The following is a 576,716-nucleotide window of genomic DNA, read 5'->3' as shown; positions in this document are numbered from 1 at the left end:
TAATTGCCTTCCACTCTTTTCTTTAAGATCACTGTTTTCATCCCCTTCCCACTTTCTTTCCTAAGTCATCTTTATTCAAATCAGTTTTGCCGTTGTAAAAATTTTCATGTAAGGAAAGTGTAACTGATGTCCTACATCAGTTTGACTGTGGCCTTAATATCTGCGATTTTCCCCCAAGGATTCATTCAGAAAGGATGGGATGTAGAATTTCTGTTAAAAGAAAATGAGAATTCCTATTTTATCCTGATGAAGTTTTTCTCTTGGAAAGAGAAAGCAACCTAACATAAAATTTGAGTTGCCTTCTTCTTTCTGCATCCTCTCTGTTTTTGTGAGTTGTGGGGGTGTGGGGGGGCTTAAGGTGCACTGACATGGGGCTTCAGTGGGGGATTTGCAGATTTTAGCACTCTCGGTAGTCACATGTCCCCACAGCAAGCAACTCCTTTGGTGCCAGGTGCTTTCTCTGTGCTTAGGCAGTGCCTAGGGTCCTGGGTACAGGAGGAACAAAAAGAGGGAGGACTGGGAAGACATAGGACACTAGGAGGAGAAGGTGGGAGGAGCAAAAGGGAGGCCAGAGGTGTCCCCAATGGTGCTGGGTGGTGGGTAGGGGTCCAGCGCCACCTGCAGGCACCTTGGATGCCTCTGGGTGCCTTGAGGTTACTTCCAGGATCTAGGACGTGAGGTCTAGCTCTCTTCTGTCTTAACTCAAGGCTGCCAGGGTCTCTGGGCAATCTGACCTTGGAGTGTGTTGTCCTGTCCCTTCTCCTTCTGTTACCAGGAGGCAATGGAGTAAGTTTCCCTGTTTGGCCCAGAGAGATTCCTGAGCCCCAGGGCCCTTCTTCCTCCTGGTAAACTTGTCCCTAATGCTTGGCCTCCTCTCCAGGGAACCAGTGGATGAGGTGCTGCAGATCCCCCCATCCCTGCTGACATGCGGTGGCTGCCAGCAGAACATTGGGGACCGCTACTTCCTGAAGGCCATCGACCAGTACTGGCATGAGGACTGCCTCAGCTGTGACCTCTGTGGCTGCCGGCTGGGTGAGGTGGGCCGGCGCCTCTACTACAAGCTGGGCCGGAAGCTCTGCCGAAGGGACTATCTCAGGTACCTCCCGACCCTCCCAAGCCCTGGCACATCTGAGTCTGGGGTATGGCCCCAGCTCCCACTTGGGCTCTGAGGTGCCTGCCCGCAGGAGGTTGGGCAGTGGAGGCAAGAGAAGAATAAACTCAGAAGTCAGAATAGTGGTTCTCCCTGGAGACAGATAGGGGATGGGATTGGGGAGGGACATAAGGGGGTGCCATAGGAACTGGGGGGGGGCGCTGTAAAGAAGTTTGGGGGTGGGTTCTTGGGAGCTCATTTTAATACTTCAAAACATATATAGGTTATAAAAAATCTTTTGTATGATTCCAATATTACGTGATGAGAAATTTAATAATAGCATATTCTCACCATGGAGCTCCAAGCATCGACTCTTGTGGTAGGAAGGCGACATTCAACGCACATAAAGGCAAAGGCCCCCGCGTCAGGGGAGGTTGAGTTCCAGCACCATTATCTCCTAGCTCCATAACCTTGGGCAAGCTTCTGGAATCCTCAGTTTCCTCATCTGCAAAATGGAGCTAGTAACAGTACCTGCTTCCAAGGAAGTGGGGAGGCGCGGATGGAATAATACATGTGGAGGACTTGGCTAAGTGTGTGCATGTCAAGTAGACATTAGCTGCCTCTATAATTTGCCCTCCTGACGGTGTCATGAAGTAGTTTCCAATCTAATGGACAAGAAGATGAAAGAATGGAAGAGTAGACTAGGAAGTTTACAACACAGAGTGGGACGGGAGCTGAGGACATCTTTTCTGCCCTGGGTCATACTATCGGTCATGGGAATTTTCCATCTCTCAATGAATACCTTTGCCTGGAATGTTCTAGTATCTCATACTTCTATATTAGCTGTGCCATATTAGGGCACAGAGGTAATTCTGTGCCCTCTGCTGTCAGATCTGCTCAACTGTGTAGCTGTCAGTTCTTGGCCATCTTCCTGTGGCAGAGGGTCTGCAGAGCATGCAGCCCTAAAACATTAGGCTCATCCAGCCCATGGAAGCTACTACTAGGGCAGCTTCATCCCTAATCTGCCCTAAAAACACTATAATGTGAAGGGCAGGGGGAATGCTGCAGGTATTTACTCAAAAACTGATAGAATTAGCTCCCTCCCCCAAAAAAATTCCCAGATAAAGTTTTTGTAAATTTAGCTGTTCTGAAAAAATAGGGTTTTTTCCCCAGATCACGATTATCATTTTGTTCATTTTTCTTTTCTTTTTTTTAAGTCACAAGAAAATAGAACTCAATAAATACAGACCTGGTTTTGCTCAGTCCCAGTCTGCCAAATCAGTCAGAAAGCAGACTGGGTAAATGATTCCCACTGGGCCCCTGACTACATCCCTGTCGAATCATTTGAATCTTATTAAATGAAGTGCAGATACAGTAAGGTCAAAAGAGCCGGGTTTCTCCCTATCTCCACGGTTTTATATAACATTCAAGAATAAAATCAGTGCTGCCTGGGCTTGTTAATCTTTTCCATTTTCAAAAAGGAGAGGAAAAAATAGTCTGGGAGAACCCAGTGTTAATTAACTTGTGTCTTGGTGACATGAAATAATTCTTCTCCCCGCTACATTCCCAGGCAACATGTTAATTAACTCTGCGTTAGTGCAGGCGTCACCTCCATCCTTTAATATTTATATTATTGTTATTAAAATGGGCAGCAGAAAGCTTAAGATGTGACACCTCTTGACAGAGGAGAAAAATGATTTTTGCTGCAGGGATGGTCCTTTAGCTGGGGACTTGTTTGCTAGCATCATTAGCATATCTGGCGGTATCTTGAATTGAACAAGGGAAGTTGGAGGAATGACTCAGTGGGTCCTCTAATGGGGTTCAGTCCCTCTTTACCCTAGAATAAGCTCCCTGTGGGAATTTCCAATGGCCAACTCGCCTGATACAGTCCTTTTCAGACATTTAGCCTCAAACACTCATGAGACCCCCATAAAGAACTTAAACCCTGCTGCTGTTGTGTTGCTGGGAACATAACTGCAGCCATTAGTTGGTGCCCAACCCAGATCCCTGGATTCGATTCTTTGTGTGCAGCAGCACCCCTTTGTCCCCCGTAGGTATACTTTCAGCAGCCAGCACCTGCATCTAACCAGCATCTATTAGAGCAGGAGTGTGCAGGTCCCCACTAGACCCCTGTGGGCCTTAGCCAGAGACACACACTGCAGGAGTCCCAGAGCCCCACAGCCTTGCCTAGGACCAGGGAGACTTGGAAATGTGACTTGTGACTTACATTGCAGAGTTCCCTGAGCATCAGGCCAGAGCTACCTCCAAGGGCTCTTCCTGAGACTGCAACAGCTTGGTTTCCTCCCCCTCTGCCACCTCTCCCCTGGGGCAGCCTTAGTGAATCATTTGCACATAAATCCTCACCACAGGGTCTGCTCCTGGGATACCCAGCCTGAGACACCAATTCTTTGTTCCTGAGGTTAATGCTGCAGTTAAGTATCCTGGTTTAGTTTTACCACTATTAGACTCCCAAAGTACCTGAGTTGGAAGGGGCTACAGGGCCCTTTGCTTTATAGCCGAAGACAGAGAAGTGTGAGCAGGGGATGTCATTTGCTGAAGTGACCTGGCTAGACGTGATGCTGGGACCTGAACTTGTTTCCCAAATATTTGTTCTTTGTTTTTCCCTTCATTAGCTGCCTGATGTGCTGTAATTTACCCCCTGACTGCCCTCTAATAAGCTCCCTCCTTCCTTAAGGTTCCCGCACCTCAGGCAGTTGGACTCAGATCCAAGCACACTGTTCTCTCAGCTGTACGTTTTGCTTAGGCCCCAGCTTTACTTACTGAACAGTCAGGAAACCAGAACTCGTTCCACTCGGTGACCTCCAATGCTACGGTTACCTACAGCTCCACCATCTGCTACGGTGGGATAAAATGTTCTCCCCCACTAATGAGTTTTGCTCCCAGGCGGTGCTTTGAAAATACTCGGAGATCACCCAGTGGAAAGCTGGAATCTGGGGGAACTGAACTGGCGCTGGTGCTGACAGTGAGTTCTCTACCCACCGACCACCTCTTCTGAGGCCATTCACTCATTTTGCCCAAATATTGGCAATTGCCCTCACCTCCCTGCAAATTCTAAGAATGAACCAATGGATTATCCAATTTTCTTAAGTTAATAAAAACTTCCCATAAGAACAAACATCTACCTAAAATGGTCCTAAAGGTCTTAGGTGGAAACTACCTGCTAACAAGCTATGTAACCAGCCATGTGTGAAAATTGATGTGCAACAGACAGGCATGGCTGGATCACACTTGGGATCTGTGCAAATATAGCTGGTGTTGGCTTAGCCCTGGATTCTTGGTGCCCTGATGTGCCCTTATGATGCTTCTGATAGCCAGGAGTGAGGAAGATACTGAGACTGCTGCCAATTCACTGAGGCTCAGAAAAATCGAAGGCCAGACCAGAGTCACTTAGGCACTCAGGGCTGGTTCTGGAGTCTGGGTCTTCTGATCCCAGGATTGTGTTATTCTATTTCAGAAGGCTTATTCTCAAACTTGAGCCTGCATCAGAGTGCTCTAAAAGGGCTCCTTAATACACAGACTGCTGAACCTTCTCCCCAGCATTTCTGTCAGGTTGGGGTACAGGGCTGAGAATGTGTATTTAAGTTCTGGGCAAAGCTGACTGCTGGTTCCTGGGACCAGTACTTTGAGAAGCATCACACTGACCTCTCTCAAGTCGCATCTCCCACCCTGATACTGAATATTGCTTGAAATAAGTGGTTAAACTGCTGAGGCTAGGGAGAGTCCTGATTTAGATGTTAGAAGAGAGGTGTCCCCAGAGATTCATGCCAAGGGGGTGGTGAGGACCATGAATTAAGACCTTCTGTTCATTGTAGAGAGATGCTGTTAGTTCTCTAGGTCTCTGAGGCACAATTAATTCTCCCATGTGTCTGCAGGGAGACTCCTGCAGCTCCTGGCAGCCGGGCAGTGGGCTTGGCAACTTGTGGGGAATTCAAGGCCCACCTCCCTGTGGGTAAAATAGTGGCGGTCAACATGGTAGAGTTGGGGGCTTCAGAAAGACTCCTGGTCGCCTCTCAAAGGAGCCCAAGGCTCTCATTCCAGCTCCCCTTCTATAGTGCAAGTTCCCCTGGGAGGGGACCCTCACAAGTCACTTCAGCTGGGTCTCTTCCACAGTGGTAGTCTGGGCAGCCTAGAGGTATGGCGAGTGGTTGCTGAAGGCAGGGAGCAGGCTCAGAAGAGGAAGGAGTAACACCAAAGGAAATGCCACAGTGTCACTCAGCCTACTCTTTGCATCCTGGAAAAGACTGGTCCAGCTTTCCCTAGCTTCCTGGCTTCCCGGGAGTTTAACCTTTGTGATGGAACCCATTGCATTGCTCAGCCCCTTCTCTTGGTATTTGCCTCTGCCCTGAATCTTAGTTTTTCTTTCTTTTTGTCACAGGCTTTTTGGCCAAGATGGTCTGTGCGCATCCTGTGACAAGCGGATCCGTGCCTATGAGATGACCATGCGGGTGAAGGATAAAGTGTACCACCTGGAGTGTTTCAAATGCGCCGCCTGTCAGAAGCACTTCTGTGTTGGGGACAGATATCTCCTCATCAACTCCGACATCGTGTGCGAACAGGACATCTACGAGTGGACTAAGATCAACGGGATGATATAGGCCAGAGTCCCCAGGCATCTTTGGGAGGTATTCACTAAAGACACTGTCTCCATGGGGGTCTTCACTCTTAGGCACTTTGGGGATTTGAGGGTAGGGCAAGGCATTTCTTGGGGGATGGTGGACCCTTAACTGGGCACCAAGCTGTAGCATCTGATTGAAATAATCCAAGGGCCAAGACTTCAGTGAGACAAAGGAGCAGCCCTTAGAGAGAACTGATGGCCACAGCCTATCCATAGTAACTGACATGATTAGAGGAAGAATGGAACATTTGGGGGCAAACAGGCACTGTGCCATCATGATGGAATTTCCCGTCTATAGATGAGAGTTGCTGTATAAAGACTCTTTATGACTTTGATGTTTGCAAACAAGAGATGTGCAATTGATTTCATTTGTCCCTGGCTTTTGTAACAACCCTGTTCCAATCACTCTCCTCTACACAGGGAAAGGACAGAGAGGAGAGTGGCCATCTTTTTGTCCTTGGCCACCCTCTCAAGGCCTTAAGCTTTGGACCCAAGGGAAACTGCATGGAGACACATTTCAGTTGGGAATAGAGACCACAACTTTTAACCAATTATTTAAAGCAATGCTGATGAATTACTGTTTTTAGACACCTTCATTTTAAGGTGAGGCGTTCCACAGATTGTTTCTATACAAATGTAAATCTAAAAAAAAATCAAAGTTGTTCAACTATTTTATTATCTTAGATTATATCAAAGTATTTGTTGTGTGTAGTAAAGAAAAAAAAAACACTTCTGCAGACAATAAAAATGACCGACCAAAATGCAGTGTTGTTTGATAATGACTTACAATCTGGGATGGCGGGAAAACAGTCTGCTCTTTCTGTAGTAAAGGAGGAGTAAATAAGCCTTTTACTTCTAGGTCAAATAAAAACCTCAATTTATTGCAAGGGTGTATATGAGGTTTATATAGGTTTCTATATTACTGGCAATTATATAACAGGTCATCACGCAGCTCAGAGGGATGTAGAATAATTAAATTGTTATTGTAAAATGTGCATTTCACTTCAGCATTGTATGGAGGGAGAGGAAGGCAGCAAGATCATTGCCTTTGGGGAACTTGTAACCTAGAAAGCACACAAATACATAAAACAGATTCCCTTTGGGAGAGAAGGTAATTACCTAGTTTGAAATGTGGCAAAGATGCTGAGCTTGACACTTCGATTTTCCAAGACGTGTGTCTCAGGGTATTTTATGACAAGCGGTTAAGGGGACCTTACTTGGAGGATTTAAAGCAGGCATCTTGGCTGCTTTGCCTTCATTCCATCCTGGCTGCCATCATGAACTGACTCCAAGCGCCACCTGCTGGTCTTCACCTCTCAGCACACTGGCCCCAGAGCATCCTGGTGAAGGAGAAGCCTCCACCAAGAATGTGCTTTTCAATTATTTCATGAAAAGATTGGCAAACAACAAGAAGTCTAAATGTGTTTAATTATCAAGATGTCAGAAACATGCAGCTAGGGCTACAGCTAATTAACCGAGTCCTTTAAAGGCTCTATCACTAAGGCTTTTTTTTTTCTTTTTCTTCTAGAGGAGAAATAATGAAGTAATGTCTCTTTTGGCCTGTAACACACTAAAAGTGGTTGGGAAATTTGACTGCTTAAGGTGGCCTATTTAAAACAAATCCAATTAGATCGCATCCCAGCACAGGTGGTGGGGATGTGCTGCCGGCGAGGGGACATTTGCTCCAACTCAGCAGTTCTCAAACTTCGGTCCCTGAACCAGCAGTATCAGCATCACCTGGGAAACTTGCTAAAAAGATTCGCAGATTCATGGGCTTCACCTTAACACCCTGAATCAGAAACTTTGGGGATGGGCCTCAGTAATTTGTGTTTTAACAAGCTCTGAGGGTGATTCTGACTCAAGCTCAAATTTGAGAAGACGGGGGCTCTGGGGTTGTGGCTCAGTGGTAGAGCGCTTGCCTGGCATGTGTGAGGCACTGGGTTCGGTTCCCAGCACCACATATAAATAAATGATTAAAATAAAGGTCTATCAACAACTAAACAAATTTAAAAAAACAATTTGAGAATGGCTGTTTTAAATCATCCCCCAGGTAGGAAGACTTGCATTCTAAGTTAATATTCAGTATTTGACAAGCAGATTAATCAGTGAATAACTCTTCTATATGTTGTCAAACACTGTTTACCCATGAGCCCTAAACTGAAAACTTACATATTCTTTATCACTCAGCTAATGTTCATCTTGGGCTTTGCCTACCAGATCAATTGCAATTCAAGTCATCATTTTTAATCATATCAATGTTAGTAATAATAATTATTGATTTTTATTTATGCAATGATCTTATAAGTAGTATTAAGTTTCTTGCCTTGGAAATGTAAGCTTTATTCCTAATCCCTATTGTAGCAACACTCGTAAATTTTAAGAAATCAGCCAAGCCCTTCTCCATCCTCAGCAAAGCAGGAACCTGACACTTGGCAGTTGTCAGCAGCACCATTTTGCAGAATCAAGAATGCTCAGGCAGAGTCTTTGTAGCAAGTCGCCCAGGTGCCAAAATGTCTAACCCACAACTGACCTGCAAGGAAGGGCATTCAGAGATTTATAAAGAGGGAACCATCTCCTGGAGTCCCCTCTGGTGGTCAGTGCCTGGTTCTGTACTGCACGCCCTAGACCCTCCCCAGACCTACACCTTGATTCAGCAGTTTGCAGCAACATTTCTCTTTCTCCCACTTCATTAGTGTCTTCTGCTCAAACCTTTCGTTGCTGCCTCTAATTAAAGAATCAGACTTCTCAGGAAAACTTGGAAGTCCTACAAAGTTAAAGTAAAGCACTTGGGAAAAGCATTACATCCGAAGTCTTGGACTTGAACTTCAATGACAAATGACTTCGGAAACATTTACACAGCACTTCCCGAATTCCAGGCATTCTTCTAGGTCACTTTGTAACTATTAACTCCTTGAATCCACATAATAGCCCTCTGTGTCGATTGCTACTTGTTGTCAATTGAGCAGTCACAGTTGAGGAAACCCAAGCATGGACAGGTGAAGTCACTTTCCTGAGGTCCTGTGGCCAATAAGCAGCAGCTGGCTTAACCCAGGACTCTCTGCCCTGTGCGCTGCTGCCTCCACTAGCTCACCTCACCCCACAGGCACTTTCTCATCCACAGAAAAAGGAAAACCAAGACCTTTCACCCCAGATTATTGGAGGCTATTTGAATTTAGTTTGGCCAGAACTGGAAACAAAGCACAGTAACGAAGATATGTAAAAACTGCTACGGAAACACAGAGGAGGGGAAATTAGCCCAAGGGCAGCTGTCTGAAGTAAAGAGGAGGTGACATTTGAAATGGTCCTAGACCTGGGAGTAGGATGGGCAAAGATCAGAGGCCTTAAGTAGGTAGAGCAAGTCTGCAGGTAAGCCCAGAGTTTATGGGTGGTGGTTTGGGCATTGGTTGGGGAGGGGCTGAGGCCATCATCTGGGTGAGGGGTTTCAATTCCTCTTCTGGAACTAAGCTACCACTGTCACTCAGTGATAGAGCGCTTCCTGTCATGCATCAGGTCCTGGGTTCGATCCTCAACACTGCTAAAAACAAAACAAAACAAAACAAAAAAACATGATTTTGTCACTTTCTGGGAGGGTGACATGTAAACTCAGTTCCTTTACAGGCAAAGACATGGGTCTGAGTGAACACTGCTGATTTCTGACTTCACCTCACCCTGGACTCTCAGTTCAAGCCCCTCCTCTTCGATGACCCCATTTGCAGCTACTCACCTGGTGGGTCTCAGACTGCAGTGCCTAGGAGTCTCCTAATTGATAGGAGAGGATAGAGGCTAGAAATAGGCCAGCTCCAGGGTTGAACTGTGTATCCACAGGATCAAGTTCTCTTCCCTGAGGCCCAGCAATCTACACCGTCCTGAGCAATGCCCCTTCCTCCACTTGTGCTTGTGAAAGTTGTTTCCTGATTTCACTAAGAAATTGCAGCCAGTGGGGTGCAGTGTAATCCCAGCGACTCAAGAGGCTGAGACAGGAGGATCACAAGTTCAAGGCCAGCCTCAGCAATTTAGTGAGGCCCTCAGCAACTTAGCAAGAAACTATTTAAAAAAATAAAAAGGGCTGGGCGATGTAGCTCAGTAGTAAAGCACCTTGGGTTCAATCCCCAGTACCCCCACCCAAATAAAAAGAAATTGCAGCTAAGCCAAGTGCGGTGGCATGAGGTTCTAATCCCAGAAACTTGGGAAACTGAGCCAGGAGGACTACGGGAATTCAGACGTTCAAGGTCAGCCAGACAACACAGGAAGATTCCATTGAGAGAGAGAGAGAGAGAGAGAGAGAGAGAGAGAGAGACTCATTTGTCCCTGTTTCTCCAGACCCTAGCCCTGCCTGACACATAGTATATGTTGAAATGATTTTAGACGCTCAGAAACTTTTGTAGCATTTATTGCCTAATATACTTTGTTTTCTTTTAAATTTTGTTCTGTACTTTAAAACTTCATTTGGGAAGAAGGCCTTTTCTCAAACTAGCAGAGCACAGGGTTAAGAGCCTTAGTTGAGGCACTTCTGTCCCTTATTAGCTGTAGGACCTCAGGCAAGTTCCTTAACCTGTCTGGGCTTCAGTTTTCTCAGTGGTGACAATAAATAGGAATTGTCACAGGAGGCTGTTGTGTGGATTTCAGGAGTTCATATTTGTAAAGCACCTAGTTCTTTACCATCACTGATGGCATTAGGCCAAAGTTACACATATGGGAAAAGAAGAATATATTTTTATGGGATGAACAGGTAAGAGGGAAGCCTGGTGATTCTATAATAGGGGAGATGAGCCAGATGCTGAGGCATGCACCCATAATCCTAGCAACTTGGGGGAGGCTGAGGCAGGAGGATGGAAAGCCTGAGGCCAGTCCCAGCAATTTAGTGAGAACTTCAGGAACTTAGCAAGACCCTATCTCAAAAGCGATGGGGATGTAGGTCAGTGGCAGAATGTGCTTGGGTTCAAACCCCAGTACTTAAAAAATTAACAAAAGGCCAATCTATCCGGGTGCAGTGCCACGCACTTATAATCCCAGTGGTTCAGGAGGCTGAGACAGGAGTATCACGAGTTCAAAGCCAGCCTCAGCAAAAGTGAAGTGCTAAGCAACTCTGTGATACCATTTCTAAATAAAATACAAAATAAGGCTGGAGATGTGGCTAAGTGGTGGAGTGCCCCTGAGTTCAATCCCTATAACCAAAAAAAAAAAAAAAAAAAAAAAGCAAATCTAAGAAAAGACATGCCTATTATTCTTGTAACCTTGTAACCTTTCTACGTTTGGAACTATTTCCAAACATAAAGTTGTTTTTAAACTAAGGATGCTTCGCTTTTTCTTGTTTAGGGTTTTTGATTCAATTAGGAGAATAAGGGAGATGAAGGAGAAGAAAAATATAGTCCAGAATTGAGTGATACACCATATTCATTTGTCACAATTTTAATGTACTGTCGACCATATAAATAGAGACTCTATCCCAAGCAAGTAACCCCTCTGCACACATCCGCATAATGTGAGCAATGTGTTCAGGAGGATTTGCTTAGTATAAAGCAGGTTATTTCTCAACCTCATTCAATGAGCTTACAAAAATATCCACATTTCCTTTGTGATTAGCATCAAGATTTAATCACTCGGCCATGAAATGTGCGAATTATTGGGACAGGAATCTAAACTAGCACACTTTATATGTACATCTAAGAACTGAGTGAAACTGAGTGAAACTGAGTGAAAAGATGCTTCAAAGCCCTAAAGTCTCTTCTGTTCTCTACCAGTGGCTATGTATTAATTCTTCTGGAAAATCATCATTTCTCTAAGTTAATAAGAATCTTTGAAGCTTAAATCAATTTCCATTGTCACATTGTGACACTTTTGAACTTGGCTCACTGAATAGTCCTATTTGACGGCCACCTTGAAGATGGCTTTGTGGTGATCCCAAGAGAACCCACAACAGCAGTATCTCAGCATGTCAGTGTCCCCACCCCAGTCATTCCGATTGCTTAGTGAGCTGCTCGAAGCAACAGCTCCCCATTCGTTATACAGTCGGTAAAACAGATATGAAGGCTACGTGAGAGGTCGCTGAAATCAAGAGTCCAGATTTTGCAACTATTTAGGGACATGTCTTTCATCAGATTCTAGTTTCCTCATTTGCAAAACAAGGAACTTCCATTATCTCTAGGAATTTTTGGTACTCAGAACTTGGGTGACAGACAGGTAAATGTGGAAGTCAGGAGCATTTGTGGTAGCCGTTCGTTCGTTAAGATGTCCCCAGTGATTGCTGCCTCCTCCACCTATGTCAAGTAGGGCTCCTGTGTCTAACCTGTAGGAGGATACTGAACAGTTGATGAAATGTGATTTCTGAGGGTAGGTTAGAAAAGACTGTCCGACTTCTAACTTGCCGTCTTTGGATCACTGTTCTGAAAGAAACCAGCTGCCACGCTATGAAGACACACAGACAGCCCTGTGGGGAGGTCCCTGTGGGTGAAGGAGGAACCCAGGCCTCTTGCCAACAGCCAGCACTCATTTGCCAATCATGTAAATGAGGCACCTGGAAAGCCGATCCTCCACTCCAGGCCTTCAGGCTTGTATCTTGATACACTCTCACAAGAAACTCCCAGAATCAGTTAACATAACTGCTCCTGAATTTCTAACCCACAGAAATTGTGTAAGATAGATAATTGTTGTTTTAAGTCACTGAGTTTTGGGGTAATTTCTTATGCAACGAGCTATAATTAAAACACATTTAGAAACTTTTATGGCAATCTGAAGAAGTAATTTCATGTCTGTTGCATCTAATGATAACCATTTGGGACTTTTATTTTGAGTGGCTTTTTAAAAGTTGTGTGGTTCTAGTCATCCAATTTTTGTGGCATTATACAAAAGTTCGGTTCATGGTGGATTGAAATTTTTTTAAAAAAATGGGTCCCACCCACAGAGAGATTGAAAAGCAATGATCGGAATCATGCAGTCTTAGTGGAGAGGTAAAAAGGCTTTGGAGATTATCCAGTCTAAGCTCTCGATCAGTGGTAAACTGTCTCTTAAGAGTTTTCCAGCAAGAAAATTCTGATTCTTGGCAGCATTATCACAATCAATGTTTATTAAGCATTTGACATGCAAATGCACCATCCTATGAATATTATGGTCTTTACCAAAACCCTAAGCAGAAGATACTTCTATTCTAATTTTATAGAAGAGATAAATTGAGGCTGGGGGAAAGGCTGAACTTTACCCAATCCAGCCATCTCACTCCAGACACACTATGTGGCCGCTAGCTTCATTGATTTATTTAAACCCAATTTCATTTCATATGATAAAATGAGAGATGTTTCTCTGCCTGCTGGAGATTATTTCTCCAAGGAGAAAGAATTCAAATCCTGGGGCTGAGATTGTGGCTCAGCAGTAGAGCGCTCGCCTAGCACGGGTGGGTCCCGGGTTCGATCCTCAGCACCACATAAAAATAAAGGCATTGTGTTGTGTCCATCTACACCTAAATATATATATATATATATATATATATATATATATATATAGAGAGAGAGAGAGAGAGAGAGAGAGAGAGAGAGAGAATTCAAATCCTGATGTAATCAATGAAAACAATGTCCAAAGCATTTGCCAACGTGGAACGTTTTTAAAAATGACATTTAATGTTACCTGACAAAATGGCAGAGGCTGTAGTGTAGATGAATGGGCTCTGGAGACCAATGGACCTGGGTCTGGTTATGAACAGTCTTCTCATCTGTAAAATAGGGATGACAACAATACTTACTTTAGCATATTATTGTAAAAATTATGGGTAAATCTACCGAAAGCAATGAGAATAGCTCCTGGCATTGACGCATGCATTCAATAAATATGAATTGAGCGTTTCCCGTGGGCCAGGCACTGTTCTTGGTGATGAAGACCCAGGGGTGAGCAAGACAGAGTCCCTGTCGTCACAGCACTTACCTTCCAGAGGGAGGAGACAAAATAAATCAATACCCAAATAAGTGAACATGTTCATTTCAGATAATGGCAAATGAAATTAAGAAGGTAAGAGAGGATCATGTGAGAGACAGCAAAGGGGTGTGGAGGGATGTTTTCACTTGGGAAGGGCTGGTTGGGGAAGGCCTCCATGTGGAAGTGGCTTTGAGCTAGGGCCAAATGCCAGGAAGGATCCAGCCATATAGACACTTAAGAACAGAGGGAATAGACACGGCCATAATTTAAAGAGGTCATAATTCAAGAACAAGTTTGGAGAGTTCAGACAACACCAAGAAGTCCAAAGTATCCAGAAAGGAAAGGAGGTCCATGAGGCCAAATCCCACAGAATCTTCTAAATCTGCAGATGATCTCAGATTTTATTCTAACTGAAGTGCGGAGCCTTTATGATTTTTTTCTTTCTTCTGTTCCTTTTTGGTACCAGGGATTGAACCTAGGGGCGCTTAACCATTGAGTCACATCCCCTGACCTTTTAATATTTTATTTCGAGACAGGATCTGGCTAAGTTGCTTAGGGCCTTGCTAAATTGCTGAGCCTGGCTTTGAACTCACAATCCTCCTGCCTCAGCCTCCCGAGCCGCAGGGATTACAGGTGTGGGATACATACTCTGACAAAAGAGTTTTAAAATATCACTCAAGCTGCTGTGTGCTTGCAGGACTCTAGACAGATCGGGTGTAGGCTATTATGTAATTTAGGTGAGGGATGGTGGTAGCTTGGACTAGGTATTTACAATGGAGATGGAGACAAATGATGCAGATAAGCTTTCAGAGGTAGCTAAGATGACTTAATAGGCACTAAAAAATGTTATGTTTTTTTTAATCATCACTATTACTAGAAGCTTTTAAACCATCCTGGGCATAATGTTTCATTGAAGAAATATTGCTTTAGAGTATCTCTTACAAAACAATTTGCTTGTTCTCTAAAGTTTTGATTGCTTAATGTGATTAGAAGGAATGAGCTAAGAAAAGAAAAAGTCCATTTGAATATGGACACAATCTTTCCTGCATTATTTGGTGATTGAGGAGACAAGATCATAGTAACTGCTGGCCAACTGGGATCATTAGACAAGAATGTGAATCTGGGGAAGCCACCCACCATGGCTGATACGAAAAGAAGATGACCAGAGAGGAACCAACCCAGCACAACTGAAGATGGGGAAGATGCAATGAGTCAGACCAGCTGTATTCAAAGATGAAATAAAATCTAAACTGGAGAATGTTTCATTTGAGCAAGACAGAGGCCTACAATAGCCTACACCACCTGTAAGTTCAAAGATATTTTAAATGCAAAATTGATTTGCAGAAAAAGCAAATATAGAAACTATTAGGTCCAGAGCAGAGTTCAGAAAACTTGCTGAGATTCTCCTCTGATCACTACTCTGCAGTTTCATGCAAGGATAAGAGCTGAGGATTGCTGTATACAGGAGGTCCGGAGTGAGAAACCTAAGTAAAATAGAGATGGAAAAGGGCCGTATCCATAGTTAAAGGGTGGACTAAAAATTCCATAGGCAGACAGAGATGCCAAGGAAGTCTGTGATCTCTGTCTGGATGCTGGATGAGACAAAAGTCTCCCCTGAGAACCTCAGGCCACCACTTATACAGGTTCTGGATCTATAACACACGGTCCAGGAATGACCACTACTCCTGGTCCAAGATATTATAATAAAAATTTGCATTGGGTCAGTGACTTCCCTGTCTCACTAGGAAGAAGTAAGCACAAACTTTCTCTAAATGGTATACACAAGGAGAAAATACTTGCAAAAAATGTAAAGGACTTGCATACTGAATACATAAAGAATTCTTACAATTCATTAGAAGGGAACTCAACGATTTGAATAGATAACTTCACTAAAGAAGATATACAAATGGAAAACTACTCAGCAATAAAAAGAAGAACCCTACTGATAGACAAAACATAAATGGACCTCAAAAGCTTTGCACTAAGCTAGAACCCAGACACAAAAACGACATACAGAGTGATTCTATTTATACAAACTCAAGGAAAGGGACTGCCATATGATCAAAAACCAAGGCAATGGTTGCTAGGATGTGGGGATGAGGGCAGAGTGATATTGTTCTCTATTATGACTGTGGTCATGGTTACATGATTGCAAATTTGTTAAGACATGTTGAATACTTAACATGGGTGAAGTTTGGGCTGAGGGCCTAGCAGGAGCAAGGCCCTGGATTCTATCCATAGCTCTGTGTAAAAAAATAAACAGTGAATTTTGTCATATGTAAATCATATCTCAATAAAACTTATTTTAAAATGTTAGATATGATTTCTTACTGATAGAACTAGAATATATTAATATACGCTTTTCTGATCTTTGAACCATATTACTCTCACACATAAAGCTGTGTGATACTGGGTAATTTAATTCTCTGAGTCTTAGTCTCCTCCTCAGGTATAACACAAGAGTAATAACAGAATGTTACAGATTATTATTAAATTATATATAATTAAACAAATTATATATATATATATGTATATGTACACACACACATACACACACATATATAATCACCTTATACAATGTCAGATAATCCAGTCATGAACTCAGAGCAATTTCTAAGCCTTCTGCCTTTGTTCTTATTCAACAGCCTCCTCAACTCACTCAGCTACCTTCTCTTATGGCTGCCTTCCCTCATGAGTTGCTTACAGGGAGAGTGGACCCAGGAACATCCAGTTCTCTGAATCATTTGAATTTAGAATGTTAAAATTGTATTCTGGGTTATAATTTAATCTCTCTTAAGTTTGGTTAGTATCTATGGGATGCCAGTAAGATGGTATGTCTGTGGCTAACTGCAAGCATGAGGACCTGACTCTCTAGATTGTGTGGAATAAAGGAGGCCTGCTGAGTGGACTCCCCTGGCACCTCTTGTAGGCCATCCTGGCCTAGTAATAAGGCAAGAGGGCAGCAATAAATTCTAGAGGGCTGACCTGTGTGTCACTTTAAAAATACACACACATGGTGGGGGTGGGGGGAGGGGGAGAGAGAGAGAGAGAGAGACCACCAAAATACGATTTTCTTAAAGGAACTCTTCAAGATTAGAACAGGCATAATCCTGAATTATTTTTGAGAGACTTGTTTTATGAATGATTTTCTCATTTGTGTGCCCATGAGGAATTGAAATGGACATTTTGGTTGAATTCTCATTCCCAGTTAAGAACAAGTAAAAAGAAGACATTCTGTACTTGTGTTTCCCGACTGTTTCCATGCCCCAGCCCCAACAGAACCCCTGCAGTAAAGGGGGAAGCTTCCTATGGCCCAGCAGCCTTTCCAGGGGTATTGGCCATATAGGACCCAACGTAACCCTTTCCAGGCATACCTGGGCTCCCCGGCACACCAGTTGGTTGTTGCTCCAGGAAAAACAGCTGCAAATGAAACAATTGCTGGTTGGTAAGGACTAGTGTTCTCCATGCTGGCTGGCTGTAATTCTGACTCTGTAGCAAAATGTTAGAGTCTGTAAACAAGTCAAAATAACACCTGGCATTTTGCCAGGGGAATGTTAGAGTTCGTAAACAAGTCTGGATGGTGCCTGGCAAAATGCCAGAGGGAGTGGTTTGAGAAGTAACAAAAGCGAGCCATTGAGTGTGGAGATTCCTGATTGGTTGACTGCTGTATCTAGTTTATGCTAATTAGATAAGCTGTGTGGAATGTATAAATACTGCTCCTGTCCTACAATAAACGGCTCCTACTCCTGCTGTATCAACGTACACAAGTTATTTGTCACCCCCCCCCCCCCCCCCCCCCCCCCCGGTTATTTTGCTGCAGCCAGCAAAACACCTTTAAGATAATCAGAATATCTCAGTACGGACCTCTGACCACATTCCTGGGCAAGTTTCATGAGATTGGATGGATTCTATTGCTGAATTTATCTTGGCTATTTGAGCATTAACCTGATGTCATAAGTTCTCTAAAATCCCTAAATTCATGAAACTAGAAAGACTGGATCTGGGGGTATGTTGTTGATGAATTTTTATCTATTCATCCCTTTTTGACAGTCTGTCAAGGTACCTGTGTAGCAGAAACAAGGCAATGTATAAATTATTTCTCACAATTATAAAAATTAGAATAACAATCCCTACACACCCACGTACCTCACAGGGTGGTTGTGTGAGAGAGAAAGAATGGGAACCAAGTCTGCTGCCCAGTGAATGCTGGGTATATTTGTGCGTCTGTCCTGGGTTCTGCATGCACAAATTCAGCCAACTACAGATTGAAAATATTTCTTAAAAACCTGCATCTACCAGGAGCAGTGGCACACCCCTGTAATCCCTGTAGCTTGGGAAGCAGAGGCAGGAGAATCATGAGTTCAAAGCCAGCCTCAGCAAAATCGAGGTGCTAAGCAACTCAGTGAGACCCTGTCTCTAAATAACATACAACATAGGGCTGGGGATGTGGCTCAATGGTCCCTGAGTTCAATCCCCAGTATCCAAACCAAAAACAAAGCAAAAACCCCTGGATCTGTACTGAACATGTACAAACTTTGCTTGTCATTCTCCCTAATACATATAAGAACTATTGATATGCTATTACATTGAATTAGGTGTGACCAGTAATCTAGAGATAAATTTAAACATGTGGGATGTGCATTAGTTATATGCAAATACTTATGTGGGTTTTTTGTTTGTTTTACTTTTGTGATACTGGGGAATGAACCTAGGGGAGCTTTCCCACTGAGCTACATCTTCATCCCTTTCTATTATTTATTTTGAGGTGAGGTCTCATCAAGTTGGCAAGGCTGGCCTCGAACTTGCGATCTTTCCACCTCAGCCTCCTGAGTTGCTGGGATTACTGGGACGTACTACCATGCCTTGCATACTGTGCCATTTTATATAAGGGACTTGAGCATCCAAGGACTTGGGTGTCTAAGAAGGATCCTGGAGCCATCACCCCCACAGATACTGAGATTTGATTAATTGGTTGAAATGATTTTTAAGTGTTCATATTCTGAGAACCTTTAGGTTAAGAAAAAAAAAACCTCCAAGGTTAAATATGCTAAATTCACCTTTAAAAATTTTTATTGGTACATTATGATTGTATATAATAGCGAAGTTCATTGTGATATATTCATACATGCACACAGCATAATTTGATCAATAAATGACTTGTGATTTTTGTGGGAAAGATGGAGTCAACCTACCTGGGAACTTGCCAAGGCCTCCATGGGTGATAAATGGTCACATGAGATAACAGAATCAGGGAGCTGGGGAGGGGAAAGACCAGCACTTTCCTTTTCTAGATGGACAGAGAAAGCCACGCTGGGAAGCCTGAAATCCTAACAAATAGATAATAATGGTCCCTGTCCAGGGTTTTTCTCCAGAATGCAATGCCATTAAAAAAAAGAAAAGGCTTAAAAACTAAAGTGATTCAGAAAATCTGAGCATTCTACAAACAAGAGCACTCCATTTGGGCAAATATATAAAGTCAGAATCTGCTTATCAGTTCCTCTAATGGAAATGACAACCAGCCCAAGCAGAATGCCCTGTGATTCGAAGGATAACAGAACCAGCTCTCCAGATCTCCTGTTATTACTGATGGAATCCTCCCAGCTATTACACCTTGGAAAAATATTAACGTGCGCAGCCAACAAAGACAAATCTAAAACAGGAGAAAGCGAGGGCTGTGGCTCGCTGCCATGCCAAGCCGGTATTCAAATTGTACTCTCCTGAGCTGTGTCTAATGTCAGCATCATTTTTTTAAAGAGACATATCAGTTTCAGTCAAGGTTTTTATTTTATTTTCCCCATTCTTCACTGACTGGGTGAGGGAAAAAGAAAAAAAAAAAAGAATTACCAGCCACATTACTTTTTAATTTAATGCCCTTGAGTAAGGGCATCAGCAGCGAGGCATGATGGAGATTTCCAAGTGGACCACGAATGGCAAAGAACCCCGAGTGCTTCTCTTCCATGACTATGGGTTGCAGCCGTCTCTGCATCATTGTCTCAAGGTAACGCCTTGCTTCCCGTTGTCATTGTATCTCGGAATCAAATTATTTGAATTCCAGACACATCGACAGCACACTGAAGGGCCCCTGCCAATTTTTGCAGCTCGCTTGGAAAAGAGCATCAGGAAGCATCAGTCATTTATACGACTCCCAGGCCCCTGTTGTAAATTCAGTGCGTGGGGCTGCCTCCAGGTGCGGCCCTGCAGCTTAGCTCTCTAATCCTGTAACCCTTTGCCACCAGCCCCTTCCCTGTGCCAGGCCTTCCCCCTTTGTTGGTGGATGGCGTCCCCGCTGCCAGAGGAGACCTGGGCACAGAAGCCAGTTATTTTTGCAATCAGGCCTGGGGGTAAAACCCCAAAGCACCAACGAACCTAGCTGTCCCCACAGCCGCCCCTCCTGTACTTGAAAATTCATACAGATGGAATCTGGTTCAAATCGACATCTGTCCTATCCTCGTGATTCGGCTGACAATAGCCCGTCTCTTGTTGGAATAGGAGGGAGCTCATTAAGCAGGGGTGGTTTTGAAGAATCATTTTAAGACAGAGGGAAAATTTCACAACATAGTTGAAAGAGGAATACATAATATAATCCCAAATTTATGTGTTTTAAATATGCACAGAGATAATCCACAACTATACATAATTAAGCAGAAGAAAATATACCCCCAAATGAACAGTGATTATTTTATGTGTCTTCTTTACCTTTTTCTGTATTTTCAAAAACCAACAGGCGTTACTTTTACCGTCAGCGAAATAAATGCTCTTTGTAAAGATAACTTCTTTCCAGAGTGCTTTTGAAGGAAAGGACTATTTTTTCAAGAGGCTGACTACCTGGTCAGCCCCTGGCTCACTCCTGCCCGCTGCCCCTTCTAAGCAGGAGGACGCCTGGGGTCCCAGTGAAGAGAGATTTGTACAGAAGGAGCAAGAGCGGCCTTGTTAGCCTAGCGGATTCTCTCCCATGAATCGAGCCACCCAGAGAACAGGTGTAAAGAGAAGGGGAAGAGGCAGGGAGGAGTGGGGAAAGGAGGCACTTGAGTGACTGGAGATCCAGACACTTCAGAGCTGCAGCTGCTGCAGGCTCCAGGCAAGGTTCCGATTCTAGGGTTCTGGGCCAGGCAGGGCCACAGCTCCTCTTTTTCCGGGAGGTGTATGGGGGTCGGTTTTCCTGGATGTGCAGGAGATAGACCCACAGCCAAGATTCCTGTTTTCCTTAGTACCCTACGTGTCCTTACCAGGCTCAGGAAAGTCTCCTCCTGGATCAGACTACATTTTGTTTCTTTTCATCAAATACAGGAAACAGGATTTTTCAGGATGCCAGGAGCCTGAGATAGGCAAATGGATTTCTTGGGTCATTTGATTCTTTATATTAAATATACCACCCAAACCAGAGCTACCAGCAGCCCACCTGGGCTTTGTTTGGTACACATTTGGTAGAGCTATCTCTTTGCTATAGTTTGGACCTGGAATGCCTCCCAAAGGTTTGTGTGTGGGGAACTTGGTCCCCAGCTGGTGGTTCTCTTGGGAGGTAGTGGAAACTCTGGGCCAAGGACTGAAACCGTAAGCCAGAATAAATCTTTCCTCCCTTAAGTTGTTTTCCTCAGGTATTTTTGTCACAGCCACAGAAAGGTGACTGGCAAACCCTCCCTCACGTTAAAAAAGATTCCTCAATAACAATTATTAAAGACACTTGTTCTACGTAAGTTATATAAATGACTCATTATAAAATAATAATGGAAAATTAAAAATGATTCATTATTAGAAGCTCACAATCACTGAGATCTAATAATTTGGTGTAAAACAGTCAGACTTCTGTCTTCAAGAAAGTAAAATTCTTTTTGATGGTTTTAAAGCTTATTTGTTTGATAGCTCGTGTTTTATGGACATGATCATCAGATGGGCAAACTTTTCTAGTTGTTTATGGACTTCCCATTGGTTTAAACATATTTAAGATGTCTAATTTTAATTGATTGTGGGCTTACAGTGATTTTGAAGTATTTATTTATTTTAAAATATTTTTAGTTGTAGATGGACACAATATTTTTATTTTATTTGTTTTTATGTGGTGCTGAGGGTCGAACCCAGTGCCTCACACATGCTAGGTAAGTGTTCTACCACTGAGCTACAGTCCCAGCCCTTGATGTATTTATTTTTTTAAACTAATGAGAATGCCCACATAACCAAGACACAGGATCTTTTAATTATAAGAGAATACTTGATATAAGAGAATACACATAAATTTTTATACAAATATTTTTAAATATAAAATTATAAATATTGTCTGTAATGGTAGTTTTGTTAGAAAATATATATAATCAAGATAGACTCAATAGAAGTGAAATATCTTAATAGGCCCCTAGCTATAAATGTTAATTTTTAAATCTGAGGAATGGCCTACAAGGCAGGCTCTGGGATATAACTTACATAAGTGACATTCTTCAAGTGTCAAGGAACAAAGATACTCTTCATGTTCTATGAACTCTGAGAGTATTAATAAGTGTGTAATGCTATTTTTAGGGGGGCACTGGGGATTGAACCCAGGTGCTTTACCACCAAGCTACATCCCCAGATCTTTTTGTTTTCTTTGTTTGAGAGAGGGTCTCCTTAAGTTACTGAGACTGACCTTGAACTTGCCATCCTCTTGTGTGAGCCTCCTGAATCTCTGGAATTACAGGTGTGCACCAGGGGGCCCATGTGTAATACTGTTTTTAAAACGTTTAATAAAATCAGTATATTGGCAATGTAGAATTTTTGACAAAATGTAAGAGGTAAAGAGAAAGCTACAAACAATTTTGGTAATAAATACTGGGAGGGAGGGAAGGAGGGGGAGAATTGTAACAAACCGGGTATAATAGAACATTAGCAAATATCATTTCCAATCGGTAGGAAAGGTCAATCTGTTGATAAACTGTATTAAATTAGTAAATAGACTAATTTGAAACCAAATAGATCTCAAGACATCAGATTAAATAATCCCAGTGGATATAAGGAGGTGTAGGAGAAGAGACTATGAAAGGACTAGAAGGAAAGGTAGCTGCACACTCAGAATTGGGTCAAGGGTGGGCATTTCCAAGGGTGTGGGCAAGGAAGAGAACATAGTGGGAACAGTCTTCTTAGGAAGACTTGGTACTTTGTCCTTTTGGTCATATTTTTTCCTCCTCACTATTTTAATTTATATCCTATGGCTGTGACTATTATCTTTTTCTAATTAAAAGTAATTACTTGCTGAAGTCTATGCTTTAGTAGGAACAATGAGCATTCAAGTTTCAGCTTTTTGAACCTGAACAAATAACTGAATCTAAGGAGAAAGACATTATAGGCAAAAAGCAAAGAGCAAAATCACGATGCAGAAGTCTAAAGACAGACTACTGCTTCAGACACTGAAAAATTAAGCTAAAAGGCAAATCATAGACTATGAAAATATTTGCCATAAATATCAAAGTAATATCTTTAATAAAATAAAATACTCTATAAATTTCCCAGCAACCAAGAAACAGTTGAATTATGGCTTATTCTCATGAAGAATTATTAGCCATTAAAATAATTTTCATGGGGAAATGGTCATGATTTATTACTAAGGGAAAGACAAATACAAACTATATCTATGTAAATAAATCAATTCTAAAGGCTTATAAACACTATATGTGTTCATATTTGTACATTTACACATCTGAGTATCATATAAATTTAAATTAGTATGCTTGGACTCATGTATTTATTCATTGCGGGCAATATATCAAACTATTAACTGTGATGACAAAGTTACAAATGAGTTTTATTTTATTATATTTTGTTTCTTAATTTATCCAAATGGGCTCCTTTATAATTAAAAAAAAATGCATAGACACTTTTAAAGGACACAACTAGCTCCCTGGCAATCAACGTCTCCCAGGTTCTTAGTTCAATGCCTTCCTCCCCTATGGGAAGCAAAGAAGAGGGGCGGGGCGTGGTTGGATACCCTGGGACATTCCTCCGAAGCCATCATCTGCTCTGGAACCAATTACACGAGAATCTATATGAAAATTCCTTTTAGATTTTGGTTCTTGGAAAAGTTTTCACTCCAGATGAATATGACTTTTTTTTTTAAACCAACAACAAAAATTATATCCACCCTCTTTGACCTTTGCCTTGACTATTAGGAAACAGAGTGGAGGCAAAATCTGTGTCTGTGCTATAGCAAAGGGTTCATTTGGGCAGCCAGGAAGCCTGTCCTCCTCGCTCCCTTTTAAGTGATTGCTGTTTTATTCTTTTTTAATTGTAACTTTTATATTAACGTAATTTTGCCGGGTTTCTGTTCACAACTAAAAGCCTCAGGGGTCACTCCAGTTAAACTGGGTTAACTGGGCTGCACGAAATAACCACACAAGAGACACAAATACCTTTTTCTTTGAGGTCACTGTGATGGCTCCTCTGACCTTAAGGGTCCGCAGAAAGAGAGAGAGAGAGGGAGAGCACACGCTGACCCCTTTTATTGAGGAGAAGCTATTCAAATGAGGCAAGGGGTCAGGTTTCAGGGGGCTGAGTCTATCTTCATGATGTCCACTGTCAGCAGGTTGACTGACACCTGGGTAGGCCACACCCAAGGGCACAGTAAGAGGAGGGGACACACACAAGGCACTTCCATGGAAGATTCTATCCTAAACAGGGCAAGGGGTTATATTACAAAGGAACAGGTGAGCATAGCTCCACCCATGGGGCTGTAGCAAGACCCAAATCACTCGAACCCTAGAAGAGCGGGGCAGTTTAGTAGCATGGGTGCCTGACGCCACATGGCCCAGCAGGGGAGTTAACTTAGTCATGTGCGAGGTTGGTCTCCCACATAATTTCATATGGAATATCAAATCCCTTTAGGAAGAGGCAAAGTACAAACCAAATAAAATATAACTGGGACGAATAACAGAAAATGTCTCGTTTGCTCTGCGTAGTGTGGGTGCATCATAGCATCCACCTGAACATTTCTGCATCTAAGTTCTCAGTCCTTTAAAAAGGAGGCACATTGAGGGATGGCAGAAAGCTATTAAGTTTTTTTTTTTTGAAGTCTACATTTAAATTTTTTTTTTTTTGGTGGGGGGAATTGAACATCCCCAGCCCTATTTTGTATTTTATTAGAGACAGGGTCTCACTAAATTGCTTAGCGCTTCGCCATTGCTGAGGCTAGCTTTGAACTCGCGATCCTCCTGTCTCAGCCTCCTGAGCTGCTAGAATTACAGGTGTGCACCACTGCACCCAATGAAGTCTTTATTTTTGTAGTTAAATGTCCTTATGGATACCAATAGGTAAGGCCTGCTTAGAGTGTTCAAAAAAAAAAGTATGCACAATGTAATGTTGATCTCCACATTAACACATCCACATTCCATTCAGTACATGCTGCCAAACATCCACCATGCACTGAGACTTGCTGAGCCCTGGGAATAACTGGAGACTGGTCCAGCACGTCTCTCCTCCCTGATTGGCAGAGCGTGATGTTTGTTGGGTCTTGTTCTTCCACATCTTGCTCTCTGTTCCAGAATGATGACTAAATTAGGGATCTCTGAGTCATCTCTGAAACCTTCAGGTCTACCTCCAATCTGCCTTTGAATTGGGTAGCTTGGCTATTTGAATGTTTGAGTCTTGATTTCCCCACAATTTCAGAGGTCTCAATCCATGGGTGGCTGATTCCACTGCACTGGGCCTCAGGTGAGGCAGAACATCACGGTTGAAGGGCATGGTGGAGGGAAGCTGCTCATTTCATAGTAACCAGGGAACAGAGAGAGCTGCTGCATTTAATTTTGATAAGCCACACTCTCCACTGATAGATCATGGGCAAAATTAGTTGCCGCTTGAAAGACACGATGTTATTTGCAAATGGATATGGTAAATTATTACCACAAAAACATTGTGATATTTTGTATGAAGATATTATATTTTTAAAAATATTTTTTTAGTTGTAGATATACACAATACCTTTATTTATTTATTTTTATTGTGGTGCTAAAGATGGAACCCAGTACCTCACACATACTAGGCAAGTGCTCTATCACTGAGCTATATCTCCAGCCCCTGATATTAAAAAGACAGCTTTTTAAACAACATACATTGACAAATGATACACTTTAGCATACTTATCAGCCAGTTTCAGCTGGACTTGTTTTATTTATTTTCCCTTTTTTGCAGTTCTAGGGATAGATTTCAGGGCCTGGAGCATATTTTGTTAGGCAAGTATTCTACCAGGGAGCTACCACCCAAGCTCCTCAATGGTACATTTTTATCTGGACTTTGATTTCATATCCACAGCAATTCTTCAAAACCATGAGCTATCCAGACCCTGGTCCCAGCATCAGAACATCACCAAGAACTTGTTGGATTGCAGAATCTCAAGTCGCAATGCAGATTACTGAATCAGATTTTGCATTTTAATAAGATCCTCAGTGCTCTATAGGCATTTAAACATTTGAGAAGTACTGATATAAGACTCTGGAAAGGTCATGGTGTTTTTTTAGCAACAGAAATGTTTCCTTTAAACCCAGTGATATGGCCCATGATGATAGTCACAGCTACTGAGGAGACTGAGGCTGGAGGCTCACCTGATTTGCCGGAGCTGGAGACCAGCCTGGGCAACATCGTGAGACCCCTTCTCAATCAATAAATAAACATTCCCTTTAAAGATAATATGATGGGCTGGTGATGTAGCTCAGTGGTGCAGAGCTTGCCTAGTATACACAAGGCCCCGGGTTCATTCATCAGTATCTGTAAATAAATAAATATTTTTGACAAAATAGAAAAAAAAATAAACAGGTACAGACTTTGGATCATAGGTGGAATGATTGAGGAAATAACATTTTAAATGAATCTTTTTTCTCCTTCTGGTGTTTTTATATTGGAGAAGTTGGGATCAGTGTCAACAAACTCTGCAATTTGTTTAGCAGCAATAATATCTTTTTGTAAATACAATTTTTCTTGAGTTTCTAAACTCACCATATACATTCAATGGAATGATACACATTAACATTATGTTCCTATCTATTTTGCTCATAACAATTTTATAATCCATCCTAATCAATACTGAACAATACTTTTTTTTTTCTTTTTTGATACTAGGGATTGAATTCAGGCCACTTTACAACTGAGCTACATCCCAAACCCTTTTTATTTTTATTTTGAGGCAGGGTCTCACTGAGTTGCTTAGGGCCTAAGTTGCTGAGGCTGGTTTAAACTCGTGATCCTTCTGCCTCAGCCTCCCGAGTCACTGGGTTTACAGGTGTGCACCATTGCCTCCCACAGCAATGCATTTTAAAGATGATATTTGCAGAAGTATGCATACTTGTATTTTAGAATCCACGTTTTTGTTCCCATCATCAATATGAATCTCATCCTCCCTCTAATTAAGTTTTAGCAGTAAGATGGCCTCTACTCAATTTTCTCATCCCATATTCAACAATGATTTCAAATTTTATGTTCCGTAAATGCCTTTTCAATGTATGCCAATGTTTGGTTGAGGCAAAAGGCATAGTTATATAATTTCTTGGATGATATTAAAAAATTCAGTCTTGTCAAACTAGATTTTGTGCTGCATCATTCAATACCAAATGTAAAGATGCAAAACAAAAAGTACACAATGCCCTAGAATATTCTTTAGGCTCTTCTGTTGAGATATCTTGTGTTTTCTGGTGGCATTCCTGTACGTGACTCTCCTTTAGATTTGATTACTTATTTATGGGTGCTGGGGTTTGAACCCAGGGTCACTCCAGATGAATTTGGGCTGACTAAAGACACAGACACAGAAAGTACCTTGTTCTTTGGGTTCGGTGACAGCTCCTTAGCCACAGCTCCCACAAGGGGGGGCAGACAAAAAAGAGCCAGGAGCACGGTCTGAAGCCCTTTTGATTGAGGGGAAGACACTTCAGAAGGTGCTACCCAAATGAGGCAAGGGGTCAGGTTTCAGGGGGTGGAGTCTAGCTTCCTGAGGTCTTGCAATCAGCAGATTGACTGACATCTTGGAAGGTCACACCCATCTCAGGTGCTGTGTGGGATCAAAAGGCGGAGCCAGCAAAAAGGACAGGTACATGGCACAGCCCAGACAGTGCAGTGACACCAGCCCAGTCCTCCCATGCGCTCAAAATGCTCACAGCTCACACACACAGCCCTTGGCTGGCCCGAGACAGTTTCCGTGCTTTCTTTTGTCTTCTCCTCTACGGGACACGCTCAGGCACCCAAACATCCGCAAGTGAAATGTTTTCTCTTTAGACAGCCACAGTCCTCACAGCTTTATCTGTTCTCTGTGGCTTTATCAGGGGTTGTGTCTACAACAATCGAGAGTAATATGCAGCATCTCTAACCTTTGCTCAATATTTATTCATTCATTGCCTCTGCTGCAGTTTCAACTATTTTGGTTTTGTATTTCATTCTTTTAAAAAAGTGCAGTGTTGGGACTGGGGTTGTGGCTCAGTGGTAGAGGGCTTCTCTCGAATGTGTGAGTCACTGGGTTAGAGTCTCAGCACCTCATATAAATAAATGAATAAAATAAAGGTCCATCAATAACTAAAAAAAATTTTTTTAAAGTGTAGTGTTGTTTGATGTCAATGTGCCATTATGTAAGCTTTTGCCAAAGGAAGACACTTTCCATCATTGTGCTATTTTCCTCAATAATCTTCTCTCATGTATATTTCTAAATGGTATCAGTAGTTTTAACAGGATATCCACAACAAGCAATTTCGATTACCTAATTATCAGATCATTAAGTGGTAATCTCTAATTTATGGTCACAAGATTTATTTTGCAGATTATTTAAGCATATGTAATTTGATGGTAATTCGTATAAAAATGAAAGTTCCTGTAAGTTTCAAATGAGAATTCAGCAATACTTTTTGGGTACAGCAAACTGTGAAATGGAATACAATTGTATGGAATGCTAAATTAGCCAGTACACTAATAACAACAGTGATTTTTTTTTTTAATTTGTAATATGTATTTATCTATCAACAGATGATTTACAAAAAGTAGTTTCCTAGGGGGAGAAATGAATGACAGTAGAGGGGGTAGAGAGAGAAGAGGGGAGGGGAGGGGAGGGGAGGGGGGATAGTAGAGGATAGGAAAGGCAGCAGAATACAACAGACACTAGTATGGCAACATGTAAATCAATGGATGTGTAACCGATATGATTCTGCAATCTGTATATGGGGTAAAAATGGGAGTTCATAACCCACTTGAATCAAAGTGTGAAATATGATATATCAAGAAACATGTAATGTTTTGAACAACCAACAATAAAAAATTTAAAAAAAAAGTAGTTTCCTATTTAGAGGTAGAATTTATTTTAGATCTGTTGTTGATTTTGATTATTGACTCATTTTTCCTTTGTGAGCAGAAGCAAAATAAAAAACACTAAGCCTCTTAAAACAAGACACTTCACTGCCATCTGCAGGGAGGTTGTTAAAAAAAATCCATCTTTTCTGTAAACATAATAATTGTATAAAATACTCAGATAAAGGTGAATTGTGCCCTCTTTGAGACAAAGAGCACTTGTATGTTGCCCAACCTAGACAACCATACTTGGCTGCCCCCAACCCATCTCTATCTCTAGTTAACTTGCACTGCTTTCCATCTTCTGCCTAAGGAGGAAATTCATAACTGTAAGAACATTCATGGAGCCGAATCTGATTATGTTCAGTCACACTGTGGGTGGAAAAACAGGGGAGGGGGAACATAGCAAACAATTCTAAAGAGGGCCACCCACTCTAGCAAGTCAGACTGGGAGCTCAAGACTTTCATCACTTGCCCCAGGACAGAGGGCAGAGCTGTAGTTGGAATCTCCCCAGGGCTGAATCCACTGACCCTGCAGGAAGTGAAAGAGGGGGTCAGGGGAGAGCCCATGCAAACTCTCAAAAGGAAAAAAAATTCTCCCTAAAACCCGGGAGTCGGGAGTCGAGCCAGCAGGCTTCCTAAACAAAGGAGCTTAAAGCGAGGGGAGTGGAGAGAGCTTTGAGCATCTTAGTTGTAAAGCTTCAGTGCAAACTCACAAACTTACAAAGAAAAGGGTGACGTGGCCTTGGCCCTACCTTGCTTAGAAACAAGATCCGTGGGTATATTTTCTAATTCCACAAGTAGGAGAATCTTAAATGGCAGGGTGATGCAAACTCCCCATCACACAACCCCAGGCACTTGAAGTAAATATCAAGTGAGTCTGTTTCTCGACTCCCAAATGGTGAAATTTAATATTACTGATGGCTACTCCAGGGCCTACCGAGCCCCAGCTGCCCAAGCTGCGGCCAGCCCACTAGTTATGTTGTCCTAAAAGCACTGTGTGAACTCTGAGGAGGTAGGAATGGGGCCTGGGGAAGGCTTCCCCCCAGGGGCTAATTGAGTCCAGTCCTGTCCAGGAGGCAGGATGTTAGCAGGCAAAGACCTAGAGGAAAGGCACCTGGGTGGAGACAATGGCTGAGCAAGACAGGAGCATCCAGCAGGCACCCGAGACAGGAGAGGTCAGGACAGCAGGGTAACATGTCCAGCAAGGAAGCTCAGTCCTGGCAGGGGCCACTAGACCTGGTGACCTGGATCACAAGAAGTGGGTGGAGAGGCAGTGGATTCTTCTTCTTTTTTGATTTCCCCCACCCCTAGGGAGGTGGGGGGATGGAACCCAGGGCCTCGCACATCCCCAGCCCTTTTTAGTTTTTAAGACAGGGTGTCCTTAAATTGCCCAGGCTGGCCTGGAACTTGGGATCTTCCTGCCTCAGTCTCACCAGTAGGTGGGATTACCAGGAGTGCAGATGACAGAGGCAGAAATATGAAAAGAGACAATGCTGTCCTTAGTCCCCACCGAGAGACCCCACCATCATGGATGCAAAGGGCTGTCCTCCCTCGGCCTGTGACCCTTCTACTGGCCAATTAGGACTCGGATTCCCCGTCCACATGGCAGGAACTCCACTGCCAGGAACTACCCTCTTTTAATCACATTATCCCAAGATTAAAGGGACCCTCAGATGCGCCATTCTAGGCTCTGAGGACGGTGTGGACAGAGCTTTAACGTGGGGACCAACGTGTCCACGTATATGCTTTGGAGTCCCCTCCTACTGCCAGATGGAGCTGGGGGTAAAAAGAGGGGTGGGGTCTGGATGGGGGAGTGTCCCTGACAGCCAAAGGGTGTCTGGAGTGGCTGGAGTCTGGTCTCGCCCCTTCCTGTGAAGTTCAGGTTGATAACTGCTGCCACCTTCGCACTGACCACCAGGGGGTGCTCCCTCTCTGGCAATGTCCCAGTCCTTGAAGCTCCCGTTAACCCCGTAGCGTCGCTAAATAAGGACGGAACCTTGCAACTTCAATGATCTCAGCATCCAAAGAAAACCTGGATCCTTGTAATCTGATTTCCAGGGAACAGTTTCCTCCCTGCGCTTGGCTATCCGCCCAGGTGTGCGCGGCTGGCGTGGGCTGGGACCTCCCTCCCAGCCCAGAGGCCAAGATGACGACCCCGGTACCCCTGCCTTGAGCAACTCCCGGCCTCTGTATTTCCTCCTAGGGTCGCCTTTCGGAGGGAACACGAGGGTGACCTCGCCCGGCGTGGACAAGCCCCGGCGATTTTCCGCGCGGGCTCTTTGCATGGCGTGGTGGCTCCTGCCCGCGGCCGCGGAGCTCCAAGTGCCCAGCGCAGAGGGGTAGCCCCGAGGCTCCCACGCCCCGTGGCGCTGCTCCACCTTCGGGGCATCGCGGGTCACTCTTCGCCCTAGGCTAAGGTGAGGAACAGGAGGGCACAGGAGTATGCAGAGACAAGGGGGCCCGACTTGATATTTGGGAGGGACCCAAGGAGAAGGGTGGTGGTGACGGGGAGCGAGGATTCAAGCCCGAGCAGGCTCCGGCTCCAGGTTCGCTTTTGAGGCGCCTCTCCAGGTCCCAGGGGCCAGGTCTCGCTCTGTGGCTGCTCCAGGGCGCCCCCAGAGCAGCAGGAGAGTCGCGCTTCCAGATGGAACGCAGAGAGACCCGGACTCTGCAAGGAGTCAGAGATAATGGATCTAATATCTTGAAATGACTGTATTGCTCACACAAGCTGAGGACAATGTTTTATTGGCTGCATTTACGGGGATGGGGGCTGAGGGTGTGTCTTAGTGGTAGAGTTTATGCCAGAGGCCATGGGTTCAATCCCCAGCCCCCCAAAGAAAACAAATATCAGTGTGGTTTAGTATTTAATAGAAAGGTAATGGAAAATGCAGCCAACTGTCCAGGGTTCAGGTTTTGACACCTCCTCTTATAATGTATGTGAAGTTTTAAGTATCAACTTGGTTTGATGATGATGATTAAGAGGAGGATGAATAATAGTTATTAGATAACCAGGCTTGGTAGCTCACACCCATAGTCCCTGCCTCTAGGAAGGCCGAGGCAGGAGGATCGCTGGAACCCAGGGGTTTCAGGCCAGCTATTGGGGAGGCAGCAGGGTAGAGGAGAAAGGTCAAAGGGAAAGTGGGGGTGCAGTTGAGAGGTAGGTTTAATAAGAAGGACTTGCATGGTGACAGAGGCTGTACCCAACGTCCAGTGCAGAGGATAAAGGGAAAGAAATATTAACCAATATTTGATTCTTTGACACCAGGTCTCAACCTGGGGCATAAAAAACAAATAAAAAATAAAAAAAGCTGTTCAGTTCTGCTTGGAGCCACCCTCATCTTATAAGTTTTGTTTTGTTTTTTAATAAAAAGCAACACTCTCTTAGATGGTCTGATTGGGAACTTCTGAGTGCCTAGTTATTTCTGCTCCACCCTGCTGTCTCCCCAAATGAGACAATAGGAGCTGAGCTCTGCACAGAGGGGTTCTGCAATCATTGTGATATACCAATAAAAAGTGTGTGTGTGTGTGTGTGTGTGTGTGTGTTTTATAATCATGATGAAAAATGACTCTTTTGGGGGAGAGGGGCATACCAGGGATTGAACCCAGGGGTGCTTAACCATTAAGCCACATTCTCAGATCTTTTTAAAGTTGCTTGAGTCCTCTCTAAGTTGCAGAGGCTGGCTTTGATCTCACCATTCTCCTGCCTCAGCCTCCCGAGCTCCTGGGGTTACAGGAGTGTACAACTGTGCCTGGCTGTGACAATATATATTTTTTTTTTTTTAAGAAAACTTTCAAAGTCCTAGAATAAATCATGTAAGTATATATGTTTTTAAAACTTTTTAGACGTTGATGGACCTTTATTTTATTTATATATTTATATATGGTCCTGAGAATCGAACCCAGTGCTTCACACATGCTAGGCAAATGCTCCACCACTGAGCCACAACCCCAGCCACTCATGTAAGTATATTTTAAGGTACAATTTGCAGTACAGAAATTAGTGTTTGTAAAGTGCTTAACCCAGAGCTTGGCCCCCATAGTAATTGCTCAATAAAAAGAAGCTGCCGGACAATTCCATGCTGTTGGAGGGCATTAAGGCTCTCACTAGTTATGCTACCTCAGCACCCAAAGAAGTCAATTTTTGTGAGTCAGTAAAATCAGAGATTTTTCAAATTCTGGGTTTTATGGCCATTTTTTATTAACTGGGATGGATAGGTACAGATCTCAGATGTTCACCTCAATGTCATGTTCTCCCAGACAAAGCAGGCCAGGAGGGGAAAACAAAGGCTGGGCTACAGCAACCAGAGCGCCACCTTTGTTTTCTGGTGATCACAATTCTGACCTGATCCTCCCCTCCGCCCCCCCCCACCGGGAACCACAGAGCATGCTCTTTCCCACGTGATGGAGACAACCTGCCTCAGCTATGATTGAGCAGGTGCTAGGGTGGACCTTTCTGTGGTAGGCACTTAAAAATAGCTCTTTCAAGTTTAAATCATGTCAAATAGAGAGCAGGCATAAAACCAGAAGGCTGTCCATTGGATTTAACAATGTTGACAGATATTTTGAAATATTTGCTTCAGAATTCTCTTTCCCCGGGAAATAAACATTGCAGATACAACGATGGCCTACAACTTCAAGTACCCCTGCCTGACACCATTAACCCCAGAGTTAGCCACCTTAATGGAATATGTGATTGGTTCTCACATATAGTATACTTTTCTATGTGGATATACACCCAATAGAAGAATATCATTATGGCGTTCTGTGTTTGATTTTCACAGTTGTCATTGGACTATCCACGTCCTTCAAAGGTGCTTCTTAATGAGTCCCCAGTTCCTTTGCTGGTCTGTATATCCACACCCCAAATTTTACACAGTGGGACATTATGGAGGGGTGTAGTACATGACCAAGTCAGTTGACTGTTCCTACAGCAAGAGATGTTTTTCCGTGAGTTTTGTCCCCCTAGTGCAATATGAAGGGACGAATGGTTGAAATCCTGGGGTTGAGATCTCATTGTCCATATCTTTTGTCTATCATCCGGGTGGATTTTGCAGGATGCTGTTACCCAGAACAGCTTGAAGGGAGCAAGCTCATTCTCTCTCTCTCTCTCTCTCTCTCTCTCTCTCTCTCTCTCTCTCTCTCTCTGTCTCTCTTTCTTCTTTCCAACATTTTCATTGGTGCATTGTAGTTGTACATACTGATGATACTGATGGCATTCATTATTACACAATATACAATATAACAATATAATTTGGCTATATTTATTTGCTAGGCACTGTAATATCACAAGTAAAGACATTGTCATCTTATTTCCTTTTAATTCATCTATTCATTTGTTTATTCAACAAATAATTGACTTCTGATTATATCCCCAAAACTATACAGACACAAACAAAGCACAGATTCTGCTTTTTTGAAGCTTCAAGATCACTGGGGGATACATATTTAAAGGCAATAATCATACGAATGAATGTGTTTATAACTTTCAGTCATTGCAGTGGATTAAAGTTAGAAAGGGCTATGAGATATTTTAACAGCAACAACAGAAAAACAGTAGTATAGAGGCTGAGAAGAATTCTCTATAAAGAAGCAGAATCCTGCAACTGAGGGAGGTGTAGGTGAGGGAAGCACATGTCCAAAGTCCTGAGATGTCTCAGGAGATCTTGAAAGGTTTAAAGATCTGAGAGAAAGCCAGTGTGTCTGGTGTGTGGTGAGCAAGGAAGAGTGTGCATAGTTCTTGTAACCTATGAGGAGGAGATTATAGTGTTTTTGAGAGTATAGTAGAAAATAAATCAAAGTTGTCAGCAAGACAGTTACACAATAATTATTTTTAAAAAAATATTTTTAGTTGTAGATGGACACAGTACCTTTATTTTGTTTATTTAGTTTTTTTTTTTGTTTGTTTGTTTTTTTTTACTGTGGTGCTGGGGTTCGAAGCCAGTGCCTAAGCATGCTAGGCAAGCACTCTACCACTAAGCCACAACCCCAGCCCTTAATTCTTTATGCTAAAGATAATGGATTGGAGAATTGCTCTCTGAAAGCAGAGTGACTACTTAGAACACCAAAGACATGGATTTAGAAGACAATGGAAACTGAAAAACACAGGCTCTAGGTGTATGTGTTGGTGGAGGTATACCAATTTTTTTTTAATGAAGTAAGGATTTTTTAAATTTGTTTTTTTCTTTTTAGTTATACATGACAGTAGAAAGTATTTGACATATCGTACATACATGGGGTAAAACTTACCGTTCTTGTGGTTGTACGTGGAGTTACACTGATCACATATTCATATATTAACATAGGAAACTTATGCCCAATTCATTCTACTATCTTTCCCATTCCCATTCCCCCTCCCTTCCCTCCCCCCACAGCCCCCTACCCCTTCAGCTATTGTAAGTCAGCATCTGCATGTCGGAGAGAACATTCGGACTTTGTTTTTTTGGGATTTGGCTTATTTCGTTTAGCATGATAGTCTCCAGTTCTATGCATTTACCAGCAAATACCATAATTTCATTCTTCTATATGGCTGAGTAATATTCCATTGTGTACATGTACCACTCTCATACTCTTCTGAAGAAGAAGCAAGACTAGAGAAGTTTCTTGCTCCATGTCACAAATCAATCAATGGGAAAATGGGAACACACATTCAATCATTCACTAATTCTCTTATTTAACCAATACGGATAGAGTGTCCACTGTGTGCCTGGAGCACAGGTGCTTGGGAGACACCAGGAAATTAAAAAAGGATATTTTCAGTTTTTGCACATACATTCTAGTGGGTGGAATACATAATAAATTAAAAATATAATAAGTTGTTTAGAATTGGAAGAGGTTAGTGCTATGGAGAAAAGAAAAAATAGATCAAGTGTAATGAGCTTGGACCCAGAGTGGGAGGCAGATTTCAGAATTCAATAGTGTGGTCAAGGTAGGCCTGAGACGATGAGATTCAAACAAAAGACTTTCAGAAAATAAGAAGGAAAAACTATTCCAGGCAGAAAGCACAGGTAGAGTGAAGGTCTCCGGCAGGAGTTTGCTGGCAAGTTGTAGGAGCAAGGAGACCCATGTAACTGGGGTAGAGCAAGTGAGAGAGTTAATATGACTGCCTGAAAGGATCAAGGAAGTAACTGAGAGCCAGTTTTTCTAGGGCTTATGTAATAGGTCAAGAGAAGAATTTCAGCTGGGCACACACTTATAATCCTAGCAGCTTGGGAGGCTGAGGCGGGAGGATCGTGAGTTCAAAGCCAGCCTCAGCAACTTAGTGAGGCCCTAAGCAACTTAGAGAGGGCCTAAGCAACTTAGAGAGACCCTGCCTCTAAATAAAATATAAGAAGGGCTAGGGATGTGGCTCGGTGATTAAACATTCCTGGGTTCAATCCCCAGTACCAAAAAAAAAAGAATTTCAGTTTTTATTCTGTATGAAACAAAGAATCCTTGTGAGGTTTCAGTAGAAAGGAATTGATATTACTGAAGATTGAAAGTTCTCATTGGCAAGACACTGGCAGGAAGAGAGGAGGCTGTGACAGCAGTCTCCACCAGACAGGAAACAACCTATCCTCAGAGCAAGTATATGCCACGCCACAAGTTGTGTCTGCAGTTACTTGGCCTTCTGTGCTCTTCCCTGTGTGTGCCTGTGCATCTTCTTCAGGTCTCTGCTCAAATAGCACTTTGACAGAGAAGGCTCTCCCCACCAGCCTGCATGGAGCAGCAGCATCTCTTTCCCACGTGATGCATGACTTGGTTTCTCCCTCGCACTGAGTTTTCTCCATAGCACTTAATGCCACCTTGTTGGAAGCCGTATAGGAGATATGGATTTGTTTAATCCATTATAAGGCAGGAAGCCCGAGAGCATGCTGGTGTCCTGCCTTCCTTAGCTTACAGCCCTAGGTTCAAAGGCAGCCGCCCAGAGATGGGCGTGACCTGCCAACCACCAAACAACCTGTTTTCCCCACTCTTATCCTGTTTTCCTGAAGAAGCTCCCTACTGAGTCCCTTTGGTGTGTTCCACTATAAATAAAGCACTCGTGGGCTTTTCTCCTTGTTAGGTCTCTTCTACCCATCAAGCTTTTAATATATATAATTCTCGCCTTTTGTGCTTATTTCTTAATATTACTTCCTAGTCTTTATTTCACCCGGCCTACACCTCCCACGGTTACCTACTCGCTCCCCACGCAGGTCGTGAGCAGGACCACCTGGCATCTCATTCTTTCTCTTAATGATCTGCCTCCTCCAGCCAAGGTGAAAAGGTGCAGGATGGCAAAGAATTTGTTTACTGTTGCCTTCCCAGGAGGCACCTGACCCGTTGTAGCTCAAAAGAGATACATTAAGTGCTGGCACGAATGGGAACGGATCCCATTTTCTATAATAGTTATCTATTGCCAGGTAACAGACTACCCTCAGATCAAGTAACAAACACTTATTATCCCATAGCTTTTGAAGGCCGAGAAGCCGAGAGCAGCCTGCCTGGGTGGGTGGTTTGGGCTCAGGCAAGCTACGGTCAGGGCTGCAGTCTTCTGAAGGATCTGCCACCAAGGTGGGTCACTCACGTGACATGGCTTTTCATAGAAGGCCCCACCTCACGGACCATCTGAGTGTCCCTGCAACATAGCAGCGCCCTTCCCTCACAGTGAGCTTTTTGGGGTGGGGATGGGCCACTAGGTCCAATAGCTCTTATAAACGATCCTCAGAAATGACATATCTTCACTTCTGCCGTATTCCATGGTCACACAGACTAATCTTGAAGCCACACAAAGGCATAAAAACTAGGAAGGAGCAATCACTGGGACCATCGGGAGCAGAACCCAACAGTACCCTTCCATCAAGGCGTTCCTTCCCAGGTCCAGTTATTGGTCTCTAGCCCACAGGGAGTGAGTGGGTGACCCACAGCTGTATTCAGGGTACGTGTGTTTGGGGATTTTTCTTAATGACTTTATGTTATTAGAATCAACATTTAAAAATCAAGAGAGAGGCAGAGCCCCGTTGTGGTGGTCAGGCAGGGAAAGGTCAAGGCTGGGATGGCAGTTGGGCAGCTGGAATGAGGAAGCTGGGCAGAATCTGAGACAGTTGGAAGCTGTCCTACCCAGAAAGGTGGGCTGTGGGGAACAGAGATCACGAATGAGGCGAGGGAGCTGGGCACCGTGAGAGTTCACACCTGTAATCCCAGAGGCTCGGGAGGCTGAGGCAGGAGGATCATGAGATCAGAGGCAGCCTCAGCAACTTAGCGAGGCCCTAAGCAAATTAGTGAGACCCTATCTCTAAATAAAATATAGGGCTGGGGATGTGACTCAGCGGTTAAGCACCCCTGGGTTCAATCCCCAGTACCAAAAAAAGAAGGAAAAAATGAGGCAAAGGCAGAATGCCTAATAGATTCCTGAGCAGAAATAGCCTTGTAGGGAGGGGATATGATCTGGGACAGAGTTTCATCTTCATTTACTGTGCATGTAGCAGAAAGGGTCACTGAGAAGACACTCGTGATCCAAGTCAGGGCACAGGCCAGCTCGCAAGAAGCTACCCTGCAGGGCTGAGCGAATTCTCTCACCCAGCTGCAAACTCAGGTGCTCAGAGCCCGGGGAACCACAGGTTCTTACTGTATTCTGAGACGAGGCAGCAGGAGGTGGCCGGAGGCCTGCGGAAACTGAGGGCAAACCCATACGTGGGAAGCAGGTTGGGCACTGAGATTTGGGAAATAAATACACAAATAAATGAATTAGGGAAAGGGAGAGCTGTTGAGGAGGAAAGAGGAGCCCAAGACCCAGCCTGGATCCTTCAGGGAACTGGAGGCAGAAGAGAGGAGTGGCAAATAGCCTAGTGTGTGTGTGGCCTTAAAAGTGATTTGAACTTGATCCGCCCTCATTGGCCGTGTGTTCTTGGGCTGTTAGTACCTTCACTGTGCCTTAATGCCTCCATCCGTTAAACGGGTTACTATGACAATAGCTACATAAAGGAAAATGTGGGGGGCTTTGCCTGGTTGGTACTGAGTTCAATTGGTGTTAACCAGCTCTGAGCGCAGCAGGAGGGAAAGGCGCTCAGCAGCACTAAGTACTGCAACATCATGAAGTCTGGGGACAGGGGAGGAGAGTTTTAATAGGGAGAATGGGGACAGGAAGACCACAGGAAGTACACACGGAACACATGAGAGCATTATTTCATTCATTCTCATGCAACGCTGCGGGGAGCTATTATCTCATGCAACTCAGCTCAGAATTGCAGATGAGGAAAGTGAGGCTCCCAGGCAGGAAGCGACTGGCACAAGGTTGCTTAGTTGGACAGAGGTGCAGTTGGAATTGGAGCATGAAGACCAAGGAAGAGGCAGTGGGCTTAAGGGGAAGAGGAGCCAACTGATCCGGGTAGTGGAGGGGCACAACAGGGCAGAGAGAGGAAGGGATGTGGGGGTGGAACTTGCTGTCCAAGAACTTTGGTGAGGAATGAGGCAACAGCTTGGGGGGGGCATGAAGGGGTCCCCTGGTGGTTATGTAGAGTGGGAATATGGGACTGGTTTTCAAATCAGGAGGAAATGGAGAAGAGGTTGTGGGAAGCAGTTAATGGGGAAAGACTCTTTGGGAAATGGGAAGGGGTGACTTCAGGGCCACAGCTTCAGGAACTTCGTTTCAGACAAAAGGAAAAGAACGGCCGAGAAGGCTCTAGAGTTGGGACAATGGTGTTTTGCTTCAGTGAGAGCTACACACTGGAGAGGGACAAGGGTCTTTTGTGAAAAAAAAAATAGCTGAGAAGGAATTTATTACCTTATCAAAAGAGACCCGGGTCCCTCTTCTCCTCTGTGGGAGGATCACCTGAACCCCACCTGGAGCCAGCTCGTGGGACTCACCCGCTCGTACGTTTGTACAAGGGCTGCGGGAGAGGGGACAGAGAAAACAAGTGACCAGACCAGCCCGAGCTCTGTCCATCCACACACCCATCCATGGAGGTACAGGACAGATTGTTAAGATTAACTAGAGAGTCAAATTTAGCAAGAGACAGCGATGCTATCTTCAGCAATGCCACTCACAGTCTAGCACACAGACTGACAGGTAGATTGGCAGTTTCAGGAAGGGATGCTGTAACTCTGAAGTGAATTGTGCTGTGGGGGGCACACCCAGGAAGTCACGATGCATAAAGGCAAGGCCTAAGGTAGAGTGGTCATGCAGCTGAGATGACCTTGGCAGAATCAAGAAATAGTCCAAACGGGGCGCAGTGGCACGCACATGTAGTCCCAGCTACTTGGGAGGCTGAGATGAGAGGATGACCTGAGCCCCCAGGAGTTGGAGGCCAGACTGGGCAATATAGCAAGACCCCATCTCAAACAAAAAAAAAAAAAAAAAAGAAAAAGAAAAGGGCTAGTCCAGAGAAGAACCTGGAAGTCCTGGCAATGGCAAGGATGAGGTGTTTGCTTCAGCAAGAACTTCACACTTGGGCCGGAGGGTATCTGTATGAGGAAGAGGGGAGAAGGAAGCTCAGCTTGGAAAGTGGGCTTCGATGTGCGTGCAAGACGTCTAGAGAGTCGCGTCCAGCAGGCAGCTGGCACTGTGGGACAATGGTTTGGAAGAGATATGGGAAAGGGTTGATAACTTGGGCAGTGTCAACCTGACCTTGATGTCACAACTCTAGGCACAGTAGGTAGAAATGTTCTGTCTAGTCTTCCCAGGGACAGGGAGCCTGCTCAGCCTGGGAAACGCGAGAAAGTCAAGGGCTGGCTTGGATTTTGAAGACTGGAGCTTATTCAGACACTGATGGGAAGGTTCCAGCAGAGAGGGGGCAAAGGCCCAAAGACAGGAGGGGATGGATGGATGGTGGATGTCCTGAGGAGGCTGGCATGCAAGGGCTGGCTTCCGGCAGGGGAAGCTGGGAAGGGCAAAGGCTGGAGGTGAGGAAAGAGGAGGTCCATTTTTTCCATAGCTTCTCTGAAGGAGACAGGAAAGAATTGAGCAAGGGGACTCCTAGAGCCCTCCCTCCAGGCAGCCAGACCACATGGGGAGCTGCTCTGAGCTTGGATTCCGTCACTCCACATGGCAGGGGAGGGTCCTATGTACTGTTTTTATACAAAGGACTCCATAATTTAGGGGCAGAGGAGGAGATGACAGGACGCTGAGGCTTAGCTGGCCACATGCAAAGGAAGGGGTCCCCACTATATTTCCTAGGAGTGAGAATGGCACCGTGTGAATGGCAGGGCCACACTGCAGACTCTCTGTGCCTGAGGCTGAGGACTTGGGCCAACCGTTTAGAACCTGTGTGTGGGAGTCTGGGGAGATGCCTGGGGAAGATTTCATCCCGAGGGGCCTTGAGGCCAGGCTCCAGTGGCTGACTTTTTGACCAAAAGAGTATCTGGAGGTTGTTTCAGAGCAAAGGCTTGGCTCAGCCAGAGAGGAATTGTGAGAATATCTGAGCTGTTCATGGGGGTCCCCAGGGGAGGGGGCAACTTGGGGGGGGGGGCTTTGCAGGAGTCCAGGAACTGGGAAAGTGGAGTGACTGCAGGTGCTCGACAGCACCGAGCTGGGGATTCTCTGGGTAGTATGGGTGCCCGTGAACCTCCTTGATCACAGGACTCGCAATCCAAGTGGTACCCCCAACTCGAGTGCTCCCGTGCACCGGAAGCGCTGGCCTACAAAGTACACCATTTAATGCTCACAACAACCCAGCGGAAGGGGTGCTTTGGTGTCCTTGTTGTCAATGAGGAAAGAGAGGGTCAGAGAAGTTGGGTGATTATTTTTTAAGGTCACACGGCTTGAGTGTAGTAGAACCCAACCTTGAAGTATCCTCACACCTCTTCAAATCTCACGGGGCTACAGTTGCACGATTCTTTGTCATGACTTTTGTTATAAAGATTGTCTTTAGCCTCAAGTGAGTCAAGTGGGGTCTTGGTGAGATCTGGTCCCTTCATCTCCCACTCTCCCGGGTAATTCCTTCGTCTCTCCTCCTCCTCTTGTCCTCTCACTTCCTGGGAGCATCCAGGGTCCCAGTTTGCTGCATGTTTCTGGCGGGAAAGCCCCATCTCTGACCATCAGAGAAGGAGATTGAGGCCTGGATATCACCTGAATACCCACTGCCCTGTTCAACGAAATAAACAGATTCCCCAGGGCCTGGCAATGACTTCTCTGATGCTAATTCATATGTTTGTTGGGGGAGGGTTGGTATTTTGAATAGGGATTTCATTCCTACCGCATTTTCTGACCATACAGGGCTGCTGGAAACCAGCAGTGTCCTTCCCTGGCCTTTCTGTCTGCATCAGGAAGAAGATCCGGCATTGCTTGAGGCTCTGAACGTGCAACTTGGTTGCTTCTCCCCTGGGGAGCGGGTGAGGTGACTTGGGGTGACTCATTGCAATGCCAAGTTGTCCTGGAACATGCTGGACCAGCAGAGCTGCTGTCTGTCCCACCTGGGTCTCAGGCACCACCTCTGCCTGAGGAGCACCTGGCACCAAAGATGAATGGCTCAAGAGTGACGTTCCTTGAGCCAGATGACTCCTTTAGGCCTCAGTGCTATTGCCCACCCTCTGAAGGGCCACAGGGAAGGAAGTCTACCCAGGTCCCAGTCTCCGCCAACCTTGGGGCCGTGGCCCTGTGCTTCACAAGCCACCTTGAACTGATGATTATTTAGGGAGCTAAAAACATATTAGAAGAAAAAAAAAAGATTGTTTAAAAGCTTTCTATTTCGAATGGTCTTCTAGGTCCATAACTACTAAATGGCGACCGATAACAGGCACTTCATTCTCAGGCCACAGGTTTAGGTGGCTTTCAGTGGTGAATACTGTTTTTAAAACCGCAGAGCTCAGAGTGGACTCTGGCAGGTCAAGCGTTCATAGACACAGAAAAGTCAAGATTCAGAAGGCTTGTCTCTCTCTTACGCTGGGAAAGACCCAAGTAAGAATCCCCTCAGGGTCAGACACGACAGAAATCAAAGTTGAAGAAGTGACAGATGTCCATAACATCCCCCCATCCCCCCACCCCATGAGGAACTGGTCCACATGGACTAGGTTGGAGTTGGCATCCTCTAGCAGGTTGGAAGAGCCCGTCGGATTCCCTGGCTACACTTCTACTTGGCAGCCCTGGGAAAAGCCCAGCCCACAGCCTCTAGCCACAGGAAGAGCCCAGTGTGGGAGCTGGAGGGCCTGGGACAGCGGTGGGAGGGTGGAGAGGTAGAGAGCCAGGGCGCAGGAAGACACTGCTCTGGATGGTTCTGAGAGCTGGGAGACTGAGCTCTGGTTAGAGCTGCCTTCTTGCACAGTCACTGTTAAAGGCAGCTGGGAAGAAGGGGCCAGAAGGAGCAGGGGGGAGCCATGTCTGAGCACCAGGACTTCCCTCTGGCAGGTCTTAGTCCCTCCCCACATCCCCGCCTGGCAGACAGCTTGGCCTTCAGTACTGCCCTGTACCTGCCAAGCCAGGCCCCTCCTCTTGGTTCCTGTCACCACCTTTGTCACTCCATTCCTGGAGGGCCCTCTCCTGACCCCCCCCCCCAAGCATCCACTCAGTTAATGGGGCTCCCGCTTGCAGACCGCTTCTGGGAGCCTGTTGCCTACCCCAGACCCCAGAGCTTTGGGAGTTGGAGGGACCTGGGGACCGAAGCAGAGGCTTTTCAGGACACCACCGGTAACATGGAGGGAGGGAAACTGGCCACCCACTCCGCAGACCCCTGACCTGCCCCTGCAAGGCCAATCTCAGGCCATAGGCCTGGAGCTCCCGCAGGATCGCGACAAGCTGAAGGCGCTGCATCGTGAAGCTGCTCAAATCAAGACCGTGACGGGGTGAAGGAGTGGGAGACGGAGAGGTCACCATGAAGGGGGAAAGGGGCGAGCTGCAGACCTGGGGACCGTTTTTTTTTTTCCTCCTCACTGTGCACTGATGTTCCATCTCTGCACAGCCCACTACCAGTGGCTCCTCTTGGTCTCGCCCACTGCTGCTTTGCCTCCCGTGTCACGGATAAAACACAAAACTGTCCTGACTTTACCAATAGCCCGCTGTTCTGCTTAGGCACTGGGTCCCACCCTACTTCTTATTCAAGGACGCCCCTCCTGCAATTGACCTCTGTCCACCTGCATCAATTTTCCCCTTTTATGGGCTCAGTTTTGAGCAATGAAATCATGTGGAACTCTATTGAAGTATAATGTGGGTTTAAAATGTGCCCATTTTAAGTGTAAAGTGAGATGGCATTTGACAAATGTATATGCTCATGTAATTTTTGCTACCGTCACCCCAAAGGTTGCCCAAGGCTGAGTGCAATTCCCTCATGTGGAAAGAGCACAGTTGTATTTATTTGTCCTGATGAATTCTATTGGTGGACAGTTGTGTTGTTTCTGCTGATTGGCTATTATGAATAAGAAGTGCAGTGAACATTCACATTGGGGGTTGCTTTTTTGTTTTCTTGTGTACTTGGGATTGAACCCAGGGACACTTGACCACTGAGTTAACCCCCAGCCCTTTCTACTTTTTAAAATTTTTTTTTTATTTTGAAACTAGTTCTTGCTTTGTGGATGGTGACTTTTAACCTCCCAAATAGCTGGGGCTACAGGTGTGTGCCACTGTGCCTGGCTCATATATGAGTCTTTGTGTAGACATATGTTAGCATTTCTCTTGAGTAAACTCCTGTTTTTAATTTCATTAGAAGCTCCCAAACTGTTTTCCAAAGTGGTCATAGCATTTTTCATCTCAGTAGCAATCTGGAGGGGGTTCCAGGTGCAGCACGCGTGATGTGGTCAGATTTCTCCCCCTGACCTTAGCCATTTGTGTGTGTGTGTGTGTGTGTGTGTGTGTGAGAGAGAGAGAGAGAGAGAGAGAGAGAGAGACAGAGAGACAGAGAGTGTCATGTGCCACATAACATTTCAGTCAGTGACAGGCTGTATATGACCTTGGTCCTATAAGATTACAATGGAGCTGAAAATTTCCCATGGCCTAGTGACATCATGGCTGTTGTAATATTGTGGCACTACAATATATTATTCATGTGATTGTGGTGACACTGGTGTAAACAAATCCTTTGCTCCGCCAGTCATAAAAAAACACAAAATTACGTACGGTACGTAATACTTATATATGATTGTGCTATTGGTTTACGTGTTTACTAAACATTTTAAGCATTACTTTAGAATGGGCTCTTTCAAATAATTTTTAAAAAATTAACTGGAAATCAGCCTTAGACAGTTTCTTCAGGAAGGATTCCAGAAGAAGGCATCATTCTCATGGGAGGTGACAGCTTCCTGTGTGTAACAAAGACCCGAAGATCTCCCAATAAAGACAGGATATTGATTATCCTGACCCTGTGTGCTCCTAGGCTAATGTGTGTTTATGTCTTAATTTTTAACAACAACAAAAATTTAAAAAGTAAAAAAAATTAAAAATTAAAAAACTTAAATAGAAAAAAACTTATAGAATAAGACCTAAAGAAAGAAAATATTTTTGTATAGCTGTACAATGAATTTGTAAGCTAAGTGCAATACCAGGGTCAAAAAGTTTTTTTAAACAACTTAAAATTTTATAAGATTAATTTATGGTTGAAGAAATCTTTAAAAATGTTCAATTCAGATAGTGTATGTGTGTAGCATTTATTAAACTTAAAATAGCATATCGTCATGTCCCCAGCCTTTGAATTCACTTGCCCACATGATGGAGCAGTTTCTATTCCCTTAAGCTACACTCAGGGCAAGTGCCCCATCCAATGGCATCATTTTTTATCTTTTATACTATATATTTTTTACAATACTTTTTGTATGTTGAGATACACAAATACTTGCCACTGTGTTACAATAGCTTACAGAATTTAGTACAGTCACACAATGCACAGGTGTGTATCCCAGGAGCGATAAGCTGCACCATTGGCCCAAGTGTATATAGGACATAAATTATGTGCACATAATATACATAAATTTTGACTATGTAGTATGTTGTATTTATAAGTACACACATACTTATGTATTTATAGGCAGTCCTCAGTTTGCACTGTTCCAATATGTACAAGTGTCAGTCACCACAGATTAGGTTAATAACACCAGGTTATTTAACCCAATAACACAGTCCAAGTTTTAGTTATAATAAGTATCTTAACTTCCAAGCACAGTGGAACATGCCTGTAATCCTAGCAACTCAAGGGGCTGAGGCAGGAGGATTGCAAGTTTGAGGCCAGCCTCAACAACTTAGCGAGACCCTGTCTCAAAAATAAAATATAAAAAGCGTTAGGGATGTGGCTCTGTGGTAAGGAGCCCCTGGGTTCAATTTCCAGTCTCAAAGTAAAATAAAATAAAGATACATGAACCATTAAAGATACATGAACCATAAGTGGTTTCATAAAATACAAATGTGGCTGATAGCTCTTCAGGGCACAAATCAGATGCTGCAGATCTGATCATGACAGATCCAGATCATGATCAGAAGTCAATTACATCACTTCTTTCAAAGTCTCACTGGTGAGTAGTTCAGATCACAAACGCAGGACACATAACTGTTTCCATAAGGTATTGATGGGTATTTGTTGAGTAAAAATGGGGTGTTGTCTAGTGTTCCTATGTGTTTAGGAAAAGCATGTGCTTCTTAAAAATATAGGATGCTTTTTTTCCCCGTATGACTTCTCTTCAATGAACTAATTAATGTATGATGCAAAAAATAAATAAAGTCTCTCCATGGTTGGGCACCACACATGAGTTTTCCGGTTCACACAGAGGAAAATGTGGGGTTGCATTGCCTCCTGTCTCCCAGTGATAAGCTCATGGGACATTTTATAAATAACTGAAAGAGGGAGAATTGGTCCACAAAGGGCTGCCCTGGGCTCAACCCCCAGCACTGCAAAACCAGAAGATGAACTCTGAAGCCAAGAAATGAAAAGCAAGGAGGGCTAGGGGTTTTAGCTTGGTGTAGAGGGTGTAGAGTGCTTGCCTAGCACACCCAAGGCCCTGGGGCAGATCCCCAGCAGCACAGAAAGGAAGGGAGGGAGGGGAGGAGGGAGGAAGAGAAAGAAAAGTGAGAATAGCTAGAAGCAAAGTGTGCATCAACCCTATGAGGAAAGCTGGAGATTAAACAGACCCCTGGAATGTCTACCATCTGAGATGAGCCACACAGCCAGGGGGACTCAGGGAAGGCATGCTTAGCTTACTGGCATGACTTTTAAGTGGCTGTGAAAAGAGAAGATGACTCAGAGAAAGTGTCTGTACTTGTTTCTCCAATTTCTTGTTGAGGGCCACAACTAAGTCAAGATGGTGCCTGGCACTTTACCAGGAGGAGTGGTTTGTGAAGCAACGCCAGCGAGCCATTAAGATGATGAGGATTCCTTGATGACTGACTGCTGTATCTAGATGATGTTAATTAAGTTAAGCTATGTGTAATTAGTTGGGTATATACACTTCTGCTGTCCCGTAGTAATAAAGCAGCTCCTGCTGTTTCAATCTTCACAAGTTGCTTGTCACCCCCTGGTTATTTTGCCCAGCCAGACTGTGGCAGATGGTGGCCCGTACGGGGAGCCCCGGGACGCTCGGGGGTAAGTGACAAGGAAAGCTGCCCGTCCCTAGAAATAGATAGGACGGGAGCAAACCTGCTCGTCCCTAGAAGCAGATAGGGCGAGAGGAAGGATGGCCATTTCGAGAAAACGGAGAAGATTTATACATTGTGTTTTTGTCTTGTTTTGTCTTGGTGTGTTGTATTGTCTTTGTTACGGAAGTATGGGATCAGAAGTTGGTGGAAATCAAGCTGAAAGGGTGTTAAGTAAATTGCTGAAGGAAGGAGGCACCCCAGTAAAACCAAGAACAGTTAGGGCATACGTTGATAAAAGCCCAGGAACTCTAGTCAGAAAGAGGAAGAAAATTCAGAGGAGGAAGGACTATCAGGGAAGGAGTTGCAACAAAAGGCTACTACTAAATACTTTTCTTTACTGGAGGGTGCGTGAAGCGGCGTGGTGGCTGTGCATGCGCGAGCCAGTCACAGCGCAGCAGGGACTTTCCAAGCGGCAGCGGCCACCCTTCCCTGCCCGCCGCCTGGGGAGTGGGACACCACTGCCACGAGCCCAAACCCAGACCTGACCTGGAGGCAGTCTCACAGGCTCTTGCTTCCTGTGCCGGGTGGCAGTTTGACTCCGGGACACTCCCCGGGGCCATCTGGGGTTGCCCGGGGACGCTACAGCCGGCAGTGGAGGACGCGCCCAGCGTCCCTGAAGTTTGGCCATTTCTAATGCCAATAACTAATGAGTTGTCAGTTTTTCCCTATTTGCTGCAGGTGCTGCCATGGGACTCCTCGATATTCCTGTGGATAAATGCAGGGTTAGCAATATCTCAAATCCATAACAGCTGAACTCCAGTTTTCAATTATGGTGATAGCATTTACAGCTTTTACCACAGCTGCATCAGCTTACAGTTATTATCATTAAAGGTCCTGACCCAGCGATTGTCTGGAGTTGGGGATCTGTTTGTGTGATTCCAGAGAGACTAACTAAAGCGATTTCTACAGACCAAAAAGATCCTTACATCTGCGATAATGGTTCTCCCACAGCTGGAGGCTAATGAATAAAGAGCACCATTAAGGCCTATTTCAAATATAAAAAACCTTGAGATAATGTACTAAATTGTTCAGAAGGTTGTTTTTTTAGTGCCTGCTGGAATGCTACATGATTTTCTTTAGCCATCATTGCCAGAGTTCCTGCCTTTGTCCCAGTGCCGGTGAGGACGAGGGTGGAGGGATTTCCAGTGTTACTAAAAACCAAACGAGACTTTGGAATTACAGCCACCATCATCACAGCTGTTGCTGTTTCTGCTGCTGCTGCAACAGCTTCTGCGACAATATTTACTTCAAGAAGAAATAGACATATTAGTGGATTCCTTTGCTTTAAGCTGCTTGCGGAACTTACCTGGACTGTGTGTCACTTGTATGCATTGTGAACTATCTGTTGATGCAATGAATTGTGGTAGTACCGGGGTATCTTTGCTGATGGTGTCATCGGTGGTACAATTTTTCCAAAAGGAGCCGTCAATTGGCTTGGTATCGTGGCATTTTGTATCCTCCCCTTTCTGCTTGTAGCAGGTTAAAAACCACTATCCACAAGTATGACTAAGTGTGTTGGGCCAGTAGTCAAAGACGGGTAAGATCCAATTACAATGGTACCAACCTAAGAAAGGAGGCTGACGATTTGAGGTCAGACCATCCAATGATGGGTAAGGACCATATGTAGTATTGGACAACCTAAAAACAGGCACAGTCCCTAAGCCACATACTTGTTGTTTAATTAAACAAAAGGGGGGAGATGTTGAGGGCCACAACTAAGTCAAGATGGTGCCTGGCACTTTGCCAGTAGGAGTGGTTTGTGAAGTAACGCCAGCGAGCCATTAAGATGATGAGAATTCCTTGATGACTGACTGCTGTATCTAGATGATGTTAATTAAGTTAAGCTCTGTGTAATTAGTTGGGTATATATACCTCTGCTGTCCCATAATAAAGCGGCTCCCGCTGTTTCAATCTTCACAAGTTGCTTGTCACCCCCCGGTTATTTTGCCCAGCCAGACTGCGGCAATTTCTCATTTCCTATATGCTATTTTTTTTTCATTTGCTTTATTGTAAAATGTGTTATACACACATATACCAGCATAACAAAGTAACACGCTCAGTTCAAAGAATAAGACTAAAGTGAGCGTCCTACTCCCTGCCCAGAAGACCTATCAATATGGTGGTTGTATGAAATGTTTCTACGCCTTTTTCTTTATTGTTTTACTACACAGGAATTTATTCCTGAACAATGCTGCTTACATGTTTCTCTTCCCTTTTTTTTTTCTTTTTGTGGTAGGGATTGAATCCAGGGTCTTGTGCACAGAAGGCAAGCACTCTACCAACTGAGCTATACCCCAGCCCTTTCCTCCTCCTTCTTACTTGACACAAATAGAATCATTTTCCATGTATATATTTGTGAAATTACCCGTGTATTAATGCCTAGAGCTGTAGTCTGTTCATTTTGTTCCCACACAGTTAGTTAGTCCCTCAGCTCCATGAATTCCACCAATGCCTGCTAAAGGACACCTTTTCTCTGTTACCCGACTGGCCAGACTGAACTGGCATCCTTGCCCACTGTGGTCTGCCCTGTCTACCTCAGAAGTTTCTGGTGAACAATGAAAGAGGGAGCAGACAAGCTGTTCTGAAAAGTTTGTGTTGTCTTACAAATAGAGGATATAGCCAGGCTCTGTGGTGAGCACCTGTGATCCCAGTGGCTCGGGAGGCTGAGACAGGAGGATCGTGAGTTCAAAGCCAGCCTCAGCAAAAAGCAAGGCACTAAGCCACTCAGTGAGACCCTGTCTCTAAATAAAATACAAAATAGGGCTGGGGATGTGGCTCAGTGGTCAAGTGCCCCCGAGTTTAATCCCTGGCACCAAAAAAAAAAAAAAGAAAGAAAAAGAAATAGAGGATACATTAATTGGCTACTCTCATTTCTCTCCACCCTGATCTTATAAACATCAGGACTTGCCAGGAAGTTTATGAGCCAAACATTACCCACACGGAAACCTGGTTGGACAAGGCCCTTTCCAGAAACACGCAGCATTGGAAAAAAATGTGGTGGCCAGATGCCTTGGAAGAAGGACAGGGGCACATAAAACTAGTGCTATGTGGTGTAAATATAGGGTAGAGTTTGCCTGGGGAGACCTGTCGTCGTACAGAGAGGAGGATGAGGCTGGGCAGAGCTGGCCTGGACACAGCCCATCGTGCACTCTGAAGACGCAGGTGGGGTGGAGGGTTAATGCTGCGCTCTGGAGCTTGCTCAGGGTGGAGTTTCTGGGGCTAAGAACATCCTGACTAGAAGAGAAGGAGGAGGGAAAGATGTCTTTTCACTCTTAGCACCACTATCCTGAGGTTGTGACACTCTCATAAGTTGTCAGACCTAGAAGAGTCCCCAGAAAGGTCACATCCCTTCCATGTTCTGAGGGTTTCAAGAGGAAGGATCCCAAGGGAACTCCCTGGGTGCTGCCTCCATCTCTGCCCCAGCCCATCCTCCCCCAGAGGCATCTTTCTAAGGCCCAGCTGTCCTGCATCCCTCCCAGGTTCAAACCCTTCCCAAGTCTTCACTGCATTCAGGCTGAACCCTGGCACATTTCATGAAGATCTTTGGTTCCTCGGTCTCCTGTCAAGGTCAGTGTCCATATGCAGTGCCCTTTCTGTGTCTATGGCGGCAATGCCCATGGCTCTCCACGTCTTAGATGATTTCATCAATGCCCATGATTTATCCTGATCCTCTGGTTTGAAATGTAACCCCCACCATTCATGGGCCATTGAAATCCAATCAATCTTTCACTTCTGCCGAAATCTCCGGGAAATACTTCTGGAATTATAGCTCTTCCTCTCTCCCTCCTCTGGTCTCCTGGAACACATACATAGGCACCTGCATGGCTGGGACTGTTCTCCAGGTGATTCCTACAGGCAGGTCTGGACTTCTCCTGCCCATGAGGAGATCCTTGAGTCAGGGCCCTCAACCCTGAGCGCAGAGCGGAGGAAAGAGACATTCCTTAGTGTCCTCTCAGGGTCTGTCCAGCTTAAATATGGAAGAGCATGTGCTATGGAGGAAGAAGAACTGGGCCAAATGTCAGGGTCCCTGGGTTGTGGTTCTGTCTCCCAGGAACTCCTAAGCCCACTGTTTATCCTAGAGTTGTGAAATGGGAACAAATGGGCTGGGCTAAGTGATTCCTAAAAGCATTCACACTTCTAAGAGACTCAGTGTTTTCCATTAGCGCTTTTCAACTTTGCATGCCAAGAACACCTGAGGAACTTCTAAAGTAATAGCAGTGCCTGGGCTGCCACTCCCAGGGATAAAAAGTGCAACCGGCTTGAGGTGGAGGCCACGCACCAGCCATTAGCTCTTCCAGCTGGTCATGATAGCCGGCACCTGTAGTCCCAGCTTCTCAGGATGCTGAGGCAGAAGGATCATGTGAGCCCAGGAGCATGGGGCCAGCCTGGGGAATAGTCAGACCCTGTCTCAAAAGCAAACAAAACCTTCTGAGATGATTCTCACATGCAGACAGGGCTGGGAACCTGAGGGTGACAGATTTGGCAGGGGAGAACAGCCAATTAAGATCTGCTGATTTTACCCCACATGGTGGCGTGTGCCTATAATCCCAGCTCAGGAGGCAGAAGCAGGAGGATCCTGAGTTCTAGGGGCCAGTGTGGACAAGATAGCGAGACCCTATTTGTATTAAAAAAAAATTACTTTTTACGCAGGCAAAGTTATGGCCTCATGCTGTCCCCTGCTGGTCATGCCTCTTACTTCAGGCAGAATTCTCTGCATCTAAGGGTTGCAAACTGGAGCAGGAAAAATGTAATGAAAGATAGAAGAGAAAGGAGGAAAAGGAGCAGCTTGGCTTCTCTGTGACCCAAGGGGTCACAGACTCACAGGTATTCCCCCTTACCACTTTCCCCCGTGGTAAATAAAGTGAAGGGCCGGGGATGTAGCTCAGTGGCAGAGCATTTGGCCAGCATGTGCAAGGCCTCGGGTTCAATTCCCAGCACTACATCAACAAACAAATACATAAATGGGAAAGTGAGCCTAATAGGTAGTCAGGTCAGCATTAAGCATGAAAAACTCCCTCTAGCCCCATAGACTGGGTGTAAGGGTATTTGAGAAGGTGCTAGGCTTAGGGAGGAGCAGAGCCGAGCAGGAGGTTTGAGATAATGAGAGTAAAGATAACGAGGCCTAGAAAAAGGAATACTCAGCATTAGCTTTATTATTATTTACCAGTCATTGTCACTTTGGGCAAGATCAACTCTCTGAGCCTGGGCAATCCCTGCCCACCATACCACACTACTTGGCTAATAGACATGTCTCTAATGTCTAATGTACTAATAGACAAGTCTCTGTCAAGAGCCAAGGAACCTTAACAGATTACAAATTCTCCAAACTCCTGCCCCCTTGATACACCATGGAAATTTCCACACATGGTTGTGAGCCTTAAGAACACGAGGGAGATTGTTGCTTAACATAAAATTAAAGAGTGTGCTTGAAAGTATTACTTCATCATCTCAATGTGATCTATATATATAATATTTATAGAAAATTTAAAAGTAGGCAGGTCTTCCATGCTTAAAGCTTATAGGTAAGGCTCGGCTCAGGAGGAGTGGAATTAAAGGGGTGGACTGAACAGCTCCCAGTGTGTGGTAGGACACGTGGCATGAGTGTGTTTCATGGATGGGGACCACACAGGGCAGATGAATAAAATCCCTGAGAGTCTTTGGCATCAGCACTAATTATGCCAAGGCTCATAGTCACATCCCAAGGGAAATGTATAGGATACCTATGGCCTCTGATGATGGCCAGGCACTGTATGCAGGCACCACCCACAAGTGGACATCTGTAGCACTTCTGTCACTTTCTGGGACATCCTAGGAAGACAGTCATGAAGGGAATTCTTCTCAATGTTCATTACTTTGGGCAATGACCCTGGTTGTGCCCTTTGCTTAGAAGGAGAAATCTCCAGAAATGCAATTATATACAAATTTATGAGCCGGAATCCACCACGCGACCAGCACGCTGGTTTCATTAAAGAGGTTTGTAGCATAGAAGTTAACTAGTGAGATGGAAATAAACACACAGACTCAATTACCTTTTTCTATGACCAAGTCCGAGACGGCTCTCCCCTCTGGCTCTCACCTCGAACCACCCGGTGGGGCAGCAAGGCTTACTCAGGACTAGCAGGAGAGAGAGAGAGAGAGCGCACCAGGGAGTGGCCTTTTATTGGGGAACAAGAAATTCAGGGGAAAATTCCATCCAATGAATGTTGAGGGGAATAGCATTCCAAGGTCAGGGTCAGTGATTGGTCTCAGGGTCAATGGTCAGTCACACCCCCACACGGTCAATGGTCAGTCACACCCCCAGGCTCTCGCACCTGGAGAGGGTGGGGATTAGCTCCGACACAGTTTGGCCAGAGAGCCTCACACCCAATCAGGGAGGTGCCCAATCACGTGCGAGAATGGCTTCCCACACTGGAGCCAATGCATGATGATGGTGAGGACTGCACAGAATGGTGTGCATTACGCTTTCCAGTGTTTCCACATGTTCACTGGCCACACCCCCTCTGTCTTGCACTTGATCCGGGGCAGTCTCAGCTGCTCCCTTTCCTGAATTCCTGAGACTCAAGTGGGTCTCCTTAGGCTTGTCCTTGCCCCATCCTAAATTGCACCCCAGCGCTCTAGTCTGCAACCTTGTTTCTCTTTCTTGAAGCCTTACTAAGATGTGCATTTTTTTGTGAATTCATCTACTCACTGAATGAGCTTTCCCCTGAGGACATGGAGTTCAGGATCCCTGAGCCATGTGACCAGCTCTGATAGATGAAAAGCAAGAAGGTGAGCAGAAAACTGATCTGGGCAGGTCCAGAAAGTTAGGAGGTGGCCAGAGCTGCCCCCTAGCTGGGCCCTGCTGGCCTTCCTCTCTGGTGTATGTCTTAGTTGTCCTCCTTGCCAAAGTCACAGGTGTGCTGTGGGCCTCTTGTTCCTTTGTGGCTCATCTTGTCAAGGAAATTATTCTTCAAGACCACTATCTCTTCTTAGGGGAAATACTTTTTGTCTTTTTGTGAGGGGTGGTGTTGGGGATGGAACCTGGGATCCTGTGCATGCTAGGCAAGCACTCTACCAACTGAGCTATATCCCCAGCCCCACTTTTTGTCTTGTTGAATGACCTTTGTTGGCGGGCCTCTTCTACTTGCAGGCTTTTCAAATCAGAATTCCTCTTTTGATTATCCATTTAGTAGAATTTCTACCAAAAAAAAAATAGTTTGAAATACTAAACAAAACTTCAGGTAACATTTCTTTTGATTTTGGAAGTAATCTTATAAGTTGTAGCAAATATCTTTTGTAGGGGAGTACCAGGGATTAAATCCACGGGTGCTTAACCACTGAGCAACATTCCCAACCCTTTTTATTTTTTATTTTGAGACAGGGTCTTGCTTAGTTGCTTAGGGCCTAAGTTGCTGAGGCTGGCCTCAAACTTGCGATCCTCTTGCCTCAGTTTCCCAAGTCACTGGGATTATAGTACCTGGCTAGTTGTAGAAAAACTTGCAAATTCTACAAAAACAAGTATCTAATATCTCAGGGGAATTTTGAGAATTTTGTAATATATTCCTTTTGGATTTATAACTAGTTCTAAATAATAAAAGCATACTTTAAAAATATTTGAATGCACTATACATTCCATTTCTAATCTTTTTCATTTCTTTGTATTATTTCCCTACGTCAGTCTTTTTTTTTTCTTAACTACATGTATTTAGCAGCAATATGTGTTTTTGATCTGTCTCAAAATAAGGAATAAAAAGGGTTGGAGAATGTAGCTCAATGGTAAAGCACCCAGGGTCCAGTCCCCATACCAAAAATAAAGTGAGTTAACACAAGAAATATAATAATTATCATACCTAGATACTTCATTTTAATTTCAAACGAATATATTTCCATTCACCAATGTTTTGGTTGTGGTCTGAAAGTTCTTTCTTGCAGATCAAGGTCACTTATTTGAAGTTCTTGCATAAACCATAACCAGCATATCCAGTTTTGATTTCTGTAACTTGGATGGAGAGCAGAAAAGACATGGCTACCTGTTGAAGTGTTTGCACATTTCTCCACGATTGTAACCAAGTACAACTGGCTTAAAGAGGAGCTCATCTAAGACATGGCTGAGTCTTAGATGGCATGATGCTGAGGTTTTTGGAGCCCACATGTGCAGGTTGGCCAAGAGAGTCCTGTCAGCCACTAGCATTTTACAGGAAAGCACAGAATGGCAGTTAATTTGGCAAATAAATCACTGGAGTTGAAAAGCATCTGCCCTTGCTGCTTTGTGTATAAGCCACAAGTTGTTATCCAGTCCCCAGTTCCTGGGGATTCCTACAGTTTCCAGTTTTATCCTCTCAAGTTCACACAAATCCAGGATTCCTAGGATGCATTCCTGGAGCATTTATGTGCGTGCTTTTATGTGTTTGAGCATACTCATCTTTGAGATGCCAAAAAGATGTGCCAAGTTCTGCTTCCTTCCATCAGAATGGAGAAGAGAAACCATTTGAATTCCCTTCTAACATCACTCAGATAAATAATGATTTTAAACCCCACAAAACTTGTTTATCCTGATAGGTGACATTTTCAATTATATCCCATCCGGATGGCATCTGTTTTATTTATTGTTTTGAGATGCAGGTGGGGTGTGGGGGGGAGACTTCCCTATTTTGCCCAAACTGGTGGGCTCAAGTGACCCTCTAGTCTCAGCCTCCTGAGTAGCTGGGAATACAGCAAGTGCCACCATGCCTGGCTTCAGATGGCACATGTGTGATTCAGAAATGAACACTTTGCTTTGAAAACATTACATTTCCTTGTGAATTAGTGAAATGCCCCCTGCTGTTTTTCCTTTCAGCTGTTACTATAGTTTGTCTCAGTTTGCTTCCAACGCATAAATTAAGGATGCTAAACCTTTTCCCATTATTGACAGGAAAATGTGAACGTTAGCTTTGCTTCTGTCATTGAGAACAAATTGCAAATATAAACTCATTTAAACAGAAGCCCGAGGGGAACAGACCTGAATTTTAACACTAAATACAGGTAATTTTGTGTAGTTTATTTTTTCTTTCATATGGTTAATTAGCTTATTTAGTGTGAGCATCCAGATTACTTGAGGCCCAAGCTCGATGTAGTTGTAGTTTGTATATTCTTGGAACTCCTGGGGGGGGGGGAATGCCTGGATTGAGTCCTGAGGTGGGGGCCAGGGGACCTATTGAGGGGAAGGGGAGTTGGAAGGGAGGTGAGGTGAGGCTGTGGAGCAGGAGTGGCAGCTCTGATCCTTTAGCCCTCATCCCCATGCTAAGGAGTCTGCATTTGATCTGTGAGTGGAGAATCCCACCCCGGGCCTAGGTCTAGCCCCAGCCCTCTCCATACCATTTCCATGATGGAACACCCATGGCTTCATTCTGCTGGGCTGAATCATGTCCAGAATACTTGGCCCTCACTACTTGGTCCATTGGAGCAGCTGACATTGTTGGCCTTATAATCCTGGCCTTTAAGCATTGGCCACGCCCCACAGCCATTTTCCCTACCTAAAGCCACCAGCTTTAACTGCTGGCCTCAACCATTATCCAGTCAACAATCCCCTGCCCCAGCCCTGTGCATACCCCTGCCCATTCCCTTGATCCACCCCTCTTGGTTTTATGCCACTGGGATAAGCTATTTCCCCAATGCTTGGCCTGAAGCCACTTGGTTCATTCCAGCTGGCTTCACAGATCAGACCTTCAAGTCTTGCTCTATACGGATTGGCCTCTACCCACTGCACTTTTTTCCTCCTGGAATATTGGGCCTCCATCCTGTCCTTGACAGTTATCCACCCCGGCCTCAACCCCCATTGGCTTCAGCTGTTGGCATTCAGCCTTGTCCTAAACACTTAGTCCTTTGGAAATAGATCTCTATATCCCTGGCCTAAAAGTCTTGGCCGTTAAGTAAGTCCACTCCCTATTGTCACCTTTGCCACCAAAATCCATGAGCCTTAATCAGAGGCCTCAACAGTTTCCTACTCATCAGCCCCAGCCCCAGCCCAGCCCTGTCCTGACCTCTTCCCATCCTATCATCCAACCTCCTTGGCTTTATCCATCTGGACTAAACTCATGTCCAAACATTGCCACAAACTCTCGACCCATTGCAACCAACTTCTTGGCTGGCCTTCCAGTCCTGGCCTGTAAGTTTTGGCTTCTTCCCATGGCCACTTTTTCTATCATGAAGGCATGTGCCTGAATCAGTGCCCTCAGCCCTTTTCCATTCACTGGCCTCAGCCACACGCCCAGTCCCAGGCTTGGTCCCAGCCGCAGCCTTGTCTATTCCATGACCAAGCACTTGACTTCATGCTGCTGGGCTAAACTCAGCTCCCAGCACTGAGCCTCAACCATTATTATTATTATTATTATTATTAGTTGTAGGGGGGCACAATACCTTTATTTTATTTCTTTATATGTGGTGCTGAGGATCAAACCCAGGGGCCTGACACATGCCAGGCAAGTGCTCTACCACTGAGCCACAACCCCAGCCCACCTTAACCATTTTGTGAATGCCTGCTATTTTATTGCACTTGGATGGTTCCGTCTTGCCTTTATATCTTGGTTTGTTCCACTGCTACTTTCATCCTGGTGGAAGCAACTGGTCTTACTCCCTTTCCTTCGCCCTCCTGAGCTCTCCAGGCCCACTGCAAGGCCCAAACCCTACCCTTCATCCCAGCACCATCTCTTCCTAATCCATCTTCGAGTCCCATTCCTGTGACCTGATCCATGTCCTCTTTCTGTGGTGTTGCACACTTCTATTCATCCCCATCCAGATGTATACTTGGTCCATCTCTAGAAAATATTGTAACCTGCTGAGATCTCAGTCTTGAGATGTAACCATCAGATTTTGAGGGACTATGGTGGAGTTTCCTTTGTTACTTCAAAGCTATGTGAAAGCTGGGCACGGTGACACAGGCCTGTAATCCCAGCAGCTCAGGAGGCTGGGGGGTGGGCAGAAGGACCACAAGTTCAAAGCCAGCCTCAGCAACTTAATGAGGCTCTAAGCAACTCGGTGAGACCCTGTCTGTAATAAAATATAAAAAAGGGCTGGGGATGTGGCTTGGTGGTTAAGAGCCCCTGGGTTCAACTCCTGGTACCAGAAAAGAAAAGAAAAAAAAATGGTGTGAAGATTCGTGAACTCACATTTTACTTTATTGAGCATCTGTGTCAAGTCAGGTGCTGAGGAATGCAGGTCACAAGACATAGCATCTGTGCTTCAGTCTCATAGACCAATAAGCTAATGAGGAAACTACTATTTGACAGTGGAGTAAATGGATCACCAAAGGCCTGCAACCAACTTGTGTAATGGAGGGAAGTTTTCAACGGATGGGTCCTATGAGCTCTCACTTCTTGGATACCTTGGAACTCCTGAGGTAGAGATTTCCACACAGCGGGAAGGCATCTGGGAAAACTTGGAGGAAGAGAAGTGGCAATACACTATGGGGGAGTAGATTTTAAGGAACAGAAGAGTGATCAAGATCAATTCCAGTCCAGTGATTCTCCATCCTGGCTACACATACAGTCACCAGGAAAGGTTTTGAAAATACTGATGGTGGGGCTCAGTTCCTACCCCAGGCCAGGTAAAGAGAACCTCTGAACCATGTATAAGTATTAGGGTGCAAATTCACAGCCAGAAACATCTGCCTCAGTTGTAGTCTTGCTCCACGTTTACTGGGGGAAGGTTGCAGATGGTGATCCTGCATGCAATTGCATGAGTCATTGAATATCTATTTGAATAAATACACGTTGAATATGTAATTGAATAAATGCAGAGTGTCTGGCATGTAGCGAGTACTCAAAGCTGCTGTTCACTGCCATTATTTCCCAACTTTTCCTTTGTCATAACTACCGATAATCATTAGTTGTGGTTGTCTGTAGTCATTGGAGGGAGAGAAATAATGGAGCATGGTTTAATGGCCTGCATGGAGGGTGAAGCTGTGTCAGGGGAAGTGGAAGGCCAGGGAGTATGTTTGGACTGGGCATGGCTATGTGAGGGCCATGATTCTGTGATGTTGTCTGGGAGAGACTCAGAGTGTCTCTAGAAGTGGAGATCAGATTCCCAGATTAGGGAGGTAGTGAGACACCCTTCCTAGTCTCTGGATACATAAAGGAGGCTGGGAGCTGGGTGGGGATGTTGGTAGATGGGACCAAGATGGCGGACAGGGGTTGGAAGGCAAGTGAAGGGCACTCTAAATGAAGGAGAACCCTGGCAGTTTCCATAGGAAGGGTTTGTGGCAGGAGGGTTCCACGGGGTCTGGGAGTTAGTTGGTGTTTGGGGACATCATGGAAAGTATTTGTGTGGAGCCAGTTGTGGCAACACAATCCTGATTGCAGAGGGCTTGGTCACTGAGTTGGGAATGAAGAAGTAGAAAGAATCATCTTGGGAATCACCATTTCAAAGCGTAGTTGAATAATATGGACTCACATTGTCCTGTGCTTCAGAGAAATGGTACTTATACTCCAGAACTCATCACTGTTGTGTCACTGAATTTGTGCAGGTGAACCTTCTAGATGTGCTGGTTTAGGGAGTGAGATGGGATGGTAGGGGCAAGGCAAGGCTGGGTAGAGCATGGGTAGTAGCCAAATGAAATTCTTACTGTGGCCCAAGTTGTTATTTGAACTCACACTTAAGCAGTTGAAGTATATTTTACCTACTTCCAAAGAATAATGAGTCTCCTCCAATTTGAAACAGACTTGTTTGGGACTCAATTAAAATTGATGAAGAAAAGTTTAGTGAAATGAATCTATTTTATGATATGTCTAATTTAAAAATAGTTATTATGTTCTATTCACTGTGCACATCTCTTGGCATATATTCTCTTTTAGGAGAGGACTATCATTCTGAAAGTGAGCCTAGTAAGATACATATGAATTTCCTTAAATACAGAAATATAATTAAGCATCAGAACCTTAATTTTTATTTTGAAGGATTTCATAATCATTTATTATTGCTTGAGTGTGTATTAGTCATGCTAGTATTGCTAAGGATGCATGTAAATTTTGGATTTTTGTAACTTAGACATATACATATTTCTTGTAAAAATGTATTTGAAAATATCAAATACATTCACAAGTACAACTTTTTCTGCTTTAAGATTTAATAAAATGTGATCACACTGTGAATATGGTGCTCCTAAATATATATCTTTTGATAAAATGTGAATCTCAAATTTACTTTAAGAAAACATCATTTGTGTATATAGAACTATGTATGTATTTTTCCCCTAGAAACATCTTGAACAAGTGAATCCCAGGCTTCTTTCTGGGGGACATTTTTGTAAGTCATTGTGAATATTAAAAAAATGTAATATCATGAATAATTTAATTGTTTATATAAAATAAGTAGCATGCTTAATGATCTTGCATCTTTGATAATCATGTTCCTTCTGAATGCTATGGAGTTTCCTTAGTGTTTTTTTAAAATATTTATTTTTTAGTTGTAGTTGGACACAATATCTTTATTTTATTTATTTTTATGTGGCGTTAAGGATTGAACCCAGGGCCTCGCACGTGCTAGGCGAGCGCTCTACCACTGAGCTACAACCCCAGCCCTCCTCGGTGTTTTTTAATAAAACGCAAACAAGTCCTTTTTTAAGAAGTATTTTCCTAAGCAAATATTAGAACCACACAGGTGTTCTCACCTGCTCAGTGCAGACTGAAGGTGGACCTGTGGGTTTTCCCAGAGTGGCTAGGAACTGCTCTGGTATTTGAGCTTGACAGAGAATTTGACATCAGGTATCAGGTGAGGATGGAATGGGTAAGGTAGGATGCCCTCCTGGCTAACCGTTTATTTTCACACCTTTCTTCTTGAGTTGATAGAGGTTTCTTGGTTGTTTTGTTTTGTTTTTGTTTGTTTTAGCTGCTTCCTATGTTGCAAAAGATTTCCTTGAACTTGGCCTTCTTCGGGAAACCTGAATTTCAAGTTCAACTGTACCACTGCTTTACCATCTTCGTATCTGCTTTTCCAATGGAACCTAGACCAGTGGTTCTATTAAGCTCTTTCTGGTATTCATATGATACATATAAAATATCAAAGATATAGTTGTGAAAATGAGGATAAAAACATCTAAGGTGCTGGGTACCTGGGCATGTGGCTCAGTGGTAGAATACCTGCCTAGTATGGGCAAGGCCCTGGGTTTAATCCCCAACACTACAAGGAAAAAAAAAAGTGCCGGGTAGAACTAATTTCTGGAACTGTGCACAAGTATTAGTCATTGGGCATGTCATTAGTCCACATGTGAGACGCTAGTGCTTGTTTAACTTTCTCAAATTCTTTAGAAGAAAGTTACTGGTGCCATACAGGGTAGGTGTGTTTTTTGTCTGTAGTGGTTTTGGAGGAAGACTTCTGAGGATCCAGGAGCCAGAAGTACAGGTGAAATGTGCGTCAGCCTCAGTGGCCTGTCTCTTCAGATCTCTGTGAAAGTGTCTCCATTGTTGTGGTTTTGAAGGAGGAAATCAAGAGAGAATGCAAGTTGACACGTTCACTGTCTGAACTCTGGTCATTCTTATAGCTGATGTTCTGACAGTTGGTGCTGATGAATTTCAAAAACAAAGCTATTTCCACCTTAAGGATATTTCCAGATCTGGCAGGTACTCACTCATCTGAGAAATTCGTGATCATCAGGAAGCCTCCTGTGTGCTGGAAGTTACTGCAGAATGGAAAGAAATAAAGACTGATGAGTGAACCACTAGATAAAATTATGGTGAAGGTATATATTTTAACAACCAGCTTGGATTAGAGGCAGGAGTATATATTTCTCAGATACAGCATCCTGATTGTTTCATAGTAACGTAATGTGTTCTCATGTTTGATTTCTCTATTTCTTAGAAAGCAATTGTTTTGCTAAACTTGTAACTAGTCCCAAGATGCTGCTGAATTTCAGAATTAATAAGCAGCCATGCAAAAGTGTAGTATCCTTCTTTTTATACATATATATTTAGTTGTTGATAGACCTTTACCTAGTATATTTACTTATATGTGGTGTTGAAAATTGAACCCAGTGCCTCACACATGTCAGGCAAGCATGCTACCATTAAGCCCCAGCCTGCTGGGAGCCATTAGCCAAGTAGGTATGACAATTTCCTTGCCAGTGTACCCCATGTTGCTGACATGTTGCAGTGACATTGAATGTAAGTGACCTTGCTCAAGGACCAAGGCAGATTAGGGTGTTCCCGGTTTTAAGATAATCGTGTTTAGGGCGTTCCCGGTTTAGGTTCCAGGTTTAAGGTTTAAGATTATTCCTGCTGGGAATAGGGCGTATCCTGCTGCCTGAGTTCCCCTTGAGTTCTCACGGGATTTAGACAATATATTTTGGAGATAGAAGCCCAGTGGAGGTGGATTTGGGAAGAGAACGTGGATTTCCCCAGAACGTGATTGTAGACGGCTGGTGTGAGTTCGGGAATAAAGAGTTGCTGTTTGAATCTACAAGCTGTGTGGTGGCTCGTGATTGTGTGCCCAGCCAGACTGCGGCATTTGTGCCCAGCCAGACTGCGGCATTTGGCGGCTCGTACGGGGAACGTCTAAAGCTTGGAGGTAAGTGAAATTGCTTGCCCCTGAGGAAGAGCAAAAGAATGGGTGACCAACTCAAAAAACAATGTGTTATTGTTTTGATTTATCTTGTTTTTGTTTCAAGCTGCCTATCCCTAGAAATTTCTCAGGCAAACTGGAAAAAATGGTTGACTAAAGGTTTGAAGTTTGTCGGCCCTGAGGAAGAGAAAATTGATACAACGATTTTTTATTCCGTTTTTGTTTCATTCAGTTTCGGCTTTGTTTTGTGCTATCTTATTGGGTTGCGTTATCTTTATAGTAGATTAGAAATTAGTAAAAAACAAACCGAAAAGATGTTAAGTAAATTGTTAGAGGTTCAGACCATGGAGAAAGACATTTTAGATCAAACAAAAGAGAAGGTCTCTCGAGCTAGTCAGACAGAGGAAGAAAATTTAAAGGAAAAGGGGTTGTTAGGAAAAAGGCCACAACAGGAGGCTGTTACTAACTCCGTTTTATCACAAGAGGGCGTAATTCAACCAACAGCCCCACCGATGGAGACAGCTGAGTGGCCCTCAAACCACGTAGTTGATAAATGGGATCCTGAGACAGGACCTCAAAGATTAGCATGCCCTGTACTTGAACAGGCAGGAGGGCAGCGAATTCACCGTGCTTTAGATTTTAAAACAGTGAAGCAGTTAAAGGAGGCTGTAACAACCTATGGTCCCCAAGCTCCCTTCACGGTAAGCATGGTCGAGTCCATTACTAACTTGGACATGACGCCAGCAGATTGGGCTAGCATGTGTAAATCTGTATTAAATGGAGGACAATATTTGTTATGGAAGGTTGCCAATGAGGAATTTTGCGCGGAGACAGCTAGGCGAAATGCAGCAGCCGGTTACCCTCAAAGAAATCTAGATATGTTGTTAGGAAAAGGACCTTATGAGGGTCAACGGCAACAAATTGAATATGATCCTGCTATATATGCACAAATTGCTGCAGACGCAGTTAGGGCATGGAAGACTTTACAAGGACATGGAGATTTACAAGGTCAGCTATCTAAGGTAATACAGAGAGCTAATGAACCTTACGCTGACTTTGTAGATAGGCTAATTCAAACGGCTGCCAAAATTTTTGGGGATACAGAACAAGCAATGCCATTAATAAAACAACTGGCTTATGACCAAGCAAATCGTTGCTGCAGAGAGGTTATTAGACCATGGAGACATGAAGATTTAAACACATATATTAAATTATGTAGAGATATTAATGAACAAGGGCAAGTCTTGGCAGCTGCAGTACAACAGGCTTTAGATGCCAGGCCAAAAACATGCTATGATTGTGAACAAACAGGACATTTTAAAAGGAATTGCCCCATAGGAGGAGGGTTTAACAAAAGTAGGTATCAAAGGAATAGAATACCGGGTATTTGCCCACGATGCCGTAGAGGGAGACATTGGGCTAATGAATGCCGTTCTCAAACCACCATAGAAGGTACTCCCTTATCAAAAAACGGACAAAGACCAGGTATTTATCCAAGATATCGTGGAGAAAGGCATCAGGCTCCATTGCCAAAAAACGGACAGGGGGGCCCAATGCTCCGGGGCCCACAACCACAAATATACGGGGCAGTGGAGGATCCCAGCAACACCATCAGGGTAGTGCCCAGGACACATTGTCCATTAAATCCCTCATCAGACAAACCCGAGGGAGCGCAGGGTTGGACATCTGTGCCTCTGCCAGAGCAGTATTAACTCCAGAGATGGGAGTTCAAATCATTCCCACAGGAGTAAAAGGACCTCTTCCCCAAGGAACAGTAGGCTTATTATTGGGACGTAGTTCATCTACATTAAAAGGACTTATGATAAGTCCTGGGGTAATTGATCCCGATTATGTAGGTGAAATAAAAATTATAGCTAGTTCTCCAAGAGGTATATCAGTAATTTCACCTGGAGATAGAATAGCACAGTTGTTAATAATACCCAGCCTACATAATAAATTTCCTAGTCATAGTGTAGAAAGAGGTTCCAGGGGATTAGGCTCCACAGGTGTAGATTGGGCTATGTTGTCTTTAAATTTAGATTCTCGCCCAATGCTAAAACTAAATATTCAAGGTCATGAGTTTAATGGGCTACTGGACACAGGAGCTGACCTTAGCATCATATCTCGTCAAGAATGGCCAAAACATTGGCCATTACAACAAGCCACTCAAACGCTTCGAGGCCTAGGAGTGGCGACTAATCCCCATAGAAGTTCTATGATATTAGATTGGAAGGATCCTGAAGGATGTGAAGGAACTATACAGCCATATGTATTGGATCATCTTCCTATAAATTTATGGGGACGAGATGTCCTAGATCAATTAGGTTTGACGTTAACAAATAACATCAATCCTAATGCGCCCACTACTAGGGCTAGACAAGGCTTTAGGAAAGAAAAAAGATTAGGAAAACAAGGGCAAGGTATAGCAGCACCAGTACAAATAGATCAAGGAACAGACAGACATGGGTTGGATTTTCAGAAAGGGCCACTGAGACAATCAAAATTACTTGGAAATCAGAAAGACCAGTGTGGGTTCCTCAGTGGCCCCTGACTAAAGAAAAGATACAAGTAGCCCATGATCTGGTCAAACAACAATTAGTGGAAGGACATATACAACCTTCCATATCTCCCCATAATACTCCCATTTTTGTCATCAAAAAGAAGTCTGGTAAATGGAGATTATTGCAAGATTTAAGAGCCATTAATAATGAGATGGTTGTTATGGGACCTGCTCAATCAGGGATTCCTCAATTGTCTGCTTTGCCAAAAACTTGGCATGTTTTAGCTATAGATATTAAAGATTGTTTTTTTTCAATTCCAATTCATCCCAAGGATAGTCCACGTTTTGCATTTACTATCCCTGCATTAAATCATGAAGGTCCTGATCAGAGATATGAATGGAAAGTACTCCCTCAAGGGATGGCTAACAGTCCAACTATGTGTCAAATATATGTTAACAAAGCAATCCAGCCACTTAGAAATCAAAATCCTGAACTACAAATATTTCACTATATGGATGATGTATTATTGGCACATAAAGATAAAAACATATTGCTGGAATGTTATGCCACACTTACAAACTTATTAAAAAATTATAATCTAGAGATAGCAATAGATAAAGTACAATTAAATTTTCCAATTAATTATTTAGGAGTTCTACTATCCTCAACCATGGTCCGTCCACCAAAAATTCAAATACGAGTAGATCAACTCAAATCACTTAATGACTTTCAAAAGTTATTAGGAGACATAAATTGGATAAGGCCTTATCTAGGTATACCAACAGGAGAATTGGGACCTTTATTTGATATTCTAAAAGGTCCATCAGATCCAAATTCACCCCGCATGTTAACTCCTAAAGCAAGAAAGGCATTAAAAATTATTGAAACATATATGGAAAATATGCATTTGGATAGAATTGATATAAGTTTGCCTTTATTATTTATTGTACTACCAACAAAAAATATTCCTACAGGAGTATTTTGGCAAGAAGGTCCATTATTGTGGATACATTTATCTTATTCTCCTAACACTATTCTTACTAGGTATCCTGAGGCTGTAGGACAATTAATACTCAAAGGAATAAAAGCAGCGAAGGGAGTGTTTGGAATTTCTCCCAATAAAATTATTACTCCATATACTATGGATCAAATTGATGAGTTAGCTAATGAGTTAAATACTTGGGCAATAATCATGTGTAAATCTAATGTTTCATTTGATAATCATTTACCATCTAATCCTTTGTTGTCTTTTTGGTCTAAGCATCCTGTAGTTTTTCCTAAAATGACAAGAAAAACACCTATCATGAATGCTCCAAATATATTCACTGATGGGTCAAATAATGGTACAGCAGCAGTAGTTACCCCTGATCAAACTTTTACATTTTTAGTACCCAAACAATCAGCTCAAAAGGTAGAGCTTAATGCAGTTTTACAAGCTTTTTTGATGTTTAAAGATTCTGTATTTAATTTATTTTCTGATAGTCAGTATGTAGTTAATGCTATAGTATCTCTTGAAGATGCTGGTAGGATTTCCCCTTCTTCTACTGTTTTCTCTTTGTTTTCCACTATACAAAGTCTAATCTGGGACAGAAAAGATCCATTCTTTATAGGACATATTAGGGCACATACAGGATTGCCTGGAGCCCTTAGTTTAGGCAATGATTTAGCAGATAAAACTACACATGACATACATATTTTCTCTACATTTGAAGAAGCTACAAATTTTCATAAAAGGTTTCATGTTAATGCTAATACTTTACAAAAGCGTTTTAAAATAACTAAGGAACAAGCCAGACATATAATAAAACAATGTCAAAATTGTGTGACATTTTTACCACAAGTTAATCTTGGAGTCAATCCTAGAGGACTGATACCTAACCATATTTGGCAGATGGACGTCACACACTTGCCAGAATTTGGAAAATTAAAATATTTACACGTTACAGTTGATACTTCTTCTGGATTTTTGATGGGCTCCCTTCATGCCGGAGAAAAAACTAAAGATGTTATAGCTCATTGCTTACAAAATTTTGCCACTGTGGGCGTTCCTAAACAGTTAAAAACTGATAATGGTCCTGGCTATACCTCTACCTCTTTTAAACAATTTTGCTCATCATTTGGTGTTACTCATATAACAGGAATCCCATACAATCCACAGGGACAAGGCATAGTTGAAAGAGCTCATCAAACTATTAAAACATACTTATTAAAGCAAAAAGAGGGAATTGGAAGGGGGTATATATCCCCCAAAGATAAACTTAAAATAACGCTTTTTACTCTAAACTTTTTAAATTTGGATTCATCAGGACTTAGTGCTGCGGAAAGGCATATGTATCCAAAAAATGTACATAAGCCTAAAGTACTTTGGAAAGATATTCTAACAGGACAATGGAAAGGTCCTGACCCAGTGATTGTCTGGAGTCGGGGGTCTGTTTGTGTTTTTCCACAGGGAGAACAGCAGCCCATTTGGATTCCAGAGAGATTAACTAAAACAGTTTCTACAGATCGAAAAGAAGATGATTTGACTCAAATCCATAACAGCTGATATCCAGAACTCCAGCTTGGCCATTCTTACATCTGTGACAGTGATTAACCAGGATGCTTTTTTCAATAGCTATTTTATTATTGCATTTTTCCACATCATAAGGTTCTATTTTTATTTTTTGAGCTCATACAAACCTAGGTTAATGTTTTTCTGATCAGTTTTATTTTTTAACTGTGGAGTTTTTAAACATTGCAATGGAGATTTCACCTAGGTAAAGCTACAAGGCCTTTACTATTTTCTTATGTGTTGTACGTTTGTGTACACTCTTGTGTTTTGTGTTGTATGTCTGTATGTGCGTATGTCCATATTTCTTATATGAGGAGCGCTCATGAAAAAATGGATCCGAATTATTATTTTTTTTTATTCACGTGATTTAAATGGTTTAATTTAAATTATGTAAACAGCTGTTAAGGATTGTTTTTAAAGGTGGTTAACAGATCTGTTTGTTTACTAATTTAAATTAGGTAAAAAGCTGTTAAGGATTGTTTTTAAAGTAGGTTAACAGATCTGTTTGTTTACTTTCACCTTTCCTTTTCATTATATTTAATAATTCTTTTCAGGATAATGTCTCTTTAGCATCATTGCCAGAATTCCTATCTCCATCCCAGTGCCGGTGAAGAACTCAACAAGTAATGCTCAAAGAGTCAACTTACTTTGGGAGGAAACGGATTTTGGGAGGAAATGGACATATTGATAGATTCCTCTGCTTTGAACTGCTTGCAGAACTTGCCTGGACTATGTAACTATCGTTTGGTGCAGTGAATTGTGGTAATGCTGGCATATCTTTGCTGATGGTGTCACCAGTGATGCAATTTTTCCCAAGGAGCCGTCAATTGGCTTGGTGTCGTGGCATTTCTGTATCCTCCCTTCTGCTAGTGATGGTCTAAAATTTGGGGGCCAATGGCTTATGCTGGACCGGTAGTCAGTGACGGGTATGATCCAATTGCAGTGGTATCAACCTAAGACAGGAGGCTGACGCCTAAAGGTCAGTTTTCCGATGACGGGTAAGAACCATATGTTGAATTGGACAACCTACCAGGCACGGTCCATAAGCCACATTAACCTCACTCCCCCACTGGCACCAAGGCCAAATTTGGGGGCCAACAGAGGTGAGGCAAAGAACCTCACCCCCCCACTGGTGCATAGACCTATCCACAAGTATGGCTGTATGCTGGACCGGTAGTCAGTGACGGGTATGATTCAATTGCAGTGGTATCAACCTAAGACAGGAGGCTGACGCCTAAAGGTCAGTTTTCCGATGACGGGTAAGAACCATATGTTGAATTGGACAACCTACCAGGCACGGTCCTTAAGCCACATTGCTTGTTGTTTAATTAATCAGAAGGGGGGAGATGCTGGGAGCCATTAGCCAAGTAGATATGACAATTTCCTTGCCAGTGTACCCCATGTTGCTGACATGTTGCAGTGACATTGAATGTAGGTGACCTTGCTCAAGGACCAAGGCAGATTAGGGTGTTCCCAGTTTTAAGATAATTGTGTTTAGGGCGTTCCCAGTTTAGGTTCCAGGTTTAAGGTTTAAGATTATTCCTGCTGGGAATAGGGCGTATCCTGCTGCCTGAGTTCCCCTTGAGTTCTCACGGGATTTAGACAGTATATCTTGGAGATAGAAGCCCAGTGAAGGTGGATTTGGGCAGAGAACGTGAATTTGGGCAGAGAACGTGGATTTCCCCAGAACGTGATTGTAGAAGGCTGGTGTGAGTTCGGGAATAAAGAGTTGCTGTTTGAATCTACAAGCTGTGTGGTGGCTCGTGATTGTGTGCCCAGCCAGACTGCGGCATTTGTGCCCAGCCAGACTGCGGCACCAGCCCCCACCCCCAAGTCTTTTTTTCTTTCAAAAAGGTTTTAAATTTTTGTGAATTTTTATTAAAATATTCCAACCACATCAGTGTCAAAACAATAAAAAACGGAAGTTAGAACATTAAAAGATTAATGGAAGGAATTGCTAACAAGGGAAATTGAGCTTTTTTTTTCTGAAAACAGTTTTAAAGTAGCTGATGGGAAACAGTTGTCATTGGATTTACTCTTACTCACTATCCACAGCATGCTTTTGGTTTCTTTCAAGTCACTTAAGTTATTTTTAAAATTTGTTTTTGTTATGTGCTCTGAGTGGGTGCCAGATCTCACCTACTACAGAAGTCTATTTGGAAGTTCGTTTTGTTCACCTCATTGTAATTTGTTTGGGTTTAGATTTATGAGAAGTTAGAAACATGTTTTGATTTCATGAAATTAAAATATATACCATGAGGACCTAATTACAATGATTCAAGTTGCTTGATTTTATTACAGGGGACTCGACCCCTGTGGAAACCCCCAGGTTGATCAGAGGCTTCCTTAACCTCTGAATGCAGACAGTCATTTGAGTCTCTTAAAAGAACAGCCAAAGAAACCAATGGGTAAAACCAGGTGGAGGGTCTGCCAAGTTGCACACAGGGTCAGCGTTAGAGCCCGGCCCAGAGGCCAGCTCATCTCCAACTCCTCTACCATGTTCGTCCCAAGGCCTGGAAGAGGCAGTGGTTGGGATCTAAGAGGCTGCTCTTTAGTTCCTCTTGTAAGCTGATCAAGCCCTGACGGATAACCTCCAGATACTCACAAGAAGCAAACGGCAGCCTTGCTGGATCTGATTGATTTGCTAGAGCAGCTCACAGCTCTCAGGGAAACACTTCAGTTTATCAATTAAAGGTTTAGTAAAGTATATGGATGAACATGCAAATGAGAAGATGCATGGGGTGAGGTCTGGGAGAATCCTGAGCATATCTGCACAAACAGAGGCTGGCCATCCTCATGGGATGTGGATGTCCTCGCCAATGCAGAAGCTCTGAACCCTGTCCTGTTGGGGTTTTGTGGAATCTTCATTTTATATGCATCACTGATGACATCCTTGGTCATTGGTGATCAATATAACTTTTAGCTCTTCTCTCTTCCCTGGACTTTGGAGTTGGGGAAAGTCCCACCCTCTAATCTTGCCTTGATCTTTACTGTGACCAGTCTCCAGCCACTAGTCATTTCATGACAATATGACTTCCAAGATGCCACGGATTTTAGGAGCTGTTTCTCAGGAAGACCAAATATATATTTCACAATATCACACCTTCTAAAGTGATGACACTAACACATCAAGAGATATTGCAATCAAGTTACAAAATGGGTATTACCATCCATTGCAAAATGTGCTTTCCCCCCAGATGCCAGGAGATGGCATAGTGGAGACTAGCATTCAGATCTCTGATGTCTTGAGCAGTCTAAGATAATGTCTGTGTTCAGTACTAACATTTAGATAAAGTCTCACAGTATGGGCGAGGGCAAAGCTGTAGATTTTTCTTTTTGAGCTGTATGAATTACTTTTGGTGTCTGATTTTTCTTTATTCTAACTTAATTTGTGTTGTCTTATAAAAACATTCCCATTACATGAATTATTACTGTGAACATTATACTCTGCTTTACGTTATTATATGAAATAGCACTCTTTAGTCCTCAGAATGGAAAGCAGTGATATTTTGGGTATTTAAAACCACTTTTAAAGTGGTTAAAGTGACAAATCATGGTGTGCTTTTTTTTAAATTAGTCTTTTCATTTTAGTTGGCTGTGAATCATTGATGTGTTCGATTCTTCATCTGTTTTTAGGTGGAGTAGAGAATAAAAGCTTGTTAACAGATATTCTTGGATGCTGAAACAATGGCAGGAAAAGGAACAGAGTATTGCCACAGCCTGAAATTGACACAGCAGCTTGGCAGGTGTCATCTCCCCTCAAGTCTGGGGTGTGCTGGAAGGTGGGTGGGAATGATCTTGATTGGTCATTTCGGTTGAATTGAGCTGTGTCCCTGGAAAGGGCAAATGTCTAGGATGATCCGTGATCCTGGGTGCCTTACAAGCCTAAGCTCAGAGAACTTGCAGGTGCAGCAGTGAGCACGTGGCCTGCCATCAACATAGTGAAGATGGTTTGTGCAGTGGAATGAGAGGTAGGGATGGTAGCTGGCTTTTGTGAGCAAATTCCTAACCTCACTTTCACTTCTCTGTGCCCATCCACCAAATGGATGCAAATCCCCCCTACATCCTGGGCTTCTGGTGACCATAAAAGGAGATAATGCACGTGAAGCACCTGGCAGGCAACAGGATTTAGTAAAGGATTTGGACATAGAACGTCCCAGAAAGGCTCAGGTGTTAAAGACGTGGACTCTGGCCTGTAGCACTATTGGTAGATGGTGGAGCTCTTAGGAGGAGGGACTACTAGAAAATTTTAGGTCGTTGGCGGCATGCCCTTGAAGGAGACTGTGGGGCCCCTGCCTCTTCCTCTTTCTATTTAGTTCCTGACTAGGAGATAAACTGGCTTCCTCCGCCGTACATTCCTACCTGGGTGGTGGTATTCTCCACAGGCCAAAAAGCAGCTGGGCTGACTAATCTTTAAAACTGTGAACCAAAAACAAACAAAATATTCCTCTTTTTAAGTTGATTATCTCTGGGATTTTGTGACAGTAGCAAAGAACCAACTAACATAGGTAAAGTCCTTCTGGTACTTGAGAACTGACTGGTAGCCAATGAACCTTCTGGACCTTTCTGTTGACCCTAAAGCAGTGTTCAGGGAGGCCCATAGTTAATGCCTGTGAAATTCAAGCAGCAAAGAGGGGAAGGGAGAAAGCAGAGCCCAAAAAGGGTAAAGGGATTTTTTTTTCCTGGTCTCATTTTAGAAAACTGCAAAATTCTTCCTTTGTTTTTAAGTACTTCTTTGTTTGTGTGTGTAATTAGCCTTATTAGCACATTGTTGTACTCAAACCAATTCAAAACTTTTTACTTTTTTATTGCTATCACAATTAACAAAAGTACTGTTCCTTTTCAGAATCCTTAATAAGTCAGTAAGAGGTATTCATATTCATTTGGAATTCTGTTTTGGCTTTTTTTTTGGGGGGGGGGTACGAGCATTGAACCCAGGGGTGCTTTGCCACTGAGTCACATCCCCGGCCCATTTTGTTTTTTATTTTGAGACAGGGTCTTGCTAAATTGCTTAGGGCCTTGCTAAATTGCTGAGGCTGGCTTTGAACTTGTGATCCTCCTGCCTTAGCCTCCCAGGTCACTGGGATTACAGGTCTGCTCCACCATGCCCAGCTATTTCAGCTTTTTATTCCATAAAGTAAAAGTATGTAAATTCCCTAATAGGTTATATCAAAAGTCATAACACTGTGCTGCCTCAGGATGCTTTTCGGATGCAATGGGCCCATGTCCTGAACTCCCCAGCCACAGTTCCAGCAGGGCACTTCGGGATCCTCCCTTCTCATCTTTGGATACAGAAGCTTCAGTATTAGAAAGGAGTGGGGTTCTCTTCCAGCATGTGGTGTGGGTACACACCACCCAGAGATCTCTTCATTTCATCCGAGAAGGTCAACCACATCTCCGGAGAGTCCAGTTGGGTTTTGCCCGCCTTCCGAGACCACCAGGCCAAACACGACAGTGCTTGACTTTCACCCCGGGACTATTTAGCCTGGGTAGGAAGAAGGAATAATGGACCTCATTGACACTTGTTAACTGGTGAAATGATTTGAGGATTTGGAAGAGGGAATATATGTGCTATCACCATACCAGCATCATGTACTTTGATGATTAACATTTTGGGTATGTTTGTTTCATATGTTTAAATAAAAACCACAAATTATGAATGAAGAGAAGAAAAAATCTGCCATTTGATAATGCTCCTGTGTCCTTGAATTATTACTTTTCCACAAGTCATTTTCTAAAGCTTCCTATTCCTTGAGTATTGTCACCATCACTCTTGGTCCAATAGTTGGTTTTGATCCCAGCTCTCTGGTCCATGGATTGAGCGTAAACCAGGGTAAATCAGTTCCCCCAGGTGTTTGCACAGTTGTGAGACAAACTGCAGGACTCCTAGCCCTTTTACTACAGGAAAGACCAGCTTCCTCCCTTCCAGGGACAGGAGGGTATGTTTTTATTTAAAATCAGGTGGATTCACATTAGTTTTTCACCTGTGCATCCCTCTTCACAGGAGAGTTTTTGAACATCCTAGGGTTCATTTGGCTATTTTGTTGTGTTGCTTTTGGGGAGGGGGGAGGCAGGTTTTTTTTGTGTGTGTGTGTGTGTGTGTGCTTTTTCAGGTGGAAGCAACTTTTCACTGCATTCTTTAAAGGAACCACCGCATTTGCACAATTTTTGAACCACTGCATTTGCACAATGTTCTCATGCAAATGATGGTTTGGGGCACTTTTCTTCTTTCATTGCCTGTCTTCTGGGTAACCAGAAGTTTACTGCTGGGGTTGTGTATTTTCAGCTGACTGCCTTCTTTCCCCCATACTACAGTTGGAGAACTTCTAATAATGGTTCTGTAACTGGCAATGATAAAATAGAGGTCCTTGGCCAACTTTGGCCAATAGTACAGAATAGAAGACACAGAAACAAACCCACACATCTACAGCCATCTGATCTTTGACAAAGGTCCCAAAACCATACATTAGAGAAAAGACAGCCTTTTAACAAAGGGTGCTAGGAAAACTGGTTATCCACATATTGAAGAATAAGACTAGATCCTTACCTCTCACCCTACACAAAATCAACTCAAAATGGATCAAATACCTAGGAATTAGATCAGAAACTATGTAAATCCTAGAAGAAAACATAGGATCAACACTCCAGCATATAGACTGAGGCAACAACTTTCTCAATCAGACCCCTAAAGCTCAGGAAATATTGCCAAGAGATAATAAATGGGATGGCATCAAATTAAAAAGCTTCTGCACAGCAAAGGAAATAATTAGGAATATAAAGAGAGAAGCTACAGAATGGGAAGAGAATCTTTGCTAGCTACTCTTCGGACAGATGATTCATATCTAGAATATATAAAGAACTCAAAAAACTTTACACCAAAAAAAAATCAAATAACCCAGTTAATAAATGGATAGATGAATTAAACAGACACTTCTCAAAAGAAATTCAAATGGCCAACAAATATAGGAAAAAATGTTCAACATCATTATCAATTAATTAGAGAGATGCAAATCAAAACTACACTGAGATCTCATATCAATCAGAATGGCAGCCTACAAGAATATAAACAATAAATGCTGGAGAGGATGTGGAGAAAAGGAACACTTTTACACTGTTTGTGGGATTGTAAATTAGTACAGCCACTTTGGAAATCAGGATGGAGTTCTCAAAAAACTAGGCAAGGAACCACCCCATGACCCAGTTATAGTTGGTATTTGTCCTGAGGAATTAAAGTCGTCATACTACAGTGACACATGTACACCCATGTTTATAGCAGCATAATTCACAATAGCCAAACTATGGAACCAGCCTAGGTATCTGATGGGATTAACTTGGTGTTAACTCAGGCAGGTGGGGTGTGGCTTGAAAAGGTGGGTCACTGGGGGGCGTGGCTTTGGGGTAGATATTTGTATTTGGCAAGTAGAGCTCTCTCTACCTCCTGATGGATAGGTGAGCCACTTCCCTCTGCCACACTCTTCTGACATGATAATCAGCCTTACCTCCAGCACAGAGGTGTCAATGGCTGTCGATGGACAGAGACCTCTGAAACTGTGAGCCTTCAAATAAACTTTTCCTCCTCTACAGTTGTTCTTGTTAGATCTTTTGGTCACAGCAGCAAAAAAAACTGGCTAAAACAATACCCATCAACAGTTGAATGGATATAGAAAATGGAGCATATATGTACACAGTAGGATTTTATTCAGCCACAAAGGAAAATGAAATTATGCATTTGCAGGAAAATGGAACTAGAGACCATTATGTTAAGCAAAATAAGTCAAACTCAGGAAGTCAAGTGCCCTATGGTTACTCTCATATGCAGAAGCTAGAGCGGAAAAAGGAAAAAGAAAGGTGGGGGCTGACTCATGAAAACCAAAGGGAGATCGGTAGAGGAAGGGACCATGAAGGGGTAAAGGTGGGGAAGGAGTAGGGGACATGCTAGGGAGTGACACTGGCCAAATTTAAATTGTTCTATTATATGCATGTATGAATATGTAACAGCAAATTCCATCATTATGTACAACTATAATGCACCAATAAAAAATGTGGAACAAAAAAGAAAAAACAAAAAAACAGAGATCCTGAGTTAAATTGTGGGTACTGAGTTCCAAGGTTCTTCCTGCTTTGTACCTCCAGCTCCCCTGGTGAGCCCTCCAATGCACTTAGATTTAATGTGTTCCAATGATGCTACAAATCCCGTTGGCCAGCCATTGTTATTCTGTGGAAGTCCATTCTTGCTGTTTCCTCTGATTTCTGGCTTGGTTCTCATTTTCAAAAGGAAGGATACTCTGTGTTTGTATGGCACTGTTTTTGAGCAAGCTTAGAAACCTGGAAGATGATTTTGTTACTTATGAAAACAGCTGCAGGGAAGGGTTTGGACGGTTCAGTGAGCTCTAAAGTTTTCCTTAGCCACAAACAACATTTGGGCAGGAGGAATCTTACCCAGAACCTGCACTGGTAAAGCACTTGAAAGTGGAGCTTCACGGTGCAGGGACTGGAGTGGAGGGCTTCTGGGGAGTCACCAGGAAGCCTGCTGGTTCCCTAACCTCCCCTCAGGGGAGTGCAGCAGAGAAGATGTTTTCTTGACTTCTGAGGCTGTTGTACAGGAGTGTTTCTCTAAATCAGCTCCAACATAACAGGAGTAAACCACTTCCCAATTCATCCGTGTGGTATGTTGTATCAGTGCCTTGTCTTGGCAGACACGGAATTCAAATCATAGAGGCTTAATGTATTTCATCTGAAGCAAGAGACTTGCGAATTTTGGACCACCCCCTGCATTATGAACATATGTACTTATTTAGAAGCTTATGACTTTTAATTTTTTAACTTTTTAAAAATTGTAATTGGAAAGCCATGTTCAAAGGCAAAAGATGTTCTTGTCTTTTTTTGTTTTTGTTTTTGTTTTTTTCTCTAAATGAGAAGCAGAGCCTGGTAGGGGGTGCTGAAGGGACACAGCCTGACCTGTAAACAGGGCTGTGGGGCCTGGCTGCCCTTCCTTCCCTCTGCCCAGATCTTGGTTTCTCTGAGTTCCCTCACAGAGGTCATTGTCACCTGCTCCCCTGGATTTCTGCAACACAGCCGCTCCTCGCTCCTCGTGCTGGCATGCCCCACATTGTCCTCTCACTGTGGGCAGCTGCTGCCGGAGAGTTTGGGATCCCAGTGCTGCGGACACCTTTTTGCAGCAGTGAGCAGGGTGACCTGGTTCTGGTGACCAGGCTACTGGAACCAAAATGAGCACTGGCTGGCTTCCAGGATGTGTGCACTTGAGCTTGTCCACCCTCATTAGCATGCTGAGGCCATGGAGTGTCCCTGTGCTTTGGGAACTGGCCTGTGACACAAGGGTGGAGCTTCACTGAAGTCAAATATGTTATGATACTGTTGTTTGTGTCCCTCTCCAAACTCATGGAAAATGAACCCCCAGTGCAACAATATTAAATTCTGGGCCTCTGCCGGGTGATGAGTCAGGAGGGCAGCGAGGTCATGAGTGATGGCTGTTTGTGTAAAAGGGCTCGAGAGAGGGACTTTGGTCTCTTCCGTGTTTCCATACTTCTGCCCTGTGAGACAGCTAGACCTGACTTCCCACCCTCCAGAAACCAATAGAAATAAACTATATTGATTTCTAACTTCATTTCATTGTGGTCCATGAACATACTTGGTCTTCTTAAATTTATTGAGATTGTTCTCTGGTCTGTCATGGAGAAAGTCTCATGTGAGAGAACATGTTCTGGTATTTTGGGGTGCAGTCCTCTATAGCTGTCTGTTAGGTCTGGTCAGTTTACAGTATTGCTCAAATTTTCAGTTTCCATGTTCTGTCTAGTAATGCAAGATGGGTATTGAAGTCTGCAACTATTGTTCTAAGTTTTTGCTTCACATGCTTTGGAGTTCTCCATATATATAATAGTTTCATCTTTTTGATGGGTTGATCTTTCACTGTTAAGTCTTTTTTTTTTTTCTGGTACTAGGGATTGAACCCAGGGCACTTAACCACTGAGCCACATCCCCAGCCCTTTTTAATATATATATATATATATATATATATATATATATATATATATATATATATATATAAATATATATAAGTATATATATTATATACACACACATATATAAACATAAATAATATATTAATAGACATATAAATCAATATAGTGTATTAATTTGTAATATAACATACTAATTGAATATAGATTGATTTATTAATAAATATAAATAATATATTAATGTTAATATAAATTAATGTATTAATATTTTTTAGTTGCTGATGGACCTTTATTTTATTCACTTATTTATATGCAGTACTGAGAATTGAACCCACTGCTTCACATGTGCGAGGCAAGTGCTCTATTGCTGAGCTACAACTCCAGCCCCCCTCTTTTATATTTTATTTAGAGACAGGGCCTCCCTAAATTGCTGAGGCTGCCTTGAACCCCTGATCCCCCTGCCTCAGCCTCCCGAGCTGCTGGGATTACAGGTATGCACCATGGCGCCTGGCTCCCTGTTAAGTCTTTGTAGTAGCAATTCTTCAAGTCTATTTTGTTTTTCATTAGCATAGCTACTCTGGGTTTCTTCTGATTATTTTTTGCATGGTATACATTTTCCATGCTTATACTTTCAACCTAATTGTTTCTTTGAAAAATGAAGTATTCACTTTGGTCAGCATATATTTGAATTGTGTTTGCTTTTTGAATTTTTTTTTTTTTTTTGGATTTTTAGTCCACTCTGCCAATATCTACTTTTTAATTGAAGTGTTTAACCCATTTATGCTTATGCAATTAGTATCTGGTAGGATTTACGTCTGCCATTTTGCCATTTGCTTTATACATATCTTACATATTTTTATTGCTCCTCCTTTTTCATTTGATCCATGTGATCCCAGAACCTTTTGCTGAAAAAATTCAACCTTTCCTCTACCAATCTGCTATAGACAGCACCGTTTCCATAAGAAACAATATTCTCACACATCTCGTGCTCTTATGAGCTGTTTTATTGCATTAGTTTGCTTTGTTTTCTGTCCCTGGGACAATATCACACTGAACTAGTTGATATAGATTTATATCTGGTAGGACAATTCCCCATGCCTTGCTCTTCTTCATCAAGGGGTTTGACTTTTCAACTTTTCCTCTTCCATATGAATATTCAAGTAAGCTTGTCAAGTTTTAGTAAGATATCTGTTGGGGTTTGTATTTTTCTTGTTGAATACTCAGATTAATTTTGGATCATTTATATTTTGGTGCTACTACTGCTTCAAATGTATTTGTAATAAATTTTAAAAAGTAAAAGCTCTCGTTTTGTTTAAGTGTTCTTTAACGTCTTTACATAGTTTTCCAAATAATCTTGCATATATCTGTTGGATTTATTTCCAGGTGCTTTCTATTTTTCATTGCTATAGTGAATGTAATTTAAATTTCAGTTTTCTAATTTTATTCATGGGTAGAAATGTAATTTTCTATGTTGGTTTTATACTGAGAAAACTTAAGACACATTCATATTCTATAAATTTTCTGTAGATTTCCTTTGAATTTTCCAAACATATAATTGAATCATCTACATATCACGTCAGCTTTTTTTTTTTTTTTTTTTTTGTATTGGGGATTGAACTCTGGGCTCTCTACCACTGAGCTACATCCCCAGCTCTTTTTAATTTTTCTTTTGAGACAGGGACGGGATCTTGCTAAGTTGCTGAGGCTGGCCTCCAATGAGCAATTCCACTGCTTCCGCATCCTGAGTAGCTGGGACCACAGGTGTGCTCAGCTGGTTTCCAGGATTTTTTTTACCATGTATTTTATTATCTTGCTTTACTTCACTGACTAAATCCCTCAGTGCAGTGCTGAATTGAAGCAGTGATAGTGGATAGCCATGTTTCATTCTCAGTCTCAAAGGGAATTTTTCAACATTTCACCACTGAATACACCAGACATGGAAGACGATGAGTTCATGGATAGTAAATTCTAGAAGAGGTAAAACTTACCTACAGAGACAGAAAGTAGATCAGGTGCTTGGGTCTGGAGATGCAGGAAGGAGTGACAGCCAGGATGAGAGAATCTCTGAGGGAGATGAGGATGGAGAACATGTGACAGTGGTTACACAGATTTAGACACTTATTAAAACTCATTGAACTGAAGGACAAGAGTGTCCATAAATCGACTGGTCAACTAACATGAAAAAATGTTCGACATCTCTAGCAATTAGAGAAATGCAACTTAAAACTACAATGGAATATTACTCAGTCATAAATAAGAAAGAAAGTATATTGTTTGCTACTAAATGGTTTGAACTGGAGACTATCATGCTAAGCAAAATAAGCCAATCCCAAAAAACCAAAAGCATGGTAACCCACAATAAGAGGGGGAATAGAAGTTCATTGTATTAGACAAAGGGGAATGAAGGGAAGAGAAGAGATAGGTATAAGAAAGACAATAGAATGAATCAGACATAACTTTCCTATGTTCATATATGAATACACGACCAGTGTAACTCCACTTAGCTCCACCTTGTTGGCTGCTGGGATAGGCAGCCTGGTGGAATAGAAGGAGGTGCTTTGAAGGTGGGTCCATGTTTCATTTCTAGCCACAGTTCCTCCTAATTTTGTGTCTTTGTGTTTCTTGGCTTCTCTGAGGTCCAACTTTACTAACTATAATATTTCATGAGTGTGGGGAAGCTATGCCAAAAGTTTTTTTTTCCGAAGGGGGCAGGGTACTCTGCTCAGCTGTTTTGGTTACATTTCTTTCCCTCGGGTCTAGTGTTGGGAGGAGCTCAGTACTCTATCCTTCATTTCTACTACTAATATTAACAGGGTATCAAGTCATACTCCTTCTCCCATTCCCTTTCCTCCAATGGCTTTGTGGGTGATTCCTCCATCCATCCACCAACTACAGTGTTGCTCCCTCTTTGCACTCCGGGGCCACCTAGGGCAGGCTGTTATTCAAGAAATTACCAAGTAATGTAATGGTTTATTGTACAGCACTTTTGGAGAGAGCCTTTGCTCTATTTTGCAAGGTCTTTTGCAGTTCAGCTTGATACATATTTTCTGCCCACTCAGACTAGAAGCATCTTGTGGGCATGGTCTTCTCCACTTTCTTTGCTTCCTGTGTGTGTAACTCTTGTGCTTTTTAATACTAGCTATGTGAGTGACATTTCATTAGAGTTGTAGGGGACATAAAGATGGATCAGCAATAATTGTGAGGTTGAGGTAACTTCTTAGGAAAAGAAGTGCTCTATACCTCATTCTTATTATATACTTATTTTAAAATACCATAATGTAGACATGGGACACCCAACAGATAAATGCCTAAAAATTTAAAATTAAAGTATTTCCTTTGGGATCTGGGCACGATGGTGAACTCCTGTAATCCCAGTAGCTTGAGACTGAGGCAGGAGAATAAGGAGTTCAAAGCCAGCCTCAGCAACAGTGAGGCACTAAGAACTCAGTGAGACCCTGTCTCTAAATAAAATACAAAATAGAGTTGGGGATGTGGCTCAGTGGTTGAGTGCCACTGAGTTCAATCTCCAGTACTAAAAAAAAAAAAAAAGTATTTCCATTGGGATTTTATGGACTTCCATTCCTCAACCACATTTAAATCTCGAATATGGTAACCTGGAACTGAGTATATCTTTGCATGCTAACCTCTTCAGCTAATTACAGATAAGAAATAAAATGGCATAGTTAATTTCTAGGAAGTTATTTCTATAATAATTACTAATAATATAGAACAGCCTTTAAAATTAGAGCACCTGAATCAAAATAATTCCAGCTGTAAAAGAAAGAATATTATTATAATTGATAAGATTGTATAATTGATCAGTCTAGAACTGATGAGGCATGGAAAAAAATTCTAGACCTTGAAACCATCCCCCCTAGATACCGCCACACTTCTGTCTCTGCAGTCATTTTACTTGGCAAATCCTACCTTTAGCAAGATGCTCAACTCAGCTGTCACCTTCTGTGCAAAGCTTCCCTTCACTGATGTACCCACTAAATTAATCACTTCCACCTCTGCCTTGTGTTGGCAATGATGTTATCCCAGTTCATCCCACTGTGAATGTCACTCACACACAAGTTTCTCTTGTCTGCCGAACCATCACCAAAATGTGGGCCGATTCCAGGCGTGTGAGTGCGTGAGTGCACATGTACATACACAGCAAGATTTTGAACTTGCCAATTTCACTATTTCCTGTCCCCGGTTCCTTCCATTCTCATTTCACCTTGATTTATCTGTATCTTCTTCCCCTGGGTGTATTTATTCTTTGTTTGTTCTTGTACTGGGTATTGAACCCAGGGGCTCTAAACCACTGAGTCACATCCCCAGCCCATTTTTATATTTTATTTAAGGATGCGATCTCACTGAGTTGCTTAGGGCCTTGCTAAGTTGCTGAGGTTGGCTTTGAACTTGAGATCCTCCTTCTTCTGCCTCCTGAGCCTCTGGGTTTACAGGCATTCGCCACCGCGCCCTGCCTAACTTCCCATTCTTTTGGTTGTGTGTAGTGTGGAGTTACACTGGTCATGTATTTGTTTATGAACATAGGAAAGTTATGTCCTATTCCTTCTATTCTTTCCCATCCCGCCCCCCTCCAGCCCCGCACCTATTATGAGTCAGCATCCACGTATCAGAGAGAACATTAGGTCTTGGGTATTTAGTGATTGGCTTATTTCACTTACTGTGACAGTTTCCAGTTTCATTTATTTAATGACAAATACCATAAATTCATTCTTTCTTATGGCCGAGTAATATTTCATTGTGTAAATGTATGACATTTTCTTTATCCATTCGTCTGTGGAAGGGCAACTATGTTGGTTTCATAGATTAGCTATTGTGAATTGAGCTGCTATAAATATTAATGTGGCTGCATCACTGTAATATGTTGATTTTAAATCCTTTGGGTATAGACCAAGGAGTGGAATAACTGGGTCAAATGGTGGTTCCATTTGAAATCTTCTGAAGAATCTCCATACTACTTTCCAGAGTGATTGTACTAATTTGCAGTCCCACCAGCAATGTATGAGTGAGCCTTTTCCCCCACAGCCTCATCAACATTTATTGTTACTTGTATTCTTGATAATTACCATTCTGACTGGAGTGAGAGGAAATCTCAGTGTAGTTTTAATTTGCATTTCTCTTTTCATCTATTTATTGACCATATGTATTTTTTCTTCTGTGAAGTGTCTGTTTAGTTTCTTTGCCTATTTATTGATTGGGTTATTTGGGTTTTGGTATTAAGGTTTTTGACTTTTTTATATATCCTGGAGATTAGTGCTCTATCTATAGAGTTGCAAGTGGCAAAGATTTTCTCCTATTCTGTAGGTTTTCACTTCATGCTCTTGATTGTTTCCTTGGCTGGGAAGAAGCTTTTTAGTTTGATACCATCCCATTTATTGATTCTTGATTTTACTTCTTGTGTTTTAGAAGTCTTATTGAAGAGTTTGGTTCCTAGCCTGACATGATGGAGAGTTGGGTCTATTTTTTCTTCTAGTAAGCATAGAGTCTCTGGTCTAATGCCTACATCCCTGATCCACTTTGAGTTGAGTTTTGTGCAGGGTGAGAGATAGAGGTCTAATTTCATTTTATTACATATGCATACATTTGTTGAGGAGGCTGAATTTTCTCCAATGTATGTTTATGGTGTCTTTGTTTAGTATGAGATAACTATATTTATGTGGGTTTGTCTCTGTGTCTTCTATTCTGTAACATTGGTTTTCATGTCTGTTTTGGTGCCAATACCATGCTGTTTTTGTTACTGTAGCTCTGTAGTATAATTTGAGGTCTGGTAATGTGATGCTGAGAATGGCTTTGAACTTTCGATCCTCCTGCCTCAGCCTCCCAAGCCACTGAGATTATAGGTGTATACCACCACGCATGGCGTTCTTTTCTAATTTCAGCAAAATGCTTAATATATTTTTTTTCTTTCTTGCTCAAAAAAAAATTTAAAGTTTTAAATTTGCTCTAGGTACAGTTTTGGCAGAGAAATAAAAATTGCATGTCATTCTGTCTTACTGCCACATAATTTTATATCTGTTTTAATTTTTTGACCAAAGAATTAAGAGGTTGTTTTTATTCACTTTTTTAAGGTCAGTGGGCTTTTTGGATCACGTACTTATTATACATTCCTGATTTCACTGTATGTGGGCCAGAGAATGTGGTCTGTACTGCTACATCTGGAACTCCATGTTTTGTCATTTTGGGAGCCACTTAGAAATATGTGACAAATGAAAAAAGCTTGTGACTTTTAACCCAGCAATTCCACATCTAAAATGTATGCAATATACACAACTAAAACAATTCCAACACAAAGGTATATGAATATTTATCACAGTGTTGTTTAATTGCAATACAATTGGATAATTTCTAACTATCTCAATAGGAGACTGATTAAATACAGTATGATGCATTCATATTAAGCAATACTCATCAGGCATTTGTATTAAATTCAGATTAATGTCTCCTAAGAAGGAAAAGTATTCATAATTTGTTTTTAAAAGTTTATACAACAGTATAAGCATAACCCCCTTTTAAAAAACCACAACATTTCTTATATGTCTGTATGAGGAAAACACACAGCTAAGATGCAATGAGATTTGGGAAAGATACTTTTTTTTTCCTTTTTATAGTCCCACAAGTTACTTGTGTAATTAAAAGAACTGTTTGTTGAATAAACAGAGGTTTGAAGAAGATCTCAAAAGCTAAATTAAAGAGGTTTGATAATATTCTCTGGTTAACACTGTAGCAGATTTATTTATTTATTTATTTATTTATTTATTTATTTATTTATTTATTCATACATACATACCAACTGGGTACTTCCCCAGCCCTTTGTATTTATTATTTATTTATATTTTGAGACAGGGTCTTGCTAAGTTGCTGAGGCTGGCCTCAAACTTGTGATCCTCCTGCCTCAGCCTCCCTAGTCATTAACATTACAAGCATGTGCCACCTCATCTGGCTGTAGAAGATTAAAAAAAAGGCAAAGAATGAAATCATTGCTTTGGGAAGAACTATGTGGTAAACTATATATATATATATATATATATATATATATATATATATATATATATATATATGGTTTTAAGTGGATAAATATAATTAAGTACTTCAAGGAGAGGGAAGCTATTCTGACAGCCTGGATAAAAGGAAATATAAGAAACAGGGAGACATAGGAAGATTCAAGGTCCTGTTGAAGCCTGGAGCTCATTGTAAAATATGCAAATTGCAGATTAGTTCATGATGACTTTTGCTTTTTCACAAAGCCTGCTGTAACAACTGAATAAAACAAGGAATAGTTACCCTGGGAATTATCTGAAGCAAAGTCAGCCCATCCCTGATCTGAGTTATGAGAACATTCCCTCCATTCTCTAAAGACACAGTGAGGAAAGAGGAGGGTAGTGTCACGCTTTGCATTAACTACCTTGTCTCTTGGCTTGAGCCACTTTTATATAATGTGTTTGGTGCTGAGCCCTGCAGGGCTGAAAACTACATTTCTCTGATGTTGAACTTCTGTTTCATACTATCCGTGGGGGGTACTGGTGGGAGACTGGAAGGCTACAGGAGTTGGAGGATTCTCTTGTTTCCAAGTTCTACCAGCCTCCCTTCAGAGCTCTCAAGGGCTCTGATATTCAGCCCGATGGTGTCCTTTCAGGATCCAAAGTACCCACTGTGAGGTTGTCCTTGTCAAAGGTCCAAGTACCAACCAGAAGACATCCCCTTTGAGTGGCTTTATCAGGGGCCTCTATAATCTGGAGAGGTCTTGTATTTAATGTTTGAGTCCTGTATTCTGTATTGACTTTGCCAGAGTACCCTACATGTCCCGTATTCAGCTTGTTCTTTGAATAAATTATAAAATATTGGCAGTTAGAGTTATTTTTCTATCACAACATTTAAAGCTTAAGTTACTTAAATGCAAGATAGCTGAAGATTGTATCTCCACATAAAGCTGCAGACCATCCCATATGGTGTTTTCCACAAATTTGGATGAGGCTAGATCAAAAAGAAAAAATGAGCATTGATAGTACTGATTTTTCATATTCAAAAAAGGAAGAAATCTTTCTTTGGTCCAAGGTCCAAGTTACAAACAAGTAACCACCACTAATTGTGATAACGTGCTCCGAAAACCAACCAGTCCTTGAAGCCTCATGGTAATAACCACACATTTGTAGCTCAGCCAATCACCAATAGACCCAGGTTTCTGAAAAGCAGCCAATCAGTGGCAAACAGTATTCTGCTGGCCAGCCCAAGATGTTATTATTGAACATCTTTTTTTCATTAGTGAGTGTTCAGTGGACCAGAGAAAAAAATGAGTTGAATGTTCCATGCGCGATGGTGCACGCCTGTAAACCCAGCGGCTCAGGTGGCTGAGGCAGGAGGATCCTGAGTTCAAAACCAGCCTCAGCAACAGTGAGGCGCTAAGCAACTCAGTGAGACCCTGTTTCTAAATAAAATATAAAAAAGGACTAGGAATGTGACTCAGTGGTCGTGTGCCACTGAATTCATCCCTTGGTCCCCCTTCCCCCCAAAATAAGAGTTGGATGTGACTACTGTATAAACCACTACAGTATAAATGAAATGGTCTGCAAATACAAGGAATTTTCTAGGCAAATGTAAAACAAGGAAATATTAAGGTGAGCCAAATCATCAGAAAGTATAACTTGAAAAACTAGGTAGGTAGTTTATGTGCTTATTATTTCAGATAAAGAATGAATACTTTTTTTTAGTGTACGTCCTATGTGGTATTTCTATTTTAATGTACATATGCATAGGCAAGTACAAATAATTCAAATTCAACTGGGTTTCTTGGCGTTTGTTGTTTGGTTCTCATTTAAATTTTTTTACCCCCTTTTTAAAATTTTACTCCTGGTGGTGCTGCTGGTGGTGTGTGGGCATGTTAAATCTGGAAACGCTAACTTCAGAGCATTTTCTGTGAGTTACCCGGTCTGAGACATCATGTGTTCATGTGTGGCCTGTAGACATCATGAGTTCGCCACTGATGGACAGACTGGCGGAGTTGGCCAAAAGTACAAACTTACCCAGTAACACTGGCTTCCATGTGTTGAATGAAGTTCTGGTTGGGTGTCCCCAGTCCTGATGGCTTCATTACTTTAGTGGGTCAGATTGAATGGGCCGTTGTAGATAAACCTGTAGATGAACTAGATGAACTTGCTTACTCCATCAGGCCTGTTACTAAGCTCTTTAGCTTTTGTCTCCTAACCTTTTCCATGGGGTGTGCCATAATGGATGCCTTCACTAATTCAGTCTTTGGATGGCTCCAGGTCCTGACAAAATAGCCAGGTGGTTAGTGATGTTCCTGTGTGTGACGGCCTGGGAAAAGGCTGCTCCGATCTCCTGCTGCAGGTAGGAGGGTTGAATGACAAGGATTAAGGCCATCCTTTCCCTGGGTTGCTCACAGCCAATGACTAAGTCCAACAGGGTCTTAATGTTGGTCCATCTTGGGGTCTCCACACTTCTTCAAAGGACAACTTTGGCTTGAGGACTCTTCCTCATCTTAGCTGAGTCATTCTCCGAGCTGTGGTCCACTCCAACGTTCTGCCCAATCATCCTTCTTTTGTCTCTTCATAAATGGCCCATGCCTGTCATCCCAGCAGCTAGGGAGGCTGAGGCAGAAGGATTACAAGTTCCAGGCCAGCCTCAGCAACTAAGCAAGACCCTGCTGGGGATGTGGTTCTGTGGTTAAGTGCCCCTGGGTTCAATTCCTGGTACCACAAACAAACAAAACCCCTCTCAACAAAAACAAGTGTTAGGCCTGTATCATGGTCTCAAGGCTACTCCTGCTCCCTCCCTTTAGTCCCTCACAAGCCTTCCCACTCCTGTACCAGTCTACCTTTCATTAACTTAATCCTGTCTTGGCATTTAGTTCTTGGAGGATTCTAATTGAAATACAATGTGAAGGTTTCTTTCCATCAATCTTGGAGTTGTCTATTCTATAGCCAAAAATAGCACCTGGCATTTGGCTGATGTTTCAGCATATCGAGTGTGTGGGCCCCAACAATTTATGACAGTGGTGTGTGTGTTCCCCCATCTCAGAGACAAGCCATCAGTGAGCCATGCCTGTCAGATGGGAGTCTTACCAAAGAGTCCCCAGTGAGCCCAATGGCTAGGTTTTCCAGTGAGTGGAACTTCCTGTGTCTCAAGGGTAGATCACCACCTGTTCCTGATGTTGGTTAAGGTATCAGGGACCAGGTTGAAGCTCTGTTTGCAGGTTCTATTTCCATTTTGCTACAGAACTGAGTATTTCCATTCAGATAGGACTCAACATGAGGTGAAGATATGAGGTGTCAGAATCTTCATATTTCCTTTCCAGTAATATTCTCTTTTCTCAGAGGGGGTTAGTTTCAGCCTTGGCAGCAGAAGGAAGCCCTTGTGGACTTGACTGGTAAGAAAGTAGAATCCCACTTCCAAAGTCTCAATCCACTGTGAGGTTGATCCCTATAATCTGTGACTCCGTGGGTCTGAAGATGATGATGGGAGACTCCAGGACACGGTTTGCTTTGCTGATGATTGTATTGCTTTCACGGTTTCTGCCATAGGTATCCACCGGGCCCCCTGCCCCCAATGTAGTTACTTATCTCTTATGCAAATCCTATAGTAAAATTCTTAGATATGGAGAGTGCTGTTTCCAAAACAGGACAGTGAGAGGTTGGGCCTCCATCCCTGCAGTCCTCCACAGGAGAAGAACTTTGTCTTTAATAGATTAGTAGGATGTCTCTTTGGGCTGTGGCACAGAAGTCCCTGAGAAGTTCACCTGGGAGGCAGGATTATTTCTTCTTCCTTGGAAACCCATTCATTTTGGGCCAACTTTTCTAAGATAAGGTGCAGTGGAATGCACAAGTACACTCAGTTTAGGTGTCATCAGTAGAGTGGAAGGTTTGGTCCAAACCTGCAGTTGTCACTATATTGGCATTTGTTCAGCTCACTGATAAGGTATACTGGGGAGTTTGTTACAGCATCACTTGCCTTGGTAGATGAAGGCAAATGATGTCAGTCCTCTCAAGAAATAGACAAAGCATTCCAAAGAACATAACAGAGTTCAGTGAGGAGAGTACTAACAGAGCTCTGAGCTGGACTAAGTATAGTGAGGTGCCCAGGGGTTAGCACCAGAGGGGAGCTGTTACTATCCCGAAAGAGCAATGTGAGGGGGCAGTTTTATCTGAATTAGGGGATCTGAAGATAGGAAAGAGGGAATTGGGCACCAGGCATCCAAAGGAGTCAGCACAGAGGAACACAGTCACAACCCAAACCTCCACAGATGGACAGTAAATGCCTTGATTTCTCTTTTCTCTTTCCGTCCCCAGTATCCCACTGTTGGGGGCCATCTGTGGGCTGTGTGTGGATGACATCAGCATCATAGCCAGTGAGGGGGTAGATCTGGCATTGGAAACTTCCCTTGGCAGTCCCATCGAAATAGATCACCCAAATGCAAGAGCACGGGAGATGGGGTGACCTGCTGCAGCCACACAGCCTCTCAGAGATGGGTGTAACCGGCCAAGATGCCAGTCAATCTGCTGACTGCAAGACACCATGAAGCAAGACTCCTCCCCTGAAACCTTATCCCTGCCTTTGCTGCATCCCCTTAAATAAACCACAGGAGCCATTTTTTTAATCGTCCAGCCCCAGCTCCTGTGTGAGCTGGATCTATCAGAGTCTCTGCTTTAAAACTATTTTTCTGACTCTGTCTCTTTGGTTTTTCGTGAATCATTTCTGACTTATTTTTTCTGGTGGCTTACATCCACCTGGGCAGAAAGAAGGACCCCCTGGCGAGGCACTGGCAGCCTTTCCATATCCCACCAATGCTTAACTTTGACTAAGCCCCACCAGGCTGGATAACAAGGAAGCCCAGGTGAAGGAGTTTGTAGAGATCAGTCTTCTGGGGTACAGAAAGGGATAGAGCCTGTTTTTCTTCTCTTCCTGTACAGTATAAAAAAGCAAATACTTGCCCATGCAAGCCTATGTACAGTGTCAGTGCAAGATCAACAGCAACCATTGAACTGTTTAAGCTTCCGCAGGACACAGGCAGACTCTAGACACTAAGGGCTGCCCCAGCCCTGTAGCGCTATTGAACTGGTGGGTGGTAGTGTTCAGCACCCTGGCCAGTATTACATCTTGGTTGAGAATAGTGCATTTTGTCTTTGCCTGGTGGGAGAGTTTATTTCAATAAAGCAATCTTGGCAGGCTTTGAGATTACAGGCCATTCTTGGCTGTAGACACACTTAGTCCACCATATTAGAAGACACAAAAAGGGAACACTTAAAATATATCCAAATGGCAGTTCCAGAAGGTTCATGGGCTGTAAGAAAACATGAACAAAAGAAAAAAATAAGTGACATTTGGTGAATTCAGGAATATTTAAAGTTTCTGCCTAAGAAAGAGGCAAGCAACTAAGTCTCAGAACTCAGTTTGAATAGTTGCTAGAACTGTGCCTATAAATCTTTTACATCCCTTTCATGATTCTCATTGGGCATGAAATTGGCTGTGGTTTTCCTCTGTGGGAGCAGCTAAATCCATTCTTCATCACCCCAGTACTTTTCTCCTTCTCCCTGATCTCAGACACTGCTGAATTTTCCTGGGCTCTGAAGAGGTGGGTCTTCTTACCAATCACTAGCAGCCTTTCAGCTCAGGTGTTTTTTTGTTTTTGTTTTTGTTTTTTGAATTTTTTTTAGGGGGGAGGTGCACTTATTTTGGGGAATTAAGGTCTCAATGTTGTCCTCCCGTCCCTCATTTACAGGGCTCCCAGATGGCTCCAAAAACACGTAGCTAGCCCTGAGTCAAAGTGGAGCTTGGGGCACAACCGACAAGTAGCTGCAGTTCAGAGGCTGAGGGCACAGAAATCCAAGGCTACTACTATAATTGCAAATTGGAAGTCAGGGCTCAACAGAGAAGGAGGAGAATGTAGAAGATCCTCTTGCCCCATTCCATTGCCCATCCTAGCTCTCAGCTCTCTTGTCCCATTTGTAGGACCCCCTAGGATTAGGCAGAGTAAGACTGACACATCCCAGAAAGAGGCCAATGGAGCTGGACCCTGGACTATTGTGTTTTACATATGGGGAGGGGGTACATCTAGCCCATTATTTAGAAGAACTCTCTAGAGCTCAGCATCTCCTGACTTCCTGTCATACCACAAGCTAACTCACCCTGCTGAGGCAACCAGTTACTAAACCACGAAAACGAGAGGGAAAATGAATGTCCAGGGCCATTTGGATCTGTCTGTCCCCAACAAGTTTTTAGGGAGTATACTTTTCACCTTCTGTTTTCTTCTCAGTTCCTCAGCCCAAATGCTACACATGATAAAACGTGAATTAATGTCTGAAGAATTTATCTGAATGGCCCTTGGGAACTTCAAAGCCAAAGCTACAATGTGATTACCAAGAAGTTGGGTATTGTCTGGTAAGGACTGTTCTAGTCAAGGTGACACTGGGGTCCTGAAGGAACATGTAAGTATATTTATTTCTCAAGCTTTGTTCATTCTATTCCTGAGAAAAAAAGGAAACTTTAAAAATAAATTCCACATACAAACATAGGAACAGCAGCCATAGGCATGCTTAGTCATGTCTGGTTGCAATGGATAAGGAGTTATAAGGGGCACTGGTCATAGGCATGCTTAGCAATAATTGGTTGCAATTGATAAGGAGCCAGCTCCATGGACATGCAAAAAGAACACGCTCTGTTGCAATTACATCATCTCACTGGACATGACCAATGGACATTGGGTGAAACCAATGTCTCACTAGGTGTAACTAATAACCAACGAACAACACCAACTTGGAATTATGTTTCAACTGTTTGTCTTGCCACATCAAAGAACTTTGCTCTGAGGACATCAGTGAGACTGGCCGCCTTGCTGTCTGTCCCCAGATTGAATCCACTATTCCCTGACATCCAACAGTCGGCTGGAGAGAACCATCAGACAACAACAATGTCTGCTCTTCAGTTAAGAGAAGTTGCATGGCATCAGGACGTAATTTGGGGCTCGTGTTTGCCCTAGGATTGTGTGATTTGTTTATAGCGTTTAATTAGTGTGCATTGAATGCTAGTTGGGATGCTCCAGCACACCCACACTTTTTGCATTAACTGTGTTTGCATTGGTGTGATCAAATACTTGCTTGCATTTAAAGACAATCCTCGATTAATTATAAATAGCGCTGCTCACAAGAGTTGCTTAGGGCCTTGCTAAATTGCTAAGGCTGGCTTTGAATTTATGATCCTCCTGCCTCAAACTCCAAGTTGCTGGGATTACAGGTGTGCACCACCATGCCCAGTTCCTTCCCCTCTTCTAAAGCATAGAAGACCTGGATTAACAAGTCCTGGGCTCTTCCTTCCCACCCCTTTGTCCAGCCATTATTGGTGGCAGAGTGGGGTCAATAGGAAGCCAACACCCAGGAAAGGAAGGGCTGTCCTGGATCCTAACTACCTGCATTGCTTCCCCAACCTCCTTCACCTGTCTCATAACATGTTGGAGAGAAAATGAAGTCTGGGTTGAGGCTACCTCCTCAGGAAGGCCTGGTCTGTGGCACAAGGGGCTGGCAATCCAATGGTATCTTCCAAAGAAGGAATGGCAGAGGGTGGCAGTATAGAAAAGACAGGCTGGAGGAGCACAGTGGGAACTCTGGGCCCAGTCACGAGGGAGAAGCAAGTCATTCATCTGACTTGCTTTTCACCTTTTAGTGGTATTCATGGTGGGAATTTTTTTTTTTTTTTTGGTACTGGGGATTGAACTCCGGGCCCTTTTCCACCGAGTTACATCCTCAAGCCCTTTTTATAATTTTGTATTTTGAGAGAGGGTCTCACTAAGTTGTTCAGGGCCTCACTAAATTGCTGAGGCTGGCCTTGAACTCGTGATCCTCCTGCTTCAGACTCCCAAGTCTTTGGGATTTCAGGCATGAGTCACCACACCCAGCTGAGAATTAACCATTTAAAAATAAATAAAAACATAAAAACATGTGTTCAGAGATACAGATCTTCCCTTTTGCTTTAGACTTTACTATGGCTTGCATGTCCTTATTTGATTTTGTTTTTATATAAGATTTCAGTGTTTTGTTTATTATGGATTTTTTTTGCATCAAGTTTGATTTTTTAAAGGCATGGCATTAAAATGTTATTTCTCATGATTACTGAGGTGTTTTTTTTGGCACTTCTCTTCTGTTTTATGCCCCAGACAAGTGCCTCTCTCACCTCACCTTAGTCCTGGTCAAGACAGTAATATAACTTCATTTTTTGGTCTTCTATATTAGGTCACAGCTTAGAGCAAGTATAAGAGCAATGGGATAGTAGAAACAAATGCAGTGTACCTGAAAACCCCACCAGCCTTTGGATTTAAAATAAGTAGCCTATCTGAGAGAGAAATAGAAATAAGCAGAAATTAGGATCAATTGACTTTATAAACATTTACCTACATAACAGGCATGATTCCCTAGTAAACAGAAAAGACTGCTGTCTTGGGCCAACCTGGATTTAAATTTTCTACTTATCAAATGCCATACTATGTCCTGAGTTTACAAGGATAAATAAGTCTTGAGTTTACAGTTTGGAGAGACAAACAAAGAACAAACAACCTGAACCCAATTCAGTAAATAATATATATGCATAAATACTTTGGAAGTTCAGAGATATGGGCAAGAGGTTATTTCACTTTTCTGGGCAAGAGTAGGGGTTATAACTATAAAAACAAAACCATAAATAGAAGGCATTAATGACATATTGAACCGAGAAAATAGACTTTTTTTGGAGACAGTGAAGGAGTTTATTTGCACTTTTCCAAATACCAGAGAAACTTTCTCCAGGACATGACAAGAGAAAATTTAAATCCAGGTTAGTTCAAGAACTAGTTTGGCAAACTTAGTGACTGCTGTATGTATAAGCTTGGGAAATATTTATTGGATATCTAGCCAGGCACTTGATAAAAACAAAGGGTTATTATCATCTTTAATTCACAGTAGGAGGGCTGGTTTTTAGAGATGAGGAGCAGGCTCATAGAATTTAGATAAGGTTAATTCGTCCAACATGTCACTATTAGTCAAATAAATGACAGGTACGTGAAGTCCAGGTCTTCACGAACTCCCCAAGCCCTCACCTATCCCTACACCATACTGCTCCTAGAAAAGCAACGGGAAAGAAATCCGACAAGGCATGTGTTCTTTGGTTCAGGATCTGTTACACTTACTTCTTCCACTCCCATTTTAATACCATCCTGGCAAAGCTGAAGAAACAGCCATCTTGTGCCTCTGTCATTATGCCCTCCGGGGGGTCTCAGTGCATCCCTCTAATCCTCAGAGATCTAAACCTTAGCCAAATAAATGAATTAAAAAATCCATTTACTATGTACTTTGCATTGCCCTAATAGGCTGACAAATAGCCAAATTAAGCGTCAGAGCCGACACTTGAGTCAGTCTTAAGTATACTTGTTGCTTGAGGAGGGGATGGTAAAATTATGCCCTCGACGATCTTGTGCCAGCTGGGAAGACGAGCCTTCTTCAGCGTCCCTGGCTGATTCCTAGTCTTGCTCCAATCGAATGGACAAGCCTCGGACCAGCCCTGCTGTGTGGGAGGGACACGTGCGACCAGGGAGGCTGAAGTGGGAAACGAACGGTTCCTGGTTGGGAAAACGAAGAGTAGCGATGGGTTTCGGAGCCCAAGGGCTGGGAGTAGTTAGTGTGCGATTTGGGGTGAGATTTTGAGGATTCCGGGTGTAAATTTGCCCATGAGGGACTGAGGGACTGAGGGGCTGCAACAGAGGATTCGGGAACAAAGGCTGACAAAGATCTGGGCAGGTTTAGGAGCTGCAACGAGAGGAGGGATCAGGGTAGGTGGGAACACCAGCAGAAGCAAATGCTGCCGCGGAGAATCCAGCGCCCGCCCGCAGCCTGCAGCGGAGGCGGAGGCGGGGGCGGGGCCTCCCCGGGAGCCGCCCCGGGGACCGCCCTGAGGGCGGGGCTAGCTGGCAGTTACATAACAAACCTGTGCTAGCGGATGGGGAGCGGCTCGGGCGGTGGCGGGGGCGGGGCTGGGGCGGGGCTGGGGCGGGACTAGGCTTGCACCGGGCCAGGCAAGATGGCGGCCATGGAGGCCGAGACGGTGCCTATGACCCTGGAGTCGCTGCCCACCGATCCCCTGCTCCTCATCTTATCCTTCTTGGACTACCGGGACCTAATCAAGTAATAGGGCGGTGCGCATAGCCGGGGTGGGAGAAAAGGCGGTGAGGCAGGAGGGAAGGAGGCTGGGGACGCCGACAGGACTGGACCCTAGCGGCACCAGAAGGTGACGCCAGGGCCGCCCTTATCTTGCAGAACCAGCGGGGCCGGGGGAGACCGGGCGGAGAGGGCCCGGCCCTGGGGTCTTCCTCCCGTTCAGGCCTCAGGCCCCAGGAGACAAGAGCTCTCTCTTCCAGGCCTCGCCGAGGCCCAATTGCAGGGAGGGAGGTAGCGCCCGGGTGCCGCCCCGCCGCGACCCGTGGACCACCGCTGGTTCCGCAGAGGCCCTTCTGGGTCTGGCCCAGCCCTGGACTCCGTAGATAAACCCCTGTCGTGGCGGTCGCTTGTCTCTGTTGGCCTCCTCGCCTGCAGAATCCTTTGCCAGCGTGGGCAGGTAGAACGCGCGAGGAGGCAGGCGACCCCTGACCCCCCAGGTGCCGCACCCGTCATCGTGGTCGCTGGCAGAGGTTACTTCGGACTTGTGTGTTGAGAATTGTTTTGTTCTCAACTGTCCTCCTTATGACTGGACGCTGGAATTTTGTATTTTGGTTCTGACTTCCGGTGATGCGATACAGGTGACTGTCTTTCGCAGGGTTTCCCACTTTAGAGCATCTGTTCCAAAAATAAACACCGGTTGCTGGTAAAGGTGGTTCAGTTCTTTTAAGAAATTGGGATAGTCTGGAATGGAGGAAGAAAAGGCGCTTCCTCGACCCCCCGGGTGTCAGGATTGTTTACATCCTTGACAGCGTGGCTTTGAGTTTCTTGTGCTACCTACCATGAATGTTTGCAGAGGAGACAAAGTCGCTCTCTGTACTGGTAGGCAAGGCCTGTTTGGATTTTTTTTTTTTTTTTTTTTTTTAATAACCGTTGGTTCTAGCCGTTGATGATTGTGGTTTGTGTTATTAAGGGTCCTTATAGGTATACATATTACTTGGAGTTAACAGATAGCTAGATGTTGGTAGGCCTAGCTAAGTGGTTTCAGAGGGATATCTCTAGTTTCTTTCTGGCACCTCTACTAGTACCTGCTACTGCTTTTATTTTTCTAGAAAAATGATTTTTTTCCCCTACTCAGGCTGTATTAAAGAAGATAAATAGTTTTTCTTCAGGAAAGGCTGTTCAGCTCGAACTGCTTTAATCTGGAATATTCTGTTGCTATGACCTCTTGCTGTCTAGACACCCCACCCCCTTTTGATTGCTGCCAGAGTGATCGTCCCAAGACACATCTGGCTGTCATTCTCAGTACGAATAAAAACCTTAAAAACCTTCATTACTCCTTATTTACAGATTGTAACCTAAACTTGTGGGGCATATAAGGCTTTTATCATCTGGCTTATTTTCTAAGGCCTTTCAGATAGCAGAAGCAAATGCAGTGTACTTGCTTCTTTTTCATTTTGTGGCTTAAGCTCTTGACCTTGCTGGAAATATCTTGCTCCCCTCTTAACCTGACAAGGTGAAATTCCTCTAAGACCTTCCTTTACCTTCTTCCTTCCTGTACAGAATTTATTTGCCATACCAAAAATATGGTGTGTTCTCAAATGTAAAAAATGTTTTTATCTTTATATTCATCATTTATTCAAAAGATTTTTGTTTTTTGGAGTACCTTCGGTGTGCCAGCCTATTAAATGTTAGGGATACAATAGCGAACCAGGCAGATAAGGTATCTCATGGAGCTTACAGACTAATGGGCAAGATGGAAAGACAAGTACATAAGAGGTGCTTAGTGCTTGGAAGGAAATAGATTGCTATGTTAAAAAGTTGGGAAGAAGAGACAATCGACTCACAGCAGAAGGAGCTGCCATATATGAAGCAAGGCATAGTGCAGTACTGGTAGAGGGAACAGTGTTTTCACTGAGACTGATGGGACTTTAACAGCATGGCCTATTGGAGGAGCTAGAAGGCTGGTGTTGTTGGAGGTAGGCAGTGACTCACAGGCAGACTGACTTGAGGCTGGTGAGATCATGTAGGATCTTGTGAGCCAGAGGGAGGAGATTTTATTCTAAATGCATTAGGTAGCAATCAGAATTTTAAACAGATGCACCTGACCCCTTGGTAAATGCTTGTGGAAATCAGTTGAGTTGAATACTATTGAATTTTATGCACAGACGTGTCCATGTACTTAAGCTTCATCCTTGTACCATATAGTCCAACTTAACAAATGTCCAGCCAATTGCCAAGCACTGACAGGTTTAGGACGTGTTTGTTCAACTGTATTGGTTTAGATTGGATTAATTCACTGGGCTCTTGGTATAATATCAGTTACATAGTTTCTCCATTCCAAGTTGATTTATCACACACCATTTTCTACCTTCATTGTGTGTCACAATAACCAGTGGCAAGTTTTTTTTTAATAAAAATTTTTCTTTTATTAGTGCATTGTGGTTATAATAGTTATAACCAAACTATAATAGTTTGATTTATTTTGACAAAATCATATGTGCATGGAATTTGATTTACTCCATTTCAATACCTAGTGCTCCCTTTGTCCCTTCCTTCTTTTCCACTCCCACTTCCTGTCCTCTACTGGTCTTCCTTTCACTTATTTTTTTGGGCAGGGGGTACTGGGGATTGAATTTGGGGATGCTCAACCACTGAGCCACATCCCCAGCCCTATTTTGTATTTATTTAGAGACAGGGTCTTACTGAGTTGCTTAGTGCCTTGCTTTTGCTGAGGCTGGCTTTGAACACGAGATCCTCCTGCTTCAGCCTCCAGAGCCACTGGGATTATAGGCATGGGCCATTGCTTCCCGGCTCACTCATTTTTTTTTCTTTGGCACTTTATAGATATGAACAGTGGTGGAATTCACTGTGGTATGTTTATACATGCATATTGCATAATTTTTGTCAGATTCATTCTATAATAGTGGCACTTTTTAAACATCCCAATGCCTAGGGTACAGCTCTCACTTTAAGCCAACTGAATCAGACCCTAGAGCAGTAGTTTTCAACCTTGAAGTGCATCAAAGTCACCTTTGGTTCTCATTCCCAATTCTTTTATGTTGTTTAACTATTGGGGCAAGTAGAGGGAGAGTAATCAAGAATAGAGAAAATGGAACCTGAATTTGTAAAACTAGAGGAATTCTTGTGTTGACAAAAGTTAGTTTGGTTATTCCCTGAGCTCAACAGAAAAGGAAGAGGATGCTGTTTCTATAAAATTTGAAAATCAAAGGCTGATATGTTTATCATAGATAGATCAGTTTTTAACATGCCTGCTTTTGGCCTTTTGACAAACTCCATGTAATGTAAGATTTCATGAGTTGATTAGTTATTGCCCAAGTGAGATCTTTGTATATCTACTTTCTATAAGTTATGATTTCTAAAGGATAGAAATCCACTTTCCTAATCTTAGGTTCAGTTCTTTTTTACAAATTAATTATGTAGGGTAGCATTATGGGATTAGAGCATTATTGTGTTGGAAATCTCAATATAATAAGAAAATCATGTGCTTCTTGTAGTTCATGTTGTAGGGCAGTTGATAACTTGTATAGCCATAAATGCCAAATAGAACTATAATGATGTAGATATTCTTTTTAGGGGTGGACTATCCAATAGTTGCTTTAATGAAAGAATATTTTTTAGCTACAGTATTTTTTTCCTTTAAGAAAAAAATTAGAACAAAGCAAAGGGCCTCTACATTTAGTATCATACATCTTACAGATCTTAAAAAATACATGAAAACCACTTTGTTTACACCTGAATAATGTTTCTTCCAATACATAGAGATAATTACTATTCTGATAATTACTACTCTGATAAATGTAGAAAAGCTCCTTGATTTGATGTTAACTCTAATTTTATATGTATTTATTTTTAATAGACTCTTGGAAATTGCAATTGTAGTGGTTTCAGGATTTATGTGTGAATCAAAATAGTTAAGATTTTACTACTCACAAGGGGTTATACTAACACATTAAACAAAATTTAGAAAGTATTTTTTGTATTTATAAGGATAGCAAGAGGAAAATAAGTAAAAGGAATAAAACAATTTAATAAAGACTATTTTCATCTTTACTTTAAAAATGTTTTTAAAATTTTTATTTTGTACTAATTGTGAATTTGGTTACCACCAGTTGTTGCTATGTCAGTCGAAGACTTAGCCAGCTATCAAGTCATGATCCACTGTGGAGAAGACATTGCAAAAAATACTGGCTGATATCTGAGTAAGTATTCAGGGAACAGGTATTTTTTTATGTGTGAATGGGGTGGGGGGATTAAATTTTTTAGAATAAAATTTCAACTTATGTTTTAATAGATTTGTAATAATTGTACATGTTTATGGGCTGTGGTGTAATAATTTCATACATGTGTATAATGTATATTAATCAAATCAGGCTAATAGTATTTTCCTCTCCTTAAACATTTATCATTTCTTTGTATCCGAAACTTCTTTTCGTTCTTTATAAAATGTTATAAAATATATAATGAATTGTTGCAAACTACTATGCTATAAAACACTCATACTTATTCCCTACTTAACTGTGTCTTGGTACCTGTCATTCAGCTCCATCTGATTCCCCTCTGTTCTCTCCTTCCTAGCAGCTGATGGGGAACATGCATTCTCAAAACTTGATCCTTATAACACTATTCTGTTTTCTCTCTAGACTGTATCTCTATATCTCTAGACTGTATCTCTGTATCTCCTCTGATGGCTGTTCTTGTGCCTGCCGATAATGTTGGTATTCTCAGTTCTTGGTATGCTCAGTTCTTGGCCCACCATTCTCTCCCTCTGTGAACTCTGCATGTGTTGTTCCAGTTCCTGGTGACCACTTGAGAGTGCTCCTAACTCCCAGACCTGAGTCTCCCCACTGACATCCACCACCCAACCCCAGGCTCTAGGCTGGTTGTCTGCTAGACTTTTCTCTTGGCTGTTCCACACAGGTTAACAAATTTGAGAGAATAAAAGTGTAGATAAACAGTGAGAGTTGGGAAAGGTGAAAGAAAAGATGGGAATACTAACAACTTTCTTATCAAGGATAGTAACAAAAGTTGGGGAAGAAGTAGAAGTTTATTATTTAAAGCTGCAAGCTTTTAGTTCTATCAGACTAAACATTAACAACAGAGCTGTCTCATGTACAGAGGAGGAACTGGGAAGCGGGTATTTGAAGTATTGCTCTGTCCCTATCTTTCACTTTGAGATATTAACTTATATTTCCTTTGAGGGGTAGGGCTTAGAATGGGAAACTAGGTTTGTTTTTTGTTTTTTTTTTTTTTAACCACAAGTCCTTTGGTACTTTTAAATTACTTTTATTTTATTGTTGTTGTTATTTTTATTTTTTGTGGCTCTGGGAATGGAATCAGGGCCTCATACATATTAGGTGAGTGTTTTACCACTGAGCTGTCTCCAACCCAGTTCTTGAGTACTTTTTAGTTTTTAATATGTATGTATAATTTAGATTAATAAAAAGATGCTTCCTTTTTCTCTTCAACCCCCATTTAAAAAAAAAAAAAAAAAAAAAGCCCATCTCATTTTGTTCTTTTCCCAGTCCTAAACCTATCCTTTTGTGTTTCTAGTCTTCATGACAGCTGCATCTGTCTAGGCATCCAAGCCAGAATTAGGAATCATCTTTGATCTCCTGTCTTACATTCTTTCAGTTACCTTCCTGAGGTTAGCTTCTGTATATTTCTCAAGTCTTCCTATTCCTTTCACCTCGATTAGTTCAGTTCATCTTCTCTTACCAGGACTATTGCAAAACCTTCCTAACTCCTCTCTATGCCTCTAGTTTATATCCCTCAAATACCCCTATTAATCTAAAACCACAATTCTGCTTTTTTTTTAATATTTATTTTTTAGTTGTAGGTGCACACAATATCTTTATTTTATTTTTATGTGGTGCTGAGGATCGAACCCAGTACTTCACACATTCTAGGCATGCATTCTACCACTGAGCCACAAACCCAGCCCCAATTCTGCTTTTTTTAATCTCCCCATTGAACTCCTTTAGTGGCTCTACGCTTCCTACAGGAGAAAGCCAAAGCTCATTAGTATGTGACCTTCAGGTCTTCTGTGGCTGTTCTGTCCTCTCCCACTTATACTTTATTCTTTCTTCCAAAAAAAGTGTCTTTATTTTTTATGCCTTCAGTGGCTAAATGTTTGCAGAATTATACCAAATTGAAATGTTGAAATATATAGTTATTTTAATCCTTTGTGATTCTCTGGCTTATTCTGTTATTATCATTAGATTCTAAGTGTTCTCTAAAATAGAACATACCTTTTTAAATTTTGTAGGGGTACTGTTCACATTATATTTTATTAAGGATTAGAAAACTTAGAAAAAATTAAGTAGAAAGTAAGAAAATAGTGACTCAATCCCATCATGTCACCAGTAATTCCTATTACAATTTTTGAGGTATGTATCACTTTTTGTTATCTAGTCTCCCATTGTGGCTAAAATAAGTGAAGAAGAAAGGCAAATCACAAACTCCCAATAAAGTGTGTTGGTAAGTGTTGAAAATATATCCTGGTATTATTTGAAAAGATTTTTAATCTCATTTTAAAAATCTGTTTAGGGAAGAGAAAACACGGAAGAATCAGTGTTGGAAATCTCTCTTCATAGATACTTACTCAGATGTAGGAAGATACATTGATCATTATGCTGCTATTAAAAAGGCCTGGGATGATCTCAAGAAATATTTGGAGCCCAGGTGTCCTCGGATGGTCTTATCTCTGAAAGGTACTGGAAATGCAGAATCCCCCTCCCCCCATTTGGTTACTGTTAGTATAAATAGCTTATTTTAAGTAACTTTGAATCTATTATCTGTGCAACTGTGCTAATCTAACCTTGTCTGTAATTTCACTAGTCACATTTGGCCAAGGAAGCAGAATACCAATATTATTAAATGCACCTGTGCTGTAGAGCCTGCCCTGTTTTTGTTCAGCCTTGGGACCCACATTGTTATTTACTAGAAGAGAAAGCTGAACAACTCCTTTCATCTTTTTGTTTGTTTTATGTAAAGAAGTTAATAATGCTATGCTAATGCTAAGATTGTTTAACTATTGTGATTTCTTTTCTTTTTTTTTTTTTTTTTTTTGTGCTGGGGATTGAATCCAAGGCTTTGTGTATGCTTGGCAAATGCTTTACAACTGAGCAGCATCCATAGCTCTTCTTATTTTTTTATTTATTTTGAAACAGGGTCTTGCTAAGTTTCTTAGGCTGACCTTGAACTTGCTAACCTTGAACTTGCCTGAGATTACAGGCTTGTCCCACCACGCCCAGCTTATCATTTCTTTTTGAAAGTTTTTTTTTCTTTTCTTTTCTTTTTTTTTTTGTGTGTGTGTTTGTAGTACTGGAGATCAAACCAAGACTTCACCCATACTAGGCAAATAGTGAGCCAATGAACTACCCACAGCCCAACAGATAATTTTTTATTTGAAAACTTTGCATATAGTATCGGCATTCTTTTTATTTTCAGTACAAGTAAATGTTAATCTAATATTTGGAAAAATCCTGGGTCTTTAAGAATATAAGAGCAGTATAATAAAACTTTATGCTTATTTTGATATTTACACAAAGTGGTGAAACTAAGATTTCAGCTGAGGTTTATTTGGCCCCAGAATTCTGTGTACTTTCTACTATACTATTATTGTCCAATTTCAGCAAGAAATATTAACAAGTTATAGTAATTTTATTGGTTAATTAATACCAATGAAAATGCATAGATATATTGCCACTTATCTGCTTTGTCTTCTAACATTTTTCAGATTTCTTCAATGAAAGAAATGTACACGTTTTGGTTTTATTAAGCTAAAATTGGAATCCATTCTCAAATGTTTTCCTTTATTTAGAACCAATATCTCTTTTGAAATAGCATTTCTTTTCTCTTTCATATTTCCATTATAATTTCCTATGCAAATATCACTTTCATACCCATTGTGTCTAAACTGAATTTCTAGAAGGTAGAAGAAAATTATTTCAGTAGAGAGGGAGTAGAGTAGAGCTTTGAAGAAAAGAACCTTGGTTAGTATTTTTAATAACATGTTTGCTTGGAAGAAAAGAATAATATTATTATTCTGCTGGTATGTGGTATGAAATATTTCAAGAGGACAATAATTCTGAAAAACAGGTATTTAGTGGTGATAAGTTAAATAGGTAATAGCTTGCAGTAGCTATTATTTATTAAGTATAAGCTAGGCACTAAATTTAATATTTTGTGAGAATTCACTTAATTTGCAAAAATCCTATGAGACAGGTTATTCTATCCCCCTGCCCCTGACCTCCAGTGCTGGGACTTGAACCTAGGGACACTCTACCACTGAGCTATATCCCCAAAATGTTTTTTGTTTTGAGACAGAGTCTTGCTCAATTGCCAAGGCTAGCCTTGAACTTGGGATCCTCTTGCCTCAGCCACTAAGCCCAGCTGTATTTTTGTTTTATAGGGGAGCTACCTAAGGCATTAAAAAAATGACATTGTTTTCCTTCACAAAACAAAAGGTAAAGCCGGGTATTGAATATAAGGCTGACTCCCACCAAATTGGTTGAAAGGAGAGAGGATCTATCCTATTTTGTTTAGAATGTCTTAAGTCTCTTTAAGGTCTAGTCCAGTATTAGGACATTTGGAATATGAGAATGTAGACAGCTTCTTCTCTTTTCTTTCTTTCTTTCTTTTTTTTTTTTGTTGTTGTTGTTTTGCATTCAGTTTGGTATTCCTAGGCTCTGCTGTTTTGTACCTAGCAGTTGGAGGTAGGGTTGTCAGAGAACTCCTTGACAGTTCCTGCTTTACTGCCAGGTGCCAGTTCTCAAGGACTTGCCTTGAGTGGAACAGGATAAAAACCCTTGGTATCTACAGTGCTGGGAACTCTAGGAGCTCTGGGCATATGAAGTTTACAATTTTAGCAGGAGTCTAGCTGCTCACCTCAGATGCCTCATTCCCTGATTCAATTTCAAAGTTATAGAAGTGGCAGATAAGAAGGATGATTGGTGAGTAAACAGGCATTAGGCTTGGGACACATTTTATGAAGCGTACCTTCAAATTTCATCTTTATCTTACGTGTTGGTTTAGAATTTTGGAGTTGAAAGAGCATTTAGAGATCATTTAGACCATGGGCTGGCAAACTTTTTCTTTAAAGAGCCAGATTGTAAATATTTTAGGCTTTCTGGGACACATGGTCTGTTGTTCAACCTTGCTATTTCAGAAAAGCAGCCATAGACAATACATAAGCAAATGGGTATAGGTAGGTTCCAATAATACTTTATTTATAGAAATAGGCAGCAGGCTAGGATTTTTAGCTTGTGGACTACAATTTGCCAATCCCTAGTTTATACTAGCACACTCATTTTGCAGGTGAAAAAGGGCCTAGTGTAAGGCCCTATAACTAGTAGTAAGTGATGGAGGTAGAAGAACTCCAATCTGGGTTTCTTGGCTTCTGGTAGCCTTTCACTGCTTCCTCATTTGAGTAGGTGAAGGGGGAAGGGAAGTGAATGAATATTTGTTAAGTACCAGTAAAATACTTTATTAAATAAGCACATGAAATCTTATATAATCCTCACTATAATTCTCTCAGGTGGGTGGTGGTATTATTCCCATTTGCAGATGAGAAAACAAGCTGAAATAACTTTCCAGTCAGTAAGTAGTAGAGCCAAGATAAGAACACTGACTGTCTGGCTTCCAAATTCCATGCCTCTTTCAATCTCGATTTTACCATATTATAAATATCTATTTCTTTACATTTCTCTTTTTTTATGTATTGTTTTGTTTTTACTTTTTTCTCTTCTCAAGAATTTCTTAGTTTCTTAATTTTATATGTTAAATATCTAATATCTACAAATGTTAGTTTATTTAGTTCAGGCATTCAGCTTGGTGCCTTATAAACTTTTTGTTTTATTAGAGTAGTTTTAGGCTTATAGAAATGTTGCAAAGATAGTTCTATATATCCCTCAGTTTCAGTTACTCCTAATATTCCACCATATGGGACATTTATCAAAACTAAAAAGTTATCATTAATATGTTGCTACTAACCAAGCCTTAGACTTCATTTGGATTTACCCAGGTTTTTTTTTTAAATTTTTTTTTATTAATGTCCTTTATCTGTTCCAGGATCTTGTCTAGAATAGCACACTGTATTTAGTTGTCATGTTTCTGTAATTGTCTATGGCGGTTTCTCATTCTGTCATTCCTTGTCTTTTTATGACTTTGACAATTTTGAGAAATACTCATTAGGTATTTTGTAGAAAATTCCTCAAATTGGTTTTGTCTGATATTTTACTCAACATTAGACTGGAATTATGGATGTTCAGAAAGATTCTTGCAGAATTGAACTACCTCTCCCATCACATATCATACATGGGTACAATAATGATGTTAATGGATGTACAGAAATGTGCACAAATCACAGGTGCTCAACTCACTGAATTATTCAAAGTGAACATGTTCCTCATAATACTCTCCAGATCAAGAAAGAAGAGTCTCATTTCTACCTAGAAGCCTACTGATATCTCTTGCCTTTTTTGTAGAGTCAACCAACTGTCCTGATTGCTAATGCCAGCAATTTTTTTTCTCTTTGAACTTGATATAAATTGCATGGTTAAGTATGTATTTCATATGAATTGTTTTTGTTTTGGTTGTGAGATTAAATGCTGTTGTGTTTAATGGTAGTATGAGTTAGCTTTTCATTGCTCTGACAAATACCTGGAAGGAATTATTTTGGCTCATAGTTTCAGAGGTTTCAGTCCATGATTGGCTGATTCCAAGGCAGAAACATCATAGTGGTAGGGAGCAACAGAGGAAAACTTCTTAGCTCATGGCAGCCCAAAGCCTGGTATAGTCATCTGTCCTTGATTGTAGGCAATACTATGAATAGAATTGATCTTACACCTGCGATTGGGCCATTATTATATGAAACAGGTGAAGGAATTTTGCAGATATAATCCCAAATTAGTTGAATTTGAGTTCAACTTTATCAAAAGGGAAATTATCTTGAGTGGGTGTCATTTAATCAAGTGAACCCTTAAAAAGGACTGGCCCTTCCTGAAGCCAGAGAGATTCAAAGTGGGAGTGCCACCAGAAGAACAGAATTATACCAATAATCAGTGAACTTGGATGAAGATCCCAGGCAAAAGATTTATAAAATGAGCTAGCAGTCCCAATTGACATCCTGATCTCAGCCTTGCAGGACCTAAACAGAGGATCCAGTTGAGTCATGGCTGAGCTTCTGACCTACAGAAACTAAAATCATAAATGAATGTCTTGGGTCAGTTTCCTGGGGGTGGACTCAGCCTGTTCCACTTCCCCTCAGTCGAGCCTAAAGTAAAGAGGCCAGGTGTCTTCTTATATGGGAGAGATGTTTAAGAAAGGAACCTTACCTGGGCTGTCCTAGCCTCATATTTACTTGAAAAGCAAAAAAAAAAAAAAAAAAAAAGGTATTTTAAGCTGCTACTTATAACAGCAATAAAAAAAACATGTATACCCAGTATGCTTGTAGATAGGTCTTTTTTTCCATTTTGGTTCTGTCACTTTAAAAATTATATTTCGAAGCTGTGTTATTAGGTTCATAAAATTAGAATTATATGACCTGTGTAGTGAATTTAACCTTTCTGTCATTAAGAAAAGCCCTCCATTAGCTGCAATAAAGCTGTTTGCCTTAAAGTTGTGCGATTTTAGGAGAGCTATTTCAGCATTTTTTTTCCCTTCTGTATCTATGTAAAGTTTTATCTCTTGTATATAATTGTGTGGTGGTCTTTTTGTTTGGGGGGTTTTGTTTGTTTGTGGGGCTAGGAATGCTAAGCATTTTAACCTGGTCTGTCAGTTTCTTTTCATTAAATTATTTAGTCTATTTGTGTTTAGTGTTTTACTAATGTATTTGAATTTAAATATCATGTTCACTGTTCTTTATGTTCTTCCTAATTATGTTTTGTTCCATTCCTTCCCTCTTTTATATTTCATTTTTAGGGCTTACCTCAGATGTTAAAATGTGCATCCTTGACGTATTAAAGACTAAATGTAAATCAGTGTTTTTACCACTTCCTGGACAATTAAAATTGAACTTTGGAGTACTTTCATTCCAGTTCACCTTCCTCCTGCCTTTTGTATTATAGTCTTTTGGGGAGGGGAGTGTTGGGAATCAAACTCAGAGCCTTGACCATGTTAGGACCTTACTCAACCTCAGTCCCTTGAATTATAATTTTTGTGATCTTAATTTTCGGTAGTTTTAAAATCCATGAAAACACTTTATATACATTCACTATTATTTTAGAATAACCTTCATATTTACTTTTTCTGATTGTTCTTCATTCCTACCTATATGTTCATGTTTCCATCTGGGAATATTTTATTTTTCCCTAAATAATTTGTGTGTGTGTGTGTGTGTGTGTGTGTGTCTGTCTGTCTGTGGTACTAGAAATTGAATTAAATTCATGATGCTACATCTAGCATTTTATATTTTTTGAGACAGGACTTTGCCAAATTGCCGAGGCTAGCCTCAAACTTTCAATCCTCCTGCTTCAGTCTCCTAAATCCCTGGGATTATAGGCATGAGCCACCTTGCTCAGCTCCTTTTAGTTTTTCTTTCTTTCTTTTTTTTTTTGTATTGAGGATTGGACCCAGAGGTGCTTAATCACTGAGCCACATCCCCAGGCCCATTTTTTATATTTTATTCAGAGACAGGGTCTCCCTGAGTTGCTAAGTGGTTTACTAAATTGCTGAGGCTGGCTTTGAACTTCTGATCTGCCTCATCCTCCTAAACTTTGGATTACAGGCATGTGCTACCGTGCCTAGCAGTCTTTCTTTTAATAGGGGACTGCTACTTCTGAATGTTTTCATATTTTCTTAGTCTAGAAATGTATATATTTCATCTTCCCCAGTGGAGAATATCTTCACTGCATATAGAATTCTAGGCAACACTAATTTTTTTCACCATTCTGAAGACATCCTTCTTCTGACTTCTATTGTTTCTATTGAGAATTCAGTTGTCAGTCTTACTTTGTTCCTTTGAAAGTTGGTTATATCCCCTTTCCCCTCCTCTAACTGCTTTTAAGATTTCTCTTTGTTTTTGACTTTCAGCAGTTTCACCAGTGATTTGTCTCAATACAATTGTAGGGTGCTTTTTGTATCATGGTTTGATATTTTCATCAGTTTTGGATATTTTCTGCGACTGCCTCTTCAAAAATGCTGCCTGTTCCTGATTTTTCTTCTTCTTCTCTTTCTAGGATTCTAATGCATGTATCTCAGATCTTTTCATTGTGTCCTTCCAGTGTGTCTTACATTCTTTTTATTTATTAAAAATAATAAATATTAAAAATAATATTAAAATATTACATTATTTTTTAAAATTTTTTATTTTCCCACCTCTTTTTGTCTTCTGATCCAGTTTCCAGTTTATTTTTCCTTTTTCATTTTTTATAATTTGCTGTTAAACCCTTTCAGTGTATTCTTTTTTTAAAAAGAAATTTTTTTGTAGTTGTAGATGGCACAATATCTTTGTTTTATTTATTTATTTATATGGTGCTGAGGATAGAACCCAGTTCCTCACACATTCGAGGTAAGTGCTCAACTACTGAGCTACAACCCCAGTCCCCTTTCAGTGTATTCTTAATTTTAGTTATTATAATCCTTAGCTCTAAGATTTTCATTCAATTTAGTTTTAAATTTCTAGTTCTCTCCTGAAAGTCCTGTCATTTAATTTATTGAGTACATCAATTGTCATGTTTCCTGACTTCAGGAACTGATGTATTATAGATTTGGCTGTATTTTTTTCCCCTCGGGTCAGATCTTGGCTTTATGTAGACCTTGGTTTTTTGATTGTTTGCTAGACATTACTTGAGCGTGGGGAATAACATTATTTTCCAGAGATTTATTTCTGCTTTTGATTGGCAGCTCATCCTTGGACAAATCACCTCGTTCCATTCAGACATTGGAATCTGGGCTTTATTCTTTGTGAGGACTGATCTATTTTCATTCACCCCTATCTGTGGGATATGACCCTTCTGGATTCTCGCCAACAAAAACTAGTGTTTTTAAAATCAGTTTGTGTGTATGTGTGTGTGTGTATACATATTTTTTTTTCCACCTCAAGTCAGATCTTGGTTTTATGTAGACCCAGTTTTTTTGATTGTTTACTAGATATCCCTCTCTCTTTCTTTAATTCTTTCTTTTTTTCTTCTTCTTTCTTTTTTTAACCTTTGAGCAATGCAGCACAGCTACCTAAAGTGTTGATCAACTTGGGCCATTGTTGAAAGTGGATATCTTCTTCTCTAGGTGTTTGCTATTCCTTCCTACCTTTAAATAAAATCTAGAATATGTGGCAAGTTTTTAAATATGCAAAATTCAAGTTAGTGGCCTCCTCATAGCATGAACTACACCTGTTCCATATGTTCCCATATTTCACATAAAAAGACTGTGTTAAAACTCTAGAGCAATATCAGTTTAGAAAATTTCTGGTATTTTTAAATTTTTATTTTAAATAAACAGATTTTTTAAATACTTTATTTAAAATAAACAGATTTTATTTTAAATAAACAGATTTTAAAAATCAGATTTAGAAAAACAAGATCTACCCCAAGCTTTGTTCTGTATTATAATACAATTATTGTGCATCTCATGGGTACCCATTTCCACATTTTAATGAGTCCTGTTGAGAGGAAACTAAAGAATTTGCTCATTCCATGCTTCAAATAAATTTCAATTCATTTACCTATATTTCAGTAATACAATTTGGACAGAATTCTCTTGTTGAGAGATTGTTTCAGAGGTTAGCAGATAGATTCTATTTCTTTTTAGATTGCTTTGTATCTTCATAATTCTTTCTTTGGTGTGCATTTGCAGAGGGAGCTCGTGAAGAAGACCTAGATGCTGTGGAAGCACAGATTGGTTGCAAGCTTCCTGATGACTATCGGTGCTCATACCGAATCCACAATGGGCAGAAGTTAGTGGTTCCTGGGTAAGGTGTTCAATGTTATGATTATTTTAGTGATGTAAATTACTTTCTAGAATGAAAGTAAATAAATTGTATTTCTAGTTACCCTTAACAGTTAAAGCATATATAAGAATTTCTTCTTCCTCCTTACAGCAGTCATTATACAAAATCTATAACTTGAATTTAAGTTTATCAAAATAAATATATCTCATAAAGATACCATTTCAGGGGCGTTGGGTTCTATCCTCAGCACCACATAAAAATAAAATAAAGATGTGTGTCCACCGAAAACTAAAAATAAATATTAAAAAAATTTCTCTCTGTCTCTCTCTCTCTCTCTTAAAAAAAAAAAAAAAGTGAAGTCTGGTGAAGGAAGGGGGAAATGAGTAAGAGGGGAGAGGGCTTAAGTATAATTGTGAATATGTTGTAATTAAACTGTTAAGAACTCTTGACATGTTCATCCTGCTATAGGCCAGGTAAATTGTTTGGAGAGTTTGATATAGATTCTATCTAGTCTACATGTTAAAAAAAAAAAAAAAAAGTGATAATTTGGGTCTGTGGATTTAGTTTAATGGTAGAATGCTTGCCCAGGCATGCCTGACCCTGGGTTTAATCACCAGTACCAGAAAATTTTAAAAAAAGAAAAGAGTTTTATCTTTTTCAAGTGCAACATATAATTGAATGGCCTATTTAAGACTTCTAAAAAGATGAATCACATTAGGAACCATCAGGTAACCCTTTATCTATATTATTGTCCACATATATGAAGCAAGATTGATTTCTTTTACCTTGCAGATTTCAAGTTTGTGAAATTTGGGACATAGTTGAGGCCAGTTTATCTGATTTACAATGTTTAGCCTGATTATACTGTCTGGTTTCATGAAGTAAACTAAAGGATGTATCAAGATAAAGTTATCAGAGAATTTATCCCTTTAAAAATTAAATTAACCATACATATAGCAAAACACTGGCAAATGAATAGATCATGGCAAGATGGATTCTTTAAAGAAATTACATTTCTTTTTTTTTAAGCTGACATTTAGACAATTTAGACATTTAATTTAAATCAGAACCTTCTGTCTGATCAAAAAGAGTTTGAATATGTAGAACTGTAGTGTTTTGGTTTTCCCTGTTTAGAATTATGCTGATCAGTACTTATAAAGTTATCAGTATGAAATTACTCATCAAAAATATGAAGCACAGCTATTTGTTTGACACTGTGAGTTTTTTCATTTCCTTTTCATCTCCTCAGGTTGTTGGGAAGTATGGCGCTGTCTAATCACTATCGTTCTGAAGATTTGTTAGATGTTGATACGGCTGCCGGAGGATTCCAGCAGAGACAGGGGCTGAAATACTGTCTCCCTTTAACTTTTTGCATACATACTGGTTTGAGTCAGTACATAGCAGTGGAAGCTGCGGAGGGCCGAAACAAAAATGAAGTTTTCTACCAATGTCCAGTAAGTAGGAAGTGTTAATGTGGTTTTTGGGATACATACTAACAAACATACAAAGGTGTGCTTTAGATGTTATCAGGGTTGTAGAAGAGATACAGAGCATTGTGCATTTTAGTTAGAGAGCTGATATTCTGACATAATGGTATGGAATGCCAAAAGAAAATTTTACCATGGGCAAACATTGCATGCTATTGTATATGTAGACCGAAAGCTGTGATTTGTGTTAAGACATTTTAAGTTTAAGAGAAAGTAATGAAGAACTTCTTGTTGAAGTAATTAATTGTAACATATGCTTCTGACTTTTAATAAATTTAGCTTTAGAACATCCTAGAATTGTTCAGATCTCTTGACTCTAAAACCAAAAGCCCTTTCTTCTAGGCTAGCAAGCCATATATCTTATAACCTCAGCTTCCTAATTATGTTCTTGAAGGAGAATTTCCTAAGTTCACTGGAACAATATTAGCACTATCTAAGTTTATTTTATTGAGAAGTGTCCTGCATTCTTCCAAGGACTTTATAGAAAGAGCCTAAAAAAGTATAAGAACTGGAACTAAAAGTGTGAGGAATATCTGAATGTTGGTTAGAACACTAATTTTTATTATTATCTGTTTTGCCTTGTTCCAAGAAAAGATCCAGGTAATGAAATAAATGTATTTATATCAATTATATTCTTTTTCTCATTTAGGACCAAATGGCTCGGAACCCAGCTGCTATTGACATGTTTATCATAGGTAGGAGAAGAAAAATGTAATTTTTTCCCTTTCCTCCTCCCAGTTTAAAAAAAAATGAGTTGGTAAAACCTTTACAGTTATGAGCAGCTGGCAGTTTTATACTTGGATGTTTTAGGGCTTTTTTGGTTTATAAAGTACTACATGGCAGCTATCATTGGAAAAAAAATTGTGCCCTATGTGATCTTGTGCTCTTAATGCTCTTATAGATCAGTGAGATACATGGCATTGCTGTATGTGTAGTTTCCTTAACTCATACATACATCTTCCATTGATCATATTAATATGTAATTGGAGATAGAGTTATATAAAGTGACTTTAAACTTTTTCTCTTTTGGTGCTATTGGTGTAGTAAGATAATGAATGATAAATCACAATAGAGACCCAAGAAGCAGCAGTCTTCAAGACCAGTCTGAATTATGTGCTTCAGAAACTCCTTGGCACAACTAGTTTTTCTTGGCCATAAAAGGGTGTTTCTTACAGTTTCCCTTTGGTACTGGAGATTGAACCCAGTGGCACTTTACCACTGAACTACATCCCTTTTTCATTTTTCATTTTGAGACAGGGTCTTGCTAAGTTGTACAGTATAGTCTTGAACTTGCCATCCCCTGCCTGAGCCCAGTAGCTGGGATTATAGGTGTGTGCCATCATGCATGGTTTTTAAGAACCTTTCAGTTGGTATGCAAGTGCAGCTTACCCTTTTATTCTTTATTCAGTCTTATCAGGTTTACCTTCTATCTATCTAACAGAAGCTTCCTGACCGTCCTGGTTTTTAAAGGCATTGCTGGCACATTAAACATCCCAACATATTAATAGTAAAGAGGGGTTCTGGGAGGGTAGCTCAGTGGTAGAGAATGTGGTTAACATATGCAAGGCCCTGGGTTCAATCACCAGCAGCAAAAAAAAAAAAAAAAAAAAGGCCTTGCTGGTTAAGTTGTCTGTATTTACTATTTAATTATATCTTCTAATTGAACTCTTAAGCAGAAAATTAGTGTCCTCTTGTTCCATTCTGTGACATAGCCCAGGTTTGTGGCATACTTTATAATATCAAGAAGATCTTACCAGGCGTGGTGGCACATTACCTGTAATCCCAGTGGCTCTGGAGGCTGAGCAGGAGGATCGCTAGTTCAAAGCCAGATTCAGCAAAAGCAAGGTGCAAAGCAACTCAATGAGACTCTGTCTCTAAATAAAATACAAAATAGGCTGGGGATGTGGCTCAGTGGTAGTGTGCCCCTGAGTTACCTGCCTCCTCCACGCCCCCCCCCCCCAAAAAAAAAAAAAAACAACTTACCTAGTAAGTTGTAAAAAGCTTTTAAATTTAGGCCCTAGCTTTCAACTCACTCTGACTCATGTGGTCTCTGGTTTTAAGTTAAGCACCTTCTGGAGATTGTGCACATGCTGGTTGCCCCCCACCCCCCATCCCTGGCATCTTTGCATGACACACCTTCAGAGATGACCATCACAGCTTTAGCTCAGTAGTGCTACTCAGTTCATGAACTAGAGGCTGCTGGGACAATAAGGTAAGCTGCTGGTAGTCTCTGAGTTTCTTACTCTTAGTTTGGTGTTAATCTGATACAGTACAGAAGAAACCATTGCAACAGAGTACTAACAGTAGTCTGATAATGCTATCATAGAAGCTGGGATTTCTCCTAGGATGGGAGAGCAAGAAAAGAGATGTGAGATCACTGAGGAGAGAGGAAGTGGGAAGTCAGTGCTGGGGAAAGAGCAGCTTCCTTTTATTATCTTGGCAAAACCCACTACTACCAAAGAAATTCACACATGGGCTTAGTTTAGAAGGTAAATTACTTGAGAACATGTAAATTGCATCTGAATTCAATTAGGTTTCAGTTTCATGGGATGATAGCTCTAGGCATTCAGTGCTCTATTAATAGATACTTAAGATGAGCTTAATAGTGAATGCTGCCTACTCTGTTCTTACCTTAAAGAACATATATTGGTTTGTTTTGTAATAAGTTAAAGTACACTTAAGTATATCATGCCAATTTCCTTTTGATGCAAACCATAAAAAATTCATTTCTTATGTGACATTTCATGAGGTACACGAAATGATTTTTAAAACTCTTCAGTGAAATTACTAGTTCTAAAAACGTAAACTTGAGTAAAAATACATTAAAATATGTAAAGTAAGAAATCTAGTAGGAGATGAAAAAGAGGTACATGCAAGGAATAAAAAATAAAATGTAAAATTATACCTTCTATGATTTTTTTCCTCTTTTGTAGTACCTGTGGATCAAACCTAGAGTCTTTTGTGAATTTTAACGATATTATTCATATACCTCCCTAATATCTTATTCAAAATGGATGGCTGGGGCTGGGGATGTGGCTCAGTGGTAGTGCGCTTGCCTAGCATGCGTGAGGCACTGGGTTCGATTCTCAGCACCACATAAAAAAAATAAAATAAAGATATTGTGTCCACCTAAAACTAAAAAATAAATATAAAAAAAAATGGATGGCTGATCAACAATCTTTGGACAAAATAGCATTTAATAAATAATGGGTCAAGTCAGATGGGCTATTAGGAGACACTGAGAAAAAAGCCAGCTATTATAGTTTACCTTCTCTTAGTCAGTGCCTTTAAAATTTGAAAGCTTTGTATTCTCAGATTTAAGCTAAATTGTATCTTCTATCATACCCTAAATAAGATAATAAGAACTATACATTTAGCATTTAACATTCAGTTTGGTGGATGCAGAACTGAGTTAATTGAAACCAGATTACAAAGAAATTGATTGAATACATTAATTAAGGGATTAATATGTGTTAGGCATTGAGCTGTATTAACAATAAATCACAGGGTCTGATGGAGCTATGTTGTATTACCTAGTTATATAAATATGACTCATCTAAATACTTGTCATTGATCCTGTTACTACATTCTGGGTCTGGACTCAGCTGTTCCCATAATTCTTTTCTGCTTCAAGCTGGTCACTGAGAATATAAAGGTCACTGAGCGACTGAATATGTAGTAGTATGCAACTAGACCGCTTTGGGATTGGCCTGATGCCCAGAACTCTACAGTGCCATGTCCTTGGTAGATGACCAGACTAAGCCTGGCTTGTGCCAGAATTTTGAATGTGAGTCAGGATGTAACTGAACCACTATGTATACTGTTCATCTGCGAATAGGTGCTGGTATTTTTCTTATAGATTCTTCCTAGACATTGCTGTATCTCCTTTGTCTTATGTGTTTTAGAAATTATAGGCAGATTTTTCATTATTGTACCAGAAAGTGTTATCAAGTACATTTAAAAAATAGTTTGAAGATAGCTGTGGGATTCCCAAACAAAAATTGGGAGGAGGGAGAGGGAGACAATTCTAAGGAAATAACGTAGATAGAATAGAGAAAAGATATCTTTAAATAGTTCCAGTTTTAGTATCACACCTTAAACATAGAGAAATTATAATTGTTTCTTGTGTAGATTTTGCAAAAATGATTTGTCCTTTTTTTTTTTTTCCCTTATTTTTCTCCCTTTCTGGCTTATAGGTGCTACTTTTACTGACTGGTTTACCTCTTATGTCAACAATGTTGTATCAGGTGGCTTCCCCATCATCAGAGACCAAATTTTCAGGTATTTCATTTGGGGCTTTTTGGATGGAAATGATTAAAATTCAGAAAAAGCCATTCATCACAGATCATGAGATGAAGTTTCCCCAAGAAGGTTAATAACAGAACCTCTCATTATCTTGAATCTTACTATTTTATTCTTAACTTCAAAGCCAAAACATTTAAATACTTAATCAGTTAGGATTTTTCTTATCTTGGAGCATGCAGACAGAAAACTGAATTTAATTTAGAAGCTATGAATCAATATTAGGTATATAGTTTCTCTGGGGGAAAAAAAAGACTCTTTGCCAATGAATAGATTTATTATGAATGGCAAGACAGCAACTCCTGGCAAATATTTTTTATTATCTCTAAATGGAGCATTTAAGGTTATAGTTAGTATTAGAGTTCATAGTAGCTTTTGTGGCAGAAACAATATATTAATTACTTATTAGATGCCTTTGGTATAGAGACAGGAACAGTAGTTTAATTATACATTAGAGGCTCACAGTACATACTTATATATTTTTTATACATTTTTTTTTCTTGTCAGAGCCATCATTTAGCAGATGTAGCTGGATTTCAGATATTTCCAAAATTTTCTTTTTATTTTAGTTTCCAAAATAATTATCAAATGCAATCCATTATTTGAACCACTGGTCATTGTCCTTGATTGCTGTCATTACTAAGCCAGAGTTTAATATGTTTCTAATTTTGTTTTAAATTTAATATGATTTCAATTTAAATTTTCATCCTAAAGTATAAGCAATTGTGCATTGTATCTTTTTAAACCTTTTGTGGAATTGAAATTGTTTTTAACATATTTAATGTTTTAAAATTTTCTAGATATGTTCACGATCCAGAGTGCGTGGCAACAACTGGGGATATAACAGTGTCAGTTTCCACATCATTTCTGCCAGAACTCAGCTCTGTCCACCCACCCCACTATTTCTTTACATATCGCATCAGGTGAGAATTTTAAATGGGGCCGCCTTTCAGTTCATGGTGGAATATATCCAATAAGTGGGTTGCTCTTGCCCCATTTGATGTGATATATAAAAGACTTTGTACATGGGGTCTGGTGTATGCTAGAGAAGCTCTCTACTACTGAGCTACATCCCTAGCCCTAAAATGCATTTTGAAAGATAATTTCTTGCTGAAATTTGGAGGAAGGTAGATACATAGAGTTTTTGTAATGGACTTTGACTTTATTATTAACCTCTAAGTTATTTAAATTATTTCTTGGCCATATACTGGGTATAAAGTTTTTTGCCAGGTACTGTGATTATAACTGAGTTATAATCATCAAAGCTCTATATTAGAATTGTAATGAATTCTAGAAGCTGTCAGTTGCCAAACATAAAACCTTGCATTATAAGTTTCATCTCTCTTGTCTATATTCAATTGAAAAAATCTAATAAATATCTCCTGAGTGCTGTATGTAGGTTATACATGTTATTGTGGATTTGATTAAAAGCAAATCTTTAAAACTTACTTTTGTTAGAAGTATTCTGTGTTATGACAGTCTTCAAGGGAGTAAGGATACTTTATTTTAAAAGACATTTTTATATATTTTATACATTAAATGTATATTTTATATGTATAAAATATGTATGTTTCTATAGAAAAATATTTATGGATATTCATATTCTAAAATAAGATGCGTATTTTATAAAGGAAATGTTTAATTTAAATATTTACAATATATAAAATATATTACATATGTTAAATATATATTTCATTTTAATATATCTATAGAAAATATTAAGCTGTTTATTTCATATATAAAATGTAAAATTTTTAAAAGTATTTTTTAAAATATTATTTTTTAGTTATAGTTAGACACAATACCTTTATTTTTAATGTGGTTCTGAGGATTGAACCCAGGGCCTCACATGTGCTAGGCGAGTGCTCTACTGCTGAGCCACAACCCCAGCCTCTAAAATATATCTTTATATATTTTAGTATATAAAATGCATGTAAACTGGGCACTGTGGTGCATGCCTGTAATCCCAGCGATTCTGGAGGCTGAAGCAGGAGGATCACAAGTTAGAGGTTAGCCTCAACAACTTAGTGAGCCCCTAAGCAACTTAGTTGAGACCCTTTCTCAAAATAAAAAAAATTAAAAAATGACTGGGGATGTGGCTCAATGGTTAAGCACCCCTGAGTTCAATTCAATCCCCAGGCTGCCTCCCCACCCTGTCCCTGCCCCAAAAAAAGGGCTTCTATACATACTTCAGGTATTTTAATAATATATACCCATGAGAAAGCATCCTGGGATTTTGGTATTACATGTAGCCTTTAAAATGTCCAAATATATAGGTATAGGTGGTTTTTGTTTTATTTAATTGAGATCCTTGTAGGATTTAGAAACACTTAAAATATGTACTTATAGGGCACTCAAAGTGAAAATAAAAGATAGCAGATTCCTAGAGAAAGAGGGAGATGATAATATGGAGAAACAGAAGAGAAGTTTAATTCTGGTAACTGTTGAAATTTTGCTTTGAGCTTTTTAGAAGCTGATGGAAATGAAACAAAACTGGGAAAGAAATACCATCACTTCTTTGGATATTTTTTAATGGCAATATACTCTAGAAAGCATTTGCTGAATAGATCTTTATTTGAACAGCAAGAGAGTCTTCTTACCATTGTATTTCTTTATATTTATGTTGCCCTTTGTAAGGTTGATCCTCACTGAAAGTTAAGTGCATAAATTGAGTGAAAGCATTTCTTGTGGGGGAACTAAACTATTTAAGCCAATATCTCTGAGAACTTAGAGAAACTTAGAAAAACTTAGAACTTAGATAATATTTGACTTTTGTTTGGGTTTCCTAGTTTCCTTTGGAAATTTTCTTTCATGTATTAACTCTTAATACTGTAGCTCTTAAACAAAAGAAAACACACAAATTTCAGATTTGTATCTTTTATCATTTTTCTCCAGGATTGAAATGTCAAAGGATGCACTTCCTGAGAAAGCATGCCAGTTGGACAGTCGCTATTGGAGAATAACAAATGCCAAGGGTGATGTAGAAGAAGTTCAAGGACCTGGAGTAGTTGGTATGTAACTGAAGTTTTAGGTTTACACATCAGTTTATTCAAAGGAATTTTAGACTTTGCCTCCATAAATGTGTTGTATAGATGTTGTTATCAGTTAACTTTTCTAAGGCTAGGGGTATAGCTCAGTGGTGTAGTGCTTGTCCAGCAGGTGTGAGGTCCTGGGTTCAATCCCCAGCAAAACACACACACACACACACACACACACAAAGTTAACTTTTCTAAAATTATACCAAACTCCATTGTTCAGGCATTGATTTCTCTTCCTGAGGCTCATTTGGGGTTAATATTCTTGCTTTCATTGTTCTTTTTTAAAAACTGATTATTCAGTATTATATTTTGTGAGTTAAGATGGCATAAACAGAGAAAATAGACTTCATAATCTTTTTGAAGTTTGGAGGGAGATGTTGAAATTAATAGCACAGATGTTTTAATTATTTGAATTTCCTTCACTTTAGTTCTGCTTACCATTGACATTCAACTTTTTTAAAAATTATGATGGGGGGATAAAGATGTAGCTCAGTAGTAGAGTGCCTGCCTAGTATGTCCAAGGCTCTGGGTTTCATTTCTAGCACCACTAAATAAATAAATTTAAAAAAAAATAAAAAAATTATGATTATCCTAAGTTTCTGAACCATCAGAATATTTAGGATTCAAAATGTGCTTTAGGAAAATAGCATCTAAGCTGTATACTCTTATTATTAGTCTTGCATGTACATAGCATTCAGTTTAACATTTTCTAATTCATTGCCGAGAATAAATATTCTCCATTTGTTTGTTTATCTTTTGCAATAATGAGGATTGAATCCAGGGGCACTCTACCACTGAGTTACACCTCCTGCCCTCTTTCTCTCTTTCTTTCTCTCTCTCTCTCTCTCTCTCTCTCTCTCTCTCTCTCTCTCTTTCTTTCGACAGTCTTGATAAGTTGGCAAGGCTGGTTTCAAACTTATGGCCTTCTGCCCCAGCCTCCCTAATTGCTGGGATTACAGCTATCTGCCACTGTACCCACCTCTTCGTGTTTATACAGTGAATTTTTCTTTGACTGAATCTAGTGTTAAGGAAGTTTATTAAGCCATAATTCTTTTTTTTTTTTTTTAATTTGGTCTATTGGTGTAAGGACTCTCACTTCGACATTTTGTCTGTTCTGAATACTTAGGATGAAAGTTCTCAACCTTATGTTTTATTCTCTTGCTGCTGTTAAACAGATTACCCTTATCCCTGTTTGAGCTCTATCTGGGACACTTTTTCATTACTCATGTCTGTTTTGGTACTAGGAATTGAACCCAGGGATGCTTTAGCACTGAGCTACATCTCCTATTCTTTTTGTTCATAACTTTGAGACAGGTCCCACTAAGTTACAGAGGCTGGCCTAGAACTTAGATTCCCCTATCTCAGCCTCCGGAGTTGCTAGGATGGTAGGTGTGGACCTATAATCATCACACCTGGCTTATTACTCATGTCTTAAATATTTCGTCTTTGATGCCTTAAAACACTTTGAATTTATGTGCCTTTTTTCATTTTGTTGTGATTTAGGCTATATTCCCCATCTGCTACATTGTTGAGAATTTGGGGAATATAGGAAAAAATGTCAAGAGGAATAAAATATTTGCTTACAATTCCCTCATTGTTAACATTTTGTTGTGTGTCTTTTTAAGTTATTCCCCACCCCCAAATTGTACACTTACTTTCACATAATTTACATAGTGTCTTAGAGAACAGACCTTATTTACTGTAATGGGGAGCTAAGTTTTCTACTTCTGCGTATTTTTACTGTTTTCTCTGCAGGTGAATTCCCTATCATCAGCCCAGGTCGGGTATATGAGTACACCAGCTGTACCACATTCTCTACGACATCAGGATATATGGAAGGATATTATACCTTCCATTTTCTTTACTTTAAAGACAAGATCTTTAATGTTGCCATTCCCCGATTCCATATGGCATGTCCGACATTCAGGGTGTCAATAGCCCGACTGGTAAGTTAAATTTTCCCCTCTAGTGTTGATGGTATATGACTTTGTAAAATTAACTCTACAGAGGATCTTTGGTTAGGCAGACAAGCGATTTGTTAGTAAGTTTCTACAGAACCCTGGACATTCGGAGGAAATATGGAAGTATCTTGGGCATGTGAATATGTTAGGGGAGATGAACAGCAGATAAACTAAACTCACTACTCTTCAGCCAGAGAAACTACTGTTAACCTGTTCTAAAGAGTCATCTTCTTTTCCACTATTTCCAGAAACAATTCTGTGGTCTAGATATGTTAGAATATGAGAAGTACCATGCTAGACCGGTTAGATTGACTTTATTTTATTAAGACTGGGAAGTTGATTTTTTTACAATTTTTTTTGCTAAAATTCCCTGTGTAGTAAAATAAACAGATATTCTGTAACAATTATGATAAAAAGGGTAAATGGGTAGATTTGTATTTTTAACAGTTTCTTTCTGGGACCATTTCTCAAGTCAGCCACGTATATTTTTAAAACCTCATGTTTAGGGTTACCTTATAACAGGCATAAAGTAACCAATTTTATGGGACTATAAAATGATAAAAGGAAAATTATGAAGCGTAGGACTGAATGTTCAGATAATGCCCCCATCTCCTGGACTGGTCCTGATGGGTGGGTCTGAAATAAGTCTGGAAAGATGGATGTGATATTAACCTGACTCTGAGATGACAGTCTCAACTCCTATTCCGAAAGAAAAGGATGATGATGAGCCCTTAGGCCATGATACTTGTTGTATGGTGAAAAGAAACTACAGTCTGGATTTGGAAGTGAAATTTTAATTTTCTTCCAGATGGAGGAATGCTAGAAATTGTATTTCCAGTACTAGAAGTTTGCCACTTCCTGTGACAGACTTCCATTTTTTCACTAGCCCAGTATCTGTCTGAGATTGGTCTATCTTATTCTTAAATGGTTGATATTCATCTGTGAAGCTATTTGGGACTGGAGTTTTCTTTGTGGGAAAAATTTAAAATATGAGTTTAATTTCTTTAATATTCATATTTTCTATTTCTTCTTGTTTCAGTTTTGGTAATTTGTGCCTTTCAAGGAATTTGTCCATTTCATCTAAATGTTGAATTTATTGGCGTAAAGTTATTCACAATATTCCCTTGATATCCTTTTAATGGCTACAAGAATTGTAGTCATATGTCCTCTTTTGTTTTTAATATTGGTATTTTATATCTACTCTTTTGTTCATCACATGATTATTATCATTTTTGTTGATTAAAGGAACAACTTTTGGTTTCACTGATTTTTCTCTATTCATTTTTCTATTTCATTGATTTCTATAGTTATCTTTCTTTTTCTACTTTGGGTTTAATTTGTTCTTCTAGCTTTTTAAAGTAGAAGTTTATTGATTTTAAATTCTAAGCACTGTTTTAGCTGTATTTCATAAATTTTGGTGTGTTTTTGTTAACATTAGTACAAAATAGACCCAATTTCCCTTGTAACTTAATTTTGACCTGTGACTTTTTTTACCAATGTGTTGATTTCTAAACATTTGGGAACTTTTCAGTTGTCTTTTGGTTGTTGTTTTCTAATTTCATTGTGGTTAGAAAACTTCCTCTGTATTTTCAATACTTGTAAATGTTTTATGGCCCAATCTTATGTGAAGAATTTACATATGTTGGTAAATGATCCTTGTGTATTTGGAAAGAATGTATATTCTGCCATTGAGGGGAATATTAACATATACAGGTCAAACTAGTTAACTGTGTTTTTCAAATATCTGTATATTTATTGCTTTGGGGGGAGGGGGACCTTTGTTCTGTCAACTACTGAAGAGATGATTGTTGAAATTTCCAACTAAGATTACAGTTTTTGTCTATTTCTCTTTTCCGTTCTGTCAGACTTGCCTCATGTATTTGGAAGCTTTATAATTGTGTACAAATGTGCTTAGGATTGTTGTGTCTTTTTAATGAAGTGATTCTTTTATTATTATGAAATCTCCTTCTTCATCTCCATAACATACTTTGTCCTGAAGTTTAAAGAGCACTAAAGCTTGTTTGGCAGCTAAGCTACTGTTGGGTCATCTTAATCCTTTTGAGGGTTGTTTTCTTCAGTATTCGATGGGGCAAGTGTAAAGTGCTCTCTACTTAAGGACAGTCATTCTCCAACATTTCAGTTTCATGACCCTCTTAGACGCTTAAATTCAGTAAGGGCTCCAAAGAACTCTTGCTTACATGGGTAACATTGATAATTATCATATTAGAAGCTAAAACTGAGAAGTTTAACAATATTTACTTAGCAGTTCCTTTTAAAATTACAATAATTACAATAAATAAACCCATTACATGCTCAACCCTCTCAACTATGTATTTATTTACTTAGAGTTTTAGTTTCTTCTTAAGCACAAATAAATATATTAAATCTTGACCTGCCTTATGGAAAATGTTTCTTCTCAAGGATGAGAGAAATGAGAATTCTGGACATATTTCTAACTGACATAAAAAATGCAATGGGGGTTGTATTTGTCAACCTTTGGTTTCTATATTAGTTTTCTTGATATATAAATTCAATTGTTTTGCTCCTTTCTTTTGTCCTCTACCAGTCTGATTAATTAGAAGGCTTAACATTTCCTTTTTCTTTATACTCTGCCATTTTAAAAAATGCTGTTGGTCAGTCTTTGTCTTTCCTTGCAGGCAGGTTGTTCATTTATTGTGCTTGTCGGAGGGTGTTGTAGAAGCTCCTGCTTCTCATTTCTGTCGCTGTGTTCCTCTTTCTATCTGCTGTTGATGCACGAGCACTTTCATCTGAGCATCTCCCTCTTTAGCCACATGGATCTCTTTAAGTTTTTCTGTTTTCTTCATTATCGTAATTAATAATCATACTACCTGGAGCTCATGTTTTAGTATTTTCAAAGTCTTCCCCTTCTTGCCTTTGGGACCTACTGAATTTTAAAGTCGTCATTCCTTAGATTAAAAAAAAAAAACGGAAACAAATAATGGGATATCTTATACGTCACATCTGTGTATCCTTTCGGATTGTTATTGTTAGTATGAAAATAAAATTCTAAGTGACCCAAATCCTTTCTCCTACATTAATTCATTTTCTCATTCAACAAATATTTGAGTACTGTAGTCAACAATACAATCAAAATCCTTGCCTTGAAATTTACATTCCAATTAGAAGGAAAGCTGTAACAAACACTGTGTACTCGTGTCAAGTAGTAACGAGTGCCATGGAGAACAGTCAGAGGATAAGGAGTGTCCTGTTGGGCTCTGATGTAAAGATGTGTCAGGAAAGGCCTTGGTGACACATAAGCTGAGACATGAAAGGAGCAGAGGGCGCCGAGTGGATATGTGCAAGAAGAGTATTCAGCCAAGGAGCAGCAGGTGCGGAGGTTCTGACACAGTTGTGTGGCCGGTGTGTGAACCAAGGAGGCCAGTGCGGCTGGAGCTCCGTGAACGAGGAGGGGAGCAGAGGGGGTGAGGTGAGGTCAGAGGGCGGGGGTGCTGGATCATAGAGTGCCATAAGAGCCCTGATGGAAGGACTTTCACTGACATCATGCCCGAAGTTTCCAGTTCTCAGATTACCAACTAGAATTCTGTCAGATATATCAACATTTAAGAGTTGTTGTATCAGACAGAGAGAAAATTGGCAGTCAGGAGTAAGTCAAGGCTTGCTTAGAGGTATTGCTTGAGCAAAACTGAAATTTCCAAGATATGTTTACATAGTGCACGTTCATCATCACTCCTGTCCTGTTCTAGAGCCTCCAGCAAGTGACTGTTAGAGCAGAGGCTGCCCTTTCCCCACAGTGTGGATCCATCTTAGTGATACACTTCTAGTGAATTGGCAAGTGACACTGACTTCTGAAGCTAAGTTAGAAAAGGGCAATACGCCTTCAGCCTAGTTCTCGCTCTCCTGGAACACGTGCCTTTGCTGCCCTGAGCCACCACACAAGAAGTCTAGTTACCATGAAGCCACCGTGCTGGAGAGACCATGTAGAGACACCACATAGAGAGAAGGTGGTACCAGAAACCCCAGCTGTTTCAGTCTGGAGATTTGGATTACCCCAACCCAGTACCAGACATGTGAGCGAAGAAACCCTTGAGGTGACACCAGTTCCAGCCACCATCTGATTGTGACATCACAAGTGCTCAAGCGAGAACAACCCCATTGAGTACTTCCCAGATACCCAACCTGCAGAAACCAGGAGAGATAATATATGACTGTTGTTGTTTTAAGTCACTAAAAAAAATAAAGAACTTTTTAAAGTTAGAGGCTACCGATGTTTGAATTAAAATGATGTGTCTTTTTGGAAGGAGCTCAATAAAAATCTTTTGAGACCTCTTTCTGACAGTGCATTAAAGTTACCAGTAGAGGTCATACCTGATATTTTCACATCCTCTTTTCTGTAAGTATATAGAGAAACCAAGAAATGTTATGTAGTACATTAGTAGGAGAAGTTCAGAAAACTTTATCTTGGACTGTTAGTAGTCTACTTGCTATATTGTATGAATAATAACTACTGTGTGGGAGTAAGTATTGTCTTAGTGAAATATGTCTACCATCATAACAATATATATTTTAGAGTCTGCATCAGCATGTGCATTATGAAAACTACACTCTTACAGTCTGTCAAAACTCATTTGGGCGTGTATGGATTCTAGATAAATGAGAATTTGCATTAAATTACTATAAAAAACTAATGGACAATAATCTTATCAAAAGATTGTTTTCTCTTTCAAGGAAATGGGTCCTGATGAATATGAAGAGATGGAAGAAGAAGAGGAGGAGGAAGAAGAAGATGATGATGAGTCAGCCGACATGGACGAATCAGATGAAGACGAAGAGGAGGAGAGGAGGAGGAGAGTCTTTGACGTTCCCATTCGCAGGCGCCGCTGCTCCCGTCTTTTTTAGCCCGCCTTCTGCTGGCGGAAGCACTGGATGACTCTAGTCTGTTAAATAGAATTCTCAATAATGTAAAATAACTAAATTGTGCTTGGCATATAGCAGGAAACTAGCATGAAATATTGTTCCAGGCCCTGGGTCCTGGGCAACACTACATTAGGAATTGGATTGTTTTGGTTTGCTTTGTGGTTTTGAGGTAGAAAAGGAATTGGGAATTTTCTTTTCCAGGAGTCAGTAAAGGAACAGGCAGTTCCCATTTCTAGCTAAGGAACAGATAGTTCTCTGTTTTAAAATATTTTCTACTTACAAAAAATATAGAAATGGAGAGGGAATTGTTTTGAAATAAGGATTTAAAATGTAGCAGAAATACCTACTCAAGGATAGAGAGAAACTATGTGACTGAATGATTCTGTGAAAAGACTTCTTACAGTTGTGAAATATTTAGAAATGAAAAAAAAAATTGTAATTAGACTAATTCATTTAGTGATTCCTAATATTTTGTACTCACGGGGAACTAATTGACTAAATAACTTGAATGCTAATGGTTTGTCCTTTCTTAGACAATCTGTCCTTGAATTTAAAGTCTTTGTCACTAAGACCTTGAATTTAAAGGTTTCATAATTACAACCTTGAATTTAAAGTCCTCAACATGATGACTTTGAATTTAAGTTAAAGTCCTCACACTCTGATGTTTATCTTATTATTTACAAAGGTATCACTTGGAAATGTAGTGTGTGAAAGTATGTAGTGTGTTATTACCACAAGTTTCTTCACAATGTCTCATGTTGTCTAAATTTGTAAATACTGCTTCTGTTTAGTTTCTCATTTATACACTTGACCGTCTAACTTTGTGATAAGTGACATGAATTTTATGTTAGGATTAAGGATGTTTTCCTGAAACATGGATTTTTTTTTTTTTTTGTAATTATATAATTGAGAGTTTGGAATGAAATCCTTAAGTGTCAAAAACTCATCTTTTAAAAACAAAGTTTGGTTGCAATCCTGTATTTTGTGTAATTGCCTATTTCCCATAAGTTAAAGTTAATAAGCCTTTACTCTTAAGATGGAAGGTGGCATTGACACTCATTGGCCTGCAGCCAGAGTATAGCAGAGTCTCTCCTAGCTTTGTGTCCTCTTGTGCTCCACCTTCCATTTTCCCCAGGAAGGGTTCTTTTGTAAAGAAAGTAGTAGAAAGAGAGAGTAGTGTTCAGGCTAAGCAGCTGTAATCAGGGACCATGAAGAAAAACTTCCCCTTCCCTGTTGACTCATGACAAAACATAAAATACAGCCAGTAATTTGTCCTGCTTATTTTTCACATATATAGTCATACACTGCGCAATGATGTTTCAGTCAACAACAAACCACATATACAATGGTCTGCAGCCTCATACATCTTGTGTTTACCACATCTCTTGAATACAGCGTTCTCTCTCGTGCTTGATTTAATCTCATGTTGTTTTGTTCACCATGGCCTCTAAGCAAACAGAATCCACTAGTACTGCCAATAAGAGGCTATCTATGTCAAGTGATGGACCTGCAAATGAAGTTATTGAGGACTATGGAGGTGGGAAATCAGTAATGGTTATTGCTCACCAGTCAGCCATCCCACCATAGCTACCATCTTGAAGAACAAGAACAAAGTGATGGAAGCTGTTCAAGGATCTGCTTCACTGAAGCCAACAAGACTAGCAAAAATTCAAGACAGGTTTCTATTTGGTATAGAGAAACTTCTAATGGCCTGGATTGAAGACCAGGGAGAGAAGTTCATCATGATTGCCAGGGTCCTTCCCCAGCAGGGTTCAGGGAGTCCTGAAGGATGAGTGGTGTCAGCGCAAAGGATGAGACAAGGAGTCGTTCCTTTGGAGCAATCTCCAGAGAGAGCTCTCATGCAGCTTTCTCCGGGTCATCTTTTATTACAATTTTTCTCATCATTATGGATTCAGAATACATCATTGATTTTACAGTTTCCAGATTTTTCCCAAGATGTGACATTTCCTTAACAATCATCATGGGTATAGAAAAATGTGTCATCAGTTTACATTTTTCCAGGATATGACATTTGCTTATCAATTTTATGGGTACAAAATCAATAAAATGTGTCACTAATTTGCATTTTTCAGTTTCCCCAAGATGTACTATTTTCTTATTAACAGATGCCAAACTACGTAATTTAAGTCTCCCACCTGTCATTAACCTTTAAAGTATACCTGTACTAAGATCCCATCTAAAGAAGTCCCCTCAAATCTTATACTTAAAATATCCTAAGTCTATAAACTATTCTTACAGCATCTTAAGGACCCATACAGCTAAAAACTTAATTCTAAACTTAAGAATCTAAATAAAATAATATTTCTAACATTCTAAAAATGTGTCTTTAAAGCTACTTTAATTAATTCCTACATTTATTCTCATAAAATTGGTTGAGCTGCTTTTGTTAAAGCACAACACAAAGAAAAGACCACCAACTCCAATTTAAATCAAAGCAAGCTTGTGTCCAGGGCCGTCTCTCCCAAAACCCATGGGAATAGAAGACAGCCCCACAGCTCTCTGGGAGTGCAGCTTATAGCACAGAAAGTTGCAAAAAGGGGGAGGTGTCTTGAGAACTTAAATAGGATTTTGACAAGCATAACACAAAGGCAGGTAGTAGGTTTAATGGTCCAGCACTTAGGGAGTAAATTTAGATCCCAACATAAGAATTTATGAGGCACCACTAGAGTTTCAGAGAGGGTTGTTATCTGGTCAGGGAAAACCAGGAATGGGTGAGTTCAAGGCATGGGCAGGCATTCCAAGCAAGTTTAGAAAACGCAGTAATTTATAATAAAATCAAAATTAACTTTTCATACCTTTGTGGCGAGATGGTTCCCAATCTTAAGAGGGAATTAGGCTGGGTTTATCACTTTCTCAAAGAGTTTCTTTGTTTCTTGTCAAGGTACACTATTTCTTATACCTTTGTAATCTCTTTCACTGAAAGGCAAGTTCCGAACATCAGTCCAATAACCGCCAATATTAACTATGCTCATCATAAGTCCCTATGTGAGGTAAAAGAGGATTTATAGAAAAGGGGGGAATGTATCTATTTGCCTTAACTTTCCTAAGTGTATAACATGACTTTCCCTTAATCAAATAAAACTACATATGGTGGGTTTGTGCAATAAGCATAATAATTAGGCTTTATAAGGGGCCAGAGATACAGGCTTGGGTTCTTAGTTGATATAATTATCAAGGTGGTGCCTAAAGTTCTCATGACCTTTTGGAGAATGACTGTTGTTTATTATCAGTTTTGTCCTCAATGTGCTGAGATAGTAGGAAAAAACCTTCTATTTTGTCCTTGATATGCTGAGAAGTAGTAGAACAGCTTTCAAGGCATGAACTTCCTGTTATGTCCTAGCTATTAGAAATTTAATTTGGCTTGGCATTAAGCATACTCATGTCAAATTTACATAAAAAAGGGTCTCATGGTTTCGGTTTCCCACCAGTGAGGCTTTGCCAGCACTTATCAACACTGTGACATTGTCAAGACAGTGGGAGGGGGAGTGCCTTCACCAAATAGATGAAGGAGCAAATTCAGGCGAGCATCGATCCCACCAACAAAGGGAAAAGACAACAAATACAAGATGCAAGAGATTACTTCAAGAAAGATACTGAAAAAAAAAATCCTCAAAATAAAAGAAACAGTAAGCCAATTAAAAAACTCGATAGCATCACAACAGACTAGACCACCTGGAAGACAGAATCTCAGACAATGAAGACAAAATATAGATTCTTGAATAAGTTGACCTCACAGTGAAGATGGTAAGAATACACAAACAGAACATCTAAGAATTATGAGATACCATCAAAAGACCAAATTTAAGATTCATTGGGATCGAGGAAGGTTCAGAGATTAAAACCAAAGGAATGCACAATCTCTTCAATGAAATATCAGAAAATTTCCCAAGCATGAAGAATGAATTGCAAAATCAAATACTAGAGGCCTATAGGACACCAACTGTACAAAATTACAATAGATCTACACAAAAGACACATTACAATGGAAATGCCTAGTATACAGAATAAGAATAAAATTTATAGGCTACAAGAGAGAAAAATCAGATCTCAGCAGATTTTTTCAAAGCTAGGAGATCCTGGAACAACATATACCAAGCTCTAAAAGGTAATGGATACCAACCAAGAATCTTATATCCAGCAAAATTAAGCTTCAAATTTGATGATGAAATAAAAACCTTCCATGATAAACAAAAGCTAAAAGAATTTACAGCAAGAAAGCCTGCACTACAGAACATTTTTGGAAAAATATTCCACGAAAAGGAAATTTAAAACAATGAAATCTGCAAAGGGAAGAACTACAATAAAAGGAAATCCAACCAAAGGAGAAACCAAGTCAGGCAAAACACCAAAAATAAACAAAACTGACTGGTAATACAAATTATATCTCAATAATAACCCTAAGTGTTAATGGCTTAAACTCACCAATCAAAGACATAGGCTGGTAGATTGGATTTAAAAAAAGACCCAACAATATGCTGCCTTCAAAAGACTCATAGGAAAAGACGCCCACAGACCGAAGGTGAAGATTAGGAAAAAACATATCACTCACATGGACTGTGGAAACAAGCAGGGGTTTCCATTTTCATATTAAATAAAGTAGACTTCAAGCCAAAGTTAATCAAAAGGGATAAAGATGGACATTTCATACTGCTTAATGGAAACATACATCAACAAGACATCACAGTTATAAATATATATGCCTAAAACACTGGAGCATCTGCGTTCATCAATCAAACTCTTCTGAAGTTCAAGAGTCAAATAGATCACAACATAATAATTCTGGGTGACTTTAACACAACTCTTTCTACCAAACAAAAGCTAAAGAAAGAAACTATAGAACTCAATAGCACAATCAATAACTTGGACTTAACTGACATTAATATAGAGTATATTATCCATCAATGAGTGAATACACTTTCTTCTCAGCAACACATGGATCCTTCTCTAAAATAGACATATGTTATGCCACCAAGCAAATCTTAGTAAATACAGAAAAGTAGAGATACTACCCTGCATTCTATCAGACCACAATGGGATGAAATTAGAAATAATGAAATTGAAACAAAAGAAACAATTGAAAAAATTGACAAAACAAAAAGTTGATTCTTTGAAAAAAAATAAATAAAATTGATAAACCATTAGCCATGCTAATGAAGGAGAGAGAAAACTCAAATTACTAAAATCTATGATATATTACAACGGACACTACAGAAATACAGAAGAAAATTAGAAATTATTTGGAAAATTTGTACTCCAATAAAATAGAAAATATCAAAGACATTGACAAATGTCTAGAGGTATATAGTATGCCTAAACTAAATCAGGATGATATACACAATTTAAATAGATCAACTTCAAGCAAGGAAACAGAGGACACCATTAAAAGTCTATCAACTAAGAAAACCCCAGGACAGGATGGATACAAAACTGATTTCTACAAGACTTTAAAGAAGAACTGACACCAAATACTTCTCAAACTATTTCATGAAATAGAAAAAGAGGGAATGCCAAGTTTCTGTTCTCATGACTAAAAGGCTCAGGGGTCACTCCAGTTGAACTGGGCTAACTGGGCTGCACAAAATAACCACACAAGAGACACAAATACCTTTTTCTTTAGGGTCACTGTAATGGCTCCTCTTACCTTAAGGGTCCATAGGAAGAGAGAGCGAGAGCATGTGCTGACCACTTTTATTGAGAAGAAGCTATTCAAATGAGGCAAGAGGTCAAGTTTCAGGGGGCTGAGTCTATCTTCATGATATCCACTGTCAGCAGGTTGACTGACATCTGGGTAGGCCACACCCAAGGGCACAGTAAGAGAAGGGGACACACACACACACACACACACACACACACACACACACGGCACTTCCATGGAAGATTCTATCCTAAACAGGGCAAGGGGTTAAATTACAAAGAACAGGTGAGCATAGCTTCACCCATGGGGCTGTAGCAAGACACTGACCCTCGAACCCAAGAAGGGTGGGGAAAGCTCTGCCACATTTCTGTGACTGAGCGCCTCAGCATCCAGCCCGGGAGTGTGACTCAGTCATGTGCAAGGTTGGTCTCCCACAAGGAAACGCTGCCAAATACATTCTATGAGGCCAATATCACCCTGATTCCAAAACCAGACAAAGACACATCAAAGAAAGAAAACTTCAGACCAATATCTCTAATGAATATAGATGCAAAAGTTCTCAATAAAATTTTAGCAAATCAAATACAAAAACATATCAAAAAGATAGTGCATCCCAATCAAGTAGGGTTCATCCCAGGAATGCAGGGTTGGTCTAACATGAAGTTCCTCACATCAATAGACTCAAAGATAAAAATCATATGATCATCTCAATAGATACTGAGAAAGCATTTGATAAAATACAGCATTCCTTCATGTTCAAAATGCTTGAAAAACTAGGGATAACAGGAACATGCCTCAATATTGGAAAGGCTAACTATGCTAAGCCCAGGCCAACATCATTCTAAATGGAGGAAAATTGAAGGCATTCCCTCTAAAAACTGGAACAAGAATTGAAGGCATTCCCTCTAAAAATTGGAACTACAGGGATACAGCCACATCAATGTTTATAGCAGCACAATTCACAATAGCTAAATTGTGGCACCAATCTAGATGCCCTTCTGTCACCACTTCTATTTAACGTAGTTCTTGAAATTCTAGCCAGAGCAATCAAACAGATGAAAGAAATTAAAGGGATAAAATAGGAAAAGAAAAACTCAAATTATCACTATTTGAAGACCATATGATTCCATACCCAGAAGACCCAAAACATTTCACCAGAAATCTCCTAGAACTAATAAATGAATTCAGCAAAGTATCTGGATATAAAATCAACACCCATACAGAAATAAGCTATTTCTGTACATCAGTGACAAATCCGATGAAAGTGAAACTAGGAAAACCACCCCATTTACAATAGCCTCAAGAAAAATAAAATATTGAGAATAAATTTTAAAAAAGAGGTGAAAGACCTCTACAATGAAAACTACAACATGCTAAAGAAAGAAATTAAAGAAGACCTTAGAAGACAGAAAGATCTATCTTATTCTTGGATGGGCAGAATTAATATTGTCAAAATGACCATACTACCAAAAGCACTATACAGATTAAATGCAATTCAAATAAAAAACCCAGTGGTATTCCTCATAGAAATAGATTAAGCAATCATGAAATTCATCTGGAAAAATAAGAGACCCAGAAAAGCCAAAGCAATCCTTAGCAAGAAGAATGAAGCTGGTGGCATTACTATTCCAGACCTAAAACTATACTACAGAGCAATATTAATTAAAACAGCATGGTATTGGCACCAAAATAGACTGTAGGGCAATGGTACAGAACAGAGGACACAGAATCTAACCCACATAACTTCAGTTATCTCATATTAGACAAAGGCGCCGAAAACATACATTGGAGAAAAGATAGGCTCTTCAACAAATGGTGCTGGGAAAACTGGAAATCCACATGTAATAAAATAAAATTAAACCTCTATCTCTCACCATGCACAAAACTCAACTCAAAGTGGATCAAGGGCCTAGGAATTAAACTCCTATGGCGAATTAAAAACAGAATCAATAAATGGGATGGATTCAAAATAAAAAGCTTCTTCTCAGCAAAAGAAACAATCTGTGAGGTGAATAGAGAGCCTACAGAATGGGAGCAAATCTTTACCACAAGTACATCACATAGAGCACTAATCTCTAGGATACATAAAGCACTCAAAAACCTTAACAGAAAAAAAAAAAAAAAAAACAAGTAACCCAATCAATAAATGGATCAAGGAACTGAACAGACACTTCTTGGAAGAGGATATACAATCAATCAACAAACATATAAAAATGTTCAACATTTCTAGCTTAGAGAAATGCAAATCAAAACTAAGATTTCATCTCACTCCAGTCAGAATGGCAGCTATCAAGAATATGAACAACAATAAGTGTTGGTGAGGATGTGGGGAAAAAAGCACACTCATACACTGCTGGTGGGACTGCAAATTGGTACAGCCAATGTGGAAAGCAGTATGGAGATTCCTTAGAGAACCTGGAATGGAACTACCATTTGACCCAGCTATCCCTCTCCTCGGTTTATACTTACTTAAAGCACTTAAAAAACAGCATACTACAGGAACACAGCCACATCAATGTTTATAGCAGCACAATTCACAATAACTAAACTGTGGAACCAAGCTAGATGCCCTTCAGTAGATGAATGGATAGGGAAAAATTTGATATATATATATACACAATGGAACATTACTCAGCATTAAAAGAGAATAAAATCATGGCATTTGCAGGTAAATGGATGAAGTTGGAGAATATAACGCTAAGTGAAGCAACCAATCCCCAAAAAACCAAAGGCCAAATGTTTTCTTTGATATGAGGACTCAGAGGTATAATGGTGATGGGTTGGTGGGGAGCATGGGAGGAATGGAGGAACTTTAGATAGGGGAGAGGGGAGGGAGGGGAAAGGAGGGGATAGGAAAGGTGGTGGAATGAGTTAGACATCATTACCCTAAGTATAAGACACCAATGGTGTGAAAATATTCTGTGTACAATCAGTGTCTTGAAAAATCGTGCTCTATATGTATAATACGAAATAAATTACATTCTGCCATCATGTATAACAAATCAGAATAAAAATTTTTTTGAAAGGCTACCTTTCAGGTGTGCTCAGATGGAGTGTTGAAATTCACTTGTGAATTTGGGGAGATAGTCACTTCTTAGTGCTTCTGTTGACATCTCCTTCCTATGGAGAACAGGTCATCTGGTTCCCTGCCTCCAGGTTAGGGGAGAGGGAGAAGAAGCAAAAAGAAAAACATGTCCCTTTTAAAAAAAGCAGCACGGGCTATATTCAAAAGGTAAAGTGGACTCCTATTACAGTTCTAAACTGTAAGTTTCTAAAACCAGAGCAGAATTGGGTCCAGGTTCCTAGCAAGATGATAGGCACCCATAGGGCTGTGGTTGAGGAACTTGGAGTCTGAGAGCAGGAGGGAGCCTCAGGGCTAAGTCCCAGACAGGTCACGTGCGAACAAGGCAGGCGCAGTTTGAATACAAACACCTTTTGGAAAACATTAATATATTTATAAACTTTTTTTTTTTTTAGTGGGGGGCGGGGATCTGAAGTCTTTTGGAGTAGCTTGTGTTTATTTTCGGTAACAAAAGCGAAGAGGCTGCGCAGAACTTGGGTCCCCCGGGGTCTGAAACGTTAGTCGAGTCCCGGCGGCAGCGCTCGGTCATCCCGGGAAGGAGGCGGTCACCGAGCCCGGCCCGGAGCGGGTGGAGGCGGGGCCGAGCCTGGCCCGCCCAGCGGCGCCGCGGAGTACCGAGGCCGCGCTGGCTGCAGCCTCCTCGCCCCGGCGACTCCGGTAAGCCCCGGCCGTGCGCGCTGTCCTCCGTCCCTGGTGCGCAGCCCCCGCGGGTGTGCCCGCTGTCCTGCGCCCCGGCTTTCAGCTGGGCAGTGCGTCAGAAGGGCGCGTGGTGAGGGGGTGGCCCCCTGTTTACCAACCAGAAAGGCCAGGTTGGACACCAAGAAAGAGCAGGGTGTGGCACCAAAAAGGGCGGGGTGGGCGGAGCAGCGGGACGTCAATCCCTTTGGGATCCTGAGCACCCGCCCCGACCTTTACCTCCAGAGAAGCTCTGGCCTTGTAGAGAGGAGGATCCCCGAATCAGCCTCCGCGCGAGCAATGCCCTTTTCTTCCCTTGGAGGTTGAATTTTGGAACTGCACGGCAGAGACCTTTGTTTTCCCAGATCTGCTCAGCTGCACCCTCTTTAGAGCCAGAAGGTCGAATTTTTGACAAAACGTTAGGGAGTTGCCGTTCACGAAGAACTGGTGCTCCCTAGGAAATTGCCGCAAGCTATTAAATAAACCTCATTTTCTCATCAGTAAAACCGTGGACCTCGCTTCATAAGGTGGTGGCAAGGACTAAGTGAGATCGCAGAAAGGCCCAGCCTGGCACCTGGTAATTGTGGCAATTTTTTTCAGGTATCCCTGTGATCTCTCAGATTCCCCACTGGAGGGAATTTACTGCCTCGAAGAAAGCACACAAATCTCTGTCAGGGAGGTGGCAACATTTGCCCATATAAGGCTATTTATAGTTCCTGGGTAATTTATAATGGGAATGCAAGGAGGAGGAGTTCCTCAGTGCAAACCGAACTTTCCTGAAATTTGTGGCATGGACTTTGATAGTGAAGAGTAGAAACTTTGCTCTAAGGAAAACATTTCCTTCTGCTGAGAGGTTTGGAAGATGAAAGATGGATTTTTAGGGTGGGAGGACCTGGATGAGAGACCAGAGATTTGAATTCCTTATAGGGAACAAATTAACAAATTATAGGGGTACCCTTGTATGGGAAACTGCAGATTTGTGTGCTTTCAGGTCTGGGGTGGCTCTTTCTGGCCCTTTGGGTGGCTGGGAGGGGCTTTTCCATTATGATGGTGCTTTTTTTTTTCCCTCTCCCTGTTGATGTCATTAGTGTTTTGAACTGAGTAACTGATCTTGGGGTGCCTCAGCATGTTTGGCAATAGCATGTCCAAGGTTTTAAGGATACAGATGTTTTAGGTCCCTGACACTACTAACCCCAGGATCTGTTAAGCCCCTTGTGAGTTACCAGACTCTGATGAGTAGAGGTAAGATGAATCCAATGTGGCTTTGCAACTTTCCTATCACCCTAGGATAGGTAATTTCACACCCACACTACCCCCCCCCCTCTGGGAGGGGGCCTCTATTAATTTCCTATAAAATGAGGACATCAGGAGTTTTAGAATCTGTCTAATCTTGAAGATCATCAGGCCCAGGCTCCCAGGAGAGTAACTGTACTTGTGGGTGACAGTGAATCCTACAGAAATTTCAAATGTTAAAATTTGAGGGGAGAAGAGGATTCTTTCCTTTATATACCCTTCAACTGAATGTATTTCAGAAGCTGAACTCGGTAGTCTCCCACCACAGAGTTGATTCTGAGCTCAGATCTCCGTTTAAATAGTGTTCCACTGCTTTGCAGTAATGAGGTTGCTATGTTAGTTTTCTTTTTCTTGTTTGTTTTGTTTTGTTTTGTTTTGTTTTGAGATGGGTCCCTGCTGCACAGCCTAGGCGGTTCTGGAATTCAAGCCACCCTCCCACCCCTACCTCCCAAGTAGCTGAGGATATGGGAGTAGCTGGGACTACAGGAGTATCCCGCCACGTCTGATTTATATTGGTTTTTCCTGGCTTCGGAAACAAATTACAAGTTTAGCAGCTTAAAAAAAATACAGACTTATTAACCTTGTTGTTCTGTCCTCTGTCTAGAGTCTGACACAGGTGGCACTGGGGCCAAAGTGGGGCAGCAGCCTGTGCTCCTTTCTGAATCATAATGATGTGGTGGGGAGACTCCTGAATTCAGCTTCCGAAATACATGCTTGCTCACTCAGGTTACTGGCAAATACAATCCTTGTGAGAGGGGGACAGGTCTGGTTTCCTTTCTGGGTGTGTGTTAAGGACCAGTCAGTTTCCAGAGGTCACCTGTATGCCTTGGCGTGGAAGCTTTCCTGTCTTAAGTTAACAAGAGGGAGTTGAGTTCATCTCTCCTCCCTCTTTTTCAGTTGTCACATTTTCTGACAGAATCTGCTGTATCCTCTCTGACTTTGAATGATCCTATGATTATATTGGGCCCCCTGGGTAACCTAGAATAATCTCTATAATCTTAATCTCATCTAACAGCCACTTGCCATGTAAAGCTGCCTCTAGTCACAGATTAGAAATGCAGACATCTTTGGGGGCAAGAGGTAGTATTCTGAATACCACAATTGTGTCAACTGGCTCTCTTCCAGCCTCAGTTTCTTATAATTGGAACAGAGATTACATTTACTTTATAGCATTGTTGTGAAGATTAACTCCGTAACTATGGCAAGAGTCCTCAGCATAGCAATTGACCTATAATATTTGCTCACTACATAGAAGTTAACACAGAAACAAGGACTTGCCTAATAGCTTGCATTTGGTAACATATTGCATTCAATGGTGTGATCACATGCCGCCTGAAGAGAAGAAACTCTTCATTATTTAATCAGAATCAGCAGCTCCTTTTACAGCCCTGCTGGGACACCCTATATAAAGTAGTCTCGCCCTTGCACCAGGTCACTGTAGCCTTGTGGTTTCTAGTGTGAATTCTGGCCCAGCACCTGGGAACCGGCTAGAAATGCATCTTCCTGGGCGCTACACTAGACCTACTGATCCCAGGTATAGGGTGGGGTGGGGTCTGTCAATCTGTGATTTGGATGTTCAGTGAAATTGACAACTAGTATTGTAACCCCCACTCCTTTATTTTCTTCCTTTTGTCCCTCATTGGTGCCCACCCCTACTAGAGTGTAAGGCTCTGACCTTGATCAACAGCAATAGCCAGTGCCCAGCACGCACCTGCACACACACAGTGGGCTCACAAATTACTATTGAAGGGATGACCAGGAGGCAGAGGTGAAGACTGAACCTACTCCCTAGTACTAAATATACCAACCTGTGGATGCCTTCATTTCATCACTGAATCATTATTTATTTATTCATTCATTCATTTATTTTGGGGATACCAGGAATTGAATCAGGGGTACCCGACCTGAGCCACATCCCCAGCCCTATTTATATTTGTTTAGAGACAGGGTCTCACTGAGTTGCTTAGCACCTCGCTCTTGCTGAGGCTGGCTTTGATCTCACAATCCTTCTGCCTCAGCCCCCCTCCACCACGCACTGGGATTACAGGTGTTCACCACCACGCCCGGCACTAAATTGTTACTTAAAGTGTTAAGTGCTTTCTGCTCAAGCATCTCTGAGTTGCTTATGTATATACAAGTTAGGTAAACACATACAGTTTTAATGATATGTTCAGATATCATATGTTTGTGCTATTTAGGGGACTCAGGGCTTTTGGATGGTCAGTGCCACATTTTTGTTTTCCCATTTAAAACAATGGGCTTTGGGGCTGGAGATGTGGCTTAAGCGGTAGCGGGCTCGCCTGGCATGCATGCGGCCCGGGTTCGAGCCTCAGCACCACATACAAATAAAGATGTGTCTGCCGAAAACTAAAAAATAAATATTAAAAAAATTCTCTCTCTCTCTCTCTCTCTCTCTCTCTCTCTCCCCCCCTCCCTCTCTCTCTCTCTCTCTCTCAAAAAAATTAATAAAATAAAACAATGGGCTATAGGCTCACACTATATTTTCTACCTAAATACCCCAAACATTTGCTACTCAAAACATTTCCACTAAGGGATGCCCATATTTGTAAATCATCTTGCCACTGTTTAGCTTCCCCTTGCATTTCAGGTGGGTGGAAATAAATAATTGTCAAGCAGTTTTTATTATAGAATGAGATTCTTTAGTCCTTGGGCAATTTGGGTTTTGCCTCTTACTGTCTTCTGTAGGAATCTTTATTGCAGCATCTCTGATCTGCAACCTCTGCTGCCTGAGTCTTTCCAACTGATAGGAAGCTTTTTACATTCCATCAAGAGAATTGCCTTCCAAATGTGCTGACCATTAGTCCAGGGCCCACCCTGGCATGTAGCAGGGCAGATAGGGCAAACAGCTGATGTTCAAGAAATCCAAAATGCTTCCCTTGTTGATCCTAATTTTGTATTTGGAAATTACATGGAGCCAGGTGCTGTGGCACAATCCCAGCAAATTGGGAGGCTGAGGCAGGAGGATCCTGAGTTCAAAGCCAGCCTCAACAAAAGCAGGGTGCTAAGAACTCAATGATACCCTGTCTCTAAAAAGATATAAAACTAAATAAAATACAAACTAGGGCTGGGGATATGGCTCCGTGTTTGAGTGCCCCTGAGTTCAATCCTCTCACCTCCTCACCCCCCATAAAAAAGAATCTTCCTCAGAAGTTTGGAGTCAGTAACTCTCTCTGGTACACTTTCTCAAATAGAACACAGTCCTGGTTCCTTCCACCATTTCTCCTGGCTTTTGTCTGTTTTGCTATTCTGTAAAACTGGAAGAAATTCAGAAATGTAGCATCTTGACTAAAATATTATTTCCAGGTCAAGTCTGAGCCAGGACAGAGTGAACTTCAAGGTTGTGTGTACATTCGTCTATTTGTACATTCGTCTATTTGTCTCTGAAACTGACACAGGGCATTATAATCTGGGTTGAGTTTTTTAAACCTTCACATCTTGTTTTTGTATTCTATCCTCATGTAAAATCATTATTGACCACTTTACAAATTAGGAACTGAGGGAAAGGATTTGACTGTTTCAAGGTTGCATAATTGGAAGCAAAGCAATATTATAATATAGGTATCACTTTTAGGAAAGACTAGAAAATCACCCAGGTCCTCATTTTTTACAAATATGGTCTGTTATATTTCAGACCTAGAAAACACACACACACACACACACACACACAACTTGGTTTTTAATCTTAGACAGTTTTGAGAGCCTGTATATATTATTTCATACCTAATCAGGCAGAGTAGTAGAAAAATGAAGCTAAGAAACCAGAAATGAAATGATGCATAAGTACATTAAAATAATTCTCTTGTTTTGAGAGATTTTGTATAAAAAATATTTGGTGTTAGAAAAAAAGAAAAGTTAAGCAGGAACAAACTGCTCCTAACTGTACCACTCTATTAAACACCTTCCAAAATATTCAGAAGAATTGATACATTATTCCAAACATGTTTTTTTTATGCAGGTGTGTGTGTGTGTGTGTGTGTGTGTGTGTAAATAGATATATGCCGCAGTCTGGCTGGGCACCATTCAGGAGCCACTTGTTAAAAGAAACGAACTTTATTTTTAGAACCACACAAGCCAAACCACACAGCTCTTCAGGAAAACCTTCAGAGCCCAACTGCAACCACCGGCTTCCCACAAGCCTCTCAACCTCCCCCACTCCTCCTGCTCTTGAGGCCGATTGGCTGGGTTGCATGGGCGGAGCCAAAAAAAAGTCCCCCAGTGAGCAGCTCCGAGGTCTGAAAGGGCGGGGAAACAACCCAATGAGCATCACTGCAGAGGAGCCAATCAGTTGGCAGCTAGAAGTTTGCTGGGGCCGCTGTGAGCCAATCATCAGCTAGCAGCTGGAAGTTTGCTGGCAGCTGGAAGTTTGCTGGGGCTCCTTCCGCTGTGGCTCTCAACATCTCCCCCTCTCTGTTTAAACAACAAGCATGTGGCTTAGGGACGGTATCTGCCTTAGGTTGTCCAATACTACATATGGTTCTTACCCGTCATCTTATGAGCTGACCTCAAGGCGTCAGCCTCCTGTCTTAGGTTGGTACCATTGCAATTGGATCTTACCAGTCATTGACTACCGATCCAGCATACAGCCACACCTGTGGATAGGTCTTTGTACCAGCGAGGTGGTGAGGTTCTTTGTCTCACCTCTGTTGGCCCCCAAATTTTAGCTGAACGACCATCACAAGCAGAAGGGAGGAGGATACACCAAGCCATTGCAATGTTTGAAAACTCTATAGTCAAAAAATAGAACTGATCAGCAAAACATTAACCTAGGTCTGTATGAGCTCAAAAAACAAAATAGAACTTCATGATATGGGAAAGGGTAATAATAAAATAGATATTGAAAAAAGCATCCTGGTTCTGTCGCAGATGTAAGAATAGCTAAACTGGAGTTTTGGATATCAGCTGTTATGGATTTGAGCCAAATCATCTTTTTGGTCTGTAGAAATCGCTTTAGTTAATCTTTCTGGAATCCAAATCGGCTGCTGTTCTCCCTGTGGAAACACAAAAACAGACCTCCGACTCCAGACAATCACTGGGTCAGGACCTTAGTTAATCTCTCTGGAATCCAAATTGGCTGCTGTTCTCCCTGTGGAAACGCTGTAAGCCAATCATCAGCTGGCAGCTGGAAGTTTGCTGGGGCCCCTTCGGCTGTGACTCTCAACAGATATAAATATGTTTAAAAGAAAAAGTAATAAATTATAGCTATTTTTAAACTGGATCAAACCTTGTGAGCACCTTCCATTCCAGGAATTCTTCATGCCTCTGTGTATTCAACCCCATATGTTGGACTTTTGCTCTTTTAAACAACGTTTGTTTAACTTTGTTATTTGCTTATTCCTGTGATGAAAAGCCTATTTCCATTGCCCATTAAGGAATTTACTTTAGAGTCAAGTACCCAGAAAAATGTGTCCTTAGACATAAGGCTGGTTTAAAGTGTGATCCGCAACCCCAAAATGGTATTTTTCAATAGGCTACCCATCTTATTCTGAGGACCCCAGTCAGAATACCTTTGGGCTGTTTTTGAGAATTGTCTACCCTCAGAGGAAAAAGGCTTGTCACTGTCTTCTTTGGGGATTGTCAGTAGTGCATTCTTTGGAAGAACTAAGCCTTTTTGGGAATAATATCAATATTATTAGAATAGTTATGTCAGTATTATTAGAATAGTCCGTAGGAACAGACACACTGTTATTACTGAGTCTTGATGTTTTTAGAAAAGGGAGAAGTTGACACCTTCTGGGTGTGCCTTCCTTTTAAGCTGTGCTTGGTCTGAGTGGATATTGATAGCACTTCTGGTTTAGCCACCATGTTATCTACACTTATGGGCGCCTTTTTTTTTTTTTTTTTTTTAATAATGGAGGGTATTTTAGATTAGGGAGGAGGTTCAAACCATCGATTGAGTTTTTGTTTTCTTTTAAATTCTGAAATAGATTTACCAAATGATAGCTGATAGGGCACTATTAAAAGGGCATCTGGGCTGGGGTTGTGGCTCAGTGGTAGAGCGCTTGCCCAGCATGTGTGAGGCACACCACATAAAAATGAGTAAATAAAAAAATAAAGATATTGTGACCAACTACAACCAAAAAGTATTTTTTTTTTTAAAAAAAAGGGAAACATCTGCAACGTGTGTATTTTCCTGATACTTTTGATGATAAAACTAACACTTGGTTTTTTATAGACTATTCGGGGGATGGGTGACAAAAGGTAAAGGATCATAAAGAAAAAGTCACAAATAATCCTGTTTAATGGTACCTGCTGTCAACATCTTGGGGTGTTTATAAAATCACTTTAACCAATCAGCTGTTCCCTTTTCTGTCTCCCCACCAGCACACATGCCATAGACCATGCTGCTCTGGGAAACCCATGTTAGTAGTGCTGAATAAAGACCCGAATAGCACAGTCCTGGCATCAGCACCACCCTGGCCACTTCCTTCTTTTGCCATCTTTGCCTTCCTGCAGCCTCGACATGGAAGCAGCTCCAGTGACTACTAGCTAGCTATTGCAGAGTCTAAGCTAAGGCTTCACACTCCCCTTGCAACCCAGAAACCTGAAGGCTGCCTTAGGTTTGGGGCTTCCATCTGGAGAGCCATCTGGAGAGTTTATCTTGCTTCTTCGACCAGTGCTACCCTCTGTCTACCCGCCACTTCACCCTCCAGGACTCCCTCCCTTCTGATTTCTTCTTCCTGATAATCTCATGACTTCTCAGTAATACCAGTAGTGTCTGCTGCTTTTGGAGTGCCTTCTCTGGCCAGGTATTGTGCTGTGCAGCATGTATGACTGTCCCCATGGAGGTCCCAAGTAACATACAGCAAATAAGTGGCAGAGCCAGAACTGTTCAAGGCATTGTTCAAAAGCCTCCAGAGTAGTCTCAGAAGCCACACCCTTGACAAGTTCATGGTCTTGTTCCTGCTCTCTTCTTAGGCCAGTGTTTTCTAAAGCACTTTATCACCACTTTGTCATAGAAAGGTTCTAGGTAAGGGATCCAGTGTGTTATAACAGTGCTACTTATGTCAAAGACCTAAAGCTAGCAGTTCCAGCCATCTGACACCTTGCTGGTGCCTAACCCAAGTAAGGAGGCTCCTTCCCTCCTACTCTGTTGGGAATCCTGACCTAGTACCTATTCTGAACTTTTAGAAAGTGCCTAAAGTGCTTTTGCTCTTTGGGGACCTTGGATCTATACCCCTATCTCTTGGGTGCCTTGGCTAACCTGAGCCTATAAATCTTCTTTCTACCCAGAAACCCCAGAGCATGGGGAACCAAGCAGGAAGCTGGCAGGGTGCCAAGGGAGCTGGAGGAGGCTCCACTTGTAAGGAAAGGCCTGGCCCTGGCTGTCCTTGACACCCTCACTCTTTTTTTTTTTTTTTAAAGATAGAGAAGAGAGAGAATTTTTTAATATTTATTTTTCAGTTTTCGGTGGACACAACATCTTTATTTTATTTTTATGTGCTGCTGAGGATCAAACCCAGTGCCCTGCGCATGCCAGGTGAGCGTGTTACTGCTTGAGCCACATCCCCAGCCCAACACCCTCACTCTTGAGCATGACTCAGCGTTTTCTTTTGTGGACAGCATTAGACCCTGCCCTGTCCAGCTTCTCAGTCCTCCACTGGCCTTCATCCACCACTTCCTGCATAGCACTGCCCTTCAAAGATGTGAGAGATTATGGTCCAAAAGCTTTAGGGACCGCTGCCTTCCTGACCCAGAGGAGGGCAGGTGACTCTCCCCACCAAGGCCCCATCTGTCTGCCAGACCTGTCGGGCTTAGGGGAGTAGAATGTACAGCACCTTCACTTACAGCATCTGTCACCTCCTTACTTCAGGATAGGCCCAGGGGTAAAGGGGTGGTGTTGGGAGAGTTCCTGAATCTGCTACCAAAAAGCTTTGCACTTAGGCCAGTCTAAAAAGCTTTTGTGCCTTGTTTTCCTTATTGACTGAAAAGAGGGCTCAAAGCACTCAGCCTTCCCTTCTCAGATGATGCTTCCTGCTGTATTAGTCACTTATGTAATGAGGACTAGTCACTGAGGTTGCCCAGACCCTCTTTTCGCATCCCCAGGGGGGACAAGGACGTGTCCCCATGGCATCTGTTGGGGTGGGGAGCCATAGCTTCCATGCATGCTAAGCCTTTGCCACCTGTTCTGCTGCTGAACACATGCTGCTGCCTCGTGGGGACATTCTTGGTCCTCTTTACTTAGTGGCCTGGTCTGGCCCTCCAGCTCAGCCAGCAGGTTGGGGTGGTGCCAGCAGAGCAAGAACTGCAGTTGTCATATTCATTAGTTTTCTGGTATTTTCACTGGACAGCAACCTTCTGGACAAGAGAGTAGTATTCCCACTGCGTGGTAATGAACACTGAGGCTTGTAGGGACTGGGTTTATTTGAGGGTACATTCTAGCTTAGGTTAGAGCTAGGGTAGGGTCCAGCTATTCCTGACTGAGCCCAGTGAGCTTGGATTCCCCCATAGCTGCCCCTTTGCCCAAGTCGGGCAGCATTTTCCAGTAAGCTGAGGTCTTGGGGAGGGAGAAGAGGTCCAGTACTGCCCTACCCAAGAGGACCCCTGGGTTCATGGCATCCTAGCCTGGAAGTTTCCTGGTATTGGTCTGTTAGCACCTTCCTCATGTTTTCTGAGGCCACTTTGACCTTGTGCTCTTGGTTTTGAGATAACCAGCAGTCACTCGTTGTTCCATAACAACTCTTCTTGTCCTTTCCTTACAGACTCTGTGGACCATCACCATGAGAAGCAGAGGAGGACTCACCCTCCTCGGAGTCCTGTTCATTCCGGTTGTCCTCTGCCACTCAGGTGAGTGGTAGAGAGTCTCTGGACACAGATACGAACCATCCTGCCTGTCTTGGTCCTGAATTTTCTTCCTATTAGGCCTCTGGGAGACGAAACTGACACGACTGGCCTCAATTTCCACCCCAGTCCCTCTTCCAGGCCTGGCTTTGGTTTTTCTGCCTCCAGTGTTACAGGTCTGAGGTTTTATGACACCTCCTTCCTAAGCTGTGACCTTGCTGTCAGTGGGACACCTTCCTGAGTTACAGCCCATCCTGAGTTACAGGGCTGCCTTTTTCTGGGCAGGGGAACTGAACAGCTTAGGTTTCACCGAAGCCTATGGTTTCTCACCACAAGCTACCTGAGGATTGCAGTGGAAGCCTGCCTTATAGTGATGGGCAAGTCCCTTCAGGTCCTTCCCATTGTCCCCAGAGCCTTTTGAGCTCAATCCTCCACTCTGTGACTTCTCCTTAGCAACAGTGATGATAATCATAGTGAGAGCAGCAGCTAAAGCTTAGAGCATTTCCGTGCTGATCAGTCTGCCAGTCATGGTCCTTGTATTTACGTGTTTAACCCTCATGTCAACCCAATGCAGTGAGTACTGTGTTATCCCTGTTTGACAAATGACAAGAGTGAGTCTCAAAGAGAAGAAATAACTTGTTAAAGAACACCCAGAAGTGTTTCACCAGATGTGAACCCTGGATGCCTGTCTTCACACCTATTCCAGGCCCCCCTCCTGGGCTGCCTGTTCTCCTGGGCTGCCCCATTCTGAACCACCCTTCCCCTGGTTCCTGGAGGAAGTTGGCCTGAGTCTTCCGTAATAGAACAATGGTGCCACTTTGTTTTGCTTCATCGTAAAGATCAAACGTTCTTCCTGCCTGTGTCCTGTTGGTACAGCATCCTGGCCACTACTGATGCCTTTCCTTCTGGGGTTGGGGTGGAAGGGAGAAAAAGAAGTAGCAATACAATGAATAATTAAAAAAAAAAAGGTCTCTGCAGTGTTGGGTGTATTAGTAGCTACCACATATTGATGGCTTACTGTGTACTAGGAACCAGGACAAAGCCTACCTCATCTAATCCCCCCAGCCCTCCATGAGGGGCCGTGCTCTTGTGCTAATTGGACAGTGGAGGAGACTGCAGCAGGAGAAGCAATTTGCCCAAGGACACACCTGACTGCTCTCTCCCTTTCAGAGAAAAAAGAGAAGTCAGGATTCCCCTCCTCACCCACCTTCCTCATCACCTCCCGAAAGGAGGTTATAATGTGGTCCCCGTGTCACAGCACGGTGTTCCTTCCTCAGTTCTTCTACCCAGTGTATTGCCTGTAATTACGATAGTAATTGGAATGTGAAGTTCACCCACACACATGGGAGAGAGAGAGAAGAAGAGAAAGAAGAAGAAGAGAAAGAGGAAGAAAAAGGGAGACGGACAGAGAGAAGGGAGGGGAGAGAGAGAGTGCCCTTGCTGTTGCCCAAGACACTGTGAAACCTTGGGGGAACTTTTGTGACACAGGCCATTATGTCATAGGCAGAAACATCCCCCTCAGGCAGAAAATGACATTTGATCCTTACAGTGAAGCAAATCAAGTAGCACAAAGGTGCCTGTTGTTACAGAGGTTGAGACTTAGGACAACTTCCTTTAGGAATCAGGGGAAAATATCCCAGGTCCGAGTAGCCCTAAGGGTCAAGTCCCGTCTGCCTTTGGTTAGAAGTCAGAATATCAAAAAATCCATTAATTACTTGTCTTTGATCCCGGTTTTTCCCCCACCGTGTCCCCTTTCCTTCTTGTCCCACTCGGGACAATTAGAAGAAAGTCTTGGTTAAACCATACTTGGGTGTTAGAACTGGTGGCCTGAGTCTGCGTCTCAGTTCCATTACCTAGCAGCTGTGTGACTTTGGGTGGGATAGTTGACATCTTTCTCTTGCAATTTGGAGTTGAAGTTCCTTGAAACCTTCATCTTATAACAATTCTATGAAGGGCTTAATGCATAAATGCACAGACATTTGGACATTAGATGAATACATTAGATATGAAAATTTTGGCCCACAGAAATTCCAAATATGGGCCTCGACCCCTAACTAAAGGTTTGTCAAGAAGCCAAATAAGCTCTGGTTCCAGCCAGGATAAGATTGACGCCTATGGGTGATCTTTTAAAATGGCCCTCAGACAGCCAGATTAATACCACACCTTCCCTCTTCCAGCTCTTCGGGTCTTCCATTCTTTGGGGTTTTTTTTTTTTTTTTTTTTTTTGGTACTGGGGATTGAACTCAGGGGCACTCGACCACTGAGCCATATCCCCACCCACATCCCTCATTGTGCTCAGGCAGTGAGGACCCACTTTCTGTTGGACTTATGGAAAAAAAAAAGAGACAGGGTCACACTGAGTTGCTTAGTGCCTCTCTGTTGCTGAGGCTGACTTTGAACTCAAAATCCTCCTACCTCAGCCTCTAGAGCTGCTGGGATGACAAGCATGTGCCACCGTGCCCAGTTCTATTCTTTCTTCTCATGTGTACATACACACATCTGGCACAAGGAAGAGACTATGAGAAATGGTGTTCTCGTGCCTTCTATTATACTTCTCTACTCGCCCAGGTATGGCCAGTGCTGCCCCTGGGGAAGAGTGGGCAGAGCAGTCTGATGGAGCCCTGCCTATAGGGTTGGGGGCCTGCTCTAGCTCTGCTGCTTTGTAGCTGAGTGTCCTTGTCCTTTGGGTCACTTCCCCTCTCCAATCATCTGCAAACCTAGAGGGAGAAGTTTTTTACACTGATATTTCAAGGGGTTTATCTGGAACCTTCCCAAACCACAGGATCTCCTGTGGGTGGGATTTCACACCTGAAAAAGCAGATTTGACCATTTAAGATGCTGTAGAGAGCTTGACTCTTCACTGTGCTCAGGCAGTGAGGACCCACTTTCTGTTGGACTTCTGGAAAAATCTCCACATCCCCTGGAGATGACCTTAGAACTAGAAGTCAGCTCTCAGGCTCCACAACCCACACTGGTTTAATCCTAACATTCTTCTGTGAGATTTTACACGTTTCATCTTTGAAAATGTCTTTTTACAGGTAGCCACCACTAAATACTGAGGTCATAGCAGAAGCCACATAGTGGCAGGAAGGTCATTCTCTCAGGTACTAGAGAAGGGCGTATCCACATGACTCAGGAAGATTTCCTTTTGACTCTGGATTCCTCAGCTTCTCCCCATTACAAATATTGACTGTAACTCCTCTTCTTCTTCTTCTTCTTTTTTTTTGGGGGGGGGGGGTGGTGGTCACTTTTGTGATAAAAATAGAGAAGGAAAAATAACACAGGAAAACCCAAGGTTTAGCTGGCAAAGATGAGTCCTAAGAACCTGAGGTGGAACAATATTGTTTTTTGAATTAGGCAGTGGGGCAGTGGCCTGTCGTGTAAGCTGTCCTCCATTTCCAGTGTGTCTGCTGTGACCCGCTGCCCCATGCACAAGGGTTTAGTGTGCAGCTGCTGTATTGCCCATGACCATGTGTACTGCTGGCCCTGGGTTAGTACCTTAGTAGGGAACAGGTCAGTGATCATACCCTATCCCAGAGGTTGTCCCACTTTCTATAAAGGGCCAGGCAGTAAATATTTAAGGCTTTGCAGGTCAAGAGACAAAATCAAGTATATTATGTATGCTCTTATATAAGTAAAACAAGAGAGGAAACAAAAAATATTGATGTACAAAATTCACAGTGTAATAATTGACTGCAAATATATACTGTATGTTTGCTAATGAGAGGAATAGAATATTTTTAGGGAGGATCATGAACAACCATTTGTTTCCTCCAAAGTAGGTTGTTGATCATGAAATCCTGGTCTGGGTGGTTACCTTGTGGTTCATGATGGAGGCCCATTGTCAGGGAGGAAAAGTGCTGAGCTCACTCTGTACTTGTGATGGTAGAAACCTCTGCCTTACTTTTATTGGGTGAAGTCAGTATCGGTGTAACAGGTCCTGACAGGTTTTCTTTATGATTGTAGAGTTTGCCCTGCAGTGCTACAGCTGTGTTGATCCTGTTTCCTTCTGCAACGAAACCACCCGCTGTCATTTAGACTTGGATGCGTGTGCCATTGTTAAGGCTGGTAAGAGCTTCCCATTCCCTGTCTCCAAAGTGCAATGAACCCATGGGAGCCTGACCAACGTGTGCCTCTCTTATTATTCAGCTCCTATTCAACAAGTAAAGTTCTCAATGATTGTCACCAGCTATAGATAAGACTTTTTTAAGCATTTGCCATATATTTTTTTTTATTGAATACTTCTCATCTACCTCTCAGGATGATCTTTTATCCTCATTTAATCAATGAGGAGACTGAGGCTCAGATTAAGTAATGGACTAAAGTCAAGTAACCAAGTCAGGATTTGAACAAGGAAATTCATCTGATTCCTAAATTTGTGCTTTTAAACCGTGATACTGTGCTGCCTCCAAAATTTTTGAAAACCTCTGAGTGGCCAAAATCCCAAACACTGACAACATCAGATAATGGCAAGGATGGGGGAGAAACAGCAGCTCTCATTCATTGCTAGTGTGAATGCAGAATGGTCCAACCATGGATTATAGCTTGGCAGTGTCTTATAAAAGCACCATTTTGATTCAGCAATCTCATTCTTTATTCAAATGGATTGAAAACTTATACCCACATAAAAATATGCCTGTGGAGATTTACAACAGCTTAACTGATAATAGCCAAAACTTGGAAGCAGCCAAGAGGTCTTATAGTAGATGAATAGATAAATTGTGGTACTTTCAGACATTAGAATTTTATTCAGCATTAAAAAGAGATGCGTTATCAAGTCATGGAAAGACACAGAGGAATCTTAAATGTATTACTAAGTGAAGGAAGCCAACCTAAAAAGTCTACATTCTATCTGATTCTAGTGACATGACATTCTGGAAAAGATGAAACTATGGAAACAATAAGAAGGTCAGTGGCCGCCAGGGGTTATAGCAAAAGGAGGGACGAATAGGGGAAGTACAGAGGATTTTCAGAGCAATGAACTACTCTGTATGATAATGGATACATGTCATTATATATTTGTCAAAACCCACAGAATTTATGCAATTGTTAGGATATTGTTTGTCCCCCACCAACAAGATCCATGTATTGGAAGCTGAGCCTTCAGTATGACAATGTTGGGTGGGACCTTTAAGGGGTGGGGCCTAATACAGAATCCCTTGGGCAGTTGGGTAGGAGCCTTCAAAAGGAATTAAAGTAGCTCTTATGTAGTTCTTATGAGAGGGTTATTATAAATTAGCTGAGCCTGGCCCCACCCAGCTCTCTGGCCTCCTTTTTTGAGATATGAACCTTTCTCCCACACATGCTTCTACCATGATGTGATGCCACCCTCCTTTAGGCCCTCATCAGAAGCCCAACCAATGAGGAGGCCCAGTCTTCACTTTGAACCTCTTGAGTTGTAAGCTGTATAAACTCCTTTATAAAGTTAGCCGATGTCAGGCATCTCATTAAAGTAGGGAAACAGACCAATACAATACACAACACCAGGAATAAACCCCTAATATAAATTGTGGGCTTTGGGCAACAGTGATGAGTCCATGTATGTTCATCACTCATAACAAGTGCTATCACACCAGTTGGGTTGTCGCTAGTGGGGAGGTTGTGTTTGGGTCACAGTTTTCTCTCTATTTTCTGCCCAGTTTTGCTGTGAACTTAAAAGTGATCAAAGGAATGCAATTTATATTTTCTTTAAAGGTCATGTAAATCTCAAACATTTTTCTTCTTCTCATAAACATAAGTCCCAAAACTTGAGCCAGACATGTAATAACCAGAAGTTTTTTGAAATATGGTCATCCCTCCACATCTGTGAGTTTCTCCTCTGGGGTCAACCAACCACAGATCAGAACTATTTGAAAAACAAATAGGGGCTTGTGTGGGAGAAAGTTTCATATCTCGAAAAAGGAGGCCAGAGAGCTGGGTGGGGCCAGGCTCTTGTCTACACTAACTATGTACATACTTTTTTCCTTGTCATTATTCCCTAAACAATACAGTACAATGCTATTCTCATAGCATTTACATCATATTAGGCATTATAAGTGATCTAGAGATATAGAAGGGTGTGCACGAGTTATGTGCAGATACTACCCCATTTTATGTATGGGACTTGCACATTCTCAGATTTGGGGTGTCTTCAAGGGGTCCTGGGACCTCATTTTTCCCCCCAGCTGTAGAATGAGAATGTTTACCTCCAGGGTTACTGGAGCAGTTAGAAGAAAGAATGAATATGATAGTATTGGGTAAAGTCTAAAAGAGAGTCAGGCATTGGATGCTAACTCAGCCACCACTCAGTGGCCTCCTGACAATAGTAACCCTGTTAAATGTACTTAGAGTCTTAGAGGATGATAACAGTGCCCTGAATAAGGGCCACACCTAGAGGTGCTTAAGACAGAAACTATTGCTTTCAGTAAGTTTGAATCAAGTCTTTAAGAGTGGGGAGGTTGTGCAAGCAGAGAGAGCCTCTAATGCTGTGAGACTGATAGAATCCACTTGACTTTGGGCAGTTCTGATGTGGTTTATCATTCGAATGTGATAATTCGAGTGCTTGGCACGCCGCAGGATGCATAGTAAGTGATTAATTGGTAGCAATTATTAAGAAATTGTTCTCTGTTCTCCTCAAGCTATTAGGCTTATCTAATTAAAATCATAGCAACTTTAATGCTTTTGAAGCTCCGATACTTAATTACTATTACATAAAGCAGTATCTTGTCCTATTGAACATTAGCCTCTCCTGTAATATTGGAAGCATCTACTTTAATAGGTATGACTCAAGCAAATAGAGCCATTTTGGGAATGATGGCTAGCTTCTGCTTCTGGACTAAGAGATCATTAAAATCCAATCCCAGTACCCATCCTCCCTGAGGAAGAGGGCAGGACAGTTTATATATACCTGCAATTATGAACTTAGAGATGTTTTGTTAAACCCCAAGCTATGAATGAAAATAGATAAAATAGTTACACATCTTAAATAAGGAATGGGCACTAGCACAGAAGATAAGAAAATGATTCTGGTCCAAAGATGATACCTTATTATGTGTACAAATCCCCAGTATCTGGCACACAATCTGACACATGGACACTGTTTTATTGGGAGAGGAGAATATACCAAAACACCTCTTTTTCAACTAATACATTTTTTTTCATTCAACATGCTTTTTATGAATATTTTAAAAACACTATAAAATCCTCATCATTTATATTTCTGCCTTTAGTTTCCTACATGCCCATGGACATTTTTCTAAAAATATCATGGTGTATGCTTGTGGAAATTTTTCCTATACTACTGAGTAGTATAATGATTTTAAGTGAAGTTTAAAATATTTTAAAAATAAGTCATTCATATGATAATTTAAAAAAATCTTGTTCCATGTAGAAATGTAAATGAAGACTACTCTTCCATGAAAGTAACATGGAATCATGCCAAATAAAAAATATTGCATTTACCCCATGCATAAATAATTCATTTATGCAAATGGATATTCTACATACTCTTCCATGTCTATGTTCTTCTTCTTCTTTTTTTGAGATATTCATATGCCATAAACTGTGCATTTTAAAATGTACAATTCAGTAGCTTCTAGTATATTTACAAGGTTGTGCATCTATCACCAATGTTTAATGCTAGGATACTTTTGTCACTCCCAAAAGAAACCCCTTACCTATTAGCAGTCATTTTCCATTCCTCCCTCCCATACCCTGCCAGCTACTCATTTACTTTTTGGTCTTTGTACATTTGCCTGTTTGGGGCACTTATGTAAATGGAACCATAGAGTATTGTCCTTTGTCACTGGCTTCTTTCACTAAGCCTTACATTTTCAAGGTTCACCCATGTAAGAGCAGCTATCAGTATGTCACTTCCTGTTATGGCCAAATATATATTTATGACATTTATGCATAAGCTCTTGTGTGAGCATAGCTTTCCATTCTCCTGGTTATTTAGACTCAGGAGTAGAATTGCTTGATCATATGATAACTCAATGTCGAGGAACAGCCAAACTTTTCCAGGGTCTCTGCACCATGTTTCATTCCCTCCCGCCATGTCTGAGAGTTCTAGATTCTCCATTTACTAGCCAACACTTGTTGTTTTCTTGATTGTCTTGATCTTATCCTCCTGGCAGGTATGAAGTGATATCTCATTGTGATATTTCCTTTTTCTTTTCTTTTAATATTTATTTTTTAGTCACAGGTGGACACAATATCTTTTATTTTATATTCATGTGGTGCTGAGGATAGAACCCGGTACCTCATGCATGTTAGGCAAGCGTTCTACCTCTGAGCCAAAACTCCAGCCCCTGATTTTTATTTTCTTAATGACTCATGATGTTGGGCATCGTTTCATGTGCTTATTGCCTCTATTTGTATATGTTCTTTGGAGAAATGTCTATTTGTTGCCTATATTTCTGTTGGCATGTTTGTTTTTTATTCTGGAGTTATAAAGCATTTGAAGAAATTATGAAAGAATTTCATCCCATGGTATTCCATGCAGATAAGGAATGACACAGGCCTGTAAGTTTGGTATGGAAACAGCCTGAGTTAAAAACAAAACACACACGAAAAAACTACTTTCCTCCTCCCCCAGCTCTATGCTTCTGCTAAAAGCTAGATGTTTTATATATTCTGGCTACTAAATTCTTATCACTTAATTTACAAACATTTCCTCTCTTCCTGCATGTTGTCTTTATTTTTTCAATAATGCCCTTTGAAGCACAAAAGTTTTTAAACTTTGACGTAGTCTGGTGTATCTATTTTTCTGAATCCTTTTTTTAAAAGTCGAAATGTGTTTTATTTTTAGACAACCTAATGACATGTTTTGTTTTTTTTTTTTTCACTTTCAGAATCAAGGAGGGGCTGACATCAGCCCCATTTGGCTTAATTCCTGATGTTGTGTAGCTAATAAGCAGCAGCCAATTTGGTCAAAGTCAAGTTTGTTAACATTTTCCATTTCTAAAGCATCCATAAAGAAAATCATGCATGGGATCACACACTCCTCACTGTAGCCTGAGGGAGCAAACCTTCCATCTAGATTCATGTTTTTACCAATAAAGATGGGGTAGTTTTGAAATAAGCAGGGATGTGCTGGATTTATTCTTCACCTCCTGTCATAAAAGGTTTTACTCTGGCTGGGCAAGATGGTATACACCTGTAATCCCAGAGGCTCAGGAGACTGAGGCAGGAGCATCGCAAGTTCAAAGCCAGCCTCAGCAAAAGTGAGACACTAAGCAACTCAGTGAGACTCTGTCTCTAAATAAAATACAAAATAGGGCTGGGGGTGTGGCTCGGTGGATGAGTGAGTACTTGCCCTCCTCCCTCAAAAAAAAAGTTTTATTCTTTCTGGTCTGTTCTTCAAATTTACCTTTGATGGATTTCATGTGATCTCTGATGTACTTCTCATAGGCCTCTTCTGTGAGGCTGGTTTCCAGCAAGTGATGGTTCACGACACATCAACCCCAGAGATGGCAGTGCATAGGTACATTCACCCTTGGGGCCTTTAGTAGAAGCCTTTCAGCCTAAGAGAGACTCACCAGTGCCAACCTCTATCCCTCTTGCTGTCTCATCCTCCACATTCAAGCACAGCCTGTCTGCAGTCCCCTAGACAGTGTAAATGTCTGAGGCACCTCATCACTACCTGGTGTGGTGACTGAAGGGAGATGTTGGTGATACCAGCTTTTATCTTGGGGAGGAGGGAAGTTGGTCTTTTGTGTTTTGTTTTAAACTCAGGCACTTGTTGTGCCCCAACAGGCCTGTGTTATTCCTTATCTGCATGGAGCACCTCTGTATGAAATCCTTTCATAATTTCTTCAAACACTCTTTAATTAGCAGACTCTTTGCTTTTCAGCTTCTTCTTGCTATATGGATAGTACTTCAGTGACCATTCCTGAGCTTCTATTGTTTACCTTTTGTACATCATAACCTTTTTACTTCATAGGGTAAACTCTAAAAGTGGAATTGCTGAATCAAAAGGGATTTTGTTTAAAATCCTGGTAGATAATACCAAATTTCTCTCCTAAATGTATAAATGCCTAAATGTGTAAAATACGCTCTCCTCCCCCTCTTCCCCTCCCCCCTCCATCCCACTCATCTCCACTGGCTCTGACAAGACGGGTCTTATGGAAGAGTTCTCAGTCCCTCTTACGCCCCAGCTGTGAGGACCCTTTTTGACTAGATCTAATTCCACAGAGTGAGTTCCCAGCAGTAGAATGGAGGGTTCAAGGGCAGATTCAGAACTCTACACAGTTGATTTCTTAACCCCTGTGTGTGTCTCCCCACAGGGCCACGAATATATCACCAGTGCTGGAAGTATAAGGATTGCACTTTCGAAGAGTTTTCAAAAAGATTAGGAGAGCCTGAGCTAACATATAGATGCTGCCAGAAGAAGCTGTGTAACCGTGACTTCGAAAAACCAGTAAAAGAAAAAGGAGGGACGGTCACCTTATCAGGGAAAACCATACTGGTGGTGCCGCTGGTTCTGGTCACATCCTGGAACTGTTTTCTCTGATTCAACACCAGGAAGGATTCTGCAGGCTGTCCCCTTCTCTATCTTTCCCATTTCCTGGCAGCTGCCCTCCAAAGCCTTTATTCTTTTTCAACTGGATCCTGCTGGGAAGGAATAAAATTGTTCGTCTGGAACAGTTTGGATAAAAGAGAGGAACTCCAAGAGACTTGGAAGACTAGTCTTGTGCTCAGGGAAGGTGCACTTGACAGAGGTTTGAGTGACTCATGTGCAACTCCGTAGTCACATGCTCCTCCCTCTGCTCTTGGAGAACCAGCTGTATGGGGATAGTTTATGTGGGTTCTAGCAACCCTTAGGCGTTTCCCTCTGGTTCCTTGGATGTAGTTAAATAGCATGAGCAGTACTTTCAGGGGGCAGGGGGATTCTTTTGAAGACTCCCCGTCACAGGAAATGCTTCTGTAAACCTCAGAGCTCCTGTGTTGCCATGTAGGCACACTGAATATTCTAGATGTTGGCTGTCAGTAAGAAGCAATGAGATTTTATTTTCTTTTTTTTTTTTTTAATTTGTTAAGGATCAAACCAGGGGCCTCTCGCATGTTAGGCAAGTGCTCTACCAAAGAGCTACCTCCCCGCTGCCAGAGCAACGAGGTCCTTAATGCAGAAACTGTGGGATCACGGCTCTGTTCTCAGCTAGAAGACATATGGCAGGGACCGGGTAAGGTTCCTAGATGGCAGGGCGTACAAACACAGGATTTGTCTTTAGCGAGAATTGGGGGATTTGAGGTTTTCCATGTGTATAAATTTTGTGTGGGCATTGTTGTCTTTCACTAGAAAGATTTAATTGCCTTAATGAGTATTTAAGCTCTATTCCCTCCTTTTTCACCCTGCTTGGAAAAGTGGGATATCTTGACTTTGCCACATGTAATTTAAGAATAAACGTTCTATGCCACACCACATGGCTGGGAGTACTAAGTATGCCTATTTTAACTGTTACTGTTAGGAAGATGTGTGTGTGTGTATGAGTGTGTGTGCGTGCACGCGTGCACATGTGCATATGTGTGTGTGCTCATGCATGTATGGAATGCATGCAATGGGAATAGCCTTTGGGGCTGCCATGTGTGATTTCCCAATGCCATCACTAATAGCAACAGATCTGGAAGCATATTTTACCCGCCTGTCTGCATTCAGTGTGGTGATTCCTAGTTAACTCAGCACAGATGATATAAAATACATTCATGTGGGCTATTATCACGTTAAGGCGAGATTGCAATAAATTACCAAGTTGATCTTAAAGCAGGAGACAAACTTTATTCACCAATTGGCGATCCGGATCCACCAGCTGGCAGGCCAAGGGGTAGGCTGCAGGTCTACACCCTTCGACCCCCTTCCAGGGTTTAATATGGTTTTATAGTCCAAAACCATATTAAAGCATAAGTGGCTGTTGCTATGATTCAAAACCATAAACAAATGTCATGAGATCTAAAGTCATAAGCAGAGAAGAGAGTGGGTCAAAACATCCCTAGTTGAGTACAAGTTAAAGACAGTCAATTTCTGACAGGGTACATTGTTCAAGAAAAATGGGAGCCAAAGAGAGAACACTATTACATTATATAAGGATTGCCATTTTGTGTTGCCAAATGTGCTATGCTAAGCAACTGTTGATGGGTACAGAGGTGGGGCTTTCCCTGGGAGAAGCATTTCTTACATGACGTGGAGTTTCAGGGCAAAATGGAGTCTCTGTGGTCATTGCCCATATAGCCTGACCCATAACAATCATAGTCACCAATGTTGATGCTTTTGGAAGCTCTTCCTTTTTCCTAAACAATGGTATATCTCTTTCAGGAGGACAAAAGTTTCCCTTTTCCCCATGGTTGTTACTGTATAATTCTTAAGATCCCATAGGCTTAATGACATGTGTATTCCTGTGTTCTTGGTTGTATTTAATAGCATAGCATGGTTTATGCAGATGCAAGAGGAATTTATGGATTAACTCGAAAATTCTTGATTTTATATCTGCTCTACAAGTGAAATGCATTGTGTAGTCTTTTAGATGATAATGCAAAAAATGTTGCTTTTCTGAAAATAGAATATAATCAAATGGATGAGTGTGGTTTATTGGTCCAGATGCAGTATGCTCAGCGGTAGCAAATTGAAGAAGGACATTTGGGCAGTATTGGTTTTCATCTAATGATGCCACTATCTAAATATTGAAAAGCAGAGACTTCCTCACCTCCGCCTTGAGTGATCCATGGTAACACTGTTTTTCTTCACATCATCTATTCAAGACATGACTAGTTAGGACTCTTTCCTCAGTAGGCCTTTTTATGCCTGAGGAAGTATTGATGGTGCCCACAGCCACTGACTGAGTCTCTTATATTTAAGAGTTTTAAGGAACAAGAACTGATTTTGACTCACTTATGCAGAAAATGAAATTTTTGGAACCTTGTGGGGAAATGCCTCCAGATTCCCCAAAGCCAGCAGACCCTGAAAAGTCTCTCTCAAGATTCAGATTCCAATACAAGTCTGTCTGCCTGTTCTCTTGGGACACGTATTCACTTCTTGGCCTGAGTACATTGGGGAAAAGATAGTTCTTTAATGCAGAATCTGGGTGCTGCTAGGTGGGGAGAGGGCTGCTGATCAGTTAAACTCAGCAAGCAACATATAGATTGCCTTAAGCCTTGAGATTTCTTTCTGTAGAACATTGCTATGATAATGCCACAGACCAAGGTTGAGTCCTGGACCCAAAAGCAACAATGAAAAGGCCAGCGAGGAGCTGAGTGTGATCTAGAAGATCTTAAATCTAGTGATCTTTGCATGGCTTTACAGAAACTGTCATAGTGTCAATATTGGCTAGTGACAACTCCATTGGGTCTTTTTTGGGGAATGAGCCTTGTGTGCAAGGTATATCTGATGGGTGGGTAAGTGGAACTCATTTTATGTCCTGAAGGGTGCTGATCATTGTCCAAGTTCATCTTGGATGTACTGGGCTTCAAGGTATGGGTATATTCTTCTTGTGTCCTCATAGTTAGCCCCATGACTGAACATCATGTGGTGTGTGTCCTGATATGAGTCTGACCAACTCACGAGTTTTGGACTTCTGCTTCCTGAGAGAATGGACCAGCTTTATACATCTTAGTCCTCAGCAGGACCAGATGATTTATCTTGCACAGAAAGTCAACTATCAGTGTTCATACCTATTGATGCACATAGGTTTCTGTTACTTGCAAACAGATCTGAATTAATGCTAACAGTTCTTTTTGTTAAAGGATTCTTGTGCTGAGAAGGCAAAGCTGCCTGAAGGTCATACCCACCTGACATTCATTTCAATGAAGGCAGCTTTTTGGTGAAGGGTTCTGAGCTCTGTGTCTTTTTTTTCCTCCCCTTGTTCCAGGGGCATTTAACTACTGAGCCACATCCTCAGCCCTTTCTATATATTTTATTTAGAGATAGGGTCTCACTAAGTTGCTTAGGGCCTCACTAAGTTGATGAGGCTGACTTTGAACTTACGATCCTCCCGCCTCAGCCTTCTAAGCCTTTGGGATTACAGACATATGCCATTGCCCCGGGCTGAGCTCAGTATTTTACATACATTTTCATCCATAGTATCATCTCACTTTGCATAAGATGAAACTACACTTGGAGAAGTTAGCTGAATGGCTCAAGGCCACCAAGGCAATAGTTTCACAGCTCCTAGGTAAACCACTCTACTGTCCTACCCGTTTGCACACTGCCTTTAATGTACTTTCCAGGCTAACTTTGAAAGGAAGTCTGGAATAAACCCCTGGTGCTTTTGTACTTTGAAAAAACCAATTGCTGTCTTAGGAAAGCAAACATTAAATGTAGTCATTTGTTACTGAAAAATTCCCCAACAGTGTGAGCTTCACAGGACCACATTAGACTTTTCTGGAAACAGAAGATCATTTCAGAACACAGTGTCTGCCACTGTTTCTAAATGTCCACTGCTTCTCAGAGAGATTTCATTTAAGGAAGGCAGCAAAGTGTATGGGTTTAGTAGTTGGGAAATTGGGTTCTGTATCATCCACTAATTTGCTAGATCTCTAATTAAAAGGTTTGTTTTGTGTTTTTTTTTTTTAAACCTTTCTAAGCATTGGCTTTTTGCACCTACCTCAAGAATTGTTGTGAGGCTCAAAAGAATGCACTTGTAAAGGGCCTGGCAATAATAAAGATGCTCAAATATATGAATGTTATGGTTTGGATCTTCAGTGTCTTCCAAAAGCTCCTGTGTAGAAGGAGGCTTGGTCCCCAGCTGGTGGTGCTATTGGGAGGTGGTGAAACCTTTAGGGGAGAGGTCTAGTAGAAGGAAGTTAGGTCACTGGGACAGCCCTTGAAGGGGATACTGGGACTCTGGCCCCTTCCTCTTCCTCTTTGCTTCCTGGCCACCATGAGGTGAGCAGCTTTGCCCTGCCATATGCTCCCTGCCATGATGTTCTGCCTCACCACAGGCCCAAAAGCAGTGGAGAATGGTCAGGTACTTCAGAAACTGTCAGCCAAAATAAACTTTTCTTCCTTATAAGTTGTTTATCTCAGTTTTTTTTGTCACAGCAATGGACAGGTGACTAGAGGTCTTCAACCTCCAGTGAATCATAGTGCATTTATCGCACTGGCTGACATAAGTAGGAACTGACTAGAGGTCTTCTTTTCAAATTTCTTTTATTATTCAGTATAAAAATTTATAATAGATAGTCTTATTTGTCTAAACTAAAGCTGTTCGTATACATTCGTTATTATTTAGGGGCAAGATAAATGAACACACTGAGTGCCTTAATTTCTTTTTTTTTTTCTGTTTTCTTTTGGTACTGGGGGTTGAACCCAAAGGTACTTTACCACAGAGCTACATTCGCAACCTTTTTTATTTTATTTTTAAATTTAGAGATGGGGTCTTGCTAAATTGCTGAGGCCAGTCTTAAACATGCAATCCTTGCAGTTGCTTATCTCTGGATGTTTTATGGAAGAAAATCAGACTCTATCATTTGATACTACTCTAAGTTGGACTGTGTATTGTTTGCTTACAATACTTGCTTCAGCCTTGCAAGTTGCTGGGATTTCAGGCAAGTGTCACTACACTCAACTAAGTACCTTAATTTCTAGGTAGGGGTCTGCAGTGCTCACTGGCGGTATGGATGTTTTCTTTTTTCCCCAGCTGCTGGGTGGATCTCTGAGTCTCTAGAGAAGAGGGAGAAGATGTGCCCTGCAGAGAACAAACTGGGAAACTCCAACTTCCTCAGCTGTGTTTGGGGCATTCCTTTCTGTGATCAGCTCCTCTAGGGCATTGCTGTTCCTGCCCTTGCTATTCTTAGTTATAGCTTCAGTATGTTGAGCCTACATATAATCATTGCTCATTGTCTCCACTGACCCCACCAACCTGGTTGTGGGCTTACAGATAGGTCGATCAGGCCACCTGAAGTGTTTACACCAATAGGATGGTGGTTGCCCTTATTGGTTTAAGTAGCTGTCATATTTAGTGTGATCTGGTGTTGTGGCTGGAACTGGAATTTTGAATTGTAATTCATATTCTCCACCAGTATGGACCTAGTGGGACCAGGGAACATAGTGGTCATAACTCGAGAGCTTCTTATGTGCCAGGCCCTACTTTAAGCACTGTTAATATACCAGGTCACTTGATTTTCTGAATTTTTATTATGAATAGTATTGTCTATACCCAAACCCTTAAGAGTGCTTACAGATTATAGATGACAACACAATTTTACTGACTGGGGCTCAGAAGCCTGCCCTTGGATTCAGTAAAATCTAGCCTTATTCTAATGCCCTCTCCCCTTTTCTATTCCTTGAACTAGTTTGAGAAAGTTTGTTTCTGGCCACCAAAAATTTCTGTCCAGAAATTTAGGGGAATTACATCTATCTTTTTATGGTGGGGGGACTGTTAATACAAGTAACCTACTCTCCTCTAGCCAAAATTTCTCCCAAAATTTGACTTGCATGGAGTTATGCAAGGACTGAAAAAGAAATTTATTTTTTTTTGTGTGTGGGGGTTGGACTATGAGTCTTTCAGGAAGGTATTTAACAGTAAACAATACACAGTCCACCTTAGAGTGGTTTAATCCAATAGAGTCTGATTTTCTTCCATAACCAATCCAGAGATAAGCAACTGCAAGCCTTGGCTCAACTGCCTGACAATATCTAGGCCAGAATCTCAGTGATATTCTTGTTTTTTTCCTATGAGCACAAAAATGACTGCACAAGTTTTTGCATTATATTCAAGTTCATGGCAGGAAGAGAAAATGAAGGGGAAAGTTTAGTCATTTTTGTCTCTCTTACTAGGAAAGTAAAATATTCCCCAGAAAACTCCCAACTATCTTCTGATCATATCCTCTGGCTGGAGCTGTGTCTTGGGCGGGGGGTGGGGGGGGTCATTGGCCAAGCTAGTATTTACTTATTCCAAGCCTCTGTGGGTAAAGGCAGCAAGGGGCCTTAAGTAGATGAGAATAGCCTGCCAACCTTGTTGAGCACTTGATTCCTTCCTGTTCCTGAATTCCTGAAGTTGCCCTGGTCTCTGCACCATTGAAACAAGCTAGTTCTTAAGCTTTTGACTCCATGAGTCATCTTATAGCCCTCTGGTAAAAATCTGTGACGAATTCTGTGGCTACCAACAGAACATTCTGACACATCTATTTCTTTCAGTCAGCAACATGAGAACTCGTAAGTACATGGTCAATAAGTATTGGCGACACAGTTAGCCCAAAGTAGCCCAGCTAGTTGATGCTGGTCGGGGGGTGTTTAAACCCAGCCTGTTTATCTTCTAGGCTTCTGCACACACTATTTCATTAAAATACTTTCAGGGTTCAGTTTACTAAAAAAGAATTGTTTTTCTTACTCTGCAGCTGTGTAGGAACACATCTACCAAATAACAGGAATAAGGGCTGGACTGCATTTTTAAGAAACTTGCTTGTAGAGGGCATTGTAAAGGGAGGTGGGCCTGAGTTCCCACCTCCAGACCCACACAATGGTTCATTCAAATCAATAATAAAGGAAGTCTGTTCTGGGTTTCTTAGACTAGCTTGGCACTTAAATCTTGGTACAAACAAGCCTCCTGCTGAGAAGAGAGGTGGCAGTCCAGAGGTCATGAACACAGCCTTGCCTTGGGTGCTGGGGGACAGTGGGGCGGCTGTGGAGGGTGAAGAGGCACCACTGAAGCCAGCCTGCTGACTGATGCTAACCATTGGGTGAGTTACCTGCCAAGCCTCAGTTTGCTTATCTGTAAAATGGGAAAAATGGCACCTACAGCTTTGGGTTAGAAAAATATGAGTTAAGACAAGCACCTGAGACATTGTGGCCTTTCTCTATATGCCTATTATCATTGTCAGAGATACGCAGCTTCTCAGGGAGGGCCTTGCCAAATTATCTGGAGTGGGTTTGGTTTTCTAGGGGTGGCATACCCCCTCTGCTCCACTGACCTCATCAATTCACCAGTGCTCAAGGCTTCAGCCCAGCCTGTAGCTTTCTAACCAGGCCCTGCACTGGGTTATATATAACTGTATAAAAACTTTAGGAAGCACCTACTATGTGTCTCCAGGACTGCTTATGCATATTTTCATCAAGTACATCAACCCCCATGAAGCAGTTATTTAGTTTATAGATCAGAAAGTTGAGGTTGAGCTGGGTGCTCAGGAGGCTGAGGCAGGAGGATCATGAGTTTGAAGCCAGCCTCAGTGATTTAGGTAGGCCCTAAGAAACTCAGTGAGACCCTGTCTCTAAATAAAATACACAAAAAGGCTGGGGATGTGGCTCAGTGGTTAAGTGCTTTCTGGGTTCAATGCCCAGTACCAAAAAAAAGAAAAAAGAAAAAAGTTGAAGTTCAGAGAACTGATCTGACAATCCCACGTTCACGGAATCCTAGATTCAAACACAACTCTGTTGTATAGGTTGATGAATATCCCTAATCCAGAAATCCAAAATTCTCCAAAATCCAAAACTTCCTGAGAGCCATATCTGCATTCCAAAAGTTTCAGCTTTTGGAGCATGGATTACAAATTTTTAGATTAGGGGGAGTTCAATCTGTAGTCTATGCAAATACTAAATAATAATAATAATAAAATTAAAAAACCTCACAAAAATAAACACACACAAAAACAAAACAAAACAAAAACAAAAAACCACCTCCAGAATCTGTAACACTTCTGGTCTGAAGCGATTTGGGATTTTTTTTTTTTTCCAGTACTGGCGATTGGATCCAGGGGTACTCTACCACTGAGTTATAACTCCAGCATTTTTATTATTTATTTATTTATTTATGTATTTATGTATGTATGTACGTATTTATTTAAAATTTTGAGACAGGGTTTCACCAAGCTGGTGAGGCCTTGAACAGGCCTTGAACATCCAATTCTCCTGCCTCAACCTCTTTGAGTCCCTGGGATTATAGTCATGTGCCGCCACACCTGGCTGTTCCAACAGTTTGGATAAGAGTTATTCAACCTGCATTCGAAGCCACAAACACTACAGGACCCCCAAAAAACTGCCAAGCACCCATGGCTGGCAGTGTGTCCAGACGCAGAGCTAAAGCAATGGAGGGAACCTAGGGGAACAAGCCAGAGGGGGCGTTCTATATTATCTCCAAAGGAAGCAATGGAATGATTAAGGGAAGCAGGCAAATGACTCAGCTGTTCCATTCCCTCCTGGCTGGAGAGGGTTCTGCAAACGAAAATTCCAAATGCCAACTGCAGCGGCAGTGATTCAGCCTGAGTTAAACAGAGAGTGGAAGTCAGAGTGTTGGAGAGGAACTTCTAGGCCCCAACCGACTGGTGAGTTTGGTGAAGAAAGAACCCACCTGCCTGACCGTGGCCTGTTCTTTGCTCTAACAGGAAAGGCTACAGCCCAGCCTGTGGCTTTCCTAACCAGGCCCTGCACTGGGTGAGAGGGCTCTGTCCTGAGGTGTGCTATTAGCAAGCCCATGGCCTTCCAGATCTAGAGCCACTTCCTGCAGCTGACCTTTATTGCAAAGGCCTTTCCATTGGTTCCACAGGAAGGTGGGACTCAGAGTGTTTGGAATTGGATCCAGCTCCAACAGCTGGTGCTTAATGGAGAATGTGAGTAAGAGGCAGGTGACACAGAGCTTTGAAACCCAGGAAGGGAAGGGTTTTATTTAAGTTGTATTGAAGCCTGCTGTATCTCTGCATCACCAACCTGAGTTTTCAGAAGACTTATTTGCACAAACTGTTATGTGCCAGGCTATATGGGAAATGACTAAATAGACTCTATTTTTTCCTGAGACTCCATGTCATGTAGGAAATGCTTCTCCGGTGGGAACACCCTGCCTCTGTCCCATCAACAGTTGCTTAGCATAGCATACGACTACAAAGGTGTACTCTAATTCTTGGAGGGTGTCAAAGGGTGTAGACTTGCAGCTTGCCCCTTGGCCCACCAGCTGGTGAATCCGGACTGCTGGCTGGTGCATAAAGATGGTTTGGTCTCCTGCTTTAAAATCAACTCGGTGATTTATTGCAATCTCGCCATAACAAAACAACCTATAGAATTTTGCCTTATCTACTGTGATTTCTTATTACCCCCTATGGACTTTATCTTCAGATTTGGGGTTATCTCAATGTTTGTTGATTGAGGCACTTGAGTTTTATTGTGTAGTTGTTAGATAAAACATTTTTTGTCATCAGTTTCTTATTTAAATAACTACTAGCAATAACCACATGGATATAATTAAGCTATCCAGTATAAAATCTATTCAGATTATCTTGGAGTTAAGGGTGGGAAATCTGTTAAGCTTTTCCTCTTCAAAAGGATACATACATGTAAAAATGTGATTATATTCCATAATTTACAAAACATAATGACAAAATCTCTTTCCCTTCTAAGTACCTTCAATACATAATAACAAAAGCTAACTTTTACAGAGCAAATTATCATGATTAGGCATTTAGAATATCTTATGTAATCTTGCCAATCCAAGTGAGTAGGTGCCATTACTATTCCCATTATATAGATTAAAAGACTGAGGGGCTGGGGCTGTGGCTCAGTGGTAGAGCGCTTGCCTGGCATGCATGAGGTGCTGGGTTCAATCTTCAGTACCACATAAAAGTAAAATAAAGGTATTGTGTCTACCAACAACTAAAAAAATACATTGAAAAACAAAATTGAGGTCCAGAAAAGTTTCATTCACACAAACAAGTACATGTCAATCCAGGACTCAGTCCCAGGTGTAAGTCCAAATACCTGGCTCTTACCACTATGATGGTTTTCTACAGGATGGAAAAATATTTTTCCTCTACCCTCTTGGTTCCTGTATCTATACCTGGGGCCTGTGAATTAAACTGACAAAAGAGTAACAGAAGAAAAGAATTATTACCCACATGTACATAGGGTAGAAAGGAAGGGGTAGCCCAAAGAAGTGGTTAGGCTTGAGAACTTATATATGCCACTTACCAAAGGGTTATAAATTGTGGAAAAGTGACCAGAGAAAGGGGGAAAATGTTTGGGTTTCTAGGGACAATCAATTATGGGAAGGTAAATAAATAGGAGAAACTGCAGGAAGGCAAGATTTGTTAGGCAGACTGAAGTTAGTACCTTCTCAGTAATGAGTTCTCCTTTTCTTGGCATGGGACAAGAGGAAGGACATCTTCACAATGGGAAATTTATACTCTGATTTTAGGCAGGAAGGGGCAGACAGGGTTTCTTTTATGACTGCTGTTTCTCAATTGCTTTTGCCTCAAAATAATTCTTACACCATAAGTTGCATATTTTGGGGTGGTATCTCCTTTAGTTCCCATTACATATAACACTATTTTAAAAGTTTCACATATTTATCAGTTCCCTATGAGGATTTTGGTTGTTTTTTTTACAGTACTGGGGGTTAAACCAGGGTGCTGTACCACTGAGCTACATCCCCACCCCTTCTTATTTTTTATTTTTAGATAGGGTCTCACTAAGTTTTGAGGTGGATGTCCTGCCTCAGCCTCTAGAGTTGCTGGGATTACAGGCCTGAGTCAACATGCCCAGCTATCAGGCCATATTATATGCTCAATATTAGAGGATCCTTGGGCTGGATTTTTGCCCTCAAGGAGCTCACAGCTAAGTGTGTGTGTGTGTGGGGGGGGGGGGGCTTCCTAGTTGCAGATAAGCCTCTCTGTGGGGAGAGTTTCCCCTTGCATTTGGACATAGTTTCTAAGTTTCAAGTGCTTCACACATTGAAGCATTGTTCTTCTGCTTGATAATCACAAATAACTCAAGGAGGCAGTCTGGTTCTCTTATTTCTATTTGATAGAAAACTTACTTAGAAGTCAAACAACTTGCCAAAAGTTATCCAGCTTGGACATCTGTCTGCTTTGTAGCTACATGCACACACACACACACACACACACACACCATGTGTATATATAGCATTCACTTGTGGAGCTGCTACTGACTCTGACTTTGACTCCTTATGCATTTACACCAACGAACATTAGGCTGAGGCTATCTCAAGGAAAATTTATTTCCCCCCAGTCTATGACTAATACTCACAGGCTATTCACATGCATACATAAGCACGGCCCTTGGACAGAATGTCCAGGTCTCTCATGAAGAACAAGTGAACTGATTGAGGTGGGTCCAGCAGGATTTCCTTTGGTGGTTATCATGTTACCTATCAGCCCCTGATATTGTACATTTGGTAGAGACCAAAACTTCATCATTTCCTTCAGGGCCATTACAAATCCAGACCAGAATTCTGTTTTCCAAAATCTTCTACGACACTGCTAAGTGTGCCAGAGAAACATGGATTGGTTCTAACAGCCATTCCCAACCAATCCTCTTCTCCTTTGCTTCGCCACTGTGGAGAATGAGTAGTCAGACACTTTTTTCTCCGGGGCTCTGCAGCGAGGAGTGGTTACTAAGGCAATGAGGGAAGTGTGCTGGCGCAGGGGGAGACTGTTGGGAAACATTTTCTCTCCCTGATAAAAGGAGAGAAAGGCTGAAAAAGGTTTTCTCTCGCAGCCTGGGCCAACTCCTTGCTTTCTGTTTCTGGGTAAGATGGACACGTACAGGCTGGAGGAACCGAAGAGTAGCGGGAGCAGCCGAGGGGCAGGGCTGGAAGGAGCGCGCTGCGTTAAACTGCGGGTTCGGCCTTGGGGCGTGGCTTTCCCACCATAGAGGCGAGCCCTGACGTCAATGGGCGGGCCACGTTCTGGGGCGTGGCCTCCGGGCTTCAGAGCACTGCCTGTCTAGGGCGGGGCTGGAGAGAAAGGGTGGGGCCGCGCTCCGTCGGGGCGTGGCCTGTGGAACCCGAGAACCCCGGCGACACGGGGCCCCGGCGCGAGTCGGGGCGCGGGGTTCCTCCCACGCAGCCTCTCATTCAAAAGATGCCGAAGGGGCGGCGCGGCAGTCAGAGCCCCACGATGAGCCAGCGGCCGGCTCCGCCCCTCTATTTCCCTTCCCTCTACGACCGCGGCATCTCCTCGTCCCCGCTCAGCGACTTTAGCATCTGGAAGAAGCTCTTCGTGCCGCTGAAGGCGGGCGGGGCGCCGGCCGGTGGGGTGGCTGGGGACCGACCCCTGCCTCAGGGACCTCCGGCCCCGGCCCCTCCGCCGCCGCCTGGCCTCGGTCCCCCCAGCGAGCGCCCCTGCCCTCCGCCGTGGCCCTCCGGCCTGGCCTCCATCCCCTACGAGCCACTGCGCTTCTTCTACTCGCCGCCGCCGCCGGGCCCCGAGGGGGCTGCTTCACCCCTGGCCCCCGGCCCCGCCACCCCACGGCTTGCCTCCGCCTCCCACCCGGAGGAGTTGTGCGAGCTGGAGATCCGAATTAAGGAGCTGGAGCTGCTCACCATCACTGGGGATGGCTTCGACTCCCAGCGCTGTGCGTGACCCCCTCAGGGGCCACCTGAGCCCATCCTTTTTTGCCCTGGCTCCCTCGTTGGCTCCATGCTGAGCCCCACAATGTGGCTTTAGGCTCAGACTCCAGTCCCCAGGAGTCCCTGATCCAAAATCTGTCCCCCAGAACCCAGACCCGCGCCCCCATCCTGGATTTCAACCGACTCCTCCCTGCAACCACACTTCTGAAATTTTTGGACCCTTTAGTCTCAAACTACATCCTGAACTATTCTGTTAATCTGGATTCTAAACCCCACACCTGAAACATCACCAGCCACTACCCGAATTCTGAACTTTAATCCTGCACAATAATATCCCATCCCTGAGTATGGAGCTTCACCTACCACAGACAGCTCTTATCTCTAGAGAAGTTAACCTTTAATGTTCACTCTTAAACTGGAGTCTTCTGGAGGGAGGTGGGGGAAGTAGGTGAGGATCAGTTGTAGTGTCTGTAAGGGGAACCCCAGAGACATTCACTTTTCAGTGCTGGAGGGCTGCCTCCCTGTGTCCCTTTAGTCCCTCACCAAGGTCCTGGACTTTGCCATCTGGTTTTAGATTCAAAGTCTTAGGGATATAGACCAGGCCAGACCAGGTGTGCTCATGTGGGCAGGTATCCTCTGGTGTGGGAGCCAATTTCTCCATGTCGAAGGGTAAGATGGTTTGGGGCCTATTGCACAGTAGAGTGTTCAGTAGCCATAAACTGCCCTTTCCCATCCCTGTTCTGGCTAAAGACCACTCCAACTGCCCCCCAATATCACCACATTCACACAAACCAAACTGGTTGCCCTTGCCACACAAGGAAGGGAAGTATGAAATAACCTAAGTGCTTAGGTCCACGGGGCCATGAGAATAGTTCTGATTCATCAGACACCCTGTAACATACCTTTTCTTATAGCCATGGAAGGAAAACAATCCCTAGAAAACTTGGGTTTGTCTAACTCCTGGATTTCTTTATTTTAAAAAAATTTAAAATTTATGTGGTGCTGAGGTTCAAACTCAGTGCCTCACGTCCTAGGCACGTACTACCACTGAGCTACAACTCCAGCCCAAACTCCTGGATTTCTTGACACTGTATTTCCCCATTAGATGTGTTTTGGCTATTAGGTTTTTCCCACCCACTCCTCACCCCTGCCTTGGATCACAGATGGTTTGGGGCTCACATAAGGAGCACAGTTGCTTCCTAGAAGCTTGCTTAGGAAGAGTTAGGCAAAGTCCTCCTTTCTACTACAGCTGTTTGTTTTGCTCTCCTGCAGATAAATTCCTGAAGGCGCTAAAAGATGAGAAGTTACAAGGACTGAAGACCAGGCAATCTGGAAAAAAGTCGGCCTCTCTGTCCTGAGCTGCTGCCCTCCAGAGCTGGGAAGCCGCCTCCATAGGTGTTAGTGCTTAGATAATGTCTCCCATTTGTTGTCATTTCAAAGATGGTTATTTTCTGTTCTGTATTTACTGCTGTTCTTGTTGCTCCCAGCACATACTTCACATACAATACCCACTTGTGTGGTAAATCTCATGGTCTCTCTCCTCTGTGCCGCTGCTGGGGGAAGTCCCTTATAGGGTATTGAAGCTGCTGCTAAGCCAGCATTCAGAGTTTCCTGACATGAGAGGAAGGGCCCCCCAATATCACCATATTCACACAAACCAGAAGGATGGATGTGTAGGAGGGAATTAGAAGAAACCAAGGGCAATAGATATTCGGTTCTGCTGCTGTATCTCTAGAGGCTCAGAAAGGTTCTTTGAGGACCAGAACTAAAACCAGATGTTTTTCCCCTAAAAACATCTTTTAGTCCATGCGAGTGTTTAGTGTTTTATATTTTGCTTTAAAAAATATTTTTTTTTGGAACACAAAACTCTCTACTAGTCTTATCAAAGCCATGATCCTTCCTAGAAATTCATGTGTAGTATTCAAGAAACACTTGTCAAGTGCTGTTGTATGTCCATGCCCCTTCCTTAGAATGGGGTCAGGAGACAGACTGACAGGTAGTATTTTAAATAAGCAAACCACAATATGGTATCAAGAAGATAACATGCTTAGGAGGATAAAACAAAGTAGTAGGGTAAGAAGAAGATCAGAGGAAGGCAAAGCAGAATTTCAAATAGGGTTTCTTTTTGGAGGGGAGGGGTATTGGGGATTGAACTCCGCAGCACTCAACCACTGAGCCACATCCTCAGCCCTATTTTATATTATTTAGAGTCAGGATCTCACTGAGTTGCTTAGCATTTCGCTGTTGCTGAGGCTGGCTTTGAACTCTAGATCCTCCTGCCTCAGCTTCCCCAGCTGCTGGGATTACAGGGTGTGCTACAGTATCCAGCTCAAATAGGGTTTCTTGAGAGGTACTTTTCAACAAGGTTTGGAAGAGATTGAGGGTCATAGCCATGTAGAAACCTGGAGGAATGTTCCAGGCAGATGGGCCTAAGGGGGAGCATGCCAGCATTGTTGAAAGGCAGCCAACAGCCCAGATGACTGGAGCAGGAGGTGAGAAGAGAGAGTGGTGGGTGTGAGTCCAGAGGGGGCCCATGTGTGTAGGATCTTACAGCCCTGATGAGGACATCAACCTTTACTCCAAGTGGCAGTGGTTAGATGGCTTTCAGCCAAGGTGTGACATGATCTGACTTGTAGGTTAAAGATTCTTCCTATGCCTGTGAATAGACCATAGGGCTTTCAGCTGGCAAATGGGAAGAGCATTTAAGAGGTTGTAGTGATTAGTGGCCCTAAAAAAATGATGCTGCAATGAGGGGGTTGGAATACAGGGTTACTGAGGTCTGAGACAGGAGACCACAGGTTTGGGGGAGAAGATCAGCTATTTAGTCTGAGATAAGTGAGGCTCGCCTGTCTAGACATCTAGACTTGGTAATGGAGATGCTATGTAGCTGGAGGCTATTTAAGCCTGGAGTTCAGAGGAAGGCTTGGACTGGGGCTATAAGTTGCGGAGTTGCTGGGCGTGTAGGTGTATTTGAAGGGTGAGATCAAGTGAGACCAGCAAGGGAGTGAGTGTAGGAAGAAAGAGAGCCAATTATAGAGTATCTCTAATCCCAAATCCAAGATGCTCCAAAACCAAAAACTTTTTGAGCATATGTGACACCATAGTGGAAAATTTACATCATGAAAGTATTTTATGGACAAAATTACTTAAGATATGGTATAAGACTTCCTTCAGGTTATGTGTTGGCCCCCTTTCCAACACTGTTGCATTGAGGATTCATTTTCCAGTGTGAATTTTGGAGGGAACAGGAACAGACCATAGTGGGAGTGGTGGTGGGGGGATTTAGCTCCTAGCAGAGAGATTGGCTTTAGAGGAGAGTACGGATGATCCATCTGCAGTGATAGGAAGCTACATCTATGGTATAGGGGTGTAGATGCCAGTGAGTAAGTCAGGTGGTGGGAACCCTGGGAGTTGTATATTCACACACACAAGCATGTGCAGCAACCTCCAGCTTAAGGATGCAAATGCGCATGCCTGCAAGTCTGGAAACCCTGCAACTGAAGACAGGAAGCCGAGGGAGACTATGGGGAACAGACACCTAGCTCCAGTCAGTATTGCCAAGATAGGAATGTGGGCACAGGGTAAATAAGGGCTCCTTGTTTCTCAATCTCAGCAGTGAATTCAGATGTTTACAAAACACTATGCAGGTACGTAGACCAAATAAAGACTATATAAATTCTCCCTAGAGTTGGCAGACTCAGCTCTGCCTACAGGAGCCCTCCCATCCTGCGTGGGGATTTGGAGCCCTATCTCTCCTTCCTGGAAGATGCCAGATTCGAGCCCAGGCTGATTGCTGCTAGAGAAGCTCTCTTGCTTTCCCAGAAAATTTCAGGCTCACCAGACCAGTAATGGGAAGGGGCTGAAGAATCTTAACGAGAACAAATAAGAATAAACCAAGCATGGAGAAAACCCAGCACAGAGATCATATGTAGACAGATATGTCCAGGGGGCCTTGTTTTTCCATTCTCTCTCCAGAGTCCAGACAGCCCCACCCAGAACATACTCATAAAGTGGCCATTTAGTAAGTTCCCACGTGTGCTAGGCACAGGAAGGCAGTTGATGTGAGTGATCTCATCTGCTGCTCCCCACCACCTTGTGACAGATGGGTCCTATTCTTGGCATGTTTTAAAAGTGAGGAAGTAGGGTCTCTGAGAGGTTAAGTGACTTACCCTCAGGCACAGAGCCAGGACATGGCAGAGCCAGGGTGGAACTCAGGTCTGTAAGACTGCTCAAATGATCCTCTGTGAGGTACAGATGCAGAAGCTCCTAAAACAGATGCATCTGGCATTTCTTCCAAGAAGTTCAGATCCCTTTGCATCTCTTCGTGCCTTGGGAATAACAGGTGACAGGGCAAGCCATCAAGGACAGTGATCCCGGTATCTTCTCAGCCCTGATGCCTCAGTTCCCCTCCACACACACACAGCTGTAAGTGAACTTGCAGCAGGGTCCCCCACTCAGGACCCCCTGCTACAGTACAGGTGAGCCAGGCAGCTGCCATTAGACCTCCTTCCCACCAACTCCCACTGGCCCATTTCCTGCAGACCAGAGCTGGAGAAGCAAACAGGTTCACAGCTTAGTCTTAAAGTCCCAGCTCTCATTAGCACTTGGGAGTTCTTGTGGAGGCCTTGAATGGGCTCAGTGGGGGCCAGGGGTATGGGTGGGGCAGGGGTGGCCTAAGTGCCGTCCATGTGGCATATGTCTTTTCAACCCAGATTTAAATTCTGGGTTTCCAGTTTCAGGGGAAAAAAGAATCTGGAAAAGGCCAAAGAGGAGTTCACAGTAGGAGCATATAATCAATACAAAATTTCAGAAAGGATGTACAGGTTCTGGAGATCTGTTGTACAGCATGTGACTATAGTTAATAATCATATATTATGTTAAAACAATATAATCTCTACTTAATGGCAATTTCTAGGCATCACACATAACATTAAGCTTTTTACATGGACCATTTCACTTAATACCCATAATGATCCTATAGGGTAGAGACTGCTATCCTCATTTTATAGGTGGCCAAAATTGAGGCACCAAGAAATAAAGTAATGTGGCCACAATATTACAGCTAGTAAATACAATTCAGACAGGGGCCAGTTCCAGAGCCTGCATTCTTACTTGCTGGGCCACAAAGCCCCCATGTGAACACCCTGAACAGAGCAGAGTGGGAAGTGTGGGTGATGGTAAATTGGGTTCTGGCAGGAAACAGTGACACACAAAAATTGGATAATTCAAAAGAGTTTAATAAAGCAATGGTGCTAGGCCAGGGGCAGTGACGCACGCCTGTAATCTCAGCTAAAATCAGAAGGCTGAAGCAGGAGGATTGAAATGAAGTTTAAGGCCTGCCTTACCAATTTAGCAAAACCTTGTCTCAAAGGAGGGTGGTAGCACTGGGGATATAGCTTAGAGGTAAAACACTCTTGGGTTCAATTCCCAGTACTCCCTCACCCCCAGCCCTCAAATAAATAAAGGGAACTGTACTACAGACTGACTGATTGTGCCTCTTACATGTTGAGACCTATGCCTGACGTGATGGTGTTAAGAGGTAGGGACTTAGAAGGTTGATTAGATCTCGAGGTAAGACACTTATGGATGAGATAAATGCCCTTATAAAAGAGTCCCCTCTCTGGGGACTCTCTGGGGACTCTTTTATAAGGATATTAATCTCAGCCAAAAGGCCTTTCCTTCCCTCCTTCCACCATGTGAGGTCACAGCTAAAAGGCACTATCTAGGAACCTGACCCTCATCAGACAGAATCTGGCAGCACCTTGATCTTGGACTTAGCCTCCAGAATTATAAGAAATAAGCTTCTGTTGTTTAGAAGCTATCCAACATAACTCCCCATTACCGACAAAGACAGGCTCTTGACTATGAAAGGCAGGGCGGGAAACCACCAGCAAGAGTAAGGGGAGGGAGGAACAGAGAGCCTGTGGTAAGAGACCCTGCAGAACAGGAGGTGTGGCCCTTGCATAAAGCCACAATCAGTCCCAGTGACCCTGCCGGGAAGGAGCACAACCTGCAAGAGATCAGGGTGAGGAGAGTAGGTCCAGGATATTTTAATAAGCATGAATACTAGCAGGCATGTGTTTGGGACTGGCTGGGTTGCTGCCCACAACTTACCAAGTAAGGGTGGGTGAGTGGGGTGAGTTCCTAGGAATGCATGGACCCAGTCCTGGCATCTACCACTCGCCCCACAGCTTGCCCAGTTTTGGTCATAACTCCTGTTATCAGCATCCAGTAGGATGGGGATCGTGTGATTGTCAGCTTCTCCAGAACAACATGGAATGGAAGAGGTTGTTCCCCCAAAGGAAAATATGCATGGGGAAGTGTGATGGCAGGAACACCCATTGCCGGGTATACTGGATAAGCAGGGTGGCTTGGAGGAACCAGTATGTGTGGCTCACAAGAGCAGATTATCCGATGTTCAAGAATTTTGTGAACTGTTAAACACAACTATTATTAAAAAATTAAATGGCATTAACTTACAATTGAACTCTATTTAAAACTAAGATAAATATTGACAGTTCATCATTTCCTATATATGTATATATGTATATGTATATTGCTATATTTTACTATTATCTGTGCTCTTGAGGCTGTTTATGCCTAATGCATCTGTAGGTTGGCAATAACTACGTAATGGTATGCCCATGTGAATGCCTTCCTAATGATGTTGTGTTGGCACCTTGAAGTTGGCCACAGTGAGAGTATGTACATATGGAAATTGTCAGATTATGGAAACTGGCAGATCAGGGTTGTTTTTGCCACCCCCCCCCCAACAAGAGTTGGGTGTTTAACACTTATTAGCACAACTCCTGCTAAGTGGGGGACAAAAGCACCACTTAATTTATGGCTGAGTTGAGAGACTGTTGCTTCAGAATGTTCAAAGTTGAGCTGAAAATAGAAGTGAGGCTTGCAGCTGCTTCCAGCCTGGTTTGCCCACTCAGTGACAGATGTGGACAGGCAGGAAAGAAGTTGGTCCTGCCTGCCCGCGATGACAGGCTGACCTGGGTCTGCCTATTATACAGACTCAAGGAGAGGATGGAAAAACGCAGGATGGTACTGACTGTCTACTGATGGAAATGGGGCCAAGGAATGTTCTAGACCTGACCTATCAGATTAGCCATTTCTACCTTCCAGAAACCAGGGTAAGCAGAGGAACAGCCTGTAGAGGAGGGCTGAGCCCTTCCCCTCCAGCGGCAGCTGAGGGAGAGGATGGAACATGAAACCTAATAGAACACGCGGCCAGCTATTTATATCATGATCTCTCTTTTCCATCCTGACCCTAATCCTGACAGCAATACAGATTCCAGCATGTTGGAAAAACTTTCTGCTATCTTAGTCATCTTTGCCTCCTGACATGTGACAAAGGAGTCAGGCCTGAGGGTCTGTGAGGGCTGGTTTCTGGGACCAGGAGGAAGAGAGATCCAGTGGCTGCTTCAAAGCTTCCTATCCCACTGAGAGCTATGCTGGTGCCTCAGGACACTGGCCTTTTCCCTTCAGTGATATCCTGATTCTGTCACTCACCAGGTATGTGACCTTAGGAAAGTTACCTAACCTTTCTGAACCTATTTTCTCATCTGTAGAATGGAGACCATTCTCCCAGGATGGCTGTGTGTGGTGGGTGGACGACAAATAAGATGACAGACGGGAAACTTCCACGAATTGGGAGTCCCAGTCTGGGGAGGATGCAGCCCCCACTGTTGAGCTGCACGGGTGTAGGAGTGGTGGGGGCCGCCAGGCATGAGCTGGAGGGAGGCCAGGCCAGCAGGAATGGAGAAGCGCTGGATTTTCCCCACCCTAGAGCTCAGCCCTCACCCAGTGGTGAGGGGGTGAGTGCCTGGGAGGGAGGCAGGCTGGGGCGAGCGTAACTCTACTAGAGCGAGCCAGCACATTCTTCCCAGGCAGGACGGCATCTCACGTCCAACAAACAAGACCAAAAGGCTCCACCAGAGGTGGTGCGGAAGGGAGGGCCGATGGCCATTAACGGGTCCTTTCATTCCATCCATGGATATGAGCACACCCATGGAGATGGCCACGTGGCACCTGGAGGGAAGGTGACTAGACAGGAATCCAGAAAATCTATGACATAAAGCAGGAGAATCTCCTAGTCCAGGGCTCTTTTGGTAGTGCGTGCAGGGGGAAGGGAGGACAGAGGGCCACCCTAGCTAGCTAGCTTCCTTAAGTAAGGAGCGTGGCGGACAGTAGGGCTCTTTGGTTATAAGCAATAGAAACTAACCAAGGGGAACTTCAACAATAGCTGTGCCAACATTTAGGAGGAACAGAAGGGGACACTGCTGCTGTCCAACTCAGCTCCAGCTGCCATTTCTTGGAGAGCAAATGCGTTTGGCCCAGTCTGTGTCACGCTGCCATCTCTGTCCACGTTGGGGAGGTGATGAGGGTTCTGTGGTTGCAGCCCTTCCCCACCTTGAACCATTTGGAGCTGGAGAGCAGTTTCCTACCCAAACAAGGACCCTGGCAGACAATGCCACCGCATGTCCCCTTCCTGAACCTCACGTGGATTGGCATCTGCCTGGGAGCCACCAGGAATCCAGGCCGCTCACCTCCCAGCTTGTTCTGCTGCCCCCTCCTGCCTTTTGCAGTCAGCTTCCTCACAACTGAGCTCCTGGGTAGCTCAGAGGAGTGACGTTGGGTTCCAGGTGGACACAGTGGTGAGCAGGAGGTTCTCTCTAAAGAAGAGCAGTGTGTGGTCACATGACCCTGGTTTATGTGTCCCCAGATTGTGAATCACTCTCCAACTCTGAGTGCTGAGTGAAAGAAGGGCCAGAGAGAGGCCAGGTAGAACCTGCCCTTGGAAGGAAGCAGAAACCGAGATGTACTCCCCTCCCAATGGCTGGGGTGTCACTTCTTCTAGGGAGTCTTCCTGGATTCTTCTCCCCAGCTTGGGTTCTGTGTCCCTGCTCTGAGCTTCCTTTGCACTCGGAGCCTCCTGCCTCCTGGGACTTATCACCAGCTCCCCCGCTCCTCTGTGACCGGGGCAAGGGCTGCTGTCATCATCGTCCTCCTGAGCGTGGGGTTTTTGCACAACACTCCTGTGCTTGTTGAGTATGTGGATGGCTGTGGACCAAAAAAAGAAACACAGCTTCTGGTCTTACAGTGTGACTTTTGGCCCAATCTGTTGAAACATTAATTTGCATAATCACAAGAAAGGATGATCACAAAGTCACAAGAAAGGATGATCTAGATATAACAATATCCTAGGGACCATCTGGGTCAGGTGGCTCTTTATGACAGCATGGATTTCATGGTGCCTTGAGTTTTTTACTGAGATTAGGGTCGGGCCTTAGATATCCCTTCTTGTCTGGGAGATGGCATATAATGTAGTGATTAAGATTATTAGCTCTGGGGCCAGACTGCATTGAAATCCCAGCATATACAAGCTGTGTGACTTTGGGAAAAACTACTTAACCTTTCTGTGTCTTCATTCTGTCATCTGAAAAATGAGGGGATTAATAGTACCCAACTTCACAGGTCAGAATGAAGTTTAAATAAGTTAATGTGCAGGAATCTTAGAATAACGTCTAGTTTAAAGCACATACTCAATAAATGTTTGTTACCCCATTGATCTTTTCACAAAAAGGATAATAATAATCATGAATAACCACCCAGGATTATTAATCTCCTCTCAGAGTTTAACTAAATCCAGTACAAACCTTCAGTAGCTCTGGGAACAATGCATGTAAATTTTCATGCAAATATTCTTCAAATAAAATAGGTTTTCAGCTTCTCTGAGCCCTTTTTCTCACTTCGAAAGTGTGCAGGCAAGTTCTCCCTGCCTGAGGCTGTTGTCAGTTGACTGAGATGATAACATACGTTCATTGCTTGGCTCTGGATGTGGGTGCAGCCCAGGTTCACCCCCTCTTCTTTGCCTCTTTGGGTGCACTGAGCAATTTGCATCAAGGTTTCCAGTCTCCTAATATAAACTCACCACCAGGTGGCAGTAAAGATTTAGAAGTGCACGGAACCCCGCCCCCACCCCCCAACCCACCCTCTAGTCTTCTCACATCCAGGGCTGACATTTAGCTGTCTGTTCATCATTACCTAGAAGAAAATCCAATTTGGAAACCTTTGGGGAGGTGGAGACACTGCAGCCACTGAAGACATTCATTGCAAAAATAAACACAGGGGCGGCCCTGGCCTTTCCCAGAGGCTGCAGTTGGCTTCCTGCTGAGAGCCACAGGGCACCCTGGGTATTCACCCCAGGAAGATGTGCTCTTTTCAAAACTGGTTTCAGGGTGAAGAACCCAGTTCATGTGAATTACAGAAGCCTGACCAGACTCATTGACTCCTTTTTCTGGAGGCCGGAAGTCCAAAATTAAGGTGTCAACTGATTTGATTCTTGGTGAGGACTTTCTTCCTGCCTTATGGATGGCCACATCACACAGTGTCCTCGAATGACATGGAAAAAGAGAGAGCTCTGGTGTCCCTTCCTGTTTTTATAGAGACACTGATCCCTCAGGAGGGCTCCACCCTCATGACCTCATCTAAACACAATTATCTCCAAATAATCCACCTCCAAATCACTTTAGGGACTGGGGTTTCAGTATGGGAACCGGTGGCAGGGTGGAGGCAGGTTCCTTTCATAGCACTGTCTAAAGTATGTACCCAGTAACTGTGTGCTGTTCTGCTGTTTAGCTCCCTAGTTCCTATTATGCAGGCATACATCTAATATCTATACTATAACTAATGACTATTATCTGTCACTTTTATTATCCATAATGGCTGGATGGTCTAAATGAGCGCTGATAGAACTTTCTGTAACAATCGAAATATTCTTTATCTGTGCCATTTAATAATGGTAGCCATTAGCCACATAGCTATTGAGATTTGACATATGGTCTTTGCATCAGAGAACTGGATTTTAAATTTTATTTCATTTTAATTGTTCAGAATTAAGATCAAATAACCTCATGGAGTTAGTAGCTACCATCATGGACAGCTGAGGTCCATTTTCTCCCTTTCTATGATTGATTAGATTGTGATGTTTGGAAAGAGGGAAGCTTTGAGTTTTAATGAAGGGTTGGTTTCTGGGGTTTACTGTTGTGGGGGCAGACAAAAAAAAAGATAATAAGGCTCAGAGAACTGAAATAACTGCCTAAGGTGACCCGGAGGGTCCATGGTGTGGCCTCCCTGCATCTCCAAGGCTCCAGGTGGTAGTTCCTTCTACCAGGTAAACCTCCAGGAATCCAGGTTCCTTTCTTCTCCCTCCTGGAGGTGACTTGGCAAGAGTCATTTGATCATTAGGACAGGCTTACTTGTTCGTAGTGCTCTGCTTAAGCATGTGTGAGCGTGTGTGAGCGTGCATGAGCGTGCGTGTGTGTGTGTGTGTGTGAGCGTGCATGTGCATATGTGTGCATGAGCAGGCCTTTTGCAGAGGTCATGCAGCCTGTTACATAGGAACAAGGGTGATGTGAGAATCTGAACTATGCCCATCTGACCCCACATCACAGTTTAGGTGCATTTCAAGGACTGAAGTCATTGCATGGTCTTTTAGGAACAGAGCAAAGAGGCTTAATGCAACCATTGCAACAGGGCCAGCGGGCATTGGAAAAGGTGTCTTGGGGTCTGAGCACAGGATGGGAGGGTGGTGGAGTTTCTCTCAAGCTCTACCATAACGCCACAACCGCCAATGTCAGCTGTCAACAGTGAAGCATTGCCTGGTGCCTGTCCCTGTGCTCAGCACTCCAGGAACAGCATCTTTTCATGAGGAAGATGTTCTCGACCCCATTTTACAGAGGCACCGAGAGGCACACAGCTAGGATTTGAGTGAGCTGCTCCAAAGCCCGAGGTGTTAAACCTTCAGCTCAATTTTTAGTAACTGGCTTCAAACCATTATTGTCTCCCTGTTTCCTTGTGCTCACCTCAGTGAGCATGGGCAAATGTGACGATCACCGAGACGGGACTCCAAAGTGAAGACCAGCAAGTTTTCTCCGATCACAGGGGAGTGACCTCCACCTTCAGGACACAGCGGCAGGCATGAGGGTGAAAAACCAGTCTCTACCTCAGAGCAAAGCCTGTTCAAGGAAGGGACATGACCTTTGTCCTTGGAAAGACCCACAGAGCATTCCTAGGCACAATTCCCACCCTGCTAAGTTGTTTATCTACAAATGAGGCTAGGTGGGGACCCATAGCAACCCCCTAGCAGCCACCAATCAGCATGAGACAGGGAAATACCTGGGATGCCAGATGACCCTCCCAATAGTTTATGGTGTTGGGAAACCATACACCCCTCTTGGCTTAAACCAATCAGTTCAAATGAATACCCCTTTTGTACTAACCAATCACCCCTACCCAACTTGTTCCCGCCAGTGAATGTGCTCATCATGTTTTAGAGTTGTTGTTTGATTTTCCCGCGGTGTGTGATGATTTGCTAACAGATGCTGTGATGTATGTGAAGTCCCTGCCTTCCCCAAAGAGTGTATAAAACTGCTGCAAACCCTGTGCTGGGGCCTCTCAGCGTCATCAGTTGCTGTGTACACACGGAGGACCAAGCAAGCTCGCAATAAACACCTCTTTGCTGTTTACATCGATCTTGGTCTCTGGTGGTCTTTTGGGGGTCCCGAATTCGAGCACAACAAGGGCAGTCGTGTGGAATCTCCCCTGATGGACTCTTATTTCCGTCTGCTCACTGTAGGACTCTGGGAGTTAGTGCCTGCCATTCTAAGCTTGCAGCCACATCTTTAAACGCATCGATTGCCCAGAACGGCTCCCAGAGTGGGAGGGAGTTATCACCACACTCAAGAGTATGTGGGGGCTGTGGGCTGTCCCCTCTGTGTCACCTCAGCCAGGTGAGGAGCTTTCTTTTCACAGCACCGTTCCCGTCTGCCCAGGTGGGAGTCTGCCCTCTGCACTGGTGGCTTATTGGTGTCCCAGGCTGTTGAAAAAGGAGGTGGCCCATGGTGGGGGGGGGGTCGGATGAGGCTGAGTACAGGAGCCACTCCTAGGTGATCGATGGGTGAGGCAGCAGCTCTGGAAGACACAGAACTCCCCATGGCTACAGGGATCCCAGCAGAGGCTACACAGAAATCAGCACTCTGTGGTGCTGATTGTGGACAATGCTGTGCAGTGGTCAGCTACACACTCTCTTCTCCCCCCTCTGCAGTGCCTGTGGTCACTGGGTCTTCTTTTCATTCCATAGAAAAGGCTCAGAGAGGAGACGTGAGTTACCTGAAGTCACACAGAGTCAGAATGAGGTCAAGACAAATGTCAAACCGAGGTCTAGAAGGCCCCAAATCCTAAGGTGGGTGTTACAGTTTGGATCTGGAATAGACGCCGAAGGCCCACGTGTTAAAGGCCGAGTCCCCAGCTTGGCGTGTGGTGGAGAATTTAAGGGGTGTGGCCTAGTTGAAAATTTTGTTTCACTGGGGATATCTCTGCAAAGAGGTGGGACACGTGTGCTTCTGATAAAGAGGTAAACAGCCTTGTTCCTTTGGGTGCTCCCCACCATGATGTGCTGACTCACCACAGCCCCAAAGCAACAAGGCCAATTGATCATAGACTGAAGCCTCTGAAACCATGAGTCCATATAAACCTTTCCTCTTTTTAAGGTGATTTTCTCAGGTATTTTGTCACAGTGATGAAAAATGGAATCACACAGCAGGGATCCCTCTCAAGTGTGATCCTCCTGCTTGTGACATAGATTCAGAGCCAGTGTAAAATCATTTCATGTCCCATAGTATAAAGATTTTGGTGCCTTTCATCCTACATGTAATTTAAAATAAAACAATCCTAAATGCTAAAATAAGGATAAAAAAGTTCAATAAAGTTGAATCCTCTACCACCACCATGCTGCCCTTTTTTTCCCCTAAAAATAACCAAAAACAAACAAAAAAAACCCTCCCCATCTTTCTCTCACTTCTCTATTCTACTCCCTTTTATTTTGAGTACCTGCCTTTTTTGAAGCCCTAATTATGTTTAATCTCTGACCAGGTAAATGATATCACATATAAGATTTATCTTGGTGATGGCTTTTAATCCAACCCCAAAGTTGGATAAATCTCACCAAATCCCCTTCCAACTCAATGAGCCTGGGATTCTATCATTTCAAAGTCAGCAAGCCGCATTGGTTCATCCCATGACCACGTCTGAGGCCCTGAGAACACTGTAAATGCTCATTAAAATATTTTTCTTGTGGGGGAAATGGGAGAAAGAAATATTGTGAGAAAAGACAAAATTGCAAGCACAAATATCGGCTGACACTTTGGAAGTAAGGTTACCAGTAAGACAATGTGCTTTATTTCACATGTAAATTTGCCAAGAAATAAGCACAATTAAGCGAAATGGAATTGTGCAGCAAAAAAAAGAATCAGTGAAAAGTTCTACCCAGTTTTCCTGTTTGGATTTGCTCCATAGAGCGATATGTTTCAGAGGCTAAATAATAATCTGATACATTTTGAATGGCATGTTGTGTATAGGGGTAAAATGAGGGTGTTTGGGGGACTATGTTTCATCCATAAAGTATACGTTTCCTAATGTTCTCACTTGGACTGAATAGACTAGTTCCCACACGGCCATCCCTTCTCTTACATGGGGGCTGCTGATTTCACTGGGTGGCTACAGCTCGGAAATTTGAGAAATCTTCCTCCCCCAAGGGGGGATTCTGTGGGCATCTGACTAATTGGTTCAAGATAATTGAGAAGGAAATCAGAAGATGCAACAGCAAAGTGTGTCCTTTTCTAAATCTAAATGCTTCCAGAAAGAAGTGGATTTGGGTTTTCCTCTGGCTGGCTTTTATGGGTGGAAAAGGCTCTGAATGAATGGTGAGTTTAATGTGCTGGGCTTTGGGTCACAAGGACTAATCTCCTTGACCATGAGCTCTATGAGAGGCAGGAGCTGCGTCTGCTCACTGTTGAATCTCTGTCACTTAGCACTGAGTCTGAGGCATAATAGCTGCTCAGGAAATGTTCACTCTACGAATGATAGACCAAAAGGATGGCTCCCTCAAAGATTCTATCAGAGTTTCCCAGAAATTTCCAGAAATTTAAATGAAAGATCAATGGGATAAGCATGCATGTCCCTGGGAAAAAGACAGTTATAGCAGGACAACCCTGAAGCCCTCCTCCAGGGCTAATGTCTGCTCAGTTATGGTGTCTGGATTCTGGTCTCAGCCCTTACTAGGTCCCTTTCTAAAAGAATTGGTCACAAAGAAGGCTTAAGCTAAAAGGGAAGCAAACTTTTATTCTCCAGGGTCCCTGAATGTTAATACACAAATCAACTTTGGCGACTTGAAGGCTCTTCCCTTTTCACAGTCTTAAACCTACCCAGCCCCTTCCATTCATGCTGCTGAAACTTGACCTAGAAAACGGACTTCCTCAGGAGCCCACAACCAACCTCTGGCTTCATCTCTATGAATCCCAGCAGAAGGAGATAAAGCATAAAAAAATCCAGCTCAACATTCAGTTTACTGGCAGACCCCGTGCCCCCAGTCCAGCTGTTTCCAGGTGTTCCATAAGCAAGACATTTGGTGGCAGCCTTCACTTTTATTTTAGGTCACGTTGCCATTGTAAAGATGCAGCATCAAGGGCGTGACTCCCACAGGCTCCATGGGGTGCCTCCAAAGCCTCATTCTCCAGGATCCAGAAGCTGGTGATAGAGTGGACTTCGTGAGAAAAGCAAATTCTGTTACACCTTGAGTGAAGGCCCTTCAGGGTCCAGAGCCTACGAGATCAAATTTGTAGTGAAACTGTCGCCATTAACAAAACTTCATTTCCATTCCAATGAGCCAGATGGCCTCTATCCAAATGTGGATTTGTGCACAGGCAAACTCAAACATTGAGATGTTGAGAAAGCAACTGTGTAAGCCAATACTGGTCCTAACTGTACCTCCAAGAGGTCAGAGAGAGACTCCAGGGCACTTGTCTCCTGGTGTCTTGGTCTATTTGAGCTGCTATACCCAATGCCATAAACAGAGTGGCATAGAAACAATAGAAATTTATTTCTCACAGTTCTGATCTGAAAAATCCAAGATCAAGGCAGCAGCAGATATAGCATCTGGCAAGGTCCTGCTTTCTGATTCACAGGTGGAGGAAGGAGGGCAGGGATCTCTCTGTTTTATAATCTCATCTCCTTAGTTCTCCACCTCCAAATACCCTCATATCAGGTGTTAGGTCTCAACATGTAAACTGGGGGAGGGGACCCACAAGCACTCAGTCCCTGGCACCCGCTCACTCTCCGGGTACGTTTTGCCAGTGCTTGCTCTTCGCTCGTGCTTTGGTTCCACAGCATATTTTTTCTGGTTCCAGTGGTCAGTGGAGCTCATGAGTCAGATGCATCACTTTGCTCACAGAAGTCCAGAATGGAGGTTGTTGTCCTGTCTCTGGAGGGGACCCAGCAGGGATGAGGGAGATTTCCATGAGCTTTTTCTAGCTCCCTGGGTCTGTGTCTACCTCCCATTCCTGGGCCTAAAGAAGGCATCATCCCTTGCTTTCATTTAATCTTTTCATTTGTCCTGAAAGCCAAGAGCCACCAGGGTCCAGGAGGAAGGATAAAGAGGCGTATCGAGCCCCTGAGTTCCTGGATCACCTGTTCCACCTCCTCTGCAATGGTCCCCATCCTATTGGGGGTTTCACTAAAAGCTTCTCCCTCAGCATTGCCGCGAGGCAGTGGCTTCGGGTTATCTTTTGTGCATATTTGATTCCTCCTTCCACAGGAGCAAAGAGAGGAGTAAGAAGTTGCTCCTTCAGTCTCTTAAGTACGTTTAAAGGACCTAGAGAGCTTCAGCAAGCTGGGGTCTAGTGAGAAGCTGCTGTCCAAGTCTCCTAGATCCTCCAAAGCCCTGAGGTTGTGACTCAACATTAGGCACAGGGACTCCTCAGAAGCTTCCAGAATTGGCTTATCTGTTTTTGTTAAATGAGACAGACTTTCTCTGAGTTTTGACCATTCGGTTTTGACATGTGCTGCTAATGGATTCCATTTCTTGGTATTTCCTAAAGAGAGAATCTGGTTGGGTCTCTCCTGTCCATCAGTGTAAGTCAGAGGGCAGAGCAGGAGGCCTAGACCATGGCCTCTGGGTGAGGCTGAACACAGGCAGGTGTCAGAAGTGCTGGGTTTAGCACAGGGTGTGAATACATGGTTTGGGGGGTCTGTGTCCTATTCCCTACCCCCACCCCCAGTCTCCTTGGAAGCCACTGACTTTTGCTCTGAGAAGGACATCTGAGCAGACATTGGCTTCGTCCTCCCTGGGGCCCCAGTTGCCTCTCTGGGGCCTGTGAATTGCCAAGGGCACACTTTTGTTTTGGGTCCATGAGCTCATGCCCCAAGTGGGATGGCTTCTGGAACCACCGGGGGTCCTCCAGGCCTGCCCCTGCTCTTCAGCACCCGCAAGCAGATCCCATTGTGGGGCTGGGGTGTGAAAGAGATGCCACCTCACCATCTGGAGAAGGTAGAAGGAGAAGCAAGCAGGTGTGGGGTATGAAAGCCTTTGTCATTTTATTTTACAATAAAAAATTCTAACAGCATATGAACACTCTGTTCCCGGCAGAGGCAAAGGACGTACAAAGTTAATTAGAAAGCAAAGCATTAAAATAACAACAGCTACATTCAAAGCTTCTGCTCAGTACTTTGCCCAATGTGTCTAACGTGATTGGAAAGAATCACAGTCTGGGCTCTTCACCCAGAGTGAAAGCACACCTACACGTACTTACACGAACTTACACACCCTCCAACTCCACTCGGGGCTGGCTTTTGTGAGCAATTCCAAACTTAGGAATTTCTTTATTTTTCCTTAAGTCTTGTCATGGAACCCATGATAATAAAAATCCATTCAGTGGTTGGAGGAGCTGAACTATTTTGCTGGATAAAACTGAACTGTGAAGCTAATACTTTAGTGGGAATTCCTTCAAATATATTTCTCAAACCATTTTCAGATACCTTTTTTTAGGGGGGCGGTACTGAGGGCTGAACTCAGAGGCACTCAATCACTGAGCCACATTCCCCAGCCCTATTTTGTATTTTATTTAAATCAAGATCTCACTGAGTTGCTTAGCACCTCACTGTTGCTGAGGCTGGCTTCGAACTCTTGATTTTCCTGACTCAGTCTCGTGAGCCACCGGGATTACAGGCATGAGCCACTGTACCCAGACATTCTTCAGATACATTATGCTATGGGTTCCTCACAACCAGCACGGGAGGTAGGAAGTACAGATGTTATACCCTTTTGATAGATGAGGAATTAAAGACAAATTCAAAGTGAGTTGCTCGAAGTCTAGAATATTTACATCTCTTTAAAATTCCCAGTCCATTGATACTCCTCTGATTCTCTTGGGTACAAATTTTTTTCTCCACTCAAATTGTGTGGGGGGTGGAGGTGAGTTTAGACATAAGGAAGAGTTGAGGAAAAGTAAGGCGAGCCCAGGGCTAATTTATGTAAAATACATCAACGGCCTCCCTCCATGATTTACAAAAGTCTATGACCAAGGTCAGAGAATGAAAATAATCAATATCTAGATTTTATTGTATAATGGCTCTCACTAAAGTATGGGTCTGACCTTTGGAGACAAATTCTACCTTACTAAAAATTTCTTTATCTTTAAAACCTGCAGAACCAAAGTGACTCAATATCTCCTAAGAGAATTTGTTTCTGGCACAATTATATTTCCTAAATATTCCTTCTCAGAAACATCCTACATTTTAGTATTTATCAACTAGCATTTTTTTTCCCCTCTGTGGTGCTGGGGATTGAACCCAGGGCCTTGTGCATGCAAGGCAAGCACTCTACCAACTGAGCTATATCCCCAGCCCACAATGGTCTCGAATTCGGTAACAGTTCACCTAAGAAATCAAGAGACCTTTCGATTCTCAGGACACTAACTTATTATATCCGGAAGGTCAGAGCCACTATAATATCAGTTTCACTTGAAACCAATTTTGTTTCAAAAGACTCTATTGAGAGGCTCATTGGTTTTCTCATCCATGCAAGTGTGTGGCCATGAGCCACGTTAATAGCACCTGAGCTAAGATCATGCAATTCAATTTACAAGTATTTATTGTCTGCTGAGCAAGACATTGTGCTAACTGGGCCTTGGTCAGAAATCCCTTCTTAGGCCCAGCAGCAGTATTCAGTAACTGGTGTTGGGGTCAGAGGTGCCAGGGCAGTTCAGGCCAGTCTACTAGGGTCCCAAGTGTATGTACTCTCACCTGATAGGCAAGTGAGAATGCTCTTTCTCTCTTTGGCAGCATCCATAGGGATTGCTCTCTGAATACTGCCTTCTCTGTAGCATTCTAGCAGGACTCGTCATTTCCATTTCCCTTAGAAGATCCTGCCCAGTCATACTCCTTCCTTTGGGTACTAATCCTCCCCACCTTCAAACTCCCCCTTGAAAGGGTCAACCCAGGAAGCCATGCTTGTACGACAGGACCTTGACTCCCAGGTCATGGCTGATTGGATAGGCAGGCACCTGACCCCACGGAGGCTCACCCAGAGCCAGATGAACTGGACCAATCAGATTCTTCAGAATTCACCTGCGGGGGGGCACAGAGATGCTAGTCAGAGTGGTGGGCTCTGGGAAGGAAGAAAAGGTCAAGTAGTGTGGGTCCTGGGGTGGGTTCGTTAGCTACATATTTGCTAATGAGTAAGCCACAGGAAGCACGAGATCCGAGCAGATGTGCAGAGAGAAACGGATGAGCTCCAAGAGGAGAGACCGTGAAGGAGCAAGAGCGCGCGCCAGGGCGGCTGCCTCCATCCCTTGCCACCAGGGAGCTGCGTTTTGTTTCTGTGAAATGTTCCTGAATTCTTTCAGTCAACCTCCACATTGTGCGAGTGTAAATGGGTTTCTCGTCCTTGCAAAATTCCTTGACCAGAATACCTCTGAGGTTGGACTGAAGGGCAGAATTTAACTTCCAACACATAGACCCCACTCAGTCACTATTCCAAGTCAAATTATTATCCTTCTTTAAAGTCTTTAGCTGTATTTTGTGGGGAAAACTCCAAATTATTTTCTGGTGTGTGGTAGGAGGAATTTAGGGTTAAGTTCAGATCCTGTCATCAAACTTTAAAAATTGCATTCATTGAACATTGAGCACCCGTGTGCTACATAGAAAAAAAGAAGCTCATTTATATGTAATCAGTATTAATCAATATTAAAAATTTTGATCCACTTCTCCAATTTCTATCTTAAATTTAGAAAAGCATTTCTTTCAGAAGGTACTTAGATTCCTCGCCCCTTCTTTTCTACAGGCTCTCTCTCAGAAGAGCTTTTTTTTTTTTTTTTAATCATATATCAAATGATTTCATTTCTTCCATCAAGATTATTCAGAAACTACATGCCCTTTTGCTGGATTCTTAAAATAACAAACGCACAAGATAACTTCTCCCCAGACTAGAGAATTGATTCTTATATAATCCGCCCTTGAAGAGGCAGCTCTTCCCCACAGGTAACAGTTGCTGTCTTGTTATTGCACATGCCTCAGATCACAGGTGCCAGGCCACACCATAGACCTCTGTGTTCCTGCACCTCTGGATTGCCTCCCCAGATGCAGAGTACGGCATCTGCTATCTCACAATGACAAGCTGTCAGTGCTCTCCTGCCTGTGCCAAGATAAGAATTCACACACCCCATCCCCCCCAGTTCTGAACAAGAGTTGAGGACACCATTTCCTGGATAGGACTCTCTGGGGAAAGCCAAAATGCATTTCTTTTTCATGAATGCAGAAAAACTTGCATCAAAACCAGTGATGAGAAAATGTTTATTAGGCCCCAAAGGTATTGTCCTCTGTACACTGTATCCAAAGTTCCTGACATACTCCACCATATGTTGCCTTGGCAAGAACATTACGGAGTCCCTCATATGACCCTTGTCTATTTTTTAAACTTGCAGGCACAAAGGAATGGGTCGCCGATGTGTGCAGGCAGCATGGAAGATGGAGAGCAAGTTGGATGGTGAATCCTCAGGCTTGGGCTAGATCCTCAGGCCAGTTCCTCCACTCGTCCAGACTTCCTCCTCCAAGTCATGGAGGTCCATTATGGCTTCTGCGTCTGCCTGGAGGATCACGATGAACACTGAGGTCACTGCTGCCTCCTCTAAGCTCTCACGGAATCCTATTTTTACCTCCATGAGGCACTTTTGACTATCTGTCTTTTCTCAGAGTTACCTGTCCAGGCATCTGTCATCTCCATAAGGTTAGGAGACTCTTCAGAGAAAGGACCACATCTTAGTCTCAGAAAACCAAACAATGACTCTGCTTCCCCATTGGTGGGAAAACATGAACAGATTTCTTTTCAATGTAAGTTTTTTCCTTTCAAATACTTTTTCTTGAACCCGTGACGTCTGATTTAAGAGAGTGTCTGATATAGCACACTATATTTGAGTTTTCTCAAGCATTTCAAGTAGGGACCACCTATTTCTGCAAAGACTGTGATATCTAGAGCTCCATCCTCTTAGCCATCTGGAGTCACACCACTGCAAACTATAGATTTATGGTCTGTGTGTCACTGGAACATCCAAAGCTCAGACACTGTCTTTTGAAACATGTACATATATTTCAATGACACTGAGGTCTTGAAATTTCATTTTTGCATACAGTATTTCCAGGCATTTACCAAGCAGACAAAGTACTGGGTTAATATCATTGCACTGATGAAATATTGATATTATTGATAAAGCAGGACAATGTAGCTGATTTTATCAGACTCATACCATTTGCATGAAAAGGCTGAGTTTCTTTGGCTCTTTGTTCATTCAAGTGCATTGGATGCCTATTTGGATAGCCTTAGGCATCCTGTGAATCTGTCAGTAAAATCTCGCACTGTCCACAGTGTTCTGCAAGCTGACTTAGGTTTTGGACTACAACAACTGGCCATTGGTAGAAATATACCATATATACACGTGGAAATTACAAAAATACATTTTATTTATAGCTGATTTCTTTTTAAGTAACAAAAAACTAACACTATGAAAGATCGACCAGCATACTAAAAGGACACTACCTAATATCATCCGAACAAGAGTCTTGTTTGGGGAATTCCATGATACATCATCTCTAAACATTCCAGAAAGGGCTATTTGCCATTGGGAAATAAAAACAGCTTCTTGGAAAAGCCTGTGCTTTGACAGCTTGAATATCCCATTCAAATATGGTTCTGTTCCTACTCTTCCTCAGCTTTTCTATTTTCACCTGCTTCTTTCAGTAAAGACCAAAGAAACTCATGAGGACAATGGGAAGTGGGCTCAGAAGGGAATGGGCAAGCTGAAGCTGATGGATCATGGGTAAAGGCAGGACAGGACCTCGTTCTCCAACAGACACCAAGCAAGCCCCCAACACCATACGTGGCTCCCAAAGTCAGGCAGGGAGCCTAGTGCCCCCGGTCCCTCTGTGACCCACAGTTAGTAGCTGTCTTGCTTGCATGACAGGTAATCAGTGGTTGGCACCCAGTGCTGTGGGCAAAGTCTTCCACCCAGAGGTCTGGAGATCAACATCTCCATGCCAGGGAGGGTGACACGGAACGTCCTGGTCACAAGGTAGGACCCCTGTCACTTCAGCAAGTGTCTTCCTATATCCATCAGCTATGGAGAACTGGTGAACTCCACACACTTTGTAAAAAGTTATTTATGTTGAAACTCATATCAACAGATTTCCTATATTTGGAAGCTTCTATAAACAGAGGCCGATTGTGAGGTTACAACTCGAGTTTCTAACAGGAATCAGTGACTATTTCCTTTTGTACCATTCGGCAGCACATGCTGGTCATCGCTGTTGAAGAGATAAGATTTTCTTGGAAAAGTCAATGCATCTATTATCCCCCCCCCCCCAAAGACAGAAGCTCTGTTCTTGTGCCACCCTCAAAGCCGGCAAAAGAAAACCCTCCACAAATAATGTTTTTCTTTTGTAGGACCCTGAAAGCTCTTGGCACCGATTCTCTCTTTCCATTAGATCCCAACTTGGAGGGTACTCTATTTCCAAAATGACAACACCTTTTAAAAACTCTGTCAACACAAATCCACCATTCCTGCTCATCTTCTCTCTTTCTCCACCTTTAATTCACAGGGAAGAAAGATATCATGGCTATTTATAGGCATAGCCACTGGTACTGATTTTCATCCAATTCATTTGACTTTGAATCTGAGCCTTTAAAAGCAAAGGGACTCAAGTTTCTTGGCTGGAGTCAGTGTCTCCCTTACAGGCTAGAGATGACGTTAGTGATCATGGTCGTGGCTGAATGAGAGAGTACAGGCTGGTGCTTAATTCACACTCCTACATTGCCTTTAACACGGAAAGAGTTAACATGCAGAGGTCACCGAAGATAGAGCTGTGTTCTCCCCCTTCTGGTGATTTATTAAAATGTAGCATTGGACAGGAATCTGTACATTAGCTAGTGCCTCTTGTGACTAAGGCTCCTTAGGGAAATACACCCTAAGGATGATTCAAACACTCGGCATAACAGAGTATCACTCACATGGTCCCAAGCAGGGACGTCTTGACCCACCGTCAGTTGCACAAACCAAGAATCTAGTCGTTCATGAACGTCCTCTGTTTCTCAGAAGCCCCCCTGTTCACCTTTTCTGTTCACCTTTTCTGAAACTGAGGGTGAGATTCACCCATTGTCTATGTCTCAAGTCCCCACACTTTGGGTGTGAGTGACCCAAAGCCTGCTTCCTTGGAGTCTAGAAGTGCAGAGTCCCACGGGGCTAAGGCATTAGACCTGGAACTCAAACATGTCCGTCTGCTTCTTGGCCAGCTTGGCTACCTCCTCCCGGATGGCCTTCACCAGGGCCGCGGTGGAGATGTTGGTCAGGGGGGTGTCAGGTGGGTCGTTCTCTGCCAGGCTCTGCTGCGAGGCCGCTGCGGAGGCCACGGGGGCCTGCTCCAGGCTGGGGTGCAGGTTGGTGGGCTGGCTGTACTGGCGAGGAAGCCTGGAGGGTGAGCTCTGCTGGTACCGGGACCGGGGGTAGGCCTCGATGTACCCAGGGAGGGGGACCTGTGGAGGACGTTGGGAGAGAAGAGAAGGGCCTGGGATTAGGAGGGAGCTCAAGTCACAGGACACACTGGGTACTGGTAGCAGGAGGGGACTGAGGACAAGGAAAGGCGTTTAAAAGAAAACAGAAAATGGAAGCCAAGTACCACTGTACGGATGCAAGATCTAGAATGCGTTTAGAAAACAGGTCATTTGGACTCACTGAATATGCTGGTTGGATGAATTAAATAGGTGTTTTAAATCTTGCTGAAAACATTAGGAATATATCTGAGTCTACGTCTGAACCTCCTGGCTTCCTTATTAATTGAAGTATAATCCAGTCACTAGAACTATTGCTTGGGAGTGCAGGGGTTTCTTCTCTATAATAGCTACAAATCCTGGAACCCTGTGCCAAGGGATCTCCACACATTATCTCATTTAATTCTCTGCAGCAGCCCAGGAGGTCGGTACTGTTATCCTTATTTAACAGGTGAGAATACCGAAGCAAAGCGTGCCCCTGGGTTTCAAGTGGCAAAAGCCAGCAAGCCGCTGGGACATGCTTTGCACAGCCGCATCTGGCTCCAAGGGCTAGGAATTAAACCCTGCACTATAGTGCCTAGGATCCAGGATATGATCTAGTTTCCTGAAAAAAAAATGTTCTCTTTTCATTTAAAAATGAAAGACACACTGTACTATACATAAATACATGGAAACTCTTAGGAATAAGGACAAGGCAAGGACATGGAATTCAGAAGTGACTCTTCCACAGAAAGGGTGCCACAGTTGGAGATGTTGTTCTAGGCTAGTCCACAGAGACCTTCATGTTCCATAATGCTGGCTGGATCACTGCAGAATGAGTGACACTGCTGCCACAGCACAGGGTGCTGTTGGGAAGGGGGCATGTTTGGGCAGCTCTCTGGGAGAGACCGCAGGGGTCAGTCTACTTCCAGGAAGATGGAACAGGGAAAAGCAAGTTCAAAGGCATGGGGGTGGGGAGGGGTGCAGGGAAGTCAATGACCCCAGGGAGGTGCAGGTCCAAAAGCCCATGAATGCCAGACCATGACATTGAGCTTCCTGGTCCTTCTACCTATTTTCTGTATCACACTTCTGAGGAACACAACCCGTTCCCATTCGTAACAGACATGCTCTTCTGGGCGCTGGGTGAAGATGGAGCGGATGGCTGCCTTAGTCTGTTTGGCTGTTATAACAAAATCTCACAAACAGAAGTGTCTAGAAACAACAGAAACTTATTTCTCACAGTTCTGAAGGCTGGAAAGTGCAAGAGCTAGGCACTGGCAGATTCCATGTCTGGAGAGGGCTGCTTCCTGGGTCACAGACAACGATCTTTTCACTTTCACATGGCAGAGGGTGAGGGATCTCTCTTATAATCCCCTTCACATGGGCTCCACCCTTGTGATCCCATCACCCCCTGTCTCACCTCTTTATCACCTTGGGGTGATAGGATTCAACTTTTGAATTCGAAGAAGAGGACACAGACTTTCAGACCATAGCAATGGGGTTGGGTGATGAATCAGAAATTTTGGATGAGGGAATATATGGTGGGAAAGCAGCGCCCTCTCTTCCCTGCTGGAAGTTCTGATGACCCCTACCGAGAAGGCCAGCTTCTAAGATGCACAGCTGACCCTGGCATGGAAACCACGGCTGGGTGTCAGGCAGAGGGGGAGTCTGTGCTTTGGAAAGGACACTCTGGGGAGGATCTGCTGGGGATGATGCGTTCTGGGGCTACTCGGTAGTCCAGGATGCAAGCAGGATCAATATCCTAAGTTTGCGTTTGGGGCTTTAACTTCCCCACGAGACCTAACAAAGAAATACAGAGGAGTAAATAGGTGGCAATGGCAGGTGTCTTTGTGTAGCACTTGTAAGTTTCTCTATTTCGTAGAGGAAAACCAGAGTTGGACTGTCAGAGTCCTTGGGCCACAAGAGCTGGGAATGCACAGGTGACCAGGAACCAAGGCCAGGGCACGGGAAGCACATTTCAGATCTCAGCTCAAATTTCCTTGCTCTTGGGGACCTTTACCAGGCTGACATTAGTCCAGGCCCCTGTTAGGTGTTTCCTGCAGTTTCTCTACTGTGACAGTCATCCCTCCTGATGCCATTGCCTGTCACAGGTCATCAACTTTGTGAAGGCAGGACGTGGCCTCGCTTACTCACTGCTGCACCCTAGTGGTCATAATTTGCACATCACACAGCAGCGGCTCCCCTGGTGCCTGGGCTTAATCACTGAAGGATGACGAGCAGATGTCAAGTGGTGGAGAAGGAAGCGGCCACATCCCCTCGTCCTCATTTTAAATTCAGCTAACTGCACATGCTGGTGTGAAAAGAGTCAATGTCTGACTCTTGAGACCCCTTTCTCTGTGGCATCAAGACCTGGTGGCTGGGACAAGCTAGGGACACCTGAGTCTACTGGGGTGGCCTTAGTAATATCCAGAAGCAGGGAAGATGATAGAATATACAGGCTGGTGCTTTGGGGATGCTTTTCCTTCTCACACTGGTGTGGAGGGTGTGATCAACCCTCCCCCAAGGGAGTATCTTTCTTAAGCTGACAACTGGTCCCTCTGATCTTCCTGCATGATTTCTCACGGGCTCTCAATCTTGTCCTGCCCAGCTTGCTCCAAGCTCTGGGCACACTTCCCTGCTTTGCAGGTGGTAACTGGGCTCCAAGAAAGACCATTTAGGCTGCAGCATCATCTTCTCTCCATTAGAAGCAACTGGTAGGAAATTCATTCTCTTTCACACCGAGGGGGATGAGCCCAGAACGATCCAGTCATTCTGTCAGGAAGGTCAGGTTTCCATTTACTGGGCTCCTTTCCTTCAACTCTAAGGAACATCTAAGGAACTCTAAGCATCTGAACATAACTACAAGCCTAGCTAAGTTCTCATTTGAAAGTGTCTTGAGAGCAAGGTCAAGGATTTGGAAAATACTTCCTTTTACCAATTCTCTCATAGCACCCAGTGTTAACACTGCACACGGCCAGTGAGCTGTCAAAGCTGTGGGCTTACTGCTGGTTTGTACAACTTACCTACTTTCTGAAGGTATTACATTATTTTGTAGACTTTTAAGTCTATTTTATGGAGTCAAATAAGCTCTGAACCAATAAAATCATAGCCAGTGATGTCAGAAAAGCAGAGAATGAAAAAAGTATGGGGGTGGGGGGGCAAGCCCCCTAACAACCAAAATAGATGCTATAAAGTTCCACAGTAAGATTCACAGACGTAGCAGCAGGAACTCCCTCTAGATCCTCTCTTAGAGCTTATTTACTCCAACTTTATAAACAATTATAATGAGCTCAGACATGCTTCATTTGCAGAGAATAGCACATTAGGAAAAACACATTCAAGAATCCGTATTACTGGAAGTGGGGACATTGACACCAATATAAAGTGCCAGCTGGGAACAAGATCAGGCAAAGAAGAACCATATTGAGCCACAGCAATAACCCCCCAAATTGGAGTAGTTTGGAGATACTTAGGGGCAATAATCCTACCAACCATTAGAGCTCATCCTAAAAATGTTCTCTTGGTATAGTGAGGCCAAACGATGCTGAATGGTTCACAGAAGACAAACGAAATTATGTCACGTCCTCTTTTAAAGAAGGGGGAAGAATAGGATTCATTTCCGAAATATCATGCAAGATGGCATACAGTTTTCAATGTTTTGGAAATCAAAGGAGTTAGCTTTGGTCAACAGGAAAGCGAATGCATGTAGGTGCTGTCATTTAAATGTCATATCACTGTAGGGAGGATAGACACTAATGCTGAGTTGGAGCTGTAGGAGGAGAGTCTGGACTCTAGGGAGAAGGTGAGCCAGACCCTGGTGTCAGGGTGTTTCCTAACTCTAGGATTAACTCCAAATGCTGAGACCAACCTAAAATGACCTAGAGCACCAGGGAACCACCAGGCTCAGCCTGCCTTTCTCATCCACAGTAAGCAGTGTCACCCAGGGACTAGATGACCCACTCCAAAGGCCACCACTAGGCTTTTTTTACCCCCTCATAGAAGCCCCCTTGCAGGTGACCCAGAAGGCAGGTTTGGGCTTGAATACCAGGTAGGTACAGACAGTGCCATATACTCCTACTTGTAATGAAGGAAGAAACCAAAGGATCAGGACAAGCCAGTCCTTGGCTGGAAGTCAGGCAGGAAGTCTTAGGATGTATATACAAGGTAATTTCAGTCTTGGGTTTCTAATGCTTCATTTGCTGGCCTTGGATCTAAAATGTTATCAACTCTGACAGCTAAAAGAAACAAGTTTAATGAATACTTTGGAGTCATACAGGTGCAGGTATAAATTCTGACGTTGGCACCTTACTCACTGTGTAGGTATTAGACAAGTCACACCAGCTGACTGGGCCTCAGTTTCCTCATCTGCAAAATGGGAGTAATCATGGGACCAATAATACCTACCTGATAGGGTTTTTGTGAAGATTAAATAAGATTCTATACATATGACATCTAACATGGTGTCTGGCACATAGAAAATACTCAACCCACGGTAGCTATGATTATAAAAATTCACTTGATTAAGGTCTCTTGCTAGGAGGTAGAATCTGTGGTGGAAACAGGTCTCAAGTTCCTGTGCCCAAGGACACCCTGTCTTACCTCACTGTGTCTGTTAAATGACTGGCTGGGCCATCTGGTTAGTGTGGGGGGTGCTGAGATAAGCCAGCTCTGGGGCTCAGGCTTTTACTCCAGCATCTCCTGAAAGTGTGCCCAGCCGGTGAAGTTTTATGAGGGCATCAGCAGGGGTCTCACCGAATCGGCCCACTGGCTTGGGAGCTCGTTCTCTCCCGCGTAGGACATCCAGGCTGGGCTCCTGTAGGATGAGGGAGGCGTGGGGATGAAGTAGCCAGTGAAACCAGGTCTGTTGGCAGCTGGGATGGCGAACACTGCCGGCACCGTGTTACCTGGCATGGAAGAGGTGGGGGGAGAGCAGATCAGGAGAGGCTGGATGCTGGGATCCAGCGCCGCCCAGAGCCCAAGAAAGCCAGCTTCACAGGACGCCTGGCTGTCAGCTGGGCTTGAGGTCTTGTTAGATCAGATCTGACTGAGTGGCACTTGTTCTGGACTGTGACGCTGGTGCAGCTCTATCTAAGGTACAGTGATCCCCGGCTGTGATGGCCGAGGCTCCAGGGAATGTAGTAGCAGGGACGAGTGTGGGCCAGAGGAGTGGGAACCAGGCTTTCCTTCTTTGTAGAACCCGGCTCCTTTTTAATATTTTATTTAGAGACACTGTGCAGAGCAACAGGGGGTGCCATGCTCAGGGAACCTGGCCTAGAGGCCAAATAGGGGCTAAATCCAGCCTGTGCCCTTTTGCCAGGTGTGGGGTCTGCACTCTCCTGGGGGAAGGACAGACTTTTGCTGGATTCTGGACTTTTCCCACCTTCCCAACCCCTGAAGAGGGAGTGGTAGGCCCAACTGGCAGCCATGGGGCCTGCATCAGCTCAGACTCGAGGAAGCTGGGGAGCCAGGGGGGACTCTGGCATGGGCCCTAGCTACAGAATGAGAGGAAAACATTCTGGAGATGGGGTTCAGGGAAAGCAGGAAACCTCCTCCTGCAAGCCCAACCCCGGTCACCTGCAGTATGGGAGGGCAACCTCTGCTGTAACTGACAGGCTCTCTAAGCTTTAATGGCCAAACTCTCCCATTGAGCCCTTACAACTTCCTACTCCCCAACCCAACACCCCTGACCTGCTGGCAAGAGGAAATGACACCCCAGTGTCTGGGTGATTTCCTCCCAAGAGGATGCATGTTTGGGGATTTATGTTGTTGTTGTCAGTTTTTTTTTTTTTTGGTATGAGGAATTGAACCCAGGGGTGCTTAACCGCTGAGCCACATCCCCCAGCCCTTTTTAAAATTATTTTATTTGAGACAGAGTCTTGCTAAGTTGCTGAGGATGGCTTTGAACTCAGGATCCTCCTGCCTCAGCCTCCCCAGAGGCTGGAAGAATGCATGCTTTTAAAAGTCCAAGAAAAAAAAAATTGAAAGGAATGGACTTCACTGGTGGAATTCCTGAATGCTGTGAAAGCTTTATTAAATGTTGTCAAATGGGTGTTTGCAGTTTTAGTCTAAAAGGTATGGTCTGAGTGAATTAAAACACTAACTACATCATGTACAAACCTGATGTTCCATTTGGACTTTATTTGTCATAGTGAAAAACTGGAAACAACACTTAATGTCCATCGAGAGGGAAAGGCTGGATTGTGGCGTATCATACACAGAACATCATATGGCAGTTTAAATGAATAAGCTAGTTAGTATGTAGGTAGCAATCTGGAGAAATCTTGCAAACAATGTTGAATCAAGAAAACAAAGTGCAAAAGGAAATGTATAGCATATCACTTATGTAAATTTAAAATGCATGACATGAATACATACTGTTATATAGACTTGCATTTGGCAAAAGATTAAAACCCACTACTCATGGTCTGTGAATATCTTGGGGAAAGGGAATTAAGAAGGGGGTGGATAGCTGTAAGCATAAATCTAATTTACTTTTTTCCTTTCTTCCTTCCTTCAGTACTGGGGATTGGACCTAGGTGTGTTCTATCACTGAGCTGCATCCACAGCCCTTTTTAGTTTTCGTGGCAGGATTTTGTTAAGTTCCTGAGACTGGCCTCCAACTTGTGAGTCTCCTGCCTCAGTGTCCCCAGGTAATGGGGATCACAGGTGTGCACCACTGTGCCCAGCTGTAATGCTTTAAACGAAACCCCTCACAGAACTGGAAAAATGTCAACATACACCCTGATTTCAGCAAAACTTGGTGTTTTGTACAGTTTCAGATCTTTTAAGAAATAAAATCAGTAGCTCTTCTAGTCGGGATTGTGAAGTCATGAGGGGACTCAGAAATGTGGAAGCCCTGGTTCCCGAGGGTGGCAGGTGGAAGGCGGAGTAGATTTGGGGACCAGGATACGGAGGGGCTCTGCAGTAGGGACCAGGACCCTGGGGCTTTCCTCCTCCTGCTCACCTGAGTAATTTAAAGCAGACTGATCCAACTGTGTCACGGACACGGGGCCTCTGGACACCTGTGCAAACGAGGCGCTGTCCTGCAGCTGGGCTGGCTCAGGACCTGCGGACTCGGCCATTCGGGTCTTGCTGCCGATGTCTGAGGTGGACCTGGGTAGGGCAGAGGGGCTCTGTTAGCATGGTCCCCAGACCCCAGGGGGCAGGGGGCAGCATCCCTAATACCTTTGGTAGGAGGCTATGACCTCCAAGCCCCACAGGGGTGGAATCTTGGGGACTAGATTTGTAGGAGAAGCTCAGACTTGTAGGAGCCATAGGGTGACCAGAGCTGGAGTACCTTTTACAAGTTCAAGGTCAGTTCTTCCCTAATGTGGCTCTTGTGCCTCTGGGCAGGAGAACATTTAATTTCCAGAAAAGAAGCAAAGCAATTAGCACTGGGTGTTAGCTGGGGTTGGTCAACTTAGGAGGTGATGACATCATTGGCAGCCAATGAGAAGGCTCCATCTAGAATGTGGGGGCGAGGAGGGGGGCTTCCCTTCACTGACACTAGCACAGGTGACCAGGTCGGTGACTGCAGGGCCACATTTGCTACGACTGGCAGGAAGTGGGAAGCCCAGGACACTGTGAAGTTCAGGCTGCTCTCAGGAGCAAGGAAACAGCACTTTGTGAACATTATGAATAAAAGAACCTCCCCTCTATATTTTGATCCCACAGACAATCAGAGAATCAGGTCTACATCTTATTTCAGTAGGCAAATAAGAGTGGCAGCCCGGCGGAGGGGGACACAGACATCCCTCCAGCTACAGAGGGTGCATCCCCAAGGCGACTTTCCTCATCAGCAACCTGTCACAGAAGGGACTTTGGGCTCCTCTACAGTTAAATGGGAAGGAGGGAGAGGCGGCTACAGCCGGTGGCAGGCTGCCAGCCCACAGGGCTACCCGTGCAGACAGAGGAGGGGCTGTCACAGTAAGAGCAGAGAAGAGCCACCGCAGGGAGAAGACAGGAGGCAGGTCTGGGTTCGCCTCTTCTCTAAGCCTGTTTCCTTTTTGTAAAATGAAAGGGGTGGACAGCTCTGTTTCGAATGTTCTTCCTGATCTAATTCTCTGGGTTTCTGGCCTCCTGACATTTGGCAAGGATGGCAAATGGTGCAAAAGGGTGAGGGAGGAGATGGTGGTGGAAAGAAGGACGAAGAAACAGACGTTGGCCATGGCACAGATGGTGACATCAAGGCCCTCTAACCCAGAGCTCCCGGGATAACAGAGAAGCCCCCTCCTGTTCCCCAGGAGGGTTAGATGTGGGGGTTGCAATGATCTGATATCCACCAGGGTGGGTGGTCGTGGCTCAGACCTCCCTCTGGCCTCCCTCCCTCCCCTGGGCTCCCACATGCTGTTCCAGACTTCTGCTGCTATTTCCAAAGTCCCATCCTAGGAAAATTACTGGGTTCTGCTCCATACACTCTGCTGAGACCCCCTTCTGAGAATTCCAGGGCTTTTGAAATCGCGTAGGCCATTACAGGGGCCAGAGAGGCAAGGCAACTTGCCTGGGGATACACAGCATATTCCTGGTAGATCAGGGACTGGAACCCTGCTCAGCTGCTCCCCACCCCACCCTGGTCTCCATTGGCACCCAGGGGTGGCGTCTATACAGCTCCACATTCTAAACCACTGGAACTGAGTCGGGATCTTTTTTTGGGAGCCACTCCTATTTTCTTCAGTATTTTCAGAGTCTAGGCCTGTGGTCCACAGACGAGTGTTACTAGTGTGTTGGGGGTTAGGCTGAGGAGGGAGGCCCAGGGAAGTGGCCCGTGGGTACCCCCCAGGGCAGAACTCTAGACAGCGGGCGGGATTATCCCAATCTTTCCTAGTACTCATGGCTTTTATATTTCGTGTCCATATTTATTAAAAATGAGTGCTTCTTATATCATTACAGAGCACAGAAAAGGTTGAACACATGCCTCATACGATCCGAGTTCCTATGTTTTCAGCTCCATCCTCTTGGACATCAGGAGTTGGGGGTGGGTATTCAGAGGCACTCTTCCCTGGCCTCTCAGTCACCACACTTAAGTGCAGAGCAGCCGCTGAGTGTCAACATGGCTGCAGGAGGCATTCGGACTTGTAGCAGCCACTGTGGCAGCCTGTGTTGGAGTCATTTTTAGATGTTCAAGGTCAGGGTCTGGGCTTTCAAGGTATGGGGCAGTTGACCTTGTGTTGTGTGTGTGTGTGTGTGTGTGTGTGTGTGTGTGTTTGACTGTAGATTAGGAAGGACTTTCTATTCAGGATATTTAGGAAGTCCGGAGAGTTGGTCCACCGACCCTCCCCGGGCCCCACTTGGGGTGCCACAGATACACAGGTGTCTGAACAGGTGGGTGCCTTAAAAGGCGCAGAACAGGAAAGACATTTCCTAGTGCTGCTGTCCACAGACCACACCTTTCCCAAATATTCCAAACAAAGCAAAGAAAGGAACATGTTACCGCCTGAGAGAAGCAACAGCCACCGGGCCAGTCCGGGGAGGTACAGGTGGAGGGGGAGAGCCCATGACCATCTCAGGAAGCTGTGAAAACCTGTAGGCCTGTGGGAGAGACACAAATGGAGCAAGATCTGTTAAAACCCAGCATCAGTCGGCACGCAGGGTCCACCTAAGTAAGGAGGAAGTGAGAACCCCTTCCCCTACCTCTCCTGTCTCATCTCTCACCACCCTCTCCTTGCTCGGGCCACCGTCTTCAAGAGCCCTTCAGTGTTCCCAGAACATAGCCAAGCTCTTAGCTCTGAGCTACCTTAACCAAGCTCCTTCCTGCCTTGGGCTTTGCTCCATGCTGTTCCTTCTACTGAGGATACTTATCTCTCAGATCTGCCCCTGGAGAAGGTCTTTCATTTTGGGAAAGACCGCTTTCTGGTATTGTAATGTTGCTTGGTTATTTATTACCTGACACTGGCTCGATTGTAACCTAAAGGCTATAAGGGCAAGGGCTTTGTTGTCAGTAACATCTGTGTGCCTGGAACAGTGCTTGGTATACATCAGGCAGTAAGTATTGGATGAATGAATATGATTGACTTTCTTCTGAAAGGCAGGTTTAGCAAGGGAAAGGAAATGGGTTTGGGGTCAGGAGGGATGTGTGGAGGTTCTGATAACTAGATTTTATTAGATCCATCTATAGGCAAATCAGGTGAACTTCTCTGGACTCCTGTATCCTCTTCAGAAGTGGGGACATTGATGCTCTACCCAGAGAGCAACTAAGAAGATAGGCAAGTGAGCATTTGTGCAAGGATTTTGCAATCTATAAAGTGCTATTCAAGGATAAGGGATTGAAACTCTTACCAAAGTAATGACTTTCATCCAAACTTGAGGGGATAAAAGAAAGATAGGTAGAGATGGACAGAATCAGAAAGAGTCAGGCCGCCGCTTCCTTTAGCAGGAGAAAAATATAGAAAAGCTCTCTGGGAAGACAAAGCTTAAGTAGTGCTTCTCATCCATGTCTTTCTTCAGGCATCTTGCCTACCACAGCTCTCAAAGAACAGGATGACAGGACTTGAAACCTGAAAGCATCAGCATCAAAAGCTGCAGCACTGGGAATCCACATCAGGATTCTTTAAGCTGAATGAGGTCTTCCCCCTCCAGCATTATGGCAGTCTACCCACCTGGAAGGGCCACGCCAGGCAGAAGCAATGAGGCTCTGGGCAACGTGTACTTTTAAATGCACTGTGAAAACTGCAAGCTGTGAGCAAAGTCTTCAACAATACCTCCTCTGTCTACCTCCTTCCCCAAACACCTCAGCAAACTAAAACAAAACCAGGAGCTGAAACCAGAGGTGGAAAAAAGTAGTAAGCAAATATAAAAGGTGGGATTACCCAGACGATAAATGCCACTCTGATAATCGATTAAGAGATCAAGCCTTGGAACTGGGGACACTAAGGTTCAGTCTTGGTACTTTGGCAAGTAGAAGCGATCGTAAGTCCTTTTTGAAGTGTCTCAAAGTAGGTTCTCAGGATTAGTACAGATTAAGATGAAGCAAAGAGGAGGTCATAATCCAAGACCATAAAACAAACCAGGAGAGAAAAATGAAAGACTGTAGGGAAAAAATACCCAGATGTACAGAGTCTGAAGTTTCCAGATACAAAACAAGGAATAAAAATGTAAGATATGTTTTTAAACAAATAATCGATCAGAGAGATGCTATCAGGAAAGATCCAGCATCCATGAAAAACAACTTTCAACTGGGTGCGGTGGCACACGCCTGTAATCCCAGCGGCTCAGGAGGCTGAGGCAGGAGGATCACAAGTTCAAAGCCAGCCTCAGCAAGACCCTATGTCTAAATAAAATATAAAAAAGGGCTGGGGGTGTGGTTTGGTGGTTAAGGCCCCTGGGTTCAATCCCCAGTACAAAAAGCAAAAACAAAAACACCTCCAAGCCTCTCAGAAGTGATTATTGAGATAAAATATTCAATGTAGGGGAATTAAATAATAGATTAACATGGCTGAAGAGAGAATTAACAAATCTGAAAATAGAATTGTGGAAATTACTAAAAATTAAGCACAAAGAGACAGAGATAGAAAATATAAAAGATACAGAGGATAGAATGAACAGATCTAAGATGCAAATAGTTAAAGTCCTGAAGGACAAAAGTGGGAGACTGAAGGACAGGCAATATTTGAAAAAGCCATGGCTCAGAATTTTCCAGAATTTATTAAATAAATAAGTTAACACTTTCAGGAAGCACAATTATATCTCAAGCAGCATAAGCAAATTCAAACAGAACATACATCTGACTACATTGTAGTGAAGTGGTAGAATACTAAAGGCCAAGAGAAGATCTTAAAAGTAGACAGAGAGAAAAGGCATCCCACCCACAAAGAGATGGCAACAAGGCTGACAGATGCCTTCTCATTTGCACTCAGAAGACATGAAAGGCAAAAGCGCTCAGAGAAAATCATTGTCGACCTTGAAGTGTATCAGCAATACAACTTTTAAGTAGAAGAACAAAAGAAAACATATGCCCAGATCTGGAAGCACTGACTGAATCAATATGGAGAGCTATATTACTGAGCTGCATTTCCCTTTTTTTTTTGAGGATCAGTTAGCTATGTATGCAAAGGCCGATATCTGGGGAACTGTAACTTGCCTCTCCACTAGACAGATGTGTCCATCTCCTCAGGGTACCCCTTCATTACCGAGTGCCTCGCACCTGGTGATGCTAAGTTACTGTTTTCTGAATGCTGCTGAGTGAACCACGAATAAGAAGATCCAGGCTCTCATCTTGATTTAGCCATTCAATTTCTAAGAAAAGGTCACTCCTTCTCTCTATACCTTGTCTCTCTGTTGTTTCGTTTTGTTTTCCTTATGAAATAGGTTTTGGCCTCGCTCATGGTCTTCCAGACCTATCTTCAGTCGCAAAACCATCCTGGAAGACCCTGATACAGAATGAAAGCAGAGCTTTTCTGGCTGCTGTTGGGAGGAAGTTCCCTGGTGAATCTGACCCTTCACTTACTTTCATGGTGCTCCCTGGGGGCCTCCCTGAACCCTAAAGTTACTCAGACAGTTTCAAAAGCATTCTTCTGGATGCCCTTCAAGTTCTACGTTCCGTAATTATCAATAAACTGACAGGTGAGGTGTTCCCTTCCCGAAATAGAGAAAGGGGCTCCCGTCCTCTCTCCTCTCTTCTGGCCTTGCTGTGCTGCTCAGCAGGGGAGGCAGACAACCTATTTTTATCCCTGGTTCTTGGAAGGTTTATTCTGCAGTCAACATGATTTCCCAGCCAAGAAAAAGCTTCCTCTGCTTGTCTGTCCTATAGCAGATTAAAAGTTCTGAACCTCTGACTAGCACCAAGGGAGTGCTCTCCAGGGGAGATTTTTGCAGGAGGAAAGCAGGACATCAGACTGTCACCTTGAGGCTGTATCCTTGGCCCTTGGAGCAGCCTGGCGGGGGGTTGGGAACATAAAAACCAGAGATGCAGCCCATGCCACGTGCTCACAGCCTGGGGAATCCTCTTTATTGGGTCTTCCTACCCCCACCCCCCACCCCTGTGTGCAGGCTCCCTGTGATTCAAGTCCTCTCTCCTCTGTACTCAGGCTCCCTTCCTCAGGTACTTGGAATCTAGCTTCTGTTGGCTGCTTTGGGACTAGGACCCCACTGGAAGCCATTACTCAAAACGATTGCCAGGTTCCAAGTTCTCTGTTCCATGACAGTGGCTGCTCAAGGACACCATCTTTTGGGATCCTTGCCTCTGACCAGCATAAAGACAAGACTCAGGTTGGAAGGCAGTCTTTGGAAATGGGTCTTCAAGGATGTAGGTGTCTGGGTGTGACTAGAATCCAGCAATCGAAGGAAGGAAGGTGACCAGTCTGTTCAAAGTCCCAGGCCTGACTATGCTGGAGTAGAGGGTGACAGGAGTAGATCAGAACCATCTTCTCTAGTGATCTCAATGGAGAGGGAGCCCAGGCAAGACCCACTGTGTCCTCCTTGTGAATGTGCATCCACCCAGGAGGAGGGGTCTGTAGACAGAAACTTTAAGGGACGCACTTCAGGGGTGAGGCTGAAGGGCAGCTTGCCATTGAAGGAACAAGCTAAGGGATTTTTGGCTTTTGGTGGATGAAAGTAGACCCACAGGCCAAAGCCAACCCACCTTCATGAGAAGCAGTATTAGTCAGCTTTCTGTTACTATAACAAATACCTGAGATAATCAACTTATAAAAAGAAAAGGTTATTTTGGCTCACAGTTTTGGGGATTTCAGTCTATAATCAGCCCTGGTGCTTTAGGCCTATGGTAGCACATCATGACAGAATAAATGCTCACCTCATGACCAGGAATTGAAAGAGAAGAAGACTGGGATCCCCCATACCCTTCAAGGTCATACCTCCAGCAATTTGAAGACCTCCCATTAGGCCCCACCTCTTAAAGGTACCACCACTTCCCAATAGCACCACGTATGGGCACCAAACTATTAACACATGGGCCAGATTCAAACTATAGTAGAAGCCCTTGTTTGATGCCAGCAAGTTAGCCCCAGGTTGGAGTGGATGCTCCAGTCTTTCCATAGCCATGGCTACACTGGGCTTCATAGCAGTGTGCTGATCCCAAGTGTGCTGCTCCAGGCAGAATAACATCCACCTTGTTTAAATCCAGCTATAAGTAACTTCATATCCTGGTTACAGGGGTACAATCTTCTAGAAAAACAGTTCTTATTTAATTGAAAGAAGGGGCTTGGTAATTAAAGTCTTAACTCCAAGGTGGAGAAAACAAACAAACCCAGTGCTTACCTTGACAGCGACCCAAGAGCTACTGATGGAGCATTATCTGAGGTTTCTGAGGCCTCAGGGATCAAAGAAGGTTCAAGTTGGGAAGAGAACAGGAGACACTGAGACCTCTTACCTTAACAGATGGGGATATGAAAGCTCAGAGAGGTCAACTGACCTGTTCAAAATCATGCTGTCAGTTAAGGGTGCTGTCTTGAAAGTCTGAGCTCAGGGTTCCGTGAGGCAAAGGCCGTGGGTTTTGGTATCAGACACATCTGGCACTGAATCTTGACTTTGGTCCTTTCCAGCTACTCGGTTTCAAGCAACTTAACTTCCTATACCTGCTTTCTTTCTTTTTTAAAAATACATTTTTTTAGTTGTAGGTGGATATAATACCTTTTTATTTTATTTTGGTGCTGAGGATCAAACCCAGGGCCTCACACATGCGAGACAAGTGCTCTACCGCTGAGCCCCAGCCCCTGTGCCTGCTTTCTTATTAGTCGAAGTAACAGCATCATATCTGGATTTCAAAGTTGTTTTAAAGAATGGATTTATATCTTAATGCCATATTTAGCACACACTAGGTACTCACTACAAGCTATCCCTTCTTTCTGAGACAGAATAATATTCTGATAAAATTAAGATTTCATTTTTTTCTTCCATGGTTTCTTCGATTCTAGGAGCCTTTCTCTGTTCCGAGCAACTGGGACATCCCACCTTTCTGCCCCAGGGAGGGAAGATCATAGCAAAATGAAGTTGGCCAAGGGTCGATTCTTACCAGAGCTCACAAGTCAAACCCGCTAAACTGAGAGAACCTAGGATTTTGACTCTCAAGAACTTAAGTCCTAAACCACTCAGGATTTAAGATTGATGCCATAAAAAGAGATCTGGAAGAAGTGAGGGACATTTGGACTATTCTGCCCCTGTGTTTGGGAAACACCCTCCAGATGGGAAGAAGAGGAGAGTTGGGGGGTGGGCCACAGAGCCAAGATGCTGAAGGGTCTGGAAAAGTGGCCACGTCCTGCCTCACACCCCGAGGAAGAGGTAGAGGAGAGATTTAGGGAATGTGCTGACAAGGACCCGTGCCCACCTCTGGAAAGCCCAGGAATCCGCAACAGCACAGGATTGTCCCCAACCCCTCCACACACAGGGTGAAGGACAGAAGGGCAGGCTGTTCAGGAGCCTGTGAGAGGGCCTGAGGCAGTGCCATGCCTGGTGCCAGAGAGGGGAGAGGGAAAGGAAAGGTGGGTCTCTCAGGGGAACGAGGAAGAAGAGGAGGAGGAAGGGTGGGGGAGAAAGGGAGACAGGGGGAGGTGGGGAGGGGAGGGGGAGAGAGGAGACCCAGGGCTAGCAGGCAAGCAAAGCAAGGGAGGAGTCTGGCAAGAATTCAGGATCAGGAGGATGAGGGTCCAGCTGTCCTCTGCCGGGACTAACAGCACAAGGATTTTTCCAGGGATGCCAACCAGAGGGGTTAGATGAGGAAAACTGGGACCAGGCACTACAGCCTCCTTCCACCCCACCCCCACGCTTTGCACATGTAGGTCCTTGGAAAGCAGAGAGGAAGAGCCTGAGCCTGGCTGAGAGGACTGCAGAGGGACAAAGTGGCTTTTCTTGCACACCTGCGTTTACAGACTAAGTGTTCTCTAGACTTCTGCTTTCTCCCCACTCCTTCTTCCCATTTCTATATAAACTGCGGGTGTTATTCACTTGAGTGGTGTGTCTAAGTTTTAGTGGAGTATGCCTTTGCCAGATATTCAGGGATGATCTCTTAGGGCAGTCCAAAGGCAAAGTGCCCATGCCCAGGGAGGCCAGTTAGGACAGAGGGACCTGTCTCCAAGGCCTCCTGAGAGGGAGACAATGCACAATTAGCAGTGACTGGTGTGGACTCCCCTACTCCAGTTTCCCACCCATACTGGCCAGATGGGTGTTCAGGACAGATTTGAATCTTATTTGGAGAAACATAAGCAAGGTGACATCTCTTGAGCCCAGATGTTGGGGCAGATGCAAACACACACCTGATATGCCTACATGTTTCATCATTCACAAAGGTTTTGGGGGACTTACTATTTTGTTTTGGACAGGAGAGGGAAAAAAATCTCCAACTTTATCTTCATGGAAATGTCTCCCTTACTCATCCAATGGCACGGATGGACAGAATTCCCTTAAACAGGGGGTCAGCTTCCTTATGGGATGATACTCCAATATTTTGGAGATTCAGCTCCCATAAGAGCCTAGAAGCATCCCTATAACTCACTCTGATCGGGGATGAAAAGGGTGTGGGCTTCCATGTTAGACTGCTCTAGCTTCTTGCCCCAGTTCTGCCATCTACAGCTCTACAGTTGGCCCTCTGTATCCAGGGTTCCATGTCTTAGGAGTCAATCAGCTGCAGATGGAAGATACTGCGGGGCGGGGGGGAATTGCATTGGTACTGAGTACATGTGGACTTTTTCCCTTGTCATTATTTCCTAACTAATACAATAACTATTTACAGAGCATTTACATTAGCGTTTACATTAAGTATTAAGTACTCTAAGTTATCTACAGATGATTTCAAGTTTATACAACAATGTGTGTAGGTTAGACATGCAAAGACTATGTTATTTTATAGTATGGACTTGAGTGTCCAATTATTTTGGTATCCTTGGAGGATCCTGAAATAAAGCCCCTGGGTATTAAGGGATAGCTATGTGAACTTGGGCACATTTCTTGACTTCTCTAAGCCTCAATTTCCTCACTGGGTACTTGGGGATAATAACATTGACCTCAAAGGATGGTTGTTGGATTAGAAGAGGTAACGTCCATCCAGCACTTCACACTAAACAGTGGGAGCTCAGCGGACGGCAACTGTTGCTGTGGTGGTGGTTGTTGTTATTTTTACTGTTAATTCCACCTGTAAAGAGTCTAGTTGGGAGGATGTTTTCCTCTGATGCCCTTTTTTTTTGAATCCCAGGAAGGTTATGGTGGGATGTTCTCATTCCACTTCGCACAGAGCCATCCTGGCTGTTAGCAGGATTGGATTGGTCATTGAGTCCAATTTCTTTACCGATACTAAGGGGTAAAAGATGATCAAAGTCTCCTGAACTGCATTACAGACATCCTAAGCTGCCAGCAGCAACTCTTTCCATGATATAAACGCCATCCGGCTGCCCCAGTGCATCGAAACCACCAGCTTCCAATTATCCCCTGGCAGAGCTCAAAGCGCTTCCTTTTTGGAAGCTGAAAAGTAATCATAGTTGTCATTCTAAATTGCTACCTTTTCTATTGATTTCCACATTATCATAGCACAAGGAGGCTCCTTGAGAACTTGGATCGAGAATCACTTTTACTGTGTATTGTTAGGCATTTTCTCCTTTCATGGACACGGAGACTTACATGGGTTGTTGGCAAAGAAGGAAATCTTAACGACCTTCAATGTTGTTTGCGTTTAACGGTTCATCTCTCTGCAGTGTTATGTCTCAGCCCTTTTCCATTTGAGGTAGCTTAATTTTGAAAATATATAATGCTAATGTTTTTGCCCTTCGTGGCACAACTTTTAATCCCCAATTGTAGCAAGTAGAAGCGCCTGATTTTTCATATGTCCCTCTATACATTTTTGGGGTGGTTTTATTAAGTAGAGGTGTAATGGTGATGAGGTATGGCATTTTCTCACTTGTCACTGGTTGGAACACTTGTCCTGCTTGTCCAAGCTTTTCTCTCTGACACCCAGATCTCATTCTGGATTCCCAGAATTTGGCATCCATCCAGAGGAGCCCAGTTATTCTTGAGAAGTATCTTCATATAGAAGCAAAGTTTCTCTGGGACTCTGAGTTGGGGCACCAAGGGCATGAAAGAACTGAACAGAGTAAGAGGAGGAGCTGTGTTATCGGAAATGTGGGAAACGTATATACATAGTGGGCCCAATGAAAGGGAAGGAATAATTTGATAATAAGGCTAGCATTTGTTGAAAAATTTGATGTGCTGGTCACAATACAGGCACTCTGAATAGTAGCACCTAAGAAAAATATTGAGTGCTCATGAGGCAAGAAAACCATGCTAAGCATTTTACAGGAATTAGCATTTCATCTTCAGAAGAGTCTGAGGCTTTGAGCTGCAGTCACTAAGATCAGTCAGTTGGTAAGCATCATCCTACTTTGAGCTGAGGATACCAGGAAGGATGAATCAATGAGATTGAAGTTGGTGATAATCAACACAGAATGGATATAGGTAAGCTTTTTCAGAGGACAGCCGCCTAAGAGGTACATATAAACATGGTATAAAAAAAATCAGAATGTTTTCTAAACCTCACTGAGGAAATTCTCTCTCCCTGCAAAAAGGCAGGTACCAATTTAATGTGTAATTAGTAGAACACCATAATCTTGGAAACTGAATATGACTGTCATGAAAATGTTAGAGTCTGTAAACAAGTCAGGATGGCGCCTGGCATTTTGCCAGAGGGAGTGGTTTGTGAAGTAATGCCAGCGAGCCATTAAGTGTGGAGATTCCTTATTGGTTGACTAATGTATCTAGTTTATGTTAATTAAGATAAGCTGTGTGGAATGTATATATACCCCTCCTGTCCTACAATAAACGGCTCCCACTCCTGCTGTATCAATCTACACAAACTGTTCGTCACCCCCCGGTTATTTTGCTGCAGCCGGCCTGCGGCATGAAAAGTATTTTGAGATGACAGATTTGTAAAGCCTAGTGAGAATTTTTCTAAGTCTTCCTGAGAAAAAAGGATGCATAGATTCAGAACGATGGGAATGTGGCCAGTGGTGGCCTCGGGGTTGCTGGAATGCAGTGCTTCTTGAATGTACCCACTAAAATTCCCTGATGGCAGACTTAAACTTGTGTTCCTGAGATCTGGGCATTGCTCCAAGGTCTATTTTATCCTAAAAATTACATAAAGAAGAGGCATAAATGGCCAACAGAGATGCTCAACATCATTAGCCATTAGGGAAATGCAAATCAAAACTATAGCGAGACACCACCTCAAGCTCATTAGAAGGGCAACTCTAAAAAGACCAGCAAATAACAACTGTTGGTGAGGATGTACAGAAATTGGAATTCTTGTGCACTGTTAGTAGAAATGTAAAATGGTATAGCCACCGTGGAAAACAATATGGCAGTCCTTCAAAAAATTGAGAACAGTTTCCATATGACCCAGAAATTCGACTCCTGAGTATGTACCCAAAAGAACATGAAGCAAGGACATAAGATACCTGCACTAGGTTCATAGCAGCACTAGTCACAATGGCCAAAAAGTAGAAGCAAAAGCAACCCAAGTGCTCATTGGCAGACGAATGGATAAACAAAATGTAGTGTATACATACAGTAGAACATTATTAAGGCTTGAAAAGGAGGAAATTCTGGTGTATGCTATAAGGACCACACCTTAGGACATTATGCTAAGTGAATCATACCAGTCATAAAATGACAGATACTAAATGATTCTATTTATAGGAAATATTTAGAGTAGTTGCATTCATAGTAACAAGTAGAATGGTGGTTGCCAGAGCTGTGGGAAAGGAGGTTAGGGGAGTTATTTTTTAATGAATACAGAGTATCCATTTACAAGATGAATTGAGTTCTGGAGATTGGTGGCCCAACAATGTGAATGTTCTTAGCACTACTGACTGTACTAAAAGTTGTTAAAATAATGTTATGTTACATATACTTTATCACAATCAAAATAAAAATCATATTTGTATATTATATTATAATCATATTTATATACAATTATATATATTAACTATATGAAGAAAATTTCTCTATATTCTACCCATATCTCAGAGAATGAATGTAAAAAAGAAGCCTGTGTTTACCTTATTTCCTTTATTATTTGTACTCTGGATTTGCATATCATGAACTAGGAAGATGACTATAAGGAAAACGAGTTCTCCTTCTGATCATGTCTTGTTTTCCCCAAGCTGGTGTTCACCTCAGGAATGAACATGTAGACCAGCAAGCCCGAGTGGCCTGGGCCACCCCATTTCCTGCCACTCGCTGCAGGTTGGTAAGTTAACATTCTTAAGAATGAAGCAGCTGAGAACTTAACCAGCACAGATCAAACTCCTGGGATGTGATCCCCCTGGAGTGAAGGGACAAGACAGAAATGCTCAACCTGCCAACCTAAGGACAAAGCCTTGTGTTGATCTTGACTCCAACCACTGCCACCTCTCCCCAGGGGGTCCAATTTGAAACAAACTTTAGGCTCTCCTGTTAACACACTGGGGAGGGGGTGGGGGAAGATAGTCAGGTGACAGAGAAGGGTGCCAAGTAGGAGACAGGACTCAAAATGCCAGCAAAGAGAGACTGAAGGACAAAAAGCAGCACATCCAGAGGAGACATCTCAGTGGCCTTAAAGGGGGAACATGGAGCAAAGGAGAGCAATAAGGAAACTCACCCTAGGGTGCAGGCTTATGAGGACAGCAATTTATTAAGTGCCAGAGTAGTGCAGACGTTGAGGTCGGCACAAACCCACAGGTGCCCTAAGTAGACTACTACAAATGGAATAAATAATGTGGATGGAGAGGTGATGTAACATGCCGGTTAAGAACATGAGTTCTGGTGCCACACTGCTGGGCCCTGGGTCCCAGCTCCACCCATTCCTGGCTCTGTGCCTTGAACAAACTGTGTATCCTTAGATTCCTCGCCTGTAAAACAGGCATAAAACTAGTGTCTGCCTCAGAGGCTTGTTGTTAGGACACAATGAGTAACTAACACCCAAGGAACACTGAGGTCGGTACCCAATATCAGTAAAGCAATGGCACACACACACGTCACAATAACAATTTACCAAGCTCTATTTAGGAGCAACTCCCAGGATGGGGCATGGAATCTATATATGCACAAAGCATTGTCTTAGCATGATCTATGGTTTATCCAACTACAGGTCCTTATAAAGATACAGGTAGATAGTATGGTAGATAAATGAAATTCAAACTAATTCAGATCGTTATGCTAAATCATGGGAGCAATTACTACTAAATGAAATAATTATGAATAATACTTCTGCAGGGTTACTGTGAAGTGGGCGTTCTTCTGGTACCTCACAAATATCAACTCATTTAACTTTCATGAGAACTCTAGGAAGTAGGTTAAGTTTCATATTCGTTTTTTTTTCCCACTGCTAGAGAAGGTAAGTAACTTGCCCAAGTCCAGAGGCCAGCAGGTGGTAAAGCTGGGATTCAAAGTCAAGCCACCTGGCTGAAGCCCAGACTCTGGGCCACCAGCCTGCACAACCCCTTCACATGCGGCTCTGTGATGCCTTCTGACATTTAAATTGGGTTTCACAGTTGAAAGTGTAGGAAGACACCAGCGAGTGAAGAATGAGGTCTTCACTCATACTGTCCCTCCTGGCCTTCCCAGGAGGGACAGTAGAAAAGAAGATCCATTCTTAAATGTGTTATGGTTGGACATAAGGGATTCTCAACAGGAATAAAAGGCTTGGCTTTGGACCATGGGTGAAGAATACGATGGGGATGGAGAAAAATCTTTGTTTCTAAATCCCAAGGTGGCTTATCACTAGAAGTCCTTGGAACCCACAGATGATGGCAGGCAGGGGGACGTCTGACTTACCGGCCGGGGCAGACTGTACTGGTACATTTCTGGGCGGTAGGTGGGCACCCACTGCACCCCGGCCCTGGGCCGCGTCATGGTCCCTGGTGCACTGGTCACCACCTCTGAGTAGGGCAGGTGCTGGGCAGAGCCATAGGCCTCCTGGTGTCGGCTCTGGCCTGCGTGGCCCGCGGACGCCAGGCTGAAGGCCTCCTCCAGGAGCATGTGCATCTGTTGCCTGACCTCGTCGATGGAGGGCTGGGAGCTCAGCGTGGAGGTCTCCGAGTGGCCTTTCACCTGCCTCGACCTGGCGTAGCCCCGCGGCTCGTGAACTCTGTCAACGTTGGTTTCCTCTATGATTTCAGGTTCAGTCTGTGGGACCAAACAAAGCTCATAAATTCCTCGGTGAAGCTCTCTCCCATGAAGGTGGCCTTTAAGATTTATTCTAAAATATTCACTCGGATTGGCAATATTAGAATCAGAGCTAATTTAATTCATATCCTAGGTGCCTTACCCAGGAATTCACATGAGAGGGGCTGTCAGCACGCATTATGTGAGAAGGGCCACCCTCCAGCTGTCAAGGTGCATGGGGGCCTTCCAACCAGAGACCCAAGTGCCGCAGACTTGGCTAATTAGCATACCATTAGAAATGGCTTTCATTGATGAAATTAGTCATATTGTCTAAAATCTTTTATACCTTTGGGTATAAGAATCTGGAGCATCCTGTCATCTGCACCCCAAGGGATGGCACTTTAGACAAACTCTTTAAATGGTCCTGCGTCTAGCCAATTGGTTAGGGAATTTCTGGATGCCCGATGCTAGTTATAGGAGAATAACAAAAAGCTACTTTGAGATTGCTGGTCTCAAGATGGGGTGTGTGATAAATTAGAAACTCTTGAGGTGGGGCTCCGCAATCTGGGTTTTAATAAGCACTCCAGGGGATTCTGATGTCTGCTCAAGTTTGAGATCCAGTGATCTAGAACGTTCTCCTGCCTTTCCCCATGGGTCCTTTCATTCAGGGAACAGCTGCAGAGCCTAGGTGGGCAGAGAGCTGGGACTTCATCTGTTCCCAGAGCATGCTCCGTGGACTGGCAACTTCTGCTGGCCTACTGATGGATGCTGGTCTAGTAAGTGTCTGCTCTTTGTTCTGTGATTTCCCTGCCTCTGTTAGCTGGGATGCCTGTGGGCGTCCATTCCACCAGAGTGACCCTGCACAAACCTCAGAATGCAAGAATGCAAAAAGCCAGAGAGAAGGGCGTGGTCAGGCAACACCATCCTCTGCTTTGCAGTGCACGCCATAGCAGAAGTCAGATCTACGAGGAGCACTGAGAAGCTAGAAGACTGGGCATTAAAAATGATCCAGCCAGGAAAGTTGCTTTAGGTTTTTGGTGGAGGATTGAACCCAGGGCCTCACACATGCCAGACAAATGAACTACCACAACTGGACGTGGTGGCGCGCACCTGTAATCCAGCGGCTCAGGAGGCTGAAACAAGAGGATCACTAGTTCAAAGCCAGCCTCAGCAAAAAGTGAGGTGCTAAACTTGACCTGAAATTAAAAATTCTGTCCAATTTCCCAGGGCTTGAGTTTGAGGTTAAGATAGAAAGTTCACCTTCTCTAACACATTTCTTGAATGCTAATGAGCTGCATGACCCTAAGTAGGGTCTCAGTGAGACCTGTCTCTAAATAAAATACAAAAAATAGGACTGGGGATGTGGCTCAGGGGTTGAGTGCCCCTGAGTTCAATCCCTGGGACCCCCCCCCGACCCCCCCCTCCCTAAAAAAAAGCACTACCACAGAGCCACATCCCATCCTGGTGTTTCAGTTTATTTGATAAAATGAGGATAATACTGCCTCTAAGGGTTTTATAAAGATAAAATAAATGTGCATGTAAAGATTTATAACAGTAGCACAGGGTAAAGACAGAATAATGGTAGTCACTGTCATTATCATCATCATTATTACTTTTACTCATTCAAATGCAGATATTCTTTTGTAATTACTATGTGTAAAAGAATTGGATGTATAAAATGAGCACATCAAGAAAATGCCATTAGGAAAATCATTACTATTCTTCTGCCCTTAAATATTACACATTAAGGTCAAACTGTGAAATATTTCATTTTTAAAAGTGTAGCATTCAATTAATACATGCTCATTAGGGAAGATACTGAAAATACAGAAAACACATAAAAGAAATTCGACATTTCCTATAATCTTATCACCCAGAGTTAGGACTTGGCTATAGCTCAAGATCAAGTAAGGTTCTCTATCAACTTTCTAGATTTATTAACAAACATCTACTGTAAGAAATCTAAAGTACTGCTTTTATATTGGATTAGGGAGTCAAATATAAAATTACCCTTGTAATAACAAGAATTCAAAAACATGTCACGATGGGTGCATGTCCCCAGGCCATGGGCTAGGGGACACATTGGGCTCTTCTGCTGTTACTTCTGCTGTTAGGGGATCTGCCGGGAAAGGCTTGTGATCGCTGTCTGAGAAGTGTGGTCTCTGAAGTCCAGCAAACCTTTATCTCCTCCTTAAAGGAGGAGATAGATACAATAATAATATCAGTTGGCCTTTCTTAATAGCTCATATAACTAGACACTATTCTAAGAGTTTGATTCTTTCCATCCTTATAATAACCTATGAGATAATATTAACAAGCATGATCATTCCCACCTTTTTTTGCCTGGTGGTACCTTCTAGGATAAAGAATTCTGTAACTTGTAAAGAAAGTTTCTTCATAATGCACAGAATATTCTGAACTGAATTTCAAAGCCTGAAGAGAGGGTGGGGTTATATGAGTAAGGTGGGTGGGAAGAGGCCCCTGAGGAGACTATTCTCCAGGTTTCCACTGCCATCCACCCCACTCCACAGAAATTAACCTCTCTTCTCCCCACAGGGTTTTCATTCTGCATTCAGATGGGGGCGTTAACTGGAAGGTCCAGAGTCACAACCCAAGTATGATCTCATTTGGTTTTCTCAAGCCACATTCTAAAGAACTCCTATTCTCCTTCAGTTCTCAGTTGATATTTCAGCCTCTCAATATCTACAGACGGAAACAAGACTAGCTCTCACTATACCCTGGCTTCCTCTAATCACACTTAGATTCATTTAATATCTGTCTTGTGCCAAACTAGATACTCCCTGAGCCCATGCACCAGTTTCTTGGGAGCCTAGCAGGAAGAACTTGGAATTCAACAAAGCTGTGAACTTGACCTGAAATTAAAAATTCTGTCCAATTTCCCAGGGCTTGAGTTTGAGGTTAAAATAGAAAGTTCACCTTCTCTAGCACATTTCTTGAATGCTAATGAGCTGCATGATCCTAAGCAACTTCCTGAACAGACCTAAGCCTCAGACTCCTCATCTGTGTCATGGGAAGGCTGAACTATGATCTGATATTTGCCACCTTGTGGACTCTGTCTGCTCTGGAAGGTGCTACACTACTCCAATTGACATTCTTAAAAAAAAAAAAAAAAACCAAAAACCTGATGTCTACTTGTGAAGGGAAACCCCCTTCACCCTCCCTGCCTGCAACACACGAGGGGTATATGTTTTCTCTTTTACTTAATAGACAAGTGGTGGTTTCAGCTCTATGTTAAGTCCTGAGTTGGGGTAGTAAACAGCTCTCAGGGAGCTCCCTAAAGGAGGAGATAAATACAACAATAATAATACCAGTTGACCTTTCTTAATAGCTTATATAACTAGATGCTATTCTAAGAGTTTGGTTCTTTCTATCCTTATAATAACCTATGAGGTAATATTAACAAGCACGATCATTCCGACCTTTCAGATGAGGAAATTGAGGCATTGAAAGATCAAATATGGAGAAAAGGCCCAGTGGCCCGCGGCGGGACAGAGCTTCCAATCACTCCTGCAAGGTAGGTGGGCCTGCAACCCACCGGCAGAAGAGGAGCAGCGGCCTGCTGAGAGGCAGAGCCACCCACTCCCCCTGCACCGGCAAGGTAGAGGGAACTGTGACCACGCACAGAGCAGGCCCAGCAGCCTGCTGAGGGGCAGAGCCGCCCCCCACCCCCCGCGCCTGCCAGGTAGGTGGAACTGTGACCACCGACAGAAAAGGCCCAGTGGCCCGCGGCGGGACAGAACTTCCAATCACTCCTGCAAGGTAGGCGGGCCTGCGACCCACCGGCAGAAGAGGAGCAGCGGCCTGCTGAGAGGCAGAGCCGCCCCCTCCCCCTGTGCCGGCAAGGTAGAGGGAACTGTGACCACCCACAGAACAGGCCCAGCGGCCTGCTGAGGGGCAGAGCCGCCCCCCACCCCCCGCGCCTGCCAGGTAGGCGGAACTGTGACCACTGACAGAAAAGGCCCAGTGGCCCGTGGAGGGGCAGAGCTTCCAATCACTCCTGCAAGGTAGGCGGGCCTGCGACCCACCGGCAGAAGAGGAGCAGCGGTCTGCTGAGAGGCAGAGCCGCCCCCTCCCCCCCGCGCCTGCAAGGTAGACGGAACTGTGACCACCATCAGAACAGGCCAGACCTGCAACTGAGAGACAGAACAGGCCCAGTGGCCTGAGGAAGGGTAGAGCCGCCCCCCCCCCCGCGCCTGCAAGGTAGGCGGACCTGTGACCCACTGGCAGTACAGCCCCAGAGGCCTGCAGAGGGGCAGTGCCGCTGCCTGCGCCTGCAAAGTAGACAGAACTACGACCACCGACAGAACAAGCCTAGCGGCCCACAGAGGGACAGAGCCGCCGCCCGCGCCTGCAAGGTCGGCGGACCTGCTACCGACCGGCAGAGCAGGCCCAGCGGCCTGCCGGCGTGGTAGGCACATTGCCCCAATTGGAGGAGGGGCAGAGCCGCCGCCCGCGCCTGCGAGGGAGACTTTGCAACTATACAAGACCAATATAAATATATAGGGGGAAAATTCAATAGCACAACAGTTTCACCAAGTAGAAAGGAACGCGAACAGTATGAAGAGACAAGGAAAGAAAGGACCACAAGCATTGCAGGTCAACTCAACGTTAGAAGAGGTAATAGCTGCAGCAGATGGAATGTCAGATAAAGAATTCAGGATATACATGCTTCAGATGATCTGGAGTCTCAAGGAAGACATCAGACAGCAAAATCAGACAATGAAAGATCACTTCAACAATGAATTACATAAACAAATCCAAGAAGCAAAAGATCAACTATACAGGGAAATAGAGGTTATAAAAAACAAACAAACAGAAATCCTAGAAATGCAGGAAGCAATAAGCCAACTTAAAAACTCAATTGAGAATACTACCAGCAGAGTAGAACACTTAGAAGACAGAACATCAGACAATGAAGATAAAGTATTTCAACTTGAAAAGAACATAGACAGCTCAGCAAGACTGTTAAGAAACCATGAGTAGAACATCCAAGAAATATGGGATAACATCAAGAGACCAAATTTAAGAGTCATTGGGATACAGGAAGGGACAGAGTTTCAAACCAAAGGAATGAGCAATCTATTCAATGAAATAATACGAGAAAACTTCCCAGACTTGAAGAATGAGACAGAACCCCAAATCCTAGAAGCCTACAGGACGCCGAATGTGCAAAATCATAAGAGACCCACACCTAGACACATTATAATGAAGATGCCCAACATACAGAATAAGGAGAGAATTTTAAAAGCTACAAGAGAAAGGAAGCAGATCACATTTAGGGGTAAGCCAATCAGGATAACAGCTGATCTTTCAACACAGACTCTGAAAGCTAGAAGATCCTGGAATAACATATTTCAAACACTGAAAGAAAATGGGTTCCAACCAAGAATTGTGTTTCCAGCGAAATTAAGCTTCAGGATGGAAGATGAAATTAAAACCTTCCACGATAAACAAAAGTTAAAAGAATTTGCAGCTAGAAAACCATCTCTTCAAAACATCCTTGGCAAAACATTACAGGAAGAGGAAATGGAAAATAACAATGAAAACCAACAGTGGGAGGTAGGACACTAAAGGGGGGAAAATAATCAAAGAGGAAAACAAACCATGTTTAGTAACATAAATAAACAAATATGGCTGGAAGAACAACCCATATCTCAATAATAACCCTAAATGTTAATGGCTTAAACTCACCAATCAAGAGACACAGGCTAGTAGAATGGATCACAAAACAAGACCCAACAATATGCTGCCTACAGGAGATGCATTTGATAGGAAAAGACATACATAGGCTGAAGGTGAAAGGTTGGGAAAAATCATATCACTCATATGGACTTCGGAAACAAGCAGGAGTATCCATACTCATATCAAATAAAATAGATTTCAAGCCAAAGTTAATCAAAAGGGATAAAGAGGGACACTACATACTGCTCAAGGGAACCATACACCAACAAGACATAACAATCATAAATATATATGCCCCAAACAATGGTGCAGCTATGTTCATCAAACAAACTCTTCTCAAGTTCAAGAGTCTAATAGACCACCATACAATAATCATGGGAGACTTCAACACACCTCTATCACCACTGGACAGATCTTCCAAACAGAAGTTGAATAAGGAAACTATAGAACTCAATAACACAATTAATAACCTAGACTTAATTGACATATATAGAATATACCACCCAACATCAAGCAGTTACACTTTTTTCTCAGCAGCACATGGATCCTTCTCAAAAATAGATCATATATTATGTCACAGGGAAACTCTTAGACAATATAAAGGAGTAGAGATAATACCATGCATCCTATCTGATCATAATGGAATGGAACTGAAAATCAACGATAAAAGAAGGAAGGAAAAAGAATACATCACTTGGAGAATGAACAATAGGTTACTGAATGATCAATGGGTTATAGAAGACATCAAGGAAGAAATTAAAAAATTCTTAGAGATTAATGAAAACACAGACACAACATATCGGAATCTGTGGGACACATTGAAAGCAGTTCTAAGAGGAAAATTCATTGCTTGGAGTTCATTCCTTAAAAAAAGAAAAAACCAACAAATAAATGATCTCATACTTCATCTCAAAATCCTAGAAAAAGAAGAGCAAAACAACAGCAAAAGAAGTAGAAGGCAAGAAATAATTAAAATCAGAGCTGAAATTAATGAAATCGAAACAAAAGAAACAATTGAAAAAATTGACAAAACTAAAAGTTGGTTCTTTGAAAAAATAAACAAAATCGACAGACCCTTAGCCATGCTAGCGAAGAGAAGAAGAGAGAGAACTCAAATTACTAACATACGGGATGAAAGAGGCAATATCACAACAGACACTTCAGAAATACAGAAGATAATCAAAAATTATTTTGAATCCTTATACCCCAATAAATTAGAAGATAGTGAAGGCATAGATAAATTTCTTAAGTCATATGATCTGCCCAGATTGAGTCAGGAGGATATAGACAACCTAAACAGACCAATATCAATTGAGGAAATAGAAGAAACCATCAAAAGACTACCAACTAAGAAAAGCCCAGGACCGGATGGGTATACAGCAGAGTTTTACAAAACCTTTAAAGAGGAACTAATACCAATACTTTTCAAGCTACTTCGGGAAATAGAAAAAGAGGGAGAACTTCCAAATTCATTCTACGAGGCCAACATCACCCTGATACCTAAACCAGACAAAGACACTTCAAAGAAAGAAAACTACAGACCAATATCTCTAATGAACCTAGATGCAAAAATCCTCAATAAATTTCTGGCCACTCGGATACAAAAACATATCAAAAAAATTGTGCACCATGATCAAGTAGGATTCATCCCTGGGATGCAAGGCTGGTTCAATATACGGAAATCAATAAATGTTATTCACCACATCAATAGACTTAAAAATAAGAACCATATGATCATCTCGATAGATGCGGAAAAAGCATTCGACAAAGTACAGCATCCCTTTATGTTCAAAACTCTAGAAAACCTAGGGATAACAGGAACATACCTCAATATTGTAAAAGCAATCTATGCTAAGCCTCAGGCTAGCATCATTCTGAATGGAGAAAAATTGAAGGCATTCCCTCTAAAATCTGGAACAAGACAGGAATGCCCTCTCTCACCACTTCTGTTCAACATAGTTCTCGAAACACTGGCCAGAGCAATTAGACAGACGAAAGAAATTAAAGGCATCAAAATAGGAAAAGAAGAACTTAAATTATCACTATTTGCAGATGACATGATTCTATACCTAGCAGACCCAAAAGGGTCTACAAAGAAACTATTAGAGCTAATAAATGAATTCAGCAAAGTGGCAGGATATAAAATCAACACACATAAATCAAAGGCATTCCTGTATATCAGCAACAAATCCTCTGAAATGGAAATGAGGACAACCACTCCATTCACAATATCTTCAAAAAAAATAAAATACTTGGGAATCAACCTAACAAAAGAGGTGAAAGACTTATACAATGAAAACTACAGAACCCTAAAGAGAGAAATAGAAGAAGATCTTAGAAGATGGAAAAATATACCCTGTTCATGGATAGGCAGAACTAACATCATCAAAATGGCGATATTACCAAAAGTTCTCTATAGGTTTAATGCAATGCCAATCAAAATCCCAACGGCATTTCTTGTAGAAATAGAGAAAGCAATCATGAAATTCATATGGAAAAATAAAAGACCCAGAATAGCAAAAACAATGCTAAGCAGGAAGTGTGAATCAGGCGGTATAGCGATACCAGACTTCAAACTATACTACAGAGCAATAGTAACAAAAACAGCATGGTACTGGTACCAAAACAGGCGGGTGGACCAATGGTACAGAATAGAGGACACAGAAACCAATCCACAAAACTACAACTACCTTATATTTGATAAAGGGGCTAAAAGCATGCAATGGAGGAAGGATATCATCTTCAACAAATGGTGCTGGGAAAACTGGAAATCCATATGCAACAAAATGAAACTGAATCCCTTTCTCTCGCCATGCACAAAAGTTAATTCAAAATGGATCAAGGAGCTTGATATCAAATCAGAGACACGCCGTCTGATAGAAGAAAAAGTTGGCTACGATCTACATACTGTGGGGTCGGGCTCCAAATTCCTCAATAGGACACCATAGCACAAAAGTTAATAACTAGAATCAACAAATGGGACTTACTCAAACTAAAAAGTTTTTTCTCAGCAAAAGATACAATAAGAGAGGTAAATAGAGAGCCTACATCCTGGGAACAAATCTTTACTCCTCACACTTCAGATACAGCCCTAATATCCAGAGTATACAAAGAACTCAAAAAATTAGACAATAAGAGAACAAACAACCCAATCAACAAATGGGCCAAGGACCTGAACAGACACTTCTCAGAGGAGGACATACAATCAATCAACAAGTACATGAAAAAATGCTCACCATCTCTAGCTGTCAGAGAAATGCAAATCAAAACCACCCTAAGATACCACCTCACTCCAGTTAGATTGGCAGCCATTATGAAGTCAAACAACAACAAGTGCTGGCGAGGATGTGGGGAAAAGGGTACACTTGTACATTGCTGGTAGGACTGCAAATTGGTGCAGCCAATTTGGAAAGCAGTATGGAGATTTCTTGGAAAGCTGGGAATGGAGCCACCATTTGACCCAGCTATTCCCCTTCTCGGTCTATTCCCTAAAGACCTAAAAAGAGCATGCTACAGGGACACTGCTACATCGATGTTCATAGCAGCACAATTCACAATAGCTAGACTGTGGAACCAACCTAGATGCCCTTCAATGGATGAATGGATAAAAAAAATGTGGCATTTATACACAATGGAGTATTACTCTGCATTAAAAAATGACAAAATCATAGAATTTACAGGGAAATGGATGGCATTAGAGCAGATTATGCTAAGTGAAGCTAGCCAATCCCTAAAAAACAAATGCCAAATGTCTTCTTTGATATAAGGAGAGTAACTAAGAACAGAGTAGGGTCGAAGAGCATGAGAAAAAGATTAACATTAAACAGGGATGAGAGGTGGGAGGGAAAGGGAGAGAGAAGGGAAAATGCATGGAAATGGAAGGAGACCCTCAGAGTTATACAAAAGTACATACAAGAGGAATTGAGGGGAAGGGGAAAAATAATATAAGGGGGACAAACAAATGTCAGTAGTGGGGGCAGAGAGAGAAGAGGAGAGGGGAGGGGAGGGGGGATAGTAGAGGATAGGAAAGGCAGCAGAATACAACAGACACTAGTATGGCAATATGTAAATCAATGGATGTGTAACTGATGTGATTCTGCAATCTGTATATGGGGTAAAAATGGGAGCTCATAACCCACTTGAATCAAATTGTGAAATATGATATATCAAGAACTATGTAATGTTTTGAACAGCCAGCAATAAAAAATTAAAAAAAAAAGAAAGATCAAATATGTTGCCCCTTGTTGACAGAGCCAGCAAAAAGTTTGATTCTAGCGCCCAAGCTCTTACCCACTGTACAAATCAAAGCAGATCCATTACTGTACCACATTGTGGGCTCTGGATGAAGGACAGACAGACTTCTGTGACCAGGGGGATAGAAGATAATAATTATTGAGATAGTCTGCCTCAGAGATGACTGTAAGGATGAAAATGATGAATATGTAAATATGAATAAATGCTGTGTGCCAAATACAGATTCAGATCTGGCAGATAGCATTTATTAAATGTTGCCTATAATTGTTGTTATTTGCCTCTTTGCATAGACTGGGGGCTCCTTTATGGTTGGGCCAGAGCTAAAGCCAGTCATTGGCTGTACAGTGAAAGGAATTCATGTAGCAGGTGCTCACATCTATTTGAGGACCTTTGATGTGCCAGCCCACGTGTGGGTGGGGGAGGGGTTTCCATGGGTGTCCCCTCACTCGGGGTCATACAGCAGATGAGCCCATTTTCAGATAAGGAAAACCATGCCTATAGACATAACTTGTTCTGAGCCCTTTTTTCCCACTTGCACATTTCTGAATGTGCCTTTTTCTTGGGGAGACAAGAGCAAAACCCCCCAATGTTGGCTGATGGTTGGCTTGGGTGCAATGTCTGGGGCCATACATAGGAGAGAGAATACATTTTTAAATCTCTTTACCTTGGAAGGTACCATACTTGCTTCTCCAACCTCATGTTCTTGAAAAGTGCCAGGGGATTATTTTTTAAAGCTCGTTTATAAATTAATCAAGATATGCTTCAATAAAAAATTTTAAAAATTAATCAAGGGAATGTCTGTATATGAAAAAAAAATTAGAAAACATAGATAAGCAAAATGAAGAAAATTAAAATCCACTCTAATCCAACCTCCAGAAATAACTGCTGTTAATATTTTGACCTTCCTGCATGTCCCTTGAGATGCTTCTGATGCCTATGACATAGGATGAAGGTTCGGAGTGCTGTACAGTGCCACTCCCTGCCCCCTGCCCCAACTTGTAGCTCCCACCCAGGCCACAACAGAGAGCAATGGCTTGGCCCCTGTCAACCTCTCTTCTTCCAAGGGAGGGCCACCCTTTGCCACATAGATTCTCTGGGCTTTGTGATGGAGAATAGGGAGTGGGGGTGTGATACTTCAGACAGAAGTGGTGTGGGTTGCAGGACTTTGGGGGGGGGGAATTTCCAGAGAGGTTCAGAAGCAGTTAGGTGGCACGTGCATGGGAGAGAAAATAAGGGAATTAAATGTATTACCAAGCATGATGTATTTGCATTCACATATATGAAAACCATGAGTAAAGCAATAGAGATGTTTTAAAATTGCTTTTGTTAGCATAGTCATAGTTCTTTGGGTCATCATTTCCCTTTCTCTTCCTTTATTATTTACTTTGGTACCAGGGATTGAATCCAAGAGTGCTCAACTCCTGAGCCACATCCCCAGCCCTTTTTTTGTTTTTTTGTTTTGAGACAGGCTCTTGCTGAGTTGCTTAGGGCCTTGCTAAGTTGCTGAGACTGGCCTTGAACTTGTGATCCTCCTGCCTTGGGTTCCTGAGTTGCTGGGATTACAGGTATGTATCACCACCACACCTGGCTGGGTCATACACACATTTGTATGTATGTATGTACGTACATATGGACATTTTTTTAAAAGCAGGTTATTTTATAAGTAACATTTTGAAAACTTTTTAATCCAACAATATTGTAAACCAATGTGTCGCCAATAAATACATGTATTTGTAGGGAAGAACTATAAGTGACTTCATAGTATTCCAATAGATGGAGTTTTCAGACTTATAATTAACAGTCCACAATTTGGGTGGTTTCCAATATCTTACTATGAAAACAAAGCTGAAGGAGGTTTCCTCTTGATTCAAACTTTGCATATAATCATGAATTCCTCCTTAGGCTAAGTTTCTAGGATGTTCAGAGGATGTGCATATATTTAAGGATTGGGGTAGTTACGGTACATTGTAGCTCAGCAGTAAGGACCATGGTATTCAGCAGAAATTAAGACCATTCCCTCTCCACACATGTACTCTGGACCTCATATCTGTGTTGTGCTTCATGGTGCCCACTGGATAGAACAAGCACCTGCTATTCTTTCCATGTTGTTTTCAAAAGAACAAACTAGTCCACAGGTGCAGGATGGCCCAGCATGGTTACAGATCCATGTAACTTCAGCTTCTCTTTGAAACACCACAGGAACAAAGCTGAAGGACCCCACAGCCCTGCCGAGAACCCGTTAGTGTTTTCTGGAAAACAGACTTATCGTCTAGTCCCAGGACATACCTTGTAGCCCTCAATATTTATCAAAACTAAAAACTAGTTTTTGATCAGAGAACCGATGAAAAATAAAAACTACTGATAAGAGAAAATATTAAGGTTCATTATCCAGAACATGCATAATAATTTCTACAAATGAAGAACAAGAAGACATCCTAAGTTAAAGGCTTAAAAAGACACCTCAATAAAAGAAGATACAAACACATGGATAGGTACTCCACATCATTAGTAACTAGGGAAACTGCATCATTCCACACTCAGTGGAGTGGCTAAAATTAAAGAAACTAATGACAGCATTAAAAATATACCTATTCTACAACCCAGAAATTCTACTCCTACATATTTATCCAAGACAAATAAAAACATATGTTCACAAAATGTAGGAAATGTTTATAGTTTTTTTATTTTTATAATAGCTCCAAATTGGAAACAAGCCAAATGTTGAACAAAACGATGATGAATAAGCAAAGAGCATCAGATGTGAATAGTGGAACAGTATTCAGTTAATAAAAAAAAAAGAAATAATACATTGATTGATATACATAACAGTATCGATGAATCTTGAGTAAAAATGCCAGGCACAAAACGGTATATACTGGATAATTCCACTTATCCGAAGTGGAAGAATAGACCAAACTGTGATGGTAGGTATTCTCATGAGATGATAAAGATGGATTTAAAGGAAGAGTGAGGAAATTTGGGGAGTAGGGGACCCATGATAAAAATGCTCTATATTTCAACTGGATTGGTGGTCACTGGGTTACATTTGTTGAAGCTCATCATATTATACACTATAGATTTGAACAGAGCTAGGGATGTGGCTCAGTGATAGAGTGCTTGCCTTGTGTAGGTCCTGGATTCGATTCTCGCTAAAAATATTTTTTTGAACATTTTCCCATATATTAGTCTTGCCATAACAAAAAAAAAATCAAGATGGTAGCCATTTGCAGTAGCAAATGCCTATAATTCCAGTGTCTGGGGAGGCTGAGGCAGGAAGATCAAAAGTTCAAAGCCAGCCTCAGCAACAACAAGGCGTTAAGTAACTCAGTGAGACCCTGTCCCTACATGAACTACAAAATAGGTCTGGGATGGGCTGAGTGGTCAAGTGCCATTGAGGATGGGCTGAAATAACACAGCTGGTTTGATGGGGATGGTCAAGGAAGGCCTGTTGAAGAGGTGTTAGTTTTTGAGACCTGAAAGAAGGGGGATGGCCATGTAACTGTCACAGGAAAGCTTAAGATACAGTTCTGAGGTAGAAAAGAGCTTATAGTATTTGAGAAAGAGAAAGACCTGCTATGGAATGAATTGCATATAGTTATGTCCTCATCTCCAGTGTCTCTGAATGTGACTATATTTGGAGATAAGGTCTTTACAGAGGTAATGAGGTTGCAATGAGGTCATTAGAGTGGACCTTAAGCCAGTGTGACTGATGTCCTTCTAAGAAGAGGACATTTGGGCACAGACATGTACAGAGAGAAGATGTGGTGGGGCCCCAGGGGAAGATGGCCATCTTAAACCCAGGAGAGAGGCTGGAACAGATCCTTCCCTCGTGGCCCCCAGGAGAACCAACCTGGTTAACACCTTCATCTGGGCCTTGTGGCCTCCAAGATTGTGAGAAAATAAATTTCTGTTGTTTAAGCCACCTAGACGGTGCCCTAGCAAACAAATGTACAAATCGAATCCAGGACCTACACAAGTTCTTAAATTACAAGCCCCAAATGTACATTGTGCTGAAGTCTCAGGTGTCAGGAGATGGGACAGATTGTCCAAGGTCTTAAGGGCTTGAGGACTGTACTGTTTTCAACAGATAAGAGGAAAGGAGTGAAGAATTTTAAGCAGGAGAGAATTATGATTGGAATTTATGGGAAATCATTTAGGAGGCTCTTGCAGTAATCCATACAAAAAGAGATGGCTTTAGGGTGGTTGTGGACAGAGAAGTTGTGGGTGAATTCAAGGTATCTTTTGGAAGAGAACCGACAAAATTTGCTGAGAGTTTAGATGTGGCAGGTGGAGGAAAGGAACAAGTTGAGGCCGAGACCCCTTACCAAGAAGGGAAACCGTGCTATGACGGGTCTTCTTGATGCTCTCTGAGCTCCTCCAGAGCGAATCTTGCTCTGGGCCCTTCCACTAGCTGTTCCTACTGCTCTGAGTGCTCTTCCCTTGGGACCAGCATGCCTGGCTCCCTCATTTTAGGTTTCTGCTCAGAAGTCACCTCCCTAGAGAGGCTTCCTGGACCAGCCCTATAATTCTCCAAGCTGTGCCTGCTTTCCTTTCTGTGAATGAGTGGAAATCAGTCCTAAAAGCCTGAGGAATTTCTGCTGCAAGATCTTCAACAGTAAATGACATGTCCACGTGTCTGTAATGAACCAGACAGTCTTATCTAGAATGGAGTTGGAGAGGAGAGTTGAAGGGCCCTTAAGACCACTTATTCTAGAAGTTCTTAAATTACAAGCCCCAAAGTGGGCAGATGTCTTACAACGTCGTACTTCCCAGGACACACAACATCACTTGGCCTCAGCCGGGCACTTTATTTCCAGAGTACAAAAATATGAAGGCCTTCTCCAAAAGTTGCCCCAAATCCCCGATTTTCAACTTAGTACTAATCATAGCTCCATCCTGCAAGGAGAACAGATTTTGAACAAAATCTGCAACTTCCTGGCAAGGACCCTACGACCAGGTGGGGGTTTCAGCAAGATACATTTCTGGGCCATCTGGCCATGATGAAATTAATCTGGCTCCATGTCCATTTCTCTTCCCACCAATTAGGGTCCTCTGAGCCACACAAAACCGTGCTGCTTCTCTGCTTAATGTCTATTCTGGCTGTAAAGGGTCTATCACACATGCTGCTGCCCACTGAGGAGCCAGATGCATATATAGAAAGTTGCTTCTGGAAACCAAATTTCAGGAAGTTCTCTCTTTGCCTGGTGGGCCGAAGAGGACGATCATGATTACAGGAGCAGAGAGACTTTTGTAGCAGCTTCCTACTGAGCCCACGTCTCAAAAGCTTCTCTACCAATAAAGGGAGATGGGTTCCCTTCAGAACAGATGGGGGTTCAAATAACGGTCTGATGATTTCTCTTTTGCAAAAGTGTGTAAATGAAATTTTATTTTATTTTTTAATCTTAGGAAAACATCCAGTTGCATTCCGCCTGTCTTCCAATGATGACCCTCCGTCACTGGAAGGTATGGGGCTATGAAGACAGCAGCTGTTCTATGTTTCAGGTGAGCCAAAAAGGCATGATAGGGTTTCTTGAAGACTTCAAAGCAAAGAGGGACAAACTCTGTTTCTTCCAAAGAATGATCCATAATTACACTGAGAACATGCAGATAGGACTGCCAGGGATAAAAGAAGGCACTCGCTGTTCTCAGGATTACTTACTGCTCCCAAAGTAAACCAGCCCCAGCCTGCAGCAGGAGTCTCAGGACGGCTCCAGCTCCTGTCTTTCTACCCCTGGAACCTGCTGCCCTCCACTGAGCAGTGGGGGATTTAAGTCCTGAGCAGGTCACAAGATCTCATCTGTTTTGACTAAGAAGCCTTATGGTTTATGCTGTGTTTGGGAAAGTGTGACCTTAGAGGTCACCAAAAGATGAGAGGCTGACACCAGAGGTCAACGTAACATGGAGGGGTATGCTGGGTTTGCTCCTTAGAAAGTCAACCACAAGTGTTCCTCAAGTGGTGGCCTCAGCATCTATCGTCACCTTTCCCTGTGTCTCAGCCAGGAGTTCTGGGTGGGCATAAGACTGCCTCAGGTCCATTGGTGAGGCCTGACTCAGGTAAATCAATCAGTGTAGCCCCTGCTGCTATAGTGACGGATACAGGGTTGGGCATTTGACTTATGGGGGCTTAGAATAAAACCCGTATACCATTGTTTCATGATCCGGAAAAGAGAACTCTCTCTTGTATTGGCCAATGCAGGATGGAGATGTGAGAGCTGGGACTACTACAGCCATTTCTTGCCGGAGTGAGCCAACTTGAAGTTGAAGCCCAGGCATAAGGGAGTACAGTGCTGTATAATGCAGGGGAATGGCCTGGATCTTCAGGCGAACCATGCCTACGTTTAATGTAACCAACACATTCCCTCTATGTTTTAAGACAGTTTGAGTCAGGTTGTGTGTTTTTTTTTTTCGGTTGCTGTTGTTGTTACTTTTAGTGAAAACATCCTAAATGATAACTACCACTTAAACTGAACTCCAAACAGTAATTTACATTGATCTACAGTTTTGATAGTCAATCAAATGAACCGTTTCTGTGGTTCAGAGTTATAAATGGGGCCACATTTATAACTCCTCAGCTTAGGAGTCACCTCTTCTCGTTGACACACTTGTTTGCTCATTTGCTCAACAAATAGAGACTAGGCATCCTCTCTATGCCAGTTCCTATTCTGAGTGCTGAGGTTTCCAAGATGAATAAAACATGATTCCTGCCCTTAAGGAGTCAAATGGGGAAATAAAACAAATAAACCAATAAACGGAAGCTGGGGTTAGGGACTGATTGGTGTGAGAACTACATGTTACACTGGAACACTAAGGATGGGCATCTAAGGGCCATGGGTGTGGGGGCTAGGGAAAGATTCTGGAGAAGATGATATTTAAGCCAAGTTCTGAAAGCATCACCAAGTGCATGTGTTTGCCTCCCAGGGGACATGTGGTAATGCCTTGAGATATTTGGGGTGTCACAACTGGGAGGGGCTACTGGAAGCTATGGGGTAGAGGCCAGGGGTGCATAGGGTGGTCCTCCATACACAGCCCGAGTGTCAGTAGTGAGAGTGCTGAGAATACTTGATGCTGATGAAGCAGGTGAGAAGGGGGTTGTGAGTGATGAACTTGTGCACCAACATGAGACAGGAAACCCAACGCCAAGTGTGGGGAAGGGCGTTCAGCCTGGAGCCACGGGGAGGGTTAAGGAGTGAGGACCATCAGCTTGCAGGGCATGCCTGGGCTCCACAGCAGATGAGTCCCAGGTCAGGAGCTTAGATGTCTCGGGCTCAAAGCTGCTAGGAGTCACTGGAGGATTTGCAGCAATGTGTGTTCCAGGATTCCCCCAGCAGCGTTTTGGCAGCTTTAGCCTGGTGAGTAATGGGGACTGGACCAGGCAGCAGCCCTGGGATAGACAGGGAGGAAGAGACCTGCAAGAGGAGTCCCTCCTCTCATCCAAGTTCATGGTCACAGCAGGTTGTGTGTGCCTCTACCTTTCTCCTCCATTCATCTGTGACCCCCAAGGGCAGGCATAGAGTTCGAACATCTTGTCCTTCCGCAGAGCCTCACTTAGGTAGGTAGGGTGGAATTCCATGGGGCGCTTAGATGCTAATGCTGGTGGAGAAGGTAAAAGTTGTGGAGAGTCAAACCCTTGAAAATCCCTTCAAATGTCTTTTGTGGATACATCTTAGGAGTAATAGGGAAAAGGAAATGTACAATGGATAATACAAACAGGATACGTGAAAAAAGCTAATTTTTAGCATGGATTTAATGGTCTTTTATTTTTGTACTGGTGAATTCGCATATGTTAAATGCACACCTGCTGTAAAGGCTTCACCAAGCTCAATAAACCTTTGCTAGAGGCAGTGAAAGGGATAGCAACTCCCAAGGGATATTCTTATTTTGTCCACTGTTCTCTGGCTTCTACAGAGGTTTGGGGGCCTCAAGTGGACCAAGCAGCATAGGGAGTGGGAGGAACTAATAGTTCTGGTCATGCTGCTCACAACTGGAGGACTGGTTCACCCAGCAGCAGGGCACACTGCCAGCCACCAGGTCTCTGATGTCAGCTCCTGCTAGATATCTGTCCTTGGCTAAAAAGAGTGCCTCACCCAAGGCCACCCAATGACTGATCCATACTACTGTACAAAAGTCCAGCTGTTTTGCCCAAACTTGGGATAAGTCTGCAGTGCCACCTGGGCTTCAGAGCACCCTGTGGGGTTAGCCAAGACCCTGTGGTATTTGTACCATGGTCTTGAGCTTTTAACTCTGTCCAATCCTGCCTCCTTCTCTTCCCCAACAAGTGTTCAGGACATGCTGGGGACCCCGGCTTGCAATCAGGAGGCTTTTATTCACTGCTTTGTTATTTTCTACATGATTTGCATTCAGAATACAACATTAGAAAATACTTTTTTGCTTTTACACATAGAATGAAATTTTGTTTTCCACTTCATTTCAGTGCCTGAGTCACTTTGATGATATAGTCTGGCCTTGTAGGACTAATCAGTTTGTGACTGGGGCCAGGGTTGTAGCTCCAAGGTAGAGTGCTTGCCTAGCACATGTGAGGCACTGAGTTTGAGCCTCAGCACCACATTAAAAAATAATAATAAATAAAATAAAGGTATTGTGTAAAAAAAATACTGCATTCTCTTAGCAGGGGTGTGGACTCTTAGAAAATTACTACCACCTGGGCCAGAGTTACCAGTGGGAATACATTGGTTGATAGAGTGACCAAGAGGTTGTGAATTATTGCTGCAAAACACAATGAATCCAAACTCCTTGGGGTTTAGTCTCTCTTCTGCAGGTGTGAGCACCTCTCGCTCTATGGGAAATGTTGCAAACGATCCAGGCTGCCATCCATCCTGGGGCTAGGATTTGCCTAGGTAGCTGTATCGGTCTGCTTACTTATGTATTTATTCATTTATTTTTACATGCAGACTTTTCCTTTAGGACAACTCTGGAGTTGTCAACTCTTGAGAAATTCAAAATTAAATAAACCTTCTGGAGCTTTTGTTTTACTGTTGTCAATCTTTCCTAACCTGGCAGAAATGACTGGGTATTTTGGCCTGCTTTTGAGATCCCCAGACCCAGTAGGAAGAATGACATGTTCCAACTGAATGACAGGTTCACTGCTGGGCTAATGGATTCTTTTGCCAGGAAGGAGGACCTTGGCATTTTTTAGAAAATGACTGAGCTCAGAAAATGAAGGCATTGTTTAAAACTATGACTTGCTTCTTTTTCTACTTTATTTGCTGGTCTATTTTTTGTTTGGGCGACCTATGCATGTAGGACTCCTTCTGAGACCTACAGAGGTCACTTTCAGAGGTTTGGAAATATTGAACCTATATTACAGGATATGAGGATAGGCACGTAGTAAGGAGAGGTGTACATACAAGCCATATCGCATGATGGTTAAGGGGATGGGCCCTGGATCTGGGATAGCATGTGGTCAGTAAATGATAGCTACTTTTCATATGTTTAGTATAAAAAAATAGAAGAGGAGATACATATTAAGTGATTTCATTTTTTTTTAAACAGTGTGTCACTAAATTGCCCAGGCTGGCTTCACTCATCATAATCTTGCCTCAGTCTCCCAAGTAGCTGGGACAATCAAGAATGTGCCATCCTGCCCAGCTAGCAATGTCATTCTTAGGGTCAATAGTCTAAATTTTAAAACTGTTCCTCAATAGCCTAAATTCACAAAGCTGTTCTGTAGATAACTGTTTCTCCTTAAGGAAGCTTATATTTCTGTTTTTGAGAACATGAATACTTCTCAAAGAAATGTAGATTTTTGAAAATTCTATTAGAATGAAGAGGTTCTCCCTAAAGTTATCTGTATTTGGAATATCTGTACATGTCCGTGAGGGGTGAGCAGTCTCCTTTTAAAAATTTAAAAGTTCTCTCTCTCTCCTATTGTTCTAAGCAATTTACTAACATAATGTTCTAAAGGTATTAGGTAAGTACTGCAAGTCATGTCAGATTCTCATTTAAGCATTTTAGAAAATAAAGATTCTCAGGGAATCTCTGGTCCATTTTGTCATTGCTAAAAGTGCCTCTGCCTAGACTTTCACAAGAAACCTGTTAATATTAATCTTGAGATAAACTAAAAATCTTTGATCCCAGGTGCTTAAGCAGAAAGAAAAGTTCCTCAAACTCAGTAAGCATTCCAGGAAGATTGTTCACTCTCGGGGGTTGATTGAAAACATGAAACTTATGCTGATTTTTAATTGCACATTGATGATCAAATCAATGAACGAATTTGGTAAAAAAAAAAAAGATCTACTAGGATAGTTTAACAAAAAAAGATGTGCTCAAAATTTCTAGAATTTGGGGCTGGGGCTGGGGTTGTAGCTCAGTGGTAAAGTGCTTGTCTAGCACGTGTGAGGTACTGGGTTTGATTCTCAGCAACATATATAAATAAATAAAATACAGGTCCATTTTAAGTTTTAAAAAAATTCTAGAATTTTATAAAAACTAAGCTATCAAACAATTTTAGGAAAAAGGAAAAAAAATAGAAAGGAGTTTCCCCACCAACCCAACATCAAGCTTAAGTGTAAAAAAGATCACCAGAAAAGGAAATTAAGCAGAATATCCCTATTCTTTGATTAAACCATTAAAAAAAATCTCATTTTAAACTTTCGTGGCAAAACTATGAACTACAATCAATTGCAACAGAAAAGCTAACACAAAGCCATCTACCTCTCCATTCTTTAATGAGTGCCTACTATGTGCCATGGAAGATGCTGAGCATCCATGGTCCCAACTCTCTCAGAGTTTATATCCTAATGATGGAGACAGACAATTAACATGATAATTTCAGAATGGTAATGTGGCAAGCAGTGACTGATCCTAAGGGGAAAAAATAGTCTTGCCTTCATATCAGTATGATATATTTAAGAAATTGAGTGTGATTTTCAAATTATAGTTTCTCAAATTGTAACAACTTTCTCTAGACATATTTAAATTATAACTCTTCTTAGAGAAACTTTTCAATTTGTAATCAGAGGAACATTTTAGGGAAATGAGAAAGAATTGGGGATTGAACCCAGGGGTGCTTTACTACTTAGCGACACCCCCATCACTTCTATTTTTTTTAACCTTCCTCTTTTTTTTTTTTTTTTTGAGACAGAGTCTTGCTATGTGGCTTAGGACCTCACTAAGTTGCTTTGCCTGGTCTTGAACTTGTGACCTTCTTGCCTCGGCCTCTGGAGTTGCTGGGATTATAGGCCAGTGCCTCCATGCCTGATAAGAAATATGTTCTATAAAACCTCAGAGCATATCAAGCCTCTTTCAAATTGTGGGAGAGGGAGAAGCATTATTGAACTGTTCACATGAGCTCATGGTGCAATTCCAGGTCCAGGATGTATACTTGACAGGAGGCATCCAATTGCAGCTTCTCATCTGGGGAAGTCTGAAGGGCTTAGCAGAATTTCTGCAGTTTGGATCTATCACAGCACATAAGCATGTGCTTTGTCACATGAAATCATCTACTCGCTCTGTTGGACATCTCATTGTTTCCATGGCATATGAGGAGTTATGAAATCAGGAACAAATCCAAATTTTCATCACTGCTATGGATTAAAAGAAACCCATGTTCAAATGAATTCTCACTCTTTTTCATGGATCTTACTGAGTTTCTAAAGACAGAGGGGGAAAAAATTAAGGACATTTAGAATCTCCATTGAATTTAAGGCCAGTAATGTAAGATGGGAAAATGAAAATAGGGTAGCAATTTATAGCAATCATAATCCTTTCTGCAATAATTTGTTACTCTGACATATTTCCAAAGAGGCTTACTTTGGAAAAGAGATAATAAAAAATTGAAAACATTTGAATGCATTTCAAAATTCTACAAACAGGTAGTAAATGAAACATTATGGGCTGTTCTATCCTCTCTGCTTTTGGGGGAAAGCAAAGCTGGCGCTCACCCCAGCCCACCAGAGACTTACATCATATCCACTGTTCCGGATGCCACGCCGGGGTCTCTCTCGAGTGACCAGAAGGTCCATCTCGGTTTCTCCTGGACTCGGGCTGTTCAGAGACTGCCGGCTTCGGTAGACAGAGTTCTTCATCTGTTGCCTGAAGAAATTTCAACAACTGTTATGATGCAGCAAATGCCCTGACAGATGGAATTCTCCACTGATCCAAAACTACAGGCAACCAATGAAGGGTTTGGATTTGCTTCACAAATCTCAAAACTGATGGTGTTTGTTCCCTGGCCAGAATAGGCTATAGAAAGAGTAGAATAAAGATCCCCCTCCCCAAGAGTCTGGAACCATATGGTTGAATTATAAATGTTCTTTCATATGGAGACTAGGTAATTACAATCAATTGCAACAGTGCAACCTCATCTAAAATTCTGCTGATGGCAAGACCAGGGGCTCTGCCTGGACCCTCCAGGACAGCTAATGCTGGCACAACCAACTTGCCTTTGCTGACTTTGTTGACTGAGCAGGTCTCTGGTTCCTTTTACTCAATCTGATTTCAAGTGCAGGATTCTATGTGTCAATAAACCCTGTAGCCAGTGGGCTGCTTAATATTGTGATTCTACAATTACCACAGTGGATTCTCTCCTGGGCTTAAGAAGCCATAAATCGAGAGGCAATTTGGGGCCTGCTATGGTTTAGATCTTAAAGCTCAGGTGTTGAAGGCTTGGTCCCCCAAACCAGCAGTGTTCAGAGGTGGGGCCTTTGGAAGGTGATAGGATCATGAGGGCTTTGACCCCATCAATGGATTCATCCATTGGTGTAGTCATAATTTAATGGACTATTGGGAGGTGGTGGTAAATTAGGAGGTGGGGCCTCCTTGAAGAAAAGAGGTCTTTGGGAGTGTGCTCTTGAATGCTCTATTTTATCCCAGCCCCTTCTCTTCCTTCTCTCTCTCTCTCTCTCTCTCTCTCTCTCTCTCTCTCTCGCCTTCCAGGCTGCCATGATATGAATGGCTTTGTTCAGCCATGATGTCCATCTCAGTTATTCTGTCACACTGACAGAAAGCTAACACAGGGCCATCCATCCATCCATTCTTTAATGAGTGCCTACTATGTGCCAGGCACCATGGAAGATGCTGAGCATCCGTGGCTCTGACTCTCTCAGACTTTATATCCTAATGATGGAGACAGACAATTAACATGACAATTTCAGAATGACAGCGTTATAGAGAAAAACAGGGGCTATGACAGAGGGTGACTGGGATGGAAGATGACTTCAGATAGAGGTCAGGGAAGACCTCTGTGGGAGGTGGCATTTTTAGCAAAGTCCTAAATGGAGTCAGCCCCATGCTGATGTGAGTACAGAGTATTTCAGGCCAGGGAGTAGCACATTCCGAGGCTCTAGAAAATTCAACTGACGAGCAGGACCAATCACAGCATTGCATCTCCATGGCTATGTGATTGGTCAAGGGGTGGGCACATGACCCGAGTTGGTTTGATGAGACTGAGTCCCCGAGCTTTAGCTAGGGCAACTAGGAAAAGGGGCATTCTCTTGGCATTGAAGTTTTTAAGAAGATAGGGACACAAGCCTGGAATTACTGGCAGCCAGTTTACCACCATGAGGGTAAAGCCTGCCTTCAAACCAGGCTGTCAAGGAGTAAAGAGAGAGCAAGAGCAAATGCAGAAAACATTGTATATTCTCCTTGATCCAGCCACACTGAAACCTTGACCTTTCAACAATGTTAAATACTACATCCCCTATTTATTAAACCAGTTTGTGCTGGATTTCCATCATTTTCAACCACCAAGAATGTTGACTAATATCAGAACTTCAACCTGATATTATAAACTGTGTCCTCTAGTTATTCTCAAATCACAGGCTTCCTTTAGGAAAAGCACCCAACCTCAGTGGGCTTGTGAGACAAAATCGGTTCTGAGTGACTCACACTTTAGAGCCTGAAGAATTCCCATCCTGACCTAATTACAAATGATATCTTTAAAAAAGCAGGCTTCACAACTCTCCTGAGATTGCCAATTAGCTCATTGAGAAAAGATTCACTAATAAGGATGGTGGCCAAGTAAGTAGTAGGATTGACAACGGAGATTTCAGGAGGTTATTGTGTAAGTATTAGAAATACAATAGGGAGATGGTATAAGCCATTTCAAGAAGTCTGAACATGGGTAAGAACTAAGACACTGGAGTCTAATCTTCCCTCAGAGAAGATGTGCCATTAGGATGCACAGCTCCACCTGAGGTTCAACACAGATCTCCACTGACCAAATCCCCAATATGTGCCTGGTATATGGATAGCTACTTAGAATTAGGCTTTTAGGTAGAAAAATGGCCTAATTTGATCAAAAGGAGTTCCATTAGATAGACTCATTTTTTGCTGGTATTTTGCTGTATTTTAGAAAAGTTAATAAATTTTAGAACAGGCAAACTTGAGAAGTAAGTTTTTGCCTCTGAAAATATTGTTGTGTGGATAATGATGAGTTTCATTTGGCTTTTCAAGAGCTTTTTAATCCCAGGGTTGCTAATAAAGTAGTTCACAAATTGAACCCTGAGATGACCTAGAGGTTCCATCAGAGCAACTCTGTCTTTATAGGTTATCGCCTTCAGGTGGGTCCCCAGATGTGCACTCTGTGGTGACTTGAGTGCCAGGGGTTAATTTGTGAGGCAGTGCCAGAGGAATGGGGAGGAAAAGGAGGGAAGCCATCCACTGTGGAGCAGATGAGTGTTTTGGATACCTGGGGCTCAAACTCATTGGAGAAGTGTGGGAGATGGTTGCTTTAAAACGTAGGTTTAGTTATTATTCAGGTCTGACAAGGCTGGAAGATCAGGAGATGATGAAAAGGTAACTTGTTACACCCGAAGATCTCAAGAGGAGCGGATAGGTCCCACCCCGGAGAGGCCACCTAGGGAAGCACCAGGTTGGTCAGGAGGCCAAGGAGTCAGGAGAAAACATGGGCGAAAGACTTTCTTGTGGTTTCCGTGGGAAGTAATGGGCAGGGAAGGAGCAGGCTGGTAGTGGGCTAGTTTGGATAATTTGGGCAGATCCTAAGGCAAGAGGGCTCAGTCATCTGGTACTTGGCCTTGGGGTGATTTGGGCAGGTGGATAATGGCCTAGAGTGGGAGCCAGTGAGATCATCTAAAGGTGGTGACCAAGGCATGGGTTCTGGATGGGTTGGTTTGCATATGACAAGTGCATCTGCAGGTTAAGTCCTCTCCTATCACTAGGAACTGGGTAGCCATGGGAGGGACGGTTTTTCTGGAGTCAGCAAAGACTCCTAGGTCTAAGCATCTAAGCACCGAATACAGAAACTAGAAAATGTGGTTATTACAGCACCATAGCTGACACCTCAGAGTTCCCCTGCCAGGGCTATTTATCCATCAATTCCCATTTGTCATCAAGGGAGGATGCTGCATAACATATTAACAACTCACACTGCTGAGAAAAGCTGTTAGGTGGGATTCCTACAGGTTTATAGAATGCAGGCGTGAACCGGGGCATCGGGATGGGAGCCTGCACTACCGCACCTACGCACTAGTGTGCACTTTGTCTTGGTAAAAGTTTATAGTATAAAATGGAGTGTTTCTCTGATTCTAGGAAAAAAAGAGCCATGAAAATTCTTTTAAAAGATTTAATGATGAGTCAACATTTGGAATCTAAGCTTTGTAGCCTTATTTATTTATTTATTTATTTATTTTTTATACTGAGCTTCAGTCTGAAGGTAAAATTACTGATGCTACCTCTGGACTGGACAATGTTTCTCTCCCTGCGCCTGCTGTGGTTGGGTCTCTGGAGAGCTGTAGAGAGAACAGCAATTAACAGGTAACTCTAACCTGTGAAAACAGATAAACAGCAGGCAGCCTCTGGAGTCAAGGGCAGAATGTGTCAAGAATTACACCCTCAAGCTTACAGGGAGTCTATCTCCTCTTCTTTTCTGATGATCTTTCTCCCCCTTCCCATCTCTTAAGGATCCTATCTCCATTCCTATTCCCAGGTCACCCAGTTTGTGATTATCCATTATTATTGTTCCATAACCTGGTCAAAGTTCTTAAATAAATTAGTTTTTGGTGCTTCAAGAGTCATTGAATCATTTCTTCAGTGAACATGTACTGAGAATTAGTGACACATGCCCAGCAGCAGCAGCAGGCCACCAACCAAGGCCTTCCGCATCTGGCCTGAACCTGTGCTGGACAGTGCAGAAGACAGGTCCATTCATTCTTTGTTCATTATCTTTTCATAAAAAAGCCATCATTGAAATTGTTCTTGCTCAAGTAACTGTCAAACTAAGTTCCTCTTATTTGCACATGATCATCGATTCATTTTCCCTTAATGTTAGCAGAAAACAGAGGAAAAGGAGGTCTCAGCCCAGACTATAAGAGACCACTAGATAAGGGGTCCCAAACTGCAAAGTAAAAGTTGAAGTAACCTCCAGCCTCCAGACAAAATCCATATCTTCTCTTCTTTCCTACAGTCATCAAGTGCAGGAAAGCACATGCATCGTGAACCCTGTCACGGTGTCACTTTATATCAATAGCTTCCATACCAACCAAGCCTAATTGGAAGCATGGTAAATTAAGCTCCGGTTGAGAGTTTCCTCTTTTTCTTTGTAGAGAATAAGTTATGCTGATTCTATTCATAAATTTTCACTCCCCCTCTCAAGTTGGTTTTGTGGCTTTAATCCAAGCCTGTCATGTAGTCATTTTTCCTTTTGATAAATACCCCATTCAGGCCAGGAACTTCCCTAGTGAGCCCCAGCTGTGAGCATGGACCTGCAGTGGCTCTGTGACAGGTGACAGTGGCAGCATGTTTAAAGCTGGGGGAGGGAAGTCACCAAGGAGAGAGTGGGTGTAGGAAAGAGGCAGTCTTGAACCATGAAAATGGCTCAGGGAGGCAGGAAGGGGAGAAAGGTGGGTGTGCTTGGCTTCGCTAACCTGAACCTCTTCCCAGGTACTCGAGGGCACTCTGCTGAGGTGGCTTGGAAGGCAGCTGCTATGGGTAAAATGTTCTTTTTCCTCCAAAAACCCATGTTGAAATTTGGTTGCTGCTTTGGCAATGTTAGGAGGCAGGACATTTCGCGGGCGATAGGGCCACCAAGGCTCTGCCCATGTGGATGACATTAACCCATGAAACCCCAAGTTTTCAGTTCTTTCAATGAAATTGGCACAGATGCATTAAAATAGGCTGAAAATCATAATCTAGAACTTAAATGTTATTATATTAATTAGCACTAACATGAAGATATTATAATACAATTATACTCTTCCTATGTAATTGTATTATACGTTATGTACTATATTTAAATATGCATAGGTGTTCCACTTCAAGGGCAATGGGACAAAATGGGTTAATGTCATTGCACAAGGGTGAGTTTGGCCTCCTCTTGCCCTCTTTGTCCTTCTACCTTCGGCCATGTGATGATGCAGCAAGAATGTTCCTGCCAGATGCTGGCATCTTGACCTTGGACTTCTCAATCTCCAGAACTGTGAGAAAATGAATTTCTGTTCATTATAAATTATCCAGTCTCAGGTGTTCTGTTGTAGCATCATAGAACAGATTGAGACAGATGCCAATTCAAACCACCTACACTAGCCCTACCTCACTAGGCTAGGCGCCCCCTTTAGATCACCATGACAGCCCGAATTTCAAAAACCCATTAGACTTGTGATTAGCATTTTTAGGGTAATTATATTTCTCTCCCATCAGACCTTAATTTCCAGCAATCAGCCTGTCTGGTCCACTATAAAATGTTGAAGGAATTGAAGGAATAAATGAGAACACACACGGTCATGACAGTATGCAGCATCCTGACTGGTACCTAATGCATAGCAGGTGACAATAAATGTTGAAAAATTGAACAAATCTATGAGTGCACAAGATGAACCAGCATGGAACGCTGAGCAGCAATGTGATAAGCACTTACTAAGCCCGAATAAAAAGGTGAAGCATGAAATTTGCTTTTCTTATGCAACAGCCACTAACATAATTGAAAAATACAATGTCCCTTGATCTAGAAGTTGCATTAATAAGGTAGGTGATAATTATATTTTCACCCAGCTCTGAAATGGCTACTGGTTTGAAAATACCATTAAGGCAAAGGACAATTATGGTTGTTTGCCTTGGAATTTTTTTTTTTAATGGCTTCAATTTTCCACTCTTCCTGACTCATCATAGAGCATCTGCTTGCACACTCTAGCGAGGCCCAGATCAGCAGCCTGCAAAGATCACAGTCCTAAGGCACCAGATCAAGGGAGCAGGTCTATATTGCCCAGGGCATCCTTAGCCCAAATCCCACATATGATACAGCAATCTAAAGCAAATTCCCTAGAGCCGCACCTGTTTTTAGACTCCGCGAATGGAGCGCACAGCTCCGGGTCTGGATCCAAAACATGCTCCATTTCCTTTGGGGCTTTTTCATACATCTTTTTTCTCTCGGTCAGACCCTTGTTTGCCTCCACTGCGGGGAAGTCATAGTACCCCTTCCTCTTGGCTTTGAGGCGCAGTTTGTTCCGATAGTGCTCGATGTCTGACTTCTGTTTCAGGGCTTTGTTCACCTGGAGGGAGAGACAGTCTCAGGCCACACCTGACCCAGCATACCTGACATCTGGGAGGCTTTCCCCAGAAGGTCACAACTCCTGGAAAAGCTAGCCTAGGCTTCACCTCTGGTCCTCTGAGCCAACCAAACTCACCTGGGTCCCCTTTTCACACCAGCCCACAAATAGCATGGAGCCTGGCTCTCACTCGGTCACCTGACCCCTTCCATCAGGACCTCCTTCTCCCACTGTCCTGGGTGCTGCTCAGGCCCAGGTCTTACTCTTCACTCTTCGTTTTGTGGTGCTGGTCCTTATTCTTTCTTCATTCTTTTGGTTCCTTGATGTGGGGACCTCTGACCTGGTTCACCAGCTAGTTTTTATGTTCTGAGTCTAGTTCCAGCCCTGAGAAACCCAGTGGCCTCCCTTGGCCGTCTATCTGAGGCCCAGCTGGATGAGACCACTAGTCCCTGAGGCCTGTGAGTTGGGATGACTGGAGAGGGAAGGGAGGACAAGTGTCCTGCTCCTGAGGCCACACTATCAAACTGCACAAGGATGAACATTTCAGTAAATCAGAGAGACCATTTTGAAGCTTCATCTGGCTACTAATGCCAACCAGGTCCTGCTGGATGGGGCAAAGCCAGTCTGGTTTTTTAGAAAGGAACATGGCTAATGTCCCTCTGACCTGTGAAAGACTCAGGCAGATGACAGTGATTAATAAATAACAGCATGATGAGGAGTTTACACCCACTTTGCTGAACTTTCTTTGTGGTTGTTATGTTTTCTTTAAAGTACTCTTTAAAAGAATTTCCTGTAATTCATAAAAGGAAAATTTATGGCTTTGGGGTTATGGGGTTTTTTTTTTTTCCATTTAAACCAGTCACCCATGAGAAAAGAAGAAAGAAAATTATAAAGCAATCTGTGTCAAGCTCCACAAGGCAGCAAATTACAGAGAACAGTTCAGGGCTCTCTTCCAATCCAAATGCCAGCAAGGTCCATTCCTTTAACTACCCAAATGTAGCAAGAATTCATTTCTGGACAAGGAAAATGCTCATCTGTTCTCCTTCTGTGACAGGGTGATGGGCCTGGGAGGAAAAGGGAGTGGTAAATCACATCTATCCCAGATTCGGAGTCTGTCTCCATGATGCTCTTATGATTAAGATGGGACAAAGAGACCCAGGCGAGGCAGCCACAATTAGGTAGAGGGTCCTAATTAAGAGCAGCTAATTCTTATTGGCCTCAGCACCCTGCATGTCTGATGGCAGAATTGCACCCATGGAGATTCAGTGGTTTTGAGAAGGCATCCAGGCTATCAGATTATAGAGCCAAGGGGCACAAAGTACATGATCAACTAATCCATCCTTGTTGATTGATGGTAATAATAAAGTGCTTACTGTGAGTTAGGCATTGTTCTAATGCTTTACCTAATGCCTCAGAGCAGCCCTATTTTATGGATGAAGATGCTGAGATACAGAAGATTTAACTAACCTGCCTAAGGTCACACAGATGGCAAATGAAAGGGCTGGGATTCAAACCATGGTGGTGTAGCTCAAGAGATCAATGCTATTTTTTCACCAATGGGCTGAAAAAAAATTTTTTTTTTAAAGAGAAAGAAGGAACATTGGACATGGAGCCCGGGCACCTGAACATCATGGCTACCACAGTAATCTTCACTTTGACTTTGAGCAAGCCATCTGATCCCTTGGGCTCAGTTTTATTTATCTAAAAAATTAGGAAGGTAGAATGGATGCTCTATGAGTCTATATAACTGGTTATTTTTAAAAGTCAACTATCACAACTTTAGGCCAGCTCAGTCTTTCTGCCCAGAGGCACTTCTTCAATCAGGTTCATAAAATGCTTGTGTAAGCATCCTGGATAGTGGAATAAGGACAACACCCGATGGATGTTTACAACACCTGGTTGTACAGGGACTGCGACACTTTCTTAAGGTATGGTAATAAAAAGACTTTAAAACTTCAGAAATCTCCCACCTGTTGGAGGTAACATCAGGGCATAAGCAAATGAAAGGCATGATCATCCCGATGGCTTGGCATCAGAGGAAAGCATCAGAGTGTGAGTGCTTGTGTGTGCTCACATGCCCGCACCCCTGTGTAGCTTAAGTGTTCACAAGCAGGTTCCGTATACACCTTCTTAACGGTTCAGAAACATTTTTAACCCTCTGACCATTTTTCTGCAGAAGACAGAGGATGGCAGGTAATTTTTACCTGACTTCTTGTTCTCCCTTGGAGATAGCATGGGCTCTGCCCCTCCCCCCACCATCTGTCAGTCATCAATTATCTATCAATTACCTATCACCTGTTTATCATCTGTCCTCATCTATTATCTCTCTATCTAATTTTATTTGGTAAATCATCGCTTCCTAACATACGTTACCAATTTTTTTCAAACTCCAAGGAAAGTTGATTAATATCATGTTACCCATTGGTATTCTCCTCAAAGCAGCCAATGGGTTGTTTTGAGCTTTCTGGAACGAATAAATGCCATTTCAGAGCCTACAGCAGGCCCCATCCCTGTCCACACAATGATAGATTCTCCACTTCCCTCTCAATTCACCCCCCTCCCATCACCATCACAATGACATCCTTAATGGAAATTTCGGGGTGTGAGGCAGAAGGCTGTATGCGTGAGGGGCAGGGGAAGTAGGATTTCTGATTTTCCTCTTCATAACCAGACTTTTTAAAAGGCTCCCTCTGGGCTTTCAGAGAAGGCAGAAAATGCTCTGAAGGCGTCAACCATGGAGGTCTACCACGTGCAGAGGCAAAAATGACCTTGAGAGGCTGAGGTCAGCTCAATACCCCTTACTCCGAATCCCTGAGGTCTGGCCACACTCTGCACAGGGTCGCTGGATGCTCACCTCCCCGTTGAGGACGGCTGAGGTCTCCTGGCTCCTGTCCGAAGTGGGGTGCACCACGGGGAGGGCTGCGGGTTTGATTGCGATGAGCTGCACAGACCCAGAGGACGTGTCGAAGGGATCAGCAGCCACCTTGCCAGAGTTGTCAAAGAGGACAGGTCCCTCCTCTTCATCACTCGCTGGCGCTGAAGCACAACATAAACACATTGATTTTACTATGATGTACGGGCGCTGCGTGGCCAGAGAGAACAGGCTGCAGTCTTGGCACCTAAGGATGCCACTTGACTCAAAACGACATCAGAGACAACAGCATCTGGATTTGTGTCAAGGGCTCACTGTGCTTGTGGTTTTCTTTTAAATTTCAGATCGGTGCTATTTATCTGCCCCCTCCTGTTGCATTATCCATGGGCAAGAAAGAATTTTAAAAGTTCGAATTTAAACAGCAAACACCATTCTTCCAAAACTGTGACAAAACGCATTTGAAAATGAATAAAAACTAAATTTGTCTTCTGTTTGAGTTGGAAATGGGAAAAAAAAAATTGGCCAAACCCCACAACTATTCTTAACATCTACCATTACAAGAGGCAAGCATGCAGTGCAGTCCTGGTCACCAAAGTGACAACCTTTTGCATGGTGCCAAGATGGCAAGTCTCTCTTGGTCCATTGGCTACTCTCATTCTTGTTAATACTTTTTTTTTTTCCTTTTCTTTTTCTTTCTGAAGGCTGGTTCTCCAAGAATTTGGGTTTTGGTTTTTTTCATTTGTTTAAAACAAAAGAAAGCTATAAAATAACCACCAGAGAAACAAATTAATTCAATAACTAATTAAATAGACTGATTACCACCAACGGTTGGTTAAATTAATTTCCCATTTGACAGTTAGTTCTGCTGTGATGGCTGAAAGACACCAGTTGGCTTTGTGTTTTCCCAGCTGACAGAAGAAGTTTCGGGGCCAGTGGTATCTTGCTGATTTCCTTGTTCTTAAAGCATATTCCTAGGAAGTAACTATAGGAATGACAGCTTATTGAGCGTGGCTCGGCAAGAGATAAATTAAGCCTGTTCAAACAACTACACCAGCAGACAGTTTAGAAGCAAAATAGGTGTTATATAAAATATGAATGTAATGGAAGTGTATTCATCTTTCCTCCTGCCTGCTCAAGAGACTGGGATGTTGTTTAAATTATTGAGAAACACATAGTATGTATCATTCTGTCACTTATCATAATCACAGAAGATCTGTCAAATTAAGCCAAGTAAATTGTTATTTTACAGTGTGGATAAAACACCTCTGAGTCTAACAATGGGTTATAATTAGATTTTTTTCTTTTTTAGAGTTTTGTTGACTTATTTGCAAAGAGTAGTTCACCAAGCAGCCAATGGCAGAGGACATCTCTCTTCAGACATGTTGCTACATATGTATATATTTTTAGAGGGTAGCTTAGCTGGGCACCTCTTGTCTGGTCACCACTACCATTTCCCACCTGCACGTGGTAAACAAACCATATGAGATAACCAGCCTCCAAGCTGGCTCCTAATAATTCTCATCTCCTAATTCTCACACAATGAATAGAACTGATCTAGGAAACCAAGAGGAAATTGCACAAATGACAGTGTGTTACTTCCAAGGCTTGGTGGTAAATTGTGGAAAGCCATCTGTGGGCTGTGTGTGGACCGCAGCCTAATGAATAGGTGAACTGGGTGTCTGGGAACTTCCAGTGGACATTTCCTCTGGTTGACTGCCCAGACACATCATGAGCCTTATTTAAGCTCTTCCCCAGGTCCCACACAGCATTGGAGATGGGATGACCTGCTACAACCACAGCCGCACAGCCCCTCTGAGATGGGTGTGGCCTGCCAAGATGCCAATCAACCTGCTGACTGTGAGACCTCATGAAGCAAGACTCTGCCCTTGAAACCTTACCTTTGCCTTTGATGTACCCCCTTAAATAAACCACAGGAGCCATTTTCTAATTGTCTAGCTCCAGCTCCTGTGTGGACTGGATCTATAGGGCTCCATCTTTAAAACTATCATTTCTCACTGTTTGTCTTTTGTTTTTCACTAATTATTCTAGACTTTAATTTCTCAGGAGGCTTATCCCTCTGAGCAGGCAAGAAATCCCTGGTGATTGCACACCACTCTGTGAGAGTAAATAATAATTAAAAAAATACCATGATGTCTTCCACCTTGCTTTCTGGGGAAAACCAGCAGCCATGTTATGAGGACACTCAAGCAGTACTTTGGAAAAGTCCATCCGGCAGGGAACACAGGCTTCTTGCCAACAGTCATGTGAGTGAGCCATCTGCAGGCTCAGTCAAGGTATTAGTTGACTACAATTTACACCAACATCTTGACCATGATCTCATGAGAGACCCTAAGCCAGTATCACCCAGCTAAGCCACTGCTAAATTCCAGACCCACAGAAATTATGAAAGACAATAAATACAGATTGTCATTTTAGGTCACTAAGTATAGGGGCAATTTTGTTACATGTATACCTTCTAAGCAATCACCTACCTTGGCATTTCCACTCTTATCCCTTTACCCCTAAATGCATATTCCCCAGCAGCAAGGATGGATGAATTTTGAAAGGGAACAAGATCACATTATGTCTCTGATCAGAACCATCTGCAGACTTCATCTCTCCCCTACAGGGACCTAGGGGAGCTGGTGCTGGCCACCTCGCAGAGCCCATCTCCTACCCACTAATCCATTCTGCTCCATCACAGCAATCTTCTCAGAGGCCAGTCAAACAAGAAGAGCTCAATATTTTTTGCAGTCTAGCAAAGTGACAAAAACATGCATTTCTGTTTTCACCTGCTCTGTTTTGCTTTAGCCTTCCCCTTCTCAGACTGCAATTTCTGAAGACCTTTCCATGCCCAGTACCTTCTTACTTTTCAAGTTGCAGCTTGAAAACTATTTTCCCTAACCAGCCGCCTACAACCACCCCTTGTCATCTTGTTATACTTTCTTCATTGCTCTTAGCATTACTGATTTGATGTTCTGACAATCTGCCCTTGCCCTACCACTAGCATAGAAGCTCTATTCCTGCCCATCTTTTAAAAGGCTGATGCTTCTTGCCTTTCAATGGTGTTTCCCATGGAGCTGGCTTTCAATAAGTATTTGGTGAAAAAATGAGTGAATGAATGAATGAATGGCTCAGTTTTCTTGACTTGGGAAAGGAGATATGAGAGCCAGAAAAACAGATGCCAATGTGGATGCTAAAGTCATGCTATCACTAAACCATTCAGAGGTGAAGAGATGGTATGGAGCATTTTTATTGCTTCTAGGTTTGACACCTTCACCCATCATGCTGTGGGCAGCATGATTATAATAGGACAGGAAAACGACATCCTAGAAATTGTATAAGTTACAGTTCTATTTCTACTTCAATTTGAAAAAAAAAAAAGTCATATCCAGATTTGTACAACAATTCCTCTAGGTTTTTAAGATTAATTAGTTATCCTCTTTCCAAAAAGACTTTACAGAAAAATACATTCAAAGACATCATGTTAAATATTAATGCATTAAATGTTGTGTGAGAGCAGCAGGTTCATGGGGATTTTAATGCATAATTAGTCCCCAAAGTAAAAAGCATGGAAGGATGCTAAGGGCAAGGGCCACAGTTAAGCTGAGGAAGAGTCTTAGGATGCTATCCACACAGTAGATGCCACTATGCCACCATTTTCTATCTTGTTGTACTTTATTTGCATTGTTGGTTTTTATTTCAGTAAATCAAGTTAGAAAAAGATTTCACTTTTCATGTTCAATTGGCATGGGGAAAATCCTCCCATTGGAGGCAGAAATGCTATTCAAACATGTTTTTTTCTGAAATGTTCATTAAAGCCAAAGACTATTAATAATCGACAACTAGAATCACTGCCCTCTGGTGTAATCTGATATGTTGATTACCATGGTGTGGTCATTCCACACATATGCAGGTACCGAAAATCACATGGTACCCTATGAATATCTACAATTACCATTTGCCAGGGAAAACCTAAATGAGTAAAAGCAAGCTTCCACATCATCTGGAGAGCAAAGAATAAATGAGAACTGAAACTGTTTTTGAGCTAGTATCTCTGACATTCTTCCTTTATGTCCTAATTCTAGATCTTTCCCCAAGACCCCTGCTGAAAAAGCAATTGACTCCTGAAAGTCTCTAATGCTTTCTCCTCTTTCCTCATTTGCCCATGGCTGTTAGATTCTGGGCCTCAGTGAAATCTGAATGACACAGGATTTAAGGAGGTTGTTTCCTCCTAAATGGATGAAGAAAAATATGCATATTTTATTTTAACTTAACTCTCTCTTTTGGAAAACACCTTTCAAAGGTGACACTAGGTTCAAGTGCAAATGTTTATATTTGGTTGAGGAAAGCACCCAATTGTTCTTGTTGTCACATCTAACTTTCCCATATATAATTAAACATCTTCATGAAATCGACTCTAAAACTGCATTGCAGCTATGGTCACTAAGAGGCCATTGGGCAACAAGGAGCTGTGGAAGTCATGTTGCTAGCAGGATAAGGTCTTTTCCTCTTAAAGTTTTTATTTTCACAAAAGAAGAATTTTAGAAGCTACAAAAACTGGTGCAACAAAACTGGTGGAAAATAAGAATAGCTTTAGAATGTCAGCCCAGCACATTAACATTAATTAACCTCTGTAACCCTAGCTTCTAGAACACACACCAAGCCATAAGACAACAGTACTGGAATATTCCATACCAACAGAAGAATCTGTACTCAGAGGCCAAACGAGAAGAGCTCAATACTCTTTGCAGGCTAGCAAAGTGACCAAAAAAACGCCTTTCTATTTTCTCCACAATCCCATTCAGTGTTTTTTTATCCCCCTCCCTCCCTCCCTTCCTCCCTCCCTTCCATCCATCTTCTAATCCAAATACATTATTGACGTTTATTGGTTAACTCTTATCTAGTATTACAATAAAAAGGAGCCCTTTGATTAGAAAAAGACAAATGTGGGTTTCATAAGAGATTGATTCTAGAATGCCAATGTGGTTCTGCACTGGTTGAGTTTTATATAAAATGAGTGAGTTGGTTCTATCATTCCTAGTTGGAAATTTTAATCTTTAACCTCACTGAATGGAAACTTACAGTAAAACAGAAACAATCACTGAAAATTCACTGCGTTTACTTGGCAAAAGTAAAATGTGAGCGAGTAAGCACTCTAAACCTGGGAAGGATAGTTTCTTAATAAAACAAACAAAAACCTCAACCTGGTACAGTAACTGCATTTTATTCACACACCTGTCTATTGCTATTTCTGGACCTGCCATTTGTTTATTTGTTTTTGGTTCCTTTTAGTTATATCTGACAGTAGAATTCATTTTGATATAAATGTACAAGCACGGAATGTATCTTATTCTAGTTAGGACCCCATTTTTATGGATGTACATGATGGTGGGATTCACTATGATGTATTCATATAAGATGGACCACCTATTTAAATAGTCAGTGACCTAAACATAATAAGGAGGCAGGCAGAGCAGGTGAACAAATAGGAACAGTGAAGGACAGCAGGGACACTTAGAGCAGGTCAGAGTGTCTCCAGGGGGGCGGGGAGTGACGCGGTCAATAACTGGCTGCTTCCTCTTCCTCCATGGATTAAATACAGGAGAGGACAAAGGGCATCATGTTATGAATGTCTACTCATTGTCAGAGAAGTCTGTACTTTGCACATTTTTGAGCAGGAAAAAGGGCATAGGATAATATGTACATTGATTCCATTTCATAAAAGAAAACAAAGCAATATAACAAAACACAAAGATATGTGCATGTTATTGTATGCATAGTAAAAAGGTCAGAGAAAGACATACACTGATTTATTCAGGGTTACATGAGGCCTGGGGTGGGTGAGTGGGGAGGGAGGGTAGGATAATATCATCTGGACTAGGGGTCAGTGACCACTGCAGAACTTGTATCCCTTGGTACCTCAGAGGGTTGGTTCCAGAATACCTACAGATAACAAAATCTGTGGATGCTCAAGTCCCCTACATAAAATGGCATAGTATGTTTTCCCATGTATTTCAGATCATCTCTGAGTGACAAGACAGTTTAAACAGGTGCTTTACATAACAACTGGAAATAAGGATGGGGACTATGTTTTCTCTCTGGAATGCGAATCCACTCTGTGTGTCTATCTTTTCTCTCTCTCTCTCTCTCTCTCGAAAAAAGAAATAAGTGACATTTGAAAACAAAATAATATTCTGGCACTAGCTTCAAGAGAGAGTTCCTGAACTTCACTTCATCAAATTCCCGTAAAAGAAAAGTGCAGCCAAGCACAGTGCCAGATTGCTTAGCTTTTCACCTGGCATTCCTGTAGAGCTCCACCTATAACCCTTTGAAATCCAAAAGGAATTTTCCCTGATCTGAAACCAGCAGCACCAAGCTCCTGTACTCTGCTCTCCAGTAAGACAGCCTCATGAGCAGAAGGACCACATGGGGATGAGGGTCAGAACAAAGGTGGGATCAGGAGAGGGGGGGGATGCACATTGATGTCCAACAGAGGTGATCTATAGCACAATAAGGGAGCTCAGGCAACCCAGAAATAGACCTCAAACACATCCTTTATGGGGAATGAAATGATCTGTGTGAGATGGAAACTAAACACTTAAGTTTCCCAGAAGAATTCAGCATAAAGCTGTTTTTTTTAAAAAAAAAAAATCACAGATCTGTTCATGGTCCCCTGCCCCAGATGTATTTGCAATATCTCAACTCACTGGTACTGACTGAACCCCCTGAAACTCATCAGGGGTATCAGGGCAAGAAATTGAAGAAAATCTCAAAGAAGGGCAACATTTCTGAGACCTGCTACCTTAATGGACCCAAGGCTAGAAATCATGTGGATTCACTGAAGAAGTTGAAAAATCTCTAAGCAAATATCAAGACGTCCTGCAGAGGGATTTTCTAAGAAACTGCACAATTCCTTAAGAACAGAGTGCAGAGAGGGGAGGACAGGACAATTCAGAGAAGGAGCTATGGTGATCACCCAAGAGGTTCACAGCGGACTCAGGGTCCTTGTCTTGCAGAAGAAAGAGGACCCGGTTCGTGCGACACATGCGCAGGCGTGTGCGCGGGCACGCGTGGGAGGGGCTGGTGGTGCTTGGCGGGAAGGCTTCTCACCATTTCTCTTCCTTGCCTCCTCCTTTGTCACTTTCTGCTGTGCCATTACGATCTGGGGTGAGCGTCTCCCTGAGCTGGGCTTCCCTGATTCGTTGCTGATGACAGAGCCAGTCTCACTGGGCGACCTGCTGGAGGTAACCATAGCAACAAGGGAGACCGTGTAAGTTTCGACTAGAACAGCCGCCTCTCAAGGTTATTTGCACAGTTGATGTCTGTAGCCTTTCGTTCCAGTTTTACCAGCAAAGAAGAAATGATACAAGAAAAGAAGACAACAAAACCCACCCACACTGCTGCATGGGTGAGGCTGGGGGTGCTGAAGCGCACTCGCCCCTGCCCGGCTCCGCAGACAAGTTAGGGGAGCTCAGCCCTCAGTCCCATCGTGGTTTCCTTAACACCCTGGTGGCTATGGATGGAAACAATGGCCACAGTGATTGTGTAGCACGTCCTCCTTTCAACACAGAGCACTTTTGATGCTGAGTGTTTGAATCCCCTGGGCGTCTTCAGACATGTATAGAACACAGTTCTCTTTGGCTATTCTCTTCATGGTATTGACCTTAAAAACTACAGATTAAGTCACCCCACAGGGTCTTCACTCTGTCAGGTCTCTCTCTCTCTCTCTCACACACACACATACACTTACACAAAGGAAAAATATAGTGAACATTTCCCAAACTGAGAGGGGTGTGTGGAAATTTAACTATAGGAACCATAGGAACCTTTAACTATAGGAACTAGTAAGCACTTCTATTTTGAAACTGCCAACTTGAGCTATTTGTCCCTTCAGAAATATGTATCGTACCCATTCTTTGTGCCAAGCATCATACCAGGTAAACAGGTCTATAGACACAGTGATGCCAATCCATATTGAGCACTCTCATCAGGAATATCTTCTGTGTGCCAAGGACTATGCCAAGTACTTCCAGAACTGGTCAAGAGTCACTAGAATAATCCCCTGATTTGGTGACGGCCAGCCTCATACAGAAGAGGGGAACATGAAGCTCATGACCCTGAAGAGAGCTGTTGGGGCAGAGTTGGGCAGTGGTGAACCAGCCAGGAAACCAGGGCTGCCCTTCCACCCACACCCCAGAACACCCTCCTTCCCTGACTACAGCAGCAACCCCATTGAGGGCAAGCCATGGACTTCTTTCCTTTCCTCAGGGCTGGACTCCAGCCTTCTGGAACTCTGGAAAAGTGGACTCTCAAAAGTCCCCCATAGGTTGGCACTCTCTGAGCCCTCAGATCATGCCACTGTGGGTAGACGGAGCACAAGGACCAACCGCCTGTCTCCTCTCTATGGAAGATGGTCAGCAGGCAGCTACCTAGATAGGACTAGCCTCTTGGTCTTCTACTGTCAGTTGTCCAACTAATGCCAAAAAAATACTGGCATCTGGATCCTACAACAGAAAACTGACTAGAATGAAAGCCCCTGACCTACAGGCAAGCAGCTTCTTAGGTAGATGCTATGTGCCCTGCAGACACTCATTTTCCTCCTCCTCCTCTTCCTCCTCCTCCTCCTCCTCCTCCTCCTCCTCCTCCTTCTCTTCCTTCTTCCTCCTCCTTTTTCTCTGAGAATTTAGAGTTCTCAGTTCTATACACATTAGTACCTTAAAAGCCACCAACAGTGAATGTTGGGATACTTACAGGATAAGATAGCATCTGTTGAGTGTTCTATAGAACACTAGAGCCAAAGTTCCACACACCCCTCTCAGTTTGGGAAATGTTCACTATATTTTTTCTTTGGGGATTCTAAATGCACATTAGCATACAAAAGGCTTTGATCAGTTCTATCAAAAATAGGCTCATCTAGTTCCATTAGCATTTAATATAGCATTTCCCCAATTTATTTGTCCACAAGTCTCTTTCACCATGAAACCTTTTAACATCCTATAAAAATACTAATACAAAGGGTATAGTCTAGGAAAACATGGATCGGGCATTAATTTGTTGAATATGTATTATTATTTATCTAATAACTATTTGTTCACTGAATGCTGGATGTCAAAATTCACATACACAGAGAAGACATATGCCCTTGGATTGTTTTCAGAATCTCATAGTTAAAGGTACCTACTCCCCCCATTGGTTTTATTGGAACAAAAAAGTTTTCATTTAGGTGCAGACAGGAAGGAAAAAAATCTCTTTGTAATCTGTTTTTACATTTGCAAATTACTTAATGATTTTTGGTGGTATTTTCATACCCTTTCCATTCCTTGATGCTGAATCAATTTTCTGACTCCTTGTTCTCATTCCAAGGAAAAGTGTCAATGACTAAATTTCTATAGAGAAAAGCTAAGTCTGCTGTATTTTTTGCATCAGTTTGTAGAGCTCTGTTTACATGAAGTCATCGACTCAAAATTCCTGGTCAAGGGTTGAGGTTGTGGAGCAGTGGTAGAGTACTTGCCTCACCTGTGTGAGGCACTGGGTTTGATTCTCAGCACTGCATATAATTAAATGAATAAAATAAAGGTCCATCAACAACTTAAAAATATTTTTGAAAACCTCCTGTTCAAAATTCCCATGCACACAGGCAACTCACATAACAGTAATATAAGTGATTTTTGAAAGCACAAATGCACCACCTGTGGGATTGTAGTTTTACACTATTGAACTCAGTGGTCCCCATTCTGAAGCTATGTAGAGGTGGAGACGAGAGGAATTCTTTGGGGTGGGAACTAATCAATTGATGAACAATTATGGCCAGTCATTAATTTAAGTGCCCTTTGCAAATGGCTGAATATTCCTATGAGGTTGGTTCTCCATTCTGGCCTATCAATTCCAGCCAGAGACCAACAAAATAACATCACCAAGACCCTACATGGAAGAAAAAGATCCTTTTGCCACACATCAGGCTATCTAGAAGTGACTGAATCCTCAGATTTCTGTTTTAAAATAATTTTAAAAAATAAAACATATTAATAATTACCAATTAATTGGTTTCCCCTATTTTTAATCTGCAACCCTTCTTTTGGTCATCAAACACACCCATCCTGTGAGGCCCTACAGTCCTTATCGAACTGGAATGAGGAGACGGATGTGGCAAGATAGGGAAACCAGAAGCACGGATTTAGTGTTTAAATTCTTTCTGAATGATCTTGACCATGACTTGACCAGAAATGAGGTTTCTCCCAAAGCCTAGGCAGTGATATAGTCAATCCTTAGTAAAATTATATTTTTATAGTAAAATAATGAAGCTAATAACACATGCAGCAGTATAGGCATTATTTTAGTTATCTGTATTTACCTCATAAGATCATATTTCTTAATAATTATTTGATAGTAAATAAATGAAATCAGCAAGAGGTGACTCCTTACTAATCCAAAAAAAATGCTTATTCTAAAATTTTGTAAAAAATTAATCTTTCAATAATTTACTCAACTCCAGTAGACCTCTTCCTGGAAGTGTTAATATCCTAATTTTAGTAATACTAATTCTTTCTTTTCAGTATCTCCTGAATAGGTAATAAATAAGTTGTCAATATGTCTTTATCATACTTGGCAAAGATAAGGATAATTTGCTACAGGTATTATTATTACTTGCAAGTCAGTTCAGATAAATCATCTATTGCTTCTCTGTACATTTCAACTCTGCTCTTCTCAGGGTCTCCCACCTGCTTAATCCACTGCAGTAATGGTCACAATTTGTTTATACTTCTCTATAACCAAGTTTTGTGGCCTTTTCTCCCACACTGTCTCTGAACTTGATCATATGACTTGCTTTGGCCAACAGGACAGTAGCAGACATGACCCAAGCAGAGACTTGAGAAATGCTTACATTTGGGGGCTTGTTTTTCTTGCTGCCCTGGGAACCTTGGGAAGCCAGGGCTAGCCTGTTGGAGGATCAGAGACTAGGTGGAGAGAGGCCCCACTTACCTGGGCTACCCCCAGAAAAGGCTATCAGCAATGAGTCAGCCTAGCTGACTTGATCTCTATCACCTGACTGGAGATGCAGGAGCAAGTCCAACTGAGACTGAAGAACCAACCAGTGGAGCTCAGCCCAAACTATCAGACCACCAAAATCATAAGCCAAATAAATGGTGGTTGTTTTAAACAATTAAGCTATGGAGTGGGCGGTTACAGAACAACAGATAACTAATGCACATTCCTTCAACTTTCTTTCCTGCACAAGGTGAAGTCCAACCCTCTTTTTGAGGTATCAAGAATTTCTGAAAGAAAATACAAGGTTCCTGCTTGACTTACTTGCATATCTCTAGGCATCTCAAACTCTCCATGCCCATATCTAAACTCTTGATCATCCCCTACAACATTCTTCTTCTTCAGTCTCCAACAGAATAAATGGATAATTCATTCTTCTCAATTTCCATATCCCACAACACTCTATCAGAAAATCTTGTCAGCTCTTCCTTTAAAATATTTCCAGAATCCACCCACTTCTCACACAATGGCCCAATGGTCCCCATGCCTTCTCACCTGAACCACTGCAATAACCTCCTACAGGTCTCTCTGCTTCCACTCTGCACCCCTGCGGTCTCTTTTCCACATAAAGCCAGAGTGAGCCTTTAAGTCATGTTGTGTTGTTGCTCTTCTCAAACCCCTCCAATGATTTCTGACCTTTATTCAATAAAATTCCCAGTCCTGACTTTGGTCTGTAAAGTCTGCCATGAGCAGCCACAGGTAACTTCTCCGACTCCACCACTACTTCCTTCCTAGTTCACACCAGCCTCCTTGGCCTTCTTGTTCTTCTTTAAGCACATCAAGGAGTTCCCTCCTCTGGGCTTTGCACATACTCTTTTGTCTACTTATAACATTCTTCCCACAATAGCCTCCTGGCTGACACCTCATTTCAACGGGTGAGGTCCTTCTTAAATGTCATTTATCAGAGAGGTCTTCCCTGGCTGCCCACCTCAAACAGTGCTATGCCCCATTCCCTCCACCCCTTTGTTGCATTTCGGTTTTTGTTATGGTTTGGATCAAGAATGTCCCCCAAAAGCTCATGTGTTAGGCAATACAGCAGTGTTCAGAGATAAAAAGATTGGTTCATCAGGGATCTGACATCATCTGTGGAATAATTCACTTGATGGATTAATAATTTGAATGAACTACAGGAGTATGGTGAAAACAGTAGGTCACTGGGGGCTTGGCCTTGGGGACTATATCTATCCCTGGCCCTTCCTGTGGTGCTCTATCTGCTTCCTGGCTGCCATGACCTGGGAAGCTCTCCTCGACCATACCCTTCTGCCATGATGTTCTACCTCGGAGCCAACTAACTGTAGGCAGAGTCTTTCTATGAGACAAAATAAATCTTTCTTATAAGTGTTCTTTTCAGGTATGTTAGTCAAAACAACAGAAATCTTGCCAACATAGTTTTCTTCTTTTATTTTATCCATGGACCTTTTCTATTTCTCTATTTGTTTATTGCCTGTTTCTCCACACCAGGTTGTAAGCTCTGTGAGAATAGGAACTTTGCCTTGTTCGGAGAAGTATTCCTAGTGTCTGACAAACAGACAGCAAATAAGCAACTGTTGGATAAAGGGAGGAAAGAAGGATGGATGCAGGCAAGACGTGGCTTTTCTACCTTGATAGTGATCTCAGGCAAGGGAGAAGGGGTTGGCATGAGTGTTGGTTTTGCCAGGCAACAGTGCCTGCCATGGGGATCATGACCTCTTTATGAGGCCAAGTCCTAATAATGAGTCTTTGCGTCTCTAACCTAGCCTCTCCCGTCTATCTAGATTGTATTAAAAGTAGTCCTTCAAAAATGCAGGCTGCAAATTGGTGCAGCCAATTTGGAAAGCAGTATGGAGATTCCTTGGAAAACTGGGAATGGAACCACCATTTGACCCAACTATAGGTATATAGTATACTATATAGGTATAAAGTCCTCTTCTTGGACTATACACAAAGGACCTAAAAATGGCATACTACAGGGACACAGCCACATCAATGTTTATAGCAGCACAATTCACAATAGCTAGACTGTGGAACCAACCTAGATGCCCTTCAATAGATGAATGGATAAAAAAATGTGGCATTTATACACAATGGAATATTACTCAGCACTAAAAAATAACAAGATCATGGCATTTGCAGGGAAATGGATGGCATTAGAGCAGATTATGCTGAGTGAAGTTAGCCAATCCCTAAAAAACAAATGCCGAATGTCTTCTCTGATATAAGGGGGATGACTCAAAATGGGATAGGGAGGAAGAGCATGAGAATAAGACTACCACTAAATAGGGAAGAGAGGTGGGAGGGAAAGGAGGGAGAAGGGGAATTGCATGGAAGATGGAAGGAGATCCTCATTGTTATACAGATTACATGTATGATGATGTGAGGGGAAAAAAAAAGAAGTGTGTCACATTAGATTGGGTAGAGAGAGGTGTTGGGAGGGGAGGGGAGGGGAAGGGGGAATAGAAAGGGTAGCAGAATAAAATAGACACTAGTATTGCTGTATGTATATACATGACTGCATAACCAATGTGATTCTACAACCTGTACAATCAGAAAAATGAGAAATGATACCCCATTTGATTCAAATGTATGAAATGTCGAGATCATTGTACTGTCATGTGTAACTAATAAAAAAAAATGCAGAAAATAAAAAAAAAATGCAGGCTGGCCTTCACTGTCTTCCTGGAGAACTTTCAGTGTCTAGAGAATAAGGGTCCATCTCAGTCTGGGGCAGTCAAGACCATATACAATTTTAATCCATCTTCTTGTTTCATCCTTTGCTACATCCCAAATCACTGTGACCTCTAAACTCCAGGAACATTCACCATTCAGAGGACATCCCTTTCCTTCCTTCCCAGCTCTTTCAGATGGATGCTTTTCTCTCTTCCCAGGACTCAGACCCTTCCTGCCCTCAGGCCTGAGCCAAAACAACCTGCTCCATCCTGTCTCCCTGGACAGCACGAGGTCCTCCCTCCTGTCTACGCCACAGCCCTTTACTCAGACCCCACTGCAGGCACCCACACATCAGCATGCTTAGTGTTCCATTATTTATCTCTGTCTCCTCCATCATGAGATCCTTGGGGTCAGGAATCAATCTTACACATTCTTATAGGGCTCCTAATGCCTGTCAAATGCTCTGTTCATAGTAAAAATTTAATAAATGGTTTTTGCTGAAATCAGAGAAAATACAACAATCCTGAATCAAAGGCACTGCTTTTTAAGCGACATTAAAAACGCAAGGGTGATATTACCGCCAAATTTGTTAGAGCAAACAGAGAGGCTGAATCTCCACTGCTGAGGTTGAGCCACAACATAAAGCCTCACAAAGGGCAGCTGGAGTGAGCAGGTATTGAGATTCTGTGATCTCCCTTAGTCTCCTTTTCAATATTCAAAATGAGCTTGGAGGGGAATTTTTAAGGGGAACAGCAGAATTCACTTGAGACACACAGTTCCTCTCTCCATCCATTATTTCTCTTGCTGACACTGAGAAGCAGCAGTGGGCCCCGTGCCTACCTTTTTCTGGTTTCCGTGGACTTGGCTGTCTTGATGGTGCTCCCGTCCTGAGCGATGTCTCTTTCCTGAGGAGCATCTCTAACGGGCAGGGGGAGGACTACCGTTTCCTGAGTCACAGGGATGACCTCCTCATCTGCCCCTTGCTGGCCCAGGTGCTGCTTGGCATAGTCAAAGCCTTGCACAGGCTGCAAAGAGGACAAAGGTTTGTCATATTTCTAGAGAAAAGTTTTCTAGACAGGCAGCGACATGCATGTGAGGGGGCCCAACTTAGCTTTCTGATGAACCAGAGTTAACTCAAATCCCCATCACTATTCTGTCTTGCAAAACCAGAATCTGTTTTAGTTCTTTCCAGGTACAGAACCTCTACAGAAAAGACTTGCTCAGAAGAAGGAAGAGCGTAAACAAGATGCAAATAGGTATGTGAGAATGAGAATAAACTTCTTCCAGGACTTGAGACCATTTTTTTTTTTTTTAACTTGGGATTGAAACCAAGGGAACTTTACCACTGAGCTACATCTCCACCACTCTTTATTTTTATTCACTAAATTGCTTTGGGCCTTGCTAAATTGCTGAGGTTGGCCTCAAACTTGTGATTCTGCCTCAGCCTCCCAAGTCTGGCATTAGACCATTCCTTTTAAGTCAAGGATACTCATAATTTGGAACAGTTGTTAATTGATATATTAAAGTATTCCAGATCCTATTATCTCCTGCCTTGAAGTATTTGACTCCCCTTGAACTCTGCTCCCATATAAATTTATTGTGTAATAACAAATGCATGGCTTTTCCAAGTCATTTGGTCTCTGAACGTCCATTTTCTCATGTGAAAAATGAAGGCAATCTTATCTGCTTTGCTTCCACCATCCCCGAGTATCAAAGTGGAACACAAATCTGAAAACAGGGAAACATGGTACCACATGTGATTAATAACAACATGTATCTGAGGGCATCACTCTTTGATCTAGACTCCTCCCTTGAGCAGACTGGCTGTCCTATAATTCATTCCTGGGAAATTAGTAAGGCTTTTATTGTACAATATCTGAAATTCCAAGTGAATAAGACAGTTGAGGGCAAAATCCAACAAGCAGCTATTAGTAGGGTAGTGAAAAATCAGGAAGAATGTTTAAACAATTCCTGCAGCATCTCTATTCCATTTTTTACCCCAATGCAGTATGGTACAGAGTTGAAGCGGGACAGTGTGATGTTGAATGGCAGGTCCAAAAGCAGGCTTCCTGGATTCAGATCCTGACCCAACCACGCATTAGCTGAGTGACCTCAGGTAAGTGACTGACATTCTTTGGCATCAGTTTCTTCACCTGTAACATGGAGATAATAATAGGGATAATAATCCCCATGCCATGAAGATTAAGTAAGTCAAGCTCATCATTTAGCTAAGAGCTTGGCACATAGTAAGTGCTCAATCATTGGTGTTAGTTATGACCATCTACCTTCCTAATAATCATATCCCAGGTGAAGTGAACTTTAGCCATTCTCTTCCAGAAAATCTGGAGATGAAAGTCAACCCCTACCATTTAGAGTCTATCAGAACTTGATATGACCAGGAGCTCCTCCTTTGGCAGCTAACTTGTCTAAGAAGCACACCAGATTTAACAATCCACCGTCTAGAACTGTGGCTGACCTGTCAAACTTCACTACTGTGTCCCAGAACAGGTTGGAGTTTTCTTGCTGCATCCAGCAAAGATTGAGAGAAGACAGGCAGCCACATGCATGTGATAGAGCCCAACTTAGTTTTTTGATGAACCAGAGTTAACTCAAATCCCCGTCATTACCCTGTTTTGCAAAATCAGAATCTGTTTTAGTTCTTCCCAGGTACAGAATCTCTACAGAAAAGACAGAAGGCTGCCCATGGCTTTGCTGTGGACAGTCTCCCCAATTCCCTGGGGAACTCACTCTGGGATGAGTGGTCTCCCTTTCTGAGACACACTTTCTGACCCCTGTGTGACCAGTGGCACTTGGATGCCAGGACCAGATTTGAGTTTATGAAATGGTATTTGCTAAGGGAAGACTGTGTCCTCCTCCTCCCTCCCCTTTCTGGGTGCTACAGGAAACAGAACCAAAGGAGCCTTTGGGTGTCTTGATGAAGTCCCTAGAATACCAAATCACCTGCTCCTCCCACAACCAACTGGTCATTCAGATTCAACTTCTGGATATTTCTGGAAGCTGTTTCACTGTCTCTGGCCTCCACCTTGTGGCGTCCATTGGACGCCTTTCCACGGTCACCCTTGACAAGTCTCCAAGGCTACCTTAAAACCATATCTGTTCACGTCACTCATTCAATAAAAATGCTTTGTGTCCACCAAGCTCTTTGGCAAGGCATTCAAGGCCCTTCACATTTTGGCCAAATGCACTTGCCCAGTCTTATCTTCTGTTGGCCCCTTTTCTGCCACCCCTCCTTCCCCCCATGATCCTATTCACTTTTGGTCCAACAACACTGGTTCGTGTCAGAGACTCTGCTTAGAGATGGAGATGTAACTGGTTTCTCACCTGAAGAAGCTCATGATTTCAGCCTCATTACTATTACGGGTCCAGGAGTGGACACATCATACAAATCACCTCAATGCAGTCTCAATATAATATAAAAAGATAAGTATTATTGAGTCTCCATTTTATAGATGAAGAAACTGAGGTTTAGAGGAGTTAAGCTCACACAGCTGCTCTGTGATAGAGGCAGCATATAAAAATCCATGTGACCCAGTGTCAGGACATCTACCTGTTGCTTGAAGATTCATCCCAGGGCCCCTCCTTCCCTTCTGCAGGTACCATCTTGGTTGGGCAGCTTCTGGTTGGTCTTTAGGGGCACTGGAAGCCTCCAACAGCTAAGATTTTCCAAGAATCTAGTAATGGAGAGAGGAGGCTATGGTCCTGTCTCCCCACTCTCCCAATTCTCTCTGGATTTGGCCCCTGACCCTTCCCTGGATACTTCAGGTGACTAGTTCAATTACAGGTGTGTGGGAACAGGGACAGTAGGGAACAACAGCTTAAAAGGTGGTCATTGTTATTAGGTTCATCATAAGGATTCTTACCTATGTTCAATATTTACAGCACACAAAATACTGATACCTCATTTTGTCCTCACAATGAACCCATGAGGCAAGCAGGACAAATGTCACAGTCTTAATTTTCCCAGCAGGAATACAAAAGCTCAGAGAGATTCAGTCAGTTTCCCAAGATCACACAGGTAAGTGGTGAAAAATGAAGACTCTTTCCTCACTTTTCTGACTCCCAGGGTAATGGTCTTCCAACCTTTAACTTGCACATTATCTAAGATTAATTAATTGCCTATTGGGCTCACCCTAGTGACTCCCAACCTGAGTAATACAACCTCATGAAGTATATTCAGTTAATGCAATGAGTTTTATAAAATTGTCAAATAAAAATAATCCCCAATGATTTCAAAGACAGACATATTACCAAGACCTATTAAGAAAAAAGCATGTGCAACAATAAAAGCCAACTTGTATGAAATATGTATTACGTACCAGGCAGAGCTCAAAGCAGTTTACATATTACTTACTTACTCCCCACTTACTCCCCACAACAACCTATCCATGAATATTGTTACCACCTCCATTTTACAGATTGGAAAATCAAAGCACAAATAGGTTAATTTTAAGTACCTTTCCTGAGTTCATACATAGTATGTAAAAAAAGAGGAAACAGTTGACTTAGGACCCAAATGTTCTGTCCCAAGCAGAAATTCATGTCAACCATTGCCGGCCCCCCGAGCTCCATCCTGCACCAGATATGGCCCTAACTACTTTCTCCCAAGGATGTCTGTTCCAGGGAGCAATGTTCTCTTTAATTATATAAGGAGGAAACTGGGGTTGGCGGGGGTGGGGGAGGTTGTAAATCCAGTGACAAAGAATACAGAGAACCAGGAGGAGGGGAAATACAAACATCACCTGCTCGCATTTACCATTTTCTCAACATTCCACCTGCAGAAGCCCAGTTGGTAGCCTGGTGACCAAGGGGAGGTCTAAGTACCTTGTCTCTGAAGAAGGGGTGCAGGATCCACGCACTGGCCTCAGCTCCCAGGAAAACCACGCTCACCTCCTCTGCTTAGCATGTTAAGTTTATTACTGAGTCTCAGAAAGGGTCCCCAGGACTTCTCTGGCACGGCATCCTGCATGCTAAAGACGCAGTGATGTCCCCGGGGCCATCCACCTCGCCTATGGATTGGTGGCAAAGGCTAGCTTTCTCATTCCTCCTTGTCCCTTGGCATGGTTGCATTCTGCTCACACACACACGCGCCGGGTTGTGAGAAGCGATGCAGCCACTCTCTGCTCTCTCAAACACTGCAGTGTCCCTGGCTTGCAACAGCAGCACTGCAGTAAGACAGAAGCAGTTCCACTCTGCTGCTTTCCCATGACAAAGGGGCTTTGGAGATCTTAAGTGCTTCGCCTAGCCTTGTCGAGGGAGAAGAGATTCAGCAGCATCAAACACAAGAGAAAGCAATCAGCTCCAGGGACATAAATTGACTTGGTGTTTGACATCAGCCAGGTACCTTAGGAAGCATGCTGCATGGGACACGCACACCAAAGGAGCTGTGGAAAGCCACAGTCATCTGTCCCAGCTCCAGACAGCTTCCAAGCCAGAAGGGATGCTGCAATCGTGTGTTGCCCAACTCATCTTGGCAGATGAGTAAGGTTTTGGTTTAATCTGCAACACAAAGATGCCACTTCCCACCCCGACGTGGCATGTTTTACATTCCTGGACCCAGCTGCAATTAGATTCTGGTAATTACTGTCACGTCTGAAAGGCTCATGTTGTAACCCAGCTAAGACAGAGTGAAATCCTTCTTGTTGGAACAGTTGGTACCCTCCTTACCAACATTCTGTGGCGGGCGTCTGGCAAGCAGGTGCCTCTGCATCAACAGAAGCAGAACAATATTCTTTGGGGTTCAGCTTTTCAATGGAAAAGTGTTCAATCAAGCTGCAGCTTCACAACAGGTGTGTGGGTTTAGGAAACAATTAAAAAAAAAAACCTTGATTTGCTGAAGTGAGGTGTGATTAGGAAGAAAAAGTGAAGGCATGTATGCATGACCCCCAGCAAGGACGGTCACCACGGCCAACTTCCATTCCAATGGATATGAAGCATGAAGGGTGACTGGCCATTTCCACACAGACCAAGCTCGGAGGTTCAGAGCAGGCAGCTAACACTCCCTGCCCATATCAGGGGTCAGGTAGGTATGGCATGTGCAGATGAGGGCTCCAGCCACCCTTATGCTGTTAGCTATACGACTTTGGCCCAACCCCAACGCCTTCCTTTCCCTTGGGCTTCTTGGCAGTTAAATGAGGATAATAAAACCTGCCCCGACTGTGACCTACCTCACAGGGCTGCTGTGAGGAACACATGGGGTGAGAAACCTAGAAGAGCCAGCAAATTGTACGACATTATTTAAGCACTGGGTGTCACAGTTAGGCTATTTCCCTCAGAGAACATCACGGAGCAGCTACGTGACTAGGAAATCAGCCTTCAGAACTTCCCCAGTCCAGCCCCCTCCCAGTTACCAGATGTGCAGAGATATGCAGGTGACAGAGAGGGGACGGCGCTCCAGGCCAGGCATCAGGAGAGCCTTGGAACTGATGTTTGATGGGCATCCAGCACTGGCTATGTTCCATGTCTATCACGGCAGCCACTGAAGAGAAGTCACTCCAGTGGGCGGAACAAGGAACAGTTTGAGAGCTGACGTGCCCCAGGGAGTGACAGTGACAGACACTTCTTTCTCACAGTTCTAGAGGCTGGAAGTCCAGGAGAAGGGGCTAGCATAGCTGGACTCTGGCAAGGGCCCTCTAGCTGGCCACAGAAGCCTACTTCTTGTGTCCTCACATGATAGCAGAGGCAGGGAGAGCTCTAGGACTTCTATTACAAGGGACCTAATCTAATTCCTAGAGGCTCCACCTGCATGACCTAATCATCTCTCAGAGGTCCTTCTACCGACATCACGGCATCGGAGGCTGGATTTCATTGTATAAATACAGGAAACACAAATATTCAGACCACAGCACGCTTGATGCTCCGGTCAGTTCTGCTACTCAAAAAGCATTGAAGGAATTACGTTTCACATGTAAAAGAAGGGAATCTGATTAAATTAAATTATCTCTAAAGTCCTTTCAGGTCTCTCTAGTTCCTAGTTTTTTGCGTCTCGGTTTTCTCATCTGTAACATAATGGTCTTTCCTCCAAGCGATGCTGTGAGGATTAGAGAATTGCTATCTGAAAACCGGTTGGATGCATTTGTGGCCAAGAGTGAGCGTCAGATAAACATTAGTTATCCTGTCCTGATTATGAAATAAAGGGTCTCCTTCAAATGAGACGATAGCCAGGCACAGTGACACACTTATGTAATTCCAGCAACTTGGGAGGCTGAGAGAAATGTCGGATATTCAAAGCCAGCCTCAGTAACTTAGCAAGGCCCTAAGCAAGTTAGTGAGACCATGTCTCAAAATAAAATAAAAAATAAAAAAAGGGTTGAGGGTATAGCTCAGGGGTAAGCGCCCCTGGGTTCAATCCCTAGTGCCAAAAACAAATTAAAAAAATAAACAAGGACTATAACAATGGCTCTGAAGACACCTGCAGTGGCCACACAAGCCAAGAGGGAAAGGCAGGCAGAGCCTCTGCAGGCCTGGGCGCCTGTCCTCTCCCCACTGCCCCCACATACCTTTGCTCTCTGCGGCAGGTTTATCATAGTGTCTGGCTTGAAGTCGTTCTTGTTCTTCCTACAGAGCACAGCAGTGATGATGATAATGATGACCGTGACCACGGCGATGGGCGCCAGCACTGCCGCAATGATCCACAGGTTGTTAGGGGGGTTCTTCACCACAGCTGTGGGAGAGAGCCAGCAGGAAGCAGGTGACAAGGAGCACTGGGAAGAGGGAACCCAGACAGAAATCCTCCCAGCCCCAAGTCAGGAGATGGGAGGAGGCAGCGATTAAGAGGGTTCAAGGTCAGAACGCCTCTGCTTCTGCAGCTGCAGCTGTGTGACCTTGGTCAAGGGACCCAAGTCTTCTGAGTCTCAGTTTCCTCATCTGTAAAATAGGTTAGTGTGATGTTTTCTTGTGCTCCCTAGTAGGTACTCAATAAATTCTAGCTTCTACTATTATTTAAAAACAGGAGAAAAAAACATGATCAGTGTTGATTTTCCTCAGTGGTCATGTCCAAGGGTCAAAAAGGGAGAAGAAAAAAGAAACCTGAGGATTAGAAGTGTGTGTTGGAGACAGAAGGCAAAAGCCACCAAGAGGGGCTGGAGTTATGGCTCAGGGGTTGAGTGCTTGCCTAGCACGTGTGAGGCACTGGGTTTGATCCTCAGCACCACATAAAAATAAATACATTTTAAAAAATAAAGGTATTGTGTCCATCTACAACTAAAAATATTTTTTTTTAAAAAAGCCACCAAGAGATGACTCTAAATATTGAAGGGAAGTCACCCCACGAATGAGCAATGAATAAAATACAACATGAGCAGATGAATCTCCCCTGGAAAACTTAGGAATGGCTCAGTCAATGGAAAGGATCAGCCTGTCCTCAGAACTAGAGTAAGGAAAAAGTAAGCAGAGTGCTTGTCGGGAGGGACAATTAGTGCTGAGAGCAGCAGGTGTCTTTATGGGGCTGGGCGGGAATGAATGAACCTGGGAAGGGCTACAGGGTGATGGTTTTCTGTAACATGAGGGCTATTTGGGTGACACGGCTGTGTTTACCCAAAATCATCAAGTAATGCACTTGAAGATACATACATTTCACTGTATGTAAATTTTTCCTTAAAGCAAGTCACAAATGAATGTTGATCTCTAATCAATGATATGCATACTGAAGTGGATTGAAGTCCCTCATGTTTGGAACTCACTTTGAAATGCATCCCCCAAATACATAGACGGATGGATGGAGGAATAGTTAAACCCGTCTATGATAAAAATATTGTAAAATTCTAATTGTGGATTCCAAGCAGTAGGTCCATGGGTGTTTGCTGACAATTCTTCCAATGTTTTGGTAAATTGGTTAGGAAAATGATAGAAACAGGAGATGAAGGAGTCTCCCCCAGAATCATTGATGGGGATTCTTGGAAAACACTTCAGTCCAATCAAAAGGACTAATATGTTTTCAGAACTGAAGTAAAGAAAGCAGTAACTTTAAAAGAAAGTAACAATCTACATCCAAGCACGGTGGAGCATGCCTGTAATCCCAGCAGCTTGGGAAGCTGAGGCAGGAGGATCGCTAGTTCAAAGCCAGTCTCAGCAGCTGTGAGGTGTTAAACAACTCAGTGAGACCCTGTCTCTAAATAAAAATACAAAATAGGGCTGGGGATGTGGCTCAGTGGTCAAGAGCCCCTGAGTTCAATCCCTGGAAGAAGAAGAAGAAAGAAGAAGAAGAAGAAGAAGAAGAAGAAGAAGAGGAAGAGGAAGAGGAAGAGGAAGAGGAAGAGGAAGAGGAAGAGGAAGAGGAGGAAGAGGAAGAGGAAGGAAGAAGAAGAAGTAGTAGTAGTAGTAGTAGTAGTAGTAGTTTAACAGTCTACAGACTAAATTAATGAAAGGGAGTGGGGTCTGTAGGAATCCAGAGAAAAACTGAAGGGTAGGCAAGGACTTGTTCACCCTGGGGATGTGTCCCATGGCAGATGTGGGTAAGCTGGCCAATGACAGGTCTATCCTAGTGGCAAGATGGCTGATTCAGGGCTGATTCAGCTTGGTGATGCTGACCCTGGGTACCACCCAACAGGTTTTCTAACCAGATAGGGTATCAGCAAGTTAGAAGGAGAAGTCCCATCTCTGTGGTAATTGTATTTCTAGCCCATATTTTAACTCTAGTTTGTATATTCATTTCTTGTAAAGTCTGGTTAGCCTGAGCTGGTCCTCATCCTCCTTGACTCTGAAGACTACTAGACTTTAATGCTCAGGACCTAGACCCTGGAATATAAAGACCCCCCTGGTAAGCACCACGTGGGGAAGGCCTGTCTGAGGAGCCCGCCAGCCTTCCTCTCTGAGTCCAACCACCTCCTGATTTCTGCAGGTTCCTTGTTAACCAAGGAACTTGTCATCTGGCTGCCCTTGGGCTTCAAATACTATTAGTACCAAAGAACTTCTTCGTCTACAGTTTTTAATCAATCAGTGATTAATCACATTATTAACTTCTGAAAACAGCTCATTAGGTAATGTGCTTCTGTTGACATTACACCCTTAATTGCTACTGCTTTTAGCAATTCAGTATTTATATGTGAGTTTTGTGCCATTAGCATTTTTTAAAGCTCAGAGCTTCTATGAAAAATATCAATATACTTCTTTTGGCTAGGCTATTTTATCCCGATAGAGAAAAATGTATAGCATACCCCCCCCCAATAAAAGCACATATCTACATGGAATAGAATATATATATATGTATATTTTTTTTCCCATTCACAAGAATGAAATATTTGCATGCTCTGATCTTACTCAGTTTTATTGTCTTGGTGGATGCCATTTTTCTTGGTGCAATATGTAAAATTCCCTCACCTCTATTTCAGTGGGGAAGAGAATAGATTTATCTTATCTTATGTGCACTAATAACTTCATTTAATGGTCAAAATGTTAGGTCAACTGAAGTCATCCAAACCCAATATATTCATTGGCACATGATCTGAAGGTACAAAGACATGCACCGAGGTGAAAAGGAACAGTGGTTACTTAAATCGCAAGAATTTCAGGAGAGGACAGAAGGGAAAAGGAGACGCTGGGTTCTGAGTGCTGGGCACAGGGACAGGTCCTTTGTCTGTGAGCTCTTCTTATTCCAGTTTGCAGGTGAGGAAACTGAGCCCAGGGAGGATGGACACTTTGATAGGAAGTCATTTCTCTAAAACAAATAGTTTAAGTTGGTTCTGAATTAACACATATGAACAGAAGTGTGAGCACACATACACACGTGCACACACACACACACACAGTATTTGTCAGAAGAAATGAAGTCAAAGGGTCTAAATAATCTAAGCACAGAATAGACTATTCTCATGTGGACAGCTGTTGAAAGGCGGAAGAATCCACTCAAAATTGTTCCAGTTCGTTCTTGTGGCCATTCGAGTTCACAGCTGGGTGGGTGGAGGCCGGGGAGACTCTGCCCAGGGACCAGTACTCAGCCCATGTAGTTCTCCTGCTTCGGGTGGCATCTCATCCTACTCAGGGTCCAACCTGTGAGCCTAGTGATTGTGGCCCCATCTGTGCCTCAGACCTCCTAACACCACTCTGCCTCTCAGTGACCTCCTCGCTGAGCTCTGAACCCTCCTCCACTGCTGGAACCTGGTCCCCAGCTGTCCTCAGGGCTGCTCCCTTCCTCCCTCTCTCTCTTCAGGTGGTCTCTCCAGGGTTACTTCCTCCCTGATGTTGTTCTTGACCCCCAACAATTTAAAATTGCAACCAGTATCTCCTCCACATTGCCCATCCCGTCCCTGCCTGCTTTTTCTGTGCAACTAGTCTGCCCATTCAGGAATGTTAGAGCCACCAGCGTAGGGATTTTCCTTTTTTCTGTTCCCTTCACTAACGCTCTACAGTGCCCAGGGCAGTGCCTGCCACATAGTAGGTGCTTAATAAATATTCCTTGAAGGAGTGAATAAAAGTGAGTCCTCAACGCTCCACTCTACTGTGTCCTTCAAGTGGCATTTCTGGGAAGATGGTCTGATGGCCACAGAAGTCAAACCACTCTGCATCTCGTGGGGAGAATGTTCCCCATTCCCTTAGCTGCCCAACTGCTTTGAAGAACCCCTCACTCTAGATCTGTAAATGGAGCTGATATCAGCCTGCCCCAGGGAAATCAGCTGCTTCCTAAGATGTCGAATGCCACCTCCTCTCCAGAGGTGGTGAGGCTCAAGCGGGCATCACAGGTTCCAGTCTTGACGCTGGGACTAGCAATTTAGAAGGCCCTAAAACACAGGATGCTAACCTTCTCTCTTTGGTGGGACAAAGCATTCAAGATTGGGACCCTCTGTTCAGAGACCTGACCTGGGATTAACATTGGAGGCTGATTTCAAATCCATGAGAAGGCAGGGTTTTAAAAAAAGTCTCTCCCTCTTTTTTATTGGACCTATTTTCTTCCTCATCTGCTCCCGGGAATGGAGGCATTTCCCAGACTCTGTCCTCTTCCATCCTTTAGCACCTTCTCCTTTAGCATCCTTCTCCAAGCACCTACATTCTGGGGGAATTCTAATCTTAACTCAGATCTATATACATAGCACAGCCTGACCTCAGAGGTTCTGCACACCTCCCTCTGCTGGAGTCTTATAACCACAGGTCTGTCTTAGGACCCTGCAGAGGGTTTAATGAAGATTGGTGCCTCTACCTTCACGAGAACAAAGTCAGGTGGGAACTGGGCTGGATAGGCCAAGATGGGTGGATTGTGGAACCTGCTTTTAAAGAGCTCAAGAGGGATCAGGTAGAAAACAACTTGGCTGAGTGATAAATGCTGTGGGAGCCCCTGGGACTGAGGGAGATGGACACTGTGTCTCAGGATCAGGGAGTCGTGTGGCTGGACAAGGAGCCCAAAAGCAGGTTGGGAGGAGACCTGAGCACTTGAGACTTGCTGTGAAGGCCTTTCTGAAGGAGTTTGGGTTCCATTCTGTGAATGATGGACAGCCACTGCTTGTGAATGGAGCAGATATCAGATCGGAATCCACGTCTTACCACAATGACTGTAGTGGCGGTGTGGAAGGTGCATGCCCAGGAGAGTGACAGGCTGTCACTCAGGAAGCTGCTGCCACAGGCTGAGCAGGAAGGATTGAGGGAATGGAGAAAAGGAAGTGGACTCGCAAGTTACTGGAGAAGGGAGCTGAGAGGACTAAGTGGGTTTGAAGGGGACAGAGGAGCAGTAAAAGGGAAGCAGCCTGGAGCTGGGCAGGCTGGGGTCTGAAATCCGAGCCACAGTCAAGCCTCATCCCTCCCCACCCAGGCTCACGTCCCAAGGCTCCATGCACCTAACCTGATATGCCCTCCCTCTCCAACCCCTGCTCTTAGCTCCTTCCACTGTCCTCATCAACTGTCATCAGCAAAGTCCCCTGAGCCTCAGCCTCTTCCTGGACACATCTTCTCCTCTTGCCTTCAGTGAGGCCAGTTCTTCATCTCTTCCAGGTACCAGAGGCCCGAAGCAGAGATGAGGGGGTCTCAGACCCATAGGCTAAAGGAGTAGATGGACTGGGACAGGAGAAGTGATGGACAGGACGAGGAGGGGTGTCCTGGAAACCTATGTCATCGTGCTGGCCGGCTTGCTCTTCTTGCTCAAGCGTCCCACACAGCCTCTACCTCAGCTGCCAACTCCATTCAGTATGCCCCAAGAGAGCAGAAATGATCAGAGAATGTGTCCCCAGGCTCCCGTTACCAAACACACTTGTACTCGGCTCTCTCTCTCATTACAAAAGGATGAGCTGTCCCTGTGGACCCCTCTACCCTCTACCAGTGAGCTAGATCCCAGCCCCTTATCCACACAAGGACTTTGCTGGTTCAACCCTCCTCTCTCTCCTGCACTGTCAAAATCTCCCTCTCTATTACAGCACCCCCACTAATATCCAAACTCACACCAGCATTTCCCAGGGGCCCCTCCAACAACTGCCCCATTCATTTCCCTATTTGTCATCACTACTTCCCTATCACAGTGCTCCTGGGCCAGCCTCATCCCAGACACCTCTCCTGCCAAGATCACCAACAGTTCTTCATTGTGCCTTGCCTCTAGAGGATATAAATGGACAAGCCCCCCACCCCACTTCTGTGAGATTCACTTTCTTGGCTTGCATTCTGAACCCCTCTTTCCTGGGTGTCCTCCCAGCCCCCTGCCACTCTTCCACACGCAGACTCCACAAGATCAAGTTTCATCCTTTTTTCTCGAGCTAGACTCTTCCAGTTACCCTCACCTACTCCCTTAGCTCTAAATGTCACCTGTATATCGATGATGCCCAAATTTACCTCTCCTAAGTTCCATGAGGATGTCTAGTAGACGTCTCAAACCTGACGTGCCTAAAACCAAACTCTCAGTTCCATCTCTCCCATTCCCACTCCAGCCCCGCTGAGGCTCTTTGTCCCACACCTTCTGCATCTGGCCAAACAGCCTCACAACACACGCTGAAGGCAACACTAGGAGTCACCCTGACGTCCTTTGATCCCCACCTCCTACTGCTGCCACACAGGGAATCCACTACCCTGCCCCACCAGCTCCATACCCCACTTCCCAAATGCATCCACTCCTTTAGTCTCTACTTCTAGCACCTTCACCTGTCTCCTGGCACCTGAAATGGCTTTTGCACCTGTTCTCTATGGCTTATTCTCCACCTAGAGAGAGAGAGAGAGCTGTGAGCAGAGCCTGGGAATCCACACAGAAGGTGCAGCAAAATAGAGAAAGCAGGTAGTTGACCAGAGATGAAGACAGAGCCCACAAAAAGGAAGGGGAGAGGTGCAAAGGAAAAGAATCTTGTTCCAAATGTCATTTCAAAAACCAGATTGCAGAGCGACCATCCTCATCCTACACGAAGGTGTGCCTTGAGGATTATTCTGGCCAAGCATGACAATCGTGGGCAGCACCATCCCCCTGGAAGCAAAAGTCATCCCCAATGAAGGATGGAGGTGAGAAGGAGAGGAAAATAATGAGGCAGATGCCCGGTTCTTGAGGAGCACGGACACCGGCTAGGAAACCCGTGGGAGATGACCTTCCATGACCTTCCATGCTCAGGGTTGCCAAGCCCTGAGATTTCTGCCACATGCAATCTCTCACCTTCCTACCTCTCCTGTTTCATTATAGCACTTGTTTGGGTCCCCAGTGCCTGAGACACCAGGGAACCTCCTCACTGATCCTGCCACCTGCTGCCACCTTCCTGTCTTCTCCCATCCTGGACACTGCCGACCAATTAACCTCCATAAGTAAAGGGTTCTTCCAAGGAGGTTACACCCCTGCTCAGAAATCTTCAAAATCTCCACACAGCCCAATATACACCATCTCCTTCCTCTGCCATTCAAGGCCTGAGTTTTCCAATCAACACACCTTTCCAAATTCATCAATTCCCCCACCTGTTTCTCCCCGCTCCCCCAGGCCACCTGAATCCCTTGTTTCAAGTTCAGCTGGTACTTTTCCTCTGCATTCTTTTGCCCACGGTGTTCTCCTTTCAGAATACACAGTCCCTCCTCTCCCTGTGCTGAGCTCTTGGAGTGCAGTAAGATAAGAACAGGTTTGAAGTCAGGATGATCCAGATCTGTATTTGGGGTACCTAAGTCCTGGCTCTGTGATGCTGAGCAGGTTATTTGGCTTTTCGGAGCCTCAGTTTCCTCTCCTTTGCAGATGAATAAACATTGCCCCGATGAGAGTAGAAGGCAAGGGAATCTAGGTAATTAGCAGAGTAGCTGCCACAGGGAGGGGCTCAAAGAGGTGGCTATTGTTTTATCCTTTTCTCTTTTGCTTAATTTCAGATGCCCCCTCAAAGCCAACCTTCCCTCTGTTGACCCCCATGTCACACTGTCTCGTCCAGGTCCCATCCTGCATTAGACATCTCTGGACCTGCATGAACTCCCTGGCTCCTTAAGGGCAGGAACCAGGTCTTGCCCATTTCTGTATGTCCTTCAGCACTCAGCTCAGTTCATGCAGGACTCTATATAAATGTTTGTTGAATAAAATCATCTTTAATTCCTCCAGCACACACATGTAATCTCAGTTGTAGTAATTTTTCAAAGCTGTTCATTAGTTATACGAGGAGGAAGAGTAAGCAGCACTTGGGGGCAGAGAGAGAACATTTCCATCATTTGGATATTACAAAACACGTCCCTTACCCAAAACCTATTGCTTTAAACAACACAGTCAATATCGCTGATTGATTTAAGAACCTTCCAGACAGGGATGTGGGTGTGGCTCAGTGGCAGCACTAGCATGTTCGAGGTGCTGGGATGGATCCCTAGCACCCCCTTCCAACACACACACACACACACACACACACACACACACACGCATGCACACAAGAACTTTCCAGAACAGAAATACGTTTAGCTCTGACACCATTAAAATGAATTTTGAGAATCATTTTGACTCACAGAAAACACTGAACGGCATTAAAAACACTGAATGAGAGGACATTTCTCTTACGGTCAGCTTGCAGAAGGACAACATGATGCAGGGTCAAGGCCATCCTTTGGGAGTCAATGGTGCTCAGGATCTTGGCAGCTGCGGTCCCCAGCAGTGGCTTCCCGTTGTACAGGGTGTAGTAAGTCAGCTCTGCTGGGTCCTTTGGTCCTGGAACACGCTGCATCTTTACCATCTTTCAGAAAAAGAGAGGCCACGTGTTTACAGGGCATCTTGCAAGGCTCCTGCAGGCCCCCGGGCGGTCAGCAGGCTGAGTAGCCCCACACCCTACATGTTACACAGCCACCTTTGTTACCTCCCCGCAGTCAGCGCCTCAAGAAGTCTGCTAACGCAGGAGCGGGAGACTGGGAGAAGAAGGAAGATGTGAACATCTGGAAAGAACAGTTTGAAGCTGGAGATGAAAACATGCGATAGTGATGTTTCCCAGCCCCCACAGAGCTCTGGCCTCATTAGAAAGTAGGACTTCACGTTAATTCAGGGCACGCTAGGTTGTTCTCAGACAAGATTTTTAATTTCAAATATCTGCAATTGCCAGAAAGAAAAAAAAAATGACCTGTAGGTCTGCATTCCAAGCTATCTTTGATAAAAGCAATTCTTGACAACACTAAATTCATTTTCTAAAATGATATTTTTTTTGCTTTTCTTTACTATGAAAGTGATGCATACTCAATATAGAAAAATTTGAAAATATGGAAAAAGCATTAATGAGTGTAATAAAAATGATCTATAAAACCTCCTCTACCCACTAATTACTGTGATCATTTTGGAGTATTTGCTTCTAGTTTTTATTTCCACACAAACCTTTTCTGTGTTATTTTACAAATTATTTATCATACTCCCTATATCATGTACCACTATGTTTTACTTCCATTATTAAGTGACATGAAATATTTCAAGAACTTAAATGTTTATTTCTGCATGGCATCTTGAATGCCTAACTCATAAACTTATTTCACAAATCCCTTATTATTAATAATTTAGATAGTTATTACTTTTCTATTCATGTAATTAGCAATTGATAATCATAAGTACAGAAACATGAATTTTAATGCCTGTATAATGTTCTACTGTATGCATGCCTGGTAAACTTAACTAACCATTTATTAGTGCACATTTAGGTTATTAACTTCTGCCCGGATAACTAACGATGGATAAACATTAAACTGAAGCATAGTATTTTCCAAAGTACATACTATATATCTGGAATTTTGTAAAGTATTAAAAGATATTGCAAAATGCTCAGAGCAGCTTTCATCATAATAGTGAACACACTGAAAATTCAAAAATCACTAGTAGACTAGATAAATGAGTTATGGTAGAGCAATTCTAATGAAATACTATAGATCAGTGAAAATGAATGAACTGTGGCTATTGGCATCAATGTAGATGAATATAGAAGCCTGATATTAGGTGACAGAGACAAATCCTCAGAACATAAAATTCAAAACAGGCAAACCACATGTTACACTATTTAAGGATACACACATAGATGGTAAAATCTACACAGAAAATACAGTAATAATTTAATATGGAATCCAGAATCATGCTTTACTCCAATAGGAGGGAAAAGAGTATCATCAAAGACACATAAAACCCTTCTGGAGTAAAGAAAGGGTAATGATCTGACCCTTTGGGTTCTAACTTCTTTTCATTAGTATACTTTAAACTCTGATATTTTTTACATTCTTATGAACATAGACTCTATATAAAGATTCAAAAATGGACATTATTACAGCCCAATAAAAATGGGCAAAAACATCTGATCTGACACTTCTCAAAGTAAGATATCTGAATACCCAATAAGCACATAAAAATGCTCAATGGGGAAATTAAAATTAAAAGTATGAAACACTACTATCTACCTACTAGGATGGCTAAAATAAGGACTGACAATACCAAGTGTTGATGAACATATGAAGCAACTGGAACTCCATGCCTGGTTGGCAGGTATATAAAATAGTACCACCATTTTGGAAAAAGGTCTGGTAGTTTCTTATAGAACTACTGTATAACAAACCCCGTGAACCATAAATTCCATTCCTGTTAATCCAAGTGAAATGAAAATCTGTGACCACAACAAATGTATAGAAGAACATTAGCAATAACCTCATTTAATAGCTACAAACTAGAAAAAGACCAGGTATCTATCAACAAAAGAACATATAAGCAATGGTATTACATTCACACAAGAGAATATGTTTCAGCTATTCTCAGCTACTGGAATCAATGTAGATGAATATAGAAGCCTGATATTACAACATGTGTAAATGTTAAAAAGTGACCTTCCTTCATGAACCCAGAGATTTAGATAACTAGAATTTAAAGGTATTCCTCTAGTTTATTTGATATTGCAACATGTATAAATCTCAAAAACAGTATATAATACTCAGTCAAAAAAGTTTTATACAAGAGTAATACATTATAAAATTCCATATATATAAAACGCAAGAACTTCAAAACCAATCTGTGATTTGGATTTATAGAAACATGTGTATTGTGGAAAGTATGTGGAAGTATATGGAAACGATATATGTTATCAAATATAAAATGGAAACAGTATAAGGTTAATCATAGAACCTCTATAATGAGTATAGGAGTATTCACTGTATAATTTTTTTCAACTTTTGCTGTGAGTTTGAAAAAAGAGTTCATAAAACAGATATTATGCAAAATAAGGATTTTACTGACACTTTAAATTTGGAAATCAGTATGTTGAACAGAATTAAGGAGATTAAAGAGATTCCCCCTTTTTTTAAGAGTTTGAGAATGCAAATATACTTTGGGAATCTTCAAGAAGGAGTTATAAGATGAAGTCTTGCAGTGTTGCTCAAATCAATCTGGCTAACGAGCCCCTCTGCCTCTATTTAGCTTAGAGAACTATTTTCTAGATATTCCCTGGAAAACATTGCCCTCACTTTTTTGTCTTTGTGTTCACCTTTACCTTCTTGAGATAAATTTCTGGGAGTTAGCTAAAGACATCTAGAAGTCTGTGACTCACTTGCCTCCAAAAATTTCATACCAGTTTCTCTGTGTGGAAGTGCCCGTGTCACTGTGTCCTCACCCATGCTGGATAGGACATTTTACTAACCTTTGGTAGATAAGAATGACATCTAAATGGTAGTTAAGGCCTGCGTGACTTTGATTACAGATGGAGTCAAACATTTAAAAGTGTTTACAGGTTATATGGTTTCTTCTTAGGATCCAATTTTCCCAATTTATGAACTAGAGGAATACCTTTAAATTCTAGATATCTAAATCTCCATGTTCATGAAGGAAGGTCATCTTTTAAAATTCTCTGAGTACAGAAGAAAGGCCTCTGAGTTGGATGATTGAAGCAATTTAGAGTAAATGCTGGGAGGGAAACTTGGGCATGCTTTTCCTTTCCCAATAGGTGGAGAAGTTAGTGCAACCACGTAGAGGTGAATGATCATTCAGATATCTACGAACGTCACTCAATTTCAAGTTAATAGCAGATTCTTCTACCCAGGGTTTGGGGGTGATGTCAGAGGGCGATCCTCAGCCTCTGTGTAGCCGGATCTGCAGAAACAAACCCCTACTTGCCTCACACTGACTTCGTGGGCAGCTATAGGATCAAGGGCACTGGGCACTTGAGAACAGTGAGAGAAAACACCTCTGGAGCCCTTTTAGACATGCAGAATGTGTTAGGTTTCTTAGGATTACAAATGACACCAGGACTGTTGTGTGGTCCTTTTCTCCCCCTTTGGCTGATACAAATCCCCCCCTGCACAGACATCCGACCTCCTGTCTGCCATCTGGAGAAGTGTGGATTATAGGGCTTATTCTATGGAACCTACAGAGGGAAAATCACAAACCCAGCATGTGAAATTAACTGTCCCTTTACTTTGTGATGAGGTCATCACAGACCACAAAGATTTTCAGAACCAAAGCAGCAACCAGTAAGACAAGGGGCCAGATTCCCAACTCTGAATAAGGGAACGTGGCGTGGTGTCAGGGGCATGATGCTGACTCACGCAGGGAGAGAAGATGGGTTGCTTAACTTTTATGCTTGCATGGGGATGTGATCTGCAGACAGACTGTGCCGGTGTCTGCAATTTCCTTCAAGACTTTCCTCATTGTGTGACACTAGGCAAGTGGGCTAGATGAGGTCAATTATCAATCGGGAGGTCACCTGCCAGGGGCAGCCTGCTAGATTCCAATTAGGGAGGCCCACGTGTATAGAGGCACTTCTATAATTTGATATCATGCTCAGCATAATAATTTTAGTTAATTAGCATAACAGATGTTAGAAATGGGTTCTCATTGGTGAAGTCAGGAGTATTCAAGATATGTGGATGGGTTAGAATATGCTAGAGACACTCCCACTCCTGTGGGAACTGGGTATCTAGGGAGGCTTAGAAACATTGCCCTTGGGCATGGCTACTGCCTTGAGCAGACCCCACAGAGAGGTGCAGGAAACTGACAGGAGGGTGAAGAGGTGATACACGGATGGGGAAAAGATTCCGTGACACAGTGGGTGACTAAAGCTTACTTCTGTGGGAAAACTCTGGAAATGTTCTTAAAGAAACATTTCAGAATTCCCCTCGCTAAGAGGTGAGGGAGCTGGGGTACGTGTACTCCCACCACTGTCTAATTCCCACGCACTTCAGCCATCATGGCCTGGGCAGGCGGGTTCCAGCATCCCAAGTGCATCCCTGCAGTGAAGTTCCACGGCGGGCTGTTGAAATTCCGGCAGGCATACTTACTGATGGTAAGAGGGTGTGAGAGCAACCCGAGAGCCTGCTCCATCTCTTGCCTAAATCACTCTGTGCTCAAGTCTTCACTGTAAGTTTGGTGGGTTCTATTTTTTAATTGACTAATATAGACGATGAAACTTCATTTCAGAAATATCTCCATGTATGCAGACTTTGTTCTGAGATCTCCTTCCCTCATAACCTAGCTATTCGACAATGTAGGAGGATGTTTATGAGCCTCAACTCCCCCAAACCTCAGAGTAAACGGCTCAGCTGGTGGCAGCGTGGATGTCCTCTGTACAGCCCAGGAAACACAGTCCCTCACAGTTCTCCCACACCTACCTGCACAGTATAGCTTCCCAGGGTGGTAGCCCGTTTAAATCGCCGGCCTTGTTGCTGGGACATCATGAAGAGCTGGGCCAGGCGTTGCTCCATAACCCGGGCAAAACTCTGGTTGTAGAGGCCCACCAGCGAGTTGTCCACGCCCTGCAGCACTGTGGAAGCAGAAGGCAGAGGGGGTGCTCAGAGGACAGACGCCCTGCTGACTTGGGGACCACAACCACCATCAGCCCTAGACAGCCCTAAGGGTCACTCTGCTCTACCTCATCCTTACCTCACTTCACCCTCACAGCAGCCCAGGAGCTGGGAATCACAATCCACCTCTTATAGATGTTGAAAAGTTTAATTGACTTGTCTAAGTCTGCACAGCTTGTAACTAACAGAGCCGGGGTTTAGACCCTGACTCCAAATCCTGGGCTCTTTCCTCCAGGAGCAGTGACCTCTCTCTTACAGGGCTCTATCAAACCCAGACTTCATTTAAGATGACATGTGTGGCTAAGAGTCCCCCATATGGGAACACATCAGATCTGCAGGTCAGCGACTTGGGTTGGGGGCTGGTTCTTACTCAGAAGCCCTGGCTCAGGGCTACCTTGATGTTTTCTCTCCCTACAGCTTTGCTGAGGAATCTCAACTCCATCCTGCAACTCAGCCCCTGACATCTGGGCAAACCGCACATTCAGTATCCCCATCTCTCTCTCTTCTGCAGAGTCTTGTTGATACCTGCCCCTACAGCTACCTAGAGTCTCCCAGGTCCTCTCCCAGCTAAAGAGTAGGACAGCTTAATGGAAAGAATAAACTGTCTATACTGGCTCTTGCCAGTTGTGGGGCCCTTGACAAGCCACTGGCCATCTCTGGGTCCAAGTTTTTCTCTTTAAAAATGGAATAAAAAAGTGTACATTTCCAGTGAACATATTCCTAGTGGACTCTGAGGTTTAAAAAAACAGGATTTTTTTTTTAAGGTGGGTTCCTTCGTCCATGGCTAGGTTTTGGTAATGCCCAGTATCTATAATCAACATGTAGATGTTGACAGGGGAGTTCCAGGTCATGGGTAGTACATGGAGGGGGTGTTAATAAGCATTAGGGCTGGGGCTGGGGTTGTGGCTCAGCGGTAGAGCACTTGCCTAGCACGTTTGAGGCACTGGGTTCCATCCTCAGCATCACATAAAAATAAATAAATTAATTAATTAATTAAGTTATTAAAAAATAAACACTAAGCCATTCTAGGATTGTTGAGGCCACTCCCCCAGTCTAGTCTTTGCTCCATGTCCCTTTGGAAGGACACTTCACCTCGGATGAACTATTGCAGCCTTCAAACAGTCACACCAAAACTTCTAAGTACTAAAAATACGATCACTTTCTTAAAGAGACCAAAACTGACAAGGGCTGGGAATGTAACAGAAGAGCTTCATTTAGCAGAGTTCATTTGACCACAGTGTGGCCATGCACGGTTAACACCGCCCATCCACCAAGGTACGGAAATAGCTTGTATATAAAAAGGGTGTTGTCATTATGGCACCCAGGACAGCAGGGTGCTGCCAGGGGCCACCCCAAGGACCACATCCTACACGGGGCCAGACAACACAGTCAACCACAACAACACACACAATAACAAGATGTAGAGCATGAAGCTGCAAGGGATCAAGAGAGAAATAAACCCGCAGCTAGGTCTCCAAAATTACTTCTTTGAAGCCATAAATGCCAAATAATCCTCCCGGAGGGTGCACAGCAGCTCTCTTTTAGGGCCCTTGTGAGGAGACTCCAGCTCATCTGTCAGCTGAATTCTTGCACAGGCAAAACTGCTACGCTGTGTGATTGAGGGCCCCAAAAGGACTCTCAGGATTCCTTGGGTGCTTCCTACCTGGGGGATGGGAACTTTCTGGTTCAAAGATAGTTCATCTAGTAAAATCACAGATAAAACTGCTGGAGTCTTACTCCTACGTTGGCCTCCCTTGATCAGTGGATGAGAGTGAGAGAGGGGACCCCTTTTGGATTATTTATGGAACTTTCAGCCAAGACTCAAAGGCAATAAATTAAATAAAGGCAATAGTCGAAGACCCCAAGGTGATGACAAAGGTCCGAGAAATGGATACTGTGATGTCTGTACATACTGAATATTTCTTATGCCACTGAATTATACACTTAAAAGGTTAAAATAGTTATTTTATGTTACAAGTATTTTATACTAAAAAATTGAAAATGTCTCCAGGGAGCACAGGAGGCTGTGGGAGCCACCCGCAGAGGTACAGGAGTCAACACCTAGATGGTTCCCACACGGTGCATTCCCGCTCCCCTAAAAAAGAACAGGTTCTTCTTGGGGGAGCAGCTGGGGAGGGATGAGGAGTTGCATGCAGAGGCTTGAGTTTGAGTCCTGGCTCCCCCTTCCTGAGTGTTCTTGGGTATGTTACTTGGTTTCTCTGGGCCTTAGTTCCTCATCTGAACACCTTAGGATTGAATCTTTGTGAAGAGCAGATGATTCTTCTAACGCAGTGCCTTAGCACTTGCCTGCGTGTGAATAAATGGTAGCTATTGCCTTTGTCACAATGGGCCCCTTCTCATTATTACAGGAAGAAATAAAGTGAGAAGACTGGAACTATATGGCTCCTCTCCCTTCCCCTGAGGAGTGTGGCAGGCCTGGGGCCTCTGGGCCTCTCCGTCCACCCTGTGGGCAGTGGTAATGGAGGTGCGCCCACCTTTCTCAGGGTGACACAGAAACTCAGACACCTCAGCACCTCTGCCAGACCCCTGGCCACCCACCTCAGCCCCCACCACTGACTCAGCCTAAGGCAGGCAGACAGGTCCCTCCCTATGTTCAAAGAAACTCCATCCAGAAGATTCCATGACTTTCACATCACTGTTCTCTTACTCCTTTATTTACAATCATACCAGGCTCTAAGATTCACACAACCAGGCCCAGTTCAGCCTCCTGTGCTCAAGTTGAATTGTTTTATTTGTGGTTGAACAAAGATTCTTCATGCTCAGCTGAGACCTCTCCCTCATCCTCAAGGTGAGAGTGTGCAGCACAGAGGGCCTGGGTGACTTGCTCAAGGACACCAGGGTAACTAAGAGCAGAATTGGAGAACTGATCCATCCCTTTCTGGGTCTTGTTCATTTTGCTTCTGGAGTGAATTAAAGAGATGAATCAGCCTGAGATGGGATCTTACTTCTGTTAGGCAGCAATATCGAGCTGGATTTTTCTATTTTGCCTCATATATACAAACCCAGTTTGGGTCCCTGGAGGGCAGAGTAGCCCCTGTGTTCTCTGTAAAGGAACTGCAGGGTCATCCTAAGCCAATGACTTTCCATCAAGTAGGGATTCACCCTCTGGGAGAGAAGTGTACAGTGTGCAAAGACATATTCAATATAAGTTTAGTTGGAAAACATGTCAGGGTTTTAAAATATAAACCACAGAAAGGGGAGTTGCAGCTATTAGCATCAGTGGAAGACACGGCACCTATAATGCCCTGGAGGAAAGGCTAAAAAGTTCTCTCATCTCTCAGCTCCCTGTCTCCTTACCCCTTCTGTTGGTGATGAGCAGATTGGAGGTGGACACCCAGGTATTCAGAAAGTGGTCCTGGGTGGAAGGAAAGGCAGAAGGCCAGGCTGAAACCAAGCTCCAGCCCCTCCCAAGCACAAACCAACTGATCCAACCAGCCCCAAACACAGTGATGGTGGCAGCTCTATTCTGATCACCAACTGCAAAAATAGCAAAAAGGAAAGAGGGTCGTCTCATAGTGGGTGGGCAGGGGGATGACCCAGGAGAGCCCTGGAAGCAGGACACTGGTGGTGGTGGTGGGGCTTCCTCTTAATGTTATGGCACTCAAATCAAGGCAGAGCAAACACAGCGAGAGGAGGAAAGGGTGATGCAGGTGGCTGTCAAGGACAGGCCGTGTTCAAGAGTGGCTGCATTATCACCCAAGGCAAACCTTCAAGTTCAGAGAAGGGGGAAATAGCTGTCAATGAAAAGGCACCAGTCCTTGAGGAGGAAACACAGTTTTGCAAATGTTACATAACCTCCTGGTTCCAAAACTGTGTCGCTGGGTTGCACTGTCTCTCTCGTGGGCATAAACCCTGATAGGTGGGTTTTTAATTTTCTTTTAAAACATGTTTTTTTTTTTTAGTTTGCCTTCTATTTTACCAGGTGAAATTATCTGTATATTGAAGGCTCTGTGTGCGTGGTGGGGAGAATTTTCTGAAGTTTAGAAGAGGTCTTGAGTAGGCCACATCTAGCAGGGACAGGTGCCCCTTAGCTGGTATTTTAGGCACAGCCCAACTGCAGCTAGTGTGGGACAATAGTATGCATGGGACATTTGAGACCAGCCTCCTTCCCCAGACGTGGCTTCCAAGCCTTGTAGGAAATTCTCCCCTCCTTGAAATGGGCTGAACTGTGTTCCCCAAATTCACATGTTGAATTCCAAACCCCAGGTACCTCAGAATGCAATGGCACCTGGAGAGAAAGTCTTTAAAGAGGTAATGAGGTTAAAATGAGGTCATGAGGGTGGGCCCTAACCCAACACGTCTGGTGTCCTTATATGAAGAGGAAATTAGGTCACCGGCAGAGGGAAAACCAAGGCCTCAAAAGAAACCATCGCTGCCAACATGGATCTCAGACTTGGAGCCCGCAGAACTGTGAGACGGCAAACTCCTGCTGTCTAAGCCCCCAGCCTGCGGTGCTTTGCCGTGGCAGCCGCGGCACACCCAGATTCTTCTCTCCACACTTCTCCCCTGGATGATTGGGCTGGTCACTCTACCTCCTACAAACATCTGCTCTCTCCCTTTGCTCTCAATTCTTGTTTCCCTCATTTTCAGAAGGCACTGTCTGGCTTTTGAAAAACATAAATGGAACATTTTGGCTGTTTCATAAAGTTCAGCTGCAAAATGTCAAGGTTAAAAAAAAAAAAAAAGGACACACCACCCAAACACCCTGGTGCTTCTACCCGCCCTCACTGTCAGAGTGTGCCAGGACGGGTGTGGGGTGGGACTCCCACTGGGCAGGAGGAGCATCCAGCCCTCCTCTGATTTTATTTTAGGTTTTACAAGGCAGTGCAGAAAGAACTACCATCTATACACACAGGGCCATCCACAAGGACGTGTCCTAGGCATCCACAGGGTAACTTCTGATAGGTGGAGTTTTTGCAAAGAGGAAGCACTGGGGTTGGAGGGGGGGCTTCCAAAGTAACAGTTTTAAAATGTTCAATAACCACCATCAGTGTGCCGGCTTTCCTTGGCTTGTTTCCACACACTTCTGGTCCTGTAGAAATAACTCCTTGACATATAAGACAGAACCCAAAAAAGACCAATCCTTTCACTGACTGGCAAAAAGTGTTAACCAAACCAACCCCCACAGCATGAAGAGGGGAAGTACAGAATGAGAGATTACCTGTAATCACCCAGTAGTCTCTAGTTGTTTCTGATGTATCAAGATTGGGATATTCCAGTGCTAAAACCAACAAGAAACACATTGAATTACTTTTATAGGTTTTACATGTAAATATAAAACAGAGAACTGACTTGCTGTTCAGAAAATGAAAAGTCTCTGTTAAAGGTGAACTTTCCTATAAAAAGTGTTTAGGGCTTGTTGAGTTTCTGCTCTTTCAGGTTTTCCATCCAAACCCTCTCCAGTGGAAAGTCTTCATTATCAAGAGCCGCAGCTGCCACCTGGGTTAGCTGGTGTTTGCTCTTTAAAAACCATCCAGCCACCAACAAAGTCATCAGGAACTGTTATATCTTGAATGGATTTTTTTTTCCAATGCCAAGAACTTACATTGTAGCCAAATGCTTGTAACAAAAGTTCTCCTGCTACTTTACCAGTATCATGACTATCAGAGTTAACAGGTGGAAAGGAATCAGTACAGTGTCTGGTATGTAGTTCATGCTCAATAAATCTCAGCTGTGGTTTTATGAGAATATAAAAAGAATGAGAGAAAGCAAATTTGCACATGCTTCCATGTGACAGAATGTCACCTTTTACATCATCTTTTCCCATAAAAGGCATCTTTCCTTGCAGAAGCTCACCAAATATATATTAAATATTCAAAACTAATCTCAGTGGCTACTATGTGCTAAGTACATCACCTACACATTATCTCATTTATTTATAGCCTCAGAAACAACAGTAGAAGGAACTTCTGAAACAATTTATGTGTTTACCGAAAAACTTGCCCACTGACCCTGTGAAACGTAAGAGTGATTTAAATTTAGGAATACAAACCTTTATTTCCTCTAACTCCTGAGTAAGTGTTCTGGTACAGAATGTAGGCTGCATTGTTGTTGATGCCTGCTGCATGGTAATGAGGATTACGTAACTGAAGAATTAAGGGAGGTGAGGCCACAGACTATGGGGATTTCATCAAGTGAAGTCACAACGTTGACTACAAATGGGCTGCATTATGATATCTATAGCCAGGGCAGGGCCTGAAGTTCGGGAACATTTGTTAATGGCAGAAGTGGGAGAAATGCCTAGAAACCTAGTTTGCTCAAGGACAGCTGTCCTTGCAGGCAGTACGATAAAGTCAGAAGGCAGACTGCCAGGGTTCAAACCCAGGTGACAGCTCTCACCAGCTATGGGAGAGTAGGTATCTTGTGAGACTTCTTGGAACTTCAGTTTCTTCTTCTAATTTTCCACTGGCCTTGTAGGATGGTTGTGAAAATTCAGTGAAACAAGAAACTTGTGCAACATACTTTTCGTCAATTCAGACTCCACTTATTGCATGTTTGGGTGGTTATTTTATGACAGTAAGGATAGCAAGTGACCCGGCACATGAGAGGTTTGTGGAATGGAGAAAGGCTCTAGGAAGCAACAGAGCCCCTGGAGGCGACGTGATGTACTCACGTTCAGCAATCGTGAGCGGCGGGTAGGTGAGGTAGAATCCCACCAGCTCGGCCGAGAGCTGGCTCAGGAGACTGCTGGCCACTGTGCCATTGAGGAATGTGCTCTGATTGCCCACGACGTACACCAAGGTGATGGCCTGCGAGGCGTTGGACGTGCTCACAATCTGAATTGACACAGGAGGAAAGGGAAGGGAGACGTGCAGATAAGATGAGGGTCTGTTTCCAGGAGGCCGTGGAGGGGGAGTTTAAGCAGAAGGTCAGGGTAGGAATGAGAGGGAGGAGGGAAAACAGCAAGAAGAGACAAGAATAACAACCATCATCGACAGTGATTGCTGGCTGCACGCCGGGCATTGTGCTGAGGGCGCATCGGTTCCTTTCATCCTCACCACAACCTTACAGATGAGGAAACCGAGGCCCAGAATGGTCAAGGGATTTTCCTGGGGTCCCACAGCTCAAAAGTGACAAAGTCAAGATTCAAACCCAGGAAGTCTGACTTCAGACTCTTAACCAGTATGGTTATCTTTCCTGGGGGCTAATTTGTCTCATTTATGAGAAATTGACTTTTATGATTCTGGAGATATAAAGCAGACGATAAGAATGTTAAATATAAGGAAGACACAACTGCTCAGACAGGGAAAGCTGGAGCCAAATTTGTAGAGTTTTAAGTCTGAAAGGACCAGGAAGGTATGGTGTTACAGAGCAGGTCACCAACTTTATCATGGCACAACAGACTTGATTCAGAATTGAGAGCAATTACATCTCCTTGTGATCTACTAATTCAATATCGAACATTTTTAAAATCCTGAGATGGCATGGTATTCTTTTCATATTTTGTCCAATTCAGTTTTTTGGTTGCTGGAAAATGAACTTTTCTAGGTCAATGTATGGACAAAAATATCCCCAGATGAGATTTGAAAAATACACGCAGGGGAAGTCATTCGACTCGCTGAGACATTTTTTTGCTAGGTTCTGTGCAGTCCCTCCCCCTCCAGATCCAATTTTGCTACCCATCTGTCTGTCCTGCTCATGTCCCCAGGGCAGACCCTTGTGGACCACCTCATGGGCTCCTGTGCCTGCTAGCTTCAGCTAATGAGGGCTTGGGCAGATATGCCAGAGAGGTCAGCAAGGGAGATCAGGGTGCCCATCAATCCGCTGTGACTGCTGCCCCTCCTTGTGCCCTCAGGGCCCAACAGTATAGCCTAGGGTACTGCGCAGTCCTTGTTCTCACATCCAGAAAAGGATGCCATCTACTAAACTTGCCTCAGATCACCTCACCTGAGTTTGTCCTGTCCCCACTGCCAGCGGGCCGATTGACACCTGGACTTTCTCAGACCTTTGTGCTAAGGCAACATCCCTCTCAAACTTGACCCTGAAGAAGGCTACTGAGATGAGTTTCTCCATTTTACCTCCCAGTTTTTCCCACACTTGAAGTTCTCTTTCAATTCTCTAACCCAGAGCCATATTCCCACAATTAAAGATAAATTGAGGAGACGCGGTAGGCACAGTAGGCTGAGGCAGGAGGATCATGAGTTCAGAGTCAGCCTCAGCAAAAAAAGCGAGGCACTAAACAACTCAGTGAGACCCTGTTTCTAAATAAAATATAAAATAGGGCTGGGGATGTGGCTCAGTGGTTGAGTGGCCCTGAGTTCAGTCCCTAGTACCAAAATCAAGTCAACATTTCTGCTACAATGTGGCTTATGGACCCAAGTATTCAGGCCTCTGTCCAAGGTACCAAAAAGTAAAGAATTTATCCATTCAGCTCTTGATGGACACCTGTGTTGCTTCTACCTTTTGGCTGTTGTGAACAATGCTTCTATGAACACAGGGGTACAAACAACTATTTGACTCCCTGATGTCAATTCTTTTTGATACATATATGTAGCAATGGGCTTGCTGGGTCATACAATACTATGTCTAATTTTTAAAGGAATCACCATTTGGTTTTCCACAGTGGCTGTACCCTATGTATATTTTCACTAGCAATGCACAAGGGGTCCAATTTCTCCCCATCCTCACCAACATGTAATATTTTCTTGTTTTTTAGAATGATCATCCTAATCAATGTGAAGAGAAGCTCATGGTTTTGCTTTACATTTCTTTAATGATTAATGAGGTGGGCCATCTTCTTAAGTGCTTACTGGCTATCTATATATCTTTTTTGGAGAAATATCTATTCAAGTTCTTTCTCCATTTCTAATTGAATTGTTTGGGTTTTTTATTGTTGGGTTGGTGGAGTTCTTTACATGCTTACGTGTCCTGGATATTAACCACTTATCAGATATATGATTTGCAAATATTTTTACCTATTCTGTGGGTTCTCTTTTTACTCTGTAGGTAGTGTCTTTTGATGGACAAAGTTTTTAACTGATGAAGTCTGATTTATTTATTGTTTCTCTTGTTGCCTGTGCTTTTGATGACATATCCAACAAATTGCCAAATATAGTGTCATGAAGTTTTTCCTCTGAGTCCTACAGTTTTAGGTTTTCTAATGAGGTCTTTGATCCACTTTGAGTCAATTTGAGGAGATGATAGGTTAGGATACAGCTTCATACCTTTGCATGTGGAAATCCAGTTTTCCCAACTTGTTGAAAAGACTAACCTTTCTCCCACTGAATAGTCCTGGCACCCTTGTCAATGATAATTTGAGCATATACAAGAGGATTAATTTCTGAGCTCTGCTTTATTCCGTTGGTCTCTGTTTGTCTCTATGCTGGAGTAGCATAGCTTTTTGATTTCTGTTTTGAAATCAGAAGGTGTGAAACCTCCAAACTTTGTCCTCTTTGAAGATTCCTTTGGCTATTCAAGGTCTCTCGAAATTCCACTTGAATTTTAGGATGGGTTTCTTTATTTCTGCAAATAAAAGATCACTGGGATTTTGATAGGGATTACATTAAATCTATAGATCCCCCTGGGTAATACTGACATCAATTTTTAGTTTCCCAATCCATGAACATAGGATACCTTTCCATTTATTTGATCTTCTTTAATAAACTCACTTTTTATAACCAGGAAAACTGTGACCATTCTTGGTAGCTACACAAGCTCCAAAAATAAGAGATAGGTCTGAGACCAAAGCCACAACACTAGTCCCTGAGAGTCATGCCTGTCCTTCAATAGAAGCAGCTCTTGCAGGGGACACTTTCCTATCACATCTTTACTCTCAGGTGCCTGTATCTCCTGACCTGGTCTCTGACTTCTCACTCACTCACACAACAATTCATTTAGCTAATTAGTCCTTCAGGCTGATGGAGCTGAGAGCTGTTGTTCTGGGTGCCCAGCACCCATTCTCCCTTCTTCTAGGACAGCACCACAATACCCTTTGGGAACCACCTCTCCTGTCCTCTCTGTCCATGTGCTTTGGATGGGGCTGCCCCACCCAGGCTCCAGGAGCGGGCATCTGAGCCAGGCCTAGTTGATTGGGACATTTCATCTCCTTGGCCACAGTCATGGATTCAGAAATGAACACAGTGAATCCAAGGAGAACCAATCCCAGGGTTTTAACTGAAATGACACCAAAAATGGTACTTTGACACCACAAGACTATAAGCAGTAAGGATGAGGCGCCAGAGGCCACCAGACAGAACCAGAGAACAAACAAGCCAAGAGATGAAGAGAGAACATCATGAAGAAATCATTGCAGCACCTGGATTTAGTTGTGCCTAAAGTAATTAAGCTGTGAACTTTTCAGCTGTGTGAGCTAATTGCTTCCTCTTTTTTTTTTTTTTTTTTTGCCTTATAAGCTTGGATTCTGTCACAAACAAAGCAGTTGTAATTGAATCAACTGCAATCTAGCCCATAATACCAAAGCTAGACAAAATTTAAAAGTCATCTTTTCAGTGACTCTTAATTAAATATTTACATGATCATATTCCATAAAAGATTCAAGGTACCTTGCACATTTTATTTAATACAATAAAATGGAAATTTATTCATTACAAAAGCGCATCCTAGAAAAACAGATAAAAAGACAGAGATGTGGTTAGCATGTAGTTATCTATGTGTGACATAGGGACAAAAGGGTTGCTGAAGTTGTACAACAGATTTGGTTCTGGGTTACCTCTCATCCAAGGCAAAAAGCAAAATAGTTAATAAAATGGTTGATTTGATTATCCATTAATTTCAACAGCTTTCAAAATGTTCAAGAGCATCTAAAATCTATTAGATGCAATGTTCAAATCACTGTTGTAGTCTTTTCCAAGGAAGCTTTGTTAGTTGGTTGACAAAATTTCATCTAATGGTGCATAATTAGCACCTAACAAAACAAGAGAGGCTTCTTAAGGCCAAGGGCAGCTTATTTGTCTTGGTGTCCCTCCCAGTGATTGATAAATAGCAAGCACTCGATAAGTCTGTGCTTCCTGAATACAATTAAAGTATGCTCTGCTGCCAAGATCTAACTAGGCTCATGCACCTGTGAGAATCACAAATCCAATCAGAAAGAAAAAGCATCCCCACAAGACAGCTGAGTCACACTTCTTACATAAATCTTAAGTCTCTGACATATTTTTAGATCCTAGTCTAATATGAACTAAATCATAATGAGACACTTCCCTATACACTTTGGATGAAACTAGAAAAAGAAAGCTGCTCACTCAAATTAAATTGTATGCTTTCTACATCATATTGGTTTTGCTGATAATTCACTTATGCTAAATGTCAATTTCAAAAGCTCTGGGTCTAATTGCAAAGGCTTTAGTCAGTAGTCAAAACAGAGACATTGAACAGTAGAGTTAATTAGAGAAATTTGGGGGGTGGATGAATATCATTAAGAAGCATCTGTCCTTAGTGGGATGATATCTATGTAATTGAAGGAACTGGGTCTGAGAAAGGATGTCAGTGGTTTGTGCACTGTTATCCAGGAAGCTGAAATACATGGTGTACCAGGAGGGGGATTTCCCTGGGAAAGAATTCATGTGTTTGCAAAAACTTTTGTGGAGGCCCACATTGCCATATTGCAGAGACGCTGGTACAGCTTAGTAGATAAGAGGATGATCTTTTGGCTCAAGTTTTTGTTCCATTCTTTTCCAACTATATGACCCTTCTGGAAGGTTCATAACCTCTCTCTTAGTTCCCTGTCATATAAAATGAGGGTAAGGATAGCTCAGAAAGATGTATTGGGTATTTTGTAGCAAAATATTTGTAAAACCCACCATGGTTCCCAACATATTGTAAGCCCTCAATACAAAATGTGTGTGTGTGTGTGTGTGAGAGAGAGAGAGAGAGAGAGAGAGAGAGAGAGACAGAGATGATGGTTCACGTGGCTATCAGGAGTACAATCCAATGTAAATCAGAGAATAGGCAAATCTCTGATGAGTTAGCTATTTGAAATGGATTCATTTCACTTGAGACATTTGATACATTTTACATAGTAGATTCTAGTTTGATTTTTTTAAAATAGTAAGTGTATTAGAAAGACTCAAGGAAGCATCACATGAGAAAATTAATATAAAACCCCCTAAAGCACAGCAGGTACTCAGTGACACAGCATCCCTCCTGTCATGGCCAGACCCCAGACAGCCTCACCCATGCCATGACTGTCTACATCATCCGTCCAAGTAGCAAGTTACACTTACACAAGACTGATTTGAAATGGGGGACCCAAGTCATTTCTTACCAACATTTGTATTTTGATTGTCAACTACACAGCCTAAAACCCCTCCTCCCTACCTGAACCATCAGGTTGCTTTTGGTATTCAGGACCTTCCTCTCAGCATCCTGGAATGCCTTCTGCAGCCGCTGCTCCATGGTCTGAGCAAACTTGCAGGAATGTATGTTATCTGACTGGCTCACAAACTGTAGCACTAGAATGAGAATGAGAAATCAGCACTCACCAAAGCTTTACATCTCAGTTCCTCTGAGTGGATACCTAATAGCTCCTAGTAGCAACCATCATCTAAAACAGTATGATTTCAGGTTAGAGAAATTAGGCAAATAAACAGACCAGACAAGGTTTGATTTTGAAAGTGACTTGTAACAAAGAACAAATTCAAAGCATGATCTATAACCTGAGAGTCCCTCCAATGCAAAAGACGTTGTGATTTTATTTGGATGGAATATACACACATCTGCTCAAAGACCAACAAATAATAACCTAAGAGAGATCATGACTTCTATTTCTTTGAAGGGACAGAAAAAAAAAATCAATCGACCTCCATTACTAAGTTGATTGTTTCCATTTCAATGGTTTCTCCACTCTTGTGGTTTACAAACGTTGCAAATCAGAAATCACCAGGGAGCTTGAAAGAAAGAAAGAATCCAAGGTCTAAGCTCAGAGATTCTGATTCAGTGATATTTGGGATCTCCAGCTCCAAACTACAGATTTTATGGAGACTCAACTTTTATTGGTGTCCACTGGTAATGCAGGAAAAAAAAAGCAATATGGTACTCAGTGCTCATATGTACTAATTATAAGTTGGGAAGAAAAGCTCCTAATATGGGGCATTTCTAATAAACTCAGGTTAGAAAAGTTTAGGCTGATGAGCAGGGCACTTGGACATTTGATTAGCAGGACACTTTAAAGAAGGTACACAGGGACTTTAAAAGATGGCAAAGCAGGCGGCAATGGAGTTTTTAGACAGGTATCCACTCAGTACCACCCCTGATCTTAGACTGCATAGGAATCCTTTCCTTCTGAGTTACTTGCCTGTTTTCAGCTGGAAGTAGCCTGCAGGCTGGGGCTTCCATGAGGAGGCAAGGACGGCCACAGACTGTAAGTTTGGGGTATGTTGCTTCAGATCTGCAGTGACGTTGCTGACTCCATAAACACCCAGCATTTCTATCACAACAGCAGGCAAGTATACCAACCTTCCTTTGGTAGCATAATAACCAACTGTGATGTTGTGAGAATGTTCCAGAATGTCCACCTACAAAACAAATGGACCCCCAGAACTCACTGTTTATTTCCGCAGTACTTTAAGTTCTTAGTGCTTCTGAGAACCACAACTGTTACTTAGCAAGACAGGGGAATAGGATTTTCTCCTTCCACAAACATTCTGACCCTCTTGTACATCATGCATGGATTAAAGCAGAAGTATGACAATGCAACAAAATAAAATTTACATCAAATCTACATGGGACTGAATTAAATCTGCTTTTGTCTATTTTGAAGTGCCTCAGTATAATCCTGTGAGCACTCATTATTACCTGAAAGGAAGAGAAGAGATAGTGGACAGACAAAATTTCCAGCAAATGGGATGCTGGAGAAAACAGTTTTATTATGTTTCTCATCATTTGTTAGAATAAAAAGGCAGAAATGATAAATTAAGTGGGGCATCTTTAGGAGATGGGTCAAGAAGTAAACAAAGTAAATTCCTTAATCTAGAAGCAGAGAGAAGACTTGTTTAGACTTGGCTCTATCTTTGGCTGGGACACTAGTTCAAGGCCAGGGCACGGACAAGTCACAGAGAGTTTGTCTCACAGCTGAGTCAAGGGACACCCAATGACCTGAGCTCTTTCTATCTCAACAGGAACATATGGAGGCTTCAGAATTTATTCTTATTTTTTTTCCTTTTTTGATGTTGTATATTAAGAATTCTGAATGTTTGTTTTTGTTCTTTATATATATAAATATAATGCTTGTTATAGAATCAGCATTTCTGGAAGACAGAATAACAATTGCCTCTAATGTATCCACCATCACTGTAATATAATTATACAACAAATTCTAGGTTTATTTCCTTTCAGTCCCCCTAGTAATACATGTATATTTCACACATATAAATATATGCATGTATATACATATATGCATGCACTATAGATATTGCTTCATAACCTACTCTTTTCCTATTTATTTATTTGGTGGTGCTGGTGATGGAACCCAAGGCCTTGTGCAAGTACTCTATTGCTGAACTATATCCCCAATGGGTTTTTTGTTTGTTTGTTTGTTTGTTGATTGGTGTTTTTTTTTTAAACAAAAGAATTTTATTATCTCATAATTCTGGGGGCTGGAAGTCTGAGATCAGGGTTGGCCAGCATGGTAAGGTTCTGGGGAGGACTCTTCTTCCCACTCTGCAGACAGCTGCCTTCTCACTGTGTGCTCATGGGACCTTTCCTTAGTGGGCACTTGCAGAGTGTCCCCAATTTCTTTTTACTGTGGCAAAGTACACATCTCATACCATCTGCCTTATTAACTGTCTTTAGCTGTACAGTTCAATGGTATTAAAAACATGTAATGGGTACCCAGCACCACCCCATCTCCAGAACTCTTTTCATCTTGTAAAACAGAACGTCTCATGTCAGGGTGTTTTCAAGGCCTGCTTTCCCCCTCATTCTTGCATATCCACCAGAAGAGTCATGTGGGACTAGTGGGGGACATGGCTCAGTGGTAGAGAGCTTGCGGGGCATGCATGAGGTCCAGGGTTCAAGCTCCAGCACCACAAAAAGAAAAAGATAAAAATAAAAAGTGTCATGTGTGTTTTCCAAAGAAATCAAGGTAATGGATTTTGCAACAGGATGGGTGTGGTTTGGTCCCTCCAAGGTGCATTATCATTGGTTCTTTACTAAAGATGGTGTAAAAAATGATAGAATGAGATGGACATCATTACCCTAGGTACATGTATGACTGCACATATGGTGTGATGCTACAACGTGTACACCACTGAAATGAAAGGTTGTGCTGCAGTTGTGTACAATGAATCAAAATGCATTCTGTTGTCATATATACCTAATTAAAATAAATAAATTAAACAAAAAAAGATGATTGTAGGTGAAACAAGAGAAGCTTCATGGCAGACCATAAACAGCTGAAATGACAGTCAACTCACCCAATGAGAGAACCGCTCCCCTTTCAACCCTTCTAGTTAGCTCAAAGAACAAGCCAAAGCCAGGTCAGGAACGATTTGCTTTCAACACCTCCCTGACCCTTGCTAGTTCTTCTCTTTAACAGACAAAGAGACATGAAGAACAGCCTTGGATTTAACAAGCTGTTTGGGTCCCATGAGTCTCACTTTTACCACAATCTTTATTTGTGGCAAATGATCCTTATTTCCACGTATGGTGGTAATAGCAAATATCCTTTCAAAAGAAATGCATTTAAAATGTTTAAAGTGAGACACCAATAACTACAAAATAAATATTAAAAAATTCTCTCTCTCTCTCTCTCTCTCTCTCTCTCTCTCTCTCTCTCCCCCCCCCCCTTTAAAAAAAATAAAGTGAGGGATGGGGTTGTAGCTCAGCTTGCACTTGCCTAGCACATGTGAAGCACTGGGTTCAATCCTCAGCACCATGTAAAAATAAATACATAAACCAAAAAGGTATTGTGTTCATTTACAACTAAAAATAGTTTAAAAAAATTTGAAGTGAACTTAGCCTTAAAGAAGAATGAAATTATGGCATTTGCTGGTAAATGGATGGAACTGGAGAATATCATGCTAAGCAAAATAAGCCCATTCCAAAGAACCAAAGGCCAAATGTTTTCTCTCATATGAGGATGCTAATTCACAAGGAGGGAGAGAGAATAGAGGTATTTTGGACGAGACAGGGGATAGTCAAGGGAGGGGAGAGGGCATGGGGATAAGAATGATAGTAGAATAAATTATTATTATTATGATAGTAGGATGAATTATTATTATTACCCTGTGTGGTTCTTTACTGTAACTCTACATCATGTACAAACAGAAGAATGAGAAGTTATACTCCATTTATATATGATGTGTCAAAATGCATTTTACTATCATGTATAACCAATTAGAACTAACAAAAAATATATTTAAAGAACTGAAAGAAAAAATTTAAAGTGAACCAATTTGGGTCTGAGATGAGGTGCAGAAAATACGAAAGCTGTGTGGGTAGTTGGAGAACAGCTGAAGTTTATTGAAAACTTAATCAGGCGACTAAATGGGAACATTCACATTTCAATGGTCAAGTAAAATTTCTGGAGTAGAAACCACACAACCATCCCATGGAGTATGTTACAACCATCCCATGGAGTATGTTTCTATTGTTTCTTTCCTTTTTTCCCTTCCCTCCCTCCCTCCCTCCTTCTCTTCCTGTCCATCTTTCTTTCTCTCTTTCCTGTCTCTCTCTCTCTCTCTCTCTCTCTCTCTCTCTCTCTCTCTCTCTCTCTCTCTCTCTCTCTCCTTTAGAATTGTAGAAGACAGACTGACAAGGACCCATAAACTATGTGCCAAACCCATTGCTAGTCCTTGGTGTGGTGGGCGGAGAGGGGACCACTGAGCTGAACACAGCTGTAGATCAGAACATCAAAGGAAGAAGCCGGAACAATATTTCTAAGTGGTATAAAAGGGAGTCCACTGACTGCCAATCACATTTACTGCTCTAACACTTGGAGTCAAACCAAAAGAGTGTAAAACAAAGCTTCCATCACTTGGACATGCCACCCAAATCAGCCAGCAGTTGTTAAACAGTACTTGGCATTGAAGTGTTCAGAGGTGGGGGAAATGTTTACTTCCCTGTGTGCTGCTGGCAATTTTAGCAAAGTTGGACTCAATTTACAAGTCAGAATGATTCTTAAATGTCCAGAAATAAATCACTATTTAAAATGGTGTGAAAGATAAAAGAAAAAGCAATGGATGGTTTCTAGAAAATTATACAGACAATATTAAATGCTCTCCCTACACAATGGGAAAATGGAATCGTTTAAAACAATATATCCAGGCTTTTTAAAAAAAATCAACATAGGCAATTAGTCTCAGTTTCCCATCTCCAGCCACAGCTATTTACCAAAATGAAGAAAGATTCCACTTCTGGAAAATGTGGGTGTGGGGGGAGGATAAAGACAATCTATTTTTTTTTTAATATTTTATTTTTTTTTTTATTTCTCGGCTGACACGACACAACATCTTTGTATGTGGTGCTGAGGATCGAACCCGGGCCGCACGCATGCCAGGCGAGCGCGCTACCACTTGAGCCACATCCCCGACAATCTAAACAACACCTGGACCCCTGGGGGAGGTGGAGACGGGTTAGCTGGGTGCAAAGTGAGGAGCTTACATGAGCAGAGATGTCGTTCTGGTGGAAAGCCTTCCGCAATGCCTGCGTGAGCCCTCTGGCTACATTGATCTTCAAGGACTCAATGCTCTGTCCTCTCCTTTGGGTTATAAAGAGAACTGTGGGGGGAAACAAGCATGGTAATCAGAGTAAGGTCCAAACCTCATAATGAACATGCCCTCCCCTCCTCTGGCCACCATCTCCTACAAATTCTGAACAAAGTTGAGAAGCAAAGGCCCACCAATGAGGGGATTGGTTGGGACAGAGGCTTTGTTGGTCCTGCTAAAGTTTGAAGGAAAGAAGGTCCTAGCCATTTGTGTGGCCCTGACAGACAAAGATTACACTGGTGGCACTTCATTTCTGACACGTGTTGCCTCTGACCTTGAAAGCCAGGCTCTCTGGGCGGGGGGGCTGCTCTGGATGCTGCAGCCCCAGACAACCCTGAAACAGGAAGGACAGAGACAGGGATGGAGATACAGGATGGGGAAGAGGCATCTGTGATTGAATGTGACAAGTGCTATTGGAAGGGAAGCCCAGGATGCTGTTAGAGCTTCTGAGAGGAGCATCCAGTGCTGAGTTGAACAAGGGGCTGGGATCAGGGAAGGTTTCCATGGGAACTGATGCTTTGGCTGAGTCTCAAAGGATAATAGGAGTGAGCTAGGGGAGGGGAGGGACTGCCCCCACCTAGTACCAGCAGAGGGAACGCCAAGTGTAAAGTGCAGGGGACAGAAGTGAAATACTGCAGTGTGCAAATTTAGGGCAATAGGAAATGAGGAGTTCTCAGCAAAGGAATGCATTTCAGAAGGTTCCCTTGACTGCAGACTCCAAAGCAGATTGTAGGGTGGGGTTCTGCAGGCAGAGAGAGGAATGTGGTTAGTGTTGCAGAAATTTCAGTGAATAAGGACGACAGCGTGAACCCAGGAAGTGGTGGTGTGAACCAGGATGAGAGACGGGGTTTTTCAGGAGGGATAACTGAAAGCAGCTGGTGGCTGGTTAGACATGGCTGGGGATGTGGGGAGAGAAAGAAGAGAGAGGAGAGGATGCATGGGGGTGGGAGGCTGCCCCTCAGAGGAGAAGGCGTGGGTCTGGAGAGAGTGGGGAGGGGGAGCGGAAAACCAGATGGGATCATTTATTAAGAAGCAGAAAGAGATACTGTACTTTCTGCTATGCCTAGTTTCACGATTTCCCATTTTAGAAAAGGATATGTCTCAAGATATAATTTCATTTAATTCTTTGCGGGGCGAGGAGGAAGGCGGGATGCGAGCATTCAGCATTGGCATGCTCTCTCAAATAATTTGTCTAATGCTTTTTATAGCAGACACTACCGCACTATTAAAAGCACCCTGTGCACTTGAGGGCTGCTCTGCTACCACCGGGAACTGGGGCTAAAAAGATAGCATCCCGCTTTGCCCACGGTTCTAGGGCTGCCTGCAGAGCTTTTTCAAGAAACTCTCCCCCTTAAACATGAAAAATAAATCCGGGGCTCCCACCTTGTAAACCGTAGCTGTGCTTTTTGTATCTGCTGATTAAGAAAACATGACAAAAAGCTTTTCTGAATTCTGCAGCCCTTTCCAAGACTTTGTATTAAACAAATCACATCATTTATTCATGCGAGACATCCCTGATGCACTCTGCAGGCAAAACACGATGCAAGTTGGCATTCTTAGACCTGTGGTTTCCCAGGGGCCTCTCATGTCAGGACTGATCCTAGAACTAGAATCCATGTCACCTCATGTTCCTCCCCTCCTTTGACACTTGTTGAAGATCAAGGTTTCTCAACCTCAGCATACTGATATTCTGGGTTGGATTATTCTTTTTTTGTCTGGGGCTGTCCAGTGCGTTGTGGGGTATTTAGCAATATCCCAGGTCCCTATCCCACTACAGCTCAGTAGCAGCCCCTCCCACCAAGTGCGATAACTAAAAATGTCTCCAGACGTGGCCAAATGTCTCCTGAGGGAAGGAAGACAAGGTCACCCCAGATGAGAAACATCGATCTCAAAGAGAAACAATCCTGCTATCTCTCTGAGGCCAGGCTGTGGCTTTCAAGTCCAACTGGAAGGACAGTGGCCTCTCACCTGTCTTCACCAGGAGTTTATCAGACATCTGACATTCCAGGTTGGACGCCATTTTGCCAGTTGTGACCACCGCAGTGGACGAAGCAGGGAGAGAAGCATCCGTGTTTTCTGCTTGCAAAGGGGGCAAGCGGGTGGCCTTCACTAATGCTGTAATGGAGGTCAACGCTGCGGTGACCGTCAGGGGGCGAGGGGTGGATGCCCTCGGCGTCTCTGGCTTGGTGGGGTTTGGGAGGCCTGTGTGCATGGCTTGTGGCTTCCTGGGGAGGTGTGTTGTGGACAACAGGCCCGAGGCAGCACCCGTGTCCCCCTGCATGGCTGTGTGTGTGCTCATGGTGTGTGCTGTTCTGGCAAACATGTAGGTTGGTGTGAACGGGAGGGCTGTATAGATCGCCCCTGCTGTTGCCTTTGGGCCAGATGCTGCCTTGTTGGTGACATTTTTAGCTAGAGCAGTGGTGGAACTGCTCTTGGTTAAGCCGCTGCTGCCGGTGCCCTTGGCAACCAGGGCTGCAGACAGCGCCTGTGGACTCGACTTCTTCAGAAACAATGTGGCCGCTGCCGCTGCTGCTTCTGCTGTTGGCTCTACCTTGGATGACACCGAGGAGTCCACTGTAAAGAGAGAAGAGGCAAAGCTTGTCACTGGCTGGGAATACATACGACACTTGTTCTGATGATGAATGGAGGGAACCTATGGGTTAGCTGGGGTGAGGAGTGTCAGCTCTCTGGGCTGGCAAGCAAAACAACTTAGGCTCATTAAGGTAATTAACCATAATGAGAATGCCGCTTACAGCCAAGCCATGGTTGGTAAAAAGGGCATAAATTCTGAATACTTAAAAAAAAAATGAAGTGGGTAGAGGATCAACTACGTGTCTACTTGGGCTGCTAACTCTCACTTCTGAAGGGGAGGTATGTGCCTTCAGAGCAAAGCTGGGTGTTGAGCTTGAAGATGCTTTGGTCCCCGAAAGCAGTCATACCTGTTTTTTGGGTACCAAGAAACAAACTACCTGCATTAGTGGTTGCACCTGTCCATTTCTTGGGGTGCTGGGAAGCTTGCAGCACTTTGGAGGGGGTCCTGGGGAAGGCACTGGTTGATAGAGGAGGAGATTCAGCAGCTGACTGATAGCCAAGATTGCTCCGGAATGACGTGGAAGCATTTATTCTGGGTGATGGGTAGACGTCACTGGAAATGTGGGACCCTGTATCCGTTCCATCGGAAAGCATGTCCTGCAAGCTTGTTGTAGAAGATAGACGTGGCCAGGTCAGCCAAAAAGGATGGCTTGACTGGGCAGAACGTTGACTTGTGGATGGGTAATATTCAACTTTGGCTGTTTGGAAGTCTCTGGGATGGTTGTTATGGCTTGTGGGCCAGAGGTCTGTATGATTTGCGGCCAAGGTGACATCCGACTGCTGCACAGGCTGGTTGGTGCTTGTCCTAAGGACCAGATCTTGAATGTTAAAGCCTTCTGCAGCCACTGAATGCCCAGCAGTATCTTTGATATTCTGAGATTTTACTGCTTTGGCAGCTGAAGTTAAACCCTGGGGAAGAGAAGTGGCAGCTGAACGAACTTCCCAACTGGCGGAGTTAATTGTGTGACCATTTGAACCATCACTTGTTTGCTGCTGCAAGCCAGATATTGTGGAATCTCTGGAAAGGGTTCCTGTTTTTGCTGAAAGAGAACTCCAGAAAACATCTGTGGTTGTTGGCTTTTTCGTGTCTCCCATTGTTGAGAAATCATCAGCATCAGTGGAGGAGGGAGATGCTGTCACCTGCTTGGAAGCAGAAACGGGCAATTCAGAATGGCCCTCAGCAGCTGTGTCAGTCTCCAGCTTGGTGCTGGCGAAGCCAGGAGATGGGAAAACCAGGTGGGTGGTCTGAATGGTGGGCCTGGAGGCTGGAGGTGATCCTGAAGGAAGGAGGTTTGTTCCTGATGTTGTAATGACGGGAGATGACATTGGATCAGCGCTAAAGTCAGAGCGGAATCCATTTACAGTGTGAGGACTCAAAACTTCTTTACTTGGAATAGTCACATTTGCCTTTTTATTTTTCCCTAAAAAGGCTGTCACGCTGACCTCTTTCTGCAGGGGAAATGTCCAAGTTGTGGAAAGAAGATCAGGAAGGTTCCTTGAGAGGAACAAGTCTGTGGCTGCAGGAGGGGCCCCGTCATTGCCTTCTTCTTGAGGTGTGGGCATTTCAGGTACAAGGGATGGCAAGATACGCTCTTCTGCAGGCTGAAGGACAGTGATCATGGAGGGAAGGTTGCCTTTCCCATTTGATGGCGATGCGGGAACTGTCCCAGAAAGGACGGCTTGCCCTTGACCCAGAGGAGTGAAAGGCAGCAGAGCAGGCACCAAAGATGTGTGTTCGGTTGAAAGGGCAGGCCTTCTGGAATTCTCTGGATCTGCTGACAAATGTGGTGGGTTAGCAGGGTCACTTGCAGTAGTAGCAGGGGCTAGCTTTCTGCTGGTCATTTCTATGGTCACTGATTCTGTAGTCCGAAACAATGAAAGCTCAGCCGCCTGGGTCGCTGCTGCCGTGCTCTTAAAAGTTGGCAAAGACACCCCATTGTGCGCTCTTTTAGCCCCTGCAGTGTGGATTGGGTGGGTGGATGCAGGACTCGAAGCCACTTCCATCATGGACCATGAGGGGGTCCCACCTGGAAGTGGAGGAAGACCTCCAGGTGCTAGGGTCGGGGGAGGCAGACGGGCCAATTCTGCCATGGAGCTTAAACCCCCAGGTGTGGGTGAGCCTGTAGATTGGGGACCCTCTGTTGGGGACAGTTCAGAGTACTGCTTTGTTGAGGATCCAGAAAAACTTAGATGAGGGACACCTATGGAACCCTGGGCATTTGGGGATGGAATGTGGTTCATTTTGTCAAAAGCTGGGATTAGGGCATTAGCTACAGTCTGAGCTGAGGAGGAGTCGGGTGGAGCTATTTGGGGGAACAAAGGCACATGGGTGGGACGCTCTTCTGGTTTAGAGGAGGTGATGGAATGAGGTGAGTTGGAGGTCAATGGAGAGGATGAAGGTGGAGGAGGAAGTGGGAGCATATCTGATCTCAGGGGATGCTCCGAAAGGGAAGGAGTCCCTACCCGCGGCTGAGATGGGGGGACGGCACTCAAGGTCACCGATGGGACTGTGGACCACGGGGGAAGCATGCGGGCGTGAGGCAAACCTGACACGTCCGCTGCTTCTCTTCCCCCTGGAGGCCTCGGTTGGACCAGGGACTCGCTGGAATCTTTAGAGGGCTCCAGGGAGGCGCTCTGTCCGCTTCCTTGGTAAAGGGAAGGAGAGAAGTCCACATGAGCCCTGGCCCTGCGGTGTGCTCTGGGCGGAGGTGTCCGGGCTAACTGTAGCAAGCTCGTGTTATCAGGGGACTGTTCCAGCACATTCTTGATTCTGTCCACTGCCAAAGAAGACTTGACTTCCGAGAAAGGCCATGTTGGTGAAATTGGTAACAACTTCCCATGAGGAAATGACTCCGGGGTTGGGGTGACGTGGATCTGCAGATTATCTGCTCCTGTGAAACAAAGTTTTTGCAGTAAGGCATTGGAATCAGGAAGGTGCTGGAGGAGTGGGCAAGACAGGCCCTTCCTGGTCTTAGAGCTTATTCAAACAACGAGTTAAATCTCTACAAATATCCACAGGATGGGGTCGGTGAGAGCATTCTTTGATGAAGGGATATTTAAGCAAAAATGTGAAAGATATTCACGTATTTTTTTAAAAAAAATCTACCTTCATTCATACCAACCTATAAAGTATCAATTATTAAAAACAATAAATAGATGGGAAAAAGGCCAGTGGAGTAGAAGAGGGGGAACCGGATATAGGGAAAAAGGAGAGGGAGGAAGGAAGGAGGTACTGGGAACAAATGACATTCCATGCACATGTGACTAGGTCCAAAGGAACCCCAACATTATGAATAGCTATAATACACTCATAAAAACATTTTTAAAAAATATCTTGTAGCACCTATGAGATTTGAACCATAAAACTCGCAACTTAGAAAAAAAGGTAGCTACCCGTCATGACCAATGACACCAAAAGTAAATCTCCTCCAAGAAACTCATATGCCCAACACTCTTAAAGGACGATGCCTCTGAGCGTGGATCTTCTTTTAGGTCTCTAAGGCATCTCCACTGAAATATCTGAGGTTGCCCGTTTGGAATGATGGCGCCAATGAAACATATTTCTCTTCTTGGGTTTAAAAGGATCCCTGATGTTATCGTTCACACCGAGTCAAGTAGCAAAGGAGATTGCTTTCAGATTAGGCTGTTTCAGAAAGAAAAATGACTCACCCAACCTAGGACAGGAGACACCTCTCACAAGGCCTGGTGTCACTATAAGCACCTGAGGAGACCAGAGCTGTCAGAACTAATGTGTGAAACCTTAGGCAGGGGAGGGGGGGGCTCCACAGGAAATGGGGAGATGAAATTTCAGGAAGCTGGGAACTTCACCCATCCTGTCTGATGATTCCCCTTTCCACAGTTCCTGAGGATTGGTGGTGCAGAGTGGCTAAATGTCCTTAATGAATATTTTAAAGATTCTTCTAGAGCCTTCTACATAGGGCTATTTGATATAAATAATCACGTCAAGAGGTGAAGTCAGAAACTATGGGTCTGCTCATATCCTCAGCCCCCTGTAGCTGCATATGAGTGTCTATACAACTGTCACATGGAGATGGTGACAACAAGCACATCCAAATTACCCTCTGGGCCATGGTGAGCAGCAAATGAAATCATTATCGTGGTGGAAGGACAGATTTCCAGAGACGCACTAAACAAATGAGCTGTTGTCACAGGCTCTGCGCCCTATGTTTGTGTGTTCAATGAAAGAGGACACTGTGGTCCAGACAAGGGACACCCTTTGTCGGAAGCCACATAACTGATCAGGGGCAGAAGCAGTTCTGGATGTGGAGGCTCCTCTCTCCTGTGCGGGGCTTCCTCTCCACCATGCTTTTCTCAGGTTGGTACCTATTCTTCACATGGCATTCTGCCAACCAAAAGAGCAAACAACTAAAGCTAAAGTCTTATTATATTGGAGCTTTTAGAATCAGCAAGATTTTCTGCAGTCCCAAAAGCTAAGTAGTAATTTTTCCTTGAAATGATCTTTACCGTTGCCTTTTGTAAGGTTTGGAAAAGTAAGGAGTATCTTTCACTCTGAATTAGGGAACACGTGAAAAAAAAATTCCCGACTCTTTGCTTTCTTGTTTTTAAAATTTCCCATTCTTGGAATTTGCAGATGCTCAAGAAATTGTCCTCAAGTCATCTTTAGAACATGCTGGGGTGTAAGCCAATACTATAACCATCTTTAAAGGATTTGTTGATGATCCATTTTGTAAGCAATACCAAGCCCTTCTGGGCAAGCCATCTAACAAGCCCCACTTAGCCTGAGTGGCTCCTTATAACCAGATCAGAATCATCAGGGCTCCTACCTGCAGAGCGCAAAGCTCCCTCTGGCCTCTGCTAGCCAAACCTCACCGTAAACACAAATGAATGGCAAGATGTATACAGCTTCAGGACACCAAAGTGTACACAGTATTGTGTTCAAGTATGTGCAAACCCTGGGAAATGCTTCATAGTTTGCAATGGATGTGCTTCTATATCACCACATGCAGCCCAAGGAGCCATTCACCCCCAGTCAGTTGCAATGTTACATGGAGGGCCGATCCTGCTTTCACACCTCAATCCTTCCTGTTCATAGCCTCAACTTCACACTTTGCATGCAATCTGGGAACATAGGTGAATATAGAATCTATATAAGGTCATTCTGCATTTTCATGTTTTCCAGTTACATTTTAGAGTCCATTTTTGTTGCTTAGATGTTGGGTAATATTTATGCATGATTTCTTCTTTTGTACTTTCATGGAAATAGATTTGACCATGAGTTCAACTCATGGATTCAAGAGTCAAAACAAGAATTTATCTTGTTTCAAATAAATAGCCTGTAACTCAAAAAGAATGCTGTAACCCAAGTACCTTTTGCTTTCAGTAAGATGACTCATAAACTCTTGCACAAAAATCTTTGCCAACAGGACGGAAGAAGAATGGGTCATTGGGTGATAATGTAAGGGTTTTGAATCTAACTGAGTGATCACAACCAAAGAAAAACTCCACAACAAAGTGAAGAAAAATTATCTCTAGTGGATTTATTTCTACTATATTCTGCTGTTTTCCCAATTAGAATTTGGTGCTCCCCAAGATAGCTCTGTTTCAAACGCCTCATGGGGAAAAGTTTCCACAGACCATTTTGAAGAGTTGTATGCTACCCTCCCCTGTGAGAATCCCGGATGCTGTTCACCATGTATTTCTGTTTCCACCTCCTGAGCAGGTGAAGTTGTGAAGTTTCAAGGCTAAACTTCCAGGCTACCTTTGGGGTTGGCTGAGGCCATGTGACTGGTTCTGAACAATCAGGTGTGGGAGGAAACGGTAAGCTTCACTTGTGGGCTGGGGCATTTAAATGCTGGAGGAAGATCCTCACTTCTTAAAAGGAAAGACCTGTTCTGTCAACAACAACAACAACCAAAACCCTAGAAATATTATATTCCTACAGGTTGTTGCTAAATTTAAAAAAAATGGAGGAAAAGAAAGAAACTAGAAGTGTTAAACTTGATTGCTGGTTTGCTGCTCTGGGTCCCTTGGGGATGAGGATAAGCAAAAGACCTCTCTGACAAAGGATGAACAGGTAACACGAGCAAGAAATTAGCCTTTGCTGTCATCGTAGTTTGGGTATTTTTTGTCATTGAAGCACAATTTACCCTAGCCTATTTAGAAATTGGTTCCAGAGTGGATATGGAACTTGATGTGTGTATATTTCCATGTACATCAAGTAAGATCTAAGACTAAGATCTCTGAAACCATGAGCACTCAAATTAAACGTTTCCTCCTTTATAATTGTTCTGGTTGGATCCTTTTAGTCACAGCAGCAAAAAAGCTGACTAAAGCACATCCCTACCCTCTCTTCTTGTGAGTTAGCATACATATATCAGAAAGAACATTCAGCTTTTTGGTGTTTTGGGATTGGCTTATTTCACTTAGCATAATAGTCTACAGATCCATTCATTTACCAGCAAATGCCATAATTTTGTTCTTCTTTATAGCTCAATAATATTCCATTGTGTGTATGTGTGTATACACACACACACACACACACACACACACACACTCACATTTTCTTTACCCATTCATCTGTTGAAGGGCACCTAGTTTGGTTCCATAGTTTGGCTATTGTGAATTGAGCTGTTACAAACATCGATGTGGCTGTGTCACTGTAGTATGCTGATTTTAAATACTTTGGGAGATGTTTTACATCATAAAGAAGAAACCAGTTTCTAAAGAGGGGTGCTAATTCTCAGACAGCAGTGAGATTCCTGAGGCACTCAAGGCTTCTCGACTGGCAAGGCACAGCATGCTGAAGTGGCAGTTTTATTGGAATATCTATTTATTGGAATATCTTATTTATGAAGAGAAACATTATCTTGAGTAGGATACAACAGTCACATGAAAACTAGGGCCTTCAAGGCACGCCAACAAACGTTTGCACCTGACGCTGACCCTGGAGAATCACTTTACCCTTCCCCCCAATGACAGTACTCTGACAGTAAAGATGCTTTAAAAGGCTGACTGGAGAGGACCCAGATCTGTCTGAACCATGCAGAAAGGGGGCTGCAGGTGTGATTTAGCACTCCAGGAACAGAACCAGGGCCAGGGGGAAGAGGCACAAGGAGAGATTAGACCCGAAAAGAACAGATTTCTCCAATTATTAAAACTATGAAAACCAGAATGATCTGGCTTCAGGTCAGTGAATTCTCCACCACTAGAAGAATCCAAAGGGGCATGTTTTAGATTGACTCAACTCCACCTTCCCTCCTTCCCGCCTCCATCTCTTCTGTCCATCTGTAATATGTGCCGTATGCCAGACACTGAGTAAAGGAATGTCATAAAGAAAAAACATACATAATCTATGGCTTCATAGAACTCACAGTTCTCAGGCAGATGTGGATGTAAATCAAACATTCTCACAAGTGTAAAAATGACAGATGCTTCATCCTTAAGAGCATGCAATGGGACTCGATCAAGGAAATGAGGGAGCACATCACTGGGGAAGTGACTATCAAGATCCAAAGAATGAATAGAGGGCTAATCAAGCAAAGAGGATAAAGGAAAGTATTCCACATAGAGAGATAAGCATAGGCAAAGGCCCTGGGGCAGGTAATAGTATGAGGACAAGGAACCGAAAGAAGGAAGCCACGGCTAGATTGGGAAGAACAAGGTGGGCATAAGATAAGGCTGCAGAGGTGGGTTGGCCAGACCACTGGAGCACTGTAGGTTTTAGTTCAATGGAGAGGGTGAGGGAAAATGATGTTCAGGAGCAAATTGGTATGTTGGATGAATCATTTTGTCTGTGGAGTGAAAAATTGACAGCATAGGGGCAAGAGTGAATGACAGGAGTCATAAGACACCTGCAGAGGACCACGCTCGAGATAATAGGAAGGTTGTAAAGAAGAGTTGAGCCATGGGCGGGAGATGAAAATAGATAATCCCTAATGGTCCCTTTTGATCCTAAGAGTTAAGGATTTTAGTTTTCCTCACATTTGTATTTATACAAATATGAATACAGCTTTAAAAAAATGGCTGCAGATTCTCCTTGATGCCTCCCACTCAGAGGGGGAGACTATATCCCCTTCTCCTTGAATCTGAATGCGCTTGAGTTTGTTCAGCCAGAGCGTGGCGGGAACCATGCCACTGGGCGTCATGAAGAGCTACTTGGGTGCCTGGGACGGTCCCTCGCGCTCCCTCCTGGAACCAGGACGCCCCTCCACACACAGCCCACGCCCCAGCAGAGCCCATCCCAACCACTCCAACCCCCAGTCCGGCTCAGCCACGCCTCCCCAGTACCCCAGCCCAGACACCAGGCACAAGAATGGAGCAGCTTCCAGACCATTCTACCCCCAACTCTCTGAATCACCCCAGCTGTTCAAATCTTCCCCCTTGAAGGCCCAGACATCGTGACGCAGAGACATACTTGTCCCCATCGCCCTATACGAATTCCCCAATCCATGGGCATAACTACCCCGAGGGGTGGTTGGCTGCACAGAAATACAATAAGTGAGGTTAATACACATGGGACGGTGTCCCTCCCTTTTGAGACACATTACAGGTTTAATCAGATTCTCAAAAGGAATCAGAAGTCAAAAAATAGTCAGGAACCCTTAATTTCAATGAAAAATAGTCCTTATGCACAAGATGTTATAATCATATCTATGAGAATTAAGTAAAATATACATCCGTATTAATTAAAGTTCAATCACAAAAAGCAAAAGAATAGAAGAAAAATTTTGAGGGGGCAATGAGAGCCAGGAGGTGTTTCTTAAGAAGGGAAAATCAATTTTGGAGTACAGGGCAAGGTCAAGTTACAGAGGGCGGGTCAGAGGCCAGCAGGAGGCAGCCAAGGGTGCCTTTTGTGATCCTCTCCTTGAGCATGAGCAGAACCTGTGACTTGCTTCTAACTGGTAGAACGTGGCAAGGGTGATGGGATGTTATTCGTGTGATTATGTCACCTGGACCTGCTAGCAGACTCGCCCTCCTGGACGACTTGATGAAGGAAGAGGCCATATTGTAAAGGTCCTCATGGGAAAGAGCCATGGGCAGCCTGGAGGACCTGCAGGCAGTCTCTAGGAGCCAGGTGCAGCCCCGTGGAGCTGACAGACAGAAGCTGGCACTCCCATGTGTAGCCACAAGAAATATATTCTGCTGCTGACCTGGCTGAAAGTGGATTCTTCCCCAGCCATGCCTCCAGATGACAATGTGACCCGGCCACCTCCGTGACTGCCATCTGAGGCCCTGTGCAGAGGACTCAGGGAAAGTGGCCCCAACCCCCTGACCCATGGGAAAATGTGAGGTAATCAAAAAAGGTTAAGTCCCAAACGTTTGTGGTAAAATGTTATATAGCAATAGAAAACTAACCCAGGTAGGAAGCCGGGAGCTATGGAAGGTTGTATGTAGGAAGAAGAAACAGAGGGCAAGATAACCGGATTGAAAAGTAGCATGAAGGATGGTGACAGGTTGACGTCTAGACAGTCAAAAAGAAGCACAAGTATGGGTTAGGGTTAGGGTTAGGGTTAGGGATGTAGCTCAGTGTTAGAGCGCTTGCTTAGCACATGTGAGGCACTGAGCTAGATTCTCAACACCACATAAAAGTAAATAAATAAAAATAAAGGTATTGTGTCCATCTACATCTCAAAAATTTTTTTAAAAAAAGAAGCACAAGTTTGAGTGGAGTATGGAAGGGAATGGGTTGTGAAATGAGAAGTTTAATACAGAGCCTGAGACTCACAGAGAAATTACCTGAATAGAACACAGGACCCTGCAGGAGCAGAAATAAGGCCACAGCAGCAAACCATGTTGGGATTAGTGCTTTGAGAACAGGCTGAAAACTCTTATTTCAAAAGTCCCATTTTTCAAAGGTGGAAAAATATTGAGCTATTCTACTCCAAATACCAAATTCTTGTTTTTTTTTTTTTAAACAAACTCCCACTGACTCCCCAATCCTCCCTCATCCCTCCCCCCAAAACATGACTTTTTTTCTTAGAATGACGTGGATTAGGAAAGATGGAGAGGAGATGGATTTATGTTGGAAATAAGAACAGAAGCGAGCAAGATGAGGCCCCTCAGAACACTGAAATGTGAAAATGAGCCGTCTTTTCCCATCTCAAGGAAAAAAGAATGGGTGGTCCTACAAAACCCGATTCAACGAACAATTTATACACGTGCATTTTAAGCTAAGTTTCTTCGAACCAGCTTTAAATAAAATTATCCTTCTCAAACCTTCTAGGAAGTAACAGTCACTCGTGGAAGAACATCAGCTTTAAAAATAACTTGCACAAATGGGGTCAGTGTGCAGAAGCAAGCACACGCAAGTTCAGTGCCGATGCCTCTGTGAGCTGAGCAAGTCTGCATAGAGTCCCAAGAACTTAGCCTTGAACTAGAATCGTCAGGAAGTAGTTCATTAACAAGGTGAAACTTGACCAAAGAGTTGAGAAACCTGGGCCAGGTCTGGACACCCAGAGCCTGTCATTGACTAGTGTCTAAAACCAGGCAAATTGCCTCCCTGGGTTCCTAGACCCCAGAGCCTGGCGTGGTACCACCCAGACGCAGAGGGACAGACCCTTCAGGTGTCTGTCTTCCTGAGCATCCTGGCTTTGCTACCTCATCATCGTCTGTACTTGTACACAAGACGCGGACCCGGCTGTGGTGTTGCTATGCCCATTTCCCCCATGTGACAAGCAGAACTTGAATCTTAAAAAGGCACACGGGTACCCAGAGCTCCTCTGTTGCTGGTCCCTCCCCTCCAGGCCTCTCTCCCTCAGCCCCTGTGCTCTCTCAGTGCCCAGCTTGTGGCTGCTTTTATCCCAGACCCTCCTTTCCAAAGCCCCCCGAGCCTGCTACTTCAGGAGTGTTCGTGCAGGTTCAGTGCTGTCCTGGACGGCTTGCTGGTTTGCTCAGAACCACTCAACCACAGACACAGTCCTTCCCCAATCAGCCTTGTTCCTTTCTTTGACTGATGGAGACATTAAGGAAAAGAACGTCCTGCTAGGCCACCCCAGGTGTAAGCAGGGCTGGGTCCAACCACAATCATGAGATGGTCCACTGCCTGCCGACAGGTTTCCATATCACAACACTAAGAACACACAGCCAGTCATCGACTGCTCTTTAATGTAGAAACTGAGGCAATCAAGGAATGAATGTTAACATCGAAGTCAACCTTCCCTTTATTATGTATCAGAGGGGGAAAAAATATCTGTATTTGCCTATGGGGCCCTAGAGGCTGCCTGAATCCAAATCTTCTCAAATTGCTAACTGTGTGATCTGTGTGATCTTGGACATGTGACTTAACCTCTCTGTGCCTCAGTTTCCTTATCTATAAAATGGGAACAATAACAGTATCTACTTCATAAAGTTGCTTAAAGGATTAAAATGAAAGGATACTCATAATGTCTGAAAACAGTGTCTGCAACACAGTGCTGAAAAAAATGTTAGCTATTATTGGTATTATTATCCTTATATGTTCAGCCCAGAACAGGCATGAATGCACTCAGAGTCTTCCTCGGAGGACCTGGATGCTACTCACAACTCAGAAATGCCTGCAAATCTTGCATTATCAGAATCCTGCACATCTAAACAGGATTGTAGTTCGCAGAATAATTTCATATCCAGCATCTGGTTCTTCACAGTACCCATGAAGTCGAACATCAATATTATCATCCCTGTTTTACAGGTGAGGAAACTAGGGATCAGAGAGGTCAAGTGCAGGCTTGGCAGCTCTCTGCAACACAGGGCAAGAAGCAAGGTTCCCTCCGTGTGCAGGTCTGGGTGGTGCACTGCGCCTCCAGAGTGACCTCCACAGATGGAGCCCACACGTGGCTTCCTTTCTTCGGAGCTGGCTGATGCATCTTCAGCAAACATTACTGAGCACAGCTCTAAATCACAGAGACCTGTCAGGCTTCGATTCCCAGAAGGTCAAAAGAGATGGATTAAAAGCCATTGCTATGCTGAAGCTTCCATCCCACACCTGACACCCACTTATGCGTCAAACCCTGGCAAGTTCTGGAGTTAGGTGCCTGAGATGCTCTTGCTGAAGAGGATTCCTCTTGGGGCTCTTTAAAACGAAATGCACCAGTTAATAGAATCCAATTGCCATTCCTTGAATCCATGCCAGCAGAGAGGGTTCTGTGCACGGCACGGACAGAAGCATTTTAACTTTCAAAGCTCTTTCACAGCTATCTGCCTTTCTAAAAAGTTTATTGCTTTCAAATCCTTTGTGAAACAGGTTTAGAAATAAAGCTGATCCCCACCCTCCCATGAGACCAGTAATACAATTTCACTTTCAATTTTGTAAACCTGGGTTTATATGATCATCACAGAAAATTTAGAAAAAACAGAAAAGTAGGGGAAAAAGAAGAAGAGTCCTATTCCTCCTTTGTCCCCTCTAACAAGCATATTCTAGCAGATCCAGAAAATCGTGATTCATACGGTAGGGAATGTAACTTATAGGCTTTGAAAGCCCGTGTTTGTTAAATTTATAGACTTGTAGCCAGGTATGGTGGCACACACCTGTAATCCCAGCGGCTTGGGAGGCTGAGACTGGAGGATCACGAGTTCAAAGCCAACCTCAGCAAAAGGCACTAAGCAACTCAGTGAGACCCTGTCTCTAAATTAAATACAAAATAGGGCTGGGGATGTGGCTCAGTGGTAGAGTGCCCCTGAGTTCAATCCCTGGTATAAAATAATAATAATAATAATAACAACAACAACAACAATTTATAGACTTGTGATCACAATGCACACCCAACTTCATATCTTTTTTTAAAATTTTTAACATTATATTAAAATCATCTTTTCATATTGGGTAAGGCTGCATGTTACTTCTACTAAGATGTGGCCCTTACGATTTGGCTGAATATCCTCCAACTATTACAACACAGGTTGCTTATAAATAAACATTCAGTACGATAAACAATGGTCTCATCTCCTTTTAATTTTGGCATTGCAATCCTTATGCAGCAAATAGGGCAGCCACAAGTGACCTTGTCTCCTGGACTAGGGTGACACACACACAGAAGGTCACTTGCGGGGAAGAATATTATCTATATCCAGAAAAGTAACACAATAGTACTTGGGAGGTTTCCCCTTTCTTCCTCCCCTGGTATCTTTTTGATGGGGTCATTAATAAGTTTAAATTCAATCATAAGAAACACAATTAACCACCAATAACCAATCTGCAAAACTGGGACAATCCTATCAGCAAACCTTCCCGAAGTTTCATATTAATTTTTGCTATTTTATGTTAAAGGCCCAAGGGGGAGTTGAGTCTGTTTCAATTCATTAGGCAAGAAAGACTTTAGGGATACAGGAAATTCTGTACCTAAAGAAGAGCAGCCAGAGGGTTTAGAGAGTTGGAAAGAAGAAGAAACAACATGACTGGTGCTCACACATTTGGTAGAGATTTGAATGTAAGCCTCTTCTAAGAGATAATCCCATAATTAAGATGTCATTGTTCCCACGACTCTTTATTTTTAGCTCTACTAGAGTACCTTCCCCTTTCTGCTTAATATTACAGCCAGTAATGTCCCTTATCTGCTCAATTATCTTGGTCACTTATTCCACAACTACTTATTGAATGCTTTCTCGGACACTTCATCACAAAGATGTTGAAACTGCAAACCTCTCCATGAAGGTCAGGCGTCACAGTGTAGGGTGTGGGGTCTGGAGTCAGAGTAGCTCAGTTCCTGGCCCAACTGCCTTGCTCCAGCTGGATGAATGTAGGCAAACTACGTGACCTCTCTGTGCCTGTTCACTCCTTTCTAAGATATGAATGATGCTGTTCTCCCAAAAATGTTTTGAAACTTGAAAACTTTAATCCATGTGGAGTGTTTGGAACATCTCCTAGAGCGTGGTCAGCTGTTAGTTATTATGATTCTCATCAAGGAGCACAAAATCTAATGAAGAGGTTTTAGAGTTGTATCTTCTCCCTAAACTATAACAGTTTGTGGACAATTTTTTCTATCTTCTCTGGAACTGTTCCTGTTTCCTACAATGGATCCCTCTTCTCCAACAGCAAACCTCCAATGAATGCCTGTGTAATCCATCTGGCTTTCTAAGCATCCTGAGGCTCACTGTGCTTCTGCATTAGATTTCTCCCTAAAATCTTCTTATTTCTGTAAGCAAACATGTGGGGGTTTTTGTTTCGTTTTGTTTTTGTTTTTGTTTCAGTTGTTGACTGACCTTTATTCTATTAGCTTATTTATATGTGGTGCTAGGAATCAAATCCAGTGCTTCACACATATGAGGCAAGTGCTCTTCGGCTGAGCTACCCCCAAGCATACAGTTTTGAAGAGGATTTACACAGCAAGGTTGCAAACAGAACACTTCTCCATGAAGAGTCCTCCTAAGTCTAACTACAGTTTTAACTGCAATGCCAAGAGGAGAAAGAGAGGCAGAAAAATATGCTTACACATATGTGTACTCTACATATTCTTTATATTTTCTTAATTCAAAGAATTCTTAACATTTCCCCAACATTCAGTTGAAACAGTCAATGCTATACCTAGAGAACATTTCATAGCCTAGAACGTTCTCCTAGAATAGATTTTTCCTAAAGAAAGCTATTTTTTCATATTTAAAAATGAGAAAGAGAGAAAAAAAGCCTCTCTCTCCTAAAAAAATTGATAGTTAATAAAAAAATAAAAGATTCAACCAACACATTTTAACACAAAGAACAGTCAAAAGGATAAATAAATTCAAAAGCCGGTCCTTCATGGGCTGGAATTGTGGCTCAGGGGTAGAGAGCTCACCTAGCACACATGAGGCACTGGGTTCGATCCTTAGCACCCATAAAAATAAAATAAAGATATTGTGTCCACCTATAACTAAAAAAGAAGAAGAAGGAGGAGGAGGAGGAGGAGAAAGAAAGAAAGAAAAGGAAAGGAAAGAAAAGCTGGTCCTTTAGTCTTTTAGGGGAAAAATAAAGAATAAAATAGTTAAATCATTCATACACCAAATTGGGGGGGGGGGAATCAGACGGGCTGGGGTTGTGGCTCAGTGGTAGAGCACTTACTTAGCACGGTTAGGCACTGGGTTCAATCCTCAGAACTGCATAAAAATAGATAAATAAATAAATAAAGGTATTATGTCCATCTACATCTAAAAAAATTAATTTTAAAAAAACTAAAGAGAACTACAAGACTTTAGGAAAGATAAAAAGCATAAATAAGAAAGAAATAAAAATAATCATAAGAGAATTCTACATACAAGTCTATGGCAAAACATTTGAACATTGAGAGGAAATGAATAATGATGTTGATGACCAAAATTAATCCAGAAATGGAAAATTTAAACAGACAACCAACTAGGAAAAAGAAACTATTATTGAAGATGGCACCAGGCCAGGTATATTCAGCTAAGTTCCACATAACAGTTTAAAAACAGGTAATTTCAATGTTATCAAAATAATTCAGGTCCTTGAAGTGCATGGAAATGTCTCCTCTTCATTTTATAAAACCAGTACTATTTTTTTTTTGTACTTGGTGTTGAACCCGGGGGCAGTTTACCACTGAGCCACATCCCCAGCCCTTCTTACTTTTTTATTTAGACACAGGCTTCACTATGTTGTCAAGGCTGGCCTTCATCTTGCATTCCTCTTGCCACAGCCTCCCAAGTTTCTGGGATTACAGGTTCACACCACAGTGCCCAGCTAAATTTTAATAATAAAATTCAATAGAGATATTTTAAAAATATTTTTTTTAATTAAAAATGATCCAAATATGTAAATGAATACAGGGCAGCCAAGCAAAAAATGAGTGGTTGGGTCATTTATGGAAGATGGCAGAAGTGAGCTAGGCAGTGATTCCCAATCTCCTCACAATGCAAAAAGGAGGCAGCAAAGGAAAAGCAGAACTGAGAGGGCTCTTAAGAGAAAGAAGCTCACAAAGTAGTCCTTCACCTAAAAGAAGAAATGAGAACTATACCAAGAGATGGGCAAGCATACAAACAATGTGAAAAAGCAAGGGAACCCTCCCAAACAGCCCATAATGCTTCAAGAACTGACTTAACTGACACCACAGTGAAGGAACTGTCAGAGAAAGAGTTTAGGAAGTTCATAGTTAAAATGTTCTATGAGCTCAAATAAGAAATAAGGAGTGACATTAGAGAGAAAATACAGGAAGTGAAAGATCGCTTTGGTAAAGAGATAGAGATTCGGAAAAAGAACCAAATGGAAATCTTGGAAATGAAAATCTCAATAAACCAAATTAAATATTCAATGGAAAGCATCACCAATAGATTAGACCATTTCAAAGACAGATAGATGAAGGCTCTGAAATATAAGCTAAGGGGATGCTCAATCTTTTCAAAGAATTAATATCAGAAAACTTTCCAAACTTTAAAAATGAGATGGAAATTCAAATATAGGAGGCATATTGGACTCCAAATATACAAAATCGCAATAAATCTACTCCACACATTATAATGAAAATGTCTAGCATACAGAATAAGGATAGAATTTTAAAAGCTGCAAGATAAAAACAACTGGTCACATTTAGAGGTAAACCAATCTGGATTTCAACTGATTTCTCAAACCAGGCCCTATGTAAGCTAGGAAGACTTGGAATAATATATACTAAGTTCTGTAAGTGAATGGATGCCAACCAAGAATACTATAGCCAGTAAAATTAAGCTCCAGAATTGAAGATGAAAAAAAAACCTTCTATGATAAACAGAAGCTAAAATAATTATTACTAGCCCTTCAACAGATGAATAGATAAAGAAAATGTGGTACCTGTACACAGAATATTACTCAGCCTTAAAAAAGAATGAAATCATGACATTTGCAGGTAAATGTATGGAGCTGGAGAATATCATGCTAAGCAAAATAAACAAAGCCGAAAAAACCAAAGGCCAAATGTTTTCTTTGATAAGCAGATGCTAATCCATCATAGGGGGTTAGGTAAGTATGAAGGGGCTTTGAATTGTGCAGAGGGGAGTGAGGGGAGGGGAGGGGTGTAGGGATGGGAAGGACGGTGGAATGAGACGAACATTATTACCGTTTATACATGTATGATTATACGACTGGTGTGACTGCACCATGTTCAGCCAGAGGAATGAGAAGTTGTGCTCCATTTGTGTACAATGTGTCAAAGTACATTCTACTATCATGTATAACTAATTATAACAAATTTTAAAAAAGAATTCATAACTGGAAAGCCTGCACTACAAAACATAGTCAATAAAATTCTTCATGAAGAAGAAATGAAAACCAGCTTAAGGAAGAAAAGTCAATAAAAGGAGAGTAGTCAATAAAAGGATAATCAAGTCTGATTTAAACATTATAATAAATCAAAATGACAGGAAATAAAAAATCATCTCTCAATACTAACATTGAATGTAAATGGTCTATACTCTTCAATCAAAAGACATAGGTTGGCAGATTGGATTACAAAACAAGATCCAACAACATGCTGTCTATAAGAGATTCACCTCACAGGCAAAGATATCCACAGACTGAGGGTAAAAGGATGGGGGAAAAGGTACCATGCACATAGTTCATGTAAACAAGCATATCAGATAAAGGGGATTTCAAGCCAAGACTAAGAAAAGGCAAAGAAAGTCACTTCATACTGCTTACAGGAATCATATAACAATAAGATATAATGATTGTCAATATTTATGCCCCAAACAATGGAGCATGTATGTACATCAAATAAGCCCTTCTCAATATTAAGAATCAATAGAACACAACACAATAATACTGAGTGACTTTACTACACCCCTCTCACCACTGGATAGATCATCTAAATATAAATTAAATAAATATTCTACAGAACTAAAAAAATATAATTAATAATATGGACTTAACAAACATCTACAGAATACTTTTCCCATTAATGACTGAATTCTCTCTCTTCTCAGCAGCACATGGAATATTTTCTAAAATAGATCATAGTTTAGGCCACAAAACAAATATTAGCAAATACAAAAAAAATCGATATAATACCTTGTATTCTATCAGATGATAATGAAATAAAATTAGAACTTAATGAAAAGATAAAAAACAGAAACTACTCTAACACCTGGAGATTAATACATTTTTTCTAATGATGAATGGATAGCAGAAGAAATCAGCGGAGAAATAAAAAATTCTTAGAATTAAATAGGAATAGTGAAAAATCATATCAAAATCTCTGGGGTAGTATCAAGGCAGTTCTAAGAGGAAAGTTACAGCATTGAGCTCATTCATTAAAAGAACAGAAAGATAGCAAATAAATAATCTAACATTCCACCTCAAGGCCCTTGAAAAAGAAGAACAAATCAACACCAAACCAGAAGAAGACAGGAAATAATTAAATCAGAGCTGAAATCAATAAAATCAAGGATAAAAACATACAAAGGATCAATGAAACAGTTGGTTTATTGAAAGGATAAGCAAAATTGATAAACCCTCAGCCAAACAAAAAATAGAGCAGGGAAAAACTCAAATTAACAAAATTCAAGATGAAAAAGGAAATATCACGACAGACATTATTGAAATCCACAAGATCATCAGCAACTATTTTGAAAATTTATATCACAATAAGCTAGAAAATCTTGAAGATATGTTAAAATTCCTAGAGACATATGACCTACTAAAATTGAACCAGGAGGGCAGAGAAAACTTAAGTAGATTAATATCAAGTAATGAAATTGCAGCAGCTATCAAAAGCCTTCCAACAAAGAAAAGCCCAGGACTGGACGAATTCTCAACTGAGTTCTAACCTTTAAAGAAGAATTAATACCAATCCTTCTCAAACTATTCCATGAAATAGAAAAATAGTGAACCCTGCCAAAGTCGCCAGTATCACCCTGATACCAAAACCAGACAAAGACATGACCAGGAAAGAAAACTTTAGACCAGTATCCTTAATGAACATAAATGCAAAAATTCTTAATAAAATATTGGCAAACTGCATACAAAAGCACATTTAAAAGATAGTGCATGCATCATGATTAAGTGGGTTTCATCCCAGAGATGCAAGGTTGGTTCAACATATGGAAATCAATAAATGTAATACACCACATAAATAGATATCAGGACAAGAATCACATGAGGCTCTCAGTAGATGCAGAAAAAGCATTTGACAAAGCAGAGTATCCATTCATGTTTCAACACTAGAGAAACTAGAGATAGAAGGAAATTATCTCAACATTATGAAGACTATAAACAACAAACCCAAGTATACTGAATGAGAAAAACCAATATCATTTCCTCTGAAAATAGGAACAGGACAAGGGTGCCCACTTTCACCATTCCTATTCAACATAGTCTTTGAAACTACAGCCAGAACAATTGGGCAAGAGAAAGAAATTAAAGGGATACAAATAGGAAAAGAAGAGCTCAAATTACCTATGTTTGCTGATGACATGATTCTATATGTAGAAGACCCAAAAAACTCCATCGGAAGACTTCTAGAGCTCATAAATGAATTCAGTGAAGTAGCAGGATACAAGATCAAGACTCATAAATCAATTGTGTTCCTATACTCCAATGATGAATTTGTTGAAAAAGAAATTAGAAAAACTGTCCCATTCACAATAACCTCAAAAAAAAAATACTTGAGAGTCAATCTAATGAAAGAGGTAAAGGATCTCTATGATGAGAACTATAGAACACAAAAGAAATTGAAGAAGACCTTAGAAGATGGAAAGATCTTCTGTGCTCTTGGATAGGCAGAATTAATAGTGTCAAAATGTCCATACTACCCACAAAAGCACTATACAGATTCAACGCAATTTCCATCAAAATTCCAGTGATGTTCTTCACTGAACTAGAAAAAGCAGCTGTGAAATTCACTGGGAAAAATAAGAGACCTAGAAAAGCCAAAGCAATCCTTAGTGAAAAAATTGAAGCAGGAGGTATCACAACATCAGACCTCAAATTATACTATAAAGCTATAATAATAATAATAATAATAATAATAATAATAAAAACAGCATGGTTCTGGCACCAAAACAGGCATGAAGACCAAGAGAATATAATAGAAGACACAGAGACAAACCCACATAAATACGGTTATCTCATACTAGACAAAGGCACCGAAAACATACAGAGGAGAAAAGATAGCCTTTTGAATACATGGTGCTGGGAAAACTGGAAACCCATATGTCATAGAATGAAATTTATTTCATATCTCTCATACAGCACACAACTCAATTCCAAATGGATCAAGGATCTAGGCATATACCAGAAATCCTGCAACTTTTAGAAGAAAATATAGGCCCCAACACTCAAACATGCGGGCTCAAAACTGACTTCCTTAAAAAGTCTCCTAAAGTACAAGGAATAAAATTTAAAAAAAATCAAGAAGTAAGATGGCATTAAATTAAAAAGCTTCTTCACAGGAAACAATTAAAAGTGTGAAGACAGAGCCTACAGAATGGGAGAAAATCTTCGCCACCTGCTCCTCAGACAGAGCATTAATCCCCAAGATATACAAAGAACTCAAAAAACTTAACACCAAAAAAAAAAAAAACCTCAAATAACCCAATCAGTAAGTGGGCAAAAGAACTAAACACACATTTCTCAGCAGAAGAAATACAAATGGCTAACAAATATATGAAAAAATATTATGGAATTAAAAAACATGTCCAACATCTCTAGCAATTAGGGAAATGTAAATTAAAACTACGTAGAGATTTCATCTCGCTCCAGTTAGAATGGCAATGATCAAGAACACAAGTAACAATAAATGTTGGTGAAGTTGCAGGTGGAAAGGTACACTCCTACACTGCTGGTGGGACTTCAAATTAGTGCAACCACTCTGGAAAGCAGTATGGAGATGCCTCAAAAACTAGGAATGGAGCCACCATATGACCCAGCTATCCCACTCCTCCATATATATCCAAGTTTGAAAAATCAGCATACTACAGCAATGCAGACACATCAGTGTTTGTAGCAGCACACTTCACAATAGCCAAGCTATGGAGCCAATAGAAGAATGGATACAGAAAATGTGATTTTTTATATATATATATATATATATATATATATATATATATATACACACACACACAAAATGAGGTATTTCTCGGACATAAAGAAGAATGACTTCATAGCATTTCCCAGCAAATGGATGGGAATATCGGGCTAAGTGAAATGCCAGTCCCCCAAAGTCAAAATTCAAATGTTTCCTCTGATATGTAGACGCTAGTCCAAAATAAGGTGGGCCAGGTTAAAAAAAAATTAGAAGATCATGGAGTAGACAAAGGGGAACAGGGAATAGAGGAGGGGTGGAATAGGAAAAGACAGTGGAATGAATCTGACTTAACTTTCCTATGTACACAAATTAAAATACAGTGAATTTCACCATCATGTACATCCACAGGACACTAATAAGTGAATAGCAGAAAGATCAGTAGAGAGAAGGGAACAAGGGGAAGGAGGAGGGGAGGGAAACGGGAAGTACTGGGGGCTGAATTAGAACACATTATATACCATACTTTTATAATTATGTCCAAATGAATCCTAATGTTATGTATAACTATAAAGAACCAATAAAAATAAGAAAAAAAAGTATGGTCAGGGTACAACAAATTGCAATAAAAAACAAAACCTATTACACTCTAAGATCACATTTCTGCAAGTATATAAAAATTATGTGTGTATATAAATACACATATAATAGATAAAAAATAAATATTTCTTTTAAGCAACAGTAAATTATTTAATAATATGTATCTTGTCAATTACATAATAAGAATTTCATAGTCATAACAGCCAACACAAACTCATACATAGGCATATATACAAACACACACACAAGGATAATGTAAGGCTTGTCACATACTTCGGGGACCAAATAGTATGATCCTAGACCGACTCTGGACTCTTAATGTTTTCCCAAAAGTTATCACGTGTAACCCCAGTCTTATATCATCTACATGGTTACAGGATAGGCAGAGAACTTTATTCAGTCTGGATTTCAGAGTATATTGTGGTTTGAAATGAAAACAACCTTTTATTTTAGGGGCATCCAGACAACCTGACATTCTCTACAACTGACAATGAGCAACGGTAACTAAGTCCAGACATCTTGTTCCATTAAATCCATTTAAGAGGGTAAAAGGAGGTTCTGTGTTCAAAATCATTTAGGAAATCTCTTCGGGGAGATCGACAGTGTATGCAAGCACAATAAAGAAAGTCTGCAAAACCTTGTGGTAAACAAAAGTTCTGTTGGACCCAGAAAATCCCCAAAGGAGTTGACTGTGGAAATCTTTGTTCTTTTTGTCTTTTTGTGTGTGTGATACCAGTTGACATCCCAAGGAACCACGGCTCTGAAAAACACCTGAAGAGAATCCAGCTTAGATCATTTCGGAGTCAAAGTTGTTGCCTGTGAGCAGTACCAGACATCAAGAGAGGAAAACAAAGAATTGATGGGTGGACCGAATCCGTTGTGGAATTAAGAAACATGTTCTCTGTCACTCTACAGCTGACAGTCTTCTATTTGCTTATTTCACTGTGTCTTCTATCAGGCTTGTTCGTGAATTATTAATGCACTGATTCAGCACACAGAGGAATCTGTAATATATTAAAACTTAGGACGTTAAGGACCAGCATTAGCACACGGATTGGGCCTACATTTCTTGTGGCATTAAGTCCGTTTAGGTAAGGTGATAATAGCAATACCTGATTGTTTTCCCCTCTGACTGGAGACACAAGAAAAATGATCGGCTAAAGAAGTCTAAGGGATGTTTCATGGATGTTGGTGTTCTTCTTGCAATTAGACACTAAAGGCTGAAAGTATTCATTTCGGGGCCAAAGAAGCAAAATATGTTGCTAACATTAATAACAAATATTATTAATTCTTAATTCCATATTCATTGGTGATGAGTAGGTGTCAGTTTTACTACAGAAGCCTAATTCCATTAATATGAATAACACTATTTCAGGTTGTGTTAATTCAGATTCTTTTTTATAAAAAGAAATTGAAGTGCAATTTTATTAGGACTGAATAAAAATTAAACTGATTGCCTCTAAGATAAAAAATAAATAAAATATTTCTTTTAAGCAAATAATTTTAAAACATTTAAAAGCATCCAAACTCAAAAAGATATTCAGTGTGCTCCTAGCAAATAATTTTTATTTACAGCTTATTTGCCCTAGGTGGTTACATATGTGGTCATCTCAAAATAGCATTTACTTTTAAAATTCTATAATTCAGACACTTCACTAACGGAGGCTCCATTTTTCTCTTATTTAGTATAAACTAATATGTTAAGTTTAAATTTATCATCAAAAAAGTTCTATTTCTATCTATCTATCAATGCTTCATCTTACATAGTAATAACCAATACCATTAGACACAATTGGATTAGACAATCCAACCCATTTTGGCAATGGATTTTCCCCAAAACCTTTAGTCCCCTTCAGGCCAATCTGTAACTAGCAACTGAGTCTCAAGATGTCTGGCTGGAAGTAGTGTGTCTATAGAGAAGGAACCAGAATACCGTTGCTTTCACTACTTGGGTTAACCAACACAGATACTGTTGTGGTCTGAATATGAGTTGTTCCCCAAAAGCTCCTGTTGATGCAGGAATGTTCTGAGGTGAAATGATTAGATTAGGAGAGCTGTAACCTAATCAATCTATCCTAGTTTGAATAGACTAATGGATGGTACGTGGAGGCAGGTGGGGTATGGCTGGAGGAGGTGGGTCACTGTGGGAGTGCCCTGGAAGGGTTCATCTTCCCTGAGATCCCTTTCCCCACTTCTCTCTTTCTCTCTGCTTTCTTGCCACCATGAGTAGAGAAGCAATCCTCCGCCACACCCTTCCACCATGATGTTTTGCCTTACATTTGGTCCAGAGCAATGGAGTTGGCCTACCATGGACTGAACCTCTAAAACCATGAGCCAAAGTAAAATTTTTCTCCATTAAGTTGTTCTTGTTAGGTAATTTGGTGACAGCAACGAAAAGCTAACACAGATACCATTCTTCTCCAGGAAAAGCCTAGACCAGACTATACCCATTTGGTGGAATCTGCGGGGAGACCCCTCGTCTGCCTAACTTCCACGTACTTGAAAGACAGGACTCCTCCACAGGCAAAGCATTCTGCCGCATACATGAACCCAGCCTTTCTACATGGATTCAGTAAACCTGCTGAGCGAGCGCCTGCCACATGCCAGGCTGGAACACCTACTGAATATTTCCTGTGGTCCTGCAGTTATCTGTTTGCTATCGTGAACACATTTAAACCTCACAACAGTGCTATCAGGATAGTGCTAATACTCCTGTTTTAGATGCAGAGGAAGGTATGAAAAAAGTAAAAAAAAAATCTTACCTAAAGTCATACAGCCTACACATGGTGGAGCTGTGATATTAACCCAGGGTGGGCTAGTCCAGCCCTAGAGTCCATATTCTTAATCACAACTGTTTCCTGCCTCACTACAGAGCCCCAAATAACATGAGGTCTCTACCTCCAAGTGTTTGACAATTTCCTTAAGGAACTAGAAAAGGCTCTACCTTTTCAAGGTGTGAATTTTTAAAAACAAATCATTTAGCATAAGGTTTCCAAATACCAGTCCAAATTCAAATCCTTGATGCAATGTTCTCACCCAATCAAGAAAAATAACTACAATGGAGAGGTGGGGGTGGTAATGGATACCCTCTATTTTTAGTGTCAAAATCTCCTCTTCTTTCTAAAGAATAGTTATCACGTGCAGCTATTGTTTTGTCTATGCTCTTACTTGATAAAATTAAAAGTTAGCAAATCTAACTGAGTTTTTCAATTTTTACTGTTATTACTGTTCCACAAGCTTTCCGAGTCCGAAAATCAATGACTAACCGTTTGAAGACATTATGCTCAGTGAAATTAGCTACAACAGAAAGACAAATACTGCACGACCCCACCTATATGTAGAATCTAAGACAATCAAACACAAAGAAGCAGAGAGTAGAATGATGGCTATCAGGGGCACAGGAGAGAGAAAGAAATAGGAGGTGTTGATTAAAGGGTGCCAAGTTTTCGTTACACAAAATAGATTAAGATCAGGAGACAGGCTTATGATTAATCATATGGGGTCATACATTTAAAACTTTGCTAAGAGGGCTGATCCTATGTCAAGTGCTACTACTACAACAGGGAAAAAAGGGAGTGGAAGGACACTTTAGGAAATGATGAATAAATTTAGGGCATTGATAGTGATGATGGCTTGATGGTTCACGGGTACATGCTTTCCTCCAAACACAACAAGTTGTGCCTGTTTTAAGTATGTTCAGCATTTTGAAAGTCAAGAAATTGGCTTTAAAAAAAAAAGATGATGACATGACATTTTCTTTGATAGCTAAGTACCACCAAGAAAGGGATCTCGAATTTCTTACACTGGGTGGATACACTGGAGGCTGGAAGGAAAGGCAAGGAGGGCCTGACACAGGAACAGCGACCTCAATAGAATATTCGGCTCAAAGGGCTTTGAGGGGCTGCAGTGGATGACCTAGGACAAACAGCCTAACTGAAGACTTTCTAGGAGATGTCAGGATCGCTCTCCTCCTCTGATGGCCCCTAACGAAAGAATAGCTCTCCTGAGGGTTTTTGCAGCTTGTAATTTTCCATACCTTTTGCTTCAGTGTCTTTATACACGTTCAGCTTCTTCAAGCTAAGTCTATTATCCTCAAGATAAATAACCTACAATTCCATCTCCCACCCTGAAGTAATTGTTAACTATTATTTTCAGAGTAAATAATTGTTAGAACCATTTACCGGTGAAGTAGTGGCATGTTTTGTTGAGTTCTTACAAATACCAAGAGAAATTGAATGTTTCTTGTGGCACACTGGTTGGGTTGTTAATTACATGTAATTGAGTCTGAGATCCTAGCTCTTTTTAAAAATAAAAATAATTAATGTCAAGCATATGCCACTGTAGCATATAGAAATCAACATTTTTCATAGTCATCTTCAAATTTTACTTTCTCTCCAAAAAATGAATTGAAATATTGTATAACTAAATTTGTCTCAGTCAGATGAATCTGTTGGCTGAATTGCTTGCATGATAGTGATGCAGATGTCTTTATTCAGAATTCTGAAATTTTAACTGGTTATCTGTCATGTCATCCTATATCAGTTTCTATTTTTAAAAACATCCAATCTATTTAAGAATGGGTTTCTCAAGAAAAAGTACTACAGTGTGAAAACAAGTAATTTAATGTCATAAAAACAACTGGGGAAAAATGAGATTTAATAACAAAGGTAAAGATTATTCTATATCTTTAAATGCAACTTTAGAGCATCTTAATAGCACCGAACAATGAATCTGACTTTATAACTTCAAAGTAAATAGAAAGTAAAAGAATAACTCTGTTCTGTGACTCCAAAAGTCAGAGAATCTCACAGATCCTGGGCCTACAGCCTCTAGAACAGGACAACACCAGAGCTAATCTTGCTGCAAAAGTAATTAACAGATTAGCACAAAGTAGTCTCCAATATGTAGTCAATCTGCAGTGATTTTATCTACCTCAGTGAACTCAAAGGTAAAGTTAATGTATGGTACAGGATCATACATGGAGGAAACAGTGAACACACCACACACAGGCCAGAGAATCCAGACTGCAACCGTGGTTCTCCCCACCTGGTTCCTTGTAAACCACTTTGCCTCAATGAACCTCGAGATCCTCCTCTGTATCATTAAAAATAAAATGAAACTGAGTCACCTGTAAGAGCTGCTGATCTTAGTGTGATTCAAACCAAGAAATCTTTTTGTGGTTGTTGTTGTTGGGGGTTGTGCTGGATTTGACCCAGAGCCTTGTCTGTACCAAGCATGTCCTCAACCACCGAGGACTGTCCCAAGAAATTATTTTTAACGTAGTTTTTATCATGGGACATAGATTAATCTTGCTCAACAAAAATTTTTATTTGCTATGTCTCTTAAAACTGTCAATCTTCCCCATTTACCCCTTCCATGCCTTTATCCTCTTCCAACAAAGAACCTGGGCCTTGAACCTGGAAAGTATCCCCCAGTCTGAACTATGCTGGTGCACATTCATGGTGCAATTCAATATGCCCTTCTGTCCTCTATTTCCTGAAAATAGGAAGTTTGTTCCAGAAATGGATGCATGTAAGTCCTCAGTTGCATTAACTTACAACATTTGTAAGTAAGAAGTAAATAACAATAGCAAGCACTTATATTCAGATTGTATGAGCCATGTCTCCACTCTTCCTCATTTGCCTAGGGTGTGACTTTTTTTCCAAGGGGCTGTGAGGTATAACAGACAATTCTCCACCAACGCCAAGGGAGCCAGCTTTGGGCTTTAGGCACTGGAGACATGGATTTCATCCCAGGTCTGGTGTTTGCAAGTTTCCCTTTATTCTTCTATTGGCATTAGTCTCCTTTCTTCCTAGACCTACAGGTGGGTGTGTCACATAAGGTGGCAGAAATAATAAAGACAGGCTTCCTATAAAGTCTAAACCCATCTCTCCTGGGGAAATGAACTCCAGAAGGCAACTCTACAAACAGCATTTAGCAGGAAAGGCGAAAAGGGGTGGATGTTCCCCAGCATTGTCGAAGAAATGATTCCGTCACCAGCCATTACAGCTGCATCATCTGCAAAAATGAGTGTTCCTTGGGCAGAGCAGATGTTCCAAAGCTGTGTCATTTGTAAATATACACGAGAAACGTGAATTGAAGATGCGACCTCACTCCATATCATATTTGAGAGTAACAGCAATTAGGCACATTGAAGATAATTTGAGCTGAGAATGCAAGGATCTTTCTTCAGTCTAAATATAACCTTAGAAAACATATTTTTGAAAAGTAAAAGAACTCTCCCTGTTGCCTGCCACCACACAGTTGCAAAGTGAGCCAGTCTACTTCTGAGGAGTCCAGGCACACAGGGCTGATTTCACACCTTGGTTAAATATATATAGACAATTCTTAAATCACAGGAGAAATTAAAGGCTGGACTGGATAAAAGTTAAAATAAACACGGTTTTAAAAAATAACTATTTGTAGGACATTTTTTAGGAAAAAAGGGCAGAGGAGAACATTTGTTTTCCTTCACAATTTCAGGGAACTAGGACAATGGCTTTACATATTCCATCTCTATAAGGAAGGAAAGAGGAAGAAGGGCTGGTAGACATGTGGGCCTCCATTTCTTGCTTAGAGACAGCTAATTCATCCTATCTCAAGGGCCTCCTCCAACTGATTGGCAGTGGCTTGCCTGGGCTGTTGTGAAGGATCCTAAGTGCAGTTCCATATCAGCAGGGAAGGTACAAGGATCCATTATCCATGTCTGCCAAGGGTGCTGTATTTGCAGAGTAGCAACATGGTTAGACAGAGATTTAGCATCCCTGGACAAGGTGATCACCAAAGTTTCTTCCAGAATCTAGTCCAGCTCCATTCATCTTTAGAAGATGAAACTAGGCCCAAGGGTGCTTCTGTGACTTGCCTGAGGTCTGAGGCCAGAACTAGAGTCTAGTTTTGAACTCTCTATGACAGTGTTCTTTCCACTGCTGTAATAGACGCACCATGTTACTTTTCTAATACATTGACTAAGAAATAGAGAAGATCAATGAAGAGAGGAGAAGCCAAGGGGAAATGTTAAAGAATGATTGAGGGACTAAATGAAAAAGAGAAAAAAATCAGCAGAATTGATAGAGATGGGCCAGGAAACAGACTTGCATTCCAGGATACAGTTGTTCTACAAATTATGTGTTTCCATACCTAGTGAATCAAAGACACTGACAAGTTCCCTACTGACAGCTTCCTCCTGTCCACCCACTTAGAGGACCTACCTGGATCCCCACCTCCATCTCTGAGCATCTGCTCTTGGCCTTGGCTGGGCAGACTGACTGCTGGTCACGTACCTGTGGCTTCCTGGCCACAGATGCTGAGACCAGGAATGGATAAATACTTGGTCCACAATAGGCTGGTTGGACTTTTCCTTGGGAATTTGAAACTGGGACCTGGAGAAATCTGTCATTTGATATTGGGTGCTTGACTAAGGAAGTGATCTAAAATGGGAAGCCATGTTGGTTCCATAACAGAGAACGTTGGTTTGAAGAGAGAGGGAAGGATGCAACAGATACAAAGAGGTACAAGAGAACATGTGACCTTAAGAAAGGAAACTAGAGAGATTAGCTTCCCTGCTTCCATATTATTGGGGGACCTTTCTATACTCCAAACTTCCATGCTCCCTTGTGAGCTTCCCAGAATCTAAGCTTTTGTGTTTCAAATGCCTCAGTTCAGTTCTGGTCCTTGGAAACCCCTGACCACTGGCTAAATCAGCTGAACCTTCATTGGTTTCCATTGTCTATAGACACAGTGACACTGCTGTGGGGGGGGGGGGCGTGGAGGAGAAATGGTGGCCTATTAGGGACTCCATAACATCAGAAAATCTAAATTAATATGCATACTTTTTCAATAAAATATTGCCTTTTATACACCAAGTAAGCATTATGGCAATAAATCCAATTAAATAAGATATCTCCAATATAAAATCTATCTTCATGATTAGCCTCACAATCCAAAATTTCTATTGTTACCATGCATTTCATACACAATGAACCTAGAGTTCAGGCTGCAAAATCCTAAAAATGTGGCATCCAGTTACTATTCAGGAGTTACTAAACATCCCAGATGGTAAAGCCTGTAAAATTGACTGCAGAAAAAAAAATCAGTGTCTGTCTCCTGAGCATGATTCTGAGGCTGCAAAGTTGGCTGGTTGACATACGAAGAGTTCATAAAACTGTGATTAAATAAAGACACCAGGCAAAGCCATTTAAAGACTGCCTTCTTTTATGAAAGCACAATGAAGTCAGGAGAAACCAGCTCTTTTAAAAGATGAAGACATTCTGTAAAGGTTGGATTTTCAATAAATTCTTCCAAATCTGGCAGAGAAATGGAGAACACTGAAGGGAAAACCTGTGGCGGTGTCACCAGCACTGGCCACTGTAGACATGTAAAAAGAATGCGGCTTGCAAAGGGTTAGTTTCCATCACAAATTCTGGGGGACAAATTATCTCCAGATGAAATTTTACATTGGTTTACATTTTTTTCAGTGATTTTGCATAAAATGCTACTCCAGTTTTATTGTTTATTATTACTCTTGTTTGCTCCAAAACCACATTTAGTGCTTGATCTCCAAATAGATGAGCCTCTAGTGCTTTTCCAGGTCATCAGTTTTTAAGTAGACCAGACATCTCAAAAAAAGATAATTCCAGTGGTGAGGAGAGGCTATGTAGCTCACATTGCAACAAGACTTAGCCTTCCCAAGCAAAGTACCCTTGGAACCAGCACAGAGGGTTAGAGCATCTTTCTTATTTACTTCCTTAGACACCAGCCCCTGAAGATGCCTTAGATTGGAATATGAGTAAAATAAACTAGGAATAGTCAATCCAGTCTTGATTTTAATTTTCAGATGCTAAAGGATCTCATACAGACAGATGACCAATAAATGGCCTTCATTTTGTCCTCTTGTGTCCAACTGTGTCTATAAAAGACTCTACTTGGAGCTTCTCTCTAGCATGCATTCCCTTCTTCAACAAATGCCCCCACCCTGCAATCATGAAGGTCACTATCATCCCCTGGTCCAAGAATAACTAGTTTCTTCCAAGGGAAGGCAATTGCTTCTGGTCTCACAGAAATCAGACTGTCTCTGGGACCCAGGCTGCAAAACATGAACACTCAGAGGACACGTGCAAACTATATTTAAACCATAGTACTGACCTTGGATATGAGGATCTTCTCTCACCAATCCCAGAAGCACTCTTTCTTCTGAGATTCCGTGCTATACCCATGAAGTCTTCCAATAAAATTCCATCCTGACTCATCTAGGATGAAAGTTACTAGCTATCAAAGACTCCCTCCAGGCAACACCAGTGGTCCAAGCCTGATATACAATTTTATAAACCATCACCACCATACCTCACCTCTGTAGGAAAAATATCCATTTCTCCATGATAAGACTCCCTTTCTCAAAGGCACCAAAAATATACATTGAAGAAAAGAAAATTCCTTTCTTCAACAAATGGTGCTGGAAAAAATGGAAATCCATATGTAGGAGAATGAAATTTAACTCCTATCTCTCACCCTACACAAAACTCAGTCTCAAAGTGAATCAAAGATGTAAGTATTAGACCAGAAACCCTGCATTTACCAGAAGAAAATGTCAGCCCAACATTCCAACATATCAGCTCAAGAGCTGACTTCCTTCACAAGACTCCCAAAGCAAAGGAAGCGAAATCAATAATCAATAAATGAGATGGCATCAAATCAAAAAGCTTCTTCACAGCAAAGGAAACAATCAAGAGCATGAAGAGAGAGCCTACAGAATGGGAGAAAATCTTTGCCACTTGCACCTCAGTTAGAGCATTAATTTCCAAGATATATAAAGAACTCAAAAAACTTAACACAAATAAAATAAAATAACCAAATAACCCAATCAACAAATGGGCAAAGGAACTGAACAGACACTTCACAGAAGAATATGATTTGTCAATACATATATGAAAAACTGTTCAACATCTCTAGCAATTAGAGAAATGCAAATCAAAACTACACTGAGATTCCATCTCACTCCAGTCAGAATGGAAATTATCAAGAATACAAGTAACAATAAATGTTGGTGGGGAAAAGGTACACTCACACACGGCTGGTGGGAGTACAAATTGCTCTGGAAAGCAGTATGGAGATTCCTCAGAAAACTTGAGATGGAACCACCATTTGACCTAGTTACTTCACTCAGTATATACCTGAAGAACTTAAAATCAGCATACTAAAGTGACACAGCCACATCAATGTTTATAGCAGCTCAATTCATAGTAGCTAAGCTATTTAACCAACCTAAATGCCCTTCAACAGACGAATAGATAAAGAAAATATGGTATATATACACAGTGGAGTATTACTCAGCCATAAAGAATAATGACTTTATTGCATTTGCCAGCAAATGGATGCATCTGGAGACCATGATGCAAAGTGAATTCCAAAAAGCCAAAGGTCAAATGTTTTCTCTGATATGTGGAAGCTATCCCACAGTAAGGGGGTCAGGTGAGAGGAAGAATAAAAGTTCAGTAGATTAGACAACGGAGAATGGAGGGAAGAGAGCAGGGATAAGAATAGGAAAGACAGTGGAATGAACCTGGCATAATTTCCCATGTACATATATGAAAACAACACAGTGAATCCCACCATCATGCACATCCATAAGAATGGCATCCCAGCTAGAATAAGATATATTCCATGCTTGTATAATTTTATCAAAATGGATTCTGCTATCATGTATCCCCAAAAAGAAACAATAAATTTTTTTTAAAGTTTCCCTTCTCTCCCATAGGATTTTCTATTTAGTTGAAAGGTATTTGTTTTATTTCCATTTCACCCCACTTTGCAGTCTATTTGTGAACAGCTCTGTACAGTCCCAAACACCTCGGAACATTAAAAATTATGCTTCTCTTGAAGATGCCAGATGTGGTTTTATTAAAAATCTACAGATTGAAAGGAAAGTTTCCCAGCCCACACTTCTGACCAGAGTGTGGGAAGAAACCAGGAGAAGGCACTGCTGATTTCTCTGTTCTCGTGGCCTGAGGTCAATTACCCCACATAAGCCAGCCAGGGAGCACTGGCAGGAGGGGACCGGAGCCAGTGTGACACAGACAAAGGTTGCAGGCTCTCAGATTTCTCAACATTGTGCAATTTTCTCGTAGCTGTCTTTTCTCTCTTCATTCTCACTGAGAATGAACGCGAGCCTCAGAATTTGACAGATAAAGATTGAAATCCCAGCTCTTTCCTTACTCGCTGTGTAACCTTGGGCAAGTTACTCTACCTCTCTCTGTGCTCCAGTATTCTCACTGATGAACTTGCCCCCTCAGCTGATGTAAGAAGTAAGGGACCTGATGCATAAAAGGGTTTAGAATACTGCCTAGTTCCTAGGAACCACTTTTTAAAAATTTGACTATTGCATTGATTAATCATTATTGCCACCATGGCACATTGAAAGGTAAAAAATGTCAAGAAAAAGTCAGCCAAATTCAAAAGTTTCATTGTGTGTATAAAAAATAATGAACTTACTGTAGAATAATTGCTATGTCCATCAGGATTTTAAACATCCACCCACTCACCAGGTGCAGTGGTGCACACCTAGAATCCCAGCAGCTCTGGAGGCTACAACAGGAGGATCACAGGTTCAAGGTCAGCCATTGCAACTTAGCAAGGCCCTAAGCAACTTAGTGAGACCTGTCTCAAAATAAGAAATAAAAAGGGCTGAGGATATGGCTCAGTGGTAAAGTACCTCTGAATTCAATCCCCAGTACTGGGGGAAAAAAATCAGAAAGTCTACACATATAATCTTAATTTGCCTATTTTTAAAGCTATAAATTTGATCACCTTTTAATGAAAAGTTTTCACACATGATCTAATCATTAAAATAAACAGCCCTGGCTGCTAGAATTTTTCCTGACCATCTATAGTGCTAAAATTAATAATCTGAGATTGTCATATATGTATAGTACATTAACCAGATTATCCAGAAGAAATAGGAAAGTTACTTTTAAAAAAAAGACATGAAGGAAAATTCTTCCTCAAAAGAAGCTCAAGAGAAATGCTATTCTTAAGCTAGGTCATAGTTAACGCTTGCTGTATACACACTCACCATATGCCAGGGTAGGTCACGGCAGTGCTGCAAGGTAGCAGCCCTCCATATACTTCATTTTACAGATGAGAAAGCTCTAGTTCAGAGGCATGATGCTACTAATCTAAGCTAAAGAGGGTAGTGTGTGCTATCTGAGATTGTGCATTCAGTCCCCAGAGCCCAGGCCCTTGACCTCTGCTCTGTTCGAGGGGATTCTGCCCATGGGCTCTCAAGAGCACCACAATATCAGAGTGTATTTGGGTCTGAGACTTTAGAGGTTTCCATTCTGGGTGCCAAGGTTGGGCAAGTTGTGGTATATGACCAGATAGCTCAGATTCACCTGGGCAACCATTAGTTTCAATGTTTGACAGAACTGCACACAGGCATGCAGTAACACTGCATGGCGGATTCGCTGATTAACAGGGGATCCTTCAGTGGTCTCCCTTAGCATCTTTTAGTTGGAAAATTAGTTCCTTTCTGAAAGGAAATTCATTTTACAGAGCACCAAGTGCTTACAGATGTTGGACATATGATATCTCCTTAATCCTTCCAGTGGCACCTTGAGTGAGGTATTACTGTCCCCACATATCCCCTTCCAATACAGAGAAGCCAGAGTAAGCAGGAAGGGGTTTACTAGGGATAATAAATGGCTTTAGGGAATTTGTTGGGAGGCTGAAGAAATAGCCTCCAGAGATAAAGCTTCCAGGAAGGCACCAGAGACACGGCAGCAAGAAGCCACACAGCTATGGCCGCACTTGCTAGAGGAGCGGTAGGTAAGGAAGAGAGGCCTCTGCTCCTGGTTGTCATGAAAGCTCATCAGATTGACCTACAAGGTTCCTTGCTGAACGGAGCCATGGAAAAATAATGTTAGCTTTCCAGCTTCGGAGGCCTAGGAAAGCAGGCTTGAAAAGAGGGTGGAGAAAATGGAACTTCTGATGATGGCCTGTGGTGGTCGTTTGAAGCCTGTCTTGGCAGTTCTCAAAGCTGGCTTCCCATCTGCATGCAGGCCTACTGGGTCAAACTGTCCATCTTTGGGCTGTCCACACTTAAGGAATGGCCAATGGGGGGACCCCCTGAACTGGTTTTATCTTGTTTCTTATACTCCATGAGCTCAAAGCCTGGGCCCCCCATATGTTTGGTGATTTTCCTAGGTGACATGGCCTCCCTCTCCTCTTGCTGTACCCACCTCTTGACCAGCATCACTGCACCTTTGCTTTTTGGGATGCCTGCCCCAGTTCTCGGAGCCCTCCGGCTTCAGTGAGCACCCCAGGAGCCTGAGTACATTATCTGGATAGCTTGGAGACAAACAGTCCTAGGATTTGAGCAGCAAACAAGGTCCTGCCCTATACCATCCCAGTCAGACCTCATGACACAAACACATGAAGGCTCTTTGGGCATTTTTCCTGGCCCATTGTGATCACCAATGTGCTATAAGCAGTCGGTTTCCAAAGCCTCCCTCCAAATTTACTCTCATTTGATGCTACATACAGAATTCTCCCCTGTATCAACCCAGCACCAGCAGAGCAATTACTGAAGCAGAGAAACGAGTCCCCAAAGGTGCCAGGAGAAGAATACAGAACAGCCTGGTGGGGAGTCATTTCGACTCGCCTCCAGTTTCTGAGAATGATCAGAACAACATTATTGAGGGCAGCCCGGGATGGCAGAGGTAGCTACATTCATTCCAAACACACATCACACCGTGTCCTGGCTATAAATTCCAGCGGCAGCAGGTGTGCGCGTCAGAGGAATGACTTCTGAAATTAAAATAGTGACATTTTAATGGATTATGCAGATCAGCTAAGGTTCTAAATCATAAACCTCCTGCCTTAGATGGATGGAGAGTGCAGGCCAAGCAAGAAGGGACAGCATAAACCCTGTGAACATTTCACGGTTCCTTCTGACCTTTTTATACTTCACTGTGAAGCTGAACGTTGACCTTCACTTCCATGGAGACTTCTTTCTGCTGCCTGGCAAAGACCATTCTCCATCTTTGTAATAAAGGGAGCTGGCTGGATCTGGTGCTTTACCGGCATCTCAAGTGTTACCTGATGTGGTCCTCTTATCTCTGGAAATGAAATAAGCTGTCTTTTTTGGTAACAGAATGAGACGTGGGGTAAGTGTGGAGCGGGTTCAAGGTGCTCGGGAGGTAAAGTGCACAAACAGAAACCAAAGAGGGACCTAGAAGATGGCTTTGCAAATCATGGAGATGAGATTTGGAATGTCCTCTCAGACCTAAACCTAAGAAGATAAGAAAGGGGTCCTATTTTTAAAGACTGTTGCCATTGGGGAGACAAAACTACCAAAAAAAAAAAAAACATAATAAATAAGAGGCAGTGAATACAGAAAGTGCCAGGAGAGTGACAAAAATAGGGAGGAAGGAGATCTGTAATGCAGAGTCAGAGAGAAGGGGGCTCACTTCAGAAAACAAGTCACCCCCAATAGTCATTTAAGATCTTCCCCAAAGGAACAATAGAGCTGGAAGGAACCAACAGAGACCAAATGCCCCAATCATCTCATTTTAGACAAAAATAAATTTAAGCCAGAGGTTCAATAACTTCCCTAAGAGCAAGGAAATGGGCTACTGCTGTAAGAGAGGGGGTGGGTTTCCATTCTCTTCTAACACCACACTTTCTCTCTTCATTGAGAGAGTGGTTCCCTTGGGGCTGGGGATGTGGCTCTAGCGGTAGTGAGCTCGCCTGGCATGGCCCTGGGTTCGATCCTCAATACCACAGAAAAGTAAGAATAAAGATATTGTGTCCACCTAAATAAATAAATAAGAGAGAGTGGTTCCCGTGGAATTTTCAAGGGGGTGGCAGGAAACGTCCTGGGTGCACTGCAGATGTACCCATGCAGCTGTGTGATGTGGCATGATGAACAAATGTTAAAGAAGAATAGGATGAGCACAGACATGGTGGAGAGCAGGGGGGAGGGGCGTGAGCTACGTCTGCGCTGGGGAAAAGCCCTTTGTCCAAAGTCGGGGGTAGGCAGAAAGAGGACAATGAACCTGAGTAAGCACTCAAGTGTAATTTCTTGACTCTGGCGCCCTGTGTATTATCCCAACAGCCATTAATCTTCACCTTTCGTCTTTGATCTGTGAAGAGCAAAGTAGGGCAATTTATTTCTCCTCCTCTCCCTGCCTCTGCTCCCTTTGAGGTTAGGAGTCTAATGGGCAGTAAAATGATAAGGGAAAGAGGAGAGGCCGGCACCTGTAGCTCCTCATCCATGAAACCACCAATCCTGGAGGGTGAGACTTTAGTGCCATCTCGTAGTGGATTTAAAAAATGGGCTTGCTCCATACCCAGTTCCACTCCCTTCTAGTTTGGAAAGCTAAAAACCTTATTAACCAGAGACCCTGGCAACTGAGGTTTTGTGCATGAATTGAGTTCCACCAAGCCGATGCACTGCTCAAGATTTCGATTTAGACCCAAGTCCCATGCAGAGCAAGGCAGGGCACAGCACATTCATCCTGCTGCTGTGGGGTGTGGCTACAGCAGAATGATCCTTGAGGCATCAGCTATGGTAGCAGCTTCGTGACTTTACAGAGGGGTCAGCTAGCTACCTTGATAGCCTCGCTCCTCAAGATGATTTTGAATGTTATTCCTAAAAGCTTAGCTTAGAATCTGTTCTTCAGACCTCCCAAAGATTCAGGAAACAAACCCAGTATTAACAGTTATAATCCATCCCATTCCTGCGTAAACTAGCCACAGTGGATTTAATTGTCTGAAAGTGAGCCCTTACAGTCTTATATTAATACAATAAAATTTTGCTTGTAATGAGCCCTGGTTTATGATAAAATAAGAAGAAAAGGAACTAACAGCTAAGTGCTCCTCTGTTCAAGGTATTTTATACATATCATATGACTCAAAGCTCAAAATTATCTTGAAAGATAGGAATGCTAAAGACTTGAGCTACACCACTGATAGATACTGCCAGGGTTCAGACAGTGGACCAGAAATAATCTACACCACGCAGCTTCCTGTCTATGCCAATGTAAATCTTTAGCTGATTTAATGGACAGGAATTTCTAATTCCACTGTCTTCATCAACATGACTTTGCTTTTCCAGGAAACTCTTGGCCAGCAAGATGAAAGTGGTAAACACAGTCATGAATCTTATACCAATGTTTCAGTCAACAATGGACCATATATATGATGGTGATCCAATTATATTGCCTAGTGATGTGGTCATCTTAGTCTGTGTAAGTACACTCTATAACGTTTACACTATGATAAAAAATACCTAACATTGCATTTCTCAGAATGTATCCCCACTGTAAAGTGACATGTGACTGTAATCTCATTATTCACTTTAGGGGTTTCCCAAAAACTGCTCAATTTTTCAATATGTAGTATCAAACCAAGACTTTTAAAACACTTGCCTTGCTGTGTCCATTAATCTTAAACTCTTATATCATGTTCATCACCCAATCCTAATCAAGACCCCCCTCAAAACCTCTAAAATAGCCCCAAGTCAACTCTCCACCCTCTGGGACACTAAGACTCCATCAAAACAGGGCTCACCTGAGTGAAGCAAGCAAGAAACCCAGCCTTGCCTGAATAGTGGGTGGCATTTCAGGGAGTCATGGATCAGCAAGGGCCAGATGTCCCCATGATCTTCCCACTATACCTTGCTCCTTTTCACTTAAGGTACCAGCTATTAGTCAGTTTCCCTGGATTGAGTAGCTCAGTAGCTTGGTGGGGAAAACTTTAGAAGAGTTGGTCCCTATTCCCGCTAAGGGCCCCAAACCCTCTAAGGGCTCCCATTGCTGGTGGGACTATAAATTGGTGCAACCAATATGGAAAGCAGTATGGAGATTCCTTAATGTTGAGTAATAATCCAGTATTCCTTCCCAGTACCCTGGCCTCCATGTTCCTTCTATACTTCTGGCCCTGATTTTGGGGGCGGGGGAAGTGAGGCTCCTGCAACCAATGGAAGGTTGACATAGGTCTACCTTAATGTAAATTTATGAAAGCAGAACTCCAATATCAAATGGAGCCTATTTTCAGAAACTCTTCAAACATTTTTATGGCCTTTCAATGGACTTTAATCTGGGTGTTTTAGAATGTGAAGGTAAGGCAATGAAGTAACCCATCCGTTCAGCAGAGTATCAGATGGTTTTCTAACTCCTGTGTTTTGCAACTCCATTGTGTGTTTTAATCACATCTAATCTGTGACCAAAAGTCAATGAGACTATTGTGATGAGACAATATTCATAATGCCCTATCTAACCTGTGCTTTATAACTCGCAAAAAACTGTAATGTGCAATACCTTCATTCAAAGTCATGTCAACTCAACTCGTCTCTGTTTTACAAATAAGGGAACTGAGGACCCCTTCCTCTTAAGTGGCCAGCTAATCGAGGGCAGGGTAAGGGCCCATCCCAATTTCCTAACTTCAAATACAGAGCTCTTTCCAGAGCTCAATATATCAGGGCAGGGCAGCAGAGTGAGAAAGCAGTTATTACAATTAGGTGGCCTAGGCTCAAATCCTTTGCTACTTTTAAGCTGATGATCACGGGTAAATTTCCTAACTTCTCTGATCTCAATTTCCTCATCTAAAGAATGTGGAAAACTACAGAATTCACAGGGTTGTTGTGTTAATAAAATATGTCATATGATTTACATAATTCGCTCTGAATAGCATGCAGCACATGATAAGTACTCAACAACTATAAGCTATTATTATTGAGGAGGCACAACATTAGAATCTTTGACTTTGCTACAGAAGTAGTTTGTAGTCCTGAAATCAAGATTCCAGATGCCAAAAATCTGGCCATAAAAAACAAATGCAGAACTGTACCTACAGGTGGGAACTATGGAAAAGAAGACTCCTTTCACTAAGTGTTACAAACATTGGTATATTAACCTCCCCGAGAGCACAGATAGTGAAAGAAAGGAAACTTCCCCATTGCTTGCTTTGCTCAGACTGAAAATAATAACAGGAGAAGGAAAAGACAAAGAAGTGAAGACTCAATTTGGTGACAGTGGGAACAAGAGACAATCAGAGGGAAATGGAGAGGGGACAGGACAGGAGCAGAGAATAACCTGGATCTATCTCTCTCTCTCTCTCTCTCTCTCTCTCTCTCTCTCTCTCTCTCTCTCTCACACACACACACACACACACACACACACACCCCAATTTACAATTGATTTGGAATCCCCTGTAGATCAGCATGTGAATGTCATGTAACAGTAATAGGAGAGAAAGGTTGTGTGGGTATCAGAATATTGAGCTGGTTAGCAAATAGAGAGGAGACAGGAGAGACTAGGAGTTTACAGTTGCAGAGTTTTGACCATCAATGATTAAAGGCACAGCTAAGAATCATGCACTGTTGGTGAGGATGTGGGGGGAAAGGCACCCTCTTACGTTGCTGGTGGGATTGTAAATTGGTGCAGCCAATATGGAAAGCAGTACGGAGATTCCTTGGAGAATTTGGGATGGAACCACCATTTGACCCAGCTATCCCACTTCTCAGTTTATACCCAAAGGACTTAAAAACAGCATACTACAGGGACACATCCACATCAGTGTTTATAGCAGCACAATTCACAATAACTAAACTGTGGAAGCAACCTAGATGCCCTTCAATAGATGAATAGATAAAGAAACTCTGGTACATATACACAATGGAATATTACTCAGCATTAAAAGAGAATAAAATCATGGCATTTGCAGGTAAATTGATGGAGCTGGAGAATATCATGCTAAGTGAAGTAAGCCAATTCCAAAAAACAAAGGCCAAATGTTTTCTCTGATAAGTGGATGCTGATCCACAATGGGGGTGGGAGGGAGCACGGGAGGAATAGAGGAACTTTGGATAGGGCAAAGGAGAGGGAGGAAAAGGGAGGGCATGGGAGTAAGAAAGATGGTGGAATGAGACGGACATCATTACCATAGGTATATATGTATGTTGACACGAATGGGTGACTCTACTTCGTGTATAACCAGAGAAATGAAAAATTGTGCTCCATTTGTGTACAATGAATCAAAATGCATTCTGCTGTCATGTATAACTAATTAGAATAAATAAATAAATAAATAATTATTTTAAAAAGAATCATGCACTGAAGATTCTTCTCACAACCAACTAATAAACTTAAATGAACAGAACGTTCAAATGTTAAGATTCACTTTGGAGAGTTTGGGCTTGGGATGTTTTGCTCTTTATAAGTTGTATACTTCTGCAGAGAAGATACAGAGCCCTGTGGTGAGTACCTTGATCCCCCCACCAAGGTAAGATTGGGTCAACTCACAATCTTTTATCAGGTTTCTTTAGTATTTAAAGTGGGAATACTAATATTCTTATTCAATGTTATCTATTGTTTGATATTTTCCAAAAAAATATTAAAACTCCTTGAAAAATGGCACCTAATAAAGTAAGTTCCAAGGTCAACTTGGAAAACTGAAGAGTTTCATAAAGCAAGTGTGCTTAAGAACAGACCAGGGAGAACCCAGTTCATATATCACCAAGCTAGAGAAGAGTTAAAAACTTTCAATAAAAAGCATTCCATAAGCCAAACTGCCACTCAGACTCTTTTCCTGTCTCTCAAGTTACTCTCCAAGCTTGAAAGTACTAAAATAAAAATTCCCAATTAAAACTGACTTCTCATGAGTGATGGGATGTAGTTCTATTCAGAAGCTAGTGGAGCAGAATCTCATTAGGAATCATGCCCTAGCAATAGAATCACTGGAGTAACAAGTGGGAAAATGAAGATTGATTCATGAAGACTAGAAGGCTAACCTCTGTGAAAGCAAGACGCAAAGTTCTGTTTGAGCATCTCTGAAAACCCTCCTTCTCTCAAGGTTCTGAAATCCTTCTCTGCCAGTGTGCTTGGAGAGTTTGCTTCCCTAGTCTGTCTTCTCATACCACCCCTCAGCTTCGCATACCTCCCTCACCAATGGCTTCTGGGTATCTCAGATTCTGGGCTAGGTTCTGAGACCAGACAATCTGGGCTCAAATCTCAAGTCTACCACTGACTTACAAAATGACCTTGAGCAGTACTCAGCCTTCCTGTGTCTCAATTATTTTGCCTATAAAATGGGGATGATGGGGGGATTGTAGTTCAGTGGTAGAGCACTTGCCTAGCACATGTGAGGCACTGGGTTTGATCCTCAGCACCACATAAAAATAAAATAAAAATATTGTGTCCACCTAAAGCTAAAAAAAATAAATATTTTAAAAAATAAACAAATAAAATAAGATGAAGGTGTTGTGTCCATCTACAACCAAAAAATGGGGATAATAATAGTAGTCACCTCACAGAGTTATTAGTTATTAAATGAGTAAATACAGGTAAAATATTCAGAATGGTTCCTGGCACATAGCACTAAGTAGATTTTAGTAGTTGCTATTATTATTAATTACATATAATATTTTTTCCATACATAAAGTTCCCAAGTAAAAAGAAAAATGCTTTCTTGATAATTGCTGATTATTGTTTCCATAGTACTTACTAGTATCTCAAGTATTTATGTTTATTTATCTTCAGTCATCTTCTACAAAAATGTTATCTCCATGACAACAGTGACCTTATACTTCTTGTTCACTACTCTATGTCTGATTGCCAAGTACAGTTCCGAGAACACAGAAGGCTCGATAAATATTACTAGAATAAATGAAGTGCAATTACAACTATTGTTCATCTTCCAAATTATTTTAATTTCTGAGATTGAATAGCAAGTTTGGACATTGAAAGATACCATGTTAGCCAAATATGTTTAATTCCTGATTTTCTGATAGCACCAGTAGCCAGAGTTTGGAGAGCAAGGGATTCATCTGAAAATGCTTTTGTAGCTGTTTGGTTTCTGCTTTTGAATGACAAAGGATGTCTGTATTTGAAGAAAACGGAAAACAAAGGTCTCTATTTTTCTCCCTGAAAAATTCTGCAAGAAAATAGCCCCTTTCAGTCATTTCTGTCCACTTTGTTCTGTGTCCCCACCCCCTCTCTTTGTTACCACCCATCCTGACATTTAGAGCATAAACCCTAGGAGTGGACAAGTGATGCTTCAGAACCACGGACAGCACCACACAGTCAGGAGGCCTTTTGAACACTTCATTGTGTGGTTCAGAACATGAGGAACTCACTTGTTCAGAGTGAAGGAAGACCCCATACAAATCCCTTTACTTTGCTAAGTACTGTGTGGAATTTTAAAGGAGAATAATTCACATGTGTCTTTTTGCCTCCTTATTACTGGGAAATGAACTTGATTTCTCTATAAGGAAATTAATAGTTATTTGCCAGGTACTGTGTTGGGAATGTGTGTATGTGTGTGTGTGTGTGTGTGTGTGTGTGTTCTCATTTAACTCTCATATCAATACTGTAATGGCACTGGATTTAGAGCCAGAAAATCCTAGATTCAAATATTAACTTCACCTTTGGAAAGTAACTTCACTTCCAGAGCCTCTTTTTAAAATCGATGAAATGGAGACATTCTTTCCTATTTTAGCCTTGAAAATACAGACCAAAACTCCTCTTCCTGAGATGTCTCCTTATCCTTATATGTAGATTTGGGTAACAACTGCTTACTGTAGGTCAAGTTGGAGGTAGGAAGCAGCCAAGCACTAAGGAAGGAATAACTGTTGTCAATTTTGAGAGGAAATGAGACTATCCTAGTGCCAGGGAAAGGAGAGGGCTAGGATGCAGGGGTTGGATATGTGGCTGGGGAAGGGCATGAGCCAAATCCCAAAGGGGTGGGAAAGTCAAACCAAAACATTCAAATACGTCAAAGCCTTAAAAATCTTCCCTAATGGCCTGGACCACGTTTTCTATTTCTTTCTTACTCTCAGCCCAATAGTAACTACCATAGGGGTGGCACATAGTGAATACTTGATAAATGCACATTTATCAAATGAATGGTGTCGGGAGCTCTCTGTGAACTATGCATGAACTAAAATGGTGCTGAAGCCATTAGGCAGGAAAGCCTGGTATCGGTATCGGGAACTCCCAGCAACAACCCTGCTGCTTTGAGAATGCCTGGCTCATGTGGCTTCCTAACTAGCTCCATCAAAAGTTCATCACAGCATTGGAGATGGGGTGACCCACTGGAGTCACACAACTTCTCGGAAATGGGTATGGCTTGCCAAAATGCCAATCAACCTGTTTACTGCAAGACCCCTCCCACTGAAACCTTATCTCTGCCTTTGATGTACTCCCCCTTAAATAAAGATTCAGAGCTATTTTTCAGTTGTTCAGTTCCAGCTCCTATCAGGACTGGAAGACCTATCAGGCTTTATCTAAGTTCTGGGTCTGTCTCTATTTCTTACTAATTATTTCAGACTTTTTGCTTTCTGGGAGACTCCTACCTCCTGAGCAGGAACCTACCCTGGCAGGGTGCTGGCCACCCTGCAATAGAATGATTTTGATGAAGTTTAGAAAGCAGCTAATGACCAAGATGTCATCCAAAACGGTTGCTTCTGCAATCATGGTCTAGAATCTAAAGTGGAAGTAAAAAAAAAAATCAAGGTCCTACAGTTTGATCCAAAAATTCACTGCACAAAACTAAGATGGAGGGATGGAGGTGTTTACCCTGGTTTCAAGGAAGAGTACGCCTCTGCATATGTCATTCTTGTCAATCAATCAATCAGCAACTATTCATTGAGAGCCTATGGTGTGCCAGGCACTGTTCTAAGCCACAGAAGTAGGACAAACACAGACCTTGTCTTCAATAAAGTTTACATTCCAGTGTAGGAATACATATCCCACCCCCTCAAAGCCACCTAAATAAGTACACCATAAGCAGCCCTCATTATTTAAACCAGTGAGCATCCAGATGCAAGTCTGGATGGTGAGAGGTGTCACCCAAAGCACTGACTACTCTCTGAGCTTCATCAAAAGAATAACAAAAGTTCTCTTGAGTAATCAAAGTTCAGAGGGCAGGGATCTGCTTAATAAGTAATTGTATCCACTCAGTTCCTGAGTTTGGATAGAGCAGCTTACTTGCCAAAATAAATTGGATACATAGAACAACCAAGAGGAGGAGAAGACCTTTTCTATGCAGTGGGGTGTCAAGCAGGATTTTGTCTTTTAATTGTTCAGTGCAGTGGGCCAGAAAACAATGAGCAAAAAAGATTCTACATATTCATATTTAAATTCAGAAGATTAAATACCTATTCAAGGTCAGCTATCTGCCAGACTCTTTACAGGGCTCTTTGGTAGTCAAGAGGATGAAGACCCAGCCTCACCACCACCACCACCACCACCACTACCCTCGATGATTAAAGTAAGAGGACTAGGGACTACCAGTGGAGTCTTGCAGGAAGTCCACTGTATGTGAAGCATCTATTCCCTCTCCTCAATCCTTTACAGAGAAGCAATGGGTATTTTCACATTATGGTAAATCACCTCCAAAGACAGCTCCCCATAATTTCTCCCTTCCCTATATGTACATGCTCCATCAAAAGGTGAAGTCTCTTTCTCTCCCCATGAATCTGAGCTTGACTTATAATTGCTTAGACTAATACAACGTGATTGAAGAAATATCCCAGTACTTTTAAGTCCAGGGTTTCAAAGTCCTGGCAACTTCTGTTTTCGTCACTGGAAGGAAGTCAGCTGCCATGTAAGAAGTCCAACTACCCTGAAACCTCCATGCTCTGAGGAAGCCCAAGCTTCGATGAGGAGAGACCAGGTGGAGGGGAATGGAGAAACTTGGTTACATGACTCCAGTTATAGCTATCCATGCTGGTCCTCTGCTGTTTAAGCCATCCAGGACATAATGAAGTATACACTAGCCATCTCCACTGGGCTCTGAGGAATGGCATATATCAGAAGGGCATGAAGGGCCCAGCCAGCTTGAGTGAGTCAAACCATACATCATATTCCAACCGGAGCAGGAGCCACCACTGAAAATCTTCAGTGTAGTCCTTGGGTTGAGACTAAGAAAAGATTAGAAAAGGGAAGCAGGGCAGAGTGAATCTGGGGCAAGCTCTGTGGGAGGTGGTGGAGACAGGGTGTAGGGGAGCTTTCTGGGAAGTCCCTGGATTATACTAGTATACTTTGACATTATTCCTAAATCCCATTGACAAGAGAAACTTATTGTGCTAAAATTAACCATTATTGAGGATTTATCAGAAGCCCAGAATCCTTTACATCCTGGATCTCATTTAATTCTCACAAAGGATACTATAAGATCATTTCTATTAGTATCTCTATTTCTAGCTGAGGAGACAAGGCTCAGAAAGCACACATGTTCGGGACTTGTTCAAGATCACACTATAACAAATGTTAGAGCTGGGATTTGAATCCAGGACAGCCTGGCCTGGAGCTCGAATCAACATCAAGATCTGGCAACTGTCATGCAACAGCTGTTACCTTAATTGCATATTTAAATTCTAAAGGACTTTAATTTTCCATGAACATATTTATTCAGCACAAAATTCACTGGTGCTTTTGCAAAAAGGTTAAATAAATATAAAATGTGTTTATACTGATGTGATATTGCCTTGTTATGTTGTGTGGGGTTTTTAAAATTTTAATTTTCAAAATTATTTTTGTAATGTACATGGGGGGAAAGGAAAGTATTAATAAGTAGGTTGCAATCTTCCACCCTTAGAGATAATAAGAAAAAGCAAAATGAATAAAGAGGATGTTTAAGAAGTTTTACAGTACTTTGGGGTTTTTACTTCAAACTACAGTAAAGATTCTATTTCCTTTTTTAATTATTTTGGAGTTTTGATATTTCTTTGAAAGTGATATCATACCTAAATTTGGCTCCAAGAAATCTCAGCTTCAAACTAACTGTAATAATGACTTTTTAGTTTTTCTCAAAAGGAATGTCACTTGTTTCTTAATAAGGTTATGTATTTGGCTGTGGCAACCTAAGTTATTTGAAGAATGTTGAGGCTTTACTCTGGGGTCTGCTGTCTCCTACTTTGTTCTGGGAAGCATCCTAAACACTGGAAACACAGGAATGTCTTAGAAAGGAATATAGGAGACACAGGAATTTTTTACAAAGTCCCTGCTCTTGTGGTGTTGTAATTCTGGTGGGGAAAAAGAGTTGAACAGGGCAGAAAAGTGATAAGTCTCTGAAGAAGAGGAAGTAGGACAATATGCTGAGGAGTGTCAGGATACCTTAAATTGGGTAGTCAAGGAAAACTTCTCAGAAGAGATGACACTGTAGCTGAGACCTGAGCAATTCGGAGTAGCCAGGGGCATATTTGAGAAAGGTAGTCCAGGTAGAGAGAACATCCACTGCAAGGAGTAGACTTGGTGTGTTGAAGGGACTAAAACAAGTTACTATGTCATGAACCTGATTTGCAAAGGGAAAACTGAGACAAAGCAGGATTGGAACAAGAAAAGACTCAGATCATAGGTGGTGACCATAACATTTGGGGTTTTATTTTATCAGGATGGAAAGCTATCAGCCAGATGCAGTGGCACATGCCCGTAATCCCAGCAGCTCCTGAGGCTGAGACAGGAGGATAGAGAGTTCAAAGCCAGCCTCAGCAAAAGCCAGGCACTAAGCAACTCAGTGAGACCCTGTCTCTAAATAAAATACAAAATAGGGCTGGGGATGTGGCTCAGTGGTTGAGTTTAATCCCTGGTCCCCCCCCCCACCAAAAAAAAAAAAAGAGATGGAGAGCTTCCAAAACTTAAAAAGGTGGTAGTGATTGACAATCAAAGTTGCATATTTAGAAAAACACCCTGGATATATGGGGGAGAAGGGATTGTGGTGTTGGGGGGATGAAGTCGGGGACAATGGCAAAGATGGAATTGAGGCAAGCTGTTAGGTAGTTGTGACAGTGGCCTGGAAGATGTATAGTAATTGAACACGGGGAATGGCATGGCCCTGCTGACAAGGGGGTGGATTTGGAAGCCATCCACACGGAGACAGGAAGAACACATCTGGGAGTAGAACTCAAGAGCTTTGCCTTGGGCATGTTAATCTGAGACGTGTATTAGACTGGAAAGCATGTCTGCAGGAGCAATTCCATACTAAAAAACGGCTGCCACGGATGGCCACTCTTGTGCCTTCCAATCCAGAGACCCAGGGATCCTAAGCCCTACGTCACAGATAGAAGAAGTTCAGCCCCTTCAAAGCTGGTTTGTCTACAGAAGAAAGAGATGTGACAGTTTTAAAGGAGCAATTGCCATCTAACTTCTGATCTCTGAAAGTGGCCTAGGAAGGAGGTGGATACACTTGACAAGGGTCCCCAAGGCCTGGATGAGTGTGGATCATCTTTACAACAAGGCTCAGCTCTCCTCTCTTAGCACTTAACAAGGAATGTATTTCTTTCCTGTCAAACTCACTCAGCTTCACATTTGACCATGATTAAAAGCGGTGAGACTCTAAATGCAGATAAATTATTCACGGCATAGCCTACCAAATTACAAATTCTTTCTTCTCACACAAAAGCTGCATGAGATGTCTCTGCACCTCTGCTCAGCTCCTGAAATTCAGCCACGCACCCAGGGGAGAGCCTCCAGCCAAACTGGCTTTATTTTTCCAGATATGCCACATGATCAAAATGAAATCTAGCTTTTGGAAATTTTTTCATTTTCACTGGCCACTTATCCCCCTCATTTTCTAAAGCCCTATTTTCCCTCCTGTGATGCCAACTGGAAAACCTAAAGCACTTAGAAACCCTGGGAAGTTCCAGAAAGCCCTTGTTGCCAACCTTCTTCGCGTGTCTGAAAAGTGCCCAATTTTCACCATTTGCTGCCAATAAGTAACTGTGTGACTATATATTAACTTACCTCTAGCAGGTCTAGACAAGGGAAAAGAAACGTGGGTATTTAATGTGTCCTTTTACTTAAGCCTTCCAGGGATTCTTTAAAATTTATCCTAAAACCATGCAAGTCCCTAGTCCTTTGTATTAGTGGAATAATGAGCTTATCTTCTATGAGTGGATCTGGCCTTTCCAGTAAGAGAGGAAGACTATTTGTTGGCTTTAAGCTCTCAAATCACTTCATCTTGGTTTGCTTAGGAATGTGGCTCACTGCGTTAGGTTCATGGTAAATCATATCCAAGGGCTGGGGATAGAGCTCAGTGGTACAGCAATTGACTAGCATGCGCGAGGCCCTGCGCTCCACCCCCAGCACCACACACACACACACACACACACACACACACACACACAGAGTAAAACATGTCCAAACAATAGCTTTTTGGTTCAAAGCTGGGGTCATCTGCTACAAGAAACAAAATCAACTCTGGTTAACTTAAATAATCTTACAATTTCAAGGAAGACTTTTAGGAACTCAGGATCAAAGAGACAAGCAGTGAATTAGGTATGGAAGCTGGTGCAGTTCTAGAGGCTCTGGAAGCAGCCGGGGTATCCGCAGTAGACACTCTTGCTGCACGTTGTAATTACCAGGGGAGATTTTAAAGCTTTTGAAGCATACTGATATCTTGACCCCATCCTCTGAGATCCTGGTTCCATTGGCCTGGGATGTGGCTGCTGTCAACTATCAGCAGTGACTGTATCCGATCATCTTCAGTCCTGAGTCATGATGTTTAAGACTAAATTGGCTTAGTTTGATTCAGAAGCCTGCCCCTTGGCTATAAAAGGACAAGGCACCTGGTGTCCAGATCCCCTGGACTACAGGGCTGAGGAAGAAGAAACTCTTCCAAAAGAGATAGAAATCTTAGGAGGGAAGATAGATGTTAGGCAGCCAAAACACCAATTCACCATCATTATTCTAGATATAACAGCAGTAATGTAATTGATGTACAAATACATGCTCTTTTATGGGAAATAGTCCTCATGTTTCTGGAATTGTGTGTTTTACCAAACCATCCTTTCAACAGAGCAAGAACTCAGGGCAATAGATGTGAGATGCACAGTCCCAGCTGCAGCTCAAATGCAGAATTCCCCATGCTGCACTGGGTCAAGCCCCTGGGGAAGCACCAACCTGTCCATCTTCACTCTCAGAACCTGGAGATGCAGGTCAGACAGTGAGAAATCCTGTTTTCTACCTGTAAAATTAGAAACTATGACAACCACATAGCCTCACACTAAGAGGAAGCATTGTGTTTTCCTGATGATGAAGACAAGCTGTATGATGTCTCCCTCTTCCTCCACATTATTCTGCAAATACTAATGTTAACAAAGAAGAAAAAAAAGTTACTCTGATCAGTGCTGGGAATTATCCACCAGCATGATTTGGTATTCATCTGGTGACAGTACTGCAGGCAGAGAGAATAATGAATAGGGTGTGTGGGATAGCTTTTGATAGGAAACATTGTACCCATGCCTGGGACAATAATAAATCTAATCTCGCTAAAGAAGCTGAACTAACACAGTGACCTAGGCTAGACAATGACCACAGCAGTTGACATCGCTAATCGTCCCTGAGGTCAGTTCAACATCAGTTCAACGTTTGAAAAGAAGTCAAGAAACTTCCCCTGAGTAACCTAAATAACAAAAGGGAGAGCAAAACCACCCATGTAAGCTCCATACGGGATCAGATGAGGGGGAGAGAGAGAGAGAAGGAAAGTTCCTAAGTCCTGCCACTTCTTACCCATACCCTATTCCTCATGTCCCTTCATTCCAAGGGTTCTTAATCTGGGGCTCAAGGACATCCTGAACTCACTGAAATCATTTGTAAAATGTTGCAGTAGGTGTCCCCTGAGCGGAGGTTCATCAGTCCCAACAGATATTCTTGAGACGGTCAAGGACCCACAAAAGTGCTTAACCCCACTGCTCCAGGGAAACTCCACGTTCACCTCTCCCCTATTCTGACCACTTCGCTGGACCTCACCCTCTACACACAGGCATTGTCTCCAAGGCATTCAAACTTGTGACAGAAGCCAGCTCTCTATTCTAGCCATTGGCGGCCACGTCCTCTTTATCTGTGGCAGTGGTTTGTCACTGGTCAGAACTGGGCAGACAACTGGCCTCAGGGGCCCAAGGTGGGGGCGGGGAGGTGTCTTCATGAAGTGGACTGATACCCCTCCATTTTCAGACAGTTATGAACCTCAGAGATTCCGATTTCTTGGAGGGGAAGGGGACAGAGCTTTCTCTGTAGAAGAATTAAAATGACAAAAGGGTTGTGTTTACATTATTGGGGCTGCAAAAACACTCCCAGGTTCAAAGCCAGGGACCTACAGGAAAATAGACAACTAGGAACTGCTGTTAGTCACCCTTGGTTGGTTGGAAAGTTATGGACCGTGTAGACCAGATTCTTCTTCCCACACCCCCCAAATCAACTTGAGCCCTACATTTTCTTACGTATCCCCTACTCTTTGTCCGTGCATCACACTGTAGGGCTATGTAAACAGTGGGGCACCCAAGAGGATTAACACCCTGCGCACCTGCCCACAGCCAGCTGACAGTTTTCATACAGCACTCTACAGTGCTACTCCCTTGACGGTGGACACCTCAAGGCTGGGATTCCATGAAGCTTCTTGTCACACCTGGTCATTAGTCATCTGCCCAGGACACATGGATTCGGCAACTCTCATGAATCAGGCACTAAGCCAGACATAAAAGCTTCAATTATAGATGGTCTCGGCCCTCAAACAACTCAGATTCTAGGTGTGGAAAATGACACTTATGCCATTGGCTGCGGTGAAAAACAGCAAGAGAAATGACAGATAGGAACAAAGTGCTAAAAATAAATAAATAAAAAGGAGGAGGAAACAGGCTGACTTTATTTGCTATGCAAGTACCAGATCCTTGTTGCTCCAAGTGTGGTTGACAGACTAGTGGGCATTACCTGTGGGCATTACCTGTGGGCATTACCTGCAGGCTTGTTAGAAATGCAGACTCTCAGGCCCCCTCCCAGACCTGCTGAAGTGCAATCTGCACTTTAATAAGACCATGGGCAACCGATTCACGGGTGTATTGGAGTTTGAAAAGCATGGTGTTCAATGTCAATGAAATGGCAGGCACCTGGGTCCCCTGCTCACATTCCTAACTGCAGCTGCAACTAGGAGGTGCCAGGAATGATCAGAGGGAAGATATTTTACATCTGTGTGAATGTCTGCGGATGCAGGATTTAGGAAAATCGGGCTGCTTGGAAGTAAATAAAGTAGTTCTACTAACTCCCACACCAGACATAGAACCTTCACGGGCTGAGCCTTGGGTAAAAGAGATCATCAGTCCTCCCCAACATTTTTTGCTGCCTAATCACCCAAGTCCGATGGTATACTTAATGAAAGAGAGAGAGAGAGAGAGAGAGAGAGAGAGAGAGAGAGAGAGAGAAATGGAAACACTGATCTTCTAACTTGCCCTGGGAAGATACAAAACTTATTGAGTGGTTATGAATACTGACTCCAGAGTGACCATGTATCTTAATGACCTTGGGCAAGTCATTTAATTCCTCTTACTGCCTCTCAATTTCTGCTGCTGTAAGAAGTAAGACCTATCTCAAAGACTACTATGAGAATTTATTGAGATAATAGTGTGCAAGTTACCTAGATCACTGAGTGCTCACTATGTAACCACAATCAATGGTGTTTGATGTTTTCATTATTATTAGCTGCTTCTGTAGACTCTGGCCAGTTGTTCCCCAAACCGATTTTCCTAATCACACAGCAAGGCTATATTTTCTATTCTATTTGGAGTGGTCAAGAAATGTCCTGCCCAGTGGAACACAGTAGGAAGAGACAAACGTCACTTCCAGGCCTGGCCCAATTAATCTCCTGTATGAGCCTCCACTCTTTTTTCCCATTTGCCACCAGATGTCAATGTCCAGGGTGATTTGGGGAACTATGGGATATAGATGGCAGCATCTCCACCAGCCTGGATCCCTGAATGACTCTATGGAGCAAAACTATATTGTCTCCATGATAAGTACCTTCATTACGGACTGGACTATATGTGAGTGAGAAATAAACTATTGTGTTGTTTTGGACTTTGTACTCAGCCAAAATTCATATGTTGAAGCCCTAGTCCCCTTTGTGGTAGTGTTAGGAGATGGGACTTTGGGGAAATAGTTAGGATTAGATAAGGTTAGGAAGCTGGGGGAGCCTAAGATGGAGAAGAGTTAAAAACTCCACACATGCACTAAGGAAAGGCCACGTAAGCACATAGCAAGAACCCTGCTGGCTACAAGCCACAGGGAGAGCCTAGAAAAGAACCATGCAGGCGCTCTGACTAGGACTTTAAGCCTCCAGAACTGAGAAAGAAATCCCTGCTGTTAAAGTCAGCCAGGCTATGGTATTCCCTTACAGAAACCCAACCTGACAAAGAAATGTTAAGTCAGACATTTCAGGGTCCATCTCTTACAGTGGATACAGCTGGCCAGTACAACATTCCGATTTTACACAGTTTACCTCACAAGGTTGTCGGGAGGATTTCACAGCATAACAAATGTGGAAATCTATAGTAAACTGTGAAGAGCTATGTGCATATGTAGAGAGATGGAAAAGAAGATCAGATGGAGGAGTCAGGACCAAGTTCAAACCCAAGCACGGTTGCATGCGAACTGGGTGATCTTATAAAGTATTCACACTCTGAACAGATCTAGAAAATAGAGATAAGAGGAACACAGGGCTGGGCTTGTAGGTCAGAGGTAGAGCACTTGCCTAGCATGTGTGGGGCACTGGGTTTGATCCTCAAATAAATTAAGTAAATAAACAATAAAAAATTAAATAAATAAACAACCACATATAAATTAAATAAATAAACAAATAAATGTGTCCATCTATACTCTCTCTCTCTCCATATATATGGAGAGAGAGAGTGTATATGTAACACAGTGCTCTAAGGCAGGTAAGATGAAGTCTTGCAGATGAATGCATCTAGAAGTAAAAGCGATTCTTCTGAAAGTGATATGACTTGGTGGTTAGGAACCTGTCTTTCTGAGGTCAAACCTCAGATCCACTACTTCCTGGTTAGAAGCCTTAGGCAAGTTAATTAGCCCATATGTGTCTCAATTTCCATATTCATAAAATTGGGATAATAATAGAATCTACTTCATATGATTCTTATGAATATTAAATAAGTTGATAAATATAGGGCTCCTAAAACAGCATCTGGTACATTGTAAGCAATTAATAAATATTGTTTACTATTAGTATTAAATAGGACATAAGAATTATAAGTATCATTTACTCAAAATCCCTACTTGGCCCATTTCATCCTCTCTTCCCAGTAAAACATACGGTATTTATGGCTGTATAAATATTTTTTGACAACTAAAGTATTAGGCTTAGTCCTTTTGCCATCTTTTAATATTTGTTCTTCGAGAAAATTGAGAACATACCTGTGGATGGACTGTCTCACATTCATGAATGATCCATAGTGTGGGTCAGAGGACAGTAAACAAATATAACATAGGATGATCCACTTTCTCTCTCTCTCTCTCTCTCTCTCTCTCTCTCTCTCTTTGGGGGGGAGGGTACTGGGAATTGAACCCAAGGGCACTTAACCACTGTGCCACATCCCTAGCCTGCTTTTTTTTTTGTATTTTATTTAGAGACGGAGTTGCTGGGAGCCATTAGCCAAGTAGGTATGACAATTTCCTTGCCAGCGTACCCCATGTTGCTTAGTGGAAGGACTCGTGGAAATAGGACATTTTGCAGTGACATTGCATGTAGGTGACCTTGCTCAAGGACCAGGGCGGATCCGGGTTTAGGGTGTTCCCGGTTTAGGATAATCGGGTTTAGGGCGTTCCAGGTTCAAGGTTATTCCTGCTGGGAATAGGGCGTATCCTGCTGCCTGAGTTCCCCTTGAGTTCTCACGGGATTCAGACAGTATTTTTTGGGAGACAGAAGCCCAGTGGGGGTGGATTTGGGCAGAGAACGTGGATTTCCCCAGAACGTGATTGTAGACGGCTGGTGTGAGTTCGGGAATAAAGAGTTGCTGTTTGAATCTACAAGCTGTGTGGTGGCTCGTGATTGTGTGCCCAGCCAGACTGCGGCATTTGTGCCCAGCCAGACTGTGGCACAGAGTCTCATCAAGTCGCTTAGTGTCTCGCTTTTGCGGAGGCTGACTTTGAACTTGTGATCCTCCTGCCTCAGCCTCCCTAGCCACTGGGATTACTGGGGTGAACTACCCACTTGCAGTTAGTGTGACTAATTTTCTTAAAAAAGAATGTGAGTAACATAAACATAAAAGACTCACAACTGCAAAAGTGGATCACACCAAAGTCCATACTTACCAGAGAAATTCTAAAATGCAAAGTCTTTATTTTATAATGAGAAAGCTAAGATAATGACATGTTAGGTGATTTGACCAAGATGACTGATAATAAGATCACCACCACAAAAGGATGGATCAGAACCCAAGTCTCTTAATGCCCAGTTCCTGAATTATGGAAAATGGAAAGCAAAGAACATTTAAAAACAAATGAAAATGCTTTGAAAGATGATTCTAGGACATTCAACTTTCAAGACTTCAACCACATATAAGATGGAGTTCTTCCCCAGGAGTCTCCCCAGCCCTCCCTGAGAAACTGTGGATCCCACACCCTTGTCTTGGTCTTTCAGCTTCACACCATACTCCTTTCTAAGGGTTCTTAACCCTGACTACAGGTTGGCATCACAGGAGAAGATTTCTGAAATATAGCAATGCCAGGGACAGACTAAATAAATGAGAATGCATGAAGATGAAGCCCAAGAATCATTTTTTGGAAAGTTCCCAAGTGATTCTAAAATTCATTCATGGTTATAAAACAATGCTCTGGCTTATGGACTTTTGAGAGCAGGAGGGAAAAGAATAGCTTCCAAAACTGAAAGCTAGAAGTTTGCTAGAATATCCCAATCCATGAAGCTCCTTGGCATCCACTTGGTCATTCAGTAAACATTCAAGATGTTCTGTCCACAAGATGCCAACGGTACAAGAGCAAGGCACCATGGCTCCTGCCTCCATAGCTCATCATCTGTCAAACGTCTTCAACTGGAGGACTCCTTGATCAGTACAAACCACCTCCCCACCCCTCATCCCTGCCCTTCCAGTCGGTCTCGATGATCCAAAAGAATCTTGCACATCGTCTCCAGGTGATGCTTAAAAAGACAATTAATGGTCTCATCACATGAGATTGTCCTTGCTGGAGGCTGATCTCTAACATTTGACATCTAACAAAACAACCAGTCTTTCCATTACGAGACATTATCCTTTTCTCATCAGTGGGCATCCTAAAGGTCAAGGCAAAGTGAAAAATGCAACTTATTTATGAGTGAGTTAATAATCAATGACTAAGGCCATCCATGTAATACTTGTTGATATTCATTACATACAGACTCTGCTTAAAATGCTGAACGCCACTTGCTTTCATGGGTCCATAAAGTGTGTGATGGCAATGTAGTAGTTCCCAAAAGTGAAACTGTTAAGAACTGATGGGTTCAAGTAAGTCTTGGCTAAACAGGCTGAGAACACCCGCGCCATCAGCAGTGATGGGGTTCCCGTGACATACCTAAACACCACCAGAAATTGAGTTTTGCGGGAAGCTCCTTGGTTGAGTTCTTCACAGATATTTTTCTTTAAATCTGAAAAGACCTTGACATTTGAAAAATGTGAGAAGGATTGTTTGATGTAGGCAGCCGTTCAAAGAATAATTTGTCCTTCGTGAGATAACAAATAAAAAGCTCTTGTGGTGTCTCTTCTATCAAAAATCATTAATTAGCCTTTAATGAAATATTATTCTGAATACAATATCACTTTTTACAAAGACTTAATTAAATTAACTATGGCTAGTATAATTTCACACACAAAATATACGCATAAGTAGTTAATTTTTTTTTCAAGTTGAGCAGCAGGACCCCAAGGGATTTCCTTGGACTCAAATTTGCCAAAAAGAAGAATAAATTGTCTTAAACCAAGAGAAATGATAATAGAACAAAGCAGTTGGAGCAAATATGATCTAAAGCCAAGCTTAAAAGTAACAGACTCTCAAAATCTGTGTGACTCCACAGAGCCAATTGACGAAATGGCCAAATGCTCTACCTCTTGCTCCAACTTTTCCAATGGGCAGGCTGGGCTGGGACCGGGGGTCTTTACCTAAGAGGATGGAAAGCTACACTGCTCCTGTAGCAAATTAAGCCCCAGCATGGGTCCTAAGGTGTAAGACTTTAGGTCATGAGTAACAAAGAGACCATCTCTGCACCTGACTAATGACATGTATCAAAGTCAAGGGGTAAAAGAGGCTGGGAGGGAGTTGGAAAAGGGACCCAAGCCTACTGGAATCAAATAGATGAGAAGTTGGTCCCAAACAATGGTTTCAACTAGATTAATTATCTTGGGACTTTTTGGAGATCAGGAAGGTTATGACACACGTCTAATTATTTTAAAAATGCACAAAGGAATAAATTATCAAATCAATATTAGTGAAGTAAAGAAACCAGCATAGACTTGTAAAATCTAGACGGGGACTGAAGAAAAGGGAAGTGAGATACAGCAATGATCCCAAGGAGAACACACTTACCCTCACCTCTACTCTTCACTGTACAAAGCCCGCTATATAAATAATCTCATTTCACTCTCACAACAACTCTGTGATGTCAGCAGTCATAAATCCCATCATAGAGTTGGAGAAGGCAAGTTACACACACGGAAGTTCAGTGCAATGGTCAAGGTCACCCTCGCTGGAAGTGGTGGAGCTGGCTTTAGAGCCCATGTAGTCTGGCTGCAGAGTCCTTCCTCATTACCATGCTCAGCCTTCCACACAGCTGACATGGTCACAACTAGAGACAGAAGGAAGAGCCACACCATATGAAAAGGGGGGAGAAAAATGGAAAATAAATGCAGCAATCCCGAGATTGTAAGAGGGCCGTGATGGTAGCCAACACTCCCTGTCTGAAAGACAGGCAGATATCAGTGAACAGGGCTGCAGAGTTAGCCTCAGAATCAAGGTCAAAGCAAGGTCTAGAGATCTGCACTTATCATGTTTCTAAACGTGAAATTCAAGGAACTGATTCTCAAACCGCCCCCAAAATTGAAAGTTGAAATAATAATGATAGAAATAATAGAAAATAAATTTCAGAAACAATAGAAAAAATAAGACAGCAACTTTCACAATTGAGAAAATAAAAAGGTCTCAAATCATGGACAGTATCTGATCAAGGATGGTTTCCAGATTCAAAAGACCAAGACCAATGGCTGAGCAAATTTCCTCAATTAGCAAGATAAGCAAGAGCAGAGAACATCTGTCTGTTGGCGGCCTTCCTGTTGTGCCCAGCTAGAAGTGGGAACACTTTCACCTCCATGATATCTCTTTCACCATCTAGAAGTGTCATGGCCTCTATTGCCTCAACCTCTGAACAGTTATTCTGCCCACATCTGCCCTGGAAGTCATTCTGCTTGAGACTGGTACACCAACCTTCCCAAAGGGCACCAACAGTCTAGGATTCTCCTGCTCGACAACTTTCAACTTCGTCCAACCTGACAAATAAGATCTCTGTTACCACTGGCCTCCCAGGAGAACTGCTCCAAGCCCCTTGTTCTAGAAAGGATCTCATATAACAGAATAATGGTATTATTGGCTAGGTTAGTTTATGAAGCATAGGCCTTCAAACCAGACAAAGAAAAGAACTATTGTTAAATTCCAACATAACTAAAAACGATTTATTGTACTTTATTTCCTGTTGTTGCAAAATTACAAATTTCAAACAGGGCAATAAATTGTGTATTGAAACCATCTGAATTGTATTAAAAATGAAAAGTAAAGATGAGATAATATTCTTACTATCAAAGAAATAAAAGAGGCAAGATCAATGGATTTGAGAAATTAACAAGAAATAAGGCAGAAATATGACAAACATAACTGATAAAAAGTTTTACCACTCAAAACGGCACATCTAAAGTGTGTATATAAATGTGTCCCAAAAGCCTACATTCTATTCATAAAGTGAACCAGAGAAGAATAGTCCACTGAACCCAAAGGAGTCTAAACAGGAACAATAAACAAATAAAGTGAAATGTACTAAAGAAAAACAAACTAAAACAGCTTTAATATATTAATGAACTAAAATAATAAAGCTCAGTGCTGGCACTGTTCTATGAAAAAGCAAGTAAGTTGCAGATGGTAGATTAAGCTGAGGGCAGAGATGGTGCCACGTCTCTTGAGTAACAGTGAAGGCCAATTCCTACTTCCATCCTAAGAGGGAGACAGGTATCTGATGGAAGCATGCTAGTAGGGAACAGAGCCGTAAGGACCCCAGCCTTGGCAAACAATAGTGGTCTCAATGCGAAGTCCAGAACAGGGGAGTAAGAAGACACAGTAGTAGTTGAGCCACAAGCATCATGGGACTGAAGACAAGAGATCCTTCCCCCAAATTTCTAGAACTCTCTTATAACTCTGTTACTACCTGGGGAAAACAAACAACATCTGAAACATTGAGTTGCCATTTGACTCAGGAATTACATTCTGGGTCTACACTAAAGAGAAGTGAAAACACACATTTACCAAAAAAAAAATCTTGCTCACTAATGTTCATAGCAGCATGATACATAATAGACAAATGGTGGGAACAACCCAAATGGCCTTCAACTGAGGAATGGGTAAATGAAGCAGAGCATATTCATATAATGGAATGTTACTCAGTCACGAAAAAGAATGAAGTTCTTCAATATGCTACAACATGGATAAACCTTGCAAACAATATGCTCAGTGAAAGAAACCCATGAAACAGGCAAATTCACGGAGTCAGGAAAGAGACTAGTAGAGGCTAAGGGATGAGAGAATTGGGGAGAAATGGAGAGTGACTTGTTTGGGTATAGTTTCTTTTCAGAGCAATAAAAATGTCCTAAAATTGATTGTGGTGGTGGTTGCACAACTCTTTGACTATACTAAGAGTCACTGAACTATATACTTTAAATGGATGAACTGCATTGTATGTGAATTATATTTCAAAAAAAAAAAAGCTATCTAAACAAATAGACACCATTAATATGAACCTCCCTCCAGCCTTCTTAAATGGCTTGAAGTCAAATCTCACTTGATTTAGGAAACCAAGCCAACAGGCTGTTTCTTGCAGCCCAGGCTTTTGGAACAATTCCTGCTGTTAAACATATCTCGATTTGAAACGGAGACCCCAGGGAGGCTCTGAGCCTCTGTTCTCCCACCTTCACTTGGTCCTGTGAGTCCTGCCTTTTCTCCTTCTTTTTCTCCCTTTGAAAAATCAGTTTCATTCTCTATCAAAATGTGACCAACACTGGCTCCTATTTTCCCCTCCCAACAGTTCTGCTAAAATCGCCCACCTCGGTGCACCTCCCAGACCTAAGGTCCTGCTCTCCACGATGGGAGGAAAGGCCTGAGAGCCACACACTCCCCCTCTTCAACGCCAGCATGACAGAAAGCCTTCTCTCGTCGGCCGCGGCTGCTTTCCATTTCAGATTTTTGAATGCCACTTTCAAATTTCCCACTGATTTTCCATTCCTGGCACTACCTACCCTCTCTCTTTGGCTAAGCCCCATCGAGGGCCAGCTTGTCATCTGTGCAGTCCAGACCTTCTGCTCACTGCTGCCCGACTTTCTGGATGAAGATTCCTTTCACCCCTTGCCAACCTCTCTCACCCTGGATGTCCCCGGTCCCCTCCCTCCACAAGCCATTTGTAAACTCCAAGCTCTGGCTTCTCTTCCTGGCCAATCGCAGAAGAGGAAAGGCCAGGTGGTGGCTCCCAGGTGGTCTTGAATGCCCTCTGGCCTATCCTCAGAGCCTCCCTGGTCACCACAAGTGCAGCTGAAGGCTCCTACCCCAGGAGCCCCCAGCCCGGCTCCAGTTGGCAAATCCACGGAAGGTGCCCAATTCCCTGACCCGGGCTCTGCTGCTTCTCCCAAACCAAGGCAGAAGGGACAAAGATAGCCCAGCAAGCCCTGGTGAAAAAGAAAACTCTGAAGATATGCAGATTTGCAAATATCCTCTGTATGTCTTAATGGCTTGAGTTCAAACACTGACCGTGTCATTTCCTGATCAGGTGACTTCAGGGGACAGACAGCATGCAACCTCAGCTTCCTCACTGGTGAAAGTGTGACTGATAATAGTCATTGCTCCTAGGGATATTTTGAGAATTAGATGAGATAGTTCAAGTGAAAGGCTTGGGAATGCAGTCCTTCTATTAGTTTGCATAAAGCAAAATCATAGATGACTCTTTACATGAGGGACAACATAAAAATCAGATGTGACCAGCTCTTTGAAAGGACAGAAATGGAGAACTCCTCCCTTGTTACTATGCAGCCTTCTGCAGGCGGAGCCTTAGCTCAGAAAATCTGCTCCATGTGGTTATGACAGTTTTGCAAAGCCTGAAACCACCTCTTTCTCTGTGTTCCTCCCCTCAACTGGTTCAGGCCAATCTGTGATTTTTTTCCAAGACAAAACTACAATCCCTGCAAGATACAGATTTGCTGAAACCTTTGCCCATCCAAGAGCTGCAAAGCCAGCCAGGCCCATCAGGCTGAAACAGAACATGCCTCTCGGAGCCCGTGAGCACGGAGTCTGCCGGCAGCTGCTGCCGCAGAAAGGCAGGTGGTGTGAAATTGATACCATGTCATCAGTGAGTTCAAGGTCAGGAGCATCTGCAGGCCACAGAAGTCAGTGATTTCAATGTTGCCCGGGTCCCTGACCCCATGCCTTTTTCCTGTAAGGAAGTAAATTCAAATCACGTCCTCTAATGTGACAAGCCAACATCCCCCTGGCTGGACCATGACCCTCTGTCTCAATGGCCACCCGTCTTCCCTGTAGTTCACAGGTCTCCGCACCACACAGTATTTTAGTTGAGCAGGTACACTGTTCCCTGATTCTGTGAGCTTAAATAGGTTCCTGGAGTGATGTGTGTTGTGTGTGAATTTATATGTTCAGCAAACATTTATTAAGTACCTACTGTGGGTCAGGCAAGATCTTGGGCAACATGAATACAAAAATAACATAGGAGCTTGCAGTTTTGGGAAGCAGTTAGGGGAAGGAGCTTATAGGAGACAATCCAGGAGGGCAGGATGTGCTCAGACACAGCCATCTGAAGGGATCACCCTCCAAGTGATCCCGATCCAGTCTCCTGTGGTTCCCAAAGCAAATGACACCTTTGAGGGGCTCAAAAAAAAAAGTGAGAAGTAAGCCAAAGAGAACCGTGTGCAAAGGTGTGCGTGCGCCTGGTCCCCCACGCAGACATGCTCCACGGCCGATGATTCATTGCGATGGCTTTCTAAAAATTTCACATTAAACGTCTCACATCTTGAGATGCAGTGTGTTCCGTCCCATTGGGCAGAAGGTCAGAAGGAGCATTTCAGTGAGTCATGCCTCACTGGATTTCCACATCTTGTTAAGTGTCCGCTCGCTCTTTCTGGAGGGCCAGCCTGCCTGCCTCTCCGCCATGTGTGCCCAAAGTTGGAGGCCGTCTCCTCCGATGGACACACATCCGCCCCCTTGGGCTCAGGTCCTACCAAGGAGGTTGTGGGGAGACTCCTCAGAGAAGAGGGTGACTTAGTTCTCTCCCCTGTTGCGGTCGTCCTGCTGTTATGCACGACAGCCTCCTTCATGAACACTTCCGTCCACCCCGGTTCTCTGCGCTCTCCTTAACTGACTTCCGATTTGCTATCTGCACTCATTCCTTCCCTCTCTCACTTACTGAGCTCTCCTTCTATACCTAGCCCTGTTCCAGGAGCCAGGGATAAAGCGCCCGACAAGACTCACAGGTGTGTTCTTGTGGAACCTGCTTCCCATGGGAGGGACAGACACTGGACAAGCAGTAATCAAGTAAACACAGAAATGACAGATGCCCATGGAGTGACGGTTCCATGAAAAATCAAAGATAAAACAGGGTGATGTGTTTCTGTGTGAGGTTGATAACGCTGTTTTTAATAGGGTACAGAAGAAAGGCCCTGCTAAGGTGACATCTGAGCTGAGACCTGAATGATAAACAGGAGCCGGGGTGCATATGGATTGGGGGTTGGTAATGAACTTAAAAGACAGAACTGCAAGGTCCTGCGAGTAATGAGTTTAATAAAATCCAACATGACAACGAGAGGGTAGTGAGCTAGAAGGACAGGTTAGAGAGGCCAGGAGGGGTGGGTGCCAGTAGGTCATCTTAAGGAGTCTGGATCTAAGATATTGGAAACCCATTGGAGAGTTTCCAAAACTCTGACTTAAGTTTTTAAGAGACTGCATCAAAAGTCCTCTGAATTTTGGCCTTAGAGCATCTTATCTATTCCTTGTCCTCTCGGATAACCTCTCTAGACTTGACCATTTGGCTTATAAACTTGAGATTCTCTCCAGTCCCATGTCTTGCTCCAGTCTCCCACCTATGCACAGTAAGAGATGAGGGTGATTCCTGAATAGAAGCACACCCCCCACTCAGTCACCCTGCTGCCTTATTCCATAATCAGCATGGCCTCTGTGCTCATTAGCAACATCCCTGATTGCAGAGCAAACTTCTCTTTCAACAAAATTGCAGATTCTCATTCCCTTGACAGTGGCCAAATTGGCATCTTGCCATTTCAGCACAGTAAGATTCCCAAGTGCATCCTTCCAAGGACTGCACCCCAAACCAGTTGTATAGGGCCAGGTTTCAAAAGATCATGGGGGAGGGTGGATCTAAAACAAAGCTTCTCACACAGGGTTGGGCACATCTGGGGAGATTTTGAAGGATACAGATGTTCCTGACCCACCCCAGATTTAATGAATCACAATGGGGTGCAGGGCAGGGAAAATCTTTTTAAAAGCACACCAGCCAATTCTGATGTGCACCTCAGTTTAAGGACCGCTAGAACTGGGGAGCTGGGGAGAATAGGCTATATTTGTAAGCTCATCACTGCAAATCCTTTTTTTGAACAAGACTAAGTAAAAAATAAACATTTATTTGTACACTAGCAGACACAGTACCCAAAGAGGCAAAACTATCCCCTACTTATATGCATTCAGGCTGCTTAAGAAGAGGAAGAGAGGAATTAGGTGTCAGTATTCTCAGCCCTGACTTCCTGCTCAGTAGATCCCTGCAGGAGAATGAGGAGCCTCCTCTTTATTCTCACAGCTCTAAATGTTCACAGCTCCACAGCAAACCCACACAATCAGGGGTTTTCACATCACATTCCCTGAAAATCCATGTTCTGTAAGGCTTCCAATTCCCTTGGATATTCCTCTGAAAGTTTAAAATAGTGAGCCCTCCTTAATTAGCAAAAAAAAAAAAGTCTACAGCACTAAATAATTAGGATTTCTATGTCTTTCCCTACCCTTCAGTGTTTATGAAGATGACAGGCCCTGGCCTGGAAGATGCAGGACCAAAAGAAACTGAGCGGCAATTAAGTTGCAAACATTTAATTTGACAGGGGTTTACTGAGCACTTACTGGGTGCCAGTTTCTAAGCAATACACTTCACTTACGCCGTTTCATTTCACTGTCCGACCCATCTCCAAACGGACTATTATCATTATCTCCTCTTTTACAGGGAGCTTGGTGAAGGCCTTCCTCAAGGCACAGTGCTAATGACAAAGAGTCAAACCCAGAGCCGGGTCTAAAGAGGGTGCTCTTTCAAGGTGGCTCTCTTAGAATCTCAAATGCGACCAGCATGGTGGGAGACATCAAGATGAATCAGCCTCGCCTCCCCACCCTCAAGTTGCTCAAGGAACAATGGCAAAGAAAAATGGGTGTGTGATTAGATTGTAAGACTGCATGTGATCAATGCTGCATTATGAAAGGCATGCACACTAGGATCACGGAGATGAGCAAAGTCCGATCCGGGGTGAATTTAAGGCTTCACACGTACAGTGACATCTTCATTGGGATTTCCCAACAGAAAGCAGGAACTGACCAGTGGAGGAGATAGAAAAAGTTGGTTCCAGGTGAACGACCCAGATGAAGAATGAGAAATATGTTCAGGGAATGAGGAACAACGCAGAAGGACTAGGGGACCAAAGGACTAGAGAGATGGGGACCACACCTTTAGACAAAGGGGATTATAAAAGGCTCCTGGGCTCAGACTGGGATGACAAAATGGGTTTTGAGACAATAACTAAGCTCAGGGCACTTGAAGCTGCTGATAATGCCCCCCACCCATGAGCCTTGCCTTTCTCTTCCTCCCGTCCACTCTGACTTGACTCCTACACGACCTTTACCATGTGCCTTGGTCATCACCTCCTCCAAGAAGTAGGATTGTGCCAGGATTGAGTTAGGGGTCCCTCCGATGTGCTTTCTCAGCATCCAAGTTTGATTCTACTATACTTAATATCCAAATTATCTGTTTGCTTCCTGCCTTTTCCTCCAGATGGAAGCTCCTAGAAGGTAGCAACTATAGTTATTCATCCTTGAATTTCTAGAAGCCTTGATTTCTTGTCATCTAACAGATGCTCAACAAGTGTTTGACAGATTAAATACTCCAAAATCTACAGTCTTACATTTATGTCCAACTGTTCTTCAATAAAGACACCAAGACTATTGTATGGGGAAATAATCATCTTTTCAATAAATGGTGGTAGAATAACTGGGTATCCACGTGTACAATAATGAAGTCGGGCCCCTCCTTCACACCAAAGAGAAAAAAATGAACTCAAAATGTGTCATAAACCCCAATGGAAGAAAGAAAACTATAGAAACTTTAGAAGAAAAAACAGAAGTAAATCTTCATGACTTTGGATTGGGCGATGGTTTCTTGGATATGGTAATAAAATCACAAGCAACAAAGGAAAAAATAGACTAACTGAACTTCATCAAAATTCTAAAATTTTTCTTCAAAGAATACCATCAAGAAAGTGGAACCTACAGCGTGGGAGAAAATATTTGCAGACTCTTTATCTGATAAGGGACTTGTATTCAGAATATATAAAGAACCCTTCCAACTAACCAATGAGAAAAAAAATCAATTTTAAAACGTTCTCAGAGGACTGGGAGTGTAGCTCAGTGGCAGAGCACATGCTCGGCCAACGTGAGGCCTGGGTTCCATCTCTAGCACTAAAGAATAAAAAAGTAGCCACAGGGTTTAAATAGACATTTCTCCAGAGAAGATGTAAAAAATAGATCAAAACCAGAATGAGACACCATTTCACATCTACCAAAAGGGCTAAAATAAAAACGATCGACAATAACAAGGGCTGAAGAGAATGTGGAGAGATGAGAAACCCCACACATTGCTGGGGAGATTGTATAATGTTGGAGCTACTTTGGAAGTTAGTGTGGTTTCCTCAAATGGTTAATTATCACTAGCATATGACCAAGCAATTCCACCCACAGGTATCTACCTAAGAGAATAGAAAACACATGTGTTCTCTCTGTGTTGTATGGACAATTCATACATGATGGATCCTCATAGCAGCATTATTCACAAGTGAACAAAAGTCGGGGGTGGGGACAAGCATCCGCCATCCAACAAACAAATAAACAAAATGTGTTGCACCTATACAATAGAATAGCATTCCACAGGAAAAAGAAGTACAGATATCTGCTAAAACATGGAGGAGCACTGAAAACATCATGTTAAGTCAAAGAAGCTACACACAAAAGACCACACATTGTATGTAGGGTGCAGAACAGGCAAACCCACAGACAAGAAGGTGGATTCATGGGTAGATTAATTTGGGACAAATGCATATATTCTAAAATTAGATAGTGGTAATGATTGCACAACTTTAGTAATATATTAAAAACCACAGAATTGTATGCTTTAAGCAGGTGAATTGAACAATATACAAATTACATCTCAATGAGCTATTAGGTAAGAACAAAATTAAACAAATGAACAAAACCCTTCCCAGGGGGCCCCCTTCTGCCCAGAGCCCTTGCAGCCCATGGCACCTTGCTGTATTGTATTCCAACTCTTACTTCCTACCTTCCTAGGGACATTTTGAAAACTATTGTTGATGTTCCTACAACATTTTTTTTAAGTAAGCTCACTCTCTTCATTCCACGCAGGACTAGAGAGCAATAAAGCATACTTACCGAAAGTACAACGACACAGAAGCCAGAATTATGATTATGGAAAGCCATATTTTAGCCAGGAAAGGTTCATTACAATACATATTTTTAAAGCAGTGCTGAGAATGCTAATCAACACTCACAAATTTGAATCTTCTCACTGCATACATGATATTTTCTACTCAAGTCTTATAAATAACCCACATCACTCACCAGTCCATAAAAGAGGACAATCAGACAGGAAGGGACATAGAATCAGAATATTGGAAGAAGATAAGTATCATTCCAGATGAGGTGACAGTGATAGAACTGAGTCCACAGGTATGGCCCAGGTCTGAAATGACACAGTGGTGGGTCCTGGCAGGTGCTACACCAAGTGCTGGCCTGGTGACCATAATACTCCTTCCTTGCATTTAGTATTTCCCCATAATTAGAATGAATTGGATTTCTTTTGGATGGTTTTTTTTAAAAAACCTTGTGACACCCTTCGAGATCACTGGAGCTACCCTGGAGCATCAACTGTTCCGCAAAAATCTTTGGTGCCATGGAAACTACTGACAGGAGGAAAATATCAGAACGCATACCCCTTGTAAAACTTCCAAACGTGCTAAAATCAGCAGTTCTCTTTGGAGCGTGAGAGCGTAATATGTGCCAATTGATCTGTTTTAGAATCCAAATGGTTTTGCTCAAACTGCTGTAGCCCCACTGGGCGAAGGAAAAAAAATGCTTTGGCACTTAAAAAAATGATTAAAAACTCCCTGCTATTTATAATGATGGAGAAATGTCACTGAGAATTAAATGTTTTGTCATTGGAAAAATGTGGCCGTCTGGAAAAGGCTGTAGATACACACAGGGAATTAATGAAAGGGTGGCTATAAACAGCGTCCCTGCTCGAAGGAGTTCAAAACACACGCTTTTCTGTTTGGATTTTGTTTTGTTCTAACCGCGAGGCTTCCCACGTTCTTTTTCACCAGAACTCCGGGAGGGTATGAGACAAGCAAGCCAGGCTTCTAGGGTTTTTTCCCTGCGTCGCTGCCAAATGTCACCATTATTTTATTCTCTGCATTCTCAAAATAAAGTCATCCTCTATCACCCACGGTACACTTTCATTAAAGCTGATCTAGGAAAAAAAAAAATGGAATCGACTACGTGGCCCAGCCAGAGAACGAAAAGAAGACAAAATACAAATGGCAACTCTTCTTGGGATCTGATGCTGGGGACTTGGGTGGGCGTCCAAATTCCCAGGGTAGCAGGGCAAACTACTCCACAGGCAGATGAGATCCTTGGCTAAACTCTCCTTCTCCCACGTGGAACTTCTACACTTACCAAGCAAATCTGCTAATCTACTTTGTTCCTACCACTGATCCCACGCTGCAGAAACCACCCCTACATCCTTCTCCTCACTCCAGGGTGAAACCTTGCCTTTGCTCCAAGGTCACTCCCTGGACAGGTGCTTCTCTCCAGAAATGTTTGCCCTGCTTCATTGGCCTGGGTGTGCCCGTGTCCTGTTCCCTACTCGTCCATCACAACGCGCTTTGCTGTAGAACAAAAGGTGCTGACATCCTCATCTCAACAAATTCTAGACTGCCTTTCCCAACCCTTAACCTCTTCCTCTGACTCCTGATAACTCAAAATTTCAGCAAGTACCCTTTGTTTTTTAAGTGTAGGCCATTAAAAACGTAGAGGAAAGCTAACCATTTTTTTCAATGCATATTGTTATAAAAGTATGAACAGTTCCTATTTGCTTCCTATTTGCATATGAATTTATTTATTTTATTTATTTTTTTAAACAGAGAGAGGAGGAGAGAGAGGGAGAGAGGGAGGGGGAGAGAGAGAATATTTTTTAATATTTATTTTTCAGTTTTTGGTGGACACAACATCTTTATTTTATTGGCATATGAATTTATGATCTACTAACTCATTAATGTTTAGCAAGTTCCTCTACATGCAGTCAGGGTGCCAGCTACTGAGAACTCAATGGAGAAAGAGTCAAGCCCCTGCCTGCAAAGCACACACAGGCCAATAGAGGAAGGAGATGAGTCTCCCCGGGGTCAGAAAACTTTGTGATAAATGCTTCGACTGGGTCACATGCAGGAAAGGCCTGATCAAGGCTCTGGAGTCAGGGAATTCTTCCTGTTATGGGATTCTCTCACAGAGAAACAGGGCACTATGATGTTCAGTAGGAAGCATCATTTATTAGTGTCAGTAGTGTCCCTACCACATTCCTACAGGAGGTGACAGTAAAGGAGGACGAGAAGGTCAAGTTGACGTTGGGGGCTTGGGGTGGGTGGTAGGAAGGATGTTTTGGGTAGGGAGAACATCTCTGGCTTAGAGACATCTGACATGTTCTTAGATTTCGTAGATCTGTAAGACATGCACTGGAACTGGATCAGAGGCTTGCGGGGGAAGGAAGAGGCAGAGCTAAGGGTCAGGCTGAATCCTAAGAGCATCACAGGAATTCCACAGAGCACAGTCAAGCAGTTCAAGGAGGGGAAGATGCAGGGCAATTAAGAAGGGGTTAGCAAGCCTGGCTACAAAGCGTAGATTTTATCTTGAGGCCATCAAGAGGCATTAGAGAGTAGAAAGTGATTGGGTAGATGTGTATCTAGAAGAATCATTCTGGCTGCAATATAGAGAGTGAATTTATAAGAACATGAGAGAGACAGGGAGATGGGAATGCTAACTTATATAACCAGGTATGTCTCAGACACACACACACACACACGCACACACACACACAGCTCTGCAGCATTCGAGCTGTAGTGAATCACGGCTGGCTTCTCTGCATCCTCTATCAGATTTTAAGAGGGGTCTTACTCCTCGGTGTCTTCTGGGCCCTGCCACAGTGTCTGACAATTAACAAGTGTTTGCTGTCTGCTTGAGTACCTGCGTGAATGGAAGGAAGGATGAATGTACAAGTGACCGCGGCCCTCGGGATGTATTAATGGGTAGATGACGAGCTGTGGAACCAGGTGGGTCTTCATTGAAATCATAGATCCAGGATTGATTGACAGTGTGATACTGAACAAGTTACTCAACCACTTAGAAATAACTGTCTCACTTATAAAAAGAAGATAATGACCTACAACTATCATAAGAATCAAATGAGACAGTGCCCCAAGCAAGGGTGGGGCACAGGATGGTGGGCACAGAACAAACTTATTTCCGCCCCTATCCACTTTGGCCTCCTTCCCCATGGCACAGTACAGGGCTCCAGAAGTACAACCAGAGGAGAGAGAAACTCTGAAGTAGAGATTCTTAGATTTTACCTGAGGCACTTATAAAAGAATACTTTTTTAATTAAATTTATTTTTTTACACAAACGGAGCATGACTTTTTATTTTTCTGGTTGTACATGATGAAGAGTCACCCCATTAGTGCAATCAAACCATACATAAGGTTTAATAATGTCCGTCTCATTCTACAATTTTTCCCCACTCCCTAACTTCCCCCTATCCTCTGCTCAATCCAAAGTTCCTCCATTCTTCCCTTGTCCCCCTCCCATTATGGATCAGCATCCACTTTTAAGAGAAAACATTTGGCCTTTGTTTTTTTGGAATTGGCTTACTTCACTTAGCTGATATTCTCCAGCTCCATCAGTTTACCTGCAAATACCATAATTTCATTCTTCTTTATGGCTAAGTAATATTTCATTGTGTATATATACCTCAGTTTCTTTATCCATTCATCTATTGAAAGGCATATATGCTATTTCCACAGTTTAGCTATTGTGAATTGTGCTGCTGTAACATTGATGTGGCTGTGTCCCTGTAGTATGTTGTTTTTAAGTCCTTTGGGTATAGATGAAAGAGTGGGATAGCTGGGTCAAATGGTGGTTCCATTACAAGTTTTCTAAGGTATCTCCATACTGTTTTTTTTTAAAAAAAGAATACTTTTGAAAAATTCCTTGTTGATAAAAGAATTGGCCAATCTTTATTACAGCAGCTACCGAGGCACCACACAGCAGGAATTTTTAAGAGTCGTTGAGAGCCAAGAAGTTAAAGCATCTAGGCAGGGTGGCATAGAGAGCAATACAAAATGACATAGAAACATCCCCCCTAATTATACTCAGCTGAGTAGGAAAAGGCTGAGACTATCTGTGACCTATAATTACCAACATAAAAACAGTCCTTAATTTCAACCAAGCCACTTTTTCAATGGTATCCATGGGATTATCCTGAGAACAGATAGTTGTCATTTCTTTCCCTGTGATGCAAGAACATGTGAGTAAGGATGAGTTTTTCTCCTGCATTAGAAGTTGGTGCTCAGCATGATTTATTATTCCAAGCGGTTTCAACTAGTGGCAATTGTAATTAATGCATCCCATAGCACCAATTATCTTTTTTAAAAAAATTCATTTGCACTGGCTTTCAAAAAAGACTAACAAAACAAAATAAGTAATGTTGAAATATAAGAGGGAGAATGGTTAAGAGGAGGAAAGCAGATGAGTCAACAAGGATGACTATTTCCCAAGACAGAGTGAGAAGAAAAGAAGGTAATGACATTTCATGACATTCACATGCCAAGTGGTGTATCTATATGGTACTTCCTGCAGTTCTTTTAATAACCCAAAAAGGGAGATGCCACATTTCAATAAATGCAAGGCATCATTAAAAAAAAGAAAAAGAAAAAGCTGCCAATTAAACCATGAAAAAAAAAACCACTGTGAGTTTGGAGATGTTAAAATATCACAGAAGGTACCGCTGAGAATCAAGGAAACGTGGCATGATCATTTTTACTTTGCAGGAAAGAAATTGAAAAACAAGGAAGTTAAGAACCTTGCTTGAGGCTACCAGTTGGTAATACAAGAACTGGATCTTGCACCCAAGAGCTCAGAGCCCTGATCATGAACACAGGGTCTTCCTAGTGCTGAGTGTCCTGCCAGCCTTGATAACGATGGCCATGGGCCAATGGTACAAATGGACACAGGTTGAATTCTCTTCTTAGGGAAGCCAAAGATTTTCCTAATTCAAGACCCAAGAGGGAAATTTCTTACAGATATTCCGTAATGGGTTTCTTGCAGATGATTTTATTGAGACCTTCAAGAACAATTAGGCTAATATAGAAACACAGGCTGATGAAGATAATTTTCCATGACTAAGATCATGTAGTTCAAGAATGTCACCTCTCATAGTCTGCTATGACTTTTGGATAAAACTAACCACATTTAGAGAAATAAAGAATATGCTTCTTCAATTATCTTCCCTGAATATCATTGATTTTCATCTGGTGTACACTAGAAACTGATGTATTAGATAGTTCAAAATACCCTACAGCAAAGAGCTCTGTTGACTAATAAACTCCATCCACATAGTGTTCCATTTTTGAATTAGGAATTTACTAGACACCACCTGAGTCAGACACTCTTTGGGATTCAGCACATACCATGCTCTCTTCCAGAAAGAGTCTCCAACATGAGGCTCAGCAACCCTGAACAGCAAGAAGGAAACAGACTTCCTTCAGCAGCATGCCCGGATGAGGTATCAAGCTCTGGAGATGCCTGTTGTCCTAAAACCAGCTCGGATATTCGCTAGGTAGGTGATCCTAGACAAGACAAAATCTCTTGATGCCCCCACATCTGCGTCTGCAAAGTGAGAAGCATACTATACCTCCCAAGGCTGCTATGGAAATGTAATGAGACAATTCACATAAAAAACTTAGTACATCTGGGAAATTGTGAGTACTCTATAAATGTCGACTGATTTTATTATTGGGGTAGATTTTTTTTTTTACCAGATAATTAATTTAGCAAGAGTAACACTCAGGTCCTTTGGGAGAAAATGTTGCACAGGTGTGAGCCATTTTGCTATTCAGGCATGAGGCCGAGTGAGATGCCTAGGGACAAACAGCAATCACGAGGTACAGCAAACACCTACGAGACCAGTGATCCTGGATGCCTGCATGCTGAGGAGGCAGCCTGGGATGTTGGAAAACCAAACTTCAGAGTCAGGCATTTGCTCAAATCCCAGCTGAGCACTCACTTGCTACACAGCTTTAGACAGGCTGATTAACCTCTTTGCACCCTGTTTATAAAACAAGGATGACATCATCTAGCATGCAGAGGCACTGGACCTGGGAGTGACATGTGGAAAGTGCTGGGCATAGTGTGCACACTCATTATTTAATACATATTATTATGCCAGTCTACCAGATTTTATTCAAATATCGATTCTCCTTTTTATTGAAATGGTGGGCTGTTGAATGTTTTCTTTTTCACCAAAAAGACCATTTCTTATAAAAACAGGAAGTAGAACTTATTATTTTTCAGAGACAGAAGGATGTATGTATATCAACCCTCTAATTCAATTTTCAAGCCATTTTAATCTACTTTTAAGTACCTTAACAAAGCAATTTCACTGCAGGAAAAAAAAGAGAGAGAAAAAATATAGGTAAATAAGAGGAAAAAGTAATGTGCCATAACCCTACCGTGCATTTTCGTGTCTGCACTCCCAGAATATTTTTCTCTGAACATACACATATACATGCACACTCATTTTTAATAATCCCACACAGCAAACCCCATTTCCCTCACTGGCACAGTCTCTGCAAGGAACAAAATGTGAATGCTTAACAGGGATTTTTTTGTTCACATATTTATTTAGCAAAAGCACATAGGTAAGGGAATTATTTTTAATTATACATAATCTCCCAAGGCTGACAGCCTCTCCAACATGAGTAACTCTCCCTGCCACCAACATTATGTAACAGGTCTCAGGAAGATAAATACACACATATTCACAAATCGATGCTAAAGCAGAACAAATTCAGTAGACATATACATACTCAAGCCAGCTAAAGACATGGTTGAACATGTCAGCACACATGTACCACTTAATGGTCTTTTTATTTGTTTGTTTTCTTTTTAAATGTGTTTTTTAAATTTGTTGCACAATAATTATGCATAGTAGTGGGATGCATTATGACAGATTCATGCACACACATAACGTAATTTGGTCAGCTGCATTCCCTAAGACCTTCATTGACCTCCCTTTTTCCCTAACCCCATACCCTTCCTCTCTTCTATTCATCTCCCTTCTATTTTCACAAGATCCTTTTTCTTTCCTTGTTTCTCTCTAGTTTCCATATATGAGAGAAAAACATACGACCCTTGACTTTTTGAGTTTGGTTTATTTCATTTAACATGATGTTCTCCAGTTACATCCATTTTCCTGCAATTGACATAAATTCATTATTTTTTATGGGTAAATAAAACTCTATTGTGTACATACACCATGTTTTCTTTATCCACTCATCTATTGATGAACATCTAGGCTGTTCCCATAATTTGGCTATTATGAATTGTGGTGCTATAAACATGGGTATGCAAGTATCACTATAATACGTTGACTTAATTCTTTAGGATAAATATCAAGGAGTGGTATGGCTGGGTCATACGATGCTTCCATTCCTAGTCTTTTGAGTACCTGCCATACTGATTTCCATATACCACTCCATGTTTTTAACCAGTAGATGGCCCCAATATGCCGAGAACCCATTAACTTGCCCTCATATACACACACACACACACACACCTATGTGAATCCTGCCAAATGGATTTCTTTTCCTTCCTACGTGGCCATCCTCACAATGCCAGGCAGCAGACTTGCGCTTCACTGTTGTATAGCGACCAGTTCTGAGCTCTTCAGAGTCAGGGACATGCACGAGTCACCCTCCTTCCCTATCCCCTACCTCACCTCAATCTCCCACTGAGAGGTCCTGCTGAAAAGCCAATTTTCCATTTCCACTCCAGTGAAGCAGGGTCCCTTCCTAAAGCCAGCAAGCATGTGGGACTGATTGTTATTTGCTATATTGGAGCAATACAGGTAACCCTGCCAAAAGCAGCCATGGTCAGTGAGTGTTCATACATTTTAATCACACTCTTTGAAAGGAACTGCTCTCATGAAAAGTAGAAAGCATGGTGAGGAGCAGAGAAGGTGTGCTGTAGGCTTCTAAGGGAGAGAAGAAATAAAGATAAAAGGGGCAGATGGATGAAGGCTATTTCTACAAGCCAAACAAGGGGAAAAGGCTGATAGATGGTATGAATGGAGGCCATGAATCAGAATCGTTTTCCATATCCTCCCACACATTGTTTTCTCAATTCCTCATTCCTTTTATAATGGCAAATAAAAGTAATATGTTATGCTGCTAATAGGATATTGTTGCACCGAGCAAACCCCTTTGGGCTGAGCATGATGATATAGGACTTATGCGAGACAGTGCACAAAGAAATAGCCAAAGGCAATGTGACATTAGGTGGCAGATCTGTCAAATAATGGCTTTAGATGTGTAATCACTTCCAAAGTAGTTGACACAAACTACCCATCAGAAAGGACCTGCCATGCTCGCTTCCTCTCCCAAAGCATACACACGAAAATGGGGAAATGGACCTCTGAAGGGGTGGGCTAAGAGTACAGATCCAGGTGAATACAGACATAACCCACCCCCCAAGAAGGTCAAAATAGCAGTGTCTGGGTTTACTGGGTGAAGCCCAGCATTTTTTTCCACTATGATCAATTTGAACTGCTGTAAAGTTGAATTAAGTTCTGTGCTAACATCCAAATACCCAAATTCATTCACGGTCCATTTTAAAAGTCCATTTTATAGCAGTTGGAAATTGCAGTAAAACCTGGGGGATTTGGGATGATAAAAAAGCAGTGTAAGTAATAAACACGTTGTTTAAGAAGCTTCAGACTTCTCATCTTGCCAATCCTACCATCCCTGATGTCACTTTCAAACACCAGTTTCCCAAATGCTCAACACTATTCATTCTCTGCTTTCCTTCAATCTACATAGAATTTCCTGTGGGGGAGAAAAGTACCAGCCCAGTGGTCATCTGTAGCTCTCATCCTGACCACCAGCACAGTGGCACCTGTCACTCCATTGGTGCAGTCATTAATGGAAAACACACTTGCATAGGTACCACCTGCTCCTCCTTCCTTCTTCTTTTTCCATTGCCTGTACTCTGAATGTGATTGGTCCTACAATCACAGGGATCCATCAAGCTACCAACCAACAGTTATTCTTAAGTGCTGCTCTGTGCAAGTATCCAAGATAGGCCAGGCTTGACATAGCTCCCCTAGGAGACCTTCATCTCCCTACTGTTAGCCAGTCCTACATCAGCAAACCAAGCCTTCCTACAACTGCAGATTTTACCTTAAGTTTATCTGATTCTTGGATTGAAAGAATCCTAATTAGGATTCCTAATTGATCTAGAGCTACCTTCTATCCCCTGTGACCTGAAGCCATCCAATCATCCAAATTAATGTGTTTATCTTCAGTTCTATTCCTAACATTTTTCAGAACTTGAGGCAAGAGTACAAATGGCAGCCCAGCTGCCATAAATGTAAATATTTAAAAGTTATAAATCAAGACAAATTATTAAAATAAAGTAGGTTCTATCCTATCTTGATACTGATTCCTTCATCATGACCTGGAATCAATCTTTAAACTTCTATCCCAACCTCCTCAGACAGCCATTTCTTTGTCATTCCTGGGTCATAAGAGTATACACATTGGTGTTATAGAATTCCAGAGTCCTGCATACCCAGAACCTAACATAGGTTCTAGATTCTAGAAGGTTGGGCGTGGGTTCCTAGGGAGAGCTGGCCCATTGATTCTGCAAATACAGACCAAGGAGGGCCACAGCAGGACACCTATTTTCCAAGTCTAAGGATGACACCACTCACCTCTGTGGGCATTTCTTGTTTTACTTTCAAAACCTATCTCAGAAGGTATCCCCATCCGTAGGACATCTTCCCTGACCAACACCCCCTCATCCAATAGGCTTAATGAATACTTACTTGTTCAATGAATATTGTGGAAACACCCTGTGAGCACAGATGACTTATAGTAGAGACTGAACTTGTGATTATTAGTTTTTTCTCTTAAAAGAGACTTAGACCTTGTAGGCAGTAGCCACTTTGAGCTGAAATGCCATGAGCTCCTGGTTCCTCATCGAACACATACAAAGTGGATTCACAGTGAGAGGCCTGTGGAATTTGACCTCCCCTGGCTGAGAGGTTCGGAGTTTTAATAGCTGTTAAAGGAGACTTCTGTGACCTCAGAGTTATTGCAGCTCCGCAGGGCAAAGCCATTCAACAGATGCCAAAGCTCTCATATCTTACACCACCTTGCCAGAACTTACTAGGAAACTGAGCTGCCAATTCTTCCAAGCTCCCACCTCCAAGCTCTGTAAGAAGTTAAAGATTTCACTAAGAAGAAAATTACCAGTGCGTTTCATATTTCAACACACCCTCATCCATCTTCCCTGGATGAGGGGAATGAAGTGTTTCCCTCACTTTGAAAATTAAGAAGGCTCAGCAATGAGAGTCCCACAGAACCCTCAAAAGTGTTCTGGAACAAGTCCGCAACTGTGCATCAACCAACCTAGAAGGTCTTGACAACAGACCATGCTGTCCAGGGAGATCATGCCTCATGCTTGATCCTTGACCATCCTCTCCCACATCCCCAACACCCTCCCTACAGCCGCTAAGGGAAGGCTGGGGAGCACAAAGTGGAAATGAAGCCCACTACATGCCTCTCCCTACCCCAGGACCCATTCCCAGACCAAGGGAGCCTGCAGTTGAAGATGGGAAGAATTTTTAGATTAGATGAATGCATCAAATCGGATTTTGATGTTTACATTGGATTGATATTTTTTAATATCTGAGGAAAGAGACTTCTTTGAGAGTACCTAGGAAACCTAGAGACGAAAAGGGAAGGACGTAAGGACAGCAAAATGGTCTACCCATGCCCTACCACGTTCAGCACGTTCGATAAGTCAATTAGACTTTCATTAACTCCCATGTATAAAATACTCAGACAGCTACAGACACACATGGACCATTATGAGATTCTCATGACCCCACCTCCAACATAGCACCAGGCCCTTGGGGGAAAAATAAATTAGGTCATCAATTTGAGTTTTGTAAGACTGAGAAAGTCACTTTGTTCCCTGCTCAAATTATAAGTCACCTATTAAACTGATTTTTGTTCCTCCTCTTTTCATTTTCAATTCACATACATCATGAAGACTATCAACCAACTAAAGAGGACTCCCCTTGGTCAGTAATTGAATACCTTTATCTCTCCCATAACTCACTGCTCTTTCACCTTTCCTAAGAGACAACTTCTTTATCATGAGCATCACTCACAGAGCAGACCACTGGTGAACTGGAGAACATTTCCTCCTCGGATAAGTTAAAACATGATAGTATTTGACCTTAAAATGTTCATTTGGAAGGCCTGATTGAAAAATTTCCCAACTCCTTCCAACATATATCTAGCAGGATGAGCCTTGAAAAAATGTAGAGAAGCATACCAACTACTTAGCACGGAATTAACCAAGAACCTTGTGACCTCTGTGATTCTTCCAGAACCTTCCACACAATTCGAAGCCTCACATTTTAAATACCTTTTTCTGGCTGTCCCCAAACTATGCAGAAACTTTATATCCAGGAAATCATCCAGGAATAGCATTTTTCTTTGATACTAAAAGAACCACACTCAAATATTTAAATGACACAAACCAAATAAAAAAACCAATGCTGAAAGGTATATATATGTAAAATGCTTTAATCTTCACATGAAACCTTGTTGATGCACACCAGCCCTCAAGAATCTTGACTCCTCCTGACTTTATAAGGCAATAACATCCAAAAGAATTCTCTGTAGTAATGGAAATACTTTACATCTGCAAGGTCCAATATGGTAGCCATTAGCCACGAGTGGATAGGGAGCACATGGAATATGGCTAGTGCAACTGAAGCTCTGCATTCTTTGTTTTATTTAAGTTCAAATAGTCATCATATGTAACCATTTTGGATAGTATAGTTTGACATCACTTGTCATTGTTGGTGATGGAGAGAATTCCCTTGAAGAAAGAGTTGTGTAGCTTATCATGTTTTCCGGAAAACTAAGGAGCAATCACTAAACCTTTATTTTGACAAATGGTTTTCAAAGTTTTTCTAAGCAGTGATTCCTTTTCATCTTCTTTTTTCCTTTCAGAAGTTATTTCTTCTATGACCATGCCACTGTTATAGACATTAGGATGGATATCTTTCCAAAATGGTTTAAGAAAAAAATACAATATACACATGTACCTTCTTAAACAGCATCCACTGCGCATAATTTAATCTTTCCTGCAGGCCTCAGGGTCATTGTTATGAACACAGGCTATCAGACTCAGAAGAAATACATCAATTACTATAATGCACCTTAATGCAATGAAGGCTTCAGGGTCACTGAGCTCCATGGGACTATTTAGACCTACTCCAGGCACAGATTTTTATAGCTTTCTGTCGCATCTGTTGCCTAGCTATTAATGTCAAGCTCTATTACTGTCAGGTTGTCTGCCTATATTTATTTATTGGCTACCTTGTTTCAAAAAGATGGTTGTTGCTTGTGTCAATAGTGGCCTCTTTTCCCCCTATCATTTGTTGTCTTTGATTTGCTAACTTAGAGATGCTAGACCTGGAGTTAAAAGTGTCTGTAAAGTAAGAATAGTGAGGGTATAAACAAGGGTATGAAGCATTATCAGAAAACTTCAATTTTAATTCCAGGACCACTTGATATCTATTTCCTCGGCTCACAGCCTCCTCTGCTTACTTGGTTTCAGGCAGAGAAGTTGCCTAGCAGGTACATTAGGTCTTGGTTTTCTGCTGGGAGGAATGTTATTCTTGTTCTTAATTGTTATTTAACTTTTTACTCAGTATTACTGTTTCCCCAAATAGAATGTAAGCATTTTGGCAACAAGAGTAAAAACCTAGGGGAATAGCAGGAGAAAGAATATATTATTCTTATTTTTACTGCCTACAATATTTTGCCTAGCATTACTCACCTGCAAAGAATCAACTGGATGAATGTTGGGTGAAATTAATGATGTTTTTGACTCTTGACTTAATTTTCATAAAGCTTATGCATAATAAAAAATGGTTTTCAAAGGTAAACATTACTCTAAACTGAAACTGCAGATGCTCAACAAAGATTAAGGATGGATATTTCTTAACCATTTCCATCTGATTTGTTAGGAATTCAAGTTGAAACTTAATTCTCTTAGCCACATTTAATTATATTTGTAATCTAATCAGATGTCTGTCACCCCTGACAATTCTTGCTTTTTACGCCCAGAAAAGTGACCCAGAAAGAGTCTAGAATTCCCTAAGCAAAACAGAACTGAACTAGTAAAATTAGAGAAATGAACCAATATCCCAGCAGCATTTTCCCACATCACCAAGTATGAGGGAAAAATAACATCCCTGGTTCTAGATATTTCTATGAATGCAGCCAAGGAGCAAATTCTTTCAGGCAGCCCCATCACACTGCTGAGGCACATTTAAACTCATAATCAACTAGATGCTTTGCCCTCCAGTCTTACTTTAATAATTATTCACCCCCTATTTTCTATCCTTGATGATCATTCTAAAATTTGGAAAAAGCTAAAACTAAAACCCTCTCCAAAAAAAATGTAGAGCTCCCTCCCACCACTGTTACAGATGTTCCTTCCAGAAGTTATGACTCCATGAAATCTCAAATTGTGACAGCTCTGTCATTCACTGGCATGGCTTCATCCATCCTGTGGCATCGGCAAGGACACAGCTTTAGCCTGAAAGAGCAATGCTAACCTAAGAGACTGCACCAAGTGCATGTGGCTTCCTGGGAAATAATGGGATTCATCAGAGAACTCACAAGTGGGAGTCTGGCTGGAAAGAGTTCTCCTGAAGCTTAAGCATGAGTATATTCAGGCCATGAATGAGTCACCAGGATGGGCACTAGGAAGGAAAACTCCTACTTCATAAAAAGGTTAGCTGAGGGCATTGGCCCCAACCTGAACCTACTTACCCCAGCCTCCAGCAGGAAGGGTTAGGGGTGGGACACACAGTGAGGGGTGAGGGGCTCTCAGAGAAACGCCTAACAGGCTAAGCTGTGGGGCAAGAAGCAAAACCAGCTCATCAACAGCCAATCACCACAGGGCTTCTCCTGTAGGAAAAGGAGAACAACTCTCCATTTCACATGGGGCAGCCAGGGTGGGCGTCTCCCTTTTCCTGCTATTTCTGCCCAGCCTTCTCCTACCTCCTGGACAGGAGAAGAGCAGGAGAACCAAAGGACTATCGTGTGAGAAAGCTGGGTGAATGCAGGCTTTTTTTTTTTCCTTAGCCTATGGAGTTTGGAGGAGTTTTGTTTCATTTTGCTGGAATTAGAGGGCAACTTCTTATTGGGCTCTTTGATTTAGAAATGGCTCAGCGCGATAGGAAAAACATCATTTTGGGAGTCAGGCAGACTGGGGTCCAAATTCTAGCTGAAGTGCTCTTGTCCACATTACTCGCCTTCTTGGCCTCAATTTTTTCATCTGAGATCGTGAGAGAATTGGAGGTAAATATATATAAATGCCCAGGACACAGTTAGCACTCAATGAATGGTAGCTAATTGTTCTAGCTTCCTCTGAACTCTAGGGGAAGTTTAGCAAGGTCTAAAAGAATGAAAAGAAAGAGAAATTGGTTATTTGGAGATTTGTCCAAGGGAGAGGAAGGTCTTTGGTTTTTTTGAGTGTTTTTTAAATTGTCTGATTCAGTTCCTTACGTTGGAACACGTTCTGGAGAGAAATTCAGCCTGCTTCTGCTGAACTAAGGCTGACAGAGAGAGGAGGATACGGACTTGTCACAATGAGACACTTCTGTTTTCTGTCTTCCAGACAAGATCAGAACAACCCTTCAGCTACAAAGCAAACAAATTAACTCAAAGTGGAGAGTGAGCAGAATTTAATGACATTTACGCACGATGATCAATTTGCCACAGTATGTGCAATAAATAGAAATAATGTAGGGGGAGATAGCCATATGTTAGAGAAACTTCAGGAAAATAAACATGCTTCTTTATGTGTGCGCGAATGCTTATAAATATATCCAGGTTCGTTGTTGATGCTGTCCTCTTGTAAATAGTTGAAAGGAAGGCCCATAACATTTTACACCTTCCCTGAGGCAACATCCACTTTCAATTTCATAAAATCTTCTTGTAAGTGGGTCCCATCTGCCCTGCGAGGGCTATGTCTTCCTTGAGGGAGACTTCGTATCTTCTTCCTTTTTGAATCTTCACTGAGGTGCATGTAGTAGGTCCCTATAAAGAAAGCTGCTAAAAGAACAGAGGACAGGAAACCTAATGAATGATCTAAAACCTGAGCATGTGCGTGCATTGTGTGTGTATTTTAAAATATTGTTTTATTGCCATTAGAAGGAGTGGCCCATATGGGGTGGTGGATGAGCTGGGCTTAGGCTATGTGTGGGCAGTGAAGAGAAATGGAGGTTTGGAGGCTGGACACAGTGGGTGGGTCTGGAAGCTATGCCCAAGCACTCTTCTGCTTTGCTTGCAGAGTGGCCAGCCATGATGGAGTCATGGCAAGCCACAGCTATATCACCAATCAGATTACAGAATTCTTGGAAATCTAATGGCCCGTCAAAGCTGAGGTTCAGTTTCTTCATCATGCAGTCAAAGACACTGGGGTCTTTCTGGTTCCTGGGGAAGCAGCCAGTTCTGTATACATGAAGCTTAGGAACTCCTCCTTGGAGAGTTTACCGTTGTCATGGTCTGTCCATAACATTTCTGGAAAACAGCTAGCAGGGACCTGATGTGCCTCTCAGTCATGGGAGGGCTGGAGATTTTTGCAATGCTAAAGCAAAGGAGCACATGTTGTGACTTCAGAGGAGTACAGAGAGCTCTCCGGAGGGTTTCCTAAGGATAGTTTGTGAATTGCACCTGGATTAAACATGTATACTTGCCCATCTTCATCCCAAGTGGTTGTGTATCAAGGGATTTATTTTTGTCCTTCTTCATCTTCAAGATAAGAAATGTGTGAAGTTATAATTTAATGATGTGTTCAGTGACTCCAGTATTTTCAGACTCATGGTGTAACTAACATCTATGGAAAAATTATAAGAAGACCATTAAGCCACACCCCTATGAAGCCACTGATGCATCTCTGCAAGGAGTTATTTGCTCAAGACAAACAGTGATACATGGCAAGTGGGTTGTCTGGAAAGCTGATTCCTTCTACTTTGTCACCTGTGTATGCTTTCTGCTGCATCAGAGCCTGGGGGTTGGGGGGGTATGGAATTGGTGAGCTGGTAAAACATGTAGGATTTATCTTCAACCTTGTTTTATATTTGCTCAAAACTGCTGTCTTCTTTTTTTCCAGATCTAGGATTTCAACTGACATGTCCCCTAGTCATCTGGTGACATTGACCCAGGTATAGACAGCATCCCCACAAACACCCTGACGTTTGTGTTTTTTGTGGGAAGAGGATGTGACCACCAGATCAGAAGGGATGTTCAGAAGATGATACGTCCAAAGCACCAACCAAAAGGCACATGAGCAGACTCGCAGACACACATCAGGGCAAAACTGGGTTGGGTAGCCTCATAATTGCTAAAAACAGAAAGATACAAGGGGAAAAAGTTGTCATTCCTAGAATTCCTTGATAGGAACTGAGAGGCAGGAGGTAAGGAATAAATATTCCTCTTTGGAAGTCTTGAATGGATTTATTCAAGTGGTTTCAAACTGTGGCTCTATTTAATACTAATCGGACATAAATGAAAGTGGTCTCACTTACCTGGCTCTGTCTTTGCCCTGCCAACCTCCTCAAGGCAGATTTTAGGTAATAAGTGAGAGGCTGGGAGTGCAGCTCAGCGGTCTGGCATGCAGGAGGTCCTGGGATCAAACCCAAAACCTGGAATCTTTCACCAAAAGTGAGACCTGTCCTCTACTATTGAAGCTGTCACTCAATCCACCATTTCTGGCACTACAGAGTGAACTCCAAAGAGGAAAAGGAGGGGAGGAATCAGGATTCAGTTTGCAAAAACAATCTCCAGAGATCACATACAGTCCAAATGTTGAAAAGCAAATTTCTGGAAAGTTCCTTGGTTTCAACTTTCTGTTACAAAAGAACAGTGTGTGTTCATTACTTAGGAGTCTTAGGAGTGTGGGGAATGAAAAGTAGAAAGAAGAAAAAAAATACCACACAAAGATAACGACTCTTAACTTTGTATTCTAAGTTAAGATCAAACTTGACTTCCTTTTTCTCCCAGTAGAACCAAAAATTAATCGCCTCTGTAAAATATGAAGGTCTATTCTGACCATTTGCATTGATAAATGTGAGCAGAGCTGGATAACAAAAAGAAAAAAACCCAAGTGAGTTACTAAGGGAGAAAATGGAGAGCCATGAAAATTCCTGTGGCCAAATTGCTTCCTCTGAAATGGTTTTCAAAGGCTGTGTTAATACTTTCAGAACACCTGAACACGGAGGAACTTCATAAATGCAGAATTTGGAAATCTACGAAGGTTTTTATCTTTCCTCTGAGCAGCTGTTTCCTGAAGTTCATAGACAAGGCGCAAGCAGGGAGCCACAAGAAAGCGCTTTCCAACATTCCTGCACTGAGGAAGAGCACTGGGAAGGCAAGAGCTGCAGAGGTTCTCAGCTGGCCCTGGAGCACAGCAGCGTAAGCAACACCCCGTTCATCCTATCCTCCTTACTGCACAACATCCCAAACCGTGGCTCTACTTAGTGCTAATCTGACATAAAAATATCTTCAAGTCAACAGAGATGCCAAAAACCGCATCTCATGTCGACTCTATAGAGAAAACTAAAATGTCTCGCCAATGAAGCAAGGAAATATATTTTAAAAGATAAAACACAGACAGCATTGAGGGCGAGGCTCAATCATGGGAAGGGCCTGCGACTCTGGTATTCGCGTTTCTGCGTGCGCTGTGATGGCTGCAGCACAGAGAACATCTATTAACAAGTGGAGGGTTTTGTTGTAGTTTTTGTTCTGTTTGGTGTTGGGAATTGAACCCAGGGCCTCTGCCCTGGTATGGAGACAAGCACGGTGCCACTGAGCTACCCCCAAGCCCAACCAGGAGAGTTTTAAAAAACAGCTCCCAAGAAGTTTCCTCATGTGTCATTTTTAAATATCAATCTGTAAATAAAAGCAGCAGCTAGAATATGCTCTTTGGGTCTTGGGATTCTAGAGTTGGCTTCACACACTGCACAGAGAGATGAGCATTGTCTAGGCAGCGATGACCTTGCACGTCTCCAGTCCTTGCACGTGGACATCCTGTCTTGAATGCCCATCCTCAATTCATCATCCGCCTGGCAAGCTTGATTCATACAGCAAATCCTCTGCAAAGCCTTCTCTAATCACCTCCTCCCTCACCCCAGGAAGACCTGGAGATTTCTTCTCCTCAAGTTTCCACAGCATCTTCCTCATACTCCACCACCTCACTTCACTCCCGTATTGATTAGAGGGATTGGTTAAGCCCATAAGACGTGCCAAACATGATTCTACACTAGGGTTATGATGGTGTAAATGCAAAATCCTTGACATCCTAGAATTTATATCTAGAGACAGACTCAATAAACATAAAACAAGTAGGGTTTAGTGATGTGAAGGAAATGTAATGCAGAGAATGCTAAAATTATGTGTACATGTACACACATGTATACATGTGATAGATAAAAATTGATTAGTTGGATGTGTGGATTAGATGGATGGAAGCATAGGTATCTATTAGTCAGTTTCCATCACTGCAACAAAATACCTGAGATAATCATCTTAAAAGGAAGAAAGGATTTTTTGTGTGTGGCAGCAAAGTATATCATGGTGGTGGGAACATGTGGTGGAGGAGGCTGCTTAGCTCATGACAGCCAGGAAGCAAAGAGAGAGATACAGAGAAAAAAGAGGAAGAGAAGAGGGACTGCAGTCCCAATATCCTCAATGACCTGACATCCTTGTACGAGGTTCCACTTCCTAAAAGGTCCAACACTTCCCAATAGCACCACAGGCTGGTGATAAAATCTTTTAACCCATGGATTGTGAGAGACATTTAAGATACAGTTAATAACAGTTATCCTAAATACCATGTACGTATTTCAGAGAGTAAATCCTGAAAGAATGTTAAGTCATTTCATTAATTTATGAGCATATGTGCAGCTGTCTTGACCTGTCTTAATTGTCACCAAATTATTCTCATACAGGTACAGACAGCAACAACATATATTTATCTTCTTGGCCTCTTCCCACCAAATCCTTTACCCCAGGCTCAATGGTTGTACTTCAAGCTCCCACCTGCAGTTCCTTCTGCAGTTCCTGGAGACTTCCTGCCCTCACACAGGAGGCCAAACCTCTTCTTTTCCTTTAAGACTGAGCTCAAGTTTCACCTTCTCCTTTCCTGGCGAGACTGTGTTGCCAAAAGAAGATCCCTGTGGAAGTTTTCTATTACAGCTCTCTTCTTGAGAGTCTTCCCTTCCAAGCCTCCAAGAGAGTGCACAGCCATCCTCACCTCCTTCATACGGTTACCTTCCATAGCGAATCAGAGCTCAGCTGGGAGAACAGTAAAATAAAACAAAACTGATGGTGGCTGGCATCTGAGACTAGGTCCTAAAAGGCACTGAGGCTCCTGGCTTGGCCCCTGAGATAACCCACTCTAAGGAAAGCCAGTCACCAGAGCCCCAGGCAGCTCTATGGGGAGACCCACGTGGAAAAGAAGCAACTTCCCAGTCACATGAATGAGCCACCTAGGAAATGCATCCTCCAGCCCAGACAAGCCCTCAGAGGACTGGAATCCTGGCCAACAATCCTGGTTGTAAACTCATGACAGATGCTGAGCAGAGCCTCCCAGCCAAGCAGATTCTGAATTCCTGACTCCCAGAAACTGTGAGCCCTAAGTAATAGCTATCATGGTTCAAGCTAACAAGTGCTGAATAATTTGTTATAAAGGAAGAAAAACTAATATATCAACCAACAGCTGAATTCTATGGAGACAGGAATTGGGCCCTTCTTTCTTCAGCAGTTCCCAGCAATACCTACAGCAATCCTGACATGGAGCAGGAGTCCAAAAATGTTTGATGAGTCGATGAAATTTTGTAAAAACAACCCTGACAACACGTATTGAGTCCTGATTGTTCCAGGTATTGCTGCAAGTACTTTAATCCTATAATCCTATTAGACTCCTATACACACATTAGCAACAACAACAAGAAAAAACTAAGCAACAAATAGATTAAATAATGTGCCAAGGTTGCACAACCCCTTGTTGGGCTTTGAACTCAGGAACCTGAACCCAACATATCACTCTTAACCATTGTGTGGAATTATTTCTTGGTGATAAGCTACTTGAGGACAGAGAACCTATCTAATTCTTCCCTGCCTCCCTCATGGGACCACAAATGTCGAGTAAATGAATGAGCAACACCAGACACCCCTCTCACACTTGATTACAGATCCTCTCAATAACTGACAAATTATTTCTCATCGTCTCTATATTAACCAGTTCGTCTGTTTCTTCTGGTTTAAAATCAAATTCTAAATATAAATCAGATTTCATTCTTGAAAGGCCCTGTGAAATTTCATTGAACAACTGCTGTGATCCAAGTTCTGATACTCTGCCACCTACTGCTCCACTGTTCTGTTGGCTTTGTCTTCCCCACCAGCAGCCACCCCCACAACCGAGGACCGAAGAGGAAATGAGGATATCAAGGAATGATGCTCTCATCTGAATCGGTGCGTAGGGTTTTCTTCATCCCCACGGCCCTTCCCTCTGCCTCTCATCCAACTGAGAACTTCCAGGACTTTGGGTCTGGTGGTGCTGGCTGCGCCACTATAGGAAAACTCCATCCTTCTGTGTATTTCCACTCCTCACCTTAATTCCCAGCAGGAGAAGGAGTGACTCGTTCTTCCACCATTTATTATAGGTCATCTCTGTGCCAGGCACTCTGAGACCCATGCCTCCAGGAGTCACAGACCAAGGAAAGGAGCAAAAGAGAGGACAGCCAGATAGAAAGCAGTGCTTCGGTAGCATAAACAACAGAGTAGGCCTCCAAAGACACTCTGAAGGCATGGGCATGATCACTCTGCCCTCTTGGCCTCCCCCTCTTCACAGCCTCCGTTGGTCTTATTCGGGACAGGCATAGCTGTTGAGAATTTCTCATTAATGTATTAATGAGATCTGCTACTTGACAGGCTTCATGAGTGCACATTCTTTATAGGCTCTCACTTGGTTTCAGTATCAATAGCTGTTAAAAGCAAGGACAGTTCATTTTTTTAATGAATTCATTAGAACACTAACACATGCATGTGGCAAAAGAGCTAAACAGTACAAATAGATACACAATGAAAATTAAGTCTCTCCCGTCTCTTCCCAGACCTCACGTTCTCTTCCCAGAAACAATCACTGCTACCAATTGCCAGTGACTTTTTCCAGAAACATCACATGCTTTATGAATGGATGGCCTTTCACAAATGAGGACACACTGTGTATCAAGCCACGCCTTTCCTTTTCCACTTAATGACACAGAGTTCAATCTCTAAGAGCATATCTATCTATTCCTTTTTATAGCTTCAGAGGCTTTTGATTACATGGATGTAACATAATGAACCAATCTTCTAAAGATATTTAATTAGATTGTTTCCAATTATTTAAAGCAGTTTGATGTTTTCTTAGCTCCTAAAAAGAACAATGAATAAACAATATTTCATTCTACTGGGACAGATAATAAATAAATCACAGCTTTCCAAGATGAACTGATTTCATTCATTTTCGCTTCTTTTTGCTTGATTTCTGAGGCCACTGTTAACATATAAGGTTGATATCTTCAGGTAGAACCGATCTCGTCCAACTTTATACCAAAAGTAAGAACTTAGTATGTTCCTTTATAGGGTACCATGTTGTTAGCAGAAACACTTTATTCAAATATATGGGACTGTGGACCCAAAGTGCCCCTGTATAGTTAGTGCCAGCTTCATTTCTTATTCTAAAAAATTGAGGATATCAGTTATATCAAAACTACTTTTCTATCACAAATAAAGATATGATTTAAACACATCACATACTTTAATGATCTGGATACCCCTGTGAATAAAGTTATACTTTATAAAGTTGGTTTCCTTTATAAATCTATGAATTTTTTGTTTTATGTACTAAAACTATCATTCAAAGAAGGATCCAAGAGCTTCACTAGACTGCCCAGGGGCTCTTGGCCCCCAAAAGGGGTAAAATTCTCTGGCTCCTAGTGAGTTAAAATTCTCTGGCTGCTAGTGTGTCTGTTTGGGGCATCACGAAAAATAAACTACTTTGAAAAAGTCTCCCCTGAGAATCTCTAACCAACAGCCCCATTCATACAAGTTTAGGTCCAGAATTTACACTGCCAGTATAGTTTGGAAGAATAATAACAACAACCTGAGCTAAAATGTGATTAAAGCAGCCCTGGATTGGCATTGTCCCATGGCTGGAACAAGTGCAAATCCATTCTCTCTGGAGAAAGTAAAATTAATCACAGGACTCTAACAATTCCCAGAGATGAAGTTTCAAGGAACATGAGCTTACAATCAAAAATCACTAAAAACCAGACATGGTGGTGCACGCTTTTAATCCCAGCTACTCAGGAGGCTGAGGCATGATGATCACAAGTTCAGGGCAAGCATCAGCAATTTAGTGAGATCCTCAACGTGGTAAGACAGGAATGCTCAGCAAGGGGAGGGCCCAGTTTAAAACCTCCCACTAGGCCCCACCCCTTAAAGGTGTCACTGCCATCCCGAGGACAAAGGTTTCAACACATAAATCCCTGGGGGACAAACCACATCCAAAGCTTGATGTCATGTTAAGTCAAGATGAGGATAATTGTATTCTAAGGCCTGTTCACATCTTACTTGGAAAGAAGATAAAGCTATTCAATTAACTTTTAATAATTAATTTAATCAACTTGTTAATACACATGTTAAAACTTCTAAGTTAATTACTAAAAGAATAGAAACTGTTTAAACTAATAAAAAAAACTAAATGAAAAAAGAGAAAGGGGACAAAACGAAAGAGAAAAAGTAAGGTAAAGAGCATATAAAATAAGATGGTTGAAAGTAGAGGGTACAAAAAGATATATCAAGAAAATAATAACCAAAACAAAGCTGGTATGGCTATTTTGATATCAGATAAAATAAATTTTGAGTAAAAAAAAGCATAAATAAAGAGAATCATTTCATAATTTTAAAAAATCAATTACTAGGTCAATAAGGATTTTAAACTTTCATGAACCCAATAACATTGGTTCAAAATACATAAAGCAAAAACTGACAGAAGAAAAAATATTCCCACCATCATGGTAAGTTTTTACCTCTCAGTAACTGAAAGAAAAAAGATAGCAAATAATTTAGAAGATTGTAACAACATAGGTAGCAAGCCTCATTTAATAGACAAACATATATAACATTACTTTGAAGAAGTGAAGAATTCAGAGTCTTTCAAGCATATGAGTTTATAACTATAAATTTTGACAATGCTTTACACAACAAAGAAAATCTCAATAGATTTCAAAGACTCAATATTATGCAAACACATTATCAGAATTATTATCACAATTAAATCTGAAATCACTAACAGATAAATAACTTATAAAATCAAAGCTTACATGTCTTGAAATATGCTAAAACAGAAGGGGCCTAAAAATGTCAAAATGAAAATTTTGAAAATAGTTAGAACTAAACAATAACAAAAACATCTATTTATCAAAATTAATGAACTACCACTAAAGTAGTATTTAAGAAGAAAATCTATAATTCTAAATGTAAGAGATATAAAAAAAAAAAGGCTGAGGGCTGGGGTTGTGGCTCAGAGGTAGAGTGCTCGCCTAGTGTGCATGAGGCATGGGGTTTGATCCTCAGCACCACATAAAAATAAAATAAAGATATTGTGTGCACTTATAAAAAATAAACATTAAAAAAAGAAAGGCTGAAAATTAATGAACCTGCAATCAACATGAAAGTTAGGGGAGCCAACCATGGAAATGAACACCTATAATCCTAGTGACTTGGGAAACTGAGGCAGGAGTTTGAAGCCAACCTCAGCAACTTAGTGAGACCTCCATCTTAAAATAAAAACTAAGGCGAACTGGGAAGGTAGCTCACTGGTAAAGCACCCCTGGGTTCAATTCTCAGTAACAAAAGGAAAGGAAGGAAGGTTGGGAGGAAGGGAAAGAGGAAAAAGAAAGAAAGTAAGAAGGAAAAAATAGCAAAATACCAACAAAAGTGAAATAAAAACTTTAAAAAAACAGAAATTAATGAAACAGAAAATACAAGCAAAATAAAAATAGGAAAGCTTATAATTCTGGAGACTTAAGAGATAAATCAACAATCAAACGTGTGGATCTCATTTAGATCTGATTCAAACAGAAATACTGTAACAAAAAAAAATTTAAGTTGGTAGAAGAAATATGAACTGACTAAACATGTGAGAATAGTGCTCATTTTGCTTTAGATATTAATAATATTGTGGTTATAGTCTTTTCAGTGTCCACATCTTTTAGAGATATACACCAAAATATTTACAGATGAAATTATATGATTCTTGAGATTTATTTCAAAAAAACTTAGAAGGAATGGTTCAGATGTAGTAAGATTGGCCATAAATTGAAAAAATACAGAGTCTGGGTGACGGATACATGAAGGTTTATATCCTTCTTTTTTCTTTTTCATATACCTAAAGTTTATATTATAAAAAGTCAAAACAGACTAGGGGTGTAGCTCACTGGTAGAGCACATGCTTAGTATGAATCAGACGTTCTATTCAATTCCCAGTATCAGAAAAAGGGAAAAAAAATCCAACAAAAGATGTAATAGAAATGAATCAAGCTGAGGTTCAAAAACTAAAATTGACATATCTCTCACAAAATTTATCCACAAAAATTAAAAAGGCAAAAATGAATTAGGAATTGAAAAGCAGAACAAAACAACAGATGCAGTAGATTCAAAGATATTAAGGAATATTATTTACAAGAGTATACTAACATTTGCAATTTATGAAGTAAAAACATTTCTAAAAAAGTAAAAATTACCAAAATTAACTCTAGAAGAAATGGAAAACTTAAAAAATCTTATAGAAAATAAAGAAATTAAATTAAAGATATTAAACTTAAAATCTTTCTATAAAAGAAACTCCAGGCCTATGATTTTATAGCAGAGTTCTACCAACATTTGAGAACACAAATAATTCCAGTTGTGTATAAACTCACTACTAAAGAAGAGACCACTTCCTAATATAAAGTACTATCTACAGCACAAAAAGGAAACTAAATCTAGCAACGTATGAAATTTACAATATATGTTATGACCAAGATGGTTTATTCTGGAAATGCAAACCTGATCAACACAAAAAAATTATCCATGCAGTTCACTCATTAATTCCTTGAAGAATAAAAACCATATACTTTCATCTCAATTGATGCAAAAGAAGACATTCAAATAAAATCCAGCACCCTTTCATGATTTTTAGTAAACTGGAAATAGAAATGAACTTCCTTAATCTAATGAAGAGTATCTATCTACAAAAAAGAACCCAATAACAAAATAAGTATTTTTAATATTTGAAAATTAGAACCATTTTCTTTAAAATCAAGAAGATGACAAGGATGATTCTAGCCAGGACAAAACTATAAGAATCATATAACAAAAAGAATTGAAGAGAAAGAAAGAAAACTCTTGGATCAATGGATGATAATATGGTTTCTACTGAACATTCAAAAGAATCTACAGATTAATAGAACCATTAAGTGAATGTGGCATGTCTTCTAGTTTAAGATCAGTCTGCACACACTGCATTCCTATGTTGTACCAAACAATGAGAAAATATAACTTATGATATCTTCTCTTTTAGAACACCTAAAAAAGACAGAGGAAGGAAAAAATCAAAGAAAAGAATGTACAAGATGTTTTCTACAGATTTAGCGCATTTTCAATAAAACCCCCAACAGACTGATTTTCAAATGTATATGGCCAAAGCACTCTGAAAAGGGGGAAACAGAAGAGTCTACCATGTATCATGAGTAAGAGGCTTATTATTTAAGATACAATTATAGTGGACAGGGATAAACTGACCAATGGAAGAAAATTAAAAGTCTAGAAAGAGATCTGAACCTACGTAGATATCTCATGTATGACAGAACTGAGGACAGAATGAACCATTCCATTGGCTTTATGGGGCTCGGGTGTAGAAGAGGAAGAGGAGTTCTTATCTAAAATAATCAAACAAATCAATACCTGATGAATGAAGGACGTAAACATGACAAGAAAAAAAGAAATCATAGAAATATATTTATGAACTCACAATAGGGAAGGGTTTTCTCTTTATAAAATACAAAAGATTCATTCAGCTACACGAAAATTAAGAACTTCTGTTCAAAAAATGCCAAGAAACCAAGGGAGAGGACAATTCATAAGCTGAGAGAAGAAATTTATAATTCACCTATCAAAAGAAATAAACATCCAGATGACATAAAGACTGCCTAAGAATTATAAGGAAAATGGGGAAATGGGCAAAGGTCACGAACAGGTATTTCATAGAAGTGGAGAAATAAGTGGCCCATGAACATGTGAGCAGAGGCTCAACTTCCTTAGTAACTGGAGCAATATGAGTTGAAGTCACAATGAGATACCACTTTTACACCCAAAAGCGAAAAAGCAGAATGACAATGTCAAGTGATAGTAATGATGGAAGGTAACATACCCTGGCAGGACTGTAAACAGAAGCAACTACTTTGAAACAGTTTAGCATTAGCAGGTTAAACATGGGCATTCCTAACAATCCAGAACTTCAATACCAAGGGGTATACTGAGAAACACAAATATACGTACCCCAGTAGACACGTACTTGCAGTATTGTCCAGGATAGTAAGACTGGAAATTCAAATCTCTACCAACAACAGAATAGATAAGAAAGCTATGTCGTACTCATAAAATAAAACACTGCCAAAGAGTAAAAATGAATGAGTGACAGTTACACATATCAATATGGTTGGAACTCAAAAATATAATGCTGAGCAAGGGACAGAAGTATCCATACAGTGTGGTTTCATTCATATAAAATGAAAATCAAGCAAAAATTAACATAGTATTTGTTATGGTTTGGATGTGAGGTGTCCCCCAAAAAATCACATGTGAGACAATGCAAGAAGGTTCAGAGGAGAAATGATTGGGTTGTGAGAACCCTAACCCAATCAGTGAATTAATCCCCCTGATAGGGATTAACCAGGAACTGAAGTGGTGGGGTGTAGCTGGAGGAGGTGGGAATTGGGGGCATGGCTTTGGGGTATATACTTGTATCTGGCCAGCATCAACCTCTCTCTCTGCTTCCTGATCAACATGTGAGCTGCTTCCCTCTGCCACATTCTTTTACTAAGAGCCCAGAGGAATAGAGTCTGCTGTCTATGGATTGAGACCTCAGAACCCACAAGCTCCCAAATAAACTTTTCCTCCCCTAAAGTTGTTCTGGTCAGGTCCTTTAGTCACAGAAGTAAAAAAGCTGGCTAAAACAGTATTTAAGGGACAAATATATAGGCAATCAAATGATAAAAAGAAAAAGCAAAGAACAAATAACACAAAATTCAGATTGGTGATTTTGTCTGTGTATGAAAAAGAGAAATGGGATCAAGAAGGCTACAAAGGTACCGGAATTGTTCTATCATGAAGTCACATGGCAAATGTATTAATTTAATTATTGTTCTCGAAACTATACAAATGCAAATGCACACACTCTTGTATGACATTTCAAAAAGTAGAGATATACAGGTGCATTGTGAACTTAGGAGATTCAGTATTATTGTTACTGAACAGCAAACATGATTTCCATGTCACAGTAGTCAAATAATATAATTTTCTACCCCTTAAAAGACACTGACAGGGCTGGAGTGAGGAGTGTGATTCAGTGGTAGAGTGCTTGATGAGCACCCACAGCGTTCTGTGTTTGATTCCCAGCACCACAAAAACAAACAAACAAACAAAAAACACTAACATCGTTCAGTGATCAAAAGCTTAGACTACTTAAAAACTATTTAGGTATTCCTGGGAAAAATAATGAAAATAGCTAATACAAGTCAAGCTATGTGGTAGGCACAACCCTATGAAGTAGACACTTGTTATACCAATTTTACGTATGGAGAAAAAAAGGCTCAGAGAGGCTAATAGGTTGACAAAGTCACAGTTGATGGTACAGCCAGGTGTTATGTGACCACGAAAACCAAACTTTGACCACAGAATTGTGTTCCTTCAAAGAGGGTTCATCTGGGGCCAAGTGCCCTTCCTCAGAAAGCTGGCTTGGGCTCCCAGTTGCCCACTCTGGTTGAGCCAGTCACATCCAAACCATGCTAGTCAGAAAGAGGAGGCGAGTTGGGGACCTACTACTCCCAAAAGGAAAAGCTAGACACGGATAACCATGAATTGCTCAACTAAGAGATGTTAGACATAACTTACGTTTTTATTTTCATGCAAACCGTAATTGTTATAATTTAACACGGCAACCTCACAGGATAATATATATAATTCTATATGCAAATGAAATAAAACTCTTCAAGGTAAACTCCCAAACTTACAATTTTCAAGGGAATGGTAATATCACCATATCCACTGTGAAATATTATTATCGGGCTTCTTTTATAATAGCACATTAAATAATTTCCACCTTCTATCTAAGACTTTTTCTCTCACAAATAAATGCATATGATGGATCAGATGGGCCTTCACCAAGCAAGAGTCACAGTTTCCAAGAGTCCCAAGACTACATCTTAAAAGACCTTCAATTCCCTTCACTTTGATCACAGAGGAGTAGGAAAGGGGAAAGTTAATAGAGGAAGAACACTTTTCATTCCATGAAAAGTGCTTTCAGGAGGTACAGCCAAGTAATGAGTGATTTCCCATGAAAAACAGAGACTCGTATACCCAGATCCCCACTCAGAAAGTTCAAATGACAGCAATTCTGAAAAGTAACATGGCGTCAGATCACTGGTGTCACAAGTTCTGCTTTTATGTGCTGCCTCTTGGTGGGCACGGAAGGCCTACTTACCATCTGCATCACTGTGTTTCTGGAGCTGTTGGCCATTGTGAGCACTGGCCCAGCACTTGGGGGCACTGCCAGAAGCAGCAGCCCTCCACCGGTCACCCACCACCCCAGCTGAGCCTTGGCTTCCATCTGCTGACACTGCCAGGTCCATCAAAAAATTTAGACAAGACCAGGGTTCGAAGGAGTTCTGCCATTATACTCCAGGCATGAAATAAAGAGAAACCAGGGTAAAAACCAGATTGGGACATCAATTCTGTGTCTGCACTGGCTACCAGCTCCCCCATTTCCATTAGACAGGCCAGTCACACTAGTGAAGCCACCAGCCAACAGAGTCAGTAAACCAAAAGCTTAAGTGAATCTCCTCCAGAAATGACCAGTAATTTGATGCCATTAACTCTCTTGAAAGCATATGGCTTCTTCTAAAATGACCCATGCAAAACAATTGCTTGTCCAAAAGAAAATTTTTAAAAAGACTTTCAAATTTGCTCATTTTGATGTCTAGAGTTGGGAGAGAAGGGACAGGGACCACTCAGGAGAAAATGGTCTGAACAGGAATAGTGTAGGAGGCCAACATAGCATGTGAGCAGTGTTTGCCTCCCTTTTTGATCAGTGTGGCATGGTCAGTCCGTCACCCTGTGATCTGGTTGCTTAGGTGACCAAAGACAGTAGCCCTGATCTTTAGGGTTGAGAAAACTCAAATGTGTCTTCTTCGTGCCTGGGCATGCCTTCCCACATCCCCAGGGATCAAGTTACCTCACCTGTCCTTGTAACCCTGCCCCTCTTGATCGTCATTGGATGGAAATTTCTAAAGAATCTAGAGTCCTCCCAATAAAGTCCACTCCAAAACGTGCTTGCTCTCTCTCTCGCCAGCCTCTTGTGAGATTCCTCGCTCTCCCATTTGGGGAGCTTGAGGCCGAGGGCAGACAAGCCATCCTGAGGCTTGATTTAAAGGTAAATTGTGTGTCTGTGTTTTATTCTGATGCCTTAGGAATTTCACTTGAGTGACCTGTAGTTTAGCTGTCTGCGTGGTCACAGATGGCAGAATAGGGAACAGTAAGCACAAGGCAGTGGGCCAACAGGCAGACCAGGTCCAGAGGAATCCAGGAAGCCAAGTAGGAACCAGAGAAGAGGTCCCTTTATCCACTCTGGACAAACACCTGGTTCTCCATACACCTGACCCATAACCACAGGATGACTTCCCAGCTGGCCCACTGGAGGAGAAAAGGATCCTAGAAAGAAGTATTAGTCAGGTCTGGTCACCATGGGTGCAGGAGCTGGGTGGGAAGGAGCAGGCAGTGTGAAGGTCTTTAGAACATTCAGCTCAGGGCTGTAACAGCAGGCCCTACCAGGAGGAGGGGAGGATTTGTAACAGGTACTATTACGCCATGCAGTGGACAACTGCTTCTCATTCTTATAACCATCTCATAAGGTACAAAGCATGATTCCCCCTTTACCAATGAGGAAAGGTACAGAGAAGTGACACATATGTCTCTTTGCTAGAGGACAGAGCCAAGATTCAAACCCAGAACAGCCAGGCTTCCATGTCTGATTTCTAGGACTGCACCTCCTGGTCCAAGGCTCTCCAATCTCCACCAGAGATGGATGCCTCCCAGAGACCAGGTTTCTTGAACATCCACTCTTTCCTCTTCCAGCATCTTCTCATAACTCATTTTCTCCTTTTCTAATCTTGGCTGAGAGGAGGTAAAAGCCTCTTTTTTATGAAAGGCCACAACTCCAGAGTAAATCTACTTTGTCAAACTAATCTATTTTAAAATAATGTGTATATAGGAGAGTACTCTAAAAAGTTTGAAGTGCTTTAGAAAGGGAGGGTAGAATATTAAAATAATTACTGCACTTGTCCAAGCAGGCCAACTCAATGGAGAACATTTTAGGACTGGAATATTACACACACAAGTTTGCAACATGATAAGGGGGGAGCAGCTGAATCTACTGCACAGAGAGCTGTGTATCACGGAAAGTTCCCCCTTCTCCTTTCATGTCATACAGAGGGTACCCCATTTGGAATTTGAAGGACTCATGGGAGCTAAATCGGGTATCAGGAGACACCTAGGTTTGAATCCTAGGTCTGACTCTGACTAGTTGATGCCCTTAGCACAGTAAAGGACTCCTTCACTCCCCCTTTCCCAACCTTCCTTCCCCATCTCAGTTTCCCCAGCCAGACTGTCTGAATCTGTGGTGGCCACATACAGGGTGCCCAGATACTTGACATTTTTTCTGGGTGCATCTGTGAGATTGTCTCTGGATGAGATTAGCCTTTGACTAAGTAAAGCAGACTGCCCTCCCCGCTGTGGGCAGGCCTCATCCAATCCACTGGAGAATGGAGTAGAATTCAAGGCCAAGGAAGGGAGAATTTTTTCTGCCTGATAGTTTTCAAGCTGGGACATTAGTCTTCTTCTGTCTTCAGGGTCAAACTCAGACTGGAAATTACACACCGTCAGCTCTCCTGAATCTCAGCTCACCTACCATAGCTCTTAGACTTCTCACATCCGTAACTGCGTGAGCCAGGACCTTATATGTTGACCTACTACATATGTATTATATATAATATGTCATATGTGTATTGTACAAAATGTATATTATACCTTATATATGCTTTGTATGTAATATGTTACACATATTATGTTATACATATAATATCTTACACCTTAACATATATATAACATACAATGCTTATATAATATATAATATTACAATGCATGTTAATACACATTATGTAATAACATAATAATGCATATTATACATAAGATAGAATACATAGCCTGTTGGTTATATATAATATATACAGACAGTCCTCAACTTATAATGGTTCAATTTGTGATTCTTTTGACTTTAGGATGGTGCAAAGAATTCCCATATGGCCGTTCTGTTTTTTACTTTTAGTAGAGTATTCAATGAATCTCATGAAATATTCATCAATTCTTATAAAACAGGTTTTACATTACATGTTTTTGCCCAACCTTAGGCTAATGTAAGAATTCTGAGCATGTTTAAGGCAGGTCAGGCTAAGCTATAATATTTGGTGGGTCGAGTGTATTAAGTGATTTTCAGTTTACAGTATTTCAACCTATAATGGTTTTATCAAGCCATAACCAACGTAAATAGAGGAGCATCTGTATAGTATATGTTAATTTTTATCACTAATTCTCCATTCCATTGGTTTTGTTTCTCTGGAGAACCCAGACTAATGCACTCTCTCTAGGTTACTTTGGAATTAAACTAGAAATACTGTTAGGCAAGAGCCCAAGACATTTTAAGACCTTAATAAATACATTTGGTCACTAAATATTTAACATCCCAGTCCAATGAATCTTTTGAAGAAAATCATACCTCATAAGTATGTACAGCTACTATATGATAATTAAATTTTTAAAGAGTATTATTATAAAGCAGAAAATACAAAGAAGCATAAAAATATGAAGAAGAAAAACATTTTTTAAAGGCTACAAAACTGTAAAAATTTAGGTGACTTCACTTGCAATCATGAGTTTCTTCATTTTCCCTACCATAATCTATGTGTGATTTACAGGGACTGTAACTATGGTGACATCTAAGAAAAACTACCAAAAAAGAACTGATGCCAGGGTCTAAATTACAGTCCCATTTGCTTCCTCTCCTTGGGTTTTACCACCTCTCTGTAAAGCAAATGCCCATCTCATCCCTATTCAGGTTGCCTTTGAATTTGCTGAACTTAATTAGATTAAGTGAAGGCGCTAATAATCAGGCATTAGGACTCAGAGTTAATGAGCCACAGGCATTACAATTCCTCTTGCTGTGCAAACCAGAGAAACACCCTTGGAGAGGCTACAGGGAAAGGGTACATCGTTCTGTGCCTAAGAAAACAGGTTGAAAGACCAAAGTCCTGGGTTTTTCCAAATGATGTTTTATTTTTCCAACTTCCAGAAACAGCATGGATTTTCTTTTGACTATTTCTAGGAAAAGAAATATCAAACTACAGTTTTACATAGTGGGCTGACATCATTCCTTCTATCTTTCTAAATTCAGAATAATACACAGACAGTGCATCAGAGTGACTTTCTTCTGGGAACACTGGTCATACAAGTGGCTCTCTCTCTCTTCTAGAGGCTTTCCAACTACATGCTCAAGTGGAATCATTTTTTAAAATCTATTGATCACAAACTGTTTGAATTACCTTAAAAAAATCTTTCCAAGAATGCCCATGTTATTGTTTTGAGCTTAGGTAATGGAAATAGAAGGAAAAGATACTTTGATTTTCATTCAGAATCTCAGTAGTTTTATAATAGAACAAAATTATCATTGTGCCCAGAAAGGACCAGATAAAATTTCTCATTTATAGGGCTGGGACTATAGCTCAGTGGTAGAGTACTTGTCTCACAACTGTGAGACACTGGGTTTGACCCTCAGTACCACATCAAAATAAATAGATATTGTGTCCATCTACAACTAAAAAAAAAAAATATTTAAAAAAAATTCTCATTTAAAAAACATACTTGGGACTGCATTCCCAAACACATTTCCAAATACAATTTTCCAAAGCCGTATCCTAATTAGAAGTCATCATGAGGCAGGTTCAAGTGAAATGAGATCTCCCAGATGTCACTTCAATGACTCATTAATTGGCCACTTACTATGTGAACAGCATGGTGCTGGGTGTTTGGGTCTACTGTGGCCAACAAGACATAAATACTCCCTGCTCTTTCAGAGCTGCTTCTGACAGGGTCAAGATAAGTCTGGTCCTAGAACATGATAGCGGCCACCTATGGGACCTTGCTGTCCTAAGAAATAGAGATAAAAGCAAAGACAGAGCAGACTAGAACTGTTTCAACACTTCTAGGAGAAAGGGCTTTAAAATTTCCCTCTGCCTTGCTTACGATGATAAAACTATGCAAAAATACTCTAATGCAAAACCACTTTCCAAAATCAAAGAATAATCGGCCTGATCTTCCCTAAGAACAGCCTCAGGTTAAGCTCAGGCCTTCTGGATGCACCCACAGTCGTCCTACCTTCTGTGATGTTTTATTAGTTTGGGGGGAAAGATTTGGATTACATAATACCCACCACACCTACATCACCCAAAACAGAACTTATTGCAAATAAGAGTCTATTTCAGCATTTCCCAAAAGTATTTTGTTGAAAATAGCCTAGATGGGAGGGAGCAGAGAAAGGAGGGAGGGAGGGAAGGAAAAAGGAGAAGGAAGGGAGGAAAGAGAAAGGAGGAAAGAAGGAAAGAACGTGGAGGGGAATATTGCAAAAATATCCTCCCCCTTGAGATTCAACAAACACTGGCACATTACAAGACAGGAAAAGCCCAAGGATCAATGTTGTGCACCAGGCTAAGCTACAGTATTGCAGCTAAAGCAGTGAATAAGTAAACCAGAGTCCTTGATTCCAAGGCATCACTGACATTCGAATATGGGAAATCAATCGATAAATGAGTGCTGAGGAGAAAAATAAAGCAAAATAAGGGAGATGGGAGTAAGGGGAGGACACTGCTATTTTCAAAGTGACATTTGAGCCAAGACAGGAAGAGAAAACCCCACGTGGCTTTCTGGAGGATGCTCTGCTCAGTCTCTACAGCCAGGAAGGAGAGGGAGGGAGAAAGGCGGGGGGGGGGAAACAGGATATGCAAAGGCCCTGAGGTGGGAATGTATTTGGCAGGTTTGAGACACACAACGTTAGCATGGCTGACATGGTACAACAAAGAGGAGGGTGATAGGAGATAAGTTGGAAAAGAAAGTCACAGCTCAATCAAATAGAGAATTTGGCTCTAAAATGAGATCTGATTCCTGTTTTACCAGAATCTCTCTGGCTGCCATGTTACACATAGAATAGACGGTGGAGGGGAAGGGAAGAAAGGCCAGTTCAAAGTCTACTTCAAAATTCCAGCTGACAAGTGATGGTGGTTAGGTGACTGCAGTGGAGGTTGGGAACAGCAATCAAAGTCTGAACAGATGAGGAAGGTGGAGCCAGGAAAAAAGAGAGAGGGCAAGGTCAACTGCAGGCTTCTGTTCTGAACAGTGGGAAGGACGGAGTCACCCAGGAAGTGGAGAAGGGATCTGAAAGCCAGACCCTGAGGATGTTTGTGGGCAGGGGCTGTGAAGAGGCTGTGAAGATGTGGAGGGATCTGCACAGGAGCCTGAGAAGAACTAACGGAGTGTGGCATCTGGAGGGAAAGGGGAAAGCATCTCAAGAGAGAGGGGTGATCTGTCTTTCAAGACTGCTAGGAGAACGGTGGCACGAGGGCTGACAATGGTCTGGTGCGTTGACCAAGCAGGAGGCCCGGGTGACCTGGATGAAGGCAACTGTGAGGGATGGTAAGGAGGAAGCCTGATTAGAGTGAGCTCAAGAGAATGAGGCACTCAAGAATTAAAAGACAACCCAACCTATTTTTAAGTGGGCAAAGGAATTGAACAGACATCAAAGATACAGAAATGGCCACTTGGTCATTACTGAAATGCAAGCTTAAACCACAGTGAGATCCCACTTCACATTTACTAGGTGGCCCTAATAAAAAATTTAAAATAGGGCTCTCCCCCTGCCTTTCTCCCTCCCTCCTTCCCTCTCATTCCTGGCTGTAGTGACTGAGCAGAGCTCCTCCGTCACACCCTCCCACCCTGTTCTGCCTCACCTCGGGTCCACAGCAGCGGAGTCAGCCAACCATGGACTGATCTTTTGGAATCATGAGTCAAAATGAACTTTTCCTTCTCTAAAAATTTTTAAAAAAAATTAAAAATAGGAAATAATCAACACTATTAAGAATGTAAGGAACTCAGATTCCTTACATATTGCTGGCAATGATACAAAATGGTGTGGTCACTGGATCCATGTGCCAGACCACAGCGGCGCATGCCTATAGTCCCAGTCACTGGGGGAAACTAAGTCAGAAGGACGAATTGAGCCGAGGACTTCAAGGAGACATATAAACACATGTATATCTGGATGCAGATACAAGAAGAGGTCTGAAGCTGCCCAGCTTTGTTTGTGGTTCGCGGCTGTGAAGATGAGGAGGGAGCGAAGGGGAAGTGTTGGGAAGTGATATTGACCAAATTATCTTGTTTATTCTGGGCTCGTATGAAAATATAACAGCAAATCCCATCATTATGTACAGCCATAATGCACCAATTTTAAAAAGGGAAGAAAAAAAAATGTGAAACCTAGAATTATCATATGACCCAACAACTTTACTCCTAGAATTATTTCCATAAGTATTGAAAACAGATACTCCACATGAATGTTCATAGAAGTGCTATATTCCATAACTAAAAGGCAGAAACAACTAAATTCCATCAGTGGATAAGTGGATAAACAAAATGTGCTATATACAATGGGATATTACTAAGCCATAAAAAGGAATGAAATTCAGATGCACGCTACAAAACATGGATGAACTTTGAAAATTTTATGCTGAGTGGAATAAGAGCACATATTGTATGGCTCCATATATATAAAACATGCGGAAGAGACAAACCCACAGGGACAGAAAACAGGGCTGTGGTTGCTTAAGGCTGGGGAGAACAGGGAGTGACTCTTGGACACACATGGGGTTCCTTCGGGGAAGATGAAAAGGTCCCAAACTACACAGAAGTGGTGGTCGGGGAGCACTGTAAATGATCTGAATGCCTTTGAATTATATACTTCAACACCAAAGTGGCTCTTTTTATGTCAAGTAGATTTCACTCCCATTAAGAAAAGGCAAATTGGTAAGAGAGGAATTTGAGACTGTCTGTAAGAAAACTCTTCCAAGGAGGTTTGCCAAAAAGGAGAACAGAAATGCAGGACGCGGTAAAGGGGATGAGCTGTTCAGGGAGGGCTTTTCGAGATGGAAGTGAAATCCTTTTGCCTATCTGCCCTGGGAAAGAGGAAGACTGAGTCAGGAGAAGGGCTGGCAGGGATCTCTGAGGACAGGAGGACGTGTGATCTCCTGCACAAGCACCAAAGAGGGCAGGAACCAGGCAGCTGGGCCAAGGCAGGGATCCTCCAGGCCCTACTTGCTTTCCCTGAAATAGCGGGAGATTCTGGGAGTGAGAAGAAGGTCTGAAGCAGTCCCCAAGGGGAGTGGGCAGGTGGCTCAGCTGGTGAAACAGAAGCATTGCTGGGCAGCGCGGAGAGCCAAGAGGTCTATGGAAATGGACTGATGAGACCAGGCAGCTGTGGTTTCCTCCAGCCACACTCAACAGCCTGGGTAAAGGTGGAGAGCTTCTGAACAGATTTGTCCCCAAGCTTCCCTAAACATCTGTGGCCACAGAAACCTACTAAAAGTCCCAAAGAACCTGCATAAAATGCTAGTCTATGCTTAAACAGATAACAGGGGATAGGAAAGTACTGGAACCCTTAATTTCTCTTTTCTATCCAAATGATCATAGGCCGGGCGCCTGCAGTGCGGGTACTAGGCGGGTTGGGGTGCACCCATCAAGAGGAAGGGAACCCAACGGGCCCAGCTGTCAGAGCTGAGCTTGGGAGCCAGGAAAGCACTTCAGCTGAGTGAGCCTGGACCATGAAATCTCTCTGAGTTGTAGAATAAAGTGGGGGAACATTGCCTGCCCTTCAAGGATGCCATGAGGATTAATGATGATCAAGCACTTAGCACTCTGTTTCTAGCATATTAAAGAATTCAATTTGAGGAGGAATCGTCATTACTAGCCAGTCAGCTCGGCCAGATGGAGCAAGTGAAGGTGATAGGTCCCAAACGCCCTCACATCCAGGCACTCCACCCCACGTGTGGCAGCAAGGCCACCTCAGAGCTAACACCCTTTGCTCTCAATGTACCTGCAGGGACTTGGTCACCCAAGATACAGCTTGACTGCTTGAGCTCCAGAATAAACTTGTGTTTCTAGCTCCTGAGTTCATGAGCGACAAATGAAGCCCCCTCCACTGCCTATAAAACAGGGCATTTCACAAAACTCTCCCATGCAGCCCAATAACGTGTTTTTAACTTTTGAAGGAATTTTAGACTTGCAGAAAAGTTATAAAATCAGCATGGAAAGTTCAATACCCTCCCCTCAGTTTCCTCTAGTGTTAACATCTGACATACCCACGACACGATTGCCAAAACCAAGAAAATCACACTGATCAGTTACTTCGAGCTGCTCCACAGACCTTATTTCAACGTCTCCAGCATCACCTCTAGTGGACTTTGTCTGGAGGCTCCAATCCGGGGTCCCACAGTGCAGTTAGTGATCAAGTCTCCTTAGCCTCTGCCAATCTGCAACAGTTCCTCAGTCTTGGTCTTTGCTGACCTTGACTCCTGGTGAAGGGGACTGACTGGTCAGGTATTTTGATTTGAGTTTGTCTGATGTTTCCTCATGGTTAGACTGAGCTTGTGCATTTTTAATAAAAATCCTCCAGAAATGATGTTTTACCCTACATGTCACCTCTTATTACTGGTGATATAACCTTCGCTAATTTGGCCAAAGCGGTGTTTGCTGGGTTTCTCCACCTAGATCAAATCTGATGCAAAGTGAAACAGAATCCCAGTCCTTCCTAATAGTAAATAAAACAAGTAGATGTCGTCAACTATGCATCAGTAGATGTTACTATCCACATGTAGCCAATGAGGTGTGGAGTTGGGACTTAGACTTGGGTGCTCCCAGTCCAAACACTATTTTCTTTCCACTCTCATAACTACCCTGGATGTCCCTCTTATATTTATCTTATTCCAAAGCTTACTTTCTATGAGGAAATACTATAATAAATCACTCTTATAAGCCCAGAGTTTCTACAATGCAAAGTAAAAAAAACATGATTATCAGAGAAACAGACACTAGCAGGAAGGTCCTGATGCATGATGGTGACCCAGGGACACTTTCCAAGCCCACACTTCATTTGATGCAGATACAGAGAACACCTTAGCAGAGACTGAGCTAGCCAGGAGAACCAAGAACCTCCTGATCAATGAAATTCTTCAGTAGGCCTTGAGAACCAAGAAGAAGAGCACTAAGAAACACAGGGAAACTTCTCTTCTGCTCTAGGTAATAGCCATAAGCACATCTTCAGATCAATTAACTCATCTTAGTCTCTCACAAGCTCCTCCAGATAGAATTGGATCACATTTTAATATCCCTGCCCTACCAAATGAAGCAAATGAGACATAAAGAGGTAGATTTGAGACTGGACTGAAATTCAGAGTCAAGTTTCATTCATTCTTTCATTTGAAAAGCATTGCCTCTCCCCTACCTCCTGCTTTCTATTCTCTGTGCTGGGGGTGCAGAGATACTGGAGACCCACAGTCTCTGGACTGAAGGAGTTTAGGCTTCTCCTTTGCTCTTCTCAAAAATTCCAGAAAGGCAACACTTCCCCGACCCCATTCCCCACCCACACTCCCCATCCGGAGTTCACAGAATCTGGGATTCTATAGAAGCAGGTCGGTTCTGTGATGACTACTGGGGGTGGGTCACACTGTATATTTAAAGCTTGGATGAAGATCCTCATTCTCCTGCTTGATTTTCTTCTGTTTGTCCTTCTCATTAGTACCCATAGCAGGTGTTATGGTTTAGATATTAGATATTAGGTGTCCCCCAAAAGCTCATGTGTGAGACAATGCAAGAAAGTTTAGAGGTGAAATGATTGGGTTGTGAGAGTCAGCCTAAGCAGTGCATTAGCCTGCTGATAGGGATTAACTGGGTGGTAACTGTAGGCAGGTAGGGTGTGCTTGGAGTGGGTGGTCCTTGGGGTATATATTTTGTCCCTGGTGAGTGGAGCTTTCTCTCGGCTTCCTGATAGTTGTGTCCTGAGCTGTTTTCCTCCTCCACCTTTCTGCCACAATGTGCAACCGGAGCAATGGATTCAGCTATCTGTGGACTGAGATACCATGAGTGCCAAATAAACCAAAACCATGAGTGCCAAATAAACTTCTCCTCCTCTACATTATACTTGGAGGAGAGTGGTCTCAAAGTGTGGTTCCCAGATCAGAAATAGAAGTGTCACCTGGAAACTTATTAGAGAGGCAAATTCTAAAATCCACTGAATCAAAAACTCTGGGGTGAGATCCAGTAATCTGTGATTTACCAAGCCCTCCAGTAGTTCTGATCCCTATTCAAGTTGGAGCAGCACCACTGGTTCAGACTGGTGGTGTTAGGTGAAGGCCAAATTCATCAAAACTCCCACCAATTCCATTCCCAGCCAAATTCACATTATCATTGATTGTTGTTATCCAGCCTCTTCCCACAACAGAAAGGATAGAATGCAAACAAGTATATATTGAAATGAGTTGTTCATCTGCTTCATAAATCATTAATAATGCTTGTCCAAAGGTCTGTAAGGTATTAAAGAGAAAGTGTTAAGTCAGTATTTCTCAAATTTTAGTGGGCACACAAATCACCTGCAGATCTTGCTAAAATGCAGATCTGAAGCTATAAGTCTGAAGCTCGGCCTAGAATTCTGCATGTCTATCAAGTACCCAGGTGATAAGCCTGTGCCGCTGGTCAATGGTCCACACTGTGAGGAGCAAGAATCTTCATGACTCTGGAAGTCTAAGTCCCTGTTGTGGGACATCATCTCTCCATCAGCTAGGCTTTCCTCTCAGGTCTGTTTCTCCAGCCCCACAGTTTGTTGTAACAGCCCCTCTGCTCACAATCCCCACCTTCACCCCCCGCCCCCACTCCTCTTTCTCTTAGCCGCCGAGTAGGTATTTCCATAAGTGCAGTCTCCTCCTCAATCCCGAGTAAGAGGGTGCAGCAGAGCATTCTATGCCCATAATGCCTTCAGAGGGAATTAATGCACTTCCCCAAGTACTCTCCTTCCACCTCCAAAGGGACTTTTCCAGGCAAGAAGATGCAGCTCATTTGTTTGCCAAGCTAACTATCCATTATCTAAAACAATCTATTAGCTTTAGCTTCATCTGAGGCTGCAAATCAATAGGCATTCCCCAGAGTGAGAGGGACCCCTGTCACCCTCCATCAGACAGGAACAGACAAAATCCCAGCTGGGACCACTGCATTAATTCAGTGAGGGGGAAAAAAAATGTAATGCTTGGAATTCTACACTTCTTGAACAAGTGGAGAATGGTTTCAACCTGCTGTACAATGTACCTATCGCCCATTTCACGAGCTCATTGAATAGTCTGTGGTTATGAAACGTTTATGCTAACAAACCTGCAGAGTTGCAGCTTGAGACTCAGCTGTAAATATTTACTAACCATAGCCATCAAGACTCAACCTTCTCTTTGCCTGAAGGGTCCATTTTCTGGTTTTTCTCTGCAAGGTGGTTCAGTCCCCACTCTCTTCATCCTTCCCTCCAAAGGTAGTTGTTACATAAAGTTGTTTGATGAAAATCCACATGACCTCTTTAGAACAGCTCGACTAAGATTAATAAAAAGATTTCTGAGACACAAATCTGGATCCTGAACATTTGAGCTCAGAGTGCAGGGAGGAGCTGTGAACATGCTCTCTCTGTGCACGAGATCATAAAATGATGATTTAATCACTAGGGAATATTTATCACAAATAGCGTCAGATGATGTACTGTAAAATTTATGCAGCTAAAAGCTTGAGTGTACAATATAAAGAGATGGCTCTGAGGCTCTGAACTTCTTGGCCCAGCACAACTGTTTAATTCATGGAAGCCTAATATTATGATTTGTTTTTTGAGAACCAAACAAACCTTTCACCATATTATATTTAATGTGTATACTCAACAAAGGAGAAAAAACATAGCACCATTCTGATAACTCTTTAACAAAGGACCAGAGAAAGCTCAAGGGATAATAAATCTGGCTATAAGGAAAAGATGAGAGAAAATAGACTGAGAATAGAAACACTTGGAGTCTTCAAAATGGATTTAAGAACCACCGAGATATCTGTAGCGTAAGCAGAATCCATCACGTATAAAGACTGACTAATAAAAATTCCAGAGTATGATGATAATTACATAGCTATCCCCCAAACCCATTACTCAGTTCTCATAAACTTGCCACCCAGCACTGAAGCCATGATAACTTTCTGGCTGGCCACTTTAGTTTCTATATTGAGAAGAAAATATAAAGAGATAAAGCAAGAATTTTTGCCATGGAGATGAGACACCTGAACTCCAGTCTCAGACTCTCCTAGTGTTTACAAAATAAGCTAAGCTGAGGTCCATTGCTAACACTCCTGCGATTCCATGTAAAATTCTGTTTGAAGCTGTTTTCCTGGACTTGCAAACAGCTACCAGAGGGCTGCTTGTACTTTTAAAAAATACAAATCTCCACACGACTGCTCAGTTGACTCATGTCTATCCAGACTAGAGGACAATTCTCCAGATGGACTTGGACCAACCCAGTTCTCCTCCTTTCTCACTTGTTGTTCTCAGGAATAGCTGAGGCACAAGCTGGGAATGAAACATCTTGAAATAGGAAAGCACTGGCAAGAAGGGCCCAGGCTCTTTTCCAGCGCCCCCTAGGAACAGGTTGGTCTTCAGTGCTTCAGCTCAGTGAGCTGCACATAAAACCCTGGACAGTCTGCTTTCTGGGGCCCCCAGCAGCAGTGCCAGGGGGTGTGCACAAAAGAGACTCCCTCCACCCCAGGCATCTTTTCTGAGCCTTGGAGGACTGACTGACAATCACTCCTAGACTCCTGTTGTCCCTTCATGTCACTTCTTACATGCATGGATGTTGGTCTCAGTGGGCTCAGACAAGTTAGGAACTTGCTGCACAGAGACCACCTCCAGAGCATCGTTCCTGGATCCAGACACAGCAGAGACACAAAAACCAAGTCAATGTTCCAAGAGGATGGGGGCTTGTCCACCTTCTCCTCTAGCATAACATAGTGAGAGTACCATCTAAAAAGAAAGGGGTAGCTGGGCACAGTGACGCATGCCTGTAATCCCAGAGGCTGGGGAGGCTGAGGCAGGAAGATCGCATGTTCAAAGCCAGCCTCAGCAAAAAGTGAGGAGCTAAGCAACTCAGTGAGACCCTTTCTCTAATAAAAAGACAAAATAAGGCTGGGGATGTGGCTCAGTGGTAGAGTGCCCCTGAGTTCAATCCCTGGTACCAAAAATAATAATAATAATAATAATAGAAAAATAAAAATAAAGGGGGAAGGGAAAAGGAGGGGAAAGAAGGAAGAAGAAAGTAAGGAAGGAAAGATGGAAGGAAGGAAGGAAGAAAAGAAATAAAGAAAAGTCAAGACTAGCGTGCACTGCCTACACTAACTGAATATCATTTGGCGACGTGTGTAAGGAGGGTACTCACACAAACACGCATCCATACTGTGGTGCCATATACACCGTGCTTCTTGCAGTGAGTTGCAATCAGAAAGTTTGAAAAACATAAATGCAGCACTTTATAGATCTGCATGGTCCAACCCAACCCCCCTAACCACATGTGACTATTGAAACTTAAATTAACAAATTTTAAATTTTTTGTGCCTCCGTTGTGCTAGCCACATTTCAAATATTCAATAACCCCATGTAGCCAGTGGCTACTTAACTGGATAAAACAACCTTAAAATATTTCCATTAGAACAATGAAAGCTCTCTTGAAGGACAAAGTTACACGGCATTCTCTTTCGGAGTTTGTGACCTCTCTAATGTCCCCTGACGGAATTACAAGTGTGTCCACAATGAATAGATGAATGGATTTTCTGAATAGAAGGCTCTGAATTTACTTTGTCTCACAACCCAGCTGGCATCCAGCTGCAGCTAAAACCAAAATATACTGAAAACTATCCTAACATCCACTAGCCATACACACAGGCTGTTAAGTGTCAGCCTCGATGTCCTGATCCATAAAGTAGCTATTAATAAATACCCACACATTGTTGATCTCGAGTGAGAAGTACTTACAGGAGGAAAAAAAAATACAAAATTCATGGAATCCCAAAGAACAGCACATCAGGATTGGGGACAGCCAATAGTGTGATGTTTAAAAATTCATTTCCAGCCCATGAGCAAAGGCTAAAACCAAATCCAAGGAAGGTGTAAAATTCCCACATTGGACTCTAAGGATTATCAATGTTTTCATCAGAAGTCCTGCAGTCCAAGAAGGCAATGACTCATCAGAGGGAGGGTTACTATGATACTTATCTCAGGGATGGCCACCCTCATTCAGGAAGGGTCCTCAGTCTGTGGGGTCTGGGGCTGGTTGCTGCTTGAAAGGGGTCTTTTAAATGCAGAAGAATCATTAGCATTGGCTGGCTTCTTCACTTTTGCTCACTTAACATGGAACAGTAAGAAGTCCATGGATATGAGGGTCCTATCCTGGGCTTTGACTTGTCATTGAAGTTACAAAGACAAAATAATTGGGCAACATGAGCAGTGTAAGTCAGGAAGAAAGACAGATGGGGATGTGGCTATTCCACTGGAGAACCCCAAACAGAAGCTGCTCCCTCTTGGTCACAACCAGAAAGAGCAATGTTCATACTTCCCACTGCAGCAGGACCTTGGTCCCTTCCAGCTACAGATCTGGATGATGTGTTTGGCTCAGGTGGAGGCAGCCAAAGAAGGACCACCACTGAGCATGCAAGCCAAGGACAGCACATCCATACCTTCAGAAGCCAAATTCAAAACAGGTTGTCGGATGCCTAAAACTAACAATGAGGTAGAATATTTGGAACTGTTTGTGAAAATCCATCATGGATGGACACCATATTCATACAATCCAGCTACATACTGTGCAATCCAGTGCCCAATACAATGCCCAGGACATAAGGAGCACTCATATTTTTGAAGAAATAGATGAATGATTGAATAGGAAATGTGTAACACCCTGTACTAACCCAATAGAGCTACAACTTCTCCTTCTGAAATGGAATAAGACACAGGGTAAGGTAGACTTGCCTTCCCCAATATTTCACCAACTTCCTCTTGCACAGAGGAAAGAAATCATAGAAGAAAACAGTTGTCGATGGTAGACATTAAAAAGAACATAAAAATTAAACAAATCGTCGCATGTGCAACAATGTGGAGCATATCAGAAATACAGTGTTTAACAAACACAGCTGCAAAAGTAATGCATGCTTATGAGTCCATTTGTATGAAGTTCAAAGAATGTCAAAACTAGTCCATGGAGTTAGAAGTCAAGACAGTGGTCACCTGGGTGGGAGCAGTGATTAAGGGAGGCCATGGGAAGAACTTCTGGGGAGACAGAAATGTTTGATTTCTTCACGAGGGTGCTGGATCCATGAGTATGTTCACTTCCGAAATTTTGAAAATTCAGTGCTGCACTTTCATGAATCATTTGCATATCTGTATTATGTTATACTTCAATAAAAAGTTTCCTTTTAAAAAGTCATTGTCCTATTTGCAAAACAAAACATAAAAACTAAAAGGCAAGTGAAAAGCTACCTGTCAATTGGGAAAAATGCCTGCAACATATGATAAAGATTTAATATTGCAATTCTATAAAGATAAAGTACATTAACAGAAAAATGGGCAAAGGACACACACAAACACACAAACACACACAGTCCTCACAAATACGTAATAAACATATGATAAGGCAAAGTTCAAGCTGTCCACTGGTACTCAAAGTGCACATGAAACAATATGATGTCATTTTCAACTATCGGATTGGCAAAGGCCTGTTGTTGTTTTGCTTTTTAATGACAATGTCCGGCAATGCAAGGTGCAGAGGGACGGCCTCCCTTCTGCATTGCACCTTTGATCTAGTAACTCTAGTCTAGGAATTTATCCTGAAGAAAAAATCAGAGATGCAGCCAAGGATTTATATGAAAGGTTTCATCCCATGTTTACGATAGGGGTAAAGAAAAGTCATCTATAAATCCATGGAAGGAAGAGTAAATTAACTACATTATAAGCCTACGATAGCTACTATGCATCTCTTTATAATTTTTTTTAGTTGTCAATGACCTTCATTTTATTTATTTATATGTGGTGCTGAGAATCAAACCCAGTGCCTCACAAATGCTAGGCAAGCACTCTACCACTGAGCCACAACCCCAGTCCCTGTGCATCATTTTTTTAAAAGTCCTTTTATAAGATTATCTCATCATCCATAGAATATTCATTTAGAAAATTACCATGTTATAGAATAATACTTTATGCTATATCTATACTGCACATAGTTTTTCATATGATTCTGAAGATACTTAGGGATGGTGCATAACTCGTTCATAATGATGATATTCATACATATGAATTATTGATTTTAACATACTTCCGTGCTTGTGTGCAAATTGAAAAGTGGTGGTTAATAAAAATACTAGGTAGCATGCTTTACTGAATTCAGAAATTATGATGTCACAGATGCTTTGCCAATGGCTATCTCAGTTTCCACGGCATTTCCAGGGAATTTAAAATAGTCTCTGTTTCCATAAATCTCCAGATCCTGGAAATTGTTCTCTATGTAAATATGAACACCCCAACCTGAGCCACCAGACATACCCACACTCTCACCCTCTGCAATAAGACAGTCTGAAAGGACAAATAGGCAAAGATGGATGTGACACCCGAGCCTCAGTGCTGTGCAGAAGACTGTGTCAACAGTTGGTGAGGACCCCCAAAGATGTTAGATTTTCATTATAAGCATCACTTTCTTTGTTTCTCCTGTGCCTAAAATAGCACCTGTCTGGGCTGGGGTTGTGGCTCAGTGGTAGAGCGCTTGCCTAGCACATTCAAAGCCCTGGGTTCGATTCTCAGCACCACATAAACAAAATAAAATAAAAATTAAACTATTAAAATAAAACTATTGTGTCCAACTAAAAAATAAATATTAAAAAAAATAGCACCTGGGCTGGGATTGTGGCTCAGTGGTAGAGCGCTCGCCTAGCACTGGCGGGACCCGGGGTTCAATCCTCAGCACCACATTAAAATAAAGGCATTGTGTTGTGTCCATCTACACCTAAAAAATAAATATTAAAAAAAATAGCACCTGACCTGTTAATAAGGGCAAATAATTTATACAACAAATAAGTAAAGGTAATTGTTATGGTTTGTATACCTGTTGTCTCCAAAAAGCTCATGTTTGAGACAATGTAAGAATGTTCAGAGGTGAAATGATTGGATTGTAAGAACTGTAACCCAATTAGTGGACGAATCCACTGAATAGATGACCGGGTGGGTAACTGTAGACAGATGAAGTGTGGCTGAAAGAGGTGGGTCACTGGAGGCATAATTTGGGGGGTTTTATTTTGTTCCTGGTGAGCAGAGTTCTCTCTCTTCCTGGTACCGTGTCCAGAGCCGCCTTCCTCTGCCCCACCCTTCTGCCATGATGTCTGCCTCATCTGGGCCCCAGAGCATTGGCCAACCATGGACTGAGACTTCTGAAACTGTAAGCACCAAATAAACTTTTCCTCCCCTAAAATTGCTCTTAAGGAGTTTTTTGGTCACATCACAGCAGGAAAAAAAAAAACTGACTAAAACAATAAGCAATTTCATAGATTGTACCATAATTAATTAAAAATAAAAAAGGAAAGTTTTCAGAAGTTTTAAAAATTACTTATTTGCTAAGTGAATGTGTAACAATCCTAACTTAGGGTTGTTAAGAGGATGCATCTTCTCCTAGAATTATTCTACCTCTGACAAAATTCATCTCCATAGACTATTCTGCCAAGTTCAAAAGTATTCTTAATAGAAGGATTCCATGTTCCATAAACTTGGGAAATTCTGGGCTAAATGAAGTAAACCTGGCTTCTTTGCTGCCAAGTTTCTCATGTTTTAGGAGGTGAGGGTGAATTGTTTATCTTTAGCATGGGGTGTCTGCTGCAGCATTTCCCTTCGCCATCTGAAAAGGAGATGCTTTCAAATGGAGACTCCATAGGATTCAAGCTTCTCAGAATTGGCTCCAGGAAATCTTATTCATATCTCTCTTAGAAAGCCTTCAAATACACCAGGATCATGTTTCACCCTGGCAATGGAGGAGACTGGTCAGGGCTAATGCTGAAATCAGAGATCCCGGGTTCAAACCCTGTCACTGCCCTTAGTAGCTTGGGCAAGTTATTAAGCCTCTCTGAATCTCAGCCATCTTGTTTATAGAAAGGAGAGTAGCCCCTACTTCAGAAGGGACTGCTGCTGCATAATATACTAACATGTCATCAGTTCACATAATATTTCAACAAATTAAGAAATCACAATAACAAGTTGGATAGACAGCAACACATTTAGGTACAAACACAACTGATCCTCACCTGTGGGAGAAGTTATCAGCCTTCCAACCATGGGTAATCAACACACTATGCCATTAGCCATGGAGCAAATAACCAGCACCAATTAATGCAACCAGCTGGTTAAGTAGAAGTATGTTAAGTAAGAGACTCCCCTATATCACTGTGCACTTCACTACTATTCGATAGCAGTGCCATAAACACCATTGCTTGCCTCCTGGTAACCTCAGCATAGTCCAACCCACACAATCTTATTTATAGCAAGTCTCTAAGGGTGTTAGTAATTCAGGGAATGCCTATATTAGCAAGATTTAGCCCGCACACTTGGTCTGCAAAACAAGCCCCAAGAACAACGTGTGTAATTCTTTTCACAATTTGGATACACATAACAGAAGTTATTCATCTAATAACCCACGAAGACAAGTTTCCGATAGCTACTGGACATACTGTTGGATAAACATAGATTTTTCTTCCTGTATACTTCACATAAAATATTCATGTAAGAAAGAGAACATTAGCTGATTTCAACGTCACCGCTTTTATTGGCTATAACACAGGCTTAGAAACTTTTAACCCTAATGGAAATTAAATGCTTTGCATTTGAGATGTTTCCTACTTTGACCTTTAAACACTAAAGCAACTAGAAGCCCCACAAAGCAGAAATGAGAATGTGTCACTGATCCGATGCTACATTTCAGACTCGCAGCTCTCAGGAAGAGGATGTTTCACCTTCAAGGTCAGAAAGTGCAAGATATCCTATGAGCAGCGAGGACAGGCGGCACCGCTGGACCACAAGAACCCTGCCCGCCACAAGGAAGGCAGGAGAGACCCAAATGGAGGATGCACTTTGCAACCAGCCTCCAACTTGGTTTCTCAATGATCTTCAGTGATACTTGATCTGAGAACACAGGGGAGACTTCCTTCATGCAAGCATAAGTTCTTAAAGTGTACACGCACCCAAGGACAGTCAGAAAACAAGAGGAGAGCTGACTCTTTCAAAGCAACATCATAACGAACTCTCCTCTGTCATCCAAAAAGGAATCTGCACCTGGGTCCCTGCCACTTGAACTACACCAATCAGTAAGGCAAAAAATAAACACAAAAACAAAAAAAAATAGAACAAAATAAACAAAGTTGGGCAATGGATCAAGAGTTTCCAGCTTCTAATTTTGCCCAAGTAAGGTCGCTTAATACATTAAATCTAAACAACAATGACTCTCTTGCACTAGCAGAGAGGTGCACCATCTAGCTACTCGAGAGGGTCACCTAGACAGCGAAGGCCACCAACCAGCAGCAGGCATGACCCAAGATTCTGATTCAGGTTTCTAGTGTGGGGTTAGGACTCCAATGTTTCTGAAAGCTCCCCAACTGTTTCTTTTTTTTTATTGGTTGTTCAAAATATAACAAAGCTCTTGACATATCATATTTCATACATTTGATTCAAGTGGGTTATGAACTCCCATTTTTACCCTGTATACAGACTGCAGAATCACATCGGTTACACATCCACGTTTTTACATATTGCCTAGGGACTGTTGTATTCTGCTATCTTTCCTATCCCCTACTATCCCCCTCCCCTCCCCTCCCATCTTCTCTCTCTACCCCATCTACTGTAATTCATTTCTCTCCCTTGATTTTTTTTAACTGTTTCTAATGTGCAGCCGTGACTGAGAACCATCATCAGGTTCTAAAAGAAAAGGCATTCTAAAACCAATAAAATAAGGTTATAATTTCAGGTTACAAGACGGCCATTAAAAGTAAATGAAATGGGGCTGGGGATGTGGCTCAGTGGTAGAGCACTCGCCTAGCATGTGTAAAGTCCTAGGTTCAATCCTCAACACCACATAAAAACAAATAAGTAAAGGTATTGTGTCCAACTACAACTAAGAAATAAAAATATATATTAAAAAAAAGTAAATGAAATCAGGGTTGGGGGTGTGGATCAGTGTAGAGTACTTGCTTCATACCTGTGAGGCACTAGGTTCAATTCTCAACACTGCATATAAATAAATGAATAAAATAAAGTTCATCAACAACTAAAAAAATTTTTTTAAATAAATGAAATCAGGCTTATAAAAAACACTCTATATTAAGTTTGCATTTCTTGTTTCACTTCTAACGACCTAGGATAAAGAGCCTGTCGGCCAGCATTTGGGCCATCTGGTCTACACCAACAGTCTCTACTTCCCATCACTTTTTTTTGTGGGGGAGGCAGTACTAGGGATTGAACTCAGGGGCACTCAATTACTGAGACACATCCCCAGCCATATTTTGTATTTGATTTAGAGACAGGATCTCACTGAGTTGCTTAATGCCTTGCTTTTCCTAAGGCTGGCTTTGAACTCACCATCCTCCTGTCTCAGCCTCCGGAGCCCCTGAAATTACAGGTGTGCATCACTGCGTGCAGCCCACCACTCTTTTTTTTTTAGTTGATTTTTGCATATGGTATAATACAAAGATCCAATTTTACTCTTTTGCATATTGAGTCTCTCAACATTAATTACTGAAGAAACTGTCCTTTTCCCATTGTATTATTGGAACTTTTGTTGAAAATCAATTGTCTGTACATGTATAGATGCATTCCTGGGCTCTCTATTCTGTTCCATTGTTACACACACGCTCGCGCACACACACACACACACACACACTCACACACAATTTTTTTACTTCTATTATTTTTCCATCACTCTTTTTGAAAGCCCTTAGAACCTGGTTTGTGCCAGCTTCACCCTACTAAAGTAGCCCATGAATGAATCTTAAGTAGCCAAATTCAATCATGTTTCTTCATCTCTCACCTCTACTTCTTTGCAGCATTTAACAGGGTAGGCAGATCTACCTTCTTGAAATAGTCTTCCAACCAACAAATGGCTTAGTTCCCAACAAATGATTCCCTAAACACATCCTCCAAGTCCCTGCTTTTGGTTTTACTCATGTTGTTCCCCTTCCCGGAGCTCCCTCCTGCCTTCTCCACAGTCCCAAATCCTACCTCTACTTCAAGGACAAGATCAAGTGCTACCAACTCACGACACCCATCTGCGTTCCCTGCACGGGCCCACAGCAAACCAGTAGAATTTAAGATGCAGTATTAATTCTAAGGAGTGAAATGAGGCTGTTGTTTTAGTCAGCTTTTTTGCTGCTGAGACTGAAAGACCTGATCAGAACAACTGTAGAGGAAGAAAGGCTTATTTAGGAGATCACAGTTTCAGAGGTCTCAGACCATAAGTGACAAGCTCCATTGCTCAGGGCACAATGTGAGGCAGGACATCATGGAGTGTGGCAGAGAGAAGCAGCTCATATGGTGATCAGAAAGCAGGAAGAGACTCCACAAGCCAGTTACAAATACATACCCTAAAGCCATGCCCCCAATGCCCACTTCCTCTGGCCACACCCACCTGCCTTCAGTCACCACTCAGTTAATCCCACCAGGGGATTAATTTCACTGATTAGGTTAAGACTCACAATCCAATCATTTATCCTCTAAACGTTCTTGCATTGTATCACATGGGGGCTTCAAGAGGACACCTCAGATCCAAACCATAGCAACCATGACCTTGAGAAGCCAACCTCAAGGTCAAAGTCATGAAGACCAAAAACACTGGAAAACAGAGTACAAGATGGACTGCGGCAGTGTTCAGAATCAAGATGGCTAATAGTACCTCTTATAGTAAGAAACCTGTTAGAAGAATTAATCTAGGCACTACCCTAAAGAGCTTGCGATAACAGCAAGGGATTTTGAGTGATTTCCTGGTACTTGCCTAGGACCATGGCATTAATATCTCATTTCACCCTCCTAAAATCTCCTCGAGGAACACATGGCCGTCCCCAGTTACAACAGCATACACCAGCAATGCCATTAAGAGAGTTGCCAAGGAGCACCCACCCGGCTAGTAAGTGGCTAAACCAGGATTTGCATCCACCCTTTTGCACATCCCAAAGCTTGTGGGATATCTCTCAATGACAATCCACTGCCTTGTGTAATGATAACTTCTCCCACCGGCTTAGCTTCCTTTCCCAAAACATAAGGGCGTTGGCCCTAGTGATTCCCAAGGTCCAGACTCCAAAGCTAACATTCCCCAGGTCTATGCAAAAAGAGAAGGAGGCAGAGGAGAGACACTGCGGAGGTCCATGAACAAAGAAAAACAAGGCAGAAAGGAAGGCAGTGATATCGGACACAGAGGTATACCAGAACAGACAAAATGCTCTTTGTGGCTCCCCATCCCAGACTCCCTCGGGGTTTTTTCTGGCTGTTTTAAGTATTCTTCCTACTCTGAGATACTGTAAGGTAACTTTAGATTGCATTGAATTTTCTTTCCAAGTCTCATCTCAAAATGCCCTGAGGACTTAGAGAAAACTACCATGGAAATAAAAGTACAGGGAGAGAGGTGGGAAGAAAGGGTGAGAACACCTCAGAAAAGCAAGTTTGGGAGTTTCCATTTTAAATTGAGAAAGGAGCTGGATGATAATGATCACACAAAGTCACCCAAAAGGGGTGCTTTCCAACAAAAAAAAAGGATAAATGAGTGAAGAGATAGAAAAGAGAAAGCAAGTAGAATGACCTCGATTTAACAACTGATCTTTACTGATTTTCTTTCACCTTCTTGCTTGTTTATGGGAAAAGTCGTAATTCAAAGTGTGTGACAGGAGAGCCTACCCTAAATGAAACTAGTGGATTCACAAAAATGTCCATGAAGCACAACAGAGGAGGGAAATATCTTGGGAGAAATGCTATCTACTTTAATCACGAGGAAAACCAACAAGAAAAACAAGAACTCAGAAACTCTCTCAATGGTAAATGTCATCCATCTCCTTCCCCATCAAAGGCCCTTAAGAGAACAATAAATTATAAACCATCACCTTTCTGGCAGTCTGATGAAGGGTTTTGCAAAGCCATCAAACTAATCCTTTCACACCTGAGGACCTTGAAAACTCAGCAGTGTCACTGTTGACACGATTTGGTTTTAGTGATGGAAGCACAGTTTTGAGACTCTTTTCAAGGTTCACGAACCCTTCCAGAAAAAGTAAAAAATGAATAAATACAAATGCCAGGCCACCTGCCCGCTCCCAGCATCCAGCATTCGCTTTACCTAACCTCTGACTGTTGGGTTATTTTAAGTAAAATTTCTCCTACACAAGTTTGGGGCCTTTTTCAGATTTCATTTAAGGGTGGGATGCCTATCTCATAGGGTCAGGAAGTGAGGCAGCCACCCTCTAATGGAGGAGAATCCAAATCACCTTAGGCAGGTGGGGCTGGGGCACAGAAAGCTGGAGAAACTTGCTTATATAACCATCTATGTGTTGAAAACTTCCCTGAAAGTTTGGGAAGCTCTAAAATTTAAGTACATATAAAATTAGGGTTGGAGAACATTGGAAATCATTGAATCCAATTTTGCCAATGGGGACACGCAGGCAAGTGATCAGCCCAAAGCCTAGGTCCTATAGCTGCCAAAGGCAAACTAGATGAACTACATCCCTAGCTTAGAATTTCATCTCTCCTTCCCACTGCCTCCTGCTCCCCCCAAAAAAAGTGATTAAAATAGCTTCCCTTCCAGTTCAAGAATGTATTGGAACTCATTTATTGCTAGAAAAAAAATGTGTTGTGAAAGACACCTTCCAATCTTTCTGTTTTGTAGATAATAAATATTTGTTCCTTATTTAGAATAGAATTCATTGTAGTTTTTCCTCCCAGAAAGTATGTCAGTAACAGGGAAAAATTGCTATTATCTTAACAGACTTTAAGGATGGAACTATCTTGCTTGGGGGGAAGGGTATTTTTTCAGTGCTGGGGATGGAACCCAGGGCTGTGCACAAGCTATGCAAACGTTCTATCACTGAGCCTCCATCCCTGGAGAGGGGGCTTGATGAGCTCTTGGGTTTGAAAGGTAACCCTGCAGACATGGGTCACACAGACTAGAAAGCTGACCAAAGAATTCAACATCTCTGAGTGAAGGCTCATGAGGAACTTAAGGGTAAGGGACGAAAGGGAGAGACTGGAGCAGAATGCTGCAGGTTTTAGGGTGCTTAGAATTTTCCAGACCTTTCCAGAAGAGAGGCACAGCATTAATTTTGCAAAGCCAGTTGCTTTTTTGCAATGCAAATTCTCTCTCATTACAATCCTTGAAGTACCTGTAAATGTTAAGGTGGACAGTTTGAAGAGAAAGGACAGAACTCTACGTATTTCTAGCTAGATATAGGGAGAACAGGGATGGAGCACCCTGAACAGAGCTAATTCAATGGAAGCAGCAGCTCAAAGGCAGCAGTGAGCCTAAGAGCTAGGCCCTGGGGAATGTGCAGAGGTCTTAGAGCCTTATCCCTCCACAGGAGGGCAGGCACCAATCTAAGTAGGGTTTGTCCAGCAAGAAGACTTCATCTGACGCTGGGTATATGGAAGCCAAGGTTAACAAAAGAGTTCCAAAAAATGAAAATGAAGAATACAAAAAACCAGTAGCAAAGTAACTGCTTCCTGGAAGGTGCTGGGTTCTTTTCAATTCCATTGGTGAACAAAGACAGAAGTGGGAGCTAACCCCTCTGGGGCAGCCTAGGGCTGGAGGGCCTAAAGAAAAAGGAGTTGCAGGGCAGACAAAAAATGTGGACCTGCCCTGAATTTCACACACTCCTACTCCAAGCAGCTTTGCTTCTCCACCTGAATTACAACCAGGCATCCCAGTGTTAGCAAAGAGGGTTTAAGTGCGTGCCTGGCTCCCCAGCTTGCATTCACCTGGCTCTAAAAGAAATGAGGTAATTTGATTTAGACCAAAGATTCCTGGAAAACAGAGGCACCAAATGGAAAGCCCAGGGGTCAAGGCCTCCACCCCTCCTCTACATGTGCACATTCATGTTGCCATATGGCCTGTGCACGTGGGAAGCACAGGTCGGAGCCTGCAGGAGTCCCCTCCCCTCCCAGCCATCCTGCAAGCCAGCCAACCAAATGAAAGCAACACTGGGTTCCTACCAGAAAGGGGAACAGTGGGTGTGCTGGGGCCATGGGATTCTGGATATTTTCCCCTCTTCCCTGCATGCCTGTTTGGGGAGAGCAACAAGGTCTTGTCCTACTCACAACAATAACAACAAAAAATGATAATAAAATGTTAATCATGTTACTAAAGTGAAAAAGACAGGCTCATCACAGTGGCCATTTTTCATTCTTTGACTCTTACTGTAATGAATCCGCTTTGCACCAAATGCTGGAATCAGTCAAAGGAGGGGTGCACCCGAGTGATAATAAATAGCCCTACTTGGAAAAGCCATTAACCTTCCTGTAGTAGACCAGGCCCTGACGCCTGTTGAACAGGCTTCCTCTCCCAAAGAATGGAGCTAATGATTCCTACAACACAAATAAGAGATTATTCCCAATGCGCCTGTAGGGAGGTACAACAGAAAAGATGTTTATTCTTGAGTTCATTTGCTTAATTTATTAGAGAAGTTTCATTTAAATCCTCTATTCTTTGAATTAGGCAGAGGGGAGAGAAGGGAGGGGAGGGAGTGTGGGAGTAGGAAGGATCGTGGAATGAATCAGACATTATTACCCTATGTACATACATGATTACACAACTAGTGTGATTCCACATCGTGTACAACCAGAAGAATGAGAGGTTATACTCCATATATGCATGGTGTGACAAATGCATTCTACTTTCATGTATAACTAATTTAAAAATTTTTTTAAAAAAAGAAAATGGTTCAGGAAAAGTGAAAATTAGCCATTATGGGTGGACATAGCTCATGCAAAATTTTCAGCCTGTATGACAAATTAAGGATAGACTTAGGGCTCTTCAAATTCTCTTTGGTAGCCTTATAATAAATTACATGTATGAAAAAATAAATAAATAAATAAATCCTATATTCTTCAAAATCACTGTTTAACAATTATGTGGCTCAAAATAATGCTGGTCATCCCATAACATCTTTTCCATTACCTCTATGTATGCTCATTACCACAGAGAGATTATCTGTTATATATTTTGGCATTGATGTATTTATGATATTTATTCTATCTACATCAGTGCTTTGATGATATTCTATTTCTATTTCTTACTCTTCTTTTGTGCACTGAAAGATCCAGGAGGGCAAGAAGGCTTATTCTGTTTGTCACTATTCACTTCATTCCAATTACCAAGGACAGTTGTGGAATAAATGATTTGATATAAACCAAATCCAACCCCCCTCCAAAAAAAAAATAAACAAGAAAAAGTGTTTTTCTGGGTTGTTATTTTATCTGACTTTATTTTTTCTCTTTTGAAATAACTTCTGCTTTTCCCATGATTCTTGTAATTATAAGTATTCTGTACAGTTTTGGTTGGTTAAACCTGAGTTCTGAGGTATTATCTGTTCGTGACCCTCATGTCATTTTCTTTCTGTTGTTGTTGGTTTTTTTTTTTTTTTCAGTGAATTGTCTGAACTTATCTGGCTTTAAATGGAGGTTTTATTAAAACTCCTTCACCAAGTAAATCCTTTTTATGTGCCTCACCCAGCTTTTCACCTTCTCTTATGTACAAGAGATTTAAAGGATCCATTCCCCTGTCCCTGAGATTCTGCAAATATTAGCTTCATTTAAGAACAAACAAGATAGGACACATCAGAGAGACCTGACACAAAGGACCCACCTTCAAAATAATTATCACTAATTTCCATGCACTGGGTGCCTGAACCCGGAGCTTTCAAATGCCATTGAAAATAAAATATCTAAATTGGTGGTTATGAAATCTGTTTTCATCACAGGCTCCTTCAACAGCAGAAAAAAGTGTCCCTCTCTCACAGAAAAACACAGGTATGGTGTACACCAAATTTAAACATATAATTTCAAGAATTTATAGACATCCACATACACCGTGTTTTTCCAAGTATAGATTGTAATCCATTAGTGGATCACAAAATTGATCTAGCAGGTCACGCCCAGCTTGAAAGGGAAAGAAAGAAAGGCAAAAGAAAGGGGGAGGAGAGGTAAGAAAAGTGCTATTTCCTGGACCCCCACCTTTTTGTGTGTGTGTGTATGTGTGTGTGTGTGTGTGTGTCTGTATATACTGATCAAATTTTAAAATGTAGTTCTTCTTGTGCACTTTCATCAAAATAATTTAGAAAAGACTAACCTACAGTTTCACATGCCATGGGTACAAACGATTAAGGATGAAACTGTCATCTTACTTGGTGCCTCACCCAGCACCTCAGAAACAAATACTGGCTCTTGTGTGAGCTGTAGCCCGAAGAGGAATATGTGCCAAGATGAAAGTGTGAAACAGAACTCTAAGTTTGAGGTCCTCCAAGAAATTAAGCTCTACTGGAGCAGGATGTGAGGACCAGAGTGGGACCCTAATAGTTGAAGGCTTAAAACTCAAATGCTTTAGGAGCCAGGTGAGAGAAGCACATCTGAGAGGGTGGAATCTGTGGTTACCTGGAAAGAGTACGCCCCATCTAAGGGGCAAAGAAGAATGTAGGAACCAGGGTTTGGGACTTCTGGTTTTCAAAGACAAGCCACTGATCTAGATCTTTGTATGAAATTCTCTGATCTTTAATATGGGCAAATAAAGCCAAAGAAAATATATTTTAAACACGGTACAGACTAGCACTATGAGTCAAGTCAACCATTTACGGGATGAATAGTTTTCAGCCTCAGACTGAGGAAGAAGATAATGATTTGTTTTATGATGTAGAAGATCCATGGAGGATGGACTGAGGTGGAATGAGGAGGGAGGGTAGGGACAGAACTGCCAGTGAGGAGGCTTACAGAAACCATCCAGATGAGAGATCGTATCCCTGAGTCAAGGCTGTGGGAGGGCGGGGTGCACACAGGAAATATGAAGAATCAGAACTGACAGGACCAATTAGATGTTCAGGATGAAGGAGAGGAAAAAGGCCATGATGGCTATATGGTGTCTGGCTTGGGTGGCCAAGCAGATAGAGGCTCCATTCACAAAGACGGGAATGCAGCCAGTGGACCAGGTCAGGGGAGCAGGTTGGGATACAGCTGAGCATGAGGCGACCAGAGAACTTCTCACTGGAAACGCCCATAGCCCATAAGAAAGGAGAAGAGGGCCAGAGTGAGGACCACACTGCACTGGAGACTGAGTCATCAACACCTAGATGCTGTTGAAGCTAGAAGACAAGGAGACTGGGACAGAACCCTAGGCACACCCCCCACACTCAAGGGGTGAACAGATGAAGGAGGTGCTGCAAAAGTCACTTGTTGAGAAGGTAAATTGGGTGGCTTCAAGCAGGTTAAAAGGCTCAAAGAGAGTCACTTGAAAGAACCATCTGGGGAGATGGACAATGGTGTTGACACAAAATTCATGGATGGATTGAAAGTGGCACTGAACAGCCTGCTGAGGTAAGCAGGGTTGGACCAGCTGACTTAAGGAATACTGGAAACCACCACAATAAGGTCACAAAACTACGTGTTCTATAGTGAGCAGCTTGTGGACTAAGGAGAAACAGTGAATGGCTGGACTAGCCCCTGGCTGAGGGTATGTAGGCTGGGGACAGAATGACAAGGAGGCAGAGACATGCATGCCAGTGGGGCTGGATGGGGTGGAAAAAGAAAGCTGACTGGGGGGGAGGACAGTGGGTGAGGAGAGTCTGAGATTTCCGACGTGGCACAAGTTCCCGAGATGGGCCAGAGAGTGCTCATTGGGAAAGGGTAGCTGAACTGAAACAAAAAACAAAGATGGTTCATGTTAAGAAGTAAGAAGCATTTTAAAGCTAGAGGAGCGAGCTGGATTATAAGACATGGATCCTGGTGTTGCTTGGACAGATAGCAGGGCGTGGTTGGCATGGAGAGAAAGGTTTTGAACAATGTCAGTTTTTCAATAAATGAAGCAGATACCTGTAAAGTCAGATGGTGACAGCAATAAGGAGGGAGAAGGCAAGAACCCCGGTGGAAGAGGAGGCTTTGAATGAAGGTGAAAGAATAGAGGTAGCAGAGAGAACCAGAAAATTCCAAAACAGCTTCCCACCCGCACTAGCAGTTAATGCCAGAGAACAAGCAACCTCATCACAGAACTCAAAATACATACATCAAGTCCCAAAATACCATGCTGTTCACCATTGTGTGTTCCTCTCCTTCTACTTACAATCTGTTCTCTCCCTTCTCCTTCTTCTTGTCTTCTGCCTATGCCACGAGCCTCCCAAGGACAGGCAAGAACTCTACACCAGACAGGACGTGTAGACGGGGGACAGGACACGAGGGCTCTATCTGGCTTGAACAACCATGAGCATGTCATCCAATCCATGTGTGTCTGATGTTATTCTTCTAGAAAGTGGGACTTATATTACTCACCCCAGTTGGGTTGTTTAGGAAAATATGGTAATTGAAGCAGGAAAATGGTTTACAGGGCAATTTTATTCCTTCATTTTACTGGTGGTACTTAAAGAGGTTGTCAAACCCTAAAATGAAAACTTCAACATTACTGGTTACTTAATTTGACCAAAATGTGTCTTCTTTGATCCTAGTATCTTATCTGTGAAATAGGAGATGTATGAAATGATTGTCACCTGTTCAACCAACATTTCACTTATTTGCTTGGTTGGCCGGTTGACTTGCCTCTAAGAGATTTCTTCTGTATTCTAATGCCCAGTGGCACTTCTTGGGCCAAGCTTCCCCCAGACCAAGATTCAGCCTAGCGTATTATTGATATTTATGACTATACCCTAACAACTAACAATCCCTACAGTTAGCTGGCATCTGGTAACTGTTTGATGGACAGGTGAGTACTGCAGATCTCTTGGATGGAGTTAGTGGCCACCATGAAAAATAGGCTGGATAAAAGAAGTGGTGCAGCTCTAAGTCAAGGGGGGCACATCCCCAGCACAAAGTAGGCACTCAATAATTACCATTAAAGAGATGCATGGTGTAAGAAATTTATTGGAAATTTAAAAACTGAGTATATAAGTGCAGAAATTCTAACATCCCATCTCAGATCTAGTTCTCTGGCATAAATTTATATGAATTCCATAAAAAGTAGCTGGAAACCAAAACATTATTTTCAATTTTGCCACCATGAGAAATGTAGCAGCCACCAAGGGCAGGGAAAAAATTACAGGTCCCTAGGACAAATTCATAATTCACCAAGCTCAAAGAGCAAGTTCAGGACCATATCCCACAGCATCTAAATTTTATTTAGATGTGGCCACAGTGTGACTCAGGACTGTGTGTTTTTTAAAGTTTGAAACAAGATCAAAGCATAATTCCATCGATATGTGAGTTTTGAAGGAGTTCATAAAAATTCTTTAGAATTCTTAGCAGTGTGCTTGAATCTCAAGCACCATGGGGAGAAGGGGGAGAGGCAGAATAATCTAGTCAGTTCTCATTATCCCCAATAATAGCAGATTAGAAATAATATCATTTAATGGGTGTTTGAAATCTGAAACCAGGAGACAGAAATGTGGATATCCTCGTGGCCACAGCCGTGCTCACTTTGTGGCCATTGCCAGAAGGTACGACAAAGATGGCGGACATCAACGGCCTCTGTAATGCAGACCACAATGTGAGCTGATCAGGCAAAACTGCTTTATCTTTTCCCTAGGTCTGGGATGCAATTCACCAGACAGAAAAGGAACAGACAGTCAAGGAGAACACCTAACACAGCCATGGACTGGCCTTGAATTCACAGGGACAGATCTGACATCGTGCTGTGTGGGTCTGGGGCTTTGATCACCCCTCTAAGCCTCAGTTTCCCCATCTGTAAAATGTGAATAATTACAGTTCCTACTTCATAAACCAGTTGTGAAGATTAAATCCCTCCATAAGCATGTCCAGCACCTAGCACAGTGTAAGAAACACAGTGACTGCTGGCTGAATAAGTAGCCATCACTATTACTATAACTTAGGTGTAGATATAACAGAGTTGTTTGGTAAAAATATTCTACAGTTCTAAGGTTATTTGAGTAAGAACATTTTAAAGATACTTTTATTCCACAATTTCCAATGTTTCTGAAGCAAAATAAAAACCGTTTTTTTTCCCCTCATTGGAGGCTGAGCCCAGGGTTGTTCTACTACTGAGCTTTATCCCCAGACATTTTCATTTTTCATTTGAGACAGGTTCTTGCTAAGTTGCTGAGGCTGGCCTCCAACTTACCATATTCCTGCCTCAGCCTCCTGAGTAGCTAGCTGGGATTACAGGCATGTACCTCCATGTCCAGCTCCAACTTTTAAAGATTCTATGGCTGGTGAACAGTTCTCTAAGATCTGCTTGTAAAAATCAACTAATCGGAATTCCTGGGGTACCTAGTCCTGTCCTAAGACCATAAGGTCCCAAATCACAGCAACACAGTATTTTTTACCCTTTCAGGCAAGTCCTTAGCATTAGGGACCCCAGCAGTCCATTCCCATTGTAATCCAGGGTATAGTGGATGCTAAACTTGATGCCCCATCCATAGGAATAAAATGAAATGAATTCCTCTAACATTCATTCTCTGCACCACTTATTCTGTGCCTGGGTACTTTACCTTTCTTAGTCAATTTGTTATTTTCACACAATCATATATTTGCATATGCTCCTTGAAAGAGCTATTGGTACCTCCTCCAGCAGCGGTCTTATTTAGCACATTGAACACGTCGTGTAAATATTTGATTGGTTCCTTTCTACACTCTTGCAGGTATCCTTGACCCTGTAAGATATGCAGTGCCTAAAAGGCAGAAGCTAACAAGACTGTCCTAGAAATTATTTTTCTATTAATTAACACTAAATTCAGAACATATGATTAAATGTCTTCTTTAAAGATGGGCTGAGAAAATTAACTAACTGACGAGGAATCAAAAGTTGGTTTCCTATCAGCATGAGCAGAGTTAGCTCCTTTCCAGCAAAGGCTGCTTTACCACACCATTAGCCAAAAAGTTGAGCCTCTGGGTAGATGAAGCTAGAGGGCAAGAATATGATCAAAATATGGCCATTCTCCTCTTTCTACAGCTTTGTCATTCTGAATTCACAACATGGAGTGAGTATAATCTGGAACCATTTCCAAGGTGTGGAAAAAGATTCTTTGAAAAGTTAAACAAAAAAAAAAAAAACAAGGTGGGCTCAGGTGACTCAGAAGAGATCTCAGCAGACAGCATGCAAAGCCAAGATAAAGCCTGGGGGGCGAGGGGAACAGATGGCAGGTGGGCAGCGGGCAGAGCCAGGGGGATTCAGAACCACGGCCCTCTGGATGGCATTCCACCATGGGAGATGCCTATTTGTAGGAGGTGATGTCCATTTCACCAGATGGCCAGCTCACCTCCTGGGGGCTCAACTACCAGGTAAACTTGGTGACTTATAAGAATTTTATCTTCTTGGAACAGAGAAAACTAACAGCAGATGAAACTGCATTTACTGTAACCCTTGGGATTAATAAAAATAGACTCCTAAGAAGGTAAAGAGATTTGAATTATTTTCTCAAGGTCTCCTTCAGTTGCATGACAATAAACCTGCAAATTTTAGAACAGAGAAGAAACGTATTTCCCATTCCTTCCCTCCCACCCCCCACCCAAAAAATAAAATAAAGCATTATAAAAAAGAAATAAATAAAATAAAGGTATTGTGTCCACTAACTGGAGCTGAAGAGAGACAGGAGACATAATTGATGGTTAAATGTTTAACTTAGACTACATATAAAACACAAAAATTGCCCATAACGTGTAAACTAGAAACATGTATCCAAGGAGTGGGAAACCTTGATGGACGGGGTTACACATGTGATTGCAAAAGGCAGAAAGAAAAGACGAGAGGGTAAGAGCAAAGACATCGGTCCTCTCAGGGGCTGTAAGATGTTGGGATTATGGGAAATTTTTCTTCTTCTAACTAGTTTGTGAATGGAAGAGTGAGTGACCATGGCGTAGCCAGCAGTGTAGAGTGCTGTCCATGGGGAAGGACCAGTTTCTTGCTTTGTTTTTACCTTCCAACCCATCACCTACCAATCTGTGATTCTACAGCTCATATCATCTGCCATGAACCATATGAGTTCAATCACACCCAAGCTAGTCTACGGCACAAGCCCACTCACCTACACCCAAATGTCTCAAAAATTCTATAGCAGTTCCTGTAAATGTTTCTAAATACTTTATTCACCAAAGGTTGGTAAGAAGCAGTGCAGACGAGTAACTGTAGAGTGGATGCGGGTCTGATGTTACCTTTTCTTGTTTGTTGTTGGTGCTGAGAATCAAACCCAGAGCCTTGTGCAGGTTCAGCAGGCACTCTACCACTGAGCCATATACTCACGCCCTGATGTTATTATTTAATGGCTGACTGATGTGGAAATGTTAGTGTTCAAACTAGATAAAAATCTGTAAGATTAAAAGCATCAATGTAAGCAATCTGTAGGTGATTTTTCTCTTTCCAAAACTTTATTATCAACTAGGCACAGTAGCACACACACCTGTAATCCCAGCTACTCAGGAGGCTGAGGCAGAAGGAGTAAGAGTTTGAGGCTAGCTTCAGCAACTTAGCAAGACCTTGTAAGGATGCAGATTGAATTAAAATTCCTTGCATAAATGATTTTCTCAAAATGAACCCAAATACTTTTTATAATTATCATTCTCTAATTAAAAAAGAAAGAAACCATAAAAATAAATAAATAAATAAACGTTTTTAAAAAGATCCAGGGATAGGACTGGGGTTGTCACTCAGTGGTAGAGTGCTTGCCTAGCATGTGTGAGGCATTGGATTCGATCCTCAGTGCCACATAAAAATAAATAAAATAAAATAAATGTCTTGTGTCCATATACAAAAAATAAAATAAAAAAATCTGGGGATGTGGTTTGGTGGTACAGCACCCATGAGTTCAATCCTCAGTACTAAAAAGGGGGGAATATATATTATTAAAAATGTTATCTTGAGGGGCTGGGGCTTGGGCTCAGGGGTAGATACCTGAGCTCAGGGGTAGATACCTGCCTATCATGTGTGAGGCCCTGATCCTCAGCAGCACATAAAAAATAAATAAATAAAATAAAGGCACTATGTCTATCTACAACTTAAAAAAAAAAAACGTTATCGTGAAATAATTGTAAAAACAGGAGAATTTTTTTCACTTTTAGACAAATAATGATGAAGTTTTAGACAGGGAGTAAACACTAAAGCAAACATTTGACACGGGCACTGACAAATAATAATTGATTATTTGAAGCTATTTGGAGGAGGAAAAAAGGAAAGTTAGTGCTGCAAATAAGTTAAAGGGCACAGAACGGGTGTGTTTCACTCTCTCGCATTCACCTGGCTCAGGCTTTGAGTTACCCAGGGTGTCAGAACAATCCACTCAGGTCAGTTCTCTCTAGTCAACCTCCGAAGTCCTCCTGATTAAGCCAACTCATCAGAAATTCTACCAGCACAATCCACATTAACCTTTTCCTCGCACAACCCTTCTGGGACTATCTTAATAATCTATTTCTTTGGATTGCTTACATAGCTCTACTTTTACATTATTTTCCCATCTTCCCATGGATATTTTTCTGGCAAAAGGAATTGAAGTGAGTCCGGAGAAACAAGGAGACCTGTGACACCAGCGGCCCCTTCAATAAGTGGGTCCGTGATCATGTGATAAAAGACAATTCTTGCAAAGGTAATCACATTTCTTGCTGCCCAAACACGGGCACTGTCACCCCCAACTGCTCTGCGTGAGGTCTTCAAGCTGTTCAGTGCCACAATAACTAGCAAAGATGCAGCACCAGGCACGAGAAGGGGTGAAGGATTTTGTTTGTAGATCTATGGGGAAAGGAGAAAAATAGAATCAATGGCTTCCACTCAAGTCTCAAACCTGCTCCCAAATAAATTAGAGAGTCACAGCAATAACAACAAAACTTCATGTCAAGTGTTCCACAAGCAGGAACTCAAAAGGTAGGAAAACAGACTTCTGCCGTCCATGCTGTGCACTGCTGACAGATGTCAAGGTGACTTTGAAAAGTAATGTTAACTTTTTTGACAAACAGAAGACTGCAGATCATGATCCATTTGGAGTACAACTGAGTTCAATATAATCAGAATCTGTTACCTACAGGAAGAAAAATCTTACCTTGAAGTAGAAACCATTTGTCTACCAAAACTGCAAGAGATTGGAAGCAGCTGTTTTTCACCCTAGCAGTCAACCAAGAAGCAAATGTGTTACATTTTTTTCATCAATATATTGATAGAAGGGAATGCCAGAAAAATACCGAACATGCAAGAGAAGAAAAAATGCAAATAATCTTCATATTTACATTCTTTCTAATCCTATGGCTCCCAGTGCTGTCCAAATCTTAGCATCTCTTTCTTAAGATAGCACCCAGTTTACCAACAGTTAAGTACTTAATAAACACCAAGTAAATATTAACCATCATTATTGCCCAAGGTAGCAGGGAGAGTCCTTCATGTAATCAAGACTTACTGAGCACCTACCATGTGCCAAGCACTGCTCTGGCTCTGAGTATTGAGCAATGAACAAAACAGATTAAGTCCCTTTCCTTGCTGGAGCTGGCATGAGAGTGATTTGAACCCAGACCTTTCTTTTTCTCAAAGGTCTGTTGCTGTTAAACTAGAAACTACAAACCCAATGCCCAAAGGGTCAAGCAGATAAAATAAATAAGTGGAGGTGGATACCAGCTGGCTGCTCACCAAACCTGTTTCCTTTCTTTCTGGGCACCCTCTTAGATCCTATTTCCAGCTTCAATCTGCAGGTAGATGTGGTCAAGTGGCTGATTGGTTTGTGGAGGAATGAGATAAAGTCTGAATCCATGAAATAGAGTAGATGCCCATCACTTTCAGACCTGTTACCCCTTCTCTTCTGCCTTCCCTCTGCTGGCTGAGGGCAAGCACAGCAGCTTTGGAAGCCCCAGAATGAAGATGAGAAAGCCACAGAATGGAAGGATCCTGGGCCCCAGAACTGGGGCTTAGAAGAGAGCTCTCCACCAATCAGGGACTCTCACTGGGTCTTTATGTGAGTGAGAAATAAAATTCTATGGCTGCTGGATGCAGTGTCGCACGCCTGTAATCCCAGCAGCTCAGGAGGCTGAGGCAGGAGGATCATGAGTTCAAAGCCAGCCTCAGCAACAGCGAGGTGCTGCTAAGCAACTCAGTGAGACCTTGTCTCTAAATAAAATACAAAATAGGACTGGGGATGTGGCTCAGTGGCTGAGTGCCTCTGAGTTCAATCCATGGTACCCAAAACAAAACAAAACTCTATGTCTTAGAGCTATTAGACATTTGGGGTTGGTGTGTTGCGACAGCTAGCCCATCTTAGCAGGAAGGACAGATATCCTATCTAAAGGAAGCCCCACAACTCAGCTTCAGCCCAGTGTTACTATTCCCACGGTGGCTACTCTTCCGATCATTTCAACAGAACCTGGAATTCCTGATGTGTTATGGAAAAACTCTTGGTGTTTACATGATTTTTTTCATTTGGGATTCAGTGGCAGAGTACTTGCCCAGTGTGCACAAGGTCCTGGGTTTACATCCCAGTGCGTGTGTGTATGCGCACACATACACACACACACATATTTTTTTTCTACTTCATTTGGCAAGTGTTCAATTTCTAAAACATATCTGTAGACTGAAGACAGTCCCTGGTTTTGTGCTCCCTACACTCCGTCCCACACTTGTCAGAATGGTCAAGAAAGGTTTTAAGTCCACGCTCAGGAAATAATGCTGAGTTAATAAACTGGAAGGCATCAAATTTAAAAGCTTTTGTGCAGCAAAGGAAAAGGCTAGATTGTGAAGAGAGAACCTACAGAATAGGAGAAAGACTTCGCTAGCTACTCTTCTGTCAGAGGATTGATATCTAGAATACATAAAGAACTCAAAAAAACACAGATAATCCAATCAATAAAAGGGCAAATTAATTAAACATATACTTCTCAAAAGAAGAAATACAAATGGCCAAAAAATATAGAAAAATATGTTCCACATCATTTGCAATTAGAGAAATGCACATCAAAATTACACTGAGATTTCATGTCACCCCAGTCAGAATAGTAGCCACGAAGAATACACACAATAATAAATCCTGGAGAGGATATGAAGGAAAAGGAATACTTTTACACTTGTGGTGTAAATTAGTATGACCACTATGAAAAACAGCAAGGAGCTTCCTCAAAAGACTAGGCATGGACTCACCATATGACTAGCTATATCACTCCTTGATGTTTATCCTAAAGAATTAAAGTCATCATACTACAGTGAGATATGCACACCCATATTTATAGCAGCACAATTCACAATAGCCAAGCTAGGGAACCAGCCAAGGTGTCCACCAATGGATAAATGAATAAAGAAAATGTGGTAGATATTCACAAGTGGAGGTTTATTCAGCTATAAAGAAAAATGAAATTAATATCATTTGCAGGAAAATGGATGGAACCTGAGACCATCATGTTAAGTGAAAATAAGTCAAACTCAGGTCAAGGGTTGTAGGTCTTCTCTCACATGTGGAAATTAGAGAGAAGAAAGGTGGGAGAAATTCATGAAAACCAAAGGGAGATCAGTAGAACAGAGGAAAGGGATCAGGGGAAAGAAGAGGAGAGACTGGGGAATGATATATACTTGCCAAATTATATATTTATATTGTATGCATGTATGGATATGTAACAACAAATTCTACCATTATGTATAACTATAATGCACTAATAAAAATGTGAAGGAGGAAGGTTTTCTACAAGTTTTTAATGAAGTGAGAACGTACCAGAATATTCACTTTCTTTCTCTACATACACTTCAGTTATCCCGTGTGTATGAGCAAGACCATGTGCTAAGACAAATAGGACACCATCTGGGCCTTCAAGAGAGTGACTCTTGAGCTTTAGAGGTTTCCGACTCTAGAACTTAAACTGACTCCAGTTATCCCACCTTCAATCAGTTCAAGCAGCACTGCTTCCTGCCCTTCCTCCTGCGCACTGTCTCGCCTGTTCCTTGGGGCTGGCTTCACTCTATTCTTCCCTCTTGCTCTGAGCAAGTGGCCTCACTAACCTCTTAGCTCATTGTTTCTTCCTACAGGCATGGCTCTAACAGAATATGTCCTCAGCTATAATGGAGATAGCTTTACACATTGATCACAGCTGAGAAAGGGTTGCCTGTGCCCATGTACCTGGGTTTACCTTTGAGAACCACTGCTCTAAGGAGTTCTCAGGTTGATGGAGAAGACAGGCCACTAGACCATCTAAGGCGGCACCTAACACCTATGATGAGGGTAGAGAGGATGCCAGGGAAGGGTGCCCGAAGGAGGCAGTCCTGGAGTTGAATCTTGAAGGAAGAGCAGATGCTAACCAGGCAGACAGGACCGGCAAGGACTTCCGGACAGAAAGGATAAAATGTAAGGGGCATGAAAGGGCTTTGGGGAAGAGACTGCAGATTTAGCTACAGAGTATACATTGGAGGTGACTGGTTCATAAAGGACACAGATTGCTACCCAATGGGAGTAAACCAAGTTATGAAAGAGGATGCTGTACTGAAGGGCTTGGGTAGATACATTTTAGGAAAACCTCTGATAGAGGATAAGGCTACTTTGAAGGCTGCAGTCTTTCTCTCTGGTTCAAGAATGAACCACACTTGTTCCCACCAGAGAGGACAGTACCTGCTTCTCCCTTTGTCCCATATCCCTGCCTGGTTATCCCCTAGTCATCCTTCTGACATTGGCTCAAATGCCACTTCCTGAAGAGTCTTCCCCAGCCCTCCAGTGTCAGTCCCCTCCTCTAACCTCCCTCAGCACCCTGGGCTTCCTGGTCACAGTAACCATCCTGTTGGCAATCATCAATCAGGCACTTATCCCTGTAAGTAACTGGCTCATGTCATGAATATGATTATCAGCAGAGATGAGCAGGACGAGGGGAAGCCCACTACCTGCCACATACCAAGTGCTCAATAAAGACTGTCTGAATTAATACATATAAGGAAAATCAATTTGGTAACAACAGACTTCATTATTTAAGACTGCATGGCATATCATGCTGATAGGGAAATTATCACCTGGGAGTGATAAATCTCTATTGTGAATGTGGAATGGATATTTATAAAACAAAGAAAACTAGCAATTTATAAGATATAAAAACAAAAAACAACAGTATAAAAACTAACCTATGGTGAAAAACATCACCAGGGTTGGGGGTTTGTGAGGCTGGAAGTAGGGAGTGCAATGTCTGTAGAGGGACAAAAGGGAACTTACTTCCCAGGGTCATGGTCATGTGCTGTATCTTGACAGATTTAGGTTACACAGGTGTATACTCAGAAATATATCTTTAAGCCAGGCCTGTAATCCCAGCAGCTCAAGAGGCTGAGGCAGGAGTATTGCAAGTTCAAAGTGAGTCTCAGCAATTTGGTGAGGCCCTGAGCAACTTAGCAAGACTCTGTCTCAAAATTAAAAGTTAAAAAATGGGCTGCAGATGTGACTCAGTGGTTAAGTACCCCTGAGTTCAATCCCTGGTATCAAATAAATAAATATATATGATATATAAATATATACATATTTATATGACATATATAAATATGTATAATATATATTTTTTTGAAGATTTCTGTCTTTCATTATATGTAATATTTACTTCAAAAAGGAGCCATAAATAAATATTGAGCCAGGTGTGGTGGTACATGCCTTTTTTGTTGTTGTTGTTAATATCTTTATTTTATTCATTTTTATGCGGCACTAAGGATCAAACCCGGGGCCTCACACGTGCTAGGTGAGCGTTCTATCGCTGAGCCACAGTCCCATCCCGGTACATGCCTTTAATCACAGCAATTTGGGAAGCTAAGGCAAGAGGATCACAAGTTCAAGGCCAGCCTCAGCAACTTAGGGAGCCCCAACCTCAAAATTAAATAATAATAATAATAAAGGTCTAGGGATGCAGTTCAGTGGTAAAACACCCCAGGGTTCAATCTCCAATTGGAGGTGGCTGATTCATAAAGGACACAGATTGCTACGCAATGGGAGTAAACCAAGTTATGAAAGAAGATGCTGTACTGAAGGGCTTGGGTAGATACATTTTAGGAAAACCTCTGCTAGAGGATAAGGTTACCCTGAAGGCTACAGTCTTTCTCTCTGGTCAAGAAGGAACCACACTTGTTCAATCTCCAGGGTTCAATCTTCAGTATCAAAATAAACAAATAAAATAAAAAACCTAAATATTAAACTCTAATGAATGGCACTTATGCTGAAGAATTTGGGGGTGAAGAGTACTGAAGTCTGCAACTTTTTTTCAATACATCAAAAATAAGATGAATTGAGGATGGATAGAGAAACAGATAGATGATGAGGCAAAGAAAACTATACCTATATAGTGAATACTTGTGGATTAGGTATTCACTCCATAGTTCTTTCAACCCTCCTAGGTGTTGGAAAATTCCACAAAATGTTGGAGGTGAGAACTGCATGGTCTAATGGCAAACATACTTACTGTAGTCAGATCTCCTTTCAAATCCAAGCTGTGTCACTAAACAGCAATGTGCCCTCAGGCCAGCGAGATTCTCCAAAGTCCTCTCAGTTTTAACTTCCTCCATGCAAAAAGGGCAAGAGCCGTCTAACAGTGTGGTCATGGAGATTAAACAAGACAAAATCCTAGATCCAGTAGCTAACATCAGAGTCTCATTTCATAAATTGTTAGTCCTTTTATTCAGAAGTCAACATATCCACAAACTAGGACAGATCTTCACTAAAACATAAAATAAGAATCTTGTAACATTTTTCCCTTGGTCTATCTCAAGGGAAATTAAAAGGATAAATTAATTGTGCTATTTTTATAGGTACAGACACTGACCTTCCATCAGTAGGACACGTGGAGTTCCATGTGTAAGGAGAGTGACGGATCCACATGGCTGTCACTTTCTCACTCTGTCTCCCGGTGGCCAACACCACCGTTTGTGAGACCTGGCCAGGGTCAGCAGCGGTCACATCAGAGGGAAAGATGGGGAACATCGATGGAATGGTAAGTGGCCATGGACGCCAAGACCCACCGTCTCCTTGCCAGTTGTGCAAGGGGGAAAGAGCCAACCACACAAGCCATGAGCTCTGACGGAGTCTGATGCCTTGTCAGAGATGGTAGTCACAAGACTGTCTTGGCTTTTGGCATAAGATGCCTCGTGATCATAAATAAAGCCTGCAACTGAGACTGATAGTGTGTAACCAACTGAAAGGAGTCTCCCAGGGCAGACTTTTGATTTATTTGACACCAGGGATTGAACTCAGGGGTACGTAACCACTGAGTCACATCTGTGGATTTCCTACCTCTGGTTTGAAAGGTAGGAGAAAGGAGCCTCCTCTTGACACCACCAAGTGAGGAGGAGGTGCTGATGTCTGAGCGCAAGTAAAAAATACACCTTCCAGTACCAGAAAACAAAACCAACGGCCATCCAAGAAAATGAGGTCTGGCATCTTAGAGTCAGTGAAAGGGTTAACTACATGTCACAAGGGAGACATTATAATCAAAAGAAACTGCCATGCTTTAGAAAGCATCTTTGTGGGACTATAAGATTGCACACTTAGAACTATATACCTCGAGCTATTGGGGGCTGCTTTCACCCCCTCTACCTGGACATCTTATTCTCTTGGACTGAATGATAAACCCACCTGGTTGGTTGGCCTGTTAACCCCTTGGCTTCATGGTGCACTTCCTGTGCAAGCTGCCCTGCCTCCAGTCCATCTGTGGATAGGAGCATCGCTGGGCTAGGACCTGATCACACCCCTGCTGAGCCAATTGGACACCTCGCTTCCCAGCACTACTGTTGCATTGGTAGCTTGAAATCAATCATCATGGGAATATTTATAACATGAAATTAGCCAACCCTATAAATCCAACCACTCATTGTTTTCCATAAAGGCAGCAATAAAACCAACACGGAAACCTGTTTTTTATTGCTGTGAAGGAGGAGACCAACTTTGGGAAGTCTGTCCCACCCATTCAATCTTACTTAAAACTGACCTCTGCTTGAAAGAGGGGTTAGGCTAAGACGGCTATTTTTGTAACATGTGCTCCTTCTTTCTCTGGCCTCTGCTGATCAGATGAGGGGTAGATCCCTATCTCCACTGGCCAGACTGCAGCAGCCTGATTCTCCTCCTGGAAATGTGGAAGCAGAACAGAGACTGGATGCTGGACACTCAAACTGAAAAGTCATGCCAACTCTGGCTGTGGCCAGCAAAGGGCCCATGCAAGATTCAGTTATGGGGAACCCGCTATGTGGGTCATTAGAGAAAGCCAGTCTGCAGAAAGAGGTGGAAAGATGAGCCCAGCCTTAGGAAGATGAACGGGACCCTGAGACACAGAGTACAATGAAACAGAATGAGGAGTGTGTGTGATCCAACAGCCTGGTTTGAAATACTGTCTCCAACACTTAGCTCTGTGTGTGTTAGTTTTTTCATTGCTGTGACCAAAGACCTGACCAAAACAATCTTAGAGGAGTAAAAGTTTCAGAGATCTCAGTCTACGGATAGCCAACTCCATTGCTCTAGGCCTGAAGTGTGGCAGAACATCACGGTAGAAGAGTGTAGAGATAGAAAGCAGCTCAGGACTTGGCAAACAAGAAGCAGAGAGAGAGCTCTGCTCACCAGGGACAAATATAAACCCCAAAGGCATACCCTCAGTGACCCACCTCCTCCAATTACACCCTACCTGCCTACAATTACCACCCAGTTAATCCATATCAGTAGATTAATCCTCTTCTAGATTATAGTATCATAATCAAATCATTTCACCTCTGAACCGCCTTTCATTGTCTCAAACAGGAGCTTGTGGGGACACCTCACATCTAAGCCATGACACAGTGTGACACTGAGTAAGTTACTGTTAAGTCAGTCTGCCTCCGTCTCTTCATCTCAAGCAGGAAGATTAATAACTGAACTTACTACATAGGGTTGTTGTGAGAATTAAATGAGCTGATACAGATAGTAAAAACTCAAAAGCGTAAGCTATTATCTCTGTTAATTAATTATAGTACCCACATGGCCCAGTTATATTTCATTCCTATTCTGAATATGTCACAAGAGATTCCCCGGTGGCCTGGAGGCCCATACTTGAGCTAGTTTGTATAGCTAGGCGTCTGTCCCTGAATCAGAGAATAATGGAAAAATAAAAAATCCCAGGACCACCATGCAACCTTTAGCAAATCACTTCCTCAGCCCTCCATTAGAAATGGCATGAGATTCAAATGAGAAAAGAGACTGGGAGCTTCAACAACTGTGAAGTGTTACACCAAACTCTGGGGACTGTTTTCCTTACACGCCTGTAAGGAAAAGTAAATATATTACATTAGCCACAAAAATGGAAAAAATGCTTGTTTAAGATACTTTTATTGCTGAAACAGACACAAGATATAGTCCCCATTCTGTTGGGAAAAAAAAGTGCAGGGTCTGTAGGGTTTGCCAGCTTGCTTTATGTGTTCATCTCCATTATTAATAAGTTAATAACAGGAAAATTCCAAGGACAGCTCTGTGGTGCTAATTTTTTAATACACCTTCATCCAGTTTTAATTATATTCACAATAATGCTCCTGATTCAGATCCTCCTATTCTTCTCAAAACAAAGACTCATTCCTTGATAATGAAGTAGGTGGGTTTGGAGATATTTTTGCTCAGCTCTTTTCCACAAGGACTTATAAGCTGCACTATTAATTTCAACACATTTTCTTCTCAGACTTCTCATTGTTTCTTTGATCTTCTTGAGGTTGCTGTTGTCATCTGGTAAATAAAAAGACACGTGCCAGAGCAGTGGCATTCATTCCCTGGAGCAGAGGTAGAGGCTGAGGTGTGGGGGCCCTAGTTTCATTGGAGGCCCTTAATAATTGCACATTCCACATGGAGAGAGTAAACTTAGAAATATTCTAGACCTTCCGGTCTACTGATATTGCATAAATACCAAAGCCATTTTGTGTTTCTGGCATCAGGAGGCTTTTTTTTTTCAAGCTAAGAATAGACTGAACATATATAAATCAAATCCCCCTCTTGTGGTTAGGACACATTAGGCAAGGCCTCGCCTGACTGGACAGAGAGGCAGGTGCAGCAGTGACCTTGAGCTATGCTAGAGGCAACGCTTGGCCTTATTTACATCTACATTAGCTGGTTCAAACATGGTGCTCAACCCCACTGTGTTTAAAAAAAAATCCATGAATTCCCTTAAACATCTGTGGGAGCTTCTTCTAGGGAGAGAAGCCAAGAAGTAGTGAAAATGGAAGGAAGAACCTAAGGAGATGTTTTAATTCTAGGTTTGAATCTGAGCTGTGAGTTTAAAGCTAATCTCTTTATAGCAAAAGGTTTTTAGATATGTTTCCAGAAGAAGTTCAAATTCTCTCATGACAAGATTTAGCTATCTTGGAAAGACAGCCACCATACAGTGTCAAGTGAAAAATGTAAGGTGTTAAATATTACACCCTTTATATCTTAGAAAAAAATATAAGTGAGGCTATGGATATGGATATAAATATTTGCAAGAAAAAAGATCTGGAAGGACCCAGCACAACTCTAGGGAATAGCAATGAGGCCAACAGGGCCTTCTGCATTTCACTTAAGTATTGTTCAAATTTAATAAAGTATGTTTAGTGTACATTAAACACTTTATTATGTGTATGGTATGGATGGAGGAAGAGGTAAGAAGCCCGTGGGCAATCCCACCAAGATATCTGCGTACAGCTCATAAACACACAGCCAGGCACAGGGGGAAGCTAGGAGAATCTTGAGGCTCTTAGTCACAGGGGATAAAATTCCCTGAAAAATGAAGTGAATTCATAAATAACAATCAGCCAGCAGTGATCTCAACTTCCTGAACATGTCCCAAGCAATTTCTCCACATCCTAACTATTCTTTCTAGACCTTGAACCAAATCTCTGTGGTGTCTTGTAGCCCTGGGAAACAAGAAAAGTACTAGAAGTCCCTGATATTTTTCATTTTAACTAAAGAAATCCTGAATGATCTTCAGTCTTATCTATAAGACCACAGACATTAAAGGAGAAATAATACCAATTCTATACAAATACTTCCATAAAACACAAGAGGAAATACTTCTGTACTGTCTATAGTCCAGCATTACCCTCATATAAAACTGTAACAAACTTTTCAACCAAAAAAAAAGTTATAGACCAATATCTCACACAAACATAAGACTTTAAAAATTCCTACCAAAAAGAATTAGAAAGTCAGGCCCAGCTGAAATATTCATCATGACTAAGCTTGGTTCAACATTCTAAAATAGACTAAGTTGTCTTTTTACAGATTAAAGAAAAGAAATCTTGTGATCACCTCAAAAGATACTGAGAAAATATTTGACAAAATGCAATTCCCATGCATGACAAAAATTCACAGCATACTAGATGTAGAAGGGAACTTTCTCAGCCGGATAAAAGACCTCTACAAAACGAAAAACAAAAATTATAGCTGACATCTTACTAATAGTGAAAAACTGAATGTTTCCCCCAATACTGGGATCAAGACGAGGATGTCCACCTTCCTCATTCATATTCAACAATGTACTGGAAGTTTTAGCCAAGGAAATAAGGTAAGAAAAGGAAATAAAAGGCATATAGATTTGAAAGAAACAAACCAAACTGTCTTTAATCACAGATAACATGATTTTCTACTTAGAAAAATCCCAGAGATTCTACAAAAAGCTGCTAGAACTAAAATGAGTTTACAGTTTACAGTTTATAGTTCTCATGTGCTATAAGGTAAATGTTTTTTGATATGTTTATACAATATAAAAAATTTAAGTACTGTTTATCAAAGTCTTGAAGCACATGAAATACACATGTACAAATTTATATGCTAAATTCTATAAAACATTCATGGAAGAAAAGATTATATAAATACATGGAAAGATATATGTTCACAGATCAAAAAATTCAGTATTATTAAGATATCAGTCCTCCACAAATGACCTAGATCCAAAAAAAAATTCCAACAAGAAAAATTCCAGCATGACTTTAAAAAAATTTTTTTTTTTAGTTTTAGGTGAACACAATACCTTTATTTTATTTATTTTTCTTTTTATGTGGTGCTGAGGATAGAACCCAGTGCCTCACAGTGCCTCAAAGATACAAGGCAAGCACTCTACAACTGAGCTACAACGAGAGCCCCCCGCATGACTTTTTAATACAGATGAACAAGAAGATACTAAAATCTATGTGGAAAAGCATAAGACCTAGAAGAGCCAACAATTTTTTTAAAAAAAAGAAGAGTGGACAAAGAGTACTTATACTACCTGACTTCAAGACTCACTATAAAGTTAGAATAGTGGAACTCAACTGAGTGGCAATTTTACTCTCCAGAAGACATTTAGCAACATCTGGAGACATTTTTTGATTGTCACCATGGGGAAGCAGGGAGTTACTGGCATCTTCTAGGTAGAGGCAAGAAATGTCCCACAATGCACAGTGTAGCCCCCACAACAAAGAATTTTGAAGCCCAAAATTCTCTGGACTTCAAAATTCTTTGTTTGAACTTCAATGATGTTGAAGTTCAGAAGTCTGAGCTAAAGAAATCAAGACAGGGTCATATTGGCATAACAGAAAAAGTATAGATCAACGGAACAAACTAGAGCCAGAAATAAACCCATGCAAATGTGGTGCCAAGGTAAGTCAATGGAGCAAGGGTAGTCTTTTCAATAAATGGTACTAAAGCAATTAAACATCACATGAAACAAATTAACCTTGACTCTAACCTTGAACAATATATTATATGAAATGGATCACAGACCTTTAAGTAAAAATTAAAATATAAAACTTGCAGAAGAAATCATAGATGTTTGTGATCTTGGGTTAGGCAAAGATTTCTATGCTAGAATACTAAAAAAAAAAAAAAAACATGACCCTTAAATTAAAAAGTAGATAAAGTAAAGTTAATCAAAACTGAAAGCTGCTATTCTTTGAAACATACTACTAATAAAATAAAAAAGAAAAGCCACAAAGTAGGAGAAAATAAGTACAAAACACATATCTGAAAAAGAACTTGTATCAAGAAAATATAAAGAAAGTTCAAAACAATAACAAGAAAATAAATGATCCAGTGGTTTAAATGGGCAAAAGATTTTAACAGACACTTCAAAGTACAGACATAGATGGCAAGGAAGAACGTGAAAAGATACACCAAAATGACATCATTAGTAATAATAGAAATGCAAACCATAGTGAGATACAGCTGAATAACCGTTAGAGTGCTGAAATTTAAGATAAAAGAATAGGGGAAAAAGCTGACAATATCAAGTCTCAGTGAAGATCCAGAAGAGCAACTGAAACTATTTTTTCTTTTTTTTTTTTCTTTTGGTACTGAGGATTGAACTCAGGGGCACTCGATCACTGAGCCACATCCTCAGCCCTATTTTGTATTTTTATTTAGAGACAGGGTCTCACTGGGTTGCTTAGCACCTCGCCATTGCTGAGGCTGGCTTTAAACTCACAATCCTCCTGCCTCAGCCTCCCAAGTTACTGGGATTACACGCATGTGCCACAGCACCCAGCGCAACTGAAACTCTTGTACATTACTAATGAGGATGCAAAATTCAATAGCCAATTTGGAAGAGTTTGGCAGATTCTTATAAGGTTAAACACAAACCTAAAATAAGATCCAGTGATCCCACTTCTAGGTATTTACTCAAGGGGGGAAAAAAAAAAAACTGCCCATGCAAAGACAATTATACCTCAAACTGGGAACATCCCAAATGGTGAATGGATAAGCCAACTGGGGTACAATGAACCATTATTCTTCCATTAAAAGGACAGAACTGGAGATCTAGGCAACAACATGGATGATGCTCAAGAGCATGAAGCCAATTGAAAGAAACTGGATCAAAAAGTTACCTACTGAGCCATCGCATTAATATGACCTTCTGGGGGGTGGGGAGTGGGGAGTAGGGAGAGGCAAGATTTGGAACATTTTACAAGTATCTTTTGAAAAAGGCAAAACTACAGGGATAGAAAATAGAATGGTAGTTGCCAAAGACCTGATGCTGGATGGCAGGGTGGACTGACTACAGAGGGGCAGGAGAGAGTCTTCAGGGAGATAGAAACATTCTACATCTAGATAAAGGTGAGGGATCCATGAGGTCTACTTCTGTCGAAACTCAACATACAGCACACCTGGAAAGGCAGATGGTGATGTATGTGAGTTATACCTTAATAAATTTGATTTTTTTTAAAAAAAAATCTTATGGCTCATGGGTATGTTCTCTTTGTATGGCGTGACATTTCAAAAGTCAAAATTCACTCATGAGCTTGAAAACAAGGAGGTTCTAAATAAAGATCCAAGTTTTCTTGAGAATTCAGAACCATACCACTGAGCTCCAATCCTTCCAGGCTGCAGCCAACCAGCAGCAACCTCCTTATGAAGTGTGGGCACCTCCTGTCTTGCCACAAATCCCTGCCTGACCTACTTCATGGAGGTACTGCCACCTGCCTCTCCACCCACCTGGGTAAGGGTTTCTTGTCCTGGGTTACTGACTGCTTGAGGGCAGGGGCCAGGCTGGGCTTATCTTCCACTAAATACCAGGCATCTAGCAAAGAGCCTGGCAGATGCCAGGTGCACAGCAAATACTGCCAAATGCATGTGACTCATTCGCCACCTTCCCACCAGCTTCAATAACTGATATCTACGACACCCAGATTGCTGACCGCTCCTTTGGTCCTGAAGTCCTCAAAGAGAGTCATCATCCATGGCAGCCATCCCATAGCCTAGAATAATGTGTCCTTCTGTGTGTTTAGAAATCCCCTCTAAGATGTTGTCAAGCAACGAAATGTTTTAGGGTCATTCCAGCTATTCATTTTTGTCTGAGAAGAGTAGAGTTGTTGTTCTAAAAGGGGGGGGGGGGTAGGGAAGGAACGAAAGAAAACCACAATGTGAGCTCCAAGGTTAATGAAAATGAAAAGGGAAACATGCACGTTCTTCTGGCACGTTCTCAGATCATATTCTAGTAATTTAAGACTTGGGATAAGTGGCCTTCTGAGAGGCTCTCCGCTCATCTTCAGAGTTTCAGGATCTCAGGGTTTCCACAGCTGTGTGGATGTGTGGCAGGGAGGGATATCCAACTTCTATTTTAGATCAATATTGAAAGCATCGTGTTCCCAAATCATCTTTACTTTATGGGGAGTGGGGAGTAGGGAGAGGCAAGATTTGGGACATTTTGCAAGTATCTTCAGGGGAAAAAAATACTATTCAAATGTTCTTGCTGTATGTCATTAGTGTTAAAAAATAAGAAAGTATGAATATATGTAATCATTTCCCCCATCTTAAACCTCCATGGACCCATTTCTCCTATTACTCTACTTTTCTCTGTATAATAGACTCTAATAGGGTTGTCCTGTTTGCTGTCTGGATTTCTCTTCTTCCTTTCTCTCTTGAACCCACTGCCATCAGGCTGTGTCTGCATCTCTCTTAGTGATGCCAAACACTTCCACGTCTGGAAACCCAATGTGCATTGCTAGTACCAGTCTAGCCCCACTCTTAGCAGCATCTGGGAAGCTGATAGACTTCTCCTCTTCAAATGCTTTCTTCACTTGGGTTCTGGGACACTGAATACATTTTCTTCTCTTCCTACCTCTCTCTGGTCATTTCTCTGCTCTTTGGCTGGTCCTGCGTCTCCCTGAACCCACAAACACTGCAGCACTCGGGAGCTTACTACAGATCTCCTCTCTTCTCTATACCAACTCTCCAGCTCCCTGATGATAGCTCCCAAATTTATATCTCTATATCTGATATCTCCCTACAATTCCAGACTGCTTTGTTCAACTGATTACCTTATATCTTTGCTTAATAAACATTTCAAGTTTTACATGCCCTAAACGAACTCTGTACTTCCTACCCCAAAACTGAGCCAACTGCAACCTTCCCAGCTCAATTGATGGTAACTTCTTCCCGGTTCCTTGAGCCAAAAACCCTGGGAGCTCTATTGGTTCCTCTCTTCTTTTCCCACCCTCTTACTCTATCCGATAACACTATCATCTCTGTCTTCAAAAGATGTCCAAAATCTAACCACTTCTGCCACCTCTCCTGCTACAACCTGTCTCAGCCATCTTTACTGGCACACTGGATTTCCATACTAGCCTCCCACCTGATCTGCCTGCATCCTGCTTGGCCTTACAGTCTTTCCTCCCGCTATAGGTACTGGGGATTGAACTCAGGGACACTCAACAACTGAGCCATGTCCCCAGCCCTATTTTGTATTTTATTTAGAGACAGGGTCTCACTGAGTTGCTTAGTGCCTCACTCTTGCTTTGAACCCTACAATCCTCCTTCCTCAGCCTTCTGAGCCACTGAGATTACAGGTATGTGCCCTAGCACCTGGCACCAAATTGATATATTCTCTCTCTCTCTCTCTCTCTCTCTCTCTCTCTCTCTCTCTCTCTCTCTCTCTCTCTCGTAGATGGACACAATATCTTTATTTTTTATTTATTTATCTTTATGTGGTGCTGAGGATAGAACCCAGGGCCTCACATGTGCTAGGCACATACTCTACCACTGAGCTACAGCCCCACCAAGGTGATTCTTTATGAAATCAGATTATGTCTGCTCTTGTTTCGAAGTTCCTATGGCTTACCACCTCACTCAGAATAAAATACCAAGTTCTCTCCTCTCCACAGCCAGTATGTGCTGCATGACTCAGCCCTTGCTCCTCTTCAGCACCGTTTCTTGCCACTCTCTCCTTCTTCCTTCAGTTCCACACTGGCTTCCTGCTGTCCCTCATCCACCTCAAGCCTTTGCATGTGCTTCTCCCTCAGCCTGGAATATCTGTTCCCAAGATAGCCAGTTAGCTCTCCACTCCAGCGTCATCTCATCTTCGAGGCCTCCCCTCACCACCCTATATAAACAAGTGTACGTATGCAGGTGCTAGCCCCCAGATTTGTTCTTCTTCAGAGAACTTACCACCACCAGACTACACTTATTTATTTTCAATTCTACTGAAAAAGGACCCATCGACCAGCATCACACAGGCAACTTGTTATAAATGCAAAATCTTAAGATCTTACCTCAGACCTATGGAATCAAAGCCTGAGTTTTTACAGAATCTTCAAGTGATGTGTATGCACAGTAAAGTTTTGAAAGCTCTGGGCTAGTTTCTGATTACCAGGAGAATGGAAGCTTTTCTTTCCTCTGAAGATCGATGTGCTCAAAACATAATGAACTAATTAATGAGTGAACAAATGAACTATGTAGCACCTGTGGAATGGGAAGCCCAGTTGATGATGTGTACAAAGAAATTGGAGAGGGCAAGAAAGAGAAAGAGATCACAGAGAAAAAGTTGTTTCCCCCATGTATTGTAATTTATTTATTTATGTGGTGCTGAGGATTGAACCTAGGATCGAACCCAGGCAAGAGATTTCCCAATATCAACAAACCCATCTTTAAAATAAATAAATAAATAAACTTTCTTTCAAAATGCAAATACATTCCTTAAATCAAGCAGCTACTCACAACTTATTGTGAATAACTTAGATGAAATAATATTCTAGCATCTAACAGAATCAGCTAAGGCAGGGGATGATAAAGAAAGCTGTAAAATTTAACAAATTCCTGTTCCCGTGCTGAGCATTGTAACAGGCAATAGGGAAACCAGGAGGAATCGTGATATAACAAATTGGTTGGTAGTTAAGAAGACTGGAAAGCCAAATCTGAACTTTACCATTTTGCCTGAGGCCCGGATGGCAGGAGAGAATGGAGGGCGTCAGCATTCCCTGCTAAAAAGAAACTTCTCCTACATCCAAAATAAAGCGACTGCCTGCAAGCAAGGGTTCCGTGGAGATGGGAATTAGGAGAGGGAGTCTGAAGGAGGACACTGAACATGACAGCAGCTTGTTTTTTTGTGTGGGAAAGAGAAGGACCTCAACTTCCTCTGATACTAAAGCCAAAGAGGCTGGGGTGGTGTGGGTGGGAGCAGGCTTCGAACACACTGCAGGGGCCCCAGGACACAAAGGTGCTAAACAACTGCAACAGTATTTTCTGTAAACAAATCTATTTTTTGCCCACTTTTCAACTAAGACAAGTGTCTGGCTTAGCCTTGCTTAGAAAACAAGGACCAGAGGAATGCAAGTTTCAGGCCAGCCTGGGCAACTTAGCAAGACTGTCTGGAAATAAGAAATCAAAAAGGTTGGGAATTTAGCTGGGTAAACCACCCCTTCCTTCAATTCCCGGTATCACAAAAAGAAAGAAAGAAGGCGGGGGAGAAAGAAGGAACAGCAATGATGCAGTGATGTAGCCTTTGCAAATGACATGTCCATAGCAAGCTAGCCCTTTAAGTGGGACCTCAATTGTCACAGGCTTGGCTTCTCACACAACTCAGCATCAGACATTCTGCAGTGGAGGACAGTGCTGAACCACAGCTATCCAACAGAAAAAGTTCAAGACTAGGTTCTTTACTGAAAGGCAAAGTCCCCAGGCAAGTGGCATCTGTTTTGCCCTCCTCCTGTCATTGCTTCCTTCCCATAACCCCTGGGGATGCCTGTATGAAGCCCAAGACTCAGCCACCCTGGGATGAAGCTGCTGCAAGTGGAAATCAGAGAACAAATGAAAGAGGGAGGAGGTAAGACAGGGAACACACTGTTTCACTCTTTCATTGAGAAACCAGTCATAAAATTAGCAGCAAACACACAGGAAATGATGGAGCTCAGTAGATCCACAGGTGGGCTGGACCACAGAAAACTGATCATCAAGGGTAACAGCAAAAAGGACATCCAAAAAGCACAGAGGAAGCAACAAATCACTCCAGTGAGAAGGGAAAAGATGAAGGACTTTGGGGAACAACATCACTTTAATGAGTTTTACCACCATTATAATCAAAGTGTCTTTCTTAGCCCTGTGTCCTCATGACCCCTATCCTAAAAGAAAAAAGGACACCAGGGCTAAAACCAGAAGATGTAGATCAGAAGTCCCCTAAGTCAGACTGTGGCTGTCTGAAAGAGGAGCCACGCAAAATCACAGAGGTTCAGAAGGGTCTGAGCACAAAGGTTGGAAGGGAGATCAGAAATGAAAAAGCGATCAGAGGAAATCATCTGATATCACGCTGAACAGGAACAATACATGAAAGCCAAATTTCACATATTACAGATGGCTGAACAGTTTTTGGTATCTACACTCAAATGAACAACATGCAAAAGTGAATATCTCATACACAATTTACAAAACTATCAAGGATCTGATATATTTGAAACAAAAACTGTCTATTTCTGAGCCAATGGATATCAAGGCATTTATATGTGTCTTACTCAGGACTTGTTCTTCAACTGTTGTGTCAAATACACACCACTGAAAACAGCTAAAGAAGGTAAACAGTGAGGGCTACAATTCTTCAGCACAGTGACTACTGAACTTTGTAACCACCATAATCACAGTAGAAAATCCCTTAACCATCACTTGCACACCCACAAAAATACTTCATGTCAATGACCCTTTAAGTGTTTCATGGAAAGTGGGCCTTAAATAAGCTGTTGAAGACAAGAATTATTTTTAACCTGAAACCCTCTTATCTTAAGTCAGTGTGTGAGCTCCTTCATCATTAGGAATCCTTATCTAGTTTGGGGGAGGGGCACATATAGAAAAAAAAAAGAGGTCCTCATTAGCCCTTGCTAAAATCCCCAAAACTAAAGGAATGAATTCTCTGAAGTAGGAGCTCTATTCCTTGATAAACTGAATGTACCAAGAGCCCAGAATTCCATCACAAACACAAAAGCCTGCCCTTTACTAGTGCCATAGTAATCATTCTTATTTCAAAGACAATTGTTGACTACACAGTATAAGTTTTGAAGCACTTTTGCAGAATAATTCCACCCAAACAGTTACAATAGATTTCACCAAAAAGAAAAAAAAAATCCAAGGAATTACAGTAATCTATTTCTTAGCAATTGTCCAAAGGAAGCCGAGAAGCCAAGCATGATCTCTTTTAACTAGCCTCCTGCAAACAGTGGGTTATATACTTGAACAATGCCTGAATTCCTTTGCCAGCTGCAATCAATTATTTTAGGTACCTGCGTCCCAAAAGAAAAGGTATCCACTATCCACACAGAGGAGGGAAGGATTTGGGGGAAGCCGACATGGAATTGCTTAAAACTCTCTAGCCATTCCATGCAGTGAAGACAAAGTGGACATTCTCAACAGTAAGCCCCAAATCTAGTGGACGTCCCCACCTGAAACGTGTCCTACTAAAACACATCCCTTTGAAGGTGTTCTAAACACTCCATGTCTTTATCGAACTGAAGCGTGCCTGCGGGGCCACTAGGTAGGATATGCAACTTGTCCAGAAAGAAGATAGGAATGCGCCTCTTTTTTCCCTCCCCGCCCAACGGTGCCTTCCCGGGAGACAGATTTCTGACTTCCGCCGCTGTTGCAGCAGCAAAGGGCGGAGAAAATCCCAGCACCGGTGCCGCAAAGATCTCTCCAACCACCGCCACCCGCTCAGGTGCTGGCCCCGACGGGCAGCCCAGCTACTCCAGGAACCGCCGCCAAGTGCTTACCCGGGTCCGCCCGGCAATGCTCTGGAAGGGCCACCAGCAGCAGGAGTCCCAGCAGCAGCGGTGGCAACGGCAGCGGCGGCGGCGGCGCATCCTGGGACCCACGGACTCCGGGGCTCCTCACGCCCCGGCAGCGCGCGGCTCCCCAGCCGGCCTGGCCGAGCCCATGCGCCCGGGGCCGGTCCCTGGGCCCCTGCGCCGCCGGCCCAGCTTCCTTCGGGCCCCGGGGCTTCGCCTCCTGCAGAGCCATGGGGACCCTTCACACATCCAGGCCGCTGCCTCGCTCCACACCGCGCCGGGGAACCCAGCCCTCGGCGCCCCGGTCTTCACCGGGCATCTCCGGCCATGGCCCGGGCGCCGGAGGGAGGGGGCGCCGGGCGGCGCGACTTGCTCGATCGTCCTGCCTCTGCCCGTGGCGGGCTCCGGGGAGCCGCGGCTTCACCCGTGCAGGGGCCGGGGCCGGGGCCGCAGGGAGCCGCGGCTGGCGCGGGCCGGGATTCCCACGGTGCCTGTCACCGCACGCCGGCGCGCCCCGGGAAGCGAGGGTGGGACGGGCGCCGCCCGGGGCTCCCTCCCCGAGGCCGGCTCCTACAGATGGAGGGGGCGAGGCTGTGAGGATCCCGGGCTGGCGGCCGCCGGACGCGCTCGGGTCCCTCCCTCCCGCCGCCGGTGGCCGCCTCTCCGCCCCGCTGTCTCCTCTCTCGCTGGTTCGCTGGGTTCGGGGACCAGCTCCGGCTCCAGCTCTCGGGACGCGATTGCTACTGCAGCTCAGAGCGGCGCCTCATTGACAAAGAAAGCACGTAGCACCGGAGCGGGCGAGGGAGGCGAGGCAGGCGCGCGCGCGCATCCCCGCGCGGATCCACCGCGCGCCCCCCGCTCCCGCGCGCCCTGCCGAACCCCAGGTCCAGAATCGGACCCCTTCCGGGGGTTCCCAAATCGCGGAGGTCCGCATGGGGGATTTACTCCGCCTCGTTTTTCTTTTAGTCCCCCCATATAGAGGGAAGGTCGGCAGGAGAGGTCGTCTGACCCGGGAAGGGGGATATATGTGGTCATGGTCAACATGCTGAAGCGGCCAGAAAGCTCTTCAGCTTGGATTTTGGAATGGCTCTTTGTAGCGGGGCAGGAACGCTTTGTGCTGTTCTTTCACTACTTCTCTGAGGGTCGGGCGGACACCTGCATGCCGGTTTTACCCCGGAGGAGCTGAAGCGGCTGTGGCCTACTTGCAATAAAACACTGGATTAAAACACATTAGACATATTTGGTGCACCCATACAACGTGCAAAGCAGTGCACGGGGCATTAGGAAAGCCAGAGAGAAGACTTTTCCAAAAAGTCCCTCCCCCCCCCAAATAATAGAGTTGGGGCAGTCACTGCCCTGTGGGACAAATTGCCAGAGTGACTTTAATTGCTCTCCTGCTCTTGCCACAAGTTACCTAATTCGCAGGCACTTCATACATCCTTCAGTCAATAAATATTTATTGAGCACCCACTGTTTGCCAGCTACTATGTTAGGCGCTAGGAATAAAAGCAATAAGGAAAAACATCCCCTCACCAACCTGATGAAGTACAAGCTCTATTCACCCAACAATATTTATTCATCCAACAATAATGCCTGTTATTTGCCAGGCCCTGTTCCAGACACTGGGCCAACAGCCATGAACAAAAGCTCTGTAAGTAATAGAATATCAAACAGGGATAAATACTATAGAGGAAAATCAGTGTAAAAAAAATAAAAAGCAGGGAGGGTGTTGCAATGTTAAATAAGGTGAAAGGGGGCCTGAGAAGGTGACATTTGAGGAAAGACCTGAAGGAGGTGAGCAGACAGCCATGCTAGAAGAGCATTTCATATAAAGAAACCAGTGAGAGCAAAAACCCTGAGGCAGAGCTGGCGGGGTGTGTTCAAGGCCCAGCAAGCCCACTAGGGGGTCTGGAAAAGTGTTTATCTCATTTATTGTGCATGTATAAGATAGAATTTCATCTAAGACACATTTTTATCTTCTCAGAAGTCAGATGTGTCCAACAATGAGTCTCAGATTTGTTGAAGAAACTTCTTGTAGTGTCATGTCAGTGCTCAAAATTTTCAGATTTTGGAACATTGGAGATTTCAAAATTTCAGTTTAGAGATACTTGAACCAGTAAAGTTTACACAAATACTTAAAAAAAAACCAACACTGAAACACTTGTAGTACTGAGCATTTCGGATAAAGGATCCTCAATGTGCCTTGTTAAGGTTATCATTTAATCACACTCTGATGAAATTAGTTCTGCTGTTTGAGTTTGTTGTAAGAAACTTGCCTCTGGTTGAGGCAATAAAGCAAGCCACGAAACTGGTCTGAGAAACTATTGAGGAAGTCATTTCATGGCTAGGATTCAGGCAGCATCACAAAACAAGAGTAATCCCAGAAAGAAGATGGGGGTAAGGATGGCAGGCAGTCGAAAGTCACAGGGACAGACACAGGGTTCAGAGCATTCTAAAAATCCAGGACCTCTGAGAGAGAAGCGAGCTGAGCAGAGGTGGGAAGAGGGGAAGAAAAGCATAGGTTTGCTGGGCATTGGGGGCTTGAGGCACTCCTGTAATCCCAGTTACTTCTGCAGGCTGAGGCAGGAGGATCACAAGTTCAAAGCCAGCCTCAGCAACTTACTAAGGCCCTAAGCAAGTTAGCAAGAACCTGCCTCAAAATTAAAAAAAAATAAAATAAAATAAAAAGAAGAAGAAGGAGGAGGAGGAGGAGGAGGGATGACTGGTGATGTAGCTCAGTGGTTAAGCACTCCTGGGTTCAATTCCTGGTACACACACACACACACACACACACACACACACAGGCCTGGAGTGGGGCTGCTTGTTTGAAGCCTAGAACTCATATTAGAGGGAGAATAGGAGGCAGAGAGGGGAAAGAACATGGAAGCCAATGTTCTTTCATTGGGCTTTTCCTCAAAGGGAGGGAAATGGAGAGGGGACCCTCAGTAGCACCAATTCCATACCAGTCTCTCATTTAAGGGCTGAGGACACAAAGGTGGAGATAACAAGAGAGAACATGAACCCTTTAACAGCTGTAACCAGCAACACCAGCTGACCTGGTTCACCTGAAAGGAACATAGTTGATGTCTCAGAGAAAAGACCCAGAAGGGGAGAAGTCTGTGGGTGAAGCAAGAAAGGCAAGACTCAGCCACAGTCAGGTTCTCCATGAGAGGAGGGAGATTTGGGTGGTAACAGCCACGGGGCTGAGAGATAACAAATGCGTATCTCAAAAAGTTTTCTTCTGGATTGGAAATGTGATATTCCTTTCCCCATTTTTTTTTTTTTTTTTTTGCCAGACTTCGACTAGTGATTGGGGAAATTTGTCCCTCTGATGGGCTGGCCTCAACACCAGATACCATCCTTTTTCTTGAAAAGCCCACAGAACAGTAAACAGAACAGGCATGTACATGGGTAACTGTAGAGCAACATGGTAAGCATGCAGTAGAGATCTGGGCAGGTCGTTCATCACTGTGGGTCGGTAGGGGAATGCTATTTCTGCTTAGAGGAGGAGGTGAGGTAAAGAAGAAAACATTAAAAATTGAGGCTTTCCAGGCACAGCAAATAGCCAGGTGGACAGACATGACAGTTTGCAGCCTTTTGCAGGGAAGGGAAGTACTGGTGAGGGTAGCAAGAGGGACCTTGGGAATATCCTGCTTCAAGTCAGGAGAGCTAAGTTGGAGGCAGATACAAAGAGCCAGAGATCTATCTGAAGGTTGTTCCTTATGCTCATCCATTTAGGAACAATTCTGGAAGGGTTTTCTGCTGGAGCAGGAAGCTCAATGAGATCCTTGAGAGATGAGTCCTTGAGAGAAGAGTGAGTGAATGTACACACTAAAAACTGTGCAGATTTAAATTTAGGCTGTCTACTAGCCATATAACATTGGGCAAATCACACGATCTCTATAAATCCCATCTATAAAACTGGAATGATTGGAGCAACTCCCTCATTGGGTTGTCTTAATGATTGAATTGGAACTGTCAATCACTTAGAAGTGTACTTGACACACAGTAAGCGCTCAGTCTTATATATTATATGACAATTGTAACCCTCTTAAATCATAAATCCTTTATTCATTTTAGTCTACTTAACTAGGGCTTGGGGACTTTCCCTGTGTGCAAACTCATTGTTACATAGCTCTAAAAAGTCAGTATCTTTCGTGCAAAGCATTTCTTTGTCAGGGAGAGGGGGATAGATCAATCTCCAGGCAGTGGTTTCAGGCCAGCCCTTGAAATTCCTACCATTACGATAGGGAGGAAATATCTGGGCCTCTACTTTCATTCTTTTTGTAATAGGCACATCTTTCTCCTGTAGTCCTAATCACATACTGACTCTCCTTGAAACTCTACGCTGAACTCCTGCTTGCATGTTACTGGGTCTGTCCTGAGCTCTAGGATTCCAACAGTGAGTGAGGTTTTGCCCCTATACTCACTGAGCTCGATTCTTACAGTCAAATGGGGAAGAGGAGTAAACACAGAGTTGTTCATCTGCCCGTAAGATGCTGATTCTGTAGGCTCCTGTCAAGGACAGTGCTGACAGAGGGGGCTGGAGAGGCAAGCAAGAGACATACACCATGCTGAGGAAGTAAAACGTATCTTTAAAAAACCATGGTGGTCTACAGTGTCATGGGGTATATTTCAGGCATCTCATGGTTTCCTTATTTATTGGGGGGCAGGGGGTACCAGGGATTGAATTCAGGGGCACTCAGCCACTGAGCCACATCCCCTGTCCTATTTTGTATTCTATTTAGAGACAGGGTCTCACTGAGTTGCTTAGCACTTTGCTTTTGCTGAGGCTGGCTTTGAACTCTGGATCCTCCTGTCTCAGCATCCCAAGCTGCTGGGATTACAGGCTTGCAGCACCCCACCCAGCTTATTTTTTAAAAAAGAAGAAATTTAAAATGAAATTTAAATATGGTTTTCCTTGCTTCCAGTGCCCTGAAGAAAACTCTGGATATAACTGGGATGGAGCACTCACTGGGTCTCACTGTCCTGGGTCTGAGAAAAGTGTTTAACATAGCCATGTGGGTGCCCTAAACACCAGAATGGCCCTAGAGAGCCAGAAGACACTGTTGAATTAATGTCGAATTAATGTCGCTGTTGAATTAATGTTGAATTAATGAGGGAAGCAGGGAGCTATGGGAAAGTTCTGAGTAGAGAAATCATGAGTGTGACTCTTGGGAAGATGGCACTGGCCTCTTAATAGAATGGGCTACAGGAGGGTGAGATAGAGGAGGTTACTGCAGAAATGTAGGTCATTCTTATTTCCCATGGGGGAAGGGAGCTGAGGCACTGGTGCCTCACACATGCCAGGCCAGCACCCTACACTGAGCCTCGTCCCTAATCTTCTGTTTCCTGGTTTCCCTTAAAAACAGTTTCCTACGTTTGTCCCAAGGCTCAGGACAACAGGTCCAGCAAAACAGTGACAGCATCCACCTGGACCAGCTGCCAGTCTCCAGGTGGGTGAGGCTCATCTCAGTCCTCATGGAGGATCCCACCGCAGCCTAGCAATTCATCTTTGTTGACTTGAACTTGATTTCCGTTGATGACATTCCAAATCCCCCAGGTTCTAGTTAATTATCCTCTAAATCCTTCAGTAGGAGGAGAAAGTTTTTATTTTTTTTAAGTGATCAAGGATCAATATGTCTGGCTAATATTTCTGCTACTTCTGGGGCTCATTCAGAGTAAGGATTCTAGTCCAGCCTTGGGCACTAGGAGGCTACCTCATTTTTACCATCTCTTCACTCTTCAGTTCCTACTTCACTGTGTTTAGTCTTGTAATCTGGCTCTGTAGGGTAGGAGCTAGGATTGGCCCTTGAAAATCTCACTGATGTCCAATCTGAGTTCAAGCCTAATTCCATCACCTAATAATTAGTAACCTTGAAAAAAGTTTAAAACTTCATATCTCAGTATCCCTTCCAGAATCCAGAGATATCTATCTATTGTGAGGACATAATGTATTTGTAAACAGCATTATTCACAATAGCCAAAAAGTGGAAATAATGCAAATATACGTCAACTGGTGAAAAGATGAATTTGGTACAACAGAATACTATTCCCCAATAAAAAGGGACAAAGTACTGATTCATGCTACAACACTGATGTATCTTGAAAATATTATACCAAATTAAACAATCCAATCACACAAGGCTACATATTATATGATTTCACTTATATGAAATGTCCAAGGGAAAAAAAGACAAACCCAAATAGACCAAAAGTAGATTATCAGTGGTTGTCTGGGGCAAAAATGGGATTGAACATATAAAATTATACCTGAGTTAAATATATATTTTTATAAATAAAATAACTTTTAAAATGGGGAGTGACTAAATGGGCAAAAAGTTTCTTTTGAGGGTGATAGAAATGGTCTAAAGTTAAATTGTGGTAATGATTACACAACCCTGTAAATATACTACAAGTCATTGAATGGTACACCTACAGCCAGTGAATTCTATATTATATAAATCATGTCTTAAGAAAGCTGTTCTAAAATCAAAAACTGAACCTTGCACAAGGTGCTCAATAAATCTTAGATATTATTGTCATATAAAGTCTTCCTCAAGCACATAAAAGGAAAAGGACTTCATAATTAAATTTTTGTCTTAAAGTTCTATAATTTTTAAAGGTCTGTAAGAAGTGTATTATAAACAACACATATTGGCACACTAGCAATAAATGTCATTCCCTCAGACTACCAAGGCCCCTTTTCATTCGCAAAAACACTTCCATTTAATTAGGTGGTCCAATGGATGCCCCTTCAGATTGGATGAAATCATTCCCCTCCAGAGGCAATGAGTACACTGAAACATTTTCCATTCTCCAACACCTGTTATGTGCCAGACAGCAGATACTTCCTGTGTGCTAACCCAATCACATCTATCGTTTCTTCATAATGCCTAACTTGAGCCATTGTTTCCACCTTCCTCCATTCATTACTCTGTATGTCCAACACTCAGCTCATGGGGCTATGAAGATAAATTAGACAAAATCCATATCCTCAAGGGTCTCAGGATAGAGCTAGAGGAAAATAAAATTATTAAGGAATTATTTATGCCACAGATAAAATGGCATAAGGAAAGAGATAGTAAATCTCTTCCTGGGTTAGAGAAGGCTTACAGAGGAGGTGACACTTGAGCTGGGACATGACAAGCAGACAAGATGAGGGCAAGAAAGAGGGCGTTCCAGCCTTGCAAACGTGCAGAATGATAAGTCCACGGGTGTCTTTAAATGACACCAGGCCACTAACACAGCTGTTTAGTAAGGAGCATTGGGAGTTTCCATTGATGAGGCAACTGAGGGACATCACAGAGAAGCTGGTGTCCTCCTAGGAGATTTGGACATTGACCTGAAAGTGACAGTGGAGTTTTGGGTTTTTTATTGTGGTTGTGGGGGTTTTCTTCTTTTCCCTCCCTGGTACTGGGGATTAAACTGAGGGGCACTTTATCACTGAGCTATACTCCCAACACTCTCCTTTTTATTTTGAGGAGGGTCTCACTCCATTTCCCAGGATGGCCTCAAACTTGCCATTCTTCTGCTTCAGCCTCCCTGGTCACTGGGATTACAGGTGCACACCACCATGGTAGTTAGGATTTCTGAGCTTTAGGGAAACTGGTCAAGGACTTATGTTGAAGCTGATTTGATGTGCGGACCTCTGTTTTTGCTTAGATCGTATATTTACTTGCACCTGTTCCATGACCCGAAGCTTCTCCTGTCACCTCCACTGCTATGATCTTGATCAGAACTGAATTCCAGAAAGATCACCCAGCATGCATGAGGAGTGGACCAGAAGCAAGGAAGTGAGTTCAGTTTAGACAAGTTCCTGGGTTCGAACTGAATGAGGATGGTGAGGAGGCAGGAAGCACGTTTGCTCTGAGAGGGTAACTAATGATGCCAAGGAGGAGGAAGAGAGGACAGGAAGAAGGATAGGGAGGATAAAAAGTAGCCTTAGGGGAAATGAAAAAAAACGAGAGCTAAACAGCTAGAGGCGATGTTCACTCGGCAAGTTAGTGTGTACATGGACTACTTGGGGGTGTTGTTGAAAATGAAGATTCTGATCCTTGGGGTCACACAGAGACTGCGTTTCTAATAATCTCCCATGGGATGCCCATGCTCATCAACAGACCATGCTTGAGTAACCTTGCAGAGCATACACTTTATCTCAGTAAAAGAATTTTTTTAAAAAGTTCTTGAGTTTGGAGGTTTTTGAGAAGCTATTTCCGATCTTCTCACAAATACAAAAACCACCTTGCTTCTACTTTTTACTTCCACGCAAGATGATTGCACTTCTCCACAATTACCCTGTGTATCCTTCCCCGATAGTTCTTCCTTAGTCACCAATGTTAGGCTTGGTATTTTGGGCTAATGATATGAGTCAGAAGGGACAGTGGCCAGTTCTACTCACAAGCCTTAAGAACCATTGCAAGGTCCAAATCTGTTTCTTTTCCCTCTTGCATTAGGAGGGTATGTCCAACAGTCAGGATTCCTCAATCACAATCCTAAAATGAATAAACCCCATGGAGTTTAAGTGACCTGTCACCAAGAGTAGAGCTGCTACTACTAGTCTGGAACCAACATATTAAGTTCTATAGATAAACTTGTGTTGGTTTTAGCTACTCAGACTTTGGGGTTTATTTGTCACTGTAGCATTACCTAGGCAAAAGCTGACTAATGGATTCTATCAGCTATTAATGAAAAGAAATAAAGCTAGGACAGACATAGTATAGTTAAGACAAATGTTGTACTTTAAAATAAAAGTTATTGAATTTTTGAGCCAGGTGTGGTGGCACAGACTTACAATTGCAGCATCTAGGGAGACTGAGGCAGGAGGATCACAAATTCAAAGCTGGCCTCAGCAACTTAGCAAGGCCCTATCTCAAAATAAAACATTAAAAGAGGCTGGGGATATGGCTCAGTGGTTAAGCATCCCTGTGTTCAATCCCTGATGCCCCTGCCAAAAAAGTTATTGAATTTTCAAACATCTTCTTTATGTATACCAAGAAGCTATAAAATAAGGCTGTAGACTCGTTGTAATCCTTTAGATTATTTTAAGGTAAATTTTCAGAAGTGTTTAAAGAACATCGAAGGACCTTGGGAGGATTCTAGTCTTTCTGTGAACTCAAGTCACAGCCCCTTCACCATCAACATAAATGAAGTACCTAAGTACTTAATGGGATTTTGCAAGAAAGTGCTGGATCTGGCTTGTACCACCTTGGGAGAGCTGACCACTACATTTTCAGGAATTTTTGAACTGGTTGTTAAACAGAGTCATTACTTAAACTGCATGAAGCTACCATTTAATTATATTTGAAACAATAGTTAATACAGGCAGCCTTCACTTTACATGGTTCCAATACACACAAATTTAGTGAAATAATATCAGTCTGCCTACAACTCAAGTTTTAGTTACCACAGCGTAGTAACCATGAATGACTGCACAAAGCACAAACTTGACTACAAGCCTGCAGGCCAAAAATCGCTAATAATAGACATGCTTCATGGACAGTCTTCTGAAGACGGATCATCTGTCATTCGTTCACGCAGACAGCAAAGCGGGTGGCTGTGTTACTTTCTTATCTTCCAGTGACAAGCCCACACAACATTTTACAAAAATGGATAACCAAAAGAGAGAACTGGTCAACCAAGGTGAAAGTACAACAAAGAAATGAAAAGTGATAAAGCTGGCAGTAAAACTGGACCCGAGAGTGAATTGATTTATAGAAATAATAGCTGATGGTGGGAAGGTAGACACGCGTGCTGTTCAGGAGACTGGACAGATGCAGCCAGAGGAGCTCAGGGGAGGCAGACCTATCAATGTAAATGAGCAAAGTGGTTTTGACAAAAAGGATAGACATCCCAGAGAGGAAGTGATCCTGAAAAAACAAATTCCCATTAGAAGACTTCCCAGAGCTGTTTCAATGACATTCAAAACACAAGGAATTGATCCAAACTTAGAAAAGAGTGTGACACTTTGCCAAAGTATAGAAAAGGTGCATCTCAAGTTATATGGTGAGAACACAATGTTTAAACTATGAATATGGTTTTTTTTTTAAAAAAGAAACGGAACACTTTATTATCAATATTTCTAGTGTTTTAAATAAATATAATATATAAAATTAGTTTTATTATTTTTTCATTTCCCTCCACACTTATCACCAACAATAAGAGACTTTGTAATACCTTAGGGAAAATGTTAAAGGTCATAGAACAATTGTGATTTTTTTTCTGTTGATGACAATAACTTTGAAGGGCTTCAGCTGGCACAGTCACTTTTATGGTTCCACACCATAAAAGTGAGGCCTGCTTGTGCTCAAAACTCATCTCTTTCTAGTTAGTACGTTCATTTTGCTACTATGGTGTGCTCTCGCAGTTACTTATATCTGCTGTGTCTTGTGTGATGGTGCACTTCTCTTTTCAACTCTATGTTCAGTGACAACACCCAGATAGCCTGAAATTGTGCTTGATGGGAGTTTTTAAACCTGGAAACTCGCAATCACTGCAAATTGATTTATGTTTTGTTGATTGTCTAGACTTAAAATGATAGAGAAAAACGTTAATGCAAATTAAATGTAAAAGTGTTTTTCAGTAGCTGTACATTACAAACAGGAAAAAATTGAGGGAAAGCATATGCTTCCAATATTTGAACGCCATCATTAGATTGAGCAAAGAATTCATTCATGTCATTGATGAACAAGTGAACTTTCAATATGTCTCTGTTGCTTCACTTTGATCATAAATGTAAAGGAAAATGACAGGGAACATTCATGTCAGGACTATACCTGTTCATCAGTAATATGAGCGACTTTGTTAAAGATTTAACCAAACATTTGCCTGATTTTGTCAACTCATGGTTGAGTTATAACCTTGCTTATAGATACAAACACTCAATCAATTTCCTTTGACTCATTCTATGAGAATATGGATTTGAAATAAAAACTGTCAAATACTCTATTTTCATTTCTAAGTGATGTGCTAACATATTCTCTATATGAATAGAATTTATAACAACATGTAAGCACATATGCATACAGCCCTCCCTCCCCATCCCTACTGGGATAGCCCCTAGACCACCACTGGATTCAGAGCCCCAAAATTTCAACATTGTAAGTTTTTTCTATGTACTTCATAAATCAACTACTGAGTGTCTCTAAGCCTTTTTCTTCTTGTGTAAAGATTTTTAAAACTACATAAAAAAAAAGATTTTGGCACAGGAAGGGAGGAAGGGTATAAGGTATATATCAAAGGCTTTGTCTGGTAAATCTAGGTATTGAATGACTGTTACTCTGTTCCTCTTACCTTAGGCCTCCCTTCCCAAAGCTGTCAAGTCCTATGTTTTATTTCCATTACTGGAAATAAAAATGATCTACACATTTTGACTGCCTGGCAGTGGAGGAATGATTGGATGAATGGATGTCTTCCTTTGATTCCATGACAAAACAATCAGTCTATGTAGTAATTTAAGAATTTCCTGAAATTTCTGAGGCTCAGAATACTTTCACCTTTCAAAATATATTTATAAAAATTAGAAACTTCTCATTATATTGCCCATGGAATATAGCTTACACTGCCCAAATTTCTGCTTTGTTATTTTCCTCAAAGTTTCTAAGTAATCAAACTTGTAAGAAAAATTAGAGGACTCTCTCTCCCCCTGCTGGCCAGAATACAACAGAGCAGAAGGGGATTAAACAGAATTACCAAATGGCCAAAACATAAAGGAAACTCAGTTGCTAGCAAATGAGACATTCACAGACCAACTCAGGCCTTAAGACACTTGCTTGGTATATACTGTCTTTAAATTTTTTAATTTTTGAAACTTTGAATTGATGGTCAACATTTCTTTGTTTTTTCTAAAAATCTAAAAGTTGGTGTGTATTGGATCTGCCATTCAATATGCGCTTCCAGATTCCCTTGCACCAGGCTTACTCTCTACTCTGCTGTGGTCCCTACTGGGTTGGCTTCACTTCACTGGTCTGCCTGGCTGTATTGCTAAATTTGTCACCTCAAGCTCTCTGGTTTGCCAATGAGTAAACTGAAGCCCAAACTTGCTCAAAATCATACTACCTAATTAACAGCAAGGTAGATTTCAACTTGGGCCTCCTAAATTCCATCCAACATATGAAGAATGATTTTATCCCTTTATTAATAAGTGCTTTAGTACCTACTGTGCTCAGACATAGCAAAATGTCAAAGACACAGACTCTACAGGAGAAAAATAGAAGAGCAGATAGGAAATCATAAAAAACATGGTGAAAATGCTGAAAGAAGGGATGAGGGGGGGTTATCGTGGTGATGCACTCTCAAGGTCCCACTCTTGCCTCCTCATCTAGGTCAAGTTCATCATCCTTTCAAATATAATACAAATATCACCAAGATTTACCAAATAGGCAGGTGCAGTGGCACATGCCTGTAATCCCAGGGATTCAGGAGAGTGAGGCAGGAGGATTGCAGGTTCCATGTCAGCCTGAACAACTTAGGAAGAAACTCTCTTAACATAAAAATAAAAAGGGCTGAGGTTGTAGCTCAGTGGTAGAGCACTTGCCTTCCACATGTGAGGCACTGCATTCGATCCTCAGCACCACATAAAAATAAAGATGTTGTGTCTATCTACAACTAAAAAATTATAATAAAAAGAAGGGCCTTGTATTGGTAGAGAGCCCCTAGTTTCAATCTCCAGTACTGAAGGGAAAAAAATTACTAAGTAAATCCCTCAAACCTAGGGGTACACATTTATTTGGCATTCATTGGAAATAAGTGCTCAGTACTGGGGAAACAGTACTAAACACTACATTTATTAGATTACTTCCTCCATGGATGCCCTCCGAAAGTGTCACACATCCCTCCCCCATTCCTGCTGACTTTGTAATTACTCTCTGGAGTCAAGAAGAGGTCTAGATCAGTAATAGTCACAGGCGTGCATAGTAGTTGCAGGGCAAGCAATGTCTCCCCAAAGACACGGGAATCATATGAGCTTGGGCAATGGCAATATGGGACTAAAACTAAACCAAGAGAAGAGTAGAAGCTAATCTTGGTCAGTGATATCCAGGACACCCCAATTGGACACAAGTACAAGAGAAAAGAATTACCTTTATATGTAACTCATAAAAATTCTCAAACTTCATCCTTTGAAACTTGGGCTCTTTGAAGAAATGGTTGATTCCAGAATTGAGGAAAGAAATGCTTAAGAGGAGTCTAAGACACCTCATTGGGCCAGAAACAAGGAAATATTCAGACTAAGTAGGTGGTGTGAAAAGAACTCAAGTCATGCTGGGCATGATCACACACACCTGAAATTCCAGCAACCTGGGAGGCTGAGGCAGGAGGATTCCAAGTTCGAGTCCAGCCTGGGCAACTTAGTGAGCTCTGTTGCAAAATAAAAAATTAAAAGGGCTGGAGATGTAGCACAGGGTAAAATGCCCCTGGGTTCAACCCAAGTACCAGAAAAAAAAGAAAAGCCAAAGATAATTAGTACTTTAACTTATTGAATAAAACAAAATTCAGGAATCCATAATGATAACAGAAAAAGAGAACAAAAGGAGAGAGAGCACATGCACAGGAGAAAAGCCAGAAGCCTGTTTTTGCAGATAACATGAGGTCAGAACATACAATGACACAATTCAAAGCCACCGCTTTGCAACCTCCAATGTAATAATCAATTCAGACCTCAATGGATGTTAAAACCCCTGAATAAAATGTTACTGATGCTGTCTAAATTGCCCCAAGGATGACAATGAGATTTGCTAGTAACCTCTTAAGCCAAGTATCATCCCTGATAGTTTACAACTTGACATCATGTGCTTCCCAACTTGATGCAATAAGGACGCAACTCCTGCAACTATCCTTGAAAATGAATGCTCACAGTCAGAGAAATGCAAATCAAAACCACCCTAAGATACCATCTCACTCCAGTAAGATTGGCAGCCATTATGAAGTCAAACAACAACAAGTGCTGGAGAGGATGTGGGGAAAAGTGTACACTTGTACATTGCTGGTGGGACTGCAAATTGGTGCGGCCAATTTGGAAAGCAGTATGGAGATTCCTGAGAAGGCTGGGAATGGAACCACCATTTGACCCAGCTATTCCCCTTCTTGGACTATTCTCTAAAGACCTTAAAAGAGTGTGCTATAGAGACACTGCTACAACAATGTTCATAGCAGCACAATTCACAATAGCTAGACTGTGGAACCAACCTAGATGTCCTTCAATAGATGAATGGATAAAAAAAATGTGGCATTTATACACAATGGAGTATTACTCTGCACTAAAAAATGACAAAATCATGGAATTTGCAGGGAAATGGATGGCACTAGAGCAGATTATGCTAAGTGAAGCTAGCCAATCCCTAAAAAATAAATGCCAAATGTCTTCTTTGATATAAGGAGAGCAACTAAGAACAGAATAGAGAGAAAGAGCATGAGAAGATCACCACTAAACAGGGATGAGAGGGGGGAGGGAAAGAGAGAGAGAAGGGAAATTACATGGTAAAGGAAGGAGACCCTCACTGTTACACAAAATTACATATAAGAGGAAGGGAGGGGAAAGGGGGGAAAAAAAGAGAGAGAAATGAATTACAGTAGATGGGGTAGGGAGAGAAGACGGGAAGGGAGGGCATGGGAGGGGAGGGAAGGGGAGGGGAGGGGGGATAGTAGAGGTTAGGAAAGGCAGCAGAATACAACATACACTAGTATGGCAGTAGGTAAAAAAGTGGATGTGTAACCAATGTGAATCTGCATTATGTATATAGGGTAAAAATGGGAGTTCATAATCCGCTTGAATCAAATATATGAAATATGATATGTCAAGAACTTTGTAATGTTTTGAACAACTAATAAAAAATTAAAAATAAAAATAACAATGTTTTGTACAGAAAAAAAAAAAGAAAATGAATGCTCACACTCCTCAAAGCTGGAGACCCAGCTCAACTTTACAGAAAACACAGAGCTGGTTTGCATGAAGAAAATATCAGACAAATCCAGAATGTACAATATTCTAGCTTGAATTCTTTAAAAATGACATTAAGATAGTTGTAGTTTTGTGGATTGGTTTCTGTGTCCTCTATTCTGTACCATTGGTCCACCTGCCTGTTTTGGTACCAGTACCATGCTGTTTTTGTTACTATTGCTCTGTAGTATAGTTTGAAGTCTGGTATCGCTATACCGCCTGATTCACACTTCCTGCTTAGCATTGTTTTTGCTATTCTGGGTCTTTTATTTTTCCATATGAATTTCATGATTGCTTTCTCTATTTCTACAAGAAATGCCGTTGGGATTTTGATTGGCATTGCATTAAACCTATAGAGAACTTTTGGTAATATCGCCATTTTGATAATGTTAGTTCTGTCTATCCATGAACAGGGTATATTTTTCCATCTTCTAAGATCTTCTTCTATTTCTCTCTTTAGGGTTCTGTAGTTTTCATTGTATAAGTCTTTCACCTCTTTTGTTAGGTTGATTCCCAAGTATTTTATTTTTTTTGAAGATATTGTGAATGGAGTGGTTTTCCTCACTTCCATTTCAGAGGATTTGTCGCTGATATACAGGAATGCCTTTGATTTATGCGTGTTGATTTTATATCCTGCCACTTTGCTGAATTCATTTATTAGCTCTAATAGTTTCTTTGTAGAGCCTTTTGGGTCTGCTAGGTATAGAATCATGTCATCTGCAAATAGTGATAATTTAAGTTCTTCTTTTCCTATTTTGATGCCTTTAATTTCTTTCGTCTGTCTAATTGCTCTGGCCAGTGTTTCGAGAACTATGTTGAACAGAAGTGGAGAGAGAGGGCATTCCTGTCTTGTTCCAGATTTTAGAGGGAATGCCTTCAGTTTTTCTCCATTCGGAATGATGCTAGCCTCACAGAAACCAATCCACAAAACTACAACTATCTTATATTTGATAAAGGGGCTAAAAGCATGCAATGGAGGAAGGATAGCATCTTCAACAAATGGTGCTGGGAAAACTGGAAATCCATATGCAACAAAATGAAACTGAATCCCTTTCTCTCGCCATGCACAAAAGTTAATTCAGAATGGATCAAGGAGCTTGATATCAAATCAGAGACACGCCGTCTGATAGAAGAAAAAGTTGGCTATGATCTATATTCGGTGGGGTCGGGCTCCAAATTCCTCAATAGGACACCCATAGCACAAAAGTTAATAACTAGAATCAACAAATGGGACTTACTCAAACTAAAAAGTTTTTTCTCAGCAAAAGAAACAATAAGAGAGGTAAATAGGGAGCCTACACCCTGGGAACAAATCTTTACTCCTCACACTTCAGATAGAGCCCTAATATCCAGAGTATACAAAGAACTCAAAAAATTAGACAATAAGAGAACAAACAACCCAATCAACAAATGGGCCAAGGACCTGAACAGACACTTCTCAGAGGAGGACATACAGTCAATCAACAAGTACATGAAAAAATGCTCACCATCTCTAGCAGTCAGTGAAATGCAAATCAAAACCACCCTAAGATACCATCTCACTCCAGTAAGATTGGCAGCCATTATGAAGTCAAACAACAACAAGTGCTGGAGAGGATGTGGGGAAAAGGATACACTTGTACATTGCTGGTGGGACTGCAGATTGGTGCAGCCAATTTGGAAAGCAGTATGGAGATTTCTTGGAAAGCTGGGAATGGAGCCACCATTTGACCCAGCTATTCCCCTTCTTGGTCTATTCCCTAAAGACCTAAAAAGAGCATGCTACAGGGACACTGCTACATCGATGTTCATAGCAGCACAGTTCACAATAGCAAGACTGTGGAACCAACCTAGATGCCCTTCAATAGACGAATGGATAAAAAAAAAAATGTGGCATTTATACACAATGGAGTATTACTCTGCATTAAAAAATGACAAAATCATAGAATTTGCAGGGAAATGGATGGCATTAGAGCAGATTATGCTAAGTGAAGCTAGCCAATCCCTAAAAAACAAATGCCAAATGTCTTCTTTGATATAAGGAGAGTAACTAAGAACAGAGTAGGGTCGAAGAGCATGAGAAGAAGATTAACATTTAACAGGGATGAGAGGTGGGTGGGAAGGGGAGAGAGAAGGGAAATTGCATGGAAATGGAAGGAGACCCTCAGGGTTATACAGTGGAGGGGGTAGAGAGAGAGGAGGGGAGGAGAGGGGAGAGGAGGGGAGGGGGGATGGTGGAGGATGGGAAAGGCAGCGGAGCACAACAGACACTAGTATGGCAATATGTAAATCAATGGATGTGTAACTGATGTGATTCTGCAATCTGTGTATGGGGTGAAGGTGGGAGTTCATAACCCACTTGAATCAAAGTGTGGAATATGATATGTCAAGAAATTTGTAATGGGGCTGGGGATGTGGCTCAAGCGGTAGCGCGCTCGCCTGGCATGCGTGCGGCCCGGGTTCGATCCTCAGCACCACATACAAAACGAAGATGTTGTATCCGCCGATAACTAAAAAATAAATATTAAAATTTAAAAAAAAAAAAAGAAATTTGTAATGTTTTGAACAACCAACAATAAAAAATTTTTAAAAAATGACATTAAGAAAAAAGATGGGGGACCGTTCTGAATTTAAAGTAGTCAAGATTATTTGCAGGTAAGTGGATGGAGTTGGAGATATTACACTAAGGGAAGTAAAGCCAATCCCAAAAAACTAAAGGCTGGATGTTTTCTCTGATTAGTGGATGCTGATCTATGATGTGGAGAGGAGCATGGGAAGAATGGAGGAACTTTGGGTTGGGCAAAAGGGAGGGTGGGGAAGGGTTATGGGGGTAGGAAAGATGGTGGAATGAGATGAGCATCGTTACCCTAGGTACATGTATGATTGCACGAATGCTGTGTCTCTACATCATGTACAACCAGAGAATTGAAATGTTGTGCTCCATTTGTACAGTGAATTGAAATGCATTCTGCTGTCATGTATAACTAAGTAGAACAAATTTTTTAAAAAATTTTAAAAAGCAGTCAAGTGACATGCCATGATCGGATGTGGTGAGTGAAACTTGACTGGCTCCTGGAATGGGGGGAAAAGACTATAAATGATATTCTTGAAACAACATGGAAAATTTGACTACAGACTGAAAATTCAGACAAATGTTACAGCATTGTTAGTTTTGCTATATGTTATGATTTCATGGTTAGTTGAAGAATGTCATTATTCTTACAGATGCATGCTGAAGAATTTGAGAAGTGTGATTATCCATAAATGTTCAATTAGAAAACTACATATCAATGTATAAAGTTAATGAAGCAATGTGAGCTGATGAACATAGGTGGTATCATTTGTGTTTGCTGTAGTATTTATTTAATACAAAATTACCTAGGGTTTGGGATATAGCTCAGTGATATAGCACTTGACTAGCATGTAAGAGGCCCTTGTTCTAATCCTCAGCACTGCAAAAAGAGGAAGGATGGAAAAACGGAAGGAAGGTTGGAAGGAAGGATGGAAGGGAGGGAGGGAGGGAGGGAGGGAAGGAAGAAATTGTCAAAGATACAGAAAATCTATATAGGGAGAAAAAAGTGAGTTCTTGGAATTCTCCATCATCACTGAAGAAACAAGCTATGGGAGTAAAGCAGATCCCTTTTAAATTGAGCATTTGGGCATTCAAATGTTTCTGAAATTTGTAAAACATGCAAAATGCTTATGTTATAAACTGAAGTACAAAATATCAGAAGCTAATTTGCCTGTATATTAACTACCTGAAAACTTTTGTGACTTTTGAAAGTGTTTTTCTGAATTTTCGAAGCATGTTGTAACCATGTATTATTTTTATGTTGGCATAATATGAAACATTAACACCTCATTTTCCTATTCCAAATAACCCTACTTCTAATTAGATTTGTGTAGAGTCTCAGATAACACAATAAAAGTCTGGCACAAAAACTAACATGAAATGGACCACAGACCTAATAAAAGCAAAAATAATAAAACTAAAATACAGGAGAATGACTTTGCAACTTTGCAACAGGCAAAATATCTTAGGACACACACGCAGCACAAACTATAAAAAGAAACATTGATAAGATGAACTTTATCCAAATTCAAAACTTTGCTCATTCAAACACTATGTCAGGAAAATGAAAGGATAAGTCACGACTGAAAGAAAATATTCATAATATAAACAAGCCTCTTAAATTTAAAGTAGTCAAGATTATTCCTCCATCTGTCAGGTGGACTCCTTTAACAACAGCCTACTGGTCTTCCAGCTTCCACCCACCCTGCAACTACTCTCCATGGGATATTGGACTGATTTTTAAACACAGGCACTAGGACAGGCTTCATAGTTAAGTCATAGGTTACTCGAAATATTTATGAAGTATCTATGTCTTGAGCACTATGTGCTGGACATTTATCAGTGGACAGAACAGAAAATCCTTTTGTTCTTATGAATCTTATGGTGGGAATGATAAAACAGCTAAATAAGTTCATCTAGGGTAAGTGAAGAAAATAGAATACAGCCAAAAAGTAATGGGGGGGGGGGCCAGGTCAGAGAATGCCTCGGTGAGGTCCACTTAAGAATGCGAAGGACATACAATCAATCAACAAGTACATGAAAAAATGCTCACCATCTCTAGCAGTCAGAGAAATGCAAATCAAAACCACCCTAAGATACCATCTCACTCCAGTAAGATTGGCAGCCATTATGAAGTCAAACAACAACAAGTGCTGGAGAGGATGTGGGGAAAAGGGTACACTTGTACATTGCTGGTGGGACTGCAGATTGGTGCAGCCAATTTGGAAAGCAGTATGGAGATTTCTTGGAAAGCTGGGAATGGAGCCACCATTTGACCCAGCTATTGCCCTTCTTGGACTATTCCCTGAAGACCTTAAAAGAGCGTACTACAGGGACACTGCTACATCGATGTTCATAGCAGCACAATTCACAATTGCTAGACTGTGGAACCAACCCAGATGCCCTTCAATAGATGAATGGATAAAAAAAATGTGGCATTTATACACCATGGAGTATTACGCAGCACTAAAAAATGACAAAATCATAGAATTTGCAGGGAAATGGATGGCACTAGAGCAGATTATGCTTAGTGAAGCTAGCCAATCCCTAAAAAATAAATACCAAATGTCTTCTTTGATATAATGAGAGCAACGAAGAACAGAGCAGGGAGGAAGAGCAGGAAGAAAAGATTAACATTAAACAGATACATGAGGTGGGATGGAAAGGGAGAGATAAGGGAAATTGCATGGTAATGGAGGGAGACCCTCATTGTTATACAAAATTACATATAAGAGGTTGTGAGGGGAATGGGAAAATAAACAAGGAGAGAAATGAATTACAGTGGATGGGGTAGAGAGAGAAGATGGGAGGGGAGGGAGGGGGGATAGTAGAGGATAGGAAAGGTAGCAGAATACAACAGTTACTAATAGGGCATTATGTAAAAATGTGGATGTGTAACCGATGTGATTCTGCAATCTGTATTTGGGGTAAAATTGGGAGTTCATAACCAACTTGAATCTAATGTATGAAATATGATATGTCAAGAGCTTTATAATGTTTTGAACAACCAATAAAAAAAATAAATTTAAAAAAAAAAGTGGATTAGCGAACGCGGTGCTGCACACCTGTAAATCCCAGCGGTTTGGGAGGCTGAGACAGGAGAATTGCTAGTTCAAAGCCAGCCTCAGCAACTGCGAAGCACTAAGCAACTCAGTGAGACCCTGTCTCTAAATAAAATACAAAATGAGGCTGGGGATGTGGCTCAGTGGTCAAGTACCCCTGAGTTCAATCCCCAGTACAAAAAAAAAAAAAAAAGCAGATCAAAGACTTAGGCACTAGAACAGAGACCCTTTGCCTAATAGAAGAAAAAGTAGGCCCAAATCTTCACCATGTCAGCCTAAGATCTGACTTCCTTAACAAGACTCCTAAAGTGCAAGAAGTAAAATCAAGAATCAATAAGTGGGATGGATTCAAATTAAAAAGCTTCTTCTCAGCAAAGGAAACAATCAATAATGTGAGAAGAGAGCCTACAGATTGGGAGAAAATCTTTACCACATGCACCTCTGATAAAGCGTTAATCTCTAGGATATATAAAGAATTAAAAAAGCTTCACACACACACACACACACACACACACACAAAAAAAACATAACCCAATCAATAAATGGGCTAAGGAACTGAACAAATACTTCACAGAAGAAATACAATCAATCAACAAATATATGAAAAAGTGTTCAACATCTTTAGCAATCAGAGAAATGAAAATCAAAACTACACAAAGATTTCATCTCCTGTCAGAATGGCAATCATCAAGAATACAGGCAACAATAAATGTTGGTGAGAATGTGGGGGGGAAAGGTACAGACAAAAAGGGACTGCAAATTGGTGCAACCACTAAGGAAGCAGTATTCCTCAGAAAACTTGGAATGGAACTGCCATATGACCTAGCTACTCCACTCCTGGGTTTATACCCAAAGGACTTAAAATCAGCATACTACAGTAATACAGCCATGTCAATGTTTATAGCAGCTCAATTCACAATAGCTAAACTATGGAACTAACCTAAGTGTCCTTCAATAGATGAATGAATAAAGAAAATTTTATATATATATATTCCCCCAATGGAATATTACTCAGTTTTAAAGAAGAATAAAATTATGGCATTTGTCAGTAAATGGAGATGGAGAAAATCATGCTAAGCTAAATAAGCCAATCCCACAAAACCAAAGGCCGAATCTTTTCTCTAATATGCAGATGCTAATTCACAATAGGGTGGGGGCACTAGAGAAGAATAGCGTTACCTCAAATTGGGTAGAGGGAAGTGAAGAGAGGGAAGGAGAGGGGATGTGGGATAGGAAGAATAGCAGAATGAAACAGACATTATTACTTTATGTATGTATGAGACTGCATGACCAATATGATTCTACAGCATGTACTCTCAGAAAAATGAGACATTATATCCCATCTATGTATATCAAAGTACATAAATGCATTCAACTGTCATGCATAACTAATTAAAACAAATTTTAAAATTTTCTTTAAAAAGAATGCTAATCAACCATGCAGGGGAAGCAGCAGCAAGTACAAAGACCTAAACTCAAGAATGAGCTTTTATATACGTGACTGCATGACCAATGTAATTCTGCAACCTGTATACTCAGAAAAAATGAGAAATTATATCCCATCTGTTTTTCAAATGTATGATATGTCAAGATCATTGTACTGTCATGTGTAACTAATTAAAACAAATTTTAAAAAAAGAATTGAGCTTTTAATATGAGCAAAACAGGAAGTTAGCTAGCATAGCCAGAGCAGTATGTAGATGTGGACAGTAGACAGAAAATGCAACTGTAAGATGGATGTGGAGCCTTTTGTCAAAGAAAGGAGTGTAAATTTAATTCCATGTATTTTAAGACACTGTGAGAGGGTATTAAGTGGGCAAACAACATGACCTGATCTGTATGTTTTAAGATCAGTCTGACTATCCCAAGCAGTAGGTTACTGAGTGGAAGACCAGATAGGCTGTTGTTACCCTTGTCCACAAGAGAAGATGAATACCAGTTTTCGTTAAGAGGTTTATCTTATGAACATTTTCTTTCAGTTTGTGACTGTCTTCTCATTTTTCTAACATGGTGCTTGAATGAGAAATTTTATTTATTGGCTGGTTTAAATGTGTTATTCAAAGATTTTGTTTTCATCCTATTATCCCCCTTTAGAAATGATTTTTTATGTTTTTAGTCCATTTAATTAGCTGAATACTGCCAGGTATGGTGGTGCATGCCTGCAATACCAGCAATCTTGGAGGCTGAGGCAAGAATATCATAAGTTTGAGATCAGCCTCAGCAATTTAGCAAAACTGTCTCAAAAAAAAGGGGGGGCTGAGATATAGTTCTGTGGTAAAGCACAGAACTTTACAATAATGCGGGAACACAATAACTAGATAGTTCTTAGAATTTCCAATTGTCCAACTTACTTTCAAGTAAGTTGCAAAATTAGGTTTTTCTTCTACATGTAGGATCAGTGCATTGGCCTAAATGAAAATGCTCATTATAATCTTGAAGAACTCACCCTCACAATAACTAAAAGAAATAAAAAGTATGTGTATAATGAGGATATGTGGCAACTAGAATGCTCAGAAACTGCTAAGTATAAATTAATTCAAGCACTTTGGAGTACTACTTGGCAGAATCAAATGAAGAGAAACACATGTACCTTATGATCTAACAATGCCATACCTACATATATATTCAAAGGAAATGCATGCATATGTGTGTTCACCAAAAGATATGGATAACATTCACAGCAGCACTATCCATAATAGGTTAAAAAAGTGGAAACTATTCAAATGACCATCAACAAAATAGACAAATTGTAGTATGTGCACACAGTTGCATACCAGACAGCAATAAGTATAAATGAAAAAACTACACACAAGATGAAAGCATCTTACAAATGAAGTGTTGAATGGAAGAAGGCAGATACTAAATAGTTCACAAATGTTATATTTCAATTAAATGTTTACTAATAGCAAAAAAAACATATATTCCCACCAGTGTGTTTTGGTTTAGCATGCATGAGACCCTGGGTTCTATCCCTAGCATTAAAAAACAAAAACTTTTAATCACTGGTGAGTTCTGGGTGGAAGACTCTCCCCGAGACTTTCCTGTTGGTGATTCCCTAAAGATAGAGGGGGGAAAAGTGAAAGTAAGATTGTATTTAGGACATAACAAACTGGTCTACTACAACTACATTCTTTTGAAGTCTAATGTTTCATATTTTAAAATCTTATGAGAATTCCCTTTTCTTTGGCTATGTGTAATAAAGAGAAATATTTCCCTCAAAAATACTTGAGAAAACCTAAATTTCAAGGAAAATGGACCACAGCAAACCTGTGGTTCCTGCTACTTCCAGCACACATCTCAGACTTCAGTTTAAAAAGAAACAGTGAAATGTAGATTAGTTCTGGTTCCTGGTTCATCTGAGATTCATACTCCAAATGTGACTCTGGGCAAGTGACCTAAATATTTTGTGCTTGTGTCCTCATTCATATAACTATTTCACAACTATCTTGAGTTAAATGAGATGAGGTAAATAAATTGAGTTCTTAGTACTGTTAAATCTTTTCTTTCTCTATCCTGTAAGCAGTATTGAAGTGGAAAAAAAGTCAACAAACTGTTTGCTGCAATATATATATTTTAATTCAAAGTGAATCAACAGTAATACACCATAAATTCTTATTTTTGACACTCACCAAAATAGTCACCTGGAAAACCCGCTTTTTGTGACAAAGTACAGAAGGCTTGGTCACATTTAAATCACTGAGAACTAGAGAGAAATACTATCGCAAACTGTAATAGACATTACATCCATAAAAATTTTCCCAGTCCTTATTGTAATATTGCACAGTGCAATTGCTACATGGCAAACTAGTGTAGCATAGAAGTCAAAGCAAAAACAAACAAATCAAAGAAAGAAAGCCACAAGTCTAAAATCGTTAAACAGTTAACAGTTCAAACTTGGTAATCAAATCTATATCATTGGGTTCATTAAAACAAATCTTCCTACACCTTGCAGTGTATGATTTAACTTTCACTTAACACAAACCAAGTTTAAAATTAGTAGTAGAAATTTAAAAAATGAAGTTTTTGCTAACATAGTAATGTTTAATTAAACACCCTGAAAGAAAAAAAAAAACACTAAATATCAGGATATTTGATAAAAAATAATTTGCAAATTAAAATAGTATGCAAATATGCAACCTGGAAATCATGCAGTGTTTTATTTAAGAAAGCATTAAACCAAAGAAAACTGTTAAAAATGGTTTTAAATAGGGTATAAATCCAGATTCCTTGTCAATATGCTAAATTTAGACTTTAGCAGGATTTTGAAAAGTTTAAACACTTTAAAAAGCCCATGATTGCCTTAAGAGCAGTGTAAGTTAACTGCGATATGCCTTTAACAATATTATTACTGTAGTATGAAAATGTCAACCTTTACCATTTAGTCAATTGTTAACAAGACTACCTTGGCCTTGGAACTTAAATAACAGAAGATACACCATTTCAGGGTAGCAAACACAGCCCTGAACAAAAAGAAAACTGCACTGGTTTTGTACCTGTGAGATATGATCAATCTTTTGCACTTGGTGTTTCTGAAACATCCGTTGCCAGCATTGATTCTTTTCTAAGAAGTGAGCAGATACCAGTAATCTGCTGGACCATATAAATAAAATTAGAAGGCTGTGGAGGGCAGCAAATTTACTTAAATAGTGACTCCATAAACATGTCATCTGTAAATAATCTTTTAAATTAATCTTAGTCTACTTCTTTTTAAGTGTATTATATATATATATATATTTCTATTTATATAAAATGCATAGAATTGATTACTAAAAACACTGAAACTTGTGGGGAAAATTAAGTCCTTCATTTTCAGTGTGACTAAAAATGTACTGCTGGTTTTTATTTTATGATCTAATACTGTAATTTTTAAAATCAATTTCAGGCACATTTATTTCATTGATGATTATTAAATAAAACACTGCTTGTATTAATGGAGTAAAGAAAAGTTTATCCATTATTAGCTTATCATCAATGCTGTCCTAGAGCTGTCCTAGTGGTATGCAATTCATTTATTAAACAAACGCTGTAAATCCAAAACATTTGGAGAGTTTTACACTCAAATGCTTCGTACTGTTTATTCCAGTAAATGTTATAAGATTATATTCCAGATTTTTAAGGAAAAAAAGTTAAGTCAAGCCTGCAAGATACAGCTTTCTCAAGTGTCTACAATGCCAGTATGAAAATAAAAAATTAAGTTACATTGATACACCCAAGTTTTTTATATGCAGTGATGAGCACAAACATTAATAGAGATAAAATACTGATGCAAATAACACACCCCAAAATAACATATGCAATTATTTTCCATCATTTACAATACAGTAGTTACAATGACACTTCAAACAGAAAAGCAAAGTAAAAAAATCAAAACCCCAACTTCTATTTCATGTAATTAGACTTATACAGAAATTAGAAGGCTAAATAACAACTAGTTAATCACCTAATTTCACAGCTATCTGAAGTGGCAATCGTTACATAGCAGCTTATCTATGATACATTCAAGATAAATGATACAATTTATTACTTGTCTGTAAGCTAAAACACAGCCTCAGTTTAATACCTTTCCTTAAATTCCACCTCTACATTACAATATACTTGAGGTCTATGCAAAAAGTAGCTACCTTTTATATAGGAAATGGATGATTAAGTCTTTGGTGCTGTAAAAGCAACTTCATTTAAACATCACCACCATCACCACCAAGGGGGAAAAGGGGGGGAGGGGACCCAAGACACACTTCCTAGGAAAAAAAGCATGTAATTTCTGTCCCTGACGGAATGTATTAAATAAGCAACACCACCAACAAGCAAAACAAGTACTACAATGTAAAAATACTATAAAAAAACCCCAAAAAAACCAAAAACCCTCTCACATGCATAAATGAAAAATTGCACACAAAGAACTCACATCTTTTCAAGCTTCAATAGTAAATATTCTGCTACTATTTATTAAATACTGCATGGTTTGCCCAAGCTAAGATGAAACCACATCATGAATCAATGAGCATTTTGCATTTTCTTTCATTATCTACTCAATGTCATGCCTACTGCACCTCTAAACATTTTATTAAGTCCAATTATACAGCAAACACTTCCAAAATAAACTTAGATTGTATTGCAGTTTCACTTAACAGTATATAAAATGCTGTGCTGACAGTTATCAACTATCCATTAGATACTGTATCAATTTTTCTTAAGCACTACTAACTGCTTGCTTTTCTTGAAGCTAGATCATTCTGAAAAATCAGACAGCAGAATTCAGCTATAGCAAACATGCTGCCCTCTGAATAAGGAAAAAACAGCTACTATCTGAAATCATACCACACAAAACCAAAAATGAACACTACTCTATCAAAAGAAAATTAAAGAGTAGGTCTGAATTTTAAGTGCTGCAGTCCTCAACATTTATAGATAGGTAATAACATTAACAACCTCAAATATTTAAGGCACTATGTGTGGGAACGGTTTACAATGCAGCTGAGATTATTAGAACAACATTAAGAGCAAAGTCTAGGCAACATTTTGCCCATGCAAAAGACACATGCAAATGTAAAGAACAATAGCTCAATTTCTCAGGTTAAGTGACCCAACATTTATACACTAAGACACAGATAATACAATTCACTTGTATGCTGTAATTCTGACATATGTGCATCTGTTGCTCTAAGTCTGTACACAGAATGGCTTCCCAAATGTGGACGTGTCTTGCACTAGTTAGAAGGCAATTTTATAAAAAATAGCAGGAGCAAAACTGGACTTCTGCTCCCATAAGTCACCTGTCTAGAGTTACTACATAAGAAGATAACATGACCAAAGACAAGTTATACCAAATGTGCAAAACACATTAAAAGTGAGATTTTTAAAGCTCAAAGTTGTTTAAATTGCACCCAAGTCTACATGATTCAAAAATAATTTTCTTGTGCCATGGCTAATTTTTATTAAATACCATGTTTTTATTTTTAATCATATGTTTGTATCATTGAGCTTCCTCAATATACTTTTTTTTTTCACATATATGGATACTGGCTGAGTTTTGTTGGACTCAATGGAAATCCAGTATATGCAGGTGATGCTGCAATGTAAGAATGTGGTGGGAAGATTGGTTTGTATTGAGTCTGATGAATGGTTGGGGATGGTAACAGACGGGGATTTATGCCCACTGGGACTTGGTGAACTATGCCACTGGGATGGGAGATATTATAAGTTGGATGCTGTAACATAGGTCTTGAGGTACATGGAGAGGCTAAGAGGTGGGCCACTGGTGCAGCACTACTGAGGGTAGCTGATGATGGGTATGGAAGCAGAGTAGGCTGTCCTCCAAGGTGCGTATTTCCAGCCAGGTGGGCATGTACTGCTGTATGGTTAGGACTTCCATGAGAAAGAGTGAATGGATTACTGGTAACACTAGTAGGGATATAAGCTTGCTGTCTTCGATGCCCAAAATTTCCATTCCACTCTTGATGCCCAGATCCAAAGTGTTGAACCTAACACAAAGAAAAAAAATGATTAATAACATATTTTAGGGGCTGGAGTTGTAGCTCAGTGGTAGAAAGCTTGCCTAGCACAAGGGTTCAATCCTCAGCACCACATAAAAATAAAGGTATTGTGTCCATCTACAACTGAAAAAAAAAGTATTTTAAAAAACAAAAGCTTTAAAAAAAACTTATAAGATCAAAGGACAGAAAGAAGGAACTGTGACTAATTAGTCAACAGTAGATTGCTCAGAACGTTAGCTTACATTAATATAAGCAAAAGAGAGAAAAACACCAATGAGATACATACACATGCGTTGTAATATTTATTACTACATATTATTACAGTATTAACCCTGCCCCTACTACTGCTAGTACTATTACTGCCCCTAGCACTACTAACAGATATCATTGGAGTACTTACTATATATAAAATTAACATTTTATTAAACTCCAGAACAATCCCATGATATAACTATTACTTCCCATTAACTGTGGTTCTGATTTGTTGAAGAGACCTGGCCAAGGTAATATATACAGTGTGTGGCACAACTAATATTTGAACCCAGGTCCAACTCCCAATATTTGTGATTTTTTCTCTTCCCAACTAAAACACAACTGCCAAGCAGAGTGTCCAAGAGATGGGAAAACCCCAAAGGTCAGATGATCATCTCTACTAACACATAAAAAATATAGCTATGAATCTATGTGCATATGTTCTGATTTTAAAGAGTTAGAGACAACAAATAGTAAAACTTTGTCTAAGAGGGCTACAGATATAGTTCAGTGATAGAATGCTTGCCTAGCATGTTCAATCCCCAGCATTCCTCCCCACTCCAAATTTGACTGAAAACTTAACCGTATTAAAAGAAGAATATAAATTCTATGGATAATTCTATTTATCATCCTAGTAAGCAGTTTACACTTTAGTCACTTGGGTAATGAAAAGGGGAAAATTTATTAAGACTGCTTACAGTTTCAGAGTCCTTGTTCCTCTAAGGATGGAGGGGGGACACCTCTAAACTTGAATACTAAACACCTTTACATATTCATATATAAACTTACTTGGCTGAAGTTCAAATGCTGCTGCTGGAATGCTGATGTCAATTTTTGCTGACGATTACCCACTGCGGAAGGCTGGTTTAATCTTCCAGGGGCAGATCGTCCTTTTATTAATGGCTGGCATGTAGAATCTGGCAACAAACAAAATATGAGAGTTGGTCCTTTTTCCTCCCCTAATAAAAATTAGAAAAGTCTTTACGTATTTTGTACAATAGTGCCTTAAGAATCTTAAAATTAAATAAAAAGAAAAGAGAGCTGGGTGTGGTGGCACATGCTTACATTTCAGCAACTCAGGAGGCTGAGGCAGGCAGGAAACAAATTCAAAGCCAGCCTCAGCAATCAGTGAGACCCTGTATCAAAATAAAAACTAAAAAGGGCTGAGGATGTGGTAGAGCAGCCCTGGGTTTAATCCCCAGTACTAAAAAAAAAAAAAAAAAAATAGAATAAAATAAAATTATTAAATTTTTAAAAATTAAGTAAAGGAGCTTATGATTTCTAAGCACTAGATGATATCAGAAGAGATCTCCTCCATACAATACACAGGGCAAGAAGAAGGCAGAAATACAGAGATAACTTTTGGCAGTCGTATTTTCTGATATTCCTAATAAATTAAGACCTTTTAAGGACAATAAGAGGGCTGTGGCTGTAGCTTAGTGGTAGAGCGCTTGCTTCGTATGCATGAAGTACTGGGTTCAATCCTCAGCACCACATAAAAATAAATAAATAAAATACAGATATTGTGTCCATCTACAACTAAAAAGATAATTTTAAAGAAAAGACAATAAGAGAAACAGGAGGACTCAGTTTACCTGTGTTTGCCATATGCTCATCGGCATTTAATCCATTTTCTATTGCCATTGGTGGCACCACAACAGTACAAACAGCTGGCTTGGTTTCTATGTCAGCAGAAGTTGCCATGTCTGTGTTTTGATGAGTGTCTTCCACAAAACTGCTCTCTGCAAATGGACTGTCATGCCCTGAAGAGTCTGATGTTGGAGAGCCATCAACAGTATCACAACCACTTTCTTGTTCTTCATCTGACATACTACAAGAAAGCAGTTTTATAAGTAATATTTTTAACATTAAATCTGATATTGTGAGGTTGGGGCTGTGGCTCAGCAGTAGAGTGCTCGCCTAGCATGTGCAAGGCGCTGGGTTCAATCCTCAGCACCACATAAAAATAAATAAATAAATAATAGATAGATAGATAGATAGACAGATAGATAGATAGATCTGATATTGAGTAATATCCAGGCTCCAGTAAACTTAAAAGAATCTTACTCAGCTATTTTACATAATTATTCATTTTTCCTTTACCAACATATCATGTTTTCAAAGAATTCTAGACCCTAAAACTCATTCTCTATTCAATCGTTAAACCCAATTCCATCCTGTTTTAGAAAAATCCTTTCAGTACTGTATTTTTTCTCTTTTCCCCTTCCCACTTGATCCTTAGTGGTACTTCATAAAATTCTCCTTTATAAATTCTACATAATTTCATCTAGACAGAAGTATTGTTCTGGATAATTTAAATGAAATGTACAAACACACTAGCATGTGACTGGGATATTTCAGACATATGCCTTTTCAAAAGTCTTCCGGACTCTTCCAGGCAGAGTCTCAAATTTCTTCTACTGTTGATTGTTGATTGTTCTCAGGCTCCGACAAGATCTCACTGTTTAGAGTTTCTACATTACTGTTTGTTTTAATCACTAATTTCATACAATTTGAAGCATCTCTTTTTATATGTACATTTTATTTTCCTTTTTATCTTGTATGCATATTTATGTGTATATGCATAATTTATGTGTGTATATTAATATATAAGCTGAACACATCAATTTCCAAACCACATTATAAGTAATTTATAAGAAGAGAATATATTAAAAAGACTTTATAACTTCCACAGAGCTTTGCCTATTAGTATTTAATGCCATGTTTCCTGACTAAGGAAAAAGAGAAGTGTTCAAAATTAACTCTTAAAATTTTTTAAAGTATTATTGTTGACAAAAAAAATTCTAAAAACTGAAATCCAATGTATTTCATGAAAGTTCTTCTGGCTTATCTATTGAGATGTTAACAGATCATGCTGGTTATGAGAAGCTTACTGTCTTAGTGGCAGTACATGTCCCCAGCTAAAAAGAGGTCTAGAAAAGGAAATATGGACAAAACCATGCAAACACATCATCAATGATTTAAAAAAAAAAAAAAAAAATCACAGTGGCTGCTCTATAGATAGTGGGTCAGTCAGTAATTCATTACACAAAATATTCTTTTTTAAATTTTGTTCCAACAAATGTTTTTATTCAGAATTTATCACATAGTAGTCTCTGGAGCTCAAGTTGAAAAAGTGGACTTTTTTTTTTTAACCCTTTCGAAAACAGATTATTCTTTAAAAATTATTTCATAGAAATTTCAATTTTTCATTTGGAATTGTTCTATAATAATGAAAAAAAAATTCTACTAAAAACCTGAATCCACAAAAAAGTGATCTAGTTTAAAAAATCATGTTTAAGAGAGAATTCACTGTGGTAAATTGACAGATACTTATTAACTTACACAACAACAAAATAAATTATAGGCTTTTAGTAGATTTAATATTTATTACATAACTATTATTGAAATTCTCTTACCTGTTCGGTCTCTTGCAAGGGGATGGGCTGGACTGCCCTGAGGAGCTGGTGCTCAGAGTACTATCAGGACTACTTAATGAACACATCCGATCAATATTCAAAGTGCTCTGGCAAGCTTCACAATCTAGATTACCTTTACATCTAGTGGAAGAGGGAAGGGGAAAATGTGGGTAAAAAATGAGAAGATACTCTCAAAGTAACCAGAATTTACATTTTTAATTTAAGGATGGGAAATGTTAAGAATGAGCTACATGGACTAAAATTTAAAGCTTAAAAATACAACAGTAATCACAACAAATTTGATGTAGCATATCCACTTTGACTAGAACCCGATTATCTCATCTGAAGGTTTTACTCCAAACTAACAAGGTTGTCACAGGTATTTTTCAGCACTCCAGGGGCACCACCACCATTCTTTAAGGATGCCGAGTTGGGCACTTACTCTCTGAGCGAATGTCTTGGTGAAGTCTCTTCCTCATCAGTGTCACTGCTGATAGTGATCACACTCACTGCAGGACTCGGGGAATCGTCGATGATGATGGTTTGCCGTTGCTTTTCTGAAACCGATGAATCAGAGTCCTGTCTGACAGACGCTTCACAGCAATCTCTTGCCTCTACTTCTGAGTTATGATTGTCCTGTGTTTCTACACAACTTACTTCCTCAACACCTTTTCCATTTATTATCTTTGGAGAAATAAATGCTGAATGTGGGATACTGGTATTCTGCAATGAATTACTCCTGCAACCAAAGGAATAATTTGTAATTTCTATAATCAAAATATGGAAATGACATTTCTCTAATATATCTGTTGAACTGAACAATGCAAACCTTCACTTGTTCAAGTGTGTGTACATAATGCACTGACATATCAGGAGTTTTTGTGAAATATAGAATATTTCTAAAAATATTAGTGTAGATTGCATTTATATACATTTAAGTGGCCATATTTGGTAAATGTTATATCTGAATGTCTACAATTGCTACGTTATAGGTAGATAATAAATCAAAAGGGCAAGAAAGACAATCTTACCAACAGAAAGCATTTATTTCCTCTCTTCCTGGCTCCCATTCCATTAGTTTTACCAAAATACCTCTGAGAAATTGAGAAGGGAGCTCGCTTAGTGTTTGTAACAAAGCTATCAAAGAGGTCATTTTGAATACAACAGAGTGACCCTTTAGTGTACATGCAAAATTCATTTTAAAGATTAAATCTCAAAATGCAAGAAAAGTTGAAGTACCAATACCCACCTGTTCTGACACAGTTTATTTTTCTTGGTAGTGGCAGGCTGAGGCCAGACTACATGTGCAATGCCCACACTAATTGGCTGAGGGGCTGATAAAGTTATCTGATTTGTTAGAAGAGGCTGTGGCATCACTGAGTTGTAATGATTGCTGTGTGAAATAATTTTCCTAAAGGAAAAAGTTCAGAAAAATTAAATCTCTTCTTTATAGAGATCTATTTTTTTCAGACTATTCACAAATCTCTTGTTTTGAACTTACCCCCAGTCTCCAAGCCTTTGTGAAGCAGCCACACCCTCAGAAGTTAGTGTAGCAGTAGCAGGAGCCATGGGTGTTACCTGCTGCCAGGCAGGTACCAGCATCTGCTGTGTTCTACCAGACCATGTCTGCTGTGTCAAAACAGAACCACCAAACAAAAGCCTCTGAGTTATAGATCATACAACTCAAACTCAAAATGTATTAAAGTCACAAATAACAATTATAAAAGTTAAAGGCAACAAATATCCTACAAAAAGGATTGAAAGTGACCGACCCAACAGCACAGGCTGATAATAAAACAAATACATCAGTGCCTTTATTTATATGTCAAGAGGACAGCTCACGTGCAAAAACATAATGAATTATGACCAACCTGAGAGAGAACTCCTGGTCGGATCTGTAGAGGCTGCACAGCTGGGGCCTGAGTTACAAGTGGAACTGTATTGTCCACCCTTATTGAATAACTGGTGGGTTTACCATGTGCTGCAGGAATACCTGTGAAACGATTCAGTAAGAGAAAAAAAAATTTCCTCTGATTTAATTTATAAAATCATTCTAAATGTAAAGAAATAAAGTCTAGGTTTATAAAACCATTCCCTATGCAAAACTTTCATAACTCTAGTAAAGAAATGTACTTTCTATCTACTTTGTGTTACATCAGTCCAAAAACTGTTATAAAGTTATCTGGCCTCAGCCTGCCACTACCAAAAGAAAAACTCCTTGTTTTATGAATGCTACACAGAGTTGAGTCATTTATTTTTCTTGAAATTTCCATTTCCCTTTGAAGTTTGCTATTGTAGTTTATTTTCTTTTCAGATCGTTCTCCCACTGTAATGAAGGCCCTAGAAAGGTAAAGGCACTTGACATCCTGATACCCTGGCAAGTAAATGTTCTTATCATACAAACTTTTAACTATGAAGCTGTGGCAGGATCTGACATACTTGACAACAAAAGGGGGATATAGTGCATTTCACAATTCAATGGACAAGATGGTTTGTGAAGGGGATGGAAATTCCAGAGATTTCCAAATTTCTGAATGGCATATACATTAAGGAAAAGCAAAATAATAACAATAATAATAATAATAATAATAATAATAATAATAATAATAATAATAATTTATTCTGCCTAATTTGATGACATAACAAAGCTTTGCCCAATATGGCTTAAAGGACAAGTGCTCTAGTCCTCGAGAGCTGCTGGAACTCCAGAACAAATATGTTTCCCATTTAACAAACAGATCTACCTAATTATCCATGTGGAAAATTAAAAGTAGGCTTGCCAGCAATGTTAATCCCATTAATGTTAGTATTTTTGTTCAATGTATTGCAAAGTGCCTTCCAAATATTGTCTTACACAACTTAACTTTGAGACAAGAAAATATAAGCATGATACCCCAACTGAGAGCTTTAACTAAGAAGATTCTAGGGACATCATCCAGGGTCAAAAAACAATTAACTAGAATAAATTAACTACATAATTCCAGACTACTGTAGTAGTCACTTCCAATACCTTGCAAGAAATGTGTTGTTAGGCAATTTCACACAACTGTGTGAACAACATAGCATTGTACTACTAAATGAAGATGACTACCAAATCTCCTGGCAATGTAATCTCCTGCTCACCCCCCACCTACCACCACAGTACTGGGGACTAAACCCAGGGCCTTGTGCCTGCTAAGTAAGTACTCTACCACTGAGCTACATCCCCAACCCCAGACAACATGACCTTAAGGAACCACTGTCAAATATGCAGCCCTTCAATGACTGACGTATGTAGCGCATGGCTTAAAAATATTGTAGGTTTTTGAATAAAGGTGATGTTGGCTTTTTTTTCAGTCATAAAACAAAAATATAATTGTTTTCTTTTCCTACTGAAAAACAATCTTACATTTTTTTTTGCACAAATATAAGTGCTAATCCTAAGGTGACTTTTATCTTACTGCCAGTGTATTCTACTTTCTCACTCCACCTAAAAAGCTAGGTATGGATTAAGTTTTACAAAAGTCTAGACATTTCTTTTTCCTAACTGATTTTCTTGCCCCTTCCAAAACGTATGCCTTGATAAGAAAATTCTCTAAGAAATGGAATATAAGCACACAAGCAGTGAAATTATACCAGGGCAACAGATAATTTCTTCAAGGAAAGAAAAAAAGCATAATTCACTTTGATAAGGAGGAAACTCCCAAACCCAAACAATAATCAAATTGCCCTTAAGTTCTCTTTATTAACAACACCTGAAGTAAGAATTCCCTTCTATCTTCTCTCTTCAATAGCAATGGATTAGAATCCCAACTTTTTTTGACAGTTATTAAATTAGCTTAAACTTGGTCTTTGATTAGATTTGCTTTAATGATTAGAGAAGTGGGACATAAAAAGCTTATAAAGATTGTTTTACAGAGGAGAATCTTGCTGGAATGCATCTCACTCTAAAATGGTAGGTTTCATTCAGAGGGAAGGAATGGCTAAACTTTTCAGGTTACTAAATAATTTTAAATGCTTGTTTCATACATATAACTTATACTCAGATTTGTTAAATAAAAGTTTGACTAAGTCTTCTACACTAAAGTACTTTTGGGGGAGGGGGTTTCTGGGGATGAACCCAGGGCCTTGTACATGCTAGGCAAACACTCTACCAGCTGAGCTACATCCCCAGTCCTATTAAAGTATTTTTTAATAAGCACAATCTTACAGAATCTATGTACAAATATCTATATATTATATTAATAACATAAATACATTACCTATACACCATGGCCCCAGTGTAAAATAAAAAATTTAAGTCAAAGAGATAGGCATAAAATTTATTTCAAAACAGTCTAGGATCACACCAAAATTACTACTCCACAACTGCACAGTAATTACTTTTAAATGTTTCTTACAGATAGACTGGCACATCATGAAGGGGAGGGGTAAGAAATCCAATACTGAGATTTTCTATAGTGATGCTGAGTTGGGGAAATTGTCTACTTCTAAGGCAGATTGTCTACTTCTAAACCACTCATATACTTGCTACCATATGTACAGAAGAGTTACTTTTTTAAATCAATTATACACCATATAGTTAAAGGATTTATTTAACCTTATTGAAATGTTTTAAGACTGTTGCTCAACCCTGTTTAGAAATGTATCTGATAAGTCTCTTTTTTTATACATAAAAAATAAGCTCTGAAGAAGAAAAAAAAAAACTGCTACTCCAAATCTTCATGGAATACACCACAGTGTGGGGTGAGTGACCCTCCAACTGCCTCTGGTTCATGGGAGAGATTATCAGAACCAAAAAACCTATTTGTTAACATAGATTATAAACTCACCTAAGAGAAAAACCAGAACGTCTACCACACTCACTTTCAGATGATATATATATATATATTGATTAATTATGCAAATATAGCAAAATATTAATGCTTGTTGAATCTAAAATAGAATATATTATTTTTTTCATTTTCTATGTATTTGAAATTCTTACAGTAAACAGTTGGAGAAAAACACACACAACAGCATCTTTAAAGAGGGCTAACAACTTGATAATGTGGGCAATTTTATTACTAGAGATAGCCATTGGTCACTGCCACAGATACTCAAGGCCACCACTAGATCACAATTTCATCTTGAGAATTAACCATTTGTCATTTTTTAAAAATGCTTTCAGTTAACACAACCTTCCAACTGAGACCTTATATCCCATATGATCACACAACTCAAATTGACATGTAGGTCAATGAAAGACCACATATACTATAATGTTCCCTTAAGATTATTGCCTAGGGACATGGAAGCCATCTTAGTTTGTGTAAGGATGCTCTATGATGGACATAATGACAAAATCACTTAACAGCACATTTCTCAGAGTGTATTCCTATTGTTAAGCAAAGCATGCACACATATTAAAGAGCTGAGAAGAAAGCTACCAAGTAGAACAGTAGTTAAAGATTTGACTTGTTTTCACATGTTAATACAAACATGTCAACAAACATGTTCTTGGTACTTTGTTAGGTCATATGCGATATACCAAAATTTCTCAGAAGTTGCTCAAATGCTTAAGTGAAATTTAAAAATTCAAAAAAACTTCAAATCCAGACTCCTGAGTTGCTGGGACTAAAGGCATGTACCACCATGCCTAGCAAAGTACAATTTAAATGACAGAATACCTTGAATAGCTGGGGGACAGATAATCAGTGTCTGCTGAAAAGCATCACCACAACCAAACTGTGCAGTTCCCGCCTGCAGGGGTATCCCGTGGTGTACAACAGAGTGAGCAGACGTGGTTAATGCCTGTAACAACAATGCACAGCACATTACACACAGCAGTATTCCAACTGCCACACACATTCCTGAAAATCTTAATTCTACAATAAAAATTGACCCAGAACATGAAAAGAAAAACAAATTGACCCAACTAAATTAAATTTAAAAATTGATTTGTTGAACTCTACTTTTGGCAGTTGTGACATAGAAGAGCAAGTAGAAGATATGGAGAGAATGAAAGAGGAAAGTAAAAAAATGAATTTGAATACATTTGTTCCAATCGTTAGCTTGAAATTTCGGATTTAATAGAAAAGCTATACCATGTCCTCCCAGCACTATAATTTCACATGCCAACAAGAAACTTTTGTCTACCTCAAAAGCAAAATGAATACTCATAAAAATTTTTTAAGAGTATAATTATTAATTACCACAAGTTCTTACCTGACTTCTTAATGTTCCAATTTTAGTAAAATTTGCTGTCAGAGTAGCAGTGCCACTTGAAGCAACTGGTCTTAAAAGTGAAGTTTTGTTGTGATGATTTGGGTCACATGAATTTGGGTGGGACTTACAAATATCCATAATATGAAAACAGGACTTCACACTGCAAATGAAAAAGTTAAAGATGTTATATTATTTTAAGTGCTTATAGTAGTTTAAAATTATTGCATATTAACAAAAAAATTTAGAAAATAAAATTCTGATTTGCATTTAATCTACCTATTTCCAATATTCATCTTACTAGGATATCCTATGAGGAAAAAAATGAATTTAAAAGCAAGGAAAAGTATTATTATTACCTGCAACATTTTAAGACAAAAAAGCAATAGTGGGGGGCTGAGGTTACGGCTCAGAGGTAAAGCACTCGCCTAGCATTCGAGAAGCACTGGGTTCAAGCCTCAGCACCACATGAAAATAAAATAAAGATATTGTGTCCACCTATAACTAAAAAATAAATATTTTTTAAAAAAATCTAGTGGGTATTTTGTAGATAGCATACAACATTTTTGACCCTTATCCTAAATGTTTTTTCCTAAGTTTCTGTTTCTCCAGACTAATGAGTTAAATTTATCAACTATGTAGTTACAATGTTATTTTCACAGTGAGAATCAATAGGACATGCTGAAGTATTTGGGGTAAGTAATGGGGCTTCATGAAAATATCAATTTTAAGGACAATTCATAATAATAAATAGTGATTTATTCCTATGCCTTCTTTGTTAAGTCATCTTAAAATAGTAAATGAAGCTGGTTTATATTATTTACTTTATTCCCCTCCCTTAAAAAGGAGGTCTAGGACTCTTAAAAATTTGTAAGATTTGCCTAAGGAAACTCTGATAAGACCTTCAGATTTTGAGCATATATTATTATAATCTATCAAAAAACTCTTTTTCTCTTCCAGAATGCAGCGGAGCAAAGGTATGAAGGGAATGGAAAATGGAGTTTGAAGGACACGAAAGAACACAGGATCTAAGGTCTGTAAAAACTGAAATGTGTCTTGGTAGAGAAAACTGATAATATTTCCTTTTACATATCACAGGTTACTGAGGTAAAAATGCCATGTAAAACCAAAACCACTTGCTCTTATTTTCAGTATGGTTCTTTTGGAGAAAGAACATTGAACTGCAATTCAAATTTGTTCTATTTCTACTCTGCCATTTACTGATCTACATAAACTTGAACAACTTATCTATTTCTTTTAACTCAGTTTACATGTATGTAATGAAGAAGAATCATTTTTTAACACATTGATTTTCTAGAGATCTATATTATTTTTCAAGAACCAATACAAAACATTATAAGCAGACATACTGGTTGCTATGAGGAAAATCTAAAAGATGTTTCATATTAACAAAAGGATGGTTCAGCGTCTCAACTGGAGTAATTCTTAAATCTGCATCAATCAGCAACATTTTCTTCAATAGGCTAACAAATTCTCTTCTATCCGCTTTCTCAGCCAAAAGATCACTTCCTTCCAAATCCATCACTGTGTTCACCTATGAAATCAAAATTTCAAAACATCAAATAAAAATAAGTCATAGAGGGTAGGAGATTTAAAACATTATAGCTTTATAAAAATATATTTAAAAAATAGGAAACTACAATGATTTTGAAATAAATAAAAACAATTAAAATTAACAAATCCTCAAAGTATTTCGAGGTACCAAACAAAATTCAAAGCAGAGGAAAAGCAAATAACCATTTCTAATGTAGGAAAACCAAGTCTGCTTGCTAGGATTTTTCCTTTTGAAGAAAATATTTTCTACTAAGTAATAAGATAGCTAAACTAAAAATTTGATAAAGACATGCAGTTTAGCTTCTGAAAGTTTGAAAATTTAGAATCAATTTCATTTGAAAAACATAAATACAGCAATTACTCTACAGTCATTTAGAAAATGAGTAACATGCCGGAGACAGTAGTATACTCCTGTAATCCTAGAGGCTCGAAGGCTAAGATCACTAGGAGGATCACAAGTTCAAGGCCAGCTTTGGCAATTTAGCAAGGCCCTAAGCAACTTAACAAGACCCTATCTCAAAATAAAAAAGAAAAAGGGCTGGGGATGTGGCTCAGTGGCAAAGTGCAATTTCCCAGTATCAAGAAAAAAAGAAATGATTAACATATTTTGGCACCCAAGGCATTCAAGACTACTATCTTAAGCTTAGAAGATTAACAAATGTAACTGTGGTACTCACATGCGCAATATCATCCAGACTGTTGAATATGTACTTTCTGGCTTCTTTAGACTTCATTCCTGTCTCAGCTTCATGTTCTTCCAGTGTCTTATTACATATATCAAAGAGAACAATAATATATTAGTAGCCACCATTTGCAAATTTCTATCTCTTTAATCCTGGCACATTTAGTCTAATTTATTGAGCATTCTAAGGCAAGTGACATTTTCAAAAGAGCGACAATCAAAAATATAATTTTTAAAAGCACAAAAAAGTTAAAAAAAAAGCGCCTTGCTTTAAGCAAAGAAAAATATTACATATATAACAACTCCTTTTAAACAAAAACTATTTATAAAGTTAATCATTGAGAATTTACTGATTCCACCAAAGACTCTAGCAATAGAATCTTTGAGATAGGCAGTAAGTGGTTAGATTCAGTTCTTAGATTCAGTTACCATCCTATAAAGCTTAATAATATAGAACTGATTAGACAAGCACACAATACAAATGTAGTTATGCATATAATAGTTAAAAAATCATTAAGAGCCAGGTTCAGTGGCAAATATCTATAATCCCAGCAACTTAAGAGACTGAGGCAGGAAGACAGCAAGTTTGAAGCCAGCCTGTGCAACTTAATGAGACAGTGTCTCAAAAGATAAATAAATAAAAAGGGGAGCAGGGGTTGTGGCTCAGTGGTAGAGCGCTTGCCTTACATGTGTGAGGCACTGGGTTCAATCCTCAGCACCACATATAAATAAATATATTGTGCCCATCTACAACTAAAAAAAAAAATTTTTTAAGGGCTAGGGGTATATTTCAGTGGAAAAGTTCAATTTCCAGTACCACACCAATCAATAAATAAATAAATAAAAATTAAAGGTGAGTTAATTACACTGTTAGGTTAGAAAATGAGCTATTATTCTGAGAGAACTTCCTTCTTAAAGGATTTTAAAAAGTTCAAAAGGATAGAATGTAGTAAAATAAAAACAGGCATAGAAGAGATTACCTGTGCAAGAAGCAATTTAGAAAACTGTTTTTCTAAATATTATTTTTTAATGAATTACCTTTAATCTCCAACCAGAATGAGACATATCTGTTTCTCTGCAAAAAAATCTTGCGGACTTCGTACCCACATTTAACAACTGTTCTCCTGGTAAACCTTGAGTCTGAGAAATGTATCGAATCTGAAAAATCATTTAAAAAAATACAGTTAAATTCTTTCATGCAATAGATGTTATTTGAACACTTACCTTAGCCACTATGCTAGATGTTGGGTCAGACATGAAAAGGTATCATCTGTGCCCTCAATAAATTAATAGTCTAGTGGGAAATATGGTACAGTATTTAAAGTACCATAATAAATGTATGCTTCATGCAAAGACAAAAACGGCATACCTAAAATAATCTTATAGTCAAAGATCCTTGATAAAAACCCTGTACTAAAATTACAATACACATAAATATGGAAAATCAAGAGAGAATACCTAAACATTCAAAGCCTGGAAGTACAGAGGTTCATTAAGGGAAAAATGGTTAAGAGATAAAACTGAACTAGCAGACAAAACCTTATCAACAAGAAGTTTCAATTTTGTTCTAGGAGGTGATAATGGAAAATCAATGGAGAAATTCAAGCAAGAAACTAACAACTTACTGTCCTGTGCCCCCCATCCCCTCCCCTCTATTAAGTACTAGGGATTGAACCTAGAGTCTCTCTACCACTGAACTACATTCCCAATCCTTATTTAAATTTTTTTATTTTGAGACAGAATTCATTATGTTTCCCAGGCTGGCCTCAAATTTATGATCTTTCTGCTTCAGACTCCCGAATCATAACTTACATTTTTAAAGTAATGCCTAAGAATGGGTAAGGAGATAAGGCCGGAGGAGACCGATATACAGGGGCCTGAATTGAGAGACTGGATGGAGAGACAGTAAGTAGAGCATTCAAGAAATTTAGACTGAGAGACAAGATGTATTACTACTGAGGGAGTCTGGAGTCCCTGGCCTATGTGTAGTTGTTTCTATAAAGGAAGACACACAGTTATAGATAAGCTCTCCCAAGGAGCATACTAAAAACCTTCAGCCTCAGGGACTGGTTGCTCTGTTTGGAATACTTCTCCCAGTGTCCATATGGCTCTCTCACTTCCTTCAGGAATAGGCTCAAATGTCACCTTTATCCACAAGGCTTTCCAAGCCAATAAATAAAAGCAGGCTCTGCCCTTCTCAGCAGCCCCATCCTTCTGGACATATTTGTCCCCACTATGCTTTTTACCATCTGTTATCCTATACATTTACTTTCTACTTTTTTTACCCCATTCTCTATTAGAAACTAAGTTCCATGTAGGGAGGGACTCTGTTTATGTACATATATCCCCAACACCTATGACAGTGCCTGGTATACAGCAAGCCCTCAGATATTGGTTCTCTTACTCATGATTGGGAATATAGAATAAACAGAGGTTTAAAGGGAGAGAGATGCCAGGAATGGTGGTAATCCCAGCTACTCAGGAAGGTGAAGCATGAGGATTACAAGTTTGAGGCCATCCCGGACAACTTAGTGCAACCACGTCTCAAAAATTTAAAAAGGGCTTCGGATATAGTTCAGTGGTAGAGTACCCCTGAACTATAGAGAACTTCCTTCAATCAATCCCAGTAACTAAATAAGGAAAAAAAAAAACATGGGCTATAGCTCCTTGCCTGGAATCAAAATCTAGGGATAGGACACCAGGAGAGGCTGAGGGATTTGAGAAACCAACACAAAGACTATGAAACCCATTCAAGTGACTGATAGGCTGACATCTGTCGGGTGAGACTAAAGTCCAAAAGATCACCAGGACCACAGAAGGGGGACAGAATAGAGCAGGGTTTGGTTAGGCCCTTTGACCTTTTTTTTGTTGTTGTTTATTTATTTTATTTATTTATTTGTGATGCTGAGAATCAAACCCAGAGCTTCACACATGCTAGGCCACCACTGAGCCACAATCGCAGCCCCAGGCCCTTTGACTTTTAATCCTTCCCCCATATTGCCTTGGGAGCTCATGAGGTAGTATGGAGGTCCACTGTTAATAGCTTCTGGATTCAGACTTTCTATGTTCAATTCTTAGGCATAGGGAAGTATTTAACTTCCCCACAACCTAGTTTCCTCATTTATAAACAAGAGGTAATAGCATGTACCTTCTAGAGTTGTTAAGAGCATTAAATAAGTTCATGTGGGAGGGACAAGAATAGGAAAGATAGTAGAATGAATCAGATGTAACTTTCCTTTGTTCATATATGAATCTACCACCAGTGAAACTCCATATCATGTATAACCACAAGAATGGTATCCTAATTAGAATAAATTATACTTCATGTATGTACAATATATCAAAATACACTCTACTGTTATATATATCTAAAAAGAACAAATTTTTAAAAATTTTTAAAAAATGAGTTCATGTAAAGTATTAACAGTTCCTGGCACATAAAAGAGTTCAGTAAGTAATCATCAGTAATATTACTATCACTCACTCAACTGCCACTGGAAGGCAAAAATAATAATCATAATTTTCTTTTTTTTAAGTACCAATATTGAGGCTGGGGTTATGGCTCAGCGGTACAGCACTTGTGTAGCACATGGGATGCACTGGGTTTGATACTCAGAGCCACATATAAATAAATAAAATAAAGGCCTATCAACAACTAAAATATATTTTTTTTTAAAATACCAATATCCTGTTTTGAGGGTCCAAGTTTATCAAGGAAACTACTAAAATAGCAAACAGATAACAGAGAAAGGTATATGCCACTGATGCTCTTATCACATCCTAAATTAGAAAATCCAAATCTAAGGAGATGGGAAAGTCTATGAAAATCAAACACATTAAATAGTCTTAAAAACTTATGTGAGGGCTGGAAGTATAGCTTAGTGGTATAGGCCTAAATGTCATGCACAAAGCCCTGTATTCAATCCCAAGCACCACCAACAAAAAAGAAAAATAAATGTGAAAAAAAAAAATCTGGTCAGGAATTGAACCTAGTGTCCTACACATACTAAGCAGGCATTCTACCACAGAGCTACAGTCCCTGCCCCTATAAACATGTTCATGGATGCAAAAAAGCATAACACTCCCAAACCAATGTAGGATTCTTTTTTTAAAGAAAATTAAGGGTAGAGGAAAGTTCTCCTATCTTGAACTTAAACATTTAATTAGGCCTATTGAGCAAACATCTTACTTGAAAAAGAGTATAAAATCTAAGACTAACCACCAAAGCAAGGAGTCTAAACCTTCGCTACTATTCATTTACATTTATATTTTAGAAAATCACTTATTTTGAAACACTAAATTGAAAATTATTCAACTAATGATGTTATATTATTTTTTCAAACTCTTTAGAAGCAAAGTCACAAACATTCTGAAAATATTGTTAGTCTACATCAGATAACACCTGTTCCAGGTTTTGTTGGAGTTTTGTTGTGGTTGTTATTGTTGTTGTTTTTTTCTTTTCCTTTCTTTTGTTTAACCATCAATAATAGAATTTAGAAAACTTGGGTTTTGGTCATTGTGTTGTTTTTAAAATTAGCATTGTGACTTGACAAATCAATTTATTTTGTGGTACCTCCGTTTTCTCTCCTTTGAAAACTGGGAGGACAATGAATAGATAATCTCTGGGGTCCTTTTAAGTACTAACATAGGTAGTCCAAGAATAGATGTGTTAAGTCCAAATTCAGAGTATAATAACAAATCAACTTTGGAATTGCCACTAGATGGTGTCCTGTTCCAGAGTAAAAAGCATGCCACAGAGCCAAAAGTAGCGGTTGACTGGTTCCTCAGCACTTCCGAGGGATGATGGGACTTTTTGATGAGATTACCAACTCTTTCAGAGGTAGCAATAGTCTAACATCTGCATCAAAGTTAGAAGCTGGGTAAAAAGCTTGAGAGAGAGAGAGAGAGAGAGAGAGAGAGAGAGAGAGAATATGGAAAATTTTTTTTAAAAAAACTATTTTTTGGGCTAGGGATGTGGCTCAAGTGGTAGAGTGCTTGCCTGGCATGCGCGAGGCACTGGGTTCGATCCTCAGTACCACATAAAAATAAAAGATATTGTGTCCACCTAAAACTAAAAAAATAAATATTTAAAAAAAAGAAAAGAAACTGTCTTTTAAGAGGTATTCTACATATGGAGGAGGGAAGGCAGAGACTATAAAAAACCTGACCTAAAAGAGAAGGTTCAAGGGCTGGGGATGTGGTCAAGTGCCTCTGAATTCAATCACCAGTACCCGCTCCCTCCCCCAAAAAAGAAAAGGTTCATGGGTTGAAAGTCACTGGAAGATGATAAAAGTCAATGCTAATATCTAATAAAACTACATTTATCAATACTAAATGATTTTTAAAGTCATCTCAGGAACATTCAAGTCACTCAAATTAATTATCTCTTATATATTCCATTTGGTATAGAAAACCAAGCCCTAAAAAACAGAATTAAAGAACAACATATTATGTGATTGTCATGTGCGCTTTTAAAATGTTCTATTTTCGGGCTGAGGTTGTGGCTCAGTGGTAGAAGGCTTGCCTAGCACGTGTGAGGCCCTGGGTTTGATTCTCAGCATCACATATAAATAAATAAAATAAACAAACGTATTGTGTCCACCTACAACTAAAAAATAAATATTAAAAAAAGTTCTATTTTCTATTTTTTTCTTGCTTAAAAGTTAAATATCATATCACCTAAATAAAAATTACTATTATCCAACATAAGCTTACTACCAAAAAAATTATATAACGACTTTGTTGAATTTGACTTACATTTCCCATTAAAAAGAGTTGACTCGATCTCCAGAATAAGGAAGACACAAAAAGAATAATGAATAATGAATAAGAGAGCAGTTTCTCCAAAAACAATCTTCATATTAAAAAATCAAAATGCTAGTAAATAACACTGTCTAGTAACCAATGAACATTCCTAAAAACTACTATGAAGGGGCTGGCATTGTGGCTCAGTGGTAGAGCACTTGCCTAGCATGTGTGAGGCACTGGGCTTGATTCTCAGCACCACATATAAATAAATGAATAAAATAAAGGTCCATCAATGTCTAAAAAAAATTTTTTAAAAAACTACCATGAAAAGTATGTTTCATGAGGTAATTTCGTGGATCCTACTTAGAATCTTTAAATAGTATTTAAAAAGACTTCTAGCACGATTAAAAAACAGCTGAAAAGATAGACAAGGGTTCAAGTAACTTACAGTACTTGATAGTCTATATAATGGCTGTTGGTTTAAAACCAAAAGTTATGATGCCTTTAGAAGTCTGTGTATTTGAGAGGAGCTCAGATTTCATATGCCAACAAAGTTTGTCATGAAAGTAAAACACAATTATTTAAATGAGCACAATCCAGACCTTATATAACTACAGTATAAAATGAGATGTAAAAGATTCTCTAAAGAATTCTAAAGAATTCTAGGGCTGAGGCTGTGGCTCAGCAGTAATGCACTTGCCTGGAATGTGTGAGGCACTGGGTTCGAGCTTCAGCACCACATATAAGTAAATTAAAAAAAAAATAAAGGTCCATTGACAACTAAAAAAAAAAAAAAGAATTCTAAAGAATTCTAAAACACTGGTTTGGGACCTGCGAATTGTAACTACTTTAAGAAATTTGACTTCAACATTACAAGAGAGTTTTGAAAATCAAGAATCAATGTTAAGATCTTGAACTTAAATTCTATAATAACAAGTTTTGCCAGCTGACAAAGATACTCATGTGATTTGTATACTTGAGTCCACATACCCTTCTAAGTCTATTATTATTCTTTCTTTCTACCAATTCAACTAGGTTACTATGATAGTTCTATTACCTGATCATACTCCAAGGCTCCCGGATAGAGCGGCCATCCGAGGAATAATTCTGCAATCACACATCCCAATGACCACATGTCTATGGCTTCACAAAATGGCAACCCCAATATTATCTCTGGAGCTCTGTGGAAGGGAAAAATCAGTCAGGGTGGTTTTCATTTAAGATTATCTGGTTTCATCTGATATTCTAAGAAATGTTATCAAATGGCAGAGGAATCATTTTCTACTTTGCTCTTTCATAACTCTTTGAAACACAACCATAATCCTGATTTAAGCTGAATAGGGCACCATTAGTACATCAATCACTGTGATAAAATCTCATGAATCTTTTACACTTGTACAGAGTTTTATTATCATAACACTTTAAAAATAAGAAAAAAAACAGATCTTGTTTTTCAGACTACAGAAGACTAGAAATAACACACAATAAAGAAAACTAGCAAACGATTAAATACATGCACCATGACATCAACACGACTAAAACCAGACAGTGAGAGATAAGAACAAAGGAAACAAAACAAAAAGCCCAAGACGAAAAGTGGATCTAGATCTAGGTACTACTTCAGAACACAATAATAATAAATGTTCACATGATTGGGGTCATTGGTCATCCACAAAACCATGTTCAATGTATTCTCCCCTGAAAAGTAGAAAAGTATTAGACAAAAAAATTAAAAGTATTTTATTACTTAAAGGACTTTGGTTAGAAGTTGGAAAATGTACTCCATGAAATATTATCATTCCCAGATAAATTATGTAGCTACTTCATATGACTTTCCTGGGAGAAGCTTCATGTACTGCAATTGCAAAGGAAGTCACAAACATTACAGTTATCCTGGATTTGTTCATATGTGTATGTGTGTGCGTTTAATTTTAAAACAACCTTGAGGGGCTGGGGTTGTGGCTTAGTGGTAGAGCGCTTGCAAGCCTAGTAAGTGTGAGGCACTGGGTTTGATTCTCAGTACCACATATAAATAAATAAAATAAAAGTCCATTGACAACTAAAAGAATATTAAAAAAAATTGACATTACAGAGAAGTTGCGAGAATGGTAAACAAATATTTCCCCCAAAATCACCCGAGAATAATTTGCCACATTACTGGATGCTTTGTCTTTCCTACACACAAAAATATTCCCCTACATATCTGCAATTATAAACATCAAGAAAAGAACAATGATATATTGCTAACCATCTAAGTCTCAGAGCCCATTCAAGTTTGACCGATTATACTAAAAATGTCCTTTTTAGCAAGCAAAAGGATCCAACTCAGCATCAATTGTGCATTAACATTTAGCTGTCATATTCCTTTGAGATTTTTTTCAATATAGAATGTTTCCTCAGTGTTTCCTTGATTTCCATGACCTTGACATAAAATGTTACAGGCCTGTTACTTGTAGAAATGTCCTTGAATGTGGTCTTACTAGTGTACACTCATAATTAGATTCAGGCTATAAATCTGTGAAAGAAATACCACAGAAATTTGTTTTCCCTTAAACTGTATCAAATGGCACACAATTTTGATATGTTCCATCATCTCTGGAATGCCCTCCAAAGTCTCACATGTTAAAAGTTTGACTCCTAGTACAGAAATGTTCAAAGGTAAAGCTCTTGGGAAATCAATGGATCATGAGGGGTCTAAACTCATCAATGGATTAATCCATTGAGGGATTCATGGCTGAATGGACTTAGAAGGTGGGAGGTGATGAAAACTGTAGGAGGTAAAATCTAATAGTTAAAGGGCATGAGTCACTTAAGTCCAAAATATAAATCCAAGGTACTTGGAAACTATACCTTGTCTCTGCTCCTTCCTCTATCCATCACTCCACTCTGCTTCTGGGCTACTATAAAGTGAACAGTCCTGCTCTACCATGCCCTCTTCACCATAATGTTCTACCTCACCACAGACCCACAGGAGTGGAGTCACCTGACTGTGAAACTAAACCTCTGAAACTATGAGCCAAAATAAATTTTTCCTTCTTTCAGTTTTTTTCCAGGTATTTTGTCACAGAGATGAAAAGGTAACAAAACACCTTCCATCACTAATAATTTTCATGGTGATCACTTAATTAACATGGTATCTGCTAGATTTATCCACTACTGAGTTCCTCCTTTTCTCTTTGTAATTAACTACTTATGGGGTTTCAGTTTGAAACTAACCCATTCCTTATGAAACTTTATATTTATTCATTTATTGACCTCCATGAGTACAGATTAATAGACTCCTGTTTCATTCAGTAGGTTATAATTCATTGATATAATTATTCCCAGATTTGACTGCTTAGAAGTCCTTTAAAGTTTTATATGATTTTTGACATGTCCCCACATTTTCTGATTATTTCTTTGCTTTCTGGCACAGCAAGATAGTCTAGGTTCATGTTGTTCTTTTCCTGTTAAGGCCCCAAAAGCCACCATTCTCTGAGGATACCCGGTATTTCTTTTAGTGGACAATGATAAGTTCAAATGAAGATCAGAGAGCTATGGATTCTCATTACTATTAAGATGATTCCCAGGGCTCCCAGTATTAGAGAGAGAGAGAGAGAAAGAGAGAACACACATATATATAGGTACATATGTGTATATATACATAGTTTAGAAGAATAAACTGTTGATTTCTTAACTGAGACTTCTGGTTGTTATTATCTTCTAAGGCAATAATTTGTTTGGCTCAGTCAAGTGCTTGCCTAGTAAGTGTGAGGCACTGGGTTTGATTCTCAGCACTACATATAAATAAATTAAATAAAGATCCATTGACAACTAAAATGATATTTTTTAAAAAAAAATGTGGTCCCAGGGAACTGTTTTGTACTGAGGATTGAACCCAGGAGCACTTTACCACTGAGGTAAGTCTTTTTTTATATACTTTATTTTGAAACTGGGTCTCACTACATTGATGAGGCTGGCCTCAAACTTTCAATCTCCTGCCTTGGCCTCCTGACTTGCTAGGATTACAGATATCTGCTACTGCGCCTCTCATAAGACAATGATTCTCAAGCTTGGCTGCACATTATAATCATTTGGCCCTGGTTACACCCTACACCAATTAAATTAGATATCCTGGAGTAACAGGGTGTTTTCAACATACAGCAAACAAAATTACAAAGCAATGCCCTGCACTCAATAAATTAGGCCAATGGGAAGACCACCCTATTTTCTCCCTGTATCTTATATCAGAATAAATGAATTATTTTCTATTATAGATTTGGTATTTGCACAGCAAAGCTTGTATTCCTGGCTATCTGTGGCTATAATTAATGGTTAAGATTCGGCAGATCTTTAGTCAATCCAAAAGTATTTACTGAAAAACAAGAGCCATGGGGCAATGCTATGAAAGATCTTCAAAATATAATAAGAAGGTTTCATTCTTTTGACAAAATAAGTGGTTGTGCGGATGTATACACATGAATTGTAATCAGATGTAACTGAGTGTGCTAAACCATATTGTAGAAGAGAAAAAATAAGTTATACTAAACTATCAAGCCTATATATTCACAATATTATATAAAAGAAGCTAGAAAGAAACCTCATTTCTCAGTTTGCTATTGTAATACTCAGAACCTAACAAAGAAAATGCACTCAGCAAACATTTCTCAAATAAATCATTCCAACATAGTTTGAGGTACACAATGGAAGCATCACAATGACATTAGGGTTTGAAGTAGGTCTTGAAGAACGCAAGTCTACAAAGAAAGAAAAAGAATTAGATATAAGAGTTTATTTAAAAACACATATCAACTTAGATTTTAAAAGATGCAAAGCAAAACAGCAGTTCCAAAAGGATGGCATCAAGAAGAATTTACTACTGATTTTTAATCATGTAATAATCTGAATCCTAAAGAATTATTAAGACTAATAGGACGATCCCAATGTATATAAAAGCTTTATGGTTACTCTGAAACATGAAAAATTCTCCATAGGATTTAAAATTTGTTAATATAGAAATTTTCAATATTGCATTTGGCAATGAAAGAAAAGTAAGAGAATGATAGCACCTAGGATATGCAACTTAGAGAGTAAGAAGTATGAATTCTGGTTAAGACTAAGAAAAAAGTTTCTGTCAATCAGACCAAAACTAGTGAATTCATTCTGCCATTTGATACCATCTAATGAATGAGCCAAGTTTCTAACAGTGATAAGAATATAGAAGTATCATTATATAATATTAAACAGGATTTGCATACAGCCACTTTAGCTATAAAAGTGATAGAAAAGATATAAAAGTTACATTCACAGAAGCAAACTCAGTTCCTTGTTTTAAAATGTGAGTGAATTTTAACTAGAACTGTTATACAAACGCATTATCTGTTATTTTATCAGTTCAGTTCCTCTGAGAAGCATATTCGATGTGCCAAAAATCTTGTTGAAAAGATTCCTACAAGGGATTTTGAGGGAGGAATTAAGAGTAGGTAATCAGAGCTCTCAGACCTTGAGGTCTGAAACCTCCAGAAGAAGAGAGGCCAAGAAAGAATTGAGTAAAGAGAACCTCCAACAGCAGTGCAGTGACAAGAAAGTAAGGTCAATGACGAGTCCCTAAGCAAAAAGGATCTGTTAGAGGAGACCTGGCTAACAAAAATAGCCCAGCTGTGGTAAACTAACCATGTGGTCATTGGCTCAGAGGGCCTAGAGGAAGTGGGGCTCTTCACCTGAGTACCAAAGCCTGGTCAGCTGCTCCAGGCAGGAGGCTCTCAGGATGAAGGATCTGAGTGGCACATTCCATGGCTGCCATGACTAGCTTCCAAAAAAGTTTGTATTTTATAATATATATACATATCATAAACAAAAAACACAGTAAATTTCTCTGCCACTAATCATAGCATGCCATATATTTTCTACATATATCATAGGTTAAAAATTCAGAAATAATACTTTAAAACACTTCCATTCTAGATAACTGCCAGAGATTTGAGAGTTCTACAAGATAGTTTAACCACAGAAAATAAACTTTAGAGTGCAAGCCTAGCATGCGCAGGGCCCTGGGTTCAATCCTCAGCAGCACATAAAAATAAATGAATGGAATAAAGGTATAAAAAAAAATTTTTTTAAAGTGATCATAGCATAGTGATCACATAAGAAAGTGATAAGGGATTCTGAGTAGTAGGCCACTCTTAAAATAGATCTTCTTTTCTAATCCTACAGGAAGATCTTCCACTTATTTTATCATCTACCTTATCTCCCTTCTGAGCATCCATAATGTGGCAATATTGAAGATATAGGAGGGAATGGACATTATTTGTGTTTTTAAAATAGACCTGGTACACATTAAACATGCCTATTTAATGGGGAGTACAACGAAGCCTGATGTTTCTTTTATTTATTTATTTATTTATTGTTGTAGTTGGACACAATACCTTTATTTTTATTTTTTATTTTTATGTGGTGCCTCACACATGCTAGGCGAGTGCTCTACTGCTGAGCCACAACCTCAGCCCCACCTGATGTCTCTTTCTATAAATAACAACATAATTAGAAGGCAAACGTGAAACCCACAAACCCACATGGTCTATAAGTCATAAGGTACAAAGGTACTATATATCTAAATGCTGTTTTACTTTCTTATTTTGTTGTATATTTTAACCTAAATTTATCAACATTCATTATGAGCAAATTTTTACTGCTTCTCTAAATCTTGAAACACTGATATAAACCATAGGTTAAGACTTAAATTTGGTAAGCTGAAAAATCTTGTAAATGAGTATGCAGGCCTGTGGATGGTTTGTGAGACTTGTGCTAGACTTAGGAGACAATGTTCACAGTAGATGCTTCAAAACAATATATAGTAAAATAAGAAGTTACCTGAAAAGATGACCAACAATGAAACACTTTATTTGCTTTATTCCATTTTTGCTTATTTGTTTACTTATTTGTCCAATAACTGGCAAAAGAAACCCAACCCTGTTAGAAAAAGAGATGTCTTGGTCCAGAATCTCAATATATTTAGTTAAGAATAATTATATTTCTAATAATAGATAGATCCCTTAAGTTATCATTTCAAATGCCACTCAACTAAAGAACTCGTGTGCTGTTCATGCTCATTAAGAAAATATTGCATGTAATCCCAGAGGCTCAGAACTGAGGCTAGAATATTGCAAATTCAAGGATAGCCTTAGCAACTCAGCAAAGCCCTAAACAACTTAGCCAGACCCAGTCTCACAATAAAAAATTTAAAAAGCAGGGGATGTGACTCAGTTCGTAAGCATACCTGGGTTTAACTGCTAGTGAGAGAGAGAGGGGGAGAGAGAGAGAGAGAGAGAGAGAGAGAGAATAGAATAGAATAGAATAGAACAGAACAGAACAGAAGAGAAGGGGAGGGGAGGGGAGGGGAGGGGAGGGTATTGGTCGGGGGGGGGGGGGGGCTGGGGTTGTGGCTCAGAGATAGAGCGCTCGCATACCATGCGTGGGGCACTGGGTTCGATCCTCAGCACCACATAACAATAAAATGAAGATGTTGTGTCCACCTATAACTAAAAAAATAAATATTTTTTTAAAAACAGAAAATATTGGTCTGGGGCTGAAGCTAAGTGGTAGGAAATATATGTATTTCCTAGCACATGTGAAGCCCTGTATTTGAACCACAGCACTGAAAAAAGAAAAGTAAATACCAATCATAATATAGCTCCCAGCTTGAGTTTTCCTGCATACAGAGAATGCCAAGGCCAACATGAATATCTATTTAAAGTCTTCATTTCTCAAATAAACTAAGCAGAATGCTGATATACTTCAGCTTCTTAAGAGTTTAGGGATAGAACAATACAGATATGGCCAGATATGGTGCTGCACACCTGTAATCCCAATGACTCAGGAGGTGGAGGCAGGAAGATTGCAAGTTCAAAGTCAGCCTGAGCAACTTAGCAAGGCCCTAAGCAACTTAAGTCAGATCCCGTCTCAATAAAAAATAAAAAGGGCTAGGGGTGTAGCTGAGTGGTACAGCACTTGTCTAGCATGCTTGAGGCCTTAGGTTTAATCTCCAGTACTTCCCACCTCCTACTGCTGCCAAAAAAGATAATGGAGAAATGCTGCATCAACTTGAAAAAGATAAACTCAATAAACAAAACTACTAAAATCAGAAGTCTTCTCTGAGATAGAAGTAGGTCTGGAAGAAATATTTAAAATAACAGATTAAGATAATTCACACGTTACACAATTCACCCATTTAAATGGCACTCTCCAATGGTCTTTAATGTATTTGCAGAATTATATAACCATCACCCAATCAATTTTAGAACACTTTCATGACCCCCCCTAAAAAAAAAAAAAACTATATCCACCCCCCCCAAAAAAAAACTGTATCTATTAGTTGTTACTCTCCAGTTCTCCCAAACTACCCTATCCCTAAGTCACCAATATCCCTTCTCCCAGAATTGCCTATTCTGGATATTTACTATTAATGGAAACATACATATGTGGTCTTTTATAATTGGATTCTTTGACTTGGCATAATGTTTTCAATGTTCAACAATGTTGTTGCATGTATCACTACCACATTTATTCTTATTGCTGAACAATAACTACTCTTTATATATTTTATTTATCTATGGATTAGGTGATGGACATTTGGCTGTTTCCATTTATTAGCTACTTTTAAAAATAAAAAGTAGCCAAGAAAGGCCATGTCAGCTCAGCAGGATACTGCAGAAGAGCAATATACTCCAGTGCTAAAGAAGGTCAAAGCAGAGTTTATGCCAAGAACAAGTATTGTCTCAGAACTGGCCAATACAGGAAGAAAATGCCCTTTATGAATATATATCAGAAAGTGGAGAGTAGGTACTAGTCTTTACAGGAACTACAGATTTTTCTGTTTTATTCAATACAACAGGCTTTACGATCGAGCTAATCTTGTGCTATTCATTCTTCAAACATCTAAAACACTAAAAGAAAACAGTAAGAACCTCGTAGCCATAGTCTAGTAATCCAATATAAAAGAACACAGGTCACAAGTGCAATTCCCTTTGAGTGACTTTCATAAGACCTTTATGCTATGGTGGTATTAAAAATATATTTTAGAAAAAAGCTAATTTGGAAATACATTTTGGAAAAGCTCTGGAAAGATAAGTATTGGATCCTGGTAAGGAAGCATTGATTTCAAATAACAAAAATCATCTACATAGAGCTAAATTTATAACACTCCTGAGAAGGCACACAGCTGTCCCTCATTAGCATGTAATTTAACTGAGCCTTAGTATTTTCATTTTTAAAATGGAATTTTACTAAACTTACATATTCAAAAGATTTTCTAAAGGACCAAGTAAAAGAATGTGTGTAAAATGTAAAGTAGTATATGTATTTCCTTAAAGTATTTATTCATACTTTCATTGTTCTAATCCACACTCCTTTCTTCTCAAACCTCCACCTTCTTCCCATCCTGATTCCTGACTACTGTCCTTGCATCCTACTTTATTGAAATAAATAGATGTAATTTGAAAGACAGTTTCTACATTCTCACCACATCCACTGGCCCACCTGCATCTGTCAGTGGGCTGCTGCTATCAAGATAAGGCATCCAGGCTCACTTATTGAAGTACATAGCTCCGCCGATTTCCACTCTCTCTCACCACCATTATGTCCCTCTCTATGCGACAATTCTACAGCTCCCACCTTGAAAGAAAAAAGAAATTCTCTTGATTACATATCTTCCTTCAGGCTCCACCCCCTTCTGTTTCCCTTTACTCTTAATCCTTCTTGAAAGCTGTCTCCAATGGAATTCATCTTGAACTCACTCACTTCACCAAAATATAGTTCCTGTCCTGGACACCATCAATTACTGCACTGCCACATCTTCCATTTACTAGACTTGCATTATTGAATACAGCTGATTATGCACTCCTTCTTTAAAAACTTCCAGGATACCAGGAGAACACTTTGTTCTTCTTAATTCATTAGCTTTCCCTTTTCAGATTCCTCCGCTAGTTCCATATCATTTTCCCAACTTTCTTTTTTCTTCCATCCAGTGCTAGGAATCAAATGCAGGGTCTCAACCATGCTAGGCAAGCAATCTACCACTAAGCTACATCCCAGCCCTCATTTTCCCAGTCTGCTGAGGCTCAGACTTTGAAAATCTATCTTCTCTCTACATTCACCTCCCCTAGTGATCTCATCCAATCACAGAGTTTTAAAGCCACCTTTATTGTAAAGACTTCTGAATATGCATCTCCAACTGAGGCCTCTCCTTGATTCACGTATCAAATTGTCTATTCAATACCTGTTGAATTTCTATTACACATCTTAAATTGAATATATTCAAAAAGAATTGATTCCCCCCCCTAAAATCCACCCACCTCCAGCCTTCCCCATCTCAGTAATTAACAATTCTATTCTTTTTAGTATCTCAGGCCCAAACCTGGGAGAATATGCCTCTTGTCTTTTATTCCCCACATCTACCCCAGCAAATCCCCTAGAATATCTTCAAACAGGTCCAGAATTTGACTACTTTGCTCCCCTTTTACCACTACTACCCTAATCCAAGCCCTCATTATCTTATCTGGATTAATACTAGAAGTTCCTACTAGTCTTGTTTCTGTCCTTGTTTTCTACCATCTGTTCTCTATCTAGCAGCATGAGTGATCCATTTTATACACAAATCGGACCTCATCACTTCTCTTCTCAAAATCCCCAATAGCTTGTATCTTAGTAAAAGTCTAATTCCTCAAAATGACCTCATGAGGTCCAGCCTTCACCTATACTGTCCAGCCCTTAACTACATCTGATATTTCTATTATTCTGCCACTTGGTTTCTCTGATCCAGTTATACTGACCTGAGTATTCTCCTTTCAAATCTTGGTTCTTAAAACCATTACACTTAAAGATATCTGGGGGAAGACGGTTCCAGGTAGGCAGCAAGACTTGATCCCTTCACCTGTATTTATTTGGTTTTCTATTTAAGGTCATTGTATTACAAAGGCCTTCCCAGAATACCTTAAATAAATAGAAGCCCTCACCTAAACATGGCACTTGCACTTCACCTTTATCCTGCTTTGTTGTTCTTTATAACATTTTTTATCAACTGATAAATATACTTGCTTATTGTCTCCTATCCTCAGGCCCTACTAGAATACAAATTCCATGGGGGCAAGAACTTTCGTAATTTTTTTCAATGCTATAACCCCAGAACGCTGCCTGATATAATAGGCACTTATTCATTATTTGCTTACAAGAGCTGCTAGCATACATTCATTCATTCACAGGAAAAATAAGAAAAAATTTGTTCAATCAAACGTACGAGCTCAACAGGTATCAATCCAAGGGACTCTTATATGCTAGCCACTTCACATTTAGGACATCTGATGTATTTTATGACTATATAATAAAACAAATACCATTCACTGAGCTTTAACAACAGGCCCAGCACTATGGAAATAACATTTTAATACATTATCTCATTTAAAGAAAATATACTAAAAACAACATATTGTATTGTTCTTCTGCCCCAAGATAAAAATCAAGGTAAATAAAATGTTGAACAGAAGCCCCCAGTTGAGCAGAGCCAACACAGAGAATCATGAGAAATAATAAATAACTATCTTCTAAAGCAGCTAAGCTTTGGAGTTTGTCACATAGCAATAGATAACATACACATTGCCGGAAGTTTCCCAGAAAGTAACGGGACTGAGATTTAAATAACTGTTTCCTAATCCTCTTCTCTATACCATACTAGCTCCCATAATAAAACCATTTGACTCAGAAAAACACAGGAAGTCAAACAGAAAACCTAGAAAATGACCCAGAAATCACTTTTAGTAACTCAGTTAAATGATGCTCTCATTTTATTTTTTTACAGAACTGGAAAATACTGACCACTGTTTCTAACAGTTCCATAATGAGAAACCATCTGTAACAGGCCTCATATGATCCTTACCTCTCTTGGACAATCAAAAGAAAAAGAAGTATTAAAAAAAAAATGGGAAGAGGGAAGGGAAGGAGGGCACAGAGAGAGAATTTTTAGTGTCATAAACCCTTCTAAAAATATGCAACAGTAATTACATGAAACACATAACATTATGAACAAGGTAATGTTGTTTTATAAATTATTCATTTGATATTCATGCAAACCCTTTTAATAGACACAGGAGTAAGCAACTTTGCTAACTAAAGTCACGTAGTAAGAAGTGCACCTGTGACTCAGATCTGAGTTTTATGCCTTCAGAATCCATGCTTTTAATGCTTTTCACTAGTATACACTGAAATAAAAACTTCTAGGATTACTAAAACTATTAGACTTTAATCTTACTGAAAGTTCTCCCATGCCAATACTATATTTATCATTACTGTGTTCTTTTTAAATAGATTCTAAAACTAACCAGAAGGGCCTGGGGATGTAGCTTAGAAGAAAAGCATCTGCATCATATGAATGAGGCCCTGAGTTTGATCTCCAGCACAGCACAGTAAAGCAAAAACAAAAACTAAACTACAACTAGTGAAAATCTGTGTCTATTAGAAGAAAAAGTAGGCCCTAATCTTCATCATATGGGATTAAGCCCCAACTTCCTTAATAAGACTCCTATAGCGCAAGAATTAAAACAAAGAATAATAAATGGGATGGACTCAAACAAAAAAAGTTTCTTCTGAGCAAAAGAAACAATCCGTGAGGTGAATAAAGAGCCTACATCCTGGTAGCAAATTTTTACCCCTCACACATCAGATAGAGCACTAATCTCTAGGGTATATAAAGAACTCAAAAAGCTAAGCACCAAAAAAAGAAATAACCTAATCAATAAATGGGCCAAGGAAATGAACAGACACTTCTCAGAAAAGGGTATACAATCAATCAACAAATACATATAAAAATGTTCATTAGAGAAATACAAATCAAAACTACTTTACGATATCATCTCACTCCAGTCAAAATGGCAGCTATTATGAAGACAAACAACAATAAATGTAGGCAAGGATGTGGGGGAAAAGGCATACTCATACATTGCTGGTGGGACTGCAAATTGGTGCAGTCAATATGGAAAGCAGTATGGAGATTCCTTGGAAAACTGGGAATGGAACCACCATTTGACCCAGCTATTCCTCTCCTTGGTCTATACCCAAAAGACTCAAAAACATCATACTACAGGGACACAGCCACATATAGTAGCACAATTCACAATAGCTTAACTGTGGAACCAACCTAGATGCCCTTCAGTAGATGAATGGATTAAAAAATGTGGCATATATACACAATGGAATATTACTCAGCAATAAAAGAGGATAAAATCATGGCATTTGCAGGTAAATGGATGAAGTTGGAGAAGATAATGCTAAGTGAAGTTAGCCAATCCCTAAAAACCAAATACCGAATGTTTTCTCTGATATAAAGAGGCTGATTTATAGTAGGGTAGGGAGGGGAAGCATGGGAGGAATAGAAGAACTCTAGATAGGGCAGAGGGGTGGGAGGGGAAGGGAGGAGGCAGGCGGTTAGCAATGATGGTGAATGTGGTGGACATCATTATCCAAAGTACATGTATGAAGACATGAATTGGTGTGAACATACTTTATATACAAAGATATGAAAAATTGTACTCTATATGTGTAATAAGAATTGTAATGCATTCCGCTGTCATGTATTTAAAAAATAAAATCAATTAAAAAAAGAAATTGAATTCTATGCATGTATGAATAAAAAAAAAGTGAAGTATGAATATACTTTTGTTAAGAGAAATCTAGCTGACATTTTACTGATCCCTCGTTGTGATCTTGACTCTGTTACTCAGCTAAACCTTAAAAAAATCCTTCACATTAAATATGCAGACATCTTCTGGACACCTCTTAGTTTAAAAAAGGATCTGACTGTGGGAAACACTGTGTTCCTAAAAATAACTGCAACGTCCTTTTACAGAGGCAGTTGGGAAATGAGCTCAACAGTGGATGTGACCATCTACTAGTAACAGGGGTGATTACTCAATAAATACCAATTCAACTGCAATAAATCCTTGAAAATTAAAACCCTGTACTTGGCAAAAGACAGAAAAGACTCCAAATGCTTATAAGTACAGAAATAGACAAATGTGGATTTGTTCAAACATAGAAAAATGTCAGGTTAAATAGAAATTCAAGTTTTTTCAGCTACTATTAATGTGAAATCAACCTGGCAAGGAGGATCAAAAGGTACATATTTCCACAATATTTTAATTGTTACTAAACAAGCCTCTCCTACTATATAACAAAAGCTCAAGCTTAAAACTGCCAGTCATCTAGATATTGTATAAATTTTACATTTTTCCTATTATCATTATCAAATTAGATGTTAAATGAATCCATGCTTGGATTTTGCAGAAATTTCACATTTTTCCTATTATTATTATCATCATCACATCAGATGTAAGCAAAACTTTTTTATTTCCATTTATTACAAGGAAATTTTCTAGTAAAAAGACAAGTGGGAATGTGTTGCCTTAGGAGGGAAGGCATACTGGAGGTGTCCCATAGGCTCTGTCTCTGATAGGGCACGCCACAAAGGAGACTCTTCAAAGTACATCAGGAGAACTTACTCTAGAGGACCTCAGAGAGTGTGTCCAAATCACAAGGCAACTGAAATGTATGAGAATGTGAAAGAGCATTTTCTACAGGTGGAACTTCCACAGTAGAATGATGACTAAAATACATTAGTGAGTTTATTTTTGGCACTCTTTTGAATATCCCAAAGAATGGTGCCTTTTTTAAAACCACCAATAAAACTCAACTCTCTTTAAAAAGCAAATAGATGTCAAAATAGATGATTAACCACTTCTACAAATGTTTTCAAGTTATGAATGTTTTTGATATGAGAAAATTGTTGCCATAAAAAATAACATCGATACAGAATACCAGTCATGAAAGTTACTTTTATGACTATAGCTGAAACTATCCAATAACATTTTGAAATGTAATCAAAGTACAGGCTCTTAGATCTTCATTCAAATGTAGTTTGTATCGTAGGTTAAAAATAACGCAATTAAAAATATCCTTACTGCAAGGCCACTTAATGTTTTAACTATGCAGGACAATGATCCAGATCAAAGCACCAAGTACAGAGAAGAGCAATAATAAATATTTTCAAAGCCCAATAAATTTAAAACCTGAAGCCAGGTGCAGTGGTGCACGCCTGTAATCCCAGCGACTTGAGAGGCTATGACAGGAAGACAGCCAATTAGAGGGCAGCCTGGGCAACAGATTCTGTCTCAAAATAAAAAATAAAAAGATGACTGTAATCCCAATGGCTCAGAAAGCTGAGATAGGAGGACCGCAAATTTGAGATCAGTATTGCAACTTAGCATGGCTTGACCCTGTCTCAAAGTAAAAAAATTTAAAAAGGGCCACCAAGTGTAATCCCCAGTAACAAACAAACAAATAAAGGGTTTGGGGGCATAACTCGGTGGTAAAGTGCCCCAGGGTTCAATCACCAGTACTGGAGTAGGGTGGGGTGCCGAAAAGAATATAAGATGGCAGAGATTTAGTATACATGACCAATATACCAAATATATAATTTATAGCTTAATATCAAACAAGATAAAGTATCCATCTATGACTGATCAGTAACTAATGTTTTATAAAACTATAAGTCAGAAATGCACTTTATTTATAGACAGCACTATTAGCTTCATTTTATCTACTAATAACAGCTCCAAGACCACTCAAAATTCTTGTAATATAAAAAACTATGAGAATATTAACAAACATCCAGAGAGTAAAGCTAAAGGGCTGCATTCAAAAGATAATATGAAAATATCTGAAAAATAAAGGAAAAACAAAACACATTTCGGCTAGAGGCTGAAAGTGTCTGTTCTTGACTTCATAGTTTATATCTATTGAATATAGAAAATTTAATATTTATCACAACTCATAAACATGCACTATATTAATTAATACATGCATTTGTATTTTACAGCCCTTATAAATATTTTACTCTATGAGATAATAAGAAAAAATGTAATTATCCTTATTTTACATATGATTAGGAGGAAAATAGAGAACAACCCACTGTTTCTTAAATTTATTTCACTATGAAATATTTTAAAATTATAAAAGATCATCAAAAACACCAACAAAACCTCATCATCTGTAAGATATGTCTATTCTAAATAAGAAAAAATAACTGCAACAAATGATTGATTTTCTAATTTATGATAATTATTGGAAAAAAATGTGAAATGAGCAGTTATGAGGAGTCTGATTCTTTGCTAAATGTTTTATAAAGGAACTGGAGTTGAGGCTCACTTGTAGAACACTTGGTTAACATGTTAAAGCCCTTGGTTCAATATCCAACACTGAAAAAAAAAAGTTTATTGCTGATAACTTCATTCAATCCTAACAAAAAGCCCCTGAGGTAAACAATATATCATCCCACTTTAGAGTTGAGGAAACTGAAGCATGAAATTAACTTTTAAAGTTCTGGTGGTAAGTGTTGGGGCTTATAAGCAAATGAATCGAGACTTTCACAACAATGTACAGAAATCACTTTTATTTTATAAACTATTAAAGGTATTGTTATAAAATGCATTATTTATTCATAAGAACACATGCCTATTCCTTAATGAGCACATGTGAGATTAGACACTGATTCATAGGGTGATTTCTCAATACAATTTCATGTAGCATACCAAATTTCTTTTGCTCGCTCTCTCTCTCTCTCTCGTCCACCACCCCCCTTTTTAAAAAAATTTTTTAGTTGTAAATGGACACAATACCTTTATTTTATTTGTTTATTTTTATGTGGTGCCGGGTATCGAACCCAGTGCCTCACACATGCTAGGCAAACACTCAATCACTGAGCCACAATTTTGGCCCCTCCACCTCCCCCCACCTTTTTATTTTTTTATTTTCAGAGAGGGTCTCACTAAATTGCTTGTTCAGACTGGACTCTAACTTGTGATCCTTCTGCCTCAGCCTCCAAGCATCTGGGATCACAGGTGTGCATCACCACCTACAGTTTCTTAAAAGCAAATTTTACTTAACAGCTAAACTAATATATTCAGTATTTTCCTTTTACTTTTTCCCTCATAATTATTTATGATGACATAGCTTTAAACTTATTGAAACACCCAGAACCAGAGTTCCCAAATGCTAACACATTATTCTGTTTACATTATCCTTCTCTCTCTTTTTTAGATATACACAATGAATACTATTTTTCTGAACCATCTGAGATTTAAGTGGCAGACAACATACATCTTTAGCTCTAAATGCTTGAATCAGCACGCACTTCCTAAACACAAGAAGTCTCTTAAATATCAGTATATTTGTGAAAATCAGGAAATTAACATTAGTACAATAGTATTCAAACTTTGCCAATTGTCCCAATAATGTTTTCCTTTAGAGCAAACAACACTTTTAAAAAGTAAATAAATCCCAGACTCACGTCTCTTTAGTTTTGCTTATCTGGAACAGCTCTCCTTGCTATTTCTGTGGTTTTCATGACACTGTCATTTTTGAAGAGTACACACTAGTAGCTTTGTAGAATGTGGCTCAATTTGTGTTTATCTAATGCTACCTCATAAAAAGATTCAGTTTATCTGTTTTCAGCAGGAAGACCACTGGAATGACACTATCATCCTAATATTTTTATTTTATTTATTTAAATTTTTTTTTAAAAAAAATTTTGTAGTTGAAGATGGACAGAATGCCTTTGTTTTATTTATTTTGTGTGGTGCTGAGGATAGAACCCAGTGCCTCACGCATGCTAGGCAAGCGCTCTACCACTGAGCTACAGCCCCAGCCCCTCATCCTAATATTTTTAAATGTGCATATCAGAAAACTTGCCTGAGATTAATTTTCAAAGAGCACATTTTAATGCTTCTCAGAAAAGATTCTTATTAGCTGGTAGAATCAAATAAATACAGACTTTGGAGTCATGGAGATCTGAATTCCAAATCCTAACTCAGTTACAATCTCTAGACCCTCAACAAATTATAAACTTCATTACAGCCTCAATTCACTCATTTGTCAATGAGGGACTGCTAAGGTTTGGATAGACTTTGTGTCCAAAGATTCATGCAGTGGAAGTTGGATCCTCAATGTGGCAGGGTTGAGGTGGGGGAACATTTAAGTTAGACTTAGGTGCTCTACCTTCATGAACAGATGAATGCTGGTCTGCAGGAATGGCTTGGGTGTGGGAGTGGGTTCTTTCTCCAAGAATAGATTGTTATTTAAAAAAAAAAAAAAATCAACTCAGCCCTTCTAGTCTCTTGCTCCACACACATCCCTCCTGCAAAATCTAGTTCCCTTTCCACCATGTTTCTAAAGGGGGCTTTCTCCAGGAATGGCACACGCCTGTAATCCCAGCAGCTCAGAAGGCTGGGACAGGAGGATCCCGTGTTCAAAGCCAGCCTAGCAAAAGCTAGGCGCTAAGCAACTCAGTGAGACCCTGTTTCTAAATAAAATACAAAAAGTACAAAATAGGGGTGGGGATGTGGCTCGGTGGCCAAGTGCCCCTGAGTTCAATCCCAGGTACCCACCCCACCAACTAAAAAAAGAAACAAGAAGCAAGAGGAATTACATTATCAACTATGGTAATGACACGTGATACTGGCAGAATAGACAAATTTGTTACTGCCAGGCAGTAGAATAAATAATAAATGGTGCTTAGTTAAAGGGTATCCATACAGGAATAATGCAAATTAATCCCTACCTCATACCTTACACAAATATAAATTCCAGATGGTCAGCAGCTCCAAATTTAAAAAGGTAAAAAAAAAAAAAAAGAAAAAAAAGAAAAAAAAACTGTCTTAGTTCGTAAAGAATACTTTTGAAAAATAAAACTACATTTAACAATATCAAAATCAAGACCATATATTCATGTAAGATAAGAAAGTGATAAAACAAGCCACAGATGGTACTCTCCCTAAAGGTTTCATATTGGGAATATATTTTAAAATAATACACACACACACACACACACACACCAACAAGAATAAGACAACCAAGCACAAAGAAAATTAAGCAAAAAACACTTCATAAAATAGAATGCACAGTCAGTGAACTTGACACGGGTAATAGTAAGATGAGCATGTTCACACTGTGAAAATCTATCAAATTACTTAACATCTGTGTCTATAAACTATCTTATACTCAAAAATGGGTGTATTAATCATTATTCACACAAATTCAATGTTTCCCAAGCTCTCAAAGATTCTGCACACGTTCTAAAATAAGCAGCAGGGAATAACTATGAGATACTCCCTACCATCATATCGTTGTGTGTGTGTATAAGGTACTGGGATTCAACCAGGGGTACTTAACCACTGAGCTACATACCCAGCCCTTTGGATTTTTATTCTGAGACAGGGTCTCATTAATTTGCTTAGGGTCTTTCTAATATAGTAAGGCTGGCCTCAAACCAGCAATCCTCCTGCTTCAGCCTCCCAAGTTGCTGGGATTACAGGCATGCACCACCACACCTGGCTATCTGCATAATATTCTTTTAAACCATGCCACTCTTCTTTTATAGCTCCTACTTATGAAATATATACAATATTCCCAAGACTGTATTACATGCTTTACATGCATTGTGGATTTAACCTTCACAATAACCTGTGAGGTAGCTATTATCACCATCATTTTATAGATGAGTAAATTGAGGCTTAGAAAGATTAAACAACTTGCTTGAGGTGACAACCACAGGTGGGAGACCAGAATGAACCATATGAACCATATAAACATGTGAATAAATATGGTAACATAATTAGTTACTTGTCATTATTTAAGCACCATCAGACTTCAGTATATTGTTTCATCTATTTTATGACTTACCCAATTCTATCCCTGCTTGAAACAGAATATTTAATGCCCCATGAATCACTACAAAGCATAAAGTTTTCTTACAAGCCCTTAAAATGAATACTATCATATCCAAAATATTATAATGTCAAAACTTTGCTACATATTCAATGTGATGCTGTTTGAAGAAATTATATGCTAATGAAAAGCAATTTAGAGCAAACAACTTATTTTTAATAAGTTTAAACACATACTTCAATCATGTCACATAGCTTCACCACCATATTACTCAAACATAAATTCTCTCATGAATTTATTTCTCCTAAATACTACAAAATGGTATCCTGTTTTCAGGTGATTTTTATAATCCTGAATTGCCTATTTCTGCAATAATATTTTGCCATTTATACAGAAACTATATCCTTAGATTTCAAATGAAATTTTCATTTTTTATTTTACTATGACTCAAAAGCAAATGCATCATATATACCTACACACATATGTATAGATATAAATTAAGTAAAAGTGTTATTTATAAATGTTGATACAGCAGTTCCCACTTAAGTATACTGGGATTCAGTTGCATCTTCTATAATGTAAATTAGGGTAAAAGTCTATGAAAAATATTTTCTTACAGTTCTAAAATTATTTGCTTCTGTATTATAATGGCCTTACTACAAATGTTTTATCTTTAGGAACTACTGATGACTCATTTAGCCTTGAGGAAGGGGGAAAAAACACATAAATACCAATTCACAGTGCCAGAGAGCATTGTGTTACAAAATAAAATCACTTCCTATTATAGCAAGAGTGGACAATCCAGAGACTCCTGAAGTCAGCAGACATAAAGGACTCATGTTATAAGGAATTAATTGCCAAACATACTGAAAATTAACAAATGCTATCTGAGCAAAGAAAGGCTATTACACATGTTTAAAGTATTGAAATCCTTTTGTTTAGCAACCTTGTCACCTTTTTCCAATTGTATATGGCATGTCAAGGTCCTGACATAATCTTGATGCACTGCAATTAGGTTTCCAAGACATAGTTTGTGATATTTGATGACAAAGTAGATTCATATTAGGATTTAAGGTGAAGAAGGAACAAAGAAGTAATGACAGTTCTCAGTTGAGGACATATATCACTTACTAGTTAATATGTTGTTAGTAAAGTTGCAGGACACCAAATCACCTTACAAAAGTCACTTGTACTTCTACACGCTAGTAAAATAAATGACCCAGGAAGAAAATCAAGAAAGCAATTTCACTTATAATAGCATAAAAAATAACAAAATATTTAGAACTAAATATAACTAAGGAGGTAATAGACTTTTTGACTGAAAACTATAAAACACTACTGAAATTTAAAAAGACCTAATTCATGAAAAGATATCCCATGTTTCTGGAGTTGAGGATTTTAATATTGCTAAAATGGCAGTACTTACTAAAATAATATACATATTCAATGCCACCCATATCAAAATTCTAACAGTACTTTCATAGAGATTTTTAAAAAGCCTAAAATTCATATGGAATTTCAAGGGACTCAAAATTGCCAATCTGGAAAATAACAATTAAAACGGGAAGATTCTTACTTGCCAATTTCAAAACTTACTACAAAGCTACAGAATCAACAAATGAGAGTGCAGCTCAGTGGTAGAGTACTTGCCACGCATGTACCAACCTTGCCTTGAGTTCAATACTCAGCACTGCCAAAAAAAAGTTAATAAACAAATAAGTAACCAAAAAATTAAATCATCACATCTACGATCAACTCATGTCCAACAAGGGTCTAAAGACCATCAATAAACAAAGGACAGTCTCTTCAATCAGTAGTGCTTGAAAAACTGAATGTCCACCCATATAAAAGTGGAAATCCTACCTCACACCAAAAATTTAATTCAAAATAACAAGAAAGACTAAATTTAGAAACTAAAACAACAAATTGTTAGAACAAAACTTAAGTGGAAATCTTCATAAGCTTAACTTTTACTATGGTTTCTCAAATTTTATACCACAAGCATAGCCAACAAAAGGAAAAAAGTATATAAACTGGTCTTTATCAAGATCAAACAATTTTGGTCACATAATGATTAGATAAACAGCAAGGAAACAGCCAAACCAAAGAACTCAAGAGTATGTACTCCTGGAAAACTGGACAAATAGTTCCTTTATTAATCCTGACCTGTAATGTGGGAAGATCAGAAGATTTGAGGAGAAAGATTAACTAAACATGAGTTAATGACATCTAGATATTGTCCAAGAAGATACTCAGAAATTAGGTGTTCAAAAGGAAATGCAGCTAGATATTTCAAAGTTAAGAAAACTGAAGTCAAGAATAGAGTAAGATCTCCAAGAGGGAACTAAATTTTTTTTTTTAATTTTTTATTGTGGGTTGTTCAAAACATTACAAATTTCTTGACATATCATATTCCACACTTTGATTCAAGTGGGTTATGAACTCCCACCTTCACCCCATACACAGATTGCAGATTCACATCAGTTACATATCCATTGATTTACAAATTGCCATACTAGTGTCTGTTGTGCTCCGCTGCCTTTCCCATCATCCACCCTCCCCCCTCCCCACCTCTCCCCTCCCCTTCCCTCCTCTCTCTCTACCCCCTCCACTGTATAACCCTGAGGGTCTCCTTCCATTACCGTGCAATTTCCCTTCTCTCTCCCTTTCCCTCCCACCTCTCATCCCTGTTAAATGTTAATCTTCTTCTCCTATTCTTCGTCCCTACTCTGTTCTTAGTTACTTTCCTTATATCAAAGAAGACATTTGGCATTTGTTTTTTAGGGATTGGCTAGCTTCACTTAGCATAATCTGCTCTAATGCCATCCATTTCCCTGTAAATTCTATGATTTTGTCATTTTTTAATGCAGAGTAATACTCCATTGTGTATAAATGCCACATTTTTTTTTTATCCATTCGTCTATTGAAGGGCATCTAGGTTGGTTCCACAGTCTTGCTATTGTGAACTGTGCTGCTATGAACATCGATGTAGCAGTGTCCCTGTAGCATGCTCTTTTTAGGTCTTTAGGGAATAGACCAAGAAGGGGAATAGCTGGGTCAAATGGTGGCTCCATTCCCAGCTTTCCAAGAAATCTCCATACTGCTTTCCAAATTGGCTGCACCAATCTGCAGTCCCACCAGCAATATACAAGTGTACCCTTTTCCCCACATCCTCGCCAGCACTTGTTGTTGTTTGACTTCATAATGGCTGCCAATCTTACTGGAGTGAGATGGTATCTTAGGGTGGTTTTGATTTGCATTTCTCTGACTGCTAGAGATGGTGAGCATTTTTTCATGTACTTGTTGATTGACTGTATGTCCTCCTCTGAGAAGTGTCTGTTCAGGTCCTTGGCCCATTTGTTGATTGGGTTGTTTGTTCTCTTATTGTCTAATTTTTTGAGTTCTTTGTATACTCTGGATATTAGGGCTCTATCTGAAGTGTGAGGAGTAAAGGTTTGTTCCCAGGATGTAGGCTCCCTATTTACCTCTCTTATTGTTTCTTTTGCTGAGAAAAAACTTCTTAGTTTGAGTAAGTCCCATTTGTTGATTCTAGTTATTAACTTTTGTGCTATGGGTGTCCTATTGAGGAATTTGGAGCCCGACCCCACCGAATGTAGATCGTAGCCAACTTTTTCTTCTATCAGACGGCGCGTCTCTGATTTGATATCAAGCTCCTTGATCCATTTTGAATTCACTTTTGTGCATGGCGAGAGAAAGGGATTCAGTTTCATTTTGTTGCATATGGATTTCCAGTTTTCCCAGCACCATTTGTTGAAGATGCTATCCTTCCTCCATTGCATGCTTTTAGCCCCTTTATCAAATATAAGATAGTTGTAGTTTTGTGGATTGGTTTCTGTGTCCTCTATTCTGTACCATTGGTCCACACGCCTGTTTTGGTACCAGTACCATGCTGTTTTTGTTACTATTGCTCTGTAGTATAGTTTGAAGTCTGGTATCGCTATACCGCCTGATTCACACTTCTTGCTTAGCATTGTTTTTGCTATTCTGGGTCTTTTATTTTTCCATATGAATTTCATGATTGCTTTCTCTATTTCTACAAGAAATGCCATTGGGATTTTGATTGGCATTGCATTAAACCTATAGAGAACTTTTGGTAATATCGCCATTTTGATGATGTTAGTTCTGCCTATCCATGAACAGGGTATATTTTTCCATCTTCTAAGATCTTCTTCTATTTCTCTCTTTAGGGTTCTGTAGTTTTCATTGTATAAGTCTTTCACTTCTTTTGTTAGGTTGATTCCCAAGTATTTTATTTTTTTTGAAGATATTTTGAATGGAGTGGTTGTCCTCATTTCCATTTCAGAGGATTTGTCGCTGATATACAGGAATGCCTTTGATTTATGCGTGTTGATTTTAAATCCTGCCACTTTGCTGAATTCATTTATTAGCTCTAATAGTTTCTTTGTAGAGCCTTTTGGGTCTGCTAGATATAGAATCATATCATCTGCAAATAGTGATAATTTAATTTCTTCTTTTCCTATTTTTATGCCTTTAATTTCTTTCGTCTGTCTAATTGCTCTGGCCAGTGTTTCGAGAACTATGTTGAAGAGAAGTGGAGAGAGAGGGCATCCCTGTCTTGTTCCAGATTTTAGAGGCAATGCCTTCAGTTTTTCTCCATTCAGAATAATGCTAGCCTGAGGCTTAGCATAGATTGCTTTTACAATATTGAGGTATGTTCCTGTTATCCCTAGTTTTTCTAGAGTTTTGAACATAAAGGGATGCTGTACTTTGTCGAATGCTTTTTCCGCATCAATCGAGATGATCATATGGTTCTTATTTTTAAGTCTATTGATGTGGTGAATAACATTTATTGATTTCCGTATATTGAACCAGCCTTGCATCCCAGGGATGAATCCTACTTGATCATGGTGTACAATTTTTTTTATATGTTTTTGTATCCGATTCGCCAGAATTTTATTGAGGATTTTTGCATCTAGGTTCATTAGAGATATTGGTCTGTAGTTTTCTTTCTTTGAAGTGTCTTTGTCTGGTTTAGGTATCAGGGTGATGTTGGCCTCATAGAATGAATTTGGAAGTTCTCCCTCCTTTTCTATTTCCTGAAGTAGCTTGAAAAGTATTGGTATTAGTTCTTCTTTAAAGGTTTTGTAAAATTCTGCTGTATACCCATCCGGACCTGGGCTTTTCTTAGTTGGTAGTCTTTTTATGGTTTCTTCTATTTCCTCAATTGATATTGGTCTGTTTAGGTTTTCTATATCCTCCTGACTCAATCTGGGCAGATCATATGACTTAAGAAATTTATCTATGCCTTTACTATCTTCTAATTTATTGGAGTATAAGGATTCAAAATAGTTTTTGATTATCTTCTGTATTTCTGAAGTGTCTGTTGTGATATTGCCTTTTTCATCCCGTATGCTAGTAATTTGAGTTCTCTCTCTTCTTCTCTTCGCTAGCATCGCTAAGGGTCTGTCGATTTTATTTTTTCAAAGAACCAACTTTTAGTTTTGTCAATTTTTTCAATTGTTTCTTTTGTTTCGATTTCATTAATTTCAGCTCTGATTTTAATTATTTCTTGCCTTCTACTTCTTTTGCTATTGTTTTGCTCTTCTTTTTCAAGGATTTTGAGATGAAGTATGAGATCATTTATTTGTTGGTTTTTTCTTTTTTTAAGGAATGAACTCCAAGCAATGAATTTTCCTCTTAGAACTGCTTTCAATGTGTCCCATAGATTCCGATATGTTGTGTCTGTGTTTTCATTTATCTCTAAGAATTTTTTAATTTCCTCCTTGATGTCTTCTATAACCCATTGATCATTCAGTAACCTATTGTTCATTCTCCAAGTGATGTATGCTTTTTCCTTCCTTCTTTTATCGTTGATTTTCAGTTTCATTCCATTATGATCAGATAAGATGCATGGTATTATCTCTACTCCTTTATATTGTCTAAGAGTTGCCCTGTGACATAATATATGATCTATTTTTGAGAAGGATCCATGTGCTGCTGAGAAAAAAGTGTAACTGCTTGATGTTGGGTGGTATACTCTATATATGCCAATTAGGTCTAGGTTATTAATAGTGTTATTGAGTTCTATAGTTTCCTTATTCAACTTTTGTTTGGAAGATCTTTCCAGTGGCGAGAGAGGTGTGTTGAAGTCTCCCATGATTATGGTGTGGTGGTCTATTAGACTCTTGAACTTGAGAAGAGTTTGTTTGACGAACATAGCTGCAACATTGTTTGGGGCATAAATATTTATGATTGTTATGTCTTGTTGGTGTATGGTTCCCTTAAGCAGTATGTAGTGTCCCTCTTTATCTCTTTTGATTAACTTTGGCTTGAAATCTATTTTATTTGATATGAGTATGGACACGCCTGCTTGTTTCCGAAGTCCATATGAGTGATATGATTTTTCCCAACCTTTCACCTTCAGCCTATGTATGTCTTTTCCTATCAAATGCGTCTCCTGTAGGCAGCATATTGTTGGGTCTTGTTTTGTGATCCATTCTACTAGCCTGTGTCTCTTAATTGGTGAGTTTAAGCCATTAACATTTAGGGTTATTATTGAGATATGGGTTGTTCTTCCAGCCATATTTGTTTATTTCTGTTACTAAACATGGTTTGTTTTCCTCTTTGATTATTCCCCCCCCCCTTTACTGTCCTACCTCCCACTGTTGGTTTTCATTGTTATTTTCCATTTCCTCTTCCTGTAATACTTTGGCGAGGATGTTTTGAAGAGATGGTTTTCTAGCTGCGAATTCTTTAAACTTTTGTTTATCGTGGAAGGTTTTAATTTCATTCTCCATCCTGAAGCTTAATTTCGCTGGATACACAATTCTTGGTTGGAACCCATTTTCTTTCAGTGTTTGAAATATGTTATTCCAGGATCTTCTAGCTTTCAGAGTCTGTGTTGAAAGATCAGCTGTTATCCTGATTGGCTTGCCCCTAAATGTAATCTGCTTCCTTTCTCTTGTAGCTTTTAAAATTCTCTCCTTATTCTGTATGTTGGGCATCTTCATTATAATGTGTCTAGGTGTGGATCTCTTATGATTTTGCACATTCGGCGTCCTGTAGGCTTCTAGGATTTGGGATTCTGTCTCATTCTTCAAGTCTGGGAAGTTTTCTTGTATTATTTCATTGAATAGACTGCTCATTCCTTTGGTTTGGAGCTCTGTACCTTCCTGTATCCCAATGACTCTTAAGTTTGGTCTCTTAATGTTATCCCATATTTCTTGGATGTTCTGCTCATGGTTTCTTAACAGTCTTGCTGAGCTGTCTATGTTCTTTTCCAGTTGAAATACTTTGTCTTCATTGTCTGATGTTCTATCTTCTAAGTGTTCTACTCTGTTGGTAGTATTCTCCATTGAGTTTTTAAGTTGGTTTATTGCTTCCTGCATTTCTAGGATTTCTGATTGCTTGTTTTTTATAACCTCTATCTCCCTGTATAGTTGATCCTTTGCTTCCTGGATTTGTTTGCGTAATTCGTTGTCGAAGTGATCTTTCACTGTCTGATTTTGCTGTTTAACGTCTTCCTTGATACTCCAGATCATCTGAAGCATGTATATCCTGAATTCTTTATCTGACATTCCATCTGCTGCAGCTGTTACCTCTTCTAAAGTTGCGTTGACCTGCATTGCTTGTGGTCCTTTCTTTCCTTGTCTTTTCATACTGCTTGCGTATCTTTCCTGCAGGTGCGGGCGGCGGCTCTGCTCTCTCCTTATTCCAATTGGGGTGTTGTGGCTACCACGCCGGCAGGTCACTGGGCCTGTTCTGGGAGCTGGTGGCGGCTCTGTTCTGCCCCTACTCCAATTGGGGTGACGAGTGTACCACGCCGGCAGGCCACCGGGCCTGATCCGCCGGTCGGTTGCAGGTTTGCCTACCCTGCAGGCGCGGGCGGCAGCTCTACTCTGCCCCTACTCCAAATGGGGTGACGTGTCTGTCGTACCAGCAGGCCACTGGGCCTGTCCCGCTGGTCGGTCGCAGATCTGCCCACCTTTCGGGCACGGGTGGAGGCTCTGCTTTGCCCCTACTCCAATTGGGGTGTCGTGACTACCCCGCCTGCAGGACGCTGGGTCTGTTCCTGGCAAGGGAGGCGACTCTGCTCTGTCACTACTCCAATTAGGGTGGTGTTTGTACCACGCCGGCAGGCTCCTGGGCCTGATCCGCCGGTCTGTTGTAGGTCTGCCTACCTTGAAGGTGCGGGCGGCGGATCTGCCCTGCCCCTCCTACCACGCCTGCGGACCCCTGGGCCTGATCTGCAGGTTGATCACTGGTCTGCTCACCCTGCGGGCACGGGTGGCGGTTCCGCTCCGCCCCCACTCCAATTGGGGTCACGTGACCACCACACCGGCAGGGCCTGATCCGGGCGTGGGAGAAGGATCTGCTCTGCCCCTACTCGAGTTGGGGTGACGTGTACACCACACTGGCAGGCCACTGGGCCTGACCCGCCAGGCTGTCACAGGTCTGTTTACCTTGCAAGCGCGAAGGGCAGCTCTGCCCTGCCCCTCCTACCACGCCCATGTACTACTGGGTCGTGGGTCTGCCCACCTGGCGGGTGTGGGTGGCGGCTCCGCTCCGCCCCCTCTCCAATTGGGGTCACGCGGTCACCACGCTGGCGAGCCGCTGGGCCTGCTCCGGGGGCTGGCGGCGGCCCGGCTCCTTCCCTCTGGCTCGAGGACAAATTGAGGAGACTCAGGTGACTGAGCCTCACCCCCCTTACCAGGAGACCAACTGCTTATGTCACCGCTGGTATTGATGAAGATCTCTCCTCCACCGCTTTCTGCTGACATCAGAAGTCTGCCATGTTGGTATCCTATGCGAATGGCAGCATTTCGTTCCCCTTGCCGGGCAACCCAAGCAACGGGTGAGTCCTGACCAGCCCTCAGCAGGACCCGGACCGAGACACAGTTTCCGCGGGCTCCTAGCCCCGGTCCAGGGAAGTTCCGGGAGCCGGAACTCGGCCGCTCCGTGCTCGGTGTAAGCTCCTATAAGTGTAAGCTCCAAGAAGCAGCCCCCGCGGGCTCAGTTCCGGGAGCCGGAATTCGGCTTCTTAGTGCTTGGTGTATGCTCTGATAGTAGCAGGGTCCAAGAAGCAGCCTCCGCGGGCTCCGCAGCCCTGAGCCAGGGCAGTTCCGGGACGGTTCCGGGAGCCGGAACTCAGCCGCTCCGTGCTCGGTGTAAGCTCCTATAAGTGTAAGCTCCAAGAAGCAGTCCCCGCGGGCTCAGTTCCGGGAGCTGGAATTCGGCTTCTTGGTGCTTGGTGTTTGCTCTGATAGTAGCAGGGTCCAAGAAGCAGCCTCCGCAGGCTCCGCAGCCCTGAGCCAGGGCGGTTCCGGGACGGTTCCGGGAGCTGGAACTCGGCCGCCCCGCGCTCCGTGTTCACTCCGATAAGATCAGATTTTAAGAAGCACCCAGGCACTGAACCCTAGCAATCTGTCTGTGAGCCACAGGCGAATTGCAGCCTGAAATTACCTGTTCTATGGCTGAATGAGCTGCGGTCAGTCAAAAACAGGTGTGGTGACGTCAGTTTACCAACATGGTGGCTGCTGGCCTCCTCTGTGGTCTGACCGGTGTGGAGAACCGAGATGGACCGCTTCCTTCCCCCGTCTCAAACCCAGAATTCAGCCCTGAGTGCAGTGCTTGCGCGGCTGGCAGAAACTGCAGCACTGTAACCCTGCGTCTCTATCCCAGCGCGCGTTGCAGACTCTAGCCGCGGGGCGATTTGCTGAATAAGCAGTTTTACCCTCCGTGCGACAAACCTCTCGCGTTTGAGTCCCCGTAGCCGATCCTCGTGCGATGGAAATCCTTCCTCCAGGTTCCGGCGCACCCCACTATTGCTGGAAATTCCTAACAAGATATCCTTTAGCCGTCCTGACTTGTCATACTCCCACACAGTGAAGCAGCACACGGGGGTAATGCACTCCCCTCGCCGCCATCTTCTTCAATATCGGAACTAAATTTTTTTAAGGGGAAATGGACTGAGACTGAATCTTGAAGACAATATTCATTTGAACTTTTTCAACCAATAAAGTTTGTCAGAGAAATGAAAGAGGAACTTGATGGTACAGTGCTAGGGAAGCCAACAAAGGAAGTTTCAGTAACATGAAGCACAAACAGTGCTATGACAGAAGTCTAGCCAGTTGAGGCCTTAAAAAATACGTACAGTGGTGTACACCTGTAATCCCAACAACTCAAGAGGCTAAGGCAGGAGAATCACAATACTAAAGACAGCCAGTCTAGCTCAGTGGTAAATCACTCCTGGGTTCGATCCCCAGTACCGAAACACACACACACACAAAGACATAGGGCCCTCGGTTTGATGCCTAGCATCACAAAATAAATTAATTTTTTGAAAAATTATATTTATGTAAATATCTATGAAATTACGTTTATATGGCAAAAAAAACCATCATATTTGGTAATTAACAAGTTATCAATGTCTTTCCCAAAAGCAGTTTGAGGAAAATAGGGGGAAATCCCCAGAGTATGGGATTAAAGAGGTAAAACTAAGCTGAAATGAGTTCTGCAATTTAGTAGCCATGTACTACTCAATAAGTTGCTTAATGAATCTGAATCTCAATTTCCCTATCAGTAAAATGAAGATAGTATTACCACTTACTATAGTTATTATAAGGATTAAGTATAATTATGTAAATTTTCTAGCACAGTGAAACTTAGCTGGGACTAAGTAGATAATCAATGCCATTCTTTCATGAATTCTGTTCACTTTTATATTCTCGACCCCTGAATTAAAAAAAAAAAATCTACCACTATGACATGACAGAGAATACAGATCTAAAAAAAATTTTAATGCAGAGAAAAGTGGTAAAAAATTTAAAATTCAAAATTAACTTTTTTTCCTATTCAAGTCCAATCATCTTTAAAAAAAGATGCGTCCTTGTGATAACAAGAATGAGAAGGGCATTTTCACATGCTATTAAAAGAGATTATAAACTGGAATAGTACATTTCTGGAAGGAAGCATGGCATTGTCCATCAGCAAAATTGTCCACCAACCTTTGACTTAACAATTCTCCCTTTTAAAATATGCTATGGAAATGTCCCTGTAACTATCCAAGGTCAAATAAGAAAGTTCTCTGTGGCAATATTGGAAAACTAAATCTATATCATAGAAGTCTGGTTAAATAAAACACATTTTATAAAATTACGAAAAGGACAGGCTGGGGTTGTACCTCAGTAGTTGAACATCTGCCTTAGCATGTGTGAGGCACAGGGTTTGATTCTCAGCACTACAAATAAATAAATAAATAAATAAATAAATAAATAAATAAATAAATAAATAAAAGTCCATCAAGAACTTAAAAAAAAAAAAAGGAGAGAGAGAGAGAGAGAAATTACAAAATGGAGCCGGGATACAAGAGAAATTATTCCTGTTTTACTTCATACCCTTCTTTATTAATATAGGATTTTTTTCTGACAGCCTCTATTTCTTACACAATTTAATATTCTGCAACCTGTACACTTGGAAAAATGAGAAATTATACCCCATTTGAATCAAATGTATGATATGTCAAGATCATTGTATTGTCATGAGCAACTAATAAAAAAATTAGATCTAAAAAAAATATTAAATCAAATAATTTTTAACTATATTGGCTTTTAGATAAATGAAACAAAATTTTTTGTGATTCAGTTTTTCCTCACAAAGGAAATATTTATTCTTTTGAATGTCAAAGTTTAGTGCCTATTAGATTCTCTCTCCTAAGTAATACAATCTCTCCACACCAGCTGATACCTAAATTATTCACTGGCCACTGAACTGGCACTCTTCCATGGTAGCACACCCATTGTTATTAACATTTGGGGTGCTGAATTCCTGGGAAGATGCTAAAGACTCAGAAATGGAATAGGCACAAATGCTTAGAGATATATGATGTCAAGAGTGACACCTGATCCATGATATCATTACATTCTATTGTCATAGTACATTCACAAGCTACACATACCTTTTAAAAAGGCTAGATATAGATAGCCCAAAGAAAATCCTGAGAACCTTTGAAATTTAAGGCTTTATTCAATAGAATTATAAGCCATTCTCCCTACAGAATGGGAGAAAATCTTTACCACACGCACATCGGATAGAGCATTAATCTCCAGGACATATAAAGAACTCAAAACACACCAAAAAAAAAAAAAAAAAAAAAACCCAATCAATAAATGGGCTAAGGGGGCTGGGACTGTGGCTAAACGGTACAGCGCTCGCCTAAAACGGGCGGGACCTGGGTTTGATCCTTAGCACCACATAAATAAAGGCATTGTGTTGTGTCCATCTACACCTAAAAAATAAATATTTTTTAAAAAATAAATAAATAAATAAATGGGCTAAGGAACTGAACACTTCACAGAAGAAGAAGTACAATCAACAAATATATGAAAAACGTTCAACATCTCTAGCAATGAGAAGTGAAAATCAAAACTAGACTGAGTCCATCTCACTTCAGTCAGAATAGCAATTATCAAGAATACAAGCAACAATAATTGCTGATAAGGATGGGGGAAAAGGTACACTCATGCATTGCTGGTGAGACAGCAAATTGATGCAACCACTGTGAAAAGCAGTGTAGAGATTCCTCAGAAAACTTGGAATGGAACCACCATTTGATCCAGTTATTCCACTCCTAGGTTTATTTATACCCAAAGGACTTAAAATCAGTATAATACAGTGACACAGTCAGATCAATGTTTATAAATAGCTCAATTCACAATAGCTAATGAATGGATAAAGAAATTACGGTATATATACACAATGGAATATTACTCAGCCTTAAAGAAGAATTAAATTATGGCATTTGCCTATCAACAGATGGAACTGAGAATATTAAGCCAATCTCAAAGAACCAAAGGCCAAATGATTTCTCTGATATGTCAATGCTTATTCATAATAAGGCGGGGTGGGAGTGAATAGAGGTACTTTGGTTTAGACGGAAGAGAGGAGGCATGGGGGTAGGAATGACAGTAGAATGAATCAGACATTATTACTCTATGTGCATATATGATTACATGACTTGTGTAACTCTACATCATGTACAACCAGAAGAATGAGAAGTTATACTCCATTTATGTACGGTATGTCAAAATGCAGTCTACTGTCATGTATAACTAATTATAACACATTTTAAAAGCTAAAAACTAAATTTTTAAAAATTTTTAAATTTTTAAATTTTTAAAAAATAAAAAGAAAGAAGATAATAAAAAATGTCTTCATTAAGCTATTTAACATATATTTACAATTTTAGAATATGGCCTTTCAAATCTGATATAAAAGATGGACCGATCTAGTTTACATGGCAGTATATTTACATATTTCATAGCTATAATATATAGAATTAATATCACTTTATGTTTATGACCAAGTTTTTAAAAATTAATTAATTAATTTGTTATAATTTGTTATGACCAAACTTTTTTAAAGTGTTTTTTTGTGTCAGGTTCGTGATGGTGCACACTTGCAATCCCACTGATTTAGAAGACTAAAGCAGGAAGATGGAAAGTTTGAGGCTAGCCTAGGAAGACTAGGAAGACTCAGTCTCAAAAATTTAATTTAAAAATTAATAAAAGGGAGGCTGAGAATGTTGCTCAGTTGTAATGCACCCCTGGGTTCAACCCCCAACACCACACACAAAAAAAAAAACTAAATATAAAAAATCCTTTTGCCCTATGTCGGACTAGTACTATTCAGCATTATATATTACTTACCATCTTATAACTTAACATCACACCTATAATGCAAGAGAACAGTAAAGTGCCAACTTTAACCCATTAATGTACAAACATATAAAGTTAAGTATGTGCCTCAAAGTCAACCAGTAATAGAATTTGGATTAAAATTCAGAGTTCATAGTTTGCTAGTTCTACCCCAATTCTATCCTATTATTCATCTTATTTTTCCTTCACACTACTGAAAAAGAAATAAAGAATCATCAGAGAGGAATTAAGTGGGAAGAATAAAGTATAAACTTATAATGTGGGGAAATGATTACATGAGAAACATCATTTGCTATTTCATTTCAAGAAGGACGGAAAAAGTAAGGAGGAGGGCTGGGGATGTGGCTCAAGCGGTAGCACGCTTGCCTGGCATGCGTGCGGCCCGGGTTCGATCCTCAGCACCACACAGAAACAAAGATATTGTGTCCGCCTAAAACTAAAAAATAAATATTTAAAAAATTCTCTCTCTCTCTCTTTTTAAAAAAAAAAAAGTAAGGAGGAAACAGGAATGGAAGGAACTTACAAGCTACAAGCCCAGAGGAATGACAGATTTAGAATGTTAGAACTGAAACAGCTGCAGATAACCCTTAGAGGACCTAATACTCAGAATGTGTAGATTGATTCCAATGCTATTCCCTAACAGACAGAATTTAGTACATGGCAGAGCAGTGGTAATTCTTTTCTTTCTCCATTTTTTTTTTTTAAGCCGCAAAGAGGTGTTTATTGCAAGCTAGCTTGGTCCTCTGCATGTACACAGCAACTGGTGACGCTGAAAGGCCCCAAGCCCAGGGTTTGCAGCAGTTTTATACACTCTTTGGGGAAGGCAGGGACTTCACATACATCACAGCATCTCTTAGCAAATCATCACACACGGCAGGAAAATCATAAAACAACTCTAAAACATGATTAGCACATTCACTGGTGGGAACAAGTTGGATAAGGGTGATTGGTTAGTACAAGAGGGGGATTCGTTTGAACTGATTGGTTTAAGCCATGAGGGGAGTACGTGCTGAACTACACGGTTTCCCAACATGTTATCAACCACCATAAACTATGGGGGTCATCTGGCAACCCAGGTATTTTCCCTGTCTCATGCTGATTGGTGGTTGCTAGGGGGTTGCTATGGGTCCTCACCTAGCCTGAGTCAGGGACACCTGGCTCTACAGATCTCTCCTGTTATTTGTAGATAAAAACTCAGCAGGGTGGGTATGTGCCTAGGAGTACTCTGTGGGTCTTTCCAAGGACAAGGGTCACGCCCCCTTCCTTGGACAGGCTTTGCTCTGAGGTAGAGGCTGGTTTTTCATTCCCCCCGTTTGTCTGGAAACTTGGGAACCAATCATGGTTCCCTCAGTTGGGGGTCTATTTGGGCAGACTCTACATCTTGGTAGAGTAAACAGTAACCCTCAAGAGACAGTCTTCAGCTTCCCAGACTCACTCAAAATTGGCCTCCTAGATCCAACCTGACTCAATTTACCTCTCTACACTGTCTATCTATTTCTGGCTTCATTCTACCCTCTAATTTTAAGAACACCTTATTGCTGTAAGGAGAAGGGGCGATGGCTCGTTCTGGCTGCTTCAGAGCTGAGAGGGGACATAGAACGTGAGGGTCGACGACGTGGGGGACGTGAGTTCCCTTTTAGAAGTCAGTTCAGTTTGAAGTCGGGTTGGGGAAGAACAGGTTGTAAAGTCATCTGGGGATGGGTGCTTTGGCCGGTTTTCATCATCTCTCGATCTGGGCATCTGGGTAGGCTTATAAGAGGGATCTCGGACAAGTCCCCATATGTTATGCTCGAATTCGGGACCCCCAAAAGACCACCAGAGACCAAGATGGATGTAAGCAGCAAAGAGGTATTTATTGAGAGCTAGCTTGGTCCTCCGCATGCACACAGCAATGGTGATGCTGAGAGGTCTCTCCTTCTTTCTATGGATGTAGTCCCTTAAGCACTGAACTGCAGAGGTCTTGTCTAAAATATATTTCATGGCACAGAACTCAAGATAACGTTCTAAGCAAGGTTATAATACTTTCAGATTTTTCAATGAGATACATTTATGTTTTCCCAAATAAAATATATACATCCAATCTACGTTAACCAGCTTATTTTATGTTAAGGAAACTGGGGATATGTTCGTTTTATGGCTACTAAAAGGGAAATTTTAAACAATGAAAACAAAATGGGTTACTTAATATAATTCTTAAGCTTTCCCACTGAAAGAGCCTTAAAAAAAAAATAACTAAATGAAGACTAAGCTCATAACCCCTCTAGAAAGGTCTAGAGATATAAGGGGGCCTGTGAACTTTTATGTTTGATTCCATAATGTTTCATCAAAAAAAAGTATTTCTTCAAAATCGAAATCCTATAAAACTAACATCAAAAAAGATCTATCATACTTATCCCACATACCTTACAGACCCATGGATAGAAGCAGGACTCAGTTTTGGAAGGATGCCACTTGTAATTACTGAAAAGAGTTCAAGGTGAGGTTGGACAAATAGTGTTGGTTTCTATAAAAATAATCCATGCCTTAATAGGGAGTTACATTAGAAAACATCACAAGTTCTTTCCAGTTTTAAAATCTGTGAGTCCACATTCCAGTCATTCACAGGAAGGACAAGCACTCCATTATGGCTCAGTGTATACCTATTCCACATGCAAATACACTACTGTGCTAGGTACAGGTATAGCCCAGCACAGTGACACAGGAGCCAGGAAAGATTTCATCAAGGAGATAATATCTAAGATAAACCTTGAAGGCTGAAAGAGATGGTTTCTTGCTCCTCCTTTGAAACATGCATAAAGCATCTTTAAAGTATTATTAGCCAAGGGAAGCTCGGGGAAAAACTGTACTACAAAGCTGAAAAGGGAAGATAAATAATAACATAGACATACTACTTATTGACCACATTCATTAGTCAATCTACATTCTTAAATTCTGACATATAGTAATGCTAGTATTACCATTAAAGTTCTTAACTGTAAGATCAAGCTTTAGGGGGGAAGGAGATGAAGATATTAAAGAAAACATCAAGGAACCCTGAATGGCCAAAACAATTTTGAAAAGGAAAGAAAGGTTTTGGAGCACTCAAACTTCCCAATTTCAAAGTATATTATAAAACTAAAGTAATCAGAACAGTATGATACTATAAATAAAGATAAACAAATAGACCAAAAGAATAGAATAAAGAGACCAGAAATAAATCATTGCATATATGGATAAATAATCTTTGACAAGTGTGCCAAGACTACTCAATGGGGAAAGGACAGTTTTTTCAGATGGTGTTTGGAAAATGGCATATTCAGAGGTGAAAGAATTAAGTTGAAGCCTTATCTCACACCATATTTAAAAAAAAAAAAAAAAAAAACTGGCACTGGGGCTGTAGCTCAGTGGTGGAGTGCTTACCTAGCCCAGTGAGGCACTGAGTTAGATCCTCAGCACCACATTAAAAAATAAGTAAAGTTATAAAAAGAAAATTTTAAAGCAACAAAAAAAAAAACTAAAGAGAGAAAGATTCATAACATTGGCTTAGCAATTATTTCTTTTATGAGACACCAAAAGCAGAAGAAACAAAAGCATAAATAGAAAAATGGGACTATATTGGGACCAGGGTTGTGGCTCAGTGGTAGAGCACTCACGTAGCATGCATGAGACACTGGATTTGATCCTTAGCACCACATAAAAATAAAATAAATATATTGTGTGCACCTATAACTAAAAAATAAATATTTATTTTTTAAAAATGGGACTAACAAATTTTAAAAGTCACATTTGAAAAAAAAAAACCTTTTAAAGACTATAAAGGCAACCTATGGAACAGAGAAAATATTTACAAATCCTGTATCTGATAAGGAGTCCATATTCAGAATACATAAAGAACTCCAACAAAACACCAACAAAAAAAAAATCAAATAACCTGTTTAAAAAATGGGCAAAAGACTTTTCTCCAAAGATGATATTCAAGTGGCCCACAAGCTTATAAAAAGATGCTCAACCTCACTATGATCAGGAAAATGCAAACCAAAACCACAACAACATATCCCTTCACATCTATTAGACTAGCTACTATCCAAAAGAAAGAGAAGGGAAAAAAGTACATTTATACAAAAACTTATTCTTGCACATTGTTTGCAATTGCAAAAAAACTAAGTCGATGTTAGGAAAGTGGCTAAATAAATATCATATCTACATATATAAATACATACATATAAATATCATAATCTACACAAAAAGTACTATTCAGAGGTAAAAAATAGAATTAGAATGAGCTCTATCAACTGACATGAAATAACTTCCAGCAAACATAGTTAAGTATAGTCAAGTGTAAACATGTATCTATAATACATTATCTTTCTTGAAAGAAAAATAATTTTTAAAAATAATACATTTATCTGCTTATTTGTACCAAAACACACACAAAGTCAGAATGTAATGGTTATCAAAACAGCTGGATGGGAATAAAGTGGAAGGGATGGGGAGAGTAGGGACAAATGTGAGAGACAAACTTTTTGTATAGTTCTGATTTTTTAGAACCATGTTATTGATGAATCAACCACCAACAAGGACACAAAGGGACTCAAAATGGTATTCAACCAGAAACAAATGGACCTAACTGTATTTCAAATAAATAACATGGGAATGAAGGTAGTAGAGAGGACATTTAGAAAGAAGCTAAGCTGAGCAATTTTGGAACACAGTATTTTGACTTCATACTCCAAATCTAACACCAAAGAATAAAAGAAATTATAAATGTTATACTTGTATAGTAAATAATAAGGGTGAACAACTCCAAACTACTTTAAATGTATTCTAGAATTGAACAAAAAACACTGTGGATAATGAGAGCCTGCTTCTCAGCGTCAGAGATGAGATTATGCAAAACGAAGAAAGAATGAATTCTGAGGTGTCAGATTTGGACATATCAAACATTAATTCATGGTTTTAATACACAGATAAATAAATACATACATACATCAACAAACACACATGCATTTTCTAGCTTTACAACTCAAAGGGGCTGAAAATGCAGTCATACCCAATACTACAAGCATACTTGGCATTAGCATCCAGATCTTTTTCTAAATAACCATTCTCCAACAAAAGTAACAAGAGCATGCTGCCGTCTGCAGCATGTGTACTAAAATTTGAACAATATAGAAAAGATTAGTACGGCTCCTGTGCAAGGATGACATGCAAATTCATAAAGCATTTCATATTTTTTTTTAATTGACACCATCACATAACTTAATGTAGACTGGCTCTGTTTATGTTGGGATTTATGCTAACCAAACGTCACTTCTATGAGATCTAGCCCAAAAAGCACAGTCTCAATCTAATCATGAGAAACAGACAACCCAAACTGAGGAATAGTCTACAAAATAAATGGCCAGCACTCTTTAGAAGTGTCAGGGTCACAAAGGCGAAGAAAGACAAGGAACTGTTCCATATCAGAAGACTGTAGTAGAATGAATCAGACGTTACTATCCTGTGTGTATATACGATTACATGACCAATGAAATTCTACATCATGTACAACCATAAGAATGGGAAATATACTCCATACACACACACACACACACACACACACACACACACATATGTCAAAATACATTCTACTATCATGTACAATAAATTTAAAAAACTTAAAAAGCTGTTTACCAAAGCACAATATATGCATATATGAAAATGTATGGGGCTAGGGATATAGCTCAGTTGGTAGAGTGCTTGCCTTTCATGCGCAAGGCCCTGGATTCAATCCCCAGCATGACAAAAAAAAAGTCATAGTGAAACTTATTAATTTGTGCATGTAATATGTTATAATTATGATTTTAAGGATAAAGCTTCTTCTTAAAATATTTAACTTATGAAGATGAGAAGTTAGAAGTAAAGTTAAGAAATTTAAGGGAAAGCACTTTGAAAAAATGAAGAAGTATGCATACATAGTATTCTACTATTAAAGTACCCTACATAAAATATTGTTTTATGGGTCTTTCTATGTATCTTAATTTTGTTACAGGAACGTCTTTGACACACTAGGGTCTAAAAAAAAATGAGAAATGGGTATGTCCTAAATAAGAACTGGCAAGTATAAATTAATGTTTTTACCACTCCATACCTTTTTGTAACTATTATAATAGAAATTTTTTTGTTGTTTTTTTGTTTTTGTTTTTGTTTTCCCCTGAAGTTGCAGGGGATCAAATCCAGGGCCTTGCTCATGCTAAGCAAGCACTGTACCACTGATTTATACCCCAATCCCTAGAAGCACTTTTTCATTCAATTAGCAATTAATGCTAAATTTGTAATGCAGCACAGAATCTAACTGCCACACAGGTTCCTTTATAGCCCACTTTCTTGTCTCTGTGCTCTGAAAATGACTCAAAACCACAGGCTAAATTCTATATTTAAAAAAGAAAGAAAGAAATTCATGACCTGAATGTTGCCACCACACCTCATAAATACACCACCTTCTGCTGCTAAAACCTTTTATGTATTCAAGAGCCTATGTGTTCTTGACAGAAACCATGCTCAAGCAGCTGAATTTAGAACATGCTGACCTTGAGCAAATCAATGCCCTTAGCATGTACTTCTGGCTTCTATCACTGCAAGAGCTAGACAGCCTCACCATCTATAGTAGTCAACAATTTCTGGCCACTGTCCCCTGTCTATTTTAAGATATCCCTACTACATTTGTGTTGCACAGTTCAAAGAAATAGAATAACACATAATGTGTGCTTAAACACAAATCATTTACCTTGGAAATCAGAGCATGTGTGTTTCTAACATGCTTAGCTTGGAAATATTTAATTTGACACATTTCCTGTTTTCATTTAAAATTACAACATCTTTTTAATAAAAAGTGAACTCAACTACTATGATAACCAAAAAGCTCTAGTGAAAAATCAAGTATAAGACACTCTTGCTTATTATCCAATAAGATTTGTAAGTAACTTAGTCATAAGCTATGAGAGAAATGGCAAGATTCCAAACATAGTGCAAGCAAACATTTAAAGAAAGTAATAGTTATTCTCCATTTCCACACAAAATTACATAAGACATCAAAACAATCCTATTAAGGACCACACATTTTCACCAATCTACCTTAATAGAAAACTCTCAGATCTCAAGTAAGTTTATTTTCAATTTTTCATCTGAGCAACATCAACCAAAATGTTAGCACTAGTCTTTGTTTACAAATACAAACCTTACTTTTTTTAAAATTATAAACATAGGACCTGTAGTGTAGAATAGCTATTGTCTAGCTTCTCAAAGTTTGGTAAATAATTTAACTGAAATTTATATATAAACATAAACTAGAAACAGCTAATTGTACTTAGCAATTATTCATAGCTTTTCTTCATCCTCAACACAGAAGCTAATAGTTGTGCAAAGTCCTAATGCTAGAAACTGGTATCATAAAATATTTAGCTTTTTGCTTTTTAAAGGATTTTCTTTACTCTCTTGAAACATCTAACAAACCAACAGACATTCTCAAGTATAAAAAATAAATTAGGCTTTTTTTTTAAAACTCTCATCAAAAGACTTCAAGCACAGAAAAACACACTAGGTATAACGGCATTAAATCTGACATGGAGAACAAAGTAGGATCCAAATAAAATGAAGTCATTTACTAACAAGTGAACTAAATATAGGACTCAAGCAGCTGGAGTTTATATAACATGCTAGTTTACTGCTAAAAGCTCTTAAGACACACTCCATAGTGGCAAAGGGAAAGGGGAAAAAAATAAAGCACTAATTTCATGCTATTAAATATGATTTATGATAATTTTTCCAGAAAAAAAAACTAACTAAAAGTTAATCTTATGTCTTATTAAGTTGAAAACAAATTATCAGGAGCATTATAGATCAAGCAAATCTAATCACGTGAAATTAAATGAGGGTTACAATGCCACAACAGTGAATTACCTTTTAAACTACCTAAAAAGTTTTAAGAATGATGTCTAGCACTCTAATACTAAAAACCACATAATACAGAATATACTAACTATAGACGAGGCTATATTGCTAATTCCTAATACATATTTTAATAAACTTAATTGTCACTAAGTTAAATGATAAACTACTGACAGAAGGACATTAGAGTTTACTTTTGTAGCAGCTAATTAATTTCTTCTTTACTCTGCCCTGGGTAGTAAAGCATATACCTGCAAGAAGGCTAATCAAGATAATCAGAAAGAGTATAAAGGCAGGTGCAATACCAGAAAATACCCCTTGTTGGGCCAAAATAAGCTTCGTGTGTTTGTTTATGTAGTAAATTTTGAATGGCCAATATTGTCACCAACATTGCTTCTATATCTGCCCCATTGTACTGGAGATCATGGGGCTCCAGAGCACACCAAGACCATAAATATGTTTAGGCCAAAATGAAAATAACTTATTCTCAAAACATGAAACTATGAATTAAAAAACATTTTCACACTCATGAAGGAATTCTTGGCATTCTGAATCCTGGTAACTCTTAGCCCCTTGGACTATTTTACCTCAAGCTAGTGTTACATTATTCATGACATTGGAGCCTTTGTTAATATTTACATGGAAATTGTTTTCTTCTTCAAATTTCCCCCCAACGGCACCACCACCAAAATAGCATTACTCATAGCATATGTGTAGAAAAAAAATTCAAGATAGCCATGGAAGAGTATTCTAATCTTAAAATCATTAATCAGAATAACTATTTAAATTCTTTTAATTTTTCTAAATGTTCAGTTAAATGTGGTTATAGCTTTAAACTATTCTCAAGGCTGAAATATCCAAAGATAGATACAAAAATTACTTTAACATTTAAAGTCTTCTATTTGATCATCATTAATCTCATATCATTTCTGGCTATAATGAAAATAGCCATATATCTTGAGCATGGAACTCACAGAGATTTTTCTATTCTCCTCAGGCAGATTTTATGTCTCAATTTTTCAGTTATCTTTAAAACCTCAAACCTTAACTAATCTTGTCTTGATTTCCTTCCAAATACATTCAAAAACTTCACTTAGCAGAAATTCAACATTGTCACCTACCTGTAGTACCGAGATTGTAGATATGTTGAACAAACAGTCTTTGAAACATGACTGGCTGACCCAAAGTCTATTACTTTAACCTTGTATGGCTGCCGAACAGGATCCACCAACATAATATTCTCTGGTTTGAGGTCAGCATGAATTAAACCAAGACTTTTCAATTTTTTCAGTGCAGTGGCCACTTGTTGAAGAATGGGCCGAATCACTTTTAGTGGCAGAGGACTGAATTTATTTTGTTTCAGAAAGTCATACAAATTTTGTTCCAGCATCTCAAAGACTAAGCAAGTATGGTTACGGTGCTGAAAGCATTCATAAGCTCGTACAAAGTTATATTCATCAGCATTTTCAGTACTGAGCCTTGCTAATATGCTCACTTCTATTTGACCTTGACGTGCATAAGAAGGGTGATTCTTCAAAATTTTAATTGCTACAATTTCATTTGTCCCTCTTTTCCAGCATTTAACTACCTGGCCAAAAGTGCCTCGGCCAAGAAAATCAAGGACTTCATACGTATTTTTCATGGAGCATAAGACTTCATGCTGTACTAATTGATAGTCACCTTCTCCAGTGGTACAATTCTGTTTTGATCCTGTGGTCGTTGTCACAACTGTCACCGGATTTCCCATGTTGGTTTGCAACATTGCAGGAAGTATGGACAATTCATCGACAATCTGCATTGCGCTGCTGTGATTATCCAACTCCTCACTCTTGCGCTTCAATCCACATCGCTGGGGGCCTTCTAGGAAATGTAACCTGTTTCGCCACGCCCCAATCTGAGGTGCCTCTGCTCGAGCTTGCTGAGCTTGAGCTGCTATCACCTTTGTAGCACCTGCAGTATTTTTTAAAACAACACTAGTCTGCAATGAAAAGTTCTGTCCTCGGGGTCTATTAAATGGTATCTTTGTCTGAAAAGCACTACCCTTTGTGGGAGGATGAGAATTTCCAAAGTTTCTACCATTCACATAGGTCCGTGGATAGCTTCTTTCCTGGAAAACACAACTGCTTGGCTCTACCTTGAGTTTCTTCACACTACAAAAGGCACTTGACTGAGTTTGATAAACATATGGTGGGTAGACCAAGACTTGTGAGGCCATACCTACAAAAGAAGAAAAGCAAACTTTAACCACAAAGTATTTTGGGTTTTGTTTTGTTTTTTTTTCAATTTTTAAATCTCAGGAAGAAAACTTTCCATTGTCAAATCCATAACTTGTTTTTAAAATCATTATTATAAAATTCCATTAAGAAATTTTCCCCTTGAAAAATATAAAGATCCTTAATATCTCCATGTTAGTTAATTAACACTTCAGTTATTTAACGTATTACACAAAAGAGCTTATTACACAAAGATTTAAGTACTGTTACTTACTCAAGAAACACTGAGCAGACATAATGGCCAAGATAATTCATAGAAAGAGTGCCGACCATTTTTCCCAAAAAAGGAAAGTATAGACACCCAAACTGTACACATGTGACCAAAGTAATGCATTCTGTCACCAATTAAAATTCAAGAACCAATGACAAGGATATAAAATATTCATTACAAAAATATAATTTTATAGGCATAGTCATTAAACCTAAAGCTCAAGAACTGCCTCAGAAATAAAAAACTATGCATGATTTTAAAACATATCTTGGCAGGGATTTTTAACTAAAAAAGACGCCCATTTCCTGAACAGGTGATCTTACATTCTATATGCTAAGTATATTATCCTTTGATCTAAAGTATCATTATACCACAAAGACAACTTAATGACTTTCTACTCAGTTACCTACATGTTGCCTCTCTTCTCAATTTGTCTTTTATTACATGGATGGATATTCCTTTAAACTTCCTCCAAATAATAGTCATTAGTTCACTTATATTTGAAAAAGAGGTTACTTAAAGCCATTCCAAAGTTCCCAAAGACTAAATGATACTATATTTATTTTATCCCTGCATCCAAAAAGGGATTAAGGTAAATGAAGGTAAAATACCAAACATTCTAACTAAACCATGAAGTGCATAATGATATCATAAATAATATTTGATTCCAATTTTAACACATATTATGAAAAACATTTTACTGACATATAAGATTTTCTTCCATATGACTTTATTTTTTGCCAACTTATAATTTATATAATATGAAATCAATCCATCAACTGCTGGCCTGTATATATTAACTCAAAACACACACACTCAACAACAGATCCTCAGGACCACAAACTAAAATGACCTTATTATTATATAGATATTCAATCCACCATCCACTACTTGGTCTAGCACATAATATGTAAACATAAGTCAAAAAAAGGCATTTGAAAGAATCATCACTTTTAAGTAATACTCCATATTTTCTACTTGGGAAAAATTATCTTGGAATTTCCCAATGTTAAATAAATCCTTATGCAAATAATTTACAAATAAGCATAAAAGCCAAATATAGGAACTTAGCATGATGCTCTCTTTATTTACGTCTGTCTGCACATCTACCCTTCAAGACAGCAATTCTCCTTTAGATTTAGATCAAAGTAATGTGACACCTTCTTGCTAAAGCCTGTCTTGAGACATACACACGCACTACTCACACTTGAGGCAGAGCTGGGCACTTAGAGCTTTCATAGAAGTCTCCACATTCTTCTCCTTTGCATTCATTACATTATAACTCTCAGTGCATACATTTGTCTTCACACTAGGCATGAATCAAAGTGCCCAGGACATGGTGTCAGTGTTCAATAAATTTGGCATGGTTGGATTAATTTCAAAACACCTTCATTCTCCACAATATAAAAATCTGTTATTGGAAATGGGCACAGTGGCACATGCCTATAAAACCCAGCCACTCAGGAGACTGAAGCAGTAGGATCACAAGTTCAAGGCCAGCTCAATGACTTAATAAGACCCATCAGCAATTTAGTAAAAGACCTGTTTCAAAAATAAAAAATGCAAAAGGACTGGGGATATAGCTCAGTGGTAAAGTGTCTGTTGGTTCATTCCCCAGCACCAAAAAACAAATAAATAAAACTCTCTAAAATTCTAAAGTTCCAAACCATTTTATACGCACACATATTTTTTTATTTCATTTTTTATTTTTCCTTTTTGTAGTAGTGGGGATTGAATACAGGGGTGCTCTACCACTGAGCTTTTTCCCCAGCCATTTTTATTTTTTATATTTTTTTATTTTTGAGACAGGATCTTGCTAAATTGCCTGGGCCAACCCCCAACTTGCAATTCTCCTCCCTCAGTCTCCCAAAAAGCTGCTGTTACCAGCAAGCACCACCACATCTGGTGTGTATTTCATCTATTTTCATAAAACCTCATTATCTACTCCATATCTTTACTCAGAAGATATTTCAAAACTCTACTCATTCATGTTTTTTTTCAGTTGTTGATGAACATTTTATTTTATTTATATGCAGTGCTGAGAATTGAACTGAGTGCCTCACACATGCCAGGCAAGTGCTCTACCACTGAGCCACAACCCCAGCTGCTCATTCATTATTCTTTCAATGAAATGAAACCAAATTGAAAAATCATTTATTTTTTTAGGTATTTCATCTTTTGTTTTTGTTTGTTTTAGTTTTTGGTACTGGAGATTGAACCCAGGAGCCCTTAACCACTGAGTCTCAGTTGCTGAAGCTGGCCTCCAGCATGTAATCTTCCTGCCTCAGCCTCCCAAGTCATTGGGATTACAGGCATGAATCACCCTACCAAGCTGAACACTCTTAAAAAGACAAAATAATCCATTAATGCACTTCAAGCTAAACTCCCTAATCTTATCCTCAATCATTGAAAACTCCTATGGTTCCCCCCTGCTTTTTACTTTTTCTTTCTGTGTGTGTGTGTACAATGTGGTACTAGAGATTAAACCAAAGGGCACTTTACTACTGAGTTACAACTCCAGTATTTTTTTTTTATTTTTTGAGATAGAATCTCACAAAGTTGCTGAGATCGGCCTGAAACTTGCGATTTTCCTGCCTCAGCCTCCTGTCACTGAGTCTGGCATCTCCTAAATTTTCAAACCACTTGTAAAACCCACACCTGCAGATGCAGAAAGGTAGATGATGAAACTCAGATAAAATTTCTTTTTTTATTATTATTTCATTTTATTTTTCTGCAGTACTTGGGATTGAACCCAGGGCATTCTACCACTGAGCTACATCCCTAGCCCTATTTACTTTTTATTTTGAGACAGGGTCTTTAAAAAAAAGACAAGATCTAACTTGCGGAGTCTGACCTCAAACTTGCAATCTTCCTGATTCAGCCTCACAGTTGCCGGAATTTACAGGCATGCACCACCATGCCTGGCTACAGATAAAAATTTTAAAATAGCTATTATAAATGTGCACACTTGGGGGCCAGGGGTACAGCCTAGTGGTAGAGCACTTGTCTAGCATGAGTGAGGCCCTGGGTTGAATTCTTGGCACCAAAAATAAATATATACAAACATACTTGTGAATTTAAAGGAAAGCATGAATATAAAAAGGAGAAACAATGAGAAATCTAGAAGAACCCTGCATATATAGTTGATGAATTAGTTATTTACTTTGAATTTTTTTTAATTGCAGTGATAGGAATTGAACATCATCCCCAGGCCCTCACACATACTAGGCAAGTGCTCTACCACTGAGCTATATTAGACGATAAAAATGCAATTAGGCAATATTCAACAAAATCCCAAATGGACTTATCTTCTGATCTATAAATTCAAGCAAATTATATATTCATAATGTTCACTGTAATCCAATATTGTAAATAACCAAAATATCCATCAAGAATGCACTGGTTGAATAAATCTTGAAACACGGATACACTACAGTCTTCAAGAAGTATGAAAGAGGTCTTTTTTTCTTTCCTTGAATGCAGTGGTCAGAAGTTATGTTAACTGGAGACCTATCTTGAAATCATGAAGTAAGAAACTAGAAGATTATCTAGCACACAGGCATGGAAGAGCCTACAGATGGAAAGAGTCGAGGTTCCTGATGACATCATTAGCTTACTGCACGTAATTCTAGAACACTCCTGTCTCTTGAGATCAATGGAGGAGAGAACCTGGCAGTAGAAGAAAAGGAAGCAGGAACTCTGAAGTTCCCCATTTAGCGAGGAGGATCCCCTGAAAAGATGACCCTCAACAGGCCATCCAGTTTTCCATGTAGGGCCACAGCTAATGGTGACTGTTGGCATTCCTTGACTTATAGCAACATCATTCCAATCTCTGCCTGTCTTCAAAAAAAAAACTGGCATCACCATGTTTATAGTTGTCTCAATGGCTCCAGTCACAGACCTGAGACCAGCCTTCATCAATTGCCCACAGCCGACTGACATGAGTGGCAAGAATGGCTGTTGTAATACACGGCACTAGAAGTTTGCTAGTCATGTAATTATGGCACTAGCTAGCAGACACAACCTGCTTCTCTGACCAAGGTTCAGTTCATAGAATGACCACAGCTGGATGTTGAGTCCAAAGCCCTGCTTCCCATCATCCTCTCCCACCTGTTGGGTTTGCCTTGAAAACATTCTGGACACTTTCTGGGACTGTCTTTATTTCTCAAAGGAAGGGTGAGTTCATTTCCAGATTCCCTCCTCTGGTGATTTAAAAACTGCCACAGGGCTGAGGTTGTGGCTCAGTGGCAGCGTACTTGCCTAGCATGTGTGAGGCACTCAGTTCGATTCTCAGCACCACATACAAATAAATAAAATAAAGGTCCATCAACAACTAAAAAATATTTTTTAAAAAGTTAAAAAAAAAAACTGTCCACAAATTCTTTTTCACTCTATCAATTGTGTGATACAGATCAATGTACCTCCCCATGATTTGGGCTGGACTCATGTTTGACTGACAACTCCAAGAGAGATAACTGTGATTTCCAAAGCTATATTAGCAAATACATTTGCCATATTGCTTGAAATATGAGTGTTTGCAGCCCTGAGCTGCCATATAACAAATCTGACAACCCTGAGACCACCATGCTGTAAGGAAGCCCAGACTGTTAAGAGAGGCCACATGTAAGTACTTGGGGCAGCTTATGTGGTCATCCACGTCAGTGTGGAAGCGTGAGTAATGAGCCTCCAGCTGGTTCTGGCCCAGACATGGAGTCATCTCCCCATACCAGAAAGGAAAGACAAGACATCCCCACAGTGCCTGTTTGAAGTCATGGCCCACAGAATCCAGTCTAATAAATGGATTGCTTTATATCATTAAAAAAAAAAAAAAAAAATAGCCAGACATGGTGGAATGCCCTAGTAATCCCAGAACTCTAGAGGCCGAGGCAAGAAGATCGAAAGTTAAAGGCCAGTCTAAGCAACTTAGCAAGACCCTGTTTCAAAGTAAAAAATAAAAAGAACTGGAGAAATAGCTCAGTGATAGAGTGCCCCTGGGTTAAGTCCCCAATACAAAAAAAAAAAAAAAGTATTTATTGTTATGACCTGATTCCCAAGATTATATTGCTATGTAAAAGAACCAAGATTCAGACAAATGTGTACTTTACAATAAGGTATTTCCATGTGTTTAATTAAAAAGGAATATTGTATTTTTTCATAAGCATTGAATAACTATAGATTCTGTAGATATATAAAAGAAATTGTGAGTTTCTTTGCCTTAGAGGAGAATAACAAGAATACCAGAACAATTAAAAAGATTTGCTTTTCATAGTAAATCCTTTTCTACCACTTTGTTTAATGTATGGTTCAGGAAGGGAGTAGTGGCAAGTACTCTACCACTAAGCTATATCTCCAGCCTCTCCCTTTAATTTTTTTACCACATACAAATATTACCTATCCCAATAGTTTTTTAATCATCTAGGAACCTATTATAATGTATTATGTTTCATAATGATAAAAAGAGATTAATAATGTGGGATTTGTTCAAAATAATACAGAACAGGGGAAAGTAGACAGGGATATGGATAAAATGAAATTAACCACAAATTGTTATAGAAGCTTGACAATGGGAACATAGGTGTTTATAATAACATGATGTCTATATTTGAATCTTTACATGTTTCATTAATAACCAAACAAATAAGCAATGAAAATTCTACCCAGAAAGATCCTGATGCAGTGGTTCTATAATATAGTCCAAGCATCTGTTTATGTATCCATGGGCACTTGATTCACATTAAATCTGAGAACCAATGACCTAGTCTGTACAGAACCCCTTGGCAAATGAAGTCCTACCAATTCAGTCCTCAAGTCTGGGAGTTGGGAGAATATGAAGTCCTAGAAAACAGGATTAATGCATACTACTCTAGGACAATGCATGCCATGTTAAATGAACATGTTACTTGAACAAGTAAGATCTAAGTAATTAACCTAGAGCAATTAGAGAAAGTGATATTATTTCTGAATCTTGCCCTTCCTATCTTTTCTTTCCTAATACACAAGTTAGAAGGCAAACAATCAACCCAAAACCCCAACTTGGATCAACAAAGGGAAGCTTAGGAAAAGTCATAATCACTCACCAACTAATTCACTGTACTCTGTAGGACTTCTTTCAAAGGGGACTGTAGAAAATAAATACAGATAGGAATATCACATAATATACAAACAAAGAGCAAATATCAGAAGAAGGTAGAGGTGGTGGTGCTGGAGACAGACTACTAGAAAAGAACTACAAATTACTAATTAACTTGACCACTTCAAGACCCTGCCACATCCAGGTATTAAGTTCTTCCCTTCTCCTACCCTCCATCAGATAAACTAATGACCTGATTAAGACCATGTTATACGCAGTGTTTATGTATTTTACTGCTGTATACCCAGGAGTTACTATAGCCCACGAAGTCCAAAACACTGCTTTGACACAATATTATTTCCTATTATTTTTAACTGCAATATATACTGTGTTACCCTGAGAAGCTATATTATTCATGACTTTGTCATTTGTTCTTATCAATTGACTAAGTTTTGAAATACTATCCCTTTGTAAGCTAGAACTGCCTATAAAATATTACTCAGAGGATAGTGAACACTCCTATTAGAGCAAGAAATAAGCTTCCATTCCTCGGGCTTCGTCATTCAGGAACTTTAACCTGCTGTGTGCCCAATGTTTGTATCCTGCCCAAAATTCATATGTTGAAACCCAACCCTCAAGGTGATGGCATTAAGTGGGAACTTTGGGTGGTAATCAGGTCATAAGGGATCCCTCCTCATGAATGGGAGGCATGTCCTTACAAAAAAGGCTGGAAGGAGCTTGTTCACTCCTTCACACAGGTGAAATCACTCCTTTGGCCATGGGAAATTACAGCTACAAGGAGCCATCTTTGAAGCAGACAGTCAAACCCTTACGAGACACTGCACCTGCTGATGCCTTGATCTTGAGACTTCCCAGCTCAGACCTATGAGCAGTAAGTTTATGCCCTTTATAAATTACCCAGGGGTTTTGTGACAGCAAACTAAATGGAAAAAGACAGGCATTACTCTTCCATTCCTCTAATAAACTTCAGACTATCTAAACCCTATACAAATTGTTCATTATTTCACAATTATCAAACACAATATAACCAATACCAACACCCACAATGTAACCAATACCAACCAATACTAACCATAGTGAGATATTTTTATTTTATTATTATTATTATTACACATAGTATCATTTCCTTTCTTCTGAAAGGAAATGGAGGAGACAGAAAGACTTTGCTAACATATCCAATTTATTAGGAGAAAACTTCTAAATAATTTTCTGCCAAACTTATGCACAATTTTATTAAGTGTTCACTGGCATAAAAAATATTCAATAAAAGGCTATAATGCCTTGCATCATCCTTACTCAACTTTCTTCTTCTTATTTAAATCTCCAATTTAAAAATGTTTCTTTTTTTAATTGTAGTAAAATATAACATAAAACTTACCATTTTAACCATTTTTAATTATACTATTCAGTAGCAATAAATATTCAGAATATTGTACAATCATCACCCCCATGCAAACATTTTTCCTCTTTCAATACTGAAACTCTTTACTCATTTAAAAAAATAATTCCCAGCTGGGCATGGTGGTACATGCCTGTAATCCCAGCAACTTAGGAGGCTGAGGCAGGAGGATCACAAGTTCAAAGCCAGCCACAACAACTTAGAGAGGCCCTAAGCAATTTAGTGAGAACCTGTCTCAAAATAAAAAATAAAAAGGCTTGGGGATGTGACTCACTGGTTAAGGCCCCTGGATTCAATCTTTGGTGACAAAAATAATAATAATAATAATTCTCTATATTCCCTTCTCTATAAACCCGGGTAACCACCACTCATTTTCTGCTCTGAGGATATGACTATTCTAGTTACACCTCATATAAATAGACTCATCTACCTTTTTGTAACTTAGCATATCTTCAAGATTTATCCATTTTATATCATGTCAGAATTTTCTTCCTTTTTATGATTGAACAATACTCCATTGTGCATGTGTGCCACATTTTATTTATTCATTCATCCGTCAATAAGCAACACATACATTACTTCTACCTTTTAATTATTGTGACTAATGTTGTGATGAACCTGGGTATACAGGTATCTCTTTGGAGATACTACTTTCAATTCTTTTACCTATATACCCAGAAGTAGAACTGCTGGATCATATGGTAATTCTATTTTTAATTTTTTTTAGTACTAGGGATATTAAATCCAGGGCCTCACACATACTGTGCCAAAATTCTACCACTAAGCTACGTCCCAGATCTTTTCTTTTTTTGTCTTTTGAGACAGGGTCTTACTAAGTTGCTCAGGCTGGCCTTGAACTTGTAATACTCCTGCATCAGCCCCCTGAGCAGCTGAGACTACAAGTATGCATCACCATGCCTGGCATCTATTTTTAATTTTTGGAGTTACCACCATACCATTTTCCATAGAGGCTCTACCATTTTATATTCCCACCAGCAATGCACAAAGGTTCTAACTTTTCTACATCCTCACCAACATTTGATACTTTCTCTCTTTTTTTTTTTTTCTTTTTGCTATACTAAGGACTGAACACGGGGCCTGATGTATGCTGGGTAAGTGCTCTACTACTAAGTGATATATCCCAGTCCTCTTATTTTCTTTACCTCAAAATAAAATAAAAATAAAGGAAAGGGCTGGGGATGTAGCTCAGTGGTAGAGTATCCCTAGGTTCAACGCCCAGTACTTGAAGGAAAAAAAAAAAGTAGTTATAATTACTTTATATCTTGTATGGACTGAACTAGCAAATATCCACTTAACTTCAATATGATTATCCACCTCACCCTAAAAAAAGAGAAGTACTCCACCGAAAAGAGAGAGAGAGAGAGAGAAAGCAAGCAACCTAGATTTCTCCAGTTAATAATACCCAAAATTATAATCACAGAATGACCACCTGTGAATTTTTCATGAGAATTTTATAAAGTTATATTTGTCACTTGTTATATATATTTCAATAGTTTCACACCCACATGTTCTAATTATTCTCCTGAAGGGCTAGAATTTCCTTCCAGAGAACAAATATAAAAGAGGAGGGAAACTCTTTCACCAATTATAGATATTTCCACCTTTCCATTCCAAAAACTGAAGAGCAGAAAAAATCTGAGTCTCTAAATGTCTCAAAATATTGAATATACCCAGGTCAACCTACACAGATTTATATTTTTATACCTTTCAGTTTAAACTTCATGCTACAATTTTTAACAAATTAATCATCAATGCTTGAAAGAAAAAGAAGTTTTCTTCAGATAAGACAAAAAAGGCATTAACGATGAAAGGATAAAACTGACAAATTTGATTTTATTAAAATTTAAAACTGTCAGCCTAGGTATCCATCAACTGATGAATGGATGAAGAAAATTTGATATACACAATGGAGAAAAATGAAATTACATCATTGTTGGGCAAATGGATGTAACTTGAGAACACTGTTAACTAAAATAAGTCAAACTCAGAAGGTCAAGGGTCATATTTCTTCTCTTATATGTGGAAGCTAGAGAGGAAACAGGGAAAGAAGGTTGAGTGGGGGAATTTCATGAAAATCAAAAGGAGACCAGTAGAATAAAGGAAAGGGGACCAGTGATAGGGAAGAGGGAGACAAAGTAGCCAAATTATATTGTTATATTGTATGCATGTACTAATATGTGATAACAAATCCCACCTTTATGTACCTATAATGCACCAATAAAATGTGGGGAAAATTGAAACTTTCGTTCATCAAATTACATTAGAAATAAAAATAAGCCATTGAAGGCTGGGGTTGTGGCTCAGTGGTAAAGTGAGTCTAGCATGTGTGAGACACTGGGTTCAATCCTCAGCAAAATAAATGAACAAATAAAATAAAGGTATTGTGTCCATCTATAATTAAAAATATTAAATATTAATAATAAATTTTTAAAAATAAGCCCTAGACATGAAGAAGATATCTGCAATACACATAACTAACAAAGATGTAAAGTCATAAGGTTTGGCAAAATGTGGTAGAAAATAGGTAAAAGATATAAACAGGTGAGGGACTGGCAGAACATTTGTCTAGCATGCAAGAGGCCCCAAGTACCATCAGCACAAAAATAAACACAGGTATATACAGGTGATACACAAAGGACATACAAACTAAAAGACAAAAATAAAAAAACACCCAATCTCACTAGTAATGAGGAAATTCTAAATTAAAAACACAAGAAGAAGTCATTTTACATCCATCCAACTGGAAAAAAGAACAATAACCAGTGCTGATGAAGAGTGAAGCAACAGAAACTCTTAAATACTAGGTAAAAAGTACAATCACTTCAGAGAGCAAGGCATGTTCTATAATGTAGCAATTCTCCCAGGTATATCCCCTGCCTAGAGAAACACTCACAAATAAGTACAAAGAAACTGGTAAAATAATATTCTCTACAACATAGTATGTGATTTTTTTAAAAATGCTGAAATAAACTAATTGTCAGAAAATGACTGGATATTGTATTTTGTTTGTTTGTTTTGTACAAGAGATTTAACCCAGGTGCACTTTTACCACTGAGCTACATCCCAAGCCATTTTTTATTTTTTATTTTGAGACAAGATCTTACTTAGGGCCTCGCTAAATTGCTGAGGCTGGCCTGGAACTTGCAATCCTCCTGCCTCAGCCTCCTAAATTGCTGGGATTACAGGCATGGGCCACCACGCCCAATTGTATATTGTATCTTATTCATACAATACCAAGTATATAACACAAGTGTGGCTTGTAACACAATCATCATATATTTATGTGCAACAAGAAAATTAAAAAATAATAATTGTAAGGGTAAGACATAACTGATTTTAAGATGCATGCCAATTTCAAAAATGATAAAATTGATTGTGCGCAGTAGAACTGACAAAGTGCAGTAAAATAAACAGACGTTCCATGCATAAATATGGCTGATGTTGATCTTACATTCTCATCTTCCTAAATCTCAAAACATACTGAACAAAAAACAAGTTACAGAAGAGCATGTATCATATATTATATGTCCTTTTATTAAAAGGACACAAAGTTACAAAATCATGCCTCAGGATCCAAAGGGGATCAGTTCCAGAATACCTCAAGAATACCTAAAATCCAATGGATGTTCAATTCCCTTATGTGAAATGGCACATTATTTGCATATAACCTACACATATCCTCCCATTTACTTTAAATCATCTCTAAATTACTTATAATACTTAATACAATATAAATGCTGTGTAAACAATGGTTATATTACATTGTTTAAGGAACAATGACAAGAAAAAAAGTCTACATGTTTAGTACAGACGCAATTTTTTTCTGAATATTTTTGATCCATGGTTGGTTAAACTGACCAATGAACACACAGATGTAAAACTTACAGATATGGAGGGCTGACTGTACTATTTCCAGGAATATTAAGTATCAGGCAAAAGCATAAAAACATGCATGGAAATTATAAACATACCGGGAAGAGAAAGGGAAAGTGAGGAACATCAACTATATCACTTTCATTTTGCAAACTGGATGCAAGCCACATAGGAATTGATTCTATTGCTATAGTTTCACAGACTGAAATTACATTAACTTTTAAATGACAAGGGGAAAAAATGTATGAGAATACAAATAGCTTCTTTTTAGATAATTTTGTTAAAAGTTATAAAAAACAACTATAGGGGCTGGGATTGTGGCTCAGCAGTACAGCACTCACCTAGCACGTGCGAGGCCCTGGGTTCGATCCTCAGCACCACATAAAAATAAATAAATAAAGATATTGTGTCCAACTAAAAAATAAATATTTAAAAAACAACTATAATAGATACATTTTATTAATATATCCAATCAGTCATACCCTATTTTGTTCATTTTTTTTCAATTTTTTTTCTAAGTTTTCTTTCTAATCAAATGAAGGCAGGAACAGGAAGATCTAACAACAAAAAATTTTCATCAATGAGTTCCTTCTAGCAAGAGGCAAACACATGTACACACAAAACTACAACACCAATGAGGGTGGTAACATAAGGATCCAGAAGGCACAAAGAGCAAAGAAAAGGGATGACTGACATATGACCTGAAGGAGCATGAAAGGATTCAGTAAGCAGGTAACCTATGGTCTAAGTTTTGAATACTGACAGGAAAAGTCTATGTAGGAGTGATAGGATATTCCATGTACTAAAAAATTAACAGCTCTGTAAGGGCAGAAAATATTGGGGGAAAATAACATATTAGTTTTAGTTGGCTAGAACAGAGGCCCAAAAATTGCATTAGTCAAAACTAGCACAGACTATTTTCATAGGGCCCACAAGCTAAAAATGGCTTTTGTAAAGGGTTTGGGTTTTTGTTCGTTTTGTTTTTTGTTTGTTTGTAATACTAGGGACTGAATCCTGTAAAGAGTCATTTAAAAGAAAAAAGTAGCTGGTACAGAAGTGACACGTCTATAAGCCAAACTACTTGGAAGGCTGAAGGAGGAGGACCACAATTTCAAGGTTAGCCTGGACTACTATTCTGAGACCCAGTCTCAAAATAAAATAAAAAGGGCTGGGGATGTGATTCAGTGGTAAAGCCCTTGCCTAGCACCAGCAAGGCCCTGGGTGTGATCCCCAGTATTGGGAAAGAAAAAAAACAGGGAAATAGTTGCAAAGCCTAAAATATTTTCAAATAGCCTTTTAACAAAGTTTGCCAACCTCTGCACTAGAACACAATTGGCCAACAAAGGGGCAGCTGGAAAAAAGTCAAATCACTGAAAAGGACAACCTTACAAGGAAGTTAAAAGGAGGACACAGCTGAAGAACCTTGTCTTTCATGCTAAGGAGCTATGGGGAATGTGGTGCCTCCAAAGGGGCTTTAAAAAGAAAACCAATATACTCCCATTTTTGTTTTAGAGTGATTCCTCAGGCAAACTGTGAAGGATAAAATAAAAAGGAACAACACTGGAGACAACAATAGAAAGACTTCTAGAATAGTCCAGATGATAGTTGGTTAGAGTCTGAACCTAGGCAGAAAGAACTAAGAACTAAAGTCAAGAGCACTGGTTATCAACAGGTAGCTAGGAGGAAAAAAAAAAAATCGAAGAACTCTAAACAAAGGAAAGAATTAACAAAACTGTGTTTCTGGTTTTCAAGAACTGAGAGCCAAATGATAACAGGAAATACAAAAATAAAGAGAATGGAGAGGAAAAACTGACCACAATTTCAGACTTGCTCAGTTTGAGTGCCTTGTGACTTAATCTGAGTTCCCTGCCTTCAGATAGTTCACTTGGGAAATTAGGCAGGTATGAGACATGGTTAAAAAAAAAAGTCAAGAAAGAAAAAAAAAAAAATGTAAAGAAATAATGAAATTTTAAAATTCACTATCTAGCAACAAACAATCATAATTCAAACAAGCATTACCAATGGATGTAAAAACTGAGGTATGAGGTAGGCAGGGTAATGCATGCCTATAATGTCAGCAACTCTCGAGACTAAGGCAGGAACATTGTAAGTTCGAAGACTTACAATTTAAGGAGATCCTGTCTTTAAAAAAATGAAGAAATAAAAAAAAACCTAGTGTATAAAGTTTGAGAAATAACAGGATACTGCTGTTAGGTGACAATTTCTATGGGCTCTTATGTTTCTCCACATTGCCTCCCTTTTAGAGTCTCTTTCTAAGGATATTGTACAGCAAACACTTGGATCATAGAGACAGTGTCTTTCTCCTAAGCAAAGCGCACACTGTTTAATGTCCAGTACGATAAAGACGGCACCCCTCTCTCTTTGCTTGGGCAAAGGTCAGGCAAGCTTATGATCCCTGATAAAAGAATCTCAAGTTTCCTAAGCTTGGGATTCCTCTCCAATTAATGCAACTCATTTTATGCAGGAGTCACCTGGCCTTATTCACATAACCCTGTGGAAAGTGAGTCAGGAAACCAACCAACACAAAGACTGACACACTGGCTACTGCTACAACCATAAATAAGAAAATCCTTTATCTCTGATCCAGGAGTCTCCTACCTTCTCCCAACATCCCAGGCTAACTTTTTACTGGCAAGATCCTTTATAGTTCTTGACACTTAAAGTGTTTTAGAGTTTCAAAATACGGCACATAACCAAGGGATCAAAGTTAAAATCACTAGTAACAGAACATATTCACTTGATGCATCTCCTCCCACTATGTAAATGTTTTATTAGGCTAGAACAGGGGCCCAAAAATTACAATGGGCAAAATCAACCTAGCCTATTTCTGTATGGACCACAAAAACAAATCATTCATCTGACATTCCTAAATACAAAAGAATAAATGTATCCAAAGTGAGGTTCACTCTATTAACTAGCAGAATTCCTCAAATGAAGATATCAAAACAACACAAAGAAAAAAAAAAAAAAACCCAAAGTCTAAGGAACTTTTCAGATCACAAAAAACTTAAAAGATTCCTAACTGAACTGTCTTTGCTTTTAGGAAATAATTAGGGTTAAAGAGACATTATGGCTGCAACTTACTCAAAAAGTTCAGGGGAAAAAAAGGTTAAAAAATATATATATATATATACATCAAGAGAAAAGGCAAGAAGAAGAAAATGTTAACATTTGAAGAATCTAGATGAAAGACATACATGAATTCTTTGCTGTTCTTTCAACTTTTCTATAGTTCTCAATTTTTGTCAAATGATGAGTTAAATGGAAGTAATTCTTCATTAGATGTCAAGAATATGAGTGATAGGCAAATAGTATCTTTTGGAAGGAGGCTGGTATTCAAGGGTCATTTATTTGTGAAAGTACTGCTTGATACCTTAGGCATGGCCCAGAGCAACTAAAACTTAAGTCAAGCATACAAATCCCTGGATTATTAGCCAGATTTGGTTAAACTATGATTAGCCAGATTTGGTTATGAAAAAAGAATTCATATGCAGCATATGTTTTCATTTACAAGTATTACTTAATTCATAATATTTTTGAAGCTTTTGATCATACTATAATATCCTCAATCAATGGACTAAAAGTACAATTTCATTATGTGATCCAACAACTTTTTGACAATAAAAAAGGCTTTTCATTTTTGAAAAGACAGAACTCTAGTCTATACAAGTTATTAGAGCCCTATAATATAAGGCTCTAATAACAGAAATTAGAAAGTATCACTACACGGCCATAATAGACAATAAAAAAGTAATTATATTTATTAATTTGCTTAAAATGTATATCTATGAAAGAAAAAACATGTTTTCTTAGAAATAAAAAGCAGGATATATGAGAAAATAAGTTGTTGGTGAAAAGAGTACATGAGTTTAACACTTCATCGATCAATTGTCACTATTTTAAATACCTATCATTAATATGTTCTTTCACCAATATTCTACCCAGGAAATAACACTGAACTATTTCACATAAGAAAGAAACATTTTACATAAATGAACCACCACATAATTTAAAAACTTCATAAACTGAGCCTACTATCTGAGGTGCCTACAAAACATTTATTTGAAAAAATACTAAAATCTTGGGTATTTTCCAGCGGTATTGTGAACAAAGCATCTAGAGAATGTGTTGACTGTAACACAAATCAGCATGTTAAATAACAAGCTTCATCTGACTTAGCAAAACGTTCCAACTTTTGGAACAGAAAATGACCTGCTGGACATTTCAAAGGTGCTAGAAATCACCCTACCAGGACAAATCCATACTTTAACAGGTCTAGAAAATGGATTACTCTTAATAAAATGGATAATTCCCTAGATCTTTTCAAAGTCACACAAAGTAAAAAATCAGAAATGAAAATACTGACAGGTTGGCTAAAGATAAAAAGCTCACCTGAAGCTCTCTTTCTTCAGAGTAACAATTATAATTTACTTTATAAAACATGTTCAAAAGAAAATGCTTTCTTTAAATTCTTCATTCAATGGCTAATAGTTACCAATGGGTTGTTAGAAAAAGTAAACAGTTATATAAGCTTGGATTATAAACAACTCTCTTAATAGAGAGCCAAGTGCACTACTCCATAAGAAAACCTGCCAAAAGAAAACCACAAAACTTTTATTTAAAATATATGTAAAAATGGGAGTTCATAACCCAATTGAGTCAAATGTATGAAAGATGACATATCATGAGCTTTGTAATGTTTTGAACAACCAATTAAAAAATAAATAAAAAATAAAATATATGTAACTGGAGCTGGGGTTGTGGCTTAGCAGTAGAGCACTCGGCCTATCACGTACAGGGCCCTAGGTTCGATCCTCAGCACCACATAAAAAATAAAAATAAATAAAAGGAAGGTATTGTGTTCAACTACATCTAAAAAATAAATAAATAAAAATAAAATATATGTAACTAACTTTCAGACAAATACAAAACATTAAAGATTGAGAAAGCAAAGGTCAAATGATCTTTACCAAGATCTCCCAACCCAATCTATGAAATAAATCAACAGATGAAGTTAAATCCTAGATAAATAATTTGATGAAATGCCCACAGCTAACACAGCAATAAAAGAAAAAATTCTGCTGACATATAAAACTTTGTAAGAGATAATGATTCAAAGCTCTGAATGAACATTTATAGAATCAACATCAAGCTTTACAAAACTTTCCAAAAGTGTGGGCTAACCTAAACAATCTTTTATAGATTCCCATTGTGTAGTTCCCATACTATAACATTCTACATTCATAGCTGAAAGAGAATTATCACTCTACAGTAATTTACATCGCAAGAAGGAAAATTCTACAAAACCAACAAAGTGTCACAGTGGCTGCTACTAGCCCCCTTTCTCACATACACACACAAGTTTTTCATTTGAAAGAGCTAAAAAGACCAACATTTACAGCATATGCTTAATTATGGTACTTGGTTTTTTTCAAAAGTTTTATTAAAGACATCTGAGGACTTTTCAAATTTTAACTGTAACAAAAAAGTCAATCATTTGTACTTTCTAAATTAATATCCTATATGCTTTTACTGTGTTTTACATTGCTAAATTCAGAAGTATTTTTTTCCTACCTGGATTTATGTTGCCTGCCTTAGTACTTTATTTTAAGTGCTCTTTTTTTAAAATATTTATTTTTTTAGTTGTAGTTGGACACTATACCTTTATTTATTTATTTTTATGTGGTGCTGAGGATCAAACCCAGGGCCTCACACGTGCTAGGCAAGCACTCTATCACTGAGCCAGAATCCCAGCCCTTAAATGCTCTCTTTAAGGAATTTAAAAACCTTTCTAATGTAGAAACTCTTTTTTTAAATTTCTTTCTTTCTGCCAGGTAATCCCAGCACCTCCTCTTAGGAGGCTGAGGCAAGAGGATCATAAATTCAAAGCCAGCCTCAGCAAAAGACAGGCGCTAAGCAACTCAGTAAGACCCTGTCTCTAAATACAAAAAAGTGCTGGGGATGTGGCTTAGTCCTTGAGTGTCCCTGACTGAGTTCAATCCCCAGTACCCAAAAAAACAAAACAAAAAACAAATTTTGGGGGGTGGGGGATTTAATCCAGGGGTCTTTTATCACTGAGCTACATCCCCAACCCTTTTTATTATTATTATTATTTTCAATGTTCAGATGGGGTCTTGCTAAATTGCTTAGGGTTTCACTAATTGCTGAGCTGGCTTTGAACTTACAATCCTCTGGCGACAGCCTCCTGAGTTACTGGGATTACAGGCCTGGCTTCTATTTTAAATTTCAGAGTTTCACTGTCAGTTCTTCTTCTTCAGTACTGGGGCACTCTACCATTGAGCTATATCCCCAATTCCTTTTATTTTGTATTTTGAGACACTGTCTCAATAAATTGCTGAGGCTGGCCTCAAACTTGTGATCTTCCTGTCTCAGGCCTTCACCCCCCACCCCCAACCCAATCCCCAGTAGCAGGGATTACAGTACACCACTACCTAGGCTTATCACATGTTATCTTGTCAACTTTAGATGGCCTTTCACCAATGGCTTCAGGAAAGTCTCTGTGGCATCAAGCCAAACAACATGAGGAACAGAAATGAGAATATGTTTGTCTTATTTTCATGACTAAATTTGAGGAAGGGGACAGGGTGGAGATCTACAATATGTCTTCTTAAGAAGGCCAGAAAAAGCTAAACAACAACAATGTAATTTACAAAGTCTTAAAGAGGAAAGAAAACAAGCAGCTTCTCAGTACCTCAAAGAAAGAACACTGAATTCTTAGAAATCTATTAGAACTGCTTCTATTTGGCTCTGGCTTCCTCTAATCATTAACTTTAAGTGGCACATTGTTACGTTGCATGTATAAACTGTACGTTAAAACTACAAACTGATATGAACTTACAGTCTCACAAATATCTTTCTTTCACAGCAAGTCTCATAGAAAAACTTAAGGTTTTTGTTTTACAATTAGTTGTAAAAAGCCACATGCCAATACATGGTACTAAAAATTACACATATCAGAACTTATAGAACTTAACTTCTTCATACTTATCTGAAAAGATTTCTAAGTACACACCAATAACACATAAAAAAGATATTAAAATTTCAGTTCAAAGTTACAACTTATAGCTAATACATTTTAAAATCAAAAATAAGACTAGTCATAGTATCAAGGAATAAAATAAAGAAAAATGGGCTTTATCAGTTGACTGAAAATGGCTGCAAAGTAGTTACAGTTTACTGATGAGAAACTGATTCTCAAATAACTAAAAGTGCCAAAACTGACCTCATATCATTTTTCAGGCATTTATACAAGACACTATACAGAACTTCAGAAGCAAAAAGAATGATTACCTATTAATTATGAATGATGCATATATCAAAAAGTTATTGTATAGCAATGTTTACCACAGTAATATTTAAAATATTATTTATTCACAGCACCATGGAAATTGATTAAGAAAAAATTACCACTAAGCCAGTAACATTACCTGGAAACATACTGTTAGAATAAATGGGTGAAGTAATATGAATTTTAAAATGTTTTATTATAAAATCAAGGAAAGCACACATTATTCATACCAGGAAGAGGCTGAATTTCAGTATAGCAATCATCTTTAAATTGTTTGATTATTACAAAATTTAAAATGTTCAGGGAAAAATAATCTATTTCCTTCCAGTCGTTTTAATGTATATTTTATTAAACAATCAAAATACATGTATAACCTGACATATCCATTTGTTCTTTCACAGGGTATCTTAACTACTATTTTAAATAACAATGTACTGGGCTGGGATTATGGTTCAGCAGTAGAGCACTTGCCTAGCATAAGCGAGGCCCTGGGTTTGATCCTCAGCACCACATAAAAATATTGAGATAAATAAATAAATAAATAAAAATATTGTGTCCAGTTAAAAAATAAATATTAAAATAAATAAATAAATAACAGTGTACTGCCTTTCAGTGGGTGAATGGATAAAGAAACTGTAGTACATACACTCAAGGGAATATTACTCAGCAATAAAAGATAATAAAATCAGGGCATTTGCAGGTAAATGGATGGAGTTGGAGAATATAATGCTAAGTTAGCCAATCCCAAACAACCACATGCTGATATAAGGAGGCTGGTTCATAGTGGGATTGGGAAGGGGAGCATGGGAGGAGGATTAGATGAACTCTAGATAGGGCAAAGGGGTGGGAGGTGAAAGGAGGGAGATGGGGGTAGAAAAGATGGTGGAAGGAGATGGACATCATTACCCTAAGTACATGTACGAAAACACAAATGGTGTGACTATACTTTGTATACAACTAGAGATATGAAAAAGTGTGCTCTATATGTGTAATATGAATTGTAATGCATTCTACTGTCATATATAACAAACTGGAATAAAAAATAAATTAATTTAAAAAACAATGTGCATATCATTTACTGGATTGCTGTTTTTCCAATTTTGTTCACCATTTATTCAAGTTGCAATGAACATTTTCATATAAACGGTTCTTTACATTTTTAATTTTCTTAGTATAGCATTCCCAGAAAGGAGACTTTGATAATGACAAATACTGCCAAATGGTGCTTGGCAGGGTGCAGTTGTTCAGTTCTTATTAATACACCCACAGATACAAATATTTTCAAATTTAAAGTTTCAAAATCAAACTGTAATAGAATGAGGATGCCAAATGTAGAATACAAAGGAACAAATTTGGAAATAAGATAATCAACTCAATTTGAGGTACCGTGGGGCAAAAAATATAGAAATCATTCCACAGTTCGAAATATGGGTTGAAAGCTCAAAATTGTGTAGGAGACACTATAGATTCAATCTTCTGAATGAATACATAAACTGTGAATAAAACTACTGGGCATTTTAATGGGAATAATTTTACTAGAACAAAATGGACAGAACTACACTGAACAAATGTTGAAGAAATTTGGAAGAAACAGAAAAAGGAAACATTCACAGATTTGAGGCGGCCCACTTGGAAATGGCTGCTTAAGATCCCAGAAAGTTGAGAATGTTACAAGGTTAAAGAGAAAGGGGGTACTTGACATTCTTGGACAAACTAAAGATATGAAAAACACAATCTAGAATTTAATCCACATACAGAATAAGGAGTCATCTTACAGGGATGAAGAACCATTTCTTTCCTTGAGAAAGGAATAAAAGCACACTTGTGTATACTGGTTGCACTAGATTCAGAAACTCATGCACACTGACCTCAGTACAGGAAACAGTAGGGTTTTGACAAATCAAATGTGCAGATGATACATTTACAAGTATTTGGTCAGGTACTTGTAAAACTAGACAATAAAGATGTCATACTTCGAGTAAGGTATTTAAGTGAAATATAAGCATGTCAGTATTTCACTGCTTTTATAATAACATATTTGATTCCCCAATAATCTGTTATGCACTTGCAATATAAAACCTATAGACCATGGTCCCCAACCTGAAGGAACAATTCAGATACTTTCACAAATGTTTTAAATATAAACTTTCCCAATAATGGTCTGTAACTTCTAGTAATCATGAAGTGAGATATTTCATCTTCTTCCAATCTGATTAACAGGAAACAATTTCAGGCTAGATATATCATTTGCAGTAAAACACTTTAAAGAGATTTTGCAAGTTAAATAGCCACTAGAAAGCCAGGAGTGGTGGTGTACACCTGTATCTCAGCTGCTCAGGAAGCTGAGGCAAGAGGACCCCTTGAACCATTCTTTCCTTGAGAAAGGAATAAAAGCACAAGGCCAATGTAGGCAACCATGACAAGACCCTATCTCAAAAAAAAGAAAACAACGAGCCACCAGAAATACTTTCAGAAATGCCACACTAGGCTTAAACAGGACAACTGGCAAGTCAAACACTCCAAGAATTTTCTGTTCAAAGCTATTGGCAGCAATTATGTTACAATCCCAACACTCCCTAAGTGAGTTTAGGATTCATACAGAATTCACTTTTAAATACATATGTTTAAAAATATCAAAATGTCACCAAATTGTCAAGTTTCATTATGTAGATTATACATAATTATAGTAGGGGTAACACAACATAATACATGCCCTGTGTATACTTCTACTTTAAGGGGCCCAGGATAAATCAGGCTGGATGTGTAACTCAGTGGTAGAGTGTTTGCCTAAGACATAGCAAGCCCTAGGGTGGATAAGTAGCACTGCAAAACAAAACAAAAAGTCTATTTTTAATCTACACAAATGAAGTAACATCTCTTTCATATAATGGTTTCAAGTAAGTTACAGCTTGTAATTTCAACAATCTTAAAGGTACCTTTCAAAATGTTTTTGCTTTTAATCTTCCTTCCACAGGTTGGCAAAGGAATGAAGTTTGGAGGACATTGCATTCCACATATAGGAGGAAGAAATATAGTTAGAAAAGGCAAACCTAGGGCTGGACACAGTAGCACACACCTGTAATCCCAGGAGCTCAGGAGGCTGAGGCAGGAGGATCGTGAGTTCAAAGCCAGACTCAGCAAAAAAAGTGAGGCGTTAAACAACTCAGTGAGATCCTGTCTCTAAATAAAATACAAAATAGGGCTAGGGATGTGGCTCAGTGGTTGAGTGCTCCTGAATTCAATCCCCGGTACCAAAAAAAAAGAAAGCAAACCTAACACAATTTTCTCAAGCAATATGAGAACTGTGCATGTCCAGAAAGAACATGGGAGAACAAGAAAACTGGATTACTAACTAGAACTAAAAAACAGCACCTTCTCTTGATTTAAATTAACATAGTATACTTATATAAGACAATTATACTATTGGCTGCACATAGTGACACAGGCCAGTAACTCGAGCAACACACAAGACTGAAACAGAAGAATCGCAATTTTGAGGCCAGCCTGGCACCACAGTCAGCCCTTGTCTCAAAATATAAAAGAAAAATCATGTAGCTTAGTAGTATAATGCTTTCCTGGCATGTACAAGGCCCTGGATTTGATCCCCAGTACTGGTGAGAAAGGGGGGAAAAATAAAATTTATCAATTTTATTTTTGTTATAAACTTTTTTTATCAAGGCTAACCAGTTTGATAGTCTAATTGTTTGATTGTGCTATACTGAGAATAGAACATGTACTAGATAAAATATTTTTTAACTAGGAACGGAGGCATACGCCTGTAATTCCTGTGGCTCAGGAGGCTTAGGCAGGAAGATCTGGAATTCAAGGCCAGCCTTATCAACTTAGTAAGGCCTTAAGCAACTTGGACCCTATCTCAAAAAATAAAAAGGGCTGGGGATGTGGCCCAGTGGTTAAGCATCCCTGGGTTCAATCCTCAGTACCAAAAAAAAAAAAAATGGTTTTCATAAAAAATATTTTATAGAAGGGAGAGCAGTGGAGTAGGGGAAGGGAATAGAAGGGGAGAGGGAGGAAGAAATGGGAAAAGTGAGGAACCAGGGATATGAAATTGACCAAACTAAGGTATTAAGGTATATGCATACATATATAACTACATCACAATGAATTTTACTTTTATATATAACTATAATGCACCAATTAAAAAATAGGAAGGCCAACATTATACATGAAAGGCATCAGGAGAAGGAAGGAGAAGAGAAAAAGGGGAAGTACTGGGAATTGAAATGGAGCAAATGATCTTATAAAAATTTATGAATGTCCAAAAACTCCACTATTATGTATAATTACAATGCACTAATAAAAAACCACTTAAAAATATTTTATCAGGGGCTGGGATTATAACTCAGTGGTATAGCACTTGCCTAGCATGTGTGAGGCAGTGGGTTAGAGTCTCAGCACCATATATAAATAAATTTTTTAAAAGTTGTTGACCATCGACAACTATAAAAATATTTTTTAAAAAAATATTTTATCATTTTTGTATCTGCTGTAATAAAATTTTATTTTCCTGTGGCTAAAAAAAATCTATGACCCAGCTACAAAAACTACTTAAAACATACTAAATAGAATACAAATCCAGTATTTTAACCCAGTATTATCCTTATCTAATTTTATATTAAAACATAAACTACAATTAATATACTGCAGGGAAAAAAATAACAATGATACTAATACTGTCTCCACCAAAACTGTCTGATTACACTTGACTCAGAACATGATTTCTGTCATTTTAAGAATGTAGTGAAGCACAGCATCTAGCCATGGGCTATATGGCAAAATAACCTATAATTTTCATTGTGATTTTATGTCACCAAACCCTATTTAACTTCCCAATAGAAGCTGTAATAAATTATATACTTAAAGCCCTCAGAATTACTAATATAAATCATATTTTGGAAGCTATGTCCCTGGAAAGTCAGGTTCAATTTTCAATGTTATCACTCTATCTAACTTATTAACTATTTAAAACTGTAGCATTATATATCTAAAGTCATAGAGTTTACCAAACCTACAAGATTCTCCTTGTATTACTGAACAGACAAAACACAGTTGAAACACACAAATATGAAATGTTTCGGCCTAAACATTTCATGTAACTGCTTCATAAGACAGGAAACATTTTATAAGTGAGTTATTCCTGCAAACGTTTCAAAATTTACAATTTTGTTTTTAAAATGTCTAAAATATTTTGTATAAATTTACTAATAATTTGCAACAAAGTATGGGGAAGTTAATGAATTTGAAGTTAATAAAAATGTTTTTAGCAAATCAAACACTTTTGTTAATTTTTAAGGTAGAATAACTGGCTACTTAAATACAATCAAGTTTTAATTAAACATTAAGACAAGTTTCTTGGCAAATTCATATGTAATCAAATGTAATTTATAATAAATAAAATTTTTAAAAGGGAATGACACTCTAATAATCTGATTATTTTAATCCCTATTATAACTAAAAAATTTTTTTCCAATTAGAAAATGTGCTCTAGCATTATCAATCATGGGGGGATGAAAGGAATTACATGTGACCAACTCTGGCAATTCTTTACTTTCAATAAGACCAAAAGGTAACACTAAACAATCAATCTATCACAACTTAGATTTTTGTCCAAAAGACAAAAGTTATAGCTCAAAAGAGCAAATACTACATTTCCCTTTATTCTTCTTCCCGAAACTAAGTCTCCAACTTTTTCTTTTATGTGTAATCCTATTGTTCAAAAAGAAAGAAATAAAGATTAACAGAAAAGAAAATGAAAGGTAAAAATAAATCTGGAAATCTAGTCATTTAAAAAAAGAGATGCTTGGGCTGGAAGTATACTTCCAGGGTAGAGGACATGCTTGTCATATGCCAAGCCTTGATTCCATGCCCACCGACAACAACAACAAAAAAAAAAAAAGGTGGGGGGGATGTTTACATCAGAAGGGAAAATGGATTTTGTGACAGATATCAAAAGTCTTGAGTTTTAATTCATAGTTTGAAAATCCTAGATTCATATAGTATTATATGTAGCTTAGTTTTGTTTGTTTGGGTTTCGTTTTTGGTTTGGGGTACTAAGGATTGAACCCAGAGGTGCTTTACCACTGAGCAACATTCCCATCCTTTTTATTTTATTTAATTTTTTTATGTGGTGCTAGAGTTTGAACCCAGTACCTCACACATGCTAGGCAAGCGCTCTACCACTGAGCCACAACCCCAGCCCCCCCAATCCTTTTTATTTTTCACTTTTTTATTAACTTATTTATTTTAATGAGGTATGTATTTTCAATGTTATCCCTCTAACTTATTAACTATTTAAAACTGTAGCATTATATATCTAAAGTCATAGAGTTTACCAAACCTACAAGATTCTCCTTGTATTATTGAACAGACAAAACACAGACAGCAGAATGCACTTTGATTCATTGTACACAACTTTTCATTTCTCTGGTTGTACTCATTATAGTGTCACACCATATGGGGAGTCATACTTGTACCTAGGGTAATGATGTCCATCTCATTCCACCATATTTCCTGCCCCCATGTATCCTCCTGTTATTTTTCATTTTGAGACAAGGCCTCCCTAAATTGCTGAGGTTGGCATGGAACTTGCAACCCTTCTGCCTTAGTCTCCAGAGTCACTGGGATTTCAGGTGCAAGCCACCGCACCCAGCTTTAGTATTATTCTTAAGGATCTTCAAAAACTAAAAATGAATCCTATAAGTTATATTTTATGCTTTCCATGCTTCTGATTTCAGGTTAGGTCTATAAGATTTTTTTCAAGTTATATGAAAAGTTTATCACCTTTAAGTTCTACATTAAGGGAAACTTTCAGATTGAAGACATAAAACTAAGGACAAAGAAAGAGGCAGGGAGGAAAAAAAGGATTTTAAAAATTAAGTTATTTCACAAGACTGATTATTGAGTAGATATCACCAGTTTATTCTTGGTCATTCCCTGAAGCTATCACAAATTTTTCTGTCTTTATTAACTATGTGAACTCTGATCTCTAGCAACATGAGCACTTAAACATATTTGGTCTCCCAAATCTAATTAAGCCTAACTCTTCCCCCTATTTCCCAGCTTCGCCCTTCTTACCTGCCTCACATACTCCTTCCTACTCAGACTCCCAGGGGAGTGAAAATTTTCACTTTAGAAAATTAGAGAAATCATATGATTTGAGTTAACAAAATACATTTAAGATCAAAAGTACTGTCCTTGGTTTCTTTCATTACAAAAACTTTCTGTTGGTGGGGAGTGGCAAATGCCTGTAACACAGCAATTTGGGATGCTGAGGCAGGAGGATCACAAGTTTAGGCCAGCCTGGGCAACTTAGTAAGACCCTGTCTCAAAAATAAAATAAGGCTGAAGACATAGCTCATTGGCAAAACACTTGTCAAGCACACATGAGGCCTTGGGTTCATCCATTACTGGAAAAAAAGGAAACAAAAAAACAAACAAAAACTTTGTTGGAAAACAAGAGCTTTCTAAAGTACCGACTTGGCATTAACTACCCATTAAGACAAATTTAGTCTGGCATAGTGACATATGCCTGTAAGCCCAGTGACTTGGGAGGCTGCAGCAAGAGGACTACAAGTTTGAGGCCAGCCTGGACAACTCAGCAAGACAATTTCAAGGGGTGGCAGGGGTTTGGCTGCGGATGTAGCTCAGCAGTAAAAGTACCCATCCAGTACCATGGGGTGGAAAAAAAGGCCAAGTAAATCTGCTCAATGTCCCCAAACCACAGAAGCCACCCTAAAAATACAATCTTGACAATACTCATCTCTTCTAATTTCCTCACAAGTAATAAAAGCAGAAGCTCTTGGTCCCTAACATAACAATGGTGTCTCAGAATCAAGGCAATATGCTGTCTTTGTTTAGCAACATATGGCCCAAGTACCAACTGAGAACAGCCTGATCCCCTAAAAAACTCAAGGTCTAATTTGACAAGCACTTATATAAAATTTACAACATACATTCTCCAAATATCTATTCTACTTTGGTCCAAAATGAATGAGATCCTAAAGACAGCTATGACAAAGCTGTAGCAGCAGCAGCACACTAATACTGTTTTTCCCCAAACCACTCTTAACTGTCCCAACCCAACCAAAAGAAGTAAACTATATATACTTCCTTAAGTTGGACACACATACTCTGACTATCCTACATCTCCAATGATTCAAAACTATCCTTATTCAAGTTATGTTAAGGCAAAAATATGTCTCCCCCACCCCTTTTAGTACTGGAGATTTAACTCAGGGCGCTTCATCACTGAGCCACATCCCTAGTCCTTTTTATTTATTTTTTATTTTGAGACAGGGTCTGGCTAAGTTGCTTAGGATCTTACTAAGTTGCTGAGGCTAGCTTTGAACTTTCGATACTCCTGCCTCAGCCTCCAGAGCCCCTAGGATTACAGGCATGTGCCACCATGTCCAGCAGCATATGTCTTTTAAACAACTGGATCCAGAATCAGTAAGGGTATTTAAGATAATTTCTCTTGAATTACATTTGTATCATATAAAATTTGCCCATGACAAAGTTTCCTGCAAAAATTTTCTTTGTTCCCACAAAGAAAAATAATACTACATCCCAGTTACAGAGTAGAGGAAAGTGAGTAACTTTAAAAATAAAAAAATAAAAAAAAACAGTTGATATAATCTTCCATTTTAACAAGTTTTAGTAGTTTGTCCTCAGAAGTAACTTCCAAGTTCACCATACCACATTGGAAGTCTCAATTTCAAACATTAAGAAACTAGGACAGCTGCAACCCACAAATTTTAAACAGAAATATTTATTTTGGCAGCAACAATAAAATGATATATCAACTTATTCTGTGTCCTCTAATAGTTAGGACACATGAATTAGTAGAAGGATATTTTAAATATGGAGAATTTCAAAGTTCTTTAGAAATCCTTTAATCTAAATGTTGCCATGACATCTTTTCACATCCAAACGCAAGTGAAGTTGTAATGGCAACTACATCTCTATGCCTTTGAATTAACCATCAATAGTGTAACTCTAGTCTACCTATCATCATACTTGCTGAACTGCTACAATGAGAACAGCATTTAGTAAGTTAACTCCTCTTACCTGACAAACTTAACTTCAACAGTGACCAGAATCATTTTTATCATTCAAATGGAAAATAATATTCAAACAAGTATGCCATTTACATGAATATGAATCATGTTTGAGTAACAATATTTCCACATTCTGAAGTTAGCATTTTCCCCTTCCTCCTTCCGTACTTCAGTGTTCATGAATCAATATTTAAAAACAAAAGTTCAATCAAAAAGTTAATTTAATAGCTGATGTTTTTTAAAGTTGCAAGAAAAGAAAAAAGAGCTGGGCATGGTGGTACACGCCTGTAATCCCAGTACTCTGGAGTTAGAGGCCGGAGTATCACAAGTTGAAGGCCAGCCTCAGTAACTTAGCAAGGCCCTAAGCAACTTAGGGAGAACTTGCTCAAAATAAAAAGGGCTGGGGATGTGTTCATTATTAAGTGCCCTTGGGTTTAATCTCTGGTTTGAAGAAAAATAAATAAAATAAGAATAAAAAGTGTTGGGGATGTAGATCAGTGGAAAAGTACCCATGGGTTCAATTCCCTTACCAAAAAAAAAAAAAAAAAAATCTTTCAATACTTTAAATATAAAGCCTATATATCAGTGCCATACTTGCTACTTTATGGTATCCTATGACAGAACATCTAAAAAATTAAAATAATATGATCTACAGCTTCTTTTCAATCATGTTTATAAGAATTATCTCATACAAACCATCCACTTTAATGTGACTTTAAAACCCCATGCCCAGAAGCCAGTGACTGGTTTATAAACAAGATAATGAGTAGTTCAATGGAAAAAATATTATGACAATAAACTAGGACTGTCTCACCATGTTATGATCTGCTTGCCTAATATGTATGTTTAGCTACTGTAGTCAGCAATGTCCAAATATAAATATGAAACATTTAATGGCCAGCCTGTTCTAGACTTCAGGCTCACCTTACCTGTTTAAAACATAGTTTTTAAATATACAGTTCTCCACAAATATTTTTTTCTTAGAAAAGAGTGGGGAGTAGGGAAGAATCTAAGGAACAAGTTTTCCATAAATACAAAAAAAAAAACACCCAAAAATCAAATATTTTTGCACATCTTTACCTTAACACACATAAAAATAATTTTTAAATTTAAGGAAAACAAAGCTCATACAGGTTAAGCATTATATTTCATTAAAAAAAAAGTTCCCTACACATTATGAATGCAGCCATGAATATACCAAGAAATGCCTCGCTGACTTAAAAGAACTCTGGTTGGTCAAATTTCAATTACTAGTAAGTGGCATGAAGGCATAAAATAATCAATAAAATTATAAAAACAATTTTAAAGGTCGGTCATATTTTGTTTACTTAAAATACTAAGCTTAATCATGATCTATCTAGACCTTATCATTGCTCATTGTATAAAATTAGCACTGCACTTGCAAACATAAGCAGAATCTAGACTTATCAAACATATGGTGAGATTTGTCCAGCTTCTGAAATACTAAATGTGTATGGAAGATTAAAATACTTTTTCTTGGGAAACAAACAACCCTCCCATCCTGATTAAAAGTTTTCATCAAAAATCTGATCAGAAAGAAAGGAAATCAAAATCAAAATCAACCCGGCAATCAAAATCTTGACGTTAACTGAAATGGTCTGAGTATAAGCATTCCCATTTGAAAAACTACAGCGAAAATAGAAAAATAAATAAATAAACCAACCGATCTCCAAACAACTAGAAGGTACGCCTAAGCACAGACTGGTTTACCAGCTAACTTCCCCAGCTCGGTACCGGAGAGGCCACAAAACAAGGTTGACAATACAACCAACCATGAGCTTTGCTGTAAACTGGACGATAATCTGAAATCTGGGGGGGTGGGGAAGCTGTGCTGTTGCTAATAGAAGCTCCTTATAAGCAGCGAAGTGACAGGTGGAAAAATAAATTCCCCAGCAGGCCAGCAAGAGGTTGTGAAAACACGGTTCAAGGACTGAACGTGTTGTGACTACTCTGTAACAGGTCCAAGGTAATTTACACACACACCCTTCAGCGCAATTCCTCCAGCACGGAGGAGACTGGGAAACAGGCTTTCCCGAGAGCCACATACCATTTTAAAACAGCAGTCTCCTTCCCGACAGGAAAACCGGCATTCTCATTCCAAGTCTTTCCGCGACTTCTCCCAGTGCGGCGAAGGAAAGCGGGCGACAGCCACCGTGACGAGAGAAGCCGGCAACAGCCCCGCTGCGCGGCCGCCACGCCTTCCTCCCGCCGCAGCTGGGGACGCCGAGCCGCGGATCACATTTCTCCTCCCCAACAATCACACGCACGCACGTCCCAAGAGTTGACTCCCTCCAAACCCGCGGTTCCGCGACGCCGGTGACGGGGCCACAAAGCCCAGGGCACAGCCCCTGGCCGGGGCACTCCGGCGGCGTGCGTGCGCGTGTTTGTGTTTGTTCTCCTAATGAAAGGAAAGAGGTCTCCGTAGTTACGGCCTAGGGCCGCGCGGGGGAAGACAGGCCCCCCTGTGGGGTTAAACAAAACTTCAGTTGCTGGGAAGAGCCGTTGCGCAACCTTGGCAGGAGGAGGCCGGGACCGCCCGGCCCGGCCAAGGCGGCTTCCCGGAGGCTGCGCCACCGCGTGCAGGAACCACGCGCGGCCCCCGCGTCCGGGGGCCTCGGGCCTGGTGTGGCGCCGGCCTCCGAGGAGCCGCTGGGGCTGGGCCACACAGCAGGAGCTGGGGCGGAAACCCGGGGTGCGAGGGCGCCGCGGATGCGGATGGGGACACCTACGCGCAACGGGGGCGGGCCGCCCCGTGGGGGGGATCTGGGCCCACCCGGGTCCGACAGGCGGGTCCGCTGGCCACCCAGACGCAGGCCCCCGATCCTCCAACCCGGGGGCGGGTGCCCCTCTCACAACTCCCTTACCTTCCTAGAGACCCGCGCTCTCCCCTCTTCGGGCGGCCGCAGCCCTGAGCATGTCCGGGATGGGTCGCGGGGCCGTGCCGGGAACAGGGAGCCAGGCGCTTCAGCAAGCGGCACCACCCAGCCCGGGCTCAGCCCCTCTCCGCGGCCGCTGCCATCTTGTCCTGGCGGCTGAGAGGAAACCGCGAAACACCCTCCCCCGACCGCGGCTGCTGCTGCTGCTCTGGCTGAACGCCGGGCCCGTCTCCCTCATCTTCCTTCCCGGGGATCTGGGGTGGGAACAGCTAGACTGGGGCCAGGGAGAGTGAGAAGCCGGCCGGCCGACCTCCGGCAACTGGGCCTACGAATGGCGCGGGATGCGGGGCCCACGGCGGTTGGGCCCCATTCCTGAAGCCCCGAGGGCTACGAGAGGAGGAAAAGGAAGACAGCCGGAGAGGCGGCGACGGCGAGGCCCGCAGCTCGGTCTCGGGGCGCTGCGCTGCCGGCAGTCGTCACCAAGGCAGCTGCTGCCGGCCGCCCCAATCTCGGGCCCCTCCTCCGCGCCTGCCGATCTCGGCCGCCGCCTCCGCAGCGCCACCGCCCGCCCGGCCGCGCTGCGCGCCGATCCCGGGCGGCCCCGCTTGGCTCGGGCCGCGGCGCCTCCGCGAAGCCCCTCCCCGGGGTCCGCCCGCAGCCGCGCCCTTGTTGCTCTGAGCCCGCCGGGTTGCTGGTGCGGTCCAGTCCTGGGCTCCCTCAAGCCATCCCTCCGGCAAAAGAATCATCTGCCAGCCCCTCTCTGCGGTTCTGAACCTCACTCAAAGCCCACTCGGCCAAAAAATACAGATTTAAGAGAAGATCCTGACACCCAAAGAGGGGATTGAAACACGGAAGCAGGATTTTACAGGCCTTTCCAGATCCCGTAATCATAATTCCCCTTTCTATCCTTGGAAGTGTTTCTTGGCAGGTTTTTTTTTTTTTAAGGGTTCAAAAATAAGAAAAGGAGAAATGCTTAGTCAAATGAACAATCTCGATCTTTTCGGAGGTCCTTCCCAGTCCCCAACCCAAAACGTCCAGAAAATTGTAAATACAGGCTAAAGAATAAGGGAAAGGCCCTCTTGGAAATTTTCCAAAAGCACCTCTGCAGTCCAAAAGCCCATAATTGTCAAGTTTGCCCACCTCTACATGGATAATTCTCCATTGAGTTAGTTCCACCCCCAGAGGCTAGTTTCCTCGCTCCTGGAGACTAGGAAATCAACAGAATGGCCCATTTCAACCCACGTAATCATAGAACCATAGAATGAGATGAAAAACCGTAGCGTTCCTAAGTCCAAATTCCTACGCTAAGATAGAGGTTCAAAGTTTAAGAGACCTGAACAAGGTTCTAGAGCAAGCCTCTGGTCTCTCTACTCCCTCTCTCCAACTTTTCCTTAGGAAAGAACTGACCTTCTAAGCACCCATCCTTAAGAGTCAATTTTCTTTGGCACCTGTTTCTTCTGGTTCCTTATGTTCTGAATTAATGTCTAACCTTTGGGGAACCCAAGCACCTTTCTCTCAGGGATGGAAGTGTCCTTCTTTGCTTCCTACCTTCCTGTGGATTGAGTTTCCCATGAATGTATTTATTCCCAGACATTTTCTATTGCAGTATCTGGGGGCAGGGCAAAGGGAGTGACAACTTGCTGCATATATAATACTATATATTTTTTCCTTTTCAAAGAGGAGAGAAGAGTTTTTGGAGAAAGCCTTTCAAAGAAAGGGTTTAGTATATCCTGAGGCCACTGGAAATAACATTTTCAAATGAGGGGTGGATTTTTTTCAACTAAGAAAAAAAAAAAAGTCTTTCAAAATAGAAAAAAAAAGACAATGACTTTTTCATAATGATAGCACATAGAATCCATTTCTTTTCACTGTTTAGTTACTTTTGATTTTTTAAAGGAATAATCCAAAGAACCAAAAGAAAGGATGAAATCATTACTTAAAGGAGAAAGTTTAGAATACAGAAATCTATCCAACAAAACATGGAAAATATACTGCCATACTTGAAATTTTCAGAACGTTTGTTAACATTTCTCTAGGCCACTTCTAATGGAAACATTCCTTCTCCACATGTGGTCATTGGTACATTTATGAAGAGGCTGACAGTGGGAAGAATTTTTTTTTTCTTTTTATCCCTATAAAGTACATTAGTTCTCACTACACTATAAATTCCAGGAGAAGATTCTGTCATCTTTTTTTAACCATCAAATTACTAGTGCTGAATACAGTTCCTGACTAGTGAATGTTGCTACATAAGTAAACACTATTGATTCAAGCCCTCCTCCACTTTATTCCTATTGACCCCTAACCTAATCTCTACCTCTACTCTCTTCCTCCTGGATCCATTCTGAACAGGAACATCCAGGTAATTATTCAAAACTCTGATGTAGCCATTTTATGAAGTTTGCTTTTTAGAAAAGGGAAATTTTTCATAGTGTTAAGTTCTTTTAAAATGAAGGTTACTAAGGGGCTGGGGTTGAAGCTTAGTGGCAGAGCGCTTGCCTGGCCCTGGGTTCGATCCTCTGCACCATAAAAAAATAAATAAAAATAACACAAAGGTATAAAAAAATGCAGGCTACTGAATTGTATATGGAAAAAAAAGTTAAATAGTCTTTTTCTATAACAATATTACTGAACGTGGGGCCCAGTGGCACACATCTGTAGTCCCAGCTACTAGGGAGGCTGAGGCAGGAGATCCCTTGAACCCAGGAGTTCAAGATCAGCCTGGGCAACATTGTGAGACCACATCTCAAAAAAAAAAAAATTACTTAAATATTTATTAGGTTCCAGGGACTGAGATATGCTTTGAGGATACAATGACAAAAGGAGACACCCTGTGAACTTATGCTTTCTCAGGAAAGTTGGCTATTATACAAATAATTACAGTATTAACAAACATTATTTAAAAAGTACAGGGTGCAATGACAGAATAGAACAGGAAGATCTAATGAGATGGGAGGTAAGAAAGCCATAGAAAATCTGGTTCACTTCTCATTCTTTAGGGGTCAACTAAATACTCACTTCTTTGGGGAAGAATCTCAACTTCCCTAAGCCAAATTCCCATATAGCTTTTCCTTACAGCATTCATCTAAATTGTAATTTTACAATTATTGTCTGGTTATTTGATTAACATCTACCTCTTCCACTAAGCTGAAAGCTCTGGAAAAGTGGAGTGCATTTTCTTTGTACTTCAGTGTTTCCCCAGCAACAATGCAGTAGTCCATGGTAGATGATCAACAGGACCTACCACGTCCAAGTCCCAGAGCAAAGTAAAAAAGCAGGGCTCCCTGTTCAAAAATTGTTGAGGCTTAGAAGTCTGTGACAGCAGAGCATTAAACCATGCTTAAGGAACTTCTAAACACAGACCTCTGTAACTACGAAAGCCAAATTAATGATGAACGAATGAAAATTGAGATCTGAAGTATGTGTAGGAATGAACCCAAAGAAATGACATGCAGAAGGAAAGATACATGCAAAACTATATGGGAAAAACGCAGTGAGAAACCAAGACAGCTTTTAGTGAGATGTGAAGACAAATCAAAGCAGATGAGGATAGAAGGAGAAGCAAAGGCCAGACTGAGATTTAGGACTTTATCTTCCAGCAAAGAAAGTAAAGGAAAGATTCAAAGAGATGCAAGCATAATCAAAGCAGTCATTTCCTTTGTGTGAGAGAAACATGGGTGGAAACTATGTGTTTCTTCTGCCCACTTTTCTGTTATTAAATATTGCTTCCAAGGAACTGTCATTCAGAATAAAGTGAATACCCACGTAGTGGTTTAAAGCAGTGTTTTAAACCCTACCTAGGCTGGGCATAGTGGCTAACGCCTGTAATCTTAGTGACTAGGATGGCTTAGGCATAAGGCCAACCTTGGCAACTCAGTGAGATCCTGTCTCAAAAAAATAAAAATAAAAAGGTCTGGGGATGTAGCTCAGTGGTAGAACGCCCCGGGGTTCAATCCATAGTACCAAAGGAAGTGGGGTGAGGATACTATGATATGTATGTTGTCTCCCCCTACTATATCCCACCCCCACCCCCACCCCTCCACCAGCCAAGGAATTTTTGTCTGCTATGTTGATTTGATCTTATATACCAGAACAGAGCCTGGTATAAACTCAACAAATATTCATAAAATGAAAGAATTAATTTTTTATGTAAGTAGTAATAAACTCAACTGCTTGATCTCAAGCAGTCAGTCATTTGAGATCACTGACAAATGAAATCCATGACTTCTTTACCTCTTTGCCTGTCTTAGGTCTTCACCATCCCCAAAATTATTCTGTCCAATGGAGGCCAGACCTCTTTGCACTTGCCTTGTGTCCATCGCTTACTGGACCACAAAAAGGTGTTCATATAGAGAAGCAACTCTCTCAGCCTTAGTAGATGCTGCTGATTCTTCTGTCCAAATCATTGCAGTTTCAGGAAAACCTTTGGAACTTTGTCAGAGCCTGAGTCTCTAACCCACATTCATCCTTCCTCAAGGAAGTTGGGTTTTGGGTTTGTCCCTCCACCCCCCCCCCCTACACACACATCCCAGACCCTAAATATCTTTTCTTGCCATTGAGGGAGTGAGAGGTAACTAGTCAACTGAAGAGCTCCCTAATTACAAATCAAAGGGGAAGAGTTCACCAGGGGTTTTGTCTCCTCCCTCTGGGAGGTCCTGGCTGCCTTATGCAAATAATCTGCCTTCTTACTGGAGATCAGCTTTATACACCTGAGCCTCAGGGAGGGGCAGTGGAGATGGAAAAATAACAACAACAAAAAAAACCTTCAAAAGTCCGTCTCTCCTGCCCACATTTGCATCATGAAAAAGTCCACTCATTTAACTCTTTGCAGTCAAAGATCTGTTTCTCTTCCTACAAAAAAAAAAAAAAATGCAAATAGCATAGCGTGGAGGCTGAGATAGGAAACTGAAATTCAAAGCCAGCTTGGTCTATTAGCAAGACGCTGACCTGCGGGAGGGAAAAAAAATTGAAAGAAAGGGCTGGGT

The 576,716-nt window shown here is 41.2% G+C and overlaps 6 protein-coding genes and 2 non-coding genes across 24 annotated transcripts in view; 6 read left to right on the top strand and 2 right to left on the bottom strand.

Annotated features, from left to right (window-relative positions):
- Lmo2 (LIM domain only 2) overlaps window positions 1-6,487 on the top strand; it is a 10,445-nt gene extending 3,958 nt beyond the window's left edge. Inside the window, exons 3-4 of the mRNA XM_046455803.1 lie at window positions 881-1,096; window positions 5,487-6,487. Coding sequence (XP_046311759.1) covers window positions 881-1,096; window positions 5,487-5,706 — 436 coding nt within the window. The 3' untranslated portion in view covers window positions 5,707-6,487. The remainder of the gene's footprint in view (window positions 1-880; window positions 1,097-5,486) is intronic.
- An 88,485-nt stretch (window positions 6,488-94,972) lies between these two features.
- On the top strand, window positions 94,973-127,761 carry Fbxo3 (F-box protein 3). 2 transcript variants are annotated; one of them, XM_046455781.2, is made up of 11 exons: window positions 94,973-95,104; window positions 99,208-99,297; window positions 101,645-101,808; window positions 109,892-110,006; window positions 111,235-111,439; window positions 112,122-112,167; window positions 115,669-115,753; window positions 116,575-116,697; window positions 118,670-118,785; window positions 120,568-120,758; window positions 125,481-127,761. In XM_046455781.2, the coding sequence occupies exons 1-11, from the start codon at window positions 95,001-95,003 to the stop codon at window positions 125,649-125,651; spliced, it is 1,410 nt and encodes a 469-aa protein (XP_046311737.1). In that variant the 5' UTR covers window positions 94,973-95,000; the 3' UTR covers window positions 125,652-127,761. The 2 variants fall into 2 exon arrangements, with proteins under 2 accessions (XP_046311737.1, XP_046311745.1); XM_046455789.2 differs by lacking the exon at window positions 125,481-127,761 and adding an exon at window positions 121,813-122,734 and having other exon boundaries at window positions 94,979-95,104.
- On the top strand, window positions 106,320-106,458 carry LOC124102138 (small Cajal body-specific RNA 21). The gene has a single exon (XR_006854809.1). It is a non-coding gene; the product is annotated as a small Cajal body-specific RNA 21 (non-coding RNA).
- Window positions 127,762-134,944: 7,183 nt separating the features above from the next.
- Window positions 134,945-156,577, top strand: Cd59 (CD59 molecule (CD59 blood group)). Its single transcript, XM_046455771.2, has 4 exons — window positions 134,945-135,064; window positions 145,096-145,180; window positions 149,141-149,242; window positions 155,440-156,577. Exons 2-4 carry the CDS (start codon window positions 145,114-145,116, stop codon window positions 155,664-155,666), a joined length of 396 nt encoding a protein of 131 aa, XP_046311727.1. The 5' UTR covers window positions 134,945-135,064; window positions 145,096-145,113; the 3' UTR covers window positions 155,667-156,577.
- Window positions 156,578-162,076: 5,499 nt separating this feature from the next.
- On the top strand, window positions 162,077-173,914 carry CUNH11orf91 (chromosome unknown C11orf91 homolog). 2 transcript variants are annotated; one of them, XR_006854211.2, is made up of 2 exons: window positions 162,077-162,823; window positions 169,708-173,914. XR_006854211.2 is itself a non-coding variant. In XM_046455757.2 (2 exons), the coding sequence occupies exons 1-2, from the start codon at window positions 167,948-167,950 to the stop codon at window positions 169,791-169,793; spliced, it is 579 nt and encodes a 192-aa protein (XP_046311713.1). In that variant the 5' UTR covers window positions 167,648-167,947; the 3' UTR covers window positions 169,794-173,914. The 2 variants fall into 2 exon arrangements, 1 of the variants encoding a protein (XP_046311713.1); XM_046455757.2 differs by lacking the exon at window positions 162,077-162,823 and adding an exon at window positions 167,648-168,440.
- An 8,829-nt stretch (window positions 173,915-182,743) lies between these two features.
- On the bottom strand, window positions 182,744-451,834 carry Kiaa1549l (KIAA1549 like). Of its 6 annotated transcripts, none has more exons than XM_058583165.1 (22): window positions 451,303-451,832; window positions 303,396-303,740; window positions 301,227-302,621; window positions 300,226-300,831; window positions 298,154-298,269; window positions 293,847-294,066; window positions 292,871-293,004; window positions 287,208-287,370; window positions 285,756-285,815; window positions 280,382-280,533; window positions 275,331-275,502; window positions 266,929-267,092; window positions 260,252-260,436; window positions 252,833-252,957; window positions 245,702-245,883; window positions 242,633-242,850; window positions 236,311-236,440; window positions 214,103-214,453; window positions 201,786-201,883; window positions 199,320-199,468; window positions 197,108-197,259; window positions 182,744-192,361 (listed from the first exon to the last, which is right to left on the bottom strand). In XM_058583165.1, exons 1-22 carry the CDS (start codon window positions 451,547-451,549, stop codon window positions 192,080-192,082), a joined length of 5,646 nt encoding a protein of 1,881 aa, XP_058439148.1. In that variant the 5' UTR covers window positions 451,550-451,832; the 3' UTR covers window positions 182,744-192,079. The 6 variants fall into 6 exon arrangements, with proteins under 6 accessions (XP_058439148.1, XP_058439146.1, XP_058439151.1 ...); XM_058583163.1 differs by having other exon boundaries at window positions 252,833-252,960; window positions 451,303-451,830; XM_058583168.1 differs by having other exon boundaries at window positions 252,833-252,960; window positions 301,245-302,621; window positions 451,303-451,830.
- A 23,584-nt stretch (window positions 451,835-475,418) lies between these two features.
- On the bottom strand, window positions 475,419-576,216 carry Hipk3 (homeodomain interacting protein kinase 3). Of its 10 annotated transcripts, none has more exons than XM_058583151.1 (17): window positions 576,040-576,216; window positions 539,684-540,779; window positions 498,275-498,398; window positions 492,508-492,627; window positions 491,465-491,551; window positions 490,583-490,767; window positions 489,216-489,375; window positions 488,678-488,801; window positions 484,901-485,022; window positions 484,531-484,658; window positions 484,279-484,440; window positions 484,061-484,123; window positions 483,472-483,768; window positions 483,030-483,170; window positions 481,206-481,441; window positions 480,400-480,527; window positions 475,419-479,346 (listed from the first exon to the last, which is right to left on the bottom strand). In XM_058583151.1, exons 1-17 carry the CDS (start codon window positions 576,077-576,079, stop codon window positions 478,870-478,872), a joined length of 3,690 nt encoding a protein of 1,229 aa, XP_058439134.1. In that variant the 5' UTR covers window positions 576,080-576,216; the 3' UTR covers window positions 475,419-478,869. The 10 variants fall into 10 exon arrangements, with proteins under 10 accessions (XP_058439134.1, XP_046311659.1, XP_046311641.1 ...); XM_046455703.2 differs by lacking the exon at window positions 576,040-576,216 and adding an exon at window positions 575,965-575,985; XM_046455685.2 differs by lacking the exon at window positions 576,040-576,216 and adding an exon at window positions 571,720-572,251.
- LOC124102054 (U6 spliceosomal RNA) lies at window positions 535,765-535,871 on the top strand. Its single transcript, XR_006854790.1, has one exon. It is a non-coding gene; the product is annotated as a U6 spliceosomal RNA (small nuclear RNA).
- Window positions 576,217-576,716: the final 500 nt, after the last annotated feature.

This window comes from Marmota monax, unplaced genomic scaffold (assembly GCF_021218885.2).
Source record: "Marmota monax isolate L192 unplaced genomic scaffold, Marmota_monax_Labrador192_F-V1.1 WCK01_AAM20220418_F8-fsc00047, whole genome shotgun sequence".
Taxonomy (NCBI): domain Eukaryota; kingdom Metazoa; phylum Chordata; class Mammalia; order Rodentia; family Sciuridae; genus Marmota; species Marmota monax.
Note: the sequence above shows the minus strand (reverse complement) of the source record. Positions and strands in the feature narration are given on the sequence as shown.

Coding starts and splice junctions, on each gene's coding strand:
- Fbxo3 (XM_046455781.2), top strand. CDS start 95,001: ATGGCGGCCATGGAGGCCGAGACGGTGCCTATGACCCTGGAGTCGCTG. Junction 112,168..115,668: donor TATTGACATGTTTATCATAG/GTAGGAGAAGAA, acceptor TCTGGCTTATAG/GTGCTACTTTTACTGACTGG. Junction 118,786..120,567: donor TCAAGGACCTGGAGTAGTTG/GTATGTAACTGA, acceptor TTTTCTCTGCAG/GTGAATTCCCTATCATCAGC.
- Cd59 (XM_046455771.2), top strand. CDS start 145,114: ATGAGAAGCAGAGGAGGACTCACCCTCCTCGGAGTCCTGTTCATTCCG. Junction 145,181..149,140: donor GGTTGTCCTCTGCCACTCAG/GTGAGTGGTAGA, acceptor TTATGATTGTAG/AGTTTGCCCTGCAGTGCTAC. Junction 149,243..155,439: donor GTGTGCCATTGTTAAGGCTG/GTAAGAGCTTCC, acceptor GTCTCCCCACAG/GGCCACGAATATATCACCAG.
- CUNH11orf91 (XM_046455757.2), top strand. CDS start 167,948: ATGCCGAAGGGGCGGCGCGGCAGTCAGAGCCCCACGATGAGCCAGCGG. Junction 168,441..169,707: donor TGGCTTCGACTCCCAGCGCT/GTGCGTGACCCC, acceptor GCTCTCCTGCAG/ATAAATTCCTGAAGGCGCTA.
- Kiaa1549l (XM_058583160.1), bottom strand. CDS start 451,549: ATGGCTCTGCAGGAGGCGAAGCCCCGGGGCCCGAAGGAAGCTGGGCCG. Junction 260,437..266,928: donor ACCTGCCGCAGAGAGCAAAG/GTATGTGGGGGC, acceptor TCCTCTTTGCAG/CCTGTGCAAGGCTTTGACTA. Junction 242,851..245,701: donor CAGCCGTCCTCAACGGGGAG/GTGAGCATCCAG, acceptor CTCTCCCTCCAG/GTGAACAAAGCCCTGAAACA.
- Hipk3 (XM_058583146.1), bottom strand. CDS start 542,363: ATGCCTAGTGTGAAGACAAATGTATGCACTGAGAGTTATAATGTAATG. Junction 540,780..542,251: donor TGCCCAGCTCTGCCTCAAGT/GTGAGTAGTGCG, acceptor CTTCTTTTGTAG/GTATGGCCTCACAAGTCTTG. Junction 490,768..491,464: donor GTCTGGATGATATTGCGCAT/GTGAGTACCACA, acceptor TTGATTTCATAG/GTGAACACAGTGATGGATTT.